General features: G+C 41.3%; 29 protein-coding genes, 7 long non-coding RNA genes, 4 other non-coding genes and 1 pseudogene across 98 annotated transcripts; 24 read left to right on the forward strand and 17 right to left on the reverse strand.

Moving 5' to 3' along the window:
* The first annotated feature begins 2987 nt into the window (after positions 1-2987).
* Positions 2988-23203, forward strand: Fry (microtubule binding protein furry). Of its 9 annotated transcripts, none has more exons than XM_076830869.1 (46): positions 2988-3138; positions 3652-3739; positions 3873-3914; positions 4211-4387; positions 4457-4641; positions 4697-4896; positions 4967-5176; positions 5242-5449; positions 5530-5667; positions 5738-5972; positions 6042-6445; positions 6528-7239; positions 7312-7482; positions 7550-7739; positions 7825-8001; positions 8840-8986; positions 9320-9490; positions 9553-9702; positions 9780-9949; positions 10026-10297; positions 10387-10541; positions 10707-10870; positions 11094-11303; positions 12000-12136; positions 14760-14864; positions 14947-15081; positions 15156-15424; positions 15704-15830; positions 15903-16093; positions 16520-17154; positions 17309-17474; positions 17552-17861; positions 17943-18246; positions 18322-18830; positions 18913-19221; positions 19314-19482; positions 19900-20072; positions 20143-20217; positions 20351-20386; positions 20868-21041; positions 21117-21254; positions 21330-21511; positions 21578-21770; positions 21845-22102; positions 22177-22678; positions 22750-23203. In XM_076830869.1, the coding sequence occupies exons 2-46, from the start codon at positions 3697-3699 to the stop codon at positions 22911-22913; spliced, it is 9792 nt and encodes a 3263-aa protein (XP_076686984.1). In that variant the 5' UTR covers positions 2988-3138; positions 3652-3696; the 3' UTR covers positions 22914-23203. The 9 variants fall into 9 exon arrangements, with proteins under 9 accessions (XP_076686984.1, XP_076686998.1, XP_076686992.1 ...); XM_076830883.1 differs by having other exon boundaries at positions 2998-3162; positions 3677-3739; XM_076830877.1 differs by lacking the exon at positions 2988-3138 and adding an exon at positions 3172-3267.
* On the reverse strand, positions 6198-47338 carry LOC143366240 (uncharacterized). Of its 3 annotated transcripts, XR_013084706.1 has the most exons (4): positions 47222-47338; positions 9225-10903; positions 8757-9138; positions 6198-8693 (listed from the first exon to the last, which is right to left on the reverse strand). It is a non-coding gene; the product is annotated as an uncharacterized LOC143366240 (long non-coding RNA). The 3 variants fall into 3 exon arrangements; XR_013084704.1 differs by having other exon boundaries at positions 8757-10903; XR_013084705.1 differs by having other exon boundaries at positions 8753-10903.
* On the reverse strand, positions 12319-12391 carry Trnaa-agc (transfer RNA alanine (anticodon AGC)). Its single transcript has one exon. It is a non-coding gene; the product is annotated as a tRNA-Ala (tRNA).
* Trnaa-agc (transfer RNA alanine (anticodon AGC)) lies at positions 12469-12541 on the reverse strand. The gene has a single exon. It is a non-coding gene; the product is annotated as a tRNA-Ala (tRNA).
* Trnaa-agc (transfer RNA alanine (anticodon AGC)) lies at positions 13226-13298 on the reverse strand. Its single transcript has one exon. It is a non-coding gene; the product is annotated as a tRNA-Ala (tRNA).
* On the reverse strand, positions 13379-13451 carry Trnaa-agc (transfer RNA alanine (anticodon AGC)). The gene has a single exon. It is a non-coding gene; the product is annotated as a tRNA-Ala (tRNA).
* LOC143366052 (uncharacterized) lies at positions 42625-48676 on the forward strand. The gene is made up of 3 exons (XM_076806788.1): positions 42625-43574; positions 44740-45573; positions 45876-48676. Exons 1-3 carry the CDS (start codon positions 43502-43504, stop codon positions 46547-46549), a joined length of 1581 nt encoding a protein of 526 aa, XP_076662903.1. The 5' UTR covers positions 42625-43501; the 3' UTR covers positions 46550-48676.
* A 140-nt stretch (positions 48677-48816) lies between these two features.
* Positions 48817-55568, forward strand: LOC143378886 (uncharacterized). 8 transcript variants are annotated; one of them, XM_076830993.1, is made up of 6 exons: positions 48817-49834; positions 50453-50554; positions 50619-50777; positions 50857-51244; positions 51325-52821; positions 52852-55568. In XM_076830993.1, exons 1-6 carry the CDS (start codon positions 49715-49717, stop codon positions 55566-55568), a joined length of 4983 nt encoding a protein of 1660 aa, XP_076687108.1. In that variant the 5' UTR covers positions 48817-49714. The 8 variants fall into 8 exon arrangements, with proteins under 8 accessions (XP_076687108.1, XP_076687126.1, XP_076687144.1 ...); XM_076831011.1 differs by having other exon boundaries at positions 51325-52512; positions 52546-55568; XM_076831029.1 differs by having other exon boundaries at positions 51325-52512; positions 52636-55568.
* A 917-nt stretch (positions 55569-56485) lies between these two features.
* On the reverse strand, positions 56486-58955 carry LOC143366036 (coiled-coil domain-containing protein 102A). Of its 3 annotated transcripts, none has more exons than XM_076806767.1 (8): positions 58633-58955; positions 57985-58495; positions 57762-57900; positions 57460-57685; positions 57188-57397; positions 56849-57096; positions 56688-56770; positions 56486-56625 (listed from the first exon to the last, which is right to left on the reverse strand). In XM_076806767.1, exons 1-8 carry the CDS (start codon positions 58741-58743, stop codon positions 56603-56605), a joined length of 1551 nt encoding a protein of 516 aa, XP_076662882.1. In that variant the 5' UTR covers positions 58744-58955; the 3' UTR covers positions 56486-56602. The 3 variants fall into 3 exon arrangements, with proteins under 3 accessions (XP_076662882.1, XP_076662889.1, XP_076662873.1); XM_076806774.1 differs by having other exon boundaries at positions 58147-58495; positions 58633-58954; XM_076806758.1 differs by having other exon boundaries at positions 57762-58495; positions 58633-58954.
* A 168-nt stretch (positions 58956-59123) lies between these two features.
* Positions 59124-64474, forward strand: Nelf-b (negative elongation factor B). Its single transcript, XM_076806716.1, has 7 exons — positions 59124-60144; positions 60214-60381; positions 61374-61499; positions 61586-61855; positions 61937-62221; positions 62320-62520; positions 63269-64474. The coding sequence occupies exons 1-7, from the start codon at positions 59536-59538 to the stop codon at positions 63425-63427; spliced, it is 1818 nt and encodes a 605-aa protein (XP_076662831.1). The 5' UTR covers positions 59124-59535; the 3' UTR covers positions 63428-64474.
* Positions 63484-67447, reverse strand: LOC143366008 (putative RNA polymerase II subunit B1 CTD phosphatase RPAP2). Of its 3 annotated transcripts, none has more exons than XM_076806685.1 (7): positions 67106-67447; positions 65931-66109; positions 65711-65825; positions 64476-65642; positions 64250-64410; positions 64003-64173; positions 63484-63930 (listed from the first exon to the last, which is right to left on the reverse strand). In XM_076806685.1, exons 2-7 carry the CDS (start codon positions 65990-65992, stop codon positions 63756-63758), a joined length of 1851 nt encoding a protein of 616 aa, XP_076662800.1. In that variant the 5' UTR covers positions 65993-66109; positions 67106-67447; the 3' UTR covers positions 63484-63755. The 3 variants fall into 3 exon arrangements, with proteins under 3 accessions (XP_076662800.1, XP_076662809.1, XP_076662819.1); XM_076806694.1 differs by lacking the exon at positions 67106-67447 and adding an exon at positions 66309-66368; XM_076806704.1 differs by lacking the exon at positions 67106-67447 and having other exon boundaries at positions 65711-65821; positions 65931-66298.
* Not1 (CCR4-NOT transcription complex subunit 1) lies at positions 66688-77014 on the forward strand. 3 transcript variants are annotated; one of them, XM_076830951.1, is made up of 19 exons: positions 66688-67088; positions 67665-67877; positions 68019-68453; positions 68553-68849; positions 68925-69868; positions 69969-70122; positions 70205-71206; positions 71296-71619; positions 71691-71804; positions 71888-72136; positions 72216-72506; positions 72580-72822; positions 72906-73322; positions 73396-73659; positions 73718-73935; positions 74175-74381; positions 74465-74591; positions 74672-76200; positions 76282-77014. In XM_076830951.1, exons 1-19 carry the CDS (start codon positions 66987-66989, stop codon positions 76358-76360), a joined length of 7209 nt encoding a protein of 2402 aa, XP_076687066.1. In that variant the 5' UTR covers positions 66688-66986; the 3' UTR covers positions 76361-77014. The 3 variants fall into 3 exon arrangements, with proteins under 3 accessions (XP_076687066.1, XP_076687086.1, XP_076687077.1); XM_076830971.1 differs by having other exon boundaries at positions 74465-74585; XM_076830962.1 differs by having other exon boundaries at positions 68928-69868.
* Positions 77015-77069: 55 nt separating this feature from the next.
* On the reverse strand, positions 77070-82265 carry LOC143378989 (pyruvate dehydrogenase phosphatase regulatory subunit, mitochondrial). Of its 4 annotated transcripts, none has more exons than XM_076831228.1 (15): positions 81798-82265; positions 81427-81693; positions 81107-81319; positions 80666-80829; positions 80431-80594; positions 80160-80343; positions 79885-80090; positions 79492-79807; positions 79169-79326; positions 78946-79094; positions 78405-78612; positions 78241-78330; positions 77940-78119; positions 77666-77866; positions 77070-77355 (listed from the first exon to the last, which is right to left on the reverse strand). In XM_076831228.1, exons 2-15 carry the CDS (start codon positions 81675-81677, stop codon positions 77146-77148), a joined length of 2694 nt encoding a protein of 897 aa, XP_076687343.1. In that variant the 5' UTR covers positions 81678-81693; positions 81798-82265; the 3' UTR covers positions 77070-77145. The 4 variants fall into 4 exon arrangements, with proteins under 4 accessions (XP_076687343.1, XP_076687324.1, XP_076687352.1 ...); XM_076831209.1 differs by having other exon boundaries at positions 81427-81714; positions 81816-82264; XM_076831237.1 differs by having other exon boundaries at positions 82173-82191.
* Positions 82266-82964: 699 nt separating this feature from the next.
* On the reverse strand, positions 82965-85747 carry LOC143366196 (LITAF domain-containing protein). Of its 3 annotated transcripts, none has more exons than XM_076807060.1 (4): positions 85683-85747; positions 84038-84183; positions 83807-83963; positions 82965-83734 (listed from the first exon to the last, which is right to left on the reverse strand). In XM_076807060.1, exons 2-4 carry the CDS (start codon positions 84150-84152, stop codon positions 83629-83631), a joined length of 378 nt encoding a protein of 125 aa, XP_076663175.1. In that variant the 5' UTR covers positions 84153-84183; positions 85683-85747; the 3' UTR covers positions 82965-83628. The 3 variants fall into 3 exon arrangements, with proteins under 3 accessions (XP_076663175.1, XP_076663183.1, XP_076663168.1); XM_076807068.1 differs by lacking the exon at positions 85683-85747 and adding an exon at positions 84763-84871; XM_076807053.1 differs by lacking the exon at positions 85683-85747 and adding an exon at positions 84677-84818.
* A 1652-nt stretch (positions 85748-87399) lies between these two features.
* On the forward strand, positions 87400-96181 carry Erf1 (eukaryotic release factor 1). 3 transcript variants are annotated; one of them, XM_076807206.1, is made up of 11 exons: positions 87400-87917; positions 88358-88533; positions 88665-88792; positions 88873-89023; positions 89137-89327; positions 89423-89552; positions 89639-89859; positions 89962-90109; positions 90546-90656; positions 92833-92849; positions 93818-96181. In XM_076807206.1, the coding sequence occupies exons 1-9, from the start codon at positions 87832-87834 to the stop codon at positions 90623-90625; spliced, it is 1311 nt and encodes a 436-aa protein (XP_076663321.1). In that variant the 5' UTR covers positions 87400-87831; the 3' UTR covers positions 90626-90656; positions 92833-92849; positions 93818-96181. The 3 variants fall into 3 exon arrangements, with proteins under 3 accessions (XP_076663321.1, XP_076663312.1, XP_076663303.1); XM_076807197.1 differs by lacking the exon at positions 92833-92849; XM_076807188.1 differs by lacking the exons at positions 90546-90656; positions 92833-92849 and having other exon boundaries at positions 87403-87917.
* Positions 96182-97241: 1060 nt separating this feature from the next.
* Positions 97242-99912, reverse strand: Mcm10 (minichromosome maintenance 10 homolog). The gene is made up of 2 exons (XM_076807175.1): positions 99713-99912; positions 97242-99644 (listed from the first exon to the last, which is right to left on the reverse strand). Exon 2 carries the CDS (start codon positions 99632-99634, stop codon positions 97520-97522), a length of 2115 nt encoding a protein of 704 aa, XP_076663290.1. The 5' UTR covers positions 99635-99644; positions 99713-99912; the 3' UTR covers positions 97242-97519.
* Positions 99913-103944: 4032 nt separating this feature from the next.
* On the forward strand, positions 103945-269924 carry LOC143366526 (protein couch potato). 2 transcript variants are annotated; one of them, XM_076807669.1, is made up of 9 exons: positions 103945-105401; positions 185655-185732; positions 212278-212331; positions 229121-229183; positions 232018-232159; positions 247513-247646; positions 254754-254962; positions 263409-263613; positions 269595-269924. In XM_076807669.1, the coding sequence occupies exons 1-9, from the start codon at positions 105339-105341 to the stop codon at positions 269625-269627; spliced, it is 981 nt and encodes a 326-aa protein (XP_076663784.1). In that variant the 5' UTR covers positions 103945-105338; the 3' UTR covers positions 269628-269924. The 2 variants fall into 2 exon arrangements, with proteins under 2 accessions (XP_076663784.1, XP_076663791.1); XM_076807676.1 differs by lacking the exon at positions 263409-263613 and having other exon boundaries at positions 103946-105401; positions 269595-269917.
* Positions 105230-106381, reverse strand: LOC143366544 (uncharacterized). The gene is made up of 2 exons (XR_013084763.1): positions 105958-106381; positions 105230-105921 (listed from the first exon to the last, which is right to left on the reverse strand). It is a non-coding gene; the product is annotated as an uncharacterized LOC143366544 (long non-coding RNA).
* A 124-nt stretch (positions 269925-270048) lies between the features above and the next one.
* LOC143366607 (uncharacterized) lies at positions 270049-289013 on the forward strand. Its single transcript, XR_013084773.1, has 2 exons — positions 270049-280771; positions 281181-289013. It is a non-coding gene; the product is annotated as an uncharacterized LOC143366607 (long non-coding RNA).
* A 1428-nt stretch (positions 289014-290441) lies between these two features.
* LOC143366605 (DNA polymerase delta subunit 2) lies at positions 290442-293106 on the forward strand. Its single transcript, XM_076807766.1, has 6 exons — positions 290442-290766; positions 290908-291209; positions 291374-291584; positions 292336-292543; positions 292621-292913; positions 292987-293106. The coding sequence occupies exons 1-6, from the start codon at positions 290550-290552 to the stop codon at positions 293103-293105; spliced, it is 1350 nt and encodes a 449-aa protein (XP_076663881.1). The 5' UTR covers positions 290442-290549; the 3' UTR covers position 293106.
* Positions 293107-294043: 937 nt separating this feature from the next.
* Positions 294044-303227, reverse strand: Nsl1 (non-specific lethal 1). 3 transcript variants are annotated; one of them, XM_076807678.1, is made up of 12 exons: positions 302813-303227; positions 301474-301696; positions 298786-300454; positions 297464-297966; positions 297114-297308; positions 296787-297015; positions 296596-296703; positions 296440-296515; positions 296196-296355; positions 295327-295547; positions 295106-295240; positions 294044-294639 (listed from the first exon to the last, which is right to left on the reverse strand). In XM_076807678.1, the coding sequence occupies exons 3-12, from the start codon at positions 300246-300248 to the stop codon at positions 294493-294495; spliced, it is 3237 nt and encodes a 1078-aa protein (XP_076663793.1). In that variant the 5' UTR covers positions 300249-300454; positions 301474-301696; positions 302813-303227; the 3' UTR covers positions 294044-294492. The 3 variants fall into 3 exon arrangements, with proteins under 3 accessions (XP_076663793.1, XP_076663807.1, XP_076663800.1); XM_076807692.1 differs by lacking the exon at positions 301474-301696; XM_076807685.1 differs by lacking the exon at positions 302813-303227 and having other exon boundaries at positions 301474-302464.
* Positions 303228-303729: 502 nt separating this feature from the next.
* LOC143366576 (small G protein signaling modulator 3 homolog) lies at positions 303730-308929 on the forward strand. 2 transcript variants are annotated; one of them, XM_076807703.1, is made up of 14 exons: positions 303730-304254; positions 304616-304797; positions 304878-304976; positions 305053-305216; positions 305299-305509; positions 306287-306417; positions 306495-306728; positions 306798-306892; positions 306978-307123; positions 307195-307292; positions 307360-307539; positions 307609-308045; positions 308118-308278; positions 308346-308929. In XM_076807703.1, exons 1-14 carry the CDS (start codon positions 304186-304188, stop codon positions 308536-308538), a joined length of 2400 nt encoding a protein of 799 aa, XP_076663818.1. In that variant the 5' UTR covers positions 303730-304185; the 3' UTR covers positions 308539-308929. The 2 variants fall into 2 exon arrangements, with proteins under 2 accessions (XP_076663818.1, XP_076663826.1); XM_076807711.1 differs by having other exon boundaries at positions 303744-304254; positions 307624-308045.
* On the reverse strand, positions 308848-311735 carry LOC143366586 (glycerate kinase). Of its 4 annotated transcripts, none has more exons than XM_076807725.1 (2): positions 311670-311735; positions 308848-311141 (listed from the first exon to the last, which is right to left on the reverse strand). In XM_076807725.1, the coding sequence occupies exons 1-2, from the start codon at positions 311732-311734 to the stop codon at positions 308987-308989; spliced, it is 2220 nt and encodes a 739-aa protein (XP_076663840.1). In that variant the 5' UTR covers position 311735; the 3' UTR covers positions 308848-308986. The 4 variants fall into 4 exon arrangements, with proteins under 4 accessions (XP_076663840.1, XP_076663858.1, XP_076663848.1 ...); XM_076807743.1 differs by lacking the exon at positions 311670-311735 and adding an exon at positions 311241-311484; XM_076807733.1 differs by lacking the exon at positions 311670-311735 and adding an exon at positions 311235-311484 and having other exon boundaries at positions 308848-311138.
* A 2693-nt stretch (positions 311736-314428) lies between these two features.
* LOC143366659 (histone H2B) lies at positions 314429-315464 on the forward strand. Its single transcript, XM_076807897.1, has one exon. The coding sequence runs from the start codon at positions 315049-315051 to the stop codon at positions 315418-315420; it is 372 nt and encodes a 123-aa protein (XP_076664012.1). The 5' UTR covers positions 314429-315048; the 3' UTR covers positions 315421-315464.
* An 858-nt stretch (positions 315465-316322) lies between these two features.
* On the forward strand, positions 316323-317911 carry Sumo (Small ubiquitin like modifier). The gene is made up of 3 exons (XM_076807906.1): positions 316323-316548; positions 316622-316747; positions 316922-317911. The coding sequence occupies exons 1-3, from the start codon at positions 316531-316533 to the stop codon at positions 317054-317056; spliced, it is 279 nt and encodes a 92-aa protein (XP_076664021.1). The 5' UTR covers positions 316323-316530; the 3' UTR covers positions 317057-317911.
* Positions 317912-319532: 1621 nt separating this feature from the next.
* Positions 319533-328888, forward strand: Taf1 (TATA-box binding protein associated factor 1). 3 transcript variants are annotated; one of them, XM_076807797.1, is made up of 19 exons: positions 319539-320032; positions 320129-320588; positions 321472-321881; positions 321957-322202; positions 322295-322414; positions 322492-322673; positions 322773-323174; positions 323251-323491; positions 323579-323937; positions 324010-324272; positions 324351-324712; positions 324769-325989; positions 326069-326311; positions 326398-326836; positions 326923-327065; positions 327150-327287; positions 327889-328024; positions 328097-328309; positions 328386-328888. In XM_076807797.1, exons 2-19 carry the CDS (start codon positions 320240-320242, stop codon positions 328598-328600), a joined length of 5682 nt encoding a protein of 1893 aa, XP_076663912.1. In that variant the 5' UTR covers positions 319539-320032; positions 320129-320239; the 3' UTR covers positions 328601-328888. The 3 variants fall into 3 exon arrangements, with proteins under 3 accessions (XP_076663921.1, XP_076663912.1, XP_076663904.1); XM_076807806.1 differs by having other exon boundaries at positions 319533-320588; positions 328097-328264; XM_076807789.1 differs by having other exon boundaries at positions 319539-320588.
* A 194-nt stretch (positions 328889-329082) lies between these two features.
* On the forward strand, positions 329083-330800 carry LOC143366623 (uncharacterized). Of its 4 annotated transcripts, none has more exons than XM_076807828.1 (2): positions 329083-330425; positions 330551-330800. In XM_076807828.1, exons 1-2 carry the CDS (start codon positions 329083-329085, stop codon positions 330648-330650), a joined length of 1443 nt encoding a protein of 480 aa, XP_076663943.1. In that variant the 3' UTR covers positions 330651-330800. The 4 variants fall into 4 exon arrangements, with proteins under 4 accessions (XP_076663943.1, XP_076663959.1, XP_076663950.1 ...); XM_076807844.1 differs by having other exon boundaries at positions 329083-330345; XM_076807835.1 differs by having other exon boundaries at positions 330509-330639.
* Positions 330801-330886: 86 nt separating this feature from the next.
* On the forward strand, positions 330887-334535 carry LOC143366646 (uncharacterized). 4 transcript variants are annotated; one of them, XM_076807857.1, is made up of 6 exons: positions 330887-331172; positions 331655-331844; positions 331910-332086; positions 332146-332629; positions 332705-332764; positions 333712-334535. In XM_076807857.1, the coding sequence occupies exons 1-6, from the start codon at positions 331027-331029 to the stop codon at positions 334098-334100; spliced, it is 1446 nt and encodes a 481-aa protein (XP_076663972.1). In that variant the 5' UTR covers positions 330887-331026; the 3' UTR covers positions 334101-334535. The 4 variants fall into 4 exon arrangements, with proteins under 4 accessions (XP_076663972.1, XP_076663992.1, XP_076663981.1 ...); XM_076807877.1 differs by having other exon boundaries at positions 330943-331433; XM_076807866.1 differs by having other exon boundaries at positions 330943-331388.
* A 1939-nt stretch (positions 334536-336474) lies between these two features.
* Positions 336475-342542, forward strand: LOC143366691 (uncharacterized). 2 transcript variants are annotated; one of them, XM_076807961.1, is made up of 8 exons: positions 336475-336568; positions 337261-337373; positions 337481-337699; positions 338125-338543; positions 339029-339734; positions 340893-341127; positions 341429-341638; positions 341719-342542. In XM_076807961.1, the coding sequence occupies exons 1-7, from the start codon at positions 336475-336477 to the stop codon at positions 341632-341634; spliced, it is 1992 nt and encodes a 663-aa protein (XP_076664076.1). In that variant the 3' UTR covers positions 341635-341638; positions 341719-342542. The 2 variants fall into 2 exon arrangements, with proteins under 2 accessions (XP_076664076.1, XP_076664083.1); XM_076807968.1 differs by having other exon boundaries at positions 341724-342542.
* LOC143366675 (uncharacterized) lies at positions 341943-359770 on the reverse strand. 4 transcript variants are annotated; one of them, XM_076807946.1, is made up of 8 exons: positions 359157-359770; positions 346961-347833; positions 345954-346876; positions 345643-345806; positions 345372-345537; positions 345040-345303; positions 344729-344950; positions 341943-344618 (listed from the first exon to the last, which is right to left on the reverse strand). In XM_076807946.1, the coding sequence occupies exons 2-8, from the start codon at positions 347646-347648 to the stop codon at positions 344166-344168; spliced, it is 2880 nt and encodes a 959-aa protein (XP_076664061.1). In that variant the 5' UTR covers positions 347649-347833; positions 359157-359770; the 3' UTR covers positions 341943-344165. The 4 variants fall into 4 exon arrangements, with proteins under 4 accessions (XP_076664061.1, XP_076664051.1, XP_076664043.1 ...); XM_076807936.1 differs by adding an exon at positions 347971-348022 and having other exon boundaries at positions 345954-347833; XM_076807928.1 differs by adding an exon at positions 347971-348190 and having other exon boundaries at positions 345954-347833.
* On the forward strand, positions 347972-350218 carry LOC143371540 (cytochrome b pseudogene; annotated as a pseudogene).
* A 598-nt stretch (positions 359771-360368) lies between the features above and the next one.
* Positions 360369-395822, reverse strand: LOC143366716 (monocarboxylate transporter 9). 3 transcript variants are annotated; one of them, XM_076808016.1, is made up of 5 exons: positions 385060-386642; positions 371785-372027; positions 369103-371671; positions 365051-365336; positions 360369-363938 (listed from the first exon to the last, which is right to left on the reverse strand). In XM_076808016.1, exons 3-5 carry the CDS (start codon positions 371416-371418, stop codon positions 363760-363762), a joined length of 2781 nt encoding a protein of 926 aa, XP_076664131.1. In that variant the 5' UTR covers positions 371419-371671; positions 371785-372027; positions 385060-386642; the 3' UTR covers positions 360369-363759. The 3 variants fall into 3 exon arrangements, with proteins under 3 accessions (XP_076664131.1, XP_076664121.1, XP_076664111.1); XM_076808006.1 differs by lacking the exon at positions 385060-386642 and adding an exon at positions 395385-395822 and having other exon boundaries at positions 369103-372027; XM_076807996.1 differs by having other exon boundaries at positions 369103-372027.
* On the forward strand, positions 379540-380123 carry LOC143371460 (uncharacterized). The gene is made up of 2 exons (XR_013086026.1): positions 379540-379975; positions 380011-380123. It is a non-coding gene; the product is annotated as an uncharacterized LOC143371460 (long non-coding RNA).
* On the forward strand, positions 392094-394569 carry LOC143366296 (uncharacterized). Its single transcript, XR_013084719.1, has 4 exons — positions 392094-392300; positions 392669-392859; positions 392946-393121; positions 393199-394569. It is a non-coding gene; the product is annotated as an uncharacterized LOC143366296 (long non-coding RNA).
* A 654-nt stretch (positions 395823-396476) lies between the features above and the next one.
* Positions 396477-397720, forward strand: LOC143366782 (uncharacterized). The gene is made up of 4 exons (XM_076808140.1): positions 396477-396760; positions 396841-396911; positions 397065-397410; positions 397491-397720. Exons 1-4 carry the CDS (start codon positions 396662-396664, stop codon positions 397599-397601), a joined length of 627 nt encoding a protein of 208 aa, XP_076664255.1. The 5' UTR covers positions 396477-396661; the 3' UTR covers positions 397602-397720.
* LOC143366744 (hydroxyacylglutathione hydrolase, mitochondrial) lies at positions 397443-415102 on the reverse strand. Of its 5 annotated transcripts, none has more exons than XM_076808076.1 (9): positions 414758-415073; positions 414467-414588; positions 414265-414394; positions 413747-414121; positions 413488-413665; positions 399712-399821; positions 399220-399562; positions 399052-399155; positions 397443-398088 (listed from the first exon to the last, which is right to left on the reverse strand). In XM_076808076.1, exons 1-9 carry the CDS (start codon positions 414794-414796, stop codon positions 397816-397818), a joined length of 1674 nt encoding a protein of 557 aa, XP_076664191.1. In that variant the 5' UTR covers positions 414797-415073; the 3' UTR covers positions 397443-397815. The 5 variants fall into 5 exon arrangements, with proteins under 5 accessions (XP_076664191.1, XP_076664199.1, XP_076664228.1 ...); XM_076808084.1 differs by having other exon boundaries at positions 414310-414394; positions 414758-415072; XM_076808104.1 differs by lacking the exons at positions 397443-398088; positions 399052-399155; positions 399220-399562; positions 399712-399821 and adding an exon at positions 411903-413394 and having other exon boundaries at positions 414310-414394; positions 414758-415102.
* LOC143366731 (ATP-dependent DNA helicase Q1) lies at positions 401417-405872 on the forward strand. 2 transcript variants are annotated; one of them, XM_076808055.1, is made up of 3 exons: positions 401417-401669; positions 401751-401873; positions 404025-405872. In XM_076808055.1, exons 1-3 carry the CDS (start codon positions 401417-401419, stop codon positions 405764-405766), a joined length of 2118 nt encoding a protein of 705 aa, XP_076664170.1. In that variant the 3' UTR covers positions 405767-405872. The 2 variants fall into 2 exon arrangements, with proteins under 2 accessions (XP_076664170.1, XP_076664178.1); XM_076808063.1 differs by lacking the exons at positions 401417-401669; positions 401751-401873 and adding an exon at positions 403662-403820.
* On the forward strand, positions 406686-411707 carry Tbc1d16 (TBC1 domain family member 16). Of its 2 annotated transcripts, XM_076808041.1 has the most exons (5): positions 406695-408080; positions 408159-408498; positions 408574-408999; positions 409081-409374; positions 409454-411707. In XM_076808041.1, exons 1-5 carry the CDS (start codon positions 407270-407272, stop codon positions 409836-409838), a joined length of 2256 nt encoding a protein of 751 aa, XP_076664156.1. In that variant the 5' UTR covers positions 406695-407269; the 3' UTR covers positions 409839-411707. The 2 variants fall into 2 exon arrangements, with proteins under 2 accessions (XP_076664146.1, XP_076664156.1); XM_076808031.1 differs by having other exon boundaries at positions 406686-408498.
* An 823-nt stretch (positions 415103-415925) lies between the features above and the next one.
* On the reverse strand, positions 415926-420788 carry LOC143366763 (actin-5C). Of its 2 annotated transcripts, none has more exons than XM_076808132.1 (2): positions 420629-420788; positions 415926-418021 (listed from the first exon to the last, which is right to left on the reverse strand). In XM_076808132.1, exon 2 carries the CDS (start codon positions 418000-418002, stop codon positions 416872-416874), a length of 1131 nt encoding a protein of 376 aa, XP_076664247.1. In that variant the 5' UTR covers positions 418003-418021; positions 420629-420788; the 3' UTR covers positions 415926-416871. The 2 variants fall into 2 exon arrangements, with proteins under 2 accessions (XP_076664247.1, XP_076664240.1); XM_076808125.1 differs by lacking the exon at positions 420629-420788 and adding an exon at positions 419296-419456.
* A 335-nt stretch (positions 420789-421123) lies between these two features.
* Positions 421124-423449, forward strand: LOC143366791 (uncharacterized). The gene is made up of 3 exons (XR_013084819.1): positions 421124-421482; positions 421840-421890; positions 421967-423449. It is a non-coding gene; the product is annotated as an uncharacterized LOC143366791 (long non-coding RNA).
* An 8086-nt stretch (positions 423450-431535) lies between these two features.
* On the forward strand, positions 431536-432645 carry LOC143373211 (uncharacterized). The gene is made up of 2 exons (XR_013086424.1): positions 431536-431982; positions 432069-432645. It is a non-coding gene; the product is annotated as an uncharacterized LOC143373211 (long non-coding RNA).
* Positions 432646-445333: the final 12688 nt, after the last annotated feature.

Genomic DNA, 445333 nt, shown 5'->3' on the forward strand with positions numbered 1-445333 from the left:
CCCTTTCCATCGCAAAATATGGATTGGCAATTCTTTCAACAAGCTCGAATAAGTAGAATCCTAGGAAAATCGTGTGCATATTTAAAATACCCGCGTCACACATCCATCTTTACTCGCCTTCGTCCACCAATGTGGCACAACTCGCAGTTACCATACGATTTTCTGCAAACAGCTAATAATTCTCAACATCTCTGATATACTATGTAACCTTGAGGACGAGAAGAGTACTATTTCAATTATCTAAATGTATATATTTAACCGTCTCTTTGCCTCGTCGTAGTATGCTATAGTACAATACCTATACATATAAGTAACGGTCATTCGGTATAACGCCTAAAATCAAGGTGAGCTTTCTTCGTAAATCAGGGGGAAAGAAGCACTATGTCAAGGATGGCAAAACGTGACCGAGACTCGTGCAATTTAATATGATGGTATCCGATTTGAGGCAGACGTTACTACATAGTTGTCCCGTCGTACCGATCGATCGATACGTACGCGAATACCCCTATGCTACCTAGCGTTAACTGTGACGGCCGCACCGGGGTGCATTCGTCGTTTCCTTCATCCCAGTAGCCATTGTTGCTAGAATTCTCTGCATCGGTGGATTAGCCGTTAACGCGAACGACAGCCTCCGGTATGTAGGATCCTGATAATTTACACATGTCGCGCGGCGATCATCTTTGGGGTGATTTCGAGCTTGCGCCGCCAAAGACACAAGAACGAGATACAAGGTCAATCTCTCGGTGAAGAAGGAGGTCAACGGGGCGCGACTTGCGTAACCCTGGCGTACAGCCAGTATGTTACGGAGCACTACGCCAGAGTTCAATGGAGTAACTTCAAGTTAAGGTGTATTTATACATCTCGAAGATGCGTACATACGTAGCGGACCTTGTAAAGAATAGACTAATTCTAAAAGTGTCTCCTCACTGCACCGACTGCTTGTCCCGCGGCGCGTGCAACCATTCGTCACGAGAATCAATGAGATGTATTGCACCTTGGTCCACAAACAATAGCGCTAAATTTATTATATTCGAGAGGCGTTTCATTGTCATTATCACGATCATTCTGCGAGCACGCGTGTACCTTTCATCGTAGGTTTCAGCTTTGCCGGGTAATCGTTCGAGGGATTAATTATTACGAACTCAAAATCGCAGAACAATCTTTAGTTAGGGTTTGAGAAAAATCGCTTTTTATACATGCTGACTATATATCCCGCTTCCGATTGGCCGAACGAGTAGAGGTTAAGAAGAAAGTGACGTGAAGGGTAACGTTACATGCGCGGCGATAATGATAATGATTCATATCACTGCGCGGAGTGAATTACTCAAGCGATGGACTCTGTAACATTAGCACAATACAGCTTCTAAAAAAGTTCTCGAAAGATATCTCTGTAGGAAAGATTCTTTTCGTATTAAAATACATTTATATCTACTATTAGATCCCTTGTGTTCTTTTTTTTAATACGAATTTATCGCCATTCATTAACCTATATGTCTAGATTGTACCAGGAAATTCCACGCTTATCGCGAGGCGTTCATATCCACCGTCTGATAGTGCTTTCGCGGACGTAACCGAGACGACCCGATCGAAAACTGCGATATGCATTTAGTATTCATCCGACTAGCTCGCAAGGCGACCCTTTTCTAACAATAATGAATAAACACGGTCCCCGATGATGCGACCACGCATTAGCAAATTACAATGGATTTCCTGGCTTTCAACCAGCATTACGTAACCCAGGCCAAGACTATAACATCAATAGGGAAGTGGGAGTGTGAACCGCGACATCTATAAAATTAAAATGGACACGAGCCGGGGACTGCACGTTTTTCCTCGGTTGTATCAGGAAAATGATTGACATTGGATATCAAGTACACGTCATCGCGTTGAACGTATAGGAATGCTAGAACGCGCAATTACTGCCTCTACACACGCTGCATCGAACTTGGGACGCAGGACTCAAGTGTATGGATTGGATTAAATAACGACCTTGATGACGTAGGAGGCTGTCTGCATTAGTGTAGTAACTAAAGTCACGATGGTCAATGGATGGTCAATGCACCTGAAAAAGCAGTTCGAAGCGGTTTCGTAGTTGATATGTGCCCACGTTATCGCCCATGAATACGTACAAAATGTACACGCCTGATATTTCGCGGACACGACGAATTTATTTAAATCACGTGAAACTGCATTTGCATGAATTCCTTTTGAAAGCTGATTATATGCTAGCACGTGCATCGTCCACGTCTTGCGAAAACCACGATTACACCTATTTAGTTGTCCATCCTCATTAAAAAATGAAGTATAGTTTGGCCCCTGTCACCGACGGGCAGCTGCATTATATAAAAATAAATATGGCATTCGATATTTTCCGTTGCTCAATGCGCCAGCTACAAAAAGCGAAAATTTGATATCTTCGTACACTTTAAACGAACCGATTGAACAAATTAGCCACGCATATTCACCGGTAGCAGGTGTCGTTGATAATACCCTTTATTTATTTCTGCTCAATTATTCAAATCTGCAGAGATAGATAAAGATGTGGATGAGAAGCGAGTCTTTGCCTCATAATTACCAGCGTAATGCAAAGTGCTTCATTGCCAGGGCCGTTCCACGCGCATTGGAAGCTATTAATGACACGTTCAATGGTTTCTGCAGTGCGATATATCTACTGTTGGTACGGAAGTATAAGTCCAATGTCAATCGCTACCGAAATAGATTAAGTCGAAAATGATAGTAAATTATATGTTCGACGCCTATATTTCGCGAATTCTTTACAGTATAATGAGGAATACCTAATGCCATTTGGCACGGGCATTAGGGATTCGTATTTGTAATTAACGTCTGCATCAGTAACATTGTACAGGCACACAGTGATTTACAACGTAAACGTAGAGGAGTATCTAAGCTACCTATCATAAACAAACACGGAAACGTTTAATATCGGTCTTTTTGTCGAGATTTTAATCAACAAATGTCAACAAATGTAGACCCAACACCCTCTAGTGGTGCCACGGAGAGCATATTAAATTAAAGGAACGCGTGGAATATGAAACTGCGAAGTACACACACGAATCAAGCCGGACATTTATGAAACGTCAGACTAGGAATTGAATTATAGTTTAACGGCATTTTACGGTAAATAACGTACTTGTCGTTAAGGTTTCTCGGTTATCTAACAGATATCTATCAGCAATGATAACGAACGTCACGGCGGGACTTTTTACGCGGTTTATCGTTTCATAGTGATACCACTTTGCATCTCAGGTTATGGCTTCCCACAATCAATCATTACATTTTAATTGAATAATGCTTATTTCGCATTTGTCATCGAGCATCGCTTTCCCCGGATCAAGAATTACAGCCCAATGCACTCGCGGTGTATTCGTGACAATACACCGAAGCCGAGATGCGATCGTGTTACTTTTCAATTACAGCGGATCATAAATGTTATTGTTAATAGATGCTAATGCACATCGGACATCGCAGTTTCCGACGACGTCACGACAATGCTCCAATTGATATCTCAAACAACACTGTTTATATGTATCTGTTCGTCTGCGTCCTTTTGTGTTTTTGCGTTTTTTATATTCGGAAAAAATAAATGTTAAAAGAGGTATCTTACATAACGCACTTCCTCTATTGTTTTAGAATGAAAATGCTGTTGTATCCGCAGCATGACATTATTGTGTATTAATGCAGCCTGAAGATAAGGCATATATAAACAAGATGACCGAAGGTTAGTTAATACGATTGTTTATAGTCCATTGTTGTCCTTGAAGTTCTATATACAACATCTTCCGCTCACTTTAGTCACTGATACCTATCTATTTGAAAAGAATGATGCGATAGGAGAAATTATTGTATTGTAGGGGGAGAGACACAACCAACCCCTGGGAATGAGGCTCAGCCTGGTATGATTTGATTTCTACTATTAATATTCATACGCTTGAAGGTCCGCAGATTTCCATAGGGAGAAAGTCAAGTATCAAGCTTAATATAATTAAGTTAGTGCTCATTGCAGGCATCTGTTACGTTACAGAATGGGGCTTCATCTGTTAGTCCCTGCCATCATGTGGAATTACTAGCGTTAGAGAATATTCCTTTAGTAGTAGCATTTAGACATTACGAGTACAGGATAGTTGGCTTTAAGAGATATTCGAGGAAGAGTAAAGGGACTTCCCAGTATGTAAATCTTTTGTTCTGCTAGAAGCTTCCGAACCCAGAGCCGTGTATGGCGAGGGTTTGCACGAGACGACGGCGGAATCGTCTTCTCAAAGTGTACCTGAATCCTCTCAAGACCTACTGACTGTTCATGGAACGACGCAGGGGGAAAGTAGCGACGCTGTTAGCATCCATACCGCTAGCACTTCGGTCTCTGGCAATGGTAAACGCATGGCACGTATAAGAACGGTTACCAGAAGATGAGCGAGTGTTAAGGTCTACTGTGTTTCAGAATCGAGTTCCAGTAGAGTGAGTGCGATAACTGTAGTGTTACCTTGGGGTGCTCAGAAGGAAACCGTGAAGCCGCAACAAATGGGAGATATGGATCTGAGGCCTGGCGAGTTTGTGATGCGTACCTTGTTCGCAGAGTTTACTTCGCAGGCAGAGAAGAAAATGGAAGCAGTCATGACGGAGCATGTAAGTATCGCGTTTCTGTAGTTGTTATTTATATCTAATGGTATGTCTGTTACAGGAGAAGCCACTATCGAAAGTTTTACAAAGAGGAGAGGATCCGCAATTCGATCAACTTTTATCTGCATTCGGCTCTGTTGCGGAACACTGTTTGCCTTCGATCCTGAAAGCACTGTTTAATTGGTACGAACGCCAGTTGGTTGATCAGGGTAGCGATCAGAAGAAGCCTGCTCCTGGAAAAGAAGACCAGAAAGGGAAAAGGTAGAAAAATAGCTTGAGAAACTTTTATGTCAGAGGTCGTATGGATTTTAAAGTAAGTATTTTGTTCCAGTATCATGTATACAATAGTATCAGGGAGCGTGGAAACTGTTGAAAGAAGCGAAGCAGACTTACTTCAAGAGCGGAGGGATCTTGCGGTTGAATTTATATTTTGTTTGATGTTGATAGAAGTTTTACGTCAATTACCATTTCATCCTGGTCACGAAGACTTGGTAACTTATATAGAAAATATAGCTTTCAAACACTTCAAATATAGGGAAGGGTAAGTAATAGAAATGTTGTAGAAACTTCTCTGTACAGTATTAAATTATATATTTGATTTTACAGCATCCAAAATGAACCAAATGCAGCAAATATTCATATCATTGCTGACCTTTATGCAGAAGTAATAGGTGTTCTCGCCCAGTCTAGATTTATGTCAGTCAGAAAACGTTTTATGATCGAATTGAAAGAACTACGCGCTAAAGAACCAGGACCTCACACTACTCAGAGCATTATTTCATTGTTAATGGGAATGAAGTTTTTCAGAGTGAAGGTAATTAAGCGATAGAAGTTATCTCGTGACGTTCTCAAAATTAATTATGTATTCGTATAATGCATTACATGAATCTACAGATGGTACCAATAGAAGAATTCGAGGCCTCGTTTCAATTTATGCAAGAGTGCGCCCAGTACTTTTTAGAAGTAAAAGATAAGGATGTGAAACATGCTTTGGCTGGACTTTTTGTTGAGATTCTTGTCCCTGTTGCTGCTGTAAGTTTATTATATAGTACAGTGCTACACGTGCGTCGTATTTGCTCAATATTTATTTCCTCTATTCTAGGCTGTAAAAAACGAAGTCAACGTACCCTGTCTAAAGAATTTTGTGGAGATGTTATATTCCACCACTTTAGATATGTGTACCAAATCGAAACACAGACTGGCTCTTTTCCCCCTTGTAACTTGCTTGTTGTGCGTGAGTCAGAAAACGTTTTTCTTACAAAATTGGCATTACTTTCTAGCCATGTGCCTTTCGCACTTGAAGAATCGGGATCCTAAAATGTGTCGCGTTGCTTTGGGTATGTTTGCATTAAAAAGTACAACCCTGTAGTAAGATAGCGCAAATACTATTCATATTTTCTTTTCAGAGGCGTTGTATCGTTTATTGTGGGTATATATGATACGCATTAAATGTGAAAGCAACTCGGCCACCCAAAGCAGACTGCAGAGCATAGTGAACTCTTTGTTCCCTAAAGGTTCCAAGGCAGTAGTGCCCCGCGACACCCCACTGAATATTTTTGTAAAAATCATTCAGTTTATCGCGCAGGAGAGATTGGACTTCGCGATGAGAGAAATAGTGTTCGATCTATTGTCCGTGGGTCGGCCAGTGAAAATTATTCTAACCCCGGAACGCATGAGCATTGGACTTAGAGCTTTCTTAGTTGTAGCTGATAGTCTGCAACAGAAAGAAGGAGAACCTCCCATGCCTCGCACGATGGGTGTGTTGCCTAGCGGTAATACTATGCGCGTTAAAAAGACGTTTCTTAATAAAGTAAGCGTGGCAAATAATTCTATCTACAGTTCAGTCAATTAAGAAACACTCTCATTATAACATTTTGTCTAATACAATTTAGATGTTGACTGAGGACACCGCACGAAGTATAGGAATGTCTTCGTACTTTCCACACGTTCGACGAGTATTTGTCGATATATTACGTGCTTTAGATGTTCATTATGGAAGGCCTCTTATGATGACGAGCACCCAGAACATGAACAAAGAGCCTGACGAAATGATAACCGGGGAACGAAAACCTAGAATAGATCTCTTTCGGACTTGCGTTGCCGCGGTTCCTCGTTTGATACCTGACGGGATGACCGGTGCTGAATTAGTCGATTTATTATCTCGTTTAACCGTCCATATGGACGAAGAGCTTCGTGGTCTGGCATACCAAAGTTTGCAGACTTTAGTGCTAGATTTCCCCGACTGGAGACAGGACGTTGTTCTTGGATTCACTCAGTTTCTCGCTAGAGACGTCCAGGACACCTTCCCGCAGCTAGTTGATAATGGTCTGAGAATGCTCCTGCAGCTTCTTACAAGCTGGAAAAATGCATTGATAAGTCCCAGTATAAGGTCTAAGGAGCAATCTGGAGACAGCGCAAGAACAAATGCTCGCACTGATGGTAGCATTAAGAAGAGCGAATCGGGGCAGAAGATAGAGCCTGTCTCCAGTGTCTTTCATTTAGTGGAAGGTTTTGCATTGGTCATGCTATGCAACTGTCGACTTTATCCTCGCAGAATAGCTGTTCATATATTGCGGGAGGTGAAACATTTATTAAAGACATTAGGTGAGTTAGATATATTAAAATAGGGATGAATGTAAAAGTGTTACATGTTAAAAGAGCACTTCTTTGTTTTAGGCGGTTTGGAAGACGATCAGTCTGTGATCGATGTAATAGATGCTTGCTGCCCAGTGGTTTTGGAGAAATGCTATCACATGTTACCGCCCGCGGAGAAAGCGGCTGCTGCGTCTACTTCCAACGTCGATTTGCAATGGATAGCTGAAAGAAGCAGTTGCGTATGGACAGCAGGTAATCGTCATACATACTTTTATATATTCGATAAGTTAGTGAAATCCACGAATACGCATGTTTGCAGGCCTTCACGATGATACTAGCACAAAAAGTTCCTCTTCTTTGAATTTAAATGGGGCGGACCCATGGGGAAGTTGTCTGTTTGCATTTTTAGAGAAAGACAGAGTACTCACCCTGTGCCCCACCGCTGTTGCCCACTCATGGCCTATTGTTTTCACTCGAGTAAACTCTCTCTTCTCAGTGATCGATCCTACGTAAGACTAAATTAAAAGATTTAAGAGTAGCCAAAATATTTGTTAACGCAATAAAGGTGAGATTTCATTCTAATTCTTCTTTCAGACCTGTGAATGACAATAGAGCGTCGCTTTTAAGAAGCTCGACCGCTGTTCGGAAGCCTGTAAACGAGAGGGACGTCTACATGCACGTCTGGAAGAATTACTTAACATTCGGATACAGAGTTGTGCCGCCAGTCCCAAGTCCCGTTGTACGGTGCGCCAGTCCAGATCTCATCCTCAGGTAAGTTGACAATTAGACATCATTTCAGGAACATGTAGCATCATGTCATTCCATTTTATTACTATTACCAACACTCTTGAAGTCATTTTATCGGAACATGAGAGATGAGTATTCAGTGGTGTATTAGTTACGTAGTTCTAAGATTACATTAATTCCGTTGGGCGCAGATCAATGATAGATTGAGACTTTATACTATGCAATTGAATTTACAGTTCTTTCACTTAGAGCTTTACGTGTATTCATTAAAAGAATGGACTATCAGGTGGAGTTAATATTATTTGGTATCAATTGGTGTGGGGTCGTGTCTGCTTATGTCTGTTGTACCACGGAACCACTTCATCGGTACCAGTTCCCGTCTCTTTTAAATATGTTCTAATATAAGATTACATTGTAGAGCTGTGCGGGACGTGAAGTAACTGTTAGTCATGACATGCATATTCTGCTGTGGCACGCACGTGGCATTTTGTATCTCTGATGTCTGATACTACGCAAGAATGTCTCTAATCTCACCATACCTTCTTGTCTGTCGTGCACACCGTCCCCCGTGGAGTCTCGTTGTACTAACAATACAAGGTGTCCCATGATAACCCGGAGAAGCACCAATTCGTACCAAGGCAGGCGCGCGCTTTGCACTCGGGAGCGGGCCTCGATTCTCGCACACTTCCCTCAGCGCACATCTCGCTTCATTCTATCTGTAATAACACCATTCCGATTCGCATGCCGTACTCGTCACTGTCTCTCGCACACGTACATACGGAATCTTAGAGTAGTAGTTTCTGAGCAGTAAATAATGTCTGATACAAGGAGCATTGGTGGTACACTGTATTGCATACTCTAGTGGTCAGCATACGGTGGAGTTTGGTGTGTTATGCATGAGTAAGGAGTTGAGTCAGAGCCTGGAGAATCTCGGCGGGGCGCAGACCCTGCCGGGTCGCTTCTCCGTTCCGTCCATTTCCGGCATCTACACCAGGCATAAGCGGACCAGGTGAGCCTAATTAACCATTCGCGAACGACCATGCTTCGAAGTCACCCGGGATTAAAAACGGTCGTTGGTAATTTGCACTACTTTCTTCTCACCAGACTTTCTTTATTTCTATGTCTTCTTAGCTCTGATCAGCCTCCTGCCTAACGGCCGCCCTGTACATGTATAGTTTATTTTCTACCCTCCCTGCCTAGCCTTACGACCGTTCCCGATCGCTTTTATCGGAAACTTAGAAACTTACCAATCGCGCACGATCTGTGTGTCTGTAACACCGTATGCCAATAGCACTCGCGGACGCTCATTCTGGTACATGAACAAATTCGATCTTTCCCATAGCTCCTCGCCGGACAGTCTGTCTGCTGAACGCGGCGACAACAAGTCACCCGGCACAAATGCAAGCCCCGCAGCCTTGTATAAATTGACCGTACCTCTGCTGAGATGCGAGGTGGTCGATGTCAGGGACGCTGCTGTACAAGCAATTGGCAAAGTAAACGCAGATGCATTGAAGTAAGTGATTTGGTAAAGCCATTCGATTTAGAATGCCGCGAATAATGCTTATTTACTTTCAGAGATTTAATGGAGGAATTGGTTCCTTATATTCGGGAAGCAGTTGACCGCAAGCAAGAAAACATGAGGCGAAGAAGAAGGAGAGATGCATTGAGATTACAGCTAGTGAGGGTGTTAGAGTTAATCGCTGAATACGGAACATTTGGTATCTGGTTAGTCGAGCTTGAATTAATACTATCTTATAGTATCTCAGTTTGAGTTAAAGTCATTCTTGTACAATTTTCCTCAGTCCTGCAGTGTTGGATCGCGAGACGCAATCGCTTCATCCAACATTCGTCGAATATATTGACGGCGCCCGCTTGTATTTGGAGAACGAGACCGATAAAGAGGCGCCCGTGGTGCGGGACATTAAGTTACATTTCTGCAACTTTATCAGGAAGATGATCAAGAGCTTTTCGCGTAAGTATTCCCATCGCGAAAAGAGTGTTTGGTATATAACGTTTCCGTGGAACTCACATTTCTTTTTGTATTTCAGTGGAGACATGCCATACATTGTTAAAGAGAGATCTGAGGCGAAATTTGTTCATGCTGTTCGCTAGTTGGGCTGGCCCTTACGGTCGACCACTTGCAAGCACTTCTTCGCTACACGAAGAGGAGAAGTCCTGCACAGAGTTACAGCTCTCAGCACTCCAAGCTATGAGCGGACTATTGTGCTGCGGGCCTTGCTTTAATTCCCAATCGCTCTCGGAAGAAGGCGCGATACTGTATCAGTGGCTGGACTTACTGCTAGCTAGCAAGGATGAGAAAGTAAATTTTAAATTGATTTGTGACGCATGGTTTAATGCCGATATATTTAGGGGGCGGTGATATTACATGTTCGGCAAAATTTCTTTCAGATTTACGCCCTTGCCCGGGAAACAGTGGTTTTATTGTTAGAGTGTAACCCGGATATTGGAACCCTTCTCGACTGGGTGGTCGACAGATGCTACACGGGAGCTCCGCAAGTGGCTGACGGTTGTTTCCTCGCATTGGCAACCATTTTTAGCGCAAGGTCAGCGACATAGATACCTTTCCGTCTGTTTGAAGTTTAAACATTCTACGTTACAAAGAGTTTATTTTAAAATGTGATAAGAGAGTACGAAATGTTTCATTGGCTTATTCGTGCATGAATATAGCACAAAGTATTCAGAATGTTTCCTTTCGTTTCGTTTTACAGAGAATATCCTTGCGATCATTATACAAGCATCATCAACGTTACCCTAATGAGTACGGGCTGTCCCCGTGCCCCCGTCCACGACGCAGCCCTTCAGCTTCTCCAGCTGCTGGATCAGAGATTCTTCGGGAACGTGGGCCCTCTTCCAGCTACAGAACCAGAGACCGGTAGGTGTATACAATTCGCTTGCTCATTTAATCCTTCGAAGGAGAAATATTACGTTTAAAGGCTTGTAACGAGCTTTACTCCGAGATGACGTTCAGCTCGCGAAACGATTATGCTGATCGTGCGGATTAAGAGAAAAATGGAAAAAGTTCACGTTTATGTTGTTCCACTAGCTACAGCAAAACGGAACAGTGTGAAATGTAATTCCCCCGTTTGTGGTTTCAGGCCAGGATGATCTCGTTGGCGGTTCATCAACCACGGCAGCTTCTGCTCCTGGACAGCAAAGTAACCCAATAGGTGGAATGTCCTCGAGTGGTATAATTAGGGGTGGCACCCTCGATGTGCTTCTATCGACCACTTATTGCCGCAATCAAATGTATCTTTCTCGTCAACTTGCCCAGTTACATCCGGAACTTACGATGCCCATGTTCAGCGGTAAGTTCTCTTTCCTTCCAATGTTTTTTGATTTTTTCTATCAACGAGTACATGTAAATATTTGTTCTAAAACTGTTTATCGAGTGCAATATTCGAAGGTGAAAATACACGAGACAAGTCAAACCTTTAGCTAGCAGTCAGCTAGAAATAATTCATACATTTATACATAACTCAACCTAATACCTCTTTCTCCGGTTTCCTTTATAATCTTCACGATTCAAGCATCACTCCCAATAAACGACAATGACTAGTAATATCAAATAGAATTCGGTGAACGTTGTAAACATACAAAAGCGAGTTCACTTGTTTAATCACTGGCGCATGCAATCATAAATTCAGCTTGACGAGAAATGGAAGTAGAGTTCTTAACGTTAATAATAATAAGGGAGAGAAAAATCATTTTCCTCGCGATTTTGTATTACGTTAAAATTAAATTTGTTGCACATATGTAGCTAGAAAAAATAGCTAATTATATTAAAGTAATTATTACATGGAACATCAAATATAACAAATGAAAAGCAATATGTCCATTTGAGGATTGTGATGAAGGTGACCCAAGTAAACCGACCGCTCTATTTAGTGCAATGCGAGTTGAGAATACATGCCAATACAAATTAATATTTCACTGTGACAGTTACTATCGGACAGGAAGAGGTACGCGTCCCGTAACATGAACATTTGTTAAATATCTTTCAGAAATTACACACAGATTTCAAACGGCCAGGAGGGAAGTTCGACAGCTGTTACTCCAATATTTGTTACCCTGGCTGCATAACATGGAACTGGTCGACCCTAATGTCCCGCCACCCTCCAATCCGTTGAGTTATTACCAGGTAAAGTATGTACGATGTACAGGAAACTTGTAAAACGACCCCATTCACGTTTCGAAATAATTTGAAATGAAATTCGAGGAATAGATTGGTGTAAAGCCCAAGTATAATTGTAGCAATATTTTCTTTTTTTTTTATTTAAAAAAAGGCAATTTTGTTTATATAAAATTATTAAAAAAAGATCTTGGAGGCGCCGGGCATCGATCCCGGTACCTCTCGCATGCTAAGCGAGCGCTCTACCATCTGAGCTACGCCCCCTTCGGTCTGATTTCATTCGGGTGACATTTTGCCTTGCAATCTGATCTACTTTTGGCGAAAGGATCAAAAAAGGATTCTGGAGGCGCCGGGCATCGATCCCGGTACCTCTCGCATGCTAAGCGAGCGCTCTACCATCTGAGCTACGCCCCCTTCGGTCTAGTTTGACTCGAGTGTCATTTTGATTGTTCCATGTGGTCTACTTTTGATAAAGGATCAGAGATTTATCCTTGGAGGCATTATACGTCGATACTATAAGGTTTTGTGTGCTGGTAGAATATCACTCGTACTCTATTTCATTTGGACAGAATGGCCACCTTTCCTAGGTTTCGTTGGAAAAGGGTTGATTTCCAGCCTTATGGCTTAATTCCACAGAACACACTTAATTCTCTTAGGTTTTAGTTTGTACGATTTGTGAACATCGAATACGAAACGTTATAAATGAAAACCTGGTAAAAGTACACATGTAGCTTTTCTTGACTTCTTTTAACAAGTGCTCAAACAAATACTCTAAACAAAAACAAATGGACTTATTTTTACCGTACTCCGTTATTTTGCTACCCTGGGGAAAACTTGAAACACGTCTTCGATGTGTAATGCCTTCGAAGAAACAATCCCATTAAACTCATCAGGTACATCCTGCACTCCGCTTTAAACACGTGGGAACGCGGTTTAATAGGAGATTAAAAGGACTTGATGGATATTGTAAAAAAACCCAATAAAAATTCGTTTTGGTACAACGGTGCATTGTTTTCTGAACTGCAGCGTTATGGAATGGTTTTTAGGAAAAGAAATTGTAGTTTGAAATTAAATTGTTTAAAAAAAAAAGGAGATTTTTGGAGGCGCCGGGCATCGATCCCGGTACCTCTCGCATGCTAAGCGAGCGCTCTACCATCTGAGCTACGCCCCCCTCGATCTAGTTTGACTCGAGTGTCATTTTGATCGTTCCATGTGATCTACTTTTGGTGAAAGGATTAAAAAAAGGATATTTGGAGGCGCCGGGCATCGATCCCGGTACCTCTCGCATGCTAAGCGAGCGCTCTACCATCTGAGCTACGCCCCCGTTGGTTCATTTTATTTAAATGTACAATTTTCACCCCTTAAGGGGGTAGACACGGGTAATGCAGCGCTCTGTATACCGACATAATCTGGCCCGAAACATGGGTTGCGCGCTGACGTTGTTTGTCCATATACGAGCAAATTTTGGGCTGGGCGAGGTCTCATTCGAAAGATGAAGGTTGAATGCAGCCCGCTCTGCTCATGGTTCAAAGAGATTGTGTTGATATGTAATAATATGAGTGTCCAAAGTAGAGAAAAAGTGGGCGAAATTCACTCGCAGATTCCAAGCATTTGTACGTCACTAAAAGAGTTTTGTGACTCAAACGATGAGCAGAGCGGGCTGTACTGAACCTTCCTCTTTCAAATGAGACCTCACCCAGCTCAAAATTTGCTCATATAAGGACAAACAACGTAAGCCCGTGATTGCATTCCCAAATACGAGTTCCGCCATATTGGCGATCATACAGAGCAAGTCACGTGACAAATTTAGTTTATTTTATTTTATTTCATGTTCTGTTTCGGTGCTTTGCTAGTAAAAAAATGTCTAACCTAACAAATTTCATTTTCTGGGGACATTCCCTCATCTATTTTCCCTTTTCACTTAGAATTCCTTACTGCTAACGTAGAATATTGTAGCATAAGCACATTTCAAGTAATTAAAATGTACAATGAATTTTCTACGTTTACAGTACCAGCCGACTTTCCGTTTAAATTTTTATAAGTATAACGGAACAGCTGAGAATTTCTTTCCTTATTCCGAATAGAATACAGAAATAGCAAACAGCTCCCTCTCGCGTTCACCGGGTAATCGTCGATCTATCGGTATTACCATTTCTGTGCAGATAAAAATGCTGTAATACCGACCTGCCGAATCTGCCAGGTCACGTGACGTGTCTACCCCCTTAATATGAACGCTTTTTGAATCACCTACTTCTGTGGACTCGACTTCAGAATTAATGATCCCTATTAGGCAGTAGATTTTTTTAAGATACTCGATGTAACTAATCTCGAATGGGAATACATAAAATATATCATATCAACTAGGATTTCCATATTCTCGATTTTCTATCGAATATCCTAGTTCCTCCTTTCCACCTATTGCCTTCATTTAGAGCTATTAAAATTTTCAAACTCATGGGTGACTGATTGTAGTTAACTAAGCTACTTTACCACTTTTGCAAAGAGAAACCCCTTCGAAAAATAAAAATATAAGACTGTATATTCTGCACGAAATTGAAAACTAAAAAATATCAACCTTCTGCCGTTTAAGCTTGGATTGTTATTATTCAGTTTTAATTACTATTTCACACAGTATTACGCCAGCGACATGTCTCGAGGTGGAGGGCGCAGAGAGGGTTGGGGTAGCGCTGAAGCAACAGAAATGGTTCTAAATAACTTATTCTACATAACTGCAAAGGTATATTGTACACGTTATTTCTCATTGGTCCGACGCAAGATTAATACTGAAAACTCTAACATACATTATCTTTTCTCCATAGTTTTCTGACGAGCACCCTAAAGAAACTGAAGAGCTTTGGGCAACGTTATGCAGTTGTTGGCCTAACAATCTCAAAGTAATCATTCGCTACTTAATTATCGTCTCGGGAATGGCGCCGCAAGAATTACTCCCTTACGTAAGCTAGTGACCTTTCAACCCCTAAATTCATCATCTTCACCAGAACCCATAAAATATTATCAAAATTTTCAGGCAAAACGCGTCGTCCTATATTTAGCAAGAGCCCGCCCAGACCGCTTGGTGGACGAAATGATGACCGAGTTGCAGACAGTCGAGACTCTGAACTGCTTAATAGAGAGAACCGAGACACCACCCTTTTACAGATTGACTAGCATGAGGAAAGCTTCTTCTCATAGCGATGCTCCAGCCGCGGATCCAGGGAATCCTCCTCGCGACCTCGGCGTCGAGAAAGGGACGATTCATACGAAAAGGCACTCGGGCGAGGATCCCGTTAAAACCGGGTAAACTTTACAGGGAGATCGCTATACAGTATACCTGGCCTAAGGTCTATATATATATATACATTTTCTCAAAATATTGAAGATACAAGAAAGCTAATTTATTTTCATAAATACATATAGCATTGAATTTGAATTTCCTAACGGTGATTCCCGTGAATCCTCTCGATTTAGTCTTCAGTAGTTTGAAGCACTGCTGTGTGATTATAACTTAAGCCAAGCATGCTACATATAGCGTGTTATAACACAACGCTCATTTTTTAACAAGTTCTTTGTGTCCAGCTCGAAGTCTGACACAGCTTTGCGTGCGCTCGCTGGGTTTCAAACCTCAAGGGCCGAAAAGACAAGGACTGCGAGCGGTCCACCGGTTCTTCCGGACGATCTGTCCACTCCTACGACAGAAGCCGAGGTATGCTGACCGTTTTATTGCCCTTAACTTCAGCAACCCTGTGCTATCGGTCTTTTCTATGCTGCACTTCAGTTGACCACCGACGAATCCTGCTACGGTGTACGCAACGGACCCGCGGGAGTAAATGGGAAAATTTCCTGCGGCGGAGAAAAGTTTGACATCCCTCAGCCGCACCCTCTGCCCATGCCCGAGTACGGTGGCTATTTTGCACCCCTGACGGAGTATTTGCCGGATAGCTCGCAACCCATAAGTGGATTTCACAGGTGGGATATTGTTATTTATAAGATCTATACTCATTAAGGCTTTCGATTGTAGGTTGTGTGCTTTTGAAATGGTTCCGTCAGTGGTGGATTTAACCATTTTCTACCCAGGCGGCCCCCCAAGGTCCCGTTTTCAAAAAGAAATGATGGTTTTATCCAAGCGCTATATTTATTTTCTGTACCACTACACTTATCTCGTTTTTAGTAAACTATCTCTTCAGTTTCTCGAAAAAATGGGCCGCCTCAGAACGTTTGCCACCTGGGCCTTTCTTCTTAAATCCGCCACTGGGTTCAGCTTGATATTCTGTTATAAACCGTTCCAAAAGAACACATTTTACAACCAGTGAAAGTCGCGAAAGCGTCAAACATCCGAGTATTTATATGTGGACACTAGAAACTTGACTTAGTCGATACATTTACGAATTCCAGATGCAACATCGCTGTGATGCTGCTTACCGATGTTGTTGTCGATGGCATACAACTCGATTGGGCCATCCACGTACCCTTAATGTTGCACATAGTTTTCCTCGGCTTGGATCATTCGAGGCCTCTTGTAAGGGATCACTGTCGCTGCCTCTTGTTGAACTTGTTGGTGGTCCTTGGAGATCATCGAGATCATTTGGGCGTGGCGCGAGTGTTGTTGGCATCAAAGACGGAGCAATTGGGTTTAGGCCTCTCCACCACAGCTTTGCCAGTACTTGAGCACAATTTTACGGAAGTTGATCCAGAGTTCGATAGTTACTTGTATGGCCCTCCACCGATACCACCTCCTACAACGCCTCCCCCGTCATCATCGCCACCGCCACCTTCTTCCTCTCCTCCTCCTCCTCCTCCGCCACCACCTCCTCCTCTACCACCTCCACCACCAGAGTCCTCCATATTCAATGCCGCGCCGCCGCCACCTCCGCCTCCTCCTCCTCCACCCCCATTTCCACCCTCTAATAACGGAACGCCTACTCATTCACCAATTCCTACTTCAACGTCTACACCCCCGGTATCGATGAACCACGTGAATCAATCGATCATGGAGAACTGTAAGGATTATTCGAATTCTCATGCATATGGTGAGTAGCTGATATGTCTAAGATTTTGTAGACATTTTGTGTTTTTTTTATTGATGGGACTCACTTTAAAGTTGAATTCAGCAGCCAAGTAGTCCTGCTAATGAAGGAACACTTGTTGTATCATGTAGATGAATTAATAATATTAATGTTACAGAGTCAGCAGTGTGCAATAACTGGCAAACGACCACAGGGTCAACAACTACGGTGCCCCCGGTTATAGTCACGCCAGAAGATGCAAATAATTGGGTTGGGCCGCAACCTGGCCCAAACATGCCTATCCAAGACGTGATCAAGTCCTTGATAAACTTCCTTGCATCTAGGTACGCCTGCGCGTATCTCCGTTTATAAGAATACTTTCCGATTACACATCTGTAACCGTGCTTTCTTTTTTTGATAGGATAAACCAACCATTATGGAATTATGAAGACATGACTGCCAAAGTATGGTGGGTTCGGAGTGCTGAACAACTAACAGTATTACTGCGACACGTGTTACGAGTCTTTAGAGACTCGTTGCCACACGCGCTAGTTAGTCAACGATGGGCACAAACCGCGCTGCAATTAGGTCTATCCTGTTCGTCTAGACATTATGCAGGAAGATCTCTTCAAGTGTTCAGAGCACTGCGAGTTCCTATTACGTCTCGAATGTTGTCCGATATCCTATCTAGATTGGTAGAGACGGTAGCCGAACAGGGGGAGGACATGCAGGTATCTAAGATGCCCATTCTCGTGGTCAATGTACCTGTTTTTGTATCTAATACGGTTTTGTCTTGCTAAACATTTCTCTAGGGCTACGTGACGGAATTGCTGTTAACGCTTGAAGCAGCCGTCGATTCGCTAGAGTCTGACTTCCGGCCTCTGGATTTCATGAAAGAAATATTCAAGTCCACTCCAAATCTAAACAACAAAGACCCAGCATCGGGTGGTTTGATTGGCGGGAAACGCAGCCCAGGAGGAGGAAACGGGTACCCAGCTGGACCGCATATGTTTTCTCACCTAAATCAAGGTGGTCACACAAGGAGCACCAGTTACTCGGTCAGTTACTGCATGAAGAAATCAAGCGGTGGTAACTTGGCGGGAAGTGAAATGAAAGGTTTGTGAAATTTATATCTACTGATACTTCTGCGTACATAAACTGTATAAAGTATAATCTGAATATCTTTTGCAGAATTGGATAACAGATGCAACAAGTTTCCGAATTCCAATCTTTCCCGCTCGAGATCGGCTCAGTCTCTGAAGCTACTAGGAGATTCGGCAACTCAAGATGACAAAATGACTATTTTGGCACAACTGTTCTGGTTATCTGTATCCCTGCTTGAATCAGACTACGAGCACGAGTTCCTGTTAGCGTTGAGATTACTCAGCCGTGTGTTGCATAGGTTGCCGTTAGATCGACCAGACGCTAGAGACAAGGTTGAGAAACTGCAACAGCAATTGAGATGGAATTCGTTCCCCGGCGTGCACGCGTTGCTGCTAAAAGGATGCACGAGTCCAAATACGTATGAGCCAGTTGTTACGTTACTATCACAGTTCACACCGCTGTTGGAGCTGCCGGTAGTTGATCCCACACAGAGCCTCGCATTTCCAATGAATGTTGTTTCGTTGCTCCCCTACATGCTTCTGAATTACGAGGATGCTAATGAGTTGTGCATCAGAAGCGCTGAAAATATTGCACAAGTAACTATTACGTATTGTGACAATAGCTACAACTCCGCGCTCTCTTTCTTCTTGTAATAATCATGATTTTGGGATTTCACAGGTGAGTGCCGAAAAGGGAAAGAAATTGGAGAACTTAGGCACCGTCATGACACTGTACAGCCGACGTACATTTAGCAAAGAAAGTTTCCAGTGGACAAAATGCGTTGTCAAGTATCTTTACGATACGTACGCTCATCTCAGCTTCAATATGCTTGCTTTCCTGGTGGAAGTGCTTGAAAAGGGACCAGGAAGCGTCGCGTTGCCTGTGCTTAGCATTATACACTGTATGTTGCATTACGTTGACTTAGCTTCGCAAGCTGCGCAACCGATCAACACCGAACTCCTACGAGTGATTTCGAAATACGTCGAGGTACGAAGGAATGCTCCTTTTAAACGATAGTAAGCTGTAAGCGATCATTCTTTTTTTTTTTAAGTAGTTGATATGTGATGGTATGATACTAGGGTCCCCATTGGAAAGAAGCTCTTAAAATATTAAAGCTGGTAGTCACGAGATCGTCGACTTTAGTAGCACCACCCACTTCAGTGCACGGTTCGTCCTGGGAATCTTCGTTAGCATCTCCGCATCCGAGCTTCACCGATACCGAAATCTTTACCAAAAAAGAATTACCCGGTAAAATGATAATCCTTACTACGTACTGCGCATGGCTCTGAACGTTTAAAGACATTAAGCTCTCTTTTTCCCCCTTACAATGCGGAACACGCTCACTGCATGGATCGCTTATGTGACGATGCACAGGTTGCGATAAGAATAATAACGACAATAAGCTGTATAAGTTGTAAATTGTCCACGAAATATAGTTACTATTTTTCTTAATTAATCTCTATTTACACGCTTGCTTAGTTTATTTAAAATCGACTTAAGCTTTCAGTACCTCTTTTTTTCAAAAGCTTATTGTTCAAACTTTTGAATATATTTTCTTTAAAAAGGTCAAATATATGCTAATGTATACGAATTATTATTGTGCGAACTCTTTGTCTGAAGGATACGTGACCTTAAGTTTAATTATTGTACGATATTTATAAACAGGAAGGACTATGGATTTCACGTTTGACTTGTCTCAAACACCAGTGATTGGTAGACGATGGCTAATACGCCAAGGTGTTGAAGAAAAGTCACTTTCTTCCCCTCAGTGTTCATTATCCCTATCGCCAGCTGATAGCAATGCCGTGTCTGGTTGGAAAAGGCCATGGATGTCGCAGGTTAGATAAATAACACGTTCGGAAAATATAAAATGTCTAAAGGTCGCATCTAATAGAATCTCTTTCTCAGGGTCGCGTCAGAGAATGTTTAGTGAATCTTCTAACAACCTGTGGACAACGGGTTGGACTACCAAAGAGCCCATCTGTAAGTTTTCATACGGCTTCAAATCTTTTGCATAAACTTGTTGCGTCGCTTATGCATTCCTATCCAAATAGCTTTCTTACGAAAGAATTATATCTATTATCAAAACTGACTCCGGTTATGTGCCCCTTTTTAGGATGAACACATTAGTTCAATGACATTATATAGCAAGGTAACAGGTTTCTTTAAATGCAGTCTTGCACTCATTATCACAAGAGTAAAAGTGTCCGTTTATTCTCATCTGTGATGTCTTATCCATACAAAGTACATTCACGCTTTTTCTACATGCTTCGTACAAATATGCTGACCTGCACAGAAGTTTCGGAAGAACGGGAAAGATTTCTTCTCATTTTCGTAGGATCATTAATGCGCAGTAGATCTTTGTGTAGCATGTTAATTGTATGAAAGGTGGCATAATACAAGATGTACAGTGTACGCGTGCATTATCGTGATTGTTAAATAACCGCTATGTGGGAAACTATGCCAACAAGATCTATGTAAAAGACTTGAATATTAGACACGTAAACGCACAATATTCGCTAAAGTTCACAGCATTGTCACATAGTAAAGAGAAACGAGTGTTGGATAGGGATCCTGTCGCTACTTTAGTGCCGTTCTTTCTCCACAATTAAAAACGAACATTTATAATTCAGGTGATATTCAGTCAAAGCTCGGACTTAATGGAGAGGCAATCGTCTATGGCTTCTTCAACGGAAGAAGTTTCTGGTGCAAACAATGATTTGAGCGGAGGCTCTAGAAGAGACGACGAGCAGTTCGGTGTATTCAAGGACTTCGATTTCCTCGAATACGAGAGCGAAAGTGTCGAGGTGAGCATTCCAAATACATTTTGCCCGCTGTTATTTCTGTCTCGTAATTTCAAATCGCTTACTATTCTATTGCAGGGCGAAAGCACTGACAATTTCAACTGGGGAGTGAGACGACATCCTCCCATCGAGGGAGAGGAAAGAGAGCCGAGTTTGAGACAGTTTGAGGAGAGTTTAAGTGAGAAGACGCAATCGTCCAGTAAACATACTAGTCGGGTAAACAAATAGTTATCTAGTACCAAACTGCCTTATTAAGGACAACTATGAAGTCGTAAAACATTGAAATTACAGCATGGAGTTACGGAAGAGTCATCAGATGACGAGGCTGGTTCGGAATCGCCTTTAGACGAAGTACCCGGTGGATCTGGAACGGGGCAAGAGGCAAACAATATCCCTGGCATGTTCCCGCCATCCTCCCTTTCACTAATACCTAGTCGCACCCGTCATGACTCCTCGACAAGGTCTGACACATCGTAAGTTTCTCATTGGAACACGTAAAATACGCGTTTAATTGATTCATTTCTATTGCCTATTTTCAGTGGCTCCAGCGCCGGAGATTTAGGAGACGTGACGCCTTGCAACGCATCCCCGAATCTCTCGGCACTCATGCCCTTCAGGCAAGTCGTGAGAGACGATGTCGAAGAGATTTGGCGTCAACAAATTCAAACTCTCATCTCGCAATCTCTCTACAATACACTAGACTTCTTCCAGCTACTCAGCAGAATCGTAAGAGTAAGTATATCGTGTATTTCTTTTACACAGCAGCAGAAAGCTCTAAAACAGTAGTTCTCTATTATCATTTCTAGGATGTGAGCTGTAAGTCTGTAACCCTCACGCGAGAAGCTAGCGCTTTACTCTGCAACGGCAGTCCCGCCTCCACTCAGCTGGGCTATCATTTGTCCAGTCACGCAGAGTTGCTCAGTTCAAAGGCTGAGCCGCCTTTGATTTGGTTCTCGATCGCCATCTTCGCGAACCAAAGATTGAACGAATCCTTGCGTTTCGGAATGTTGGAAATCCAGGAGCATCTCGAAACGTTCCTGGATAAAAAAGACCATGCTACCGAAGTAAGTAGTTACTTATCGAACGCGTGTATATGTATACCCTGTTATTAATACCTAATCGCTTAAAACCATTCCAGTGTCTGGAAGCTGCTAAAGCATCAGCGAAGCTTCAATCACTAGGAGGTGGCCATACCACGGAGGCAGGCCTTGAAGAAATGCTGCTAGATCTGGGCAGGGCGCTTTACAAGCTTCATCTCCAACTGTTACTTTTAATCGAAGCCTCAAACAAGATGCTAGGCACTCTGATGAACGCCGCGAGGAACGTGCAAATCCCTCTTCAGGACATATCTGCGGAAATCGCTAATATGAAGATCGCCCTGAGCAGAGCGCTCGAAGAGAGCACGGAGAGCGAAAGAGGCACTCCGACGCCAACTCCCAGCCCTAGCCCTCTGCCAGGTACTGGCGCCGTAGAAGAAGTAGCTCGAGTCGCGGAATTGCTCAGAAACGCGCGATGGTGTCCCGCTCTCGAAGCGGTAAGACTGCACAGAGCTCAGTGGCCCGGGGATCCCTTTCACGACGACGACGATGTGACGACTGCTGTTAATATGTATTGCAAATACTTAGGACAAGACAGATCTGGTAACTTGTGAACGCTCGGCGATACAGAACTGCGCCGGGATTGTCGCTAATTGTAATTTCTTTCTTCGCAGATATCTTTGTGGTGACGCGAAAGGACGACGAGATGTCAGAGATATTTAGTAGACTAATGGAGAGTTTGTTCCAAGTGTTGGCGGCCGTTACAGGCTTAGACGCGTCGGCGAAGGCGGCGAGGGCTCAGCAGGATCATCCTAACAATTCAAAAAGCGACTGTTAACTTCGGCATAAGTTTTAATATATCATATTTATATAGACAGCCGTTTGTCTGAACTAAAGTCTTCGTATAATTTAATTGTGTACCCGCGTTTTAATCCGTGTACTTAGGTATGTCTTGTATACGACTGTAGGCGTATGTATGTATGTATGTATAGCGATTAGACGAAACACGCACGAGCGGAAGCACGAAGTTCTCGACGATCTTTTCTCGTTTCTTTTTTTTTTTTTTAACACGAACGCAGTGACGAATGTAATTATTCGTTGGAATAAATTCTTCAAAGCTCGACGAAAGGGTACATCCTTCTATTACGATTCCTATAATCTTCCGCGAAGATGTACAGCGGAAAGCAACGGTCGATGTTCAATGCGTACGTTGGACGCACCGATCATTCCTATGGATATTATCGCTGCGTGACGGATTTCGTTAAAAGGTGTGTCAACCAAGCGCTTCTCAATGCGTTGAAGATCATTGATAATATGGTGCGTAGAAAGTTCACGAACTATCATTTCCATACGAAAGCAACAGTTTCTGATAAACATGTAATCAGGGCCCGCTTTCTTCCAACCCCCGACACGGGACTGTGCGGAAAATGGGCCGCTGCGGGAACGAGTGGCCCACGAATGGCAGCTTTGACGCGCAAAACGGCTTAGAATGCGTGATTCAAGAAATGAAGGCTTGGAATGCATTACCAGTACGAGTATTCTGAAAATATTTGCTCGCGGAGGTACTCGTGAATATTATACAATGCTTTTGTAGCCTTTGAAGGATTGGATGTTTCACACCAGCTTCATTGGTCTTCAGCTTAAAGGAACTACGGGATTTTATACGTACGAGGTTCTTTGGAGCGTACCCACCCCAGCGTTCCCCGAACCTCAAGTTACAGTCAGCGTATTCTTCCATGTCGCAGTAAACCAGTCGTATCCACCTGATTTCCCTATCGAGGTGAGTTGTCCACATTTGCGTACCATTAAGTGCGAAAAGGTTTATCAAAAACATGTCTTTTTGTTTTTACGATTTAAAGTCTGCTCTGCTCAATGAATTATTTAAATGGCTGCAGTATTTTGACTGTACAAAGGTAGCATAATAAATTACACTTAAGAATTACATTTCCCACGAGCTTCCTCCCTAGGTCTCCTATTGCTTCGAGGGATACCAGTTTCCACACCCCCTGAAAATGATCTTCAGGCCCAAGTGGCTTTACGATGTCCTGGATATGAAAACGATGACGTTCAAGTCTCTCAAGCTTTAGTATTTCTCAGGTTGTTATTCTACGATAACTAGGTGTCCTTAAAATTGATCCTTAAAATTGTTATTGGTACATGTCTAAGTTTAGCTCGTGTCTGAATACCCAGATGAATAACAAGAACTTTAAGAGGCATATGGGTCGCGCAATGTGTCGTAAAAGTAAGGGTGTCGTGTTCTTATGAATCAGCCGTGCACCCGGTGCACTTCAGACGTCGGTTTACTACAATTCGTCAAGCAATAAGAGCAGGTGACAGCCACAATGGAAAATACACCCACCGCGGGTGCCCTTTCCAGTGCCGTTTGCACGGCTCGCGATACTCTCTTAGCATCGACCTGATCGAACCGTTTCTAATTTGCAATTCCCTTTGCAGTAATATCCTCCGCCACGAATGAAGGTTCGGGGGGAAAACCCGGGAATGTCCATTTTTTCCGGGATTTTGCGATTCATAGCATACTTTGTTGGTGGCAACTACAGAACTATCCAATCACAAAGGGTTGTAAAGTTCAAATACCCCCGTTAAATAACATCAAAGATTTGGTACACTGTTTGAAAACAGGAAATGTCCTATTCTTTCCCCAATTAAGAAAATTAAATTCATCGAACCTTCTTTCTTTACCAATGGACTAAAGTATTGAAACTTAATGTTCTCGATAACGTTGACATTCCCTATTTTCCCTGTTTTCCCCTTGCCCTTCAAAGTATTTTTTATATCCATAAACTTCTGCCAAACAAGTACATTTCTTAGGTGGAAATTGTGGTTGACTGGGTGGAAAGTGGAAACCAACACACTCCGGGTAAACCATGGTATTAATTACCCCTTTCAACTTCGACCTTTCGTGTTTTTCTTTCTGTTTTTTTTTTTTATGAGTCCATCTTGTCAAGAGAGACAACCTCTCCCGCGGAGTACACGGCCCGCGCTCGTCGTTCAGACGGAGTCTATTTAAATTTCCATCGAGGAGCACACCGAGGAGGTGTAAACCGTGCGTTGGTCTTTCGGGGACGGTTGCTCCGGTTGGTTTTTTTTTTTCTCTGTACGCGCCATTCGGGCACGGTGACACCGAGGACAAATACGAGGGAATTTAAAAACCTGCGAGGGACTCGGCTACACCGAGGTTTCGGTGCACATGGTGGTCGGACGACACTGGGAGGTCCGCGTTTCTCGGCAGGAGCCCGGAGTATCGACAACCACGTGTCGAGCATATCTGACTGTGATCCACGCGTGGCGCACCCCTTTGGCTTTCACCAAATTGGCCCATAAACATCGTCGATTTACATATCACAAAGATATACTTCGCTGCCACTTAACATTTATCTCTATACAGTACGGCGCTGAAAGGGAAGGGGACAAATAGGGGTGGGAGTTAGATGGAATTGTTTACAGTTGAGCTGGCTAAGTGCATTATTGCTTAATCATTTTATTATACCGTGCGCGACCCTCGCTGTGAAGAGGGTCGCGTCGTGCGGTTCTCGGCGGCCCAGCAGGTTGCAGGTCAGAAAAGATTTGGCTACCGAAACCTGAGTGGAAACAGGCCAACAAGTGCAGCTCTTTATGGCGATCGTGTTACCGAAACGTTTAGCCCCGTTAGAAGCCACTGTTGTCCAACAATTATCTCATTGAAAATCTGGAGAGTCCCGGAGAAATATAAGACAGCATATTTAGGCCTATTGTTCATTAAAGTGAAGCCACGATGGATGAAGACAGGCTTTCTGATTCATTAATTAGCTCGGACGACAATGAAACTCGTTTTTAACCGACTTCAAAAAGGAGGAAGTTATAGATTCGACACGGACGTATTTTATTTATTTATTTTTTTATGTTTGTCCCCGCATAACTCCTCAGCATATGGACCGATTTTGGTGATTTTTTTTTTATTTGAAAGAAGGCGAGGCCCCGGTGGTCCCATACTATGCTGCATCAACATTGCTCCGATATTTTGCCGGTTCTAGTTAATAATAAAGGCTATTGTCACCTAATAATTATTATTTTGTTACATACACGCACATCTCCTCAGCATGTTGTGACAGTATATATAAAAGTAAAAAGTCAAAAATAAAAAGAAATTGAAAAAATTAAAACCGACTTCAAAACATTAAAAATACACTAAAAAGGAAAAAATAATTTTCTCCCTTATTTAATCCAAGACTCTCATATTTTTCAAGTCGGCGCCAGATTTACACAGTGCAAATGATGGGGTGCCGACTTAAAAAATATGAGAGTCGTAGATTAAATAAGGGAAAAAATGATTTTTTTCTTTTTAGTGCATTTTTATTATTTTGAGGTCGGTTTTAATTTCGTTTTAAATTTCTTTTATTGGCTCTGGATAGTCGTGGTTTTGCACGTGTGAAAGACAAGTGAAGAGATTATTAAGATTTTTATAGATAGGATACTCGAGTGTCAATTAATGCGATACGATAGATTAATAAATTATATATATATATATATATATATTATAGAAATATAGAAAAAAAATATAGAAATTATATATATATATATATATATATATATATTATCGCAAGAGTATCTATCGTATCGCATTAATTCACACTCGAGTATCCTATCTATAAAAATATATATATATATATATATATATATATAAAAGAAGTCTTGATTGACTGACTCATCACGATTTCTCTGGAACCACCGAACCTATAATCATGAAATTTGGTGGGTGTGTTCCTCTTAGCGCCTAGGTGCTAGCTGAGAATCTGTTTTAAAAAGCTGCATCCCCTTCATCGGAAAAAAGATATATAACCCGGGCAACGCCGGGAACTTTAAGCTAAATAGTTGTCGATAACCACCAGTGCTACCATATTTATTGGAAACGTTAATTTCAAAGAAGCGAAGTCAGTGGAGACAGGGAAAGTCTCTTCAGCTATGCAAATGTGGACAAAGGCAACTTGGGGAGGGAAAAAAAGGGGAGGGTTCGGGCTTTCACAAACAATCAGTGGAAAATATGTGGGTCAAAAGTTAACCGGCATTGGCGGTGCCAACCACCGTTTGCCTATTTATACGGTGAAGATTTTTTGTCCGCGCCGTGTCCTAAACATCACATCCGCCGAGGTGCTTCCTCCCGCGGACCGTGTTTCACCGCGATCGCGGCTAGCTGACGAAGGAAACGCGGCAGGAAAGACAGAGAAGGGACGCGAAAGGAACCACCGCTTCAGTTTCAGCAGCTTCAAACATCCGCTGCACCAGCCGCCGCCAGATCTCCTTCTGCCTCATCTCTTCCCCTTTAGCTCCTTGCCGAGGAGACACGCGCGTCTCTTCGCCCTCTTCCCCCTTTCACACCCATCATTTTCCACGGTTAAAGAGCCCAATAGCAACTGCCAACAGGAATCGAGGAACACCTGAATGTAAACACGAAGATAAACTTTCAACGATTTAAGGAGACTAGGCAGTCAGATCGCTCGAAAATAAGGTATTCTTTGCGAATTAATTACAAGCAGATGAATACAAATTGTGACTAGTACTTTTGGGTAATGTTTGTTAATACTATGAACAGTAAAAAAAAAATTATTTGAATAATATATACATATGTATGACAGCACTACAGTTGCCTGATATATAGGTGTTTTTTCTGGAGCCACTGTAAATTTTTGCAGTGATTCCGGCCGTAAGAAATTGAATTGTAAAATATCCTCTGAAATTGATACTTTGCCCTGACCCCCATTCTGTCCTGAACTTATTGAAAAATAAAAAAGAAAAATCAAAATTTATAAATAGCGGCTGTAAAACGGCAAATTTTAAAGAAACTTCATTTTTCGCCACGGAAAAGAGCCATTTTATTTTTTTTTTTTTTGTCAAAACAGAAGTTTTCACAGACTTACGCGTAGGTTCAGGTCGTAGCTAGCCATGTTTCACATATGCTGATTTGTTTTCAAATCGACTTGTACCTCCGTTCTTTCGCAATCACTGCAAAACGAAGAGGAATTATGATTTCGAGAAAAACGCGTCGACCTTTTCGGCTATAAAATCCTTAATTTTGCGAATTTTAACATAAACCAAACGGCATTTTATTCGGGAAGGGTGGTACTTTCGAAAAATACAACAACAAAAATCCAGTTTCTGACTGCCTAGTCCTCTTAAGGGGTTAGCTACCGTCAGGAGGTAGAAAAAGAATCGATTCTTTGGGAATTTATTTCAGAAAGTACATGCATATATTTATGCAATGGTTTTTGTATTCAGATGAGGGACACTTTAACAGTTTATTATATATTATGTTTTGGTATAAAAATATTTACTTATTGCAAAATTACAGCTGATTTTCCGGAAGCTGCTTTTACACCGGTAACCACGATTTCTCCAAAATCGCTTCACCAATCTTTCTGAAATTTTGTAGGTTTCATCTGGACATTCAAATCTAGTCTTTAATCGAAGTATTTGTTTCTCCAATGCATAGTTTTTATTTTATGGATGAAAACACTTATTTTTAGCTAGAAATACTCATTTTTCATCCATAAAATAAAAACTATGCATTTGAAAAACAAATGCTTCGATTAAAGACTGGATTTGAATGTCTAGAAGAAACCTAAAAAATTTCAGAAAGATTGGTGAAGCGGTTTTGGAGAAATCGTGGTCACCGGTGTAAAAACAGCTTCCGGTAAATCACTTGTAATTTTCCAATAACTCAACATATTTTTATACCAAAACATAACATAATAACCCGTTAAAGTGTCCCTCATCTGAATACAAAAACCATTGCCTAAAAATATGCACGTACATTCTGAAATAAATTGCCAAAGAATTGATTCTTTTTCTACCTCCTGAAGGTAGCTAACCCCTTAAGGGGAGGCGCCTTGAGCGCGTGAATAATCGTAGCTTTCGTTTAGCAATTTTTTTCTTTCAAATAGTGAACTCCATAGAAAATCTGATCAATGGCATTTGTTATACACCTCCCCTTAAAACAAAATCATTTAAAGCAACCCAAATAATACAGCGGTGCAGCGAATGGTCTCGAAGGGTGCCTGCGGTTCCAATCACTTTCGGATCAGCTTCTTTCAGTCCGATTGGGAGCCGCACGCGACGCGGTTCCGATAATCACCGCAGCATCCAGCAATGTAGCCAAGATCGGGTGACATCAGATGCAACGCACATCTGGAGTGGACACGTCGACCTCCATCGAGAGGAGAAACAAGGGGGATGTCCGTCGCGCGTGAACGGTGAGACACGTAGCCACGTGCAAGGCTTACCGTCTTGAATCACCAGCTGCCGATTCGCCGACGACTCCAGGAACCCTGGAGACGGTACTAAAATTAGCGACCGGCACGCACCCCCGCGTAGGCCTTACATGGCCGCGCCGCGGGCACACGCGCGGCTACTTTCACAGGCGAAAGGGGAGGGAAGAGGAAGCAATAATAATCGGCCCGGGGCCCGAGCTCGATCGTGCGCGAAATGTCACAGCTGGGCCAGTCGGCGACCAAGACAGGCTGGTGCCAGTTCTGATCGGCGATAAACGTGTCACCCGTCCTCCCTTTAAGGGGAGATTCTACTCTCTCGGTCGAATAATCCGCCACTCCTCGGCGATGGTTTTTATAATTTAAAACGGTTTTTAACAATGGGAGAATTATAGAGTAATTACAAAATTGTGTTTGCTTTGCAAATTTTTACCTGTGAGTTTTTCATGCTTAATGACTTTGTTGTTAAATGCTGTAGTTGATTCTCACAACGTATAAATATGGACAATAAGCTGATATTTACAGAATTAGAATATAGTTTCTATTAAATATGAACTTGCATGGTCACTTAAGGGGAGATTCTACTCTCTCGGTCGAAAAATCCGCCACTTTTCGGCGATGGTTTTTATAATGAAATACACACTTAAGGTTTTCGAATTTCGGGGAGTATATTGTACCACTCTTTTTATACAAGAAAATTTTTTTTGTTGTTTGTTTACTTTACTTGTTCACTTAAATATTTCGCAGTGAAGTTGGTGTTTTCAGAATTGCTGGCGGCTAAAATTTTGAACGACTGGATCATTGGAAACAAAAAAAAACAATTGTATTTTTAATTTGCAGGAGTGTACCACTAACCACAAATATCTTAAGATTTTTTTAATATTTTCCCACATTTTATGTCTATTAAACAGAAAAGAAATGCCCTTTTCGGTACTTTCAGCTTCGATCGACTCCCATTTTAATAATTTTGGTCGAAAATTGTTCTTCCGTGGAAAGCGAGATAACCACACTCCAGCGAATTAGAAATATGTTTGTTTTTTTATTTCCGATTTAAACAAATGAAATAAACAAACAACAAAGATTTTTTCATGTATTTCAAGAGTGGTAGAATATACCCCCAGAAATTCGAAATCGTTAAGTGTTTATTTCATTATAAAAACCATCGCCGAAAAGTGGCCGATTTTTCGGCCGAGAGAGTAGAGAGTCCCCTTAACAAGGCCCGATATTTCGCTTGATATGGGGAGCATACATACATGATCCAGGACCCGATCTAGCTTTTCCATCCGATTTTTGCCGCCCTTTATATTTAATTATAAACAATTATTTTACGATATAATTTTTCGCAGCGAGTGAAATATTTTCGTAGGTATTTGTCCAACGACAAATGCCTCTTGTTTAATGTAAAAATGAAAAATAATACAAATTTAACCCTCATCCGTCCCTCGTGTCAATTTGGCATAGTTTTCCCGCGATAAGTTATACTCTTCTATTACTTGCGATTCTTGTAAACAAACAAAGTGCCCTGCACATCGTAAACGTCAACTCATCAATTTGAATAAATAAATATCGAGAAATAACCGTTTACCTCGTCATTTCGTCGATCTTACACCACAGTGTCAACTGGAAACATTTAAAATAAAAAAATTCCCCTTGAATTTCTAGGTGAAGAAATATTTCGAATCCCGCTGCGGTGGTCTTCGCACAAGAATTTTGTGCACCCTGTGCGGAGGATCAGTTCCAAATCCGTAATCATGGAAGACTGAACTATGTGAAAACGTATGCGGGGTAGAAGCTTCTGTTGTCACAGTAAGAAGCAGGACGCGCCACAGGAAGGATTACCATCGAACCACATGGCTGCGGCATAAATGAACGGCGCATTGAAAGAACCCGCGTACGATAAGGCAACCGGCCGATGTCCTTGTTAGGATCCCTGCAAGTACTAGGAGCCTACACTCCGAATGGATCATTCACTCCAGAGACGCTACTCCTCGGTGAGTAATTCGTATTCAATAATAGAAGCCTCCATTAATAACGGAAGCTTCCATTCTGCACTCTAGCTCGAGGAATGTACGCTGTACGCATTAAACAGAATCGGGCGCCTGGAAACGGCCCGGCCAGCGTGTTGCTCTAACGTTACACGGGCCACTTCGCGGCTGCTTTCGCGATCGATCTTCCCAGTCAGGGAGGAATCCGAGGAATCCGTGTCTATCGCGTTTCCACCCGGTCCAGGTTCATTGTCCCCGATATCTGGCAGGCCAGAGAACCCCGAAACGAGGGATCCTTTTGCGCTCGTGGTCTTGGTGCTGGAGCTCCGTTCCAAGTACATCTGCGCCGGGCGGATGCAGCCTGCATTTTACGGCCGCCCAATGCAACCGATTCTCTCTCATTCGTGCACCCGTACTCACACCCTCCACCACTTTCAGCACGCGGTACAACGACTTCTATAATTAGATTTCCTTCCCCTTGGCTTAGACACCTTCGAGCATGATCTCCGCTCGGCCCGCGAGTCGCGGAGGACCCACCACCTGGTCGCGAGGGTCGTCGAAGGTCCCGCGATTAACGGAGATAGACTTCCACCGCGGCATCGCTCAGAGATCGATTAATTTCAATGAATTCTATTAGTAGGACATTTTAACTAGCGGCAGGCGAAACCCATCCGCTTTGGAGATCAGCAGCCGATTGACCCTTGCGCAGGGATGCTCGCTTGTCGAGCACCGATCCGCGTGTTCGACGCGCTGACATTAACGGCCCACGCGACGCGTCGGCGTTACAGGTTTCAACCGCGGCTATTTCGAACAGGTTGCGGCTAGGATCTATTTTTCGATCATTGGCATCGACCGGATCCACGGATACGCGCCTCTGGTGACAGGTAGCCAGAGGAATAATTGAAACGGCGACGATTAAAGCGGCGCGGGGGCCTGCGAGCGGTGGCTCGCGCGCCAACGCCAGGCATCCTCGTAATTATAAACGCTTGATCGCTGGTGATTAGCCAGCCGCTTCAGCGGCGGATGCTTTATCGAATTCAAGCTGAACGGAAGGTCATAATCGTATGCCACTCGATGCTCTAGCTACGTTTCCTCGACTGTTCGTCATAATCTGTTGCTGCCATGTTTGTTGTGATCTTTGAATTCATCTGTGTCGCGTCGTTTGGCACTTCCCGCCCGGTATCGTGTTCCCTGCTCTGTGCATTGTTTGCGAATGTTTACAAACAGCCCGAGAGCCGTCTCTTTCGGTAAAGTCGTAAAGTGTTCTGCATAAAGGTACGCATCTTTAAACGATCTTGGCACGAGTCGAGTGTTTTCCTCGTTGGCAAGTACTGCATGGTACTTCGTGATCGTGGAACGGTAACGAGCATCAGGAATCCTCCGCTAGCCCTTGCAAAAGGGATCGCGATCTTCCGCGGCGCTGTTTCGCCACAGGAAGGAAGAAGGAACTGCCGGGGAGAGACGCTGAGGCCAGTATTCCTGGATCGAAGGGGGGAATCTCGTTGCGCAACGCTGGCGCTTCTTTCGCTGCATTGCCAAGTTCGTAATGATCGTTAAACTAGTTGACGTAAATGGTACCAAAGAGGCTTTCGATTAAACCTCTCTGCCTGGCAGGTGAGAAACGCGACGCTTTAAGAGCACCGTTTATTTCCTCCTTTCGGAGGGAATTTCAGGGACTCGAGGGCGTCGGTGTGTTTACTTAAGGGGGGAGCCTGGTGTAACTATATGAAACTCGTGGCATTTTTCGGGATTTTTTTTTTAAAGAAAGTATTTGATAGATCTTTCTGAAACTTTCAGGATATTGTATTAACAGGTTAAGGTATATAACAAAAAAAAAATTATTAAAAAAGAGCGGCAAATAACAAAGTTATGCCCAGTCCGTTGGCGACGCAAATATTGCACTGCGGGCAACGTAGCGTCTTTTGGTTTCATCTGAAACGAAAAATCGAACAATTTTCTTTTAGTTTATGAGTGTACGCACAGAATGAAGTAATTTGAAACTTAAAAGATGCAAAATGAACAAATGGCGGCCTCTTGAATAAAAAGTTCACTGTTTCCAACGAAATTTTGCCTTAAATGTCTAGAAAAAAGTTATTTATTTAGACAATATCATTATACTAATAACTTAGTACTATGAAGAAAATGTTCACAAATATCCGTGCACAAGGCCAAGTCGATTGGTTGAATATTTTTTTAGTTACATTGCCCGCAAAGTATAAAACTGTCGTTTCGAGAAAAACACATTTCAATTTTTGTGGTAGCCTGGCGCTCCGTAGCAAAATCGGCTATATCCGCTTTAATTTTTCGAATTTCGTTTTGCGGCTTTGGGAACATATTGTCATGATGTTCAACTATTGATTTATGCAACAAAAAAAAATCGATTTCTTCGATCCGCTACACCAGGCTCCCCCCTTAAAAGACGCCAGCGAGAGGGAGGAATGGGTTGATAGTTTGGTCCTGCGAGCCCTCTAGACTTCGCGCGTTGTAGTAGCTTGGCAACCCGGTCTGATCCGTCCCTGATCCGCATGCAAATCGGAGCTATACTTAGAGACGTCCGATTTCCCTCGTTACGACAACAGATCACATTTTCGTCTTCGCCGACCTTAATCATCCCTCGCAGAATCTGTCCGCGATTCCTGTTTCGGCACTGAATGAAAATGCTCGAGGAAAGCGTAGGTTTCGGATGCGGCTTGGTTTCAGGATGTTCTTGAAAAGAAATTCTCCAATCCTTCCCACGGTAGAATGTTCGCCGCCCAGTGAGGCAGTCTGAGGAGGTAAGATAAGGTGGTAGGTGGGCTCCTAGTTGCGCCTGGGTTCTTCAATGGGCCACTAGAGAGAGGAAATCTGAATGAGCATCCACGTGCACTGTGCGCGCACGGAGGGTCACTTGAGGAGGTGCAGCATTTTTAATGACAGAGAAGGGAACCTGGCGCACCGATGGGGCGAAGGAACTCCCTGAGCCCTCGGAGGATGCGCGACGCGAACTTAATCCTGGCGCCAGCAGAAACACGGGAATCGTCGTAATGTTTAAGAAAAAGGTGACGACAAACATCTCTGAAGTAATGCTGAAATTACGCTAGCTTAATCGTACGGATAGATCACCAGCCTTCCGTCCCCTACGCGCGCGCGTAAACTCAAGATGATCACGTGGTAAGAGATGAATGCATGTGCGGGCCCAGGGAAGCTGCGGTGGAAAAAGAAGCGCCGTAAGAGGGGAGATAGGAAGAAAAGAGAAGGAAGAAGGGCGCGTGTCGGTCGCGTGCCCATTCCTGCTGGTGACTCGGTGTCTGCGACCCTCCTATCCTTTAACCCCCCCCCCTCAACAAGCTTTTCCACCGAGCAGATTTCTCAGTGGGAACCACCACTGTGTCTTTAACGATAACAACGTATCGACAACCTTAGGCGTGCGGTAGACTATTAAATAGAATAATACAGATTACACCCCTATTTGGATTCCTAGACGGTTGAGTCTTATGAGTTAGTTCCTAGACGGTTAAATCTTCGAATCAGCTGATACACCTGTATTTTTCAGAAGCGCGTATATAATTTGTTCGGTAAGTTGATTGAAAGATTAGTGGGGCGATGGAGAGAGAAAGGGAGAGTTCCATTGGATCCATCAGCAAAGTGTTCAGGACTACGACCTCAGCGTCCCTCATCGTCTAGTCCACTTCCTCTTCTTCCGTCCCCTTCGTTTTTTCATCTCCTCCTTGAAGCCGTCTGGACGACGGCAATGGAAGAATGAGAATCAAACCGGGGGAGGATCAGGGTGGCACGTGGTCTCTACCGCGGGGCAATAGGAGAACCACCTACTGCAACAGGAGATCTGTCCATTGGAAAGCAGACGCTCCCGGGAACAATCGTCGAACGGTATCCGTTGTGCGTATGTACGTTAACGGTTCGCCTCCTCGGGCTCCTGCATTCCGGCGCTTCCGATAGTCGATGTCCGGAACGGAAGTCATCAACATTCTCCAGGTTTCCGAACCAGCAATAATCTCCACGGTCATTAACCATGCTTCTGTCGCGGCGGGGATCAATGGACTCCTTTTTCTACGAATATCGTTTTCTGCCAACGCCGCTGCATCCGTCAGCGTAAATTAATTACGCGCATATACCATACTCGAAAGAAAACGTTCCAATAATTAAATTCCCTTTATTCGCGCTGGAATACAATATCGCTTTCAAATTCCAGCGCAGTCACTTTTAACGATCGTTTAGCACTAAGTTTACGGATATATATATATATATAATGGAATTTAATTATTTTTATATATATATTTAATTATATATATATATAATGGAATTTAATTATTTTTATATATAATGGAATTTAATTATTTATATATATATATATTTAATTATATATATATAAACACCCGTCAAACTGACGGGTAAACGAATGTGCGCATTTTGTTTCAAAGATTTATTTGTTCATTTCAAATGTAACTTAAGTACATGTAATATTAACCTGCGCGTCTAAATAAATTACTAATAAGTAAAAAGTACTTTCCTAGAAATTAACAAACAAGTGGTAACAATGATATTAACGTTACACGATTTTTTTTCTACAACTGCAATTTAGACACTGAAGATCGTTCGTTATTCTCGTGCCTATCGACAAAGCAGGAAATATTACTCAAACTTCAGCTATCGAATCCGGAGCAGCAAATATTTGCTCAGCAGCGACGTTTCTATTACTGGAGTAATAATTTCACGATTGAAGCGACTATATTAGGATTATTTATGCAATTAGCCGTAATTCCGTAGAAATAGGTATACCTACTACGTATAGATCTGAAAGGTTGGAAGGCCTAGGAGGAAATAAATGAGTGCATAAATTCTTCGAACAGAATTATTAATTTACGCTAATAACTGGTTACAGTGAATGCTATGGTTTTTGTTCGCTATTCCTCTTGGAAATTTGAAATCCGTCGAATTGACGGGTGCCGTAAAGCTAGTGTTAAAGATCTGGTACGCGCAATCAGCTGATTACCCCTCGAAAGTGAATTCCATATGCGCGCACCAGCCGTGTTTAAATTGCATCGTGCATTATGAAGGAGCGTCTTGCTCTTTTTCTTCGGCGGCGAACAAAAATCACGTGAATATAATCCAGCAACGAGAGGTCCCGAGGGAAAGGAACGTATCGCGGTCCTTTGCCCGCCTTCTCGCCCCCTTCGCTCGGTCTTCTGATCAAGATCGCAGACGGTCCGGTCCGAGTGTAGGATTTCGTCGTGAAATTTGTGAATGAGCCCTCGTGACTCGCGCATTTTGAATGGAGACCGACGACGTCGGGGCCGGTTTTTACGAAAGCACCGTGCTTGGCACACAGGATGCGGGTGCGGACGAAGGGGGTGCTCATTTTTTTCCTTTTTAATTCTCTTTTTTCCCGCCTCCCACACCCTCGCTGCTCGGGGGCAGATAAGAGGGCGGGGGAGGAAGAGGGAATAACGGCCAGCTGATCGCCACCGGCTTTTGAAAAAGTTTCTGCAAAACGCGAGCACGTGCTCGTGTGCGTGACCCTCTTTAGATTTGCATGCCTGCGTGCCACCTGCGAAGCCGGCTCGTTCTACAATCTGCTCCGCGCGCGATTAATCATAGAATCCTTCGCTTCCAAATTATTTATTACTATTAAAAGCCCGATCACTCTTTGGTCACGTAAAATAAAGGACCTGCATGAAGTAAGAGCCAATTATAAAATTATTAACTATGATAGAGTTATAATAGAATTATAAGGTACGGACAGCACCTACGATATAATAAAAATTCATTTGCAGAATAAAATCCAGCTTTCCTGTCTTTTCGCAAAGCCCCTTCATTGGGGGGTACCAGGGCCTCTTGGCACCCCCTCCGGGTGCCCTACCGCTAACGTGTAATTGTACGACGAGAATAAACAATTCGCATTTAACTTGTACAGAATTAGCGAACTTTCAGAATCTCGAGATGGCTTCTAGTCGAGAATGTTCTTCCTTTCGATTTTAATAGGGAGCAAGTGGTAAAGGGTGTATCTACGGATCGCAACACAGAGGAGCCATGCAGAGAGAGGGGATAAATCGGCGGGGGAGCGAGGGGGTTGAAACAGGCGGCTGCTAGCTGTCTCCGGAAGGAACTGTCTCCCTTTATACCCAAAGACATTCCTCCAAACATGAGCCAACGTGCTCGAACGGCGGTGCTCTCCCCTCGTGGAAGCACTTCCACGGATGTCCCCACCCCGCGTTAACCTCTTGCACCCGAAACTAAATTAAGGGTCGTTCCGGTCGGGATTTTTTTGCCTTTGATACTCTTTCGACTTCTTTTTTCCTGACTGAGCTCGACCGACTCTCTCTCTCTCTCCTCCTCTGGGATGGATCACGAGCTTGTCGCTCGACGAGCATCGAGGCTTCATCGGATCGTTCGGGGCTGCCAGGTTCGGTGGTGTCGCGCCGTTGTAGCACGGTTTTCGGCCATTTCCGAATCGGCCACCACCGACGGCACCGTAACGAGCGAATTGTTCGCGTAGAAGGAGTACTCGCGCAATGAGTCACGCACTGTAAATAGAAAATTGTCATCTAAGACCCGGTGTCGTTGCACCCTAGGTCCTAGAGGACGTATACGGCGGCTAGAGGAGGAGACGGCTGAAAGTTGGAAGTACACGTAGACGGCTGGAAATCTCGGCTGGCCCAACGCCAGCGACATCGAATCTTGTCATCTTCGTGTCTTCCATTCTCCAGCGCGCGCCTCTGCCCGCGCGCCGTTGCTGGAGGCAATCAATTAAATTCCTCCCATTCCGCCATCCAACGTCTTTCCATTCCCACGGCGATGTAACACTGAAACCTCAATTTCTTTGTCCTTACCGTTTACTCCGCCTAGAAGAGACATGACCAATTCCACCCTCGATTCTATTAACTATCAATCGCAGCCGACTTTTAATCGCAGAGAAGTCTGGATAAGATCGAACAAAGATGTTCGGGTGAAACAGCAACGGGGGAGAAAGAAGGGCAAAGAATCCGAAAGAGAAGAGGACCAGAGCGTAAAGTGTGAACGTCGATTAGAATGGTATTCGAAAGGGGAAAGAGTAAGGGAGGAATGCGAGAAGAGAGAGAGAGAGAGAGAGAGACAGCAGCCGTGGGTTTCCAGAGTAAGTAAAAGAACGGTGGAGCATGTTCCCCTGATTTGAATTAGAAAATAGAACCGGCCAGGCCGCGTCATCCTCGACGAATTCTCGAATGGCGAATTCGAGAATTCCGATCCGTACGGTTCTACCTTGTCCCGCGAGTGACCGTGGAATAGAAGAGAGGTGGTTTACCCGAGGAACACGACAGCTGCATCGAGCCACCGGCCTGAAAATAGCACGGCAACCCCATGCCGAGGCCGAGGAGCGAAGTCGAAGCCCTCTCTCTCCCTACGTCGGTATATACCGCGGCTAAAAAGCCACCCACCTACCAGGCCTTTTAAATAGCGATCGCGTGCTTTTCCCTTTTCCTTCTCCCCCGCGGCAGAAACTTCTCGCTAAATGACATGGCCGAGGAAAGAGGGAGGGCACCGACGCTGATTTATAAGAAGTACCAGGCGTTTCCGGATACTTTTCGAGAGCGGAACACCCTCGACCGAGCATTTATTTATCACGGGACAGGATCACGCTTAATGACCCTGTTTTCCCTATCCGGCGCAAAAAAAACCATCCCCCCCGTTGTTCACCCTCCTTGGCACGAGCCTGATTAACCATTGGGGACAGTACTGGTGTTTAACCAGTTTGAGTACGAGTATCTTAAAGCTGCAAATCCACGACGAGATAAAACAATCGCGACTGAGACTCGAGACTTTAATCTCGCGAGATAATTATTTAGTTATTTTACTATTATTTTTAAATTATTTTTTTATTAGTTTGACGAAGCTAGACTCTCGTCAGATATGTTTTAAAAAATTTTCATCCTTCAGTTGTTGCCGAGATTTTTGCCTAGTGATAGAAAAGTCTCGCGTGAAATCTTGTTGTGGATTTGCGTCTTTAAGCTTTGTATATCGTATACGACTGCTTCTGTTTCTCGCGAGCAACCGAGCAGCGAGCTTTTCGATTAAGAGCGAGTTTCAATATACGTATTTTAAGCTTCCTTTCATTCGTTCCACGTTGTATATTTGCGCGAGGGTTTTAGGAGAAGCTGAAAATCCAGGGAAGTATTCGGAAGCCGCCTGACCGCAAAGATTGCACGCACGTCGGATCGATCCGGCAATCCGCGATGTGCCGCGCGCTTGTTTATAGACGCGTAAAAGTTTTCCATCCTCCTCTGAATGAATAATGGCGGTGCACGTGGTGCCGCGATACATCCATCCAGCTCCTCGTGACGGTTTACACGCACTTCCTCCTCCGCACCTGGAGCTGCTCCAAAGCGCGCCGAAAATACGCGTTTTACGCGACACGTTCCGCCGCGAGAGCGCGGCTCGGGCACCTGTAGAATGCCCCGCTCCGATCGGTTATATTAACGTAGGAGCCACGAGGTAAATTACATCGGTCGGCGCGCCCGCACGCCGACAAAACCATCCGGCGAGAAAAGCTTTTTGGCCAGTGTCGGCAGTTGCGTCAGTTGGGATGCTAAGACACTCGTGACTTTATTTTTAGGCCCCGACGTCGATACCGCCGCGATTGCGATAGCGGCCACGAGACACCTGTTCTTTGAATCGGTTTAAAAACAATCAGAGTCGCGGATTCCGGGATCTATACCGTTCGGGGGGGGCCGTTGTCGCTCGTTAGCGAGACGAGCTTGGAAATACAATGGAACGCTCAACGCTGTATGAGATTTCCGAGCGCGAGAAGTTCTGTGGAATGAAATTCTATGCGTAAATTCATCGACGAGTTATTTTGAAACTTATCAGATTCTAAAGCTGATCATATCTTGAAGCTTATTGGATTTTAAAACTTATCAAATCTTAAAGCTTATCGCATTTAAAAAAGCTTATCGCATCTTAAAGCTCATCCCATTTTAAAGCTTATCACACCTTAAAGCTTATCGCATTTTAAAGCCTATCAAATTTTAAAGCTTATCACATTTTAAAGCTTATCAGATTTTAAAGCTTATCAAATCTTAAAGCTTATCATATCTTAAAGCTTATAGCATTTAAAAAAGCTTATCACACCTTAAAGCTTATCGCATTTTAAAGCCAATCAAATTTTAAAGCTTATCGCATTTTAAAGCTTATCATATCTTAAAGCTTATCAGATTTTAAAACTTATCATATCTTAAAGCTTATCACATTTTAAAGCTTATCACATCTTAAAGCTTATCAGATTTTAAAGCTTATCACATCTTAAAGTTTATCACATTTTAAAGCTTATCACATCTTAAAGCTTATCAGATTTTAAAGCTTATCACATCTTAAAGCTTATCACATCTGAAAGCTTATCGCATTTTAAAGCCTATCACATTTTAAAGCTTATCGCATTTAAAAAAACTTATCACATCTTAAAGCTCATCCCATTTTAAAGCTTATTATCATCATCATCAATCTCCACGTACGTTGCTAAAGGGCCCAGAGCCGGAAAACTACCCCAAGTCAAGATCGATGGGAAGAAAACGCGCCTACGTTCTGCTGCTTCGAGAAATTTAAGCGTCGACGCGGAAAGGCCGTGGATAGGTGGGATTTTTCGCGACACCGGGGGAACATCGATGACGGACGAAGGAAGGTGGCTGGCGAGAATACGAGAACGGCGTCGGTCTCGCGCGGTTTCGTCGGCGGCTACAGGATAGAAGCAGGTTGGTGCGCTGGGTGGTTCTTCTGGAGCGACGCCAGGCGTCCGCCGAATTTAGCACCGCGACGCTGACTAACTCGCGTGGCATTCATTCAATCGCCGACCAAAAAGCCCGCTGCCTGCATAGTCTCTGTTTGCCCGAGCGACGCCGTTCACGATGCACTTGCCCAGAAAACCTCGGTTTCCATTTCTCCACCCCCTTTCCACGGTGATCTCTTCGCCAGCGATTACAGACGCGAGATTTACAAAAGAGGCGCGATAATGGGAAACATATTATTAGACGTCCAGGCAGAGAGTGTAATCGATAAGCAGTGGCTGAAACCGGCCTGTCGCTTTATTAATAATATTCCACTCTTAATAAAGCGAAGCATAGTGTCTCGGAGTAAATCCACGCGTTTCTGCGGAGGCGTAGTATCGACGATTCCGAGAAAGCTGTCTTTTGTATCCGAAGCTATTGGCGTTATAATTTTCTCACCGTCCACGAAGACGGAAAGGCCGCGGCGCTCTCGAAATCGCGCGCGTGCCACTCATCGTTTCGCTTCCCGTAACATTTGTACCCCCCCGATGACTGGGCTTCGAGGAAGTCTCACTCAGCTCGCCGAGCAAAAAGGTCCTCGGGCCCTGATGAATCGCGTCTACCATCTTTGCGCTTCTTCCCCCCGTCCCATTTTTTCCTCGCGGGCCCCAAAGGAACCGCGAGCGAAACGGCACGCTTCTTTCTCCTTTCTTTCCTCCCTTTCGCGCACCGGTGGCAGTTAATGAACATCGGGCGCGTGCCGTCGATCCAACGAAATCTGTCCACCAACGGGGGCCCGCACGAAAATAGAATCCCTCCATTTGCTACGGGTATGGGCATCGCTGTAGGTGATCTGCCCTTTTTCGGTCGAAATTGCTTTATTACGCTGACAAGCCTCGATCTATGGATCCAGATGATGTTTCGTGGTTTAATCTCCAATGTGCTAAGGTTTCCGAGTGTACTCTGCGAAGCTCTGTCTTAGAATTCTGGGGGTTGCGGAAAATTTCAGGGAAAATTTAATCATAACACTTCAGCGGTAATTTTTAATTTTTTATTTCCGAATTACAAACTTGGTTAATCCAAGACTTCGATTGAGCAGACTGTTCAGTGGCATTTCCTGCAGATAAACCAATACGTATCGCGGCCGCCCCCGGACTACCTTCCCCCCCACGTGTTTCGACCCACGTCAAAGAAAAAATAAATCTCCGCAACGTTTTCTTACAAACACGAGCAATCCGGCTAACAAGAGGAGCTCGAACAAATTTTCCGTCTCGGAGCCACCCAGTGCGTTCCGTGCCTCTGAATTCGGGAGAGAGAAAAAATGTGAGATGTAAACAGGTCTCAGTTTGATCTGATTGTAAATGTTCATATTCTTAAAATTATTCCGAACCCATCCGCTGTTCTTCAAAATAATTCCAAGGTTGGCGGATTTGTATTAAAATGCCCCAAGTATTTCAGTAACCGCTGCTGATAATAAACGTGTACCTTTCTTGACTGCAGCTCGAAAATCGCTGACGCCGGATATTCAAAGAATTTCCAGAACGGGAATCCTCCTCGAAATACGAATCTACATTGTGGCATTCAGCCACCTCGCCGTTAAACATTAAACTGTATGCCTATTCGCAGCATTGGCACCGAGAGACATAAGCATTGCCTTCGTGGCATCTGGTTTACTCAAAGATTCCCAAGAACGTAGTCACTCTTCGGCAAAGTACACGGTAGGCTGATTTACAAACCCATTTGGCCCTGCGATCCCCTAAACACTCTAAACTCCGGCCATATTCGGGGCCATTGTGAGATCCGAAAAAGGGACGACGAAAACGGAACCATAAAATGTAATTAAAGGAAGGGCAACCGACAGTCGTCATTAGCTTGAGCGTAATGAGCTCTTACGCTCGTTGCTCGGCGCTCTGCACCCCAGCGATATTGTCCCTCGCCGCGGACGCAGAGATGGAGAAGGCGGCGCGAAGGTGTGCGTACGGTGGTCGCACACTTCGCCACCACGCAAACAGAAGCAGCCGACGCGACGCGACACACGAGCCAGTCGGGCACCCTTCTGAGCGCGTGCAGCCGCGGCGCGCAGCAGCTGAAGAAGACGAAGACGAAGACGAAGAAGAAGAAGAAGAAGGCGAGGATGACGAGGCGACGGTGGAGGGCCAGGGAGGCTGCGCTGCTATATGTAGCCCCGAATCTTAGCCGGAGCAACTACTACGCCCGAAATCCTCGAGGCGGACGCACCCCTGGTGTCCCACAAGTGCCAGGGCACGAGCGCTCCCGACGCGAGAGTCGGTCATTAAAAGCGCGCTTGCGAGTCGTTTCCCATCGGGCACGATAACGTTTCCGCCCTGACCTTATCAGTGATCGTGTGTGACAGTGGCGCTGGTACCGAGGCATGATTTGTGTGGCTCGAGGAAGGGACTAGAGAGAAGAGGAACACGAAAGAGGAAGAAAATGCCGCGAGCCTTTCTCATCACCCGCCGCCGATACAATGGGGTTGAGGAGGAGTTTGACGGTGCCGGGAGAGGTACGTTTGCTTTCGTAATTAGCTTCTTCAACGCTCGGCCGAATATTCCGTGCCAGAATTTTTCTGGGCGCCTCGCGTTGTAGCTAGATTTTAAAAATAAAAGTGCCCCGCCGCGTTCCCCGAGTGGACCACCGCGATACGAGTTCTTTACAGCCGAGGCTCGTTGACTGCGTGGCTTTCAAACGATTTCACGTATTTTCGGGGAAGCTTGCGGCAGCTCAGGGACGTTATCGGGCGACAAGTTCGATGATCAACGCGTAAGTGTCCCATTAATGGCGAAGCGGACTAGCTCGAGCTCGTCCGGTAGAGTTCCGCGCTGTCTCGCGCCGATTAAAGCTTCGGAACGGGAGCCAGGGGAATTTGCCGCTCGTTGGTCCGTGATTGAGGTGCTACACCGTGGCGGATTCAAGAATAGGAGACGCTAGATGCGTCACGAAGCTCACGCGGCGCATACCGTCGCGATGCCGTCAACCCCTCCAAAGGCTTTCGTGCGAACGCGACTTGTGCACGCACACGCGTGCACATGTGCACAGAAATACGCGGAAAATACGCGGCTCGGACAGAAACGGAGCGATAAGAGAGAGAGAGAGAGAGGAACAGATAGCTACTCTATTTCCGTTCTCCCCAAAAACAGAGCAGCCGGTACACTCGCGAAGGTGCTGCGCGCTTTACGAACCGGCACGGTACGCGGCTCAGGCACGTAAATATAAATCTTACGTTGAACGAACCGCTTGTTCGAATCAGAATTCTTCGAAACGTCACCTGTTACCGAAAGGTACCGAATCAGATTTCCTCGGAACGTCAACTGTTACCGAAGTTAAAAGAATCCCTGGAGTATATATTATCTCAGTTATAAAAACAATCGGTTGTAACCAGATCGTTGTGTCCATCAGAATTCCTTTAATTTCGATCGCGAGAGCTGCCTCTGGACGCCCGCCAGAAGCTTCCGAGCCGCAGGAACCTTCGTTAACGATGATAAACGATTGCACGCGCCGCAACTCGATCATCTCTAAATCTCATTGTAGAGTAAACGCAACCCTCTGGCGCTAATAGATCGCTCCCAGTGCAGCTGACAATTTCGAGCGTTGAACATAAACTTTGCGCGGTAACCGAGCCGCGAGCGATGCGAAAGGAGTCGGTCTAATCTTCTCGATCCCTCCCGCAGATTTCAGCCCGGAAAGAGGCGTAAGAGTGGCCGATTACAGCGGGAACCATCCGACGTCTGATGGCGCTAGCGAGTGCGGCAGCGAGACGTCGTCGGAGTGCCCCGAAGAGCTGTACAATTTGACGAAGCTGGCAGAAGTCAGCCTAGCCGCGGCCGCTGGGACACTGATCCACCCCAGCAACGTCATCTATCAGCAACCAGCCTCGCCGAGGTGCGCCCAGTTCTCGGACAAGTACGGCAGAACGATGGCTCCGCGCTCGAGGCAGCCGGAGTCGCAGTACCAGGACCATCCGAGAACGCTGGAGGACGAGCAAACGCTCGGCGAGAGGACCAGGCTGTTCTTCGAGAGGATCGAGAGCGAACGCGAGATCCTGCAGAGCCACTCGGAGAGGAGCACGGTTCTGGGCGTCCACGTGTCGCCCCATCCTCATTCCCGCTTGCAAGAAGAACGGCGGGGCCTCGAGGTCTCCGACAACTCGATGGACAAGACCGAACTGGAGCCAGCCCCGTCGATACCCTCGACGATTCCCCAAAGTCGGAGAACCACCTCCACCTCCACGGAGACGTCGAAATCCGAGGACAACGAGGACCACGAGTGCCCCGATTGCGGGAAGAAGTACTCGACGTCCTCCAATTTGGCCAGACACAGGCAAACGCACAGGTCCCTCGGAGATAAGAAAGCCAGGCGGTGCCCACACTGCGACAAGGTCTATGTTAGTATGCCCGCGTTCAGCATGCACGTGAGGACGCATAATCAGGGATGCAAGTGCCACTATTGTGGCAAATGCTTCTCTAGGCCGTGGCTGTTGCAGGGGCACATACGCACTCATACTGGTAAGAATTCTTCAAGCATGTAACAGTATTTGTCTTCTATTGGTTGAGTAAAGTAGTCTTGTAACTGGTGGAGTAGGATCCAAGGCTTGGGATATTAAAGGATTAAAGGTAGAATCGATTAGAGTTTGGTACTTATCGTTTGTGATTGTGGTTATATTTATAACCACATGAATTTTCATGAATCTGTATTCGTTGACAGAAGAGTAGAGGTCGCTATATCGTTGCAGTATCAGTTACTAAAAGAACTTAAACTCACTTAACCACGAGGCTCTCGTAATAATCTATTTTCTCCTTTGTGTCAGGCGAGAAGCCGTTCAAGTGTACAATCTGCAACAAAGCGTTCGCCGACAAGTCCAACCTGCGGGCTCACATTCAAACTCACTCGAACACCAAGCCGCACGTGTGCAGCCGTTGCGGTAAAGCGTTCGCTCTCAAGTCGTATCTCTACAAGCACGAGGAATCGTCGTGCATGCGAGCACACCATCGATCGTCCACGGAAAAAACGGATGGAAACGACCAGAAAACGACACCTTCGACCGCGAAGTCATGCGCGCCCCTGCCGGCGTCATTGAACAGACTACAAGCGACACCATGCGTCACAGCGTCCCCTACCAGCGTGATAGTTCCTCGGCTGGGCTTGAATCGCGACCAAAGAAGCTCGTCTTCGGCGTTCTCCGCGATCATCAGGCACACCAGAGTGCCGGATGGGCTTCCCTCGCAAACGAAGCGCTCCTGCAGAGAGAAAACGCCGATCGAGGAACGCGAGAGAAAGACGCCGGATGTTTTAACCAAGGACTCGGAATGTGTGTCCAGGATGGTCATCAGAACGTCGGTTATATCTCCTAACCCGGAACATCTAAGTCGATTCAACAACGACAGCCAGAACTCTGCGAGCGGTTTCGATTTCTCTGACCAGTCCAGGTCGTCTGCGTTCTCCAGACCCACCACCATGACACTGAATCTGGCGATCGCGTAGAGAGCGCGGAGCTGTGCCTAATCGATCCTCGAAGCCACAGCATCGCGAAAAGAAGAAGTCGTTTTGTTGTTTTAACGATAGTGCGAAGTCGCAACGAGCGCTTCTGCCGAGCAACGATAACGATAATATCGACTGTAGGTAAAACAGTTAGGTTTCGTAGACACCAAAGACTACGCTATTTCTACGGAACGTTGAACAATCGTTTGGGGGATTTTCATCCAAGCCCGAAGACGAAATGCTGAACCATCGACTCGTCGAAATACCAAGACGTCATTATTTGCTAGCAACTAGTGTCATTCCTATCACTATCGATGTAAGTCCGTTAAGTTTTAGGGGGAAGTGTTTGAAATTCTATCGTCCTATTTAATGGCGCCATTACCATTTTTATAGTCGAGCGTAGAGTCGATTTCGAAACGTGTTTGGTAAGACAGGTAAGCGCGATCGACAGAGATTACGTGGCAAATATTATTCCATACACCTTCCTAATTAGGGACCATCTAGCACATAGTCATAACGATAAAATGGGGGATTATCGTGATTCCTAGTGTCGTGCCTTATAAACGCTGTTCGTACGTAGCCGCACATTTTGAAAGACATGCCCGCGTGATATATTAAAGAGCGATAGTAATTGATTACCCTCGAGTGAAATGCAGTGCCTATACGTGTAATTACCTTAGATTTAATTGCGCCGAATCAAAGTTCTCCGAGCTCTTCCAGGCAGCTACAAATTCCTTGACGGTTCATGCCAACGTACACCTAGTCGTAGATTGCCAACGAATATCCATCGAATCATAGATACTTATATTGTTACTTCGATCACTCGTTGCACAGCAAGTCGCACTTTTAAAACCACTTACATTAGACTATCACATTTCCGCGTCTGTCGTCCGCACGTTTCCGCGATTAGTGTTTCTACCAAACTAACCGTTCAACTACGGTAGTGAAGTCTACGTTTGGCGGGAGTTTCTTCGGAAACTATTAGATACTTGAATAAGCTACTGAATAATAACTAACGTTTCCGTCGGAACGACAATGATCTGGGTAAATGTATTTCGGGTGTCATTATATTTAAGAAAATAGTTTTATATTATAATGCAGGCCTGCCTAACTGCTGGCTGGCTCGGCGGGCACGGGCGCTCGCCAATGCATACTCGCGAACACACACCGACGAGCGGACGTTTCAATGTGTTAGTCCCACGAAGCTGCGTTCAACTAGCGCCTGAGCTTGTCCCCACTCCGCATCCACTGCTCGTGACATCACAATTTCTTCGCAACTCTGTGGCCGCGGGCACCTGGCATAGACCACCCAGTTGTGCAGGCCTGTATAATGCATTAAACGCGTTTTTAACTTAGGACGCGTATCGTCTGTGATTTGAAGTTACGCGAACGGAAACGACTGCCGTGCGCAGTCTAGTTAAGCCCTCTGGTGGCTGTATTGTACAATAATTAATAATTTCTTTTTTTCGTTTACGATCTGTTACCAACCATTGGTAAAGATCTCGAGTGTAAACTAGTCCAATCCGTTTTGCTGTTCCAAGCGCAACCTATCGAATTTTTATCCGTAACGTGCCAGACGCTTTTCGTTGCATTCTCAGTTAGTTGTCTCCAAATTCATTGTTTTGGTAATTTAATCGGAGCCATTGCTTCTTCAGCTTAAGCACAGAGAGACATAAATAAACGTTAGGGTTGCGCAGAAATTCGAATGGCAACGGTTATAATAAAGGTTTTACGTAGTTTATCGATTCTTTCTTCGCAGTAAAATTATACATTAGACATTGTGTTTTGCGTTAATCCTGGAGCGATGGCGCACGCAAGTGCGCGTGTCCTAGTCACCGATCTGTAGATCGAGCATAGGGATCCCGAGATGTAATGTTATGTTGTACATTATGTATAGTCGTGTGAGCCACACGTTGTAAATAGCATTCCCTTACATTACGTATTAGTACTTAGAATAATCGCATTCTTAGTCCTTTTCATTAGCCCAATTTAATGTAACTGTCGTTTTACCGTATGTAACGTGCCATTTGTACACCGGAGTGCCTAAGCGAACCCTTTTACCAATTTTTTCTACGAATTGTAAAAGTCTTGTCTATTACAACGAGAAAAATATACGTATTGCGATACGCACATCTCAGCACACAGAAATCATTTTAATATCCCTTTCTGGTTTTAATCCAGAGAACCCTGCGTCTCGCACAATAGAATGCCGCTGGATCTAATATTCCTTTAGCGCAGTAGACATGCGATTATTAAAATTCAGCATGTTCTGTCAACTGGATCGTCGTGCAGCATGCTGGAAGATCTACTGTTACGACATAGAAAATAGCATAAAAGACTCCGTTCAAATCCACATTGCTTTCGCTCATCGATCTAATTACAGAACCGATGAACCGTACGGCGATAGTTAATAGCGAACCCGATGCAGAACAAACAACGACTTTGCTGTATTTACTAAACGAATTGGCGGTTAGAATTAGGGCAACGAAGGGGAAAGTATCTATCTTAGTCAGCCGATGGTGATGGCCGCGTAAACCGACTTTAGGCGATATCGTTCACGATTAGAAAGATATTTGCGTCTCGGCGGCTGAATCGCGAAATGGTGTAGAGATACTGATTACTCTTAACTCTTGTCCAAAATAATTTGCGCGCGCGCGTACAAGGCACGCTGTCGAAATTCTGTACATAGGTACATTGCTCGAGATTATGAGAACATTGTGAATTTAGTATCCAGAACTGGATGAAGGCGATCCCAATGGGTGATCCTCTAATTATTTTGAACGATATATATATATATTTTATCATTTATTCTACATCAGGGAAAGTGACTTATATTCCATCCACCTTGGATTTCCATGTTTCTCCTTTCATTTTCCACTTCAAAGACGCTCAAAGACACGTCCTGGTAATGGGATCCGGGCATCGGGAGACAGCGCGAGATAACGTACCACTTACAGCGTACCACTTGCAGACGCATTTACATCACGATTTACACGCCCGCGGTTCTTAGAATTTCTCCTATCAAACCGCCCCTCCCTCTCCCTCGGTTTAATCCAAATCCTCCTGCTTCGCGATCTCTTCGCGAGATCGAGCACAAGCAAACCGAAGAAGAGGAAGAAGAAGAAAAGTCAAAGAGGTGTCTGGTGGGAGTGGACGGATCAACTTAGCATGATAGTTGTCGAGCAAAAGCGAACAGTCGCACAGAAGATCCCGAAGCAGGCTCGAGCCATGCGGATGATCCTTGTCATCCTGATCTTCTCCTCGGGAACGGTGTTCTCCAAGTACTATGTAAGTTGTCGTCGATCTCCTCTCGTCAGACAATTAATTAATCGGTCGATCAGCTGAAGATTTTGCGCACGTGTTTAAGTAATCATCAGACGAAAAAGGGACGTACAGTGCCATTTTCGTGCATTCGTTAATTTATCATGAAATAATTATTGGAGAGAAGTTAGAGAATTTTATAATCGCTGGAAAATTCTGAATTGCGTTTATGTTTAACTCCACCGTAAAGGCGATGAATGATTCTATTTATTTATATGAGTAATTGGTACACTGTTCGTCAATTTGCATGATTTTTATCATCTCCTATGCTGTGTTCATTGATACAAATTTAGTATTAGAGACTGGAGCCAGTTGGGAGAAAGATTTGAAGATCAAAGTTCGTGAGATAAGTCGATAGGAAATAGCTCGGCCCAATCCCAATTCCACTGTCTCGCGGCATTTCCCTTGTGCTGCCTTTTTTTACAGAGTAGTATCAACTCGTATCTTCACCCAAGAAGAATTTTATGTCAGTGTTTAATAACTATAACAACAGAATCGGACCGTCTACACTGGCATTGTTAAATTTCTTTGAACTCATTGCGTATGCTTTTAATAATTTTTCAATTGGATTAATTTGGTTTGCAGGAAAAGAGGCGTTTCGACCGCTCCGTTTACGATGGTCTCGAAAGCATTACCACCGACGAGCGTTCGTTTAAAAAACAGAGGATATTCACCGACTATGAGACGGTAATAGATACTTTTGTCTTCGAAAGTTATTTAAACGGAACATTGCATTTCGGATTATTTACAGCACTTCAGAGCGTACAACGGTAAATACGAGAACGATTGTTACTTGGAGAAACTGAACGATGATACCGCTGCGACAGGGCTTCCAGGACATCAATTGCACCAAGAAGAAGAGGCATCGAAAGTACTCTATGCGTCCACCGGAGCTTTAACGAAATTAGAAGTAGGACAATATTGTTGTCACAGGCTGTCGAACGTTACGTTGATTTCTAAATAACGAACATTGGTGTATTTTCTAACAGGCATGGCGGATCGCTGGGGGTAGGATAGTCGATTTCTGCCAAGGTCGCAACATTATCTTGCTACAAAATACGGTACCAATACCGGAGCAAACGGCAGATCCGTTCTTTAATATAATTCCGCGAGATGAAAACGATATCGTGTCGAGGCGAGTAGCTGACGTGGTGCTAACGCCTTTGATAAGTCGAGCCAAACGACAAATCGCACTTGAAGAACGACAGAGGCTTAACGAGAATGCCAAGCAAACTCGTGTACGACGTCAAGCACAGCAACCTCGCGGAAGATTCCGAGGGCAGACGCAATCGCAGTACTTAACCGTCGGCAGCGACGATCAAAAAGAGGGCAAAGCCGAGGCTGAAGCTACTCAGCAATCTTCACGCGCAGTTGTCAGTGAGTACTTGAAAAGTTTTTTCATCGATTAAGTCATTTAATGTAAATGCCAAAGGAGATATTTAAATATGATAATTCAGGTGGAAGCCGTGGTATGGGTCAAGCGCAAAGTATGTCGATGGGCAGTACTGGATGCGAAGATTGCCCCAAATACCCAATTGAGGGTGCTCCGGAGAGATACCTTCAACTACCAGCTTCTACGGGTATTGGTACGAATTATCCTGGGACTACATCAAGAACTGGAGGCGGGAACCTTCCAGGTAGCATGATACCATATAGGAGTACAATGCTAGAAGGCAGAGTTGTTCCTGCAGAGGTCGAACCAAATAGTCGAACCTTTCTCGGTATTCTTCCAGGGACATCTGTGGGCGGAACTAATGGTTTCCCTGGTGTTATTCCGCCAAACGGACAAGCCAGAGGTAATTTAGTTTACCCTGGTGCCATTATTCCTGGAACAGCGACGGGTGTAACTTACCCTGGTCCTGCTTCACCGGGTTCTAGAATAACAGATGGAGGAAACGTGTATCCGGGAACTGTTGCACCAAGTGGTGGCGTTGTACCAGGTAGTGCGACAATTGGAGGAGGTGAAACTTATCCAGGTGGAATTATGCCAGGAAGTACTGCAACTAGAGGTGGTGGTGCTTATCCTGGCAGTGTGTCTGGTACTACAACTGGAGGTGGTGTAGCTTATCCTGGCAATGTACCTGGTGGTGTACCGTATCCTGCCAATGTACCTGGTACTACAACTGGAAGTGGTGCAGTTTATCCTGGAAGTATAACTGGCACTACAACTGGAGGTGGTGCAGTATATCCTGCCAATATACCTGGTACCACAACTCGAGGTGGTGCAGCATATCCTGGAAATGTACCTGGCACTACAACTGGAGGTGGTGCAATTTATCCTGGAAGTGTACCTGGCACTTCTGCTGGAGGTAGTGCAGTTTATCCTGGGAGTGTACCTGGTACTACAACTCGAGGTGGTGCAGCATATCCTGGAAATGTACCTGGCACTACAACTGGAGGTGGTGCAATTTATCCTGGAAGTGTACCTGGAACTTCTACTGCAGGTGGTGGAGTTTATCCTGGGAGTGTACCTGGCACTACAACTGGAGGTGGTGCAATTTATCCTGGAAGTGTACCTGGCACTACAACTGGAGGTGGTGCAGTTTATCCTGGAAATGTACCTAGCACTACAACTGGAGGTGGTGTAGCTTATCCCGGCAATGTACCTGGTGGTGGTGTACCGTATCCCGGCAATGTACCTGGAGGTAGTGTACCGTATCCTGCCAGTGTATCTGGAGGTGGCGTACCTTATCCTGGAAGTGTACCTGGTACAGCAACTGGAAATGGTGTAGTTTATCCTAGCAGTGTACCCGGTGGTACAACTGGAGGTGGTGTACCTTATCCTAGCAATATGGCTGGTGCTACAGCTGGGGGTCGCGTAATTTATCCTGGCAGTGTACCTGGTACTGCTACTGGAGGTGGCGTAACTTATCTTGATAATGTACCCGGGACCCCAAGAGGAGGTGGCGTAATTTATCCAGGCAGTTTACCTGCTGGTACAATGTATATAGACGGTGCAAATTATCCTCGCACTGCACCTGGAGGTAGTGGTGTTTACCCTAGTAATGTACCCAGTACTCCAACAATAGGTGGTGTAATTTACCCTGGCAATATTGTACCAGACAGCAGAACAGGAACCATTTACCCAGAAGGCGCGAAACCAACAAGTGACGGGAGTTATTTGAGTAATATAAAGAAAGGAGAAACTGTTCCTGGTCAACTTATAACAGAATCAAAAGCATTAGCAGATAGCAAAATATATCCCACTGGTCAGGTTTCTAGCCCAACGGGGAATAGAGTTATGTATCCTGGTATGACTATACCGGGATCTTTACCAGGCGGCATTCCAAGTGGAACTACCACAACAGGTGGCGAAGGTGGTATTAATTATCCTAGCGGCGTTTCACCTCCAGCTGGCCAAATGAGAGAAAATGTATATTATCCAGGAAGCATAGTACCAGGGTCAGAAACTGGTGGTCGCATTATGCCAGGAATACCTGGTATAATGCCAACAGGAACTGGTACTTATCCGGAAAGTGTTGTTCCAGGAACAGCAGGACATTTCGTAACTGGTGATCAAAGGAGTTATCCCGGAGGTATTGCAGGAACTGATGGTACAGGATTATATCCACAAGGTACTCTCTCAGGAACTAATGTGCCAAACTATGGTCATAACGCCATTGGAACAGGTTCTTCTTCTGGTGCTAATACAATGGCATCTTATCCTGACGGGACCCAGGGTAAAGCTGGGCAAATTGGAACTGGTCAATCAGGAATATCTTATCCTAATGGTGTAATGCAATATCCAGGAGCCAATATGATTCAGCAGCCTGGAGCAGAAAAATATCCAAGCAGTGCTGCGGTAGTTCCTCCCGATTATCTGCCACAACAAGTACAATACCCTCCAGGTACTGTAACGTGGCACGACGGACAACATCAGGCAATCCCTGATATGACAGGAGGGCGTGCATCGGATGGAATTAACAGACAAGGAGTGGGACAATATCCAAGCCCGGGACAAATTGTTGGACAACAGTATCCGGGACTGCAGCATCCAACTGGAACAGGATCCACGACAGGCACCACAGGAGTATCTCAGTATTATCAACAAGCTAGTGTACCGACTAGGGAAGATGATAACTCTGATTCTCAGGCGTCTAGTTCAGTGAAACAGATTGACTCAGGTACTCAAGCAAGTGCGTCAGCTCAAGGAAGATACGGAGAAGGTACATCCCAGTCTCAAGTAACAGGTACATATAGTGGCTCTGGATCATTCTCGGCTCAAGCTGGTAGCAGCGACGTTAATAAAAGTGTTCAAACTGAGATTACTGGTAACAAAGATGGTGCTACAAGTAATTCTCAAGGGACGGGTGGTTACGGAAAAAGTCAAGCACAAGTTCAGTTGGATTCTGAATCCGGTGGTACTTCAACAGGCGCACAGAGCAGTGGTTGGAATCACGGTACGAATTCTCAGGTGCAGGCAAGCTCGAGAGGTGGGATGGCAGATGCCCAAGCAAACGGCGAAGGAAGTACTTCGAGCCAAGCGCAAATCGGTTTTCAACCTTATCTCAAGACAGACGAGAAAATTGAGAGACACTCGAGACCTTTCCAGGGAGGTGGAACAGCCTCTGCTCAAAGTGGCACGCATAGAGGTCAATCTCAGTCTCAACTCGAAGGCTCCTTCCAATATGGAATTACTTATACTGGCGCTGCACAAGCAGGCTCAGGCTCTGGCGCAGCTGCTTCTAGAAAACCATTTAATTTTAGTCACACAGATACTGAACTATTCAAACCGTTTAAGCCATATAACACACAGGTCGCAAAGAATAATAAGAGCGAGGTAGCAAATACATCTTCCGACATTGATTATGAGTATAATCAAGAGAAACGTCAGCAAGGTTTACAGACAAGTTCGAGTTCCCGAAAAACAGTGGTCACCAATGCGACGGTAGAAAACTCTCAGGACAGGCCCAATAGTAAACACAATCATTCTGTCGAGAAATCAGTACATGATACTGCAGATAACTACGACGAAGAATATTATGATGAAGATTATGATAACGCACAGACGCAAACTGCAATGAGCTCGAAACTTTCGAAAGCTCCATTTCCAGAACCAAATAATAGCGATCATCAATCGCAAACAATACACTTTACAACTGGAAATCAATACGATGTTCGTGTGAATCAAGATTCCAACACAGCGCAGGATAGTGATATGTTTCAACCAGGGCAGTCGCTATCAGGGTACACGATACCGCCTGGTTTCCGTGGCAGAGTAACATCTGTAGCTGGTGATGAAACTATAGCTCACGGCGATGGAACGTCTCAATCTCAAACGGTTTCTTTGACTCCCGTAGAACCAAGCATTACTCGTGAGAATAAATCACCGTTATCAGAAACCAGATCGCTTAAAACCACTCATGAAAGATTAATTGAGAATCATGTTTTATCCAAGGAGAAACTTCACAGAACTAACTCTCCTAAAACACGAAATCAACAAAACTCCATGGAATATTCTAAGCCTATTACTAATATGCAAATAAAGCCAAGCTATTACACAGTAACGAACAGCTTCGCTGGCAAAATGGATGGTAGTAGAAATCCACGAAGGAAATATGAGCATCGTTATTATACTAAAAGCTCGACTTGCGGATATTTTACATTCTCTTGCAATGTTGTGTACGGTTCTAACGGGAGGACAAAAATCTGTAAACCCAAATTGCCAACGCACCCTGATGGCACGCCTATGAAATGTTAATCGAATATTAGTAATTCTGGAATCTCGTATTCTTCATTTTTATTTTCATACATTACTCCATAATTTACTAATATTAAAGACATTTTTTTTATTACAATTTAGACTATCCTTCTTTATATCTTTTGCATTAATTACAAACACAAATATTTATGATCATTCATACACATTATGAGAGTACGTCATACTTCTATTGTCTTTCGCACGCATACATACTACATCATTTTTATTGAGGTAATTGTACTGAATGCACATTATATCGATTTAACGATGGTTCATCAGTTACTAGTATTTGTCCACGTTTATCAATAAAACAAATATCAAAGGAATAAAAAGTTCTGTTTCCTACTCTCCGCCAATTGCCAATTACATCGAGTGATAAATATATATATCCATCTTTTCCTTTAATCCGCTATAGGCAGATGCAAATTTAAATAATACTTCTACTTAAAAGTATTATAATTACTACATAACACAGATAGATACACGCACGAGTATTCTGCTTATTTTACAAATATTTGTGACAACGCGGAACTTGTAATTATAAATATCAGGTATCATAGATGGTACAGTTCGTCACTCATTGTCCAACTTCACCAGTCTTTAAGTGCGTTAAATATATACAATATTTATATACATGCAATAAAAATATTTAAAAAATAATATATCGGAATGTGAGCTTTTTACAAATGCAAATATCCACGAAAGGCGTACGAAGTAAAAGAGAAATACAAAAATAGAAGTATATACATTAAAAAAAAAACGGCAAGAGATACAAATTTTAAAGAATATCTTAAGAACTTTAAATAATAATGCAATACTGAAATAGGCAGTGATTGATCATTGTTCAAGCTCACCCAGTAAATAAATTAATCTCGTCTACACCGTTAGTAGTCACATATGCAAGCAGAAAGTACTACTAAGTCGACTGGTGCGTATATTTTGGAGAATTTAGGAAAAAAGCGTGCTGCCCACGCCCCAAATTTCACACTCACCACTCACATCAAATATAATATTATTACTGCAATGAGTGAATACTAGGCTTGTTGACATTCGTAGGCTGAAATAATATCGACACGTTATTCCAGCTATACACTACTACAGAATATTGATGAAACTTACCATCTGCCAACTTGCTATCATGGGTTGTATTTAATCGGTCTTCAATATTTTCTCCTATTCCTACATCAGCTGCATAGGAATCGCTGTTAATAATAGAGTAATTAGTAAGCGTTCTATAATCTAATTAGTACTATAAAACTATTAATATCGCTGTTATTTACCTATTTCGGAAATGCTCTAACTGTACATTTGCAGACTCTAATTGCTCTAAAAGATCTTCATTCGCTCTTTGCAATTTACGAACACTATTAGTCGCAGCATCTACCTCGTCTTGAACCGCAGCTAACTCCTTTTTCAATTCTTCTACTCTCGCTCTTACTCTTTTCACCTCTGCCTCGTATTGTTCTGATCTTCTCATCGCGTGCGAAAGTTCTGTTGTTTTCTCCTCCAACGATTTCTTTAAAATCGTCTGTCAATTTTTTAATTCAATTAATAGATATGAATGCATTAGATGTACATTGTGCTTGTATTAATACGAAACAATAATCTTCGATACAAACCATATTTCGAACCAGAAGTTCTTGTTGCAATTGCCTTGTGTCACTATCAGATGTGGAAACCGGACGTGTTCGTCGGGATTCTATCCTATCTTGTAGATCATGTAATTCGTTACGAAGTTGCTTATTCTCTCGTTCCAGCGAAATCTTCTCTGTTTCTAAACGTTCTCGTTTTCCCCACTCTGCAGCGTTTTCAGCCTGAAGTTTCTCTAACTAAAAGATGCATAATTAAAAGTAAATAAAGGATAAATGATAAATTTATTAATGAACCTTACCTCGGACCTAAGCTCAGATAAACGACGATTCATGCCCTCCCTGCCCGAAGCTTCGTCAATTAAATTGGCTTGTACATCGCTAAGCTCGATGTGGAACCGATCTTTCAATTCGAGTAGTTCCCTTATAGCCTGAGCTTTATCTTCTTGCAGTTCTTCGCACTGTTTCTTTAATTGTGTTACTTCTGCTTTCAACTTTTCCATACCACGGTGCAATGAATTTTTCTCTCTAACGAAAAGATTTAAGACCGATTAAGTAAATGTAATTCAGAAACAAGTGAAATCATGCCATTTCATATTCTTACGCTCTTTCCGTAGAAATAACTTTTGTCGCTTCATCCAATTTATGTTGAAGCATCGATAATTTCTGTGTAAAGGATTCGTCGTCACATAGCTGTGACGAAGATTGAAGCTTCTCTACATTGTCTTCTATAGAACTAGTATCTGTAATTAATCTCACAATATCTTTATCTAATGAATTAATAGAACCCTCTTTATATAATTCTACGGCATGCTTTGGCACTGCACCTTGCAACACATACTCTTCGATATCTCTATCCGGTAAAATATTATGACCTAAGCATACGGTGGACTCGTTGAGCGAGACTTTACATGTAAGCAAATCCTTTTGAGAATTCACGCTTTCGCTCTGCTCCACGTTATTGTAAAACTTTAAAAGCTCATCTATACCTAGCGTACTTCTTAATTGCGGGTCCGATTCTAAAACTGTGAAAATCTGTTGGTCAAATTGCCCAGCGTGTTTCAGCAATACCATATGTATTTTCTCCATCTCCTTCTTCAACTGTTCGTTCTGTAATTCCAGTTCCTGACATTCGTGCTTGTAGCCATTCGCATCTTTCACCGCAATTTCTAGCTTTGCTCTAAGCATCTTCGCCTCTTCCCTCGCCATATTCCTCTCGTTACGCACTTTACTCCATTTCTCTCGCCAATTAGCAGTACAATCCGACCACCACCTCATGGTTTTCTCCATTTGAGCCGCTCGCGCTCGCGCCTCCTCGAGTTCCCTCTGTCGCAGAGCCTAAAACGATCGCATTTATAAAAGAATTACGCTATCCCATGCTAACAACACGTTACAGTTCGCAAGATGTCAAGAAGCTTGCTGAATATACTCCGAATTAACTATGTGGTAAAAGTAAAGAATAAAAGAACAATCACCTCTTTGGTTTCCCATTCACTGTCCACGTAACGCGACGAGGATGACACGCTAACATCGTGCTCCCTCATATATCGTCGCGAAGACGTTCCACTAGCTGTTGACTGTGCCATAATGAATGAAACCGTAACCTATAATGCTGCCTTCTTTCGCGGAAAAGCTATGGAAATTCCACCTTATCCCTGCTTGAATTGTAAGATCACTTTACGAATCTACGGGTAGGTCGATCCCAATGTCTTATTTACACCTTCATTCCTACCATATTCAAAATAGTTGCGATCTAAATACAGTTTCTGTGTAATTTTATTCTTCAAACATCACATATATTCATCTGCCGCTGCATTCGTGTTGCCTATATGTAAACATATATACACCGCATGCACGCAGCTGTGTGTGTTGCTTCGCGAGAGAAAGAAAGCGTCTTTGTGATACTAGTCATACACACACCTTACATCATTCACGTTTGCTTTGTGTGCGCTGCAAGAACTATACAAACTGACACGAACCGAGTATGAAGTAATGTTTTAAAAAGAGAACATTATCATACGAATCATTTAGATAACAATAAACAAAAAGGATATCAAACATTTTTGTAAGCCGACGCAACGTTTCAATACACATGCACAGGTTCGTTAAATGAATACATTTATACGTTCGTAATAACAGCAGGTACGTAAAGATACCGATAGTTCCGGACACCATAAGAATCATATGCAACCGTATGCGGTGGTGCGAAGTGGCCAAAGAAACGGAGAAGTCACGTTTAATGAAAAGCTTCACGTAAAAATGAAAGGTACGTGGCAAAGGCTTCTGGCGTTATAACCACAATCCTCGTGTAACCAGCACAGCGTTGTATATGTATAATCCATTCATGAAAAACGGGCATTGTGTAAAGAATAATAATAATGAACACTGTAAAAAATAACTGCGAGACTGGTAATGGCTTGGAGGACCTCGGAATACCCGGACAAGTGTTTTTAAGAGACGCTCTAACGAGTTGTACAGATCCGCTGAAAGCGATCGAGGAATTTCAGCTGGAAAATGGCATCTTACTGCCATCCCTGCGGCCTATGCTACCTTTGCTCGATCTCCACGGAGTCAGGAGACTAGACTTCCACGCGTCTGTTCTTGAAGAATTGCGAGAGAAGCTTATAAAGCGTATAAACGAGATTGGAACTGAAAGAGCCGATAAAGGCTCGTCTGGGGACAGAAGGCTGAAAGAGTTATTGTCCAAAAGTTTCCCAGCTGTGAGGGTCTCGGCGCTGAGGCCTGTCGTCATGTGTATTTTGAGGAATACACCGCACATAGAAGACAAGTATCTACGGGTGCTTGTTCGTGAAAAGGAATTGTACAATGACGCAGACACAGAAGTTAAAAGGCAGATTTGGAAAGATAATCAGAGTCTGTTTGGAGACGAAGTTTCTCCGTTATTTAGTAGATACATTATTGAAAAGGAACAGATTCTCTTCGATCATAGAAACCTGAATAGTCTATTTTTTATGCCTTCTCCTAAGGTACAGTCTAAATAACTGTTTAATAGAAAAATCTTTATCATTGTGGAATTATATCGTTTTTATCTTCAGGTGCGGAGGCAAGGCGAAGTGGTACAAAAGTTAGCCCATATGATCGGACATAGCGTAAAACTATACGACATGGTACTACAGTTTCTAAGGACTCTATTTTTACGTACAAAGAATATACATTATTGTACATTGAGAGCTGAATTATTAATGGCCTTACATGATTTAGAGGTAAGGCAAAACTCGTATCGAATTGTTACGCCATTGAACAGGGCTGCGCATGGAGCCTTTTTCAGCGCCTAGCGGCGAGCAACCGGCCGTGGGTCGAGCTGTCCCGTTGCTAAGTGTAGAATCGGTGAGGAGAACTGCAGTAGTGTAAGTGCGGGCTCGTAGGCGCGTAGCGTAAGTATATATGGCTTGGTTCCTTGTGGGACCCCAGTGCAGAGCAGGTCCTGTAATATAATTCGGTGGGGTCATGTAATTTCCAAAACATTTGCTGCTGCCGGCATTTCGTATGACTTGACGGTTCGATTTTACTGATAATAAAACATTTATTGCTAATAATACTTATCTTTTCAGCGACACATAAAATAATTAGAAAGTTAATACTATACAAATACAGTAATCCCCCGTTATGAGTCCGACGAACGGGGCTGGCGGCGGGCTCATAGTGGCTTGCGGACATGATTCCGCGCGGCCAGTGGCTGTGTCGACTCGTTCGTTTCCTCTCGCTCGTTGTCCGGTTCTCTCACTCTCGTCCGCAGGCTTCCAAGACATGGTGGGGATAGTCGCCGGACTGTCAACGGGAGGAAAAAACGGACTCATAACGGGGAATTACTGTAAATACCTCGGACACAAAGAAAACAAAATTTTAAGTAACAATATATATCATTTATTAAAGCTAGAACATGATATATGAATAAATATATACATGTGTACAGTACGCATCTGGTGCTCATCATTCCACTTAGCTAGCGATATTTACAAGCAGAAAGTTGCATAAGTAATAAATCTGTACACGTAACAATATACGGGGGAGTTATATTATTATTAGTGGACCATACTGCATATTCCTTAACTCACAGATTCTACCCTTAGCAAAGGGACAGCTCGACGCACGGCTGGTTGCTCGCCTCTAGGCGCCGAGAAAGGCTCCCTGTGCAGCCCTGATGGAATATAGGAATAATATGTTACCTAACTAAATATTTGTATCGAACGTCTAGGTGCAAGACATTATTTCCGTTGATCCATGTCATAAGTTTACTTGGTGCCTCGACGCATGCATTAGGGAGAAAAATGTTGATATTAAAAGATCCCGTGAATTACAAGGTTTCCTGGATAGTATTAAGGTATAAAACAGGCTGTACTTGCATTTTATAATAGTACTTACATCTCGTTATGATAGATAAGTAAAATGATCTACAGTTTTACACAGAGAGGCCAAGAGCAGGTATTAGGCGATTTAAGCATGACATTATGTGACCCATATGCAGTAAACTTCCTTGCTAGCAGTGCTATCAAAATTGCACTTCACTTGATTAACGGCGAAGCGTTACCGAGAGAGAATGCAATTCTCGTATTGCTACTGAGAATGCTTGCGCTGGGCTTGTCTGCCTGGCAGATGATTGATTCGCAAGATTTCAAAGAACCAAAATTGGACAGTCAAGTGGTTACAAAGTTTTTACCAGCACTGATGTCATTAATGGTAAATTAATGTCTATACTGCGACAAGCAAGTTTAAACGTTCGCATGAGGGAAACAGCGTATTAAATAATGTGGTCTTTAGGTAGATGATCAAATAAGACAACTGAACTGCAGACTTCCGCCTGATGAAAGGGAAAGTGCAATTGCTATAATAGAGCATTCTGGTCCACCCCCCGATGCATGCCAAGCGTATGCACAGCTCTCAGGAGTTGCCGCTGTTTTATCCATGTATTACGCATTGCATGTAGGAGGCGGAGGTGGAGTAGGGAGAGCAAGGGGCGATGCCAGGGGATTAATGAGAGTGTTAGCTACTTTACCAAATTGTCAAGCACAGCGTGCATTTGAAGATCCCTTTTTACACACTTTGGTAAAGCCATATAATTCGAAATCTACATAATCTATAAACATTAGTCAGTTAATCATAGCTCTATATAATATAAAATCAATTTTCATGTTGCATTACAGGTGTCACTATTGATATTGAATATGGCTGATGAATTTTCTAACGAATCATTCTGCACAGTCATATTTGACGAATTCTTCTTAGCGGGTTTAGGGAGAGATAATGTTACGCGTCATTTATTAAAGCTACTGTGGTACATCCATCCAAAATTACCACCGACTCGTCTGCACGCACTCATGAAAGCACTTCAGCCAACTAGTCAGGTACCATTAAATCTTATTTCAAGAAAACTTATAGAAATATTGCATACTAGCTTTACTTCTCACAAAGGGAGGACACCATGTGATAGATATCGATTTTGATGAGCCTTGGCACGATGGATCTATGTCGAAAATAAGTAAATAGGTGTACGAGCGTTTAAGCCAATAGGTCTTACTAATAGAGATATTTATATGCAAATTATTAAAAATTTCATAGTGGCGGTGGGGTTTTAGTGGGTAAAAACCCCACAACTACCCTGGCGCCCGCGGAGAATTCCCTTCTGGAGGCGTCGGGGTGCCTTTTGATGATATCTCCACGTTAACTTGGGGAAATCTTCAACAGACATCCCCACTCCTCCAGAAGGGAATCCCCCGGGGCGCCAGGGTAGTGTGGGATTTTTACCCACTAAAACCCAATGGCCACTATGAAATTTTTAATAATTTACATGTAAATGTCTCTATTATTGATCCATCGTGCCAAGGCTCATCAAAATCGATGTCTATCACATGGTGTCCTCCCCTTGTCACTTTCGCCCGAAATTTAGATTCTGATTTTATATAAATTTTTTTTTTGTAAAAATAGTCGCATTTGTTTGAATTAGTAAGACATAATGAGCTGGGGCTCATTTCGTGATCCCAGAGTTTATCGTTTAAAAGTTTTTAGGCGACAGACAAACACACAAACATATAAAAGCTTTCTGGTTTATATATTAAGATACTTTATTTACATTTGTCATTTGTATCGTTTAAGCATAACGAAGCTGTACACAGTCTCTACGAAGCTTTACGGGACAAGATTGGAAGTCGCTCTACGGAAGATCAATTAGCAACGACACCACAAGTGGATTCGTTAGGACTCGATTGTCCACCTTCTCCACTGACTGGTGTACCTACACCGTCTTCATTGTAAAAACTATAGAGTGCAAGTATTTTGGAATACGAAAAAGTATAATTTAGTAATTGTACTTTCAAATGGTTGTTTCTATCTTTTCTGTACATTTTTCATCTTAATTGAATTACGAGTACAAAGATTAATACAGATTTTGTAATTTCATATGACAGTGAAAAGTTCCATGAAAATATGTATTTTTCATTTTTAGTTTACTCGCATTAATCGGTAAATACAAAAGCATTCACTCTCAATACAAATACAATATAATGCAAATTAAAAACTCTTGATATACATATATATAATACGCTTAAAAAGGACATAAATAATGTACATAATTTAAAATACATTAGATATTTGTAGTATTATCCACATCAAATATTTTTGTATTATGAGTCAGCTCCATCACTAATCTGTCTAAATAATTTGAATCCAATTTATACGACATCAAAATCATTGAAATATACATTGACGCCTGTCTAGTTGATAGTAAAGCTTTCAACTCTGGATCTATCATGCCCAACCTGAAAAAAGTGTAATGAAATATCATTCATATTTAATATATCGATGTATTTACATTATGCTACGATACTCACATCTTAATGATAATGAGACCCACGAGAGTCCACTCAGGAGTTTTAAATGTAATATTCGAGGCAGATAATGAGAAAGTGTTAACTAGAACTCTAATTAAAGCACTCCTCTCGCTGCTGTAAGTATGCTGTGGCAATCTACTACCAGCTAAAGCTCGTAACAAATCGGGCAATCTATAAAGGCAAAGCATCAGCGTTATGGGAAAATACAAATTTGTAATTGTAAAATAAATATGAAAAATGATATTACATCCTATTAAGCTTATCCAAGAAAATTCGACGCCTAAGTGCTCTAGGTGCGTGTGCATCGGTCAACGGTAATACTGGAGCGAAGTCATTACTCTGTTTCGTGTCTTCGGTAATACATTTAGGGTTTTCTATAACCGTGGCTCCTTTGTAAAATGCTCGTACCTAAAAGTAATAATTGCATATCAACCATTGTGTAGTACATTGTAAATTATATTTATTATACCTACTTTTAATTCCATCTTCTTTCCTTCTTCTTGAAGAACGGACAAATGTGGTAAAGGTTTCAAAGTATTCTTGATTAAATCTACATGATCATCCTTCTCATCTTCCAATTGCAATTTATTCAGTTTCTTACATAAATGCACATATTTGTCGTGCTGTGTTATGTCCTCTAATAACTGAATTTTAATACTTTCTTCCCCTGACAATAAACAAACAGTACCTTCGGTAATCCATTCTTTTACATTACATTCAATATGCATTGCTAGATTATAAAATTCAGTTGATATAATTCCTTTAACACAATTCTTTTCTTTATGTCTCTTAGATTTACTCTTTTCTGTTCTCCGCACACAATCTTTACTATTAACGTTGATATCTCGTTTAATGACAGTCTTATCGTATTCTGCATCTACTGTTTCATGTAATTTATTTCCTTCATCATTCTTCTGATTCCGCTCGTCATTTAAGGAGATGTCATGATTTAATTTATTAACGTCTCGAGTTGCTGTCTGATCCAATGAAACATTGTTTTCTGCAGTAGAAATCTCTTTGCCACTATCATCGTTCGTGCATTGCTTGATACTACTAGTCGTATCTTCCGAATTAACAGCTGTATCTTTCGCATATTCAGGATCTTCAGCATCAGAATTCTTTGGAAATTGTTCTTCCAAGCTCTCCGATGGTCCAATGCTGGCATTCGCTTCTATCGCTTCATCAGTCGCTTGGGCAATTGTATGAAGATCCGAAGAATTACACACCGATGCATTTCCTGAATCTCTAAGCGTCTCATTAAAATGTACAGATTCATTTTTGTTATTAGAATTCAACATAACGTTCGGATCTGTTACAAGAATTTCGTCTCCAGGTGTACTTCTCTCTAATTCATCTTTTTCTGGCAAGATTTTAAACACAGGTATCTCTTCCTTGTCTCTTAGCCAAAGAGGGCTCGTGAACATTTGCTCTAAAAGGTAATTGCAAGCTCCGTAGCAACGGGAGCTACAGAAATTTTTGCGCCGAGTCACATCGTAAACTTTATTCTTCTTCATGGAAATGTGATACCGCTGGTCGATTACGGTTGTTAATGCAGCGCTACATAATACATAGCCACACAGCTTGATTATGGCCCTTTCTTCAATCACATCTTCCATATGACTTGTATTAATGTATCTTAACTACAAAAGTACAGAACGTTGTAAGAACTAATATTAAATTGTGGCTTCGATCATTCTCCCTTACTTACATTATCTAAAAGCCACTGACGATCAATAGTGGGTTCTAAGAGTTGCTCAACGATTATTAGAGCCTTAGCGTCGCATTGCTTTTTCTTAATTATTGCTAACTGCATTTGTGCCTTGCTTAAACAAAAAGATATTTATAAGGAGAACCTTTAGGATGAACTTTTTTTTATCTACATTGACAAATTACATTCCCCACTGAAATTGTGATGGAACAAATCTTACCTCATTTTTTTCTTCACCCTCTTCCTTTCCAGTGTTTCTTGTTTTATCGTAGACGTTGCCATTTCGAAATGATAGTTAAAAAAAAAAGGAGCTTATAAGTTCAAAGGACCTGTCTGCAGGCTTTATGCGTGCAGTGATCTTAAATACGTCACAAGAGAAAAAGACGTGCAAAGACGTGCCTAAAAAAAAGTAGTCTACAAATTCCTCTGCCCTCCAAAACTGTAGAATCACACCTTTGTTTTAATAGTTTCTCTCAAATTTGTATGAGAGTGTCTCATTAAACAAACACCTCCGATAAAAGAAGTGGAGACGCAAAATGCGAATAAAACAAAGGAAATAATTCTGCGTGAAATACCACCTAAATCAATTTTTACATACATCATCGAAATTTTCATCCCTTCATTTAATACACTTAAAGCTAATCTTGTCTAATCTTGGAAGGTACAAAAATAATAACATTGGTTTTTATTATCATTATTTTGCAACATTTTCTAGTAAATTTTTTTTTGGTTTTCAAGAGTCAGTTCTACGGTTGGTCACCCTGCTGTTGGATATAATTGTAATATGAATCCAAGGAAATCTAATTTTATTCTTAAACATATATGGTTTATAATATCAGGAACATCGAATTTACGTGTTATTCGCGATCGAATGTAATGAGAATTATGCCGTAAATGCGGTTCATTTGAGAGCGCAGGGAAGAGACTTTAATAGGGACATTTAACGCACTCTGGTGGCGATGTAGAGGAACACTGAACCGGCTGTCTTGTAGAAGTAGGGGTCTACCGAAGTAGATGGAAAAAGAGACCAGTAGAGTGTGACTGGTTGTATGGTGTGATCTTGAAGTGGTGTTACGTTTTCAGTATTATCTTGTTGTGCTCGCCATGACGTTGGTTTGAAATTGTACTTCAAAATATTAATCCCGATGTTGGTCGCAGGACTGTGCCAATGTAGTTTTCATGCTTTTAACGAGGAGAGAATCCGGGGAGGCAATTCGTGGATACCGAAGAAAGCTTCAAACGTGTTTGAAGCTTTCGAGGTCGTATTCATGGAACTATGAACCTGGACTCGTTGTCTTTTACTTTGTCACAAATCAGTTATTTGGTTGCGAATTTAAATAAGAAGAATTTTCGCGACAGCTGCCAAGAAATATCAGTTGTAAGTAGAAAAAAAACCTGTTGTACTGCTGCATCTCTCTTGTGCTCGCCCCCTTCCACTTTCTGTTCATCACACGCCGTCCTCGAAGTAGCGCAATATGCTTCGCAAACATTATTACACGCTCCACTTGATCCCGTTCGTTAAGATAAACTTCTTCGCGAAAGAACTGAGGCGCAATATTTATGCGCAACTTTCTATGCTTATATCATAATTATTAATAATTCAGTATTTACGCGGTACGAAATACATCTTGAACTTAGCCTCTTTTCACGGCTCGTATGTGCCCCAACGTATTATTTCGAATGATGGAGCTTTTTAGATTATTCAACGCGCTATCACCGTCTTCTATCTTTAAGAGCAATACCCCGGCTATTTAATAGGCAAATGAATTTCCAAGCACTTACTTCGTCGTAAGTTCTTTTGGAATGTTCTACAACCTTCACTTTTTTCCCACCTCTATTGTTGAGGATCTAATTATATATATAATTCACGAGTCCGTGTTTCTTATATTTGCGTTTTATATAGATTATTTAACATATAATCGTAATGTCTATTTTAAAACTCATTCAATTATAGCTGGTGCAGTGGAAGGGTCTGGAGGCAGACAGACACTTGCTGCGCTCTTTGCTCTCGTGCATCGACTTTTCAATAGGAGAGCCACCGGAATCAAGTGCGAAAGATTATTTTCAAGTGCAGCTTCTGAAGCAAGAGTGTACTAATCTTCTTAGCAAACCTTCTTTTATTTCTAACCTGTGTTTTGCCATAGACCGCCCGTTTCATCAACAAAAGGTTTCCTATTCTACTTTTATTTAGGTTAAGACTATCAGAGCTATCGTTAATCGAATAAAGATCTCTCTACGTCGTAACCTATTTTACAATAACAGAAGGCTATACTTAGTTTAATGCTACTTGAAACTTCACCTTTTTCAGACCTTGAATCCATCGCCAAAGTTTTTTTTACGTTTGAAAAAGGTACTCGGCTTAGCTCTAGTGCAAGAGGTTGCATTCGCAGTCGCGTTGCTGCACTCCGAGAATACTGAAATTTGTACGTTAGCTCTAGAGCACGTACAAAAGCAGCTGCCTGAGCTGATAAAAAATTATATTAACTCTGAGACGAGCAATAAGCATCACGAGGAAGGTTTGCACGATTCATTGCCCGAAGTTCTTCATCTTATATTATCGCAGGCTTTTCACTCAGCCAATCAATTTGGCCTTTCATCGGAAGCAAAAGAAAAATTTCTCAAGAATTTAAGGCGCGATTTTCCCCGTGAGCTGGTACCAGTGGTGCTAGCACCACTCTTGTATCCAGACAACGGGGAAACTCCGCAAGCCAAAATTGAATTAAACATGGCTGTCAATCAAATGGTAAAATAATTTAATAATGTTTGTTAATCGTAACTTTTGTTAACGCTAAGCTGCGAGTTTTAAATATCAGACTACATGCGATATATGTGCTTTTTTTAGGATGGGAATTCTCTAGTAGAATTGATTATGGAATTAGGATATGGATTTACTAGTAGCGTTGAAGAATGCCGATCAGCCTTAGCCGGCCTAGGGGCTCGAGAAATATCTCCAACATGCGCCGCAAGAGTCGTAGCTCATATGGCACGTAGTTGTAATAGCCTCGATGACACTGGAGACTTGCAATCATTTTGGGGCAATTCAGGAGCAGCGCAAGATGTTAGCAAAGAAAAGTCAGCCGACAATGCTGCTCCTACTACGTGGAACGTTGAAGTGTTCATTCAGGCTTTAAAAGAAATTGTAAGGAACAGTATCTACTTTGGTGACTTTGTATATATTTTATCATTTGCGTATTAAATTTCATTATAATTTCAGCAGTCCACGTTGTCTTGGAACGATGTGATAGTTAAGTTGGACCATGCGGAGTTCATTATTAAAGATAGGCAGGGATTGAATTTGCTGATCACTGGTTTAAGACTGGGATTGCAGCATCAAGGGTATCCGCCGGATATGTTTCCGGTGGAACTATTCTATCGGCACTGGGATAACGTAGAAGGACAATTCTCCTTAATGCAGCAAATTCTTAAGTGCCCGGATATATTTTGTTTCGCTGATTATCCATATCACTCTGTAACCGTCGATGTGTTAAAAGCTGCGCCAGAAAGTGACAGCAAGGAAGCGCAAACTTGGAGATCGTTGAACGTAGTCGAACTACTTTTACACATGGCGGAGAGAGGATTGTACGGACCAGTTCAAGAAATATTCAAATGGCCCATTCAACATTGCCCTGATGTTCTCGTACTCGCACTATTACAGATCAATGCACCTATAACCATACTGAGACAAGAATTACTTAGTACATTGATGCCCATTTTCCTTGGAAATCATCCGAATTCCGCTGTCATTTTACATCATGCGTGGCATGGGAATACCGTTAAGATAAAATCTATTATCATGCATGCCATGGCAGATTGGTACATACGTGGAGATCATGACCAAACAAGACTATCTCGCATTCTTGATGTCGCTCAAGACCTTAAGGCGTTGACTCATTTACTCACTGCTCAGTCGTACCCATTTGTTATTGACCTAGCCTGTTTGGCTTCGAGGAGAGAGTATCTGAAATTAGAGAAATGGTTGACGGACAAAATCAGGGAACAAGGAGAAGTCTTTGTTACCGCATCTGTGAAATTTTTACAAAGACGTTGCCCTCAAGTGATGGGACCTGGAATAAAGGAAGACCTTACGGTTCCGAAAGCAAGTCAGCTCCCTCAAGAAACATTGACAACCATACTTGCCTGTTTGCAAGTGTGCGCTGGGTATGCCTCATTCTTTTTTTTTTGTAAATGTAAAATACGTTAAAAGTTTTAAAAGAAAAGTTAAAAACATCTTTCCATTTTTTTAACATTTCTCATAAAGGAGTGTTTCTCAAGAGTGTTCTGAGGTAATAATGACAATGGTACAAAACTGCAGTCTAATGTTGAGTAAAAGTACAATGAGTAGACCTCCGCCGCCAGGGGTGTTAAGACACCGAGGACTAGAGCCTTTCAATCCAGCAACTTTAGGAGGACAGGTATAAGAATTAATATTAGTACTCGCGAATAGTTTCCTTATGTTTCACCGCATAATGCAGTAGCTCGCGCTTAACTTTGTAGCTGTTTTCTTCGAAACAAGTGGATCCACTTGGGAACTTGAGTTCAAGTCTCGCATCAATGGGTTTGGGATCCAGCCTCGGTCCACCAAGCAGCTCGGCGTTTAATTTACCCGGTGCTCTTGGACCTTTGGTGTCGACGCCTGGGTCCCCTTCTCGCCTCATGGGGCCGTCTCCGAGTCCATTTCCTATGCTGCCGTTGTCTTCTCAATTGCACTCGGGACCAGTTGGCACGCAAGGGCCGTCCGTTCTTCCTGGTAGTACAACGATCGGAGGATTAGGCCGCCTTGGACCACCAACAGGAATCGAGAAAGCAAGAATACCCGAAACGTCGAACTTATTTCCCGATATGGCGCAAAATGTTTCCAAAGAAATCGAAGACGAAGCGAACAGCTATTTCCAGCGTATATACAATCACCCGCCGCATCCTACGTTGTCAATCGACGAAGTTCTAGATATGTTGAAAAAATTTCAAGACTCTGGCAGTAAAAGAGAAAGAGAGGTGTTCAATTGTATGTTGCGAAACTTATTTGAAGAATACCGGTTCTTCCCTCAATATCCCGATAAAGAGTTGCAAATCACGGCACAGTTATTCGGAGGAATCATTGAAAGGGGATTGGTTAATAGTTATGTGACGCTTGGATTGGCTCTCAGATTTGTTCTGGATGCTCTCAGGAAACCAGAAGGCAGCAAGATGTATTACTTCGGCATAACAGCTCTGGATCGGTTCAAGAGCCGTTTAAAAGAATACCAAACATACTGTGAGCACGTCAGGGCAATTCAGCATTTCAGTGAGTTCCCACCACATTTAATTGAGTATATAGAATATGGATTACAGGGGCAGGAGCCTCCCACGAGACCTCAGGGTCCAGTTCTCCCAAAAACTTTAGCAGCTATGCTAGCACCTGTTACTACGCCGTATAAGACTATCACAACTACGACAATAACGACAAGCACTACTCAAGCAAAATCATCCACGACCTCAACTACATCTCTCTCTGCTAGAGTAAGTGAAATGCGAATTTTATTTATATTGTTAACTGCATAACGCGAGCCTCTCCGTAGTTACCCATGAATTATTTCTTTTAATTTCAGCCTTCTATCGCCAATGCGACAAATATCGATACATTATTAGTGGCAACGGATAAAGAAGAAAAAATCACGTCGCCGCCAGAAGCTTTGCAAGACAAGACCGCGTTCATTTTCAACAATCTTAGTCAGCTTAATTTGCAGCAGAAGTGCGATGAAATTCGAGAAATTGTTACGGAAGAGTATTGGCCTTGGATGGCTCAGTATTTAGTAATGAAACGTGCAAGCATAGAATTGAATTTCCATGCTTTGTATTCGAACTTTTTGGATTGTTTAAAGTTGCCAGAAGTAAATAAAATGGTTACTAGGGAGACATTTAGAAACATAAAGGTATATATAGAATTTTATTTGCTGCGCGATGATTTGTGTAGCATTTGTGATATTTTTCAACTTTATTACAGGTTTTGCTGCGGAGTGATAAAGGGATAGCAAATTTTTCTGATCGGTCGCTTCTAAAGAATTTAGGTCACTGGCTGGGAATGTTGACCCTTGGCAGAAATAAACCGATTTTGCAGGTATTGTTTGCACTATTAATCATTTCGTGCGAGTAAACTTTTTCGTGAATTACATCGTATTTTCTTTTCTCTATTGTCAACAGATTGACATAGACTTGAAAAGTTTACTTGTCGAAGCATATCATAAGGGCCAACAGGAACTCCTTTATGTGGTTCCTTTCGTTGCGAAAGTGCTTGAAAGCTGCGCGAAGAGCCGTGTTTTTCGCCCACCTAATCCTTGGACAATGGCAATTATGAACGTACTGGCAGAGCTCCATCAAGAACCTGATTTAAAACTGAATTTAAAATTCGAAATCGAAGTGCTTTGCAAAAATTTGAGCATTGACGTTGGTGTAAGTTCATCATCAACAAATTTCTTCTTGCATCGTATTCGGAATTAATTTTACTAATTACTGTCACCTTCGTTTACAGGAATTGAAACCTGCGCTTTATTTGAAGGATCCAGAAAAGTTGCGCAACTTAGAATATCAATTATCGCATCCCAATAAAAAATCTGAATCAAACAATAATCAACAACAGAATCAAGGTCCTATCGAAGAATTGGTTGGTCCGACTGCAACTGGAACAATTGTTCCGCAAGCAGCACCTGCGAACACAACACCGTCTTTACCTACCGGTCCACCAGAGCCGCGTTTTAACTACATGGATATATCTGTTACCGGCATTGCTAACATTTCTCAGCATATCACAATTAACAATCAGGTACTGATTACTGTTTTAAGCTTAATTATTGCAGAATGTTAATAGTTTCTTCTATAATTGATTCTACTTTTAGCTACCGCTGTTCCAAACACACCCTCACCTAAAGCAGTTTGTTCGTCCAGCTGTTGAAAGGGCAATCCAGGAATGGATACATCCTGTTGTCGATCGCTCAATTAAAATAGCTTTAACTACCAGCGAACAAATTGTAAGGAAAGATTTTGCATTAGACCCGGAGGAAGTTCGAATGAGAACAGCCGCGAGACACATGGTTCGCAACTTAACTGCTGGAATGGCTATGATCACTTGTCGCGATCAGGTGAGTGTTCATAAAAATTTTACACCAAAATTAGTAGTTTTATGCGTACCTTTAATAATTTCTTTGTATATGTACCTTTTTAGGTGTTGGCGTCAATTAGTACAAATTTAAAACAAGCATTCCTCACCGCAATGATGGGAACAACAGCGCAACAGAAGGAGCTCGCCGAACAAGCAGCCAACGTGGTGGCTGCTGATAACATGGAACTTGCTTGCGCGTTTGTGCAAAAAACGGCTATCGAGAAGGCTATTCCAGAAATGGACAAACGTCTGCTGAATGAAATTGAGCTGCGGAAGATTGCGCGGCAGGAGGGAAGAAGATATTGCGATCCTTTAGCTAAATATCAGGCTGAGAGAATGCCTGAGCAAATAAGATTAAAAGTAGGAGGAGTGACACCCCAACAGATGGCTGTTTATGAAGAATTTACCAGAAATATTCCAGGATTCCTACCGCTTTCTGAACGCGACACGCAAGCCCTATTGATGTTGAAACCTGTTACCGTAAGTATTTCGCGCCACATACATACTTTTAGATTTTATACAGCGCAGTCTGATATTTTTAATATCTTTAAAGGAGCCTGCCGTAACTGCATTCCCTGCTAATCCAGCGGTGGCAGTAGCAACAGCACAACAAGTCACCGCGTACGCGGCAGCAGTAAGTAACGATGAAGTTGGAGCAATGTTAGAAAAGCTTGCGGCTGAAGTTGAAGCACTGCTCGCTGCAATGGGCCCGGCTGCACCACCTCCACAACACGCTGCTCTTCATAGCCTTCTAGAATCTATCATTCTTACACGAAGATCAAGAGACGCTGGCGCCGCTATGACATTACTTAAGAAGGTATGTTATTTACATTCGCTAATATTTAAACCGACACGTAATCTGTATTTTATTCCAGGCTGTAGAAGGATTGCTAGACGTGTATACACTTTCAACCGGTGTTATAGATTTTGAGATTATATTGCGATACAGGGAGCTTCATTTACGTATCCTGAAGTGTCTTCAAGATGTGCGCGCTTATGGCATGCAGTGGACGAATAAACACGTTACTCGTTGCTTGACAGAGTGCAGGGAGGAGTTTCGGTACAACTTTGAAGCCGTCGATTATCTTATAAGGTACTAGCTTTACTACTCTGCTTCGCCCGAAATTTAGATTCTGATTTTATAAAAAAAATTTATTTATTTTTTTGGGAAAATAGTCGCATTCATCTGGATTCGCTAGACATAATGAGCTGCGGCACGCAGAGTTTACCTTTCGAAAGTTTTTAAGCGACAGACAAACACAAACACGTTCTGCTTTATATATTAAGATTTCGAAATTATAGGATTCGCTATAATTGTATCGTTGATTTCAGATCCCACATGATTAGTCTTCCACAGTTCGACTTAGCTTTGGCTCAAGCTATAGATTCGGGAAACGCGATGGCAACAGCATTTGCGATACAGCTGGTGCAGCTTTATATGATTGACGAGAGGCAGATCACACACGTGACCGAATCTGATTTATTCCACACGATTGAGATACTGGCTAGGATGGCCCATCACAGAGCGCCGCCTGAAGGGTGACTATCATTAACATACGATATTACAGATTAAAGTACTCGTTAGCGAGAGATCGATGAAAGTAGAATTTATACGCTTCTAGGATTTTACTGTTCAGATTGACAAGCTTGATAGAATCGTTGCGCGCTAATCACGATCCTGGTGTATTAGCGGACAGAGCGCCCGCTGGACCGACAGCGCACATTCATTCCGGAATTCTACAGGTGAGAGTAAGTAAATCCTGCCGTCCCCGTGGTTCCAGAGACAGGCGTATGTATGTACAATACACGTTGCCTGCTTCTGTTCGCAGGCGCGTGATTTTGACGACCCACCTGGGTTGATGGAGAAAACTGAGTATTTGCTGCGCGAATGGGTTTCGATGCATCACAGCCCGACGCACGCGCGCGAGCCGACGAAAGCTTTCGGAATGTTCGTCCATCAGATGAACATTCATGGAATCCTGAAGACCGACGACCTCATAACGAGATTCTTCAAATTGAGCACACAGATGTGCGTTGACCTGTGTTACCGCGCTTTAGCCGAGACAAACGCCGCCCCTTCCGTCGTTCGCGCAAAGTGTTTCCACTCGTTGGACGCTTTTGTCCGCTTGGTCGCGCTTCTGGTAAAGCATTCCGGGGACAGTACGAACACACACACGAAGATCAATCTACTGAACAAAGTCCTGGGCATTGTTGCCGGTGTACTGCTGCAGGATCACGAGATACGAGGGACAGATGTCCAACAACTGCCCTATCACAGAATCTTCATCATGCTCTTCTTAGAGCTCTGCGCTCCCGAGCCTGTATTAGAAGCAGTGAACTACCAAGTATTAACTGCTTTCTGCCATACACTGCATATACTTAGACCTGCGAAAGCTTCGGGATTCTGCTACGCTTGGCTAGAGCTGGTCTCGCACAGAGTCTTCATCGGGCGAATGCTCGCGATCACCCCGCAGCAAAAGTGCTGGGGAATGTACGCGCAGCTTCTGATCGACCTGTTCAAATACCTTGCGCCGTATCTCCGAAATGCCGAACTGGCGAAGCCTGTCACTTTACTGTACAAAGGGACTCTTAGAGTACTGCTGGTCCTGCTACACGACTTCCCTGAATTTCTCTGTGATTACCATTACGGCTTCTGTGACGTCATTCCACCCAATTGTATACAGATGAGGAACCTCATCTTGAGCGCATTCCCAAGGAACATGCGCTTACCGGATCCATTTACGCCGAACTTGAAGGTCGACATGCTGCAAGAGATTGCGCACGCCCCTCGCGTGCTGACGAATTTCGCGTCTATGATACAGCCGCTTAGCTTCAAGAAAGAGCTCGACTCGTATCTGAAAGCGCGCGCGCCGGTTACCTTCCTCTCTGAGCTGCGCAGCAATCTACAAGTATCTCAGGAAGCTGGCGTCCGCTACAACATCCAATTGATGAACGCTCTAGTGCTCTACGTCGGGACGCAGGCAATCGCATTCATTCGCAGCAAGGGGCACACTCCAAACATGTCCACGATCGCGCACTCCGCGCACATGGACATATTCCAAAACCTGGCGGTCGATCTCGACACGGAGGGCCGTTATTTGTTCTTAAACGCGATCGCCAATCAGCTCCGGTATCCCAACAGCCACACGCATTATTTCAGTTGCACGCTCTTGTACTTGTTCGCCGAGGCTAACACCGAGGCGATACAGGAACAGATCACCAGAGTCCTTCTCGAGAGGCTGATCGTGAACAGACCCCATCCGTGGGGTCTTCTCATCACCTTCATCGAGCTTATCAAGAATCCAACGTACAAGTTCTGGACGCATGAGTTCGTCCACTGTGCGCCGGAAATTGAAAAGTAAGTGGTCGCGGGTCAAAACATAATCTGGCATTCTCTTCTTCTATGTTTATGATGTTTTTCGAATTTTTATCGTTCCAGACTGTTCGAATCAGTGGCTCGATCGTGCATGGTTCAAAAGCAAGTACAGCCCACTCCGGAGCCGGAGATCCCAGAGTGATAGGACGCTTTATTTTTCATTGTCGATTTGTGTACAGTAAAAAGAAAAGGACCGTAAATAATAACTATAATAATAATAAGTCGCGTGTAAAAAGTTGTTAATGTACGAATAGATGTACTATACTTTGGGCTTAACTTTTGGTGGATAGATATTGGATAATCGTATATTAAGTGTATCGATTGAGATAGGAAATAAGTGAGACTCTACTATACTATGTTAATATTTTAATAAAAGAAAAAGATATTGTTGCATCGATCGAAAAGCAACGAACAATTCAACCTCACAAAACGTGTCTTTCGAACAGTGTACTTGAAACAGTGTGTTACCATGGCATTGTAATATTAATAGCACAAATGTCAGTATAATGCGTACCATGAGGGGAGGAAGCGAGTCAAAATGATGACGGTGTTCAAGAAGTAATAGTGAATTCTGGTAGGTTTAAACCGAAATATAAATGTACTATCGATTAAGTGGTACGTACAGGGAGTCAGTACCAAAATCAATATGTTGTGCTATTGTAAGTTGATTAAGGAATACTTGCAGAGTGTATGGTGCATTTGGAAATCTGTAATATAGTACATAATTACTAGTATACATTCATGTAATTTTTTAAGAATTGTAGCTATGAAAGAAGATAAAAGCTGATTAATTAAACCGTGGTTTACGTGATTCTCTATTTATAAGTGCCAATTAGCGGACTCATAATTGATCTCTTATGAAATAATTTATTAAATTCTCGTTTATATACAGTATTTGTACACGATTCAAAATTGATATTGTCGAAGTTACACGGCTTGGTGGTCGCGTGTTGCGTGATAAGAATCCCTCTCCTTATCAGGGAACTTAGTTGGCAAGTTCGGACTGTGCAGGTGGCATTTTGCGTGGTACCTTACTCCTGCTACATCCACCTCGTAATCTCCCGATAATATGTATTCGTTTGTCACTTCCTGCGCTTGTCCTCGCGAATCAAAGTTTTGTACAAATCCAAGGCAAACCTGTAGTAAAATTTATCAGTTGCCTTTAACACAAAGAAACAGACCCGGCTCGACCCTATTGGCAATATAAATGTTTTAAGCTACGAATAAAAATTCAAAGTATGATCATGAAAAAGCTCGAATAAATAAAGGGCGCAATTTAGTAAGTTTGCCTACGGCGCGAAAAAGGCTCGAGCCGGGTCCTCAAAGAAACGTCTGTATTTTGCAATTTTTATAAAAATTCAGAATAACATAATGATCATTATAGAAAATTAATATTGTCTACACGTTAATATACAGATTTGCTGCTTAATTAATAGTGCAATGTTACCTGTTTTCTAAATGTGAACCCATAACCCGTAGTAGTTGTCATTCCACAGTATTTTCCATTCCTGTAAATAGGTTCGCTACCCCAGCACCATGTATCCAATTCAAGATCATGATCGTTTAATAATAACTGCACGTACTTTCGCTTTACACCTTCCTCGCGTTGCTTCAGCAGAGCATCTCTTCCAATAAAATCCACTCCTTTCTGTTACATGTATAATGTTTTTTAGTATCATCAATGCGACCTTAATGAACGCGTAAGTCTCAAGAGTACCCACGTCGAGTTTTACTCTCCAGGTCCTCCCACACTCTAGGGGAGTAGTGAAGGTATCCAAGTCTTGGCCCCAAAATGCGTAAAACTTTTCTACCCGTAACGCTCGTGTCGCGTAATAACCAGCATGCTTTAATCCGTATCTAGTTCCAGCATCTACCAGTCTTGTATAAACGTGTAATGCAAACTACGAATACCACAATTTACGCATCAATATATTGAGTAGAATTAAAAAAACATTAATATTGTAAATCGGGAGAAACTTCGGGTGGGAGAGTCAGGTGTCTCGTGATTACAAATATGCTTACTTCATTCGGAATATATAAAACGTAGCCGAGTTCTCCAGTGTGAGTTAGATTCATTGTGCGTATTCCATTAGCGAGACCAACATCCAATTCCTTTTAACAGAATATATATGTATAACATAGAGAATAAAATTATATGTATATTTAGTTGTACTAGGAATAAATACCTTAAAAGTAAAGAATGGGAAACTTCTGGGATTTAGGTCGGTGTCTGTTAATACTGACAATAATTGTCTGGTGGCAGGACCCATAATACAGATTGCTGTATATGCGGATGTTACATCGGATACAGCCACCGAGCCGTCTGTGGGTAGATGGCGATTAATCCAATGTTTACAGCGAGTTTGCTGTATGGTAGGCGCGATCATCATATAACTGAAATATAAAGGAAATAATCAGGGCCGGGTTCCAAAATTGTACGGGGCCAAGAAAAAACGCATTCATATTGTACTTCTAAATTTTATAATAATAAATATCTATGCATAGGGTCCCGCAAAATTTACGATAAGCTTTTTCGTCGACTGCGGGGCATTTTAAATCAATTTTATAGTAACAAATATCTGTGCATACAGCCCCGAAAAATTTACGCTGAGGTTTTTATCGACCGCGGGGCCTTTTAAAGCGCGGGGCCAGGTTTCGTGCCGGTCTTGGAAATAATTCTACGATCGTATATTTCTATAATACAAATATCTTATACTTATGACTCACTGATTGGGAGCTATCCGTGCTAAACTACAATCATTCTCGTAGCCTCCGCGGTGATTCTGCATACCCGTGTGAATGATACTTCCCACGGGAACATCGACATCGTTCGAACACAAATATTGTAACAGATCAACCACCTCCATACCATTTGACTAAAAAATTATAGATCGGAAGATGATTCACAGGGCTGATGGATCTTAACAGTATCTGTGGTAAAGCATCTTACCCATAAATCAATTTTAGTGAAAGAGGAATAATCACTGAGCCCGACATTTTCACGGCACGCAGCATATTCTTCCGACACTGATTCGAACCATGGCGGTTTGCTGAATGTATCTGTATATGCTATTTTATATCTTTGGAATCCATCAATCGTTTCCAAATCTGTGTAGCAAAGCAATCTGTATAATAAAATATCCAGTTTTTTTACAATACGCATGTTATTTAATAAGCTAAGTTTCGCGTCATTTCTACGATAGGTGAAATATCTACGTAATCGTAAGTTTTCACAGGTTTGAATTCAGCTTTTTATAGAGGTAAGAGACCTACCCATATCCTCATCGAACTGAAACCAGGTTGGACGTTCGTATCCCATTACCTGGCCAAAAATGGCCCCCGCTTCTCTCAATTTAGGATAAATCGGCGACATTCTCAGATTTCTACCCGTTTTGAATTCGTGGTGTGGATATTGCAATGCATAATGCATACCAGGGATTTCTTTTACTCGATCGCGTAAAAATTTCCGATTGTTATGAAGACCCAAAAAACGTGACACATCTAATTCATACATATCCACAGACGTCGAGCCGTTGATTATCAATTCTGCAGTGGCTCGGCCAACTCCACCAGCTGCCGATATGCCCACCTATGAAATACAGCGTACGTAAGGCATACAAATAAATAAAATATCTTTTATGTACAAATTATCTGACCACCACTTACTGTTTTCATACCAGCAGCAATGTAATAGTTACGTATTTCCGGTGCTTCGCCAACGATCCATTTACAGTCTGGGGAAAATGCTTCGGGACCGTTGCACAGTCTCTCCAGAATCGCATTTCCCAAACTGGGAATTCTATATAGCATTTGCTCAAGTAAAATGTGAAAGTGATCCCAGTCCTCTGGTAGAAATCTTTCGTCTGTGCTTTCTAAAATACGATTTCTTTTAGTTTCGGATCTATGTTGAAATTACGGGTTCATAAAAATTTATATCCAACCAGGTATTGTTCCATCTTCAAACGCTGGCTTCGCGACTGGCTCGAAGCCACCAGCTAACAGCCTTCCATTGTTTTCTCGAAAATAGATGTAACCATCCAAATCCCTGATAACAGGAATCATGGGATCTAAACCAGCAATAGGCTTCGTGTGTAAATAGTAGTGTTCTACAGGATGAAGGGGCACCTGAATAAAACATATCTAATTAACATCGGTAAAAGATATTCACGATCTTTTACATACTCGATAATAGCAATCAGTGACGAAACCAACCTTCACATATGGTTCACTTAATTTACCTACGTTACGTGCCCAAAATCCGGCACAGTTAACGAAATGCTCGCATTGAATAGCACCGCGCGTCGTTTCCACAGCTTCGATTCTTCCATTTTGGGTATCGACCTTAGTAACTTTGCAATTTTCAAACACTTTGACGCCTAAACATATCGTATACTAAATACTACTAAATATATTTGTACCATTCGATTACATAGACAACTAAATATACCTTTCTTTTTTGCCTCTCCTATTAACGCTAAACAAATTTGATACGGATCTCCAACGCCATCGCCTGGAATCCATAGCCCACCGACCAAATCGTCAACATGCAGTAACGGACATATTTCCTGTACTTGCTTCGGCGTAACTAAATGGCACTCGATGTTACGCGAGCTGAAAATGAACATGACATAATAATTTGTAATTTACATGTAGAGGAAACTGGCGATAGTTTGGACACGGGGTAACATTGTACACTTTTACAATTGCCTCCATAGTCTCCTGATTATTGCAACTGTTTGTTTAGTTTGTGCATATTTGTTGTATGTAGTGTGTACATAGGGAAACTAGGCACAAACTAAATAAACAGTTCAATAGTCATGCCACTATGGGGGGAATTGTAAAAGTGTCCAAACTATCCCCGGTCTCCCCTATTTTGTTCGATGCTTACATAGACTGAGCTTTCATTCGCCTAAATAAAGTCATACGATCTCTCGTACGTGCCAACGAAAGACTGCCGCATTGTTTCCATCCCGTCGATAAACCTTTATCTTCCAATTCTTTGTATAGAGCTATACTGTCCTGTGCGAGCTTGACTTGCGCCAAACTTGGTTTAAACACTCCGACCAATCCTGAAGTATGCCATGTTGTCCCACCACCCAATCTAAATTTAGGTGTAACAAGTATATGATAAACTTTTATAAAATGTGAAAGATTATACATTTAAGATTATACGCTTAAGAAGTTGAAACTACTTATAAGGACGCTTACCTGCCGCTCTCTACGATAATGGTCTGGGGTCCTAAGCCCATAAGTGAAAGGTGATATGCAACAGCACCACCCATAACTCCGCCTCCGCAAATAACAACTTTGGCTTCCTTAGGAAGTGGGTCGTCGACATCTTCGTTGGTTACCAATGTAGATTTCGAAGTACTATGCCTTACTTTCTGGCGATTGTAAAGAACGATATCGCTCCACCTCGTTAAATACTTATTGTAATACAACTTTGAATGATGCCACATTGTAACAAATGGGAATCTGAAATTGTCAGTTAACTAACTTGCAGAAACTCGTTGATTCAATGCACTTGTGTCTATTAAGGTTAAATTATTGCAAAATAGAAAACATAATTCATTTCGTACCTATTTTGAACTGTTAACTTTGTTAAAATGATAATTAATATTCAAGGCTGAATGTATAACAACTTAGGCTTTGAGGAGACTTTTGTGTTCCCTTAAATATAATCATTTCTTCGTGGTAGCATGAAATTAAATGTAAACCATCGTTCGAAATGATTTAAAATCTAATTGTTTTATAATAATTAATGTATAATTTTAATTATTTTAAACAATCATCGCGTTTCAAAAATACTGGAAAATTGAACACTCATTTTGTGAAAGTTTTGAAGACAATAAAGGTTACGTAGGATGACAAGCTATTTTGTAAATAGCGGTTAGTATTATAAATTTATTAACTTAGAAAAATAGATAATATATTTAGATTGTCTAAAAGTAGACTTTCGGTGGAAGTGCGTGTATCACATGGTTGTAGCGGACAAATGTATACACAATTTCTAGGATGATCAAAAGATAAGAACTGACTACGATTGTAAGATCGTAAGTCAGTAAATAATAAGTAAACGCTTGAAAAAAATAAAAATTACGACTTTTAAGTTAGTAACGTTTAAAAAACTTTTAATTATTTTTGTGCAGCTGGTAAAATAAATTATTAAAATTTATGATGTTCCTCTATACATTAAATGTCTATTAATCAATAAAAAATAAAATTCAACTTCTATTTTTAAACATAAAATGCACATACCTATATACATTAACAGTTTCCCATATTTTTACATTTATAGCATATTTTATTTATTCAATACTTCGTGTATTTACATATATCGTTAAAAATATAGAAAATTGAATAATTGTATTTCATTGTTTGGACACTTATAAACTACTAGCTTTACTACTCTGCTTCGCCCGAAATTTACTCTGATTTTATAAAAAAAAATTCATTTATTTATATATTATTTTTTTTGTGAAAATAGTCACATTCATCTGGATTAGCTAGGCATAATGAGCTGAGGCATATTTCGTGACCTCCGAGTTTACAGTTCAAAAGTTCTTAGACGACAGACAAACACACAAACACTTTCTGCTTTATATATTAAGATTATAAATTTCGTTTCTCACAAACGTCGATGACATTTCGTTTCGTATATGTGATTTGTAATTTTCGTAAAATATTTATTCGCATTTAAGAATTTATACAAATTTGTACAATTATCAAGAATGAAAAGTTAAATGTATCGTTGCAAAAAAATAGTTTATTTAATATTACATCGTTAATACTTATTACAAATCCTGTAAAGTAATTATTTTTAACGATTTTAAAAAATAAATCTTTAATAGCACTTATAAGTAGTCATTTCTGTTAGCCAATACTGCAAGTTAAATAAAGGGATATGTTATATTCAAGTTTTCGTGTATAAAGTAAAAATGCACTGTGTCGTTGAGAATATTTTTCAAATTATCTCATATATACTTTGAGTGTATACATTTACGTGTACGTTACATACAATGTATCTTGTGCAAACAGAACTGCCAATAATTTTCATCTTCACACCCTCAACTATTTTATAATCTCTGAATGAAAAAGTTCTAAAATGTGATCGATTAATTTTTAGGAACTTTATCATGTACCATTGGATCGTGATTTCTTTTGTGACAATGTGACTAATAAAAACATTCCAATATCATGTGCAAATTTGCATCGTGCACTGTACTTGTCATTGCAAAGTCCCACGTGATAGAAATTCAAAGCTGCCCCTTATGCTCCAAACATTGGAATTACTTTAAGATCCATAAAAATTAAAAATTCTGCATAATATATGTATATTAGAATATAATGAGATTCCAGAATTGTTCCGAAATGAAATGCAGCAAGCGTAGATATTAATATCATGTCCCCTTATCTCCTATAACGACCTAAATAAGCTTTGCAGTTGGGGCAACTGTGATGGACGTCCATGCATTCGTCGATGCAACAGGGAATTAAACAACATCCCAACCAGCACCTGGTAAAAAGTATAAATGTAAAACTAACTGAGAATAGCATTTTGTCGATTGAAAAGCATATCCGTACGTACCCCATCAACGCGATCACAACCCCAGATATGTAAGCGATTATGCCAGGTTCTGTCTTTGTCGACGTATCGATCTCCACATGACAATTTGCGCAGATTGTATGCGTCGATCCAGGTCCAAGTGGAACAATCGTTGTGACTATAGTTGGCCCATGCTTATCTATAAAAATAAAAAACGTTCCTCTTAATTCGTTGCTTTAATTTGTCTGTTCGCATTATAAATTTCAAGCATACATGTCTCTGCAGGTGTGAAAGGGCTGGCAGGCAGAACACCGCCCGTTGCTTGTAAATAACCAGGTGGCGCGTTTGGTGGTGGCTCGTAAGGTGGTGGTGGCTCAGCTTTATGCATGATGCCTTCGTATTATTTGTATGTCAGATATCTATAATTAACTATGATTACATAATTACACAAGAACAAGCGATGCCGATGAAGTTGTCGAGTTTGTTTTTACTAGCGCACTTATAGATAAACAGAATTTTTTTTATACAACCAAGGTACATGAAAATAAACTCGTACAATTTGCAAAAAGTTATACAGTTTTTACACTCCTACGAGTTATCTGGAAACTTAGAAACTTTGATCTAAATTATTGCATATGCAACGAACAGGGATAAAGCAATTTAGCTGGGAAGATTATTAAAATGTTATTAAATTGTCAACATACGACGGTGAAATTAAATTATAGTGTAAACTAAACACACGATTATGCATTGAAAGTGGTAGCAGTAATTTTCGTCTATTATGCGCGAACTGGTTGCGAAACGTAATGTCATAAGTAACTTTCTTGTCTATTTCAGTGAAAGCATGACAACAATTCGATTATCCTTGACTAATGTTTATGTAGATACGCAGTGTACCATGGTTTCACCTACCTTGAAATAATAATAAATTCATAAATTGATCACCGACTAATTATTTAGGCAATGTAGTACATATATATGAGTAATACCACTAATACCTGTTATATGTACAAAAATATCGTTCCAACTACTACATATGCAAGGTAGAGAAGGTACTTAGGTACCCCTTCCTAGGCGCCGACCGGCTAGTGGAAATGCGCGGGCTGGATGCGCGTGAAATTATTATGTGGTCCGCTCTTCGATGTGGCGGAGAGGAAAATATAACCTATATCCCAGATAGCACACATCGTCTTAAAGAAGGCTTATAGACGACGTGTGCTATCTGGGTATGCTATACGACCATAAATGTTTAGTTGCTATTTCATTCTTTTACACCGCATTTATGAACTTTTTATAACTTGGAACATCCTGACAAAATATTATTGTTACGCCATGATAGTATATTTATATAGTCGAATATAGTTATTCGTGGTTTTAAAATTTCCATTTATAACGTCATTTTCTGAGTACATTTCATGGATATAGTAATTTTAGCTTCATTTGTTTATGTTTATCGAATCCATGCGTTTTATGAGACTAATTGATTTTAGCTTCAATTTTCAGATTTACAGATCTGTGCGCTTGATACGGTTATGGCTGGTTTTGGCATCGATTTTCGATTTACGTTAGTGGTTGTTAGTAATTTTAGCTTCTACTTTCAAAATCACAGATCTATGCACGTCATGAGATTCTAATTGATTTTGGCTCCAATTTTCAGGTTTAAATCCATGGAGCGGACATAATAATTTCACGCGCATACAGCCTGCGCATCTAGCCGATCTACGCATAGGAAGGGGTACCTTCTCCTCATTTCTCCTCCCTGCGTCTGTGGTAGTTGGAACGATATCAACGACATTTTTTAGCCCAGTCACTGGGCCCTAGTGTAGCATTAATATTAATTAAAATCTTGAAGCGAAAATACATATGTGCACAGTTTAGATCCCCGGATCCGTTATCCAGTACAAAAGTCCTCACATACCTATATAAATATGTATTCTACGTGGACACTTTTAACTCATTGTCTGGCAGTGACGTTTTCGCGTCAAAACTGGTCAAAACCAGGGTTGCCAAGAGTACCGACCACGTGATGTAGTAAGGAATAATGGAGGGGGAATCTGCATCATGGAACTGAAGGACAGTGCGTAATTACGGGAGGGTTGAAGCAAAAGACGGAAGGGGAATCCCCTGTGTCAGCCATCTTGAGCCGGTCAAATTGTGGTGCACTCTGCAGGCGAGATTACTTATTAGTACTAGCGTGGCATGCGTTTGACGTGGTTTGCGTCGTTTGGTACAGACGTACAGAGTAATTATTTGCGGCGCCAGTTCTTGTGTAATTATTTATAAATCCAATCATAAAAATGCCAGTTTTCATTGTGAAAGGATGTTAAAATAGGACTTCCACGAAAATTTTGAAACAAGAGGACATAGATGACAGCACTAGCTGCCCGGCATAAGATGGTTGAGAGTATATCGTCCCTCCCCGCATCTATAAGGGCGGTATTCTCAGTTGCTACTTATTCTTAAGCAAATGCTTAAGCATTTAGTATCCTTTACTAGCTACTAGGTTAGTAGAGGATGCCGCATGCTTAAGCATTTGCTTAAGAATAAGTAGCAACTGAGAATACCGCCCTAAGTGTACTTTATGCACCATCCTTTAGGTCCATGTTACTATGAAATATGGATATTGGATACGAGATTACCATAAGCTGAAGTCGGCTGAAGCGAATTGAAAGTGGCTTTACATGCCTGCGCCGCCACCGTTCCACCGATGTATTAAGGGGAAATAGCGCGAAGTTTCAAAAATGGAGTTTATAAGAGACTAATTGTAAAAGTATAGTGTAATATAATGTATTATTATATTATGTACATAATGTAGTATAATAATACAATACCAATAGCTTATACGAAGGTTGAAATTTAGAAAAGTTAATCAGAGCAAATGAAATTCATGAAAATAGTGAAATAAATATATAAATGTAATGTTTATAGAAAATATAGGTAAGTACATGATGTAAGGATATAAGGTGTGCTCACTGAGCGGGTCATTTTCGTCTTCAACTACGCATTCCCAATTTCCGCCATATTAAAATATGTATGCATATGAAGGTATATGAATGCATATGTATGTTACGGACGCGTATTGAAATGTTGACAAATTCATTCTATCCCTTTCCTTACATCATGGGTAAGTATAGGTCCTGAACAGACGGGCACCCAATGGATGCAGTGTCTAAAACCTGTAACAATAATAATAAAAAATACATATCTTATTAAATTCTTCGAAATTATGAGATAAAATGTACATTGAAAAGGAAAACAAAAATAATATGGGCTTACAAATTTAAATATGCACTCAAATACATACTTTCGCTTTTATAAGCCAGATTTCCATCTAACTTCACGTGTTCAAATTTTTCGTAGGACTGACTTTGGATTCAGTAGATTGTGAGGACATGCCATCTTTCACTCGACAAATTAATTATCACGTATTTCGATAGAAGATCGTAGCGAATTGAGAGAAGTAGGCGGATTACATGGAAATATCAGTTGCTGCGGACAAAGCCTTAAGCGGATGGAAAGTGCCGCGAACAGCCAATGCAAACGCGGCTGCGCCCGTCCACGAGAGGCGGCCTCGAGGCGCTGCTCGCGCACGGAACGGTTCGCTCTTTTTGCTTCCCATTTTGTACCGTACAGTACAGCACGTCCGCCGAACTACTGACGTTTCGCTGTGCCATCGCATGGCCGACGTGTGCATCCCGAGGTTCGCTTTCGCGTGGTACCCGCTGTGTCACGAGTATCGCATTTAAAACCGTAACGCCTGTGGCGGACAGACGGCAGGACTGGTCTGGAAGTGAGTGAAAAGTGAGGCGCCGGAGTGTCTCGTTTCGCTAGAACAGAACGGGAATTCTCCGCCGAACACGTTCTTTCTGACATAATCCGGTATAAACTGGATCGGAGCAGATTCATCGATAAACGGATCGATCGCTCGTTACGAAGAAAAATTCGGTAGATCCGGCCTTTCACGTCGACGCGGACCACCTTTCCAGGCATCGTGCCCGTTCGTGGTAAAATATTAATTTCGGCAGGAACCCCGTGAGAACCCCGACCACGCGACACAACGCGCAGCAATGTCCAACGAGGAGACTTCCGCCGACCGCAATGTCGAGATCTGGAAGATCAAGAAGCTCATAAAAAGCCTCGAAATGGCCAGGGGGTAAGTGGGTCGAAATTAACGTTGCCGCGCCTCTTCTTATCAGCTGTTCGATTTTCTATCCGCGCATATGTTTTAAAGAGCATGTGGCTAAGTACGAGCTGTCCGAGTTTCGCACCCCCCTACGAAAACCAATTCCTGCCTCGTTTTTTCAGCTAAAATATGCTCATGGATATTTAACATTCCAATCCCCGTACAGTAATCCTTTTATCGTGCAATTTTACACCACCTTGCAGTAGTATGGGCTTTCGTTCTTACGCTACTAATACAATCTTATATAAGCAGATTGCTCCTTAATATAGTATTACACGCGAGAACTTGTGGCTCGCGACTCATCGCCACGCTCGGTATTAATCCCATGCATCTGGCTGTGATTCTGCAAAGAGATCATTGTTTACCGTCTGTAATTATCGAGCGTTCAATACGAGTGTGTTTCTTCGCAGGAATGGGACTAGTATGATTTCGTTAATCATCCCTCCGAAAGATCAAATATCCAGAGTAAGCAAAATGTTGGCGGATGAGTTTGGAACAGCGTCGAATATTAAATCTCGTGTAAATAGATTGTCTGTTTTGGGTGCAATCACATCTGTACAACATAGGCTAAAATTGTATACTAAAGGTAATTGCATGTATTTCATTACCGCAACTTAAAGCGAATGCGTTTATCGCGTTAACAAGTTAGTAGGGCGTTGAGTAAGTTTTGTGACTTGGAGCTGATAATTATATAAACTGTTAATTTGCTTATTTCAGTGCCTCCAAATGGCCTGGTAATATATTGCGGTACCATTGTAACGGAAGAAGGGAAAGAGAAGAAGGTCAACATTGACTTTGAACCTTTTAAGCCTATTAATACTTCTCTCTATCTCTGTGATAATAAGGTACTTTATAACGTCATACTTTACGCAAACATTCCTTGCGCGGACTAACAAATTTTAATACATAATTTACAACTTTTCAGTTCCACACCGAAGCGCTCACGGCGTTGCTTGCCGACGACAACAAATTCGGTTTTATAGTCATGGATGGTAACGGAGCGTTGTTTGGTACTCTACAAGGGAATACTCGTGAAGTGCTACATAAATTTACTGTAGATCTTCCGAAGAAGCATGGTATGTAAATGATTAGTAAAATATTTTATTAATAATCAGAGAAATGATTTGGAAACGCCTGTTATCGTACTTCCATTTAATTCGTAATATTATAACGACTCGTTGCATTCCAGGCAGAGGTGGACAGTCAGCTTTACGTTTTGCGCGATTACGTATGGAGAAGCGGCATAACTACGTTCGAAAAGTTGCAGAAGTGGCCACGCAGCTGTACATTACTAATGATAAACCTAATATCGCTGGATTAATTTTAGCGGGTAGCGCTGACTTTAAAACAGAGCTTAGTCAATCCGACATGTTCGATCCAGTAAGTTTACCAGCGCATTAATAATCCTTGTACCTAAAATTACTTTTAAACGTAATTTGTGTTTGTCTAACGTAATCCTGCACTTTACTTTTCAGAGATTACAAGCGAAAGTTATAAAGTTAGTAGATGTTTCGTACGGTGGAGAGAATGGTTTTAACCAGGCTATTGAATTAGCCGCTGAATCTCTGCAGAACGTAAAATTCATTCAAGAGAAGAAATTAATTGGTAAGCACTTTTAATTACGATTCTACGAAGAAAGGCAAAATTATAGACTTATTTTAAAAGAAGATAATACGCCCACTTCTGTTCAGGCCGTTATTTCGATGAAATTTCACAAGACACGGGAAAATACTGTTTCGGCGTAGAAGACACGTTAAGAGCTCTAGAATTAGGTAGCGTGGAAACTCTCATCTGTTGGGAAAACTTAGATATCCAACGATACGTTTTAAAGAATCATACAAACGCCGAGGAGAAAGTTTTACACCTAACGCCGGAGCAAGAAAAAGACAAAACTCATTTCACAGACAAAGAGGTGCGTGCAAAGTATTTTAATTGCCCTTTAAATGTAACTATTAGTACCATCCATCGTATAGATATATGAAAGAAGCATTTGTGTATTCTCTATTATGTTTAGAGCGGAGTGGAGTTGGAACTTGTCGAGTGTCAGCCCCTACTCGAATGGCTCGCGAACAATTATAAGAGTTTTGGTGCCACTCTGGAAATCATTACAGACAAATCTCAGGAAGGTTCTCAGTTTGTAAGAGGTTTCGGCGGCATCGGAGGTAAGTTTACTTCTTTAATTGCCTTCGTTGCTATTAACTTTAACTCGACTGAAAGTAATATACATGTGGAACAATAATTTGTATTCGTCTACTCAATGTGTGTACTAACAGAAAAGCGGCTGATTCCACTTTGACTAACTAGTGACTAAGAGTAAAGTGCATAAGTTTAGCTGTGTGTACCTAAAGAATATTTTAATGTCTGTCAATGTGCAATTCAAAATTGGGGATGTCGAACTAAATGGTGGTCTATTTTTTATGGGACATACATTAGGATCATGATTCATAGAAAGATTTAAATAAAAAGATGATACGAAAGTATTTAGAAAAAGGTCTTTATCAAGATATTAGATGAGCTCGTACATATGAAAAGTAAATGGCACTAAAAGGAAATGGTAGAAACATTGTTATTAATTATGGAGTATATCTTGATGCATAGGAATCCTCCGCTACAAAGTTGATTTCCAGTCACTGCAGGCTGATGAGCCTCTTGATGATGTTGACCTCGATGATTACTAATTTCGTCTGTGAAATACTCAAAGTTGACCAGGTAGCTCTTTCTCTGTCTTGAGTGCATTCGTTTATATTTCATGTATCATAGAACATATTACTTTCAGAACTGGACAAATTTATCAAAGCATTTATAATTGTTAGCATATATATATATAAGAAATAAATAAAATAATCTTATATAATATTGTTACCATATGTATTATTTGATGAGAATTTGTAAAACATCGGGCTACGTATACTAGTTGTAATAACCTTTAGTAATTTGACTAATCGTTACACTGTATTGAATCACTATCACCATATCAATCTCTACCTTTACAATTAATAAGTACTATACTCATCAAGAAGAGATTATTTTTCATCGTGCAATTGTAATTAATTCGTTATTGCCGTAACATTGCCACGAATTATAAGATCCCAGAATCGCGCCCCTAAAGTTTTATAACATCAACAACAGAACAAAGATAAATTTGCGATAAATTTGTCCAACAAAGATTTGCAGTTTCTTCTTTTGGGTTTCTCACTGAATAGCATAGTTCAATACTTCTGTGCAGATCTGTAGTATATACATATGTCTCTTCTGATGAGTTTGAATGTGAACATAGATATTTTTAGTTGAGAATTTCGGGGTACACTGTTTTTTTTTTCTTACGAATAAAAAGCCTGAAAACTTTGCTGTCTTCCTTTTCTCTCGGTGGTACAAAAATAAAGAAAATCTTGTATATATATGAGATATATGGATAATTGTATTTGAAGATGGTGAGTTAAGTTAAAATATTTTAGTATGTAATCGTTGTCTTGGACATCATTAGATATTTTCTTACTATTTAGCGATTATTCATTACATTGTTAGTAATTAAAGTCAAGTTGTAGGCACATTACACAATGATCAGTATAATGACAGAATAGTACTGCTTAGTTTCATGAACACAGTTACCTTTATTTCTACATAATTCATGTTATTCTCAACTTCCGTTGCATACTTAACGTGCATAAGATTAATGGCAGCACAGATTGTTCATACGTATTGTTAATGATTCCTTTCATACGGAAGTAGCATTTTCTCAAAGGCATAAAACGTTTACACTAATAGTAGACTAATTTGCACACTCTATAAAGTTACAGACATATAACATATCAGTGATACAGTGAATAATGTATATTTGTGATTCTGACGGTGCCTCGGTACAAATAATAGTGTATAAGAAATTTATTTAATAACAACAACTAGCAGATTCTGGTAGCACTACTTTATATATACTCATAGGTTTCAAAATCGATACGAAATTACGCAGTAGATGTGAAAATACTTATATATATCTGATTTTCGACATAATACTGGAACCACTGTTTCTTATTTTATTCTGTAGTAGACGTGCCTGGGAAACTTCCGTTGGTTGCATGCTGAGCTTTTAGTCTTCCTGTATTTCATACCGAGTTGTCCATTCATAGTATTTCACAAATGCAATGATGGTACTTATTGTATTGTGGTGTCGTAGGTGTAGTATTGTTTAATGGAAGTACTGATTTATTTTGTTTGCACACATTAGTTCACATTTCTGTGTACTTTTTATAACACTATATAAACTTTATATTCACATACTATTTCACTAGATCACTAAATGAATGTCTAGAATATTAGATGTTAAATAAATAGGTATTTATCTTATTTTCAACATTTTATTGTTGCACATACACATATTGAATATACGTAATTTCTCTTTTCATATGCATATTATTGCGAGTGCAATTTCTAACTTAGAATCATGATTGTAATATAAATATGTAAGATTTTAACAGTTTTAAATCAAAATTTTACATCGAAATATTGTAACATTTCCTTTTATAACTAGTGTATTTGCTATGTTTCTGTATGTGAATGCCTTTCTGGTGCTTTATCTACAGAAGTATCGATGAATATTGCGCGCTGCATGTTATGCGATAGGCACACAATAATCGCATCACCAAAGAAACTCATTACAGTTTTACATTTCCAAAAGGATGCTTAAAACAAGTAATATTATCAAAAGAGAATTTTTAAACAGTTCAATATTCATTTCTGTAATAAAGTTAACGCGTAAGAAGCTCGTAGTCTTTGGTGATGAATATGACAAAGAAATAAGTAATCATTGTTTATGTAATAAATAGCTAGGCTTTGTTAAATAGTCTATTTGATCAAGCATAAGTACTAATTGATGGTTTGTTTCTATTAGCTTGCATATTGGGAAAGGTATAGTAATTGCTTTTTAACTCATTTAGCGAGACAAGAAGCAGTGAATTTGAGTCTATTAAATCCTACTATTGCATTTTTATCATTAAACATATTATGTTTGCTTTAGAATGTTATACATTGTACAAAAGACCAAACTAATTGCTAACATAGAACTTTCTCTTTTATCATCAGTAATCTTACTAAGATCTAATTACATACATTACATTATTAAAGTCTTCCTGTTGTTTCTCTTCATATTAAGATCGCTAATAAATTGTCATCATTAAAGCAAAACATGTAATACGTTTTACATTCACGAATATTGACAATTCTTTCTCCATTTACATGGTATTTTAGTTAGCGTACGTTTCATTTCCTTATACGAGTATTAATTTTCTTGTGGTAGCAATTACCTTTAAATCCATATTAGAGCACATTGCTTGCTATTAAGAATACTTTGATGATATAAATATCTATAATCGCAATTACGAAATTGTAATATTCGTTACGTGTATAACATTCAGTTGTCCCTATAATATTAATATACTTAATAGTAATTTTTTAAGTTTTTCATTTGCACTGTATAATTGTTGTAACAACAGTGCTTTTCGTAAATGTTAATTATTATCATAATTCATATCGATCGATCTTTTCTTTAAAAAAAATGAGTATTCATCGTGTTCTAACTTAAGCTTCCTTTTCTTTTTGTCGAAATTGAAAAACATTGTACGCAACATGTTACGCATGATCAATAATTATTATCCCAAAGCTATAAGTCATTATATTTCTACGGATAATCATAAATTCTATTTTATTAACTCGTTCATAAAACATTTTATGTATAGTGTCATTTGTAATGTATTGTCGGTACATTGCGAATTTTGTAATGTAATGTATTATATATCTTTCTGTTAATTCGCCATAGTAAAGCATCTGAAGCAAATTTGTGTCTACTAAAATAGTATTTCGAAATATGTATTTTACAGGTATACTGCGGTACAAAGTGGACTTTCAGAGTATGCAGCTGGAAGACGTTGAAGTTGATAGTTTTGATCTGGATGACTATTAAATCCGTGACTCAACAGACAGTTCTTTTAGCTTCAGAGGAAAACATAAGTACATGTTCTCCCTTGCATCGTAATTCAAGAAAGGCACATAGAAGGACGTGTTTGTAAAATTATCGTATGATGCAACACACGAATACACTGAGACACACACACACACAGACGCATACACACATCATGAAATTATTCATTAGAGTTCATTCGAGCAATTCGCAAACAGTACACAAAAGTGAGAAGCACAAGAAAAGTGGCGCGCCGATAATCCATGTCCAAGAAGAAACAAAGGCAACTCGAAGACTGTGACACTTAATTAAGCCAGCTTAATACCTGCCTATCTCACACAACATTACCTTATATTACAATTGTATTCTTTAATTATTCACATGGATTTATTTAAATAATTACAACGCGCTACAGTGCAGAATAGGTTTGTACAGTAAATGATTTGAGACATGATAATTTTTGTATTAAAATTCGTGTTTGTCCATCTTGCCATGAATTTTATGATGAAAGAAAAGAGTATTTGAACAGCATGAGGATGTAGCGTTATGACTCTGTTCAGACACAATCATGGATAAGCTGTAATAAACTGATTATCATAAACATGAAGCTGCGTACCGTGCATTCTATACCGATTACTAAATTCATATGAATAATGAAGAGTTCTGTACATAGACTTAAATTTTTAATGGCACTGTTGCCTTAGACATAAGTTAAGGTCGCGTAATATCCCGGGAAAACAAAACCTTTCCGTCTCATCGAGTGATACACATATGGAAATAAGAGATAATTTTCATAATAATAACCTGTATTAACTTCGCTGGCTCTCGACTCTTATATTTTGTACACTCACGATTGTATATAACAAATGCTTCGCAAGGTGTATCGGGATATCTCTTTCGATTGTTGAAACGGTGCACTCCATTAGTGAAGAAGTATCATCTGCAACATTTAAGTGGCAGTTTATTAAAAGGGGAAGAAAAAAATATTCCAAAATTATTTTAACATTGTTAATTTAACTTGCTTACCCATATGATGCCTTTGTAATAAACAATAATATGTATGTATAAATGTGAGAAGGATGAAACGTGCAATTTTGGTGAAGTATCTTTTATGAAATATCGCTGTATAGTAGAAAGGAAGTTCTCGCGAATGTTGTGGCATCTTTTTCTGGTGAAAAATAATATACTGTTAATTAATAGTATAATTAGATAATTTATACTATTATAACGTTTGTGATGCGGAGGCGGCAAAGCTTTATGAAAACTTCATCAAAATAGAACGTTCAAGCAAAAAGAAAAAAAAAATATATGATCTGGCTTATGGTATGTGCACAACGAATTCCAAAACATGATGGTTTAAAAGTATTGTATCTGTGTATTGTCTTCAAGACACTAATATGTTAAATGTCGGCTTAATGTTTTCTTAAATTTTTATATGTAAACATTCTTTCAATAGGAATCTAGGTAATTATTTATTACTACATATGTCGGTGCGATTATTTCTTCTGCGTAGCAGAAGCTTGTTTTAAGTATGCAAGTCCTAGTTCTCTAAGAACACGATAAACATTTCAGGGAGAGATTAGGAAAAGCCGTGTAATCTTTGTAATCTTCTTTTACTTTTCTTTTTTAAAGGTAAGAGTGAAAAAAAACAGAGAAAGCGAGCATGCAAGAGAGTGCATGGGAGAGAGAAAACGGAAGGACGTCGTCCACACATCTCATTCAAACGAGTCAATGACGTACTTAGATTATGGCTTGCCTATGATCTCTTCCATAAGCATAGTTGTATAATCTGCTAACAAATTTATGATTTCTGGCAATCATACTCTCGTGTATTGCATTAGTAAAATATTTCTGTTCCTTCAAAAGTTACGTTTATATATCTGACAAGGCAATACAAAGATGTAATCGTTGTAAGATTTTGCTTAATCAAACTTCTCGAAGTACGGATTTAATACCTCATATTTTGTATGTATTATACGCGTAAAATACACTTGTGCTATGCCCTAAAGATTTTAACTCGTTTTCACCGAAGTGAACGCGAGACTACGGTAGGGGTATGAATTTTCAAGATAAAGATTGGGTGTTGGTCGTACCTTGATACGCGTTAATTGATATTCTGTGAAGTGATAAAGAGGGATATTGAAATAATGATTTACACAATTGCGGCAGGACATATTTTACGGCAGGCCAATAGTCCATATATATAAATATATATGAATTATATTCTCATTATAAAGAATAGAAAATTATTCTCCTGAAAGAATATATATTATTAATTTATCTATGTAATTGTTTTTACTCTCGGATCATTAATTCGCATATACGCAAGCAATTTTTTATTCATTTTTATTCCTATATTTTCGCGACAATTTGTATTATTTATTTCCCGAATAGCGAGTAGATAGTATTAGATTAATAAATTATACCCGACTTTTTTCTTTCCTTTTTTTATGTAGTATCTAAATCATTAGCGATACTAGAAAGATACTTGATAATTGAACATTATTTCTAATCTCCCTTTTTTCACAGATGTATTACTCAAAATTTATACGCGAGGAAGATTAACGTGTCGTTAATATCAAAGTTTAATAAGAATCTGAATAGAATAGGATATAAAGAAAAATGAATAATAATTGAAAAATACAATCTATGTTTCTCACGCAATTAAGTTGCTATTAGAACCCGGAAATGTCACGATAACTTATATTCTTGCGGGGCATTTGCAGAGCAAGTATCATACGAAGCATTTAACATACGTAGAATTAGAGTAAATAATTCTGGAGACGCGATATTTATAGATGGTAGGGTAATAATATTCAATGTATTTGCTCCGTGATAGTTTGATGATCAGAGATATTTTCGGGTTCCGATTAATGACATTTTTTCACATTTACAAGTTCGTTAATGTTTTCCCTTTTTATACACATATACATAAATTTCAGTTACATAAAATAGCAACAAGGAATGTGTCTTTGAATTATTGATAAGACATAATCGCCTATGGAATAAGGTGCTGTTGAATAGAGACACTATCTTTTTCAGTCTATTATTAAACTACATTCGTACCAATGAAAAGAAACATTGACATGATATAATAAAAAGGAATTATACATTTTTATACCCGATTGTATCTAAATATTTCCACTTACAAGGGACATCACTTTAATCTCACGCCGATTTTGACGAGATTCTTCAGTGTTGCATAGACAAAAATATTTGACGCGTATTTTTTTTATCGGCCATCGTCCACATTTAGGGCTGAAAATGGTCCTCAATGTTGAGGGTTGAAAACATATTTTGTTCACTCCTGGACATTCCCGGACACTGACGGACGTTAGTGTAAATATTTGGACGAACAATGTATTTATTTCGTTAATTGATTCCACAATCATATTAGTCTTGTAAAAATATTAAATCAAATATATATATATTATATAGCTACATCAAAGATTTCTTTTATATTTGTACATTTCATAAACTGAGAATACTTGTGAAACAGAGTTATCTGTACTTATATAAGATACAGTATAAAAAATCTCGTAAATTAAGAACTGTTAGAAAAGATGACACTCCTTTGTAAATAACATTTTATAAATCTCGACTTATCAAGTACAACGTGATATTATTTTTGATCGCTATCTGGTACCAAGAGATTGAGATTAGCATCTTTAGATGCTGATCCTATATGAGTTTCTTCGTCTCCGCGTATCGATAATGCGGTAACGTGAACATGTGTTTTTCTTTCATCCATCATTGCAGCTCTTGTCCAACTTGAGCTGCTGCATTTTATACAACTATGCGAAGGTATTCGGTCTAAACTGACTGTCCTGTTCCCACAATCTCCACATTTGAAGAACCTCTTCACCGCATCGGCTACTCTCAGTGGATGCTTCTGCTCTTTACATATATCAGACGCAGAAAATGAAGTGTACTTGCAAACTAAACATTTCACAGCCTTACAAGCCACCTTATAAGTAGTCAACATCTTCTCTTCCATTCTTTCTTTCATTTCTAACTTATTGAAATACTTCTCCTCCTCCTGCTCGTAAGACTTCTCGATAAGTTCAGTATGCGCGGATTTAGCTTGCATCATTTCTTTAAATTTGTCCGGTAGCACATTCGCTTTCTTTGCTTCTCGTTCTTCGCCACTTTCCGATTCCCTGGGCCGCTTCTTCGCCTTCTCTAGTTTTTCATCTCTATCCAACTTCACTTTGTTGGGGTTCTTAGACTTAAGTGTTCCATTTTTTTGTACCCATGTGATTGCATTGCTTTTCGCTCTGTTGATATGCTTTTTAGTTATAGGCTCTGACAAATTTATTATTCCTCCGAGGCATCCAACACCTAAATGCGGCTTCGAGGACGAAGAAGAGAGCATTCTCAAATCTTTTTTCTCTACAGTGTTCCGTTTGCTGCAAGTATTTGACTTTAATAATGCAGGTGATGAAGACACAACTTTATCAGTGGAAGCCGATTGGGATAACGCAGCGGCTCTCCAGCCCCTTGATCTCTGAATTACTTCGAAGTTCCTCTTTATTTGCTGCTCAGGTGACTTTACTGTATTACAATTTACATTAGTCGATTTCTCAGTCATCTGACTACCCGACAATAAAGCTAAACGCTTCGCATCTTTCTCTTCTAACTGTCTACTTTTCACAGCGACAACGGCATGAAATTCTGGCATGCTACTTTCCAACGGTTTTTTTAGCTGATTTTTCTGCTTCAACATATCTATCGAAAATTTCTGTGTATTATTAAACGCTTGCAGGTCTGCCCTTTTAGAGCAGTTTTTGTATTCTCGCTTAACATGGTACACACAGAATTCGCAACGTCTAATATTTACAATGGCAGTACATGGTTCGCCATTATTCTTCGTCGATCTACATTTTCCCATATCCTTAGATTTACCAAGGATCATAATCTTTTGAGGATTGTCCACGCACAATGTCGCCAGATCACTATTCTCCCTGGACTCTAGGACCTTGGGATTGAGAACACCCATCACAGTTCCAATACTAGTTTTCCAATGCGTTTTATACGCACCGCTGAACATGAAGAGGCACACAGTGTCTATATTCTCGGATAAATCGCTTATTTTCCATATCGAATATGAACTTCCTTTCTGAGACGTCTTCGGTGGAGACTTACTTACTAATACCCCCGCGATTACCCAATCGCTTTCCATTTTGTCCGAGGCAATATGATATTTAACTCTTGCTATTGTTACAGGTATTTTGCCATCCATGCGAGCCTTTAATTCAGTCGAAGATACCACCGGGCTAACTATTCTCAATCCAAAGTATGGATCGCTGTATACATCTTTCGATGCAATAATACTGTTACTAGGTGTATTTACAGTCGTACTCTGCTTCGTAGCATTAAAATCAAAAGTCTTCCGACTCGGCTCACGAGGCGGAAGATTGCCTTCGTTTTTCGTGGAGGCTTCCTTCTTTAACAAAGATTTTATATCACGCCCATAATTCGAGTAATTCTGCTCCTCGAAGTAACGTCTATCCTCTTCGTCCGAGGAATCAAGCGTATCGTCGTAAACTTCACTCTTCTTCTGCCGATCGGGCGGCTTATTCTCATTGCTTTTCGTAGGTGCGCTATCTAAGAAATTAAAATCCAATTCTTTTAGGGCTTCTGCCTTCTTTGGTGGTTCGTGTTTCTCTTCTGAGTCGTCATTAGCTAAAAGATCATTTAAAATATCATCTACGTCAGAGTCGCAGTCATTATCCATTTTTAAATACCTGCAATTACATTACATGTGAGATGATACCGAGTTTTATTAAATTATTAATGGTGAAAATCTACTAACCTTCGTTACTTTTTGTCAGAAAGACGTGTCTATGCTTGTCACACAAAAAACATATAACGTTAATGATTAAAGGAAACGAAGTTTCGGAAACTTAGTCGTCAGCTTAACATGTCATCAAGTCCGTGCCATCAGTAATCACCAGGAGGGCACTGACTTGGCTCGGTTTCAGACGTCTTTCCCGCCATTTCATACGCGAACAAGTCACGTTTTCATTGAAACTAGTGATCCTCTAGGCAGTGATCGGAACAACGTGTATCGTCGCTGATTGGTTGCCGCGATTTGGAGCAAAGGCGGAAGTAGGCCGCGAAAGAAACTGTAAAAAAGAAAGAGACAGAAATACTGACAGAAAGAGAGAGAGAAACACTGATAGAAAGAGATAGATAAAGGTTTAGGTTATGTTATTTCCGGTTTTGCTCCAAAATGGAATTGCTTCACTAATTTTGCCTCACAGTTTTGCTCCACTAATTGAAACTACGTATTGCCTCTTTTTAGGTTAAGGTTTAGGTATTTATTCTCTCTCGGTTTATATTTTGCCTCTTTTTATCACTGCATATTTGCGAGTATATATAATTGTGTAATATATCTTTTAACTAATGTTGAAAGTTACCTTTTGCGGAAAGGAGTGAAAAGTTATATTTTATTTCTCAATCGACATCAAATTGGACAACCAATTTGGTTGTATCCAATGAAATAAACCCTCAGCTGTTTCTCGCGAGCAATTTAATACCCTTAATTTCAGGGATAACAAATAATTAATTCGATTTAAATTTTTACATTAGGTAAAGGTTTGTGAACATAGAAAAATATTGAAAGTTGATGAAAATAAGGAAAGTTAAACATTAAAATCGCTGAGAAAAAGGAAAATTACAGTTCACTTAACTTCAAAATAATATGTTTAATCAATAAAGTTGAGAAGTTTGTAACAAAATATAAAATATTATTTTCATATACAGGTTCGCAAAGTACCTAATTGTCAAATAGGTACGATCGGAAAAATTTTGTTTCCCTGCTTTACGCTATAACATTAGTAAAAGCTGGACGAATCGCAACAAAATGCGCAAGTTCATTAAACGTACGTAATGAAGTGTCCAGCTTTATTTATACATATGTATATCGTTTAACGATTTCTCCAGCGCGAAGCTTGTCTTCCCACCAATCCGCTTCGCGAAAATCGATCGGTCTCGTGAAATATTTACTTGGGATGTTGCAGTCGACCTAGCGGAATGACTTCTGCAGAGGCGGACATGGTACCGAAACATTCCTGTAGATGGATTTACAACACATTTCTTATTCCTTCTTTCATTTATGAGGACCGGTACGTGGAATATCTTACGCCTCAACTCGCTGCACCTGTTATTATTTCCTTCTATATACCTCTGCGACAAGGGATACCAAAACAATGCTTAAAAATTATAAAACGTTCTTAAACTAACCTAGAATCCCCCTCGTATATTTTATGTGGATACCATGGGAACCATCGAAGGTATTTGAGTTGAATTAAACATCACGTTAGGTTCATTTCGAAAACGTAGCTACATTCTTGTCCGTACACACGATTATCGAGCGAAATAAATAGCACGTTCGCTTTAAATTTGCGCCGCAGCAATCGTAGCGTGCCAGTCATTTCGAATACTTTACATAAGCATACATTCGCTGAAGTAGTTGTATTTAATTGTCGCGCCTTCGTGTTTGTACATTGGAGGTTACATAAAATGCCCCGCCATGTTCTTCGCTTGAACGAATGGGAAACGGTGGATCATTAAAAAAAAGATTTGAGAAGCGTTACAAGTATAAGAGTTTGTAAACAATTAAACAAACTTGTCGGGTGTTAATGCACGTACAGAGAATTGCAAAAGTTAGGTTCCGCTGTTTTCGATGGCCAGGGAGCGTATGTATACTGTTACACTACTTGCTGCCGTGGAACCGTCGATCGATTCGAGCAATATGCCATCAATAAAACATTCTCTTCGCTACACCGTACTGTCTATCGAACTTACTATCATATCTACTTTCTACAGCGAATCCAGAGTGCGTCTGCGCAGTTTACCCGAAGTTTTTTTCAACGTTGCGCAGTCTTAACACGAAAGTAAATGCACGAAGAGAGTTTAAATCAATTAGAGAACTGGAATACCGTTTATTAATTAACGAGCAAACTGAAGGCACGAAGTCATGTAACAAGAATTAGGTCAGGGAAGTGTCTATTCGGATGAAATTTGCTGCAATTAGTTGAAGGTATTTTGGATTCTTCTATCTAATTTTTCGAACGTCCTTGTGAAACTGGGTCAATTTGACCCTGCCAATTTTCAATCAGTTGTTATTTAAAAACTATTTGTTAAATTAAGCCCAAAAAATTCTGAGACAAAGTTTGAACATTGTAGAATATATGCCCATCGTTGAAAGTTGACATTTAAAGTGTCATCATGCTTAAAAAAAAATAAAAATAAATTGAAGCAATAAGAGTTCCGACAAAAAGTGTTTTGCTTAAAAAATTGCAGATCAATTTGACCCACTGCGACAACCGAGGGTTAAATAACTAACGACGAATCTAATACCGTTAATACCTGCGTGTAAAATGGTGCCTCGCAACCATCGCGCGACTGAAAATTTCAGTAGCCCGCTTATATTTTTTTCGTGGACATCTGCATTTTCCACGGGGTGCAGATGGTATCGAGCCCTCGACGGAACGGGACGGGGAAAAAGAGAGAGCTATGCGTGCTAGTCCGTTCTACTCGAAGAACTCCGTAACCATACGCTTTCCCCGTGACTAACAGGTGGAAGCCGTTTGGAACGTGCAGCTTTCCTCGAGATTAGCAGGTGGAGGATGCTACTGGTGCTCGTGTCGCGGATTATTTCAAACCAGGTCTCGTGAAACTGCCGTCCCGTAGAAAGCAGATGGACGACTTACACAAAGCGTGCTTCTCAAGGATCCTCTCTTTTTTCGTACACTAACATCTCCGCAGCGCAGTGACAACATCAACCCGTTAACAACTGAAACGCTTTTCAAAATTTTCCTTCATATTTTAGTAAGTTATATTACCGCAGAAGTAAAAACTGCCTTGCGTCCTTTTAACCGAATGGAAAATGTAATACGAAAAACCCTTCCAGCTAGCAAATCCCCTGGAAATGAGGCATTGAGAGCAAAAAACGGATCCACCCACATTGGAAAAAAATTAATTTTTCCTATTTCATATACATTATTGCTACTAACTCAATTTCGCAAAAAATGTGGGTTCGTCCATTTTTCTTTGGGGGCTGGCATCCCCTAAAGAGAAAGGAAAAAGGAAATTAATGTAACCACGACTGAAGTGATTCAAGAGCTTTGTAAAAAGAAGAACTGGATTTTATTCTTTAAAGAATTTTTTGCAGTCACCTAATGAATTTCAATGAATTCGCATTAAAGATACTTGGGGTCCTACAACTCGACCCTCACCAAGGTTAAATCCTGAATGCACTACTGCTCTCAATGCCTCAAACATCTCACGCAATGGTGAATTTGGATTCGCATAAGGGAGAAATATAGAATTGCATTATATTTTGAACCGTTATTATAATATGTTACATCATCTGTGAGATTCCCGCATTAAAAGTAACGAATATGTCCACCTTCTAATGCTCGATGGCTGACTCCGTAGACGTACTCAATCAACCAAACCCTGACATATTAATGAATCGAATGAATAAATGAGCATTATTAATTGCAACAGAAATCAACGTCTGTATAAATATTTATTACAACGTCGATGTTTCTCTCGTAGGTATCGATTTATGAAGTGCAAAACAGCCCAAGGATATTGCCAAACACTGAAAGGCGCCGGGCTATCCATAGCAACGCAGTTGTCAACACAATTTCCACGAAGTTCGTGTTCTCCGGAATTGAAAGAAGCGCACGGAGACGAGCCCAAAGAATCCTTCATTTTTTTTTCTGCCACCCCCTCCCCTAACAAACTCGGTGATGCCTCCGTTTGATAGAGCTCAGTTTCCTCGGGCCGGAGTCGTCCGTCAGCGTCGTCAGAGGAAAAGGTAAGAGAACAGAGAGGGAGGTCGAGATCCCCCTTTAGCGAGCGTGCCTTGCCCCTTGACCCCCTCGTCGTACCTCGTGCGTGACCCCCACCCCCCCGTGCCACCTACTCAGCTACCCCGACCCAGTGGCCCGCGGGCCACCCCACCGCGCGCCCCACCCCTGCGCCAACCCCGCGCGCGCACCCGTTTCGAGCGCGGCGCTCGCTCGCGGTCCGTCAGTCTATCGGCAACCTGCGTACCAGTCGCGTCGCAGTGCTTACGTAACAATATTATTATTATTCTTACTTGCCTAGCCGGTGTGTTGTTCATTTCGAATCGCGCTCCGCCGTTTTTTCGGTTTCTATCGATCGACTCGTCTTCGCGATCTCGCCCTCTCGGTCTCCTCGGTTAAGGGAAAGAAAGAAAAAAACAGAAAGAGAACAAACAGAAAAAAAAACAGGAAACAGGGGGAAACAGAAAGAAGAGAATAATCGGTCGCGCGACGTTATTCCACGGTAATTTGTCTGAATACACGCCGCGCACAAGCACACGCATACATACACGCGGGCGTTACACGCGCGTACAATAATTTATACACGCGGCGCGCTCGCGATAAAACGCGCTCCTTTCCGTCTCCCGCGACTCGCCGCCGTAACCTCTACGCCGCCGTGGATACTTCCGGATCCCGTCGCTCACGTCGCCCATCGATACCACGTCTGGCGATCGGTCATCGTCGAGCGTGACACATGTCAAGAGAGAAGAATCGCGCCTGAAGGCTCGCACGGGCTTATCCACCGCTAGATGAAACAAGTGTCGTCGACGAGCCGCCGCTGTAGAGCACGTTCTCTGGGTTCGGCCCTCCTCCACGGGCACGGTGTATCGATTGCTCTAAAATAGACGCGTGGGAACACCTGCAGGCTACATACACACGTTCTACCTATTGCTCGGACTGTCTCTCTCTCTCCTCCCCTCTCTCTTGCTCTCTTCCCTGCCCCCTGCACCTGTCTCTCTCTCTCTCTCTCTCCCGCTCTCGCTCTCTCTCTCTCTCTCACTCTCTCTCTCTTACTTTCTCTCCGCATTGGTCTTTCCTGACGCCCTTGCAGCGCGTGACAGGTGCATCGAGAGGAACGGTAGCAGCAGCGCGCTGTTGTAGGGCTGGAGGAGGTGGAGGTGGTGGCGGTGGAGGCGGAGAAGCAGGCAGCGAAGAAGAAACGTAACAGGAAGCGGAAGAAGAAGTGAATTAACGAGCGGAGTGAGACAGAAAGAGGGGGAGAGAGAGAGAGAGAGATTGAGAAAGAGAGAGAGAGAGAGAGAGTTAGGGAGAGAGGCAAACAGTCAGACAGAACGTGAGAAAGAGAGGAAGGAAGGAAGGAAGGAAGGACAGCAGGAGGAAAGGAGAGGAAGGATAGGTGGAGAGGAGGAAGGGAAGGCGATACGCCTGGTTTTCTTGCTAGAAAAGGGTTATCCCCAGTGATACGTCCTGGAGGCGCCTGTCCTCTTCGCCGGTACAACCATAACGCCGCCCGCTTTAAAACGCCCCAGGCGGGATACGGTGGACTCATCGCCGCCACCCGCTCGAACCGCTGCACCCGGAAACCCCGGACCATCCAGCAAACTCGCTTGCATCATGGACGCGCCGCTCTCCCAGAGTATGGACTCCGTCAACACGGTGGCCACCGGCGAGGACGAGGTGAGAGCGACAACACAACCGTTACTATTTACATATTATACGTGGCGCATACGGCAGCTACGCAATACGCATTACGCATCGCCCTCTCTGCATGCCAACCCCCGTCGCCGCGATCGTTCCTCTCCTTTCCACCCTACCACCGTTCGCCCGCCCGTGTACACATGCGCGCGTCCATACGCTCGCACGGATAGACATCCGCGACATCCTTCCTTCCTTCCTTCCCGATCAACTTACTTCGCTCGCCCTTCGTCCCACTCCCACGCTCGCCATATTGCCCGTTTCTTCTCGCGCTCCCTCCGCTCGCGCGGCCCACCTCGCTCTCTCTCTCTCTCTCTCTCTCTTCCTTCCTCTGTTCCCCTCTCGCTCGCTCGAGCCGCTTCCGTGCCCGTTCCTCGTCTAGCCTCACGGGTCGCGCACGTCACGGGGCACGCAGGCGCGCCGGGCGCCGCGCACCTACCTTGCGTTACTTGCCTGTCGCTGGTGGCTCTCTCTCTCTCCCTCTCTCTCTTTCTCTCTCTCTCTCTCTCTCTCTCTCTCTCTCTCCCGTGCCAGCAACACACACACACACATACACGCACGAAGGTAAATAAGCACGCGCGTGTCCCTCCGTAGCGTGTGCACGGGTGTGCGGCTAGCGGAGCGACGGCAGAGAAGGCGGGAATTCGATCGTGCGGCACCAGCAGCGTGCCGCAGGTGACTCGTTTCCACTCGTCCGCTCGATCGGGGACGGTTGGCTGGCTGGCTGGCTGGCTAGCCTGGTTATAGCAGCCTGGCGACTTCCTTCCTCGCTGGCGAGCACCTGAGAGAGTGACGCGCCTCGCCAGACCATGCTTGTTATTGATTTTTCCGCAACACGAGAGCCGCGCCGTGGGCTCTGGCTGTTGTGCCCTGCGTGTCACATCATATGGCGGTGGATTACGCGCGTTCGCGTGCACGGCATCGCGCAAGCCGCTCGACTCCAACTCCTTGCCGCATGGCCTGCCATACAGGGTGTCCCGCGGCGTACGCGACAAAACTTCTCCAATACCTCCCTCTGCTAGGTCACTACGAATCGATACCGCACATGGGCCGTAGGGATTTAATTTGTTCCTCCCCGAGACGACCGTTAATCACTTTCTTCTCTAACCTGACGGGAGCCACTCGGTCCCTGTAAGTATCCGAAAATACGTGCGCAGAACTCGACAAACGAAGCAGAGGAACTTAAGGAAACGTTTTATTAAACTAGTTACACGAGGTACGAAGTCAGTGGTATCTTTAGTACCACGGAATTGCTCGTGGGCTGAACTAGATCTCTGCTGAATCTCATCTCAGCCGGAATAGGGGTTAACAAGAAAACCCGAAGAAGTTAATTTTGGAAAGAATCATACTCGCTAGCGGAGACAGATAAGTGAAATAAGCAACTTAATCGTTGGGCGTCCTTTTCGGATGCTTACTAAACCGCAATGTAGTATCGATTGGTGTTACAACGAAGGATGCTCGTACACTGCTGCGGAGCAAATATATGAGCGAGAGTGTAAGTCGAAGTTACCCGCGTGGACACCGTATCCGGTGTACCGCTCATCGTCCGAGGTTAAACATCTCTAACGCGATTCGCGCTTGTCCTCCCTCGTAACACTCTTCGCAGATCGTTCAACCCGGCTTTATCAGCCCGCCACCTGCTTCGCCGAATTCCCGATCAACTTTCGCGATCCCGGGATCCTTCCTAGGCCCCGTTCCTCGTAGCAACCCTCGGTAGCGCTTGCCCAAAGTGTCCTGCCTTTTAATCTGGAGCACTCCCCGGGGAGGCGTATCGAAGATCGTTCGATCGACAAGGCCAGATAGGATAAACCGCGCTGCCAACACAGCAGGAGGATCGGTTAACACTTCATCGTCCAGCTATGGAATATTCTGTACTCCTAGCTCCGATGACTATCCGCCGATCATGAATTATTGCGCGTGCTCGATTGCAGCTGTATTCGTGCATTCTGTACCGTGGCATTCCGCAGAGATATGTTCTTCGAATACCAGCTCGTACTGCTGACTTGCTAATGAATGTACTTGGTGTACTTAGCAGCGGAATTAATTTACACAGTAGATACAGCGTACTTTGAACTTGGCGACAATTCTGTCGAATCGCAGGAAAGTTCGGGAGCATTGGATTAGAAATTTTCGCACAATAGCAGATACCATAATATTTGCACACTTTGGCCGAAGAGTGGCGCACGATGGATTATTTGCAGAAGCTAGTTTCTTCCCGCTGTAACTTGAAATCCAGGCTCTGCCTCTCACGATCCCCGCGATAAGTTATCCCCTGGATGAAATTGAAGCGATGATCTCGATTCGGTCACGCTCGCGTTCACGTTCGATTCTGGATCGCAGAGCGCGGCCGCGATTCCACCACGGAGAAAATCGCGATTTTTCTCGCTCGACCGGCTCTCTGGTGGCTTGTCATCTGGATCAGGAAGAGTGATCTATCGAACGGGAACGGGCGACTCGAGCAGAAAATCTTGGCCATCGTTTTGCTCGATTTCCTTTTACGATTCTCTTCCGCGCACGCTCTTCCGCATTGCCAGCGGACAGAAACGCGTCGGCTTTCGAGCGGGCGTTCTTCTGACGATTACTATGTCTATAAAGATCGACAGGTCCGCGAACTTGTCGATATTATCGCCTAAGAGCCGATCACGCGTATAATCAATATTATCACTTGAAAGTGAGCGATTCGAACGTGCTTGGATAGGGAGAGAACAGGTTGCAAGTACGGAGGGTGCGAATGAGGTATGGGACTAACTGTAGGGGTTGATAGTAGTCGTGAAAATGAATGAGAAGTTACGCTATATTGCTACTAGTTATATCCTGCATTTGGAACACCATCGCTGTCATATTAACCCTTAACTGGTATCCTGGGGTCGCTCGTGACCCCAAGCACCCAAAGTTCGATGTACAATTTTCGGTTGTCTAAGTTGGTGAACTGAATTCCTAATTAATTTTATAATAATAGTTTAACTTTCTACGCTTCTATTATTTTATACGTTACCTAAGATGAAAATATTCATAGTGGTTGCTCTAGTGTCGACTTTACAAATTTCTGTGTCCTTTTTTATTTGGGGTCTGCCACGACCCCAGTATACCAGTCACGTTTGCCAAAAACAGTATACCAGTTAAGGGTTAAGTGTCTGGAGACTGTTCAGCAGTAGTTTTTGTGTTTTGCTGCATTTAAAATCGGACGCCCCCTCTCTAGAACATGACTCTTGTCACGACTATGGACCCATCTTAAAGCTTACAAGGGGAGGACACCATGTGGTAGACACTGATTTTGACGAGCCTTGGCACGATGGATCTATGTCGAAAATAAGTAAATAGGTGTCCGAGCGTTTCAGCCAATGGGCCTTAATAATAGAGATATTTACATGTAAATTATTAAAAATTTCGTAGTGATTTATGTGATATTCATTTATAAGGTGCTAAACAATTATATACATTGCACAGAGATATTGAAACTATTCAAACTACACGTACCACCTAGGATACTGGCAAGGAGAGGTTCCCAAGTGTTCGCCTCCGATTACTTTGAATTTTGGATTTGTTTTAGAGGAACGAAAAATAAGATATACGTGTTTGTTTTTTTTATAGCGGCCCGTTTTCATATTTAGGGGGTGAAATCAACCCCCAAAGTTATAAGATTTTCAGGTATTCATCGCCGATTGCTTTGGTCTTTGGATATGTTTCAAACGACCGAAAAATACGAAATACGCGCCTCTTTATTTTGGCCTACTTATTTTGAAAATTGGCCGCTATAAAAAAACACGTATATCTTATTTTTCGGTCCTCTAAACCATATCCAAAAACTAAAGCAATCGGCGATAAACACCTGAAAATTTTATCACTTTGGGGGTTGGTTTCACCCGCTAAATATGAAAACAGGCCGCTATAAAACACGTATTTCTTATTTTTCGGCCCCCTAAAACATATCCAAAATTCAAAGCAATCGGAGGCGGACACCTGACAACCTCTCCTTCTGAGATGGCTTTCCATATTTCATCTAAATTCTTACAAAACAACTTTCAGTAAGGGTATCATTATCAATAGACTATGCAAATCTGCTAACAAAGTTGAACCTATTGTTGACTTTTTTCCGGACCCCTATATACGTTCAAGAGCGCAATAGCTAACTTGGTAAATAATTCAATAATTAATTCCAAATTATATATTTTTGTTAATTGTACACGCTATACCGCTTACCACTCATGTTTGTACCCTGTACCAAAGGATAGTACCTACCCGTTCATAAATATTATTATTATTATGATTACTATTATTTTTATTATAATTATTACAATTATTATTATTATTATTATTATTATTATTATTATTATTATTATTATTATTATATTTCTATTATTCCTTGTTAAATTCCATTTTTACGTTTTTTTTTTAAAAATAACTTATATTATTCCTTATATTATTACCTATATTATTCCAACTGATCTATATGCTTTTTTTAATTTCCCCAAAATGGTATCATACACAAACTTATCAATAGTATGGAATAAATATAAGATTTAACAGAAAGTATGGTAGCTTTATGGAAATATCCGGCAGTGTATTCAATTCTTCAATGGGAATGGTGATCAATGCGAACAACGTATTGACACAGTGTTTATCAGGATATTTATTCAAACGAATGTCGATCATTTTTAGGACTCGCGCTATAAAATTGTATTCTATAACTTACCAAGATTTTTCTTCCATCCAATATACTATACACTTGCAATTTATTTACACCTTGCGCCAGGGCCGCTCTTCTCTATAAACGGCCGGAACGTTTAGATCGCGAGATTCAAGTCAGTTTATAAAATTAGATTAATTCCGATCAACTAAAAATTTTTCGTTACCTATCATTTTTTATTTTCCCTTTTCTGGGGCTCCTATATTGCGCTCACCGCGCCTCCCCGTGGCCGACCTTGCCTTGCGCGAAGAGTGACACAGCAGTGGCTCAAAGGAAATTAAGAGGCTTTATTCAGAGCAGGTTGCATTCGCGGGACACATAGCAGAAATGTTTGTCAGCGAGTCAACGTGTGCGCGTCTAGTTTCGAGTATAATAATTGCGAGCGCAGAGCGAAACCGCGCGGCTGTGCGCCGGCATTCGAGTCTGCATGGAATCGTTTAAGCGATCATTAATTAACCGAGGTCGTCAGAATCAGGGAATTAGACAGTCTCCCCTACGAAGAAGGAGAGCGAGCGCGCTCGCGCCGTGCCGTCGGTGTCTGTCCATCTGGAAATAATTTTTCTACGTTATCTCTAAGCTCGTTCTCGGACTCCCACGTAGCTCGGAGCCGCTGTTCCAATTCTCCACCGCGGAATTCAAGTTCCTCCGCGTTTCCGCCCGGTGTTCCCGTTCGCCGCGTCGAAAATACGGTCGCGTAATAAAAATTATACACCCCGGCGGTCGGGCGCGGAGAGTTCGTAATTAAAATTTAGCCGCTGAACTTGAGATAAAAAGCGTGTACAGGAGGGCGCAGCAATTTATTTTTCTTTTTTCGGGAGTTGCACAATTTCCCTCCCTCCCCCTCTGTTCACCTCTCCGCGGCGCTTCCTCCCCTTGTTTCGCTGCTTGTTTGCCTCCCCTCGACCGCCTGTCCCCGTGTGTGCAGCGCGCTGCGCGCTGCCTGTTCGGGGAAAGCGACGAGAGGAAAATTTAATTCTAGCAACACCGGCGGATAAAAACATATCTGTTGCGTGATGAGTCCAAGCGCGTGCGCACGAATGTAACGAGGGAGCGATTTTACATTTCCCACGACTCTTTCATGGGCCGCAAATCCGCAAATGCGGCTCTGCTTCTCTGCGTTTCTTCCGCGATTCGCTATGGGAAGGGGTAACGCGCGATTAGCCTCGGATTTCTGGCCAGCTTGTACAGACGCGCAGGGGTTCCAAAATGCCTTTTTGTGGACAAAATTCCGTATCTCCGTCAATTCTCAACCGATTTTTATCTTTTTCTGCTTGTTTTGTCGGGGATTAAATTTGCTAAAATGTCAAACAGTAGTTTTACAAAAGTTTCTTTAGGGATTAAACAAAAAAAAATTCTGAACTCTTGGTTTCGAAACAACGAGTTTATTGACCAGTTTTTTTTCATTTAGTTAGTCTTCTTCCATATATTCTACATCTTCTTTATAATTAAACGAAAGATATTTTGCGTCTTTTTCAAGTGCAACAGACGGAGTTGGCCATTGGGACCTCAAAATCGAAATTAAAGGATCCGATGATATTAATAAATTATGCATTATATCCTCATTTGTCGAAAACCTCGAACAGTTTCTGGTATTAAATTGCCGGAATCTTTTAAAATCTTTGTTCCTAGATTCCTGGGCTTCTTCCGACATCTGACCAACCGGCAGAATAGTCGAGTTTAAAACGTCTTTTCCATGAATTAAAATTTTGTGTATTGATGATGGCACAAAGTACCATCCATACTCCCTAATAAAAATTTTGGCCGTTTCGAGAGAAAAAGATTGGAACTTTGATGGGTCTACGCTGCTTCCACACGAGAGAACTTGTGAAATTATAAAAAAATTTGTAAATAGGTAAGTTCTTCGTTCACCTCTGCGATTTCTGCTTCTGTCTTCCTTTCATTGGAAGTACCCGAGTCTTGTCTTGAAACATCCACAGTTATACCAAGTTTTCGTAAGAAAACTATAAAGAGAATTCAGTTAATGTTTAAACGAACGAAACGTAAGAAAACTAAGAAGAAGAATTCAGTTGATACTTAAACGAAAACTTGGTATATTGCATAATTTATTAATATCATCGGATCCTTTAATTTCGATTTTGAGGTCCCAATGGCCAACTCCGTCTGTTGCACTTGAAAAAGACGCGAAATATCTTTTGTTTAATTATAAAGAAGATGTAGAATATATGGAAGAAGACTAACTAAATGAAAAAAACTGGTTAATAAACTCGTTGTTTCGGAACCAAGAGTTCAGAATTTTTTTTTTTAATCCCTAAAGAAAATTTTGGAAAACTACTGTTTGACATTTTAGCAAATTTAATCCCCGACAAAACAAGCAGAAAAAGATAAAAATCAGTTGAGAATTGACGGAGATACGGAATTTTGTCCACAAAAAGGCATTTTGGAACCACTGTGAGACGGAACGGGAAAGACAAGCATCTAGCGAGAATAATAACGGGCGGAATTGTTGTGGAGGGCGGGACACGATTAAAATTTCGAAATTAACGCGCTTGCGTGACTACTTTGAAGGGGAAGTGGGGTGCTTGTAAAAGTTGTTCGGTTTCAAGGGGCAGATGTGATGCTGGAAATCATTTTCCACGGAGTCATGTTTCTGGGTTATTAAGGCGATTCGTGCTTCTTGTTTTTCTTTTGTACCTCCAAAGTACCTTAGCATTCACTCGCCAGACGTTGACGGGTAATATTTTAGCATTTATTACCATTAATTAAGACCAGGAACGAGGACTTTGCAGCAAGAGGGGTGTAGCTCCATTTTTGACAGTTTTTGAGTTATGATTTTCTGTGTAATTTACGTTTGGCGCACGTTGGATGCGAACCCGATAACAAATGAGTGATTTATTGCAAATTTTTCAGCTGCACCCATTACTGTTTTGTGCAATATTTTTCTTTCGGGCAGTTGCGGATTTGAAAAATTCGCCCGAAATAGAAATAAAATCTTATCAACTCAGTAACTTCAGTAACTACTAGGTAATTATTGTGTGAAAATATATGTTTCTCAATTAGTGTTCTCCTTAAAATGTTAAAGCGAGAGGCCTAGTTAGAACGGTCAAAACAACATGCTTCTTTAGGAATTTTTTCTAAAAAAACCGATAAACTCTTATCGTTAAATATTAGTCTATTAGAAAGAGTACATCTTACGGATATTTCAGTATTTTTTTGTGGTCAAAACTATTGAAAGGTTTGTGAGTTATAGGCGAGACCCGACGCGTGCTTTTTATTTAGGTGTTTTGCGGTGACAACCGTAGCTCGGTGCAGGATCATCCAAAATGGAAAATTCGAATTTTTTTAGATAATACATGAAATTATCTAGGCGCCATCCGGCCCGATTTTGGATAAATAATTTTGAGACAGAATGGCGGCTGTGCAAAGTTGAAGCATCGATATTTGGCAAAGCATCTCTCGTTTTTTGAGTGTAAAAAATTCTAGGCAGAAAAAAAGAAAAAGCTCCCGATGGCGCTTAGATTTTTAACCCTAAAGTATGCCTGCAAAGCCTCGAGTAAATCGGTTCATTCATTCTTCAGTTATGTGTGTCACCAACTTTGAAAACATCTGTTTACGTTTCGGCAGTGGCACTCGGGGCTGCGACCCTTTAGGGTATCAGCGCTGCGTGTCGTCATCGAACGTGCCGAAACGTAAACATATGTCTGCGATACTATCGAATTGTTTCCAACGACGCATGAAAGTCAGTCGGTCTCCAGAGTTCGGACGCAACTCTTGCGAGACCGTGCATTCATTTACGGTTTGTGAAGTAACTGTGAGACTATATTATTTTCCGTTGTGCGATATCATTGCGGTAATTAGTGAAAAAGGACTAGAAAACCACTCTGGTGTTATTCTGCACATGCTGCAGATGTGTGAACAGTGTGAAGTATTCGATGAGCGATACAAATTGAAGTAGATAACATGTCACCAAGCACCTTTAACCCTTACGGTAAGAACAATCGATTTTGATAATTCATTCGGAATAAAACGAACAGAAAGGTATTCGGTTCAACGGGCACCGCACTTCTTGGTTATCTTTATTAATAATTCGATTCTGGAGGGTGGGCATACGAAATTAATGCATGGGCAAATCTCTTCTACATCTAAACTAACGAACTGCATCGTTGAAAGAACGATTTTGATAATATTTTCCAGAAAAATCGAACTTTAACGCGATCGCTTCAACGGGTACCGTACTTCTTGGCTGTATTCATTAATAATTCGATTCTGAAGGGTGGGCATACGAAATTAATGGATGGGCAAATCTCTTCTACGTCTAAACTAACTAACTGCACCGTTGAAAGAACGATTTTGATAATATTTTCGAGAATAATCGAACTTTAACGCGATCGCTTCATCTATACCCATTTTTTTCGCGGTTTTTATTTTTTATTTAAATTCTGGAGGGTGGGCAAATGAAATCTGAGAGTGGGCAAACGTGGCCAGGTCGGGTGCATTCGTATCCTTCTATTAAAAAATTGAAATGCATTCATGATGGGTGATGAAGACAAATTTTTTATTTTGTTCATAACTTTTTTTTGGAGGGTGGGCAAAAAGAAATTTTTATGGGCAAACGTGGGCAAACGATAAACAATCATTTCCCACCGTCAAATCATTAGAATGTTTTCATGGGGGTGCTGATGAAAATTTTTCTTTGCCATAATTTTTTTTGAAGGGTGGGCAAACGAAATTTTGTTATGGGTAAACGTGGGCAAACGATGGACAAACGAATGCCGTTGAGTTTTTCCAAAAATTCGAATTTGGGGGTGCTATCTTCACAGACCTGCCGCAAATGTATAAATTGTTTCCGCTGTGCTTTAAGATGCGAACATATGAATGAAAGGCGAAAAAGGGCACGACTTCGATCGAAGTTATGCGTAAAGATAAATAAAAACTATCGCTTTTGGTTCTCTTTTAAAGATAATACATTTTTGTTGGCCCGAACCTTCATAAATTATTAATAAAATTCTGCTTTATTTCATTAGAAAATGAAATATTTCATTAAAAGGCAACTCTTATATCATAGTAACAACTTACCCCAATGCGATAACAACTTGCCCCATATAGGGGTAAGAAGTTCCGCTTCGATCAGCCACAAATAAATTACTTTCTATGGGAAACCTATTACAATATATTAAACACAAGCTTAAAATCAGAAGATATAATAAATTTAACTAGAAATTAGTCAATAGTGAAGAGAATAACTACATTATTTTCCAGTCATTGTTTATGTTTTATCGAAATCGGAACTTTTAGCCCCGGCCTCCCCTACATACCCGAGAGTCTCTCGATTTTAGACGGCTAAACGGTAGGCCTGAAAACAGCTATATATCGTGTCTGAAATCAAAAACAATAAAATCTTCTAAACTATGTCAATAGCTATCGTCCAACGGGGCCGATTTCGAAAATTTTGAAAAATAAAGAAATGGTGGGAGATCAAATGTAAAGTTACATTTTTCTAAGAGAAAAGGCCACCTTTCTTCTTTATAAACAATAAACGGGGAGTCAGAAATTTAAAAAACCCTCGTTGGACGATGTGGAATCATATTACGATCCTGCATGTAAAATTGGAAGTGAATTGGTTGAACGTAGCGCGAGTTTTTAGGCCCACCGTTTAGCCGTCTAAAATCGAGAGTTTTCCGGATATGTATACATAATTTCCGAAAAACAATAGTCTTTTAACTGAAACTTTTTTTACAAGTAGTTCATAATACTATGTAAAGATAGTAAAAAAACGGGAAATCTTCATCAAGCCGTTGACTTGTAAAAAAATCCACAAAATGTACACATTTTCCGAGGGTTCAAACGGGTATACCCCGTTAAGTCAAAGCAATAATTTTATAAAAAGTGTTTTAGTTATAGAGTTGCATCCCTCTTGCTGCACGCTCCTCGAATGAAGTTTCCCTTACACTTCTGCCTTACTTTTCTCTACAATCCCCTCCCACTCCATCCCCCGAAATCCGCCTGCACAACCTCGCGCAATAGATTCTCCCCTTTCTGCCTCCAATCAGCATAAAAAATCCGAGTCCAACCACGGACTATCCAGTGTCATTTACAAATAGCACTTCGTGGATAGTGAAATCGTGCTCCCTGCATCGATCGGGCGATTAAGCTCGTCGGAACCAGCCCTCCACCCCTGATCGCGCGGAAATTAGAGAGAGCAAGGTGGCCGGGAGAACTTCGAGCCTCGTTCGCGGTCAATTAGCTCGAGCCGGACTCGTCGGACTTTTCAATGGCTCGCAGACGGGCCAGCGGCGTTGAAAACAACGGTTTAATTTTCGCAGGGTAGAGGGCAGCGTAGAAGTTCAAGGGTCGTTGGAATTATTTTAATGCTCCCGCGCTCGGTGGACCGCAAAGCCCCGCTCGGACACCCGACATTTGCATACCGCGAGCGATTTCCCGTCAAACATCGCTCTAGCGCTAAAAGCACCGTGTTTCCCGGCGAAAACCGTGCGCCGCGGGCCTCTGCGGTGAACTTTATCAATTGTTCGCGGGAGAATCGGTCCAACGAGCGAGCGGCGGGGGCCGTCGCGGGACAGGGTTCGCGACTCCGCTATTGCCAGCTAAAACGTTGTTCCTACGAAATGAAAAATTTTTATCGCCAGGATTGCGTAACGCGGAGCCGACTGTGGCAACGATCGGAAACGCTTTCGAGGTTTTCCACGCTCTGATTCATCTTTTTCATTCCCCTACCCACGCCCCCCCCCGGCCGATCTTTTTCATTACGTAGGTGCAACACCTAGGCGCGACTGTGGATGGATTTTGATACACGCCGCGGACAAAACAGGGGGAATTAATTTTCTACTCTGTCGGCGGCACGATAAAATGGAAATTGTTGTTTCGTAACGCTTCTTCTTGCCGTTCGCCGGCCGTGGAAACGGTAAGATTCGATTCCATCAGCGATACCCGTGTCCCGCGCTTATTAGAACGGCGTGTGGAAATATTGCCCGCCGCTCTCTGCTGGATGGAACAGATTAACGCGGCGGCGAATTTAAATCGCGAAGTGGGCGAGGTTATGCTCGCGGAGGGTGGTCGCGCGAGCGAACCGGGTGAGAAGTAGCAGCGATGGAGCTTTTCCATGGGATTTCTGCGAAGTAGAGTACGATCGGATGCATAATATATCAATCAGAATTTATACTGAAGCGACACAGTCATTAGATGTGTATGTGGGTTTATAAAAGCGCGCAGAGATGGATTTGGATTTGTGCGCTTGGAAGGGATGAGTATTTTCGTAAATATATAAACTCATACCACTCGGAATCAATAATGGGGAATTCGTGGGATAAAAGGTAGGCACGCAATTGGAAAGATGTTAAACCTGAAGAAGGCGTCTTTGAACTCTTAAGGGTATCTTCCCATTAAATCACTCTAATAGTAGAACTATTTTTTTAGGACTTTATTTAAAGAAAGTAATCGTCATAGTGTTAAACAATTTTTTAGGCTGTATTTGTACATCGTTGAAGATAATAATTTTTTTTTGCATATTTCATTTAACAGCTATTGCTGTCTGTTGGTAGCTGTGACTGTCCAGGTGATTAAATAAATTTGCGGAATTTATAACGCCTTGTAGGGTTATCTGAAATCAATGAACCAAGAAAATTCTTGAAGTTTAGAAGATTGTTCAGGGAAACATATACGGTCATAACAAAATATTGTAATCTCATGTTTTGGCAGATGTTTGAATCACAAACTTAAAAAGAACGAGTAGTTTTACGCACGAAAATGTTTATCAAAAGAAGGTTGGTCGAAAAGTTGTTGAAAAAATTTATTAATTAGAAATAAAATTTGTATCAATGATTAATATGGAGATATAATGATGTAATTAGTAGTCATTTTAGTAAATTTATTTTAAGTTGAATAATAAATTAAAGGAACTTGGCAATTTAAAAATATTCACCTGTTTATCAAAAACATGTCTTTTTGTTTTAATGATTTAAAGTCTGCTCTGCTCAATGAATTATTTAAATGGCTGCAGTATTTTGACTGTACAAAGGTAGCATAATAACTTGTCTTTTTATTGAAGGCTTGTATGAACGAGTTGATGAGATATTTATTGTCTCTAATTTAAATTGTTAATTTAAATTCTAAGTAAAAATGCTTAGATTTTTGTATGGGACGAGAAGACCCTATAGAATTTTATAATTTATATTTAATTATCCTCAATCACGCACAAACACAGCCTGAAAAGTTTTTCGACACTATGACGTTTACTTTTTCCTAAATAAAATTCTAAAAATGAACTACCTAGATCTTAGGAACTGGACCTCAGATCTCTAGTGCGAATGAATTTCGAAACGTAGAACCCCTAAGGGACCCGAGTCCTCGGAGCCCTGGGTTCTAAAGTCCAGAACGTCACGGTTCCCATACCGTATTTTCCGCGTTCTAAAAATTTGAAGTCACCCTTTTTTGTCTTTTACAATCTTAGGATTGCCTTTTTCCTATCCAGAACTGCCCCTTTCGAGTCCTCCGAGTCTAGAGTTACCTTTTCCATGTTCTATGCGATTCTGGATCTCACGAGTTAGAGCTCGTCGCTATCCAATACCCCGAAGCACGAGAGTCGTCTTTCCCTGTTTCTACGTGTCTATGAAAGTTCTCTTCTACGTGTACAGAGTTATCAAGTTCCGCGAGCCTAGAATCGTCTTGTTAAGGCTCCACAAATTAAAAGTTGCCGTTATCAAGTTGCTCGAGTTAGGAGGTGGCGCCACCATTAGGTTCTCCCTTTTCCTTTGCACAACTCAGAAGTCATTCCATCCAATTTCTCGAATCAGCTCAGAATTAGTCGTTTCACTCGCAGGAGGCTGGTATCCTCCCTACGTATTCCGCGAGTCCACGATCGTCCCCTTCCGCATTATCATCTAAGTAGACTTAGTACTAGATTCTATAAAGTGACCAGACGTTCCGCATTTGAGCCCTTTGTCCCGCAAAGTGTCCCGGATTGGACATGTAACCTTTTACATTTTCGCATTAGCATAAAAAGTTACTGTTTCCTCTACTTTTTTGTTGTGAAAAAAAATATTTTAATTTCGTTTCAATATATCATCTTATAATCACAAGTATGTATTTTTAAATATATTGTAAATGCTTTAATAAACTACGGAAAAGATCTCCTCACGCATCTGTTAACTTTTTTTTTTCTTTTCTTTTTGCTTGCTTGCTTGCTTGTCCCGCATTGGAACAGAAAATATCTGGTCACTTTATACTAGATCCACCTCTCATAAAACAGTAAACCATAAAACAGGCCACTAACTAAATAAAAAATTATTTAAATAACGGATCAAATAAATGTTACTTCAACTTCAGATTATTTGACGAATAAATTTAATTCTTTTATTTCACGAACAGAGTTAACCGAGCTAACTCAGATCTAACCCAGGCTACCTTTATTCGACCCACGACGATTAATTTTCTTAACCCTTAACTGGTATCCTGGGGTCGCTCGTGACCCCAAGCACCCAAAGTTCGATATACAATTTTCGGTTGTCTAAGTTGGTAAACTGAATTTCTAATTAATTTTATAATAATAGTTTAACTTTACAAATTTCTGTGTCCTTTTTTATTTGGGGTCTGCCACGACCCCAGTATACCAGTCACGTTTGCCAAAAACAGTATACCAGTTAAGGGTTAAGCTTCTATTCACTATTCGAAATTTTTATTCAAATAAACTTGTTACCAATCTCTGCCATGAAATACAAATTTCGCGCATCCTTATCAGCAATTCAACCCCTACTTCCCTTCTTCGCAACACTTGGGGGAAAAAAAACCCCACCATAAACCACTGTTCAACTTCGATTCCACATCTCGACGCTTACTACTCCTCCACACTCCCATTTCAATCACACGAAACTTTCCCGAATCATATCCCGCAAACTTCGCCGCGCCCCTCATACGTATTCCATAGAAACAGGCGTAGGTATACACGCCCCGAGTTCCGGAAGCCCAGGAATTTCCCTACGCCCCGCGAAATCACCAAGTTCTCCACCGTTCCCACGAGAGCGCCACTTTCTAGCGGGCTTCGCGACTCTTCGAGGAATCCGAGGAACTCCCGCTCCTTTCGCAGGCATCCCGAAAACCGCGCTCGTACCGATAAGCGGGATGCCCCTTTGCGCCGCGGAAACGCACCGCTAGCGGCGGCTGTAGTCCGCGGATTTAGTCGCGCGGGCTTGGCTTTCGGTTAATTTGAATGCATTAACGTTCACCTCTGAGGACGGCCCGACGGTTGCATGTTGCATTGCGCGCGTAAATTAATACGCGCCGGTGGGGCAAAGGGGGATGGAAAAGTATGGTCGTTGTATACAGAGGGGGAGAGGCTCGGGGTGGAATCAGTGAACGGGGCTCTCTCCTTCTCTTTATGCACGCACCTGCGCACATCAATGAAAGTTAACGCACATAACGCGGCACCGCGGCGAGCAACCCGCCGCTAAGAGGATAATGCCGTTACGCTCGTGCTCGATAGCCGTTTGCCCAGTGAATCCGAAATATCTTTGTCGATTTTTTCACGGGCCGATGGAACGTTCACGGAGTCTCGCACTCGCCGTAGGAACGGCACCTGCGCACGGATCCCGATGATTATAGTCGGCGCGTGGTGTTGCACTCGCGGACCAAAGAGCCTCGACGCGGCCTCCGCGGGCTGGGCTGACACGCTCCGGGCGGGATTCTGGTTCGACGCAGATGCGGGGTGCTCGTGGAAGCTGTAGCTAGCTGAGGGAAGATTAGCGAGGTCGTAAATTAAACCGACCACCGGCGGCACCGAGTCATCGGTCTACATCTAGCGGCTCTGATCGAGGCTTCGAGTTTCGAGTCGTTGTCACCCCATATTTCGGCGAAATCGTTCGTCACGGTTCCCGAAGCATGGGCCTTTCAACGCTCCACCGAGACCACGGCATCGCTGCGTGATCGGTTTAATCCTTCGACGTGCGAACGTCTCACAGGGGAGACACTCTTCCAAGCTGCGAAGTGTTGGAAGGGGTTGTGCCTAGACAGCTTTCCGAAATAGAACGCGATTTTCGGGAATTTTTTGTGGAACATCTACTGCATATTTTTTTACAACTATTCGCTTATTTTAAAAGTACATGTTTCTAGCAACTCTCAGTAATTTTGTTATTGAAAGACATTAAGAAATTAACGAATAACAGCCATTCTCGCAGAAGCTGATTTGACAAAGGCGCTGCGCTGTGAGCAAGTTTTCTCCGAGCCGGATCGTCTAAAATTAAAAATTCAAAAACATTCTGTTAATATGTGGTTGAATTCAGCAGATGGACGAAGGTTTTTTCATAAAGTTGATTTCTGACAAAATGGTGGTCGTTTAAGTCAAAAACGTTTTTTCGATGTTTGAATTGTTCGTTTTTCATTTAGTAGAAGTAGAGTTTTTGTAACAAATAAAAGAGCTTTCGTTTATCTACTAGTCTTTGGTATATAAAAGAAGTCTGCAAAAGTTTAGGCCAATCGATACAGCGGTTTCCGAAATATCTTGCTCACCGATGATAAGACAGCTTCCGCAAGAATGGCTGTTATTCGTTCATTTTTTAGTGTTTTTCGACAACAAAATTACCGAGAGCTGCTGCATATATGTACCTTTAAAACAAGCGAATAGTTGTAAAAAATATACAGTAGATATTCCACAGAAAAATTCCCGAAAATCGCGCTCATTTTCGAAAGCTGACTAGGCATAACCCTTTAAGTCGAAGAAGCTAAAATAAGCGAGAGAAACGGTGTTTTCCTGACTTTATTCCGCCGATGGAGATAAAGGAACTTGCAACAAACTACGTTAAAAAAGTATCGATCATATGTCGCTGATGAAGTCGAAAATATGCACGGTGGCGGGCAAAACAAAGAATAAAGACCTTTCGGAAAATTCATCCAATCGACTTGAGTTTTTTTTAGAAGTTACAAGGATTACTTTACTAAGCGACGTGTTTCGTCGTTTTGGAAAGAAATTATAATTGGTCAGAATAGCGAAGAGAATAGAGAAGGTCGTTTTCTCAACTTTTTTTAATCTGAGCTTGTAATGAAAATTTAAAAAAATTTTAGTTTTAAACTTGTAAGGGCTGTAAACATTCTTACGTCCGCCACTGTATACTCATAGTATCGGTAAAAAAATTCGTCTAGTTTAGTGCTGTTTCGAGCGCCTCAGGGTGGCGTAACCCCTTAAGGTGCTGAAAGTGTAAGCTTGCTGATTTCTTGGGACATTGCAGATGCATAAACAGAAGGGAGGTTTGAGGGGGTAGTTTGCTAATAAAAGTGACATTTATTTTAGAATTTTTTTAAACCTCTGATGTTCATCTCTCGCATCCCGCGTATAGCTACTATCCATTATTCGAGACAGTGTTTCCAGAAATCAACCACAGATGCACTGTTCTCTTTTTTGAAGAGAAGCCCCCCGAAACCGATGTTTTCTTCAAGTCGTCAGCTTGAATACTTCAAAGGAGCCCTACCCTTTACTCCCGAGCCTCGAAAGGCAGTCGATCGACGGAACTCTCGCCGCAGCCGGAGCCTGGAATATTAAATGCGCACGGGAAGTACGCCACTTTTGCTTGGGAAAACGTTCCCAGCCGGAGTGCCGCGTAGCGTACCGTGGCTCGCGCTGCAGCGGCACGCGAGTGTGTATCTTTGAATGTCTGGGGATAAAATAGCCGCGGTTACGTGTTCCTGGAAGCGCGGCTTTGTAAGAATTTCGTTTACAGGGAAGACTCTTGTTCGGGGAACTCGGCCGAGAGGGGAAGAGAGCCGCGCAACCGCTTTTTCGGTGAGATCCAGGTGATAAACTAGGATTGCAGGGAAGTTATGCCGGCGATAAAGTTTGCCCCGGGTGTCTTAGTTAAACCACCGGCACAGAGGGGGATGGAGAGAGATAGAGAGAGAGAGGAGAGGATTTTTCCAAGACTGTTGCCACGGTTGCGTTTACGCAAGGTGCTCCGCGGCACCCGTGTAATCGTCGTTATTACGTAAGGCGCTTTTATTGTAGCTTTATGTTGCAAAGTAGACGGGGTTTTCGCACGCGTGTAACGTCGGTGTGTTTCAATAGACGGCGAGACGAGGATACGCTCCTTTTTTTTTTCTTTCTTTCTTTCGCTGCCGGGATTTAATTGCAAGCGACGACGCCGCGCGGCGGCAACTTTTCCGGATATCATTTGGTAGATGATCGCCACGATTGCTCTGGAATATTTAGGGGTACGCGGAACACAATGGCGCGCCGGTGATCTGGGACGCTCGATTAGGATAACAATCGAGAGCGTGTTTCGTCCCGCTGGGAATTAAATTTACTCGCCTGGAGGATTTCTTTCTCTCGTTGAAAGATGTAGGTGAAACGGGCTCGAGTGTCTGGATACCTAGCGTTTCTGATTAACTTTAGCTTCTGCTCGAGACGGTTACTTGTTTGTACTTTTTTAACGGAGAAGGGAGACAGATGATTGGTAAAGGCTGTGAAGCTCGATGAAGATTCTTTCTCTTATTCTCTATTCCCACTGTAAATCTTCAGGTGAAACCCTAGTAGCAGAAAATACTGAATACACGTACATCCAATATTAAAAGGAGATTCAATCTCCTTTTGATATTTAAGTATGCGTGCCTACAATATTTATCCTAGATTAAGCAAATATTTTTTCGAATATACGAGAAATAAGGTGGCCGTGCGTAATATCGCCTGGCAGAAAGTTAAATCGCTGTCGATTGAATAATAATTGATATTTTTGCATGCAATTCGTTCCAAACTAATGAGAAATTATTCGCCTTTCATGTAGCATAAGTTAGAATCGTTGAAACCTATACTTTTTTAATTGGGAATTAAAAAACTTAAGACATGTAAAAATCCGGTCCTGAAAAAAGTGAACCTAATATCGGCTACTCGAGAAATATTTATTAGTTCATGTATATATGAATTTTTAAAAACATTCTCACGTGTGCTTTTATTATTTCTTGCTCTATAAATGATTTTTTTTTATCCATCTCTGATTTTATTTTTATTACAAAAATATAGAAAGAGGATTTTTAAAATATTTTACTTTTTACGTTCGAATGTGCATACTGGACGAATTAAGTTTATTTCCGCTGCTCCGCACATTTCACGACCCCACCTGTAACAAACATTGCATCGAAACCAGTGTTCTCCGGTAAGCGGTATTGAGAACACGCATACTGCTAAAAAAAAAACGCTATTTTCATTGCGAAAATTATTTGAATCGATTTCGTTCCTCAAGTACATCATTAGTTAGGTATTTCTAGTAGATATTCTTGCATTCACAGAATTATTGGACTTACCTTCTCCGAATGCGGTGCAAAATTCTGGAAGTCCAATAAATTTTTACGCTATTAAGATTCTTTAAAATACTTCCCTTTCTGTAATTGTTGATCGCACGACGCTGCAATTACAGTACGTCTTCGGACATAGGTTTAGGTACTAATTCAGTGCATAACCGATGATTTGTGGTGCTTACTTTGCGAGATATATAGCTAGTGGCGATATTAGGTACGGCCACCCTATTCATTTTATATTATGAAAAAAATATTTTAGGGAACGTTGAATATTCGAGGTGCTTTTTAAGAATCAAAATTTACACTGCTCAGGCCTGGTAACTTGTAAAGTAATACCTTTACTCTCACTTCTCAGCGGGCTAATATTATATTTAATATTAGCCCAATCCTTAAAGTCTTCTATCTCCTTTCACAATACCTCATCTTGAAACCCTTATTGTAACTAATAAATTCCGCGGCACATTAAGGGTCGCTAATAATAATCATCGGCACTTAAGAACAAAAATTTCATTAGATTCAAGAATCGAATACAGCATGTTCCCTCGCGTCTATTTAAGGGGAGGTTCCGGTCTAAAAGTCAATTTTTTTTTATTTCATTATTCGAATGTTCAACATTTTAGGAATACTTGTTTAAAAGGATTTGTTGAAATTCGCAAATTCCCGAAGTTATAGGCATTTGAGTAGCGACAAATGCATGGGCAACAACCCGCCACTCGGCGCCCACGTAAAACTTTAAACGCGTTTTTCTCGAAACAGTGTTCTCAAAACGGTGGGACTTGTATCACCAAAAGTTATTATCCGATTCGATTGAAACTTTTTTTATTTTGAAGAATATACTTCTGGCTAGGAGGAATACCAGAAAAAATACAAAAAAATGAAAATTTATAATTTTCAAAGGCATTGAAAGGATGAAAAATATAGGGAAATAGTGATTTCAAACTTCAAGTGTCGTTATTTTCTAAAAAAAATGTTATTTTTGTAATTTGTTCTGGTTTCCCCCCTAGCCAGAAGTATATTCTTCAAAACAAAAAAAAATCAGTCGAATCGGATAATAACTTTTGGAGATACAGGTCCCACCGATTTGGATCAATTTTTTGACGCCTTCACTTTCACGACTCCCCAGTGCCGTCTGTAATGATTAATTATAAAACAAAAAATATATTTCTATAATCTAATACATCCTTAATACAGTGCAAAAAGTCCCATTAAATTATATGTAGTAGTTTTCCTTGAATTAATTCCGAAACATCACCTATTTTTGGGGGGCTCTAGACCGGAACCTCCCATTAAAAGCAGTAAAAACTCCACGAGGCCATGAGGCACGCAATGTAATTTCACTTTCCTAGGTTTTCATACCGCGATCAAAAGTTTCCCATCAATTTACAAGCTCCAGTCGGAGATTGGAGATTTTTTGTACACAGACCAACCATCTGGTACGTTTTACAGGGCAGGGAGATAAATTAATTTAATTAAAAGGTTTCTTTCAACCATTCAAAAGTGCAACAATTTCACCGGCGGAACACGGTTCGCCCATAACGATGTTGCTGCGATCCGGAATTCCACCTGCGTCCACTGGCATCGGTAACTGGTATCGGTGGTCGGCATTCAGCCTGCGCTCCTCCAATTGATTAAAACGACTGTGTCGGCCTGGCGAGCCGAAACGCGCGTAGTGGGTGGGCTATTTCGGTAATAGTCAATATTCAAAAGCCCCGCTCCCCACTATTTTTCCGCCTTCTTGCGCAATATCGAAAATAATAAGCCGCCTGGCCGAATTCCCGTCCCTCGTGGCACGCGCTCCTCCGCTGGATAGAGCTTTGCGGGTCCCCTGAATGGCGAAACTCAATTAAACTTGCCAGCCGCGGAACTGCGTTTCCAGGGATGGGATTTATGGGCAAGACGAAAAATAGACCGGGAACACAGTGGTCGGCGAAGCCACCGCGACGAACTTAAGGCGATCGAAAACGCTAGAGAGCAGCTCCGTCCAATCGAAGTCTGCCAATCACGGTTTCAATTTGGACTGTGCACACTTCTCTTCTTTCTCCCTTTTTTTCTCTCGCATTTTTCTTTTTTTTTTTTGTTCGTCGACGCTCTCCGCTTCTTGTATCGGTTTCCCCAGCAAGGGCCGAGCCGGAGATCGGGTTCTACTTTCTAAATCGAACGCGGCCGGGACTTACTCGTCTTGCAACTTTCCGGCGAAACGTCGAACCGTCGGCGAATGTTAATTTCGTTGAGCTGTTTGCGCGATTACTTAGGATACGTTGTATGGAGTGCTGGTGCGCGCGGTAAATGTGGAATCGAGGTGGCTTTTCGGGGAGGGATGAATGGAAACTGCGGGTTGATGTTTTCCAGTGTGTACCTAGTGGTTTCGGAATTATGTATGGAGTACGCAAATATTGTATGTCCACTTTTAGTGTTTTCCGAGAAAAACGGGTTTAAACTCGGAATGCTACATAAGATTCGGGGGCATACGATGAAGAGAAATATTAGATATAAATGTGACTTTTATACAGCATAAAGAAACAGTCAAGAACTATTTGTTGCATATAAAAACTCAAATTTCACAAAAAGTGGGCATACAATGTTTGTGCACTAAGCCATCGATATGTGTTTGTTTTTTTGGGTTGTTCATCGATTTTTGTCTTCTCGTAAAAAAAATTTAAAGACCCCTTAGAAGAATTTCAAAATAGACAAGACACGCTTTGGAGTGAACGGTCCACGATTTTATTTTAAATTGTTTATTTGTGATACATGGAAAGTCGAGAGTATTTAACTTCCTCATGGCATGGCTTCGATTTGCAACTTTTCTACCTTCACTTCAACTCGAGCTGTTTTTCCTTCTAGCTACTAAGCATTCAGTATTTCTATTGCGGATATTCTTTTTTTAATTCCAGTTAGTTCGGTACGATGCTAAAGCCTATAATTTAATTCGTTTCCTTAATTGGACGAATAGTTATGTTATCTCTGATCTAGACACAGGGAAACTCACAATCAGGCTACTGGCGTTCATCTGGCCAACAGGTCTGATCATAGGCGGTATCATTTCACTTCCCTAATTCCATAGTTATATCCTGTCTCTATTCTCTAATATAAATCATTAATTTAAAGTTTAAGTAGAAATGCTGAAATAATATTATGGGGCGAGAAGGCCCTATAGAATTTTATAATGCGGTTGTATAAAATTTATATTCAATATAATTAAATTATTTTGCTGTTAGGATATTTAAATTTATGAAACATGAAAAATAGGTATCTAATAATTTTTGGTTTAAGTAAGATATTTTATTAAAAATTGTTAGATAAAATTACCTTGGGGATAAGGCTGTGCGTCCTCTTTCTACTGTCACCAGTTCATCCAACTTCCCACAGTTTCGGTAAACTGACACGTCGAACAAATCTCTCAGTTTATCGGTTTTAACGTTTCGTAACGGATTACATATCTACGTATTGTTTTCGGGCTGATGTTTGCCTTGCCTCGAATGCTATCTATGCACATAGGCGCCTAACACTGATTCATGCTCCATACGGAAGATGTACCTATGCACAAATTCCGCGTTGTTTCGGAAAAGACAACTATGTTGATTGTCCCATACTGTATCGTGCTCTATAAACAAAATGAAATATCGTTCTCTCCCGTATAGAATACCCCCGATGATAATCTAGATACGATAACTGTGCTCATCGGTGGTTTCAATTTAGAAAGTACTCATTTCCATAAAGTCAAATGCACAACGGAACTCGTTATTCCCATTGCAATACAAATATTTATTACTGAAATGGTAAACAGCGCGTATTCGCGACACTAAAAAGCCACAGTCGTCAATAGTATTAGAATTTAAGTGGACGTCTGAATTTCTAAAGAATAAAAGATAAAATTAGGAATACTTAAACACAGCAGGATTAATAGCACCACTCGTGTCTTTCTTCGTTCCTCTTTTGCCTAAAATTTATTTTTCTGCTCTTCTTTATTATTCGGTGTAATAAAGACATTTCATTATTATTATTAATTGCTGTTCACATAAACTCTTGAAATTCCCGAAACCAGTAGTAAAAGCTGCCTAACCCTCGCCCCTCTGGTTTCCTGAAAATCACAGTAATTGATAGTTCGATAGCAACGAGGCCAGCATGATCGTTCGGAACGAGGTAGCATCCCCGTGCCGCAGCGTATGTTTCACAGGCTCGTTTTACGTACCGTTTCCGCTGCTGCTCGGTGGCAGGGATTCGAGTGGATACTCGGTTAGCGTGCGATCGAGATTTACAATTGCGCCCGGGCTTACCTACCGTGGAGGAGTCGTCGCACGTAGAAGAATAATCCTCTTTCCTTGACCGCTCTTTCTTCCCGGATAATTGGATTTGCTCGCTCGTACGTTTCAGCGCATAAGGAACCACGTTAAATCGATTTGCGAGGCAGGGCTTGTATCAAAGGGATCCGCGCCGAGCGTTGTGCGTGCTCGCCGCCGACGAAGCCCGCCAATCGATTCCCCAAGTCGCCGCACGACGATCGTCTGGGAATCGACGAAACCGTCAAGCCCTTTCCTTCGGTATCATTCCCTCCCTTCGGACTGACATTCATAATCACACGTCACCTACGAATGCAGTCTTATTTCACATTTATCACCGATCGGAATGGATTACTGAAAGATTTCTAAGATGCAATTACGAAAGTTTTCAAGAACCATCGAGTATATTCGAAATTCGAGAAAGATGGATAGTAATCTCAACAGGGGCGGTTTTTGAGATTTGCCGCCATAGGATAACAAGCGTCTATCGCCCTTGCTGTGATATATCATCCATTATTTTACTTAAAAAGAGTCGATACGATTTCAAAATTAATTCAATATGGCTACTCCACTTGTGAGTTTTTTGGTAATTCGCATCACGAAAAGAAGTGGATTGTTTTTAGGGTTGCCTCAAGCCTCTGTGTTTAAACATTTTCCAATTTCTTTCGCTCAAAATTTGCCGCTCCCTAAAATATGCGTCCCCCAAAATTTGCCGCTTCCCAAATTTGTGCGCTACAAAAGTTGGCGCTCCTCAAATTTGCCGCCTCCCAAATTTGCCACTACCCAAGTTTTTCACCTTCCAAATTCTCCTCTCCCCAAATTTTACGCCTTCCAAATTTTCCGCTCCCAAAATTTTCCGTCTTCAAAATTTTCCACCTTCCAAATTTTCTGCTCTCAAAATTCTCCGCTTTTCAAATTTGCCGCTCCCCAAATTTTCCGGCTCCCAAATTTTCCACCTTCCAAATTTTCCGCTCCCCAAATTTTCCGCCTCCCAAATTTTCCACCTTCCAAATTTTCCGCTCCCAAAATTTTCCGCCTTCCAAATTTGCCGCTCCCCAAATTTTCTGTCTCCCAAATTTCCCACCTTCCAAATTTTCCGCTCCCAAAATTTTCCGCCTTCCAAATTTTGAAGCCCCCAAATTTTCCGCCTTCCAAATTTTCCGCTCCCAAAATTTTCCGTCTCCCAAATTTTCCGCCTCCCAAATTTCCCGTTCCCCAAATTTTCCGCCTCCCAAATTTGCCGCCTCAAGTTCACTCTAAAAGGTGAAATACCCAAAATGTTAAGATGCCCAATACAAATCTATCTCGTGAAATTGCTTAGCTTCAGTTAGAATACGTAAGATCGTTGGCACTCGGTTCGCAGTTCTTCGGACTTCTTTTACTTCGAACGCCTAGGAGAAATCCTTGCTTCTTTCGAGAGAAAAATCTCGCAACGAGCGCCTCTCCCGTTTAGCCATCGGACAAGTATCGGCCACGTCGCGCGGCCTGCGGAGGGAAGTGTAAAAAATTCTCCAGCCGAGAAAGTATTTTCTCCCGTTGGGCAAAGAGGTCACGACGATTTGTTGCGGAACAATGAGGATCCGTGGCTGGTGTGTCGGTAGGGCGGCATTGCACGCTTCGTTTAACCGGCAGAAGAAAGAAGGTTAAACGCTTTGCGCGGCAATTATCGATAGCAGCGTTACAGCCACGGATGAATTCCGGCGTGACTACCATCGGGAACGATCCTAACAAGGGACGTCACCTAAATTTCATCACCTAAAACAATCAGTTTAATTAAACAGCTGATCGATCCGAAAGTCAATTTGCACCCTTCGAATATAATTATCAACCGATAAAGAGGAATACCTGGGGAATATTTTTTAATATCTACAAAATTATTATATTTCAAGATTCATTTAGAGACGCATGTAGATACCAATGTTATTAGATTCCAAGAAACAGAGGGATGGTCCTTGTCCGTTTCGCCGTATGTAGAAGCTCTCTTCCACGTGTAGCGTTATCAAGTTCCACAAAGCCTAAGTAGAATCGTCTTCTTCATGCTCCACAAATTAGAAGTTTTCCTTATTAAGTTCCTCCAGTTAGAGGTCGCCACTGCTAGGTTCTACCAATCTCAGGAGCCTCCCTTTCTGTCCGCGCAACTCGCAACTCAGAAGTTCATCCCCATCGAATTCTCGAATCAGTTCAGAATTCTTCACCATCCTTTTCCCTCATAGAAAGTCGGAGTCTCCACTAACATCTTCCACGAGTTCAAGGTCGTTCCTTATTATATAATTATCTAGACTTGATATTAAATCTACCTCTCGCAAAACCCATTTTCGTTTCCCAGTCTCTCCAAATATTTTCCAATTCCCTGTGCCTAAAGTTTCGTTATAATTAGTGCGTAACATTTTACACGTTCCTCTTGTTAACGGCTTATACAACGCGAGGCGACTTCCGACGTTTCTCCGCGAAGCTTCCAGCCAACGTTCCCCGCAATCGTCCAGCCGACTTCCATGGGACCCATTAAGTCGACGCGAGCTTCTTCTTCCGCTCGTCGAAGCTACAAATTAGGATTTATCACCCTCTGTAATATTCGATTGCCCCGGCGGCGAGACTGATCGTAAATCTCGCCGGCGCGCAAAATTGGACAACATTGGCCGGTGATTTATTAGCCGGCCGTTTCAACCACTTCATTACGCGTTGGGAGAGGTCAGCAGCGAAAATTCTGCAACTCGATTACTCGCGTCGCCTAGGACTCTCTCTCTCTCTCTCTTGATCTCGATCTCGATCTCATCGCCCCTCTACTTTTTTCCCACCCTCCAGCGAAACGGGCGCGTGCTACCACACAGGGAATACCAAATTAATCGAATTAGCGGGCTAGGTTGGCTTTATAAGCGGGTGTAAATTAAGTTTCGAATAACGACTGGTCTTTTTCGAAAAGCTGGCGCCCCAAAAGTACCAGTGTTCGATCCTGATTCGCCCGGATTTAATTAATTCATGGACGCGCATCAGCGAATTACGTGGATTACACCCGGAGCGGCCGAATGCCATTGGACATTTATCATTTACTGCGGGGAGGAAAGTTTCCAGGCGTGCTTGGATGCATTAAAATTTTAAGCGCCGTGAGCACAGGTTCGATCCGCTTTGCACGCGCGTCGTACTGCAGCATGATTGATAATGCAGACGTACACAGAGGAGGGGGCCCCTGAATTTTCGCCGCCGCGGAATAATGTTGCTCAGGGCCATCGGCGTTGGTACATTTTTATTCCATCGATCCCAACCCACCCCCATTCTTCCACCGTCAGCAAGAGTGAAGCCGACAAGGTGGCGTATGCGTAGGAACGTAACGGGTAAATTAAAGGATTCTTGTCCGTGCAAAGTGCTGATACGGTCACGAACAATCGTGGATTAGCAGCGCGCAAGTGAACAGGCGATGTTACATAGGTAGATGCGTGTACGTGGTTCGCAGGGTCGATCGATGAATCTGGTTGCGGTAGGTTAGTCATTTGCTTGCTACAACGATATACAAAATGGTAAACTGTTAACACGTTGGCTTCCAAGGGGCGTCACCAATGATCTCTACTTAGAATTACACTCGCTCTTCGGAATGCGTCCAATAAGCGTTAGATTAGCGAACTCGTGAATATTACTGCCGGGAGGAATAATTTAGCATGCTGAATGCATAATTGAAATTTGTGGTATTCTTGTTCTGGGCGATAAATGTTCGAATCAGTGCACGGTGTAAGTGAACAGGAAGCGTGAGAAAGTACGTGGGATTTTTTAATTAGAATTGGGGACCTTTCAGGAACAGAGGAGCACGTTCATCTTCGCCAAATTGGAGTCAATTAGAAAAAACTGTTTATAATGCTTTGACTTAACATTGAAAAGCGAACACTAATTGAAACATATATATTCTCACACAGCAACTAGCAGTTATCGAATTGATAAGTGGAATTAAATACATGCAAAATTTAAAAAATAAAGAAAAATTAAATTCCATTTATCAGTTCAATAACTACTACTTATTGTGTGAAAATACACGTTTTTCAAATAGTGTTCTCCTTTCAATGTTAAGTAAAAGAGTAATTCTACGATTAAATAAAAATTTTAAAAATTGAAAAATAAAGAGAAATTAAATTCCATTTATCAATTCAGTAACTACTACTTATTGTGTGAAAATACACGTTTTTCAATTAGCGTTCTGTTTTCAATGTTAAGTTAAAGAGCATTTCTACGATTAAATAAAAATTTTAAAAATTAAAAAAATAAAGAAAAATTAAATTCCACTTATCAATTCAGTAACTACTACTTGTTGTGTGAAAATATACGTTTTTCAATTAGTGTTCTCCTTTCAATGTTAAGTTAAAGCAATTCTACAATTAAATAAAAATTAAAAAAATTAAGGAAAATATATATTTTTTAATTTAAATTTAATTTGTATTCAATTGTGGATTTTCTTCAACTATATTACGCGTCATAACTCAAACACTGTAAAAAATGTAGCTTCACCTTTTGCTGCGAGGCCCTCAATTGTTGGTAGAGTACATTTGCTTGGTCACATCCGTGCTTGAATCACTGATAGTTCAATTTATCTTCTCGCGAAATTGTTATCCCCTCGAGAATAACAGGAAGAAAGACTGGCGGCCTTGAGCACTTGAATGGTGGTATTCTTTTTAGTCATGAAGAAACGACGCGCTAAATAACGAAGTAATAAAATAACGAATCCTGGTCCATGGGTACCATCCCCGGCTGTGCAGGATACGTCGCGCAATCAAAATTCCATGAGCAAGGTCACGTGCACTAGTTAGGGGATGATTGATGGAAAAACAATACAGTGGAATTCCATTTATCGGAACGTGTTAGGGGGGCAGCGTAATAGAGGTGCACCGATCCTCCTCTATATCAATGATTTCTCGTTTCCGTAATGGAGGCTGGGCGTCCTGAATCCCAGGATATCCGTTCGTTTCATTTGAATTATGCAACTACTCTATGGCAAGCACCTCTGTAGCCAAAATGTTTAAACTATAATCTACTGCCATTCCAGGTACGCAAAAGTTTCCATCGCTTCCATAGTAAATCTCTTTATCTTATCTTCCTCTGTCTATCACCTTTTCGCCACCATTCAAGCCTAACATGGATACCGCAACGACACCAATTGCATTCGTAGCGAATCAAGTCGTCAACGAATCCTCAGATTTCCTCGACAGATCGAAACTCGCGCGCACCGTTAAATACTCGCGTGTTAACGCTGCACCCTGTGCACTGTCCCTCTGTGGTTCCACGCTGCATATTCCCTAGGAAGCGTCAACAATACCGTCCACGTGTGCTAAGGGTGAGTTAAGCAGAACTTTCTCAACGCTAACGATCTCTCGGAAAGTCCTGGCTAACTTGGCGGAGCGTTTTTCGCTACCTTGCGCCACTCGAAGTGTTAATCCTCAACTGCAGACTATTCCCTCTCCGGTAAACCTACAGTACATCCTACTATTGCGAGATGAGAAGAAACAAGACTACCGCCAAGCTGAAATGTCACAGGCGCAAGGGGAACCGCCCGCCTCGCTCCACCTCATCCCCTGCAAGAAGTCCTGCTTTTGGTTCTTAGCGGCTGTCCATATCCGCGGATTGTCGCGGCGATTGGTTTCGTTCGGGTTCCTCGTCACAGGACGAACTGTGTCGGAGGGGATAGGTCGACGCGAGCCGGGCGATTCCCCTTGCCCCTGTGACATCGGGTAGGTTTCCCCGGTTGCGAACGTTTATAATTCGTGACCGTGTTATGGCCTGCCCAATAGCAAAAATTCCTTACGGTGATCCCATCGAGTTAAGACGTGGTCTTTCAGACCTCACTCTGCTTTCCGTCCACCCTGTGGCCTGCACGGTGGTCTCCTAGAAGGAGATTAAATGCTCACTCCATCTTGCTTGGTTTCAATGCTGCTATAGAGGAAACTCTGACGCGCAGCGCGTCTGTTGGACCTTGAATAAACCGACACTATCTGCCCCTGTGACATCTCAGCTCGGTGGTAGTCTTGTGTCGTCTCATCTCGCAACGGTACTTCTCTTGCAATCAATAACTACTAGATTACCGAAATAAACCTCGGGCACCGAATTGGGCCAAGTTATGCAGAAACCAACCAACGAGTCCCGAGTGCATAACTTGCCCCAATTGATGGCCATCCACGAGCGCTGTACGTGCCGAGCTTTTGCCTCCACTGTCTGGCATGGTCGCGCGGCTGTTTGAAGCAACAGCTATCCGCGGTGGAAAAATATACAGCGAGCGCGGTAAAACAAGTGTCGGTGGTGCACGCAGTTGTTTCACAGGTAGAAATACGCGTCTCCACCTCGTCCACCTCCTCGGGAGGGTAGGGGCAGGAGGGGGGGATCGATAGATTCAGCGGCGTAAGCGGGATGGGTTGCGCGCCGCCACGTCGGTTCTCGGTTGCTCACTGGCAATACCGCGTGTGTGTATACCCGAACGCATTGAATTTCGTACAGCTCCGGGAATGATTGTATAACGATGAACAATAGGACCTGGGACTCCAGCGGGAGGGCATTATGGTAGAGCGGATGTTGTATAACGGTTAGCCAGCGAAGAGGAACGAGACGGGAGCAGCAAACCGTAAACGCCACGAGCGTTCATCCTCTCTGCCCCTCTTTGTCTTTTTTCTCTCTCCCTCGATGTTCCTTTTTGTCTGCGCCTCCCCCCCCCCTCCCCGCTAGCACCTGCCCTCTTCGCCCACATCTCTAATTTCTTCTTTGTTGCTGGCGACATTTTCGTTTCTTATTATCCGCGCCCGTTTGATACCACCCTGCATTCCTTTGCCCGCCCTTCTCCCGCCGCTTCGATCAGTTGTCCCTTTAACCCTCCGTTGCCCCTTATTCCATCTACTTCCCCGACGGCTCCCCTCCACTGCCGGAACGTGAGATGTGCGATGTATAAATGATGTTACGGAGCGAATATACTGGAAATATTTATCGCGCCGCTCGAATATTTAGCGCAGTGATTCCCAACCTGCGGGTCGCGAAGTGGTTTCTGGCGGTCGCCACGGCTTTTGGGGCGTTTTCATTTTTAATATCATTAAGTTAGAATTATACTCTGAAATACCTACAGTGACTCGCATTAATATTCGGACACTTTTTAAAGTCGCATAACTTTTTTAGAATTGGTCCAAACGACTTGAGTTTTTTTTAGAAGCTAGAAGGATTAGTTTGCTAACTGACGCGTTTCGTCGTTTTGAAAAAAATGTATTTGGTTGGAATAGCGAAAAAAATAGTAAAGGTCGATTTTTAAACTTTTTTTTGCTGATCTTTAAACGTTTGTAACTCGGAGCAACGTTAACCGATTTTGATGAAATTTTAGGCACGTATACAACTTACTGCAATCTACAAACGGTTATTTTTTTTAATTTTCATTACAAGCTCGCAAAAAAAAGTTTAAAAATCGACCTTTACTATTTATTTCGCTATTCCAACCAAATACATTTTTTTCCAAAACGACCAAATACGTCATTTAGCAAACTAATCCTTCTCGCTTCTAAAAAAAACTCAAGTCGTTTGGACCAATTCTAAAAAAGTTATGCGACTTTAAAAAGTGTCCGAATATTAATGCGAGTCACTGTATGTTTAACGTGTTTTCCTCAGCTTATTCCAGTGGGTCGCGAAGTATTTTCTGCGAGGTCGCCACGGTTTTTTTTTGCCAAATATTATTAAGTTAGAATATTATTAGTTATATTAAATTTAATATCGTGAATTATATTTTAAAATACCTGTGAATATTATAAATTGGGATCGCGATTCAAGAAATGTTGATTTAGCATTGGTATTTAGCATTAGAGTAGGCATATAGCCCCCGACGTCTTAATTAAAATAATTCAGATACCATCTACGTTGTCAATCATGCAGTTACGAAGATTGTTTCATAGGACTTGGACCTGGAGGTGATGCGATAAATATTTCCAACACTATGTTATTCAGAGTTGCAGAAGATTAAGCGATTAATGAGTTAATTAAAAGATATTCCTACTACACTTACGTCCATTCTGCTGCTCTTTGTCTTCCTCTGACCCTCTTCGTCGCGTTTGCTTCTTCTCTCCTCGCCTTTGTCCTGCGGTACCTGCTCGCTCTTTCCAGTGCAGGGCGGTTGTTCGCCGATCCATTGAACGCGCGGAGAAGTTGCTCGATTTGGAGAGGAGAATGTAACAGTGGGCTCGAAGTTTATTTGTAAGGCTTTCGCGGCGTTACTTTTGTTACTCCTGTCTTATTGGAGCGCTTCGGATTAAATTTAACTACGAATCGCGGTTTTGATTAATCGCCCCCTTCAACCTTTACTTATAGGACGATCTAAGTTGGATTTTCCAACTAAACTTGCCATCCATCTAGCCAATGGAAGGCACTCGTTCCGGGAATCTTGCTGCAATCAGTTTCTTTGATGGAACGGTTACGGAGGGCAGGAACATTATCGTGTAAATCTCGCTGAAGAGTAATTAGCCTCTGGTTTCCTAACAACTAGCTTCTTCTCGCCGAATCTCGCCCCATACGCATTAAACTCTAGATAATTTGGTAAAGCACATAATAAACAATGTGCTTTACCACATATTCCTGTCATTTAAATTTCTAAGCGTAAAAAGGCTGTGTTGCTAATTAAATCTACAGTAATAATTGTAAAAAATTGAACGCTCTTTTAATATCACTTGTGCAACATTTAGACGGGACTTACCATTTTTGAGAAATTCTTTAAATCCAAACCACTGACGAATTCTAAACTTTTAGGCTTGGTGGGCACCCTTTCCTGATCTTCGGTTGCAGCAAACATTTTCAGGGATTATTTTCTCATGAAACGCGGGTGGGAGCAAAGAAATACGAAATAAAAAAATCAAGACTCATAAAGCAGGGCCCTACTGTGTTACTAGTAATCCAAATTAATTACTAAAGAGTGTCGCGTGGCTGTCCAGCGTGTTTATCGCGAAACTACGAGCTGTGCAACAATCGGGAATGATTGTTCGAGTTCGCGTGCACGAGTGAATCGTTTCACGGTGACGGTGCTCCGCGGACAGTAAACACGCCGCTTCCTCTTCCCCTTCTGGCGTAAATAAGAATAAAAAAAAAAAAAAAAAAAAAAAAGAGGAGAAGAAGAGGCGAGCAGTGTATCGTGAGGCTAGCGGGAGGATAATTTTCATCGTCGACCGCGAGCGTAATGGCCGCGCGCAACACTTACCGCGCCACGGGGAATTAACAACGAATTATTGCTCCTTTTTGTATCGCGTTTATTAATAGGAAAGAGGCCCCGAGGCGTTCGATCGGTCGATCGTTGCGGACACCTTCCTCTCCTCGCCTTTGCGTCGCCTGTTGTGTTACGCGGGGGAGAAAAAAAAATTATGTCACCGCAGAGTGATATTTTTCATCCTTCGGCCACCGGCACAGAACTTTGCCCCCGTTTCGCAGTCTTTCCCTCCTGGTATCTAGTTTGCCGCGCACGCGACGCAGAAAAGTCTTGAGACGGAGAAACCAGGCTTGATTAAGTGGGGTTGCGTGACATCGCGAGGTGGGACTAAAGGATAGAATCAGGAATCTGTGTTTTCCGTTGCCAACGCCTTTTCTTCGCTCTTTTTACCAAGCTACTGCGTAGGTAGTAAATGACGAGCACTTTGGGGTATGCTAGTCCTTCCTGGTCATACTGGGTCCGATGGACCCGCTTTTTAACTTTGGAGCTTGAGACCGGTAAGTTCCTGGCTTTGAAATGGTATTGACCGCACATTTTACGGAAATTTGAGGTTTCCTCTTCCGGTAGAGACCGCCAGTTTTTGAATCAGAAAGTTCGCTGGTGAGTGGCAGCCGGTACAAAAACATTGGTCTTCAGCGTGGGTCCTTCGACCCATGTGTGACCAACGCGTAAATTTTATCGAAAAAATTAAAAATTTTGTTCCTTAGGCTTAGGTTATTAGAATAAGTTACCAGACTCATTTCTCTTTGTACTAGTTAACATGTTTTGTATACTAAAGGGTATTCCCGTTGATAATAATAATAATAATAATAATAATAATAATAAAAATTTCAAATAGGGCTGTTCGAGTACTCGAATATTCGAGTAGCTTGAAATTCGGACCGAGCCGTAACTGGGTTTACGAGCCAAGCCGAATACTCGAAAAAGAAAGCGAAAAGCTCGAAAGAGCCGAGTAGCTCGAAGAAACCCGAGAACTCGAATTTTTTTGAGCGGCTCGAATAGAACTGAGAACTCGAATCTTTTCGAGCGTCTCGAAGAGAACCGAGCGGGCCGAAAGAACCGAGCAGTCCCAGTATGTCAAGTAGTTTGAAGCTTGAATGTTTCGAATATTTTAGAATATAGTATATGTTTACCTACTGGATAATGGTGAGTAATAATGTGAGTAATAAAAATGTATACTGCAAATGAAAATATTCTCTAATTATTGAAAACAATTTCTCGCTTATGTATGATTTAATAATATTTTCCGGGATTTTCTGTCCCGTTTATATATTATAATAATATTTCTTAAGAAATACATTGTTCATGGTTAGCCAGTAGAGAAACATTCAAGCTTCAAACTACTCGACATACCCGGACTGCTCGGTTTCTTCGACCCGCTCGGTTCTCTTCGAGTTGCTCGAAAAAATTCGAGTTCTCGGTTTTCTTTGAGCCGCTCGCTTTTTTTCGAGTACTCGGCCCGGTTCGGTTCTTCGAGCCGAGTCAGACTCGGCTCGCTTTTTTTTCGAGTACTCGAACAGCTGTAATTTCAACCCCCTTGACAAGCATTTACCTACCCTCTACTGCGGGCATAGACAACTTCGCACGTGTCCCCATAAAATAAATTCCCAGAATGTGAAAATCAAAAGATAATCTCCTTTCTTCGTAAACATTCGTCAGCTATTCCTCGAAAGCAAGTATAGAACGAAATGCCTACACTTGATTCTGTTTTTACACGATTTTAATTTATTTATTTATTAATCATAAACGGGTTAGAACCCATTATATAGCAAGGATACATAACATTTTGCGTGTTGAATAAAAATAAATCTACATATATGCATACTATATCAAATTATACTTAACAATGGAGAGAAAAGTGAAAAAAATAGAGGTGAAGAATGAGTAATGAGAAATGAAAAATGTACAATGAACATGGAAATGAAGATAAGAATGAGAATGAGAATGAAAATGAAAATGAGAACGAAAATGAAAATAGAAATACATAGAAAATAGAAATACATAGAGAATAGAATAAAAGTGAAAAGTGAGGGGTGGAAGTAAAAGTGTATACTACATTATTAAATATAGTTTTGTCGCGTTAACGGATTACCAGCTATTTGGATCGCTCGCTCCTAGCATTCTGCGCAATTTACTCTTTAATACGTCCACAGATTCATGAAAAAAAAATCAACTGCATCAGCATATAAGTTTCCTTGTTGCAGTAGCCGGTTAATCGGATCAGAAGATCCATATTTCGTTTTGTACACTATATAATAGAATAAGGGTTATTCCCTGAGCGATCTGGGTGGAGCGTATAGTTTCATGAGTTCCAGCAGGGGTGGACAATCAACCTAGCCTTCGGTATTCGAGATAGAAAAGACAGGCCTGCGACTACTCTGCGTGTACGAAAAGGCGTTTATACCTAGCTTATCCGTAACGAGGGTGTAATCATGATCTAAAAAAGACATTGGTTAGCCCAACTTGTAAGCTGCGCATCTCAAAAATCTATACCGCACTTTTTCCAGAGATCTTCTTTTAACACCATACCCCCAAAAAATCACTCGACTTACGCTACCCGAATAAACCACCCCCGTTCGCTGCAAAAATCTCGCCTGGCGCATCTGCGCACGTAGATATCCGCGTTCTTCGTTCGTTTCACCCAGCGCCCCCTAAAATTATGGAATCTCCCGAGGGGGGACGTCGCCACAAGCCCGCGCGTCCCACCGTACTCCCGATAGGCGCGCGCCCGTTCTATTCCAAGCGGCAAACAATGACCGAGTCGCCGCGGGTGATATCGAGGGCCCCGCCGCACGATCGACGGGAATTTCGGAAACAGAAGCTCGAAGCCAGCCGTCGCGGCGTGCTGCAAATAATTCCAGTCGCTCGTCGTTCCGCGCGAGAGATCGCGGAGCGGCCAGCGCCGCGCGGGAATTATTTCGCACCTGCTCTCCTGAAGCGAGTAGGTGAGCGCCGGTTGCAGCCAGACACGGGGCCGCGATCGCGCTGGCGGCAACAGAAATAGATAGTTTTCGCGTGACGAACGGCCGTTTCAGCTTGGGCTAGCCGCCCTTTGTCCCGATGCTTCCGTGCAATTAAAATGCGCACGCGTTACGCGGGGATCCACTTTAATTAACTTCGAAAATAATTGTACGCGCGCGGCCCCGTTGTTCAATATTTAGTATCGCTGAATATGACGCTAATTAGCGGGGCCTCGCGCGGCGAATGCATTATTCATCGGTCTAATTAAACAGCGGTAGCCGCAGACAGACGTCGAACCGTGGACTAGGCTACTTTGGAAAGAATGATGGAAACCATCGTGGTCGCCGTTTAACGAGCCTTTCGTCCAATGAACGATGCTCGAGGCTGCCTTCGGCGCGGGTTGAGGTAGCTCAGGGGCTTCTTCTGCGAATGCACACGTTTGCGGAGGGACGTGTTTAAACTAAGGCTGTTCGCGTACTCGAATATTCGAGTAGCTTGAAGTTCGGGCCGAGCCGAGACTCGGTTTCCGAGCCGAATGCCCGTAAAAACCGAGTAGCTCGAAAGAACCGATCGGCTCGATAAAGCCGAGTAGCTCGACTTTTTTTTCCAGCGGCTCGAAAGAACCGGGAGGCCCGAAAGAACCGAGAAACTCGATTTTTTTTTCGGGCGGCTCGAATACACTTGGAGCAGATCGAAATTTTCGAGCAGGCCGACTGTGTCGAGTAGCTTGAAGCTTGAACGTTTCGGGCAATACGAATGTTTCGAATATTTTGGGTTACGAAGAAAAAAGTAAGGAGAAAAGAAAGATAACATAAAGAGAAGTGTATGAATACGTTCATAAATACAGCAGAAGATGAAGAAAAAGAAACATTTGAATTTAGTACTTATTTTCAAAAGTTACAGAATATTTCCGTTTACAGCTTACATTTTAATTATTCACATTAGTTATTGAGAACTATTATTTACATTCCCGTAGATAAATGTAACTTAAAATATTTGAAACATTCGTATTGCCCGAAACGTTCAAGCTTCAAGGTACTCGCACGGTCGCACAGTGGGACAGATCGACACTTAAGTAGGCATTCACTTAATTTCTTTTACATATTTCAACGTTTAGTGATTACTAGCTTCAGATTACAGAACTTTCATACTGATTTTATAAAAAAAATTATATTTTTGTGAAAATAGACACCTTCATCTAGATTAGCCAGGCATAATGAGCTCGGGTACATTTTGTGGCCCCAGAGTTTACCGCTGGAAAGTTTTTAGGCGATACACAAACACACAAATATATTATTATGTTTCCACACATTTTTATTGAAAGGGAAAATTTTTATTCGACTTCAAACTTTTTTCGCGTCACTTTGCCCCGGTCTCCCCTACTCGAACAGCCTTAGTTTAAACTTTTATGAAATTTAACACCCGTGTTAGTATTATTTGCGGTAGTTTTATGGGGAAAATAATATAGGCCCGAACGACACACCCTTCTTTATTTTCGATTCAATGGAGGCGAAATAAGAGTGAGTTCAAGGGAACTGAATGACGTATAAAATATTTCCAAATACGAAGGTTGATTGACATCTAAAGTCCTGAATCCTCTGAAATAAATTTGGGACAGGATAAAACACTGAAACTGGTATCGAAACGAAGTAAATTTATTTATGTATTTCTTTATCAATGAACCCTCGTGGATTTGATTGCACGTTGTCCTTGCGCAGATTTCGTAATTTACTGTTTCGCGGAGATTAGACGTAACGATAGCGCGGGTACTGTCGTATAAAGCGGCTAATCTGTTTGCTTCTTTCGTCGGGGTTAAATCTACCTCACCCTGCCAGTTATGTAACAGGGGTATTTCATCCAACTGGAGGGTGTCCTATATTTTCAGCAGCGTAAAAAGTAGCTTGTATAAAAGCTTCATGCCTTCGGGGGAAACGTAATATGATGAGAGTGGCTTTATTGTTAAATGGAGTAGCTGGTGCTTTACTATTTTCGCGACGGCTGAATAAAGCTTGGCAGAGCGTCGCTTCCGAGCGTAGAAGTCGAAAATCACTACTACTTTTTAAAAGATATTGACAATTATTGGCCAGTAAAGTGTCTACAGTGCCGCTTCCGTGTTAAACTTCAGCACGCGCCGTAGCGATTCCTGGCTTTGTGTATAAACGTTTCCAAGGTTCCCTTCGGAGGAGAGACGATGCAAATCAACTCGTACGAGCTAATTGGCACATTTCGAGAACTAGAGTACATAAGGTCCATTTTTATGAATCGATGATTTTATGCAGTTTAAAGTGCATCAGACTGCAACGACGCAAATGGTCAATAACTCAGAGATCTTCTTCCTGGTTCATTAAATTTAATTGCAAAATATATTCTGTGCACTTCCAAGTCCAGCGACGCCGTTTCTACTTTGCATCGCTTTCAGAACTCTATAGCTTGCTAATCCTTCTCCTCGCATCGCCAAGAAGAAGCAACGAATACCTGTAATATACAAGTTTAACAGTAGCGAAACTTCGACTTATTCTCGGGATATTATTGTTTCTGACAGCCTAGTCAAACAAACTCCTCCGTCCGCGCTTCGTAAAAGAAAAACAAATCCCCGTCGAATAATCCGCCAACACGTGCAGGGATGAAACCTTCTCTCAAAACACGGCGAGAGAGGTGACGACACGTCTGTGGCACTTTTGGCAAAAGAACGCGTTTCTTGGCACTCTGTGCGCCCACGACCGCATAATCGTGGAAAACACTCGCCCTCTCGGCTTTCAGGCTTCCTGCTCCCTTTCAAGTCCACGAGCTCGCTCTAACCCTGCGTGATAATCAAATATCTAACACTCGCGTCGCCAGTCATTTCTTCCTGTTTATACTGAAACTGCTCGCCGCGTGTTTCCTTTTCTTCGGCGCCCCCCAGTGGACCATTGCGGTAATTCCAAAGTTTCAAATGGGAACGTACTCGCCCCAGTCGCTCCTCCCTCCGGTGAAAATTGTCAGACAGCCGTGCAGGAAGCTCCGCGCGCAGAGTCCCAGACTAGCTTCTCCGCTTTTGGCGCGGCTTCAGGCCCGAAAGGGGGCGCGGTTGGGAACCGCTGATCGCGTATCTTCTACTCGCAACACGTGTCTGCATACGGGCAACCCGCTCGCCGATAGCACGCGGTTCACAAATGCGCTACGCAACCATAACCGTAAACCGACGATGGAACGGCACGTGTAACCCAGCATATTTTCATTTCCCATGGCTAGCCTCGATAGGAACGTCCACCGTCCAAGATACCAACGATGGAACAACGAGCAAGTATTGCTGCGGCGCTGCTTGAGAATCGTCTCGCACTGTTCCTGCCTCGCGCAACCCGATTTCGGGCGGATCGTCGAGGCGAACTTTTTTTGGGTGTTTGAGGGAAAATTTGTGAAGGTGGGTTTTAGGATCTTTAGGATCTTATGGTTTACGAAGTCTGTGACTTAAATTTGGAGGGTAGCTATTTTATTTTTGTTGTGCAGTTAGTGTTCGATTTTAGTGGAGGGAAAAGTTTGGAGTATTTTCATTATTATTATTATTATTATTACGACTTTATTACTCGTGAAATGGAAGATGTAATACATTTAGAGATAGTAAAATTAGAATAAAGGCAACTATTTTTTAGAGATAGTATAGAGATAGTAAAATTACTATAGAGAATAATTTTACTATATATATTTGTTAATATATATATATATTAAAAAATACTCGCCTTTATTCTAATTTTACTATCTCTCTCTCTTTCTCTCTCTCTCTCTCTCTCTCTCTCTCTCTATATATATATATATATATATATATATGTATATATATATATATAATATATATAATATATATATATATAATAGAGATAGTAAAATTAGAATAATTTAAAATATATTATATATTAAAAAATATATATAGTAAAATTATTCTCTATAGTAATTTTACTATCTCTATACTATCTCTATATATTTTTAGAGAAGGCATATATACATATATGCTTTATTCTAATTTTACTATCTCTATTATATATATTCTTATATCTATTATATATATTGCTATATAAGTTTGAAGGCCGATGAATCTTGGAATTTATCGGGGAATTTTAACACTCGTCGCTACGGGGCGGCAACAATCCGGAATATTCCAGAAAATGTACGAACCTCGGGTTTCCTCAACAGATGCTGGCAAGTGTCAGGATTTACCGATCACCTCTGTTGGCAAGAGCCCGAAGTTCAGATGGTTTGTAAGATATTTCGGACTTCCACCGACCCCCGACGGCGAGTGCTAGGATCCACTGGTCCTCGAATTCTTACAGTAACATACATGTACACCTCCAGTGGTATCTTTCTTGTTGAAAACGACGAACTTCCTCATTCTTATGGGAGAAAAGTATCACGCTTATTGTTAGAGCTGTCAGGTTATCAGGTTCGAAGAGACACGGTACTCGAGGAGTGCCGTAAATTGGGGTGACTTTGCCCGCGCCGGGGTAACATTGCCCACTTTTCGGAGAAACTTTATTTTATTTTATTGTCAAGTAATTAGAACATATGGTGTTTTGTAATCGACAGCAATAATTTCTCCAAGGTCAGACGAAAACAAAAACAATAGCGAATTCAATCATATGGTAATTTTTCAGTCAGGGTGAAAAAAATGGGCAAAGTCACCCCAGCGGGCAAAGTCACCCCAGTTTACGGTATCTATTATCCCCTTCGCAGTGTAGGGTAAAAATAATTTAGACGGTAATAGAAGTCGGTATACATTTTTAGGTCGTTGGTCAGCATTTCGTTTCATATCAACTTTAAATGGACTATTTATCCAAGAGAATGCTGCGAATCAAGGAGAAGTTGAAGTTATTAGGTCGGTGGAAAAGTTGAATTGTGTTGTTTCACTACACCCACTTGCAGTTTAACCAGAAAAGTGGCACAAGGTCTTAGATAGCCTAGGGAAATACTTTGATTAAAAGAACTTGTAATATACTTTTATAATTATCTTTTATATTAGGTGCATAAGAATCGCAAGCCTTTATTTTGCAAAAAAATGTTTACGAAATAAAATCAAGAGGTATCCGTTAATTTATGTGCAAATTTTAGTATGCGCTAATATCTGAAAACTTTCGAGTGTGAAGGGTTAATACAGGGTGACAAAAGATACTAGAAACTGCCTGTTTAGTTTTGCTTATAATTTTATCTCTGAAACACGTTGTCGCATCTTTTAGGAGGATTTAAATTTTAATGCATTTATTTTCTGCCACCCTTGAAAGACGTTGGATAAGGCGACCGAACTTTCGCACGGATCCGATGCATGGGGCCAATATTAATGATTCAGTCAGGCTGGCATCGATGCCGCAAGGAAGTCGAGGGAGTATTGATTGAGAACCTTCGGGCAGACGGTGCATCCGCACCTGCAACATATGCGCACGCAGCGGATAGCTTAAAATGCAGGCCGTCCACTTAACTTGAAGGGTCCTGTGTCGCCGGGTCTTTTTCTCTTTCACATACGGGCCGGGTCAACGTTTTCCTTCCTCGATACACTATGCAAATATTGTTTGCATTTTCATGCAGATTCTCCCGCCCTGCCGCCCGCTGATAAAGATGTTACCGCGGGCCGGCGCGTCGCGTTAACACCGCGACGATATTTATTCAACCCGGATAATCGATCGGCTCTGTCACCTGGATTTTAGTACGCACCTATTAAAGCCGAGGAAACTGTTTACCCTTCGGCTCCGGTTTTCATTGTGGCACGCGCGCGCTCGCTCGCGGGCAGAAAAGTTATAAGTTGTTTCAAGCCGGAGGGAGATTAACTTGGGGTAATTTAGCGAGCAATTTTGCAGGAGTACGTATGTTGTCCTTGTGGGTGGCCAATGGTGTTGTAACCCTCTAACGGTCTTCGTTTGTGATGTGCATTTAATAAAGTGCCGAGAAGTGGGAAGGGTACATGTCAGTGATGATTTGATAGTTGACGATTAATTTTGGAGAACCGAAAACGCAATTCAGGTGGAAAAGGCCCGAGGGTGGTAGTTACAGAAATAACAACGCGGTTCGGTGAGAAATGTTAAATTTAGCAATATCCTGTACTTTTAGTGATAAATAATTACTTAGGGTCGAGAGTTTCGGAGCTTTATTAACATCAGTCGAGAGTTCATTTGGCTATATAAACGAACTATAATTTATATCGAAATATTAAATATCTTCAAGGCAGAACCATTGTTTTTCATATAAAAATCGGATGAAAAACATTCCACTTTTGTTCGTATAATGGTTACGTCTTTTACTCCACGCTGATGGTCGTTAGACAAAAGTTGTAGATATTAAATGATATTAAACTATTTAGATAGCAACTCGCACTCCCTTGGCCTATTCTCTGGGTGTTTGAAGACGCGAATCTACGACGAGATTTTATACTTTTCTATCGTGAGAAAAAAATGTCAGCAACAACTAAACGATTTTTGAAAATATATATAAATATATATAATGAAACTTGTTTCGCTGGAGTCCAGTTTCATGAAACTACTGACAAAATAATTGAAAAATAATAAAACACTGAAATAATTGTCTCGCGAGATTAAAGCCTCATGCGAGGCACACTATTTCTGTCTGATCGTGGATTTGCACCTTGACACCTTTCAAAACGCTGTTGTCCAGTTGTCTTACAAGCAGTTAGGGATGGAACTACTGCGTTTGTACGTACCTATATTACGCGCTTCGTTTCTCCTTGGCCTCTTTCTTTCTTTTCTATTCGCATGCTATGCAGTTCAAAGGGTTTATTACCCGTTAAATAAATAAAGAAATTAGATGTCCGCCCAAGGCCTTCGTGGTGCAACGACGTCATTCAATAGACACCGAGAAACCAGATTTTCTTAGAGGCTCATCAAACCGTGGCCCGTGTTAATGACGATGTCTTATTAAGTTCAGCCGCATCATCGCCTCAACGGGCAGTTTTGCTAAAACAAGTCACGTCCCGCGCAGCACCGGCGCGTTTCGTAATTATAGTCCACCGTCATTGTGAAGCGTAACCGAAGATATGATTATAAAGGTACGTGCGACGCGGGGAGCTCGATTCGCGCCGACCTTTCTGTCCAATATCATTCTTCGCGATCCAACGAATGGTACGCGAAGCTCTGCTTACGGATTTCTATGACCCATCCGGCTCGAAGCACTTAATGACACTGCAATCACTGCCATTACGATACTACAATTTCGGTGCGCGAGAAATAATGAGCCACTTTAATATTTCTGATTAGATATCGGGAATATCCTTGCTCACAGGATGCTGAATGACACTAGTTGTAGTATTTCAAAATATAACACCCTGCGATTGAATTCCTTGCATAATACTGTGACTCTTGATTAGAGTCATAATACTGTGATTAACCCTTCGTGGTCACACGGGGTGTCTCGCACCCCGGGATGCGCCTTTGCCAATGTTTCTGTAAATTTGTAGACCTTAATAATAAAATTAAAAAACTTGGCAAATTTTAATAACAAAAAAGAAAAATCGCTTTTATCCGCAACTATTTTTCAAATACAAATTTCAACATGTCCAAATTTACATTTCTAAACGAAGACTGTTAAAGCATCGCGAATATACAATTTTAGTATCACTGAAATGTTAAAAGATCAACAAATACGAAAATGGTAACTCAGAAATGACACTGGATTATAAGGTGTGACTAAGGAAGGTTAAGTTTGTTGTACCACACAATTCTATGGGGAAACATCGCTTGCAGCGGTTCAGGGAATCGATGGCAGGGGTTGTGGACCGATGAAACACGATTAAGTGCAGGTGTTTGAACCATTGGAGCCCAGGAACGTAAACGAAGATCTGCGCTCTCTGCGCGCGGCTTCCAGTGACATTTACGAGACGCGCGTCAACATTCGGCTTGTATAGATAGAATGGACTCCCAGGTGGCGGTGGCACAGCCGTGAATCGCGATCGATCGATCCGTGGCCCCATAATCAGGTCGCATCAAACGGGTCAACGGTTATTTGCACAAACAAGTCGCGGGTGTACGTACACTTGGCCGGGGCGACCTGATTTCTCACCCCCTTTTTTTCGCAACCGAAGCGACGAATTTCAAAACACGAGCTTTCGCGGCTTTGAAGCGTGCCCTCTGCTTAAAATGTTCGACGAGCTATCGCGATATGGGGCGCAATTCACTTACTGGTACGATCTTGATGTGGACTTTCTGATTTTCGGCAGGAAGCTTCGAGCATGCCGGAACGAACTTCGTGTCGCAACCTTTTACTATATTACGGACCACTTAATAATAAAATCAATAATAATCACCGTTATTGCAGCAGAAAAATGAGTACAACTACTAGAGTACTTGCACTAAATCTACCCCCAACATTATAGTGAATCTATTTCAACGTTACGTATTATTATTATAATAAAAAATTGTTGAGAACAATTGGAGGGGGTTATGCAGAAAGGTGCCAACCCTCAGTGATATGAAACTGAGTTATTTTGAAGATTTTAATTGGTAAAGAACAATGGCTTTATTTCTATTGGGTATAGTCTATTTCTTGTTATTCTTTTACAGTTCTCTAATGGGTTATTTAATAGCGGGCAGTATAATTAATATTGTTTTAAATATGCTGCGTTTTTTGTTTCTTAAGCCTAAAATAGAACTATGGGATGGTAGTTTTAATAATTATATAATGTAAGAGTTGTTCTATGGATTAGTATTTTTTTGCAAAATACAGATCACAAAATTATGGGATCCGTAGTGTTTTATTAATTTTTTGTCAGTTTGAGGGTTGGTAGCTTTCTGCATAACTACTTAAGGGGCCCTTTCGGTCTACAGCCCCCAAAATAGGTGATATTTAGGAATTAATTAAAGGAAAACTACTATATAGAATTTAATGGGACTTTTTGCATTGTATTAAGAATGTCTTAAGTTACAGACATATATTTTTTGTTTTATAATTAATCGTTGCAAACGGCACTGGGGAGTCGTTAAAGTCAAGGCGTCAAAAAATTCATCCAAATCTGTGGGACCTGTATCTCCAGAAATTATTATCCGATTCGACTGAAACTCTTTTTATTTTGAAGGATATACTTCTGGCTATGGGGGATACCAGAACAAATTACAAAATAACATTTTTTTTAGAAAATAACGACACTTGAAGTTTGTAATCACTTTTTCCCTATATTTTTCATTCTTTCAATGCCTCTGAAAATTATAAATTTTCAATTCTTTGTATTTTCTTCTGGCATCCCCCTAGCCAGAAGTATATTCTTCGAAATAAAAAAAGTTTCAATCGAATCGGATAATAACTTTTGGCGATACAAGTCCCACCGTTTTGAGAACACTGTTTCGAGAAAAACGAGTTTAAAGTTTTACGTGGGCGCCGAGTGGCGGGTTGTTGCCCATGCATTTGCCGCTACTCAAATGCCTATGACTTCGGGAATTTGCGAATTTCAACAAATCCTTTTAAACAGGTATTCCTAAAAGGTTGAACATTCGAAAAATGAAATAAAAAAGAAATCGACTATTATACCGGAACCTCCCCTTAAACCCAATTACAAGTTACTTATCCAAGAATTCTCCGAGAAGCCAGAAGCAAAGGAGCAGAAAATGGAATGGGGGGGAGTGGCGAGAGAAATCTAAGCATCCCCCCCTCCTCGACCAATTCGAGCTGAATACATTTCTTAATTCCATTACCAGTAATCTCCATTTTGCCGTCACCGCTTCTCATTAGAAGTGGTTTTATCAATGAAAGCCCGCTTCCGGCCGCGAAGAAGCCCCAGGATAAATAATGATAAATCTGTCAGGGACGCCGGGCGCGCGCGAGCCCCCGGAATGATTAATCGATCCGTGAAGTGTTCTCGATTCGCCGTGGCCACTGGATCGAAGAGCGCCCTAGGGGGGAGGTCACGCCGCGACGTCGAGGGGTGCAATATCTAAGCAAATCACACCAGGAGTCCCTGCAGCGCGATAATTAATCGGGCCGGCCTGGACAAGCTTTTTTTTTCGTCCCTCGATTGTCTGGTCGCTGCTTGTACCTCGAGGACTCGCCCCGCGACGGGGGTGGCTTTAATTGCTCAAAGGGAATCGTTAGAATAAATCTGGTTTCCATGGAGAGAGAGAGAGGGATAGAGAGTGAGCGGGGGGAGTGGAAGAAAGGGAAGAATGGACCAACCCTCCACGATCAACCGTTTCCGAAGCGACGATTCAGAAATAAATCCCAGCGACGAGAGGGAAAACGCTTTCTTTTTTGGTTTTGCTTTTTAACTCGACTTGGGGAAATTTCCTAGAGAAAGGAACGCAGATTGGATGAGAGTGCGGGGGGACGTCTTGCGAACGGTGACTTGCAAGTGGAGAAATCCTCGGCGGTGGTTTTAATTAATGGGAATTATTTTGTCGCGCGCAGAAACGAGAGGCGTTTGGAATGGTCGGTTTTTTAAACGGGGACACCGCCAGGAGAAACGGGGCACCCTTGTTTTGAACGCGCGGTCGGCGTAAGGCGCGGAGGTGGGGAATGTGGAGGAAGAAGTTGGAAGTGTGAAATATATGGGGTTGGTACAGAAAAATTTAGGGGAACTGGATGCCAAAATATGCAGTTAAATATAGTTACACTTGCATTACTCTACAATTTGCACCGAGGGGGGTAATCATTTGATTACTAATTACCATAGCACGGATGAACAATTTTCTTAACAACAGCGGAGAATAAGTCTGTCGTTTCAAAATCTCTGTAATTAAGGGATTGTTCTGTCTGTAGTGTAACCAGTGTTCCTTCTCGAGAAATTTTATAATTTCTTATTTCTTTTTCCTCGAGAAATACTATAATTTCTCGAGAAACTTAAGTCCAGGAAAAATATTATACATCTCATTTATTTTCGTGAATGAATGTGTTACTAGTTAATCGCGAACGTATAAACACATCTACAATTAATAATACATCTTATTAATAACATTAGATCCTATGTGAATTCCAATAGAAAATTACAGTACAAAAGATTCGATAATATTAACTGCTGAAGGTGCTCTTAAATTCTTATTTAAAAATTTAGAAAAATTGTATACTGAATTAAGTACCTAATGAGTTTCTTGTGGCTGTTAAAGAAGAAATATGGAAAAGAGGAGATATGACTATTGTAACCCGTATAAAATTTTTGCATGATCCAGAATTTCTTCCAAAAGGGTCAAAAGACGCATTTTTTTCATTTAACAGCCAAGATAGATATATATATAAAACGTCAAAATATAACAGTACCAGATTTTAGAAAAATAAATTTTAAAACCAAAACGTAATGTTTCGCTATGTACAAATTTTATATTAAATAAATAAATTTACCAATTATATTTAATATCTATTTTTTTCATTTAGGGGAGACCGGGGCTAAAAGTTCCGGGGGTAAGTTGTTCCGACGGCTCTATCTTCGAAATAAAAAGAGCGTTGTACTTTAAATTATTTTTTCCGTGTGAGTTGATCACGCCACTCTGTCCCCCACTTTAATAGCGTCCGCGACAGCGAATTGTGTGGTTGTAAGCAAGGACCTATTAGTCGCGTACCAGATAAGTAAAAAATTTTCTATCATTACTTTTTGGTCTATTTCAATTATTTAACGTAGATATTATAGATTGAATCGTTCTTATGGATCAAATGACATTTAAGAACATGGTGTAATAGTGTTTATCGTTTGAATACATGTATAAGCAGAATAATCTTTGAAATTGCTACATGTGTCGGTAGGGGCTAGTTGTTACCGTGACTTGGGGCACGTTGGTACCGTAAAAACTTGCCCCGCCGCAAATATACAGGTGAAGCGATCGCGTTAAAGTTCGATTTTTCTAGAAAATATTATCAAAATCGTTCTTTCAACGATGCAGTCCGTTAGTTTAGATATAGAAGAGATTTGCCCATGCATTAATTTCGTATGTCCACCCTCCAGAATCGAATTATTAACAAAGATAGCCAAGAAGTGCGTCGTTGGAAATAATTCGAGAGTATCGCCAGACATCTGTTTACGTTTCGGCAGTGGCACTCGGCGCTGCGCCCCTTTAGTTAGGGTAGCAGCGCTGCGTGTCGTCATCGAACGTGCCGAAACGTAAACAGATGTCTGCGACACTCTCGAATTGTTTCCAACGACGCACGAAAGTCAGTCGGTCTACAGAGTTCGGGCGCAACTCTTGCGAGATCGTGCGTTCATTTACGGTTTGTGAAGTAACTGTGACATTATATTATTTTCCGTTGTGCGATATCATTGCGGTAATTAGTGAAAAATGACTAGAAAACCACTCTGGTATTATTCTGCACATGCTGCAGATGTGTGAAAAGTGTGAAGTATTCGATGAGCGATACAAATTGAAGTGGATAACATGTCACCAAACACCTTTAACCTTTACGGTAAGAACAATCGATTTTGATAATTCATTCGGAAAAAAACGAACGGAAAGGTATTCGGTTTAACGGGTACCGCACTTCTTGGCTATCTTTATTAATAATTCGATTCTGGAGGGTGGGCATATGAAATTAATGCATAGGCAAATCTCTTCTACATCTAAACTAACGGACTGCATCGTTGAAAGAACGATTTTGATAATATTTTCCAGAAAAATCGAACTTTAACGCGATGGCTTCAACGGGTACCGCACTTCTTGGCTATCTTTATTAATAATTCAATTCTGGAGGGTGGACATACGAAATTAATGCATGGGCAAATCTCTTCTATATCTAAACTAACGAACTGGACCGTTGAAAGAACGATTTTGATAATATTTTCGAGAATAATCGAACTTTAACGCGATCGCTTCATCTATACCCATTTTTTCGCGGTTTTTATTTTTTATTTAAATTCTGGAGGGTGGGCAAATGAAATCTGAGAGTGAGCAAACGTGGTCAGGTCGGGTACATTCGTATCCTTCTATTAAAAAATTGAAATGCATTCATGATGGGTGATGAATACAATTTTTTTATTTTGTTCATAACTCTTTTTTGGAGGGTGGTCAAACGAAAATTTTTGATGGGCAAACGTGGGCAAACGATGGACAAACGAATGCCGTTGAGTTTTTCCAAAAATTCGAATTTGGGGGTGCTATCTTCACAGACCTGCCGCAAATGTATAAATTGTTTCCGCTGTGCTTTAAGATGCGAACATATGAATGAAAGGCGGAAAGGGACACGACTTCGATCGAAGATATGCGTAAAGATAAATAAAAACTGTCGCTTTTGGTTTTCTTTTAAAGATAATACATTTTTGTTGGTCCGAACCTTCATAAATAATCATTATTAATAAAATTCTGCTTTATTTCATTAGAAAATGAAATATTTCATTAGAAGGCAACTCTTATATCTTAGTAACAACTTACCCCAATGCGATAACAACTTGCCCCATATAGGGGTAAGAAGTTCCGCTTCGATCAGCCGCAAATAAATTACTTTCTATGGGAAACCTATTACAATATATTAAACACAAGCTTAAAATCAGAAGATATAATAAATTTAACAAGAAATTAGTCAATAGTGAAGAGAATAACTACATTATTTTCCAGTCATTTTTTATGTTTTATCGAAATCGGAACTTTTAGCCCCGGCCTCCCCTACACAAGTTTTGTATAAATTAGACAGGAATAATCGTTTAGTTAAAGTTTTCTTGTGTTTTTGATAAATATTATCAACATTATTCCAAAAATATAATTTCTGCAATAATTTTGTCAATTTCTCGAGAATTCTCAAGAAATATGATCTCATTTCTGATTTCCCGAGAAACAAAAAATATCGAGAAATCGGGAACACTAAGTGTAAAACTGTCCGTTTTTCAATGCCATCTTCGGGAATTTATTTAACAAAAACTATAAGTTTATACTCTCCGGCATTTTACCTGCATATTAAGGTATGCTTGAAGTAATACTCAGAATTTTTGTAAACTTCTTTGTCGCATATATACCTACATAAATATAGTCGGTAGTGAAAGCTTCCTGAAAAAAAATTCTTTTCCGTCGAACGATGAATAAGGGACTACAAGTCATCCAAAATGGAAAAGCTAAGGTTTATTTTCTTTATTATAGTTGTCACGATGGTCGCGACCATAGAGGCCTCGCAATAATAAAAATTTGCAGCATTACAGAATTTTGAAGTAAAAAAGGTTATATTCGATTTCCGCTAAGAACTTAGCAGTTCTCGCTCTGAACAATTAATTCTTCACAGGATAGAAACTCGTCCGTGGTTGGAACTATAACGGGAACCGCACGTAGCATTAATTCCCTTCGGTGTCTCTCTTGCATTGGAAGATAGCAGCCACTAGGTCGCGCGCTTCTTCTGTAAACAGACAAATGGGTTCTCATTGATTAAAGGGGCTTAGAAGTCTTAGAAGCTTCGACAGCTTCTTGTCAAGCAGTTCGAAAACGATACGCCGATCAACCCGCGGTATTTTCGAAGCCAGACGTAATCGTTGGAACGTGCGCGCCGCGTCCTTGCCTGCTCTGGAGAAGAGAAAGATTGCGCTGTCCGCGATCGCTTGATTACCGAGATCATTTGTTACGACCGAGGAATGGACACGCTAATGCGCTTCCGTTGGCTGCAGTCAGCATAATCAGCGCGTATCGAATCCGGCGATGCAATTGCAAGCCGTGCATCCACTTGGTGCCGTGTGTCTCGGTGTATTTTTCCAATTGGGACCAAACAGAAATCAAGGACGGCGGACTTATCGGGTGGCGACAGGCGTGTCCTCAGGCACAGGGTAGTCTGAAATGGGGGTGTCCAATTTTAGGCCCGCGTCCTAGCCACTGCAATGACGCACAGACGCGATGCAAGGCTGAGGGGGTACGCCAGTGTCCTTTGATTAAATTATACAGAATTGATTCGCTTCAAACGAAACAGGTTATATATTTTCCACTGCCTAGTGCGAAGGAAAGCTCGTGAGAAAATCTTGACAACGCATGGTTCGAAGGAACTAGTATGAATCATGGGAGGAATTATTCTTATTGGTCACTTTCAAGTTATTAAGATCGATGATAGATTAAACTAGCTTTCTTCTTCGGAGTTCTTTGGAGCTGTCGTGAGTAGAGAAATTTTATCGAGCGAAATGTAGCCAAGGGACTTATCGAAAGGATTGACTGGAATTATGCGAGGAGCAGTGATGAAGCGCAGTTACCAAGCTGTAACTGGACTGTTTGTAATTTAAACTCAATGGTAGGTCAGAAAACATAGCGCTATAAATACTACCGTAACACAATAGCGTGTATTAATCTTCTCTTGAAACAAATTTCTCCGAAGCTTCAGTGATTCATAACATCGCGTATATTACGGCGTAATCAACGCTCTATTGCTCCCTCGCTGCCTTCATATTTCATGTTTCATTAAAGCGGGTTAACTTTCACTCGGTCAGAAAAGTCAAAGGATTTTTCATACTCGATGGAAAAATTCATTACATATAATCGAACAACATAACTCGGCATATCTCTCTTAATTCGTGTTTCCCACAATAACAAGAATTACATCATTATACAAGCTTCCTTTTTTTCCAAATCAAACCCTTTGTGCAGCTTAACCCTTAACTGGTATCCTGGGTCGCACATGACCCCAAGCACGCAAAGTTCGCTGCAAAATTTTTGGTTGTCTAAGTTTGTCAACTGAATTTCTAGTTAATTTTATAGTTAATAGTTTAACTTTCTACGTTCCTATTATTTTATACATTACCTAAGAACAAAGTATTCATCGAGGATGATCTAGTGTCGACTTTGCAAATTTTTGTGTCCTTTTTTATTTGGGGTCTGCCACGCCCCCGGTATACCAGTCATGTTTCCACAACGAACGAGAAATTTTCAGTGTATTATTAAGACAGGGTCATTCTTAACAAAAGTAAATTTGCTCGATGAATTCGAAATGGTAACAGAGCCAGCATGCACTGATAAAAAAGCAGAATATATTAGGATCGTGCATATGAAATTGCCGAACGCTTTAAAGTCCCTTTGTTTATGATGAAGATACAATAACAATTTTCTAACACTGTCCTGCCACTCGAGAAACGTCGCAGAAACTCCGAACAATAAATTAAATAAAATATTTTTAAAAAAATAGAAAATATTTCCCCCGAAACTTCCCTTCGCGTTGTGGGAATTTCGTATACGCCAAGCTAACACATATATAAGTCTTCCACGTGCCCACGTTTCTGCTTCACTGACACAGTAATCCGCGCGGGCTGCCAACAAATTGAGTCTAAGGAAATCGATGAGGGCAACAGTTAGAAACATAGAAGTGTCTTATTCCGCGAGCAGGCTTTGTCGTTCCACTAAATATTGCCGCGAACGATGCCCTATGTAATCCCTCGACGTAATCCGAAATCTAAACGCGCTCCTCGCTCGCAAAGCGGATCGGCTGATTATACCCGGCGTTTTACGATCTCGCACGAGCTGCGTGCCCGATAAAACACGTCAGATGCGTCCAGCTGATCGCTGCGCCAGCAGAGAAGGAAGTAGAGATCCGTGGCATTTCTGCGACTGCCACTGGTCGGCTGCGTGCTTATGCGCATGCCGAATTCGATCGACGGTAGGCACCACGTTCATTGACTTTGGCCGAGGTATTCGATGGCTTTCGTACGCCCCGAGTGCCACGAGGAACGACGCCGCTGTAAATTGCAATTTCTTTGATTAATCGACAGTAAAAATTGATCTCTTCTAATTAAAGGAAAGGGAACACTCTGTTGCATTCTTTATTGCGGAGCTAGGCAAATTCGATTGATTTTTCGCGTTAGAACGAAGCTTTCAACTGTTCTGGAATTTTATTTTTTTCATCCAATTCATTCATTCGATCATTTTCTCTAGCATTCTCTGTATATTCATAGTTTCGTAGGTTTTTGGGTCTGGAATCTTCCGCTGTATGTAAGAGGCTGATTATTCGAAAAATCAGACCCCCCCCCCCAGTTATATAGTAGCTAATCCGTGGTGCACTCGCTAAAACAGGGTTATTATTGGCTTTCAAGGAGCGTTATTAGTCGATGCGAGTGCATGGGCGGTAATTACAGACGGCGCAGTAATTAATCACTCGTTGCTGAGCACGACCAGACTTCTGGCGATGGTTGACGCGAGTCGCATCGGTCCGCGCCACCTTATCCCAGTTTCTGCTCCCGACGACACAGAGAAATAGTTTCGAAGGCTTTCCGTGCTGCACGCCGATACACCTCTGCTGTGCCGATTGAGCTTTCAACGTTCTCTGTTTTTAATCAATGGACGTAATCTCCGGACATTCTCTGGGGAATATTCATTAACAGTGAATGGAGGTATTGAGAAGGTAGCGAGAACTAATGTAGGACAATTATTTCTGTTCTGTCTTGTCACTTACCAAGCGTTGGTCGAACTTTGAATGATATTTTATGCAACTTCCAATGAAACTCAGAACTCTTTAACTTTTGCATAGGCGAGTGTAGTGTGAAGCAATGTTAATTTAAACAACAATATTTAGAAGCATTCTAATGTAAACACGTCACAAATTGTACTACACAAATTGTATTTACTTAAAGGGTTACGCCACCCTGAGGCGCTCGAAACAGCACTAAACTAGACGAATTTTTTTTACCGATACTATGAGGTTGAAAATTATTCATTTTCTTCTTATGGGTAGAGCATGTATAAAACTTTTGCCTCTCAAACAATTATTCCCAATACCCACCGCAACATCTGTTGTTATTCAAACATAAATGAGTACAAAATTCTACTGAAATAGTGACAAGGGTCTTCCTCCCATCTGCTAACAATCGTTCACCAAACATACGCTCTTCAACGAATTTCTCCCAATACGTGCCACTTGCATGCAGTATCGCGAAGGCTGGAGCACGCCCGTGATGCATCGGAATTAATAACTCTGTCCTCGGTGCATAGAGAAGAGTAAGGTCGAGCGATATCAATCGGACCAGCGGGGGCGACGGATCGTTCGTTTAACTCGGAACCGCAACAACCGCGCTATTTACAGTGTCGCTGCATAGAATGTGGAGCGTGCATATTTCACAAACGGGCCTTTTGATCGTGACGCTCGGTATTCATAATTCGCATTCGCTTGACGTGGGTGCACTGTATCTTGTTAATCGTGTGCGAACGGACGGCATCATCGTTTGCAAGACTTTGACGGTCGTTCAAATAGGGAACCGCAAGCGCCCCCCCCCCCCGACTGCTTGCCATTAAAGAATTGGCATGGAGAACATATTTCGATAAAGAGTGTTATATATGGCTGGGGACTCGTGACGAGATGCACTCTTAGGGCGAGATGACATAATCGGATGCGCGCTGTCGATTATTCTACTATGTCATCCCATTAATGCGTTTTTTTTTATTTTCCCATTAGGGTAGGTGGGGGTATTACTGCGGATATTCTAAAACAGATCATGTTTAACGTTGGGAAGTATATAATCTCTTGAAAAATTTTGATAAAGATATTTTAAACTCTATTACAGATAATTATTAATAAATATGTACAGCAAAGTTATTATTAATTCTTTTATCGTAGTTTGAAATTCGTCAAGGCGAAACTTCGGTCGATTCCCGATATGGAGTCATGAACACCTACTTGAAACACATTTATATATTTGTTATTAACAGTAATACACGTAATGCAGCGTTATTACTCGATAGAGTAAGAGTTATTTTTTTCAGAAAAACAGTAAATCAGTCACCTGCATTTTAGATTTAATTTTTATTTCTCAACGCAGTATTAGGTGCAGTACTTTACACCATGTGTCCTCTGCGTTACTGGTCAGACGCTTTACCAATGTCGCCAAAAGCTGACACACCGAGATTTCTTATTTCGGTTTCCCTCTTACGTGGATTCCTGATCCCACAGAACTCTCCGCGGTTGTCATTTATTTATTTGGCACCTATTGTTACGTTAGTGTAAAAGTTCTAAGACCGGTGAATCTTAGAATTTATTGGGAAATCCTAGAGTTTACCGCTACGGGGTGGTGAAAGTCTGAAATATCCCAGAAAGCATTGTCAAGCTAAGGCGAGAAATGTCAAAAGACGGGAAGGTGACCCAAGAAATGTGAACGTAACCCAGACTTAAAACCGAGGCTAAAATATTTTATAAGACATTTCAGACTTCTACCGCCCCGTTACGGTGAATGCTAGGATTGACTGGTAAATTTTAAGATTCAACAGTCTTCGAACTTTTATAGTAACATACATAGTAGGTAGGTACCATTCTAAATATGGACCTTCAGTTGATTCTATCATTACTCTCACCTTCAGGGGCGGATTTGCGTATGGGCTAAGTAGGCTGCAGTCTAGGACGGCAAATTTTGGGGAGCGGCAAATTTTGGGGAGCATCAAAATTTTGGGAAGTGATAAATTTTGGGGAGCATCAAAATTTTGGGAAGTGATAAATTTGGGGAGCAGCAAATTTTGGGGAGTAGCAAATTTTGGGAAGCGATAAATTTTGGGAAGCGATTAATTTTGGGTAGCATCAAATTTTGGGGAGTAGCAAATTTGGGGAAGCAACAAAATTTCGGGAGCGGCAAGTTCTGGGGAGCATCAAATTTTAGGGACCATTAAATTTTGGGGAGCGACAAATTTTGAACGAAAGAAATTGGGAAAAGTTTCAACACAGGGGCTCGAGACAACTTTAAAAATAATTCACTTCTTTTTCATACAACGAATTAGCAATAACTCATATGTGAGTTGCCATATTGAATTACTATGAAATACTTTGAATTACTTGAAATTGTCTCGACTCTTTTAAATTAATATATTTGATATTTCGCGGAAAGGGTGGCAAACGTTTGTTAGCCTGGAGGCGCCAAATCTCCAAATTCATCCTTGCCACACCAAGTATTTGACTTCCAGGCCGCGGACATCTCGGCAAATGTCTAGATGTTATATTTTATCTTCAGATTAGTAAAATGTCCGCGACATGGGTAATGGAATGTGTGAACACAGCATTTTAGCTGTGTATATGTAGTTGTGTCATCTTAAGCGCAGTTAGAAAGTACCTTTATGTACTTACAGCTCACTTTGATTTCACATTTTTTTTTTATATTCTAATTATTATATCTTCTATTCTTTTGTGATTTATTTGATTTCTTGAACTTGGCGTGATTCTTTTACTTTTTAGAATTTTTATGGGGATTTCCATGACTTGGTGCTTAACTTATTAGATAAAGAAGGAAATAGTCGAAAAATGTAATGATGCACCGAAGCGATTATTAAAGCGCTACTACACATGCCGATAATTGGCAATTGCTTATGAATGCAGCCGCGCGATGATTATAACTGTATTTTCGAATATAAAAGACTGGCAGTAACGTAGATACCCGGTCATTTTCAACGGAACGTTTGTTTCATTAGTTTCCTTTTAATCCATTTAAAGTGCTGCACAATGTGTTTCGCGGGTTCCCACTTTAACATGCACGTATTAATTAAAACTCGAGGCGCGTAATAGTGCATTAAAAATAAGCGCGATAATAATAACCACGAAAAGATAGCAATTAACTGCACCCAGATTGTGCATCTGCGTTTTTGTGAATATGCCCGATGGATAACAGTACAATGGTACTTATTAGTAAAAAGAATTAATCACCGCTTCTGTGCGCCTTGTTATTGGCGTATAACGGTTGGTATGAAAAGTAGAGAAATCGCTACATTGTTCCTTGTGGTAATTAATTCTCGACCGTGCTTGCATTATTCGTGAGATTGCAATCGGTCTTGTTATTTAAAAGGTTGAAAATGAAATGAAGATATTTTCGATACGGAAGAAAGAACATAATATGAATTTATAATTTAGTGTTGGGAAAGGTGGAATATGTGGGATTATGCAATCATAACTCGTATTCTTAACCCTTATATACTGCTCGGCACTATTTTTTATGTATACATTACTTGAAACATAAATGTCTAAGCAAAGGCGTAGGATACAATTTTTTCTTAAAAATCACGTAAGACGTAAATAAGACAAAGAAAGCATTTTGAATGCGCGAGATTTACATACAACTTTAGAAAACTTATAACGAGGACTAATTTAACGCGACACATTTTTTTGACGATAAAATTTGTCGCTTTGAATAGTCACTTGATTACTAATTCTTAAATATGAAACAATGAGCCATCCTTTTCTAACTAACAATTGATAATTTAAAACAATGCCATGTATGTATCAGATGATAGGTACATTATTTTTACTTTACATGAATTTCGTTTAACTTTTCGTGTGATCGATAGCAAATTATTGTGTCCAGCAAGATTCGAACGGTAGTCTTGCAAATATCTCGGGGTTTATCTCTTACACGATCGATGATATAGGAAAATGTTGAAAGAAAAGATTGAATGTCACAACAATGGCTATTTTTCAATAACCTCTGTTTTCTCTTAAATGTAACGATGCACTAAATGCAAGTGAATTCCTCTCCTTAACTGCTTCTGAAAGGCATCATCTACTGTCAGGTTTTCCTATAAACGCGTATCAAGTATCGGTATGTGCTGCTTTTATTCGCTAAGAGCTCGGTTTAGCCTACACGTTAAGAGCTCGGCGCTATCCCCACCACTTCTGGCTCACTCCTATCCAAGAATCGAGAAACGATCGCTCGAAATCGTGCTCCCTCTACGTCAAATGCTCACCGCCGGTCCCGAGTTCTTAGCGAATAAATACTGCACATGGGACCTAATAGAACTCCACTCAAAACCATCTGAAGTGTTTCAATCCTCATTCAGTTCCCATTAATGTCACTTTTACAAGTAACCCTAAATCAAAACTCCGTATAACGACTTGAATCTTTCTCAATCGATGTCATTCGTCGCCCCACTTCACAACTCCGCTTCCAATGTACTTCACCGCACCTGTCCCACTACCAACCATCCACCCCCAAATAAAGCGAAGCGAAGTATGTCCCAATGTGGATCACCTTCCCACTCAATCGATGTCGTCATTTCCCTACCCACCTCGCGACCCCAATACACTTCCATTCCCAGTGCCTAATGCACCTGCACCACCGGCGACACATGCCACCCTCTCTCAAACGGAGAGCAACAAAGCGTGCCTTGGTTTCGATTAGATAAGCGCCCGCGGAGAAGCAGGCCTCGTTAAAAAGTAACTCGCCCGTTGCCACGGTGCATTTTCAGCTGGCCGAGGCGAGATCGCGCTCCATTGGCGGACATTTTAATTCATCGTAGCGAGGCGCACGGACGCGGCCTCGCGCCGTCCGACGCAACACAGAAGCCGTGGAATCATTTCGGAGCGCATGAATAAGTGATCGACTCGCCTCTGCTCGGTTCCCTCGCTCCTAGCGTCGGGACAGACACGGCGTCGCCGGCCCGACCTCACTCTCCTTCTTCGGCCACCCCCTCATCAGCACCCCCCGTCGACTCTGTCACCCCCTCTCTCCCTTTCTCACCCTTTCCGGCTCGTCCTCAGCCGTTCTTTCTCACCCTATCGCTCACCCTCGACCACCCCATTCACCCCCATTATCGTCATCCCTCTCCTACTTACAACCTTCCCGCTATTTCCTCCTCCTTCGACCGTCTCTCTTTTCACCAACGAGCTTCATCCCCTCCCTTCCTTCACACGTTATTCATACTCTCCGTCTCCGTTCCCCTCATACCCTCGCGTATCCTCCCGGAGCCTCTCCTATTTCTCTCTCGTTCCAGCCCCTCTCCACCTCTCTCCGTTTTACAGGTGCTTCCTCCCCTCCCGGGGCCCCCTCGATTTCACGTACAGCCCGTCCCTTTTCGCGTTCTCTATCCGATCTCTGCCGCGAGCTTCCTCGTCGCTCGCCCGGTCTCTTCCGTGTCGACGAGTCCCCATCCCAACGGCGTGTCTCCCTTTTCCGTCTATTTCGCTCCCCCTTGTCGGCTCCCCTCGCCGTGTTCAGTACACACGCGGTGGCTTCAGGCCAGGGCCGGTCTTTATCGCCCGCTCACCCGCAACTTCCTTTAGAATTTCTTGCCTGGAAACGTTTCTCGTCCAGCCACCCGCCTTCCCCCGACCCTCTGTACACGCTTCATCCCTGTATTTTCCCCCCTATTCAACGGGGAGGGGGAGCGCATGTTCCATTGACTGCTATCGAGACGGGAGATAGCCGATTCGCTGTCGATAGCCGGGCGTATTGTCGAAATCAGGTCGAGATGGGACGGTTTCGAGGGAATCATTGCGGTTGTTGGTACTTCACTCTTTTTTTTTTTTACTTTTTTTTTATTCGTGCTTCCTCGGTCTTCAGAGAAATGCTCTCGATACCGCGCACTTAGGCACAGGCTAGTCCCACTTCTCCGGCACACTCTTCTTCGCACGCGTAAGCCTCCGTCGTGAAATTGGTCAGTTTTCCACACACACACAAACCCCAGGATGAAACGGCGAACGTACGTTGCATTCTTTATGGAAATGGTTGACCAGAACGGCACAGCGCACTCCGAAATACCGCGTAATCACCTTATACGTTTCCTCCGTGTTCAGGATACGCTCAATTTTGTTCTGGGATTGGATGTATGGGGAGCGACACCTTCCTACGTTTACTAAATATTAAAGCGCCCACCGCACAGTGGTTCCAAAGTGCCTTTTTGTAGACAAAATTCCCTATCTCAGTGAACTCTTAACCGATTTTGATCTTTTTCTGCTCGTTTTGTCGGGGATTAAATTTGCTAAAATGTCAAACAGTAGTTTTCCAAAATTTTCTTTAGGGATTAAAAAAAAAAATTCTGAACTCTTGGGTCCGAAACGAGTTTATTAACCAGTTTTTTTTTCATTTAGTCTTCTTTCATATATTCTAAGTAAAGTAAACTCGGTAGACATTCCAAATTTCCAAACATTCTGACGTGTCAACAAATCGCCTGTTTTATGTTTCCGCTATCGCCAAGTGCCAATTAAAAAAAAAAAATTACGTAAAAAAACTACTTAGATAAGCAAAATCTTATGAAATTATCCCCAAAGATTGTTCTACTAAAGTTTTCATCCAACTTTGTCAGAAAAAGATAGAAAAAAACATGTTTTGGGCGCAATTCAGGTATTTGATATTGTAGCAAATTGAATCCCCGTCAAAACAAGCAAAAAAAAAAAAATCGGTTGAGAATTGACGGAGATACGGAATTTTGTCCACAAAAAGGCACTTTGGAACCACTGTGCACCGTGGCGCTAGGTTTCGTTATAAATAGATTTCTATCGTCCGCGAGTCGATGGTAGCAAGAAATTTTGTTTTATATTTAACAAAAATACGGTCCCTCAGTCGCCAGAGAGAAATATAAAAGTATCTGAAAGGGGTGTATAGAGTTTTTCGTCCGCTTCTAACACTTGCTACGCTTCTGTTACCTGACCTGGTGGACAATATTTCAAAACTTTCGTACAGGTATCACAGTTGTATATATATATATATATTTTGTACGATTTTTTTTTTAATGAAACTTTTCTCTTTCCCGCTGGCTGTCACAGTTGGAAACTGGACGCACAATGGCGCCCGTCGGGACTGTCAGGGGCAACTGTTACGATTCCAACGGGCGAGAGAACGGAAGGAAAAGAGAGAAGGCGTGGAAAGAGTTAGTGTGTACACGGTATAAAGAACGGTGACTAGGGTCGGCCCTGTTTCCTTTATGACGATGCACGGGCATCGTCGATGCATGCAGACCCGTCCTCGGTTTACCTGAGAATCTAAGGGCGCTTTTTCAGCAGTAGCCTGTGAAATTAATATTAATGAACGCAAAACTACGGCGTTTTATGCTGTGAAGGGGCCGTGGCGCGCTCCAAAGAACCACTGCAAAGTCCGCCGTTATTGCGCGCAAACACATCGTCTCCGGCTTGTAACGTTCCGCGATCGGTCTGTATACTTTGATTAACAGCGACGCCCGATTTCCTCCCGTATTTGCCTCGCCCCGAGAGCCGAGCCACTCGATTTTTCCAATACATCTCTTCCCGCGGAGGGTCGAAGGGCGCCGGGGTATTGAAATCGCATTCGCGAGGGCGTATCTGCTCGATTTTCCTAGATTCCCTCTGTTATGGAAGTCGAACGGCACTAAGGCATTGAAATCACGCGGACTTGGGGAAGATCGACGTATCTTTGCTTTCAAGGGGAGACTAAAGATTCTTGGCATTGACAAGCTTTCCTTTGTTATGTGTGAAGAATAGCTTATAAAGGTCTCTCTGATTCTTAATGCTTCGAATTTCTGGATAACCACTGAATTAGCTCTCATTAATCGTATTGCATAATTAGAGGGATAGAAAGTAGTGACTCTCTCAATGATCACAAGCAGATGCGAATGGAACAGAAACATTCTTCTACTGATAGATCCCCAAAAGGGTGGTATATAAATTTCACGAGGGTTTTTTTGGGGGGCGGGGGATCGCGAATTTCTTTTGTTTTCTTACAAAGGGGGAGAGCGATTCAGGTAGCGTCTTACGTAATATTTTTTTAACCTAATTTTCAATGTGAGTAACTGCAGAACGATATCAACCTTTAAAAGAATTTTAATAACTGAAGAAGTGCAGTGTTTAGAATATTACGTAAGGAAAGGGGAGGGGGTTGGAATATAAAATCGTACGAATTCTTGTATTAGGAGGGACGGGGTAAGAAATCGCTGAAATTACCCTTACAGTTTATAGTATTAATAAACATTACCCAAAAGTACTGGTTTTAAATTGTATTCGTCTCCTTGAAATTAATTCGCAAAACAATACTTGATCTTCGAGCGATTTGATTGCCTAAGTAGTCCTCTTAAACGCTAGTGCAGTCGCGACTTGCAGGTGCACCGATGCATTTTCTGAAATGAATATGGTCACTGGAGGGTGGAACGAATTAAACAGTGCATTTCCCTCTGTCTTCTCGTAGCAGAGATCTATAGACCAACTATGTTCGTAGAATCCGCCTACGCGCTGGAAGTTTCGAGACCAGATGATTACTTATGCCTATCACCGGAGAAAGTTAAAGCTGCGATCGATGGATATAGATCGGGACGGTGAAATGAATGTGAGGATCGAGCACATGGCGCGAGTACATCGCTGCGTAACCGCGTATTACCATTAGTTTGACCTCGCGAGCTTCTATTATTCATAGTGGCTGTCGTTGCGCTCTCTCTCTCTACCTTTGTCTTTCTCTCCTGGATGTTTCCTTCGATTGTGAAACGTGGCCCTATCGCGCGAGCCCGTCCTCAACGCCTATAGCACCCATTAGATACTTTCCCGACTTTCCTTTCTCTCTTTTTGCTGCGTGGAATAGTGAAAAGTGCTTCGTCAGCCTTTCGGAGAAAATGTCAGGCTATTTTCATATGTAACATAATCGAATAATAGGGATGATTAAAAGAAATGAACATTGAATAATTAGTGTTTGAATCGGTGACGTGTTGTAGTTCCATCTGTTCCATGTGCATTCTTTCGTTGTATAAGTGGAATTTATTTTCGTTAATTAAACTACTATTACTAGTACTACTATTACTACTATTACTATTACTGCTGTTGATATTACTACTGTTAATATTACTATTATTACAATTGCTACTATTACTATTACTACTATTTTTACTGTTACTACTGTTACTACTGTTACTACTGTTACTACTGTTACTACTGTTACTACTGTTACTATTGCTATTGCTATTGCTATTACTATTGCTATTACTATTGCTATTACTATTGCTGTTACTATTGCTATTACTATTACAATTACTACTACTATTACTACTACTATTACTATTACTACTACTATTACTATTACTTTTACTATTACTATTACTACTACTATTACTACTACTATTACTGCTACTATTACTATTACTATTACTATTACTATTACTATTACTACTACTACTACTACTACTACTACTATTACTATTACTATTACTATTACTATTACTACTACTATTACTATTACTACTACTATTACTATTACTTTTACTATTACTATTACTACTACTATTACTACTACTATTACTACTACTATTACTATTACTATTACTATTACTATTACTATTACTATTACTATTACTATTACTACTACTATTACTATTACTATTACTATTACTATTACTATTACTATTACTATTACTATTACTACTACTACTACTATTACTATTACTACTACTATTACTATTACTATTACTTTTACTATTACTATTACTACTACTATTACTACTACTATTACTACTACTACTACTACTACTACTACTACTATTACTATTACTATTACTATTACTATTACTATTACTATTACTATTACTATTACTATTACTATTACTCACGACGCGATGTGCTCCAAAATAGTGATTATTATCCCCGATGAAGGGGCACGCGTAGGGTTTATTCTGAAAAAATCAAATAAGAAAAGTTCATTTGACACCTATCGGTCGCTACTTCTGAAAACGCGGCGTCTTTGAAACCACACTTCCTCGCGAAGTATTAACAAACTATCCGGGATGTGCGAGTAACATCGCAGCACTTGAAAATTAACAAATGATCCCAAGACTGATGAATTTTCAATTACCTAGAACATGACAATATCATCGATCTTACTTGAACGCAGTTCAGTCGAAGCTTCTTCTCTAAACCATTTTCCGCGATTTCCTTCCCTCGGAGTGGCTCCGCCCGCACTTAAGCCCACGCTCGGCAACCGGAAGAGGCGAGCGCGGCGGCCGCATTTCTGGCGATTACGATCCGCGGCCTCTCGCGCGGCTGGAGTTGATTTTAGTGCGGCTTCGGGCGCGTCGGGCGGGCGTCGCGGCGTCCGAAAATGCGACCACGCCGAAACACAGAGTTGCACGTGCATTTGGAGGTCGCGGAGAAAACGGAGCGCGGTGTCTCGAGTGGCAACGCATTTGGAGCGCATCCGAGCAATTTCACGACACGCTCGCGGCCAGCCACGCTCTCCGTTCGCGCCTCCACAGTGGCCCTTTATTTCTTCATCGTCTTCTTTCCGTACACGAAACGACGTTCCACTCGGTGCAGGGGGCAACGAGCTACGACCGAGAGCCTCGTTTCGATTCTCTTCTCAGCTCGTTACTCCCTCGCGAGCGCGGAGAGTGCATTCGGCTGTTACCGTGGCTGCGAGTCTTCCCTTTGCTTCTCGATCGGGCAACCACTTTTCACCTCGCGCCGCTACGGCGACTTTGCGGGAGCTGGCGAAACGAAGGAAAGGGAAGATAGGCTCGATGGTTCTTTAGCCTCCCTCCAATGCCGCGGGACGCGTGTTACTAGGTCACTGCGTAAGTAATTTCGGTTATGCTTTCCAAGCTCCAAATGTAAGTGAAGCAGAATGTAGCCTTTCCCTGGCTACTAAAATAAACATCTAATTTGTCTGAACATGGAGGCCGACGGAGTACATTTACGACATTGCATTCCCTTTCTCTTCCACCAAGGAGAATCGGCTACAGAAGCAACTAGTACTATTTTCTAGATTTCTGGTGAAAGGTGTTCTATTTCAAACAGTGTATGTATCTCAAAATTCTTTTAAGAGATTCAAAAGTGGCGATTTTGACGTTAGTGACAAGCAAACGAACGATCTACAAGTATTATTGCACGTAAACCCTGCAGTCATCTTGTGAGCTTGCAAGACACAGTTACAGGTTGATCATTCAACAGTAACTCGACGCTTGTGCGCAGTGGGAAAGGTGCAAAAAGCAGAGCTAACGATGGGAAACGAAATTACTTACGCGCTGACATAATACATCGAAATATGTATGTTAATTTGGTGGGGAATTAATTAATCGGCAGCGTAGGAACGAATAAGTTTTTCGTGTGTTCGTTGCGCTAGCAGGTATAACGAACTTTTCTTTCTCCCTCTTTGATCACGATTTTAAATAACTTTTCAACTTGCCCGATTAAACGCGAGCAAGCGTTAAAGAGTGCAAGAAGATCTGGTTCGTCGAGCCCTTAAATTTTCTCCGCCTGCCTCCCTTTTCAATAATCTTGTACCTGTCAATTATCGAAGATTTATAGCTCATCTTTCACCAGGGAGCATTCGAATGGCAGACGTGCCTGTCGAGAATTTATTCCCCCCTTTTTATTCCTGGACGGCGTTTAGCCGGTCGATTAATGTTCCCATGCGAGCGAACATTCCCATTTTTCATTGCAACAACGCGCTTATTTATATATTCTGACGTAACGATCGCGGGTTACGTCAGCGTCGCGCGAACCTCTAAATTAATCCTACGTGTGCACGGGCGAAGGAAACGTTAAAAAGGGCGGCCGTTGGAAGCCAAAGAGCAAGAAGCGTGCTTCCGCTTGCGGGACAAAATAAAATACCGGAGCTCGGGTTCGACGAGCACACCGACACCTTTTCAACCCGCTGGACCTGATACACTGGGCTACCCTGCAACAAAGACTGTTGTTTATGCGCGTACTGTGACTAAGGAAAGTATCCCTGCACCTCTTCGCTTCCATCGGCGAGAATTTCTCACAGAAAATACCTAAACGACAAACAGTGTGCGCGCGCGATATTAGACGCCTATACATATTTATTGCATCATCCAGAAATCCACGTAGCGCGCAGAATCTTCGGAGTCACACGGCTGATAAAGGAGCTGGTGTTCAATTTATTTTGAGGAAGGTATCGAGCACTGGATACCTACTCGATAAACACGCGATTTTATTTTTTTTTTTAATTGTAATATTAAGCGAGGTATAAGGAATAGCGTGTTCAATATAAAGCTGACGCAGTAAATAGGCGCAGTAGCGTGTATCAGAATTTAGGAGAAGAATTAGATTTTTTGGAAACGTACGTTTTACTAGGGATTAATATTTTTCTTTGGAAAGTGGAGGGTGAGATATCGCAGTGGAATATGGAAAATAGTGTAATTATTACGTCGTGTTATTTTCTCAGTGTATTACTTTGTGTAATACTATTCTCCGACCTTGCGCGTAAATATTTTATCGTTGCAGTGGTCGATCCACCGACAGATTAGCGGTTTTCCAAATTTGAGAAACCTCTACCGAGCAGAAATAGAAATAACGCGGCACGGTATTCGGTAAAAATGATAGAGGCAGCTTTATTTTCAGTTGAACTGGGAATCGGTTAAAATAGTCGGTGGATGTTGGTCCAGTTGCAGGAATCGCGTGGCGATTAAGTGCTGAAACGGGCGGTGTGTTAAAAAATTCCGCGTAACAAACGCACAAGCGTACGTTCCATCAGAAGCAGTGCGGCAGTGCCTTTTAAAGGGACGCTTCGCGAACCTCGTCGCAAATTAATACCGCGGCGAGTACTTAAAAATCGCCGCGGAAGCAAATATAAAAGCGCGCGCCGCGTATAAAAGCGTGCAACAAATTTTTTTTTGTCAAAGGGGACGTTTATACGAGGCCCGTCATAAATTAGTAACGTCTCGCGCGCGCGCGTACTCTCCGCGTGTAAACGGGCAGCGAAATATTTTCCAAGTAATATTTCACGAATCTCATTGTAAATTAACAACGCGCAGCGGAAGATGCAAACGGTGCGTGGAACGAGGACAAAAGCGAACGATTCACACAGAACTGTGCGGCGAAAGTTTATAACGTGGTGTTTCAAGAACTTCGTCACATATTATCGAACAGGCACGCGATGTTCTTGAAAATTCCACGAAATACGCAAAGAAGCTCCTCGTAAACCTAATTTCTGGGATTTTCGGGATCAGTAATTTTTATTACTATTAATTTAATACCAGAAAAGGGCCAAATTGCTATTTTTAAAAAAAAATGGCAAATCTATGAATTAAGGTGTTTTAAGTAAAGCGCAAAGTAGGTTGCAATATTTTTAGAGTCTAGAAAAACGTTTGCCCACCGTGTTAGTAGAAGTGACCTTTCTGTGGGAAAGGAAAAAGTAATTGTAATTTCCAGAAACGCAGTCGCACTGGTTGCGCAGAAATTCCGCGAGCCATTTAAGCTGAATATCAATTGCAGCGACAAGACACGTGTCCGACGAGCACATCGTACACTATTATTTTCAGCATACGCTTTCCGATGGCCGTCCGCGATCGTAACAGCGCGGAAATAAATTACGAAGCCAAGCAGGGCTGGCCATTACTCGCACGGTGATAGGATTTTAAGGGAATCGGCGTGAATTTAAGAGCACCGCCGGTTGTTCCTTTATTACTATTAATAATTCCACCGTCGTAAACTCGTTTCACCATTATTTATACGTATTTATGGCGGCGGTTATTTACAAGCGAGGCCTCGTCGGACGTGGATCACCTCCAGAGCCAAAGGTTCTTGGTCAAACGCTTCTGTCTGACCTCCTTTAACAACCTAACGGTTACTAAGTGCCGTTTAATTACCAGTCATTTTCATCCCATTCAATTTGTAGCATTAAAGATTTATCGTCGTCATTCAACGTTTTCTCGGGTAGTTTCTGAAGATAAACTGCGAAGATCACATTAGCTTGCGCGCGTAATATTCCCGAAGAAAATGAATAATTTTCGGTAGCACCGACACCATGGAATACAACTTGCAACATTGTTAGACTGAGAGGGACCTGGATTTACGGCTCGATAGAAAGTAGAATAAGACTTGCGGTGAAGTAGAACCAGACAGTGCCCGAACAGACGATGCGAAATCTAGACTCAGGCGTATAGCGATGACTATATCGGTTTCTCAGGTGATCTACTATCGTGGCACCACTGTTAGGCGACTAGTAACCAAACAGCCTTCGTTCTTTTCCATCTCCTACTCTCAGTTCCTTCCACAAACCTCAACAATTCTCCCTTTCGTAAATGATGTCACGGATACTCGGAAGACCCCGGTCTATGAACACTTCTAGATCCGTTGCTGGTTTAAACCGTCGAAGTAATCGTCGCAAGGAACGTTGAAGATACTGCCCAGCTTTGGTGGGAAGGATTATTTTTGACACGCTTAAACGCATTCGGCTCGGCTGTCGTCGCCCATACCGCGTTGGCTTCATCAAATCAGATAAACCGCACACAACGACGCATTGTTTCGGTTCGGAGGGCGGGCAGCAACGACCGCGCGTATATGTATACGTGCATCCTACCACAGCTCGACACAAACGTCGCAGATTAGAGCGCGAAGCTTCGACACGGATTTCACCCCGGCCGCTTTTCGACGCTCTCGAATTACCGGTAAACCTTGACTCGGGATTCATCGAACTCGCAGAAACGTAAATGGCTGCTTTTGCCCCGTCGCCACGCCACCCCCGACGGATTACATTATCGGAACACATGGTCGGCGATGTAAACGTGTGTGGGCATTAACTGGGGATGATGCAACGCTTTTGTTGCATTCTGTTCGCGAATTAATCGGCGCCCGGTGAGTTCGCGCTGTATGTTCGGTAAAATGGAGTTTAATCTAAATTGGGGTTGTGTGGATCGTATTTCCAGGGGGAATACGAGGAATGCGGTGTGGCAGGAGTTGTTTCGCAGTGTGTGTTAAAAAGAGGGTTTGTGTTGTTCTCCACGTGACAAGCTAACACGTCTTTTTTCTCCACGTGACGAGCTAACTCGTCTTTTTTTCTCAACGTGACGAGTTAACTCGTCTTTTTTCTGCACCTGACGAGTTAACTCGTCTTTTTTCTGCACCTGACGAGTTAACTCGTCTTTTTTCTGCACCTGACGAGTTAACTCGTCTTTTTTCTCAACGTGACGAGCTAACTCGTCTTTTTTCTCAACGTGACGAGCTAACTCGTCTTTTTTCTGCACCTGACGAGCTAACTCGTCTTTTTTCTGCACGTGACGAGTTAACTCGTCCTCCTTTTCGCAGTGCAGGTTAAAAAGAGGGTTTATGTTGTTCTCCACGTGACGAGTTAACTCGTCTTTTTTCTTCACGTGACGAGCTAACTCGTCTTTTTTCTCAACGTGACGAGCTAACTCGTCTTGTTTCTCCACCTGACGAGTTAACTCGTCTTTTTTCTCCAATTGACAAGTTGACTCGTCTTTCTTCTCCACCTGACAAGTTAACTCGTCCTCCTTTTCGCAGTGCGGGTTAAAAAAAGGGTTTATGTTGTTCTCCACGTGACGAGTTTACTCGTCTTATTTCTCCACCTGACGAATTAACTCGTTTTCTTTTTCCGCGTGACGAGCTAACTCGTCTTTTTTCTCCACCTGACGAGTCAACTCGTCTTTTTTCTCCAATTGACGAGTTAACTCGTCCTTCTTCTCCACCTGACAAGTTAACTCGTCCTCCTTTTCGCAGTGCGGGTTAAAAAAAGGGTTTATGTTGTTCTCCACGTGACGAGTTTACTCGTCTTATTTCTCCACCTGACGAATTAACTCGTTTTCTTTTTCCGCGTGACGAGCTAACTCGTCTTTTTTCTCCACCTGACGAGTCAACTCGTCTTTTTCTCCAATTAACGAGTTAACTCGTCCTTCTTCTCCACCTGACAAGTTAACTCGTCCTCCTTTTCGCAGTGCGGGTTAAAAAGAGGGTTTATATTGTTCTCCACCCAACTAGTTAACTCGTCATCTTTTTTTATTTGATGAGTTAACTCGTCATCTTTTTTTATTTGACGAGTTAACTCGTCTTTTCATCTCCCTTGACAAGATAACTCCCTCTCTTTCTTCAAATTACGAGTCAGAGGTTGAATTTCAATAGTGCACTCGGTAGAAATTCCGATCTGTCCTGTTTGAAATGTGTCGGATCGCTTTCATCGAAGCTGCCCACAGTATTTAAGATCATTTTCAGAAGATAAGTTCATTTTCATCCTCAGTGATTTGTTCCCAAATAAACTTTTTCCACTCACCGATGAAATTTTCTCGCTAATTTTATTCAAACTGTCCATTATGTTTGGCCAGATTGGCAAACGCGCAACACTTCACCGAACAGAACGGAAACTCCGAAATATTTTGCAAACGTTGTTGAGCATTGGTAATCCGTTTCGAAGGAACTTTCCACTGTCTGTTTACGAAATTTCCCCCTTATTTGCCGCGGAGAATTGTAATCGCGCAACGTTTCGGCGAACAGAATGGTAGCTATTTGGAAAACATTCTGAAAGCGCTCGTATGCTTCGTTAATTCATTTCACACTCGACACGCGAGCAAAAATTCGACGGAACGAATATTCGCAACGAAAAGATCCACGTTCTCGCGTAGTGCCGTCACTCAACGTTAATTCCGAAATAAAAAGGAAGTGAAAGGCTGCTCCGTAATTTCTGATCATTCTTACCAATCGTGGATCAGCTTCTTTATTATTACTTCTATCCTGCACGCGTTTGCTTCTTCAGAGAACTCGCGTTTCTACAGAAAGCCGAGTCGTTACGCTTTTCTGTACGATGCAACAGCGTCGAACCGTATTTCCTTTCGCCTCGTTGTCGCGCACAGCGAGTGGTCTAATGACAAATATCTGTGCCACTCGTTATCTTCCTACGCGCAAACTTCTCGGACAGCTTTTAACAGACGGGTAACTCTTTTCCCCCCCCCCGATAAAGTAAAACTTTACCTCGTATTATCATTATACGTTTCGCGAGTTATTAACTCATACACACCGCCGAGTAATCCCCCTCCTAACTGTACCCCTAACAACACACAATTCGAAACTTCTGTCACAATATTTTTTTTTTAAAAAAAGGTACACCCGAAGGAGTCAGGCTTTTACGTTAAAATATCCTCCAACCACCCAGCACTGGAGTTTTTTTTTACACTCGCGTTTATATCTCTATTCTCCCCGCTTCAACGCTACGAGGCGAAACATCGCTGTTTTCCTAAGACTGCTGTTTTTGCGAAATGACCAGCCATCGGTGATTTCTAAAGGGTCCGCGAGAATTTTACTGCCAGTCACTGGCGACGCCAACGACGGCGAACGCGATAGAAAGGCAGGAAGTCTTCGGGCTGTCAAAAGAAGCCCGGACGTTGACTCGTTCTTGATCGATCGTTCTTTCCTTTATCACCTCGCGATTCCACCTAATTTTCTCCACCGTTACGATGCAAACTTTCGTTCATACGAGTGGCTATACTTCGACAATCTGGAATATATGAGATGACATTCTCGCGTGTCACATTTTCTTACCATTTCTCACACAGCTGTTCAGCCATTGTAAATGCGCTTTAATTAGAACGATATAAGGCGAATGTCCTAATTTCTGCGCAGTTAAGAGGTTACTCGTCGTGAAGAAGGTGTAAAAAATTTGTTTAAGATCGAAATTTGCAGAGTAATTGATTAATTCTTTAATAATAAATCAACCAATTCAAAAAATATTTAAAAAATATATTTCAAGATGCTTAACTGTTAGTAATTTGTAATTAAATACAATGCTCTAAATGTCCGTATTTTTGCTCACGAAAATAGCGATGTACGTGTTTCTACTCACCAGTTGTACCAATTTCTGCTCACATAATGTGTTGCCTTTTCAGGTAAAAATAAGTTACATCTTTTATGGGGATGATTTATAACGCAACAGTAAAGCATAAAATAATGATTAAGAGAAAATTAAATGCCTTCGAATATAAATAGAGGTTACAGCATAGGGTAGGTGGGGGTATTACTGCGGACTTTTAAGGGAGGTTAACTTTAAAACCCTCGATACAGCGTTCGAACGAATGAAAGTTCCTCCTTATTTTTTTAAAAGAAAGGTGGAACCTTAATAATTCCATAAAAAATACGAGGGCGGGGTGATAAGCACAGTTAATTAAAAACACAGAGATTTGTCGATCAATGTCATTGCAGGAGTTACTGCGAACATGCATGCATTACTGCGTGTTAATTACTAACGAAATACCAGTTACTGCGCATGTATTACTGCGGTCCGACGTCAGGCGAAACATCACGTCAGTGAATACGGTCGGAAGAAAGGTTAGATTGCGCTGTCGTCGGTCCGCAGTAATACATGCACATGGTGTAAAGTACTGCACCTAATACTGCGTTGAGAAATAAAAATTAAAACTAAAATGCAGGTGACTGATTTACTATTTTTCTGAAAAAAAAAATAACTCTTATATCGGGAATCGACCGAAGTTTCGCCTTGACGAATTTCAAACTACGATAAAAGAATTGATAATAACTTTGCTGTACATATTTATTAATAATTATCTGTAATAGAGTTTAAAATAATTTTATCAAAAATTTTCAAGAGATTATGTACTTCCCAACATTAAACATGATCTCTTTAAAATACCCGCAGTAATCGGGGCATCCGCAGTAATACCCCCACCTACCCTATATCAATATATTGAATCGTGAGGTTACGTTACTAAAATTTTCATGAGTAGAAATGCGGACATGACGGTGATTCACTTGACCCTAAACCTAATCACCTGTTTTCTACTTAAAAAAAATTAAGAATAGTACAAAAATCTACACCCACAGCACAATACGGTATCTCCTTTTGTTATTAAATAAGAACTTTTACTGCAAAAACTATTTTCTGCCCAATTATCGAATACCAATATAGTGACGCTGTTCCTTAGTACAACCAAGCTAGAACACGGTCGAAAAGTCACGAGTCTCTCGTGTTAAAGGTTTTTCGTTGCTTATGCTGCACTTTGATTAGCCCCAAGCTCGTGCAACACTAGCGTAAATGTTCAAGTAATTTAGAATTATTTTCTTGCAACTATAGTACAAACGTGACGCTTATAATAATAAGAAAAATACGAAACGAGCAGAAACTGGGACATCCACCTTAGTATCCTCAGTTAACACTATTCCTACCACGACCGGTCGCATGACCGTTTTTAAAATTTCGATTAGAATTTTCTATATGCAACGTGATTGAATCGCCTTGAAACTCCACGACTTCTCCTCAAATATACGTACGTACATGATATACTTCTGAATAAAAGAAACTATATCTTTAAACTGTCAAATTAGCTATTATCTTTATTCTATTTTAAAAAGTATAAGTTGTGCTAAAGACCGGTCGCGGAGGAATAGTTTTAAAAATTACCTAAAGTGTAATCACTTTTAACTCGTGGCTAATAAGCATGGCTCTTGCGTGGCTCTAACTTCTTATCACTTAAAAGCCGCGTGAATTCAGCTGATTCGCTACTCGAGATTAGGAATGTTATGACAGGATGCGCCAGGCAGTTCCAAGATGTAACAATGAGAATGATCGACGCGATTAGCCGCAGGAACTGGGAGCGGAGTCGATCGTGCGTGACGAATTGTTCCTTTAAAAACTACAGTCCCGCGTTGCTTCCTGTCGAACGATCCTCCAGCTGGAATTAGTCGTGGCAGAGGTAGATTCCAATCCAGCTGAATATCGTCCGATGATTTTCTGCGTCTTAATTTCCGGTACTTGATTCATACTTCGGAACGAAACTATTCAATATTCGCCCTTGTAATTGCATTCTTCTTGAATATAAAGAAGGTCCTTTCAAGAGGGTTTTTAAACATCGCTTTGAAGATGGTTATAGAAATGGTATCTCGTCTACTTATTTCGTTTACTTTTCCCTCCTTTCACTTGTTCCTATTTCATTTAGCTTGTAGAAAAGCTATTCAGCTCGCATTTCTAACTCTGAGTGATCAAAAAAATGAAGATATTTTTCGGGGAATAACAAAAAAAATATAGTATTATAAAGAGAATGAAACTTTGAGTGTTATTGTAGCGTAGGGGGTCCTGTTTTATTCTACTGGCTTTTGTGTAAGATGGAACTGGGGGTTCGTTTCGAAGGGGCGAAATATTCCCAAAGAAATAAACGGAATCGTGGCGAACGGAATTGGGATCGTATCTAAAATACAAAGTGGAAGTACGCACGAATTGTGTCTCGATTTGAAGAGGAAATAATGCCATCAACGAAACAGCCATTCACAGGCTCTCGAGGTGGATCCAATCGTCCGTGATCGATTGTTCCCGCGCAAATTGCATTTCCTTCTCGGGACAACCTGAAGGACATCCAGGAATAACAGCAATAACGTTTGAAAGAATGTCGTTACCGCGTTTATTTTACAAACACTGGTTTCTCGGAAGCAGCGCGCAATAATTGTTACCTTTGAAATACAAATTTTCATTAAATCTGGCAACCGAAGTTGACAGGGCTTTGTGAATGTTGTACCGCAACGAAACAGTGGAAACTGAAGCTAACGGAATATCGAGGGTAGGAACGGTAAATTTTACAGAAAGGAAAGAAAGACATTTGTGTAGGTAACTCTGAAGACTCAGACTCTCGAGGTTCATGCCTCGAGCAACAACGCCACGATACTTCAACCCTAACAGAATTGAAGAGTTCCTCGAAGAAAGTGCCAACTGTAAGTGCCGAAAATCAAATTCTATACTATGGTATTACTTAGTAAATCTTTTTCATTCTGGCGCTTAAAGTGCAAGTGCCGTTTTCTACAAGGACTCTTCAATTAATTGTTACGCTTCGATCCTTTTTCCCATGTGCGATTTCAATTATTTCAATTCGAAACTTTGCACTCGCATAACTACTCTTCGTGGCATTAATTTCAATTTTGCCAGCTTCGCTGTTACTTCCAACCGCCCCATCTGCTTCCATTTAATCACCGAGTCCCTGTTTAATCATTTCTGTCGCCTGCGAAATTGTACATCTCTTCCCATCTCAGCGAAATATAAAACGTTCGAACCCTCACGCGTCGGAGCGTCTGAAATTTAAGGAGGTTCGATACCGGAGCAAAAATAATGAGAAATCTTTGAAAAGTGTTTTGATCTAATGTCCAAAGCGTAGTCCGCGTTGTGTTAAAATTTCAAGTCGATTGACAGCACGGTTTATGAAAAAATTGAAATCAAAGTTGCGCTGTTATACACAGGCTGTTATGGGAGAAGCGATAAAATTTCTATAAAATGTTACACAGGGTCCTTAAAAATAGTGAGAAAGTCCTAAGAAATGTTGCAATGGAAAGCTTAAGTATTCCTATGAAGTTCTAAAAAAAATAATTGGACATTTACCGTACGGTTTATTAGATAATTGAATAAATAGAAAGAACTGTTTGAAACGTGGCAACGCTGTACGCCAGGTAGTCATCTATACAGTGTATACATGTACAAAGGATACAGTAAAAATTTGTAAAAACACTACCAAGCTGTAAACATGTATTTAGTAATTTGTTGCGAACCAGTGCGAACGCGCAAAGCGACGCCACAAGTGTAAAGTGGAAAGTGAAAAAAAAAGATGGACGCAAAGCGACGTTGCCGCATTTCGCTCGCATATTTTACGCTACTTTTAATGAAAATATTATATTTCTAACTGCATTAAACATACTTTTTGTTTAATTGAATTCCAAAAGAAAATATGTAGTAATAATTTTATTAGGAATAGACATGTAAATAACATTTTTGTCTGGATATTTTTTTTTTATCTAAGATTGGTATCACTGCAGAGCTCCCATGTATAAGCATAGGCTTACCCCTCTCGCCGCCTGCCCCGCAAGTGAGGTATCGAACCTCCTTAAGGGGGAACAACACCTTGAAGCCCGGAAAAAAGTGCAATATTTTTTAATTTTTTGGTTGGATATCCATGCTTCGTAGGAAAGTCATTGATATGGGGTTTAAATGTGCATGTAGTGGGCAGTATTTTAGAATTTTTGTGTGACAAAATATACAGTTTTAATCAAGTTACAGAGGTCGCCGTTAGATTGTGACGCGTCGGACACGATTTGATGGTTTCCCACTTTATTCACGTCGCGTTCATCTGAGGTAAAAAAGGAGAGTATTTTTTCAATCGATTTTAATACAGTTACAGTTAAGCGTACGGGAATTAAAAATAAATTATTTTTACTATCTTTTCTACCCCAAAATACATCGATTGTTTCCTTAAACTGACTCGAAATTTTAGAACTTTCCCCTTTAAGCTCCGCCATTTCTCCAAAAGTTATTGTAATTCAATTTCCGTACGCTTAACTGTAACTGTATTAATATAGATTGAAAAAATGGTCTCCCTTTTTTTCTCAGATGAACGCGACGTGAATAAAGTGGGAAACCATCAGAACGTGTTCGACGCGGCGCGCTCTACGGCGACCTCTATAACTTGATTAAAACTGTATATTTTGTCACACAAAAATTCTAAAATACTGCCCACTAAATGCACATTTAAACCCCGTATCAATGACTTTCCTACGAAGTATGGATATCCAACAAAAAATTCCAAAAAATTGTACTTTTTTCCGGGCTTCAAGGTGTTGTTCCTCCTTAAGCAAACACCTGGGTCGTAGTCACTCTCTTCTATCATTGCCATCTTTCACGCACGCATAGATGCAGATTTCGCATCTGCGGACATCATCTTCCCTTTCGGGACGATTCCAGCGTTTGTTTCCCACCCCCAGTCATCGCGGGTTCAGAAAGGAGCGCAGTTTTAAGCATCTGAAAATTAATTACCCCGCAAGGCGTGGAGGGTGAGGTAGCCAGAGCCATGCCGTAATTATCCTTACTCGGCCAGGTTGCGGGCCCATACTTTCCGCCGCTGGCGTTTCTTAACTTTATTAATTGCCGCGGCTTCGCTGCGGCAGTTTGATGCGCCTAGATCATTACAAGTTAAGCAGCCCACGATCCCATTACCCCGCGCACGTGTGTGCGCACGCGCGCGGACGTCGCAAGTTAAATGCAACGCAATTACTTAAGCCCGGTTCGCGTAAGGTGATCGCCTATCCCGCGCGGGCTCGCCGCCATTCGGTCCGAGGCCATTAGGCCTGATTCTCAATTATTGGCCGAGGTACACCCTTCGACGCGGAGGGGAGGTTTACCTCGGCGAGAGTGTCGGCTACTCCGCGACCTGGACGTTTCGTTCCACTCTTTATGATTCTTGCGAGTAGAACTGAACTGAGTGGCTGAAAAGTTCTAAACTCTGCCTAATGCTCTCAGCTGGCGTATTTATTCGTTATAAGCTCGCAGCTCACAGGAGACATTAGGCAACCTGAAAATTCAGAAGATTATGCAACTTTGCGTGCGAGTAGAGTAGTTGGTGCTATAGTGCGGTTCAGGGGGTGAAATCATCCCTTGACTTTTCGAGGGATTTTCTTTCTCGGGGAATGTCTCGAGAACGGTGAGAGATATCGAGAAGGAGTTTAAACAAAATTTTAACGAAATTTCCGTTCGTTTCTACAAACTATCCGTTTGTATCTACAAAACTGGGTAAAAATATTTATCGAATTAAGGATTGGTGGTGGAGGTAAATGATGGATTTTTCGAGTGCCAAATAAATAAAAAGTTATTCTTCTAGTGGAAAAGTATTTATATATTCCATGCTGAATAATTTATTTCAGCTTCTAAGGCTCTCGCAAAAATAGAGCTGAGATCCTAAATATCAACGTCGCTGTGGTTGAAAAGAAAGTACTGAAAACCTCCACTTCTGGCACTGACATCATTCACCATTTCAACTTCTCAATCAGTTATTCCTTTAATTTATACGAACGAGCTAGCGAGACACTGTGCGTGCCCATCCCCGTCCTTTTATCTTCCGCAAATGTTATAACAGCAACCATAACAGCAACCATAACACATGCGCATCGACCGCTAAAATACCAAGTTCACTAAACGCTAAACACTCCGCGCGATCGTCAGAATCGGTCGCAGGTTCCCCAAAGTCCCACGAATCGTCTTCATTTTCCTCCTACCTATTCTTGACCCACTTTCCCTCGCCGCGGTGGCCGCAAGCATTGTGGCCTCCGCGGAAGCAAGCAAAACGGAGTCGGTAAATTACATACTGATTTGGCGGGACGCCAGCCAAGGGAGACCTCCGCGTCGCGAGACTTTCATTCGTGAGAAAAGAATCGCGAGTGGACGTCCGAGCCCGAGAGCCGCCTCTCGGGTCCCTGGGATCGCTCCCTACCAATCCCCCTGTGAAAACGATACGGATCGATCTCACCTGAACCGAGAGATAACGACGCATCGATCTACATCTTCTCGCGTATTGTCCCCGCGTGCGGCCCGGATAGTCGGCCCTCAGGATTTCCCAAAGGAGACCCCGGCGTACCCGTGCTGTACGGACCGAGGACACCTTGGAAACAATGCTGTGAACGGGCGCACGCGTGAAACACTGGGAACAATGCGGCATGCGCCGCTTTCACTGGCTCGCCTTTACTCCGTTTTCTGTCTTACGACGCTACGCGCCGTTGCAATTGCTGCACTTCTTTGTCTGTATTTACCGAGCTCCACGCATCTACCTCTTTGACACCTTTGCTGCGGCAGGGCTGGGGTGAGAAGCGACTGCTCGATAGCTCGCTGTCGCGCAAATAGAGCGTCGCAGTGGTTTTAAATTAATTGTCAGGTCGTCAAGGATGAAATTTGTAGAAAAACAGGCAAAGTTGGTTGGTAACTTACAAATATAAGGAATTATTTTATTCGTCAAAGTGTGCGCCCGTATTGTCTATATATTTTTGTCATTTAAGCGGCAGGTTGTTCAGGCCGATGGTATAAAACCCTGGCGGACGAGAGTCAATGAATTCCTGGAAGGCCAGTTTTACAGCATTGTCTGAATTAAATTGTTTTCCTATTAAAAAGTTGTCGAAATTGCCGAAGAGGTGGGTAGTCAGTGGGGGTTAGTACGGTGGGTGATGAAGAAGTTCTAACTCCAATTCCTGTAGTTTTGCCACAGTCATTTTTGCAGTGTGTGATAAGATAATTATGCACGTGGCCAAAAACAGTGCAATGGCCACAAACGGTACATCTACCCTATAGGTACAATCAATTAAGAAAATGTTATTAGTAACTTATCTCGGTGGTAATAAAATAACACAATGTCACAAGAGTTGTTTCGTTATAAAATATTAATTTCTTTCTTTCATATTGTAATAATGAACTGAAATTTTTTCAACTTACAACATAAATTATATTGTATTTATAACTTATGTGTTACGTTATTACTACAACTACTTTATTAATTTCACTTCTAGTATTAGGTGGAGTCATCACAATATTATTATCAGATCGTAATTTAAATTCATCATTTTTCGATCCAATGGGTGGAGGAGACCCAATACTATACCAACATTTATTCTGATTTTTTAGACACCTAATAGTGGAATTTAAACAAAAAAAAAATAAAAATCGCTTTCCGAGTAACAAAATAACAATTTAAACCTTATTAACGTTATTAGTCAACCAGCTCCCACCGATCATTTTGACCTGAATAATCTATGCAACCTTCAATTACTTATGTATAAACAAAAACACCGTGTCAACAGATCGTCTAATAAACAAACTTTAAAATACCCACTTAACATTTATTCTATTGTAACTATATGGAGCGTGAAGAAAATAAAATCTTTAACAAAAAATACTTAAGCAGTCAATTTTTCGACAAACGCTGATAACTGTTAAAAAAAACGCGCGATCGCTGGTTCGGACATAAATGCATGGCATGGTAGAAGTGACTTATTTCTACGGTGAATCTTTCCGCAGCAGAGCATACGTCGGTGCGAATTTATTAACAATTAGTCAACCTACCGCTTGAGACAACCGGCCCCGGTCTCCCCTGCTTGCGATTATCCGTATCACGCAACGAAATAAACGCCAAAGGACTCATCGCGTCTCCGAGTGAAGCGATCACACCGCTAAATAATATCAGCAGTGCCGTCTATAGCTGTCTATACCATGGAAAATACCTGCTTCTATCGATATGAATTTATTCAAAGCGCAGTTACATTTATCATCGCGAAGCATCCGGCCACAAATGGCCACGCTATGGTAACGGCGAGAGCGAAAAACGAGGAGAACGGGGGGCCGCCGTAGTAAACGCTTCCCCAAGGCCCGTTCGATGCGGCAACGGGCTCGTGAAATCGCGTAAAGCGAGGGAAATTTTCGCCTTGCCGTTCGCGCGTCGCGACGCTGCTTACTTTGGCGTGTGCTGGAAGAAGAGGGCTCAGCTTTCTGCTGGTGCAACGCGACCACGTTGATACTCACGAGCGCCTATTCAATTTAGCCTTGCGCCCGTAAGCACGTGATACTTTCGCGCAAGCATATTCCGTGCATCATAGCAAGGTCCAAACACGTCCCTCTTAGGGTTCAATTACAGGGGAAGAGTTGCCAATGTCGTACTGGTCACCTAAGTCGTGCCTCAGGAATTTCTCAGTAATTAATTAATATAAACGACGTCCGATGGTAAAAACATCGAGTAAATGCGAGATTTGAAATGGAAACAAAACCTTTATTTTACGCGCGCTGTAAACACTTAAAAGAATCAGGGATGATCGGTGTAATTCTCTACCAGTTTATTTTAGCTGATAATAATCAAACACTGCAGTTTTATCCTGTATTTTTGTATTTTCCTGAAAGTCGGTTTAACGTAATTTTAGGTACATATTTCATTTATTATAACGTTTAAATTGACGTTTATAAATAAATTGATCATGTTCCCTAAATCGTGCCACTGCAAGTCGTGTCAAGTGAAATTTGAAAGCTCGTGTTTTATGTACAGGTTATACTATTTTCAGAAGAGGTACGATTTTGGGAACCGATGGATACGATTTAGGAGACCGTACGCTTAAGTCGTGCCATTTGCAGCGTGTCGCAAAAAGATTAATAAGAAATTAATTCGTTCTGAACAAAAGGTGAAACATACGATAGTGGGTGCCTAAAAGTGATCTTTTATTGTAGCAATATAGCTGCAGTATCCAATGGTCAGTTGCGTTCGAATTAGTACCAAATATGGAATATAGCATAAAAAAATATCTTAAGCGGTTCAATATCGGCAACTCTTCCTTATTACACTTGCAAGAACCGACTTGGTTCTTCGAATCATTCGTATAAAATCCCGGTATGCCTCATCAGATTCCGACACCACTTGCGAGACACTTGATTCCATCCTTAAGCCTCGATATATTGTATTTTCTCGCAGATTTTCAAACGTACCCCCTCCGCGGGGGTGTCGCGCCGATGAATTGGCTGGAGCGGGTGAAATCAGTCGTTAAATTAGTCACCGGCCGGGGGACAAAGAGGGAACGGGGTCTCGGCGTTGCATTACCGTCTCCTATTAATTCGACAATTAACCATCGCCCCGGCTGCGCGCGGGCACCAGTCAAACAGAGCGGGCTAATTCCCGGTTATCCTCCATCCATCCTTCGGCGCGAATCCTTCTTCCGTTTCGCACAACCCCTCCGCCGCCTCTACCCTTCTTGCCTACTGTTTCTTCTTTCTCCCCAGCCGCCGACAATTAGCTTAATTAACTCAATTATCGCTTTCTTTCCTCGTCTTGTTGCAGGTGCGCACCTTGTTCGTGAGCGGCTTGCCCATGGACGCCAAGCCGAGGGAGCTCTATCTGCTATTCAGAGCATACGAGGTGAGTCGTGATCGCACTTTCCCACCTTGGCCTCGCGATCTTTGTCGCGGACTCGTCTCTCTCTTAGCGGATCCTGCATCCGACTGTGTTCCATTTCCTCCGCTACGATATCGACCCTAATGGTAACGGTGCGCAGCGGTATGAAACTGGGTGGAATGATTCCTCGGCGTGAGCATTAATCGTAATTGGAAATATTAGAGAGCCGAAGAGGGGAATGATAATTAGGTGTACGTGCTACGTTAAATCTACTCCACTCTTCTGCCACCCCCTGTTCGATTCGGTTTAATTAAAAATCACGGAAGTGTCTGGACGCTTTTATGAGGTTTATATTTCACAAGTGGAAGTCCGCTCGTCGTGTTACTGTCGCCACTGCTGTTACTACCGCGCAGCGGTGCGCTCACAGTATTTCGACGCTTCTGTGGGATTTATTTTTCACAGGTGGAATTCCATTCGTCGCGTTACTATAGCCACTACTGCCACTTCCGCGCAGTGGCGCACTCGGGATTTAATCTTAGGGGAGCCGAGTCGAGCGGATGAAAATATGCTCAATGTGAATTCCATAAAGTTCATTAGGCGATTAGAAGAAATTTATCTGAAGAGTAAAATCCAGGTTTCTTTTCTTTTTACAAAGCTAATTACTTTCGAATTTTTCCTATATTCTGTATTAGCAGCTGGTACCGAAGGTGTACGAACTGCGTAAATTTTATTCAGGGAACAATTGTAACGTCACGCAGACAAGCGCGGTAGGTTGAACGTTAGAAGTCACGTTTATGCAAGACCGAGGGTACCGTTTCTGTTCAATGTTCGCGCAACCCAGGGTGTGCATTTGTTCGAGATGGATTTTTACGTTGCGCGAAAGAGAATGGCAGTATGCCTGGCTTTTAACGGGAAATCGTGGAGCAGAAGGAATCCGTACGACTCACCGCTGGGGCCAGATAAGGGCTGAAGAGGGGGGTGGATTTCACGTAGCTTTCCCTCTTGCAATCGCGAGTTTCCAGATAAACGGATTACTCGGTATTCGATTACGTGAATTTCATCATTTTCGCCGCCATAACACCCTCGAACTTACATCTCCCGGGAGGCTGCGGGCTCGAATCGGCTTTGCTAAAGTCCATGGAAATTTTAACACGTGCCGGTCAAACGGTTTAAACCCCGATACCGGCTCAAGCTATTAACTTCGCTCAGCGGCGAACAAAAACCAACTCTTCATTCTGCTTTTTCTCTATTCTTTCTCTTATCCTTCGGTGAAATGTTCGTCTGCGATTGAAACGCTACCTGTCACCACCAGTGGCTTTCGAGACGACGCTGCGATTCCGACACGTTCGCAGTTAATTCAGCGTAAAATTCCTTGTTTACACGGTGCTTCGGGACGTAACTTCGCTGCTATATAGTCCTGATGCCTGTTAGCTCAGTCGAGGGCCGTTGAGAGACACTTGGCTGGACCGCATCGTCGCTAATATAAATCAACCTTAACCCATTTCAAACGTATGGAGAGTGTTTACGTTATTGCTTATCAAATTTGAGACCATTCCAATTTCTCGCAGCGATTTTTCATCTGAATAATAGCTAGCCGTTCCAACCGGTCCCACGAAAGTCTGTTGCACCGATTCGTGTTCGTGCGGAATTTCTGCACATCCTCTCAACCCAAATGCCTGGTTTATTTATTCATTTGGTGGCAGCGTGGCGTGATAAATATTCTTGATTAATTAATGGCATCTTTAATAAGTTTTGGACATTCCGCACTTATTTGGGTCGCGTAGAACGTCACTGCCCCTAAAGTATTCCAGAACCTGTTACTTTCATGTCAACCAAAGAATTTGTGTTGGTTCTCTCAACCATCTGTTTAAAAACAAAGTAGACGTACTTCCACTGGCGAATTATGAATTAGGCCATTTTCACGCGCGATATTTTGCTGCGAGCAATTAGTAATTTACGTGCTGCTTGAAAGAAGATGCAGTACAAAATGTGCGAATTTTTTATTGCATTTTCCGAAAGTACTATTTATTCTCAATAAAATGCCGCTTGGTTTGTAGTAAAATTTGCAAAATTGTAGATTTGGCAGCTAAAAACGTAATGCGGCAACCTATAGAGTCGCATTTGCCCAGAAACTTTAAATGCGTTTTTCTCGAATATTTTTTTCTCTTCGTTTTTTCCTGATTGCGAGCGAATTGAGGTTGAAATCGACTTGGAAAAAATTACAGGATGTGTGGAACACGTGTCATTTCGGCGCAAACCTCTGATATGGTGTGTAAAAATTCCAGATTTTCATACAAAAAATTAAGAAGTCACCGGATTTTGGTAGCGCACCGTCATTGTTTGTGTGCTACCAAAATCCGGTGACTTCTTAATTTTTTTGTGAAAGTCTCGAATTTTTACGGACCATATCAGAGGTTTGCGCCGAAATGACTTGTTTGTTAAACAAATTAATACAATTTTTATGTTGATGTTTCCGATTTTTTCCTTTTTTTGTAGGAAAAATATTTTTATCTTTTTTTAAAGAATTTATATTGAAAATGTGCTCCCAATACATGGAGGGGGATAGTTTCCTGCAACTCCCTGTAAATATTCATTCAAATCGTTCGTGCGGTGTTCGAGATTTTATGTTCACCGTTTTGGAAAACGTAGTTTCTGGGAAATCGCGTTTAAAGTTGGACATCGTTATCCGATCTCATGTGCAGGCTCGTACATTTCTTACTGTAATTCCTTCATCTTTTAGAATGTCGGGGCCCGGTTGCGCTTAAAATACGTAGAAAAGATGTAGCTAGCGGAATATGCAAACATCCTAAAAACCAATTTTCGAAAATTTTAAGGTATTTAAGGTATTTACGGTATTTTTAAGGTATTTTATTTTTTTTATTTATTTTCTTTTAATTTTATTTTTTTATTTTTTATTTGCTTTTAATTTAATTTTTTTTATTTTTTATTTTCTTTTAATTTAATTTTTTTATTTTTTATTTTCTTTTAATTTAATTTTTTTATTTTTTATTTTCTTTTAATTGAATTTTTTTACTTTTTATTTTTTTTCAAAAATTTGTTTATTATTTTTTTTAACCTACCCCCTTAAGTATATCGTGGTAACCATTTTCTAAAGCACCGTTCTGAAAATAACGCGTTTAAAGTATTTCAAACAGTTCTATTGAAGGGAATTCTACTCGCAACTAAGCTGCCACGTCTGGTCCATAGAGAACACTTTCCTCTTCCTAAAAGAAGTCTAACTGGACCGACTTTTCCCCTCTCCGACCGTCACAGTAGAATACCTGACATCAGCCATGAAATCGTCTCGTGCGAAATGGCCCTTAGCCTTCGCTAACCACCGTTTTTCGAACAGACTCGAGCCTGTTCGCGTTATCGATCGGCAGTTTCTCCTTGACTGATAGGCAGGATCGATCGGAAGAAACGTTGTCGTAAGTGCTAGCGGTGAAAAGAATTTTATGACATCGAGGTCGAACGTCGCGGAAGTTTATGTACGCGAAGCGTTTTCCCCTGACGCTTTAATGAAAATTGAGCCAGTCCCGTAACCGAGGATCGATTATTTAGAACGCTATGATATTCAAAACGGTAATTGCCTGTAGATATCGACCTGGAATATTATACGAAGCCGCAGGAATCCGTGAAATGCACGGTTTCTAACTTAATTCTAATGCGTTCCTTGAAATTCAAATGGGTCGATAGTGGGGATTAATTATATTCAAAGTAGGGGTTTCCATTTTCCCGAAATTTTACCGAAATTCAAAGCTCTTCTGTCATAATGAATTGGCACTTAAACAGTGAAGTAATCGTTTGGAAATTCTTGACGGAGTCTCGTTATATCCAAAAGCGATTTGGTATAAGTTCTAGAAGCCCTTCAGGCGTATCACGCTGATAATTCTTCCCAGCGCTTTCTTAAAAGACAAGTTGAATGATCGCGTTTCGTCTAGGAATTGACATCTTTATTAATATTTTAGGGATATTACAAGATTGAAAGGCCAGAAGAGATTGAAACTTGAAGATTAATAGTCTGAAAGCCAGTTTATCGAGATTAGACTTTATAGAAGACGTTATGTTGAACTTTCTTTGTGTCATAATTAAAAAAAAACTTTCTGCAATCGGGATTAGTGTTCCTGATTTCTCCATATTTTTTGTTTCTCGAGAAATCAGAAATCAGATCATATTTCTCGAGCATTCTCGAGGAATTGAAATAATTATTGCAGAAATTATATTTTTGGAATAATGTTGAGAATATTTATCAAAAACACAAGACAACTTTAACTAAATGATTATTCATGTCTAATTTATACAAAACTTGTGTAAATGAAAAAAAAATAGATATTAAATATAATTGGTAAATTTATTTATTTAATGCAGAATTTGTACAAAGCGAAGCATTACTTTTTGGTTTTAAAATTTATTTTTAAACAGCACAATGCGTCTAACGTAGCGTCAGCGAATCTATTTCTTTTTTTGTGGCAAAATCTGTTACTGTTATATATATAATGAAAAAAATGAGACTGTTGACCCTTTTGGAAGAAATTCTGGATCATGCAAAAATTTATACGGGTTACAATAGTCTTATCTCCTCTTTTCCATGTTTCTTCTTTAACAGCCACAAGAAACTCATTAGGTACTTAATTCAGTACACAATTTTTCTAAATTTTTAAATAAGAATTTAAGAGCACCTTCAGCAGTTAATATTATCAAATTTTCTGTACTGTTATTTTCTATTGGAATTCATATAAGATCTAATGTTATTAATAAGATGTATTATAAATTGTAGATATGTTTATACGTTCGCGATTAACTAGTAACTCATTTAATTACGAAAATAAATGAGATGTATAATATTTTTCCTGGACTTAAGTTTCTCGAGAAATTATAGTATTTCTCGAGAAATAAGAAATAAGAAATTCTAAAATTTCTCGAGAAGGAACACTAATCGGAAATCGATGCTGCGAGGCTAAAAATCTGGAAATTGTTTCTATAATTATTTTCCATCTAGTATTATTATGGATTTGCTGTTCTCCTCGAGAAATACTATAATTTCTCGAGAAACTTAAGTCTAGGAAAAATATTACAAATCTCATTTATTTTCGTAAATGAATGTATTACTAGTTAATCGTAAAAATGTATAATTCTTAGATACCTATTATATGTCTATGTTAATTCAGAATCAAGTGTGTTATTTATATTCTCCACAAAAAAAAAAACAAATTACGCGAAAACCTTTATTTGCATTTGCGTCATTTATATTCCGCACAAAAAAAGAGGTTACGCGAAAACCTTTATTTGCACTTGCGTCGGGAAGTTATCAAAATGCAGCGTGCAACGACCAAAATGGCCAGCCATTTCTCTCCCGCCGCACGCAAAGAATTTTCTCGTCTCGTTCTTAAATCTTGCATCGAGCTGTGTCGCCGTTTCCACCATTCTCTCAGATCTAGGCTAAGATAATAGAAGTTGTTTTTTTTTTTTAAGCACAGCTATTTGCAGAAAACGTGCACAGCAGAAAATGCAATCTTATGAAAGCGACGGTGTGCATTTGTTATCGCGAGAGAACTTTCCATAAAATTGTATTGACCCATTTTCTCGTCGCAAATAGCTACGTTTAAAAAAAAAACACACACACACACCACTTTCGACCGCATGCTTCGTTGACACGAGAACTTTTCTGAATCGCTTCATTGATTAAAGATTTTGAAAGGGGCTCGACAACGTGCCCCATCGGGAATGACTGCCCTTTTAACATTGTGGCAATATATTCCGTTCGTCGGAATTACCATTCGTCATTAGATACTTCGATCCCTTTTAACAGATCCTCTTAAAAATCTGAAATCTGCTCGAATCTAAATAAGTAGCCCTCGTCGATTCACTGTTCCTTATTTTCATCTTCTCTTAAATAATTAATAAAACATCGGTCTTTTATTTTTATATTATATAGTAGCATTACTATTATTTAGCGGATGGAATTGAATAAATTATTGTTCGTTTTAGGGGAGTATCGAGGACTTGCAATCCTCAGCGGTAGATCCAGGCTGTCGGTTCGCGTCGAATAATGCTCGCGAATGGTAACAATATTTCTGAATAAATCCATTAACGACCCCCCCTCCTTCCTCCGGAAAAATATTTTCCCGGCGGGGGCGTCAGGATTTACTCTCTAAATATTATGATGAAACGGCACTGTGCCATGGTTAAAGGTTAAAGGCGGCTCGGTTGGCGAAGGAACCGTGTCACCAGCACGACATCCACAAGGGAAGTTCGCTGGAAAATTCAAGCGTCACCGATCAAACCGGGATCAATAACGAGCACATTAAAATTCTCGGCTCATTTAGATTCGAACGAGGTTCATTCCACATACGTTACCGTCCACGAACTCGATCCCGCTGGCTGGCTCCGATTCCATTTTACCTAGGATTACTTACACGTCGATAGTGGGATGCTTTTAAAGGCTTCTAGGTAGAATCCGTGGCTCGAGAGTCGTGAAACTTAACATCTAAAATCGTATTTCATTTCTTGATACAGGTCCATTAATTACATGTATTTTGATCACGCGTATGAAATGAATTAATTCGTAATGCAACCGAAAAATTCATGTCACTATTGTGCAGTAGTACAAGTGGCAGCAGTGTGAATCGAAAATGTTAAGCTTGCTCCTAAAAAAACCTCCCCCTTCGAGAGACTCGATTTTAAAAGTTTGATATTTCTGAAGAAATTTCGTACGGAGGAACAGCCCTTCTGAGTTACACCACCAATTCAGTGGCACCTTGTATGAGGAAGTGGAATTTATTATATAATTTATTATATATCTTATTTATTTGCAAACAAGATATTAAGGAAGCTAAATAAGTATAAATAAAATAATATGGAATTTACTATATATCTATATTTTGGAATATAGGAAATACTAATAATGTAAGCAATAAAACAGGAATAATATAGTGGAATATTAACTAGAGATGTACCGACTAGTGGCCGAATAGTCGGTTAAGGGGTTACGCCACCCTCAGGCGCTCGGAAAAGCACAAAACTATTTAAACGAATTTTTTTTTACTGATAGTATGAGGTCGAAAATTATTTCTTTCCTTCTTATGCGTAGAGCGTGTATTAGTGCATATATATTGTATAAATACTGTACAAAAATATTAAAAAATGACCGGCAATTTCAGTTGCACCAACCTAGCTGCACGATGGTGTCTGTCAGGTTTATTAAGGGGTTATGCCTACCTGCAAGGTCTGAAAACGCAAGTATATTCGGGATTTTTTTTCTTCAATTTGAAGACTTTTCTTTTAAATTAACGGTAGTATATTCGAAAGTATATATTTTAAAGTTCTTGTAGTTTTTTTTGCAATGCGATAACTAAATAAATAATGGAATTATAAGCGATCTCCCGACAGCGCTTTTTTTATTACGGTGATCACTATAGCTACGAGCTGGTTCATCAGAAATAAAGAATTCGACCAAATTTAGTCAGTATATTAGATTAGCCTGTCCTTAATCGTGGGTTTTTCATTTCCGTTGGGTAGTTGTTATTTCACAGATGGAAAATGATGAAACATGAGCGCGATTCTGTGGTGAAAATCGATACTTTTGCTACGAGAAGTTGCCATTTTGTAGCAAATTAGTATCTTGGGATAATAAACGATTAAGGACAAGATAATCCAATATACTAACTAAATTCCCGCGAATTTTTTATTTCAAATAAAACAAGTCAGAATTAGAATGTTCACCGCAAACTACTGACAAAAAAAAATCACTGCCGAGAGATCGCTAATATATTTTTTTATTTGTGTATATTTTCCATCGCAAAAATTACCACAAGTAGTTTAACATGCACACTTTCGAATACATAAAGGTTTATTTAAAAAAAAAGTCCTCGAGTGTTTTAAAAAAAATCCCGAAAATACTTGTGTTTTCAGACCTTGCAGGTAGGCATAACCCCTTAAAGCTACAGGCGAGTTAACTCGTGAATGATAGTGTCCGTGGATGGATCGAGGACAGGACAGCAATCGTCGACATGTGAGCGATAAAAGAGCCCCGCCCGTGGCCACGGCGGGCTGTATTCCTTTGACGATCTTTTCACGAGGTCGAAGATGCCATTGCCAGAATGTTTCATTACAGGCCGGGCATTGTGCCCGCGCGGAGAAGTCGAGTTTTCGCGTTTCTGGCTCGCTCTGGAGATCCCCTGACAATTTCGTAATGCCCGTACGATACCCCGATACATAACTGGGCGACGCTAAAACCCACCACCTGTCTCGCGGCTTCTTAAAACCTGTTAACTGGGGAGGACGAGTTAGAGCGCCATTCGAAAATACCTCTGCATCGGGCGGGACACGTGAATTCGTGGTAAAAATTTACTAATTATTAGGTGGACGCATGTGGAATTGCCGTTTCGCGCGGGGAAATTTGAAGGGAAGCACATCTTCCTTTTTTAACTATTTTATTCATTTGATTTTGTCCAGACTTTGTGAGATTTATCGAGTCGTAAGTCAGCGTTAGTAATTGTTATTATATCCTCACTATAAACAAAGGAACTATTACAATCGACAATTTCATATGCACTAACTTAATATTTATAATTATAATTATAATTAGTCCAAAAGAAATAAATATAGTATATACACTTTTTAAGTAAACTAGAGCAGTGACGCACTCAGAGAGGGGGGTCAAGGGACCCTGGCACCCTCAAAGAAGCAGCTTTACAGAAGAAAAAGAAAACTGGATTTTATTCTTTAGATTTTAAATTTTTATAGTCAGCTAATGAATTTTATTGAATTTTCATTCGAACTCGGCTCCCCCCAAGATTAACTCCTGAGTACCCCACTGCAACTGGGGGCATTTATGGTCGAAGAATGGCTTGGTTAATAGGTGATGGACGGATCTGGTGAAAGTAGCATTTGGAATTTGATAATAATAATCGTAACGACCCTTATGCATCGCCAATTATAAATAATTAAGTGGTGAGTAGGCGAGATTCAGCATCACTGCTGCTTTAAATCCTAATCCTATAAACGTAACGGTAGAGTTGAAGCTAAAGGATGGACAGACGGATCTAGGGCAAGAAGGAGTATAAGAAAGTAGAGGAAAGTGGACCAGAATAAAGGAGCGAGTGCCACGCTTCAAAGAGGAAAGATATGACAATGAAGGAATTCCCAGGTGGAGAGAATTATAACAGTAGGAAAACACATACAATTTCACTTTTAACCAGAAAGGCGAACGATTTTTAACGAGCATTTCTGCTCCCCTGCTCTCGTTTTTAACGATCCACGTTTACGCGCTATCGTGGATTTAGCTTTGTTCCAGAGTCACTTTCTGGGAAAAGAAAGCAGAGAAAGAGTGCTATTCGCTGGACGGGAAGTAATAGGTTTCTTGCCGGGATAGATCTTGCCACTCGGTATATTGTGTCCTCTCTGTTTCCATTTATTTATTGACCGTGTCGTCTCCCTTCTGTGGTTTTGTAGTATTTTATTAGAATTCCTTGGATGGGAGGATATTGTATCTCGTTTACTGTATGCCGTTTGCACTGAACTTGTAATTGGGACTATATTTTCTGGTATCTGTACTCTTATCTGTTTATTCTTTATTTCCTACGACTGTGTCCAATGTACCTTAATGCAACACGAATGTATGACAATGTTTTACCCAGATCTATGGATGTAACTCGTAATCTGCAATGATAGTATTCACAAAATGCTCGTGCAGTGAGATAGAACGAAATTTCAGCTTAACTTTTTTTTTAAATTTCGAACACCACGCACCCACGTGTTTAATACATCCTAATGGAGATAGGGGAAGAACCAACTCGCAGTTTAACAAATGTTTCATTAACCTAAGTATGAAACACTACAATTATCGGCTGAACAGCAATTACGCTGAAATTTAGAAAAAAACCCTACAATTATTATTATTATTATTATTATTATTATTATTATTATTATTATTATGATTATTATTATTATGATTATGATTATGATTATGATTATGATTATGATTATTATTATTATTATTATTATTATTATTATTATTATTATTATTATTATTATTATTATTATTATTATTATTATTATTATTATTATTATTATTATTATTATTATTTCAACGGGAATACCCCTTTAGAGTACAAAGTGTTAACAGAGAAATACGTTAAGACAAATAAAATAGAAAAATCTAATTTGTCTCTGAAACAGTATTGAATTGAAATTAAAGTAGCGCAGTAAACTTTAGAGGTATTGAAAACCACATTGGAGACCACCAGGTAGTTTGACTGTTATTAAACATGACACTCTTCACCAGTACGCAAGGTGCATTGTCTCTAGCTGCAGCGAGACTTGGCAGAGCGAAAAGTGTGTGTTCTTAAATTAAGGAATCACGGGTGGATTAAGTCGACCATGTTACATTACACGTAATATCCACTAGCCGTTAACTGGTGTAGCGGGGTCTCCGGTTTGATATTCGAGACACTTATTTACTTACTTTTTATTTTACTGCAAAAATAATTGCAGTCTTACATTCCCTTACAAATCGAATCCTCTACCGGTCACAGCTATTAATATATTTGCCGAAAAGGCTTGAACGCTTTGTTGCTAAGTAAAAGTGAAAACTTGGCTGCGTACCTAGGAGTAGAAGATAAAAATTGGGGTACGTCCGACTCCAGCTGACCAGTTACGTAACGAAGCGTCCACCTCGCCAGTTCGGGGCTAGCCACGCGCAACGCTTAATCCAAAGTCTACGGGCAAGAACCTCGCGCGCATCCCTCCTCGCTGAAATCAACCCTGTACACACGGAGCGTGGGCGCGTGACAAATTGCGCCTACAGCGGAGGCATATTGCCCGTCGATTCTCGGACATTATCGCGCAGTTTACGTCGAGATCACGAGCAGCCCCCGCGCAGTCCACGAAACTCGATGCCGGGCATTGTCAGCGGACCGGCCGGTCGCGTAACTCGCGCGTGTGGCTTGCAAATGATATATGGGAAGTCTCTTTACACGATCCTCCTCGGTCTTTACATCGGGAGAACACAGCGGCTTGGCAACGTCCGTTAATCCCGCCGCGCCCAGCTCCCTGGCGTGGTCCCCGGCTTCTCGACGGCACAATAAACTTATGAGTACCCGTGTTATATTTGTATGTACCGGCGACAACTGCGAAACGCGGAACGCGTGTCAATGAAATCCGAAATATCGGCCTCTTCCTGTTGCCGCCCGCCACCGACGCTCCCGATGATGTGCCAGAAGATATTTCACACGCGAAATAGGGCTCGGGAACGCCCATCGTCTTGGAAGCGTTGAAAGATCCTCCACGAACGCTCGCATTCGTTCCGTTTAGCCTGGCTATTCGAGTCGCTTCACGATCAGGTGCATCCAATCTTCTGTACTTTATTGTTTAGATGGTGGTTGGCTAGCCGGTGGCTCTGTCGCGAGCTCTGGGTCCATTCTGACCCATAGTAGTAGAAGTGTTGAGTACTTGTGACGGGGATGAAGGTTTTGTGTATACAGGAATTGAAGTTGGATTAATGGGAACTCTCCAGGACTTGGAGCCTTGATTTGCGGGTGACTTACTCTTGCTGGGATGAGAATCGTATTCTCTAATTGTAAGTGTGATGATATAGTAGTCTTCACTTGGGTTTAATTGGTAACGTTGGCATTAGTGCGATAGGTAGGTGTAGGTGGTAACGTAGGCAGGAGGTGTCCTTCCTTAGTTGGTCCTAATGAGGTGCTGGCTGAAGGATCCAGTTATTCGTTCAGGCATCCCAAACTTGATGCCCGTGCGACTGCTGGGGAAAATGGGAATTCCAACGATAATCGTTCAGCTATTGATTCTAAAAATCACGAGGGATACCTAACGCATTAGTCGTTCCACATTTACTGTACGCGTCTCCTGTGTGGGATCCCTATCAGGAAAAATATGTTACATTATTGGAACGCGTTCAGCATAAATTCTTACGACTGACTGCTCACATGTTCGGACATCCTTACACTAAATTAACTATTTGAATGCCTAAATACTTAACTGATACTTTATGCGGTATTTTAGACTTTCATTGAGAGTGCTGTCTACAATCTCAATAGTAGAGTTTAGCCGACCCTGCCCTAGGCACTCGCAGAGACCGAGATGAATAGCTTGGAACTTGTATATATAGGAACGAGACTGGAATCAAGGGACTTGCGAGAAAGAGTGAGGAAGATTAGACCTCTAGCGGCGCTGGCGAACACTAACCAGCGCGATTCCACGGTGGGACTAGGGGCGTCACAATACAGACTGTAAAATCTATTAGAACCCACGCGGGAGTAATAATAGCTATTGCGATCTAAAGTGCTTATTTTCTTCGAAGCATCCTAATAAGTGACGGGCAACACGAGTAGTTTGGTATATAGAATAGATCAGAGCAGCCACTGTGCCGTTTAAAATTGAATTAACTCGCTCCGACGACGACATAATGCGATATAACATTTTCACGGGGAATTGATTCGTTCGACCGAAACGCAAGCGTTCTCGAGTGACAAGTTGACTGGTCTCCCTCGTTTACCAGGTTAACGACCACGTAAACTTCTGCTTTCTGTGTAACAACGTGCCGCAGCCCGATGGAACTTTACGGGGCGATAAAAGCTGTTGCCAAAAATTCGAAGCGATTAGAGGTCCGAAAGGGAAGTTAGAATCGACCAGGACGCTGCGCCTGACGCTTTCCTGTTTAATTAACGAGCATCTGGAAGCAGAGTATTTGAATGGGTAATCGAGAGAATTTCACCGCGAATCTTTCAACTTTCATCAGCCTTTTTTTGTTCAATCCTCCCTAGCCTTCGATCCACTTTCCTCGGCAACGATCAGCTTTGACTTTGTAATTCGTGATAATTATCGCGTCTGTGGCACTTCGCTCGGCTTCTGGCAGTCCTAAGCAGAGGTTTACATTAAATTTTATTCCGTGACGAATCCATTATGAAAGCGCTTAATTAAAGTGTACATGATTGATTGAGGGGAAAGCCGAGGTGAAAAATAGGTAAGTTGCTTCTGGCGAGTGGGTGGTGAATTAAAAATGTATGCAGGCTGGTAGTCCTTCAAGGGTATAGAAATGTTTAACTATGCTTTATCGACGCCACACGCTTCGCATGCGAATCGTCGGCGTCGCTTTTCCCTCTGCTAAAACGTGTGCACGAAAGCACCTTGCGCGCCAGTAAAAATCACTTATCCCGGACATATAACTGGTTAATCTGTTAATGTAAATAGCCGGTTGCAATCTTACATCCAATATTAAATTTCATCCAGTTCTGTTTCCACTTTGAACTGCACGCGACGTGCGATTTCGTGAAAATCATTTCTAACGCGGTGGGAATAGATTCAGGCATAACGAAAAATGTATTAAGGCGCAGGAGATACAGGCGTATTATGTAGAACGAAGCATGCTTCTATATTTATACAGATTGAAACAGTTGTTCGAGTGGTCGATCGCCTTTTACCTATTTTTAACGGCACTGCACGTCAAATTGATCGAATGTAAGGAGAAAAGATGGGCTCGGAAAATGAAGTGAGAAATCTTCTATCACATAGTGTTAAAGATACATATTTAATCAGATAAACGTTACAACAAATTTTTCGATATGGATTCATTCTGTGTAGAATTCAATTCGAAATTTTGTTGTAACGTTCATCTGATTAAATATGTATCTTTTACCTATTTTTAACGGCACTGGATGTCAAATTGATCGAATGTAAGGAGAAAAGATGGGCTCGCAAAATGAAGTGAGAAATCTTCTAACAACATAGTGTTAAAGATACATATTTAATCAGATAAACGTTACAACAAATTTTCGATATGGATTCATTCTACGTAGAATTCAATTCGTCGCCTGGACTCCATTTTATATTCTCTAGCATCACCCCCTGAAGGGGGTGTTCAAAAGTTTGTGAAGAATAGGCAGTAGGGGAAGAGTGGGTAGCCCCGGACACTTAAATGAAGCACAAAAAAAATATACAACCAATAAATTGTAATCAAATTATTAATTCAGGAAATCAAAATAAGCACCTCCTGCTGCGTTATAACTAAAAAAAAGAACGCATTTCTTAAATAATTTAAGAAAAAAAAACGTAAATATTTTTCCACGAAAAAATTACCAAATGTTCTTTAAATGTTGCTCTTTTAAACGCAAAAAGTTCTGTAAAAATATACGCTTCCGCTTCTTCAAAAAAAATTCACAAATATTCGCCTCTTTTCGACCGCCTGACTAGGCATAACCCCTTAAAGCAGTCTAATCGGGTTAGCTGTCACATGTAATTGGCAGTATTGGGAATTTCGACTGCTTGATGATCGACTTTGTAAAATTTAACAGACTATTTAATGACAAAAACATTATTGCACTGTTTCGATGCTTGCGTGACACCAGCCCTGTAACGCGATTTACCCCATTGCAGGGCTTACTTTAGTAGATGACGCTCTCACAGTATTTCCCAATATATGAATTTTTTCCTTCCGATGTGAACGTTCTACGTTGTTCTGGTTTTGTACATCGGTTCACTAATATTTTACCAACACTTTCACGCCGTTACATTAAAAAGTGACAAATATTTATTGTGTTAGAGGTGCTTATGTGTGATCACTTTAAAAAATTCCCCCCCTCACGGTTAACCTGACTGGGCCCGTTGTGTTCATCCGAAATAAAAGAAGCTACTTTTATTCGATTCAGTAAAGTTGCCTCCATCGTTCCTACCTCAGTCATTCGTTAATATCGAAGAGGAAAAAAATGGCAACCCTTTAAGGACCCATGGAGAAGAAAATTTCATTTATGTAATCACATTTTTTAGTTTGATCCGTTATAAAGCATGGAACTATTGCTGATACTATTGTAATTTTAGTAGGGACGATAGAGAGAGATATGCAGAAGATTTATGTGACACTTGGTAGTTAATCGGCCGGTTAGTTTCTAAGAAATCATGCTGACCATTTTGAAAAATGTAGTTTCGAGAAAAACGTGAATAGAGTTTAACTTCAACCCCGTGTAACTTCGTTAATATTTCGAATTTCTCGAAAAAAATTCAACAGGACACTCAAGAACCTTCGTACCAATAGAAACTGTATATAAAAAGATATTGATTTTTCGAGCGAATACCCTGTTCAGGGGTTACCTACCGTTAGGAGGTAGAAAAAGAATCGATTCTTTGAGAATTTATTTCAGAAACTACTCGCATATTTTTATGCAATGGTTTTTGTATTCAGATGAGGGACACTTTAACGGGTTATTATATTATGCTTTAGTATAAAAATATTTAGTTATTACAAAATTACAACTGATTTCACGGAAGCTGTTTTTAGACCGGTGACCACGATTTCTCCAAAACCGCTTCACCAATCTTTCTGAAACTTTCTAGGTTTCTTCTAGACATTCAAATCTAGTCCTTAATCGAAGCATTGGTTTTTCCAATGCATAGTTTTTGTCTTACGGATGAAAGATGAATGTTTTTTTCTACGAAAATCGATCATTTCACTTTAAACATCTGCCAGTTTGTTCCAGATTAATATTTTATAAAACGGAACGATTAAAGACCAGATAAACTATTGTGCTAACTAAATCTTCTGTGTTTTTTTATTTCGAATAACCCAGTTCCGAATAATGTTGGTCACCACACAACGTGTTTCAAAAAACAGCTTCCGGGAAATTAGTTGTAATTGTGCAATAACTAAATATTTTCCTACCAAAAACATAATATAATAACCTGTTAAAGTGTCTCTCATCTGAATCCAAAAGCCATTGCATAAAAATATGCGTGTACTTTCTGAAATAAATTCCCAAAGAATCGATTCTTTTCCTACCTCCTGACGGTAGGTAACCCCTTAAGGAGACCACAATTTTATTTCTCAGCAGAAATGCTTCTGGCAGACACGATAATTTAAATAAACGCGCGACGTACCTACGCATCACTGGCGGGAAAAAGAGATTCGAGGCGCAGAACAGGCGTCGATTTTGCACGCAAATTTCACCGAGGCAGCAAAGAACGCACTACAACCAGAGATAAATGTTCCCAACAGCTCTCTAATTACGACTCCGCTAATTAGCGCCACCACCCTGCACGTACAATTAACAGTTTGATAGCTTAATAAGCTTTATGCCCGCTGCACCATATGGACGCCACAAATATTTGCCTTACCTACAATGATCCCCCTAGCATCGCGACCGCAAAGGAGGATTCTGCAGCGGAGACCTTTTCGGAAATAGCCGAGGAAATATGAAATCGGTCAGCTCTATCACCGTCGAGGAAACCAGGTCATAGAGTTAATTATTCAGGCAAGCTTTAATCCTTCTTTCTTTAAGGATACGCTTGAAATTACTGCAGCTCACGCACATTCGCCAGCATCGAAGAAAATTCGAATAAACCCCTCGTCTCCAAAATAAACTAAAGTTAAAGCGATTCTAAAGGATTATAAATTATTTCTGTATATTAAAATGAAGAGTAATAAAGAGGATTAATAATAAAACGTTATAAAATTCTGTTTATCAGTGAGAAACAAATTGAAACTCGCGCGAGAAGATAGCGAGGGAAATATAGAATTTATTTTTCGATAATAACACAGGCCAGCGAAGAAAATCTTATTTCGATGCTGAAAAATATTCTCCGGTGCTGGACGATAAAAATTTTTATGAGTCTTCAAATACTGGGTCACGAAGCCACATCAGTTAGTTGCGAGCTGCCTAATTTTTCACTACTAACTTCACTCACACGGGAACATCCCCAACCCGGAAATTCAAAAAATTCTGAAACTTTGTGAATATGTAGGGAATTTCCCCCTGACTACAACGCAATTTTTGTTTGCTGCCCAAATTCACTCTAAAGGGGTGTAATTGACCCCCGAAAATCCGGCTGTTTTCCGATTTTCTATTATAACTCGTGAACTGTAAAATATTTCTTTACCAAATGGTAGATCTAATTAAAAGAAGTAACTTTTGTCTTGGAACTTTTTTTCTATCTCTTACATTTCGCGAGTTATAATACAAAATCGGAAAATAGTCGAAGTTTCGGGGGTTAACTTCAACCCCTTCGATGGATCTATGTCGAAAATAAGTAAATAGGTGTCCGAGCGTTTTAACCAATAGGCCTTAATAATAGAGATATTTACATGTAAATTATTAACAATTTACATAGTGGCCGTGGGGTTTTAGTGGGTAAAAATCCCAGACTACCCTGGCGCCCGCGGAAGATTAATTTCTGGAAGCGTCGGGATGCCGTTTGAAGATATCTCCACGTTTAAAAAAATTTTAAGTTTATAAATTTTTATAAATTTAATTATTAAAAATTTCTTAGTAGCCGTGGGGTTTTAGTGGGTAAAAATCCCAGACTACCCTGGCGCTCGCGGGAGATTCAATTCTAGAAGCGTCGGGGTGCCTTTTGAAGATATCTCCGCGTTAAAAAAATTTATAAATTTTTTTTATAATTAATTTTTTTCATACATTATTTTTATATTTTTTTTTTACTTGGGGAAATCTTCAAAAGGCATCCCGACTTCTCTAGAGGACAATCCCTCGGGTGCGCCAGGTAGTGTGGGATTTTTGCCGACTAAAACACCACGGCCACTATGAAATTTTTAATAATTTAAATGTAAATATCTCCATTATTTACTTATTTTCGACACAGATCCATCGTGCCAAGGCTCATCAAAATCGATGTCTATCACATGGTGTCCTCCCCTTGTTAATATATAAAGCAGAAAGCTTCTAAATGTTTTTGTGTTTGTCTGTCGCCTAAAAACTTTCTAACGGTAAACTTTGGAGCTGCGGAATGTGCCTCAGCTATTTAAGCCTGGCCAATCCAGTTAAAAGTAACTATTCCCCTCCCCAAAAAAAAAAAATTAATAAAGCTAGCTACAACATAAAAGCGTCGAAGCAAGTTGTGAGAAAAGTGTATGGATTAAGCCTGAGGTAATTTCTTGCACTTGGAGATCCAAAATTTCCATAAAACCTGGAGAAAAAATTAAAAAAATTTCTATGACCCTGAATCTTGCAGTCCTGTGTAATCTCCCCTCGAAATTCTCGACTCGATTAGTCCTGTGCATTTCGACGAGTCGTGTTATCGACGTTTCACATACGAAATTTTGTATTCAGCGTGTTTCCTCAAGTCTCGGGACCTTTCGAGGCCGTCGCCGCCCGGTCACCGTGAAAGAAACACTTCCGTCATCCGTGGAGGGGTTAAAAATATTCAGCTTGCTCCAGTTTTCCTACGTGGCTTCAATATTCCAATATCCATCGGCAGGTCCACCTAGAATATTTATAATAGTCCGCAGAGGGCTGCGTCGACGCCCTTTGGTCGTCGATCGAGAGGGGATCGCTGATAGAATTCCTTCAACGCCGATTCCCTTCGTGCTTCGCGACTTCTGACTAGCAGCTACTCGCGCACACCCACGCGGAGCTAAAGTCGATTTTCCATCCACGCTTTAACGCCGGTCTGATCCGCGGGCAATCGTAAAATCTTCTTTCATCCCCCGCTCAGCGCCGATGGAGACCCGATCATACGATCTCGATTATCCTAGGTCGCGAAGCTGCACTTCGCCGTTTAACGATCAATCCACGGCTTCGATCGGAACTGCGCCTCCGAGGTTTTATGAAGGAGATATTAAGGTCCCCTATAAATAACCCTCAATCACGCTACCCGTTCAGGCTGCCGTTGCATACGCGCGCGTGTTAGACGTTGGAGGTTTGCTAACAGACTTCGCGAAGCCTGTGTTGATACTGGACCGGGTACTCAACATTTGAAATCCTTCGCTATCAACGACTTGCTGCGGTACTTGGTTCTTCGTTCATGATGGTGGGGGGATATTTAAGGGCGCGGTTTCTTTGTTTCGTGGTTGGATGATAGAATTAAGGGGGTAGACACGTCACGTGACCTGGCAGATTCGGCAGGTCGGTATTACAGCATTTTTATCTGCACAGAAATGGTAATACCGATAGATCGACGATTACCCGGTGAACGCGAGAGGGAGCTGTTTGCTATTTCTGTATTCTATTCTGAATAAGAAATTCTCAGCTGTTCCGTTATACTTATAAAAATTTAAAGGAAAAGTCGGCTGGTACTGTAAACGTAGAAAATTCATTGTACATTTTAATTACTTGAAATATTCTACGTTAGCAGTAAGGAATTCTAAGTAAAAAGGGAAAATAGATGAGGGAATGTCCCCGGAAAATGAAATTTGTTAGGTTAGACATTTTTTTACTAGCAACGCACCGAAACAGAACATGAAATACACTTATTACGCGTCCTCTGCAGAAAGCAGTTACCAACAAACATTATATATACAAAATTGTACTGTCTCGAAACATCTGCGCCACTTCTCGCTCTTTAATTTGCTCTCCGGAGACATTACTTTGTGCCATCTCTTTCGACATCATGTTCTCCTGTTACAAAGCCCAATTTTGTGCATTCTGAAAATTTTTGCCAGATTTTGGCCCAGGTATCAGGAGAACATGAAGCGAAAAGAGGTATTCTGAATTTCAGCTTCGAAGGCATCCTCGATTCTCTCTCCGAAGACGTTACTTAGTGCCATCTCTTTCGACGACATGTTCTCCTGTTACAAAACCCAATTTTGTGCATTCTGAAAATGTTCGCCAGATTTTGGCCCAGGTATCAGGAGAACATGAAGCGAAAAGAGGTATTCTGAATTTCAGCTTCGAAGGCATCCTCGATTCTCTCTCCGAAGACGTTACTTAGTGCCATCTCTTTCGACGACATGTTCTCCTGTTACAAAGCCCAATTTTGTGCATTCTGAAAATTTTCGCCAGATTTTGGCCCAGGTATCAGGAGAACATGAAGCGAAAAGAGGTATTCTGAATTTCAGCTTCGAAGGCATCCTCGATTCTCTCTCCGAAGACGTTACTTAGTGCCATCTCTTTCGACGACATGTTCTCCTGTTACAAAGCCCAATTTTGTGCATTCTGAAAATTTTCGCCAGATTTTGGCCCAGGTATCAGGAGAACATGAAGCGAAAAGAGGTGTTCTGAATTTCAGCTTCGAAGGCATCCTCGATTCTCTCTCCGAAGACGTTACTTTGTGCCATCTCTTTCGATATCATGTTCTCTTGTTACAAAGCCCAATTTTGTGCATTCTGAAAATTTTCGCCAGATTTTGGCCAATATATCAGGAGAACATGAAGTGGAAAGAGGTATACTAAAGGGTATAGCCGGTTAAGATGGTCAAATGTGCCCTTGAACCGAATTCGACTCACGATAAATCATTCGAAAGCTTATTAAAAAAGAAACATTTGTGGCAATTTTCAACTTCGTATCTCCACCCGGAGGGTAGTAAAGGGCAAAAATAGGAAATCAGGTTTTTGCCGAATTTCTCCTATACTAGGGGATGAAAAATTTTGAAAAAAATCAGAGACATTTCTGTTATCGGGGCACATATTAGAGAATTATTTCAGATTTTTAAATTGAAAAACCAAGCCGTGAAAACTAAAAAACGCCAAAAAATGCTGAAAAATGCCGATTGTGCATCGAAGCAGTCTTGGCACTATAATTATATTTTTACTGTAAGTACGTATCATTGTTACTATTGTCCTGAATTTTTTTCAGACTTTTCAATTCGGTGCGCCGCAGTTAAAAAAATTAAAAACCGATTTTTTCGTCGCGGAAAAAATAATTTAAAGTACAACGCGCTTTTTATTTTGAAGATAGAGCCGTCGGAACAACTTACCCCCGGAACTTTTATCCCCGGTCTCCCCTACCAATTCCTGCAAACGAGTACATCCTGCCCCATCATTCCAACTTAGTATCGCGTTCAAAAGATCCTACGGTAACATTGAATTCTAAAAACCAACAATTAGTTCACGTGCCGCAGGTATATTTTTTGTTGTTACCGAAGCTTGATACTCTTCAGGGAAAATTTTTCGATTTATCGCCAGCGCGAGTGAAATCCACATTTCAGTTCCACCTGACACGAAAATGATATCTGTACGCTCGATCCGGCAACCCGATATTTATTGCCAGCATTTCATCGTGAGAATATATAGTAGCCGCGGAAAATGGGAAGTTTGCGAGGAAAATCAGCGACGAGTAAAGAAGGAACAGCCCCTTACCTGTCCGATTTGCGATTGTAATTTCGCCGCTCGCCAAAGTAGAATTAACAATTTCCGCCAATAATTCGTCACGTGGAATTATTTTATTGCCCCTGTGCCGGTTTTCCCGCCTCTCATTCCCCTCGATTACCCCGCCGCGATCATAAATTCACGATTAGCTTTTATAATAGGATTCTTCCGCGGAATCATTTCGCGTGCCGCGGATTAATCGCCGAAACCAATTTTAGTTTTGATTCGACTACCGCGTCGCGAAATTTATCGAAGCCCGGCAAATGGCTGTTTATAAATTCGCATTCATTTGCGATCGCGAAATCCCCCCTGCGGATCGTTGTCATTCATTCGAAGTGGAACCATCAATTATTCTATTTTCGAAAACCAACGTGTTCTCCTATTACCTCGGGCAACATATCCGTGGGAATTTTAGCGGCACGCATAGCAGTGAACGTTGGAATGTAATCAAATTTGAGAAAAATGTGGCGGGAATTGTTTTTAGAAATTTATTCGTCGAGAAGTCTGACACGATCGATTGTGACTTCTCCGCCGAAACTAAGATAAGAGACCCGAGGGGAAGCTGACAATTCCGTTGTTTTCATTCGCGTTCTGGTTCGTCTACCTCGGCGCGCTCGTACAACCGAATTTGTATATCCGTGCGCCCCAGTGACGCAATTCGGCAATTTTCTCCAGCTTCCGTTCGTTTCCGAACGCAAGGAACGTCGTCCACGGTGCGCGCAGGTCCGAGCAACTTCAGCAAATCGAATCGACGCGTTAAATGCACCCTGCGAAAAAAATCTCGCCGTTTCGATTCGACGATCGAAATTGATTTCATCGAATCAAAAAGGAGTGCGTGTGCCTGTCTAATAAAAAAAATTAAAAAGATACATACGAGTACAGTAAACCAAGCCTACGCTGGAATGATTAGCTACTCTTTTTAACATTGCACAGCAGTCCCCGACGAATTCTCGAATATTATAAGAGTTTGAAATAAAGATTGTAAAATAGCTGAATTTCAATCGTAAAAGTTCATTACTATGGTAGATGCACCATTTGTGGCCACTTTAAGGTATTGTAACAGTTTTGACCACTTCTTATAAAATATAATATTTTCCCGCGTAAGCAACAAGTGCAACCTTATATTTCCGGCGGTATACTAAACAAAATATTTATCATGTGAAATTCTCCACGTAATAATGACCTGCGAGCAGTTTGAAAATAAGATAATTATGCACGTAGCCAAAAACAGTGCAATGGCCACAAACCGTGCACCTACCCTGTATGAGATCAGAAAACTGAGCACAATATGTTTGGACTGTACTACCTACGACAGAGAAATAAATAATATGATATAATATGTTATTCCATACGTGTCAGAGGTTTTTTAAATTTTTAATTTAACTTACTTTAATATTGAGAAGCGTAGCTTCTATGCGGTGAATATTTCTTTATTTATTTATGTTCAATGAACGGGCAAGACCCATTTTGTGACAGAAGGAGGTGAAAAGGACACAGAGTAGAGGAACAAGCGTTGCCACTGAGGAAAAACAGACGGGAACAGAAAAAGTATAAAAGATCATGCTCAGTCAGGAGGCCGAAAAAAGGGTGGTCTTTGGAAATTTTTTACTCAAAAGCTGTAACACATTTCTCAAAAAATCTTCTTTCCTTTTAAGCATTGCATCTTGTATCATGCATCGTAATTTTTTTATTTAAAAATATTTATCAATAACTGAGTTATTAATTATCACTCGAAGGTTCTCTAAAAAAAGGCTTCTGCGGTGACCACTGCTGCTCGAGAGTCGATCATCTAAAATAAAAAATTCAAAAGAATTTTTTTAGAGAACCTTCGAGTGATAGACAATAACTCAGTTATTGATAAATATTTTTAAATAAAAAAAAATACGATGCACGGTACTAGATGCAATGCTTAAAAGGAAAAAAGATTTTTCGAGAAATGTGTTATAGCTTTTGAGTAAAAAATTTCCAAAGACCACCCTTTTTTCGGCCTCCTGACTGAGCATGACCCCTTAAATGAGGGAAGAGAACCGTGGAAGAAATCAATTTCGTCCCAATGCAAATTTCCCATTTTTGCAATACTCGAACGTAACAAGTAATATTTTTGCAACGCTGCGCGACTGTACTACCTACGACAGAGAAATAAATAATATGATATAATAAGTTATTCCACACGTGTCGGAGGTCTTTTGAATTTTTAATTTAACTTTATTATTGAGAAGCGTATCTTCTATGCAGTGAATATTTATTTATTTATTTATGTTCAATGAACGGGCAAGACCCATTTTGTGACAGAAGGAGGTGAAAAGGACACAGAGTAGAGGAACAATCGTTGCCACTGTGCAAAAACAGAAGGTAACAAAATTGTGTAAAAGATAATAATAGTAATGTCTCTATACACGCTGGCTTTAAACGAGGGAAGAGAACCGTGGAAGAAATCAATCTCGTCCCTATGCAAATTTCCCATTTTTGCAATACTCGAACGTAACAAGTAATATTTCTGCAACGCTGCGCGTGTTTAACTGCTATCAACGGAAATCGGGGGGAGGGCGAGGCTCTCGATAACTTGAGGAATAAATTAGCATTGACAGAGTGGCGATTAATCGCGGCTGAAGTATTAAAAGTATCGAAGGGCTCGATAAAACGATCGAACCCTCTTCGCTGAGATTTCTTTCAGAGGAATCCTGGCAGATCGAAGACTGCTGAACGAAGCACGCATCTTTGGCAAAGCAGAAACTCCTTGGAACTTCTTAATTCCAGGAGTTTCGACGGGCAAGGCTGCTCTACTGATTTCATTCACGTTGCTACGCGCTTCGATGTAATCGTGAATCTCAGGTGGATAAATGTCGCGATCTTTACTTCGGTTAGTACCTTCTTTAGGGAAGAAAAAGTGGAGAACTGAATTAAATACATCGTTAAAAAAGTCGACACAGCTCAGCGTCGCATTCCCTATTTCTCTGCGACTTTTAACATTCGAGCGAGGGGAAATGAAGTGAGAGCGCCGTAATATGTGTATTGGGCGAATAAAATATTTATAAATGGTCCCTGGGGGAAAGTTACGCCGGTTTCAAAGGGTAAATATGATTGATAGTAAAAGAATTTCCCAACAGAGTGTTTCTTTAGCTCCTTGCGAGTCGTTTTCTTGAAGAATGGGCGTACACTTTCTTTATCGAAGGGAAATGGGAAAGTATTAGCGAAAAAGGCAGACGCACGATGTTGTTCAGAAGTTTGAAAACACCCACGTTTCCACTCTGCTTTAAAAATAAATCTATAGCTCCATCGAAGTATTTCCCTCGGCTCTCTATGAGCTTTTGCCACTTTTCTGGTAAAAGTACAAGTAAACTTTTCCAGCGACCTAATACATATTTGTTACACGCACCTTTTTCTTCTAATATCTACTCATGCACGGTGGATGATGATCGCCAGCTTGGAGAACAACAATGTTAATATCCGTAGGAAATGCTCGACAGAATGTATTTACTTTAAAATCGCCGTGGTCGACTAACTCGCGCGTACGCTCTGCCTAGAGCAGAACACGCCAGGCAGATATGCAAATTTCCAAGATTCTGCCTCTATCTACCGGCGAGACCGCTTTCGCCTGGTGGAATAAGTTCTGTTTAAAATTCTTGACACTTTTAAGACCGCCCATGAATATCGCTCGGTTATAAATTCATGAAATCATTAACGTAATGCCTGCAGTTAATTGCTGCATTTCACTTGTATTTTATAAATATTAATTAAATAAAGGGGGAAAGAAAAGAGTCGGTTGGTTTTAATGATTCTGGTAGTCCGGAACCATTAATGATGGAAGCCACTGTGTTTGGCTGAAGGAATATTTAATTTTATGACTTTTGCAACGAAATTAACTTAACACTTCGTTTTGTGGAGACTGTTTTTAATATACGGTTACTTTTATCATGTTTTACTATATTTTACATATTAAATCCACTTAAATTATGAATTCCCAATTTTTGTTTGTTTGTTTTTATTGTTTTCCTGCGTTTCAAGCAGGATGGGCGTTTCAAGCTAATTTTTGCTTATATTGCCCAACGAACTATAGTCCCATTTTTTCCCTCTCCTCTCTCTTTCGGGTCCCAGCAGCAGCAGCGCACCGGGAGAAAGGTGGTGGTGTCACCCATCTTTCCCCAGTACACCGCCCCGTGATGCTTAACTTCGGTGAACAAACGAGAACCGGTGTTTTCCATCACGGCTACGGCCGCATCCCCAATTTTATGTTATGTTTTATTGTTTTCCTGTGTTTTAAGCAGGATGGCGTTTCAAGCTAATTTTTGTTTAGCTAATTTTTGCTTACATTGCCCAACCGAACTATAGTCCCGTTTTTCCCTTCTCTCTCTTTCGGGTCCCAGCAGCAGCAGCGCACCGGGAGAAAGGTGGTCACCCATCTTTCCCCGGTACACCGCTCCGTGATGCTTAACTTCGGTGATCTAACAACGAGAACCGGTGTTTTCCATCACGGCTACGGCCGCATCCCCAATTTTAATTCATGTTAATAGGTATAAGCCTTAATCAACATAGGCTTTTGTTTTGGGTGCATTCAATTGAAAAATTGTGCACAGTGTATTTAAAAAATTATTATTATCCGTGGAAGTAGTACAGATCGTGCATAAAAGTATCCCCCAAATTCAGTATTTAATTTAAGTGTACAGACATAATCAGTATAAGGTAATATTCTTTTAATATTTCTGCGATTTTATTATGCACAGATTCAATTATCGGCGAATTCCACTTACGCCGAAATCGCCCGCGCCCACGACCGTAGGATTTTCCCGTCTTTCTTTTTGTAATAAAATGAATATCATAAATTATATGTTCCTGTTTTCGAGGTGTAATTTACAGCGTAAAACCTGTATTTTTTTTTTTTTTGATAATGGCTCTTTCACAGATTTCTCTTCCATGTTTCAAGAGGTTTTCATAAATTTTGGAGCGTTAACCACGGGCGTTGCGGGCGATTTGGGCTCAAGTGGAATTCGCCCGAAGTAGTTTTCTATCAAATTCGAGCTTATCTTGTTCTATTCTTCGAGCATTTCTTTGGTACATGGTGCCGGCTAAACATGTACCTATTAAGCAAGGTTTGCCTGTACTCGAACAAGAAAAATATGTGATACGTGTGGGTTGGGCGTAGATATACTTTCGTGAGTAACTGCATATTGCTGTCATTACAAGGTACCAAAATTGAAACTGTGTTACTGCGTGGACAATCGAAGTGCAGCGGAGAAAATAGCTAAATAATACATAGAGTATTTAATGCCTTCGGGGAATGTCGTGTTTAGCGCGCGCTACGTACCGAATGTAATAATAAAGGAAAGCCAGCACGTGCCTCGACAAATCGTCGATCTCCACGCGAAAAATTCCGCAATGCACGGCATTACTTTATTAATTATTTCGCAACCAGGTCACGGAAAGTTTCTATCGACCGACTACGATACTTCGGCACGAGATTCCGTAGAAATATATAATTCTTCTTTGTCATGGTACTAATAGCATGCTGGTATTTTTTTGTTGCAGGGGTACGAGGGGTCCCTGCTGAAAATCACCAGTAAAAACGGGAAAACAGCGTCGGTGAGTCGTCACTTCCTTCTCTCCTATTTCCATAACACAGGCCCTATTTGGCGGTATGCACTGTGCCAGGGAAATCAGATTTTCCAAAGTGGCCTTTTGCTCTAAATTTCATTGCCGTATCTGTAAAATCGACAGAGCCGTGGCAAATTTTCTGAATCGATGTTGATTGATAAATAATTCAAATGAATTTCACTGATTAATTCATTACCCAATTCCGATTGTAATAATGCAACTACAAAGGAGATATATGAAACTTTTAAGTACTATTAACAGTTCTTCAACAATTTCACCATGTACAGACAAAATAAATTCACAATGTTTAGAGATATTTTTCTCTGAACTGACTTGTGACACTGAGACCCTTCTTGCATTCAACAGTACCTACAATTTTATTATTCTGTGATTCAATGCCCCCGGTGTATTTGTCCAGCAAATTTAAAAGGCAGACCGCAAGTGTTAGCCAAATTCAGATGGGCTGTATGAATAATTTTCCCTAAGAGCATGAAATTTAGAAATCTGGAGAGTTATTAGCGTGAAATGTTTTACCGTATCTTTTCCACGCGTGACTGGCAACGAGCCGTTCGGAAAAAATTGATGCGTGCTCCACATGCTTTTAACGTAACGATGGGACCTGTCCCAGATTTTAGTCCGCGAAAGGTTAGCCCCGGTCAATACGCTGTTTTCCATATTCATTTGCCGTGGGGAAAAAGGGGCGAGCTAAATCGAGCAACGGCGGGGATGCTGCTTCTCGAATACATCGATTCCCTTTTACGATTCGAGGGGCTTCTCTCCGCCCATCGAGAGAACGGATCGGCGAAGTATCGAGGTTTCCCCGCGGTTGTTCGACTGAAGGGAAACAGATGGGAAAACTTGCGAACAGGGAAGTTTCAATCGAATTCTCCCCTGATCGCGGGAAGTTTTGCATGGTTTCGAGGATCTTTTCGTTCCCCATCGCATCGATTCGGCCGCCGCTCGTTCGGCAGAGGGAAGCAGACGAAATCTTGCTCGATATTCCTCCGTTTGCTTTCAATTCCAGCGATCTGCCCACCTTCCTCTTTCTTCGCTCTCTGTTGACGCTCTTTATTATTCCCGCAATTTCCCCATATTTCCCAACGAAATATTTTCCTTCCCAAAGGGAAATTGAGCTGGGTTCGAAAAGGCCTTGACTTCAGGTCCCAAAGCATCGCAGATAATCGATCGCAATTCCCCGTTTCCCGCGGCAAAGGCACTTGTCGCAGCGGTGAAGTCCTCGCTCTTGAACTTATCTTTCTTGGTATATAGGTCGATGGTAATTCCGAGCAATCCTCGGTAACGAGAATCGAACTGAAAACTCTCTTGCTTCGACTCGATTTCCTTTCTTAGAGAAGGAAAGGGGGCTCCTTATTAGGGGGAGGAGGGTAGAATAAAACGATAATTCAACCATATCCTTTAAAGGCGACGCCGTGGCAATCTTTCTCGATTTTATTAACTAAATAACTACCTTAAAATCTCGTTTCCTTGGACGTGGTTCTTTGGTGCGACGAACAAAGCTATTTGTCAAAGGATCGAGTCGATATCGTTCCGCGTTGCAGGAACGAGGGACTTGTTCATGTCGAAACGTACATTCAACGTGACCAGGTATATTTCCAGGTATTTGAATAGCCACAAGGTATTTATTTATCGATTTATTATGTTGAGTCCGTACCAAAAATTACTCGTTTACCTGGATATTATTACCTATAGTCCGCCGAGTAGGGGTGACCGGGGCTAGTTGATACGTTTTTCAGTTTTCAATTTTTTTCATTTTTGTTTGAATTAATTACTTGATAGCAAATATGCTAAAGCATACCTGGGTCTTTTCTCTTCGATATACTGTAAACGAAAAGTTGAGAAAATACGTACAAGATGAATGAAAAAATGTTATTCGGGCGAAGGTAAAATGTGCCAATTTACCCCACTGCGGGGCTAGTTGATACGTTATTCTGTTTTCAATTTTCTCGTTACTTATTTGAATTAATTACTTAGTAACAAATATGCGAATATATACTTTGGTCCTTCCTCTTTAATATGTAGTAATCGAAAACTTGATAAAATACGTACAAAATGAATGAAAAAATGTTATTTGGGCGGAGGCAAAATGTATCAATACTGTGGGGCCAGTTGATACGTTATTCTGTTTTCAATTTTTTTCATTTTTTATTTGAATTAATTACTTAATAACAAACATGCTAAAATATACTTTGGTCTTTCCTCTTTAATATATAGTAAGCGAAAACTTGAGAAAATACGTAGAAAATGAATGAAAAAATGTTATTTGGACGATCAATTTGGATTTATCAAAACTATTTACTTTTTCTCTATATAAACGAAAACAGTTAAAGAAACGATTGTTAACGTCAATGTACCTGCACACACGTACGTTGGATCGTAGGAAAGAATTGAACAACAATTATCATATATCTCGCTGAAATGGAGCCACATACACATATGCAGTGTCGAGATAATTCGTCTGTTTCAACTAGCCCCGGTCTTCCCTATATAGAAACACGGCTATCCGCCAATTTGAACGTTTTGAAACACTCGGTATCGGTAGCATCGTGTCTGATTCCTGGGAACACTAGCTTCGCTGACATTTTAGTGAGTGGAAATATTATTGCCTGCGATATTTTAAGGATTAATAATATAATTTCGAGCTTGTATCAAGTAGAAAAATATTTGGAATCGTTCCAAAGAATATTTGGAATTTTTCAGCGACACTGGGTATTTTCTAATAACTTCAAGATTATATCTGCAGGAATATTACCAAGAAAATATAGGATTCAATAATATTTGCGTGTAATTGAATAGTTTATTTACACTACAATTTTTTTATAACCGTAATCGGGACACTTTTTAGAATTCTTAAAATATCTTAAATAAATGTCTCGAAGTGTCCAGTAACGTTGGCTTTAAGAGAATGTACAACGCATAACGTCGCTAGGAAACGAGGTAATCGTGGATCTAAGGAGGGGTGGTTGACCAAAATTTTATTCAGAAGGGGCGGGACCGAGTTTCCTTATCAGATACTTCATTCTTTAAGGAATGGGGACACATTTCTGTAATGGAGGACAGAAAAAGCCTCATTACCCCTAATCATACGCTGCTATGTACCGTAGCAACGAAATTATGTTAGTGAATAATTATACATTCTCCGCCATCGTGATTCGTTTAAGACTGAATACTGTGCTAGGCAGATTTTCATTTTAGTGATAAAAAAACAGGTAAATTCTAGTATATCAGCATTTACACTCTTGTTCATAATACATAAGAGCTGTACAGAAAGTCCAGATGAATCTGGGAACATGATTCTTCGTAAAAGAAGTAAACAAGATTTCTTTGAGATAAAGAGTCTAACAAAGTAAGCATGAGCAAGCGACCCGTGTGGCAAATTTTGTTGTTATTGTTTGGTAAGCAATTCTCCTCACCTGAAACACTATTTTGTAAAGTATCAAATCTCTACCCTCGCGTATAAGGGGTTTCGCCACCCTGAGGCGCTGGAAACAGCACTAAACTAGACGAATTTTTTTTACTGATAGTATGAGGTTGAAAATTATTTCTTTTCTTCCTATATGTAGAGCATGTATCAGTGCATATATTGTATAAATACTGCACAAAAATATTAAAAAATGGCCGAGTTATTTGCTGTCCCGTGAAGCTTGTCTGTCGTTACACGCGTGAGTGATATACCAAATTATAACACCCAGGTTCGTCTGAAATGAAAAACATGATGATTTTAGTGGTCCTTAATAAAATACCTACAATGTAGCATGTGGATTTGAGAAGAAAAAAATTATTGCACAAATGAGAGCAAGGTGAATATCGCTATTCATTTTTTACCTAACAGGGCAAACTTAAAACATTTATTATATACGAATGGGTTATCGCATAAAAAAAATGATATGCTACATTGTAGATAACACCATTAAGTGTATGTGTACCAAGTTTGAAATAAATCAGACAAATAGTTTTGGAGATATTTGATACACCACACGCGCGGAGTAGCTTCGGAGGACAACAAATAACTCGGCCAAATTAAATATTTTTGTACAGTATTTATACAATATATGCACTAACACACGCTCTACGCGTAAGAAGTAAAGATATAATTTTCAACCCTATACTATCTGCAAAAAAAATTCGTCTAGTTTCGAGCATCTCAGGGTGGCGTAACCCCATTAAACCATTGAGCTCTATCGTAATTGAAGTGGGAACAGAGCAATGGCGAGCGGTCAGACAAGGAACACAAATACGAGGGATTGCTTTCTCTGTCTTACTATACTAGAGATGGATAGCAGGGGTGGATCTGGGATTTTCTTGAGAAGGGGAGGCGTGAGTCTGAGAAATAAACCAGGAACCTTCTCGACAATATTTTCCTGCTAAATGAAACAGTGTTTCTTTTTTTGTATCAATTTATCATATTTTCTCTCATATTGCTAAGTTAAAATAAGAATTTTGCAAATTAAAATAAGTATTTTTCCCTTGAGAGAGCGGCGTGCTGAATCCGCCACTGATGGATAGTGCATCTCACAGGGGAAGATCCCGAACCCGGAAATTCAAAAAATTCTGAAACTTTGTGAATATGTTGGGAATTTTCTGCTGATTACAGCTCAATTTTTGTTTGCTACCCAAATTCGCTCTAAGTGGGTATATTTGACCCCTGAAAATCAGGATATTTTCCGATTTTCTGTTATAACTCGTGAACTGCAAAATAATTTTTTTTACCAAATGGTAGATCTAATTAAAAGAAGTAACCTTTGTCTTGAAACACCTTCAAAAACCAGTGTCTAGACTAGAATACCCCCTTGAGGGGGTAGGTTGCCCTCGATAGCTCTAAAAAAAGGCCTTTTTCAAACACAAATTGTAAAGTCATAAATAACTGTAGAGAAAACGTTTTTTTTTTCAGTTTTAATCGTTAGTCAATGAGCTTTAACGCAATAAAAAGAAAAGTCAAAATATCTCTATGTACATAAACGTTGTGAGTAAAAACGTAAAGACGTGTGCGCGGTGCACCGTTTGATGGTGAACATAAAATCTCGAAAACCGCTCCAACGATTTGAATGAAAATTTAATGAGAGAAGCAGAAAACCATTCCCTACGCTGTGTCGAGGCCAGATTTTCGAGATGAACTCTTAAAAAAAAAGATAAAAAATATATTTCATACAAGAAATCGATAAAATCGTATTTTTCGACATAAAAATTGTATTATTTTTTTCTCTCGAAAATCTGCTTCCGACACATCGTAGAGAATGGTTTTCTGCATCTCTGATTAAATTTTCATTCAAATCGTTGAAGCGGTTTTCGAGATATTATGCTCACCATCAAACGGTACACCGGGTACACGTCTTTACGTTTTCACTCACAACTTTTATGTACGTACATATATTTAGACTTTTCTTTTTTTGTGTTAAAGCTCATAGAATAACGATTAAAACTAAAAAAAAAACGTTCTCTCTACAGTTATTTATCACTTCACAATTTGCGTTTGAAAAAGGACCTTTTTAGGGCTATCGAGGGTAAGCTACCCCCTCAAGGGTACCGGTCTGAAACTTCCCAGAATGGTGTTTCAGGCGAGGAGCACTATTTACCAAAGAACAACAACAAAATTTGTCCCGGTGGCCGTTCGCGCATGCCTACCTCGCCGGGGCTCCTTAGTTAAGTGATCAATATTAAATTGCCCAGTGTTTCTAAAGAGTTTTAGACTGCGGGCCAGGATGATAAGCCGCAGCAAACTTCCAACTTTATAAACTTCTTTCTCTCCGTCGCTCAAGCTAGACGGCACGTTGATGAAGCAAGTTTCGAATCGGAATGGAAAAATATTCGCCAGGAAGAAAAGTACAATATTCCCCGCCCCGCGTTGAACACGCCCTGCGCCAAGCAATGCACCCAGAGACCGCAACATAAACTTCCTAAAATATCACCTCCAAACCCAGCGATTCGCCCGGCGTCCCACTCATTACGATTTCACGTCCCGAACGTCGTCATTAACCACAAAAGTCTCGCCACAAACGATCGAGGGGGGGGGGGGGGGGGGGGAGGAACACGAAAGGAATAAGGATCGCGGAATGACGATGTGCGAAAGCGGCCGACGTCGAGCGACGGGGAGCACGCGGGGAAAAACGAGGCCCCCGCGGCACCGGCATTACGTGACTCACGTAACGTGGAAAACCGTCTAATCGATTCCAGCGCCGGTGTGTGGAGGCGGTGGAACGGAAGGGCAAAAGAAAAAAAAAAAAAAAAAAGGGTGGGAGAAAAAGATCCGTCAATTTTATAACTCCGCGAAAGGCATCGCGGGGCCGGCGTATAATCCACCGAGATAACATTAATTTATGCGCGCTGCTGGAGCACGATGGCGCACGCGACACCGTATATTCCGCCGGACGCTATAAAATCTCCACTCCGTTAAAGCATTAACGTTTCTGTGCCCTCTGCCACCCCCGCGCGCTCGCTTTGTGTGCGGCCGCACACGCCGCCGACGGCAGCCTTTACCTGCAGCCCCGTGCTTTCTAAAATAAAACGCAACCGACGCGCAACGGGCTCGGGTTGTACGTGTGTGCGGGGATGCTATCGATCGCTAGGAGGAATGCATTTTCCCTCGAAGGATGCCAAATGACGTCACTAGCCGCGAATTTGATCGGCGGCTCGAATGGGCGGCTCGGTGGATCGGCCTCGTCCCGTTCGACCGTCGCGGAGACCCGCGCGATTGTTAATTCTAATGACGGGGGCGCGTCGACCGTGTACCCTGCAGAAAATGTCGGTGGAATCGGAGAAATTTAGGGGTGCACGTGGATAGTGGATCTTTCGGCTGGTCTGTTGAATAGTTTCTGACGATTTGGTGATTTAGGATTGCCCAGGGTCGCACCCTGTGGGAAATGTGGATGGAATTGAGGGGGTGTACGTGGATAGTGAATGTTCCAGTGGATTTGTTGAATATTTTTAGACGATTTGGTGGTTTAGGGTTGTTTGGGGTTCCATGTGGATGGAATGGGGAGGGGTGTAAGTCAGGGTGTCCCTTAAAATTGGAGGTGCGATAAAATTTGGGACGCCTATTAATTTTATTTCCTTTGGTGGGCTAATTAAGTATACAAAATTTCGGCACAAGCGGAATATTCCGAACCCTGCCTCAAGAAGCTTAAAATTACGATGTAGGTACTATAAACTTTTTTTATTTCTTTTCATTTTTTTCTTGTCCACCTTTAGACATTAATCGTTCACTTGGAATAGAGGATCCTGGAATGCATAAATATTTTACCGCCATCGTTCAAAGATTGGAGAAATGAAATACTTGTACCAACTTCGTTCTTCCACCACTTAACGACAACTTAAGGGGAGGTTCCGGTCTGAAAACGATTTTTTTTTTAATTTCATTTTTTGAATGTTCAAGCTTTTAGAAATACGTGTTTTAAAGGGTTTGAAATTCGTAAAATTCCCGAAGTTATATGCATTTGAGTAGCGGCAAATGCATGGGCAACAACCGGCCACCCGGCGCCCACGTAAAACTTTCAACTCGTTTTCTCGAAACAGTGTTCTCAAAACGGTGGGACCTGTATCTCCAAAAGTTATAATCCGATTCGATTGAAACTTTTTTTATTTTGAAGAATATACTTCTGGCTAGGGGGATACCAGAAAAAAAAATACAAAAATGACATTTTTTTAGAAAATAACGACACTTGAAGTTTGAAATCACTTTTCCCTATATTTTTCATCCTTTCATCGCCTTTGAAAATTATAAATTTTGATTTTTTTGTATTTTTTTCTGGTATCCCTCCTAGCCAGAAGTATATTCTACAAAGTAAAAAAAAGTTTCAGTCGAATCGGATAATAACTTTTGGGGATACAGGTCACGCCGATTTGGATGAATTTTTTGACGCCCTGACTTTAACGACTCCTCAGTGCCGCCTGCAATGATAAATTATAGAACAAAAAATATATTTCTATAACGTAAGACATCCTTAATACAATGCAAAAAGTCCCATTAAATTATATGTAGTAGTTTTCCTTTAATTAATTCCTAAAGATCACCTATTTTGGGGGGCTCTAGACCGGAAAGTCCCCTTAACGATAGTATCGATATATCGTTAAGTATCAATAAGTTATCGATAAAATATCGATCATAAATAGCCCCAATTCTAGTTCCATCACCCATTTGGTTACATGCACGGTTGCAGATGAAAAAAAGAACAGCCGTTTGCAAGAGCACAGTTTCGTTCGAAACTTTGATCCTCTTGAGGGAGGGTTTAGAGTTGTTTGATCGAGCCGAAATTTTGCACACATATTCACCACACCAAAGGGCAATAAATCAGGGGGCATCTTGGACCGAATTCTTAAATTTAAAAAAAAAAGTCATTGCAAGGGACACCCTAGTGTAAGTGGATAGTGGATGTTCGAGTTGGTCTGTTAAATAGTTTTTGATGATTGTGGTGGATAGCTGCAAATCCAATTTGGCAGCCATCCACCGCATCGACAAAATCTTATCGACCGCAGTTATAATGGCCATCTGATCCTCAAATGCTCCGCCGCGCCGTGGGTGCAATTTAGAACTCATTATTTTCTGTACAGTCTTATGAAAAGTCGAGGAATACGTACCATCGCTCTTATGACTATACCTGCAAAAATTATTATGAAATATCGAGATATGGGAGTTATTACTTAGGATAAACATTTTCTGTAACGCGTAATAAGAATCCGATGCACCATAGAAAAGCTTGCAGCGATAAATGCACCGTTGAAAACTTGGCAATGATAATATTCCTAACGCAGGCACACGTGGAGTCTTTCGCGCAGCTTTAATCCTTTCTGAGTTAGAGGGGATGAAAGGCATTGAGATTTAGGAGACCCATCGAGATATTTAACATTTGAAGGGTAAGGGGGGAAACTGGGAATGTCACAAAACAGTATCCAAGAGACTCGAAGCATCCCGAAGCTCGTTGTTGGATGTAAGTAGAAGAAGTCAGTGTTTCTTGAGATGGAGCGCTTATCACATCCTGGTCACTGGCACTGTTCGGTACGAATCGATACGAGTCAGTTTCGGGGTACCATTTATACTAAGTAATTGCTTCCTCATCGCGATGGCGGTTGCGTCCTTCATTTAGTCACTCTTAATTTCACGAAAATGGACTCGTTATTTTAGCAAAAGATTCTTCGTTGAAAATCGGACAGTAAGGGAAACTGGGGCTAGTTGATACGTTTTTCAGTTTTCAATTTTTTTCATTTTTGTTTGAACCAATTGCTTGACAACAAATATGCTAAAATATATTTGAGTCTTTCCTCTTTAATATATTGTAAACGAAAAGTTGAGAAAATACGTACAAAATGAATGAAAAAATGTTATTTGGACGAAGGTAGAATGTATCAATACTGCGGGGCTAGTTGGTACGTTATTCTGTTTTCAATTTTTTTCGTTCTTTATTTGAATTAATTACTTCGTAACGAATATGCCAGCATATACTTTGGTCCTTCCTCTTTAATATATTATAAACGAAAACTTGAGAAAATACATACAAAATGAATGAAAAAATGTTATTTGGGCGAAGGCAAAATGTATCAATACTGCGGGGCTAGTTGATACGTTATTCTGTTTTCAATTTTTTTCATTTTTTATTTGAATTAATTACTTAATAACAAACATGCTAAAATGTACTTTGGTCCTTCCTCTTTAATATATAGTAATCGAAACCTTGAGAAAATACGTACAAAGTGAATGAAAATATGTTATTTGGACGATCAATTTGGATGTATCAAAACTATTTACTTTTTCTCTATATAAACGAAAACAGTTAAGAAAAACGATTGTCAACGCCAATGTAGTCACACGCACGCTAGATCGTAGGAAAGAATTGAACAACAATCATCATATATCTCGCTGAAATGGAGCTACACATATACGGTCTCGAGATAATTCGTCTGTATCAACTTGCCCCTCCCTGTATCAACTAGCCCCGATCTTCCCTACTCGACTGTTGCATTCTTAATAAATATTAATTATTGTATATCTCAATTGTAATTATTTATTGTATATCTCAATTGTAATTAATTATTGTATATCTCAATTGTAATTAATTATTGTATATCAAATCTGAGATTGTTAAAGATCAATAGAATAACAAAAATATCAGAGCTTTGTAAAAAGTAATTACAGTGCATATATCGTTGGGGGACATTTTCCAGAATAGAGTGTTGCGTGCGGGACAATTAAATTATTACAACTATGAATGTACGTAACATGAAAATGTCAATTTTCAATTCCCTTTTGCGATTACTGTGTATACAATTTTGATGTCAGTAACTTTTGAGATAATCGTTTCTGCGCTCGCAATATCTCGCCAGAAATATCAGATTCCCAACGTCAGAGACCAGAGAAGGTGACGGGTCTGTTAAGAGGGAATTCTTACCCGAATAATCCCGCGTCAATATTCCCCTATTAGGGAAGTATGACGAAGGTTCTACTCCACTTTGTCAGCCTCCGGAAGTGAAATCCTTAGATTTTACGCTTTTCTGCGCGTTCGTCGCAGCGATATCCGTTGATTCGCTCGAGTGGCAAACACCACTTTCCACTCTTTCCTTGTACGGAACCCGTATGAATCTTGCCATTTAAGCTTCGCCCGTCACTGTGACGCGACATTTATGAATTCCACTCGGGCTCCCACAGCGGGCTTTCCAGCTGCTGGGAATTTCACTTGTCAGGCAAGGATTCTGCAAAAATCCTGCCCCGATCCCTGTTAATCCCATCGCGGCGATACAATCTTCTACCATAAATTCGTCGAACTGTCGACTGGAAAGTGGAGCTTTCAACCGACAATTAATTAAGCATCGATTAAATCCTGCATCCCTAGGTTTCCAAAGCGAAATCATTCAATTTTGAAGCGTATCTTCCAAGGAGCCAATTGCCAGATTTAAAAATAAAATAAAATAAATAAATAACACTTTGCCCCATCCAATCAGTGCTCCGAGAAATAATTTTAAAAAGTACAACGCTCCGACCTCTGAGGAGAACCTCCAACCTCGCGCAAAAATTACACCCATTTGCGCTGCAACCGTACAACGAACGCAATTTGTTCAAGCCTTATCTGCCGTTGTTTCTTTAAAGAATCCTTGGCCCCTTTCGCATTCCCTTTGCTACCCCTAGAAGCGCCCGAAGCGAGGAAACTGAACTTCGGGACGAGACGAAGAAAAAGTGAATCACGTCTGTGGATTCTATCAATTTGCATTGCAACGGCACGAAAATGTAATTCGTTCGTCTCGAAATAAGAAGTAAGTAAAAAATAATTCCTCGCGTTCCGCGAGTACCTTTTACGGAAACTTCGCTGCTCCACGGGACAGACGCCCGGCCCGAGGACACGGGAACTATTCAACGAGGAGTCCTGCCGTCGCCGGGAAGCTTGCGCTCGCAGCTCGAGAATGCCGCAGCGACGGTGTAATTTTCCAACCCTTCGATTATGCGGAATAGCGCGCGCTCAGGAATACTATCGCGACGGCTGCTACGTGCACAATATCGGGTCCGCGCTTCTCCACGCGTTCAGCTTGGCGACGAAATCATTTCTCCAGTGGCTTCACACCTTTCGGGTCGCTGGAAGCAGAAGCCAGGGCTGTTGCATTCAATTTTATGAGTGTAATTTAATATTGCTCGCGCTGGTCATTTTATGTGCACCCAGTAAATTATAAGTATACTTAGAAGTTACTTATCGGTTATTTAGATTGGGTCGAATGATTTTTCTTATAAAAGTTTCTTTCTTTAAAGTGGTTACACCTTTCGTTCCTCGCGGTTTATTGCACCGCGCTATGCGAGAGAGAACATATTCGCGCAATCTTATCGGTAATGCATATTACTCGCACGGCAAATCACGAACTGAAACTGTACGATTTTATTTCTCTCTTTCATTAAATTTCCAAGCAAGTTCGTCGATCGACGGAATCAACGTTATATAATAGCGATTCTCAAAGTTACGTTTGTTAAACGAAGTTCGGGCGTGCTGAAACGTTTTCATTCGTAATTCAGTTACGTCCACTGTGCGACGTTCTGCTACGCGCTAATTGATCGCAATTAACACCAGCGATCATATTCAGTTTTCTTGAAATTATCATAAGAAATTTCGGAAATGTCTTTTATTACCAAACCTACTTGTACCTTCGCCAGAAAAGTTAGGAAAATTATTCGTCACGCGTCGAATAGAGTCGACTCGATTTAAAAAACAAAATTACGAATTTAATTAGCAACTAAAAAAATAGCTTTATTAGTCGAAAAATCTGAAGTTAAAGTAACGTTTACTCGATCCGTTATTTGAATAATTTCTGCCGCCTAGTCCCCAGCACAGCTTGCAAAAAAAATTATGATCTTATCCAAGCACTATTTCTTTTCCATAATTTCCATACCACTCGCGCGTAGATTTATCTGTAATTCTGTTATGTACACACGGTGCTTTCCTCAAATCCACCACTGCCAAGGGTACCAGGTACTTCTATCCTGCGCCACTTTAAGCGGGACACCTCGTGTAGACGAAATATCACCGCGAGGAAAGACGAATGAAACCAAGCGCAAGATTCAGATGCGCGAGGCTCGCCACGGGTAGGGAACCGCGAAAATTGATTGTCCCTCTGCGCGCTGCCCGCAGAGAACTATTAACCTACATACGGGCACCGCGATCCACGTATTGATAAAAATGGGCACGGCGAAACAGTGCATTAGGTTCGGAAATTCCGTGCCCTGATAAGAATTCCAGGAACGTAACAAACGTCACGAGACGAGAATCGCGTTTCCATCGAGTCGATGCGGCGGATCGATGTTTCCGGCGGCGAGGGACAGGGGAGGGTCTCTGTGCGACGGCAGGGATGTCGTAGCGAAAGAAGCGAAGGGAAAGAAGCAACGTTATCGGGCCAGTGTCCGCGTGTTCGGGCTTCGCGGACGGCCCTCGGTAGCGCATAAATTAATACGGGAAATATGCAAATGAAATGAAAAGCAGCCTGCGCAGCAACGACACTAATTACGCCCTTTGGTTATTAGCATTTAATGCCCCTCGTTCTTCGCCTGCTCTTACCGCGATACAATGCGCGTTTGTTAACTTTGCGCGCGAGTTATGTAATGGAGCGTTTGAAAAACGCTCCTCCGTTTGTTACCGTTGAATGGCCCTGTAACAGATTACGTAGTGCCTCGAAGGAAGGCTCTGCCAGGTTCTGTGCAATTGTCAGCGAGGTTCTCGGCGAATTTTGTTGAGGAAGCGTGGAGGCGGTTGTTAATTTCTTGTTGGAACAGTGATTCTCGTAGGGTACTTTCTATTATTTATTCCGTCGGGGAAAGGGAGCGATTAGCGGGAATAAATTGCTATTCCCTAGGGGAAAGGATATTCCCTTGGACTTTTGAGGGATATAAAATTTAGCGGTTCATTTGCGAAGATGTTGAAACAATTATCCCGAAATTTTGCAGAAAATTTCAGATCGAAGTTTTCGGTGATGGAAAGTTAATACGAGGCTTGACTAATTATCTGGAATGTCGCGCGAAGCTTTATCGCTCCCGCGTGGTCTATAAAATTGATATCTAGGAGGTGGCTCGATCAATTGCGAAAAATTGCGTGGAATTTATAGAATCGATATCAATTATTGCCGGTCCATTTATTCGGAATTACGAAGGAGACTGGGGGGGGTGTTTATTTCGATAAAACACCGGGGAATTCCTTTGTTAGTCGGTTTAGTTGTTTCAGTCGCGATACATTTACACGCAAATACGGTCCCGACCACTGCAGCGCATACTTTGGAGAACGCTGGCCGAGTTTCCGCGAATGCAAAGCTATCAGATTTTTGATTCCGCAGGAATGATAGGAATTTGTGAAAAGTCCCGTATCTCGCTTTGGGATCGTTGCAAGGCCAGTATTATTGTAGGAATAAAACGAACACGGAACGTGGATAATAGATATGTAGTCGGCACGTCGTTAAACAGATTATCTGGCTTCTACGTTTTGCCGCGCTGCAAAACACTGAGCGTCAATTTCATTCAGCTGAATAAGAATTTTTTTTTTTTTTGATATTTGGGGTTGCAACTGTGCGTGTTTGCAGAGGAACTCGGTAGAAGTGTCAGGCAAGTTTTCGTTCGTGCTTGTCTTCGATTATTTTAGGGTGAAGACAGCCCTTCAAAATTAATGCGCGATTTCCTACTTTCCTGTATATCTTGAAAACTAAAGTAGATATAAAACAAAGATTACAATGAAAGCTTCATGACTTCTTACGTTCTATAAAGTTATGCAATTGAATTGTTTTAAATTCGGAATGAGGAACGATCTTTTATTTAAACTAGATATTTTAATTAAACAATTGGATCGTATATATATATATCGTTATATGGCATAAAAAGCCATTAAGCTTTCACCGTAATAATTTTTTTTATGTCTACTATGGTTTTTAAGATACTCAGGAAAACAGGAAATCGCGCATTAACCTTTAAGGGCTGTTTTCAACCCGAAGAGCCGGGAATGGGCGGAGACGAAAACTTGCCTGATACTTCTACTGAGGTTCTCTACAAACCTGCGCCGTTTCACAAAAATCGGAACGTTCAGCCTGTGGGGTAGATTTCCCTATTACTGCCACTTTATTTATTTTACTTAATAAAAACGTGACGTATAAATATTGGGGTATAAAAATCATAATAATAATGAAAAGAAGAAGAACAGTCGCAATTTGATAATAAAATATTTTTGAATTTGGGCAGCAAGCAAAAACTTCATAGTAATCAGAAGGAAAGAGCCCCTACATATTCACAAAGTCTGAGAATATTTTCAATTTCCGGGGTCGGGGCCAATCCTTACTCTGGAAATTAACATTTGCTGCCGTAGAGCATTGATGTCACAGAATTCATCGTTAATGGACACCAGACAAGGAGAGTTCAGAATACTTTCTGCTGGAAACACTCGTTTATTTCACTGCATGCTTTACGTCGGAGTTTCTTGTCGTAGAAGATGGAATTATTTCTAGGTTTCCCGAAATGGTACACCAATCCCGAAGCTTCTGTCTGCTATCGATTCACGTGGCAAACACTCCCGGTTGTTTGTTCAGTATATCGTCACGAAATTACGCCGCGAAGCGTCCAATGAACGGGTCGATTCGTTTCCTCGTGAATTAGGGGCTTCTCGAATCCCCTGTTAAGAGACCAGGGCGGAACTTGCCAGCATCGTCCAGCGTGAAAGCCTATTCGATCTATTTCGAGCTTCGAAAGCTGATTCGTCCTGCGGTCTGTACAGCTTACCTTCCCTATGGAAACGTGCCGTGCGGCGGTTTCACTGGAATCGAGCTGCCTATAAAGAAACTGCACATGAAACGAGACATCGTTCCCGGGGGTTGTCTGTTATCGATGATTGAACGACATCTTGAGTTAAGGATTAGTTTTCGAAAAAAAAAGGGATACTTCGAATATCTATCAGATAGGTACTCGGGCGCTGGATTAAAAATTGCAAATAATGTCAGAGTAACGATTCAAATCTTAGAATAATTTCTGCAAGTGTACATGTACCAAATAACAGGGGGGAATCATTGAGGGGTAGGTTAACCTCAAAAGCCCAAAATCAGGCCCCTCTTCAAACCCACATTCTGAAGTAATAAATGAATATAGGGATAATTTTTGTTTTAATTTTTAAGCATCATTTCGTTGACTTTAATGAGCAAAAAGAAAATTTTAACACTCAACGACCCAAAATCAGGCCCCTCTTCAAACCCACATTCTGAAGTAATTAATGAATATAGGGATAATTTTTTTTTTACTTTTTAAGCGTCATTTCGTTGACTTTAATGCGCAAAAAGAAAATTTTAATTATATTTATAGGGAAACAAGTTTTCGAATTTTCACAAAAAATTATAATTAAAATAGAAAATAAATATTTATACTTATTTTAAAATTTTTCAGTTTATGTAATATTTATGGTATCACAAAAATATAACAAAATAAAATATACTGTATCTATTAAAAACTAAATAAATGAAAAAAAATTAAAATAACTAAAATCCGTATAAATCCGTACAATTTTTTAGTTAATTTAATATTTATGGATCTACAAAAATATAACACAATAAAATATACTGCCAGAAAACCAGATGAAAAGAAAATAACTAAAACCCGTCCAAAATATAAATTATAAGTCGTTATCTCATTTAGTATTTTTCTCCTGAAAATATGAACTCATGAAGATTGCCTTTACAGTGAATTGTTACCTACCACAATATGCCTTTGCCCGAGGCGATTTCAAGTTAAAATGTTAACGATTTAATTAAATAATTAATTCATTTTTACACATTGGTTCTAGTATATAAACCCGTTTTGTTTTAAATTTAAAAACCGGCTTTCGTATTTTACAAATTTGCGAGGAAAAAAAAAAACAGCTTTTAAAACCCGGTTGTTAAAAACCGATAAACTCTAATCCTATCGAAATATTTATCGACGATCGAAGGAAGGGTACGGCGATGCACGCCCGCCGCTGCAGCAGGTGTACGATCGCAGTAGGAAGTTCGAAAGCAGCGTGAGAGCCGCAGCAGGTGGTGCACGAGTGTCCGCGCACGCGACCAGAAGCCTTTCTTCTTTCAAAGAGATCCGTGCGCTCCGGAAGCGCTGGAGAACTTGCATCGAACTTACCGGAGACTGCATAAAAACCAAATGAAATCGTTCGAAGCGACACAATCGTGCGTCACCCTTGGCCGACAAATCACGGAAAAATAAAGCTACCCAGACCATTTCATTTGGCCCGCCCCCGCACAAATTTATCTGGAGCAATGTGAATCACGTCTCTGTTCTATCTGATTTCAGCCGGTGGGGTTCGTGACCTTTCACACGAGGGCTCGCGCGGAGGCGGCGAAACAGGACCTTCAGGTAATAGCCGGTTTCTCGGTGGTATCGAGAGAGAAAAATGTCGGGGTAGCTCGATGAAACGCGAGAGCTCCCGAGGGCTCCCTTTCAAATTAATTCATATTAGATATCTATACATACACATGCCTACAAACATGGCCCGCAATTCTCTTCCCTATTGTTCTATATATTTTTTTTCTTTCAAATATATATATATGTATACAAAGTTTACACCCTGCCTTAGAAATCCAGCTGGCACGGGTTAATGCTACGTAGTAATCTCTACCTATCAATTACCACACACGTACACTCTCTTTCTCCTCTCCTCTTTCTCTTTATCTATATATAGATATATACATACAACTCCTATCTCTGTCTCTACTTACACACATAGCTTTCTCCTCTTTTATATACTTGGGACGAAACCGTAGTAGTGGAACATTTCTTTTTTTTGCGATACGTACCAAGATCGTATTGTAACGACGCTGGTTGCACCGTGTGACATTATATCGACATTGTATATGGTGTTGTTTTGCCTCCTGATAAGCGTGGTCACCGCCCACTATCCCCTGTAATCTCTATCTGTCTCTCTCTTTCTCTATTTCTCTCCCCCCCCTCTCTCTCGCTCTCTCTCTCTCTCTTTTTCTCTTTCTTTCTCTCTCTTCCACCCCCGAGTCACCGGGTTTCGTATAATACGTATGTATTTGTACAGGAGTTTATTATTTAGATCTGGATCTTGAACTGACTAGGTTTTGTATGTAATAACAGCGATACACGTGTGGGGTACATGTACGCAGGGTGATCCACATAGAAACGGGGTCGAAGGATACAGGGGCGGCGCGTGGTACTCGCAGAAATAGATGAAAAATGTCTGGATTACGCCTGCGGGTCGGTGCCGATCGGAGGTGGAGATTATTTAATTCATTTCCGAATGGCATTTGTATATAATTTACGAGGTAGTCACGATACACTGGTTCACCTGCAATGTTTACTTATCTAGTCGGTATTCCTCACCTGCATACCTCAATTCCTCGGAGCCTTTGTTTTACAGAAATGCGAGAGATTAATTTCTCCGTCCTGGATTCAGGGCGTAAAGAATTTAAGGCGAGAACCTGCTGTACTCTATTGGCCAGAGATTTCGGATCTTTTGGGGGAATTTGTTGCGAGGAAACTGTGCGAGGAAACTTTCTAAAATTTGCAGGCTACATTATTATGCATTTCAAGAAGCGCAGAAACATTTTCTGACGTCAAAATAACGCGGTTATTCCAAATGGCGCTAGTGTTCCGGAGCGGCGAAGTCTAGGGTCCGTTGTAGTGGCCTGAAACCAGAAAACCAAATAGTTTTGTGTTTCTAATAAGTTTACAGTATGGGTGGCCCTCGATCCGCATTGAAAAATGAAAAATCAAGATAGTGACGAGTGTTAAAAAAATAGTTGCGTTTGTCACTAAAAATTTCCACGGTGATTATGAAACTGATTAAATTTAATAATATTATTCCGCGCTGAGGTTCGTCCATAGCGTAATTTTATTCGAAACACAAAACTGTTTGGTTTTCTGGTTTCAGGCCACTAGAACGGACACTGGACTGCACGCGGTTTTACAACTTGGTCGCTCCGAAACACTCGCCCCATTTGGAATTACCGCGTTATTTTTATATATAAAAAAAATGTTTCTTCGCTTCTTGAAATAATTAATAATATCAGCTGAAAGATTCGAAAGCATTGCTTGTATACTTTCCTTGCAAAAAATTCCCCCAAAAGAACCTTAATTTCTGTCGATTGCACTAGGTTCCCCCCTTAATAGTTTACAAACTAATAATATTAATAGAAACGGAGAAGCCTGCAAAGTGTATTATAAAGTACAGTAGACACCTAGGACATCCTATTGCAGAAGGCACACTATTTGCAGACCCACGTTGACATTTCTTGTCCATCTTTGCGAGTGCTGTACACCCCCGAAGTTCCTTCACCCCTTATCTGTACCGTCCTGTATATATTACCATACATACAATCTTGTTTTTCAATCACACCACCGCAACTGACCTCACGCAACTTGCAATTGTCTTATAACCCTGTGTAACCGGCTGTGTACGAGAGATTCGAAACATCCTCTTGTCGGATGGACACGTTCGCTGAACAAACACCCTGGAAACCAAGACTAACGTACGACCCGCCTCTATCGATAACCACGTACAGACACACACACACACACACACAAACACACACAGATACACACACAGAGACACGACCTTGTGCTAATTTCCCTGTAATTCTGTCACCAGCAGCCCCCTCATCCCTTATCGTTGGTTTTACATCGTTACCACAGATCGTTCCACCCGAAGCTTTCGCCGCCAGCTGTTGATCACCGATCCCGTTAAACTCCACCCCGCCGATGGCAAATACAAATTGCCATTAAAAGAAGGCAGGTGGCTCGGAGGTCCATGAACAGATTTAATTGCCGCAGAGTCCTCCCTTCGAGTTCCATTTAAAGAAATCTAAAGGAGCCACAACTCAGTAGCTACCACCCACTGCTTTTATTTAAAAAAAAAAAAAGAAACACTCGAAGACAAATCATCTACAGCTTGCTATCCGCGACTATTATAATGCTAAGTGCACCCGATCGCTGCCGAGTAACGTTGACAAGCAGTTGCAATGCTTTACAAATCGCGAGCCCCACTGCCAGTTGCCGGTGATCACGATCTCTTGGGGCGATGAAGATCTCTGACGAGCTGGCGACGAAAGCGGAGGCTCCGTCAGCGCTCGATACGCTCGAGTTCGAGGCGCCGAGTCTGTTCTCCTCACGAATATCCAGCCTCCACGTTTGCTCCCGGTTTACTAATTTAGGGAATCTATTTGCAGCAGGGGGTTAGATTCGATCCTGATATGCCACAAACCATACGTTTGGAATTTGCAAAAAGTAACACAAAGGTTAGCAAACCCAAGCAACCAGTCGCTGCAGCAGCCACCTCGCACCCCGCTCTGATGCACCCAATAACTGGACGTAAGTATGCACCGCCACTCGTTCACTCGCTGGATACGTCTCACCTACTTATTCTCACCCACTGCACCGACTACAACGTATATATCTTCCTTCCTGTTGCCTCTCTCTTTCTCTCTCTCTCTCTCTCTCTCTCTCTCTCTCTCTATCTATCTCTCTCTCTCTCTATCTATCTATCTATCTCTCTCTCTCTCTATCTCTCTCTCTCTATCTATCTTTCTCTCTGTATCTCTCACTCTCTCTATCTCTCTATCTCTCTCTCTCTCTCTCTCTATATATATATATATCTCTCTCTCTCTGTTGGTATTTTTTTTTTCGATTTTTTTTCTACGTACCTCGAAACAACCACCCCGCCTACCCCCACACGGTCCTCGAGTTAACCCCGTTCGACACCAGCTCGGACCGGCGAAACGTCAGGCAGAGAGTCGAAGTACGATGATGGGGGATTCGCAACGGTCGCTGCAAGTGAGATTGCAATTACAGTTAGCGAGTGCTCGCTCAGAGCATGGGCTACTGTGGATTCGGGCCTCGACGCGACGGAGGCTCTGGCCGTGTGGATTATTCTGTTGAATCTGCCGAGTTAGGTTGGCACGGTGAAGGGGTGGGTTTCAGGCTCCTGTTGGGAAAGGAACTGATTATTCGAGGAACATACTGTCGTTCTCTGTTGAAATGTCCTATTTAGCATTTTTTTTATTTTTTACTTTTTAAGATACCTACTTTGAAATGTCTGAAATTTTAAATGTTTGCTACCTTTCAGGGGGCTAGTCCACCTTGACCAGGTCAAGAAATACCGGATCTCTGAGAATTTATTTGCGCAACTTGGGAGGATCCCCAAACAAAATTCAAAATATTACGAAACTGGGGACATGTAGAGGATATACATATAGGTATGTATTACGCAATTTTTTTTACTGCCTAAATTCACTCTAGAGGTAGGCTCTCAATCTTAGAGCATATACTACTGGAGGTCTCGTCGCCTTATGTCTCCTGTCCACGAAACTGTCGCCAACATCGCGCGAGAGAGGAAGACATGTGCGAGCTGGTTGCTAGCGAGAGGTGTACACCGGCGCATGCGCGCTGCGAGCGATTGGGAGTCCCTCGTTCTACCTCTCTCGCTCGCACCATAGAGATTGTGTTTCTTTCTCTCTCGCACGATGTTGGCGACAGTCTCGGGCTCTCGATGAGACCTCTATATGCTCCAAGCTCTCGCTACGCCTCGCCTCGCCTGGACGTAAATTCTTCTCGCACTCGCATCTATGTAGGCTCGCGTCGCCTCGGTTTTTCCATAACTGAAGTTATCTGAGCTTCCCTCGGTTCAGTGTGTTTGGTCAATTGCTCAGAGAACCTCTTCCTTCCTCTCTTAGCGGTCACGGAAAGCGGTGGCATTGCATCCACTCGCACTACGCTTCGCCTCTCTTCCTCAAAATATTCTCAAGGAAGAATCCGCGGCTCGGAGTCGCGGCCGAGGCGACGAGCAGTGCGAGTCAAATTGTCGAAATACATAAGAAAAGCATAGGAAGAATAAAATAAGCCGAGGCGAGGCGTGACGAGGCCTAGTGAAAGCCTACCTTAGGGCGGAGAAATTGGCTCCTGAAAATCCGACTATTTACCGATTTTCTATTGTAACTCGCGAACTGTGAGAGATAGAGAAAAAGTATTCAGACAAAAATTACTTCGTTTAATTAGGACTATTATTTGGTAAAAAAATAAACTAGGGTAAACGCACCAATAAATGAACACTTAAGGCTAATGAATGAACACTTTTATAAAATTATGTTTGCAGCGCGATTGAAGCAAGAAATTAAAAGAAGTCTCTAATTAATTAGTTGCTCATTTTAATAACTTACTTTACTCATTTTAATATAAAATGTCCATTTACTGGTACGTGTTCATTTACTGGTACATCCACCCTATCTCTTGCAGTTCGCGAGTTATAACACAAAGTCGGAAAATAGTCGGATTTTCAGGGATCAGTTTCACCCCCTTACAATAAATTTGGGTAGCAAACACAAGTTGCGTAATACATATCTACATATCCTCTACATATCCCCAAAGTTTCATAATTTTTTGAGTTTCCGAGTTGGGAATCTTCCCCTATAAAGAGGGCACTAATATAACAGACGCCTGCTATTTCAGCGTGCCTATTTGTTAAATAGCTTTCCCTTAAATTACATTTGTTAAAATTGCAGAACTTTGTGATTCTAGTGTTCGCAGTGTTAAACGTCATGCTTTAAAACGTCCCTTTAAATCGAATATCAGTGTCTTTCGCACAGGCTGACGTTCTAAATTGGCTTCTCGGTGGACTTGGGCAGCAACGTTAATGTCGGTTCGGCACCGCGGAACGCCGCGAATGTAACGTTTCATTGTCGAACCTTCGAATCGGATTAATGATCGCGCTTCCACCTCTGTCTGGCGAGTGCGCGCGGGGCGTGCGTTCCACCCCCGCGTTCTTTCGCGGCCGCCTTGCGGAACAATAGACACCGATGGTCACTCGATCGATCATCCGTGCGACGTTCGTCCGAGCGCAAACGAAACCCGTCAAAGAGATACAATTTCCCCGCGAAAGGGGAAGTAGCAACAGAAAAGCATTTCCCCGGCCTTGCGCTCGCCCGCGTCTGCGCGTGCAAGTGCCTTTAATCGGTAACCCGGGCCATTCGGAACTGGAGAAGGAGCTCCGACGTTTGCTCCTCGATAAAAGCTCGCGCCGATATCGAATTTTCAAATGGATGTCGGGTGGATTGTGGAAGACGAAGGGAAACGATGCAACGTCTGCTGGAATGCGATACGACCGGTCTGTATAGAGGGGATAAAAGGGGATGGGCCTGAGAGGATCCTCTTCGAATGTTTGCTTTACGTCGTCAATAAATATGCATTCGCGCCGGTGGGCAGACTTCTTGAAATAAGGACATCCCATCCGTCGTCGGGTAAGGCGGGCAGGACAGTGAATTTTTATTACAGCCGCGGTCGGTTTCAACCCTCCGTGAGCCGCGTTCGGGAATACATTCGTGATCGATGTAAAGTGCGATCGTAATTTACGCCGCGCGAATGTGGGAAGTTACTTTTTCTACGACAGTGTATTCTCGAGTGTACAGAATTGTTTATTCATGGGAACTAGGTGACGGGGAATTTTCGCGAATTTTATTTCACGACTTCGACATCCTTGCGTTTGTATCGCGAGATGAAAGAAATACCTATGTTGTTTAAAGCGGCGATGAGCAACCCACTGACCTGCGACTCGCAATTATTTCAATTGTAAATTCTTGTCAGAAATAATGAATTCGCCCCATAAATTAAAACTCTTTGCTTAGTATATTTAATTATTTAATATTTCGGCCCGCAATTGTTTCGGTTGCAAATATACGTCAGAAGTAACAAATCCACCCCATAAATTAAAATTCTTTGCTTAATATATTTAAATGTAAATCTATCGCGAATCTTTATCAGAAGTAACGGATTCGTCGCATAAATTACAATTCTTTGCTTAATATATTTAAATGTAAATCTATCGTGAATCTTTATGAGAAGTAACGGATTTGCCCCATAAATTAAAATTCTTTGCTTAGTATATTTAATTATTTAATATTTCGACCCGCAATTGTTTCAGTTGTAAATTTGCGTCAAAAGTAACAAATTCGCCCCATAAATTAAAACTCTTTGCTTAGTATATTTAATTATTTAACATTTCAGCCCGCAATTATTTCGATTGTAAATCAATTTCAGAAAAAACAAATTCGCCCCATAAATTAAAATTCTTTGCTCAGTATATTTAATTATTTAACATTTCGGCCCGCAATTATTTCGATTGTAAATCTATTTCAGAAAAAACAAATTCACCCCATAAATTAAAACTCTTTGCTTAGTATATTCAAGTATTGAATATTACGACCCACGTAGAGTATTAGCTTTGCACTTTTGGCCCACTACGGGCCAAAGAGTGCTCATCACTGATTTAAAGCACCTACTATATTATTCGAGAGCTCCCTTATTCGAACACTCGCGCCCTTATTAGCTGAACATGGAAGCTCCGCCGTTCCACGGCAGTTTTTAAATTCGATTCGATAATAGCCTCGTGTATAAGTGAAAGGGAAATCCGCCGGGAAAGGCTGTTAATATTCCTCGGCCCTGCGAATCGGGGAGTCCGGGGACACCGCGTCGGTGTTTAATAAGCGAATCCTGGATGTACGTACCGAGAACTCGTTAAATCGAGCGCTTAAGAAGTTGCCCGTGCATGGCGCGCGGGAAGCCGCGTGAATAAAACATGCACGGCCGAACTGTAAACTTTAAGCGTGAAAACGACCTAGGTGAAAAAAAGAAAAGAAAAGGAAAGCCGAATGAACGGGAGGAAAAGGAGGCAAAGGCGGTTCTCGATCGATGGTAGTCGACGGTTGCGTTGAATTATTGAAAGATCCCGGTGCGCAAAAATAGCAGGGCACCGGCGAGAAGTGTCGCGGTCGTTTCGATTGCGTTTACGCGAGAGTTACGCCGATGGCCGTGTGTCGAATTTGCCAGGGAACCGGGGCAACCGGGCCATTTCGAAAATCCTCGACAGAGACACCAATGGGAACGAAAGCATCGCGGGTAGAAGGACCGTTTTGCGCCCGTTCGGAGGAATATTGACGGTGTAATTGAAACGTCGATTCTTCCAACGTTCTGCATGAGAAATATCACGTGGATTCGATTCCCTCGGCCAGAAATCACAACGGGAATTACGTTCCTCTGCGGATTGCCAGCTGCAGCATCGTAAAACCTCACTGCTGCTCGAATTGTACAGAGACGCATTGTCATTGCTGCGGTTTTTAAAGGGGACGAAGAAAATTATCAATTTTTATTTAAAAAAGACTCAACTGAATATTGAATACGATACATTTAGAATTTAAATGGAAATGACCATCCGTACTGAGGTGCTTGCAATGTTTTTTTACCAGCCTCAAGCTTGCAACTTAATCGTTTAAATTTGAAGTTAAACAACAATTTCAAACACGGTTAAAAAAAAATTGGCAGTATCTACTAACATTTCTCTCTAAAAAAAAAAACAAAATTACCACAGAATTCATTGTGACGTAAGAATGGAATGATGGAATTAAATCGCTAGTAGCCACGATCAACGATTACTGCGACATTAAGCACGGCTTTGTTCGGCCGGATCCATCAGTCATCGCAGATGGTCTGAGACTCGTTGAAGAATTACTTCACCCGAAAATGAGAGGCTAACAGATAGAATTGCCGTGACAAGGTCAGAACTGTAAAACTGAAACTGACGCATCAGCGCAATATTTCTTCGCGGAGAGCGACCAGGCGAGACCAGAAACGATCGTGAATCAACTCGATACGCCAGGTTTGCAGCGTCGTCCATTTCAGGTTGCCGTAATACGCGGGAACTTTCCCGAAAGCCTTTTCCAGCGCGATTTTTCCAGGTAATTGCTAGCACGGCGGCCGTGGCTGCGAGGAATCACGCTGCGGCCACCGAGTCGTGCAACTCGAATGTGAGTCATACAAGGAATTCCTGCGATAAAATAGCGGAAAGTATGCGAGGAAATGCGTTTATAGTGGCCTGCAGAGATACAGCGATGTAACAGTAGCGGCAGGGCAAAGTTCATATGTGTCTCAGTTGTTCGAGTAGTCTCGAACGTATAATAATAATATCGTGCCTCGTGTCCTGTCAACTGGGAGAGGACCAAAGGATGTAGCTGGTGTATTCTTTGGACATGAGTACCTTGAGACTCTCGGGGTAGAAGAATGTGACGAAGTGGGAGCGGATTTATTATATCCCTGAAAGCCACTGGAGAAAGAAATTTCGATTTTTTGAAATGGCACCTGAGAAATTTTGATTTTGTAAGGGAAATGTGAGGAATTTCGATTTTAAAGAGAAATCTGAGAAATTTTAATTTTGGAGAGAATTTAATCTGAGAATAATTCGATTATGTAATGGCATCTGAGAAAAATTGATTTTGAAGGGAAATATGGGAAATTTCGATTTAAAAGAGAAATCTGAGAAATTTTAATTTTGAAGAGAATTTAATCTGAGAAATTTTAATTTTGAAGAGAATTTAATCTGAGAAATTTTAATTTTGAAGAGAATTTAATCTGAGAAATTTTAATTTTGAAGAGAATTTAATCTGAGAAATTTTAATTTTGAAGAGAATTTAATCTGAGAAATTTTAATTTTGAAGAGAATTTAATCTGAGAAATTTTAATTTTGAAGAGAATTTAATCTGAGAAATTTTAATTTTGAAGAGAATTTAATCTGAGAAATTTTAATTTTGAAGAGAATTTAATCTGAGAAATTTTAATTTTGAAGAGAATTTAATCTGAGAATATTTCGATTTTGTAATGGCATCTGAGAGAAATTGATTTTGAAGGGAAATATGAGTAATTTTAATTTTGAGGAGAAATCTGAGAATATTCCGATTTTGAAATGGCATCTGAGAAATTTTAATTTTAAAGAGAATTTAATGTGAGAAATTTTAATTTTGAAGAGAATTTAACGTGAGAAATTTTAATTTTTAAGAGAATTTAACGTGAGAAATTTTAATTTTTAAGAGAATTTAATCTGAGAATATTTCGATTTTGTAATGGCATCTGAGAGAAATTGATTTTGAAGGGAAATATGAGTAATTTTAATTTTGAGGAGAAATCTGAGAATATTCCGATTTTGAAATGGCACCTGAGAAATTTTTATTTCTATGGGGAATGTGAAGAATTTCGATTTTTAAATGGAATCTGAAAAATTTCGATTTTAAAGAGAAGTCTGAGAATATTTCGATTTTGAAGAGAAATCTGAGATAATTTCGATTTTGAAATGGCATCTGAGAAAATTTTATTTTGAAGGGAAATGTGAGAAATTTCGATTTGAAATAGAAATCTGAGAAATTTCGATTTTTAAGGAAACTCAGAAATTTCAATTTTACAACCACGAAGAAGTGTGAGATCAATTAAATGGAAATGAATAAATGATCCCTCGAGGCTGAAGAGTGTCAGGCTCACGTGCGAACCATTATCGAAGTCAATTGGCAATCCATTTCGTCCGAACGCACTTCCCTCGGGCTTCAATGGAGGAACTGTATCTGAATGTTTCTGAGCAGGGTTTTACAAAAGCTACTGACACTCAAGGAAGTGATTTCCTCTTGAGATTGGATATCGCCGTGGAACTTGACGAAGATCTTTCGCCCTTTGACCAGCTAGCATTTTTTTAACAAGCTAATTCATCATATCTTTAATAGGAGTTTGATTGAAAATTTATGGTGCAACTTAAAAAGTACTAACGCTTACAATCACCAACAATTAATGCTGTCCCTGTTTCATTCCTCTCTATAGAGTCTAACAATATTCACGCCTCCCAATTTTCTCCAAGAGAGTCACGGTGTTCCATAATTCCGAATTTTATGTCGAGGCAGTGTAAGAAGCTTAAAAGAGATGGAAATAAAGCCCTACAGTATTTTCTACCGCAGCCAGAACACTAACGACTCACGCGCGAGGAAAACACTTTAGAATGTTGTTGCAGTGGCGCAATATGGCGTATTAAATGTACTCGGTGTTCCTCAGGTGTTTAATTAAAGTCCACTTTGTCATATTCCATCAGTTCCACTGATGGAAAATGTCTGACGGAAATATAGCCGACTGTGGTCGACGACGTTCGTTCTTGATGGCTCCCAGATTGCAGACAGATATGCATTTCAGCTCGCTGGACTTTGTTTTATATCAGTTACAGCCTTCTCGCTGGAAAATATTTCTTTATCCTTGAAATAATTACCTGAAAAGACAAAGTGGAAACCCTTCCATTAAGAAATAGCGAATTAGGTATTTTCCACACAGGGCTCACAATTAATAATTCAGACATATTCACTCTGTATACACAGAACCACGGAAACAGCGAACAAATAAATATGTGAACCTATCGGACATACTAACAAGCACTTTGCTGCTTTTAAGTCTAACCCGAAGACTAATGACAAAGTACAATAATAATCGAAAGAGAGCATAAATGCAATAAGTCAGATAATAAAATAAAATAAAATATAATATACTAATTATAGTCCACAGAATTATCTCGCGTGAAAAGGCCTTTATCGACATCCATTTGCCCATTGGCGTAGCCTATAGAATCCACAATGCACCTACTCAAGCTTCGGCAATTCATCACTACACCGTGTTACTGATTTCGACTACGACATTATGGTTGCTTCCAGACTGTTCTTAATCATTCTTGAACAATGTACCCTCCAGATGTTTCGCCAGCCGTATGAAAATCACAGAGTATGCCAGATTTTTAGAATAAAAGTGGCAAGGCAGATGTGATGGGCGGTGTCAAGTGTGAGCCACTGTGTATGCATATCGAACGAAAGAACGTACCGCAGCTCGCGACAACGACAACCTTCGCTGAGTGGAGCGCTTCACCTTGTAGCGTGTGAAAACTCAGCCACCCGTGCAGTTCTCTCGCGAGAACGCAGACACGTGCATTCCTCCGTGCATAAGTAATGCACCGGCCGCGGTATTCGCAGCGGCTGACGGACGGGGAACGATCGTGAACGAAATTCACGAGGAATCACAATGGAAGCACTTCTTGATTGTGAAATTGAATTTCTGTCGCGAAGCCGAGCTTTTTAAACACTGCGTAATACTAAATATATCGTTAAAATAACATATCGTTTGCATTGATTAAGATAAATTACGTTCTATCTTCGGAAAGAAATATGCAACATGTGGGATGAATTTTTTGAAAGATTTCTCATCCAAATCCTATAGTACAGTTTTAAATATTTTCTAATACAGCTTTTGGGGATTATTGGACAGTTTCTTGTATAGAATTAGAAGTAGTTCGATATAACTGTCTAGCAGAGTTGGGCATTAACTAAATAGAAAATTATTTAAATAACGAGTGAAATAAAAATTACTTTAACACATGACGAATAATTTTTATAACTTTTGCTCGTTATTCGAAATTCTATTTAGATAAAAAATTTCCCATCTCTGCTGTTTAGCTTGCACAGCTCTAGGAAGTGAAAAGGGAAAAGAAGATCGTTTATATTCTAGAATCGATTTGAATAGCTAATCCGTTTCTGTGGAAACACAGGTAAAGAGTTACAGAGCTTTGCGTTCTGTTGTGCACATGTTCTACAGTAGTATTCCCCCATGCTCCACACGTCAGCTTTTGTAACGCCCGGCAATGACGATATAGATTCACAGTTTTGATGAAACAAAGGTGTCTGGTGTTCGCCATTCACCTACGGCTATGCAGCAGGTTTCACGTTAACGAGCACGTTACTTAAACATTCTATTCAACGTTCCTCGGGAGTCCATCAAATCGTCAAGGACGAAATAGCAGTTTGCGTTCTCGATAATTCTTCTGCAGGGTATTAAATAAATACAGGCTCAAGAGTTGGAAATTACACAGTGCTCGCTAAAACGAATAGAAAAAGCGTAACTGAACAGTAGTGGAAAATGAACCTCGTCAGAGCTGGAGCCTGTTTTTTGTTTCAACAACGTCAGTGAATTATTTCCTCTTACAGTAATAAGAATAACATTATTTCAAAATAAACAATTATGCCCAATAATTGCACTTCAAGTGCGACTGTAATGTAATAATTATTACCGCGCTTGTAATTGCATAGCATTATAAGGAGAGAGGCTTTCTTGTTGCAGCAAGTAGAACATGCCTGTCATGCACAGACCGGCAGCTCTTGCGAGAGGCTCGCATTGAAATAGAAGACTGACTCTTCGAACACCTTTTTGCACACATCGGAGTAACATAATATATTATAATTGTTATTATTAACGTCTTTATTGCACTTAGAGAGTGGTTTGAATATAAGTTTAAAAGAGATAAAGAAGAGTGTAATACGTGCAGGAGGCAAGGTCGAGCGAAAGCGCTGCTTTGTACTTACCCTTGGAAACTAATACTGAAACAAAGACTGCAAACTAAAAACTATATAGTCGGACGAGCATTTATCTTATACTCTACGTGCGATGCGTATTACATTTCTGAGTTGAAAATAGGTTCTACCTCTGATTAAAAATTCATTTTTAAAACTGCCTTGACTGAAATGTTTTTACTCCATTTAGCGAGTATTATCAGCCCCTGAATCACGATATCCTTATTTTAAACGCCCTGTGCAGTTTAATAATAATAATAATAATAATAATAATAATAATAATAATAATTATAATTATAATAATAATAATAATAATAGTAATAATAATAATAATAATAATAATAATAATAGTAATAATAATAATAATAATAATAATAATAATAATAATAATAATTCTTTATTGCACAGTAGACTTTACAATAGAAAACATATTAAAAAAAAGCGAGAAAGAGAAAGGGGAAAAAGAAAAAGAATAGTTAGATTTGAATAGCACATATAACACTAGAGGAGTGTAAAGGCGAGGTAATCGACTTCCGACGATGCGAGGAGTTTAAACTTTAGGGGGCCCAGATTTTTTCATTGAAATTGTAAATTTTATTTACTTAAAATTTATGCATATATACCAGCAAAATTGCCGGCAAAAGTATCCAAATTCTTAGGTGGCCAACTACGGTGGCCAGCCCGGTCCTCTAAAGGTTAACGATCTGCCGGCCAAATTACAAGAAAAGCCGTGAAAACCGTGCGAAAGGGAGCAGTATCGAAACGCCTCGCGTTGGCTTGAACTTACTGTTCGCCGTTGTAACTCGCGGGTCAGCCTAAAATCAATAAAGCGCAAGGTCCTGCCACGTACGAAAACCCTTCGCGTGTAGTAAAAAGCGGCGCGCACCTGTGTGTGCGACGGGCCACTGTATTATTCACCGTCTCCTAGGTATGTTTCTTAGCGTTAGAAAATAATTGAAATAACCATTTAACGATCCAGTCGCACCACTCGAATTCATGAGAAGTTTCGCTAGTCCTAAAATTTTTTAGATTAAATTGCAACTTATCGTTTCGAGCAGCGCAACGTTTCAGTTGGATAACTCTTCTTCTCTTTTTAGAGAGTAAGAGTTTTAATTTCTTTTATTTAGAGAGTAAGGGTTTCAATTTATTTCATTCAGAGGATCAGAGTTCTTATTACTTTTGCTTAGAGAGTACGAGTTTTAATTCCTTTTTATTTAGAGACTAGGAGTTTTAATTTCATTTATTTGGAGAGTAAGAGTGTTAATTTCTTCTATTTAGAGAGCAAGAAATTGGGGGAAAAAACTGATTTCAAGAACTAGAAAAAATGCAGAACAATTGAGGGATAATCCGAAACGTTGAAAGTCATCGTAGTGCTTCACGGGCACTCGTATTCTCGGGGGAGGAGCAAAAAAAAATTGCACAGGAAATTAGATATTCCCACCTGACAGGAAAATTACTAATTACGAGGCTCGGCGCAGGCCAGCTTGAACTACTTAGATCTCCCCCGTACGATCGTAATGCAACGCTCTACGAAAGATCATGTTTTTGCGCCACCGTGACCATCCCAGATACGCTATCTCTCCCTTGAATTAACAAAGGCAGCCTGTGGAGGGAGGGGCTATTAAAAATTCATAAAAGGAGCTCGTTAGCAAAGCCGGAGTCGCCTAACGACACGTAATTAGATGACTATCGAAATCGTTAACGTTAAAGCCGCGGGATTTAATGAATCCTAATAAGAGTAGAATTTCGTGGAAATTGAGTAAACTTCTAAAGACATCAGATCCGTACTTGTTATCCGCAACACGTAACAAGAAACACCAAGCATCAACCTTAAAAGCCTGTTTCACCTTCAGACACCATTGAAAGCAGTAAGATTCATGAATTTTTCATAACCACCTACTTGAAACTAAACAATACGGTAGTGTCTTGGTAAAACTGACCAGGCCTAGCGGAAAGCCCAATTCGAAGATCTATATTTTTTCTGACGGTTTTATATGGCCTTAATTTTCAGTTGTTATCGGTGATTATGGATTTCTCGTTAAAGTAAAACATCTTGAGTACTTATTAAGAATTTTATTTTAAAAGTGTTCAATTAAAGACCAAAATGGGCATAAACGAACAATCATTGGCACCCTAGAAGTTGCATAGAGAGGAATAGTTAAAAAGGAAGTTTAAACCGACTATTCCGTTCGCTATTAAATACCTACAACACTTAGTAAATCTGAATTTCAATCCATTACTTACAAGGCAAGATCCCAAAACAAAAATTCAAAAAATTCTGAAAATTTGTGAATATGTAGGGGATTTAACTCCTGGTTACAGCACAATTTTTGTTTGCTGCCCATATTCACTCGAAGGGGATGAAATTAACCCTTGAAAATTCGACTATTTTCCGATTTTGTGTTATAACTCGCGAACTGTAAGAGATAGAAGAAAAGTTTCAAGGCAAAAGTTACTTCTTTTAAGTAGATCTGTCATTTGGTAGAAAAATTATTTTACCGTTCCCGAGTTATCGCACAAAATTGGAAAATAACCGAATTTTCAGGGGTCAATTACACCCCATTAGAGTGAATTTGGGCAGTAAACAAAAATTCCGTTGTAATCAGGAGGAAATTCCCAACATATTCACAGAGTTTCAGAATTTTTTGAATTTCCGGGTTCGGGATGTTCCCTTGTTAGTTGTAAAGCGACAAAATAAACTTACTTCTTATTAAAAATTTAAGAAAACATAAATTTAAAGAATCCAATTATTATGGAAAAAATCATGGATCAATTTCAAGGTCTCTAGAATGTATTCCAGTAGTTTTTTCATTGAAATTTTACCGCGGTTTTTGTAAAAAAAAATCTAGACTACCACATGTCGAAAAAACGAAGACAAATCTTTAAAAAATTGTAACTTTTACGTATTTCATTATTAGAAGCTAAAAATCTACAGAGTTGTTGTTGGGATATAATATTTTGATAGAAAGAATAGTTTGTACGTCGGCTTTGGAAAAAATCTATTCATTTTGCATATAGAATGTACAGAGCGTCGAAATCAGCTTATGGGTGGCTCGCATCCAGAGTGTCAACGAAGGGTTAAGACTTTTTTGTGGCCTTGCCAGATGTAAGATATGCAGTTCAATTACTGGACTTCGCAGTGTTGTAAAAGAGGAATAAAAAATTGTAAAAAGGTACTTTCTAAGCTCGTACCTCTTAATACTTCGCTTTTTAATCAGGAGTGCCAATGATTAGTGCAGTTCACTCAAGTCCACCTTTTTTCAAAAATGGGATTTCAGTCTCCAACAAGTGCCAGGTACATTATTTGTTTAGCAAGCACCAAAATCTTATTTAAAAAAAAAATATGGTGGATTTGATCAGTCTTCCCAACGAGCCAAACCATGTATCGATTTTTCAATATAAATTCCACGATTATTCCTGCAAGGAAATTAAAGTCCATGCACAAGCACCCGAGCAGTCACTCACAATCAGTAGTTAAACCCCATAATTCCAGGCCTTCCGGTAGAGGAAGGATTACAACCCAGCCCTGGATGCTTGAATCGCCCTGTAAAGGTGTTCGAAAGCCGCGCGAGGGGAGGGGGATCATTAATCATAAAGCTGGATGCGGCCAGGTTGAACTAGATCGCCCTCACCTGATCCTGCTGCAACGTTGTACGAAAGAGGGCTTGTCTTGTTGCGCAACCGTGGCCACTCTGGCCAATCTTTCTGGAATAATTGCCCGTTCGTGACGTATCGCCGGCCGCGGGGGAGCGGACGGTTCCGTGGAAGCCGGCTTGCATCGATTTGCATTGATTTTGCCGGCTGGAAGACGCCAGACGACACCCTCGTTCCGTGTCGCGCGAATATAATACAGATCGCGCGGGGGCGTCGAGCACTTCCGGCCCGACGTGGAGGGAGAGAAAAGAGGAGCCAAAAGGGGCCGGAGTGATTCTACGGGCGAGCGGAGAACTCGCCTTATAAATCAAAGGACTGGGGATTCTTCCCAAGCCCTCTGCTACTTGTGTTTCAAACGTAAGCAGGAATTTCAAAAGTTCCAATTGCGAATGGTGACGAAAGTAAGTAAAAATAGAAATAATGAACCTTCGCGTAAAGTTACTTTTGAAACTTACTTTGAACCACTACCGTAAGATTACATGGGATGTTAGTGGAAAGGTAATGAAATTTGTGAGGGTTTGGAACCGGAGAGATTGTAAGATGAGTAAAAAAATTAGTATAAACGCAGGACGGTGCGTTATTAGTCTACAGCCAGCAAGGGGGTGATTCTTCAGAAGAAAAAGATAAGTCGAAAGAGTGGAATAAAGCTCCCGCAAATAGGGCTCCGTTTTCGAGAGAAACGACCGAAGATTTCTTGGGCACACTTGCGCTTTAAAACTCTATTCTAGACTTTCGACTTTACTTTTCCCTGAAGAATCACCCCCTCGTGGATCGTAGCACTAATAGCGCACCGCCCTCTGTATTCCACGATCCTCGTATCGCATTCCACGCAGCTATTCGATCGCCGACGAGCATCCCAGACACCGGCGTTGCCGAAAAGCCTGTTAACACCGAGGACCAAACAGCAGGATCGAACGAAAACGTCCCCGATTCTCAAGCGACCAGAATCGACCGGACACCTCAGCGGCTCGACACTGATCGTGGCCGTGTCTACTGTCGGCTGATCGCACGAGCGTTTTCCCGACTCGCGGTTCCAAGAACCCCGTTATTTCTCCCCCCCCCCCCCCCCCAGCGTCAACGATCACGCTCGAACGGCGGTATTTTGTAGCCCCGCTGTAAATAATGTCGCAGTGGTGTTGGAACCGTTCGCAGCGCGTGAAAGCCCGCCGATTTCGATGGGCCACGATGTAATGGCCCCAGCAACGCGAATGGCACATTCAAGCGCGTTATCTCAGCCGGTGAACGCGATTATTCTTTAACCAGAATGAAGCCGTGGACGACGATTATGTGTTGGCACGTGATCGCATTATGTCATGCCCGCGATTACCATGCCCGATAGGCATGCCCTTATTGGCCACGATTGTTTCGCGATAGTCGCTAGGGTCGCGCACCGCAATGGCCCCTCAATTGATTTCGCGGAATTCCCCTTCGCCTGTTTATGGGAACGTAGCAATTCCGCAGGAGTCTTTCGCTCGCGAAGAGGACTCCGCGAGCTTAATGTCCGTTCCCGCGGCGCAGCAAGTTCCCACACCACTGGGCAAAATTGTGTCGAGAGCGACACACCGGGACCTATAATCTGGAACAAAATCAGCTAGCCCCTCAAGGCCCCTCGTACCCAGTTACTCCAACCACAGAGCCTCCGCTTTCATATCGAATGCTTCCCTTTTTGAGGAACGAGTCGCCCGCGAGAAGAGCGAATGGTAATCTTCAGGCCCTCTCGGTGGCCTCGAGCGACCAGTTGATCTTGTTCCAGCAATAACGTGCCGCCGTTAACCATTCCGTAGGAGCTATCGTGGCTGCCATGCTTCACGCTAACTGTGTATTGTATTCCAGACCTAGGGAGCCCGTTCTTCCATGGTGGTCATGAATTGTGGCACCATCCACTGGCATACTCCACCGCTGGCGAATTACCAGGCACGCTGCAGCACGCGACGCTAGTCCATCCGGCGTTACATCCTCAGGTCCCCGTACGTTCCTATCTTTGACTATCTGCAGACAAAGCTCTGGAGCCGCCGACGAGCGCCCCGATGCACGTTAGTGATACATGATCGTTATACTCGATTAACTTATACGATACATCTAGCAGCTAGACACACGCACGTCCTAGAGTACGAGTGGCCAGCGTTCGAACGGCTCGACCCGCTTTCAGAAACGGTCCCTTGCTCGATTACCGGGACGTTCTCTGCTCTCCAATGAAAGCATGCAAACTTTTAATCGACTCCTTTTTATTCGTTAAAATTGAAGAGTTGGAATGGTGATTTTTTTTTGTAATTTGTTTTTTATTATTTTTAGATATTTACGGATTGTTATAGAATAATTAATAATTCAGATTTCCTTGGCGCGTGCATCGTTCACAATTTCAACTTCTCAGATATTTAGCAGGTACGTTGGGTGTCAGGGATAATCGAGTGGTAAGCTTTTTGTGGGGGATGTCGAGTGGCTTTGATGAGACTGTTTTATGTGACAGATGGAAGTTGATGTGAATTTGGTTTGTGTGTGTTTTCTGGGGATTAGATGATAGTTTGCTGGTCTTGTATTATTTTTCAATGCAGGAGGGAGAGTAACGTGCCGCATGGGTGGTAGAATATTGGCTTCAGGGGTCATTCTACTTTGATCGGGCGAAGAACTAAGCTATTCGTAAAGATTTTTTTCTGAGTAAATACAAAATATGATGAAATAAATCTTTTTGCTAGTCATTAAGCTACTCTTACATTATACAGAACAAAAATTAGAATAATTATTGCAATTTGTTTTAACTGTTTTTTTACACTGTCGATATGGCACCTAAAAAAAGAGGTATGTGCGCAACGTAGGTGATTTCCCGGCTTAGGCTTATCCGAAACAAAGAATCCCAAAAGATTCTTAATCTACGCGAGTGTCGCTATAGCCCCTTGCTGAATTAACAATTTTTTTCGAGAATTAACCGAGGTTTTTCTCATGGAACACCCGTGATTACATTCATTTGGGTGTTTTGTCAAACTTTTTTTTCAAACCGGAGCCATTTTCTTACTTTTCAACAAAAATTGTTAATTGACCTAGGGGCCATAGCGACACTCATACAGATTAAGAATCTTTTGGAATTTTTTGTTTCGGATACCTCTTTTTAGTGCCATATTGACGCTACAAAAAAAACAAATTGCAAAAATTTTTTTTTGTGATATAAGTGCAGCTTAATAAATACCAAAAAGATTTGTTTCCTTATATTTTGTACTTACCGAGAAAAAAATCTTTGCAAATAGCTTAGTTTTTCGGGCGATCAAAGTAGAATGACCCCTTAAGTGGAGTGATTGAAGTGGGTAGATGACTTTGCGAGTGCTACTACTTCACAGAAGAGAAAGTTATTGTAGACGGTATTCCAGCATATGTCGAACTGCAGTGAAATGGAAAATGAAGGATGAAAGAGTGCGGCTACTTTGTTTCTTTCATAGAAGTAGGGTTTCAAAATTTCCAAATCGATGATCAAAAAGCTAAGCAGGTATCGTTGAGCAACGATTTCCACTTTTTGTTATTAAAGCAGCCTGTAATTTATAATCATAGTAAAGTACACATTTTACCGCGTTTCAGAGTCTACTGGTAATTAAGTAGGTCGAACTTCGCGGTATTAAAACCGAAGCCTGGTAATCGAGCAACGTGCCCCCGAATACGAAACCGGAAACGGAGAAGCTAATTAGAAACTCGAGATCGATTGGAGAATAGAAGTTACAATTAAAAGCGCAAAATTTTTGCAGCCGGAACGCGCTTGGGAACTCTTGTGCATCGTGTGTTATTCGATTGCATGCACGGTTACTATCGATTTGAAGATCCCCCTTTGAAAGTTTCCGAGCTTCCCAGAAGTTAATTACGCTGGAGAGTTAATTATCGCGATTAGCCAGCCCGTAAACAGGGATAAACTAGCTTTTTAACGTGTCCCAGGATTTTCTGGCGCGCTTGCAGTACCATCCCAACCCCCCCAGCTCTGAGTAACGACGATCGAGAACGGTGTGTGGCACAGGCGGGTACGAATTCGCCAAACAGCCAGTTGGCTATTGATTTTTAATATCGCCCAGCTCTGTGCCAGGTTCACGCGGGTACCTATCACGCACTATCGTCGCGAACGATATCTCCAGAGCTAGAATCGAATTTTTATTCTTGGCGCCTTAAGACGAAGGAACCAAGCAGTCAAATTCGATCGACAGAAAAATCTGTGCTGTTGTGATAAATGTGTGGACTCGTCCGTGGTGGATCGAAAGTGGCGATACAGGTGGAAGGAAAATGGTCCTCCCTGAAAAATATTATATTTGAGGTGTGGAACATAAGCCGAGTGCCCCAATTTCTGCTGGCTTAAGAGGTAACTCGTCATAAAGAAGGTGTAAAAAATTTGTTTGTGATCAAAATTTGTGGAGTAATTGGTTAATTCTTTAATAATAAATCAACCAATTGAAAAACTATTTAAGAAAGATATTTCGAGATGTTTGACTATTAGTAATTTGTAATTACAATATATAATGCTCTAAATGTCCGTATTTCTGCTGATGAAAAATAGCGATGTACAGTGACTCGCATTAATATTCGAACACTTTTTAAAATCGCATAACTTTTTTAGAATTCGTCCAAACGACTCGAGTTTTTTTTTAGAAGCTAGAAGGATTAGTTTGCTAAATGACGTATTTGGTCGTTTTGAAAAAATGTATTTGGTTGGAATAGCGAACAAAATAGTAAAGGTCGATTTTTAAACTTTTTTTTGTGCGCTTGTAATGAAAATTAAAAAAAAAAACCGTTTGTAGATTGCAGTAAGTTGTATACGTGCCTAAATTTTCATGAAAATCGGTTAACGTTGCTCCGAGCTACAAACGTTTAAAGATCGCAGACTAAGGTCGAGAATCGCTGATTTCGGGAATTTTCGCAACGTTAACCGATTTTGATGAAATTTTAATTCTAAAAAAGTTATGCGATTTTAAAAAGTGTCCGAATATTAATGCGAGTCACTGTATGTGTTGCCCCAAGCTCGTGCAACACTCGCGTAAATGTTTAAATATTTTAGAATTATTTTCTTGCAACTATAGTAAACGTAACGCATAAAATAATAAGAAAACTACGAAATGAGCAGAAATTGGGACGTTCACCTTAGTGCCTCTTTTTCTAATAAAATTTCATTTGGCTTTTATTTGGAGAGAGTAGTTTTAAATTTAAAACGGAGAAGTTCGATTGTTTTAAGAAGCTCGACTGAAATTAAAGCTTCTCAACGTAATTTAACGCTTTAAAGAAAATTTCGAAACTTACGCTGGTCGTTTAAAAATAACATTGCTGTGCTGATGGATTTTTATCGCAAAAAGAACGGTGGAAATTTATTTTCAAATCTGAAGACGCGAATCTAGAGTCTGCTGTGCACGCGCGCGTATCAAATTTTTTACCGCGAAAAGTTAGTCCATGGTGGAACATTTCTCAATTAGGCGAAGCGTGGCTGAAGCACTTCAGAAGTTAAAAACTCAGGCCACGTTGGCAAGTGTTTACGTATGACCGGACGGGTTCAGTTTCGCGTAAAGCAACAGGGCTTCTAATTCGCAAATGAACGAAGCAGAGGAACGTAAAATTACATTACATTTTTTTCTTCTTCTTCAAAATATTAATCTACTGGTTTGTAAGTTCTACCGAACCCGCGGAGGTTTGTAACGAAAGCGATTAGTAAATCAGCAAGGAATCATACTTCTGAATTTCTACGAATTCTTAAAAGATTTCTAACGTAATAATTCAAGGGGAGCCACTTCATTCCCAGTCGCGTCGCCATTTTTCGTCCTCTGTAGGCATTCGATCATTCAGTTTTATTTTGCAACGAGCATCGAGGACAGCCAGTTTATCAGAGGCGAATATATCGCCGGGACGACGATCAGAAATTGTTCGTTTTCATTGCAGCTTTTATAGACAGACATTGGGGAGTTCGCGAGGGGGCTCGTTTAATTTCAATGCAAGAAGGTAGCCATCCACTTCTCGCTTAAAGGGTCCGCCATTTTCTTAACGGGGATGAAAATATTCCGCGGAGTCCACTTCGCGGGATAATGAGGCAGAAACTCGGCTAAATAGAGTATTTTGCTGGCGAAATTCGCGATCTGCTTTCGCAAACATCCCCGTTGTGGATGATGCTCGGTCGAGATTTCCCTAATTTTATTTGCGATGGTGGCAATATCCGAGAACTCGAGATTTAAAGATACGACAATTACTTTATCGCTCTCGGTAAATATTTTAATTCACACGAACAGTGTCACCTGAAAAAAAAAAGGGTAGTTCATAGACGCGACTGTAATTGAATACAATTACTGAAGCGCGTGATAAAATGGAATAGAAAAAGCAGTAGGTCCATTGCGTTGCACGAGTTAAGTTTAATGCTTGCCAGAGTCCGTTTAAATAATTCATTTCCTTTAATTGAAAATTACTTGCCCGTTCCACGCAGAATATTCAGGCAGGCAGAGGAATTGATTGCGCAATCGCCGACGAAAGAAAACGCATCGACTACGCAGGATTTCCGAGACCAAGTAGCGCAACACATAATTACACCGACATTAGCAGCGGGGACACGTTACACCGTTGGAATTACGAATTGATTGCGCGGCACGGTACCCACAGCTGTGAGGATAATTCCAGCATCGCGTATCGTTGAAAACATCGCGTATTCTTTTGCTCGCCCAGCTTGCGGAGTCGCGGCGCCCCGGGCGTATTTCAGACGCAAATTAATTGGCCACGAAATATTAACTCTCCACGCATTCGCGCGTACGTAAATAAGGATGCTTAAGTAATTCACTTTGACAAGCTTGGAAAAGGAGCTCCTTAGTATTGAGTCGTTTATCGTGCGGCGGGTACTTCGGTACTCCTGCAAATTGTATGTTCCATTAATTTGTATTACGCTGAGTGATTCGACCTGTATAGGGCGACTCTTTCAGCAACACATGTCTGTATCGTTTGGATAGGATGGCAAATAGTGTTAAAGCTGCGGTAGATTAAATAGCGGTGCTAACATTATTTGCCCCGCGAGTATTCAGTTAGGTGAAGCTAAGACAGTTCAGTGACACAATATCCGGAGATACCACTTGAAAGTATACACCAGAACGTCTGCATATGCAGTTAAAGGAAATTGGGTTTTAAGTATCCCATAAGTCATCCACAGGACGCGAACTTTAATATACAATTATTTCTAATTAAACTATCTTATTTTTATCAGCGTTCACAGTTGAAACTTTCCTCTGACCACCAACAAGGCCATTCTAAATTCAGATACGTGCTTTCCAAATGCTCCACCCGCACCTCGAGAAGTCTCGAGACTAAATGACTTAAGGGTACCAGGCAGTCGTTCCTGTCTAAATTGAAGCATTTCTGTTTCAATTAATTACAAAGAAACCAATTGAAACTGAGACTTGCTCTTTGACATGAAGTTTATTAACATCGTGAGCATTAAGAAAATTGTTTGTGCAGTCAAGAATATGCATTATATATTACGCTACAGATGGATCATTAAAAAGGCTTATTAAAAATAGTTTCTTTTGTTCTGCAGTGATAACTCGGAAACGGAGGTTCCAATCGATGCAAAACAAATTCGAGGATCTTCACAAACTGTGTAGTTTCGGAACAGACCTAAATTAAAGTTAATGAAAACTCTTATTCTTTATGAAAATAAACTGAAACCCCATTGAGACCTCATTGATGAGGTTTTACTATCCCCCAAGCCCCAAAAGGTGAGGACTTAGTTTGTTTTCATAAAGAATAAGAGTTTTCATTAACTTTAATTTAGGTCTGGTCCGAAACTACACATCTTGTGAAGATGCTCGAATTTGTTTCGAATCGATTGGAAGCTCCGTTTTTGAGTTATCACTGCAAAACAAAAGAAACTTTTTCTCAAAAAGCCTACTTAATTATCCATTTGTAGCGTCGTATAGAATGCATGTTTTTTACTAAACAAACATTGTTTTTAAAACTTATGATGTTAATAAACTTCATGCCAAAGAACAAGTCTCAGTCTCAATTGGTTTCTTTGTAATTAATTGAAACAGAAATGCTTAATTTTAGACAGGAACGACTGCCCAGTACCCTTAAGGGGTTGTCGTTCTGTGACAGGAAAAATTAAAGACTTCTTTTGGGCACAGATTGTAAGGAAAGTAAAAATTCAATAAATTTGCGGTTTGGCACTTTATTCGAGCACGTTAGAAAGTAATAAAATCCATTGCAAGAATATTAAAAAGTTGAATATATTAACCGTCAGACGACTACGCGTGAGTTATTGATTTTCGCGAGCAGCAAATCGGTGTACACGATTGCGCCTCATAGGAGTATCCGAAATAAAAAAGCGAATATTTTTCATCAATTACAATGCATTTTCTAGGTGATGACCTTTCGTTTTTCTTAATTTATAAAAAAAGAAACAAAATGCCAAGTGTTTGAACATTTCTCGCGACTTTATAGAAAAATTATTACTAATTCATTTAGAACTAACAATAAAAATACTGATATTGCCGAAAGCGACGGCCAACACCTAATACCTGTTACAACGAATATGTATATAAAATTTCATTGCAATCGAGCCATTAGAACCCAAGAAATCGTGTACACCGTTCGGCTGCTCGCGAAAAGCTACAACTCACTCGCAGTGGCCCCACGGTTGATATATTCAACTATTTAATGTTTCTGCAATGGATTCTATTACTTTACAACATGCTCGAATAAAGTGCCAAACCGCAAATCGATTGAATTCTAACTTTCCTCGCAATCTGTGTACAAAACAAGCCTTTTATAAGCATCTGTCACAATAGGATACCCCCTTAAAGTATTCACCACCTGCATTCATTAATTCGTCATTCACAAACAAACCCGCCAAAATTGAAAAGCAACAGAAACAATTCAGGTGTATACTTCCGAGTGTCCCAGCCCATTTCCCGAGGTGTCTGAAACGGAGTATCTCCACGGTAGGAATAATTTTTAATTTCACTAAGACCCTGGGTGTCATCGAGAGTAACGATGACACCCGAGGGGCCATTCCCTTTCAGACACCGGGCCCCCCCCAGCCGAAATACAATCCCGACTAACGACGGGTAACCGTGCCGTTTCTTTTCCAGGCGCCCATGTCTCTACCGCATCCAACGACGCTGACGTCGATACACGCGTCGCTGCCCCATTTCTTACCCTCGCCGGCACTGGCATCGCCGGTTGGTTCGCCCTCGTCCCAGCCGAACATAGCAGTCAGCAACGCGCCCTGTTCTACCCTGTTCGTGGCGAACCTTGGACAGTTCGTCTCTGAGCACGAGCTCAAGGACATCTTCAGCAGGTTAGACAACGCCTTACCAAACGAGACGTACTCGATACTGTCGTGAGACCGTGGATACAGAACTATAAATAGTACTCTGTTGTTGGCGCACGCTCGAAAGATGGGCGTCCCTCGTCGCGTCTTTGTCCTGGCGTCGACAAGGACGCGTCTGGTACCATTCCAGAGACATAATTCGCTGAAGGCTTTCCGAGCTGGGGAACAGACTTACGAATGTATTTCAACCGGGAGGGGGTAGTAAATAGGCTCTTGGAACTCGGGGCCCAGAGGTTTTAGGTGTAAGCTGTTATACTTCGTGGATCTTTTGGGGGTAGCAGGTTCCCGAGAGCTGGACTAAGGGTTTCGAATCATTTCTCAAGATCGGTCTTACATATTTCCAGGGCGAGCGGGGTAGGTAGGCTCTCGCTACGCCTCGCCTCGGCTCGTTTTATTCCTCCTGCGCTTTTCCTTAAGAGAAATTCTCGCGCGTTAAGAAAACTTCTTACGTACTTTGACGATTCCACTAACACTGTGCCTCGCCTCTAAGAATATTCTGAAGCACAGAGGCGACGCTTAGTGCGAGTGGATACAATGCCAACGCCTTCGGTGACCGCTAACAGGACCAAAGATGTCAGACGCGAGCTGAAATCTTCGGGTAGGCACAAGCGAGGCGAGTTCGCACGTGAGTAAGGAAATAAGTACAGAGAGCCTACCTTGAATCCTCGACTCTCAAATTTCGTTCGAGTTTCTCAGAAACGGAAGTAGGGTAAACGCACCAATAAATGAACACTTAAGGCTAACGAATGAACGCTATTATAAAATTATATTTGCAGCGCGATTCACTCCACGTGCTGCAAAAATTGTTTGGGTCTGAAGCAAGAAGTTACAAGAAGTCTCTAATTAATTAGTCGCTTCTTTTAATAACTTATTTTACTCATTTTAATAAAAAATGTCCATTCACTGGTACGTGTTCATTTAGTGGCACATCCACCCTACAAGTTCCATAGTCTGTCTTTAACGAACCCATCTCCGAACCCAGCTCCGAGGCGCAAAGGTATTTCACGAGGCTACCGACGGCTCGGAGACTTCTGAAACGGGACACTTTCGTTAACAATAATCCGCGTGCTCGCGACTCGGCCATGCTGGGAGACGTTTGGAGTTCCGAGCGGCGGTTCCGCGCGCGATTCGGTGGTACGCGCGCCGAACAAGCGGGGAGGAAATAATCGCCTGGAAGTATGTTATTCCCCCGGGCATTACGGTTACGCTCGCATAGTAAATTATTTTCCGCGTGCCCCGTCATGCGGAACCTTCCCACGATTCCGAGTACGCTAGCGTACTCGATCGTGATTCGTTGCGACCTCGAAATTCTCTAAGTACTCCTTAACGACCGAGTCATTCCATCGACGCCCTTAACGCGCTTATCAAACGGGAATTAGACGTAACGACGCCGCTGCCAGGCGGCAACCCTTGACGAAACCGAAGCTTCGGATCGGCCAGTGGGGCGTGCGAGCCTTTTGCCGCGAGCACCCTAACACCCGAATATCATCGTATCATTATTCTTTCCTCAATTCATCATACTTTCCGCGGCCAGTCTATTTATAGCTCGGAAATGGGTCGACACCGCGCATACGTATGCGTTACAGTGAAAGCATACTGCGGTAAACTTGTACACTTGTAAAGCGAGCGCAGAAGTTCACTGGCGCGGTTTACTGGACGTGTATAAATGGCTATTTAATTCCACACAAGTGGCATTCTTTTGAGCTCGCTCCAAATATATATTTCTAAACTCATCTTCTCAGAGATCCAGAATGGATCGTTTTCGTTTCCATAAAGTTGCTCGAATTCGATCTCAATCTACCCCTGCCCCCTCCCCCCCCCCCGTATTTTACTTTGTCCCTTTGAGGCTGCCAGGCATTTTGGCGAAGCGCGGCGAAGAGGGAATCGAAGGAATTAATAATAATTAATTAATCGTCGCTGTCTTATGGAAATCAGTGGTTTACAAAGTCTTCTCTTCGTGTTGCCGTGCTTTGGCGAAATGAGCAATGGCTTTTATTTAGGCAGTTCAATTAGAAAAATAGAGTGTTTGGTATGACGCGGGATATCGCGAGGTCGCGATGTTTTACTTCTTCAAGAGTTGAACGAGAAACTGATTCAACGCGAGTAGGCGACAGCTCGGTCGGCCTGAACGGGAGAGGCAGGAAATACGAAATTTCCATCGGATACGAGGAGGCATGACGCCGAGGGGGGAGGAGGGTGGATGGTAACGCCGCGGTGCCCTCTGTGAAACCAGCCACGTACACGTGTGAACCGCCGAAAATTGTAGACGTCGCCGGGCGCGCGTGCAAACGCGTGTAATTAACTCGGTCGGCTACTTGCGAATTCATACGCGGAACTCGGGGGTTTGCGGTCGTAACGAGATTCCACGGACTAATTACACCCCTGGAAGAAGGATCCTGGCCGCTGTCGTCGTTTGAATTAGAGAGACGGCGCGCGCGCGCGTGTATACTTGCTGATAGAGATATAGTGGAATCGTAAAATCGCTCGGGCGTTAAAGTAAGCATACAGGATTGGTCGACAATCCTGACAGAATATTTACATACGTATTCTGTGACTCGAGAATAAAAGAAAGGCGTCGGCGTGCTGTAAGTTGAAGAAAAGACGTACCTATGGGCGGATACCAGAGTTGGGCATTAACTAAATAAAAAAGTATTTATGTAACTGATTAAATAAATGTTACTTTAACTTCAGATTATTTGAGGAATAAAGTTAATTATTTTATTTGACGATGTTAGTCAATTTTTTTATTCGTCGAGCGTTTCAACTTCAACGTCGAATAAAATTTTCAACTTTAACTTTATTCGACGTCGAAATTAAATTTGAAGTTGAAGTTGAGGTTGAGGTTGAAGTTGAAGTTGAAACGCTCCGCGAATAAAAAAATTAACTTTATCCGACACTTGACAAATCTTTTTTTTTTAACTTTTACTCGTTACTCGAAATTTTTATTTAAATAAAATTGTATGCCCACCTCTAGCAGATACTTATTACTAATAGTATATGATATTATAAAAAATAAGTTATTAGATCCCTTCTGTTAATTCTGAGCTGTACTAAGCTAACTTACTCCTGTAAATTTTTCAGTACCACTTTCAAACCACCCTGCACTTCGAGTACTACATTAACCACTTAAAAGAGATGTAAACAGATGAAGACTTGGGCCTTGCTCACGGTAACCTGAATTATCTCAGCTTCTATTAAGGGGTCATGCTCAGTCAGGAGGCCGAAAAAAAGGTGGTCTTTGAAAGTTATTGTCCATCACTCGAAGCTTCTCTAAAAAAAAAGTCGTTCATCTGAAATAAAGAATTCAAAAGAATTTACTTATCATATTATATTATCTAGTACTTGAACGAAGGATTTTTCAAAATATTGATTTAGGAAAAAATGGCTGATGTTTAAAGTAAAAGTTTCAATTTTTATCATAAATCGTGCCTGATTTTCGTCAATTACAAGAAAACTAAGAATCGGATAAAAAAATCCTTCGTTCAAATACTAGATAATATAATATAATAAGTAAATTCTTTTGAATTTTTCATCTCAGATGATCGACTTTCGAGCAGCAGTGGTCACCGTAGAAGCCTTTATTTTTAGAGAACCTTCGAATGATGGACAATAACTTGGTTATTGATAAATATTTTTAAATAAAAAAATTACGATGCACGGTACTAGATGCAATGCTTAAAAGGAAAAAAGATTTTTTGAGAAATGTGTCATAGCTTTTGAGTAAAAAATTTCCAAAGACCACTCTTTTTTCGGCCTCCTAACTGAGCATGACCCCTTAAGTTTCCATTATCCAAATGCAGAATGCAGGGGACCCTGAAACGAATTGATCACGCGCCCCTAGGTATTTCTGCCACTATCGATACCGACGAAATTCCGTCTTCGCTATATCTCCACCACCAAGTATACATCCGCTCCGCTTTGCCATCCGCCGCGTTCTCGAACGACCTGTCCGTCGCGTGAAAATCCCAGGGCGTGAAGTGACCTGACACGAATCGAACCCATTTAATCCCGGAAAGGGAAGGCCAGCTGGACGAGAAAAGTGTCGCCAGGACGTTCTCGGCCACCCTCGAACGCCTGGACGAATCTATTCTTACTGGCCATTTCGGTGACGAATGGGAAAGAGGAAATCGATAGGCAGAACTCGTCGCGGCGAATACGGGTCGCCGACGTCGGATCCCAGTTCATTCATCGCGATAAAAGAACCGTCGACTTGTATCCCCGCGGTACAAACGAACCGGCACGTCGATGTGACTTCTTCTCCACTGAAGCGTTTCCAGTTTCGTCATTAACACTTCGCGTGGCCTCGGCGTGGGATCACGCCGAAGTGCTTGCCCTCTGTGCACGGTCGTCGCGTGCCTTCGCAGCCGCATTTTTTGGAAAGCATCGAAAATATTAGTCGGGTGTCCCAGAGTGCTTATTCGGGGCGAGGTGATGCGTTCTGGACGGCGCGGTGGAAGCCCCATAAGCCCAGCAAAATGGGTCAGAGGCAAAACAAACTGACGCAATGTAAAAAGGGTATTTTTTGCTTTTACTCTATTAAATAAATTTTAAAACGATTTTATAATCGTGATTGCAACAATAATGGGTAGCAATAACCAGGGCCGAATTAAGATTTTTTGGGGCCCAAGGCAGTCAAACCTTCCAGCGTTCCATTGGTCGAAAAGTATGAGGGAAGATTTAAATTTTTCTGTAATAAAATGTACAATAAAGTACGTGAATTTTCAAAAATTCAGATGTATTCAATATAAAATTAAATAACACTTAATCGCAACGAGGAATAATGATTTACAACTAAATAATATTAAAAGACAAACATCGAAAAGATATTTTAAAGTTTCTGATTATTTCAAAAGCGGAGCAGTACCTAATCTAAATTTCATTCAATTATTTTTTTACATAAATGGAAGACTTAGAACGGAGTCCTGCCGGAAATTGGGGCCCGGGACTGCGGCCCCCTTGATTCGGCCGTGGGAATAACAAGCGTAGCCATTGGAGGCGTTCAGAAAAATACGTCACCGTCCCGAACGTGTTAATCAAAATTTTCTCGGCAGCAGCGATGACTCGGAAGCTCCTGTTCCATTCGAAAAGGCATTTCTCTAAACCCTGCGTCGCGCGAAGTGTTAAAGGTAGGACTGTGCGGGTACCCGAAATTACGAGACCCAACATGCGATTCGGAAGCCGATTTTCTTGCTTAAAAACTCTTGCATCTGATCACACTGCAAAGTTACAACTTAAGAGTTTTCGGATTTACGGGTACCCTGAAACTTTTGACTTGTGATTTGCAGTGTGATCAGATGTAGGGATTTTTAAACACCAAAATCGGCTTCCGAATCGCAAGTTGGGTCTCGTAATTTCGGGTACCCGCACACCCCTCGTTAAAGGGCTTCCAGTGTTGTTATTAACCGTCTCCGATGATCACGTGCCGCTCGGCAGATCGGAGCGATCGCACTGGACGCGGTGAATATTTTTCCCCAGTATCCAGGCCACAGTGCAACGAACTGGAAACGGCGAATTTACCACCGACCATTGTACCCCCCGCCATCGAAACAATTACGCGGCTAGGAATTTAAAAGAAGGATATAGGTCGCCGGCGAATCAGTCACATTTCCTCTCCGCGTACGGTTCCGACGCGTCCTTAACATTCACGCCTGAACGCCCGCCGCGCGTTCTCTTACACGCACGTTCCATCCAGCTTTCCCTCGGTCTCGAAGAACGCTCGGAGGGAACGGGCTCCAGGGGAAGCCGCGGTCCTGCCCGAGACGCGTTAACACCAAGAGCTTGGGTATACACTAACAGCACCGCCTCCAAAGTATCACCGACATCCGCTGATCGTTTTGCCAGCAGCCGTAGCTCGTAGCCATAAAGACGCACCTGCGCTAGTGTTGTACCCGTAAATCAGTACCATTATCGAGACATTAGTAGGCATTTGTTAACACCTTGTCACGCTGGCTGGCGCGAGGTGTCGCACGAAGAGAAACGTGGGACGAAAAGGGCACCTACTGGGAAACAGCGGCGCACTCGGGATTTAATCTTGGTGGGCGGAGTTGAAGGGGCGAAAATATTCTTAATGCAAATTCAATAAAATTCATTAGGTGATTATAAAAATTTATTTAAAGCATTTAATCAGCTTTTCTTCTCTTATTACCAAGCTCCTTCTTTGCGGGGAGCCGAGTTGAAGGGATGAAAAATAGTTTCAATGCAAATTCAATGAAATTCATTAGGTGATTAAAAATAGTTGTTTAAAGAATTTAATTGGGTTTTCTTTTCTGTTTACAAAGCTCCTGAATTACTTCAGTCGTGGTTATATTAATTTCCGTTTTCCTCTTTCCTCGAGGGGTGTCTCCGGGCGCCTTGGCCCCCTCTGGGTTCGCCACTGCTGGGAAATTTTTATTTTCACCTATATGTTAAACTAATATTGCATTTTTGATATCTATTGGGAGAATATGTATTCTGTGCTCCGTAACTTTGTCGAAATAAGTTGAGCAGCAGCTGTTTTATTATTCGCGGGGAATATTCACGAAGATGGTGCGCGCTACGTGGATTTGTGGACGACGCAGTAAATGTGTTCCCAGTAGTGTAAGAGAATCGCGAGACGAGTGGGGAACCGTAAACCGCGGATCGATCTGCTCGAATTTCAGCGCGTTAGACGCAGGGTGGGGCAAACAGGAACCGACCGATGAAGAAAGAAACGAAGAAAGGAGTGAAAGTATCGGTGAAGCTTGTGGCCGTGACGGCGTCGTGGCTCGCGGGATCGAAATTTAGCTGTGGTTAGGCGCGGTGCCTGGCGGAACAGCGGTAAATCAAGCGTAATCGATATCGATATTCCCGTTAATGGGATCGTAACGATCCAATTGCTCCTACGGGGAGAGGGTTATAAATTCTTTGGGTAATCGGTCTTCGTGCACGCTATAAGCAGACCTAAATCTCGCTGGCAGTCGACGCGCGTGCAATGTACCCTCCCCGAAGCGCGCACGCACGATTACTTGTGAAAATATCTAGCATACGAGCATCTTCACTGTGTTAAAGTAGTTTAAAGAAGGATTATTAACTGAACAGATTCCGGTGTTATTTTAATATATTTAATATTTAATATTTGATATTTGATATTTGATATTTGATACTTGATACTTGATACTTGATACTTGATACTTGATACTTGATACTTGATACTTGATACTTGATACTTGATACTTGATACTTGATACTTGATACTTGATACTTGATACTTGATACTTGATACTTGATACTTGATACTTGATACTTGATACTTGATACTTGATACTTGATACTTGATACTTGATACTTGATACTTGATACTTGATACTTGATACTTGATACTTGATACTTGATACTTGATCCTTGATACTGGATACTGGATACTGGATACTGGATACTGGATACTGGAAACTTGATACTTGATACTTGATACTTGATACTTGATACTTGATACTTGATACTTGATACTTGATACTTGATACTTGATACTTGATGCTTGATACTTGATACTTGATACTTGATACTTGATACTTGATACTTGATACTTGATACTTGATACTTGATACTTGATACTTGATACTTGATACTTGATACTTGATACTTGATACTTGATACTTGATACTTGATACTTGATACTTGATACTTGATACTTGATACTTGATACTTGATACTTGATACTTGATACTTGATACTTGATACTTGATACTTGATACTTGATACTTTATACTTGATACTTGATATTTAATATTTATTTAATGTAAGAATAAAGTCCCATTAGAATCCAAGAGAAAAACAACAAAGAAAAAATAGCAATACATAAAGTTAAACAATACTTAATTTTATCCGTTCTAAATTAGAACCACCTTTGCTGGGTATATTGAACAGTGTTTTTAATTAATTCTGCTCTAGATATTCTCATGAATACAGAGAACCCGATTACCAGCGTAGAATTTCTACCAGGCCATAGTCTCGCAGAAAATCCAACCTCAGTATTACACTTTTACCTTTTAACCAACGTTATCCTGTCTCCGATAGTTCGCGGAATCTCATCGCGACAGTCTCCTTCGAATCTATAGGTCGCAATAAATATACCCAAAACTCCTAGAGGAACTGTTTCCCTCCGAAGTAAAGAACGAAAACGAAATCATGGAGCAAGATCGAAAGGGCCCTTAAGTGACGAAAAGAAAGTGCGCGAGGAAAATGTCTCTCCTTCGTGCAACACCGAGCAGCCTCGTCGATGTTCAGCCAGCGTCACCGTATCGCCAAGCAGCAATAACACCCACACAACCCCCACCCCCTTACCCACGACCACCCCCAACTGCCCGCCCAACCCCCCTTTTTCTCTTTTTACCAGAGTACCACCGTCTGTCATAACTAACTAGAGCACGTATTGTACGCTTCTCTTATTTATGCACAGTTTTCCTGGTTTCTCCCGGCTTCGTTTGCACTCGAAGGGAGGGCCGCCAGTGGCCTTTGTCGAATATCAAGACGTTCGCTACGCGACCCAGGCGATGGTCTCTCTCCAAGGATCCTTTCTCCTCTCCTCCGACCGGGGAGCGATACGAATCGAATATGCAAAGTCAAAAATGGCCGAGGTGGGCTTTACGAATTTCTGGATCGAAGTAGGTTTCATTTTATGCTACCGCTAGCCGCTACCTACCGCGGCACGAGCCTGAGCGACGACGAAAACGCAGCACCCTGCAACCAGGCCCATACATATCTCACGATCCTACGATCATCCGGACGTTCTTCTTTCGTTCTCCTTGTTTTACGATTGCGCGACGACGGTGGAGGTATTCCGCGGACCATTGGCACTCTTTTTTCATTTCTCCCTCGCAGTGCGCGTCCTTCTGGCTTTGCCATTTTTTTTTCTTTTCCACCACCGCGCCTTTCGGTCCCCACTGGATGGAAGCGAGGGAGGACGGTCTTTTGTGTTTAGGGGATGGTAAGGAAGAGTCATCGGGGGCCCGAAGTATTTAGATCTTTCTCCTGCTGCGCAACTGTCCATGTGCGCACCGATCCAACAGAAAATTTAGCGACCTCGAGCAAATGATTCCATGGGGAGTATCCCATGACACTGAAAGATGCAATGATCCAAGGGTCTGCGTTTTCGTCATCAGGCACCGCGGAAGTGCCGTCAGGGAGCTGGACGGATGCCTCTGGAGGAAGCTAGGGACCTTATTGATCCACTCGTGACACCTTCTTCTCGGCACGTTAGCCATCCAAGTTGGGCCAATTTATGTCGCTGCTGGTTAGATCGTCCACCCAGTCTCGCGCGTGCTGGCGATAGAATGGTGGCCGGCTTCCAGCCCCCCTTAAGTTTCGGCGCGCCTCAGGGGCATTCACAGCTCCCTAGCAGCATAATGGCCTCAGCAGGACTCGCGGTTAATTATCTCCGCTGTCCGACTTCAATCGGGAGCGTACCAGGCCTTCGACGCAACCTCGCAAGCCGCGGCGCGACGTTTCGGAAACCGCGGCCGGGGCTTGCGCGCGATCAGTCGAACGCTGGGTACGCCACGATGCTTCGAAGCTGGGCCCACCTGCATCGACGGTGTCAATTGCCAATTATCTTGCCACTAATCGCTCGTGGATCGCGCGGCCGCGCCGATCTGCGTACTCTTTTCTTCCTCTGTAATTCTCCCCCTGTTTCTCTCTATTTTCCCACCGCGAGCGACACGCGCGCAATTGGCTCGAAGCAACTCGGATTTTACCCACAGCGATTCTCTTCTTTCTTATGTTCCCCGCTTCCTTTTGTCGCCTGAATTATATTTTGTTGCCTGCTAACTTGTAACGCGGAGTGCCTCGTAACTGCTGCTGCGATTGGGGGAATTGATCGTTGGCGAGGAAATGACGAGGTGGATGCGTGGAGAGAAACTTCTGTGCACGAGGTTTTGTTACTTAGAAAGATTTACAAACAGTTAAAAATGGTGGAAATCGCCAATTCAAAGATGCGATTAAATTGTGATTAAAGTGTGATTAAGGCTTAACTTAAGATTGGACATATTTCGAGGCCTGTCGCTTGTCTTTGCATCAACCAATTTCGATGAAATTTTTAGCACGTGTACAACTTACTTGAGGGGTCATTCCACTTTGAACCGCCGAAAAATTCAGCTATTTTTTAAAGATATTTTCCTCAGTAAGTGTAGTATATAATGAAATAAATCTTTTTGGTATTTATTAAGCTACTCTTTTATTATACAAAAAAAATTAAAAAGATTTTTTGCTATTTGTTTTAATTGTTTTTTTTTTGCAGTGTCAATATAGCACCTAAAAGAGAGGCATGTTCACGGCGTAGGTGATTTCCCAGCTCAGGCTTATCCGAAACAAAAAATTCCAACAGATTCTTAATCTGTATGAGTGTCGCTATAGTCGCTAGTTCAATTAACAATTTTTGTTGAAAAGTAAGAAAATGGCGCTGGTTTGAAGAAAAAGTTTGACAAAACACCCAAAAGGATGTACACTCGGGGGTTCCATGAGAAAAATCTCGGTTACTTTTCGACAACAACTGTTAATTGAGCTAGGGGCTATAGCAACACTCATATAGATTAAGAATCTTTTGGAATTTTTTGTTTCGGATAAGCCTGAGCCGGGAATCACCTCGCCGTGAACATACCTCTCTTTTTTAGGTGCCATATTGACGTTATAAAAAACACAATTAAAACAAATTGTAAAAATTCTTTTTAATTATTTCTTTTGTCATAATATAAGAGCTTAATAAATACCAAAAAAATTCATTTCATTATACGCTGTATTTACTGAGAAAAAAATCTTTACAAACAGCTTAACAAATACCTTATCAGAGTAGAATGACCCCGTAAATTAACAAACAGGATTTTTAAATTTTTACTACAGGCTCAGATAAAAAATTTGAAAAAGTGACCTTATTCTATTCTCAACGCTATTCCGACCATTTGCAATTTGTTTCAAAACGACGAAACACGTCACTTACAATAGTAAATCAATCCTTCTAGCTTCTCAAAAAAAAAAAACACCAGTTGTTTGGACAAATTTTAAAAAAGTTATTCTGTTTTGGAGGGTGCGTCAACAGAATTTGACGAAGCCTCGCGCGAGTTTCACATTTTCGGCTGGCTTTCCCAAGCAGAATGGTCAAATTTACGATCCCACCAGCAGTTGTTACGGGACACACCAACCACCTCCTCCTTCGCTTTCGTTTCTGCTCCTTCTTCGCTGCTGCCTGCGTCGCATTCTTGCCCGCCCCGTACATACGTTACATTTCTGCTGCGTCCAGTGGCCTTTTCTTTTCTTTTCTTTTGCTCCTACCCCGAACGTGACCTCTCGATGTGTGTATTTTGACTTCGTGCACCCCTGCACCAAACCTGTCGCGCTTTTTCCGTAGAGATCTCGTTGCTGGGCAATGAGCCTCCGGGGGGAGGAACGTCGGGCACCAGCGACAATGGCAAAACAGGGGAACTTTCTTGCGAGGTGCCTCCAAATGGGATACCGCAGCGAACTTTCGCCGTAACAGTTTTTGGGACCTGTTAGCGCCGGCAGGTTCTTTCCGTCGTTGTAAAGTAATTACAACGACCGTTGGAACACTCTCCTCGATGTAGCGCGTGGTAATTGATACCCGGGAAGGAACCTTTACGAATATTGATCGGTGTTTAATTGGCGTTAAGATGAAATGCACCGAGGCTAGGAGCGAAACGAGACTTTTCAGTAGTTCCTTTTACGACGATTAGCACTCGGAGTCCCATTCGTGTTTCGTAGTGGCGTGTTTAGTAGTAGAGCTTTAAAGTCACTTCAGAATGACTGCTATATCGGTAACGTTCTACTAAGGGGGTGCGAATCCACGACGAGATTTCACGCGAGACTTTTCTGTCGCGAAAATATAAATATCGCATTTCAGCGACTAAGTAGGTAGGTACATGGAAATAATGGAAATAGTCTCGAGAGATGAGAGTTTCTTTAAACATATCGTGAAAATTGTCTCGAGAGAGTGCAGGGTAGATGTCCCTGTTACTACCACTTTATTTACTTTACTTATTAATGAAAACGTGATGTGTAAAGAATAGTGTTAAAAAATTTTTATAATTAAGTTGGGACTGTTCTTATTATTATTATTAAAATAAAATAAAAATGGCAGTAATAGGGACACTGGCAGTAACTGGGACATCTTCGTTTCACGAAACTAACGACAAAATAATTAATAAATAATAAAACAATGAAATAATCGTCTCGCGAGATTAAAGTCTCTCTGTGAGACACGATATTTTTGTCTCGTCGTGGATTTGCACCTTGAAAGATCCTTCAGCTGTTATTAGCAGAACTATCGCAGCAGGAGAACAGAAACTATTCTTCTCTGACGAACTGATCTTGCGCGATACACGAAGCATCTAACGCATCCAAGAATTTCGCCAATCTTCATATGGGTGCATTCGATTAGAATGGAATTTCATATCTGACGAATTAATACGCCCAACGAGCGTGCCTTTCAAAGCTTGCATACAGCGACTGAGATGTAGGTCAGAGTACCGACGACCTATCCGACGCGAGGGATTCCATCAGAAAGAAGCGTGCAGAGTGCAGCCGAATGCAAGTGAAAAAAAGAAACAGGCTAGAGTGCCCGACCTTTCCCTCTCCAAAATTAGAAGATCAATAGAATCCGCTTGGGGCTGGGCAACGGGACCGAGAACTGCATCGTCATTAATTCATTTCACTCCTATCAACCCTTGGCCAGCGGACGCGGCATTTATTTTCACCCGTCCATGCAATTCTAAGAATAAGCTTCTGCATTGGATTTCAAAGTTGCCTGAATCTGAAATGGCGATAAGCACATATCGTTGGGTCCAAACAGACTCCGCATCCGCCTGGCGAGGGTGAAACGGGCGGACGCCATTGGCAACGGGACGCCAAAACGGACGTAGACGCCTTAGGGATGTCCGACGCGTATTAGCGACGCTTCTCCGCTGTCTCCTCTTGAATATAACCGCCTCCTGCATTTTCTTTTCGCCCTCCTCCCCGTCGACTCTTCCCGCGGCCAGGGATCCCCCGGAAGCCCGTGAAAAGCTCTCTTTTCACCGCGGACGCGACCGCGGCCTAATGAGGCTCGTAAATTACTCAATGGCGGGGGCGTCTCTTCTTCTCCTCGGCCGTGGGAAGAACCTCGTTCGGGGAAAGGGACAAATGTAGGTTGTCTCTTCATCCTTCCTTTGGACAATCACGCGATTCATTAAACGCGGCGAGGAGCCGCGAAACGGCGCGCCAGTAACTCGCGGTCAATTATACAGAAAGGAGAAGAGATAAGCGGGATAAAGAAGAGATAGACGTTCGACGTTCGTTTAATTTCAACGCCGCGTTTAGCGTGTCGCCGGAGGCACTGGACCAAGGTATTTAGGAATTTCCTTGGAATCTCGCGGGTTCGCGGAGGTTCCGGATATGGGGATGGGGGTGCGGCAGAGTTCTTCCTCGATTTGAAGGGCTGTGCAGGGTGTTTCGGAAGAGGAGTCGCCCATCCCGGTGGCGTGTGATAATCTCAAGCGTAACATTTTCACGAACGTGTAACGTTCAGTGATTGAGGGTGCATTCTCAACCCCTTCGAAAGTTTAGGATTTCTTTCGAAGAAAACTGTAACAGATAAGGTAAAAAGTCTTTTTGGTACCTAATGATTTATACATATTTTGTGTTAAAAATTGTTTTCATTATTTGTTCTCCGATTTGATCTTGAATAAATAGCTGCAAAGCCCATCCATGATATTTCAAGATAGGCTCATCTGAGGTAAAAAAAATCGTCGCGCACGCATTACCATTCTTTTCTTCTCGAAATACCCTGCACACGCGTGTGACGTATAGAAGAAAAAAAAACAGAAAAATGCAAGCAACATCGAGGAGCGCAATCGGTTGATCCGACGACAAGGCTTTGCTTTTACTCGCAATTCTCGAAAAAAAAAGCGCCCGGTCCTGACGAGCTCGACCTCCAACCGGGGCAACTTCGCCCTGGCGTTGTAATAATCTTCCTCGCGGCCGTAAATCAATGGCATCGCGGACAAAAAGCGCGAATAATTGGTGGGAATGGAGACAAACGAGGCGCGGTGAGCGAGCGAGCCCTCATTTCGCACCTCGTTCATCCATTTCGATCCCGTCGATGATCGAAGGCCGAGGACGAGTAACAGGATCCTGTGCGCTGCAAGTTACAAAGCACAGGCCAAACAGCTGTCTACTAAACGCCCCACATCTTTCTTCGCGACGCTTCATTTTAGTCTGTTTCTTCTTAGTTTGACTGCTTCCAATGATTTCCTCCGCAAAGGATTATTTTCCGTTACTCTTCTCCCAGTTTCGTTGGAACCGCTTAAGCTCCGCACCCGGCAAAGCGAAGACCGCCCGGTCAAACCGTGTCTGACCGAGAGAAAAAGAAAAAACGCATCTGTGTCCGTTCAATCGCAAAATAAAAAAAAAAAAATATGGCAACTCAGTTCCTCGCCGTAGAGAGGAACGGAAACGTTTCGAGCCGCGAGCGATGCCAGTCCCCCGTTGGCGACGGCGGAACAATAAACGGCACTCGACGCCTCGAGCTCGAGCGTGACCAGCGTGCCCGACTTATCCCGTCTTCTTCGGCCCGCCCTAATCGATCCGTTCGCTTTTCCAGGGATCAAAGAGAGAAGAAAACTGGCAACCTTAAGATCGACATCAACGGCATGTAAGAAAGGCACGGGATGACCAATCGTGCTTGCACTCCCCCCCTCCCCCCTCCCCGAGGGAAGAGGCGTGCGAGAATGATCGCCGATCGAAATCCTCGTCCTCGCGGCGATAGCGAATATTAAGCGAACAGCAGGAGGGAGGGGCGATTCCCGCGGGCGATCGGCGACGTTGACGATAGATCGTCCGGAAGATGGACCAGCCGTGGAGGAGGTAACACGCGGACGAGGAGGAGAATGTGGCGAGAACCGTGGGGTGGCTGACGAGCGGACGGTGGAGGGGGAGGGAGGAATAATTGATACGGAGGGAGGTAGGAGCACGTAGACACACGCATACACGTACACAGGAAAACTGAAGGTAACCACGAATTGCGCCGCGGCGGGGAGGGGAGGGGGGGGGGAGGGGGGCGAGCGCGCCCCCGGCCCCGACGCGACCACCATTAGGCAAATTCTGTAAATTCCGCGGAGCAAACGGCGTTTAGATTCGCGACTCCCGGGGGTGGGGGCCCAATGATCGCGTACATGATATTCCTAGGTATATATATTTTTTAACGACTTAACTTATCGATTCGTAGCCGTCTACTACCTTTGTCTATTTATTTTCCACCGAGTCCTGATCGCGACCGACGGCGAAGGGGAATAGGGGAAGCAAACGGGATGCGGGAGAGCTGAGGGGGAGGGTGTGGGCGGTGGGGGTGCGGAGCGCGGCGATCTCGACACGCGTCGCGACGGCGCTCCGCTCGGCCGCGTATGCAAAGCAGGAAGGCACTCTTCGAGTCACACGCGCGCACGTATATGTAACACGGTTCTTCACACACGTTACCCACACTCCACAGCCGCGGAGCATTCTTTTAGGAGCGAGCCCCGCGCCGTCTTCGAACAAATTTCGTCGCCGGGTTCGGGAAACGGGGGCCGAGGAAAGCCGGCGAGTTTTGAGTTGGAACGGGACGATTTTAAGAGAATTCCTCCGCTGGCGGTGAATCCGTGAAACACTTTGACTGCCGCGGTGTTAGAGGGGAGTTTCGCGGAGCCGTGCGCTGCAACTTGTAGGGGCAAAATATCGCCTGTGAAGCACGTGTGAGGCGGGAGTAAGTGGGCAAACTTCGGGAGCGTGTTCCACTTACTGTTGTCGTATACTGTTGTCGGTCTTGTTTGGGTCGGTAGCAAGATGTAGCGGGTACGTATGAAGACCTTGCAGCAAGAGGGGTGCAACTCCAGCCTGACCAGTTTCGAGTAGAAGTGTTCGCAGACGTAAAAGAATAACATTAGTCTTGCGCCTGCTCGTCGTCGTTATCTGTGGAAATAGCCTCGTCCGCAGTCAACACACATTTGAAAGCCTTCTGAAAAGGCTGTTTATAAGGTGGGACCTAATTCGTATTGCGCAAAACAGTAAATGGCTGCAGGTTGAAAATTTGCAATAAATCGCCCCTTTTTTGCGAATACGTCATAACTTAAAAACTGTCAGAGGTGGAGTTGCACCCCTCTTGCTGCAACGTCTTCATATCGGGATGAGATTAACAGATGGACGTTTTAGGCACCGTCCTTAAGTAACGTAAGGGTAATTTAGCGATTTTTCTTACACCTTCCCAGTATAAGAATTCGTAAGACTTTATATTTCTCCTCCTTCCTTCCTTGCGTAATGTTTTTTACATTGCATTTTTTCAGTCATTAAAATTCTGTTTAACGTTTATGTAATTCACTAGCGAAATACCCGTGCTTCGCTGCGGTGTAAATTAGACTTCTCATTTAATTTAACATTTAATTTCAAAACTGCACCGTCCTCTGCACCAGGAAGCGAAAGAAATTCGCGACCACCCCCGAACAGCCTTACGTAATTTAAGGACAACCCCTTATTACGCGGCAATGAATTCGCACGATGAACTAAAATCAAGCCTCTGCATATTTTGCAGGGGTTCCGAAGGAATATCTATGGTAGAAAAGTATTCGTAACTCGAAAGGGAAGCGTTTCGTCCATGGGGTGAGTAGGGGCTCTCGAATGTTGCCCACTTACTTCCGGAGCAGCCTGTATATCGGAGTCGCTTCGTTCTTTATCGCATTCGCTTCGCATCTTGTTAATTATATCGAACCAGTTCCGACGCAGCAATAACTCAGGCTCCGGTAATGATAAATCGGAAACGAAATTGTGATCCTTACTGACGGGCAAATTCGATTCGATGAAATCGAGTGAAAGCAGCGCAGCCGAAATATTATTATCTATTCGACCAAGTAGATTATTCAGAGAGCTAACCGTGGACATGAAACTTCCAACGACAACCTCTCTAACAGTGCTGCAACATCCCCTGAAAATTCCATTCGGACAAGCGCGTACAGTTTCCATTTTACGGCTAAGAAAATCTCGCACGCGGAACAGCCGCCCCGAAACAAGCAGCGCGGCAGTGAAAAGTGTTGAGCGGGCCAGTGTCGAGGTGCGGGGCGCCGTCGAAGTAGATCGCGAGCACCGCCGAGAGATTACGCGGGCGCAGGGGCGGATCGTTGATTAATTTCGTAGATAAGCGTACAATTCGAAAGGGAGGCGCTCGCGTGTCGCGGCGCGCAACTTTCGCGGGAACAAGAACAGGGGCGGGTGGGGAGGGGCGATAAGGTGACGCGGGTAGACGGGCGCAGGGGCTCGCGAGCGAAAATTGCGTAATCTAGAGAGAAAAGAGACGGAGAGGCGAGTACATCAAGCTTAATACCAAAGGTGCCCTAAGAAGCGTGTAATTTATGTTTTATCATTGGCGCGTCGCTCCAATGCGAGCATATATACATTTTAATTACGTATCTTGTTAAGGAGAGTCTAATATCCTAGACCGAGAGAGTCGGCGGTGTATGAGAGCGCGTGAAAGAAAGGGAAGAGGGAAAGGTAGAGGGGAGGTTGAGGGGAGGGGAGAGATCCGTCTGCTGCGTATGGATGCCCGAGAATGCCTCTCTTTGTGTGCGTGCGAGCGAGGAAGAATAGAGATCGATTACTACGTAATATAATCTTATACATTATACATTAACGAATGCGAACATATCATAGGATTAAGCAGTAGCGGAGGAAGGAAGTTAAAGATCTTGTATTGAGATAACTTTTAAGGGGGAGGGAGGGGAGGGTAGGGGGGGAATGGATGATGTATCTGTCTTTGTAGTAGCGCAGACACGGACAGGGATATGAGAACACGATAGACGGTGTTGCGCCCTGCGTGCTTAGATAAACAAAAAAAAAAAAAAAACAGACGGCCAACTCGGCACGTAATTTGCCCAAGTGCCTTCCCGTTGGTCGAGTCATGCTGTAAATTCGTAACCGCAGCGTTCGAAACGCGCCTCGTCCCGATTTCTCTCGCGTAACGCACGGCACCCGTCGCCCGTAATCGAGCCACGCAGCCCTGATCCAACCCAGGCGCGTAAAAAAGCTTCTTCGCTATCCGGGGCAACCTGCGCCCCGTGCCTGCCTGATAGTTCTTTTTCTATCGCCTCGTCGTTTTTTCTACCGCGCCACGAATTCTCGAGGACAAGAGCAATTTCGATCGCTTCTCTCGACCTCGATCGTCCACAGGAGAGGGGGGAGACAGAGTGGACGGGAGATATATATATATATATATGCAGGAGTGTCTTCGGAATCTTCTTATACTCCCAAAGGGACGAATGTTTCGCTTGAATGGTAAAAGCAGGAAAAAAAAGATTTCTAAATATTGAAACGAAAAAAAGGAAAAAAATGGAACAGATAGGTTAATCGTGATTCTCAACGGTGATCGTGGCTCTTCGTAGAACTCTCGCAAAAGATACATATTTTTCTCGATATTAACTTAGGCGTCCGCAAGGTGTCTCTAGCGTTCTCACGCGGCTTCTGTCCGCACCGAGCGCTCTCTCGAGTCCGGAGTTACGTGTGCTCGCGCTACCTCCCGTCGAACCACTGGGCATTTATTATCCACGGGCTGGTAGCGGCGAGCGGTGGTGATTTCACGCGTAGGAACGGTAGGAAGTGGTTGTTGAACTCTGTTGTATAGTTGAATTAACCAGTCGTCGTAAAGTCGACGCGGACGGATGATTTCGCTGTTCGGCGGTTTCTCGTGGCGTGGCGTTATTTTTCTATCTATGGCCGCGAGAGTGGTCCACTTTCCGAGGAAGGTAGGATCGGGCGGTGGGGGGTGTGCACGCACGTGTGCCTCGAACCATCGCGACGTGCGCGCGAGTTATGCTAACCCAGACTCGCTCTGTCGCGAAGCTTGCAACCGATACGACGATGCAATCATGTCTCGCGTCGCTTCCAATATTCCTCGAATCTCAACAATTTCTAGAAATCTCCGCGGGGAAGCTTCGACGAGCGTCGAATGTTTCCACGAGTCTTTTGCTCGGTAACGATGGAAAATACCATGCTGTGTACAGGGCCGAATTAAGACCTTTAGAGGCCCTAAGCATTTAAAAGATTATAAGGCCCCCTTATACAGGGTGATCGCTTCAACGCAACGTACGATTTCTCAGGCATTCCCGATAATTTGACTAAAAAGTGTTTGTAACAAAAGTTAGATTTTCAAATTTAGAAAATGTCTATGCCGCCCCCTCCCCCTTTCTCCTGGTGCCCCTAAGCACGTGCTTATTTTGCTTATTGGTTAATTCAGCACTGGCTGTATACTGTTGTAAACAAATTGTACTTATTACACTCGTGTAATCTGTATTCTAACTTCGTGAAATGATTCGCAATGGTAAAGAAATGAATTTCGAGACACGTTGGGCTATTCAGGATTTATTAGAAGGGTGGAGAGCCAGGGGAATTTTTAAACTGTGGAGATCTGAACGATATTGGAAACGACTGCGGGTATCTCGTCGTACGTTTCAAGCAATTTGTAGCGTTTTAAAATTCGTCGTTACCCAGCGATCGTTATCGACCTGGTGATCACTTAGGGAATCGTTTTTCGGTGATGGGAACGCGAGGAAGGGATAAAGTGGACCGTTTGGTAGTATTGCAACGTCTAGTAAAGGATTTGAAACGTTTCACTCGAGGATAGAAGCCACTCAGGAGATCACAAAAGTTTCTGACAAGCAATATGCATCGATATCATCTGTTTCACAGAGGTTGAATCTGTTTTGACGAATAATTTTTACTACTATCATTTATCTACCAACTATTTAATTCATAAAATCACTCGCCATCAGCATTGACCCTGATCTGGTAACGTTTCTAGAAACTTCACAGTGACAACGCATTCTTCAACTTAACCTTTTACCTGGAACAGGCGTTTCTAATCGCCGGTGTTGTTTGAAATAGCCCAGCGAAACGAAACGCCTGGACCGAAACGTGGTTAGCATTATTACCGCGAAGTGAAAATTCCCGTGGACCAGAAAGGCACGGGGGCTTTGCTCTGTCCACGGAACTGGACCGCGTCGCATACAATTCAGAACGAGACGAGACCCAGTCGATCACTGAGGTCGCTGAATACGTGTACACATGAGCTACCACTCACAGTGTCTGCCCATCCACGTGGTTCCTCCGTTCTCGGTAATCTAACAAATTCTTGGTCAAAAATATCATTCCACGTTACAAGGAGAATCACATTCGTTCGTGAAAGAATGCTCGGACAAAAACAATTCTGATAATAAAAGGTACAATTGTGGGGCTTGCAGCAAGAGGGGAGCAACTCCATTTTTTAACTTTTGAGTCGTGACGTGTAATATACGCAAAAAATCCACATCGTTTGGCGCACGTTTCATGCAAGTTCGATAACAAATGAACGATTTATTGCAAATAAATAAAAATAGAAATATTGATAATATAATAATATTAATAATAACGATATACCAATATTAATATTTATATTTTTATTATAGAACATTTTTTCGCCAAAATAGATATTAACTTATCAACTCAATAACTACTCCTTATTCTGTGAAAAAAAATATATTTTTCAATTAGTGTTCTCTTTTCAACGTTAAGACAAAGCAATAATTTTATAAACAGTTTTTTCCAATTTTCTCCAAGCCGGTGAACATGGAGTTGCACCTCTCTTGCTGCAAGATCCTCAATTAGTGTTTTAGAGCCACGCGATTGCCTCCAACTTGTTCTATTCTTTCTCACTTGGAACTGTTGCTACTAGTCCTTTCTATTTGCGGGATACTTTCTCCAAGCCTCCTGCTTATTACACTTGTAAAACATAGTTAGCGATCGTTTCTAACGCTCCCGATGGCTCGTGCATTGTTCTCCAGGAGGAACGCTAAAAAGCAGTAGCAAGAAACGTAGTAAAAGTTCCTTTCGAAAGGATCGCACTTCTCTGTTGTTCGAGACAGAGATGCCAACATAGATGAAAGTAAATTGTCCATAAAACGGAGAACTTTACTGCTAACTCTCCTTCTTAAATAAATATATAAAATTCTTTGGACCATGACTTGATAAGCCTTAGACTATGGTTAGAATGCCAAAACATGCTTGCACCTACAAGCGAGGGGAAAATCCTCCTAAGTGGTGGCGTAAGTGATCACATGGTCCCAATAACAGTCGATCCATTACCTTAGTCCCAACGCGCTTGCGCCGCGATGGTTCGAACTCCGCAAACGTGTGGCGCTGTAATCGGCGAAACGAGCAGCTAGGGAAAGAGATAGAGGAACACGGAGGTTTCAGGGTTGTCGCTCTTCTGATACATATCGTTAGATGGTTAAGGGCTTGTCGAGCAGGTCGTTTTAGGTAGACAATCGTCCTGGAAAGCGTTTTACGGTCGTCCTCCGATAAATAAGTAGAAAGGAGCAAACCAACGCCTCCATTCGTCGAGCAGTCGATTATCGTGCACACATATCCGAAACTCGCAGTACCTTTCGACTGGTGTCCGAAGAACGTAAGAAATTAGTGCAAAAAGAGATCGCGAGGAAGTTGGCCCGTGATCTCTGGTAAAAGTGGATCACAGAAGAGTGAGCGTGTACCGAGGAGGTAAAGAGGGCCACGTTTTCGGTACCGTTACGAGAGAGTAAGTAGATCGCAATTATCCTCGAGACTCGATGGGAACAGCAGCGTGTCCCACGGAACGTTGGCTCCGGGGATGGCTTAAACGAACGCTTTCCATCGCGATTTTAGCGTAACCCGCTTCGCGAGAAAGTGAAGGAAAACGTGTCGATCCACGAACATATCAGCTCGTTAGGAAATCGTCGATATCTATACATATATGACGCTACACTAATTCTGTGTATATATAGATCGTGATTGATGGTGTCGATGAGCAGCATTTTTTTCCTGATAGTCGATAGAGAAAGCAAAGTATCGTGTCTCCTCGGGGATCCTCTCGGGTGTGTCCTGAACCAATTTGTTGAAGCGTTGTTTTCCTATTCCTAGAATCTAGACGAAGAAATTTAAAAGGCATAGTCAATTCATCCTTTGAACAGGACGTTCCCCCTACGGTGGAGCTCGACGAGTCATTTCTAGATTGTGATGTTCGAAAACGACGGAAAGTATAGCCTAAGTTCGTAACCCAATGCGAGGCCTTACATTTGCGAATTCGGAGAGAGCCGCGGCCAGCGGCTCGTTTTATCCCTGGTTTCATTCGTTCCCGATCCTCTGAGCGGCAAACGCGGGGCAAGATCGAAGCGAGTGGGAAACGAAAGTAAGGAAAGGGAGGGCAAGTAATCCCAGGGTCCCCTGTCTCCCTCGGGGGATCGTCTCTCGCTAATCGCCTCGTTCCCCGAAACTTCGTCCCCCCCCCCTCCCTCCTCCCCGCAGATAACGAATGGCAGGATCCCAACGGCTCGTTAGTAAGAATCGAACCATGACCACCGACGCGGAGAAACAGAATGGAAGACGAAGGCTCTCGAATGCCACTCGCAGGGCAACGTATTCGCTTGACCTTAACGTAACATATCATTTTACAATTTATTAAGGAACGATGTAGTCGCACTGCCCGGGACGGGGAGTGGGATTGTGTGCGTGTCTCTGTGTGAATGCGCGTAAGAGAGAGGAAGAGAGAGAGAGTGTCGATTGTGTAGGTAATCAGACCGGACGGTCGCACGATTCTGTCGATCGGTACCGATGATCGTACAGCGCGTAGAACTAGCACGCCAACAAAGTGATACCCGCGCGTTAAATCGTCCACGTCGCGCGACCACGCGCGTATCGTCGTCCACGACGATGGTTCGCTCGAAAGCTCCAGCGTTTTGGACGATGTACAAATAAATAAGAGAGAAAAAAAAAAAAGTGAAATGAATTCTTCGGCGATCGTGGCCGCAAGCTTTTGCTACTTTTGTACGAAAACGATACGATGAAAACGGGAGGAACCGCGAATCCACAGACCACAAGCCCGCGAAACGGTTGCTCGCCGCGTCTCCGAGGCGAGCATCGCTCGTTCTAATGCCCAAGCTATGCGTATCGCTTTGCTCCCGCTATTACTCAGTCTGCACCGACGCGCTCCCCCCGGCTCCTTTCGAACGTCGCCTCGTGCAGTTTCACTCTGGGCATATGGGATCGCACGTGGTTTCGTTAATACGAAGAGAAGCTCGAGCCAGTGGATGGCTTGGAAATTAAAATTACACCATTGCACGCTTTGGGCCTCACAGGCCCATATCTCCAAATCTAGAAATACGTGGATATTTTGAGGGTAACATTTTTTAGACTGCATGTAATCTATTGCACTGAATACTTGTTAAGAAAAATATTTAATAACAAAATGAAGTAATGAAGTAATTCTCTTTAACACTACTAGTCACCATTAATCGAATCTTTTTCATTTCACGAGAAACGTTCAGTTGGGCCTGTCAGGCCCCACGTGTGCACTGTAGGGTTAACGGCTAAAAAAATTCCGAGGGGGGAATCTTAGTCAAGCTCCTTTCGAATTTTTCAAAATTTGATTAACAATCTGATACCCTCAGTTGCTCGCAAAATTAAAGGTGGATCTCAGAAGCTTCTACCAGAGTTTCATGATCCTTCAAAGAAATTCACATTTGTTATTAAATTGGGTAACGTCCATCAGCCCAGAGATAAGCTTGCGAAACTCGTCTCATTGAACTGGACCCAGATCGAAATTGAAATTACAATTTACAACGACCAACAAGGCCATGCAATGATCAACAGAATACCTAATTATTCGGCAATCAAAGTAGGCCCTAAATATTCAATTGCCAAATTAAGGAACAGTTCGAAATAAGCTGGGGGGGGTCGCGCTTGTCGCCAAAGGCAACGAGAGGAACTGGGGAACGCGACGACGAAAGGTGCAGCGCGGATTTGTTCGCCGATTAGAGTTCGCGATCGATGAAATTTACGGCTCGACACGTGCTTGGCTTCACGGTGTTTTGGGGTTGCTAAATTGGATGCGCCACGAGCACGCAATCCCCAGAGAAAACGGGAGCTTTAATGAACCCGCGTAGAGAACGTGAATTTTAAAAGGAGGACGTCACCGTCGGCTTGTACCGAAACACCGTGAGCGAAAGGCGCGAGGGCGATGTCGATTCAGAGTAACGACGCATCCAATTAGACATTGCTCGTTATTCGTCGACAAACCACCGTGGGACAGGTTCGCTCGCGATCGATGGATATCGTTTTAGATTGAATTTAAAAGTGCTTTAAAAGTGAACTAACTCATATCAGTAGGCAGTACGCTACGTTACATACGCATACACTTTAGAGAAACGGCATTTCGCGTAACGATATTAGATGGACCGACGAAAATATGGAAAGTATATATGTATATATATGTATATCACGTGACGTAGAACCGGGGGGAAAGAGTAAGTTCATGCGAATCGGATATTTTGTACCGTAACTAGACAATTATCGTGACGAGTCCAGTCGTTCTCCTTTCTTTTTTTACGTGCGTACGCGTATATATAGCGAATTCCACTTGCGCCAAAATCGCCTGTGAATTTCATTAGGGTAGGTTTCCTTATACGCGACTAAACGCATGGTCAAGAATTTAAAAATCGATTTGCTCGAAAATGAGGCGCGATATGAAAAAAAAGTTACTCTTTCTTTTCGACTTATAACAAGTAAATAAGTCGAGAAACAAGAATACAATTTTTTGATATAGCGCTTCATTTTCGAGAAAATCGACTTTGAAATTCTTGACGATGCGTCCAGTCGCGTACAACGAAACCTGCCCTAATGAAATTCACGGGCCATTTGGGCGTAAGTGGACTTCGCCCATAATATATATATATATATATATATATATGTATATGTATACACGCTGCGTAATGGCGCGCAATGCAGACGCGTGCGTGTTGGACGAGGTTATGCTTGGGTTAGATCTTCTAAATGGATCACGATGAACAACTTTCAACGGGAGCAAGAGGATTGCGAATAATTCGGTCCACCCACGCGAACTGCTATTATGCAAAGCGAAAAGTCACACGCCGCTTGAAAGCTGCCACGGTAAATTCATGAACGTTTAGAAGCACGCGCAGCGAGAACTAAATGCTAAGAGGAATCGGTAAAAGAGAGATTCTATGGAAACGCAAGGAGGACAGACTACAGTCGATACAATTTCCACTTCGTATCGAAGAGGGCCGAGCAAAAGGAAAGGATTGCCACTGAAGAAGCAGGGACCGTGTTGACGAAAGCCAAAGATGTGACGTATTTCCAAAGACTACGATGATCGCGCGGATCGCGGCGCACTTTAGAACCCTGGCGAGCCTGGAAGTCGTGCTCAGTTCGAAACCGACGATCGTGCATCGAGCCGCTCGGGTTCAGTTTTAAGGGTTACAGCGTGAGAGAAGGAAACCTGCCGCGGAAGTAATTAAACACAGATCCCGAATCCGTCCTTCGCGAGATGAATACCCAACAGCGGCGGCGTCCCCGGCCGTTCCGAGTCCACGCAGTTCACTGAAGCAGGCCAGTTTCGACGAGACCGTAACGAGAAGAAGACGGTATTTTTCCAAGCTGGAGTGAAATTATTTTTTATCGCCTCGCAGCCTCGCTCTGCCTCGTTTCATCGAGACCCGAGCAGTCCATAGGGACGTTTGTGCGCCCGCTTTAGTACAAGCTTCCCGAGCGTTTCGTTCCGCGAATTCACGACCGGCTACAACGAATGCGCTTCGCTGGCCTTTGTTGACGATGGATGGCACAGGCGGCGATCACGTGACTCACAAGCGTGCTGGAAGGAAGGGAACCATCAGAGGGACTGATCACGACGCAAGCGCTCAGGGCTCAGGGCTCGGTTCCTTTCAACGGACAGATGGCGTTGCAGTCACACAAGGAACTAGTGATCCTCTAGGGAGTGATCGGTATATCCGCAGCCATCTTGGAGCAAAACTGGAAATAAACATATCTATCTGCTGTTTCTATGGGCGGTATTCACAGTCGTCGCTTAAGACTAAGATCGTCTTAAGCATGCGGCATCCTTTGCTAATCTAATAGACTGGTAAAGGATGACGAATGCTTAAGATGATCTTAAGAATAAGTATCGACTGAGAATACCGCTCTATCAGTATTTCTTCCTCTCTTTCTGTCAGTATTTCTGTCTCTTTCTATCAGTATTTCTGTCTGTTTATTTTTTTTTTACAGTTTCTTTCTCTCTTTACTTCCGCTTTTGTTCCAAAATCGCGGCAACCAATCAGCGACGATGCACGTTGTTCCGATCACTCCCTAGAGGATCTACTAACAAGGAACGGGAAGAGAGCGACACCGACGAGCGACGATCTCGCGACCACGTACAATAAGACATATCATTTATATTCTAACTACACAGACGCAGAACACAAAATGGCAGGGCAAAGCTATCGACGCCCTCGAGATCAATCGCAGACCTTTTTGGATCCTTTGTATTTGAAAGTGATACAAGTAGAAGTCAAGTGGAGTCCATACATTCCGAAAGTATATGATACCTAGGGACCGTAGTTATATACATATGATACGTATATGAGCAGAAACTTTAGGTGCAGTTATAATTTGTGAATTAGGTGCTTCGAGCAGTGGTGGTCCTTCGTCGGAGAATTACTATTAGATCGCTGGTGTCGGGTCTGCTTTCTTTCCCACCTGCTCCTTTTCCCTAGCAGCATTTATTGTTGGCATTTTGATGGCCAACTAATTCCCAACTTGGGAATACTGTGGGCCAACCAGAAATGCTGCTAGGGTTAATTCCTAGAAACGCCACTATTGCTCGGCACACCTAAACTTACTACGAACTTGGAACCGTTCGATTCGTGAACTTGTTCTAGTAGAGCGCGGTGGAATTCGTCGCGCGATGCTCCCGAGTATTCTAACCTCGCGATCGAGCATCGAACGACCAAAGTAGATGGTCGCGCGTAGGCGGTCGGAAAGATTCTTAGCGTCGCGCGTGCTTTCTGTGCTGTTTAGTTTAACCGCGAACGTTGCGTCCGTTTAACGATACTCTTATGCAGAGATGGCGTTGTAACTGAAAGTAATTTAACCCTCGTACGATAGGGTGGCGTCGAGGATTATTTATATCGTAGGTTTAGATCGTCGCATGTGATTGATTATACCAGCTCGTCCTTCGTCGGCGATTCTACGCGTTGGTATTCGCTGTTCGCAGGCTCGCAGCAAGTCGACGTTGCGTTCAGTCGCACGTTCCGTTGCGCGAGGGCGCGTGCTGCGTTTTTCTTAGCTTCTTTCTTTCGCCGAGGTCGGGGGGCGACCTCGTTCTAACAATTGTGTGATACACTGTTCAAAATAATTGGAGGTTTCGTGCCTCGACCACTTTGACCTCGTTACGTGCGACTCTGTAAAAATTCCAACACAGGGTGTACTATAAAACGCGAAAGTCGCTTCAGAGCTGAATTCAATGTACAAAAATTATACAAAACGCTCGCGTAGAGTAAGTCCCCCTTTTAAACGATCCGCTTCGCCCCCTCGCATAGTTTCCCCGAGCACGATTTTTAGAGTAACTGTGGCTGATTATTTTGAGCAGTATATATTACCATATCGATGGAGGGTTAAGGTAATTGTTATAGGTAATTTGTGGGAACCGCCTGGACCCCTTCATTCCCGCGATAGATCGGTGAATCGCGATAGTCAATTTCGTTGGTGTTTCGCAGAGAAAGAGTGTTCGGTGTCGCCGATCGCGACCATTAAATAGTCGATCGATCGCGTTAGCATTCTCGCTTCGACGCTAAATTAGGAAGCTCGGAGGTGCGCTTGAACAGCACCCGTGCGACTTCGTTCTCGCTGTCGAACGTTCTTTGCACATATAGGTACCTGAATGGTTCAACTCTATTTATTAATTTAAAAAACTCGCGTAAACAATCCCAAAGAACGAAAGATGCTATTCTACGTCTCCTATAGGCGTCGCTCGTCAACTTTTCATAACTATTCTTTAAGTGCGCAGCCGTGATTACGGGCGTGAAGGGTCGCGCTGGGTCATTTGGCCATGGCCATCGTCTTCGGGGGAAGTAACTGCGTTACAAACAGTTCTCGTGAATTTCTTCATAGAATTAGAGCGATGTCCTTTTTCAAAATCTTATAGGGGGGGTCCTTTTGCCTCGTCCAAATGAATAAACTGCACATCCTTCTAAAGAGAATGAAACAAGGACGATATTCGAGGACCTTAAATGGAACTTCTGATAAGTTTGCGACAAAACATCTTTAGGAAAGTTACGTTAATCTGAAGAATTTATAGTCGAAGCAATATTCAAAATAACGCGACTCTCGAGCAGTACAGGAAGAACGATAGAAAAAGGTATACGAGTGAAAAGTACGGGACAGGAGTAAAGTACAAGGGAATAAGGGAAGATGGATCGTATGTGATCAGACATGCTTTGGTACATAATATAAAAGTGATAATATTAAGCTAAATAATATTAAAAATAAACCTAAAAAACCGATAAACTACACATACCAATATGTATAGTTTATCGATTTTTTAGGTCCCTTTTTAATATTATTAAATTAGAATTATATTCTGACATACTTATTTTTAATGTGGGTTCTTTACCTTATATGGGGGGCGTGGATTATTTGAATATTATAAAATGGAATCGCGACTCGAAAAATGTTGGGAAGCGCTGCAATATGACTCTCTCTAGCTTTTTAAACGTGCGTCGTTTTGAGAATTGCTTCCAGTAAGAGTTATTCAGATTAATGCGAGCTTTAGAAATGTAAGTACACAAAGTTAATAGCGATTCCATTTAAGACTCTTATACCTCAAAGCAAAATTAACGAAGCGTCCTGTACAATCTTTCAGAGTAAATCGTGTACCCTTACGGTGACCACCTATGACCCACGCGATCGCCTTACACTAATTCAAATTAAAGAGGATGTGATTAGCGATGATTATTCGAAGCCGATCGAGCCTCGATCGTGGAATCGATTCGCAACGATGGCCACGTAAGGGGAGGATGAAACTTAAGAGAACAGACTAAAGGTGGACCCTCGCTTACACCCAGCTCCACTCACTTCATTCTTCCCGTGCTTTTCTACGAATTTAATTGAATCAGACGCAGATTCCTCTCCGAGAATCGTTAGCGAGGCGATGCGCAGTCTTAAGACCCCACAAATTAATATGGGGATTCCCGTTAATAATAATAACAATTAATATATCCGCAGTTGACTTTTTCGGAACGATAAATCGAATATGCGAGCGCAGGTAAATTTAACATTTCGAGAATTACAAAAGAAGTGCCGGGGCGAAGTGGGAACCCGCCTTTAGTGTGCGAATGTATAAAGCAATGTGCGAGGGAAAGATCTGAGCTGATAAAAGGGGCATGTGATGCTTCATAGTTGGGACGAAATCGATCGGTCGCTCGGAATCATATTTGCACAGGTTTGAAACTAACGAAGGGTGGAGTGGAGGGTGTAACCAAGCTGTAGAATATTTCGATGACTTTAAATGGCCAATCGATTCTGTCTCGACTATAGTAGTCCGCACTGATTCGAGGCTCAGCCGTTTATTTAAATATTTATACGCTGAACTGTTTCGGATCGGAGCAGGCGAGGGTTGTAAATTGTCGGGGAGATATCCGAGCGGGTGTTTACACACGGGACGACGTTTTGTAAATGGAGAAGCATCGTCGTCATCGCGAGACGAAGGAATTTACGAAACGCGACGCGAGTGACGTTCTCGGAATCACACGAAAGTTCGGAATATACGTTACGCTTCCCATTGTGTCTGGGAACTACGCCCGGCGAAAGGCAACTGCGCTATGCCCGTGGAAATCGCCGGCAACGAATTACTTAAGAATGATCGTCATTAATTTTTATCAAGGGGAAAGTTTCAGCTAGTTAAAGCGACGTCGAAATTCACGGGAGGCTGAGTAATCGGATTGATACGGGGAACATGCGAACGAACCTCTAAACTGTTTACAAGCCGCTAATTGATGGTTGCATAATTCAGGCCGTTACGTAACAGCACCAGCGAAGTAGGCAAACGAGTGTACAGAACGTCCACTTTCCCTCTAATGGCACACCGCTAATTAGCTGCGATCTGTTTGCGCATCCCGGCAAATACTGTTGTCCCTGTTGCACGTTCGACGCCTTCGAAGCTCCACCTTTCGATAATTCTATCAGAGAATTATAATAAACTACACGGCTGGAAGGTGATCGGTTATTGGAGGGGAGAAAGAAACAGTAAAAATTGTTGCTGCGATGGAAATATAATCGGTGGTGAGCGACATTGAAAATCTAGTCTGTGTTGCGTCACGTTTTGTGCAGTTAATTAACATTCGCGACGGCACAGCTGTTCCAGCTCTGCTCCGCACTTTCAAACGAACCAAAGAGAAAATACCTATACTGATAGCTTGTATTTGAACTATTTAAAAATTATTTATATCCGGAAAGGGAATGCACGTCGGTGCGGTACGGTAAACTCCTAACGATTCCAAGTCCCATTAGTTGTTCGCCGTGTGTAGACATCTACGAGCTGTATCTACATATCGTGTAATTATAGTAGCACCGCGTGTTACGATAGGACTGATCGTGTAGCTGTTGTCACTGTATTTATCTGCGTCTTATTTTCTGTTAAGACCCGAGCGCTGATGCGTAACACTTTCGCGGGGAGAATGTGGAACGCATCGAAGTAAATGGCCGCTGGGTCTGCGTAATAAGCTTTGTCACGCGAGCTCGGCATCTGCACGCATAGAGGTACGGCGTAAAGCTGTACTAATAATCGATTTCGTCGCCGCGTTCGGTCGATCGATGAACCTGAGCGATTCAGAAATCCAGAGTCTCGATGATTAAGTAATGGATTGATCGATTAGCACGGCAATCGTTCGTCACATCGAGTCATCGATCGATCGAGCGAGCGAGTGATCGATTAATCAAATAATTGAATGTTGAATTACTTAATCCTATTCGATAAAGCAAGTCCTGCTTGACTTTTTCCAGTACCCAAACATCTTCGTTACGACGTGCGTATAATATTTCACCGACAGATATCCGATTTCTCCGTAGCACATCGTTTTCAATCAGCACTTCGTATCTCCCATAGAAGCGACACTGTCGGATAGTGTTGCCCAAGTGGGCACAAATACCGGAAACAAACATCGAAAGAATAACTGAAAGTCGAGCAAAAGTGAAGCTATGAGTATTTAAGTATTTTCGTTAGTAGCTAAATGATTGAAATTTTATTAAAAAAGAAATTGATTACCTAAAGGGAATTGTTGTGAAAATCGAGAGCTAATTTAAGCGAATGTATCGACGATTGACATTCGATCAAGTGATATTCAATATACGCGAACTCGTCGATTCGTCGCGAGTCTCGCGCAGGGAGCATAGGAAACGACTAAACGAATATGCATTAAAATTGACATTTTTAGAGGAAAGAAGAAACAAAATCGTATTCGCAATTCAACGATCGTGGGATGATCGAGAATCGAGAACGCAGAGGTTAATTAGGAGGACGGTACGTGCCGCGAATTCGCGTCATTGCTCGTCTGGGGAGGGGGAATTTAACGAGAGAACCACGATTGTTGCGCTTGTCGACACGAGTGTTTATCTGCCGTGGGTAATGTCGCGATCCGAGTGAAGATAACGACGCGCATATTACAGGATGTTCTGTAATAGAGGATAAGACGCCCTAGTTGTGATACATTTATAACCTTTATAAGGCGGTGTCTATTCGCGGAAGAAATTGCTCGGGCGATTTTACCTTCGGGAGCTCTTCGATCAACGCTCGATTCGCGCCCAGCAATGTCGTTTGAACTGCAACGATCTGCATCGGTCATTTCTCGTTCTTCACACCTGGTTATTGCACGCACACTGGTTAGCCGCGCGAACGATCGTTGACGAAAGTTTCAGCAAGCGTACCGGCGCGATTGTTGGCTCGAAGAAGGACTGTGACTATATTCAGGGTGTAACAAATTCCATTACGATTACGAAGGTACTTTACTTTTGATAGGTTACTTTCAATATATCTTTCGGCATTGAATTAACATCGAGAGGCACGAGTACATGTTTGCCTGTTTCTGTTTAAAGTATCTCGAAGGAGGCTTAGGTTTACTTTAAGTAACGAACAAGTGTTAATAACGACAAAGTTTGGAATGGACATAAGTGGACGTTCCTGGAAGCCCTGTATATAGTCCGGCTCGTCTTGTCACTAGGTTCGAACTGTTATACCGCGATGGTTTCTTCCATGCACAGACACCGTGCATCTTGTTGAACAATAGAAATTATTCCGACGAATTCACACGCAACCGCTATGCGCGAATTCCCGATTCGATGTGCATGTACACCAGCTGGATGAGATGTGCGATAATCATCGATAATCGAGGATGGAATCGAGACGTAGGTATCGCTTGGGGCGATTATTAAGATAACTTCATGTTAGAGGTTTTCGTATATATACATTATATATATATATAAAGTACGTGAATTTCCTAGACTTGAATTTACAGCAAAGAGTGTGGTAGAGAAAAGAAACGAATTAGAATATGATCCCGGTGTTACCGAGCGCATATTCCATCCTCGATTAACGTAACCACGCATAAAGAAATGCTTGATGTCGAGAGATGTCGGAGTGAAGGAGATATGTCTCTCGATCGGAATCGAGGAAGTGATGGGGGACTCGAAACTCAACTCGAAACGTAAACGTTCGATAATAGAACGGGGGGGACGTGTCAGACACTATTTCAACAACAACAAAAAAAAGAGAAAAGAACAACAGACTATCGGAAACCAGCTGATTTCATTTTCCCGATTTCAATCGATCAATCACACGGGCGGCAACGACGCACGCCAACGGATACAGTAAACGAAATTCAGAGCTGCGCACGCGCACGAGTCACGTTCAAAAGCAATTACCGTAAAGAATCGTCGCGCAAGAGTTAAGTTCGGTGTTTTCGTTAAAGGTGAAGAGGAGGAGCTAAAGTCCCGACGTATTTGCGCGGTAGATGGTAAACACAACAATAATAATAATTAATAATGATAAATAATGATATTTAATAATGATAAAAAAAAAATAATAATATTAACATTAACATTAATATAATAAAACTAGTTGCAGCTTTCTGTGTAAGGTTATTGTGATATCTAAAAAAAAAAAAAAATAATAACTTTACCGTAGCGGTATATGAATTAATGCAGAGGTAAGAATCTGATATTTAGTGAGCGAATAATGATTAATCAGTATGCCGACGGGGCTTTTGAGCGATGCCTGACCGCGATCGATACCGATCCGCGAGGGACTGTCGAACGAAGCAGGCCGCGAGCCACCGCGTCTCTCTCTCTCTCTCTTTGTTTTCTTATTTCCGTCACCTTCTTCTTCACGGGCGAGGTTAGAACGACAATCTTAGGCCTCGTCAAAATACTGCCGGATACGCGGGGACATTCCGAAACACGATCGCCAAGCGACACGGGCGATTATTTTATTTTTTTTTTTTTTATTATTCTGCGGACGAGCACGAGTCCTCGGTGAGAAAGAGCGAACAAAAGAAAGTGCACGATCGGCTGTTACCGCGTAACGCAATTCAAAATTTCCGCTACTCGCTCGATCATTCGGAACGTCCACTTTGCATCTGGATCAATCCGTCCATAACGTGTCTCACGCCGAGGCATTTTGCACAAATGCGTGCATATTAATCATTGGGACTACAAAAACATATCATCATATGTAATTATAATGATACCGTGTGTGTATATATATATATATATATACATATATATATGCATATACATATATATATATATTTATATATATATGTATATATTTAAAGAATATTAAGCAATAAGATTTTATTTATATGCCCGTAGAAAGAAAATTGAATGATGAAATGAAACACTGCATATCAACCATGTGTGTCTGGGCAAGGATTAGCTTATATATATATAATTATATATATAATATATATATATATATCTATAAATATATATATGTATATAGGCTGTTATATACATATATATATCTATAATCTTTACTTCGTCGTTGTCAGGCGTTAATGTTAAACTTAATTATCATTAATTATTAATTATTAGATTGTGAAAGAATTTCTTCAGGTTCTAAGCAAGATTTGGAAATAATAAAACGAACAAAATATGTGCCGCAGTTTTACTACTCCTGATTCTAATTCACATCCCTCCTTACCCTTTTTATTTTATTTTTATTTTGTAACTTTGAAGTAATAATGAAGTGTAATTACAAATTTTTACACGCATACAACGTAGAAAACTTCCGTAATTAAAATCTACTTTCGAATGGGATTTCTATCAGCGTGAGTGAAGGAAATATAGGTGACCCTCGTATAACGCGCGCAGTTTCGATACAACGCGGTTTCGAAATTTTTAGACTTTCATCTTTTCACTTTATATATTTTTTTTAAATAATTTGTATCCGCCGCGTTGTCGGTGGTCACTAGTGACAAAGTGTTTTACGCGATGGCCTCAAAGTGCCCCATTTTTAAACGATTTTATTCACCTTCGATTCTCTGTTTGTTTGTTTGTACGGTTCAAATATGGCAACTCAAATTTAACCCACTTCCAACTATCCAATTGTCTTGAAACTTTGCAGGCGTGCGTAGTTTGGATAAGAATACAATATTTAAAAAAATATATATAACGCGAGGGGTGAAAAAAAATTACCCAGTCATCAATAAATATAACCTCTAACCACAAATCCAAGCGACTTGAAATCAGCCACTCGCGTTCTTTACGAGAACGACCAAAAGCCGCTGCGTTCGGGACGCTAGTCGCATCGCGATTACCGAAAATACGCAATTTATCGAGAAATGATCCAGCACGTGTCTACGAATAATAAAACTAAAACTTTGCAGGCGTTCGTAGTATACCATCATCGAAATTGTAGTGCAAGAGAAGAATTATTCTTTAAACTGTTAAACTGTATACAGCAATAAAAGATATTTGTAAAGAAGTCTGAGCTGTGAAATGTAAATCCACAAAGACTAAAATCTGGAAAATAAAAAATATATAAAGACAAAAAAAATTATGTTAAACGATTTTATTAAAATGCACTAAAAACTAAAAAAAAAATCTTGTCTTGTACTACAATTTTGATGGTGTTAATATCACTTTAAATAAAATCGTGGGGTACCATGTGCAACCAGAGGTTAAAGTATTAAAGTGATTCATATCCTGTTATGAAATATCCTGCCCAACGATTTTATTTAAAGTGATATTAAGACCATCAATATTGAAGTACAAGAAAATAATTATTTCTTAGTTTTTAAGTGCATTTTTAATAGAATCGTTTAACATAAAATTTCTTTTATATATATTTTTTTCTATTAGATCTGATTGTCAGTCTCGCATAACGCGATTTATATAACGCGTCATTTTTATGGAACGGAATATCCGCGTTATACGAGGGTTACCTGTATATCGTTTCGACATTTTCGTACTTTTCTTGCTAATTCCACTTTCTAACCTGCACTTAGTGAATAAAATACTTTAAAATTAGTAGCAATCGTTGTTGAATTTCATTTGAACGTCTTGCCGCGCGATGGCGCTAGTGAAGCTAGATCGCTCCGTATAAATTTGGCGGTAAACTGTACAGTGTTCGCTAATCCGTACCAATTATTTATTGCTTTCTCAAATTTTACCCGTATTTTCATTGAAAATGGTTCACAAAACCGACAGTGGGTGTAACGATCTACTTACGAAGCCGGGGAACGAAAAGCCGTCAGTGTTTGACAGGGAAGAAGCTGAGTACAAAGATCTATCGAAGAAGTTCGTAAACACGAGGAACGATTATTCGAAGCAATTCGCACATATATACGCCACAAGACTTGCCGAATTAAGGGATGTTTTGATCCCACAAGTTCAAGCTAAGTGGAGTACGTTATTCTTATTTTACATCGAATATTTACTCGTACAGATATTTGGAGGGTTATGGTAGTAATTCCAGAATAAGAAATATTCCGTAATGAAATCGTAATTCTCTTAAATTCGAATTAATCATATTTGCACTCGCACAGAAAATAAACCCCTAGTAAAGCTAGCTGATTTGGAAACCGTGGATGGTGAACAATGCGTATTAATTGGCACGCTTTACAAACACCAGCAGGGGAAGCCATCGATCTTGCGTGAACTCAGCGAAGATCATCAATTAACTCTTCCCTGCCCCAAATCAGATTATTGCTCAGAAAAAGATCTCCCTTTCCTAGAAGATGAAATGTTACGTATCAAGTTAATAGGTGAACAAGTTGACCTGAAGAATATCGTTACCGGGGTAGTTTGCGCTATATTGGGCAACGAGAACAGCGACGGAACATTTATGGTAATTATAATTTAAAAAAATAAGGATATTCGCGCAAGAATGCACTAATCTCCATTAGATTACTACAGCGTCCTAAGTCTACCTATAAATGTAACTCCAACTATCGATTATAATATAGTAAACAATTTTAATTACTATAAACAAACGTAAAATGTTATATTTAGGTCAAGGATTGGTGTTTCCCGGGTTGTGCGCCGAAAGCATCTTTACCTAAATGCGAGTCGAAAGGAAAATTGGTAATAGTGTCTGGCCTAGATTTGTCGAAAACCTGTGAAAGTTTAGGAACATGTCTTTTCGTCGAATGGTTGTGTGGAATGGCTGGTAATGCGAAAGTACAAAAAGATGGCACTTCGGTCGTTCGTCTTATTATAGCTGGTAAGAGTTTTAAGGCAAGAATTCAGGAACATTCGGGTCTTTTTTCTCAGTGAATACAATGAATAACAATGTCAAACTTTTTTTCATTTATTAAGCTACTTATAATGTATACGGAACAATTTTTTAAATACACTTTTAATTGTGTGTTTTCAATGTTATCTGGAGCTCAAAATCGCGCCTTTGAATATACGGCGGGAGTGATTTCTGCTCACAGACTCAACTGAAACAGAAAAGACCAAACTGATTCTTAATCATTATGAGTACCGCTATCGCAGGTGCCAGAATTAGCCACGTAAGTCAAAAGTTAACTAAATTGCGCGCATTCAAGTTTCAAGTTTCGAAATTTTCCATTCTTACTTGAAGCTTGAATGCGCGCGATTTTTACATTTTGACTTACGTGGCTAATTCTGGCACCTGCGATAGCGGTACTCATAATGATTAAGAATCAGTTTGGTCTTTTCTGTTTCAGTTGGATCTGTGAGCGGAACTCACTTCCGCCGTATTTTCAAAGGCGCGATTTTGAGCACCAGATAACATTGAAAAAACACAATTAAAAGTGTATTTAAAAAATTAATCCGTATACATTACAAGTAGCTTAATAAATGAAAAAAAAGTTTGACATTGTTATTCATTGTATTCATTGAGAAAAAAAGCCTGAATGTTGCCGAATTTTGCGGCGTTATTACCAGAATGACCCCTTAACATCGTAGAAACTCTATAAAAGATATATTACATTAATTTACGTCGTTAGGTAATACTGTAAAAAGTAACAACACGATAAACTCAGCGATGGATACACTAGCTAAAGAAATTACGGAAGCAACCAAAGTTACAGATATATTCTTGAGTAATTTAGCAACGTGTTGTTGCGTCACTTTAATGCCTGGCGAATATGATCCTACTAATGCGATGTTGCCACAAAGGCCGTTGCACCCATGTCTACTGCCTAACTCGTCTAAGTATGATTTTATTTGTATATCGATTTCTAAAGGCAGATCACGCAAATGCGCAGATTTATTTTACTTGCATGTTGCAGGCTCGACAGCTTTAAAAGCACCACAAACCCATGGATCGGTAAAGTCGAAGAACGAGTGATAATAGGCACGAGTGGTCAGTCAATTAATGATATCATCAAGGCAACAGGGGAAACTGATATTTCACCTATCGAGTGGCTAGAAAGAACTTTACTATGGAGGCATGTGTGCCCAACAGCTCCGGACACGTTATTAGCCTGTCCTTATTATGAAAAAGACTTGTTCATTATGAAAGAACGCCCGGATATATATTTTGTAGGCAATACGGACAAATTTGAAACGAAGTTGTGGAAAGGTTTGTACATTCTACAAAGCACGTGTCTTAATTCTTTGCGGGATAAATATTTATTGGCAATTTCAATTTTTAGGCGATGCAAAGCAGACAGTTAGACTGATATCGGTTCCACGGTTTAACAGTACTTATACTGCAGTGATAGTAGATTTGCAAAATTTAGACACTCAATATATTTCTTTTAGTAACACATGAATGGATTTTCGATGTACTTATTTTACGAATGGGAAACATATTTTTTAAACATTTTTTAACATTTTTTTATATACATTTTTGTAGAAAAATATTTAAAAGATTCACCGGTTAATGTATGAATGTTAATAAAAGGTGGACAAGTTGCTCGGCGAGAATTTAATTATATACCATGAATCCAGGATTTGTCGATTCACTCGGCAAATCGCGAATTGTTACAAATTAGCGGATAGTATGAAGAAAAGACATGTTCCATTGCTGCCTATTTATTTTTATTTAAAATGTGATGTACAAAATCTAAGCGCACGGCTTTTAAATATAGATATGCTTGACTAATTATAAAGTATGCCATAAGAAAGAAATTACATGTAGTATCACAGTTTGTTAGAAAATCGCGAAATCACAGTGACATAAGATTTTAAACAACGAACATGTTACTTAAATAAACACGAAAGCATGCTTTATAAATTATAAGTAGTCAAGAACATAACAGTCAAAATACAGGATATGGTTATTCTGTAATAACACAGTGTCGTATTTAAATCGACATTCGACTCGGTTACGGTAAAAACTAAAGCGCGAACTAATCAATGCTGCCCGGTCATAATTTGATGCTCTTACCTGCGCACTGCAATGTGAAAAATAATATGAAATGAATGTAGATGATTTATATACACGAATCGTTCGAATCAAGCTGCTTTTGACTGTTACATGAGATACAACAATTACGAAATCATTTGCAGAAATCATACTAATGAACATAAAAGATGAATGCAGAGATATAGTAGTGTACGCAATATAGACACATTAAAACTGATTATTATTTGTCCGTTCGTGATAATTGGATCTTGTCAGGTATCTCTCATTACGTTTACAATGAACATCACTTCTCGCAACCAGAAAGAAAATATGCAACGTCCAAAGGGTAATGCTACAGAACATTTCGGTTGGCACTTTTATTTAACGTAAGAATTTAATTATAATATAAATACATTTTTTTATCTTTTATTTCCTTTTTAATATAAAACTGTCTAATTCTGTTCGTATGAGATTCTAACTTCCGAGGGACTACGTCCCGTGATTACGTTTATAACAGCGAAAGAAAAAATATAACAATATCCTTATCCTAAATAAAAGGACAATTATTAATTACAATCCTAATGCTTTGGCCGAAATAGCAATACTTAAAAAGCAATCATCAAGGTTTTCCATTGATTCAAGCAGAATGAAGTTATAAAATTTATATTTATAATACACTTTACAGATTCGTAATACCATTAACTTAAGGTGCATGTTACATGACCGACAGGTATATATAACAATTGACAGGTAGCTTCTGCATATAGTAACGACGACGTAGACATACTGTGTACTGATTAAAGGTTTTATCCTATCTTTTAGCCGTCGGACGTATTCGTTCCTTTTCAGTATCCCTATCGTCAGCTACTGTCCACTCAGGATCATTGGGATCCTCACCTTCTATGTCACAACAAGCCGATTCCGTCGAATCTGATTCCGGAGAATCCACTTCCCCGTCCTAGAAACGAAACATTACCATCTACCTGAATAGTTATTAAAAAAAAAAATCTACTTTGCCCAACGGTCATTCTGCGTATATTACAATAACTATACTCAAAGTGCGCAAGCTTTTTTGTAGCAGCTGAAGAAAAGAAACGGCGTACTAAGTCATCGAAAAGATTTTCTAAATGCTTGTATAAAACGATAAGATTACGGAAACGTAATGCAGTCTCTGTTTAAGTATCGCTAAGGTCCGAGATATGCAATAAAGTAAAAGTGTATCGTGTTTAAAGTAGGAAGCGTCAAATGGCACTGTGCTTACCAGGGACAGCCTCGAGGAGCCATGAAAGTTGGCTCAAAGTTTACATTAATAATCAGTATACGAGCACACATATTTGGTTTTTTTTTTGTTCTTTTAATAAAAAGATCTGACTTATATATAATGAACAATGTGAAGCGTTTTAATACAAATACAGGGTACGTACATCGTCTGCTTTTTCTTCGTCGCGGGAGCAAAGGGGCGCTGTCGAAGCTTGCCAATGCCCGTCCGGCATCACTTCCAGCATCTTGTCGTAGACTTCTTCGGACAGCGGAAATACTCTTGGCTCGTATGGCAAAATCTGAGCGGAAACGGATCGTTTACCTTTAGGGTATCATAAACTTTTCGTATCTGTATAAATATTAATTAAAAGGGAGGAAGTAATACCTCGTTTTCATCCTCGTTCACCGATGTTCCAGTCTCGTCCCTTCCTATTCTTAACGTAGGCGTGGTGCGACGTCGCAGAGCATTTTGCAAAGCGGACGACCGATTCGTGTCCGAATTGTGTTGGTGCTCTGGATCTTGAACTTGAGAAGGAGTGGCGGGGGGCGATGTAATCGGAGACATCATGTCCCCGCCGAAATCACTTGCGTGTGGAGACATAGGATCTGAAAAGAAATCATTATCAGATCCTTCCTTCTAACATGACTGGTTAATCGAATAATATAACTCGTCGAACGGAACAAGTCTCGATAAATGTAGAACCATTTGTCCTTGCGGTAATTAGTTTCTTAGTCAAAAATGTTTTAACGCTTCGTGATATAATGAACCTGCTAATCTGGTACACGCGCATCCATGCATAAGATGAGTACTTCGTTGAGTCCAAATTATATAAGCTCAAAGAAATATTTCAGATTATCACAGCTACTATGGAGAAAATAAAGGAAACGATTGCAAGAGACGCCATAAAAAAGCAATGATAGACGATTGTTTATAAAACTGCAACTACGCAGAATATTGAAAATCAAAACGTAAGCACAGCGAGATCTATTCCTGGTTAAATATTCATTCTGAGGTCATCCACTAGTCATTGACACGGTGAACTCTCGAGATATCAGTTACTTTATAATACGTGCAACTATACAAAGAGTTACTGACTTACGTTCTAAAAAAAAACTCTATCCAGTACCACGTGGAACTTTTTTCCAATGTTAAAAACGGGAATATTAATTCATCGGCAGCTTTGATGCCATTCGCTTATGTAACAAGTGTCTTTTCAATTTAAGAATACTGAATATGTTAAAAGGCGTAATTACCCGGTGTATTCGCGCCACTATCAGCTCGGCTGTCCGTCCTGCGATTATGGCGAATACGTGACTGATGTGGCATATTCATGTACGTCATGAAACGCTTATTCTCTTCCCGTTCGCTTCGTTCGTGCCTCGAAGCAATAGTTTCATCCGACATATCTTCGAACTAAGAAAATAATCAAGCTAATCTTAATCTCAATATCGAAAAGCAACTCTGCCATTCCATATTCACAAGGTTTGATACACTTACATCACTATCTTGACTAGGCCTGTGCATAACACCATTTTTAATGTCCAATTTTGAAGGCTCGTCGCATAACCTCCACCTTTAACAAAAAGAAGGTATATCGTAATAAAGGATCACTCGCTAAAATTACAAACTAGCATGTGGTAGAATGTTGCTCACTTTGGTGTTAATATTTCTTTGTATTGTAGTTTCTCAAGCCTAGTTGAAGCAGCTACACTATATGGTATAACAATATTATCAATATCATACGAATTTTGCCTCAAGCGCCTGGAATTAAAAAACTTGATTTGTAACAGAACATAAGACGGATAAGTCTATTCATCTTAATCAAAGTAACCGATGAAACTAACCCATGGGAAGTGGAACTCTTTTCTTTAACAGTATTCTTCTCTGAAGAAGTAATAGTATGGTGCAACGGAGAAGGCACTGGAGACGAATGCTTACTAGAGCTGGAAAGTACGCTAATATCGTCATCATCTTCAGTCGGCAATTTCTGCACCCTCTTTCTGCTTAAACCATGTACACTTCTGTCGTGGCCAAGCCTGTTTCTCTTTCCTTTTAACATCTTTCTCTTGATCCCTGAAAGCACGAAATCAATGATCAGAGTGCATCTAAATTTAATAATACAAATGCACAAAGTCATCTAAGTAATCCTCGTAATACTGTACGATACATACTTGCTGTGATGATACTCGAGGATGATTTTTTTAACCGCGCCGTATATTTCGCTCTATGCCCCGGAAGTTTTTTACTTCTTCTCTCGTTACTATCTTTGTCCTTCAATCGTGTAATTCGTAAATTTCCCCTCAACATTTTCTGCTGCCACTCCACTGATTTCATGACAGCTTCGAGGTGGATGCCTTGCGTAACTTCTAGACAAGGAAAATGTTGCAAACGATTACAGACATTCCTAACATTCTGATGCTACAATGCAACGAATTTAAATATCTCTTTAGAAACAGACGAGGCCGAGAAAGATTTATCTATCTTTTTCGAATCTACAGAAGGTATGTTATCTTTTATTTACCATCAGGGAATGACAAAACAGGGTGATAACTAGGATCGACAAGAGCGATTCGTTCTTGCACGGACATCTGTTCGATCGGCTCTTGCGGTTGCATTGGATCCAATCTCCCAGTGCATAGAGCACATGGAGGTAATACATGATCACAATTACATCTTACTGTTGATGCTTTCGCTGCTCGTTTCGAGACTTCGTGCAACCTGTCTACTTGTAATAGTTTTCTCTTTCTATAAAAACTCCATACAAATGGCCGTGTTCTACTGGCTGGTAGTTCACCTTCCGGCGAATTGTAACGTCCCGTGGAACCCGGTAAAACGCCACTATAACCATTCACTGTTTCCGCATTATCGAGTATCACTAATCCCTTGTTAGCTCTAATATGTCGTTGCAATTCGTTATGCTGTCTAATTCTATACTCCAAGTCTGATATTTGTGCTTGTAACCATGTCCATCTTGCTGCCACACCTCCACGATCTTGGGCATACCTCCACGCTGATCTTTTCAATCTGTAATTCACATTAACACAGACATAGTAAACGCAGAACACTGTAAATTCATATTTAACGACGAAAATTTCGTTATTACGAGAGAGAATAATCAATTCGCACATAAAGAAGCAAAAATTCTATAGCTTGTACGTTTTGGCATGCATTTTAATGAATCCTATTAAATTCAATGGCTACTTTTACAAAACACAGTGAAAAACAGCGTCCTACGTCTAAAGCCACGTATTCACCTGTGCATTCGGCGCGCACCGATTTTTTGCTTGTTCGGTGTTCGGCGCGCGTTCGGGCCAGTCCGCTTGCTGACGGTCCATCAAAGCGTACATTCGGCTCCGAACAATATCATGAAATGGACGCCGCAAATTTCACTCAACCCCGAACGCGCGCCGAACGCCCGCTGAGCTCCGAATGATCCAAAAATCGGTGCGCGCCGAATGCACATTCGGGGCGAATGCACAGGTGAATACGCGGCTTAAAATATAAACATTCTATGGTCAATGAAGGTGTTACAAACAGAAACTAGTCGAAACCGGCTAAAAATATTATTCGGTTCCCAATTTTTTCATGAATGTATCCCAATGAAATGAATTATTATGAGTAACGTGTTATGAGAATCGTTTCGAACAATAATTACTGCCTAAAATTATCGCAAATATGTATGTACACTATGAAAATAGTTATCGTTACGATACATCTATCCATTCCACTTGAAACAAAAAATAGATTAGAATTGTCTCAATATCGCCTAATACATATTAAATATCGCAACACAATTACAAATGAAAATAATGAATTCCTGTTACCTATAAGGTTCAAACTTACATCGACAGATGTTGCTGATGCGGATTATTAAATGTCTGCATTTCATCACAGCTCTCTCCGCCGCTACTGGATGCAGTACAATCGGAATCAAGATTGGACTCCACAATATGCAACTGTGTAGCTAAAGGTCCAGCCATACTCTCAACTTCATCGCCTTTAACTTTAACTTGAGGCGTACCGAACACTGGCTGACGATTCCCGTTAGTGCCAGAAGTACTACCCAAACTGTCGCGCGATCCGCCACCAAAATATCGGCAGCATAATCGCTGACGATTCACACTATTGCTCTGGGCAACACACATTTTCTCAATTTTTTGCAAAAACGAACTCAAACTACTACTAATCTCAGGAAAGTTTCTAACGTTAGACTTAGAACTGATATTAACCAATTCTTGAAAAAGGTATTTTTTCACTCCGTGATGGGCAAGCTCGAGCACTCCCGTGTTCTCCTCCGCTACGTGCCTGCCTATTATTCTCGCCTGAAGTTTTCTCAGTCTTCTCAATAGAAATGCACATCTCCTTTCGTTCTCGAATTGTTTCTGCGCGACAATGTCTTGCTGCAGCTTTAAGTTGTTCGTTTTCTGTTGGTCCACTGTATCGGCAATGTTTATATTGTTGCAAATACTTATAACGTCAACGTCATTAAGTAAGTCCCGTTCGAAAGACGAAAACCCTTCCTCGGGCATGGAAAACATCTCCACACCATCCACAGCGTTTTGCACCTGCTCGCTGCTACCCGCAGATATATTCTCCGCGTTCTCCACCCCTTCGATCGATTTGATCACTTGCAAGATGTCCTCGACATTCTGTCCAATGTCCCCGACATTGCCCATGTTGCACTGCTCGCTGTCCGTAGTTATATCTGTACCAAAGGCCATTATTTGATCCACATCTAGATTTTTATTGTCCGCTGCAGTTTCCGAGACCACCAGAGGCAAGTCTGCGCTTGATTTTAAGAAACCCATGTTGTCCGTTTGATCACCCATAGATGGGTCGTTCATTATAATATCAGTCGCCTTTTTTTCTGGACTGCCCGGAGTGTCCGGTCGTTCGCAGTCCTGCTTAATTAATGCCTTCTTCGTAATCAGGTCAGATCCGTGCGTAAACGTAGACAAGCTGTCAAGATCATTAGCGTATTTCGAGTTGATGACATCACGAATGAGGTCCTTGGATATACCGTGCAAACACTGTTCGTCAATTTTCGATGGTTGAACGTTCGCGGAGACAACAAATTTCGCCAGAATTTCGCGATTCTGACAGATTTGCGCGGCCTGCTCTGGGGAAAGGAATCCACCAGCTGGAAGGGAGGGGAGCAAATTTTCAGGCTTTTGAGGACCGCCTTCCGTCAGAGCAGGGGCCATCACTGCCACTGACACTGCCAGTGCTGCGGCCTCGACATCCAGAGGCTCCCGCGTGCTTGCGCACCCACACCAGCACTTCACGTGCGCTGTGCTCACTCCCATTCATCCATTACTGGTTTAATGTCCTGCGCCTTTATTATCTGTACTTATCCCCCGATTAAATTTCCCCTTTACGAGTTTCTCCTTCTTTCGTGTTGCCTCCCTTATCTCGTATTCATTTCGCGCTGAACATTATGTTGTCTCGATAGTCTTTTCCACATCCATGATGCTTATCCTCTTCCCGTTTGAAGCCAACCAATGACATTAATCTGGAAATAAATTATACTTTAATATTATGCGAATACCCTTAAGGAATTCTGTTGTTAATGCTTCGATATAACTACAATTCATGACTATTTAATAAACGCAATTCGTGGAATTGCTATTTTTCGAAGGAGAAATTAATTTCACTCGGTTCTTACAAATATTAGATTGCATCATAATGTATGGAATAAATGTAATACCAGACTGAAAGTGAAGGAGCTTTAAAAACACCTTACGAACACACAAGATAACTGTAGTAATGTCTTCTAGAATGATAAACTACACTCACACGTTACCCGCATATTCTTTAATAACCTATTGAAGTAACAATTGAAGAGACCATTAAATAAAGTGGCTAAATAAAGAATCCATAGATTTTAAACATTACAAGGAATATAGCCGTGTAAATGAGTAACACATTCCATGTTGTATAGGTCACTAGCTACTCATAATGTAACAAACTGATTAACAGAACTCTTTAAAGTAAATAAGAAAGTTCTGATAGTAAATCCTTTAAGCTTCAAGCCAATGGTTTCTTATGCAATTAAATAGAATCATTAATATTTCAGGGAACTGTGGATTACTTCTGTTTACAATAGTAACACAAATAAAGGGGTTTTTCCACTCAACAATCATAAATTACTATTTCTTATCGTTCTTCTTAATTGTCAGTCGTTTGCGTTCATATTTCTTTAGTAACTGTATTAATTTCAAACAGCTCCATAAGCTCATTTGAATGTAAACACATATACACATGCAAATGGCAATAGAAGATAGACACCTGGATTTAATCCCATAACTCTACAAAAAGCCTCTTCATTAAAAACCAACATATCTCATTGATTGCTTTGCACATCTATTTTTATCAAATTGAGCTGCGTTACTTATTGGTAGCCTCCCCTTACAATTCTGAAGCAGCCCGTATACTCTGAGATAAATGTTCACCCACAGTATCGAAAATGTAGGGGGACAGAATGCAGAGAATTATTTTAAAAAGAGAAGGAGGATAGTGAATTCTGCTCACCTCGCGTTCTCGGCACACGGGGAGGAAGCATATTCAAGTTTGCAGAGTATTCAGGGCACCGTTTCACGTGGGAGTGACATCCAGGCACACAAGACAGTATAAGAGGAACGTCAGGAACGGGCGCGAGCGATCGTTCTTCCCACGAGGATAGCTGTTCCAGCGTCGAGTCACTTACTTTCGAGCGGTGAACTTCGAGCGTGGAGTAATCCGAAGCGGTAAGCGACTGCCGGCGAACGATAACAACGCGTTATTAAGGGATCGTTATGCGTCGATGCGAAACGACGCGCATAAAATGAGAGTTTCGAGCACTGTGCCCGGAAAAGCCCAGAGAAGGTATAGCGAGCGAGAGGCGGGTGTAGAGGTACACGAAGGAAGCGTATTTGGAAGTGTGCAGAATTCGCGTCGGCCACTATGATACACTGGAATGCGTTGCACATAATTACACTAGATATCACTATCGAGTGTGCACGTCGGCGGGGAGATTAATAACAGGTACGCCTAACATCGCTTGACGCATTCCCACGTGATTACTGGCTCGCGAAATGTAGGAAGCCAAATGAGCGGCGGCGGCGGCAGCGGCAGCGTTTCCTCGTCGTGCCACGAGATCGGAAAACAAAGATAAAAGCATGCCGCGCAGCACCACCGCCGTCCTCGCCTTCGGCAGTAAACGAGGCAGCTTCTTTCTTGTTCGGGGCTATGCACGTCTATTGCATAATGACGCGCAAGATTTGTATCCCCGGACGATGGCACTCGTAATACGGAGTCACTTCGCGAGCTCGCGACGTCGCGGGATCGCGTCGTCGCCGATGTCCACGTACGCGAAAAAACCTTTACACACGCGACTTCCGCAGAGATGTCGAGGGCATCGAGAGTAGCACCGAGAGAAAGGGAAAGAGGGAAAGAGTGCGAGAAGGAGAGAGAACGGGAGATGGATAGATAGAGACGAAGAAAGATACGGGCGAATGAGAGAGAAAGAGAACGCGCAACACAGCAGAAAGAAAGAGAGACCGAGCGAGTAAGTGTGAGAGGGAAAGAGAGAGAGAGAGAGAGAGAGAAAGAGACAGAGAGGGAGAGAGCGAGAAGTCACTAACGTGCTTCGATTCGCGAATAGCGTAACCCACGAGACGTGCGTTAACGCGGAGGTAGGCGGGTTTACACGCTTGAACAACGATCGGTTCCCAAAGAAAAAATGAAAGAAGTAGTCGAACGAGAACACACGCGAAAGAACGAGGCAAGCGGCTTCCTTCGCGGTACTCTTGTGTGTGGCGTACAATGGCGGAGCAAAAAACAGATTCGAAGGCAGCTTCTTTTGGGCAGCTTCCCCTCCTATAACGCTCACCTCGCTTCGGGGGCGCTCGACATAATCCCGCACATACACCCGCAGGATCCACGAATAATCGGGCGCTTCTTTGGCACTACGCAACACGGCACGGCTTTCGTGCAACTCGCACGGATATAAATGTCCGTCACACCCAATGCACGATAATCCCTCGGCCGATTTCTCGTTAGGAGGAACGGCGCCTCGCTAACTCCTAACCGTTTTGCGTCACTTCTCGGCAGTCGTCGATATACGTTGCGTGGATCCCGGCGGTTTCAGGCTTTCCCTCTTTCTCAACACGAACACCGACGTCGATTTCGGGTAAAAGTCACACACGAGCAACGCGAGGTATTTATCAATAGTATATAGGAAATTCGACCAACTTCGCTGTTGCTGAAGCGGGATCGACCAATACTGCAGTGCTGCTGCCGGATGTGGCCTTCGTGCCACGCTGCCCAATCGGATTCATTTTCTATCTATAATGTCGGCGGTAAAGTCCAATTCGCGGCTCGATACGCGAACGCCGACGAAACTCCCTAGGCGGTGCCGCGATGCTCTTTCCCGCTATATTCCCCCACGGGCGCACCTGCTTGCTGTTGGCCGCGCCACTTCGCAGCGCAAATTTTATGAACTCGATAGGTGATGATAGGTGATACCGGAAAGATAGCGTCGTGTTAAATATAAATATGCCACGAATCTTTCCATCCACCTTTAATGCTATCGTGTCATCGCTTATTCTTCATCGGGTCTATACGAAAGTTCAAACATTATTGCGTTAGTATGTATGCACAATGATGCAATCCTTCTACCCATTATGTAAAATCTTTAGGTAGGTAAGTAAGCAGGGTATTAAAAAACCGTAAAAGTTCGATCGCATCGCGCACTCTAGTCTTCAAATGCGTATTGTAATAAACAGTTAATGTGTAATAAATCTTTTAATGTACTTAATATTAAACTAACGCATAATACATATTACATTGTTTCTATTAATATATAGACGCCATTTTCTATGATTTATAAAATAGCGGGCGCTTCGTATAACAACTTTTGATGGGTATTGCAAATATGCAGTAACATAATATAGTCAATTGTCAGTCGATTAATTGATACATCAATTTCTTACACCCACTCCTCCAAACGAATCATGTAACAACTTTTTTCCTTCCTCCCGTTCGATTTAAATATTTGCTGTGTTATCGGGTCTAATTATCATTGGCATCGTCAGAGGGCGAAGCAAATACGAAACTGTCAATAATGTCAACGCTATCCATGGATCACCGTTTTTTAGGCATCGGAAGTTTAACGACATCCACATAAATAGAATAACATAAGTTACAGAAAGGGCTTGAACGTATTAAAAAAGTGTAACAATAAGTGTACCCGATTTCAATAAAATGGATATTGCTAAGTCATTCTTTAACGTTCGCGATCATGAAGGTTACTTTGGGAAAGAGGATCACAGTGTACGTATGTTTATTTGCTTGATTTCAACGTGTCTACAAATTATTAATTAGTATAATAAATACAGAAAATAATGATGTACACGTTCCCGTAAGTAATTTCTGTAAAATAACGGTTAATTCGCACAGAACGTGATAAATGTTGACGCGCATCTGTCAGCTTGTTATCAATTGAAACTTGTAGCGAATTTAGTAACACGCACCGACTCTGCACTGGTGCCAAAAAACGACTTGGATTGGTTCATTCTTATAGAGATATCTTCGTTTCTATCAGAAACAACCAATCGAAGTCATTTTCTGGTACCAGTGCATAGTCAGTGCGAGGTACCGAATTCGCTATTACTTCTGTACCTCTGGATTCTAGAAAAAATTGGAGACCGCTATGTACGAAGAAGAAGTCGAAATGGAAATCACGGGATTACGCGGAGAAATTCTATCTCCCGCTCCCGGTGGCCCGTTCTCAGCTTTGACGTCATCCATGTGGCCCCAAGACATCTTAGCTAAATTAAACCAACCCGACGATCCCAATTCTCAACCGGAATACAGGTGGTCATGATAATTCACTTTCTCTAAAGTACCATATTCTCGTTCAGAAATTTGCAGAAATTTGATTTCACATATGTCAGGTTCGATGAATTCGGTTTCCGTGTGGAAGAAGAAGATGGACCAGAACAAAGTTCAAAGAAGCTGTTAGGTATCCCGTTCGTCGAGGATCCCCAACATAGGTAAACAGATATATATGCATAGTTGCGCCTACCGTATTATGAGTCGCAATGAAATTAAAAGACTTCACGTATTTAGATTACAATGGGTTGCTCTATTGGAATTCAGTCACAATAAAGAGGTGGCAGAGCTCTCTTGGCAAAATATAGATAGAAGGTTACCGCGTACGGATAAATTGCGTGAAATGGTCCGTCATGGTATACCTCACTCCCTTAGACCTCAGATTTGGATGAGAATGTCAGGTACTATATACGCGATAAACGTTCATGGAGTAAAACGTCTTGATAAAGATTGTAATATTTTATTCTGTGGGATTTACTACAGGAGCATTACAAAAGAAATGTTCCACCGAGATAATGTACAAAGACATAGTAAAAGCGTCGGGTAATGATGCATTGATGACCAATAAGCAGATAGAAAAGGATTTGCTCCGCATTATGCCTGGCAATGCGTGTTTTAGCCACCTTCACAGTACTGGAATACCACGTTTAAGACGTGTTATGCGTGCTCTTGCTTGGTTGTATCCGGACATAGGGTAATAGTACTTTTACGAGGTGTTAATGAGTAATGCCACTGTAGAGTCTGGAAAGGCAGCCTGATTTTGAGAATTTTTTATGCGAGTATAGTGAATAGAATACAAACTCTGTTTGAAGGCCTTTGCTGTACATACCTTGAAGTGTAATCACAATTTTTTTAAAAATTTTTTTACACGAATTGGCAGCGCCACAGCTCAACAAAAGAAGCTTCCTCTGAAAAACAGTCTTCCGCGGCCGGAAAAATTTCTCCTTCAATTTTTGTTCCAGAACAAAAAACCAATCATTTTGGAGTTTTATATAAGATTATCTCGGGAACTACACAAGGAAATGGAAAAATACTGTTTTTTGTAAGAATGCTGCGCGATTGAACAAAAAGTGACGTGAAAAATTGTTGAAACGTTTTGTTCAATTACGCAGCATTCTTACAAAAAAAACAGTATTTTTTAATTCCCTCGTGTACTTCCCGGGATAAGCTTATATAGAATTTAAAAATTGTTGGTTTTTTGTTCTAGGGCAAAAATTGAAGGACAAATCTTTCCGGTCGCGGAACCCTGTTTTTTAAAAGAAGTTTATTTTGTTGAGCTGTTTTTTTTTTTTAAATTATGATCATACTTCAAGGTATGTACAATAAAGGCCTTCAAACAGATTTTGTATTCCATTCACTATTCTCGCATAAATAAATCTCAAAATCAGGCTGCTCTTCCGGGCTCTACAGTGGCATTACCCCTTAATTCAATATTCATAACGCTATATAGTTATCCATTTATTCTGTGTAGGTACTGCCAAGGCACAGGGACGATAGCGGCTTCTCTACTATTGCTGCTGGAAGAAGAAGACACTTTTTGGATGCTGGCTACAATAGTAGAAGATCTATTACCAGCGTCGTATTATTCTTCAACACTATTAGGTAATGCGCTGCTAGCAGTATGCAATAAATAATAACGTGGAGGAGTAATCGTTCTTGATTTTGATAATACTTAACAGGTATTCAAGCTGACCAAAGAGTACTTCGTACGTTAGTATCTAATTATCTTCCTGACATAGATCATGTTCTGGTTCAGCACGACATAGAATTAAGCTTAATATCTTTACACTGGTTTCTGACTTTGTTCGCGTCTGTTGTACATATGAAGATATTACTGCGCATATGGGACATGTTCCTTTTCGATGGGTCTATAGTCTTATTTCAAGTTACGCTTGGGATGTTAAAAATTAAAGGTATGTATTCGTGGTGGTGTTCTTTTTGTAATATTCATACGATCATAATTATATTTTTTATCCCTTCAGAATCCGAATTAAGGCAACTGGAAAACTCTGCCCAGATATTTAATGCTCTTTCGGATATACCAGGGGATATTGACGATGTCGATCAGCTGTTTGATGTGAGGCTATATTTTAAATTTTCAATAAAACCTTTGGTAACGGATGAAGAATCATTACTGTACTATAACACCGTAATTTCTTTAGATATCTTTGGAAGTGAGCGGGTCATTAACAGACGTTCTAGTCGAAACTCATAGACGTAGACATTTAGCATATTTAATGGCTGATCAAGGAGGATTAGTAGGTAATCCCGATGCCGTACCAAACTTACCAAAGCAACACCTGAACAGGTATATTACGCGATATTATGAGTACATTTAAATATTATTACGGTTCTTTACAATCATTTATATTTACGAAGGCGTCAAATGAAGAGAAGCAAATCAATGCTACAGACATTCTTATTTGGAAGCTACGAGACTGAAGACGATGCAAAGTCAAAGAACATTCGTCAAACAGGTACCACAAATTTACACAGTTACTATATTTTTATTGCTTTAATGATTATGCGTTACGAATACTTCAGAGATATTAGTGGACTTGAGGGAAGCTGTTTTACAAGTTGCCAGACATTTTATAAATGTCGATCCGAAGTTAAGTAATATTGTGCTCATAGCGGATTACACTATGGAGAGCCACGCGAAGGATCATGATAATTATATTAATGTATCGCGTACTAGAAAGAGAAGAGCTAAAGCATTATTAGGTATTTCGATTGTATATCATTTCATATTCTCGTGAAATGAAACGACAGTTTTACGATCATTATAAATAGCTCATTCTGTTGTAGACTTTGAACGGCACGACGACGACGAATTAGGTTTCCGAAAGAATGATATAATTACAATTATAAGTCAGAAAGATGAGCATTGTTGGGTAGGAGAGCTGAATGGACTGAGGGGATGGTTTCCAGCTAAATTTGTAGAATTATTAGATGAAAGGAGTAAACAGTACACGTGTGCCGGAGACGACACGGTTAGCGAAGCTGTTACTGATTTAGTTCGGGGAACTTTGTGCCCCGCTATAAAAGCAGTATTGGAACATGGAATGCGTAAGCCGTCGTTTTTAGGTGGGCCATGCCATCCATGGCTATTCATAGAAGAAGCTTCGAACAGAGAAGTGGAAAAAGATTTCAATTCTGTTTATAGCAGATTAGTACTGTGTAAGACATATAGGTTGGACGAAGATGGTAAAGTTCTAACACCAGAGGAGGTATTATTACTCGTTTAGAATTCTACAGTACGTTCGTTACACACAAATTTATGCATAAAATAATTATTTCAGCTACTATACCGATGCGTTCAATCAGTGAACTTAACACACGATAACGCACACGCGCAAATGGACGTGAAATTACGATCTCTTGTCTGTCTGGGATTGAACGAGCAAGTTTTGCATTTGTGGCTTGAAGTTTTATGCTCGTGCGTGGAAGTTGTACAAAAATGGTAACAAACGTTGCATAAAGTTTGTATACAATTATTTATACAGTTTATATGCCGCTAATTCTTTTAGGTATCAACCTTGGAGTTTTGTAAATAGTCCGGGATGGGTACAAATTAAATGCGAATTGAGAATATTGAGTCAATTTGCATTTAATTTAAATCCAGATTGGGAATTGCCACCTAAGAAGGAGCAGTCGCAACCGTTAAAAGATGGTGTTCGCGACATGTTAGTTAAACATCATCTATTTAGTTGGGATCTTTAGCGCACGATACAAGGAGCACCAATAACTTTTGTATTAAGAACTTCTCACGTATCAAATTCAACGGTATGGAAAGATAATCGCGTAGTACAAATCAATTTGCTTTTGTGCACACAAGAAATGTTAGAACGTGCAATTGAGGTGTTCGTGTCTCGACACTTTTACACTTGTATGTATTACAGTAAATTATTTGAATTAAGTCATAATTTGACTTAAATCTGAAGAACGAGATCGTTGAGTGGATAAATCTATTATATGTTTAGTAATTAATCTGATAATTAGTGAATTTTACATTTAAAAAGATTTCGATAATTACTTGGATATGTTATTTATTAAACATGTATGTGTGACATATTACATATAAATAATTTTAATATATACAATTTTTAATTTATGCTTAATCAATTTCCTTAAGGCGGTACTAATAATTTATCGCGTTTGATAAAATATATCACAGTGGAAGTTCTTTATTCTCCAAAAGATTCTTGGGTGGAAATTTTCTATCCCTACGGCAACATGGATCTGAGAGATTGTCGTCAACAATTTTTATATTCAGCTGCTTTGGCTTCTCTTTAACAACAACTGATTGTCTGTACCAAGCACTGGCCCAATCGAAAGCCAAAGGTGCTCGCAATCTTTTGCATTTTTCAAGAGTCGATGGATCGATATGTAAATCGTGCATACTTAACAAATTTTCAGTAATCTCCCCTTTCATAAAATCTATTCTACAATCGCAATGGCGTTTACTGATATAAATAAAGTGTAAGTCCATGACGTTAGTACCGCTAAAGCCAGTTTTTATTAAATCTGCACCGTTCTTGAATCGGGAATACAAATTATACGTATCGCTATCTTGCAAAGCATTTTCAGGCATCATACGCTCTATCTCCATTGTTAGAAGTATCAACGGGAGAGCATCTTCTTCGTCCTCTGCTTCTTCACCATTAGCACCATTCGCAACTTCATTTTCTGCTACTTCATCCCGTGGTTTTTTAGGTGCCTCCACTTTATTTTTTGTTAAATAACCACTCAGTTCTTGTTTTTTACATATCTCTATGGGCTTTTGCCTTTGTTCATATTCCTCTTGTTGTTTCTTGATAGCGTCTCTTTTCTTCTGTGCCTCGACTATCTTTTTCGATGCTAATGATTTTGCTTGTGCATGTAAATCATGAATCATGGGTCCAATAGCCGGGTAACCATACGCTCCTGCTGCGTCGGTTGGACCGTCTTGGCCATCGGTACCTGCGCTTAACATTATTACATCGTATTTAGCGAATCCGGGGCAAGTTTTTATCTTCGCCAACCAGTCCAGAGAAAAATGTAGGGCTAGTTCTTGATTTCTACCTCCTTTCCCTTCTCCTTTGACTACTACCGTCGGCTCCCCTGCTCCAATTAATACCAATCCCTCTTCGCTCAGATTGTCAATCATATTATAAATTTCATCGACTTTACTAGCTGACAATGGAAGTATAGGAATGTCTTTTACTTTGTCAAAAAAATCTTGTTTCTCTAATGCATTGTCCAAGGCGAGACATATTAAGCTCGTTATGTGAGCATATGCTAAACTAACATCGTGCACATCGCCCGTGACCTGGGTCCCCAATACTATCGGCGTAAGCTTGTTGTTAGCTGCTTCTAAACAGGCTGCTTCAACTGCCACTGAATTATTTCCCAAAACCACATAACTTACATGTTTAAATTGCTTGTTTCGACCTCGAGTCAATAGCTGACGATCCCTAAAAGTTTCCTTAGACATTACAAGTCTTTTCAAATCCCCTTCTATTTTTCCAAGTAAGTCGTACTTCCTTAACACAGCCATCACAGCTCTCGGGTCTTTGTTCGAGTACACTGTCGGGCCAGAAGCTATTAAATCTATAGGATCGCCTACAATATCAGATAATATCAATGTGATAACGGAAGCTGGATAAGCCATTCGAGCCAATCCACCGCCTTTCACCATAGATAATTTTCTTCTAACTATGTTAAGCTCTTTGATATCAGCGCCTGCATTTTGCAGCATTTTACATAGCATTAATTTATCATCCTGATCGATTACTGGTCTGGGCATATAAAGTAATGCCGAACCTCCACCCGATATTAACACGATCAAAGTATCATTTTCTGTCAGCGATTCTACTAGATCTATGATTTCATGCGTGGTCTCCAGACACCTTTCGTCCGGTTGATTGTTTACGCCGCCTTCGCGATACGTTACTACGCCAGTTGCCAATTTGGGAAAGAAGGATTTGTCGTCGGACTCCCACATGGCGTCTGTAGACGCGGAAGGAATGCTGACTATGCCCTTCTTCAAATAATCACCGAGCTTGTGCTCGAGAACTATCGACATACCCAAGACTGCTTTACCAAAACCAACCAGATAAACATTCTCTTTCAGCTCAAAACTTTGCTCGCCGATTTGCAATATTCCATCTTCGAATTTGACTTTATTTAGTATAAGAGCTTTCGGTGAAACTGCTTGAACGCCGGCAAGGTACATGCGCTTTAAAATGGATTTGGATTCTTCCAGGATTCTTGCATCCGTAGACATGTTTCCACTTGTAAATTTTACAACGTTTGGTAGGTTACATTTAAAGGGAACCGAACTACTGCAAAGATGTCAAAAAGTCAATGATGAATATGCAGAAGATGGTATTATAGTAGTAATACATACATTTGCGTTGTTAAGAGGTATTAAAAACACTTGCCTATATCGCACGAATTTACGCAATACTATTTTATAACGCATCTCGAAATGACGAAGACACTCTACGGATACATTCTAATCAAATGCGGTTTATCAGATAAACTTTGTAATGTAATTAATACGTATTTATAAATTTCTCACGTTTATTACGCACACATTTACGCGTTAATACGCGATAATTCGTAAGTTCAAGCGAAGTGACGTGATAATACTCTGTTTCCGCCTACGTTCATATTTTCTGAAATATTGAACTGTTTCATCCGTTTATCAATTGTATTACCTCGAAAGATAAATAATATATAATTTAAATGTATTTTTTTACTTCGTAGGATTGAAGATTAATCAAAACGATGCATCGCAATTAATAAGCAGGAAATTCATGGAATTACGAATAATTTATTAAATAAAAATTTAGTATGGAAAGAAATACGGTACATCCTGGAGTCTGGACCCGTTCGGCTCCTTCTCCGTGTTTTTGTTTTCCATTGTCACCATCGCTTTCGAACGCCGCGCCATTGTAGGCAGAAACCAAGCAGATGCCAAGCTTTTCCCTACGCGTCGTGAAGGGTGTTGCGTATTTTAGCGGTGATTTTAAGATGCGAACGCGAGATGGTGTCCGTGGAGCGCTGAACCTAGTGAGCCTCTAGGGAGTGATCGGAAAACGTGTATCGTCGCTGATTGGTTGCCGCTATTTGGAGCAAAATCGGAAATAGACAGAGAAAGAAACTGTAAACAAGAGACAGAAATACTGACAGAAACAGAGAGAGAAATACTGACAGAAACAGAGAGAGAAATACTGACAGAAACAGAGAGAGAAATACTGACAGAAACAGAGAGAGAAATACTGACAGAAACAGAGAGAGAAATACTGACAGAAACAGAGAGAGAAATACTGACAGAAACAGAGAGAGAAATACTGATAGAAAGAGATAGATAAACGTTTAGGTTATGTTTATTTCCGGTTTTGCCCCAAAATGGCTGCGGTTATGCCGATCACTCCCTGGAGGATCATTAGCTGCGGGTATTTCAAATAAAACAAAGTACAAGGAAAACTATTTATAAGTGAAACTTTGGAATTTTATTCTCAATATCGGTTCGAACCGTTCAGGAAAGCAGTTAATGAAAGAGTGCATGTAGCGTTTCGATGTATTCTCCGAGGTCCTTGCTGAAGTCGTTGGCCAAGTCTTCCTAGTCCTCCCATAGATCCTCGTAGTCCAATTAGGATGAAGGATGCATCAGATCGAAGCGGTAGGCTATCCTTCGAATGAAATCCGTGTCCATCTTTCCCTTCGTCTTCGGGTGGTTGTGGAAACTCAGTGGAAGCGCGCTTTTCCATTACGCAGCTGGATGCCCACGTAAGAAGAGAACTAGACTCTACTCCGAGGATTGAGAAAACAACCCTTGAAGGAAATTTATGACATCCTTAACGTCGCCAACACTTTTGGAGTCAATCGACATTCCTAAAGACTGACAAAGGACAGGGCCTTCCCAAATGATTACGTGACTTAGAAGAAACTCGCGATTCGTTTCGGGGTCTATTAAGTGAGACTCTGCCAAAGATCTTTCCCACGCATGCCATCCGCATCGCGTATCCTTAACAATACTCTCCTTGATCACACGCAAACGTCTGATTTTAAATTTCGCTCCTGATTTACATATCGATTGTATACAATTCCGTCGCTATGTCGCGTGGTCACGCAACAAGGGGGAACACAGTGGCAATAATGTGTGTGTGTGTGTGTGTGTGATGACGCCGTGCACGCACCAACCGCCACTGCCGTAGGTGCTAGGCAGTGAACGGCGGAAAATACAGGAATGATCAAACTATTTCGCGGAGGGAGAATAACCAATCAACACCATGATGGGAATCGAAAGCGTGGCGTCACTTGCCTTGGCTTGGTTTGACGGTGGCGCCGTTTCGTTTCCCACCTTGGCGTTGATTGGTTATTATATCCCCCTCCGCGAAATAGTTTGATCATTCCTGTATTTTCCGTCGTTCACTGGTGCTAGGAAAAGCCTGGCAACCCTATTCGAAGTGGAGTCACGTGCACGAATCTCCTTTCAATGTTTAGTTACTTCCATTAGTTTTACTTACATACCTGGAGTCGTCGACAGTCCTCAAGAAAACAAGGGACACTTAAAAAAAGGTACATAAATACCGAACAAAGCCTATATGCATAACAGTTTTGTAGTAAGTCACCTTCGTAAGTCTTGTGTATATATTCCCTACCTCCGCAGTCTACGTTGTTTCAAAGTGGCAGTTAGAAGTCGAGCGTATTTTCGGTCAGTGGGTCAGTGTCACCTTAGTATTGCAAGAGGAAATAGTGAATTGAGATCTTCTAATTTGTAAGTGAAATTTTGCTCTATATGTGCAATGTGTGAATCATAAAAGAAGTTCTTTCGTTTTAAAAGTAATTTGTGGCCCTGAAAAGGGCCATTTAGGTTTGTGAATCGGCTCAAGCCTTCTTCTCAGTTTTTTTTGGTAAAAGTGCTGCTTGGATGTTTGGCAAGACACCTCCTTCAATGATAGTGACTCCAGATAAAAGTTTATTCAACTCCTCGTCATTGCGAATTGCAAGTTGAACGTGCCGTGGTATAATTCTCGATTTCTTGTTGTCTCGTGCCGCGTTTCCAGTCAATTCCAAAACTTCGGCAGCCAGGTATTCCATGACTGCAGCCAGGTAGACGGGAGCTCCTGATCCGACTCGTTCGGCATAATTCCCTTTCCGTAGAAACCGGTGAATGCGACCGACGGGAAATTGGATTCCCGCTTTAGTCGAACGAGATTTTCCCTTCGAATTTGTTTTACTACTCTTGCCGCGACTGGACATGTTGCTCTCAAAAAATAACGAATGATGCGTGAAACGGATGCTCTCGGTATGATGCTTTCAGTCGCGCGAGTTTCGCTTTTATGCGTGAAGTCGCACCTGCTTGTCGACCAATCGGTGACGAGAACTGTTTCCATTGGCGCGGAGCTACTGAATCTTCAAATACCATTATTGTTCAATACTTTTGATAAATAATCATACTCTCGATTAATCTGACATTTGCAATGGTTAAAATTCTTAATTCGATACATTTTCCAATTTTATATTCTACTTTCATCGTAAAAACTGGCGTTTACGTATTCTGCATTTCAAATTATATAAACGGAACTGTAAAAATCATGTTATTCCTTATTTCTAAAATGTTTCGTTTATTTATTTACAGGATGGTCATCTGGTCACGTATCTCCATGGGAAAATTTACAGAATTAACATCTGGTCGCCAGCTGTAGGGTATAATTCCCACTGTAATACGTTAGATTCATTATAAACAGCAGAAAGAAGCGATGAGATTTTATAACAAGTTGTACTTTAGGAGCTCTTTCGTAATAATGCCGGAAAGGGAATGCACTTTCTCATTATGAATTCTTCTAAAAATTAACACAAACCGTATTCTTTCGGATTTTCGTATACGCGCGTCGAATTTCATATTATTAAAAGCACAGTAGAAACAAAAAGAAAGTATATATTTTAAAACCGGTAGTGGCGGTAGTTGGTAAAAAAGCCTTAGAAATTTATTAGGTACATCGTACATCTGTACAAAATCAATCCCATTGTGGGAATGCAATGGTAACACCGCCGCTCCAATCGCATGCGAGGAACGATTCACGGCACCACGCTGAACTCTGATTGGTGCGACGCTAGGAGTAGCCCAGTACATAAAAGGGCCGCGAAACCAGCGTACAATCATTCGACGCTCACAAGTCAACGAATACGATTCAGCTTTGAGTTTTCGAGTTCCGAGAAGATCACCGAACTGTCATCATGCCGCCGAAGATCAGTGGTAAAGCCGTGAAGAAAGCCGGTAAGGCTCAAAAGAACATCAACAAGACCGATAAGAAAAAGAGGAAGAAGAGGAAGGAAAGCTACGCTATTTACATCTACAAGGTGCTGAAGCAAGTGCACCCCGATACTGGCATCTCCAGCAAGGCCATGAGCATTATGAACAGCTTCGTCAATGACGTTTTCGAGCGCATTGCGGCGGAGGCTTCGAGGTTGGCTCACTACAACAAACGCTCGACAATCACCTCTCGGGAAATCCAAACTGCGGTGAGGCTTCTGCTGCCTGGTGAACTGGCGAAACACGCAGTCAGCGAAGGCACCAAGGCGGTCACCAAATACACCAGCTCCAAATAAGCAAATACATCTGCTGCTCTAAAATCAAACGGTCCTTTTCAGGGCCAACAATCATTTAACACGTGTGGAACTTTCCCTTTGGTTGATAAACCTATGACCACGTACATTCTCCTCTGCAGAACAATCCCAACAAACTATAGTTTACCTTTTACTTTTGCTGTTTATAGAAGTAATACGAGTTAGATTCTGTTTAGAGAAATTAGTCACTTATATTCGAAAATAAATTTCTTTACAGATTACCATTTAAGAAGTTAACATTCCCTAGAGTGTTTTTTCTTAATTTGTCCGGGGATTTTTAAACTCCGATTCCTTTTTGGCTATAAGCAATATTAAGTTTAGGTGCAATTTTTAGGTACGATTACGATATTAAATGTCGCAAAGAAACTGAAGAAAGGAAAGTGGGAAAGTTAGAAGATAGAGAAGTGATTAGCTATTCGGTTGGAATCCGTTCCACTCCATCAGCTTTCTTATTTTTCTATTACTCAGCCGCCTTAGTTTTGCTTGCAGTACGCTCAAATGTGTTCCGCTTTTTATTTCCATAATTTCATTATTCGTATCATTTTTCTTTTACTGGAAAGTAGTATAAAAGAGAAAAAATGGCGAACATAACAGCCAATTTAATTTCATTTATACATTTGTATATTTTCGTACTACGTTAAATCGATTAATATATAGATATAATTTAACTCTAATAACAAATTTACACACGTAATGATAATACATACCAATTAAAGTAATTTATATTTTCATACATCCGCTTTCTTTCTGCTGCAAAACTATTGACAATTTTTTTTTGGAAGCGTTTCGTTTATGTTCCCCTAAATAGGTGAGAAGTGACATAACGAAATTCCCTAGAGAGTTTACTTAATGACGGCCATGTTAGGTTTTTGAACCGCGTGTATCCCAATAACTTTCTACTACGCTAAGTACCAGTGTAAGATGAAAACGTTGTGATTAAGCTATAAAGGTGGGAGCGGGATTACTGCGAGTATCCATTTGTGTGTTGTTTGTAAGAATTTTAGCTAGCCGGACGCATAATCAGGCAATTAAGTGGTGGCCAGTTTAATATTAATCGTTCACAATAAAGCGTATTCGCGGTAATCTATAAACATGTCCGACGAGAAGAAGGTAACGCTTTATAACCTCAAAACCGATACACTATAATGATAAGTGATGATTGAAGCGTACGCTTTTTTTGTAGGAAACTAAAACAGAATCAGAGCATATAAATCTGAAAGTTCTGGGGCAAGATAGTGCAGTGGTTCAGTTTAAAATTAAGAAGCACACACCACTCAGGAAATTAATGAATGCCTACTGCGATCGTGTGGTGAGTCTCTGATTGTTTGGTGCGTTATTGTATCACGATATTAGACCATTCGAGGTTGCATCGCCTCGCAATAATATCACAGCCCCTCTTCGATTCACGTAGACTTGCTCCGTTCAACGAACAAACTATTGAAATTACTTCCCTTGTGATTACGAGTCCGTTGCGTTCCTACAGGGTTTAGCGATCGCAGCAGTAAGATTTAGATTCGATGGACAGCCCATAAATGAATTAGATACGCCAACAACTCTTGAAATGGAAGAAGGAGACACAATAGAGGTTTATCAACAACAGACAGGGGGAGTGTGTTGAGATTTAAGATTATTCTTCGATAGTTTAAAAATGGACTTGATAAAAAATTTCTGTTCCAATGCTTACTTTGGAAAAGAGGCATTAATTATTTTCTATCTTTCTTAATATAACAAAACATTTTATTTCATAATGATAATGTGGAAAAGTTGTTTACACTTTTTATATGTACCGAATCTAATACGCAAAAAATCGTCAAATCTGCTGTTCGTTTTATCTAATAAGTAATGTTTTTACACACATTTTATGTTATCTAATATCATTGAAAGTTTTGGGTTTTATTAACATTTCTTGGAATTGTCTTGTAATGTAAACCGTTTTGTCAGCTTGCCTTAATCTGTTCATGAATATCGGGAGATTCTATTATTCCTACGACGTATCGTTTCTGTTCACGATGATTAGGCTCAAAACAACAGGCTTATTGCTATGTTATTGTTGGCAGTATTCATTGCGAATGGGGGCGCATCGATCGCCTCTCACACATTTTCCACTATGTAGAGATAAAGGACATCTATATCATACAAACACATATTAACTTGCGAAACTTAAAATTCTTTGTAAATGATTTTCACAAAAAGGTTACAATGTACAATCTCAAATTCTTTTAATAAATCACACCATTTTAGGTATTTTCATTTATTATAATAATGTACAGACTGAGAAAGTAGCAGAGAGCATCGTTAGAAACTTATGTTAATATTTAATAATGTAGTTATGTGTCTAAAAAATTTGCCAAAATTTCGTTTACTTTTTGTAATTCAACCTTAGTATTAAACATTACACTTACTTTTTCCATGAAGTTAATGTTACTTTGTACATGAACAAAAATAAATTGTGTCTTATCTTTTCTACAAGAAATTGTTTGTTTCTTCGCTGTTTAAATATTCTGCATTTGATCTCGAGAAAATGAATTTACAGTATTCTACAGCCAAGAAATTTGATAAACTTCATAAATTGTATTTCATTTTCGTTTGCACGTTTAAGGTTTAAATTCCATTACTTCATTCTTTATGTAAGACAGATGTAAACAAAAATACATTACAAAATTCATTATAATTGTTGGAACTGTCATATATCCATTATCATAGAAATTTAATTTCGACTGATTATAAAGACTTTTTACAAGTCTTTATCTCTTTCCTGGCATTTGCGATATGCCGTTGTGGTAGGAAAAGAATTGACTCTGAAATTACATCTAGGAACATTTCAGTCTATCAGTAACTTCTCACCAAATCGTGAAATCTAATAGCCATCTACCGGTTACGTCTGTGAACTAAAACTCCCTTTCGATTTATGTAAAGGTATACAAATACGCATTCTTACGTTTTATCATTCATTCAACTTTAAAGTAGAGTAGTTGTATCAATGCATAGGTGAACGGAGCGAATCGTAGTCGCAGTGGAATTGAAAAGAGGGATCGGAGAGAAAGAGATCTAGGAATATGTTTGGTTTCCAGTTATCCCATTCGATTTCATCGCTATTCCTCTCAATTTCCCGTGATCGATGCTTGAAAGCGATAAAGCTTAACATTCATAGACATATATAGACGGAGCAGAAGCTGGGACTTTCGGCGAGGGGAACGGTAGGCTTGGAGGGGAAAAGGCAGAGGTCAGACACAGGCACGTCGGGTTAGCTTCGGAAGCATTCGGCATGCATAACCACTGCGTTACCCGATTTGCCTGTATCGCTCCCCTTACCGCGAATCTTACACCCCCCTCAGCTTACGCTTCGTCTATATATGTCTATGTTAACATCCGACATTTCTTTTGTGGCCAATTGCGGACAGTCTAACCAAATGCACGACGGAGTGGCCTACTTCACATGGTTCACATTCGTTTCGTGAATATTTCTATAATTTTTCGTGAATATGGTTCAGAAAGAAGCCCACACCATAGGCATCGGAGCATATAAACCACGGTGTAATAGACAGGTGTTCCAACTCCTGTCCAGAATGTGTGACTTTTCCGTCCTAGTTCTTCTGGTGGCCGGCAGATTTCGTGGCTGTTGTAAAGGCATTTACATATATATACAGGCCTGGTATGGAAATCCTACTCGTAGTGGAAGGAAACATGCCACGCATGCGCGTGATGACCCCGTGACGTCAAACTAATCGACGCCAAGGTTCAGTCAAATGACAGCGTCATGACGCGCATACGTGGCATGTTCACCCTCCATTATGCGTAGGATTTTTCTGGCAAGTCCATTAAAATCTCTACTAAACAATCTCATTAACACATATGTATATGCCTTCTAAGTCACAACGCCTCTCGCGGCGGCCAGGGGAACTAAACAGAAATCGGCACACAAAATCGCTGGGTTAAAAGGTACAGAGTCGGAACACCTGTATATTACACCGTGATATAAACATGCAGGAAGCATGTAATGGGCGAAAATGTTGATGGTGGTAGAAAGAGAAAAATATACATTGGGGACACCCTCTCTGTTTCTAACATAAAAAAAAACGCTGTCGCCCCTGGCTCTAGACAGAGAGAGGGTGTAGTGATCCTCTAGGGAGTGATCGGTATAACCGCAGCCATCTTGGAGCAAAACCGGAAATGAACATATCTATCTCTTTCTATCAGTATTTCTCTCTCTCTCTTTCTTTCAAAACACCAATATAAATTTTCACCAATCAAAAGTAAAGTAAGAAAAGTCAGTAATTAATTGGGTACATTTTCCCTAAAACGGACAAGTGTGGACGCTCAGAGGATGGAGCTTGAGTGGTTCGATAGTGTGGATTGAGCCTAAAAGTATTCACAAATAAATGCCATCTGTGTGCAGTTAGCTCACTCTCCGTCGAGCATTGAAATAGCAGGAACGATATTTTTCAGCTGAGTTACTGGTCTAGATTCTACGTATCTAGTGAAAGACTTCTATATATCGAGTAAATCTATGTTCAAGAATATGGCCGCTAGTTGATAGAAAGGTTTACGTAAACAAAACGTTAACTTGCAGTCACTTTGTAATTAACAGAAACTTGTAAATATTAATACTTGTAATAAATATTAAGCCGTTATAAATGCAAGAAATTGTAAATAAATATCGATTTATATGATACTTCTTTGTTATTAAAAGGCTGTGAAATTAATGTGTACTATTTGTGGAGGCCTGCTGTGTATTCAGAAAATATATCATTCGTTGTAACGAACTAGTACATTGACTCGTCGAGTTCGTTAATAACAAAAGATGGCTGATTCAGACGAGGAAAGTGATAAAGACTTAATGTCTGGAATCAATATGACCGGCTTCCTGTTTGGGAATATCGATGAGAATGGTCAACTGGAAGATGACATTCTGGACCCGGAGGCTAAGCAACACTTAGCTTCGCTTAGTCGTCTCGGATTGAATTCGTTTATTCGTGAGATGATGTCGAATGAAACTGCTAACGAAGAAAGAGATTATGAATCTGAGAACAAGCAGGATGACGAGCATGAAACTGTTAATGAGAGAGATATCAATTACATCGAAAAATCGCCCAACGCTCTCGACTTCTCTGATATAAACGAGTTAGCGGAGGATCTTAATGAGGATAGCAGTACGTATGACAAACGTTTAACTCGTCGGCAGGCACGCGCGTGTACTCAGGACACGCAGGTCAGTTTTTGGCTAAAAAAAATGTTTTACCGTGATCTATTTTACCCAGCATACCTATGTATTCTTCCAGAGGATATTTTCGTATAATGCTATGTACTTGTCAGGTTCAAATGTAGTTTGGAAGTGTCTCTGAATGAAAACGAAAGTACGCCACATATCCTGCTGGTGAGCATGCCCGTATAATCACAAGTTTCCCAGGTGTCCGCCTCTGATTGCTTTGGTTTTTGGATATGTTTTAGAGGACAGGACCTCAAAGGTTTTCAGGTGGTCGTCTCCGATTGCATTAGCCAAAAACCAAAGCAACAGAGGATGGCACCACCTATTCTCATGAAATTTGAGGGGTGGATTCACCCCCTAAACATGCAAACAGGCAAAAATAAAAAGACACCTGTTTCTTATTTTTCTGTCCTCTAAAACATATCCGAAAATCAAAGTAATCGGAGGCGGACACCTGGGAAACTTGGGAGTACGCGTGCGCTCGCCGGCAGGATACGTGGCATACTTTCGTTTTCATTCATTCAGAGACACTTCCAAACTGAATTTGAACCTCACGAGTAGGGAGCATGATGCAAAAATGTCCACTGGAAGAATACATAGGGATGCTGGGTACAATACATCACGGTGAAACAGTATTTCAGCCAAAACAGACCCCTGTGTACAGAGTACACGTCGCAACCGCTCGCATAAAACTTATAGACACGCCCGCCGGCGGGTTAATAAGATACTAATTACATGACCTTTCTTCTTCGTTTCATGTACAATAGCTAAATTGCAGGAATGCATTCGATAATTTACGAATTCATTTTTAAATATTACTTCCTCAGATCAGCAAGACACATATGAAAGGAAAAGCGTGAAAGAAAATGATTACGACGCGGACGATGAAGAAATTGTCAATAAATCTGACACACAGTTAATGCCGCCTCCTCCAGTTCCCGAAGAAAAGGAACCACTCACCGCGGAAGAGGCGGAAGCTGCTCGTCAGCGTAAATTAGAAACCCCTCTCGCTTCCATGTTGCCATCGAAATATGCCAATGTCAACGTTACCGAATTGTTCCCTGACTTTCGTGCCAACAAAGTACTACGATTTTCGAGATTATTTGGGCCGGGGAAGCCCAGCAGTCTTCCGCAAATATGGAGGAGCGTTAAAAGGCGACGTAGAAGGAAACGGCATCACGATGTTAGAGACTCTGATTCTGGTTCTGATCAGGATGAAAGGAAACCGAAGTTCAAAGTATGCATAGTATATAATTCAGGCCTAAATCTTGAAGCGAAGCCTCCATCTTTTACTGAAAATTTTCCACATTAGGGCTGGGTGATGCAATATGGTCCGGAGCCAACTCCAGATATGTGTTGCTCCGACGATGAAAGTAAGTTGTTGCTACCGGTAGAAGATAAAGAGCAAACTGGTAAAGCAGGTGACACTGGAGAAAATGGAGATATGGGGCCGAAAGTAGCAGATTGGCGGTTCGGGCCTGCACAACTGTGGTACGACATGCTTCATGTTCCAGAAACTGGGGATGGCTTTAATTACGGATTTAAGACTACAGATAAGGTATACAAATATCTACATGTATAAAATATAAAGTTACTTAAGTGTTGCAAGAATTAAATTTATCATAGAAAATGCTATTACGTTTCGAATAGGGAGATGAATTGGGTAATAAAGAAGCTCCTGAAGAATTTTCTGACGATGCATTTTTAATGGTATCGCAATTACATTGGGAAGATGATGTCATATGGAATGGTGATGATATAAAACATAAAGTATATATAATTATTTTGGTATAACGTGCTTTGTACGTGTATACGTGGCGTGACTACTAATGTATATGCCTTTAAAGGTGTTACAGAAATTAAATAGTAAAAACAACGCGGCTGGATGGGTGCCATCTAGTGGAAACAGAACTGCTCATGCCTTTAGTCAACCAGGAAAAGGTGCACCTGTATCTGTTGCGTCAAACGTTCGCCTAGCTACTTCACAAATTACAACACCATTGCACATGCAGTCTCAGAAAAATAAAATGTAAGAAAAGTGCAAATCGATTTTCAATGCCATATTTGTTGAACTGTTATACATACTGTATCCTCACGATACCGATTCTTATTTTCTCGTTTTTAACAGGAATATGGGGAGCAAAGGAAGCCAGCAACAGGTCCGAGAAGAAAATTATGATGACACGTGGTATTCCATTTTCCCGGTAGAAAATGAAGAATTGGTGTACGGGCTTTGGGAGGAGGAAGTAATTTGGGATCCTGAAAACATGAGAAAGGTTCCGAAGCCTAAAATCCTTACATTGGATCCAAACGATGAAAATATTGTGCTTGGTATTCCCGATGATATAGACCCAGCGTTGCTTCATAAAGACAATGGACCGCAACCAAAAGTGAAGATACCCCACCCACATGTGAAGAAGAGTAAACTGTTGTTAGGGAAAGCGGGAGTAATTAATGTTCTTGAAGAGGATACTCCGCCGCCGCCACCAAAGTCTCCTGACAGAGATCCATTCAATATTTCAAATGACACGTAAGCCAGCTTCGGATAACAAAAGTAGTCTGAATTGCAGTAGAGTAAGGGTTCCATAATTTTTATCTGGTTTTAGATACTACATGCCTCGATCTTCAGAAACCACATTACGATTGAAAGTTGGAGGTGGAAACTTAATACAGCACAGCACGCCAGTGGTAGAACTACGCGTTCCATTTGTGCAAACTCACATGGGACCAATGCGTCTTCGAAACTTCCATAGACCGCCCATCAGGAGATTCAGTCATGGACCACTTGCACATCCAGGACCTCATTCTGTTTTACCATTGTTGAAACATATCAAGAAGAAAGCTAAAGTGAGTCTCGGTTTTTCCTGTTACATTTATGACATACAAGAGGATATCGAATTTTTGCATTAATTATATTCAATAATTGCACGCTAGCAAAGAGAACAAGAAAGAATCGCATCCGGCGGTGGTGACGTTTTCTTCATGAGAACTCCCGAGGATTTAACTGGTAAAGATGGTGAACTGGTGCTCGTTGAGTTCTCGGAAGAGCACCCTCCTTTAATGAATCAAGTAGGAATGTGCTCGAAAGTGAAGAATTACTATAAAAGGAAAGCTGGTAAAGATCAAGGACCGCAGAAATATAAATACGGCGAAACTGCTTACGCGCATACTAGCCCGTTCCTTGGAATACTCACACCTGGTCAAAGTATACAAGCGGTAGAGAATAACATGTACAGAGCACCGATCTACGAGCACAAGATCCCAGAGACAGACTTCTTGGTCATCAGGACAAGGTAGCGCAGAAGCCTTTTATTTATTTCAATATACATGACAATTCAATCACTTATAATAATTCGCGTATGCAGGCAACAATATTACATCAGAGAAGTGGACGCTGTATTCGTTGCTGGGCAAGAGTGTCCACTCTATGAAGTACCCGGTCCTAATTCGAAGAGAGCTAATAATTTCGTGAGGGATTTCTTACAAGTATTCATATACAGATTATTTTGGAAATCCCGCGACACTCCTAGACGTATTAAAATGGACGATATTAAGAAAGCATTTCCTTCGCACAGCGAAAGTAGTATTAGGAAACGCTTGAAGCTGTGCGCCGATTTCAAGAGAACAGGTGTTTATACGCATATCCGTATATGTTTTCGCAAAAGCGTAGCGAATAGCAATAACGTGTTGAAACTTGTCGGAATAGGTATGGACTCTAATTGGTGGGTCATAAAGCCGGACTTCAGATTGCCAACCGAGGAAGAGATCAGAGCAATGGTATCTCCAGAGCAGTGTTGCTCTTACTTCAGCATGATCGCGGCGGAGCAACGGTTAAAAGACGCCGGTTACGGTGAGAAGTTTCTGTTCACTCCCCAAGACGACGACGACGAAGAGATGCAATTGAAAATGGACGACGAGGTGAAAGTTGCGCCTTGGAATACAACAAGAGCGTACATCCAAGCCATGAAGGGCAAGTGCTTGTTACAACTGGCTGGGCCAGCGGATCCGACTGGTTGCGGCGAAGGATTCTCTTACGTCAGAGTGCCAAATAAACCAACGATTAGTAAGGTGAGACTCCGATATATTGCGATTATTCGATTATGCAATTATTATCTTTAAATTAGGAGGAACAAGAAGCTCAACCAAAGAGGACTGTAACTGGAACCGACGCCGATTTGAGAAGGCTGTCCTTGAACAATGCTAAAGCGTTGCTTCGTAAATTTGGCGTTCCCGAGGAGGAGATTAAGAAGCTGTCACGGTGGGAGGTGATAGACGTGGTCAGAACGTTGTCCACGGAGAAAGCTAAAGCTGGAGAGGAGGGTATGACAAAGTTCTCGCGAGGCAACCGATTCTCCATCGCCGAGCATCAAGAGAGGTACAAAGAAGAATGTCAGAGGATCTTCGATTTACAAAATCGCGTCTTGTCCTCCAACGAAGTGTTGAGTACGGACGAGGGCGAGAGCTCGGAGGAAGATAGCTCCGACATAGAGGAGATGGGTAAGAATATCGAGAACATGCTATCCAATAAGAAAACTAGCACGCAGCTGTCCCTTGAACGGGAAGAGCAGCAGCGGCACGAGTTGCGAAAGATGTTAATGGGCGAGGTCCACGAGCACGACAAGAAGAATAAGGAGAAGAAGAAGGACGACGAGGAAGACAGCCCCGTGAATAACTTTAACGCGCAGCAGGATAGGGTTCTTAAGATTTATAGGACGTTTAGGAATCCAGAGGGGAAAGAGTATACGAGAGTAGAGTTGGTAAGGAAGCCAGCTGTGATAGACACGTACATAAAGATTAGGAACTCGAAGGACGAGACGTTCATTAAGCAGTTTGCGACGTTGGACGAGGCGCAGAAGGAGGAGATGAAGAGGGAGAAGAGAAGGATTCAGGAACAGTTGCGCAGAATCAAGCGGAACCAAGAACGGGAGCGTATGCTCGGTGGTCCAATGACGGGGAGCAGTATGCACTCGAACAGCATATTCGATCGTAGTAGTAGCAATATCCCACTTACAACATCCTCTAGTAGTATCCTTCCATTCTGTAATACTTTCCAATCCACTTCCCCTGCTTCTAAACATCCCAAACCCGAGGTGTCCCCTTCCAAACGTAAAAAACCTAAACTTAAGCCAGATCTGAAATTGAAATGCGGTGCTTGCGGCAACGTGGGCCACATGCGTACAAACAAGGCCTGCCCCTTGTACCAAAACAGTATAACCACGGCGCCGGTGAACGTTGCCATGACAGAGGAGCAGGAAGAAGAAATTGAGAAGCAACTAAATACGGACGACCAGGACCTTGTTAACGTAGATGGTACCAAAGTAAAGCTGTCGTCCAAGTTAATTAAGGTACCGCATTCAACTGTTTTAAGTTATCAATGCTGAGATAATGCGTCGCTTTATGGATATAATTTTAATGGTTTTACAGCACGCCGAGGAAATGAAGAGGCGCACGTTACTCTTGAAAGTGCCCAAAGAGGCGGTGAACTCGAAGAAGCGGAGGAGAGCTACAGGAGACGATCACTGTGATTATCTTAAACGGCAGCAGAAACCTGCCAACAGGCGCAGAACTGATCCTGTCGTTGTTATGTCTACGATGTTAGAAAGCATTCTCAATGAAATGCGAGACTTGCCAGATGTTCAGCCTTTCCTGTTTCCTGTCAATGCTAAAGTACGTTTCAACTTTTACGTCGTTCCACTTTAACATCGCGCATTGCTTTAGAAATTGCTGGAGTATTTGACAAAATCCTTTATTAGGCTGTTCCAGATTACTATAAAATTATACAGAGACCTATGGACTTGCAAACTATACGCGAGAATTTGAGGTTGAAGAAATATCAGAGCCGAGAAGAGTTTTTGGCCGATGTCAATCAGATTGTAGAAAACTCGACGTTATATAATGGGCCGAAAAGTTCGTTGACAGTGGCAGCTAAGCGTATGTTAGACACGTGTGTAGAAAGACTCGCTGAAAAGGAGGATCGCCTGATGAGATTAGAAAAAGCAATCAATCCACTTCTTGACGATAACGATCAAGTTGCTCTTACATTCATTTTGGACAATGTTGTTAATAATAAACTGAAGTCTATGACGGAGGCGTGGCCGTTCTTGAAGCCAGTGAATAAGAAGTTGGTGAAAGATTATTATAATGTTATCAAAAGGCCTATGGATTTAGAGACTATATCGAAGAAAGTGTCGGGTATGTGTCGATGTATACTATTAATTTGATAAAACATTCGTAATTCCGTTGTAACTATTTCTTTAAAATCGGTTATCCTGTTGCAGCGCATAAGTACCATAATCGACACGAGTTTCTCAGAGATATCGAGCAGATCTTGGAAAATTGTACAATATACAATGGGAAAGAATCTGTGTATACGCACAAAGCGGAGCAGCTTGTAAAAATTTGCAAAGAAACATTAGACGAGGTATTCGCGCAAGCGTACACTCATACGTGTATTCATTCTGTTTTAACTACATATTTGTAATGATAACCGATTTATACTTTATAGTACGATGAACACTTAACGCAACTGGAGAATAATATATTACTGGTGCAAAAGCGTGCAATGGAGCAAGCGGATATAGATCCTTCGTGGCTTGGCGCGGATGAAGAGAATTACACTATCGCAGAACCAGAATTCAGAGGGGTACTGTCTTTATACTTATTCAAGTGTTCCTTCTCTAACAAGTGGAGGACACCATGTGGTAGACACCGATTTTGAAGAGCTTTGAAAATAAGTAAATAGGTGTCCGAGCGTTTCAGCCAATAGGCCTTATAATAGAGATATTTACACGTAAATTATTAAAAATTTTATAGTGGCCGTGGGGTTTTAGTAGGTAAAAATCCCACACTACCCTGGCGCCCGCGGGAGATTCCCTCCTGGAGGCGTCGGGGTGTCTTTTAAAGATGTCTCCAAGTTAAAAAAAAACTTTATAAATTTTTGTTATAATTTTTTTTTAACTTGGGAAAATCTTTAAAAGGCACCCCGACTCCTTCAGAGGGGAATCCGCCGGGATGCCAGGGTAGTGTGGGATTTTAACCCATTAAAACCCCACGGCCACTATGAATTTTTTAATAATTTCCATGTAAATATCTCTATTATTAAGGCCCATTGGCAGAAACGCTCGAACACCTATTTACTTCTTTTCGACATAGATCCATCGTGCCAAGGCTCATAAAAATCGGTGTCTACAACATGATGTCCTCCCCTTGTAAGTTTAAAATCAACTTTATGCCATTGTCCACAGAGTCAGACGAGCTCGCCGGAGAATCCATTTGGGAAGTCGAACATGGATGATTTTGATTTTGTGGACGTGGAAGGAGACATGGAAGGCGATGGTAGCAGAAGTGCAAATTCGAAGAAAAAGGACGTGCTTGAAGAAGGTATGGGAAGCTTGACAGAGTTCTTTATTAGCATCATCTCGCCTCTATTAACATCACTTTGCTTCGGTTTAGACTTACAATTCTCCAGCGAGGACGAGTTTGATGAGGTTCCGTTCGGCACGGACGAACAGTCCGAAAATGCCGAGATGGAAACCCTTGAATTAAACGAGGTTCGGGAAGGTGGAGTAGTATTGGCGGATGATGATAGCCAGCAAGCAGCGGAAGCAATGGTTCAATTGGGTAATGTTGGTTTTTATATGGCAGATCAACAATTGCTTCAGCAAGGTTGGTAAAATACAAAATCAAATACTGGATAAGTTTGTTAAACTTACAAACGGTATTTTCCTTCTTCAAATTATAGACGAAAGTATGGACGTCGATCCGAACTACGATCCTTCGGACTTTCTACTAGCTGGCTTGCCAGCGAGAGACGAGAAGAGCGAGAATAAGATACAAGACGATTTGGCTGTGTCCGAAAGTGACGACGACGGAGAAAACAATACCCACCAGAAGCAAAAAACGGCACAGCAAATGTCGCAACCAGACGAGGATGTTGGCGGCGACCTGTGGTTCTAAAAAAATGTTTGTTATTCATTTCGAGCAATAATACTATGATTGTATAGTTTATTTCTTAAATCAAAAGACTTGTATATGTAATACTACAGAACGTAATGAAGTATGAAATATTTATTTCTCATAGGAATAACTAAATTTCAATATTTGAAATCATGTGAACTATGTATGTTGTTTATTTTGTAAAAAAAAGAAAGGAGAACTTGCTTAGATTTTTCAATGCATATCTATAAATATTATGTACACATTCATGTAAATACATAATGAAGGATTGTTTTAAGTTTTACACGCTATTCGTGCAATTGTGTCTTTAACTTCGGTTGAACAATTAATTAAAAAGTTTATGGAAAGACGGTCAAATAATATAGTGAAATATTGTATTTTTTTACATATAGAAGGCGTATGTAAAAACTGCATATTCAGTTGTGTTTATTTAAAACATGTTTCTAATCAAAATTGTGTCTGTAGTTTCTTCTACCATTTAAATGCAATGTCATTTAATAATGATCTCGGACAGTGAGCTGAGGAATAAAATAGCTTTCATACATAACGTTTGCTCTTCCGTGCCTTTGCTTTCGCTGAAAGACCAAGATGCGATGTTGAACACCATAATAAGTATAACGAAAGGTGCATCGCAAAGGCAACTGTTAACTTACGAGCCGAACGTTACAATCATTACATGTAGCCTAAAGCTCTTCTTCTACTACGACGGGAAATTGGAATACACTAACAACATATGCGAATGGAAACGCCGACGCAAGCGTCGGCTAGCGAAGGACTGTTATAACACTCTGTTGCAAATGTATATTCCTGAGAAGTCAAAGGAAATACTTGAAGCGGTGCTCGACACGATCTTCCAAGAGAAACTCTGGGAGTTCGAAACCTTCTGCTTCGAAATTATGTTCAATTTATTAGAGTGCGGCGTCAGTGGATCATTAATGATCCATACAATATGGGACAAAATTGAAGCCCCGAATATGAATTTAGAGGACGCGAGAAGAATCGTGAGAATATCGTACGAGCTGTTAGATGTTTACGAGTGGCCAGATACCCACGAAACGGTGGTAGTTATTGAGAGAATTCTAAATTTCTTTTACATCAGCGTGACTTCTAGGCAAACGCCCAATAACTCTATATCGTACGCGATACTTAAGAAGGGTCTGGAAGTTTGCATTATACATCTAGTCAAACATATATGCAATGATCATCTTCTCATTATAGTGCAGCACATGTGTTCATGGGCTGTCGAGGATGGAATGACTGACGATACTATTTTAGAATTCGGTAGTACCCTCGAATATACATCTTACATGCATAAAGTGACGATGTATGAGAACACTTTAACGCCAAATATATTCCCACTGCTGATGGAAATGATAGCGTCGAAAAGTAAAATAGCAAGTTTATTGGGTAATAGGGTTATGCAATATATGCTCGATAGGAAAGAGAACAAAATGAACTTCGATACTCCCAAAATATTCTTCGACAATGCTCAGTTCGACATCAAGATAGGCCAGTGTCTTAAAGAAGATAAATTGTTTTGTAAAATTCACAGGGAGGTCTTACACGACAGTATTTTAAAGAGCTTTATAAACCACAGCAGGTCACGCATGAATTTAGAAACGACGTATTGCACGGTCTGCTTAATTGCCATAGAAGTCCCGTCCGGATTTACGGCGGCAGCCATAGTTTGTCTCATAATGAATCTGCAAGATTTAACTTTGAAGCAAGAGAAGGAACATCCTGAAGTACAGTATCATTTGCACGCTACTATAATAGCGATTATGTCCCTTTTATGCTGGATTCATAAAGCCAAAGTGTTTTACGAGTATGTTAACAAAATTATGATAGAAAGGGCGCAGTGGGCTCCGCATCTGAATCCCCCTATTCAATCTCAATATAATTTTGCAGCGCATCATATACTTTGGGATAAGCCAGAGTTGTTTTTTTTAGATTGGGAAGCTCGTTACGGTTTATGGAAATGTTTCCGCCTGCGCGAAAACGAGGACGGAACGTCAGATATCATGAACACTCGATGAATATTACATTATGATTGTTTCTAATTGTTAAAAAATAAAGCTTACATGAGTAAGCGATATTAATATCTTGTGTTAGACTGAAATTGTTAGCCACATCAGTGTTTTATCATTTTAGTAATTATATAATGTACGAATGTAAATAATAGTACTTTAATTTGCTCATATTACTCATTCTAGCCTTCATTATGCTTAAAATTGACTCGCAACGTGCTACTCATATGCACAACTCTGCAATCAGTACGCAGCCATCAGCAAGATGGCTGTTTTTCAATGTTTCCTACATATATAGCATGTATTTCATAATTCTACGCATTAAGAGAAACAATAATTACTAGTAGTATCAAAGTCCCCGTTTAGAAAATCTCTTTTTGCGTCTTATTTTCTGTTTTCATGCGGGATAATGTTAGTGTAATCGAAATCTGTGCGCGACTGAAAGGCGCGACAATTTATCTTAAATTATTCGTACGTTCGTCCATCTTAAACCGCTCTAAACATTTTTTGATTCGCGAGACAATTTGTTTTGTAAACTATAAAGGGTAATTAAAGATTTGACATGAGTTTTTTGAAAATTTACGAAACATTTCTTTGCGATTCCTCGAAAGTCGATGGGAGAAGTGGTGGCAAAGGGATCGGATTGATTTTTTTCAAACGCAATTCGAATTGCAATTATTAAAATCATATTGTTTACATAACGAACGCTGCAACGCTCTGGGATTATTTTCGTCAGACCGTCAAATTGCGTTTTAATAAAGGTTAACTTTTCTTAAATCAACCATAACATTTACTGCTCCTTCGTTGTAAGTGCACTTTTTTGTTACGACAGTTTTTCTGCGTTTTTCAAAATGAGTAATTTTACGGAGTACTTAGTTACCGTGCGAACGATAGTCTATCAATTCAGAGTTAACGGATAGTGATGAAACTTTATCACTTCGAATAACATTATTCAGATTGAAATGTAAATTAATAAGTCTTGATCTATGAGCTTTCACTTTACTGTGAATTAACAATTTTCTTTTAGAGGAATAATGTCCGGAGAACAGTTTTCACTAGTTTGGAATAGTTTTCCAAGAAATTTATCATCCGGATTATATACATTACTAACCGACGAGCAATTAGTCGACGTAACATTAGCTGCGGAGGGTCAAATATTACGTGCGCATAAGTTAATACTATCAGTTTGTAGTACATACTTCAGAGAACTATTCAAGGTACATTTTAATGTATTTACTGCCACCGATCATTATTCTACTGCATCGACGTTTCTGTACCGCAGGGAAATTCTTGTAAGCATCCGATCGTTATCCTGAAAGATGTCAATTACCGTGATTTATCAGCGATGCTTCACTTCATGTACCAAGGAGAAGTTAATATTAAGCAGGAAGACATAGCGAGTTTCCTGAAAGTGGCGGAGACCTTGCAGATAAAAGGCTTGACTACCGAAAGCGACGATGTACGTTAATTAGATTTAACATTTTAATCGTATAATAAAAGGGAGCATTCTCTTTATAGAAATTCGAGAAAACCCTGACCAAGAGTTCGCAACGATTGGATCGATTATGTAACGCAGAAAAAAGCAGTATCGACTCTATCGGATTGGATTTAAATGTTCCCACCTTTGAGAAGCTAAACCAATTCACGCACGAGGACGAACAACGCAAGGAACAAGATCTATCGCCAAAAGGGGAACTACACGATAAGGAGCCTGTCGAAAAGCATGCAGTCGTCGGCGATGCGTGTTGCCAGCAAGATTCTACTTGCGATTCGGTTTACAATGTGGAAGATACACATATGGCACAGAACAATAACTGCAGGAATGTAGAAACAGATAGTAAGAAGGAAGAACCGTTGGACTGCACAGCGGACATTAGTCATGCAGAACCAGCCAAGTATGAACCGCTAGATTATACACTTGATGTGGATTCAGAAACAGGATATAAAACATACTTATCTAACGAATCGCTTTATAAGCCTGAGGAGAATTTGCAGAGAAAAGGTATTAACTAGAATGCACATTTATATTTAGCGATTTATGCCAGCGAATGTTAAAAGTAAGTAATGTTTCTCGCAGATTTTTTACCAGATATGCAGTTAGTTCCTTACAATCAGAACACGCAGATTCAACCGTTCGGTAGGTTTTGGTCCGATGTCTTATTTATTATACTCGCTACCTCAATTTTCTTTGAATAAAAGTAGTTTTCTTTTCAAGGTAAATATAAAATATATTTGTTCTTTAAAGAATATTGAATTTATAAATATTCATTTATCGATGTTGCGAGGAATTTGATATACCAGGGGCAGACGAAAGAAAGTTTACAACTTTTAAAATCGCGTAACTTTTTTTAGAATTGGTCCAAACGACATGGGTTTGTTTTGAGAAGCTAGAAGGATTAGTTTGCTAAGTGACGTGTTTCGTCGTTTCGAAGAAAAATGTAATTGCTCAGGATAGTAAAAGAAATAGGAAAGGTCGTTTTGTAAACTTCTTCTTTGTGAGCCTGTAATGAAAATTGAATACATGACTAAAATTTCATCAAAATCGGTTAGCTAATCAGAATTAGGTCGAAAATCGCTGATTTCGGGAATTTCATGATTTTCGAGCTTATCCCTGCGATCTTTAAGCGTTTATAACTCAGAGCAACGTTAACCGATTTTCATAAAATTTTAGGCATGTAACTTACTTCAATCTACAAACGGGTTTTTTGAATTTTCATTACAGGCTCACAAAAAAGAATTTTAAAAAACGACCTTTACTATTTATTTCGCTATTCTGACCAATTGCATTTTTTTTTCAAAACGACGAAACACGACACTTAGCAAACTAATCCTTCTAGCTTCTGAAAAAAAACTCGTGTCGTTTGGACCATATTTTAAAAAGTTATGTGATTTTAAAAGATGTAAACTTTCTTTCGTCCGCTACTGTATCTTTATTGATAAGTAAACGCGGGTAAAATATATTTGTTCTTGAAAGAATGTTGAATTTATAAATATTCAATTTATCGATGTTGCGAAGAATTTGATATAATTAACTTTGCTTCAGTTTATGTGCAATTTGTAACAATTTATTGTTGCATTTAACAGGTTTAAGTAACATGACTGGTCTTCAGAGCGAGTTCACGTATGAATCTGGTTATCATAATAAAGGTAGACGGACCGTTAAAGGTATTTCCAACAACACATTACCTTTGGAAACGACTTTGCGGGTGGTGTCTGAGCTGGGACCAACGCTACGCATGGAGAGAGGCAAAGTCATTCGAATGTATTCGTGCCCATGGTGTCTTCGTCATTTCACTCGTAAGGAAAATCTGAAACTTCATGTTCGTTACATCCATGGCCCACTTGAAAGCCTAACGTGTAAGCTTTGTGGTAATAAATATAAGAATAGCAACAGTCTACGTGTACATTCGTATCTCTATCACAATGCCAAACGGGATAAACATAATAAGCCACTAGTAGACGGTGGAGTGTGAAATCGAAGAAAGACCGAAGAGATTGACATTGAACTTCGCATCTATGTTTCGTTATGTCGTATTGGAAATGTAGTGACGCATTCGTTACATAGTATATGCTATACTATCAGCACAATTTTATTTATAGTCATCAAGTTGTGACTAACGAGAAAATTTGTAAGAATAAGATTATTTAATGCTCCTTATTTACATAATTATTCTGTCCAGTTTGACCGTTAGGCAATGTGGGAACTCTAATTCAGAGTAACACGATATTCGCTTAAGTAATTGAAGAGAGATTACTTGGAAAGCATTAGAAACTACGAACAATAATGCATATTTTTTGTATGACTACGATTGTAAATATATACATGTATGTATATTGATATACCATTTTGTAAATATATATTTCTAATAAAATAAAATGATCCACCGAGATCATTTAGTGTTTGCAGACTTTTTCTTTTAAATGTAGATACCTAACTATAAAGACTCTACGCTTAAATTTTATTTAAATAATAGAGTTGTTGCAGCTAATGGATCATAAACAAGATGTGTACAAAAGATATTGAAAGAGGTATACTAAATTTCAGCTTCAAAGGCATCGCCTTAAAGTTGCAAATAAGAGGCGCTCCAAAGTTCTGTGTCTCTTCGTTAAACAGTCACTGTCTCGAAACATCTGCGCCACTTCTCGCTCTTTAATTTGCTCTCCGGAGACGTTACTTAGTGCCACCTCTTTCGACATCATGTTCTCCTAGTACATAGCCGAATTTTTGGGCGTTCTCAAAATTTTTGCCAGATTTTGGCCCAGGTATAAGGAGAACACGAAGCGAAAGGAGGTACCCTGAATTTCATTCAGCTTCGAAGGCATCCTCGATTGTCTCTCCGAAGACGTTACTTTGTGCCATCTCTTTCGACGGCATGTTCTCCTGTTACAAAGCCCAATTTTGTGCATTCTGAAAATTTTCGCCAGATTTTGGCCAATATATCAGGAGAACATGAAGTGGAAAGAGGTATACTAAAGGGTATAGCCGGTTAAGATGGTCAAATGTGCCCTTGAACCGAATTCGACTCACGATGAATCATTCGAAAGCTTATTAAAAAAGAAACATTTGTGGCAATTTTCAACTTCGTATCTCCACCCGGAGGGTAGTAAAGGGCAAAAATAGGAAATCAGGTTTTTGCCGAATTTCTCCTATACTAGGGGATGAAAAATTTTGAAAAAAATCAGAGACATTTCTGTTATCGGGGCACATATTAGAGAATTGTTTCAGATTTTTAAATTGAAAAACCAAGCCGTGAAAACTAAAAAACGCCAAAAAATGCTGAAAAATGCCGATTGTGCATCGAAGCAGTCTTGGCACTATAATTATATTTTTACTGTAAGTACGTATCATTGTTACTATTGTCCTGAATTTTTTTCAGATTTTTCACTAGCCAAATTCAACATTCAATACAATTTTGTATATATAATGTTTGTTGATAACTGCTTTCTGCAGAGGACGTGTAATAAGTGTATTTCATGTTCTGTTTCGGTGCGTTGCTAATAAAAAAATGTCTAACCTAACAAATTTCATTTTCTGGGGACATTCCCTCATCTATTTTTCCTTTTCACTTAGAATTCCTTACTGCTAACGTAGAATATTGTAGCATAAGCACATTTCAAGTAATTAAAATGTACAATGAATTTTCTACGTTTACAGTACCAGCCGGCTTTCCGTTTAAATTTTTATAAGTATAACGGAACAGCTGAGAATTTCTTTCCTTATTCAGAATAGAATACAGAAATAGCAAACAGCTCCCTCTCGCGTTCACCGGGTAATCGTCGATCTATCGGTATTACCATTTCTGTGCAGAAAAAAATGCTGTAATACCGACCTGCCGAATCGGCCAGGTCACGTGACGTGTCTACCCCCTTAAGTGACTTGCCGACGTAAGAGCTTCCTCTGGCCCACAGGCAGAAAGATCCGTTCGATTATCTCCGTCGACCTATAATTAAACCGCGATTGGAATTGGAGGCTCCGTCGCCGACAAATCGCCACGGAGCTCCCCGATACCGAATCTCTGCCGGAACGTCGCGGAATCCCTGTGGATTCTCCGAGAACGGTGCGAGGCGGGAGAGGGGAGCAAGCAGACGAGGACAGTGCCTCCGATGCGGCAGTGTATCATCGGAGTCACCGTCTGCTTGGTCTTTTGCAACAGGGTCGAGGGGTCAGGTCTTCGAACATAATCGTCCACAAGCCAGTCAGTAGCACCGCGGATAGTCCAGCACGCGACTCGAGGAACCTCGAGGGGCACTTTGGTGGTTCGATTCTCTTTCGGTTCACGCAACAAGAGGACCTGCAGGGCGCCAGGGGCCGTCGCGACTTTCACGCCCGCGTTCATGTTCAACCTGATGGATATCCTGGGCATTTCGCTTTTATTGCATCTCGGCTTCACTTTGTATCTATTAACCGTCTTGGTGCCGCTTTTCCTTCTCGTCTATCCTGGTAATTATTCTCAGAGGATTGCGGGCAACAGGAGATAGTGGGACTACGGGTTCTTGATCTTGTGCGCGAGAGAAGTTGAAAGTAAAAATACTTGTGGGGATTATTAATTAATAATTTAGAAATTCTGTGCCGATTTCTCAATATAATTTCTCAAGTAATTTATAACAATGTAGGAAAGTTCGAGGTTCATGGGCTGCAGATTCATTTGCATCGAACGTAACGATTCTGTTCGGCATAATCGCCGATACTTTTTTTCCTTCGAATCATACGTATATATCCCTGAAAGAGTACTGTGCATGACACAACTTCTCCGCTCGTGTATCTGCGCAATTATCATTCTACACATTGCACTTTGGATACACGAAAAATTCACGATGATTGATAGGAAGTGACTCCTATAATCATCCAGACGGTTTTTGCATACGTCTGTTTACGTCGGGCGCAGATACCGCGCAACGAAATAATTAACTAAAATAAAACGGCGAGATAATTGGGAAGGACAAGTTTCCTTTGTCGATGTTCCTAATTAAATAGCATGTTTCGTGCAAGGTGTCAGAATATTATGAAGCTTCCTACGAGAATTATTAATTGAGATTATGATAATTAGCTATTTAAATTCTAAACGAATACGAACTAAACTGTTTTCTGAAAGTCTGAAAAATACATTCCCCTTACGTTTTGACGCGTTCAAGTGTTGGCGTGGTCGAGGAGGGGCTGGATACGTTTCGTAAAGTGGAAGTATCCGAAAGTTGTCGTCGTGAAGGAGAACAGCATCCGAACGATCTTGGACCAATTTCGGAATCACGTAGGTGTAAACTGTCGTGGACATATTTTCTAGCTGAAAGGTTTCGCGCTCTGTTGTAAATTCCTTGCGACATAAATGAGAGTTCATACGGTGTTTCTTCTTGAAAGGGCATTTATACTTTGCTGATTCAAGGCCGTTCAATCGCTGAAGGTATTCGTGGCCATTTAGTGCACCTCACCACGCCCAGACGATTTCTTCGAGCAGGATTATCCACAAGATGGGGTCTCTACGTGTGGAGGGATCTCGACTACTTCTCCGTGGACAATCATTTGATAAATTCGCCGTGTTCCTTCAGAGGGCGACCTATTACAGAGTCTAACATTCAGGTCGGTGGCAAAACCTCGAATTATTAATATTTTGTATTTGTATTTGTATTTGTATTTGTATTTTTTGTTTTCCTGTGTGTTTCGCTTATATTGCTCAACGAACGATAGTCATTTTTCCTTCTTCCCTCCTCTCTCCTTCGGGTCCCAGCAGCAGCGACGCACCGGGAGACAGGTGATGGTCACCCATCTTTCCCCAGTACGCCGCCCCGTGATGTTTAACTTTGGTGATCTTACGGGAACCGGTGTTTCCATCACGGCCATGGCCGCTGGTCCATTATCAATATTCTGTTTCGAAGATCCAAATACCCCCATTTATTCCTGACTTCCTATTTCAAGCATTCGAACTTCGAGCTAACTGCAAATGAAAGAAGAAAGGGAAAATATTAAAAGGAAGGATCTGTTTCCAATGGATTCATTAATTTCAGGAGTACGTCAGCGACCTTACTTCCAAATTCCTGCCGTCGGGTAAACCGCCATGGCAGGTGCACGTGATAAACTGTTTCCTCCGCGGGGAGGAGCAGCAGGTCTGTCTAGTGCGGGCTCATCACCTACTTCTACGGCGAGAGCACTTAACGCTGGCCGATTTCCTTCCACTGAAGTACTCCACCGAAAACTGGTCGTGCCAAGATGTCGACTCGCCCTTCACGAATCTCTACGCCGAGCCGTCTGCCCTCCCGAAGCTCTACCAGAAGCTCACGGAGAGCTTCAGCAACTACTGGAACGAGTTCCTCTACAACAACGACCCGAACGAACGGCCGGAGATCTTGAAGAAGCCGATCGGCATTTTTCACTGCGTGAAAATCGCCGTGATCATTCTAGTCTCCTCGCTGAAGGAGTTAACGAGGTACACGGATCAGGTTATTGCGTACATATCGATCAGTTCATAATTCCTTCGTCGCATTATACTTCCACGCAAACAGAAAGAAATAGAAGCCACGAGTGGGGGTCCTAACTAAATTGTGCGTTTTCCCAATGAACAGACACTGTGCATCTAGGCAATTAAACACTACTGCAGTCAATTCTCGTAAGAAGCATGTTTCGACTATAGGCGTTGTATGCGCGGTCGCTATCCCCACCACTTCTTGGAATCTTTCGGTCGAGAGTGAGAGAACCCGAGAGCCAGCGAGAGGGGACGAAGCAGTCGACGCTACCGTTAGCTACGAGAGAGAGAAAGCATGATACTTTGCCTCGCTTCGTCTTTCACATAGACGCCATGCGGTGTATGCTCGCCCCCCAAGTCTCGAGCGTGGCGCTTATAACGAGAATCTAGTGTAATTCTCTCTATCATAGCAGTACGCCTAACGCGAGTCCCTCTCTCGTTTACTTTAGACATTACAGGAAAGGCGAGGGCCCCGGAATCTTCAACATTCTCTCGATCCTCAAGCGTGAAGCCTCCAAGAGAAACTTCGGCTTCAGGGTGTTCTTCCGCGCGCTCCTGAAGTCCATCAACCCTCTAGACGCCCTGTGCTGTACGGTGTGCTGGTTCTGGTACACGGCAATCACAGTGACCTTGAAGTCGCCGATACTGGTCCTGCGCGAGCTTCGAGCGCTGAAGTCGCGGCACAAGCATTATTATCCGGACACTTTGACCTCCATGCTGTGGTACTACCTACCTTTGGTGATGCAGGCCAGCATAGAAGCGCTTTCCATCACCTGGATAGCGATCAAAGCTCCTAAGATGATCCTGGAGGAGCTATTCCTCAAGCACCCGCAAGTGAACCGCCTGCAGACTACCTCCCCTTGCGGGCGAAAGGTGGTCGCCTGGTCCGAAGAGGTCGAGCTCGACCTTCTTCGAAAAATATCGCACATGACCGGGGCCACCGAAACTGAGATCCTGCTGGCCGCCACGGTCGACGCTCTCAAGGAGTACTTCCGACATTCCGGCGCCAGGATACCGGACGCCGTGCTCGCCACTGGCAAATTTATCAGGCAGGGAGCAATATTCGTGCAGAATCACGAAGCCAGGGGTATTCTGTGCCTTGCACTGCCCACGAAGACTCCGCTTTTCGAGGACGACCCGGTTGAAATCCTGCAGGTCCGGTGCTATTAATAATAAGCTTGCCTTCAGTTTGGCTGAAATCACTCCTCCATTATTTTTACTTCCTGTTTAAAATCCTTTTCACTCTGAATTCTATTTCAAATTTACAGGGTCGTTCTATACGACGAAATAAGAGGAAAACCAAGAGTAACGAATTTGCGTTGGAGGCTTTGTTTTCTAGTTATTAATGTTTAAAAGTTCGTGTCAGGGACCCCTGACGCATGGCAATTCGGCGGTCAGCGACGCGCGTTGCGGAGGGTCAGGGCTGCGCACTGTCGCCGCCACAAAACAACCACGCAGCGCGCGCCACTGGTCGCCGAGTTGCCGTGTTTGAGGCCGTCCTTAAATTACGTAAGAGTAATTTTAGCGAATTCTTACCCCCTCCCTCCCCCAGCATAAGAATTCGTAAGTTTTGATATTCCAACCCCCTGTTTACGTAATTTTTTTTGCACTTAATTTTTTCAGTTATTAAAATTCTTTTAAAGATTTATATAATTCATCGAACTCGGTTTCGGAAAACTAAAACTACTTTTCCGGAACATTAATGATAGAATTTGTATTTATTAAAAATTAGGATAAAAAATATTACGTAAGACGCTACCCGACTCCCCCCCCCCCACCATGTAAGAAAACCTAAAAAATTCGCGACCCGCTCCCCCCTAAAAAGCCTTACGTAATTTAAGGATGACCCCTTTCGGGCGAACCTGATCCAAATCTTTGAACGTTAATAACTAATAGTCGAAGCGTCTATCGCAATTTTGTTACTTTTGATTTTCGTCTTATTTTGTCGCACAGAATCACCCTGTAAATTTACTTCCACCTGATATCGAGCATTCTGTCTTCTAAAGACAAATCAACGCGAGAGTTTTTATGATACTTCCGTTAATTTTGCATCCTTTGCATCTTATTACTAATAATAATAACAGTACCATGTACCGTGTTCGAATTATGCGCACTTACACGTCAGTGATCGCACTCTAACACATTTCCCTCGCACATATCGTATCCCCATTGTTATTAGAACGTATCCATTACCATTTTTACCGTAACGATGACGCGGAAGGTTGTTTAACAATAATATTTACTATTACTTCGCGTGGTGATCGCGTTAACCTTATCACTGCAGCCCGTCGTTAGAAGAATGCATATTTCCAGGTCATCCAGAAGAACGTACGGGAGGCAAGATCGAAGCAAAGCGCGATATACGCTATCACAGCAGCGGAAGCCTCCTGCGGATTCATCTCTTCGTCTTTACCGTCGCTTCTACTTAAGGTGATGCTAAATCAGCTGACCAGGAGGTACTCCGTCACTTTGTCTCACGTGGATGGCGAGTTGCTCGTGGAAGGCGCCGACATGGTGATGTACTGGAGACCACCTCAGGGCAACTGCAGTAAATATTTACGAGGAGCTATTTATCTGGAGATGGTTCTAGGGCTGCCATCTTTCGCGTTGTGTGTTTACAATATATTTTGGAGGTTATGGGAGTGGGAATAGGGGGTCAGCGAAGTGAGCGCGGGAGATTGATAAATTCTACAGAAACTAAGTTCGGAGTTTCTAAACGAGCACTGATCGGATGGCAGACCTAATTCCTCTCGATCGGTGTAGAAAAGTACTTAAGTGCCCTCGTTTCGCCATTTTTAGTATTCTATGCTCATTGAGTGTCGAGGCTTAATTACTATATATACTTCCAGACATGTCGATAACCCTACACAGGTACGGGAACGGCGTACGCTTGGGAGTGATGGGTGATGCGTTAATTGGCCCCGAGCACACTATAATCACCAGGACATTTCCTAAAAGTGTGAGCAACCTCGCTAACGTGATTGGCGTTCCTAGAACACCAAGTCGAACCTCGACTCCGAGTCCGGACAGTCCGAATACTTCGCCGGGATATTAAAAATGTACGGAACTTACCACATCGATCAGTTTCACTTATCACTCGTTTCTGATATTATCCGTAACGAGATGCGTTACTTTTCAGAGTAGATGTTCAGCTCTCGAAAGGATAAATCAACAGTGCGTGTTCTTGGATTTAAAGAAATTCAATGGAACTCCAATTCGGGGGAAGAGGATGAATCAGATTATATTAATTATTTACGCTACATATGTTTTACACATTAAGCACGTTCAGTAGAGAAAACGATGAAAGGAAGAAAAATTTATTAAGCTCTGTAATTTTCGTCTCCGTCCTTATGTTTCTCTTTATTTTTGCGGCAAATTAAAGAATCTATTGGACCGCGTCGTGATATATGTTCTATGTATATATTTATATAAATATACATGTTCGTATCTATTTATACATGTATATATTTTTAACAATTCATCTTCGTCGCGATAACACGCAATGCAATACGAAGATTAGGAAACTAACACGTTGTTTTCTTTTTTTCTTTCATTTTTATTGTTCATTATACTGATTATCGATTCTGAACGTTACAAAGTCGCGAATTTCGCGAGCATACGAGCATAACTGATTTTTTGGTTTCGTTCCGGAGTCTCGTGATAACGCTTGCCAAGCAATACTTTTAAGCTTTTAATAGAACAGTGTCCGTGAACAATTTAGAAATTCGTTTCACGGAGACGCGACTCGAGTAGTCGGTTTAATTTTATACGAACAATTCAACGCTAAGGAAGTTAATGTGACAACTCCATTGCCATTGTTGACTAGTTTATACTTGGAAGCATATTATTGTGTGTCCCTTGTATAATAACGAGACTAATTCCACACGCATATATACATAAACATTGTTCATGTAACAGTATCGTTTATACATATATTTTTCTAATAAAATATTTTATACTTGAGAGTATATTTCTTTAATAACATTCAATCAACTTCATTGACGATAATTAAATGACTTTTCCTACTAATATAATTCAGCAAGTATCCAAAGAACAGAGTATTCAAGTGAAGATACAAGTACTGCGATTTGTTATTTAAACAGAATCACGACTGTAGTCACATTATCTTTCATCCCCACTATGACATTCGCCTAGATTTAAATATTTCAAAAATCTGTAAAGAAGTATCTAAAAGTTCAATGAATTCCTTTTTTTTCTGTTTTCTTCTTTAAACCACTGCGTATATAACGTTGTGGCAATGGACTTCGAAAAACTGGAATATACAATTTTTTATTAATATAGGTATACGTTTAAACTGCCCTGAATACTTGTTATGTAGATATACATGCTAATTGAAAAAATTTCCTAACTTTCTTCCTGAAAACGGATACGATCACAGTTGGGACGTTTCGTTACAACAATGCGAGAATCTATTCTTCAATTTGTCATTCGCATTGGATAGTAATAAGGCAAATATTTAGAAGTGTACCAATTTCTAATTGTTTTCATTCTACCTTTTTTTCTTCCCTCTCAACCAACGCCTCCTCGAATACACGAATGCGAACTCGTTTAATTTCCATTTCCTTATGCAGAAATAGCCAAGTCTTATCAGGCATTGATTTTATACGTTTTGTTGACTGACAACGGGTACAAAGTAAGGATGATACGCAATATAACGATTGACATAGACGCATTTAAGTGTTTGTAAATAGTTAGCAAGAGCAGCTACTCTTCGTTTAATCGTGAATACGTTTATGACTAGACGTAAGATAAATTTCAGAGGAAAACCGTCTTTGTTGGTTTAGATTAAGCATGGACAATGATAAAACAACTGGTTCAGCTCTTGGAAAGCGAGTTATTTCAACAAAATTTCAAGTAGGGCTACAATTCGATACTAGAAAGGAAGGACATACCTTCCTTTCGATTGACCTCTTTCACCAAAAGATAAATTACAATTTTTTGATTCTCTGGCTTAATTGAATCGAAACGTATGCTTGCATTATTTTAACGAAAGAAACTGAAATAAGCTTTTTTCTACGAATATGTAACGAAGCTTAGAAACGACAGAACGTTACTTTTTCACCATTGTTTTGTCAGCTGCTGAATAGTCTGTGGTGTGTAATATGACTAGGTATAAAATTCGTTGAATCACTTCCATATTTAACTGCTTCTCTGCTCAACTTCGTCGATTCCCTATCCACCATTCCAATATTCATACCATAATTCCAGGGTGACCAATTGCTACGCTCCCTTTATGGTATGGCAAACACAATCAGCTACGTTTTATCACATTTTAAATAATTCTATACTATCAACATATGTACATTCACTGTATGATACATATAAATATCGTTACTGACCAGTAAGTACTGACGCTATCACTGTATACAAAATGTGACTATGCATATCTGTTGCGCGATGCAAAACGTGAGATCATTTCGAGAGGAGAATTATAGAAAAATAATTGTAACGACTAACAACTGACGGTCGAGCTGGGACAAGCCATAAGTACCTTCTCGAATAAGACATTCCATCGTCTAATCTCGCGACGGGTAACACCGACTTATTAAAAGCAAAGCTGTTAATTCAAGCTGGGCAATCCTTTTCGCGCTCCATCTCGATTGGACCTTCGCCCCAGATCTTTCGATTCTTCGTGTAAGGAATAAGTCCTACCAAAAGCCCAGAGACGATGATCCACCCACCGGCCATGCAGAAGGACAAATCCCACGACTCCGTCACGTCGAACATCCAACCGGCTAGTGGGGGGCCAAGAAGGTTTCCTATACCTTGACACAGTAGACTAAGGCCGTAGGCAGTGGTGAATCTCTCCAACGGTATTAACTCTACGAGTATAACAGGGGTGAAACTAAAGCTACTCGCGAAAAAGAGGCCGAACGCTGCGGACGTGACCATCAACAGATTGTAATAAGGTGTTAACGTTGACATTAAAACAGTTGCTATACCGCAGGCGACCAAGCACCAAGTGTACGTTTTGCTGACGTTCATCCAGGGTTGATCTCCTGCCCAACCAAGACCAATCTGAGAACAGCAAGAAAGTCTTTTAACGTACCAGCGACGACTCACGGCGGTGGCCAACGGAACACTTCAGGATTTAATTATAATTATTAAAGAAAACAGAGACGGTATACCATTCCAATTGTATTGGTAATGCCAATGATACTGAGGAGATTCGCAGCGTCAGACTCGGAGTAACTGTTTCTGGTAAGATGCTCGGCAAGGTAAAAGTAAGGCACGATAAACCAAGTGAACAACAAGATCGTCGACAGCGACAGCAATAAAAAGTGTAGTTCCAGGAACATTGAGAAGTCCGTCATACCCTTCAGTAAATCCAGCAATTCGCTATACCATTTCTGGAAACAACAGAGCCTCAAATAGTATTCGGCAGGTTCGTTGGCATTAAATTCTTTCTTACTATTTGTAACAACGGTTAAAGTATTACCTCCTCATTCTCCTTCGCTAGCGTAGTCATGCTATTTCTATAAATGTCTGGGCAGCTACTGGCCCTTAATCTGTACTTGTGCAAGTTGAGCGCAGCACCACGGTACATGACAGAGTTCCTATGAACTCTGATATCTTTGAAGTAATGAGTGTTCGTGTTGAACTGCCTTCTCAACCATGGAAGCGAGTCCGTTCTGACAACACCACAGTTCAGGTCCCCGATGCGTTGCTTAGACGTCGACTTTGCTTTCCGCCCTTCGACCATCTAAGGGATCAAGGTCTTGGGACGCGTTCCGACAGAAAATTTTAACGCAAAGAGAACTGTTTACCAACCGCATGCTCGAGTTCCTTGGTTAACAGAGGGTTTGCCTCCTCGGATTCCTTTTTAGATATCTTTTTAGTTACGTGATTCTTTACAGAACTAGACGCAGAACCCGAATGAACGTTATTTGCCGCATGCGTGTCTTCAGCCTTTGGTTCGTCGTTCGCCTGCTTGATCCTGCCAAGAAGAACCAATAGAGCTATCATATAAGGTGGAGACATACAAGAAATAATGAATTTCCAGCACCGCGGCAGGCGGTCATTAACAAACGGAATTTACAACCTCATGGACATTGTGACGACGCTCTTGTTGCCAGCATCCCCCGGAGAATCTTGCAGCTGTTTATCCGAGCAGCTTCTACACGACAGAAGATTAGGATAGTTCTCCAGGATGACTTTGTACAGCCTCGGATTACTGGAAAGTAGCTCCAATACCTCCACGGGCACCTGTAATTCTCGAAAGTATACACTTCACATGACTTCTTTCCAAATGCTTTTGCAGCCAAGGTTTTAATATCCTTAACACTGGCGCCAGCGCTAATCCCTCCAACTAGAACAGTCGCACGTGCGCGGGTTCGTTCGGGTCAAGCTCACCTTCTCGTTGTGCTTGACAAAAGTGGGCAGATTGACGACGCTGCTGAACTTTATGTCGCCGTTGGCCGCGTGGGGAGCCTCCGTGGTGGTGCTGAGTATCTGCAACAAATACTCCGGCGCGTGGCCGTTCTTCAGCATCTTCCTGAGCTCCTCGACGCCCGGGAACTCGTCCTGAGGGCTACTACTGCACCTGTCGCACTCGGACTTGGTGATGGACTTCTTGGGCGTGGCCCCGTTCTGCTTCTGTTGCTCGACGATCCACCACTCTGGGTCGCGCATCACCGTGCCGCAGACGATCATGTTGAAGAAGGTGCCGGCCAGGAGCAGGCACGTGCCGCGCCACCCGTACTCCTCGATGAAGAACGTGGTCATGGGCGCGTAAACGAAGGTACCTATACCGGTGCCGCAGGCACCGAGACCTACAGCTAACGTTCGCTTCTTGTCGAACCAGTAAGCGATGCTCACGACCGCGGTGACGTAGCACAGACCCAGACCGAGACCGGCGATGACGCCGAAGGTCAGGTACATTACCTCGATGGTGTTGCTGAAGCAGCTCAGCACGAAGCCCAAGCCCGAGATCAGACCGCCGACGATGGTCATGCTCCTGCATCCGTAACGATCGACCAGGGCGGACATGACGGGGCCGGACAGAAGGGGCACCGCCATGAACAAGGAGCCTATCCAGGCGGTCTTCGACTTGGACGCGCCGAACTCGTGAAGGAACTCGATATAGAGCAAGCCGAAACTGAACGACACCCCGTCCGCTATCATAGAGATGACCAAAGACGCCACCACAACCACCCAGCCCCAACCGCCGTCGGGAACTTTGGGCTTGCCCTGCGCGCCCTTACCGTGCACCTCGCCCACCAAATCTAACACGCTATCGGAGTCGATGGAGTCTCTCGTGTCGTCCTCCCGGTAACCTGGATTAGGGGTGATTATCGCTCGCGACACGGTATATACCCTGCAATCTAGCGCCGCGTCGCTTCCCCGGGACGGGTGTGTACCTGGGGAGTCGGGGTCGGTTTTATCGGTAGGGCTGGGCCCTATGGTGAGGTTCGGCGAGGTCAGGTAGCTGTTGTCGTTGGGCGTGAGCGGCAGCCTGTCCTCGGTGCACTCGGTCCCGGGGCTGAGCAGGTCGAGCTTGTCCTCCGGATCGTCGCCGGAGCTGAATTCGTTGCTCCCGCCAATGTCCGGGGAGGTCGTGAAGAATGTCTCCTTGTCCGGCGATAGTGACTCCACGCTTCTGTCGATGGTGCGCGCCGGGGTGGACTGCAGCAGCCTCTCGTCGGCCAGGCTGCTGAGGTCCTCGGTGTTGCCGGAGTCCTGGCAGATCCCCGAGCTCTTGGTCGAGGAGGCGACGCTTTGGGAACGGGACAGATCGATCGTGCCGAGGGTGTCCGGGTCCGGTGTCTGGCAGGGCGTGCTCGGGAAGACGGTCGGGCTGCCATTCTGCCAGCCGACTATCGGTGCCCTTTTTGGCGGACGATAATTCCAATGAGACTGGTCCCTAGACGGATCCGCGGACCTGCGGCAGTAGCTCGGATCTAGCTCTCTTTTGATCACGTTCGCCGAACCGTTACTGTTGCGAACGTCGTTGTTGTTGCTCCAGTTGCAGGCAGACTTGTACGAGACAGTCTGTCCGTTGGACTCGTCCTCCGTTTCGCATAGCAGATTCTCGTTTCTGTCTGTCATTGTTCTTTCTAAATATAGGTGCTGGCCGAGTGGATCCAGCGACGGGGCCAGCCCTTCAGCCCACGGATCTCGCTCGGGAAGGATCGTCCGCGCCCCTCAGCTACCATAAGGACCACCCAGCCGATCTTGGACAGGCCACTAAACGTCAGTCGCCTCAGCATGCACGCTCCGTCTTCGGTCTTGTCCTGCGGGAAAAAAGTTTGCCTTTAGTCACGCCAGAATCTTAACGAACGTTTCGTATCGAGATATCTGTTAGCGTATAAGAGTAGCTGAGAGAGAGAGAGAGAAAAAAATGGAAAAATAAAGGACAGCTTCTACTCACCATGGAGGTAATGCAAAGTGACTTATTCGCAGGCGTGCATGCGTGTCTAGGTCTAGAGGAGTGCATGCGACACGGAACGGCGTGAGCAAATAATAAAAGATCGATAAAATAAGAAGGGGAATAGGCGCTTTAGCGGCGAGTGGCTAGCAATAACTGGGGAGCCAAACGTCTACGCTAAAGCAAGCAAAGCGTGCAAAGTAAAAGGAACAACGCGGCGGACCTGGAAGAAAGAGAGACTCCTGAAACATTGAATAAATCATAAAAGAAACATGTGAAATAACAGAGCAGAGAAGGGGTTGGTTAATGATTATTGTGAGGCACATTCTGTAAGGACAAATTATAAAATTGTTACTTTCGGAGTTTCTGTTGTAATGTCACTTCAAACAATACCGCAGTGCTAAATGAGCCAACGGGCTTCTATAGATCAGTAGCGCACTCACAAGGAACACTATTCAACTGATGATGGAATCACGCAGATTTCTTTATATAGATCGAAAGTATATGTCACACAGGTCACAAAAATGTAAATAAAAAATGCTCGGAACAGCTGGTCTGAGCTTGAAAAATCAACGAAGGTGGAACAGGAGAAAGAAGAGAAATGAGGGAAAGAGAATGACAAATCTGCCTGTTCAAATTTAAATATCTCTATTATTAATCTATTATCATTCATTTACTGTAATGTATTTTCATATAATAGAGATAATTAGATTTCAACACACGGATTTGTCATTCTCATTCCCTCATTTGTCTTCTTTTCCCGGTTCCACCTTTGTCGATTTTTCAAAGTCAGACCAGCTCTTGGGAGCATCGTTAGTTTACATTTTTCTGACCTTTGTGATATATACTTTCGATCTGTATAAAAAAATCTGCGCCATTCCGTCATCAATTGAATAGTGTTCCTTGTCAGGGTTTCATCTTGGGGGGAGCCGAGTCGAAGGGATAAACATATTTTTAACGCAAATTCAATCAAATTTATTTGAAAAAGAAAATCCAGTTTTCTTTCCTTTTTACAAGGCTCCTGAATTACTTCATTCGTGGTTACATTAATTTGGGGGCGCGGCAGCGCCCCGCCGAGGCGAGTCGGGCGCTTGCCGTAAGCACTCTTTTCTGGAAGCAACTCAGCGTACTTTTCACCCCCCCCCCCCCATATCTTTGTGCTGGAGTTACTCAGAAACCTGAAACTTTAGGGAAAACTGGTACTTTGCAAACGGAATTAAACCTGCCAAATTTCACGTTTCTATCTTTTCTAGTTCGTAAGATATTTGAACTGAAAGTCTCGTTATTTCGACACTGACCGATCATCAAAAATCAGTCGTACGGCCCGCAGCCGTAGAAACTTGAACTTTGGCAGAAAGGTAGTGTTTGGGATACAATGAAAGGAAAAATTAAAAAGTCTGGAAAAATTCGTTTCTCTAACAATTTATGAAAGAAATTCGATATCTCTGGAACCACTGAACTTATAACCATGAAATTTGATAGGCACGTTCCTAGCCCCCAGGTGCTCTAACAGGAACCCGTAGCTAAGAAAAGAAGGATCACTTACAAAACAGTAATTACAAATTTATTATCAGCAATCCCTTATATTGGACAAATAATAGTAGAATGAATTTGAGGAGGATTCTCAATTGACAATGCCACTTTAAACCGATTTTATTCGTTTCATTTTATTCTTCCATTAATTATTTTAATCTCAGTCGTTATTCATTTATCTTTTTTTACACTTAAAAGGCTCAAATAATCCACTAGGTAAAAGAAGAAATAAATACAAAATTCCATTTCATCTATACTTTACAATTAAAGACATATTAGGATTTACATTAATTTTTTTCATTCACTTATTAATTATTATACAATATCCTTATACTTTAGGAGACCCCGATAATTTCATTTACGCTAATTCAATATCTACCCCTGTTCACATTAAACCCGAATGATATTTTCTATTTGCATGTTCAATTTTACGGGCCATCCCAAACAAATTAGGAGGTGTGATTGGATTAATTATATCAATTTTAAACTTAATAATTTTACCATTTACTAAAATATATAATGTAATGTCAAGAAAATTTTATCCTACAAATCCTAAAGATTCGTGTGACTTTTTATTTTATTAACATGATGAGGAGGTAAGCGTATTGAATATCCTTAAAAAGAACTAAGTAAAATTTTCACAACATCATATTTCTCTTACTTTATTATCAATCCTAATTTAAATAATTATTGAGATTCATTAATCTACGAAACCTAAGTTAATGAGTCTGATTAGACATATATTTTGAGAATATAGAATAGAAATAATATTTTTACTATAATATTAAACCTTATACTTACTCGCGACTCCTTTGCCCATAAAAAGTTGTGAGCTGTCACGTAGAACCGAGTCTAGCGCTCTAATTAACCCTGACACTTTCATTCACAAATCACTCCGAGTCTACATCTTTAGTTAAAGAACAATCTTGTGACTTGGCAATTACGCAGCACAGGGAAGTTACTACACCTTACAAAGTTATGTAAAATTAAGTTCGCGCTATAAATACACGCACGTTCTTATTATTTTATGCAGCACTTTATTAATAAACGTGAATACTAAAATGTAAGAAACTTCCCTCACATTCTCGTGCTGCACAATTGCCAAGTCACAAGATACTCTTTAACTAAAGATGTAGACTTGGAGTGATTGCGAATTAAACTGTCAGAGTTAATTAGAGCGCTAGGTTCTACCTGACATCTCACAAATTTTTATGGGTAAAGTAGTCACGAGACTCGGCTACATTTTTTACACAAAATATCTTTCATGGGATCTCCTTTTCCGTTTTCTTTGGAGGGCACCAGGTCCGGCGCGAGGACAGTTGGCGCCCTTATGCAAGAGAATTTCTAGCGCCCCAATTTTTCGCACCTGTTTCCTATTCAATATGTGTGCTCCTTCACGGAGTACAAAAAGGAATAATTACGTTTACATTTTATTTATGAGGGAGTTGGATTTATTTATTATTAAGCCTGCGATATAGTTTTTTAGCGCCCCCTTCGGCTGGCGCCCTCGCGGGGCGTATAACTTCCACAATGGGCCCCGCCGGCCCTGGAGGGCACCAGGGAGAGATGGCAATTTTTTTATAAAATTTCGAGTAACGAATAGAAGTTAAAAAAAAAATTGTCATTCGCTCGTTAACCCGAGTTAACTTTATTCGACACAGGGCTAATAAGTTTTATTCGTTATTTTAAATTTTATTTAAATAAAAATTTTGCCCACCTGGCACCAGGGCCTCCCCCCCCCCCCTCTGGGTGCGCCACTGCATATTACATCGACTATCTCACTGCTACAAACAATAAACATAATTTTAATTAAAAGAGGAACATTTCTCGAAGAAACATCGTGGCCAAATAAACACGCCAAAATTCCACATGCTACTCCAACTCCTCTGCCAGTTTATGCATCATCGGATTAAAGAGAAATATTTGCTTTGCGATCGCGAAGCTTCCACCTTATCGCGCAGCTCCGGGGAAATAGGATCAAACGTTCGATTTCGATTAGCATAATGCATCGCTATCTACGTGCCCGTCCTGCGGAAGCGTTTCTCGAAGGAGCGAATTTCGATCGCCGGCACGTAACAGTATTATCCTAAAACATTTTACCAACTCGCTTATATAAATACGAGAAGGTCGGCTTCCGTGCTAAGTAGTATCCGCCTCGTGCACGGCCAAAAAGGTAGTAAATCACCTGTTAAGCAGTCATTGGCAGGCTTCAGTGAACGTCATTCATGTTTCCACGAACATACTTTAAGTTCTATGAATTCAGTCTGCGCCTCGACGGTTAAAAGCAATCTTTTCATCGGGAAATAGAACGAAATTGTTATTGAAACTTTAGAGCTTGTACCGTTGGGTGAATTAAGACTTTTAGAGGCCCTAAGAGGACTTAAAGGATTTTTAGGCTTCCATAAGGATATATATATATATATATATATATAGTTTAGTTTTTTGTATTTGAAGCTTTGGTTTAACTGAAATTTGAAAATCTGGAATCCGATTTCTGGAGGGTATGGATTCCTAGACTTTCTAAAATTTAGTTTATTCTCTAAAGTGGGGGTGGTCAGATTTAGTAATTTAATTGTTTTAGTTTAGTTTTTTGTATTTGAAGCTTTGGTTTAACTGAAATTTGAAAATCTGGAATCCGATTTCTGGAGGGTATGGATTCCTAGACTTTCTAAAATTTAGTTTATTCTCTAAAGTGGGGGTGGTCAGATTTAGTAATTTAATTGATTTAGTTTAGTTTTTTGTATTTGAAGCTTTGGTTTAACTGAAATTTGAAAATCTGGAATCCGATTTCTGGAGGGTATGGATTCCTAGACTTTCTAAAATTTAGTTTATATATATATATATATATATATATATATCCTTATGGAAGCCTAAACTTTTAGTAAGACTATATATATATATAGTCTTACTAAAAGTCTTAATTCACCCAACAGTACAAGCTCTAAAATTAATAAATATAGGGTGATCGCTTCAACGCAATGTGCGATTTCTCAGGCATTTCCGACAACTTCACTAAAAAGTGTCTCTAACTAAAGTTAGATTTTAAGATTCGGATAATTTCTGTGGTGCTCCCCTTTCTCCTGATACCCTAAAGCACGTGCTTATTTTATTCATTGGTTAATCCAGCACTGGAACGGCTTAAGGACCTTTTTGCACAAATAAATTTTGCATAATTAGATTCCTCGTTCTTTTCTACATGTACTCTCTAAATTTCATTGCCGTATTTTTAACATTGACAGGGTAATGGTAAATTTTGTGAATCGGTGTTGACCCTAACTCGTATCTAACAAGGCAACATTCCGAACCCGGGAATTCGAAAAATTCTGAAACTTTGTGAATGTGTCAAGAATTTCCTCCTGATTACAACGGGATTTTTGTTTGCTGCCCAAATTCGCTCTAAGGGGGTGTAATTGACTGTTGAAAATCCGGGTATTCTCCAATTTTCTGTTATAACTCGTGAGCTGTAAAATAATTTTTTCACCAAATGATAGATCTAATTAGAAGAAGTATCTTTTGTCTGGAAACTTCTTTTTTGTCTCTAACAATTCGCGAGTTATAACACAAAAGCGGAAGATAGCCGAATTTTCGGGGGTTAATTTCACCCCATTCGAGTGAATTTGGGCAGCAAACAAAAATCGGGGACGATCTTTTTCCGTGTAAAAGTTATAATTCGCAATGGTTTACTAAAATGTAAAAGGAAAAAATTTTGGTTCATTTATTTATTTGTTTAAAACTTGACAATCGAGGATTTTTTTTTATTTATAAATTGTTGGACGTACGAACATTTCTTTTGCAGCGCGTTATACGGCATCAAACACTGAACATTTTGTCCATTTACGGTTTTCTTCTACCTCGCACCGTTACAAAGTTATACTCGAGAAACGAAAAATCGCTGAAAATTTGGGGGCTGATTTCACCCCCTCGGAGTGTTTTTCCGCAGAAAAAAAATCGTTTCCTACATACTCCGACATGCTCTACAATCGTACGGAGTTTCATTGCAATCAGAATTTTCGGGTTCGATATGTTTCCTTATCAGTTAATATTTGCCGTCGTTGATTTATATCACGATGAATTCTGTAGTTTAGATTTCTGAATAATGAATCGTGTCGGAAGAACTATGTTACTAGGTCGACTTCGAGTACTGATCTTTGGGAAAGATTTGCGCAAAAAAGTAGCATTTTGGAAGAACCGCGTCAGCAGGTCAATAAATTGTTGACGGTCGTGGAATAGTAACGCCAAAGCACTTTATTTATGATTTTATAAGGATCGATGAAGTCCAGATATTCTTGTTTCCTATTGGGTGGTGCCATTATCGGAATGACCTTGACATTTCAGCACACGTATAAATGGAGAATTCGATAAAAATTTTTTAAGCCATCCTACACCTCGATTTAACATCGCATAACGATTAATATGATTATTATTACTGCACGGGTATAGTGTCCCTTAGTTTGCAACGATAAAAAGAGAAAAAAAAAGATTACTTATGAACTAAAACTAAAATTAATATTAACTAGGAGTAACGTATAACGAATACACGTATAATCAATGCATTATCGAAGAACCCGTATTACGTAAATATTACATATAGGCCTTTAATTAGTAATTGAGTAGATACTATACCAGAGAATTTTTCGGAATTTTTATCTTTGTACTTGGAAGTCCCTCAGTCTTGCGGAGATTTTCAATACAACCAGAGCAGCTTATTCGGCACGTTTGCATTGGCAAAGTAATCGTTCCACGCGCAACGCGACGCGGAACAATAAATAGTACTCGAGACCGAAGATTGAGCAGTATCTAATGACACAGATCTGTCTTGTACATGAAATCTTCCGAATAATTAATAATCCCACTTAGACTGGTTTGTGTTCGTTTACTACAAAGCACGACCGACTTCCCTTTATTATAAAAAAAAACGCGATTTAGAATCAGAGAAGTGGAAGAAGAAATTTCGGTGTAACGGAGGAACGTGCGAGTAACAAGAAGTTTAATTAAGACAATAGTGTTGCGCGAGTTAGTTTGCTAATACTACATAGGGGAGACGGGGGAAATGCGAGCCAATAGGTAATAGGAGCCAGTACAGTTTCAGCGGTATTGTAAATCGAACGACGACATACAGTGACTCGCGTTAATATTCGGACGCTTTTTAAAATTTCATAACTTTTTTAGAATTGGTCCAAACAACTTGAGTTTTTTTCAGAAGCTAGAAGGATTAGTTCGCTAACTGGCGCGTTTCGTCGTTTTGGAAAAAAATGTATTTGGTTGGAATAGCGAAAAGAATAGTAAAGGTCGATTTTTAAACTTTTTTCTGCGAGCTTGTAATGAAAATTGAAAAAAAAACTGTTTGTAGATTGCAGTAAGTTGTATACGTGCCTAAAATTTCATGAAAATCGGTTAACGTTGCTCCGAGTTACAAACGTTTAAAGATCGCGGAATAAGCTCGAGAATCGCGAAAATTCACGAAATCAGCGAATCTCATTTTCCCATTTTGATGAAATGTTAGTCATGTACTCAATTCATCGTTCTGTGCGAAGACTTGCTTGGCCCTGATTACCCCAATCTGCCGGTAATGCGGGCCAAAACTACTTTTTCAAGAAAATGTTGCGGAGTTTATTTTGAGTTGGTGGCAGGTGAGAAAGGTCACTCTTACATTATTGTTTATTACTTGTTTAAAGAATTGCCGAAGGTTCTAATAAATATTCCAACTGATTGATTAAATATCTGAACTTTTCGTTAACTAGCTCGTATTATCCCCGCATCCCCCTAACGCTAGGGAGTTGCCTTCTTTTTCTATCTTTATTTCTCTGCCCCGCATCTTCCCTGTGCGGTGCATATTCTCCATCGAAATTATCCGGCGATCGATTGTTCTTTTGACTCGCAGCGGACCTTCACCTACAAGGTGTGGTCGCAGCCTTAAGGTTACATATCAGGAAGGGAATTTAAACCGGGCGCTATTAGCCGGCACGCGACGGGGACTTAAACGCTCACAGTCCACGATTGCCGTTGCATTGTGGGATGGTAAACAGTACTTTGTATGGTAATAGTGCCACAAGAAAAACCGAGTACTGGGATCAGAAAAAAAAGAAGAAGAAAAGATCAGAGGGAGATGAAAAGCGCCGGAAACATTTTTGATTTCGCCCCGATTCCGCGAAATTAAAATTACAAAGGTTTAACCAATTCGGTGCGATTAATATTGCAAAGGCTTAACAATTTCGTGGCATTAATAATCGCAAGTTGCCACTCAATAAACAACTGCACTGCGTTCCAGATAAGAACGTACCAACGCCCCTACCGATTTGCGACCGATCTGCGCAGCTGCCACGGATCCGACGCACGCGATTGGTCGTAGCGCTTCCGCCATTGGCCGTAGCGCTTTCGCGATTGGTCGTACCGCTTTCCCTGCCGGTTTGCTACCAATCAACAGCGTATCCCTGCGCGAAACGAGTACGTTCTAATGTGGCACGCAGTGTAAATACTTTAACACTGTTCTCTAGAAATTAAACTACCAGCAAGCAAACACGAACAAGTGCCCTACAAGCTGCGAAGAGTTACCAATTAGCAAAAGGGGAACGGCCCGCTCTTTTCGGCAGCGAGATCAGCGAATTTCGAATTGCGAGTGAACGTATGCGTCGAAATGAAAGATATTGCCGCAGAAGAATATTAAACGTCCAAGGCGATGGGGTAGCCATGGCGAAACCTCAGTATCACCAGGGAAACCTTACAGCTACTACACAAGCGTAAAGCTTTATTGTCTGTTCCGTGGGATATCGAAGGAATTATCCGTTATGAACCGTTGTCCCGCGATCAAACAATATCCGAAGCGTATTACTGCGAGCGATTAGACCACTTACACCCTCTATTGAGCAAGAAAAAAGACGAGCCTCGCTCACGAGGCCCGCAGACTTATAGAAGAAACTTTATAAAAACGGCTAAATTGTAATTGAAAACTTATGGACCATTCATCGACTTCGCCGAACACTGCCCCCGCTGGATGTCCACTTTCTCCTCGATCCTCAATGTTACTGTGCAGAGAGGACACAAAACAAATGCATGGTTTCAAAAGCGTATTAATTCGTCAGTTTTTAAAAATTTTTTTTCAACCAAAACGAAGATCGTAGAGAAATTTAAAGCAGCCTACATTCTTAACTCTTACGAGATCAGTAAATCTATCGCGTGAGATGCGCGGATGACGTAGACGCCATAGACTATCGCGATAAGGAGATTAGGTCACCGGAATAGTTTCGGGCGACACCGTCGGAATGTGCGCGTACGCACAGGACGAATCAGGAGGGCCCAAGGAGGGCGATCGAGGGGAGTCGCCATGGCGACCGCCTGGTCGATTCCTCTGTCTCTCGTCCGTCGGAGGAAAATCAACAAGCAGGATCCTGCTTTATCGCGATCCATTTGGCAATTGATCAACAACGTGCACTAGGCACAGGAATTCGTGACTCATCGTCGCGCGAATGGCCCTTCTGCTGTTTAACGGCTGCCCCACTCGTGCATGCCCGCGCCGTTGTAAAATCTCATGCATTTCCTATTCGAAAGTTATCGCTGTCGATGGACAACCGCTGCCCAACAAATTACTCGCGTAACGGCCGAACTCGATATCGGCCTTCTCGAGGATAAAAGCTCGAAACCATGGACCCTTATCGGCGCCATTAATTAATTAAGCGAATTTTGTATCGCGTTCTGATTAGCCTCGATAACGGCGTTGTAACGAAATATTTCAGATCGCCTATCGTTCCGGTTAATTATCTCGAATGCATCAGCGAATGCTCACCGCGAGCCGCACGCGAATGCCAATGCCACCTATTATTGGCCCACTACTTTTGTGCTGTAATTGTAACGTGTCATTCGACTTACTCAATGCACAATCCATTACGCAATTATATCGCATAGCAGATTCACGCTCGCAGTCAACATCCAAAGAGGACGTCAACCTTCCTATCTAACCATCAACGGTTCCTTTCAAAGTACAGTGCGTTCTCTTAAAATCGCACGGCACTGGCCGTGACGCAGTCTATACTGCGAACGGTAACGGAAGGACGAATTACATTCGAGAGAATTGTACTTTGAAATTTGTGTCTGCTACGATTCAGGAGTTGGCCAGAATGGGCAAGTGATTCGTGAACTGGCCCACTTTACAGTGCTATTGTAAAACGGCACGCAAATGAATTTCCGTGGAGTAAGTGAATGGAGCGATGCAGCTGGTAATTAGAGTTCACGAAACACACCCGTCATGGGTTATAGACTTCTGGTCGACGACAGAACCAGTTCGCGTTAAATCCATAATACCCAATGGCCTTTAAGACGGGCAGAAGTGTGGGCTGTAAATGCAATGGGGATAGAATTTTCTTCTTTTGTATTCACGCACCGCTGGGTTCCACGAGGCACGCGAAACATTCAGAATTTTGTAATCGATATTGTGCGCAAGATAACGTCAAGTAACATTTTATAATTATTATGTCGGCCGATGTGGGTCAAAGGAGGTATGTCCTTGAACGTCGTGGAACGATAGAGAAGGCAAATACGAAAAGCAACGCGATACTTAAAACAATGATATTTTCTTCCTTTACGCCGGATGTGTTCCGACAGACAGATCGGCCCCTTATCGAAAATAAAAGTAACGGGCAACGGTCTGCCGATAACGCGAATTGGTCGAAGGATATCTGACTCAGTCTGCACTTTCGACAAAAGTCACGTTTACATTGGGATCCCACGGCTATCTTCGGCTGTACAGAATTGTCTATCGTGCCCTTTAATCAGAATTATCGTAAACGATATATTTGTTACAGTTAACGGTTCTCTACGTGTTCGAGATTTTAAGATCACCTTCAAGTTCGTCTATATAATTATTCACAGTATTTGCTACTGTTTTTCCTGTCGTGATTTTGTGGCTTATAAGGAAACGAATTCCACGATGTCTATTTGCTGGTTAATTTCCTTTTAATCTCGTAGGATAAAAAGATTTCGCAACGAAAAGTGTTCTCCAGTTGTAGTTCCCGCTTAAAAGTCAATTGGTTAAGAGGATAAAGAAAAGGGTGAAGAGGAGACCGGAGTGCCTCCTACATAGTGCTCTGTAACTCATCAAATTTTTCGTTTTCAGAGATGACTTCACTTTATGCACGCTACTAAGTCGCATTGAAAAAAGTCATCGATATTTACAGATTTAGAGATCACGTTAACAGAAGAATGTGTAACCTTAAAAGCAACCTCTGTCATTTATCACGGATTAGCATCTGATAGACATTAAGCAGGCCACTGAGGCGATCCTGAAAATTCACAATGTATCGTATCCATAAATTCACAGAAAATACAAAGTCACATTAATTAACTCTTCATTTTCATTACCACTATTTCCTCATTCCTATCTTCGTAAAAAGGTGCCTATGAATGAATAAGATGGTGACCGGAGCATCGTAAACACTCTTCGGTAAACAAAGGAATACATATTTAACGTGCCATTCTATCGTCTTAAACGGTTGTGCCAGATAGAAGTCGGAACTTCTAATTAGGAAGACAGCAGCAGTGTTTAACATCGATTATAAAATAACCTATTCATTCACACTTCGTCGCCCCGATGTTTATAACGAATAAAACGAAGGAGCGACAGAGAACCGTGTGCGGGCACGAAAATTTCCCAACTGTCAACTTACCCACGAGGTATGTTCTCAGCCTTTCCGCGGTGTTTTTGCTTCCCGTGGAAGTAGACCGGCGAAAAATCGTTAAATTCACTAAAAGATTCACTCGGGAGCGATCTCTCCGTCAGCTTTCGGTCGAGTGATTCCTTTCGATCGATATCTGCAACGACGCTCCGACGTTCGGCGGTGTCACAAAATGCGAGCTTTTTCTTTATTACATGTGCATAACCACTTCGATTGAACGCGCCCTGTGTACTGAAATAGAGAAGCGTTCCAGCGCTGCTGCGCGCCCACGTCACTGGGAAACGTTTCCGAGTACACCTGCGTGTGAAAAGAGGGCGCAAGTCATTTCTTCGATGGTTTATACATAGTGCCTTAATCCGTTTATCGGATTTAAAATGGCACTGCTAATAACTTATAAAATCCAACGCTATAATACAGTGGTTCTAATTATCTGCAGAACTATATGAACGAATATAGATATATATGCTCGGGTTACAATAGAGGTGAAACCGTGTTATCTTGAAGTGGGATCTGAATCGAACGATAAGAACGTGTTATTTGTTCTGATATCCATATCAATTTGAATTTATTCTTATTCCGTGCAACGCGTTTAAAGAGTTGCAAATACTTTCATAGCGAAAGTGCGTAGAGGTTGCGTTTGCAAATTTCTTCGCGCATTATACGTTGCTGTTTAAAATACGAGCTATTTTCTATTTATGCGCTCTACAAGTATAGATCGATCAGCTTCCTGTAATCGTACCAACCACTCGCGCTGTTCCGTTAATGATCAAACAAACGTATTAAGGTTCTAGATTCCTATCTACACCAAACGACACGTGTCTGATTACACAATCGAATTGTTTCGGTAGCTTTTGAATACAGTCAACAGCGATTTTTTTTTTAATAATATTTCACCTTTCAATTTGTTGCTTTCGAAGTATTTAGAACTTACTGCACGGTGCATCGACTGCTGGTAATTTTTGCCACCCGATAAACGCGAGCAGAGAAGTAAATAATGTATATATATATGTTTAATAATTAATTTTGTTGTTAACTTTTCTGCTCGATCTTCTAACTCGTATCTTCAATTATTGTAATCTTCATAATCGTTGGCCTTAATATTAACAAAATTCTAGAATAAACAATCTTCCCGCGAAATTCTGCGAAAACTGTAAATTTAGATGGGAGCCGCAGTAGGATCTGGCAGATAGAACATGCACTGTATAGTTGTAGTTTAATTTTTATTTTAGTTGAAATAAGATTTTTATACTTTTGTACGTGTGTGAATAGTATACGTTTATACGTGTGTGTATGTATGTGTGCCTTGTGTACGTGTAGCCGTGTGCATATATATGCATGTATACAATTCAAAAATGAGTTTTCTCTAACAAAGTCTAAAAAGGAGTCTTAACGTAAGTCTCCGTGTTCCATTTATAATGGAACAACTTGCCTGTGACTGTGCGAAACCGTTCTTTCAGCTGGACTATCGCGCGCGGTAACTTATCAATCAAAAATTTGAAAAACAGATTCTTATCACAACGTAAACTAAACTAAACTATTCTATTATCATCGACATATCATTTTTTTACGATGCATCTTTTTTCTTTAAACCTTTAAAGGAACATTTGGTGTGTTCAAATCTTTGACTTATACGTATAATGAGACTAAAGATATAAAACTTAGAATTGCGTAGTTTTATAATCACTCATGAAATAAATAAAAAAAAATTTCTTTCATACAGAAATGGAAATTGTTCTATAAATTCTATAAATATCGCCCGTTCGCGAGAGTCCCGGTAACGAGCGATCGTTTAAGATCGCTCATTTTTGGACCACACAGCAAGCAACGGTTATTGTATGCTTTTATTAGTTGTAAATACGTAAAAGCTGAAAGAACGGGCCCGCCCAGATTTCCCTGTTTCAGCGCATTTTCGTTTTTATTATACCTTGCCACAAACTAACTGAATTTCTCATCTTCGTCGTCTCTCGCCTCTGCGCAGACTTTAAGCCACTTTCAAACGTTCAAGCGATTGTTCCGAGGTTATCAACAATGGGTAATAGGATACATCTTATTAATAAAGAGATAATGAGAACATTCTAATTACTGAATAACAAGAGAAGTCAACAAGAAGACACCTTCGAGGAGGGGAATTTAATACTTAAATATATTTTTACACACGCTAACATAATCCTCTGGATTATTAGATTAGATGAATTTGCAACTAATGGTGTACATAAAGAAATACACAAGACCGTAACCATTTGCTTGCTAATTAGAATTTCTCAGTACCTCTTTCACAAAAATCATCATCCCACACCTCGCCTTAATAGCTACTTACTCTACTGATGAAAGTCTTCCGGCCGTCACGGCCGAACAACTCGATTTCGTGTATTTCGAAATGCACAGTTTCCTCTCCCTTTTCCCCCTTTTGTTTCCATAATAAAATATTGTTTATATATTTTAATATTTATTTTATATATTTATATATTTTCTGTATGCCGCGTGCGCAGAATCGAGCCACCATAACGCGAGCACACGCACTGTAGAACGAGTTATTGCACCACGAACGACGAAAGAACGTATTATTACGGAACGGCGAAGCATGCCAGAATAACTTTACACATTAAGATACAAGGTAAACGGCGATTCGTGTAAGTGTAGATATCCCTCGAACAATGGAATTTATCATACTTTTCTCTTACTCTCTCTCTTTTTTTAGAAGAAAATACTTTTAAAAATTGTTTTTCTTCGTGAAAAGGCCTCGTTAAGTTGCATTCGTATTCTAGCTGAGAAATTCTAAATGACAGTTTATTGAATATACGAACGTCTCTAGAAAATTGTATCTCCTCCCGAGACGGAGATTATACGTCTATGTATCTCGGCTGGTGTCCATGGATTTTAAATACGATTTATTAATTATTAACCTTGACTCGTTTCGATCCTAAAGTAACGACGAAAGAATTCAATTTTTAACATTATAATTATCAGCGTCTTTGATGGATAATTCACGTCAATCGAGGAGGAACGTCAATTTACAATGTCCCTGTATAGTGCCATTATACTGCATTATGTTACTTCGTGTCACTTAAGGCGAACGCAATGGCGGTGCAAATAAACTGAGAACGCCCTGCTGGAATCAACGTACACGCACGCACGCACACGCTATGGGAACGGAGGTATTAATCTATTTATAGCTCGAAAAAGTTCATAAAATTCAGGTTCATCATCACAGAAAAGCTATACATATGTATGTATACACATATATGCCTATTTGCATACACGTTTTCCTTAAAACGCAGCATGCACAGACGCATACGGAACGAAAGGGGGGAGGGGCAACAGAAATATGAAAACGGCTACTGATCGAGCAAACGCGCTTGGCTCGCTATTCGATTTAATCTCACTTCTTGTCTTCTCTCGCTCGACCAAAACAGAAAGACCAACACAAACAGGCCGTACGCGCGCGTGCCTCGCGGGACACGCGCGTGTACGACGCGTGATGCACGGCGAGAGAGGCGTGAATGCGTCCTCCTGTTCTTCCCCGCACAATTAACAGTAACGTCAACAGAACGACGGGATTACTTCGACTAAGAATACATTATTTAAAGTTGTACCTCGAGAGCGTGTCTCGCGCGACACGCTGTTTACAGTGATGTATCTTTGGCGTTATTTTCAGAATAACTTGTCACACGTTCAACGAAGGAGTATAATGGGAAAGAAGAAAACGCATGGAGAACGGGGAGACGTACCCGGTGGACAAAAGTTTACCCTACGCGCGAAGAAACACTTTGGCTGAATGTCCATCGACTTATCTATCTTTCACGGTTATCCTGAGATTCAAGCTGCCTTCAATTGTCCATGATTGAAGCTTCGAACGAAACTCGCTTGCAAAGTATTCGCAGGCCACTCAATTCTACGCTATTTACATAAAGCTTCGTGTCGCCTTGGTTCGTATACGAGTAACTGTGAATGCTTTTACATAATTCAGAAACGTATCCGGAGGGTGCCCAGCCGGCCTTTTCGTCGCCTCGGATACCGTACGGCCGTGCGGCGTTACCGCGAACGCCGCGGAGGCATCGATCGTAAACAATGAGCGCGCCGAACTGGCTGATCGGGGCTGCTCCAGGCAATTAGCCAGCGGCAGAAATTTGCCCAGGTCCGATCGCGGCGTTTCCATTACGATTGACGTCATTATTAGCAACTGACCTTATTCGCTCGCGCGGGCTACGAGCCGAGCGATCGCGTTCCCAACCGAAATTTCCGCGCGCGTGGACTCGAATAATATTACGTAGTAAAAGCGTGGCGATCGCGGACTAATCGGTTCACGCGCTTCGGGCGTCTTAATCCGCATCACGCTAATCCACGAAGGAACCGCCAGGAGCTCGGTCAATCGACTTGAAAAGGCGCGGACCCGTCACGGCGGAGCGCGGGTTCGAGAGGTGCCGTTGCTGAAATACGAAATTAACCAGTACAGCCGTGGCTTGCAATTCCTTTGCTGGAAGTGTTCGTGTTCCATAAATTCCGTCCGATTGATAAATAATAGTGCGTCGGCGACATTTTCTCCTCTACCGTCCGTCTCTCTCCCTCTCTTTCGCAGGATCCGCTTTCGTTTAATCTACACGCTGTTCACGCTTGAAAAATCTTTGTCAGCCTCTTCTGTCCTCGATCCGCTCACGCACCTTCGGCACAGGCTGACCAAAGGCACCGCCAGCAGCAGCGCGCCGCTCAGCGCGATAAAGAAACCGGCCAGGTAAAACGACAGATCGTACGTCCCCGTGATGTCGTACAGCCATCCTGAAACAATGGAAGAAATGTACGGTGGTTTCGGGGCTTCGGATGCTTAATTGCCCTCCGCACAGTGGGAGGCTGGCTGAGCTAAAGCGAACTCCGCCACGGGTCCCAAAGAGAATGGAACTCGGGGCGCAATTACGCGCAATGCTCCGCACAGCTCGGCCGTGGAACTTCAAAGCCATTTACGATCACAGAATTCACAGAGGTGCTCTTAGAGTTACCGTGGGCAGTGCGCTGATAATTGATCTAGCTATACCTCTGACCTTTCACGTATGTACTAATGTTATTAAGCATTTATACCCGTACATCCTTGCCCCCGACTTGTAACATATAGTGCGCGCGTAATTAACCTTGCACTTTCTGTCCCCCCCCCCTCTCTCTCTCTCTCTCTCTCTCTCTCTCTCTGTATCCTATTCGGATAGAACTGGACACGTTTGAGGAGTTGCGACCTGGCTCGAGTTAAGTTCTGACTTAAAATCCAGCAAGCTGCGATTCCCGAGGTTCTAGGAAAGCATGTGTTGACAGTTTGACTAGTGCAAGGTTCTGAAAAATGGATCATTAAATTGCCCAGGCCTTTCCGAGCGAGTGCTTCTGGCGGGGGAGCCTTGTACGAGAAGCAGAAAGTGGACCACTTGCTAGGTTTCCTTTCAAATACTTTAAAGTGTAATACTTTAATTCCACGATCACTGGAGGTGCGCGAAAGATGTGTGGGTAAACCGAGCAACAGTGAGGGCTCCATTGCGCACGGCTCGGTAGAATCTAGTGACCCAATCGCGCCCAGCTTCCTAAAGGTACTTGTGCTTTCCTACAAAACAACGCGTCTAGACGCAGCGTCAAGAGACTCAAAGCCGATTTTCTCGAGAATGAAGCGCGATATGAAAAAAAGTTATTCTTCCTTTTCGACTCGTAGCAGGTAAATGAGTCGAGAAAAAGGAATAAATTTTTTTCATATTGCCCTTCGTTTCCGAGAAAATCGAGGTTGAATTTCTTGAATTCTCTTTCTATGAATTTGAAACTCCACCTGCAAATGGTCCATTCGCAACGCTTCGGGATTAGCGGTGGTTATTACAACGCCCAGTTCGTTAGGAACGCTAGAATATTTGTTTCGCCCTTACCAGCCAGCGGAGGCCCCATTAGATTAGCAACACCCTGAACCAAAAGCAGCAGACCGTAAGCATTCGTGAATCTCTCCAAAGTGATGAGCTCGACGAGGATGATGCTGGTGAGGCTGTAGTTCGCCCCAATGAATAGTCCGAAGGCACCAGAGATCGCGCAAAGGGTGTAGTAACTGCTGACCACCACGGGTATTAAGGCTGTCACTGCACCACAGAGCGCCATGCATACTGCATACACGATGGAGGCGTTTACCCATGCTCTGTCACCTGCCCAACCGAGAAATATCTGAAAAGAAGCACCCATCACGTTCTTAACATTTGATCATTCAGTCAATTTCATGGGAGGGAAGCTCGTCGTAAAATTGTCTTCGATGTAACGTACGATTTTTTAGCAATAGTTGTAAATCAACGAAATGGTGGCTAACAAGGGAAAATCCCGAAACTGAAAATTCAAAAAATTCTGAAACTCTGCGAATATGTCGGGGATTTCCTCCTGATTGCAACGCAATTTTTCTTTGCCGCCCAAATTCACTCGAAGGGCGTGAAATTAACCCCCGAAAATTCGGCTATTTTCCGATTTTTTGTTGTAACTCGCGAGATGTATGAGATAGAAAAAAAGTTTCAAGACAAAAGTCACTTCTTTTAATCAGATCCAGCATTTGGCAAAGAAATTATTTTACAGTTTACAGAAACATAATATAATAATCTGTTAAAGTGTCCCTCGTCTGAATAAAAAAACCTTTGCCTAAAACTATGCGTATACTTTCAGAAATAAATTCCCAAAGAATCGTTCTTTTTCTGACCTTACTGACCGCGGCAACCCTTTAAACACTTCGTGTTGCTTTTCTTAGTTCGCTACTGGCACAGAGTACGAGATTACCTGACTTACAGCTACTTCTTACAACAGACCAGCGTAACGAGATTGAACTTGGAATAATCAGTTTATACCTGCGTTGAACTTAGGGCTTATTTCGTGGCACTCGTGTCGTTACACATGGCTATTTGTTAGCTCAGAGGGCTCCGAACAGGTGAGAGTAATTCCTAGGGGGGTAGGAATCGTGCAGGATTGAAGAGTGATGGTAATGACTTGATAGAGGATTTGAGAAAAGTGGTACCGATTTAACGACAGTTTAATGTTGTACCATCTAGCTTCATACGTTCGATCGGCACTGTGCACGAAGTCTGTGCAACGATCCTGCTGAATAAGTTCAAAGGAATATGTACAGCTAGGTTCTAGGGATCAATAGCTGGCGGATAAATTCCCCGAGAATTATTCCTAGGCCGATCCAACTAACGCAACCCTGGGACAACCCTAGCGTGACGTAAATCCCAGGGTCAAAGGGAGTTTGCAGCAAAATGAGATCAAGGAGTGTGAAAGAAACCGACGTGACGCGCCGCTCGGTGACCTAACGCTACCTTGACGTAACAGGGACGTTCAAGAAGATTCCCGATTTAACTGTACGTGTCACTAATCTACATGCTCGTTATTTGTGGTGAAATTCTACCGAGCTAGCTTAAAGCTGCTTCGGGAAGGTGCTGCAGGGGAAAGTGGGGTAAAACGGAACGGGTGGGTAAAACGGAACAGCAATGTTTCTGTTAGATAAGAGCTGCGAATGAGTTGGTATCGCGCGACATGGAACCAAAGGGTCCTCGTGGCATTTTGTGATAGACCATAGACCCCTGCACGCGTTATTTTTCCATTAAGAGAGTTGGAAAAATTTCCGGTATCGACGTTTTAATATTGAGTTGGACTTTCGACCACTTCTCGGTACTTGGATTTGGAAAATTAATAACGGCTTTGTAAAAAGAAGTGAGATCCCCATAAAAAAACTTCAAAAAAGTAAAAAAGTTACGCCAAGTACATGAAATCAAATGAATCACAAAAATAGAAGGTAATAATAATTACAAAATAAAAAAAAATGTGAAATCAAAATGAGCTGCAAGTACATAAAGGTAAGGGTGCTTTCTTTCCCGCAGCGTGCAAAAGAGAGATATATATATATATATATATTACCTTCTATTTTTGTGATTTATTTGATTTCATGTACTTGGCGTAATGTTTTTACTTTTTTGAAGTTTTTAGTACTGACAGTGTAGGGTGTATGTGGTTAGTGTAGAAATCGATAATAATAATAGCCATAATAGTGATTTTATAAGCTCCAGCATCTATCGATTACTGCACGCGGCTTCCAGCAGATTTAACTTGAATATACGCGACAGATAATGGGCTTTCAGATACGGTGTCCGAATTTTTTAGAAATTTTCTTTACACCGGTGAGCATCCCTTTCAGAAATTATGCCACAGAGAACCAGCGTGTGGAAACAACCATTCTTTGGTGTCTGATAAACATCAACCAGGCGAACTAATATCGCAACACATAAAGGAACCAAGGTATCGGAGTACGAAGGAGAACCCGTTGAACAATGAACACCGATATATTCGGAATTATCGACACGCCGATAGTGCCATGGCGACATTAAGCAACACAAAGTACATTACACGCTTCCATCGGCACATTTTCGGGTTAATATATTACACTACAGAGAAAGTAGATTATTCGCGATTGTTAAAACTTCCGCGAAGTTCAGAATTCGATGTTCATTATTTTCGCGCACGTTGAATATTCAATCGTACGTCGCAGATGAGCCATTTTCTCACATAAAATTGTTTAAATTTTGGGCAATAAACAGCGCTGACGAATCAAGATGTATAGGTACTTATATTCGAAGCTTGAAAACCGTTGTGATATCGAGTTAGGTTCTCCAAACGGTTACGAAGAACCGAAATTTCCAACTATTATCTGTTTCGGTTACAGTTCCTATTTCTCTCCTCGTATCTGTTCCATAACCGCTACTTTTTCGGTTCTACATCGGTTCCGAAACGGTTCCGGATTCAATTCTTGTATAGATTTTTCCCTAATTGGTATCATTAATTATTGTAGCTGCAGATTAGTGTATATGCGCATATTTTTTTTACAAAATCCTTATAGAAAAAGGAGAAACATTTATGCATATCATTGATTTCTAATAAAACGTTGAAGCAATTAGCTACATATTTTTTACATTCACACGCACACTATATTATTCAGAATATGAAGTTAAAAATTTCTCCTGTTTCTATAAGGGTTTTGTGAAAAATATGCACATATACAGTAGTCTGCACCTACAATAATTATTAATGATATCAATTAGGGAGAAATCGATGCAATGAACCGGAGATTCTGGAACCGTTTCGGAACCGAAAAAATAACGGTTATGGAACCGCTATGCGGAGGAAAATAGGAACCGAAACAGATAATAGTTGGAAAACTCGGTTCTTCGCAAGAGTAATTTGGAATAAAGGTTCTCCATAACCGTTTTAATCAGAACCTTTATATAACAGTTTTAAACAGTTACTTTGGGGATCGTTTCAAGCCCTGATCAGAATTCAAAATCGTCACCATCATTTTACACAGTGGCGCACCCAGAGGGGAGTCCATACACCCCCTAAAGAAAAAGAGAAAGGAGATCAATGTAACCACGACTGAAATAATTTACGAGCTTTGAAAAAAGAAAAGAAATCTGGATTTTATTCTTTAAATAAATTTTCATAATCGCCTAATGAACTCTATTGAATTTGCGTTAAAAATATTATTCTCCCTTCAACTCAGCACCCCCTAAGATTAAATTCTGAGTGCGCCACTTAGTACCTACTATTAAGGATACGCTAGTTTCTACTTTTATCATATTTTGCTTCTATGCTCCGAAATATATTTCATTTATTCTTCAGACAGATCGTTTAATTATTTCACTGACCCCGCATAATCTATTCAATTTGCTTTCCAATCTAAATCAAATTGAAAATTAACACTTTGAGTGGCGTCGGCATATTTTCACGTTCACACTTGGTGGAAAGCATCGAGAGTACCGTCCGGATGAACCCGAAGGTGTGCCCGTGGCGAGAAGTAAAAAATTCTCGTCAGCACTGATCCCCCGCTACATTTGAAAACCTTGCGCCACTCAAACTGTTAAGCTGTAAAATTCTAGAAGAGCGAAGGAAGCTCGTCTCTTACCTCGCCACCCATGTTGGTAATCCCAATGACCGATATCAGGATCGAGGCATCGGCCTCGCTGAATCCCATCTCGATGGCGTTGTCCGTGAGGTAGACGTAAGGAACGTCGTACCAAGTGTGCAGGAGGAAGTTGCTGATGGCGAACAGCAGGAACCGGGAGTCGGCGAAGTGAGAGAAGTCTAGCATATCGACGACCAGGTCCCAGAACTCCCACAGGCCGGCGTACCAAACCATCTTCGTCTTGGCTATGGTGGTCATCGAGTTCCTGTAAATATCTGGACAGCTGGACGCCCTCAATCGGTAGCGATTTATATTCAGCATGGCGCCTCTGTACGTAAGACTGTGCCTGTGCACCCTGATGTCCTTGAGATAAGCAGTGGGTAGCCTCCTCGTGTGCTCGAGAGTGCTGGACCTCCTCTGAGTGCTATCCAGATTGATCTTCTTCAGCCACCACAGGCGCCAAGCCGCGTCCGCCTGATGCTGAACAGCTTGATCGTCGCTAGGCAAGACCTTGTCCTTGTTCTTCTCATCCTTCAGCTCCGACAGTGGACTGGGAGTCGGCACGAACCACGCCGAAGGTGTGCTCAGCTGGTCGTGAAGTGCCCCGGATTCGCTGAAGCTCCTCGACGATATCAGCAGGCTCGGGTAATTCTGCAGCAGCACGTTGTAAACGTTCTTCCTGGTGCTGAGCATCTCCAGCACCTCTAGGGGCACCTTCTCCCCGTTCTTGACGAACGTCGGCAGGCTCACCAGGCTGGAGAACAGCTTCTCCCTGTCCTCCTCCTCCTGCAGCCGAAGATTCTCCATGATGGTAAGGGTGTTTAGCGAACTACTGGCTGAGAACGAGTCAGCGCTAGAGCTCTGCACCCTGGTCCTCTTCTTCTCGCGGTTCTTCCGTCTCTCCTCCGTCTTCGCCCTCGCCCTGATGGTGGTCCATTCCAGATCCCTCATCAAGCAGCCGCACACGGCTAAATTGAGGAACAAGCCAGCTAGAATCAGCGTGGTCCCTCGCCAGCCGTACTCGGCTAGGAGGTAGTGCGTGACGGGGGCGAAGATGAACGTCCCGATGCCACTTCCGCAGACGGACAAGCCCGTGGCGAAGGACCTCTTCTTGTCGAAGTAGTACGCCACGATGACGACCGCCGCCACGAAGCACAGGGACAAGCCGAAGCCGGCGAGTATGCCGAACGTGAACACCAGTACCTCCATCGAGTTGGCGTACGAGCTGATCACAAAGCCAGCCGTGGCTAGGATGCTCCCGGCTATGGACACCCGTCGGCAGCCGTACCTGTCCGTCAGGAAGCTCGCCACCGGGCCGGAGAGCAACGGCATCGCCATGAACAGGCTGCCTATCCAAGCGGTCTTCGACTTCCCCTCGCCGAAGTAGTTTAGGAACTCCACGTAGATCACGCCGAAGGAGAACGTAATCCCATCTGCTATGAGATTAACCATGAAAGAGGCTGCCACGACCACCCAGCCCCATCCCCCGTCAGGCGGCGTGGCCTCGCACAGCTGCTCCAAGCTGGAATTATCCTCGGAGCTGCTGGTGCTGGACGTGGGTATCGACGGGCTAGGCTGGGGCCTCTGTTCCCGAGAGCGCTTCTTCGGGTCTTTATTGAATTGCACGTGGAGCTGTTGCTTGTCCTCCCTCGGCGACTTCCCATTGACGAGCTGCTCGGTACTCTTCTCGGGCGGCGAGCGATTCTGCGACAGAATCCTCGTGGGGGAGCCGAAGGCTGCGCTCCTCTCCATGAACACGCTCTTACGCTTCTGGGGGCTGGATGCATCCTCCTTGTACAGGCTACCTGGCCTCTTGCTGCAGTTCTGCGCGAGCTCCCTCAGCTCCTGCCTCGCTTCCTGCCGTATCCTCGAGCCAGGCTCCTCGTAGCCGTACGGTTTCCTACTCAGGCACCTGTCGTCTTCCTCATCCTCCGACTTCTCCGTTGCCGCGTCGTTCTCGTAGCTCTGGTCGTTCAGCTCCTTCGACTGCTCCTTCAAGAGGATGCCGATCTGATCGGAGTTCTTTCGCAGCCGCGGGGCATCCTTCACTATCGAATTCAAATCCACGGACAACACCGTGTCGCCGACCTTCCGCTGCTCCGCTTTGCGCGGCGTCTCCTTCGGCGCCCTGGTACTCAACGAACGCCTCTCGATCAACAGCTCCTCGTCGCTCTTCCGCGGTGCGACCTCTCCGTTCCTTAGATCGCCGCGCGGCTCTCTGCCGGTGTTATCGCCCACATTCCCGATCCCCGTCTCTATCGTCTGGTTCGATTGACTCAGCTGCTCCTCACCGTTGAACTTGGGCCACTCGGCCATGGTGATCGCACCGGGGCCTAAGAGGAGCCTGGTATTTAGGCGCGGTTCTAAGTTAGCAGACGCAACGACATGGAGCCCGCTCCTCTATTCTTCCTTCCAACGTCGACTGATAGATATCGGTTACCTCTTGTTCGATGAACAAACGCCACTCTCTCCTCCGCTGAACAATCGGATTGGTTACTTCCCCCTACTTTCCTCCTTTATCTTCCTCCCCGGTGATTAATCTCGTAGCACTCGAAACACGCGCGCACCGCTATAAAAAAAAAAGTTAAATCGCGACGGATGAACCGCGACGGCTGCCAACCGATTCAGAAGCGGTCTAGTTTCGTCCTTGACTTAAACAACGGTAAGCACGGCCACTCGTACAGCTGTCTGGTGAACTGACGGCGTAACGGCAACAGCGACGCTGGGGATGCGGACGATTTAAAGTTCTTTGAAGGCTGTGAGATCGCACCTGGACCGCCACCATCGCAAACCTGGCCCAGGTTGCGGTGTGTTTTCCTTCTTCTCGGGCCCTGGTTAATCGGGACCGCCTCCTCCTCCGCGAAACGATCGTCAACCCAGGCACCCATGCGGCGAACGGTGCTGCTTCGGCTCTTGCTGTGTATTCTAAAATCAGAATTAATGCATCAGCGGCGTCGTTAATTAGCGGGCCTACCTTGCCACCCGCGGTAGCAATGATCGTGAGAGAGACGGGCGACGAAAATACCGTGGCTTCATGCTAGGTAGGCGCGAGAGTTCGTGCGCTCAGTGCCAGGCAATGTTAGGAATACGGAAATGGCTTTTTTTTAACCATCAAAATTACCCGCAATTTAACTTTCAGGTAAAATATCTTTCAGACATAATTTGAGTATGGTAGTACTGTTTAACCCGGCGGCAGGCGCACCCCATATTGTAACACAGGTTGTCGCTACCGCATCAAAAATACCCAAAATTGAAACGTAAAAAACCACGGTTTCAGATTATTTGTTTAAACTTTGTAATTTTTATGTTGAAGTACAGTGTTTTAAGAGTCAAACAAAATTTATGAAATATCTTAAAATCTTTATTAAAGTTCTTTAAAAAATTGTAACAGAATCTCAAACAGTCTTCATATTTTCGCAACTAGCGCCTCCGTGGTAAATTTTATCCAGCAGCGCCTCCCGCCGAGTTAAACATGGTGATACTTTAAATGTTAATTTTTAGCGATAAACATATATTCTACAAATTTTAAAACTTAAAATCAAATGTTATCGGCGCATCGGTTCGGCCACTATGAAAATTTTAATAATTTCCATGTAAATATCTCTGTTATTAAGGCACATTGGCAGAAACGCTCGGACACCTATTTACTCATTTTCGACACAGATCCATCGTGCCAAGGCTCATCAAAATCGGTGTCTACCACATGGTGTCCTCCCTTTGTTAGTATATCATAAGGTTCTAAAGAATGAAGTAAATTATTGATGATCCTTGCACTGATCCCTGAAGTACAGGCAGGAGATTCCAACCAGGAGATTCGAATATAAACCCGGAGACGAAAAAAGCAAAAAAAGATGGTTCTCAAATATCCGGAAAACAAATTTGGAATTCTTTTAAACGCAAACGATTGAGAATTTAAAAATACCAATTCTTTGAATTAATAACTTTTATTCTATATATAAAATTGGTGCCATATGTAATATCACAATTTCTTATTATCTCATTTTTTTTCCACAACCCGGAGATTTTTCCAGTAAAACCGAAGCCCGGAGATTTGCTTCAAAACCCGAAGTCTCCAGGCAGGAAACTAAGAGGGGGCAACCCTGAGTACAGGTGACCTTCTAAAAGCACTCTTTTGCTTCTGAAATAAGATCTTTGCCTAAAAGTAGTAATGAGATAAATTCTTCTCAATCTTTACGGTGAAAATCCACGATGTAACAAAAATATCGTGTCTCACATGAGACTTTAATCTCGCGAGATAATTATTTCAAGATGTGTTTCCACTAATGGACAGATTTCAATTTTTTAATGAAACTAGACTCTCGTGAGACAAGTTTCAGGATATATTTTCAAAAATCTCATCTCTCGCGATTATTTCTATTTATTTAAGGCGCGAATCCACGATGAAACTAAAGTATCGTGTTTCACGTACTTTAATTTCCATTATTATAATTCTTTTATCTCCATAAAGTCCAGTAAAATCTCATCGTGGATTGGCACCTTAACATTTAGTTGTTGCTGAGATTTGTGTCTCATGATAGAAAAGTCACATGTAAAATCTCATCGTGAATTCGCACCTTTAGAAGTGCAAATAATGGCAATTTCAAGATTCGTTCAATGTCCTCCGTAAAGAGCGTTTAATCCACTGTCTCAGGAACCAGCGGATTCCGCTAATTGCAAGTAGGTAACTTATCTGTAAGATTCATCGTGCCACCATTATCGTTATAACGCTGATAGGTGGTAATAATTCTTCGCTATAGATTTTATGCTCAACGAGATATACCTTAAATAGCCTGGGATTATTCTTAATCTTCCTAGAACGACTGTGACGTCAAGAGTATTTTATTTTAACCCGCGAGCAATAAACGGAAACCTCAGGAATCGATGAAAGTCATCGGTTAGAGTTTATTATTCAATAGAATTTATTCTTCCGTCTACAGTTTTAACCGATGGGGGGGGCTATAAAAAATTCAAGTGCATCTTGCGCGCGAATCAATATCGTTCTAGGGCTTAACGTTATTCTCAACTATTAATAACAAGCAACGGCCGATAATATAGTAAGGTAGAGGAAAAATTGACTGCAACCATTAATACCTAACCCGACTTGAGTTTTTATCAGACTTTAACCCGTAGAACGAAATAGATGTACGTACTGCATATATATTGTGAAATACAATTGAGAAGGAAGTGATTCCTCATACTAAAGTAATACTTACATTAAAGAAGAAGGATCAAAGTATAATGCAGCACATTTGTTGTTCAGCAATTAATTCAAACATAAATGACAAAAATTGAAAACTGAGAAACGTATCAAACGTAGCACGCGCACTTAACGAATATTTGAAGTCGATTTTCCCGAAAACGAAACCTTGTATGAAAAACTCCTATTCTTCATTCTCGACTTATATTTCGATCCCCTTTGTACCGCGATTTCATGAACACCCTGTATCACTGATGGTAACCTAACTATTCAACTTCGACCACTTACATCCCCCTCCATTTGCAACGAGAATGGTTGAATCACACAAATAATGGCAACTTAAGAAGAAGTTAATGTTTTAGTTAGAGTTCACTTTTCGACCGTGCTTCTTCATTATTTTTCTACCCTGAGCTGCCGTAGAAATCCGTGTTTGAAGGGTAAGGGGGAAGAATCGTTTAAAAACAAGGAATATCACAAAGCATCTTCGTTGAGAAAAATTAAGCTTTAATACTTTAGTCCACCAGTAAAGAAGCAAGGCTCGGCGAATTTAGGCTTCTTATATAATTTTCTTCTTAAATAATTTCTTGCTTTACCCTGACGACAGAAGCGTATGCTTAGGCAAAGAGAGGCGACGCACAGTGGTTCCAAATCGCTAAAAAGCGGCAAACCTCTCAAAGAAATCGGTGCTCGGTGGGTTTTTGGGGTTGCCGATTGCGAATCTGAATTTCAAAAATTTTAAAACAAAATGACGATTCCAATATGGTGGACGCGTATATCAGAAACATATCAAATTTGGTCTAAACTTGGTACCCTACAATTTTCGAGGCCGCTGATTACGAGTCTGAAGTCAGGATTGCGAAAACCAAATGGCGGATCTAATATCACATGGTGCAAACGTTTTTTCAAATTAATTTTTGTGAAAATTGATTAGTTTCCGATGTTTTACTAAAACGACATAATTATAACGTCGATTTTAATACGACGACGTTAATTTAAAAACTTTTTTAAAAATTATATTGAAAATTTTATTTTTTCCGATTCTGCCACCATATTGCATATTGTGCGTGTAATTTTCTAATCTGTGCTTCACTTCTCAGTGTATACACTGCTGTATATTGATTTATCAAAGGGCTCCCGTTTAAATAAATAAATAAATTATTCCTTTCATCCCTTGGCCATTTCACTGGTCCTCCAGACCGCTGGACAGGCCCACCGTGCTAATTGCAACAGAATTCAGGATGGCTATGACGTACGGTCGGGTGGAAAGCCGAGCGGAATCGCTGCCAGAAGCAGAATTCACACGCAGCCATTCCGAGTTCGACGTTTGGCAGAGAAACGCGGGGCGGCTGCGTCGAGATTTGCTCCTGGCATTTCGTAACCAGCCGAAGTAGCTCGAGTTAGAGTCGACGATTATAAATGAAGTTCATTGTGTATGAGTTGCTATCAATTTAACAGTGTCCACGACGATCACGTGCATATCTCGCGATCCCCTGGTCTTTCCTTCCGCCACAGGTCTTCTTCTTCGTCTTTCCTCCTCGTTCTTCTGCGCGGCCTACCTCCGGGCCTTCTCAATTTTGGACTTTCGCCGCGCCGGCCGTCAAGAGCTTTCACCGAAAGGAACACCTCGCTTGAGATACCTTGCCCCGGATGCATTTAGAATTGAACGCACCGCGTTAGCAGACTTCAGGAATTACCATTTCGACTGCCGCACCTTCTGGGCCAAACGTGAATACGTTCCTCGCAGTCGGTCTCCTTTGTTTTTGTCAACTTCTCAACTGTTCATTGATCTTTGGAAACCGTAAAAACAGCATGGTTCTGTCGGCGATAATACAGGGGATAAGTGTTTTACTGGGGGGTCGCTGCGGTTACTTTTAGTCGACGATTCTTAGCACTGATTTGTTTTAATATGGTTACATTGCCGTGTTCCATTAATCGTGTAACACTGATTTTTCAGAAATAGGAAAGAAGGGGAAGCTGGTTACCCCAGATGCAAGCGCAAGCATCGCACTGAATAAGATAATTAATTATATTAAATATCTCCAAGTGTATTTAATTTATGTTTTAAGATAATTGAATATTATCGAGTTAGAATTATATCCTGAAATATCTTATTTTCAATGTATTTTCTTTACCTTATTAAATTCATCGCACCTTATGCGAGGGAGGAGGAGGGTCGCGTGTTATTTGAATATCATAAAAGGGGGTCGCGACCCAAAAAAGGTTGGGAGACAGTGTCTTAAGCTTGCGGGAAGTAGTGAATCAAAATCGAGAAAGTGTTAAGGAAACTTTGGTGCAAAGTTATTTGACGGATCGGGAACGTTCCATTTTCAGTTGCTGGCTGCATTTCTTGCGCGCAAGATTCACGAATACACTGGTGAAAATATATGAAGGGAGGTTTACCCGAGTGAGATAATTAAAAAGCTGCAAATTACTCCGACTATGAATATTTAAAATAAAAAATTTAGTAAAATAAGAGTACTATCAGTAACGCATCCAGAGGAGGGGGGAGGGCTGGCACCCCCTCCCCCCCCCCAAAAAAAGAAGGAAAAAGGATATTAATGTAACCACGACCCAAGTGATTCAAGAGCTTTGTGAAAAGAAAAGAAAACTGGATTTTATTCTTTAAATAAATTTCTATAATCACCTAATGAATTTTGTTGAATTTGCAGTAATAATATTTTTATCCGCTCAACTGGGCTCGTCCCAAGATGAAATCCTGAGCTAGTTTTTTTTCTTCATATTTAGCTTCTACTCTCCAGAATATGATATTCCATTTATTCTTCAAACAGATTTTTTAATTATCTTTTCTGCGCATATCTACTAACACGATCTTCTGATTCCGTGGAAAGGCTCGCGCATGTGATCTTGAAAAAATTCTATCCCATGGAATTTTTAATAAACCGGGCGGGGTACGAGTCTCTGTACTATCACGATGCATTGTCCGCTCGAGTTCCTGTTCTCGTCAGTAACAGTTCCAGGTTCATTCTTTAAATACCTTCACGGTATGGTTCCCGGCCACCTCTGTGACGGGAGAGTGCGTGATATCGATTGCGATTACGGACACCGTGAACAAACGTATATTCCGCGAACTCTTTCGAGCTCAAATATTTGCGTGCCCAGCTCCAAAGCCACTCAATTTGAAATCTGATTTTTGCTTAATGATTCCGTGTGTTTTTTTCTTCTAGAAACTGAGATCCACCGAGTGAAAATATTAATCCGCACCCATTCGCGTCATAACAATTCAATTACTCGTAATAGAAACATTAGAAATCTCTTTCTCAAATACTTGGAGACATAGCAGTTCAAGTTACTATCAACGAAAAATTCGACCAGTTCCATTGTACTAATTGACCAATGCTAATCGAGTTACTAAATGAGAAAGTAATTTTCCACGCGTATTAATGCCAATTCTTCGTAAGCAAAATAAAGGCATGGAAATTTATAATTCTTCGCGCCATTGTTCATTCGAATATTAGAAAATCAGTGTCTGAAGTCACAACTATCGATCTACGTCGATTTTCTTAATTCGTCAAAATAATTGTGGGGTCAGCGGCGACCTCGATCTACACCGCAAGGAAAATTGCGATTTTACGCGAACCGTATACCTACTCTCTTAATAATTACTCGTCTTTAGTACACCGAAAGTATGGGGAAAGTTTGCATCATAAAGAAATGCTTAGCAGAGTGTTTCCCAAACCTTTTTGAGTCGCGACCCCCTTTTTTTAACCGACTTCAAAAATAAAGAGGTTCTCAGTTCGAGGTGTTTGTATGTATGTTATACGTACTATATTTGTCCGCGAATTTCTCCGTAACTACTGAACCGATTTTCGTGAGACTTATTGCATTTGGTTTGGCTTTGATCAACTTAGGTGATGGAGCAAGAATTATCAAAATCGGTCCAGTAGTTTTCGAGTTATACCAAAAATTATAAATCTGTTCACGATAAAACATTGTACGCACGGGCTGGCAAAGGACGGAGTATCTGGCGTTCGAAAAACAGAGCGGGAGAAAATATCTACGCGTCGTCTTTCTCGTACCGTTTCTCGGTCGCTTTCAGTCCCTCTGAGTCGCTCTCGCCATCGGCAAGAAAGGAGCGAAAACGATCGCTCGGAATCGTGTCCAATCTACGTTGCCATATTATATTATATTTATTATTATATTATAATATATATTGTATATCATGTTATATTTATATTATAATATATACCATATATATTATTTAAACAAATGTGGGTATATAACTTAAATAACTAAAAAGTACAAAATAAAAAAAAAATTTAAAAAAAAATTAAAACCGACTTGTAAAAAAAATAAAAATGCGCTAAAAAGTGAAAAATAATTTTGTTCCTTATTTAATCTACGACTCTCAATTTTTTTAAGTCCGTGTCATATTTGCATAGTGCAAATGATGAGGCGCCAGCATACAAATATTGAGAGTTGTAGATTAAATAAGGAACAAAATTATATTTTACTTTTTAACGCACTTTTATTTTTTTTAAATCGGTTTTAATTTTTTTTTATGTAATATGTATTCAAATAATCTGCCCCCCCCCCTCCCATGTAAGGTAGGGTAAATTTAATAAAGCAAAGAAAACACATTAAAAATAGGTGTTTCAGATTATAATTCTATCTTAATAATATTTAATTATCTTAATAGATATATTAAATATACTTAAAGATATTTAATATATATAATAATAATATATTAAATATACTTAAAGATATTTAATATATATATAATAATAATATATTAAATATACTTAAAGATATTTAATATATTGAATTATCTTATTTACCGTGATGCTTATGCTTGCCTCTGGGTAACCAGCTTTTTCCTTTTTTCAATTACAACAAATCAGTGTTACACGATTAATAGAATATGGCAAACATATCTACATACAATATAATAAATAAGTGCTAAGAATCGTCGACTAAAAACAAACCCCTCCGGGGGTCGCGACCCACAGGTTGGGAGCCGCTGCGCTGGTACTCCTACCACATTGCTCGAAACAGTTTTTCAGCCACTTGTTTGAGTGATTGAATTTATGAAGATACGAAGTGCAATTAGTACCTACACTGTTTCCGCTGCGCATTTAAGTCAAAATACACACCTCAGATTGCAGAGAGATAGAAAACGGAGATACGACGTCAGAAAAGGCGCTAGATGCTAGATACAAAGGATTAAGGAAGCTTATCACAGCCAACTTGAGCTATCCTAAATAAATGTCAGCAACGATAAATTCCACAGTCATCTAACGCAACTAACCATCGTCGTGCCTCCGCTAGAAGCGTTGCGGACATTTCTTTGGCAATGCTTTTCAATTTTAAAGGGTCGACAGAAGAAGTGCCGTTTTGATTCCCTCGGAAAGCGATTAAGAAGCGGTGGGGGGCTTAAATTGCCACGAGACGCGGAGCGTTGAATATCACTCTTCCACGTATCCAGCGTTCCGCTTTAATTCTCGCCCGTCGAAACAATCGATCTGCCCGTCCGTACCTATACGTATAAAAACACAGGCAATTATTCCAAGTCACGCGAGCCCTATCGCGTCTACGCTCGCGGCAGGGCGAGGGACAGAGCTGGAAATTAACGAGCCGCGATTACAGAATAATATGAACTTGCCAATTGCGAAATAAGGAAGCGGCGAAACAGCTATTTGCCGGGCGAAATTTCGCGCGGTTCTGGCACGGGTGTCCGTGGCTCGTTTCGCAAGCTAAATTCATCTCGCGAAGCTCTTAAGTCCTTCCCACGCGAACTTAAGCCAACGTCGCGAGAAAAGCTTGCGCTATTACCTTAATCGCGTTAGTGATTAAAGGAACGGGGAGGGGAGGGAAAAAAGCAGTTGTGTAACTCGTTAACTTCGCTGCTAATAGCGTTTCAGAAGTCCCTCTTCGCAACTGCGATACGAATTGAGGAGTTGGAACGGTAAACGTTGCAGCTGCCAGAAGTGAAATTTCGCAGTGCTTTCTTCGGAATCGCGGGCGGACTTTGGCACTTATCGTCTCAACTTTGAATCGACGCTTTAGAGCTATGATAAAATTGCGACATGCAGTACTGTCCTCTTTAGTTAAAATGCCCTATTTAACGTTTTGAAGCAACCGAGAAAACGGAAGTTTTACCATTTACTTTGTACCGTCCTTGTTTTCCTGCATTCAAATTAAAACATTTTGTCGTTATTTCGTAACAGCCTAATATCATTTTTTGTAATATATGTACCGATAGGTGATGTATTATTAAGGCACCAATTAATTAATTGTTCTAGATCGGATATTATAATTATTTGGAAAGAAGTTAGGTTAAACACATTAAACTGTTTATAAATCTTTACGAAGCACGTAGAGTTTTCTAACTTTACTTGAAAGCTAAAAGACCTGTGGAACTTCATATATTTCAACATATCTCAAAAAGTGAGAAAATGCTAGATGGGACAGTTTAACTAAGGAGGGCAGAGTAGCGGTCGAAGAAAAGCTTGAAGTTGAAACTGGGAACGGTTAAAAAAGATAAAAAAGAAAAAAAAAGAAGAGAGGATCATATCTTAAAATTGGCACGTTTTCGTGATAATATAGTTATGCTAACAGTACTTAGAGTCTTCTATTGAAATATGAATTTTAAAGTTTCTTTTGACCACCACTGGTAAAGAAAGATATCTATGTATATTCTTTAACGACGTAAAGTACTTTCACTTATTATCAGAGGTCAAATTATATTTTTTTTTTTCATATCTCTGTACTGAAAATTCTCTTTATTCGTTGTGGAGGAGTTCAATAATTCTTAAAGCGAAGTTTGACTAGACAATTGAAAATTTGATCGCAGATTTTAGTCGAACAATTTCTATCGTTAAAAAGAAGATACGGAGCATCGCTCGGAAGGTGCGTGCTGCGCGAGATTGCGCGGAATAAGCGGGAAAGGCAGAGGGAAAATTATGAAACATACCCGATGCATCCGTTAAAAGTGTCCGCGGGACGCGACAAAGTATTCCCCTCGGAGCATTTGCTTTTTAGGGAGCGCAAAGAATGTTTTAATACGTGCACGTTGGGCTGAGTACTTGCGCCGCAAAAGAGATCGCGTCTCCGCGCTTTTATTGCGAAGGGCCTAGCTTCAGGTTACCTTCAGGGCCGGTAGAGTTTGTCTAACTTTTGGTGTTTGGGTGACGCGCTATCACTGAAAATAATTTTCGACAATGATTTGCAACAATTAGTGGTAAGAGAGTGTAAACTGTAAGCGATAAGAAAAATAAGATAATTCCGTCGGAAAGAATTGTATTTTAAAATTTACATACCATTGATTGGGGGTTATAACTAGGAAATCCAATCCCGGTGATTATTTACCATCCCGGGATTGCGGGATTTTTTTAAGTCTATCTCGGGATTCCGGGACTAATCCCAGGACTGGGTGACAGAAAATTTCAGTAATCAAAATGATTTATTATGTGTTAAAATTCTAAATCTTTATTTAAAGTAAATTTATTTATTTATTTAAAGTAAATTTATTTATTTATTTAAAGTAAATTTATTTATTTATTTAAAGTAAATTTATTTTTTTAATTAAAGTAAATTTATTTATTTAATTAAAGTAAATTTATTTATTTATTTAAAGTAAATTTATTTATTTATTTAAAGTAATTTTATTTATTTATTTGAAGTAAATTTATTTATTTATTTGAAGTAAATTTATTTATTTGTTTATTTAAAGTAAATTTACTTATTTATTTAAAGTAAATTTATTTATTTATTTAAAGTAAATTTATTTATTTATTTATTTAAAGTAAATTTATTTATTTATTTAAAGTAAATTTATTTATTTATTTAAAGTAAATTATTTTTTTTATTTAAAGTATATTTATTTATTTATTTAAAGTAAATTTATTTATTTATTTATTTAAATAATTATACGGGGAATACCCATGGTTTACAAGAGACGAAGCAGAGAAATTAACTAAAGAGTCTATACAATAAATAAGCCAAGGATACACGGCTAACAAAGCCAACTAAACTGAATTAAAAGATAAACAAGAACTAAGAACACAAAACTAAATATAAAATACCCCTATATAAGTTAGTTACAGTCCTATAAAGAATCGTCCTTACCGAAGTCAAGGAGCATTCGAAGGGAGTCTATGCCATTGAAATTCTGATTCGCAATAATCATCGCCCTATTAATAGGGTCAACAGCGTAATGTTGATATTTAAAGTAAACAATCTTACTTTCTATCGTTAGTCTGAAACATAAGCTAAAATAATTTTTAACAATAGGAACAGTAGGACAATGACGAATAATAAATTCTCCCAATACGTAGGATAATATCATAAAACCATTATGAAGATTTTTGGAAATGCGAACGAAGAAACAGCAAAGCACCGAAAGTAAGTACATATCTACGATGTTTTGACTTTACATGCTCAGACAAGGTGCGATTTGCAACTCGCAGGATTTCGAAATAACGGAAAGTGAGAATATCATTGTAAAAATATAGTTTAGTTAGTTATACGCGACACAATATTATTATTTAAATAAATCATTATCATTATTATTGTCATTATAATTATGAAATTACTATGCTTCTTTATTGCGTTTGTTTTTATATTTTTCAGGTGTTCATCAAGCAATTCACATTTTTAAAGAATCCCGAAATTCTCGAGATTAATTATATCAAATCCCGGGATACTTGGAATCCAAAAAACCTCCGTGATCCCGGGATAACGTAATGCTCAAAGTGTAGTCTTAAATTAATTATGCGGACATGTATATAAAGAGACTTAAGTAGCTTTACTACTCGGCTTCACCCGGAAATTAGATTCTAATTTTATGACAATTTTTTTATATTTTTTTTTTATTTTTGTGAAAACAGTCGCATTCATCTGGCTTAGCCAGGCATAATGAGCTGAGAGACATTTCGTGACACAAGAGTTTACAGTTCGAGAGTTTTTAGGCGACGGAAATTAGATTCTAATTTTATGAGAATTTTTTTTTATTTTTTTCTTTTTATTTCTGTGAAAACAGTCGCATTCATCTGGCTTAGCCAGGCATAATGAGCTGAGAGACATTTCGTGACACAAGAGTTTACAGTTCGAGAGTTTTTAGGCGACAGACAAACACAAACTATCTGCTTTAAATATTAAGATAATAATAGTTTCAAACTTCTTGCTTAAACAATGCAGTGTCGAAAATAATAAACGGACTACGTTTGTGTCTAGATAATTTCGGATATGGAACTAATAAGCAATAGATCAGAAAGAAGTTTAAAGAACGCTACATATTTAATGCAGCAACCCTTTTCACTAAATTCAGACGAAATCAACTGACCGCATCGATCAAAGTGATATGGTGGCAGCTGTCGCATAGCGATACTAAGCGACCAGTTAATTCTGTTCCGACTTGTAGATCCCTACTAACCTACAAAACATGTAAAAAACAGTTGACCAGAAACGATTCTCCAGTAAACAAATACCAGTATCATTACTCCACTGACCTATTTCACCAATCGAAATCGGCCACTGATAACAGCGAAGACCTTAAACCAGTTATCGAAACGATTTTACCGTTGCATTTAGCTCCCATTTCCCAGAGTTCCTTAAAATCTTCTGCGTTTCCCTCTCTATCGAAATCCACACAAATGTCGTCACGAGTTAAATGAACTCGAATAACGGAAAGGAAGCTACAGGGTGACAGGAAAAAATTGAATTGACCTTAGGACTGCTTGGACACCTCCGCCATTTCTATTGCACGACTTGACCATTTGAACTTAATATTTCGTCCTCGAACTTTGAATACAATCACTTCGTACGCCCCCCCCCCCCCCCACCACCACCACCACCCCTCCTCCCCCTTAGTACGCTCAACGCAAGCTATCACCCTAGTATAATGTTGGCAATAATCGTTCGAGCCTTATAATTTAGTTGATTCAACGGGTCGGTTCATTCCGACCAATTGAAACATTTAGACATATATTTAATGATTCACGATCGCGTTCCAGGAAGCCGCGAAGGAGCACGTGGGCCTCCAGCGTATGACAGTTGGGCGCGTTTATCAGCGAAGCGACCGACGTATGGATCAGAAAACTGTGAACTTTCGTTATCGGCACGCAAGGAGAACGAACTCGCGATACCACGTGCTCCGTTTAATCATCGACTCTTATCGGTCCAGAGAGAATATCAATCTCGTGCGAACGCTCCGCGGAGCCCGGATAAAGAGGGGGGGGACCATTGTGCGGTCGCTCGGAATCATTATAAAACGTTAAAACGTCTCCTCGATTCGAGTAACATGAATATTCTGGCGGTTAAACGGATTACACGTGTGGCGCGCGAGAAATTAAATAATTAATTAATATATTCTGCTTCACGCGCGATTTATTCGCGCAGCTATATTCTTACGTCTTGGACAATATTATGGATCGTTCGCCACGCATGCCTGACAATGGCGGTAACGAGAAATGCATTAAATTAATATGTCTGGAGAGAGAGAAAAATTCCGTTTCAGCTTTATCGTTCTCTTTACTTGGCAGACTAATAATCATTGTATTTCTGAGCATTATATTATTCTGCGAATTGTCTCGTTTGTCTAAAATCCCCGGCATGAATCTTATAAATTTAAAATGTACTAAACGCAGCATTCCCCTTGTCGCCAATTATTCCGCAATCCCCGAATTCATTGAATCAATTCGAAGTTTCGTTACGTGAAGAAGTGACTGCTGAGTCGATATGTGTCCGTTTTGCGACAGTGGCAATGACATTGAACCAGATAATGCAAACAGAGGGAAACATACCATGGCGCACGACGACACCTGTTCCTCCAATCCCGACAGACACGCCACTTTCTTCGCCAGCAGAAAGATCCTCGGAAATATCAAGATACGCTGCTCCCTCACGTGTCAAACAATCACTGCTCACCACTGCCGTGTGCCACGCTCGATTCTCACAGCGTCAACTTCTTAGACAAGTCTCGCACAGCCGACGATAACGCCGAAATTACTTACACGATAAATTTCACTCGCATTGAAAACACTCGAGATTAATCAGCCCCTCGTAAATCATCGAACTTTCGTCACGCGTGACGATTAATTGTAATCGATTTAACGTTACCAACACCGAGATCGTAACTCGATCCACAGAACTCCCACTTAAGCCACACCACCGATCGTCCAATGCCTTCCGTTCAATCCCTATTGGCGAGACCTAAACCGATCCGTTTCGAAGACTCCGCGATCCTTCGACCAACGAAAACGGAACGGCGTGCTTCGCGGCAATTACAGAAACGAAAGCTCGGCTTTATTTAAGGTCAAGCCCGGTGGAGCGACTTTTCGACGTCCTGCGAAACCTCGTCGCCAACATGGATGCAAGGAAGCGGCACATTTCACGGTGTTTTTCGGGAGACACGCGACACCACTAATCTTCCATAAACAAAAGACTTGTTCGCGTTTTGTCGTTAGAACAGAGGGCCGAGATAAGATTTCCCCCGGGGATAATGGCCCGTGATTTTTGCGATCATCCGTTACACCGTTGTCACGTGGGCCCACGCACTGTCAATACGCTAGCCTTGTTCCCATCGCGCCGCCGAATCTATTTCCGTTACCGATGACCGGTCGAAACGTGTGCTCTGTTTACCTCCCCTCGGTGACAATCGAAGGATAAGAGTGGGAGAGGGCAAAAGGAATCTGTTATCCGATACGGCTTCGCGAATGACTTGGTCCGACTGGATTACGGCATCCGAACCCGGAAGAATTACGCTAGTCGGACTAATTTCATTCGGTTATTTATCTTCACGTTGCGCGGCGGCGCGCTCCACGCACTGCCCCCTTCCCGCGATACCGACGATTACTCGAACGGCGACCTTAATCAGAATTTCGACACTCCTCGCTGGCCGGCAAAAGAATTTTGTTCGAGCGCGCCCAATAATGATCTCGCAGCGAGGCCAGCGCGACAACGCGAGAGTTATTAAGAATCCTCTATCGATCCATTCCTCGAAGCAAGGGAATGTGGAAAAATAGTCGTTTGACCCTCGCGGTACCTTGCGCCACGAAATAACGCTTCTTGCCCGTGTGTCGCGGGTTTAGGAAGAAATATCTCGGCCGAGTGTCGCTCTTCCCTGTCCCGATTGGTTCGTGAACGCTGCCTCGCCACGCCACGCACTGGCCACGGGTGTACGCGGAAAGACGCACGGACGTGAACGGTTGTTGGGTGCGCGCGTATAAACACGAAGGTTCGTTTTTCATCTAATGAAATCGTCGTCGTAACGGTGTCGCGTAGAACGGCTCGGGTGCGCGCATGAGGACGGCCGAACTAATACTGATAGCTGGCAATGCTCTCTCTCGCCGATGCATACCGACTGTTGCCTCCAAGATATGGAGGTTCCTCGCCTCCGATGTTGACCGCGTGTTCCCTTATATACAATCGCGTTCCTTCTGCTTCGTGAGGGGATACCCCAGTCGGAGGCGCGACCGAGATCTTACTGTTTACGAGCGATGAAAATTTTCGTCGCTTCAATTGGCTAGACAATGGGTTGCGCTGATATTATAATATATCCGCCATCTTTCATGCTTCGAGCACAGGCTAGAACGGTATTTTCTCGCATCTGGGAATCTACGCTCCAAATAGAGCCATTATCTTTTCACGTTACGAGTATCCGGAGATTATAACATTGGTAATAGCGAGCGATTCAGAAGCTGTGTATGCCGCGTGAACGGTGCTGTAGACACCTATGGTGTTCTGTGTGATTTAAATTTAGAGATACTTATAATATTTCATTTGACTTTGGAGATATTTAAATATTTCATTTAAATTTAGAGATATTTAAATATTTGACTTACATTTAAAGGTATTTAAATATTTGACTTAAATTTAGAGGTATTTAAATATTTGACTTAAATTTAGAGGTATTTAAATATTTGTTTTAAATGTACAGATATTTAAATATTTGACTTAAATTTAGAGGTATTTAAATATTTTACTTAAATTTAGAGGTATTTAAATATTTGTTTTAAATTTACAGATATTTAAATATTTGACTTAAATTTAGAGGTATTTAAATATTTGACTTAAATTTAGAGGTATTTAAATATTTCTTTTAAATTTAGAGGTATTTAAATATTTGTTTTAAATTCACAGATATTTAAATATTTGACTTAAATTTAGAGGTACTTAAATATTTGACTTAAATTTAGAGGTATTTAAATATTTGTTTTAAATTTACAGATATTTAAATATTTGACTTAAATTTAGAGGTATTTGAATATTTGTTTCAAATTTCTATGTCTAGCAATATTTAACTGTGGAACATAATTTGAGAAGCATTGTAACAGATGACTAATAAATCTAAGAGCGAGGAGTTGTTGAAATTCATCGAAATTTTTTACTTTCGAATCTGAGCTGCAATTTTTAAAGATAGAAAGTTAAAATTTGGTACTCCTAGGTATCCCTAATAAAGTGTCAAGCCGAATGAGACTTCTCGTCCCCCATCTTTCAATTTCGTATAATTAACTGTGGCTATCATGTTTGTTACATGTTAACAACGTGTATTGGCGAACGATTCAATATTGAGTCCAATAAATATGACTCCGATACGGACAATATTTAGTCTCCCGTCGTTTATTCTTTTTCAGCTTCTCGATAAACACGAATCAATCCCTTCTCTGTAATTGTTGATTGTCAAGTCTTGTTATCAATCTATTAGAGTTTCCTTGTTAGTTTTCCTGCTAGATTAATGGTTTATTGAGCTGCTTACACGTATCTTTATTTACTAGATGTATAATGTAATGCTTTCATATGCACAGCATGTGACGTAGAGCGCGGTTGGAGCAATTAGATGCAGATAACTTTTCAAGGGGTCCTTAAGGCGCATCCCTACATGCGTGCAGCGCGTGGCCCAATGGAATTAGGGCTGCACTTCCACGTTTATAAGACGCAAAATACATTTGGAGCACTTAAAAGGAATCACCTTTCAAAGGCAGGGTATCGGAGAGATATCCTACTACGCCACGCGTTTGCCACGTGGGAGCATGGCTTAAGAAGATAATTCCCTGCTCTTGGTGGTTTTCAGCAATAAATTTAACGAGGTTCCCTGGACATTATACAATTTAAACGAGCAGAACCTTTCACAAAGAACTGCCATAACTTAGGCAAACGTTTTGTACATAGAAGAGGCTTAACAGGGCACAGCCTGATTAACATAAATAATTCCCAGAGTATTAACGACCAGCTAACAACGATTCCAGAAAGAGAAAAGGAATAAGAATGTGATTAAATTCCCGAAGAACCTCCTTCGACCGCTTGGTTCCGCTTAAATCCCACGCATTCCAAGAAAAAAAATGCCGCTGGTACTACGCGGCACTGGTTACAATAAATTTATGTAACGGGCGGAGATTTTCCTCCAATATTCCATGAAAATTTCATTACGTCCACTTGATCGGTATAAGAATCACGCTGGCGTATCAATTATTAGCTGTACGCGGAATTTCAATGCGCATGATTTGCTGGGGATCTCGTCTCTCGGAATTTTGCCCGATTCTATAATAATTGTGACAATTATGATAATCGAAAGTAACGAGGAGAGACAAACAAAAGACACGGAAGATTACTTTGCGAGACAATGAATAGATAATTCGTAAAGTATATTCAGGTGTCTATTGTTCGACTATGCCTGGTCATTTTTGGAGGTGGAAAAATGTTTACGTCAGGAAGAAGTGTCAGCAATAAATACGAAAGCTGTTCTAACGAGCCCCTCCTCGGCAGCTGTTAGCCAAATGGTGTTCTGAAATTCGCCTCGCTACCTGACCGTTTTCTCACAGCTACAGGAATCTCTCCCCTTCAGCCTTTTTCTAATAGGACCGCGTGGAAAGCTCAGGCTGCAGCTAAAAGTTTTTTTTTTTGAAATGTGTTTATTTTGCCATAAAGAATACGTAACAGTTTTTTTTTTTATAAATGCTTACTAGGTATAGATACAGCCGAATTGGCACCTCGTTTCAATAACAATATATACTAGGTATCACTCTCTCATACTTAAACAAATAATAATAATATTAAACAGAGCGCTCATACTTAAACAAAATATAGGTACTTAATTTTTAATATAATTATGTTAAATTGCACTTAGTTTGCTTTCCATATCTTTTCAGTGATAGAGCAGTTGTACTGTGTTTTCCCTGGAGAAATCGGCTCTGAACCAGGGATGCTTCAGCTAAAAGTCACTCCACACAAATACCTACTCCTGATCACTTAAAATGCACTTTGGACAAGTAAGGACAATCGCGTTATCAGTGCCCAGGTCAACAGCCAAATTCTTGACGTCTGTTTACCATTTCCTTTGACGTCGAGATTTAGGGCCAACTAAAACGGTAATTACTAAATAATGCCATTCAACATTAAATTCTACTGTTTTACTTTCAGATCACAGATTATAAAGAAATAAATCGAAACGTTTCACAATGGAAGTACGTATTAAGGGGTCAGAGACGGTTTGAAAAATCAAGCTCTTTTTAAAGACTCTTTTCTCCGCAGATACAACGTATAATGCAATAAATCTTTTTCTGGTATTTGTTAATCTACTCTTATATTATACAAAAAAATTTTAAAGATTTTTTTCCAATTTGTTTTAAAACTTCAAACGCGATTATCTCAAAACAACATTTTTTTCAACTGGTGCAGGTGATTGCGAAAAAACTATTTGAACGATCAGTCTGAAATTTGTACACGTTATTCAGCACATCAGTGGCTATGGCCGGGACTACGGAAACCTTCCTTGATTAACCACTTCATACGTTTTACAAGGGAAAATGCTTGAAAAATTCACCGTATCTCGGGACTTAAATTTTAAACGTCCGCCATTTTGTTAATTTTTTATCAGTAAATATAATCCTAGTCCCGGCCGTAGCCACTGATGTGCCGAATAACGTGTAAGAATTTCAGACTGATTAATCGCGTTTAAAGTTTTAAAACAAATTAACAAAAATTCTTTAAAAATTTCTGCATAATATAAGAGAAGATTAATAAATACCAAACAGATTTATTGCATCACATGTTGCATTTACGGAGGAAAAAATCTTTACAAATAGCTTAATATTTCAAACCGTCACAGTGGACCGGCCCAGGGGTTAGCTACCTTCAGGAGGTAGAAAAAGAATCAATTCTTTGGCAATTTATTTCGGAATGTACATGCATATATTTATGCAATGGTTTTTGTATTCAGATGAGGGACACTTTAACAGGTTATTATATTATGTTTTGGTATAAAAAAATATTGAGTTATTGGAAAATTACAGCTGATTTACCGGAAGCTGTTTTTACACCGGTGACCACGATTTCTCCAAAACCGCTTCACCAATCTTTCTGAAATTTTTTAGGATTCTTCTAGACATTCAAATCCAGTCTTTAATCGAAGCATTTGTTTTTCCAATGCATAGTTTTTATTTTATGGATGAAAAATGAGTATTTCTAGCTAAAAAGAAGTGTTTTCATCCGTAAAATAAAAACTATGCATTGGAAAAACAAATACTTCAATTAAAGACTAGATTTGAATGTCTAGAAGAAACCTACAAAATTTCAGAAAGATTGGTGAAGCGGTTTTGGAGAAATCTTGGTCACCACCAAAAAACCATTGCATAAATATATGCATGTACTTTCTGAAATAAATTCCCCAAGAATCGATTCTTTTTCTACCTCCTGACGGTAGCTAACCCCTTAAGAAAGACCTCGCGTGCCACATTGAGATGCCGGAAAACACTGGGGTGAAAAAAGAAGAAAAGAAAAAGAGTTCGTGTACAAGTATTTTGCGATTGCAAGTGTATTAAAGAAATGCTTCTCATCATTCCCCCGAGAAGCACTTGTGATTCTAATTCAAATTTGAATTCCAAACGTGGAGGAAGTATGCTCTTAAAACGGCTGTGACGTTGAGATGCATCTCGGAATACAGAATCACGATGCGAAAACAACGATATCTTCTTTCGCTTCTAATTTAGAATTTCGAGTGACTTCGGGGCTCGCCGCGGCTGGTTCCGCATACAAAGCGCAGCCGGGCTTACTTCTCGCGAACCAAGCGACTGTGTACATACTTGCTCGTCGACGAAACTCGGTCGACCATAACTCGATCTCGTATTCAAGAAAATTCGAGGACACTCTCTATGCTCAATGACAATTTACCGTGCTCCACATAGAAACAAACGTAAGCGTCACCACTAATTGGAGCGACAATTGGAACTACAGTTTTTGAACCCGTGACCAATGAATTCTTATACACTGCGTCCTACGAAATATACAGTGGCTCGCATTAATATTCGGACACTTTTTAAAATCGCATAACTTCTTTAGAATTATATATATATATATAACTTTCGAGGTGATTTTAAAGAAATTTATGAACTTTATTAAAAATGTATATATATATTTGGAACCTTGTGCTACATTTTTAATAAAGTTCATAAATTTCATTAAAATCACCTCGAAAGTTATTCTACCATTTTTTAACCTTAAAAAGAAGAGCAATTAAAATATTAAATGCATAATAAAATTCACGAGGAGATTAAAAGAAAAAAATGTAACAATGGTCAGCTTATTCTTAGACGTTTCGATGCTCGATTTAAATATTTTCTAAAATAACTCTGGGCGATAACGTGATCTGATGTATACCGAACGTCGACAAGAAAATTGCCAATTATCATCGGATCTTCAATGACGTTCAGCCGAGCGCTGCAATTTTCCGGCGATTTAATAAAAATGAACAGAGTCCTAATAGTACAAGGCAGACAACGATGCCGATAAACGGTTAAAAGCACGATAAGATAACTACTCGCGACAGCGAACTTCACTAAATATCTCTCAATTTCCTCTGCGTAGTTTTTATCTGCAATGTACACACTAAACACGTGATACGTACTTATAATCGACGCGGCCGATTATTTGGTATGCTTATCGCGCAGAGTTCCCGAGTAACGTATGCATGAAAGCAAAAGTTGAGACCTGAGGAAACAAGGGCGGCCGGAGATTTTTTCCGGGGGCTGGGGGCAACTTTGGGATGACGGTAAAGAAAAGTATACCCTTTCTTGCTTTTTTAACCCATTTTGAAGTGCCAGTTTAACCCTTAACTGGTATACTGTTTTTGGCAAACGTGACTGGTATACTGGGGTCGTGGCAGACCCCAAATAAAAAAGGACACAGAAATTTGTAAAGTCGACACTAGAGCAACCACTATGAATATTTTCATCTTAGGTTAGGCGTAGAAAGTTAAACTATTATTATAAAATTAATTAGAAATTCAGTTTACCAACTTAGACAACCGAAAATTGTACATCGAACTTTGGGTGCTTGGGGTCACGAGCGACCCCAGGATACCAGTTAAGGGTTAATTAAAATTTTCAAACCCGAAATTAAAAATATTCCCCTTTTCAGAATAAACTTAATAAAATTCAGTTTTGAAAAATAAGCGATTCCTTCTCCAAAGCCAGGGAGGGGCGACCGCCCCTTTTGCACCCCCCGCCGGACGCCCGTGTGAGGAAACACATTCTTTCGTAAAACTGGGGACAAGGAAAATAAAGAATTACGAGCGAGTAATTGCATCGTCGATTACAAGACAGCAATCGGTAAGGAATTATTTATAAGAAGATTTTTATGGGAGGAGTATTGAGAAGCAACGATAAAGTTTGTTCCTGGTATTTCACGGTTCTAGGTTCCCCCCTTGGGCAGAATAATTTCCAAACGTCGACAAAGAAAATTTACAAGTGGAAACGTGTGCTTAACAGATGCGAACACTTTCCCCTGCATCTGGGTTCACCCTGGTGACGAAGGGTCAGCCCTGTTGCTCCCTCTTGCCAAGGTACACTTCGTAAATGGCCCTCCAATAAGGTGACTACGAGAATTCACCTAATCTTACATTTTTCCAGCTGTTTCTATTGAAAAGTAATCCGAAATTACTGTACTAGAATTTTCGATTTGAACGAAGAAATAGCGCACGCCGAAAATCGTTGATATTCTGTTTGCATCGCTCGGGATGCGCTCGACGAAGCATTTCGAGCTGCGCCTGTCTGGCGTAAAAATCTGATTCTGAAGCACCTTGAAATTGCAATGCTAACGACGCACGGCCCAGCAACATCGACGCATAATTAGGCCGCGGCGTGAGAACGTTAGAAACCTTTAAAAGACTCTTCCTCGGCGAAAGGTATGTACTATGTACACGGAGATCCCTCAAGAAGCCTGCATTGCGGACCTCCGTATCGCACGATGGACGCGTGTTGTCACACCGCGACTCTCCGTCGGGCAGAAAGAACGTTCTGTTGCGCAACGGGCGCAAGCTGAATCCGTGAAATACCTTGCGCAGTTCGCGATGTTGCGCTTCACGAAATACGAAGCGACGCATAATTCCACGTCGTTAGGTGCAGGGCGGACCAATAAGAATTACCGGCTTGCATGCCTCCGAAATCGTGGACGAGAAAAATCCCTCGCAAGCGACCGCACCTGCGAAAACATCGCTACGAACGTACGATGTTTATACGAAATATAACTATGTAACGGTACGAGATAGAGCAAAAATTTAAATATAGAACTGTTCGATTCTCTATGCTCTGTATCACTGCCGAAAGAGAAGTGAAGTTATGTTAAAGAAACGAAGCTGATTTCACCACTTTAGAGTGAATTTAGGTTTTAAAAAAATTGCTTTCTGTATACCCTCAAAATGCTCTACGTTCGCGCGAAGTTTCATGGAAATCAGAATTTTCGTGTTCGGAACGTTCCTTTGTCGGAGAGCTATTTAGATGAAATGTCACGGATAATGAATAAAGGAAGAGGTTGGCAAACCATGAATAGGGTGATGTATGCAATTTAATTTAACCTTGAATGCCTCGTGGACTCGTCTGTTTTATGAATGGTGAGGCAACGGTGATAATACTAGCAAGACGATACTGCTAGAACTGAAATTTTGGTGCTAATAATTGTAATTACGACGCTTTGTATCCATTGCTAAAACTTGTGAAAATCGAGAATGAAGAAAGGAAATTTAACTTACTTAATTTGACTTTTAAGAAAAATTTTACGAATAATTCCATCGCCACAACGATACAAAAAACACATGCAAGTGCGAGTAATTAATGGCAATATTCGTCTAACACGAACACGTGTAATTACCAAGCAAATGAATACCACAAGGCTAATTCGAATAATTTTCCATTCACCACGACGCATTAATTTGCTAGGTACAATGTATCAATTAATAGTTTTTATTCCCAAGGTGATTAGACGCCAGATAGGAAGTCCGAATGTGATATTCTCATCGTTTTAGATATTTTGCACCTAGTTTAAGTAACTTACGAATTTACACATATTTTTAAAAAAAAAATGTATAACGCAATTTCCCAAGTATCGGCGAAGTCGAAGAATTTTCATCGCGTTATTTCGGGGAGGGGGGGGGCGTGTTTGAATCAGATATACATACGTATACATATACATAAATGAATGACTGCCACTTAAAAATTCATGAATTATTTTATCCTGTAAGCATATCGAGCTAGCAATGCAAATATAACGGGTCTAAGCTTAACGAGAAACCGCTAAATGCCATGAAGTAACTGCCACGGTACAGGCCGACTGTTAATTCCGAGCGTCGAAACCGTACTAACTGATTTTCACGCTGCCTTGTGGCAGTTCAACGAAACAATGATCCTATATAAACAAAAAGAAGGAAGCGCTACGATAGGATCTATTCCAGCCACACTGATGCCCGTCAGAACCTAGCACATTGGCAGCAGAGGAAATCAAAGCAACCGTCTCACAAATCACATTTCTATGCTCTCAAAATAAGATGACAATTGCCGGTTCACGATACAATAATCACGAAAGAAGAAGAGGAGAGAAGGTTGGGGGCTCGTCGGATTGGGTACAGTTCAGAAATCCCAGCCGTGGACAATCGTCGGCCTTGTAAACAAAATAAACATCGGCCGATCAGCTGATCGTGTTACCATAACCGCAATGGCTGCTATTGATCTCGCGAGTAGGCTGTTTCGCACGCGCGTGCTGCGTTAAAACCCCTTCTACCCGTTCCCTACGCACGCGATTGAATCTCTCCGGATGTCCCTCTACGAAATCGCGAATAAAACGGCCTGGCGTGATTACTCACCGAACGTCGACCTGCCAGGCTGGAGCGAATGCTAAAAAACTGCGACGCACTGCATGGTACGGCGCGGGAAACAATAACTTTTAACGACTGTGTGGCGAAAGAAGAATGCGTGACGCGACGAAGAGTATTTAATCACCGCTGGGAAAGGTATCGGCGCGAGATATTTTGGCGAGTGACACTGCTTCTCGGGCGCGAAGGGAACGCTCCACGGCCACTTGAACGTAATACGCGAGGATTTCGAGAAGCGGTGAAAGAACGGAATAATGCGACCAGGAGACCGATACGTGTTTTGACCGTGTCTCAAGTCCAGGGTGAATTGTGATTAGTTGCGCATGTGTATCGACGCAACCCTTCTTTCGCGACTTTCATTGGTCGCGTTAAGAGACAGGGACGACGCAATTCGGGGCGCAAGGGATGGGGAAGCTGAGAATAATAAAATACGACTGGGAGCATTACGCCTCTATTCCGATTCTTTAATTTATTATGGCTTGTGAAAAATACATGGTAATTGTAAATTATATAAAGATGTATCAATTATTATAATTACGCGGTTAATTATTGTTATTTGTATTTTGTAAATTGTATGTATCAGGTGTATTTAAGTTACTGTTATAAATCTACGATTAACATAAAGAATATGTTAAAACGGATACATAAACATAAAATGGTAAATGAAAATATATTAGAAAGTAATTGTTCTATATATTTAATATTTAGTGGCCTTTACGTGAATGAAAAGTTTAATGATAATGTGGTATTATTATAATAGTATAAAGAAAGAAAATGATCGTTCATCTTATATTGTTTAAATGTCAATCGTTGTTGATAATTAGCAAACTATTTATATTCTATTAATGAAAATAGTTTGCAAGATTCAATTACTATATCGATAATTGTAAAGAAATATTTTTTCATTGTTATATACAATGATTACAACGAATTTTTGTACGCGTTTGCAAATGAAAGATTTTTTAAATTTGCATTTCATTATTTTATAATAATTTGCACTTAAAATTTGTGTAACCGAAGAAAATTCTTTTTAATTAAGCGAATAACAAGATCGCTAATTATAAGAATAATTGTATAACTATCGGTTCCTTCTTATTTACTAAACACACAGAAAAAGGGCCTGTGTCGCCGATAACTTAGATTTACTAGCGGCATCTGTCACGCCGCTTTCCTATTATGGTAAATAAACGTGCGAGAACAGTCGACATTGTATGGAAACAATGTAAAAAAGGAACCGTAACTTGATTTAACTAAAACGTGCCATTAAAATGTCAGACGAGTCGGAATACGACGTAGAACCGGAAGAATTTGATATTTACAAACGAAAATATCAATTGCTACTAGATCGATGCGAAGTTTTGCAGCAGGTTCACATTCAATTTTGGTATTCTAAAATCCTACGATCCCCTCGTGTATCTAAATCTCACTGAATTCCATTAAATTATAGGAAAACGAAAGATTGGTTTACCGTATCCAAAGAGTGAGAAAACTCCTTAAACGCACGAGAAAGGAAAAAAAGTTAGTTGAATTTCTAGGTTATGTATTGTATACAAATGTGATATTATTTGCCGTTGCTGTGATGACAAGTAGCAATAACTCGCAAGCAATGCTCGCTTAACGCTTCATCGTATACTACGAACACACTTTAATCGAACGTTTTATATATCACAGATTTTTAATCGATCGCTTGGATCAACATGGTGATCGTTGGCGAGAAGCACCCATGGGTGTACTTGAAGAGAACAACGTGTTCCAACCGACAACTAAGCAAGAGAAAGGTACAAAGGCGACAGCTCACAATTCTAAAGACGAGAAGACGAAAAGAGGGACGAAGAGAAAGGGCACAAAAACAGACCCCAACGCTCCGAAAAGACCGGCGAATCCGTTTTTCCAATTCTGCCAGGAACAAAGACCTCGCGTCATGGAACGTTTAGCTGGAGAGCCGGAGCCGAGCAAACAAGAACTCACTAGGCAGCTTGCGACAACTTGGAAATCTCTTAGTTCGGAAGATAAAAAGGTAGGCGGTAAAGAGAAACCGATCTGCGCGTGTTTATTATTTAAATCCTTCAAGTGTTTATTGGTCCGTGTTCGTTGCAGGTCTATTACGACATGTACGAACGATCCAAAGAGAAATACGTTGCTGAGATGCAAATTTATAATAAAAAGTCGGAAGACACACCAAATCAAATGCCCTTAAATATAACATAGTATTTGTGCTTAAGGTAAACATTATTTGTAAATACGTAATTTATAATCATATTTGCACATATGTCAATATTTATGTATAGCAATTTAAAATAAAATATTACAATTAAAAGTAATCAAAATTGCTCGCATACTTTGGCACGTGCTACAGAACAAATTCTAATTTAGAACGAATCTTTCTTTTTTGTATCACCGAATGAAAGAGCATGTAATAAATTTATGCTTTGAAAGTGTCTTTGTTCCTTCTGAGAAACGCCATTGTCTGAATCGGGTCTGTCTGTTTAGCGTAATCCATAACAGTTTGTTCGTGCACCCGCATAAATGGATTTGTCAGTTTCTCTTCGCCGATAGTGCTGGGCACGGTGGGACAATGCTTTTCACATTGCACGCGAACCACTTCTATCTTCTGACGAATAGCTTCGTTCCCAGGCTCCACGGATTTGCCGAATTTCAAATTGTTCTCTGTATACTCGTGGCCACAATACACTTTCTGCAGAGTATATCCAAAATATTATCTTATATAAGATTAGCTTTTTTAGCCTGTCGTCGCCAGGCATTACTATCCTATATAATGAGACGCGTAAGATAACTACAATTTTTTTTTGGAAACTCTCCTAGAAACAATTTTCGCTGCGAAATACGAAATTTTACAACTTTTGCGTATCAGAAGGGTTTCTGTACTAGAGCTGTTCGGAGACTCGAATAAAGCGAGCCGAGCCGGGTACCCGTAAAATCCGGGCGGCCCAAAAAATCCGGGTAGCTCGAATTTTTTCGGGCGGCTTGAAAAATCCGGGTAGTCCGAAACGTTTCAGGCCGCCCGGAAGAACCGGACACATTGCACAAAAATACACCCTCCAAAAATTTATATTATATACTTTGTCTCGTTTCGTCATTTAGCTCGAGCTCGAGCTCGACCCGCGCGCGGGCCCAGATACAATGCAGTAGCGGCTACTACATTGTACATAAATACCTGTTTTAGGCCACAGGCAGTGGCGGATTTAACAGGGTGGCTGATGGGCAGTTTTTTTTTAGATGGGGCCCTGGCGGGCCTGGGCTCCTGCCCAGAAGGCCCGCCAGGGCCCCATCTAAAAAAAAATGTTGACTAGACGTAGGTGAAAAAATACATTTCTTTTTTCGTACTACTACACTTTGCCCGTTTTTAGTAAACTATCTCTTCATTACCCGAAGAAATGGGCCCTTCGGAACGTTTGCCACCTGGGCCTTGTTTCTTAAATCCGCCACTGACCACAGGTACTACCCATTATCGAATTTTCCTGGTTTTTGATTTTCTACATCTTTGGGCAACTTCATGCCGAATCTGAACCTTGTAGGTCATCGGGAAGTACGAAAAAAAAGCCTCTGAAAAGATTTTGCTAACAAACGAACATCCACCTTAAGCGTCTTATTACGTAGGATACTATCAGCGCTGAAATAGTTGAAATCATATGCTTACAGTCTCACTAGGTAACGATCCCAAAATCTGTATAAGTGCGTTATACATTTGCTCCGCTGTACCTTCAAAGAATCTACCGCAGCCGCCAGCAAAGAGGGTATCTCCTATTCATTGATATTTATTAATTTTAACGAACTTACGAGTAAGCGAATAGATTAATCTCTTTACCAGTAAAAACTGCTGGGGGATCTTGATCTCCCGCAATGAAGTAACAGATGTGACCGGTTGTGTGGCAAGGGGTCGCGAGGCAGCAGACTTTCAACCCACCGATATTGATACTGTCTTCGTGTTTCACTTTATTCGTAAGCGCCTCTATTCTATCATCGCCACCATATACTTGTAAGTTGTTAAATTTTTTACACAACTTTCCGTTTCCGCCAGCATGGTCCCAATGGTGATGAGTGGTTAAAACTTTTGTCAAGTTAACGTTATTCTGCTGAACAGCTGCGGCAACTGCTTCGGGATCAACGGGATCGACGATTGCAGCTTCTCGGGATGCCTCGTCGATGATCTTTCAAAATTGTAAAACCTAATGTTACATTTTTATTGAATCGTATACTAAATTCTTTTAAGTATTAATTTTAATTATTGCAGAGTAAATACAAAGATATGCAGATCTTGTGTATTATATAAGCGATAAGTGAATGAACCGATACGCACCAGATACATATAGTTATCCTGAAGTGCTGGTATTATTTGAACCTTCATATTGGGTTGTTCTATTAATGCAGGAATTCTATGCGACGCAGTAGTTGAGGTAATACTTTTTACTGGAAAAATGAAAACATTACATTTTTCAAAAGAAGACCATTACTTTCGATGAAAATTTTTCCGTGATAACAGTGTAACATAATATTTAGAATTCAAATAAAATCTCCAACCTAATCCTTAATATCAAATTAAAATTATCAAATTAAATTTGAATATGTTAAAAATATTTCAGCACTTTGATGTAATCAATATGGTAATTTACAATCAATTTGTAAGTAGTTTTGTTACAAAACCTATCTGAGATACTAGTTTCCTTATCATATCGTATGTTATCATTATCGTAAGTTACTTTTATTGTACTATATATGAATATAATTTGTTAGATTTTATATAAAAAATATGTTGATGCAGAAACATATTTAAAAGTGCAAACTCATATCTGCAAAGCGTTTCAGAAAATCTCGGTAAAAATTGCATAAATGTCGTAATTCAAACTGCTCACTCACAGATTGTGTAAAATATGGTAAAATAAGAATTAGAAATACTAATATTAGTATAACGAATACCCTTGAAATACAGAGAGGTCAATGTGTTTTCGAGCCAAGGACTCGTTCGTGATATTGCATTTAACATAGTCACTGCATCCTATCGGTATCCCATGTATCTCATAGGATTAATTGTTCTTAACTACTCAACATCACACTTCTGACGAAACGGCGAAACTTGAATAAGCTGAAGTGTGAATTTTCCACACATGTCTGTAGATAGCGCTGTGTGCGATTGAGTTGAGAGATTTCTCCACTAAGTGGTGCTTGCAGCGTCGAGTTTGTAGCGCGTTCTTTATGAATATTTAAAAACACGTGGGTTCCAGGATCGCCAGAGCAAATTTTCCCCGAGTGTGGAATACAAATTAAAACATCAAATTTCAACAGCCTAAAAAACAGTAGTATAAAAACAAAGAATAAAAAATAGTAAAATGACTTCCAAATTCCCGAATGTGGAATTTCACGTACAGCAAAATCTTAAGTGTGAATACACCACACATTCCACACAACTCACGACGGCCCTGGTCTGTTCTATTTGACAGAACCTGTTCTATTAGTTCTATATATCAATTTCTTTAAAAATTAATAAACCTTGCTAAACATATACAGCAAACAAACGAACAGAACTTATATAGAGTAATGCAAACATTATTTGAAAGTGATAACTTCTTAGTCTCTAAATTTTCTACTCTACCTACAGAGTTGAGCGGGTCACCCGTCGCCATTTTGACAATCTTATTTCAAACTGTTTTGAACTGGTTCAAACGTGAGCGTAGCGTCGTTTTTCGTCGTTTCGCCTGGTTTGGTCATTGTTTCAAAGTGTTCCAAAGTCTTTGGACTATTTCGTTACAATTGCACAGCGCGGGATCGATTTTTTTCATATATATATATATATATATTGAAAATTTCCGATCAACAGGTATGTTAACATCATTTAAATTTAATATTGTTAATAAAAAAAATAACGAGGAGAATAGTACGAAATTACTAGCAGTAGCTACTTTCCGTGTGTGTGTAATCATATTCCGTTCTATTGAAGTCACGAGCTTCAGTTAAAATTACAAGTAAATATATTTTATTTATTTTCTAGAATCATTATAACTAGCAACATGAAATGTTCTGTGCCTGGGTGTGAAGATAGACGCTCAACAAGGCATCGATTTCCGCACCCCATTAAAGATAAAGGACGTTACGATGTGTGGGTTAAAGTCATTTGCAATCCAAAATTATTGCACATGGACCCAACGCGTGTATACCAAAATTGCCGTGTATGCCATCAGCATTTTACTGCGAAGGATAAGTCATCGAATATGTACTTGCTCCGCACGACGGTACCTTCTCAGGGGTTACCATCTATAGGAGGTGCTGATTATAACTATGGTGACTATATAAACAATAATTATTCCATACAATATGAAAATCCTGTTCCAATTTGTTATATAGAAATTGAGCCAATTCCGTTGCAAGCTTCTGGTATAGAACAGCCCCTCGATGCAGTAAGTAGTGATTTACACAAGACATCTTCCTTGGAGGTACAGCGTCCTGTAACGCCAATAACTGTTGAGTGTAAGTAATCAGCCGAAATCCCATAGAATTTGCATGATACAGAAAAGTATTAATATTAACATTTTATATTGATTGTAATGCAATAATGAATTGATTAATATATGTAAAATAGAAGAATCGGTAGGTCCTTTAAATACTGCAGATTCAACACCTAGTGTTAAACATATGTGCACTAAAGTAAATAAATTAAACAGAAATATTCTAGCGCACAAGAAAAGATGTGCTGCACTGAAAGAGAGATTATATTTAGCTAGGAAACAGTTTCATGTTTCTCAGAATGGTCTGTGAACACAGCGATATAGCGGAGAGGAAAAGCTTATGTGTTTAGCCCTTTACAAAACTTGCGATTCTGCATACAGGTTTTTACGGTACAAGTACAGTAAAACATGAAAAGAAGTATATTTTCTTAAATTTCTTTTCCGTTTAAAACTGTTGACTGAAGTACAGAAACTGTATCTCATACAATGTTCAGAATGTCGAAAATCGCTGATTTCGGGAATTTCGCGATTTTCGGTCTTATTCTGCGATCTTTGAACGTTTGTAGCTCAGAGCAACGTTACCCGATTTTTATGACATTTTCAGCATGTATACAATAGGGTGGCTCTTATTTTCGGCTTTTGAATTTTCTTCGGGGCACACTCCAGAATAGTTCCAAATAATTAAAAAAAAATCCGTGTCAAGTTTGAGCTCGATCGGATAAGGGAAAGGGTGCCCCTGGGCCCTTAAACATTTAAATCATTATTTAACAGCTCGCGAAGTCGATTTTATATAATATTCTCCAAGTTATTGATTAAATCGAAAAATATGTCAAACAATAGTTGTAAATCCGGACAAGGAGCATCTTTTATGTTCTATTACTTTTTCTCGTGCGACAAACGGTTTTCGAAAAAAGACCGAAAAACTAAAAAAAAAAAGAACTTTTTTCCTCAAATTTTGAAAGTTTAAATGCTTCTAGAACACTTTTTATTTATGAAGGCGAATAAAAAAAATGGAATTTTTATTTTCGAGGACTATTTTTTAAACATTTAAGGGGGGGGTCTGAACCGAAATATGCGAAAAAGATACAAAAATTTGTTTTTCTTATTTTCAGTGTTTGATACCTATGTCATGAATGTTTCCTGAAAATTTGGGACTGAAATTTGCAAAAATATCCCCGAAGAAAATCTTGAAAAAAAATTTTACCAAGAGTAAATAAGACCCACCCTAGTATACAACTTACTTAAGTGGGTAGACCAGTGTAACGGTCCAAAATGTAAGGGTGTTTTCGGGAATCCGTTTTTTGTATACTCCGTCAAAATGTGCGCTGCGGCAAAGTCATGCTTGTCGCATTGACAGTGTTATGCGATTTTAAAGAGTGTGCGATTTTGGGTGTGAGCCACTGTACTACTTGCCTGAAAGAAACGTAAGGAAAGCAGCAGACAAATAATACTTTGTAGATATTATAGGTAGATTTCTCTCTGAATTACGGTGAGCCATTTTGTAGTACCGCAATTGTCGAGGTTTTCAAAGCCAAGAAGAGCGGGAAATCTCTGTCATATTTGAATTTCTGAACGACGGAACGATTACAAGAACTCACCATTTTCCATCCTTTGGGTTTAATTTATTAATACAAAAGATGGACAGATTGTTATATAGTGTCTGTCTAAACAGTTTAAAAATTTAAATGTGTCACAGATTTCCTGCTTCCGCTTTGCTTGAAAGCCTCGACACTCGCGGTGCTACAAACTGACTCACCAAATTCGGGAGAGACATCTATCTACAAAATATTGTTTACCTCTGGTTGAAGTATTCGGCGTGCCGCGTGTGGCGCGTTTACTTGTTCGTAATTAAAGTGCAAAACAATTTTGCTTGTTTCACGTTAATTTACGTAAATAATACACAATTAACATATAATGTCTGCCAGTAGTTCGAAAAATGTCATTACAATAATCGACGATGACTGTCAAGGTTTGTTATTCCATTTATGTCATTGGAATTAAACATTCAAATAAAGAATATGCACGTTTCTGATGAACTATTATTCTACAGATTTTTAATTATATTTACTTCGTACAGTCATTCAGCTTTAATTAGACTTTCTGTTATTAATTAATCATTACGCAGAGTCTGTTTCATGAGAGTTAGTAGTTACAGTTCTATTATTCTTTCCAGTTACCGACGAAGATGAAATAGCAGCCATCGATTATGAGCTAAGGCAGATCGAGAACGAAATACAAAAACTGGAGGATCGTAAGCAGATCTTAACTCAACGTAAGGAGAAATTAAAGGACGATGCTCTTTTAAAGAAAAGCTTGTCCGTATCGAGGAGGAATTGGAATAAGGAAGATTTTAGTTGGTCGAAGGACCTGAAAAAGGCTTTAAAGGATATTTTTAAAATCGAGAAATTAAGAGAGCTACAATTGCCAGCTATGAACGCAAATATGTGTAACGAGGACGTTATTTTAGTTATGCCTACGGGTGGCGGTAAAAGTTTATGTTACCAATTGCCCGCTGTAATTAGCAAAGGTATCACGATAGTGGTCTCGCCGTTGATATCGCTAATGGAAGACCAATTACACGGATTACAAAAGATTAATGTAAAAGCTATGATGTTAAGTGCAAAAGGTAATAAAGAACATGTAAAAATCGTTATGAATGCGCTTATAGATAAGAAGTCTGACCTTAAACTAATTTACGTCACGCCGGAATACATGGCGAAGTCGAATCGTTTCATGAGCAAGTTACAGAAAGCCTTTGAAATGAAGCGTTTAGATCGTTTCGCGATAGACGAAGTTCATTGTTGCAGCCAGTGGGGGCACGACTTCAGGCCGGATTATAAGTTTCTAGGGATCCTGAAGTCCATGTTCCCGGGTGTGCCGATCCTCGGTCTGACGGCGACAGCCCCAGCCAAGATCATCGTGGATGTTCAAAAGATGTTGGACATCCAGGGTTGTTTAGTTTTAAGAGCTACCTTCAATAGGCCGAATTTATTTTACGAGGTTCGTCGCAAACCAGCGGACAAGGAGGCGTGCTTAGCTATGATAGAGAATTTACTGAAGACTAGATTTAAAGAGAAATCGGGAATAATTTATACGACTACCATCAAGGACGCGGAGCAACTGGCTACCGAGTTAAGGTCGCTGGGCTTGAAAGTTGGTTGCTATCATGCGATGCTCGAGGCGGATTACAGATCCGAAGTATATTCTAAGTGGATATCTGGGAAATATCAGGTTGTAATCGCCACCATCGCTTTTGGATTAGGCATCGATAAGCCGGACGTACGGTTCGTCATTCATCATTGCGTTTCAAAGTCAATGGAAAACTTTTATCAAGAGAGCGGTCGCGCGGGTAGGGACGGGAAGAAATCAGCATGTATAGTACTGTATAGGCTACCGGATATATTCAAACTAAGTACGATGGTATTTCAAGATAAAGTTGGTTTACAAAACTTGTACAAGGTGTTAGCGTACTGTTTGGATCAAACATCGTGTAGACGTAGTTTAATAGCGGCACACTTCGAGGAAACTTGGAATAAGAGCGATTGCGCGGAGATGTGTGATCAATGTAGAAAGTCTAAAGAGAAGAAGGAAGTGAACATAGTAACGTACTGTAGGCAATTGTATGAAATATTGACTAAAGCGGTACAAAGTGAAACGAGATTAACTGCTTTGAAGCTTATAGATGCTTGGTATGGTAAGGGTGCACCGACACTGCGAGTATCTACTGTGCCAACGCCGAAATTTACAAGAGAATCGGGCGAAGCTATAGTAGGGCATTTACTTATAAATGGTTATTTAAAAGAGGACTTCCATTTCTCCGCCTATTCGACGATATCGTATTTGAAACGCGGGCCCAAGGCAGCGTTGGCACTTGATAGCAATCATGAAATAATTTTTAATTATCAGTTACACTAATGTATGTGGCTACATTACACAAGGCTGTGATATAACGATACGCGACTTCATTGAGATAGGCTGATGTAGTTTTATGACAGAACACGAATGACAGTATTTATTGCAAGTGGCATTTATAAGATAATTGTGTGTACAATTGCTGCTACAATCGAAAACTTTGTAACTTATACAATTTTTATAAATGTATCTCGAAAGCGTAGAAGTTCATTGAGAACCAAGAAGAACGAATCTCAGAATCAATAAACATTTTTCGATACGAAAAATATATTTGCGCTATGAAATATTATTTTAAACAGTTTGAAATTATATTCTTTTAATTCTTAAATATTCTCAATCGATATCCGAACAAAAGTAATTCAACGTCGAAATACATATTCTATAAAAAAAAAAAAAACGAGGTGCCCGTAAAAATATGAAATACAAGCTTTACCACGAAATCGAGGAAAAGTGGTTCGAACTTACTACAAGAAGAGAAAGATCAATAAAAACACTACATATGACGCAGAGGGGCGGTATGTCGTTGGCTCGGATAGTAAGCCGACCACCAGGTTCACGATCAGATGGAAATATTGATCCTGGATAAGGGGCATCTGTGTTCCGTCTGTTGGCAAACACGTTCCACGTATCATCACCTAGCAGTGTACTTTTAAGTGATCTTTTAATTCATCCATGACTAGAGATTTAGATCCGAACGTCACGTAATAGTGATCAGTCGCGAGCGGTAGTTACAAGACCGCACATTTTCTAACATGCTTTCTATCTTCGTTCAAAGTTCAATCACATCCACGGCGGACAGTGACGTGTCAGCGATAATTCTTTAATTCTAACATTCGTCCGAAATAGAAGTTAACTGTGCGGAAGTTTCTCAAGAAATCTGAACAATGGAATACTGACGATTCCTGATCTACGTTCGTAAGTTCGGCGTTATGTTACCCTCGTAGCATAAGGGTGTCTCTGTGCAGGTGGAGGAGTCAGGAAGTCAGCGACTCGGATAGACCCGTGTACGCATTATCAGCTCTGTGCGTGTATCAAGGCTAATTGATACGATAACACGGTTGCATGCTTAAGCAGGCAAATGACAGCGGGGAACGTTACTGGCGTTGGAACCAGTTTGTCGTAGCATTTCGATGCAGGTCCATTCGCGCGCTTCTGCGCGACGAAGTTTGACCTCTGCAGCTCCCATGCCCTGCAGAAGCGTCGAAGTATCTCGCAAGCATCGTCGGAGACGAACGGTGAATTCGGGGCGTCCGGCTATCCCTCGGGCACTGTGCCGTCGGCCACGAGCTGCAGCCTACACACGTACAGATCTATTAACCGTGCGACAAGCTGTTCACGATGCCTCGTTATCGCATTAACGATCGTCATTCAGGCCGCATTACAACCCAGCCACGGCCGAGGCTCGCCGAAGAGTAATATCGAACAGAAGGATCGAGAATCTTGTTCGCGATGCTCTCGCAAAATTAACTTAGATGACTTGGATGCCCCGACCCACCCCGGACAAAGATGCCTCTGCCAAACATCCTCAGGAAGGCAAGCAGCTACATCCTAGGCGATTGCAACCAAGACAGTCGCCGCACCATGTACCAAGATGGCGAGGCGTTGTTTTGCAAGAATAACGTCTGCGTTCATCCCCCGACATTGACCAGGCAGAACTCGGACGTGGTGCATCACCCCGGGTACATGGCCATAACCTGCAGGTTCCACAAGAACTCGAACGTGCCGACCCTGCACCTTAGCTGGATCCCGAACAGCACGCTTCGCAAGCATCCAACCACGCTGGAGAACCTGAACGCGAGGAAGCTCGACTGCGCCGCTCACCGGGACGTCGACGTAAGCTCCCGCCAGTCTCAGATATCGGAGGAGAGCTGCGAGCTCAAGTACGAGTACGAGAACACCGGCGACAAGGTCGACGTCTGTTTAGAGGTGAAGGAGCCTGTAAATTGCGGGGACTGCGAGCGGGTCTGCTCCGGCGGATTTCCGCGCAGCCCGCGCGTCGACGCCGAGGGCACGAAGAACGATGACAGGGATGACTCGTGCGACCATCGGGCTGTGTTTACGTCGGATAGCCAGGAGACTGTCATCCAGCAGACGAATCATTATCAATCGGATAGCTCGCCGGCCGCTATACACGAGGGGAACGATCACAGTATCAGCTTGAATCGTCTGCGTTCCGGCTCGCTGGGCTCGAAACAGGACGAGTGCCGGCAGAACGATGGGAGAAGCAACGACGAGGAACTTAAATACCCTTACTGCGATGATTACAGCCTTAAGAGCCGCAGCATGTCGTTGACGTCGACGTGTAGCTTATCTATGGGTGAGCTTTTAGATATAGAAATACTTGGCGATGCGATATTAAACGCACGGCCGCTATTAATGCTTTGCTACTTTGCAGGCGAAGAGATACCATCCTGGATGAGGTCACCCGAGCTTCTGGCTTTACAACATAACCTCACATTCCCTGAAAGCGCTACAGCCTCGCCGGTCACGTTAAGACGGGCGCACAGATGTAGAAGGTTCTCCGTCGATCTCAGTGAAATGCGATCTCTGAGACTGTTCTTCGCTGATCCGGCTTGCACCTCCGGCCAGTTAGTGGTCGCCAGTAGAGAGAGTCAATACAAGATTCTGCATTTCCATCACGGCGGATTGGACAGACTGGCGGCGACTCTGCACCAGTGGCACCAGTTGCTTTACCCACGGTTAGACGCGGATGCCGAAGAGAGTCTCCCGTATAGGTAATGTTCAGTTAACAAGCTTATGGCGTACGACGAGATGTTTATACTTGCGAGTACCTCTTTCGAACGATTCAGGCACTTCATGGTTTGCCGGCCGGAGGTAAGCCGCGACGAGTTGCACCCGGAGGAAGGGCAGGTGCCGATGATCACGTCGCTGGCGTGGAAGGATTTGTTAAACGAAAGGGGTCAGGTGGAAGATGATCTGACTCTTCGAAAGGGGATCTTCTTTGGCGGATTAGAGCCTGCGTTGAGGAAGATAGTGTGGCCTTTTCTCCTGCATTGTTACTCGTACCAAAGTACCTTCGACGATAGGGAACAAATCGATGCCATTCGCAGGCAGGAATACGAGGAAATAGAGAAGCGTAGAATAACTATGAATCCTGAGCAGGCGGAGCATTTCTGGCGAAACGTAGTGTGCATCGTAGAGAAAGACGTTGTTCGTACTGATAGAGGAAATCCTTATTACGCAGGGGAAGATAATCCAAATATCGAAGTAATGAAGTACGTTGGCGCGACGAGTGACGCGGAATTTTTAATATCATATTTTTATTATCGGTGATGCTGATACCTTCGTTATTACAGGAATATTCTACTGAATTATGCGGTTTACAATTCACGATTGGGATATACACAAGGGATGTCCGATTTGCTGGCTCCATTATTGGCTGAGCTAAATTCTGAGATCGAGGCCTTCTGGTGTTTCGCTGGTTTAATGCAAAGATCCGTGGCTGTGTGCACGCCCACCGATGTGGACATGGACAGAAACCTTTGTTACTTGAGGGAATTAGTTAGAATAATGGTACCAGACTTTCACGCGCACCTCGAGAAGCATACAGATGCCTTAGAACTTCTGTTCTGCCACAGATGGATACTCCTGTACGTACTCAGCTCTGTAGCTACAGCATTCGATCGCGCGCGGATCTGTTACCAATGATCATTTATGTGTATTTTGCAGCTGTTTGAAACGAGAGTTCCCTACGGAGGTGGCGCTAGTAATGTGGGAGGCTTGTTGGGTAAATTATTTAACAGATCACTTTCATCTATTTCTTTGCCTTTCCATAATGTGCGTTTACGCGGACGATGTGATAGCGCAAGATCTCAGAACGGACGAAATGCTATTGCACTTCAGTTCTTTAGCTATGTACATGGACGGGAATCTCATATTGAGAAAGGCAAGGGGCCTACTTCATCATTTCCGCCAGCTGGTTCGTCTACCGTGTACCTTAGCAGGGCTGTGCCGCCAATGTGGCCCAGGGATGTGGGACAGTACTCACGATCCTGTTATAGAATGCGTGGGCCATGGCGACGCGCCGTGCCCGTACTTGAACAATTACGAATAACGACCTAATCTCACGAGAATGAAACAAGGCATTCTACAGTTAAAGCTTTCAAATTATTCTTACGTTAAATAATCAAACTGAACGCTGCTCTTATGTAAAAATAAATAAGTTATATAAAATCGCAGTTGACTATAAATGTTGTAAGTAATAACGGACGTTGATGAAAGTAATATTTGACTCGCGCGCAAGTTGTACGGGGGAGTTCTTAGTCGATTTAATACCGCGGACAAAAAAGTTATGAATTTCTATCGTCATAAATCTCATTTGCGTAATGTCGTAACTTATACACGCTTATTCCAGACTATCTGGCAAGTTTAACGTGGTAATAAATAAGGAACAGAAAGACATATCCTGAAATTCAAACGTTTTACGGAGTTCATTGTCGTTTAAAGTAATTTCGAGGGATTTTAATGATACACCTACAAACTCCTGTAAAAAAAAAAAAGAAATGAAGTATTCTGTACTAAATAATTAGGCGGAACTCGAGTGATCACGAGTTCTGGCCGAAAATCTGTAGTACAATTAAAGACTGATGACCAGAGGAGAATGAAGTAGTACAAGCACTCTAGCTTTAAAGTCTCCGAACAGAAAGCTTTTTCGTCGTGTGAACGTCATATTATTTATTTCATACAACCGACGACGTGCCATTTTACAGCTTGATGTGGATTTTATGACTCTCGATTGGAAAATACAATCTAATCTGATATCAAGAAAATAAATCAAACGTAACTCGATGTAAGTAACGCATAACCATTTATTACGGATCCGTTCAAATTTATTGGTCAATTAACGATATACGTGTTCACTTTGGGATATCTAAGTATCTACATGTGTATTACCAATATTTCTTTTCCTACGAAACAATTTTCAATTTATTACTCGTACAGATTTATTAAACGTAACGTATCGTTTCACCGCATTTCTTATGAATAGAGGTTTGTAATAAAACTGCAACGTTAATTCACGTAAATTGTATACATATCTTGCTCAACAATTATCTTTTGTAATCTCGTAACCCAAAGTGCATTTATGCTAGTCCGTTTGCTCAGACGAAATCAAGAATATAGAATAAATGAATATCGTTTCTGTATTTTAGATTCTCTCGCATTCTTTTTATATATTTAGATGTTTTCCGTTGTAATGGATATATAAAGAAAAAAAAAAACGGATTTGTGTGGCACCTTACAACTTCGAACTCTATATATTTAATAACCTTCAGCAGAGTTGTAAGCTCTCATACAAATAATTTAGTGCTTTTACTGTGCCACCTTGCGTTGTTAGACTATTACAGAGAAATCTATTCGTGTTAAAATCTGTTCCGCTAAGTCTAACTAATTATGATATACAAAATATAAATAAATAGACATATGTATATACACATATAAAAAATAAATTGAACTAAGCTTACACAACTGCATATTCATTTTTATTCGTTTTCTTTTTAGAAAATATACGTATACATATATTTGCTTATTGTATACTACGCTCGTACAGGTACACGGTATGAGAGGCATATACTGTGAATACTTTTTCGGCAGTTATATACGTACCACATATAAAAATATCTTCTGCGATATTCGAATGTGACATGCTCGATTAACAACGTACAATTCAGTTTGCTCTTTTGTGCGTCCGTAGAACCAAACAGAAGCTGTGCTAGAAGATCGCAGAATCTGAGTTTCTTTTTTCGAACGAGAAACACCGAATAGGCCGTCGATATTTTCCTTTACGCTAAGTGCATTCAGGGCCCGATCTAGCTCTTCCACCAGTATGGGCAAAAATGATCTTTGCCGCCCTTTATATATAATTATAAAGAATTATTTCAAAATACAATTTTTAATAGCAAGTGGTATTTGTCGAATAACAAAAGCCTTTTTTAAAGATCTTTAATATAGGTACGCACCTTTCCTTAATATAATAGTAATTATGTAGGTGATTTAAAAAGAATTTATAAGTTCGATACTAAATTCAAACAAGTGTTACTATTTTTTTACCGCTACTCCAAAAGTTTCATTCTTTTTATTGGTTTTTAATTTTCTCTTTCCACTCATGCCGTTCAGGGCCTGCTTGCGCCCCTCTAAATCGGGCCCCGAGTGCATTCGTTAAATACAAGTCTATAACTTTAGGTGAATGCCGTTCATACCGTTTAAATAGATGACAGAACATTGATATAGTTGGCCACCGAATATCACTTAGGTACTTGAAAGACATTTTACACACAGTAGAAACTGTATCAACAACGGGCATATGCCATTATACTAAATAAAAGTATACAAAAGATAAAGGATATATCATACAAAAGTTTAAAACTTAAATTATGCTTATCCGTTTGGCTTGTACAAGATTAATCCTGACTTGTGCCAGCGTATTGTCAGTTACCATGACACATTGTGCCACAAGAGATTATTATTACTACTATCATTATATTCTCTTATATGAAAAAAAAGGATGTCGAGAATAATAATAGTTAAAGTTAACGTATTCTGCTATCAATGATCATTATTCATCCTACATACTCTAATATATACTAATATATTACTCTACAGCTAAACTATTTTCATACTTTTAAAGAAGTAGGACAATATTTTTGAGATCTTTTCCTCAATAGTAACTTGCTACTAAATTCGACGTTAAAAATTTCACGCGCTTTTGATAATGATTTTAACGTCCACGTTAAAATCATTAATATCACAACCACAATTACGCGAGCCACCTAATCCAATTTCAGATCCAACGAGATCATTTTAGACACGCGCCGGATTATTTTGAAAATAGAACAATTAATCCCGCACCATTGTGCGATCTTTTTTCTCCCCCGTGTTTTTGATTGCGCACTTTACAATCTTTCATTATAACTTCACTTCCGTCGACGGCAAGTGTATTTGCATAAAATTGACGGACACTAAAACCATGCAAGCAATAGCCCAGACTATGACAAAGACTAGCCAACAATGGCTAGAGAACGGGCTCGCGAATTTATTGACCACGCCCATGCCTATAACTTTGTTCGTCTTTTTCCTGGCGTAATACACCAAGAACGTCGGGATCAAGTACTGAATTCCCGCCCCGGCGTACGATCCCGTAATCCCCACTAGTATGGATAAATCTTTGGTGCTCATTGCAATCATGTACGGTGGCAGTACTGCCAATATCGGGTGGATGAGTTTACCGAGGCAAGCGTAAGACGCGTCCTCGCCGAGGAACAACGACTGCAGATTATTTCTAAGAGTGATAGCTATAATTGGGAAGCTAGTACTCAAAGTAAATACTGGGAATAGTGCCAGGAAATACTCTATAATGATAATAAAGATATTATCACTTTTGGAACAGCCTCCAGAGCCACGTGGGCTGAAGTCTAAGGTGTAAAGATCGTCCAGGTGCTCGAACGCAAACGCCCCAGTTAACGCCAATAAGAGATAGAAGAAAGCTATTAGGAAGTAATCCAATGCTAAGAACCGAGTCAGAGTAGACTTGTTTTCGATCGGAGCGATCAAAGCTGGCAAAGAATGATGACACATAAAAGAGTAAATGCAAGCACCAAATAAACTGGGGATACCTGAAATACATACGTACATACATACATGTATATGCGATTGTTTTAACTACTTAAACACTAAAAGATATAGATTAGTTGTGCAGCGGAACTTACCGACAATATTTGCGGCCGGAGGATTTCCTTGCGGACCATGCATGAATAGATTCTTCAAAGCATAGACTATCATGATGGTGAATGCGAGCCATCGCATCGCCGACGTTAGTAGTTGGAGATACTCAGTTTTTTGAATATTAAAGAATACAAAGGGTCCCAATAACAAAACAAATACAGTCTGAAAATAACACTCATCATTATCGTTTAAAGAGATTGTAATTACTACCACGTGTGCCAGTATTCTCATATCTGTACGTACAAGAAATATCCTGTATGCGTCTTGCCGATTCGGAGCAAGTCCATCCCAACAAGTTTCGGTGTCCGGTATCGTATCATTGCACGTAAAGTTTAACGGTTGATAAGTGCACGTGACATCGGCTAGGGTCTTCGCAACAGCAGCTCCGTAAATACTCAAATCTCCGTACAGATATATAGCGAAGCACAGATAAAACAGAGTCGTGCCGAACTTATTGAAAAAGATCGACGCCATCTGCCCCATTTCTATTTTATCACGAATTATGTAATATCTGTACGTCGTATCTGCGCAGTCCGGGGTAGCTGCAAATGGTGTAACCAGCGGAGTATCTTCGGAGTCTGAATTCGAGTGACCAGACTCTCCTAACTTCTGGCGCACCTATTATCGAGGAATAATAGAGAATGAATAATTACAGTAATTTCTAAGGCAAATACATCCTGCTCGATTAAAGAAGCGCAATGCTGTTGCTAGACGATAAGCAAAGCGATACGAAGAGCAAGACTTTGGAAAAATCTAAGAACCTCAGATTCTGATTCGTTGAGAGACGAATCTTGAGAAAAACATACACGTTTCTGATGTTGGATGTGCCGCCAAGTTACTATGGCATTGGCAGACGCCATTACCTCGATGACAAACGTGACCGTGATAAAGCTGCAACATAAGAACTGTGTAAGCGGAACTTGCGATTAAAGTGTTAGGATCGAATGGAAGTCGGCGATATACCTTATAAACGCTAATATTAAAATAATACTTAATCCGAGAGCCCATCCTGCCCGACTAAAAACAGCAGGCAGTGTTAAAGCTCCTGTTCCGACGATTAGGTTGAAAACATATATGAGACCGATCTGTAAGAATGTGTTAGCGCAATTAACTTCACGCACGAAGGAACAGGCGATCGTGAATTGGCAATAAATTACGCAATCGATAGTTAAGTAAAAGCTTTGTTTACGGTCGGAGGTTATGCGATACCATATGTCAAAATCACAGTAACCCGAGACAAGATTATTGGCTTACCCATGTCGAATATTGGTCGCTTGAATTTTGCTCGGGCATCTCGATTCAAGTTACAAATTGAAATGAATCAGCCTGCTTGGGATGCCTCGTATTGCTGTCAGATAAGTCATTGACCCAACTATCGGTTCGTACTTTTCCAGTGATGATCTGAGAGCAACTGATGGCAACTGGGGCTCGGTCAAGCAAAACCTCCCCACAAAGACGGATTGCTTCTCGCCTCGCACGCTTGGAATCTATCCTATCTACCGCTCGTTACAATACAGCTTTATCGTGGATTTTATTATTTTATTCCCCGACCGAGGCTTCGAAGTTGTGCGTTGATTGAGTGAAAAATTGCGTTAATGGAAATTTAAATTTAAATCCCCATCGAACGTTCCCCTTTGGTTCGATCATTACGCGCTGTGGTCGGCTTCGCTGCCATGTGCTGCCATCTAACTACATTTCAAACGCGTTTACTGATTAACAAAGATTATATTGTTGCATAATGTGCTACGTATGCTACTGTCAAACATTGTGGTATTTTTTTGAAACTCTGACGTTCCGCTGCAGATACGAGATTTAGCAATCTGTATACAGTTAATGATTAAGCAAGCTTTTATTCGTATTGATTTATATACAAATATTTGAAGCAGTAAATGGTTTAAAGGCCTGCCTCCCTGACGCGGTGTGCAGGGCTAAGGAGTCATCGAGAAAAAATGTTTGCTGAAAATAATAGAGATTAATGTTTTAATGAAATACTATCTTTATCAATAATTATCAAATTTATTACAGAGATCTAGAAATCCGTAAATGATGTCATTTTCGTAAAAGGAGTAACAGATACCACTTCATTGAAAATAATTTTTATTCGACTGAAAATATAAACCTAATTTCTTAGAGTAATTATAAATTTTTACCACAAATCTTACGTTACAATAATTGAATAACGCCAAACGGTACAAAAGCTACGTTGCTTATAAAAACTACTACGTGAGAATTCATGCTAAATGAAACGAGAATTGATGATCATTTTTTTCTTTTCTTTAAGATTTTTAGCGCATTTAGCTACGACATATATATGTACGTATATATATATATATACTGGAGTGGAGATATCAAGGACACGAATATATCCAGCGATAGGGTAATTGGAAAACTGCAATTTTAAAAAACACAAGAGTCGAAGCAATAATGTTTTTAAGAGTTTTATTTTATAATCCCATAAGTCTAAAGTAGTCTTTAAGATGTGTACGTGAATGGTCTTGCACAATACAATGGGAATAAATTATAATACTTTGGCTACGCTTGCGGGGTCGAAACCGTGTCTTTTTTCATTCGTTTGAGCGAGCGTTTGTGGGATACTTTCTCTGGGTCAGCGGTCTCCCCCATTATTTAAAAAAAAAAAAAGAAAGAAAGAAAGAAAAGGAAAGAGCCATCTTTTCCCTCAACGATTGGTAACGGTAAAAGAAAAGAGTTGAAGTGATTAATAAGTCGAAGGCCTATATTCTCCGCCGGGAATGGTCGAATGTATTAAAATACCACGGTGCAGAGAATTAGCGGAATGCATTTATAATCCGAGGATACGAAATTAAAGAATGTTTCGTGCAGCTGAGGATCCCTCGACGGTACACCGGAACAATTTAACGCAATGTTCTTCAGCTCGAAAACTCGCAGACAACGTTTGTATCGGTGGAGATGTAGCATACGCGAGGAAAGAAGTATCATTTTCGTTTGCAGTGTGGAAACATCGCGATGACATACAAAAAAGATTGTTGTTTTTCGTGAGGGTGGTTAGCTAGAAGCTACCATAGGCAAATGTTATTCGAATATATAATACAAAGGATTGAATAGGATAAGGAGGATGTTTAGGAGTTCTCAGGGGGGTACGTTTAAGATTACAATAGTGTCTAATTAAATGATGAGAAATGAATGGAGCAAAGATGTTTAGGACTGCCTCTGCGATCATTATGTCCCACGTGTACATCCGAATCGAAAGAAAGCTACCTTCGCCCCGGAGGAACCAAAGGACAATCATTATTGCGGAAGTTGATGTTACGTCCGCCTGCGAAATAAGACAGAGGCCGCTCTCGGGGTTCGGGGGATGATAGTATGCAAGAGGAATATCAAAGATGCGCTTAGAAGCACTTCCTGTGGACGATGGATGGTCCGGACTCGTCGTACTCCTGCTTGGAGATCCACATCTGCTGGAAGGTGGACAGAGACGCGAGGATCGACCCGCCGATCCATACGGAGTATTTCCTCTCAGGCGGTGCGATGATCTTGATCTTCATGGTGGATGGGGCTAGGGCAGTGATTTCCTTCTGCATCCTGTCCGCGATACCAGGATACATGGTGGTGCCTCCGGAGAGCACGGTGTTGGCGTACAGGTCCTTACGGATGTCTACGTCGCACTTCATGATGGAGTTGTAAGTAGTTTCGTGGATACCACAGGCTTCCATACCCAGGAATGATGGCTGGAATAGTGCCTCCGGGCAACGGAATCTCTCGTTACCAATGGTGATCACCTGACCGTCGGGGAGCTCGTAGCTCTTCTCCAAGCTGGACGAGGACGCGGCGGTGGCCATCTCCTGTTCGAAGTCGAGGGCGACGTAGCAGAGCTTCTCCTTGATGTCGCGAACGATTTCACGCTCGGCAGTGGTGGTGAAGGAGTATCCTCTTTCGGTGAGGATCTTCATGAGGTAGTCGGTCAAATCACGGCCAGCCAAGTCCAAACGAAGGATGGCATGGGGCAGAGCGTATCCCTCGTAGATCGGTACAGTGTGCGACACACCGTCACCAGAGTCCAATACGATACCGGTGGTACGACCGGAAGCGTACAGAGAGAGCACGGCCTGGATGGCCACGTACATGGCTGGGGTGTTGAACGTTTCGAACATGATCTGGGTCATCTTCTCACGGTTGGCCTTCGGGTTCAATGGAGCCTCGGTGAGGAGGACCGGGTGTTCCTCCGGGGCCACTCGGAGCTCGTTGTAGAATGTGTGATGCCAGATCTTCTCCATGTCGTCCCAGTTGGTCACGATACCGTGCTCGATCGGGTACTTCAGGGTGAGGATACCTCTCTTCGATTGGGCCTCGTCACCGACGTACGAGTCCTTCTGCCCCATGCCAACCATGACACCCTGGTGGCGTGGTCTACCGACGATGGATGGGAAAACGGCGCGGGGTGCGTCGTCTCCGGCGAAACCGGCCTTGCACATACCGGAGCCATTGTCAACGACGAGTGCAGCAACTTCTTCGTCACACATGTTTGGTTTATTGGTTTATCTGTAAAGGTACAATAGTAATTAATTATAATCCCGCTCGCGCTGAGTAATAATAGTCGAGCAGAGCTTCCTAACTTGCCAAAGGTAAAGTTCAATTACTTATTTCTTGCGCCTCGTTCAATTTTCTGTTACCAGTGGCAGTATAGATATATTTCAACATTAATGTACTTATTGCATCGAAGTTAAGATTTAAATTTATTACTATCTCAATTAAATTCGATCGACTAAAGTTTCTCAAGAGAATACATTCGTCATACTACGTCTGAAGTATAAATAGCGCTAAGTGGAGTGAAGGTAATTCAATTGTTCAAAAGATTCACGCCCAGCCTACTTTAAAATATACTTTCCTCAGTCTCATATAATTTCACAATGAGAGCTATGTTCCGAAACTTATGTTACTCTTAAATCATGAATATTTAATCGAAGAGAAAAATGCAATTTTTAAACTTGCTGAATTATTCTTTATAATACAGTACGATTGAAACGACGAGATTAGTAAATACCATGTGCCGTAAGGCAATATTTCAAATATTTCCAAGATGGCGTCAGGGGACACGTAGCATGCACTATGCTATTCGTTTGGCAAAAATTAAATGCCGAAGGCGCGGCGGTTAATCGTAATTTAAACGAATAAACTCGGCTTCACGCGTTGCTTAAAGTGGCGACAAATGCGCGTTGAAAAAGAATCGATGAATATAGTCCCAAGGTATTCTATAAACTGCCGTTACAGGAACCGCACCCTGCCCCGCCCTTCCCCGGCGTTGACCGGTCAATATCCGGCATATGCTTCCGAAGGCCGAATTTCTACGAATTTCGTAGCTCGTAGTCAAAGCATTTCGGTTTTTATACGTGCTCGAGTCGAAGGAGAATGTAACTCAGGCAAAAGTCCCGAGTCTTCGCTTTGGTGGAATACATTTGCCGTGGCTACTCGCAGGATTCTCGGCCTAACGGAAACCGGTATTTTCCCGATGGTAAAAAAGGACGCGTTCTCACATGCAAGGGCGTCACTCTGGCGCAAAACGGTCGAATTTTACGAGCAAACGGGCACTATTCTACGGCGTCCGACGAACGCGACACAGAACACACTAAATATGGCACAAGCGCATCTCAAGCCTAACACCACCCACTTCTCGATTTGGAAATCCACGCTCGGGCGTACGAGCCTATTTTGCGGAATAATCGTCGCCCACGCACTGCCTCGAATTTTTCGCACTGAGAAACGAGATATCTCGCTTGAGGCTTCTCTATCACTGGAACTCGAAAATGCTGACTTACGTTTCGTATAAAAAAAAGTTATGTACAAGTTCAGGAGCTCGGGGGTCTTTGGATGTGACACTGCCGCACAAACCGACCGATCTAGCACCAAACACAGAGTGTAGCTGACAGCCGGCTCGCAGAGTGTATTATATGAACAGAGTCGTTGTTCGGAGCCCCCACTACCGAGCGATCGGCCAATAAGGGCAGGACACCCTCGGCCAATCCTGGCTTTCTTTACCATATATGGAAGTGCTCCGCCACGGAGGGGTTTACCCCCTCCCCTCTTTTCCCCTCGCGGCCTACACCGAGACGATTCGAAGTGTGTCTCACCACCCTCTGTGAATGCATCCTCAAAATTGACCGAACCGCACACATCATCGATCTTGCCAATGTTCTTTCTCTGTCTCTCTCACCCCCCCTACTGATACGCAAGTCCTCTGTTTCGATCACATTCAATGTCAAACAATATTTTTCGCTCAATCGAATAATAAATAATCGTTTCCGGCATAGAAGCATGCATTCCTTCCGTAACTCGCCTCGCGAGATGGATCCGCGTGAATCGTTTTATTTAGCACGACCGTTCTCTTGTTTAAAGGTAACGTTCGAACGCATTTACCTCGCGAGAAAATTGACGTGAATAGGTATTTTGTAAACAGATTTTTGCAAATTTTGCGATTACAAAGTAAGTACTGAAAGTATTGGTGACTATTATAGCACTTGGATGATTCAAATACATTTTGAGAATTGTATATAAATGAGTCTTAAGACGTTAGCTTGAAAATTCTTTGTACGCGCGGACGTGACAAAACAGAAACTGTACGCGATGACCCCGAAGTAGTGTTGGACGCGAAAATTCTTGGGCATTGTGTAGGGAAGGGAATACGCTACAGCAATTTCTACGCTGGTTAGTGCTCTCCGATTTCTCAACCGGGTGACAGATTTACGCTGGTATTTCGTGGTACGGGGCAAGCATAATCGTAGGTTAGTGCTGTAACGCAGCAACTACAAGCGTACTGCTATTAATAAACGGCCGCGTCGCGACCACCTGCCTCCGTAGGCGCGTACACGTCTGGAACCACTTGACAACGACAACCTGTCGGATCGCGTTCCCGGTGCATCCTCCCTTTTTCCTGAAGGAATCACGGCTAGCAGAGATTCTTTAAAAGCAGACCGACGCTACGTGGACAGGCCTGAAAGGCACGGAGAGCAACGCCCTTGCCATCATGGCTGCTTGTTAACCGGCATTTGTCCTCGATCTTTTCCCCCGTTTCAAATTATGACAGATCGCCGAAAAACCCGTGGAATTATCAGCGAACACAAACGAAATACGTCTAATCGTACGTGTACTCACCTTTTGGGATAGAAAGTAACCGACAAACTGGTCGATTGTTGATCGGCAAGGGAGCACCGCAAGGATACTATCGGCACGACGAAGCAAGACTCGAGAGCCGCGAGTTGCGAGCACTGTGAGCGAGATCGTGGCCGGTACCGTGTCATGTGGACTCGCCCGAAGGTGTGGTCGGCATACACGCTGCTGACGCTCCAAACTATCCTCCGTATTTCCTGTTTTTTCATCGTGTTTTTCAATCTCGGGCTTAGAAAAACGATTCGTTAAGGGGCAACGGCTCGGGGGATGGAAAATTCGACGATCGTTTGTTTGTTTTAAGGTTGTATTTCAAAATATTGTCCCAATGGGACACCCCTGTTTCGGAATGGACTCGCCCAGCCGGCTCCCCCACCACAAGGATTCACAGCTCTTGCCATATATGGGCATAAAACGAAAGCGGCTCGCTGATTGGTCCGTCGGCCGGCTGCCGGCTAGATTCTCCAAATGCCGCTTCAAACTGTACGATACGGGGAGCATAATGCCTTCTGGAAGCGTACACTAGCGTAAGGGCTTTCCTGACTAACCGTCAGAGCCGTCTGCGCTAGTGTGCGTGCAAATGTATGCGAAAGATTACGACGCTCTTTGTATGCGTCGGGCGCGTGTGCGAAGCAGTACCGGCAGTAGGTACAAGATGAGTCAGAAAAATTTTCGTTACACACTTTGGGATGGTCGACATTTCCTTTTATTTTATTGGAACCAGTGACGCTTGTCATTGAGATGTTGCTTATAAACTGCTCGCGCAAACTATGCACAGGCGTGCGAATACTCCTTTCATCAATTTCTAATGCGACGGGAATAAGCGTGTATGTTGATCCAAGGTTAGTGCATCGTTCTGCAAAGCTAGATGACACAGTATGATAGCTATTTACTTTTACTGAAACCATCCAATATTCTTAAAGGGTTTACGAAACTTTAAAATTAATAAGTGAATCTTCGCGCACTATATTTGCATGTGTATTATACACGTACGTGTATACTAGAGTTCCCTTATTTCCGTTGTTACATGAGTTTGTATAATTTCTAACATTGATCGAGAATAGAATTTCACGGCAACATTTACCATACTCGCAGTGAATTACTGTCAGGATAAGAAACGCGATAATATATTTATTGCGCGTTTACGGTGATGACTATTGCTCAAATGATTCCAAGAATTTCGTCTGCCCTTTCTCCAGGTATACCTCTCGGTCAGGTAGAATAAGGCGCGCGAAGAGGGGAGCTGGAGAGTAAGTGAAAGATTGACAAAATTTCCTATAATTCGAAGAAGGCGTCTAACAAGTTTCAAATTCGTCCTCTATACAGTTCATAGAACCGATTTTCACTCGTGAAATATCATTGGTGATTTATCCCCAACAAAATGGATATGAGTCACGCCGATGACTAACTTCCCCGGTTCGGCACCACGCGCGGTGCCGTTCTTCAAATTATTTCTTAAAAGACTATCGTGTGCAAGAGCAGACTTAAAAAGTTACTGGGTCAGGTCTGATTACCTATGCGTACTCATCAGTCAGGTTTCACTTTTGTGGCAGGGCGGATAGTGTGCTGCTAACAGAACGACGGCTTTCCCCCTAAAAGCTAGAGAACGGCTCGTCTCGGGTGACCGAAACGAAGTCGTCGCACATCCTCCCACTTATCACGCGGTGTGTGCCATCTCGGCCGCCTTTTTCATGAAACGGAGGCTAAAAATAGACTCAAGGGCGCGGATAAGGGTGCACTGGACTAGTACAACGTCACATAAGCCCTACGCTACGATTCCATCGCCGTGTGCGTGCGCGTTCACGTCCGCCCGACGGATCACGCCGGCTATGTGTGCGTGAGTGCAGTGTCTGCTTCAAAATCGATACGCGTGTTTGCCGCGTGTAGTCTACTATGGCAGACCGGGCTTGTTACGGGAAAGCACGTGGTGACGAAAACGTCAAAGTTCGTACTACTGCTTCCGACATGGGCCCTTCTTCAAAATTATTTCACAGCCTACACGTTTCTTATCAGCTACGTTTGTACGATGTCATTTTCTGCTACTGAGGTACCATAATAATACTGATAAACGTTTCCATTGAGTCACAGTTGTATACCAAACGAGCTAAAGAAATACATAACGATCGTACGAGGAATTAGAGATAGGTAGACTGTAGATAATGTACATACACAAGAGGGGGAGTATACTACCTTTGCACATCTAACCTATCGATGAAATCTTTACCAATTAGTAATATTTTTCGATCATTTATTTTAAATATTTATTATTCAAAATATTTTTCTATCATTTTCGTTATTAGTCTGTATGGGATATGTTGCTTTTGTTCACTCCTGAGTATTATTTATTTAAGGAATCGATTAAAGAGGCAACGCCATTGCGACATGTACGTTAAAAAAAAAACAGGACAGTTTTATAAATATACTTGTCACGCCCTATTGACGAAACAGTGTTTCGATGACACAATCCGTGAATCATTTGTGCCTAATGAGATATCGTGCCCCAGCACCGGTCTCTTCACGAGGTCGTGCCAAATCCTTCTGATTTCATTGCTTCGTTTCTGTATGGAATTTTGTGCACGATATTTTATTACCATGCCCTTTGAAAGTGATTATCACACGCGATAGGCGTGTGAAATTTAAATGCACAGCGGTGACTAACGCACGATATGGGCGGATGGGCATGGGCAGCTTCGATCGTCTAACCTAACCTCCAAACAGCGGAGTCGGTGCCCAGCTGTCACATGGGTGCAACGCCTTCGATGGATGCGCTTTAATTTCTCTGAAATTCCACGTTTCCAATTACGTACCCTTTTTCTCATTAATTATCGAGAACAGGTGACTGGCTCCGCCAGTCCTTAAATCCGATTGCTTTTCAAGGAGGGAACGAACTTTTGCTACAGAATTCGATTGGAGAATACCTAGCCTTTACTTTGGGCGTCAATATTAACCTCTCAATTGCACTTTTCTTATTAATCTTAATTAGAAACTGTTATACAAGTTATTTTATAGCCGCATCAATAAACCGCTCCACATTCTTACTATTCATTAAAACTACGTATATATATATATATATATACGTAGTTTTAATATATATATATATATATATAATAATAATAATAATAATAATAAATCGAAATACGAATGAATTATCAGATGGAATAATTAAACATTAATTTCAATCATTCCCCTTAATACTTATTTACGTCTCGCTTTTAATGAGGGAATAGCGTCAATCGATCGATAGAGGGACATTCACCTCAAGTGTACGCAGAGTATTGCAATATATACCGAGGTTTCGTTATAACGCGAGAACTGAAAAAATCACCGAGATCTTCCCAACCATCAAACCGATCGAAGAAAGCACACGTCTAAAAGAAGGGCACGCACAAGTTAGAATACTTTATTCCGGCAAAGTCCGAGGCACGAAGAGAGGAAGAAGAAGGGAAAGAGTCGCATAAAAATCTTTTTACATCTGAAAGAGGCGAGCGGGGTGTTTCGCTTCGGTACTTCGTCACGTAATACGACACACGCTGACATCGACCTTCGCTGACCCAACTGGTGCCGGCGAAGTCAGCGCATATTTACTTTCGATCAAGGGGGGGCTTAATTATCGCGACTCGGCCCCGCAATAGGAAGAACGATGATGTCCGTGTAAGGTGGAGGCGCATTGTGGCCGGCCTGAAAACCCAATGGTCCGCGAAGCCTCGACCTTGCTTACCAAATAAGGTCCCGCTCAAGGTCTTCAAGGCCTTGCGTAAGGCTCCGGCCGTGCCATCGGCATAACGATTAACCGATTACGCCGATGCCTTTAGTCATCGGCCGTTTTCAGTGAAAGTGGCGCAGTTTCCATCGGGCGCTTTTCCTTCTGGGGGAACCGGGCGACTCGCCCCGCCGAAATAAGTCCGCTCCGGCGGAGGCTGCCGGATTGGGCGTGTCTGCCCTACGCGGACACGTGCCGTAGGTAACGTCTGGCTCCGGTCGCGCAGTGCCACCGAAATCAATACGGAATGCGACGACGGTAAGTTCAACGCACCCACCTAGAAGAGTGCTTAAGGCTCTTCCTCATCGGACTACCCCGCGTGTGCATCGGTCCAGACAGTGAAACTATCGGGAATCACCGTAACGAGGTCAAAGACCTTACACCGGCACACCTAGCGCGGATTTTAACCCTCGGATAGCGGACGTTTTCGGTGATCACACAGCCGCCGGGTCCGTTTTGACCCGTAGCAACTATTCCGTACGCATCTCAGAGGATTTCCTAATTCTTTTTATCACATAAAGTACTTCGTTTCTCGATTCCTAAGGCTCTTTCTATTAGGCTTGGGTCAACGAAAATCTGTTTTAATAAAAATTCATTTTTTGTATCTTTCGCATTCAAGAACAATTATTTTATTTATACAGTTATCTGCTTTGTGGATATAGAAATACGAGTTTCTTAAAGAACGTTAAACTGTAATTTGAACTTTAAATGTTCTATTAATATTTAACTATGAACGTTCAGGTCAATCAAAAATTGTAGAATTCAGTGAAGATTGTTGAGAAGCCTGTCTAATGAGAGTGCTGGGAATTTAAAGGAGAGATATAAGAGATAAATATGCGGCACTCTAATGCCCTTTGAATCGCATGTCACGCATTCGTCGCAGATGATTCTTCGGTTTCCCTTGGTGGGAACAAAGGGCCTCTTAGGCACTTCTGTTCTTATTAAAGTACAGCGAAGAGGCTGTTCATGCGTGGTGCTCGAATGGTTCTTGAGCGGAAGGTAAAAGATTCCCTGCAAGCAGCCTCGTCTCGTAGAAATTATCCCATAGTTTTATGTCCCAGTAAATAAGCGTGCAAAATGAATTTTGTGCAAATTCATGTTGGTCCTTGTATCAGTGTGCCCTTATATCGCCGGTAACAACCCAATGCGATTAATGTCTCTGCTCATGGCGATGACAATGGGCAACTGCCCGTGAGAGGCAAACTGTCTTCATCGTTAATTTCTGGTCGTGGTAACAGTCCTCGTTGGCGATCGCCAAGTATGCAAGGAATCCGGCTGGAGACTCGCGATAATACGCGATCACTATATTTAGTGATGGCTTACGGCTCGTCAGATCGTGAAACAGTGACGTCGCCCGAGCAGCTGACGATAAAGAAAATGATAATAGTCAGCGCGCAGATTGTAGACCTGTTATTCGCCCGTACCGCGAAAACGTTGATGGGGAATTCTTCGATGATTCAAGGCGAATACTCTTGGAAAGCGTCCAGCAGTTATCCGGAATCCGCGGTTATTCATTCGTCGCTTCTTCAAACACCGCTCCCATTATACTTTCGGTCGTTTAGAATTCTCAGCTCGCGACAGAAAATTACGTCGATTACTCGCGCTGGCTTACCTCTCGCCCAGACGGTCACCTTGACTGTGCTTGTTTACAGCATTTTTATTCCCTGTCCGAGAAGAGCATTAGGGGAGACCGGAGATAGTTGGCACGTTTTTCAGTTTTTCAATGTTTTTCATTTTTGTTTGAATTTATTACTCGATAACAAACATGCTAAAATATACTTTGGTTCTTCCTCTTTAATACGTTGCAAATGAAAAGTTGAGGAAATACGTACAAAATGAATGAAAAAATGTTATTTGGACGAAGGTAGAATGTATTAATTTACCCCACTGCGGGGCTGGTTGATACGTTATTCTGTTTTCAATTTTTTTCATTTTGTATTTGAATTAATTACTTAATAGCAAATATGCCAAAATATACTTTGGTCCTTCCTCTTTAATATATAGTAAGCGGAAACTTGAGAAAATACGTACGAAATGAATGAAAAAATGTTATTCTGACGATCAATTTGGATGTATCAAAACTATTAACTTTTTCTCTGTATAAACGAAAACAGTTAAAAACCGATCGTTAACGTCAATGTGCACACACGCACGCTGGATCGTAGGAAAGAATCGAACAACAATCTTCACATATCTGGCTCAAATGGAGCTACATATATACGGTGTCGAGATAATTCGTCTGTCTCCCCTATTGAAATTCGATTTATCGTATGTATTATCTTTGCGAGGTTATTAAAAATCGTCGTGAGCTTCGAAGTAACGTTTTCAGAAAAGTACCTACTTGCATATAACTCTGCACTGACTAACCTAACCCTCTTAAGAGCCTACAACATTCCACGATTCTACTCTTCCTACTAAACGACTACGTCATGCGCTGTAAAATGGTCGGACTACAGAATAACAGGGAAAGACCTGTGGTAATCTACTCCTAGAAACTGTTCGAGCAAAGATTTCTGCTTCCGTCAATACTCGCTACGGCTTCGATAAGATAATTGTTAAGACGCCGAGGACAGGGGCATTTTTACATCACTGGTATTGCTGACAATTACTTACGTCCAATAATTTATCGTGTTCGAAAAGTTCTGCCGTCTGCGTCCAAGATTACGAGGAACGATCTTAAATGAGCGTTGAGAAATGTTTGATTTACCGGAGATTAGAAGAGTTTGGTGATTTTTAAGAGTCAGGGAGAACGCGTTCCTTCGTATGAGTAGGCAGTGTTTTTATCACGATGAGTCGACGGATCGAAGGTGATGTCGAGGTTCGCTTTGCTCTAAGGCAGCGCGAGAATTCGCGGTCTTCGGCACTGACGAGTGACGCTGGGGATTCTTGGGATTTGACCTTGCACACGCGCCTGACCCAGAACAGGTAGTACAGGCAGCCGAGACAACCGGCTAAAACGAACGTGCCCGTACACGTTACCGGCCACTCGTGTTCTTGACTCCGTTTCCTTGCACGCCTGTGTGCGTTGTCCGCGCGAAGTCAAGGATTTGGAACACGGCCGCGGATCGTCCAGGATTACCAAAAACGACCATTTCGTCCTTCCGCTTATTCAAATCGCCAGGCAAACAGGCCTGCGAATTATGGTTCGTACAAGTGCCGGATATTCTCGCATTTACCAAGCATAGCATGGCTGTGGAATTTTCGAAGTTTCTAAAAAGGGTCGCCAGTGTCGCTACCATCTAGCCCTTGCGCCGAGCGCCACGCAGCTCGCCAACCTGGTCATCGAATAAGCCGCGAGTAGAGAACGAAAAGAATTTTATAAGCAACAGTAATGTGGGAGCGAATGATTTCTGACGTTATGAGCGCATGATGAGGGAAACTTCGAAGCTATACAAATATTCTATACAGCCCAGTTACATAAGAAAGAATCCAAGCGCAGACGTGTTTGATCTCATGTTTATCGCAACGGTGATTGCAGAGGTATAGTGATTAAAGCTCCTCCGGGAAGATAAGAGGCACGAAATTCCCACGGTCGATATGGCAGAACGAGTTTGGAAATATCTCTATGCTTCAATGGGCGAGGAAAAGCGGGCAAATCTGTTTGTTACGAGGTGACGAGCGTGGTACATGAAAGCGTGTTACATCGATCATTCGTGAAAGTTAATATTTCTTACACAGGCGATTTTTAAATGGGCGTGCACGCGTAAGAAAGGCTGCGTGCTGTTTTTGCGCGAAGATCGCAAGGATAAGGTTATATCTTGTCGTAACTGGTTACAACGAAACAGAAGGTTATATGAGGCATTGAGAGCAAGCACGAACTAACTCACATTTTTAGCGTAATTCAGTTATATAGTAGCAATAATGTATTCCAATAGGCTGTATTAATAATATAAAATAGGACAAATTCATTTTTTTCCAATGTGGGTTGGCCCGTTTTGGCTCTCAATGCCTCATATATCTGAAAGTTTACTTTCAAAGTGAACGAATCTTTTTCAAATTTTACTCTGTTTTCCACCGTTATGCCACTTACGAGTGTTTCATCAAGCCATCAGCGCCATGCATTCTAAAAACAATGATTATATCGTGGGCGTACAAAGAAAGTTCTCCAAGTCTGTAAAACTTGAAACTTAGTTTTGAGAAAAATCGATGTTTATTTTCACTGAAATGTGAAATATAGTGGTGGTAAAATATGAATTTTATGAAAAAAAAGGCCTTATTAGCGGATCTTCCTTGTATGCTTACAGTTGTGATTCGTTAAAATCCATGCCTCTCGCCGTGTACGTGCGAAACTCTTCATAGGCATCAATTGCAGATTGCGTCGCTTCCAGCTCCTGCGCGTGAAGTTTATTTCTTCCGCGGCACGCTAAATTTACCCCGACTCTTCCGTGGCCGGCATTGGTATCGAGTTCTGCGGTGGAACGATGGTCGACTTCTGGCCGCAGTTTGTTCCTTTTCTAGAAAACTTATACGTCCCACTGCGACGCGAAAAATGCCCAGCATAAAACTTGGACGGCTGGCAGGTTACACCCATCCGCCATGAAACATTATCAAGACTCCGTTGCACTGTTTCCCATGCGACTGTACCGTCTACGGAGAGTCGCGTTTCCCAATCCACTCACCTTGAACTTTGCATGGTCTTATAAAGAGGGGGACTCGTCGTAAGTCAAAACAAGCGATAATTCCGCGACTATCATTCGCCCTTCCCTTTCAAACCAGAGCTGTGCCTCTAGATAAAACGATAAATAATCTAGATAAAAATAAAATGAAATAATTGAATCGTTATTCGAAGGTAAATAAATCCCGAAGTGTCTTTATTCAACGAGTAAGTACAAAATGGATTTATGTGGTGGGAATAAATGCGACGAAAGTAATTAATCTTCTCATTCCAGGTTCCTTTTGCTTCAACCATCGAATATGGTTTTCCTCTTCATCCGTGCTTCTATTCGACGTGTGCTGGAACCTCGGCTAACCTCCAAGCTTCGAGTTGAAGCTTGGCAACAGAGAAACGGTATGGAAGAATCGTCCGCTTTCTGTTCTCATCGGCGCATTGTGCCCGCCGGAGAAAAAGTGGCGATCTCACGCAGAAAGCTTGGGATGGAAAGAAACCATCCGGTGAAGTTCACGCTCGCGCCATAGTTTCCGCGTATGCGAGCCCCGGTTGCACGCGCGCGTTTACCATACGAGACGATTGCATTCGTGTTAGGCCAAGTGCACCGTTCTCGTTGCATATGAAAGTGGGACGGCTGTGCAGCCAGGACAGCGTGCGTCGTCTACGCGGGGGCAAGACGGGCCCGGTGTCCTTGTTGAGAGAAGCAAGGCCTTTCCTTATCCGTGCAACTTCGGAGCTCGTTAGGAACGCCTATGTAGCTCGACGAGGCCCCTCCGCTGGCTTTAATTTACCATCCACGGAAATATTAAACGCCTTAATGCTATGACCTACAATTTCGTACGCGACGCCTGCTCCTTTCAAGCTCTTCCAATTACGCTGCTCGCGGCCCTCGAGTATCAATGGAGATTAACATTAGTGGACGCGAGCGGGTAATAGGTCGGCGCAAAAGGCCTGCCGTGCTTGGCAAAAATGGTCGCGATGGAAATTACGCGGCCCAGAAGTACATTTTGTTAAGCGAAGTAGCCTCGCGGTATTTTAATGAACTTCGCGTTCGCGCGCCCTCGCGGTGATATCATCGTTATCCTTAATAACTGTGTCACACCGAGGAAGCTCGAATTAATCGGAAGAGTGCTTAACCGGTCCGCCGCATTGCTTACACGCGTTGCAGTTGATTACAATTAGCTCACCCTATACATGTGAGAGAGTTCTCTATCAGTGTGGCGATGCGTGGATAATATGTGGGTCGTTCTCTCACAGCCAAGCGTGCCTCTACTTCGACGGCATAAAAGTGCTCGCAAATTGTCATGAATTCTTCCCTTCGCGCAGCGAGTCATCAAGCCTGCATACAGGGTGCGCCCCGAAGTCTCGGTACAATCGAAAGAGAGGTATCTCTCCTGTAAAAGTAAGAATTGTAGAATATTTCTTTTTCGAGCGTGGCGGTTGATTTTTGGGCGTACTCAGTATAAAATACACTTACATAAGATTGTATTTGTGAGTTATTGGTGAGTGTTGATAATACTGTATTCTCTGTGGAAGCGCACAGCAGAACTCCGTTTAGCCGAACCGAATTTTGTCCCGGTATCAGGGGTGGATTTGGAGATTCGGCGCCTCTAGGCGTCTGCCGCCCTTTTCGCGGAATATCATCATATGTTTTGCTTTAAAACAGCTGAGACAATTTTAAAATTTATTTGGTATCGCAACTATGTATGAGTTATTGCTAATTTGCTATGTGAAAGAAGTAGGAATTGTGTTTAAATTGCCTCAAGCCTCTGTGTTTAAAAATCACCCTTTACTTTCGGTGTTACGGAAGGTAAATAGACTTTTAATTTTAGGACGGAAATTTGTGCTATTAGTCAGTGGCGCAACTAGAGGGGGAGCCAAGAGGCCCTGGCACCTCCCAATGAAGGGGATTTGTAGAAAGAAAAGAAAGCTGAATTTTATTCTTTAAATAAATTAATATAATCAGCCGATGTGTTTTTTTGAATTTGCATTTAAAATATTTGTGTCCCTTCAACTCGGCTCCCACCAAGATTTGCTTGGAAGTCAAGTATTCTTTGCGAATTAATTACAAGAAGATGAATTTTTTCTGCGGTTTTACCCTAATTGTCAAAAAAACCGAGGTTCGGATCGACTTGAAATTTTTACAGCATGTTCAAAATATATTTCCTTTTGGAGTATACCTCAGCACAAAGTGTAAAGGCTCTGGTTTCAGAAATAAAAAACAGCCATCTGTGCACCCGACATTTATTGTACAAATCGTCTTCTCCTAGTCGCTATTTTACTAATTTTAGTTCAATTTCTTTTTGCAGGGGTTCCCTCATTGCCCAAAAGTAACAGTTACAATTTGTATTCATCTCCTTGTAATAAATTCGCAAAAAAATACTTGACCTTCGAGCGAATTGGCGGCGTATTAGTACCTTTAAATCCTGAGTGCGCCACAGCTATTATTTATAATAATAATAAATCGTCTTTATTCCAACATATGATACAGAGGCAGTAACAATTAGTACAGCGAGTAACGGAACGGGCGAGGCTCAGCGTAGCTGCTATTACGCCTGACCCAATTTTATAATTTAAGGTATTATAAAAACATTTCGCTACCCTTTTCAATTTCCTGCGCCCAAAATTTGCCCAGTGCGTACATACGTGATTTACCGAACATGCCGCAGCTCTTATTACCCGAACTCAGGTCCCGCGGCTATACGAACTCGTACCGTCAGGCAGAACGCATATAAATGTTTCTCATCTGTATCCAGTCAGCAAAGCAAAATGTGGTGCATTGGAGTACGCGATGGAAGGAAGGATCGGTGGACCCCTATTATCCGAACGAACCAGTTATCTGAACCATCATGTCCCCCGACATGTTCGGGCAAACGGAGGCCCACTGTGTTCACAGCTTTCCGAAACCCAACGTTGACAAAATCGAGCGCCTCGGATTCGAGCGAAAGGAAGCATCGGCCATTGTCACAGAAGGTATTCTCAACAGTCCTTTCTCGCAACCTGTAAATAAGAATTCAAGAAGCATTCGTGGTTATAAATAGCCATTTCCGCTTCGTCAGGTAGCCAGGATCGATTGACTCTTGAGCGTCGCCGAAGGATGAGGCCCAGACCGCTTCGAGGGCCTTCCACGCATTTCGGTGTCGAACGGGAAGGAGGTTGAAATCTAATTCTTGCCCTGTGGAACACAATTGACGAGCAATTAACGATTGGGGACCTTGCACCAAGGGGGTGCAGCTCCATTTCGGAGAGTTTCTGAGTTATGACACCAGAGGCGGATTAAGGTCGGTTGAGGCCCCGGGCGCAAAAGAAAAACATTGGGCCCCTTACAGAAAAGGGAAAGACAGGAAGAATAAAATCACGTTAACCATATTTTTAAACACATAAACAGATTATGTACTCATAATGTTTTAATTTCGTACAAATTTGAATAAAGCATATGTATAATGTAATTAATGATACAATTATAATCGCAAAGTTTTGAACTAATAGTTGAACATACGAAAAAGTATGGTTATAATTAATGATACTGTACGTATAATAAACTAATAATTAGACATTTAAACAACAAAAATCATTGAACTTTACTTAAAATTAAAATTACAAAGGTGAAAAAAATTTTAAAAAGTGGAAAGTTGGTGTTTGTGGGGCCCCTCGGAAGTCGGGGCCCGGTGCAGCCGCCGTTAAATCCGCCTCTGTATGACACGTAATGTATTATGTAAAATTCTATATCGTTTGGTACATACCTAATGGAAATCCGATAACAAATGAGCGATTTATTGCAAAATAAATAAAATTATTAATATTAATTAATTAATATAAATATTATTAACAAATATTATGTAATATTAATATTAATTAATATGTTCTATTTTTTGTGAATAAATTCTATAATAAAAATATAACAGTTAATAATAATAATATAATTAATATTCATATTTTGATTAATATTAATATTTTTATTATACAATATTTTTTAGCCAAAACACAAATAAGAACTTATCAACTCAATATCTACTACCTACTTACTTATTGCGTGAAAAAATATATTTTTCAATTAATCTTCTCTTAGCAATAATTTTATAAATAATTTTTTTTATAATTTACTTGAAGTTGGTAAAGATGGAGCTGCACCCCTCTCGCTGCAAGGTCCTCAATTTTCTTATGCAAGTGGCTGAGTCTGGAAAGTCAATTCAGAAGCACTTTGTAGCTAAGGATTAGAGATAGCTTGGCGGCCGTATCGAAAACCACTGTGGGACCTTGTTGGTCGTGATTATATCGCTGGAAGGAGGCTTGGAGCAAGAAACTGACATTTTAACAGTGATTTGTGGGTCTCGTTTTAACTGACGGCGAACCGTACGCGTCCCGTTCCCGTGTCCCATTCATCCCAGATAGTCTCGTAATCGTCGAACGATTGTCGCTGGAGCAAAAAATCGGGTTGAATGGAACTGGAACGGAGTGCATGTTCGTTAAGTCGGCGGGCAAAAACCGCCGGATGAATGGCTGGGATACAGTGTGCGCGGGGCATCCTTCTCGAACGGGGCGAGGGAGCCGCAGACAGAGAAGAAAGGGGAGTAGGCTCGTATCTGGAAAGTTCAAGACCCTTCGCCTACGGAAACTCGTCGTACTTCAATGGTACACTCCCATTTAGAGGGAAAATCGCATTAGCTTGCACGTGCGGCGATCAAAGCGAGTGGAGGATCTTTAGCCTGGTGCACGAATCGAGCACCGGGCGTGTACAAAAATATTCTGTATTTAATACAGTAGAATTCTTCTCCCGCATTTAATTCCACCCGCGTCTGAAAATTCCCGGCAAAGGGAAATTAAATGCGGGAAATTCTCACCCTCTCCAGAATAATCATATTCTGTGACCTATATAGGAGGCATTGGGACCAAAAGCGGACTAAGACACATTTTTTGCGAAATTGAGTTAATAGCAATAATGCATTCCAGTAGCGGCTCTATTAATTATGTAAAATAGGAAGAATTATTTTTTTATTTCATTGTGGGGTTAGTCCGTTTTTGCGCTCAATGCCTCGTATACTGTATTAATAATTTGTAATACATTTAAGAAGTTCGTAATTTATTATTTGTACGATACTGTAACTTTGCAACTTCGACTTGGTCCCCAGAACTTGCCTCCTACACGAAGTTGGCGTAATTGAATAATTTAAATGAGGATCCTCTTGTGCAAATGCAGATACGTGGTATTCGTAGCCGCTATTCCCAGGCAAATTGTTTTATCTCCAAAAGGGTTTCCACGCGGACGCTTGAAAGCAAGGGCGCCCGCAGACTTTTTTCCAAGCGGGGCGCTTTTGAGAAACAGTCAAGTTGGCAGAGGGCGATTAGTTGCTTCTTTGAACCGATTTCGCAGCGCCAATTTAATCACAAAAAACGAGATTTAAAAATATATACTTTTTTAGTGTGAACTTATAAAGCTTAATTTTTAAAAATTAGCGACTTTTTCTAAAACCAGGGAGGGGAAACTCCCTCTTGCCTCCTCTGCGGACGTCCATGCTTGAACGCAGTGGCGCACTCAGAATTTAACCTTGGGGGAGCCGAGTTGAAGGGATAATTATATTTTTAATGCAAATTCAATAAAATTCATTAGGGGATTATGGAAATTTATTTGCAGAATAAAATCTAGATTTCTTCTCTTTTTGAAGATTTAGTTAAAGAATAATATTCAGTTTTCTTTTCTTTTTGAAAATTTATTTAAATAATAAAATCCAGTTTTTTTTCTTCTTGAAAATTTAGTTAAAGAATAAAATCCAGTTTTCTTTTCTTTTTGAAAACTTAGTTAAAGAATAAAATCCCGTTTATTTTTTGAAAATTCATTTAAATAACAAAATCCCGTTTTTTTTTCTTTTTGAAAATTTATTTAAATAACAAAATCCAGGTTTTTTTCTTTTTGAAAATTCAGTTAAAGAATAAAATCTCGTTTTTTTCTTCTTGAAAATTTAGTTAAAGTATAAAATCCAGTTTTCTTTTCTTTTTGAAAATTTAGTTAAATAATAAAATCCAGTTTTTTTTCTTTTTGAAAATTCAGTTAAAGAATAAAATTCCGTTTTTTTTTCTTTTTGAAAATTCAGTTAAACAATAAAATCCAGTTTTTTTTCTTCTTGAAAATTTAGTTAAAGAATAAAATCCAGTTTTCTTTTCTTTTTGAAAATTCAGTTAAATAATAAAATCCCGTTTTTCTTTTTGAAAATTTATTTAAAGCATAAAATCCAGTTTTCTTTCTCCTTTGGGGGTGCCATTGCCCCTTGCCCCTCCCCCTTCTGGGTGCGCCACTGCTTGAAAGCGATCTTACGAAAATTTCGATGGCATGGTAGCCGATAGTGCGGGTGCGGTCGTTGCGAGGGATGAGCAACCTTTGTATTCACGTCCTCGTGTTACACGCTCCTCGTTTTTGACCATATTTAAGCGTGGTCGTTTTCCTGTTTCCATACACCAAACGACGGGGTGCTGCTAGGGGATAATACGGGACAGTGTTTATATAGGGACATATGTTCGACAGTTTTTGGTCGAGTACAGATGGAAACGAGTTCTAAGTATCGCTGTCCACCCGATCTGGGCCAGCGAAGTCTATCGACATCGGTGAAACCAGGATTTTACTGACACTCGGTGGTATACATACACGTCTGAAAGCACAGATATACGTATTTGCATACACGATAAACTGACAGAAAAATGTGGTGGCTGGCTTAATACCGTTTGGGACCGTTAATGCCTCGCAGCCAGTGCTCGACCTTTACAACACCGGTCGCAGTCCAAACTTACATACGTAAATATTAATTGGCTCCGAAGTAACCGACGTAGATCGACATAGAATTGATGTGCGCACAATAATGTGCATGTGTATTCATATTTTATTAAATTACAAGACAGTTTCTCAATGGAAGAGTCCTTGTAGAAAGCACTGTAAATGTAAAAAATCAAATTCTGCACTATATTATTACCATTGGCATGTAGAACATTTTCCGATAAAAATCATTTTTTTTTTATTTTGGCACTTAGGTACAGTGTTTTGTACAAGGTTTCTTCGATTGTGTAATTAATAAAAATGACTATACAGCTACAGTTTAGCGTACATATACAGGCTATTCGTCTAACTGTATAACCTAAACTATTTCTGTTATATTTAAAAGTAGCTTTACTACACGGCTTCGCCCGAAAAGATTCTGATTTTATAAAAAATTTTTTTTTAGTTTTTTGTGATAATGGTCACATTCATCTGGATTAGTCGGGCATAATGAGCTGAGGCACGTTTCGTGACCCTGGTGTTTATCTTTCGAAAGTTTTTAGGCAACAGACAAACACAGAAACATATAGAAGGTCTCTGCTTTATATATTAAGATTTTATAAAAAGATTTGTTACAAAAGTTGTAGGGTCTTGTGGGGGTCGGAGCAGTGGCGCGCCTAGAGAGGGGCTGAGGTGCCATGGCACCTCCGCAAGAAGGGGCTTGTAAAAAGAAAAGAATTCTAGATTTTATGCTTAAAATAAATTTTCATAATCACCTAATGAATTTTATTGAATTTGCATTAAAAATATTCTTGTCCTTTCAACTCGGCTCCCCCCAAGATTAAATCCTGAGTGCACCACTGGTTCGGTGTATAGTAACAATAGTTTTATTCCGTTGAAAGGGGTTAATGGGATGAAACTTTGTTTTTCTAAAGTTATTACGCGTCGTTTCCCACAAACCTATACAACTTTTGTAGGAAGCATTTTTATAAAATTTTAAATATAGCACAAATATTTCGGGCGACGAAGTTATGCGAAACGCCCTGTATACGTTCACAGTTAAATATAAAAAAAAAAAAAAACAAATGGAATGGAAACTACGTTAAGTGTGAAATATTGTAAGTCAGGGGTTCACTGTACTCAACTGGACGTGTGTAACTTTTATATTATTGGCTTGCTGTGAAAAAGACGCGCTTGGAACTACGATACCTACTTAGCTTACTCTAAAAATTGTCGATGCACCGATCCGTGGAATAATTCTTGCACGATAGGAGTGCAGAAAGGAGCAATTAATTCCAGGGTAATTCTGAGTACGCTGCGCTAATTAGGAGAGAGTTTCCAAAATCGTGTTGAAGGGAATTAGCATGCCAAATTTATTTACCGGAGCGTTTTACCGCGAGTCTTTTATAATTTCGTGAACGCGGCCGAATATTTTATTGCGCGAAAGTGGAACTAAACGTGTGCCTTCCGAGAATCAGCGGTTTTAACGAGTCGGCCCGGCGAGTGTATCGCATTAAAAGAGGAGAAATAAAACGATCGCGATTGGCGATGGTCCAGCGCTTCCCATTCAAGGGTGCTTCTTGAACCGAGTTGACAAATCTACGTTGTAATCCCAAGGTGTATTACACGCAGGCAGCGTCGATGCGTTTACGAGAATGCGAGCTGCTTGTGTCAGCAAGAAAGTATTAGGAGTGATAAAACGTTTGTGTATTTTGACGGTGTCGGCATAGCGTGATCATGTAGGTACCTATGCCAAAACATGTGTGCAGTAAGTGCTGTGAAGTTATTAACGCTTTGAGTGGCGTTGGCGTGTTCCCACGCCGAGGGAGATTTGAATTAGAGATGGAAATATTCGAATAAATCGAATAATGTTTTGGAATATTCGAATATTCGAATAATTTGGAGTATTGGAATAATTAGGAGCATTTGAATAATGAGGAATATTCGAATACTCATAATTATTCAAATATTATTTGAATTTATCGAATTCTCTCGTATTCGAATCGCAAATTCGAATTCTCTGGTATTCGAATCTCAAATTCGAATTCTCTGTATTCGAATCGCAAATTTGAATTCTCTGGTATTCGAATCGCAAAATTGAATTTTCTGGTATTCGAATCGCAAATTTGAATTCTCTGGTATTCGAATCACAAATTCAAATTCTCTGGTATTCGAATCTCAAATTCAAATTCTCTGGTATTCGAATCTCAAATTCGAATCGCAAATTCGAATTCTCTGGTATTCGAATCTCAAATTCGAATTCTCTGTATTCGAATCGCAAATTTGAATTCTCTGGTATTCGAATCGCAAAATTGAATTTTCTGGTATTCGAATCGCAAATTTGAATTCTCTGGTATTCGAATCACAAATTCAAATTCTCTGGTATTCGAATCTCAAATTCAAATTCTCTGGTATTCGAATCTCAAATTCGAATCGCAAATTCGAATTCTCTGGTATTCGAATCGCAAATTCGAATTCTCTGGTACTCGAATATCAAATTTGAATTCTCTGGTATTCGAATCGCAAATTCAAATTCTCTGGTATTCGAACCGCAAATTCGAATTCTCTGGTATTCGAATCTCAAATTCGAATTCTCTGATATTCGTATCGCAAATTCGAATTCTCTGGTATTCGAATCTCAAATTCGAATCTCAAATTCGAATCTCAAATTCGAATTCTCTGGTATTCGAATCTCAAATTCGAATTCTCTGGTATTCGATACTCAAACTCGAATTCTCTGGTATTCGAGTATTCGAATCTCTAATTCGAATTCACTGGTGTTCGAATATTCGCATACTTAGAATATTAAAATCTTCCTAACAACCCTCATTTGTATTCTGCGCACGGTTTTGGCGTTAGGTCGTCACGTTGCTATTATCTAGAAAGTATTGTCCGAGTGTCCCCGAATGTTTGCTCTTGGCAAATTAAGTAAAGCTTCCTCAGTAAACAGCTATCGCTCGGCAGAACCTGACTCACCTGACCGACTTGAAGGAGCGTTTCTCAAAACCTTGCGTTAATCAAAGTCTTCATAGAACCCAAAACTGAGCCTGTTGTATAAACACTGCTATTTAACCAGAAATCAGGCCCTCCTTGAAAACCTAGCCTCTGGTACTATGCCAATAATTCTACCAATAATACTGATAGGGCAAAATTAGAAGAACTTAGAAGACCAGTCAGCGAGTCTACGTGTTAAGATGATCGTTCGTCATCGCCGATTCCTCGTGCGCGACACGTTGAACTTTTTCTCCCGTTGATCTTCCACTGTATTAACGCGGGGAATGGTGAAAATAGAAAGTCGGCGTCAAAGGTAACGCTGGGAGACGAGCAAGTAGATACTCCAAGTATGGCACTTGTCACGAGAATAGAAATTTAGCTCAACGCGCGGTCTCTGATAGTGAGACGAGTCGGTGGTTCACCCCGTCTGCGGTTTGTTGTGCCTGAAAAAAGGGTTTGGTGTTAATCAATCTTGTTAACATCTGAACCCCGAGTATCCAAGGATTCCATAGTTCCATGATAACGATCGTCGATCGATGTGCCGTTTCCACTGGGATCAGTAGGAAACTGTCGCGATCGCTCGCCTTGACTCGATGCTCAAGTACCATTTGTAGGAATGGCACCCGCGACGATATTCGCGTAAAAACGCGCCCGTGGACGGTAATTCGTAAAGTGCGGGTTGCCAGAACAGAAACTGAGTTGGACGCGCGACCCGTAATACGGTGCTTGTCGATGGCTCGCCCCACATACTGAGCGCGGCAGATGCAGGGGTCGGTATACTTACTTGCAGAGTAGAACGCGTGCACACGCGGGTGCACTCTGAATCATTCCCCCGTGACGAAGGGTAAAAGTGCATAATCACCGCGAGGCAACGGGTAATTAGCAACACCTTCTGGATTTAAATAAATTACACGTTGCGTGAAATGTTGCCCCTCTGGATGTGTTCTTTTGATACGACTTAGCTGGCGGCGACGCAACGTGAACGCAAATAAACCCTTAGCTTTATAGGAGTATCGATTATTTCCGCCGGTTTACCGGAAGATTTAATAAAGCGTTATGGTCGCGAAGTATGTACTGATAAGGGAAGATCTTCAATCGGGAAATTCAAAAAATTACGAACCTTTCAGGATTTGGATAGGTATCTATGTATTACGCAATTTTCGTTTGCTGCCGTAAATTCACAGTAAGGAGGTGAAATTGGCGCCTGAAAATTCGATTATTTTCCGATTTTGTGTTATAACTCGCGAACTGTAAGAACTGTAAGTTACCGAATGGTTAAATGATTAAAAAGAGCTGTAAGTCCTAATTAAAAGATGTAACTTTTGTCTGAAAACCTTTGTTCTATCTGAGTTCGCGAGTTACAACACAAAATCGGTAAGTGGCCGGAGTTTCAGGGGTTGATTTCACTCCCTATGGCTCGGTGCAGACGAGCGGTTTGCGGCAGTCTGTCGTTGGGTTCATCACGCGGTGTAGCAATACGTGCGTTCGTCGACACGAACGCAGACTTGCCGCCTAGTAGCCGCAAAACTTTGCGTCCCGTGTGAACTGTGAACTGCTTTATATAAATTTATGTTCTGCTAAAACGCGCGCGGCAGATTTCCGCGGCGGCAAACTGTCGGGAACTGATCGTCTGCACCGGGTCTTAGAGTGAATTTGGGCAGCAAAACAGAAGGCGTAATACGTACCTATATATCCCCTCCATATCCCTAAAGTTTCATAATTTTGGAATTTTTTAATATTTTGGAATTTTTTGAAAAGTGACCTGTGGTAGAAACTTGAAGTGTAATTATTCGAATATTCGAATATTCGACTATTCGAATACCTACGAATAATTTCTTCGAATATTCGAATATTCGAATACCTACGAATAATTTCTTCGAATATTCGAATATTCGAATACCTACGAATAATTTCTTCGAGTATTCGAATATTCGAAAACCTACGAATAATTTCTTCGAATATTCGAATATTCGAATACCTACGAATAATTTCTTCGAATATTCGAATATTCGAATACCTACGAATAATTTCTTCGAATATTCGAATACCTACGAATAATTTGTTCGAGTATTCGAATACCTACGAATAATTTCTTGGAATATTCGAATACCTACGAATAATTTCTTCGAATATTCGAATACCTACGAATAATTTCGTCGAATATTCGAATACCTACGAATAGTTTCTTCGAATATTCGAATACCTACGAATAATTTGTTCGAATATTCGAATACGAATAATTTCTTCGAATATTCGAATACGAATAATTTCTTCGAATATTCGAATACGAATAATTTCTTCGAATATTCGAATACGAATAATTTCTTCGAATATTCGAATATTAATAAATATAATTCGAATATTCGTTACAGTCCTAGTAGAAACCCTATCCTTGAGTTCCCTGATGTAAGAAATAAATTGAAGGAGACAAAACTGTACACGATTATTTATTTGAATAAATTATAATCCAAAGGAAATTGGACGTGTATAGTTCAAGGGAAATGAAGCCTAAGTAGTAAAAGTGTTCTTTATTGTATGATAAAAAGCGAGAGGATCGTATAACGAGATAAAAGATGTCTAATATGGAAAGTATTCTCGTAATTAGATCACACTCACTGCATGTGTCACGATTTATCAATCGAATACCTCTCAGGCAGCGGAATATGTTAATTAATAAGCAAGCAGGACCAATGTAGTAAAAACATCAAATTTTATTCATCATTTTCGGCGTTATTGTTTATAACAGCTCCACAAAAATACTTCCTGGCACGCTTTACTGTAACCCTTTAAAATTCGACTGTGCAAATGCACCATCCGCTCATAAGGAGCTATTTTTCTTTCAATATTAAAATAAAATTAAGGAACTCGTTTTCAGCTGTTCCAGTGATTAAGATTTCAGCTGTCGTAAGTATATTTTCACCGTAAAGCCGTGAGCAAAATGAAATTTAGTAAGATGCCCTGAAGATCGCGCGTGTGTAAGCCCGGATGTGTCGGCGTACGGTTGTACGAGCACCGCTCCACATTTTTCCAAGTTCAAGTACATTTAGAGGTCACGCCGCCGGAGGGCCTGGAAAGAAGGTAGGAGAGATTGCCTGGGAATTCGCTTTGGTCTCTCCCGCATGGATGGTGTGGGAAGGGCGGATATGCGTATATACCATAATTAATCAGTTGCAATTCATATATAATGGCACCTCCATCTACAGAGCCCTCCTGTTAAACTTAAACGCGACTCTACAACAACTATCAACGTTTCGAAAACAAATCTGTACCACACCAAATTATTCAATCTCGCTCGCTGCATATCTCACGACAAATTCTTAACCCTGTAACGCCAGCACCCTTGAACCCTTATTTCAAAATGGTAATTTGCCTGACATATATAGTGAATAGGAAGATAAATCACAGAGATCATAGAATTTGGGGATTTATGTTTATTTTTGCACCTTGGTATGTTGCTAATCATCTAAATACTTTGATTCCTGTGGGAATTGCGATGATTATAGTAGCTGAGGTGAAATAAGCTAGTGTGTCTACATCAAGTTCTACTGTAAATATATGATGAGCTCATACGATGAAGCTAAAAAATCTAATACCTAGTATTGCGTAGATTATTCCAATATTTCCAAATGTTTCTTTTTTTCCTCTTTCATTGTAAATAATATGAGAAATTAAACCAAATCCAGGAAGGATTAAAATATACACTTCAGGATGACCGAAAAATAAAAAAAAAAATATAAATATATATAAAAGTGTATATTTTAATCATTCCTGGATTTGGTTTAATTTCCCATATTATTTACAATGAAAGAGGGAAAAAAGAAACATTTGGAAATATTGAAATATGTATGCTGAAATATATTAATATATAGAAAAAGAAACATTGGGAAATATTGAAATATATATGCTGAAATATATATTTATATCTGTTACATTCGTATATATTTATATATTTCAGCATATATATTTCAATATTTCCAAATGTTTATTTTTTCCCTCTTCCCTATATATATATATATATATATATATATATTATTTCTTTTTTTATAATATATATATATATATATATATATATATATATATATATATAAATAAAAAAATGGATATTTCTCCATTTTAAATTTTTTATTTCTTTTTTATAATAATCCACAATACATTTTTGAAAAGAATGTTCGACTTTCTGAACCGGGAACTTTGAAGTCTACTTCACCCTCAGGAAAACTACGGATGGTTGCTACATAAGAAAAATGAAAACGGGCGATAGAATCTTACGCACATTTAAAACGAGTTAAACGGAGTTGAAGGGTTAACGAATTTCGTGGCGATCCGTAGGATACCGACGTAACATATTACCGGAGTAATTCGATCCGCGGGGTGAAGGGGTAGGCACATATTTCGCATTATCCGTTAATGCAACGAATGTAACAGATGTGCGATCTAGTGGAATCACGTGGTGGAATCCACGCGGGCGTAGGAATCCTAGAAATTAACTGTACCATCGTAACAGTATTATTAATGAAACGTAGAGGCACGATCATTACAGTAATTGCGCGAAATCGTTCTTCCATGTACGATTTGTTGCGCGCAGCAACGCGTCGGTCTTAATCACTTGCGACTTCGTTACCAAGGCACAATACCAAAAACCTCCATCGATAAATCTCCATTATTACTCTCATCGTTATTTATATCACGTGATGTCACTGCGACAATACCGTCCCCGTATTCCCATCGCCAGCATCCTCCTGTTTCTTCGCGAATCGCTCGCAGCCGTGCGGACGCGCGCGACAACTGAACGCGCGTCCGCGGTAACGAAGCGCGCGGTAACGAGTGGCGGGCGGAAGATTACGAGGCGCGAGCGTAATTCCGCATTAATTACAAATTACAGACGGTATTAATAATCGTGGCTCTCCGTCGAATATTTATGGTACGCGAATAGTTTTCTGCTACAGAAAGTCGGAAGTATTTAGCGGCTGGATAATTGTTTTTTTTTTTTTTTTTTTTTTTTTCAACACGTGGCCGTTTTTCTTACCGTCCCGATGGTAATTTCGATGGTGCGATTTAATTTCATGCTCCTCTCGCGTCGGCAGTGCTTTACGAGCTGCGCGCGTTCGTGAAATATGCACGGTACATCTCCGGCTCTCGGATTATCGGGTGCGTTGCACTTCTGCGCGGAATGGGACCCCGCGTATCGCTTGGGGCTACGTCGAGGGGGCACGGAAACGGGTCTTGAGGGACAGTGTCCAGGAGCGTATCACCCGGTCCGGGCTCCCTTTGCAGAGATCGTGATACGGGCAATGCCGGTTAACGAGGAGAAGCGATAACAGCGGGACGTGAAATTCTGGCAGATTTATGCGCCGCTACGTGCGACGCGCCGAAGAATGTTCATGTTACATGTCATTTTACACGTGCCAACGCACCGCGACGCCTGCTCTGCGAAATCTGTGTTAATGGGACACGGATGTAAAACGGCGACGAGGGAGATTTCGTGACTTAGAGACGGAATTATTGGATCCAGTATTTTATTAGTAGTATTAGTAACGTCTTTATTGTAACGGGCTTGAATAAAAGACTAATATATATATATATATATATCACGAATAATAATAAGTATTAGTTTTAAAGATCACGTCTCACACTATATATATATATATATATATATATATATATATATATATACTTATTATTATTCGTGATAATATGTTGAAATTAGAATTTACATGCTACATGTAATGCCTATAACATTTTAGTCATATAGTAAGAAAACCAGATGATAAATTAATATTATTTACTAGTTTCTTTATTAAATTTAATCAGTAATTGAATGGGAATATTGAAATTTTAGTTATAATTATTATAATTATTTCTTCTAATTCTAAGTAAATTTTTATTACGGCCTCAAAATTTTAATTCTAATTCACAGGTCGTCGCAGCTCCTCAATTGGATTTTAATTAGAATTCTAATTAAAATAAAATTATAATTCTAAGTAAAATAGAATTCTAATTAAAATAAAATTATAATTCTAAGTAAAATAGAATTCTAATTAAAATAAAATTATAATTCTAAGTAAAATAGAATTCTAATTAAAATAAAATTGTAATTCTAAGTAAAATAGAATTCTAATTAAAATAAAATTGTAATTCTAAGTAAAATAGAATTCTCATTAAAATAAAATTATAATTCTAAGTAAAATAGAATTCTGATTAAAATAAAATTATAATTCTAAGTAAAATAGAATTCTGATTATAATTAAAATAGAATTCTAATTGTAACTAAAACAGAATTATAAATATAATTAGAATAGAGGCGCTGCAGTGCATTATCTTTATTATTTCTGGGGACTTTACTTCAATGCCAGTGGAACAATTTCTGTTCAAATCATTCGCACGAATCTGTGACATTAATATGCAGATGTTAATTCTCTTGTTCAACGATTATTCTGGACACTTCCTTACAGGACGCCAAAACAAAAATTTGGGGAAATACATGAGAAATACGGCCCTGATTTGGAGGAGGACCAAGGAGGCATCCCATGGAAGAGAACCTGCTTTCATCACGACACCTGTCGGCCCGTTATATATACCGCCGCTCAA

Source organism: Andrena cerasifolii, chromosome 1, assembly GCF_050908995.1.
Source record: "Andrena cerasifolii isolate SP2316 chromosome 1, iyAndCera1_principal, whole genome shotgun sequence".
Taxonomy (NCBI): domain Eukaryota; kingdom Metazoa; phylum Arthropoda; class Insecta; order Hymenoptera; family Andrenidae; genus Andrena; species Andrena cerasifolii.

What these genes read in the sequence shown, in the direction of transcription:
- Fry (XM_076830869.1), top strand. Translation starts at nt 3,697, where the DNA reads ATGCAGCCTGAAGATAAGGCATATATAAACAAGATGACCGAAG. An exon ending in GAAGACCAGAAAGGGAAAAG is followed by an intron (nt 4,897 to 4,966) that starts GTAGAAAAATAG and finishes ATTTTGTTCCAG; the next exon opens with TATCATGTATACAATAGTAT. An exon ending in GAGGATCCCGTTAAAACCGG is followed by an intron (nt 15,425 to 15,703) that starts GTAAACTTTACA and finishes CTTTGTGTCCAG; the next exon opens with CTCGAAGTCTGACACAGCTT.
- LOC143366052 (XM_076806788.1), top strand. Translation starts at nt 43,502, where the DNA reads ATGCCGCGAGCCTTTCTCATCACCCGCCGCCGATACAATGGGGTTGAG. An exon ending in GTTTGACGGTGCCGGGAGAG is followed by an intron (nt 43,575 to 44,739) that starts GTACGTTTGCTT and finishes TCCCTCCCGCAG; the next exon opens with ATTTCAGCCCGGAAAGAGGC. An exon ending in GCACATACGCACTCATACTG is followed by an intron (nt 45,574 to 45,875) that starts GTAAGAATTCTT and finishes CCTTTGTGTCAG; the next exon opens with GCGAGAAGCCGTTCAAGTGT.
- LOC143378886 (XM_076830985.1), top strand. Translation starts at nt 49,715, where the DNA reads ATGATAGTTGTCGAGCAAAAGCGAACAGTCGCACAGAAGATCCCGAAG. An exon ending in CGGTGTTCTCCAAGTACTAT is followed by an intron (nt 49,835 to 50,452) that starts GTAAGTTGTCGT and finishes TTTGGTTTGCAG; the next exon opens with GAAAAGAGGCGTTTCGACCG. An exon ending in ATCTTCACGCGCAGTTGTCA is followed by an intron (nt 51,245 to 51,324) that starts GTGAGTACTTGA and finishes ATGATAATTCAG; the next exon opens with GTGGAAGCCGTGGTATGGGT.
- LOC143366036 (XM_076806758.1), bottom strand. Translation starts at nt 58,743, where the DNA reads ATGGCACAGTCAACAGCTAGTGGAACGTCTTCGCGACGATATATGAGG. An exon ending in GTGAATGGGAAACCAAAGAG is followed by an intron (nt 58,496 to 58,632) that starts GTGATTGTTCTT and finishes CGATCGTTTTAG; the next exon opens with GCTCTGCGACAGAGGGAACT. An exon ending in GTTATTTCTACGGAAAGAGC is followed by an intron (nt 57,686 to 57,761) that starts GTAAGAATATGA and finishes TCTTTTCGTTAG; the next exon opens with AGAGAAAAATTCATTGCACC.
- Nelf-b (XM_076806716.1), top strand. Translation starts at nt 59,536, where the DNA reads ATGAACACTGTAAAAAATAACTGCGAGACTGGTAATGGCTTGGAGGAC. An exon ending in GTTTCCTGGATAGTATTAAG is followed by an intron (nt 61,500 to 61,585) that starts GTATAAAACAGG and finishes AGTTTTACACAG; the next exon opens with AGAGGCCAAGAGCAGGTATT. An exon ending in CACTTCAGCCAACTAGTCAG is followed by an intron (nt 62,521 to 63,268) that starts GTACCATTAAAT and finishes GTATCGTTTAAG; the next exon opens with CATAACGAAGCTGTACACAG.
- LOC143366008 (XM_076806685.1), bottom strand. Translation starts at nt 65,992, where the DNA reads ATGGCAACGTCTACGATAAAACAAGAAACACTGGAAAGGAAGAGGGTG. An exon ending in GAAAGAAGATGGAATTAAAA is followed by an intron (nt 64,411 to 64,475) that starts GTAGGTATAATA and finishes TATTACTTTTAG; the next exon opens with GTACGAGCATTTTACAAAGG. An exon ending in GGTCTCATTATCATTAAGAT is followed by an intron (nt 63,931 to 64,002) that starts GTGAGTATCGTA and finishes CACTTTTTTCAG; the next exon opens with GTTGGGCATGATAGATCCAG.
- Not1 (XM_076830951.1), top strand. Translation starts at nt 66,987, where the DNA reads ATGAACCTGGACTCGTTGTCTTTTACTTTGTCACAAATCAGTTATTTG. An exon ending in TGTTTGCAAGTGTGCGCTGG is followed by an intron (nt 69,869 to 69,968) that starts GTATGCCTCATT and finishes TTTCTCATAAAG; the next exon opens with GAGTGTTTCTCAAGAGTGTT. An exon ending in TGATGTTGAAACCTGTTACC is followed by an intron (nt 73,323 to 73,395) that starts GTAAGTATTTCG and finishes ATATCTTTAAAG; the next exon opens with GAGCCTGCCGTAACTGCATT.
- LOC143378989 (XM_076831228.1), bottom strand. Translation starts at nt 81,677, where the DNA reads ATGTGGCATCATTCAAAGTTGTATTACAATAAGTATTTAACGAGGTGG. An exon ending in TAAGTGAACCATATGTGAAG is followed by an intron (nt 80,344 to 80,430) that starts GTTGGTTTCGTC and finishes TGTTTTATTCAG; the next exon opens with GTGCCCCTTCATCCTGTAGA. An exon ending in TCACTAAAATTGATTTATGG is followed by an intron (nt 79,095 to 79,168) that starts GTAAGATGCTTT and finishes ATAATTTTTTAG; the next exon opens with TCAAATGGTATGGAGGTGGT.
- LOC143366196 (XM_076807060.1), bottom strand. Translation starts at nt 84,152, where the DNA reads ATGCATAAAGCTGAGCCACCACCACCTTACGAGCCACCACCAAACGCG. An exon ending in TTTCACACCTGCAGAGACAT is followed by an intron (nt 83,964 to 84,037) that starts GTATGCTTGAAA and finishes TTATTTTTATAG; the next exon opens with ATAAGCATGGGCCAACTATA. An exon ending in GTTGTGATCGCGTTGATGGG is followed by an intron (nt 83,735 to 83,806) that starts GTACGTACGGAT and finishes ACTTTTTACCAG; the next exon opens with GTGCTGGTTGGGATGTTGTT.
- Erf1 (XM_076807188.1), top strand. Translation starts at nt 87,832, where the DNA reads ATGTCCAACGAGGAGACTTCCGCCGACCGCAATGTCGAGATCTGGAAG. An exon ending in TCTATCTCTGTGATAATAAG is followed by an intron (nt 88,793 to 88,872) that starts GTACTTTATAAC and finishes ACAACTTTTCAG; the next exon opens with TTCCACACCGAAGCGCTCAC. An exon ending in AGGTTTCGGCGGCATCGGAG is followed by an intron (nt 90,110 to 93,817) that starts GTAAGTTTACTT and finishes TGTATTTTACAG; the next exon opens with GTATACTGCGGTACAAAGTG.
- Mcm10 (XM_076807175.1), bottom strand. Translation starts at nt 99,634, where the DNA reads ATGGATAATGACTGCGACTCTGACGTAGATGATATTTTAAATGATCTT.
- LOC143366526 (XM_076807669.1), top strand. Translation starts at nt 105,339, where the DNA reads ATGGACGCGCCGCTCTCCCAGAGTATGGACTCCGTCAACACGGTGGCC. An exon ending in AAAACGGGAAAACAGCGTCG is followed by an intron (nt 212,332 to 229,120) that starts GTGAGTCGTCAC and finishes ATCTGATTTCAG; the next exon opens with CCGGTGGGGTTCGTGACCTT. An exon ending in CGTTACATCCTCAGGTCCCC is followed by an intron (nt 247,647 to 254,753) that starts GTACGTTCCTAT and finishes TTTCTTTTCCAG; the next exon opens with GCGCCCATGTCTCTACCGCA.
- LOC143366605 (XM_076807766.1), top strand. Translation starts at nt 290,550, where the DNA reads ATGGTTCACAAAACCGACAGTGGGTGTAACGATCTACTTACGAAGCCG. An exon ending in ACAGCGACGGAACATTTATG is followed by an intron (nt 291,210 to 291,373) that starts GTAATTATAATT and finishes TGTTATATTTAG; the next exon opens with GTCAAGGATTGGTGTTTCCC. An exon ending in CTACTGCCTAACTCGTCTAA is followed by an intron (nt 292,544 to 292,620) that starts GTATGATTTTAT and finishes TGCATGTTGCAG; the next exon opens with GCTCGACAGCTTTAAAAGCA.
- Nsl1 (XM_076807692.1), bottom strand. Translation starts at nt 300,248, where the DNA reads ATGGGAGTGAGCACAGCGCACGTGAAGTGCTGGTGTGGGTGCGCAAGC. An exon ending in AAAGAAATATTAACACCAAA is followed by an intron (nt 296,516 to 296,595) that starts GTGAGCAACATT and finishes TTTTTGTTAAAG; the next exon opens with GTGGAGGTTATGCGACGAGC. An exon ending in TAGTGGCGCGAATACACCGG is followed by an intron (nt 295,548 to 296,195) that starts GTAATTACGCCT and finishes ATTTCTTTTCAG; the next exon opens with ATCCTATGTCTCCACACGCA.
- LOC143366576 (XM_076807703.1), top strand. Translation starts at nt 304,186, where the DNA reads ATGGATATTGCTAAGTCATTCTTTAACGTTCGCGATCATGAAGGTTAC. An exon ending in AATTCTCAACCGGAATACAG is followed by an intron (nt 304,798 to 304,877) that starts GTGGTCATGATA and finishes CACATATGTCAG; the next exon opens with GTTCGATGAATTCGGTTTCC. An exon ending in ATGTCGATCAGCTGTTTGAT is followed by an intron (nt 306,893 to 306,977) that starts GTGAGGCTATAT and finishes TAATTTCTTTAG; the next exon opens with ATATCTTTGGAAGTGAGCGG.
- LOC143366586 (XM_076807725.1), bottom strand. Translation starts at nt 311,734, where the DNA reads ATGGTGACAATGGAAAACAAAAACACGGAGAAGGAGCCGAACGGGTCC. An exon ending in TCCAGACTCCAGGATGTACC is followed by an intron (nt 311,142 to 311,669) that starts GTATTTCTTTCC and finishes ACATCTTTGCAG; the next exon opens with TAGTTCGGTTCCCTTTAAAT.
- LOC143366659 (XM_076807897.1), top strand. Translation starts at nt 315,049, where the DNA reads ATGCCGCCGAAGATCAGTGGTAAAGCCGTGAAGAAAGCCGGTAAGGCT.
- Sumo (XM_076807906.1), top strand. An exon ending in ATGCCTACTGCGATCGTGTG is followed by an intron (nt 316,748 to 316,921) that starts GTGAGTCTCTGA and finishes GCGTTCCTACAG; the next exon opens with GGTTTAGCGATCGCAGCAGT.
- Taf1 (XM_076807789.1), top strand. Translation starts at nt 320,240, where the DNA reads ATGGCTGATTCAGACGAGGAAAGTGATAAAGACTTAATGTCTGGAATC. An exon ending in TTCTTGGTCATCAGGACAAG is followed by an intron (nt 323,938 to 324,009) that starts GTAGCGCAGAAG and finishes TCGCGTATGCAG; the next exon opens with GCAACAATATTACATCAGAG. An exon ending in AAAGGACGTGCTTGAAGAAG is followed by an intron (nt 328,025 to 328,096) that starts GTATGGGAAGCT and finishes GCTTCGGTTTAG; the next exon opens with ACTTACAATTCTCCAGCGAG.
- LOC143366623 (XM_076807820.1), top strand. Translation starts at nt 329,083, where the DNA reads ATGCAATGTCATTTAATAATGATCTCGGACAGTGAGCTGAGGAATAAA.
- LOC143366646 (XM_076807857.1), top strand. Translation starts at nt 331,027, where the DNA reads ATGCGGGATAATGTTAGTGTAATCGAAATCTGTGCGCGACTGAAAGGC. An exon ending in TGACTACCGAAAGCGACGAT is followed by an intron (nt 332,087 to 332,145) that starts GTACGTTAATTA and finishes TTCTCTTTATAG; the next exon opens with AAATTCGAGAAAACCCTGAC. An exon ending in GGAGAATTTGCAGAGAAAAG is followed by an intron (nt 332,630 to 332,704) that starts GTATTAACTAGA and finishes TGTTTCTCGCAG; the next exon opens with ATTTTTTACCAGATATGCAG.
- LOC143366691 (XM_076807961.1), top strand. Translation starts at nt 336,475, where the DNA reads ATGGATATCCTGGGCATTTCGCTTTTATTGCATCTCGGCTTCACTTTG. An exon ending in TTACAGAGTCTAACATTCAG is followed by an intron (nt 337,700 to 338,124) that starts GTCGGTGGCAAA and finishes CATTAATTTCAG; the next exon opens with GAGTACGTCAGCGACCTTAC. An exon ending in TCGCTGAAGGAGTTAACGAG is followed by an intron (nt 338,544 to 339,028) that starts GTACACGGATCA and finishes CGTTTACTTTAG; the next exon opens with ACATTACAGGAAAGGCGAGG.
- LOC143366675 (XM_076807919.1), bottom strand. Translation starts at nt 347,648, where the DNA reads ATGACAGACAGAAACGAGAATCTGCTATGCGAAACGGAGGACGAGTCC. An exon ending in TTGTCAAGCACAACGAGAAG is followed by an intron (nt 345,807 to 345,953) that starts GTGAGCTTGACC and finishes CGAGAATTACAG; the next exon opens with GTGCCCGTGGAGGTATTGGA. An exon ending in CCAAGGAACTCGAGCATGCG is followed by an intron (nt 345,304 to 345,371) that starts GTTGGTAAACAG and finishes TTGATCCCTTAG; the next exon opens with ATGGTCGAAGGGCGGAAAGC.
- LOC143366716 (XM_076808006.1), bottom strand. Translation starts at nt 371,418, where the DNA reads ATGGCCGAGTGGCCCAAGTTCAACGGTGAGGAGCAGCTGAGTCAATCG. An exon ending in TTACCAACATGGGTGGCGAG is followed by an intron (nt 365,337 to 369,102) that starts GTAAGAGACGAG and finishes GCTTCTTTTCAG; the next exon opens with ATATTTCTCGGTTGGGCAGG. An exon ending in AATGGGGCCTCCGCTGGCTG is followed by an intron (nt 363,939 to 365,050) that starts GTAAGGGCGAAA and finishes CCATTGTTTCAG; the next exon opens with GATGGCTGTACGACATCACG.
- LOC143366782 (XM_076808140.1), top strand. Translation starts at nt 396,662, where the DNA reads ATGTCAGACGAGTCGGAATACGACGTAGAACCGGAAGAATTTGATATT. An exon ending in GATGCGAAGTTTTGCAGCAG is followed by an intron (nt 396,761 to 396,840) that starts GTTCACATTCAA and finishes ATTAAATTATAG; the next exon opens with GAAAACGAAAGATTGGTTTA. An exon ending in CGCACGAGAAAGGAAAAAAA is followed by an intron (nt 396,912 to 397,064) that starts GTTAGTTGAATT and finishes TATATATCACAG; the next exon opens with ATTTTTAATCGATCGCTTGG.
- LOC143366731 (XM_076808055.1), top strand. Translation starts at nt 401,417, where the DNA reads ATGAAATGTTCTGTGCCTGGGTGTGAAGATAGACGCTCAACAAGGCAT. An exon ending in GGGGTTACCATCTATAGGAG is followed by an intron (nt 401,670 to 401,750) that starts GTGCTGATTATA and finishes TTTGTTATATAG; the next exon opens with AAATTGAGCCAATTCCGTTG. An exon ending in AACGCCAATAACTGTTGAGT is followed by an intron (nt 401,874 to 404,024) that starts GTAAGTAATCAG and finishes TATTCTTTCCAG; the next exon opens with TTACCGACGAAGATGAAATA.
- Tbc1d16 (XM_076808031.1), top strand. Translation starts at nt 407,270, where the DNA reads ATGCCTCTGCCAAACATCCTCAGGAAGGCAAGCAGCTACATCCTAGGC. An exon ending in GAAGAGAGTCTCCCGTATAG is followed by an intron (nt 408,499 to 408,573) that starts GTAATGTTCAGT and finishes CGAACGATTCAG; the next exon opens with GCACTTCATGGTTTGCCGGC. An exon ending in TGCCACAGATGGATACTCCT is followed by an intron (nt 409,375 to 409,453) that starts GTACGTACTCAG and finishes TGTATTTTGCAG; the next exon opens with CTGTTTGAAACGAGAGTTCC.
- LOC143366744 (XM_076808076.1), bottom strand. Translation starts at nt 414,796, where the DNA reads ATGCCCGAGCAAAATTCAAGCGACCAATATTCGACATGG. An exon ending in AGGATAACTATATGTATCTG is followed by an intron (nt 399,563 to 399,711) that starts GTGCGTATCGGT and finishes CAATTTTGAAAG; the next exon opens with ATCATCGACGAGGCATCCCG. An exon ending in TCCCCCAGCAGTTTTTACTG is followed by an intron (nt 399,156 to 399,219) that starts GTAAAGAGATTA and finishes ATCAATGAATAG; the next exon opens with GAGATACCCTCTTTGCTGGC.
- LOC143366763 (XM_076808132.1), bottom strand. Translation starts at nt 418,002, where the DNA reads ATGTGTGACGAAGAAGTTGCTGCACTCGTCGTTGACAATGGCTCCGGT.